Below are 520,300 nucleotides of genomic sequence, written 5' to 3'. Positions count from 1 at the left end.
TTTTCACACTCAATAAAACTCAAAAAACTCACTTTTTCAAACTCAATAAACTCAAAAAACTCACTTTTCACACTCAATAAACTCAAAAAAACTCACTTTTTCACACTCAATAAACTCAAAAAACTCACTTTTCCACACTCAATAAACTCAAAAAAAACTCACTTTTTCACACTCAATAAACTCAAAAAAACTCACTTTTCACACTCAATAAACTCAAAAAACTCACTTTTTCACACTCAATAAACTCAAAAAACTCACTTTTTCAAACTCAATAAACTCAAAAAACTCACTTTTTCAAACTCAATAAACTCAAAAAACTCACTTTTTACACTCAATAAACTCAAGAAACTCACTTTTTCACACTCAATAAACTCAAAAAACTCACTTTTTCAAACTCAATAAACTCAAAAACTCACTTTTTCAAACTCAATAAACTCAAAAAACTCACTTTTTCACACTCAATAAACTCAAAAAACTCACTTTTTCACACTCAATAAACTCAAAAAACTCACTTTTTCACACTCAATAAACTCAAAAAACTCACTTTTTCAAACTCAATAAACTCAAAAAACTCACTTTTCACACTCAATAAACTCAAAAAACTCACTTTTTCAAACTCAATAAACTCAAAAAAACTCACTTTTTCACACTCAATAAACTCAAAAAACTCACTTTTTCACACTCAATAAACTCAAAAAACTCACTTTTTCAAACTCAATAAACTCAAAAAACTCACTTTTTCACACTCAATAAACTCAAAACACTCACTTTTCACTCTCAATAAACTCAAAAAACTCACTTTTTCAAACTCAATAAACTCAAAAAACTCACTTTTTCAAACTCAATAAACTCAAAAAAACTCACTTTTCACACTCAATAAACTCAAAAAACTCACTTTTTCAAACTCAATAAACTCAAAAAACTCACTTTTTCAAACTCAATAAACTCAAAACACTCACTTTTCACACTCAATAAACTCAAAAAACTCACTTTTCACACTCAATAAACTCAAAAAAACTCACTTTTCACACTCAATAAACTCAAAAAACTCACTTTTTCACACTCAATAAACTCAAAAAACTCACTTTTTCACACTCAATAAACTCAAAAAACTCACTTTTTCAAACTCAATAAACTCAAAAAACTCACTTTTTTCAAACTCAATAAACTCAAAAAACTCACTTTTTACACTCAATAAACTCAAGAAACTCACTTTTTCACACTCAATAAACTCAAAAAACTCACTTTTTCAAACTCAATAAACTCAAAAACTCACTTTTTCAAACTCAATAAACTCAAAAAACTCACTTTTTCACACTCAATAAACTCAAAAAACTCACTTTTTCACACTCAATAAACTCAAAAAACTCACTTTTTCAAACTCAATAAACTCAAAAAACTCACTTTTTCACACTCAATAAACTCAAAAAACTCACTTTTTCACACTCAATAAACTCAAAACACTCACTTTTCACTCTCAATAAACTCAAAAAACTCACTTTTTCAAACTCAATAAACTCAAAAAACTCACTTTTTCAAACTCAATAAACTCAAAAACTCACTTTTCACACTCAATAAACTCAAAAAACTCACTTTTTCACACTCAAAAAACTCATTCTTTTTCAAACTCAATGAACTCAAAAAACTCACTTTTTCAAACTCAATACAGGGTTTAACAGCATAATAAACAACTGTTCACTTGTTTATAACAATAGTCGTTTTGAATAGACACCGTTGTCTACCACTTGTTCACACGTCAGATGGTGTAAGCTACTCTGTCCAATTGAATAACACAATTTTTGCCTTCGATTAGCAACTGTCAGATTCGGCACAGTTTGTTTTGTTGGGACAAATTTTGTAAAAACCAAACATTTTCAAACACGTTTCTTTTATTCAAGCAATATGCAGTATAAGCCATACATTTCAATAAATCAAAACACTAATTTTGTTCACTCACTTTTTTTAAACAAACTCACTTTTTTCTGAGTGATACACTCACTTTTTTTAAACAAATTCACTTTTTTATGAGTGATACACTCACTTTTTTTAGACAAACTCACTTTTTTATGAGTGATTCACTCACTTTTTTACAACAAACTCACTTTTTTATGAGTGATTCACTCAACAAACCCACCTTTTTTGAGTGATTCACTTACTTTTTTTAAACAAACTCACTTTTTTATGAGTGATTCACTCAACAAACTCACTTTTTTTATGAGTGATACACTTACTTTTTTTAAACAAACTCACTTTTTTATGAGTGATTCACTCACTTTTTTTAAACAAACTCACTTTTTTATGAGTGATCCACTCAACAAACTCACTTTTTTATGAGTGATTCACTCACTTTTTTAAACAAACTCACTTTTTTATGAATATTTCACTCAACAAACTCACTTTTTTATGAGTGATTCACTCACTTTTTTAAACTAACTCACTTTTTTATGAGTGATTCACTCACTTTTTTTAAACAAACTAACTGTTTTATGAGTGATTCACTCAACAAACTCACTTTTTATGAGTGATTCACTCACTTTTTTCAAACAAACTCACTTTTCTATGAGTGATTCACTCACTTTTTTAAACTAACTCACTTTTTTATGAGTGATTCACTCAACAAACTCACTTTTTTATGAGTGATTCACTCACTTTTTTTAAACAAACTCACTTTTTTATGAGTGATTCACCCACTTGTTTTGAACAAACTCACTTTTTTATGAGTGATTCACTCTTTTTTTTCAAACAAACTCACTTTTTTATGAGTGATTCACTCAACAAACTCACTTTTTTATGAGTGATTCACTCACTTTTTTAAACAAACTCACTTTTTTATGAGTGATTCGCTCAACAAACTCACTTTTTTATGAGTGATTCACTCACTTTTTTTTAAACAAACTCACTTTTTTATGAGTGATTCACTCACTTTTTTTAAACAAACTCACTTTTTTATGAGTGATTCACTCACTTTTTTTAAACAAACTCACTTTTTTATGAGTGATTCACTCACTTTTTTTAAACAAACTCACTTTTTTATGAGTGATTCACTCACTTTTTTTAAACAAACTTACTTTTTTATGAGTGATTCATTCCCTTTTTTTAAACAAACTCACTTTTTTATGAGTGATACACTCACTTTTTTAAACAAAATCACTTTTTATGCGTGATTCACTCACTTTTTTTAAACAAAATCACTTTGTTATGCGCCATCACAATCGCCAAACTTTTTGCGACAATCGCAGAACTTTTACGACAATTGCAAAACTTTTTGCGACAATCGCAACACTTTTCGCGACAATCGCAGAACTTTTTGCGACAATTGCAAAAATGATTCGCCTGTTTCGGTGACGTTCATAATCGCAGAGGCCCTGCGAACTAGTACTCTGTCCACTTTTGTACATACTGTTTGCGGGGTCCCTGAATCGGCGGGGCCCCATGCGACCGCCTAGTTTGTCTACCGTTAGATCCACCGCTGAATCTAACCCACCCTCTTTTGTGCTTAAGTCTTTTCATATCTTTTGATTGATACAATTGACATTAATTTTAAAACGTCGATGTCGATGGGATGAAATATTAATTATACACCCGGCATTCACGTGTAACCTTTCACGGGGGTGCACCTAACTGTAGCCCCCGGTTCGATCGTAGTGCGTAGTAGCGATAATTAATTGCAATCGCTGACGCTCGCATCGCGCTCCACTAATCAGCTGTCCATCAATCGCGACGCTGGCTTGATTTTGGAGCACTATATTAAATTAAGCCGCCACACGACGGCACGGCGTGATTGTGTGACATCTTTCACCGGTGATAATCTAATTTATCTCCCATGGTCAATCAAAAATGTTGAAAAAAAAGTGAACCTGACGTGGTGCCAGTGATTTTGGGTTACCTTTGCTCGAGAGATCGAGAACGTTAGAAGCTTCTGAGAGAAGGACGTGTTTTTTATCAATGTTAGGGTTTTATTAACGCATAAAGATCTCACAACAGTTTACGTATTAACAAATTAAAATATAAAATTAGATTAAACAATGTAGGCATTATCACCGCTTTTGACAAAGAGCTGCGATACGATCTCCACCTGACCTTTCAAACATACACTTTAAAAAATAAATACAAGCGGTTGTACTCCTAAGTAGGGGAAAGCGGGGCAAAATGGGCATGTGGGGCAAAATGGGCACCCTCTATTTAAGCATTATTTGACTACAAAGATGCTTTCCAATGCTCAAAATGTATTCATTAGAGTGTTCTATGAACACCATGTAAGTTTCATAACCCTTACATAACAAATAACTAAGAAAAATGCAAAATAAGGTTTAGCAGCATATTGATGTAATTTTTGCCACTTCGAAAATAAGCTTAAACGTGTGTCACAGGGATGCGTTGAAGTTTTTCATGATATATTTTTAAAGATATGATATTTCTTTACAATTTGTCTGAAGAAAGCAAGGCGATTGAATGCGTATTTTTACTAATATAATAAAAAGTACAAAAATGCTTCACGTGGGGCAAAATGGGCAGTTACGCTTGGGGCAAAATAGGCAGATGCTTTTGACATACGGCGCGTGGTGAGGCTATGGTGTTGTATTTGTCGCCTCAATAATGATAACAGGCACAGCTTCAAAACATTCGATTTTGTAGATTTAAACGTGTAAAAACTGTTATAATTTTGATAACATATTTTTGGAAGAATTTTAAGGGCTTTTCTGACCAGCAAATCAAAAGATAGAACGAAAAATACATTTCACGAAACGTGCGCAAAAGCATAGACCATTACCTAAGCGCAGTTGTTGTGGCCCATATTGCCCCAGTGTTTTGACGTTTCACAGTTTGTTTACATATGCCCATTTTGCCCCAGGGCTATGCCCATTTTACCCCGTGTGTCAAAATAGCTTCTCGTAAAACATCAACTTTTATTTTACATTATTTTATTGTTTTTAAGTTGTTTTCATTATATGTGGCAATTTTAATCCATAGATAAATGGTGGAGGTATACCATAATGAAACAAAAATTGTGTTTTGTGGAATATTCAAAGGAATATTCAGTAAATTGCTTAACATGCCCATTTTGCCCCGCTTTCCCCTACACATTTAATCTTTCTCCAAATAAAGCCAGTCGCATACTCTAACTGCTGCTGCCCTGTATTTGCAGTCCTGCTGGGCAAAAGTCATACCACAACGCAGGCGTTGTTTGCACGCCCGTAAACGCAAACTGTGCAAACGAAAACTGATTCTTCAAAAAGGAAAAGGAACAATTTTAAAGAAAAAAAACCTTCATCCAAACTTTACGGCCTCCCACAACTGTGGACAGAGAATAAGTAGTGCGGCACCGTGCAGCGATATCACAGCTCCAGCCGTCTCGCTATCACACATACGCGCGCGCGCGTGTGAGTCACAAACGCAACGCCTGCACCCCGGTATGGTTTGTATGATGTACTTTATTATTAAAAACATTCACTCCATATGCACACACCCCATATGCAGGCTCTCCCGACTCTACCCTAACCTTTAGGTCATTGAGAACAACGTCTGCAACATAACAACAGCACAACAAACGGTAAACCTACCGCGCCAAACTTACCGCGTGAACCACAAACAAACGTTCTTGGCCTGCTATGATCCTACCTCAAGTACGGTTCGGTGCAGGTAGCATTCAAGGGAAAGGAAGAAAATAATCACATCCTCCTCTGCTCTCCACCACCTACAATGGCTCTAGGTTCGAGTCCCGGCTTATGGCGAGACGTTGCAAACATCATAAAAATATGCTCCAACAGGCGACCACAGTGTCGCGCCTTGGCAAAGGTACACACAACACGGTGCAAACAGAAGAATCATAAATCGGATCCACCACAATGCGCGACTCGCCGGTTGTTGTTGGAGTAACAACAACAACAAAAATGGTTGCTCGTTTGAACCATTCAACTGGGCGAAACTGGAAGTCGAGAGTTTAAAGAAATACGTTTCACCCTTCCTTGCGACGACTTGGTTACGACTGGTACCACAATACCAGTGCTCCCTTCTACTAACACCCGTCACGGCAGAACGCAGCTCAGCTTAATCCACCGTGGAGGAGGGCGAGAAAATTAGAAGTACGAGACTTCATACATTCGCCGTACTCATTCCCCATCCATTTCCTTACTTTTGCAACATTTGAAGGTTTGTTTATTTTGTGTCCCACTGTGTCGGAGTGTGCCTCACAAACCGGGCGAGATTTGCCCAGGTTTGCTAACGTCAACGACAACAGCAGCAAACGGTAGTCATTTCATGTGTCATTGTGTCAGCGCTTGAATGTGAGCGGTGGCGTTTCGATCGAGCTACGGCAAACTTCCGTTCCTGTAGCCTTCGGGGGCAATTTGCTGCTGGCAAAGCTATGCTTCAAGAAAGTGGCTTTTCCAGTAAGGTTGTGTGTGTGTGTGTGGAAGGGGTTTTTGCAAAGAAATGCGTGTGAAACCTGGTACACATTCCTTTTAAGCTGGCAGGTAAACGAACGGGAAAATTGGCTGCTTCTGTGTTTGGCTGATGCAGTAAGGAGCCCTATTTTTTGTTAGTTTTCATATGTTGTGTTGATTTTGTGCTTCCTCACTTTAGGTTGGGTTGATTGTGCGTAAGAATTTGCGTATTGGGGCATTTAAATGTAAGCACTAAAGCGAACGTGGAACCTCAAACTACAATCGCTCGCAAAGAGATATTAAAAAAGAAAAGAAATAATGTATTTTATACTGTTTTATTGTATTTTTTGTTGAGTTTTGTTCCTTAGCTTGTTTTTTTGTTCATGTTGTTTCCTTTTTTTTCAATAGTCAGAATTGTTTAGGTATAAGTCATACATTTGCTGCTCCTTTAATTTTATTAGTTTTTTCTTAAACATTTTCAACATTTTCATCACTGTGTCTCTTAATTAGTTAGTCATGATGATATTTGACAATTTTTAATGTTTAATGTCAATTTTTACGATTTTGACGATTAAGATGAAATTTCAGATGATTTGTTGGCGATTTTGGTCAGTTTGAACGAGTTTGGTAAATTTTCACCTATTTTGAAGCTTTTGATGTTTACACATTTTTTACAATTTTGGTCAATTTAGACAAATTTTATTATTATTATTATTATTATTATTATTATTATTATTTATTTAATCTTCAACGTATGGCCTAATTAAGATGTAAATTTTGTTTTTTATGCGATTTTTACTTTTATTTTATAATTATGGTTTTTAATAATTTTTATTTAATTTTGATGATTTTAAGCGATTTTGGTCAATTTTAACGATATTGAGAGATTCTGGTTTAATTTGACTATTTTTGTGAAATTTGACATTTTTGCAATTTTTTTAAGAAACATTTTGCGATTGTCGCAAAAATACTGAAATTTTCGCAAAAAATCTACATAAACGTATTTAACTAACTCGTTCACCCATTCGTATATTAGCCGTACACGACGCTTTTATGAGAACAAGTATAAATAAAAAACAAACAATATACCACACATCAAAGCCAGCTGCAAGAGAGCCAACAATAAAGCATTACAATCTATGCAGCTCGAGTATCAGTACCAAAAACTCGCCGGAATGCTCGCTTGCCATGTAGCATCATTCCTCAAAACAAAGTGCAAATATGTTTCACTGTCATGTCTGTTCGGGGTCTTAAAAACACACTGTTTGCACTGTTTTTTCCGTGCTTCTCTACACCATCACACACACAGACTGTCTGTACGTGCCATTGAAGGACATCTTAATCCACCGGTTCACCGAAAATGATACACTAATGGCGCCCCATCAGCGAGCGCGAGGGAGTCTGTCTGCTTGCGCTGAACTTTACCCTCTGCCAAATAGCAGCTCATTCAAACCACTTAACTCCACTTGAACCGATTAACCGTCAATTTTCATCGGCACATCAGCGGGAGCGTCCTTTTGGCAGTCTCGGGGATAAATTCCTTCCGCAAACATTTGCTCTCTTCTGCTTTATTTGTTTTGTCCTTGCCCATTGCTTGTCCTCGTGGCCACGATCCATCCTTACAGACATGCTTGAAGCGGTAAGGATCCTTCTTGAGCGTAACCCCACAACGCGACCGGATCTGCCACTGTCCTCAAGACCGCTCCAAAGTAGACCGATTACGGTCAGAGCACGGTGATGATGCGGCGAGATGAGGATGATGATGATGTTGCCTTTGATTCTCGCATTTCCTTCACCGACGCCCTTTTCCGGAGCACAGTAAAGTAAGTAAACGACCTGCAACCGGAAGTGGGTGTCATGCCCATGGTAGACACTCCCCTCCCTCTCTCTCTTTCTCTCTCTTTTCCTCTGACGCTCACGCGTTTTATACTAGCATTAACTCAAAACTTCTCGTTCAGGATCAGTGCGCATTTCCAGTGCTGTGCGGGACGCAATCGGAAACGTTGGTGGGGAAGGAGGGAGACACAAAAAAGCTCCACTTCCGGAAACACGAAACACTCCCGCACAATGAAGTGGACGGACGTAATTCACGCAAAAAGGGCACAACAACAGGAAAAAGGCAGTTGTGGCAGTTTGGAAAGGGAAGAGGATTTCCTAAGCTTGGGGAGAGAAAAAAAGGAGCCGCTGGTAAAGCCGGCGGAAGCCTTCTTCGACACTACCAGCAACCTGTTGCATAGCCAGAGAGAGTGAAGAAAGTATTGAAAATCATAGGAGTTGTGTTACGTTTTTCAGTTTTTACATAATTATTGTTAAGTATAATGTCCTTTCAGGTTTATTAATTTCAACAAACCTTTTCTAAATTCCTGACGGTTTTATAAGGCTCCATTCTTCATTTGCTTTATAGGCTATGAGGAAAACTCGAAAATTACACCCCTTTTGAAGCTTTAAGAGCATTTTTATTAAATTAAATTAATATCCATTACGCATTTTAAAGCTGCCTGTCAGCGCTTGGGTAATAAAACAGCCATCCACACTCCGTACTTGTGCAGTCGTCCAGCGCTCGTGGCCTAGAATTGTCAACGGCAGCGAAATCCGCAAATTAGTTTCTCACATTGTCAACACACACACACCTACACACACTGTCGACGGAACCCGGGTTTGAAACTTTCCCATCCATTCGCACCAGACACGAGGCAAGTTCGGACAGACGACATAGTTTTAGTGTTTGTTTCGGGATGCTTTTTTTAATAACTCTCGCCTTTTCCCACTATTTCCCCCGTTCTACCACAACCAATGTCCAATCAGTTTTTGTGCCATTTTTCTCTCTCTCTCTCTCTCTCTCTTCCGTATACCCCGCAGGCTCCAGGGCGAGCTTTCCAGCACAGCTGTCATCAGTTTTATTAGTTGCTGGCAGACTTCTTTTCCCTTTTTCCTTTTCGCCACTCTCTCTCCCTCTCTCACGCTCTCGTCTCATACGATTGCCGCGATGTGAGGCTTTTGCTGGCCACACTTTTAATCTTCCTCATCATTTCACATCGTCGCGTTTCCTTCTGCTGCTGCTGCTGCTGCTGACGAAGGGTGGCTCATTTTTCAACCGAATAAGCCCCACACCACGAAATACACACACACACACACACATTCGTTCCGTCTCGGCTGGACGTGGTTCCATTTCGATTCCCTGCCCGGTCAGCCCAAAGTTTCGTTTCCGTTTCGGTTCGTCTACATTCTCATATTGTGCTCCAACTGCCCTCCACCCTCCACACTAAAAGACGGCTGTTGCGACTTGTTATAGGGACGTGTGTAGAGACTGGGCCAGTAGACTCCACCATAAATTTCTTCTGCATAACCGTGCGATGCGGCCAACCTTGCCAAGGGGTGGAAAATTTATATTGCATACTTATATTAAATATGGTTTCTGCGGTTTCCGCTTAAAGCTTCGGAGCCTAGGAGGCGAGGGCTGCCCTGGTCGGGATGATGGTTTAATTGTATTTCGTTTCGACGTTCCATTGATTAGAAAACCGCACGATGGCGAGGCAGAAACCGGAAACCACGCCGGTTTGTGGGATGCATTGTGGGCTATTTTTTATTACAGATTGTAACGGAGCAAAGATCAAAACAATCGGAATAGGTTCCAGTCTGCCCCCGGGAAATACGTATACGGTGGTTTATTTTTCTGCTTTAGTGGGAATTGTTGTGTTACTGTTAAATCGGAATGAGAAAGAATTTAATACTGATTTAACAGAAAAGGCAATTTCTGACGAAACAGAAATCCATTTAATTCAACAACCCAACATTACAGGAAACAGGTTTTGTTTGTTAACAAAACCCAAATTACAGGAAAGTTCATTATTTGGAAACTTAATTCTGATGAATTAATGGAGCGACTTCCAAAAACTGCAGGTTCATCCGATGAATTGTTTCTAATGATAGCAATGCTGGTTAAACTAGGAAAAAAAAGGTGTAGTTTACCATTTGCTGGCTCAAGTCATATTTGATCACCTTGAACTCCAGCAACACTTAAGCAACTTTTACCACTGGTGTATCCGAAACCATCTCAAGCTATGTATCAACAAATGTCAGGTGATATCATTCAGCCGATCTTGCAATGCCATTCACTACTACTATAGCATTGGCGGAATCTGCATTGAAAGTACAAACTATGTTCAGGATCTATGTGTGTGTTGTGTTGGATACAAAGCTAATATTTAACCGTCACGCCGAAGAAGTCATCACCCGCGGCAACCAACTTCTCGGATTCGTTCTCCATATGGCAAAAAACTTTAAGGACCCCATGCGTTTTAAGGTTATCTACTGCAGCATTGAAAGACCAGACCTCGAGTATGCCGTACGTGGCCATCGACCCAGCGCCTATCAGATCGACTGGAATCCATCCAACGTAAACTCTCCCGTTATGCAGTTTCACTACTACCATGGGAACCTGGCAGTCAGCATCCGCCATATGAGGATCGGCTAATGCTCCTTGGCCTTCGCCAGCATAAGGATAGGCGCCAAATTGCTTAGCAACTATTCGCAGCAGGTCTGTTCGCAGCTTCCACACGTACGAGAATATATATTCATTTTTCAGTACGCTATCAAACAATGATGTCTCTATTGAACCGTTAGTGCGGAGCCGTTAATCCGGAGCCGTTGGTGCGGAGCCGGTTCCGGAGCCGTTGGTGCGGAGCCGGCTCGGGAGCCGTTGGTGCGGAGCCGGCTCTGGAGCCGTCGGAGCGGAGCCGGCTCCGGAGCCGTCGGAGCGGAGCCGGCTCCGGAGCCGTCGGAGCGGAGCCGACTCCGGAGCCGTTGGTGCGGAGCCGACTCCGGAGCCGTCGGAGCGGAGCTGACTCCGGAGCCGTTAGTGCGGAGCCGGCTTCGGAGCCGTTTTGCCCATCACTACTGCTTTCTGCCTAAATTTGTAAAAATGTCAAAATTTTTTTTACATTTACTAAGCCATATCCACTTTTGCATTTATCAATTTCATTCGATATGCTTAAATTAAAACATTTAATTGATAAACGATTATTATTTATAGCTTAGAAATGTATTGTTGTGTGTCAACAGCATTATAAAAAAAGAAAACTTTCTGAATATTCACAATGCCAGCGTTCATACAGTTGAAGTTCTTTTTCATTACATTTATCAGATTACAACACAAACACTGTTCTATGTTCTTTTATCTTTTTCATCGTGTTATTGGGTACGCAAACAAAAGGCAATAAATTGTAAACCCATCCCGGGATGTTTTCGAAAACCTTTGACATAAACTGAATCTATCACAAAAGAATTGTGTTCGAAATTCTTCCCAAACCAGAACTAAAACAGAACGAAAAAAAACAACATCCATAACATACATAACCAACTCGTCAATTTATTCCCACTCCCCCTGCCAAATTCGTTCACAAGCAGCGGATGTTTTAACCAAAGCAAACCAGTGCGAAGAAAATGAAGCGCTTTGGAATATTAATGCCCACCCCAGAGCTGCACGGGTCATTGTGTACGTGTGCGTGTGTTTGTGAGTGGATGCTGCAAAAATACACATTTTGTAAGAGTAAATGTGTGAAAAGCGTGCTGAGTTGGGTTCAAAGCGAGTGGTTGGAGCAACGACCAAAAGATAAAACAAAATGAACATCAACAACAACCTTTGCGTGCGTGGATAAAGCAAAGTCAACAATGAATCATAATCCTCGAAATAAAACACGACCAACCGTAATAAAGACAATGTTCACCGGGGAGGCACCCTTCGCACCCAATCCAAGACCGGCTGTGTCCCAAAATGGAATGTTCGTAATCAAATGAATATTTATGAACTGGACCGTTTGGAGAGCCGTAACAATTGTGATGATCCTTTCGAATAAGTAGCAAAGGTAGGACACCAAAACAAAACAAAAAATGAATTGGAGCCATTATAAACACTGCTTTGGTACACAACCACCCAGTGTCCACGCGCGCACAGGCTGACAAAAGATTAATCTCCTCGGCAAAAAGGTGAGTGGGGCTTGGACCAGTGGATTATTTAACCGAGTACATTCCGCCTGGCAGGAGATAAAACGCAACTGTCGCCAGTCCGATTTTATTGCCCGCCACAGAATTGACTCGCACAGTCGTTGTTTGCGGGGCAAGGGGAGGTTTGTTGCATTGTTGCTGCACACTGCATTGCCGCTAACAAGCAAAAGGGCCATTTTATATTAATTTGTGTTGCCATTTTTGTTTCATGGTCAAACAATTTGCTGTCAAGCCCGTTTGCGCTTCATTCAGTCGGTGCGCGAGTTCTTTAATGGTTGAGTCCGTTTCAGTTTATGTTCTGGAAAAGGCCGTATGATCATATGACCTAGCAAGTGGGTGTATTTTATGTTGCTTTCGAAATAACTTGCTTCCAAGAGGCGTAAAACATCGTGCGTGCCTCCTAACTTCTAACTGTCAGCAAAACTCTTCACCTCAAGACATATCCCGAAGTGCGTCAGTACAGATGTTTTTTTTCCTAACCAAGACAAAACGCACACGAATCTCTACGAACGCTATATTGTACTGCCCGCCCACCTCTACGATGTACACTCCACGGTGTACTTGCGGACGAAGCTGTCACGCAACACGACGCACACGCGTTCTAGCGTACACCGAGCGAGACGTCGAGGGGGAAAAGTATCGTCTCGTGCCAGTGACACTTTCTCCCAAGAGGGACCGGGCTCGATGGCTTCTCGGGGCCCAATGGTTGCCGCTTTCTTCTTTCGCACACGCACATCGGTTGGGCTGTCGAAGTTGATGAAATTGGAGCGTTTTGTGTTGCTACAGCACGCTAGGAGGAGTTAGTGGCTAAATGCTTTCTTTCCTTGTCGTACGGCACCAGTACGACGCAGGGAAAGAGCTCAATGCATGGATTGGATTGTGGTGGTTTACCTTTTGATGGTTGAATTATAAGACTTAATTGTTAAGATATTGCTTTTAATGTAAGCTTTTAGTATGCTTCAAATTTTAAAGGCAATTGAAGAAAGTTGATTTTTGTACACAAAACTGAAAGGGACTAAAACAGAAATAGGTTGAGTCTGAAAAATTGCTAAATCAATAAAGGAAAAAATAGAAGGAAATGTGACTAAGCAATATTTTTAAATTTAAATTACCATTCATTAATTTCAATTTAATTTAATAATTACACTAAAGCAAAGGTTGTGAGTTCCATTGTCGCAATATTTTAAAACGTAACCATGGCTCATTTCAATCACATTGTTAAAAACTACTCAACACTCCCTGGAACGGCTAATTAAAATGATCTCCAGTGTTGGGTGTGTACCGAAGAAAAACTTCACACTTTTAACATCATTATCAACATACCCAACCGTGACACAAAAGCTCACCAAAAACCAAACAACACTCGGGCTGGGGCACCATTTGGCTGTAAAACCAAACATAACCACCACCACCATCACCCGCTGTGAGCTGTTGATTAATAACATAATGAATCGTGTTGCGTCGGTTAATTTAAATTTTCATTCAAACTTTGTTAGCACCACCATTCAACGCACAAAATCGGGGATGGGGATGGCAGCCATCGCTTCTGTTGCTGAAATTCAATCACCACCAGAACTCACGTGCGAGCGTACGATGCGCACTTACTGCTACGACAAAACCGCTTAACGAAATAATTGCTCCCCGTGGTGGGGTGTAAATATGCAACATTTAACGTATAAAAAAGGAGGTAAAGGTATCGAGCCACACTGTTGGTGATACAAAACAAAAAAGCACTCATGAAATCAGCAACATTATGCATGGATGGGGTGGCATAGCCCTTATCCAGCGTTAAAACGTAGCCATTCAATAAGGCTGTATGGGTGGCAGTGGAGATCCCTTTTTGCCTTTTTTGAATATGTATGTATGGATGTAGGTGTGGAAGCCCAAATAAGAGCAATCATTAATATGCCTTTCTCTCCCCTGCTGGGAGCAGGCCGATAGCAATCAATTGAAATTCAATAAAAATATTAAACGAAAATAAAATTGTGAACATCCGTCGATGACTCGCTGTCCAATTTCAGATATGGGAATACCGAGGGAAAAGTATTTTGTTGCGACTTCATTTCATGCTCGTTTTGATTGAAAGTTTTCAACGCATGCAGTGAGTATTTGTGTAAGCCAATGTATATTCTAGCATATACTAAATTTAAGTAAAATCGTATTGAAATTAGGATTCACAGAAACAAATGCTGAAATGAGGCTATGCGTTTGTAATTTGTGTTTTGTTAAAATATTTGAACTTTAATGTGCGCCTAAATGTAGGCAACCGTTGCCTATCGTTTGCTAGAATACGCCTGAAAGTATGCTAGTATGTTAGTAGTGATGTTAGAGGTTAGTGGGTAATTGGCTTGAAGAGACGTAGAACAATTTGGATTTGATTTTAGTTTTAATAATAGAATATTTATAGCATACTTACTTATTTTTATCCAATACTATGGTTAAACATTACACAATATTCATAAAAAACTATATGTTACTAATATTGCATACTATTAGGCGCTCAAGTAGCCAGATTTTGTCGACAAGGGGAATGTAGTAAATAATATTTAATTGTAATGGTTCAACACCTATATTTGTGTTAAAGATTTCATTTGGTTATTATTTTATTGACTGACCTTCTTGCCCAATAACTCACAATGTTCATGTCATCCTAGAGAAATAATTCAAACATAAATTAGTACTCCATGAAGGGATATTCTTACATCTATAAAAAAGAGCGCCACATTCCGCTGTTGGTCTATCACAATTGAAGTGAAGCAATTATACATATACCATACCCATCTTCAGCAAACATTACCCCTGCCACGTACGACAAGATCACTGTCCTGCTGTTGTTTTTTCGTTTAATTACCACGCACGCAATCCTATTCCTGGCGGAAGGAAATTTGTCCTTCTTCCCGCAATAGTTGGCCAGGAACACGCTACCCGGTGATAAAACTTTTTGCTTCGCACGAAATACTCCTCCATCTCGCACTGTGTTTGCCCCGTGTCCATGATCAGTTTGACTTTTTGCCCGCCAACCAGCAGAACGGAACCATTAGCTGGTACATCCTTGCCACATGCAGTGAGCTCGGTGAGTTGGCTTTTGTGAGCGTTGTGTGAATAATTCACGGTGCGTGCGTTGTCAGCAGTGCAACGGCAATAGTGTGCGAAGTAAGTTTCCGCCAAGACAGTTCAGCTCAGTGATCCCCGGTAGTAAATTACATGGAGTTCGGGCAAAGTACGTACACGTCTCGGTTTATTTCAGTGTGACCGTCGGGAGGGAACGTCAATTTCCGTCCCATCCTAGTACGACGGTGATGGGTTGGGAGGGTCTGTGGCGATCGTTAGAGCTTGTAACATGAGCAAAGTTTATTGCCGCTGTCGTTTTTATGCTGCTTCACACAAAAGCAGAACACAACCGGCAACTAATGGAAGGACATCATGAACAGGATCATGGACTGTGAGGTTTTGCTTACTTATTTAGCTGTATCTTTCATTTTCTTCACTGTATAACTGTATCAATTCTTACTTTTCTATCAAAGTTTGTTGTGTTTGGATTATGTTTGACTTTATTTTTAGTTTTTGTGAGATTTTATTCCTTTACTGGCACATAACAATAAAATTACAGGGTGTTAAACCAGTGAAATGTGCATTTTCAGCAACTTATTCAAAATATGCAGAAACTTGTTTTAACTATTATTCCTTTGAATGTGATATAAACATTCCACGGAGTTAGAACAATCCCTTTTGAAATAGAACTAGTTGGTATTTACATTTTTAACAGATTTTACAATAAATTTCACATTCCTTATATTGAATAGCAATATTTAATCAATTCATACCATTTTCACACAAGCAAACTGACTCCATTGTTAACATTTTACAAATGTTCGTCGCATGATACTTTCATGTTGAATTCTTCGTATTTTCAGTTTTTATCAAACTTCTACGAAATTCTACCATTAATTGGATTTTACTCTCTCTCCAACACACATACACACAACTCCATGTCATATCCAATTAATTTAGCCGTTTGCATTAGGCATCAACAACGACAAGAAATGAAAAAAAAATCACGTAAAAACACACATATGACCCCAGCCGGTCTCCCAATTTACACAGCTCAATCAAATCTCAACAAATTTACCAACGATGGTCATTGCATAAATTACACAATTTTCCACGAGCTCACCGATGGGATGAGGTTGCACCGCGTGAACAATAATCATATCAGGCCAGGAGGGAGGGCACTGGTGAAATGCATCAACCGTCCGTCCAAAACAGCGCATCGGGCATCAGGCAGCGCACGTGGAGTATGTCCTTGTCGCGCTTTTTTCTCGCTTTTTCTTTCCCTAGGTGGTGTGCAATTTGGCAGAAATTTCCTATTCATACCCACGGAGTTGCTCCGCCGTGACAGCCACCGCACGCCCTCCCAACACCAGCGATCATCCTGGTCGCACAAGAAGTGAGCACTCTCGGGGCTGTTTGCTGACGATGCTCCGGTTCGGTCTCCGGTTGCCATTTCCGTCCAATTTCGTTTCCAAATAACTTTTTAATTAAACACCAAATGTCAACCGGCGCGGACACACTCTGGGTCGTAGCCATGTGTGTGTGTGTGTGTGTGTTTGTGTGCCGTGTGTCACTTCTATCACAAACTTCAGTCTCATTGCAAGCGACCGACACACCGAGTGTCGATGGGAATGATGGAACACAAGTGGATGGCCAAGAACAAAAGTGAAGATCTAGCCGGTTCCATTTCCTGCCCAACCAGACGCCAAATGCACACAAACATACATGCTTGACCATACATGGAAAAGGGATGTCCCGTATGGAAAATTAAAAGGAAATGACGGGAAAAATGCCACCAGGAGACAACGACATACGTGTGTTTTGCGCTTACCCTCACAGGGTTTGCTGTTTTTTTGTAATTGAATAAAATTCCTTTAAAATGCCTCTCGTACTTTTGTCTGTGTTTGTCTCGTGACAAATGGGAGAATAAAAATCCACAAAAATTGCAATTTGATCGATGGAAACGTTTTCCAACTCTTCCCCACATCAAACAATCGGTGCAAGCCCACTCACAAGCACACTCCGACCGAAAGATTCATCACTGAGGTGCGATGTTTAAACACGTTCCCCCATAATTTGATGATTATTCTCGGGAGATTTACAAATGGCAGGCCAGAAGTGCCACAAGTCAAAAGCCGGCATACGAGCCTTCCGGTACGGTAGCTACAAAATGGTATGCCGGACCTCGGGCCAGTACACGGAATCTAATTTGTAAGTGCTTCCGTCGACCGCCCGAACCGGGTCCAAGAACCGGGTGTGTCAAGCATTAAAGCCAATGTACCGGAATGGTTCGTACCAGCTGCCACCGATGTTGCCACCTGCTGAACGTTGCTGCTGGGTGGACGATCTCACCGGCCACAGGGTCAGCGATGCGGCACCATCGGTCCCACCAGCAATGGTCTCTCACCTTTTAATTAAACTGCTCATCATCATCGTCCTCATCGTTGGCGTCGATAAGTTGGCAGGTTTATCAACACCGGCGTGACACCCGCAACGGAGAAGGCACACATAGCATCGGTTCTGAAATCAATCGGGATGCATCGTGCGGTAGGAAGGTTGCGAAGGTGTTTTTTGGAATTTACCTGAATCCTACCCTGGGTTGGGCGATGCCGCTGGGTGGCATTTCATTTATGCGAAAACCCGGCACCACAATTTAACCACATTCACGCATCACACTACGGGATGCTGGTGGAGATACTCAGGGCTGACGCCTTAAATGGTTGACAGTCATAAAATTCTACCCAACAACGCACACGCACGCATCCGTCCGGTTTTCATCGATGCTGTGGTGCTGTATCGAGACGGATCGAAGTATCGAAGGTTCGATGTTGTAAGGTATTAGTTTGCAATCATTCGTAACCACAGGGCAATCAAACGCATACGTTATGCGTAGAGCGTTACCGAACGGTGGTACAATAAGGTAGGATTGATAGGACAAGGAGACTGTTAGATCCTATTTTAAGTAATCTTATTGTTCGGCAAGGATCTGGAAGTATTAATAGATTTAAAGGAATTTTGCGAGCAATTTAGAAGGAATCTCCATGTCTCTGGTGAAACGGTTAGAACTATTTGTAAGGAATAAAATACTAATTTTTATGATCCCCAACACCAGAATCATTGCATTTATCATTTTTTCTTTGTTTTACTCTGTAGCTGTTCTGCCATTTCAGGACGTAATCATTGCTTTCAATAAAAGACGTAATAGGAACGCTTCAAGTGAAGGTCACCTTTGCTAAACGCCTAAAAGTATGCTATATGACATTTGTGTAGGTTTTTGTTAGAAATTCGGCAACAAAATCAGGAATTTTGTTAACTTTTATTCAAATTTAAATATCTACACATTACACCATCTTTTAGGTTGTGTTTTGTGAATATGATTTTATTTATTATCTTTTACTAATACTAATTCTAAATTAATATATAATTTTTGCATACTTTTAGGCGCATAAGAAGAGCTTTCGATTTTAGATATATATTTATACATCTGCTCCACTTGGTTAATCAGTTTATCCCACTGTGTTAAAAGCATCGCCTCCGGTCAGCATCTCTCGGCACATACCGTCCCGATCGATAATAAATTTGAACCTCCTTTCCAGCACTCACGGCATACACAGCAAATTCTCTCGGGTAAAATTCATACAAAGTAAGCTTCTTTAATCCGTACTGCGACGGCGGTCGGCTTCACCCGTCGGAAACGCCATCCGAGAAAGTGGCATTCGACCGGGCACACCATCACCACTTTTCCAGTCACTTGCCCGTGCTGTCTTTCATCTTTAACCGAAGCGATGCATTCGAAAGCCGGGAGCCCTTCCGGAGGCACTGGGAGCGGGTACGAATGCTATCGGCAATCACACCACCGTGTCGCCCACAGTTCCTGTAAACGAACTCGATGATAACTCTACTCCGGTCGGGCAGGCAGACATGCTCACTGTTTTTAGTAAATGGGTAAAAATACCTTCACCCTGGAACGTTCGTCTACGTACTGAAGTTGTTGGTGGATGACGTAGTACGTTGGCTGGAATCATACGTACCCTCACACCTGCACCATTAACAATGACCGGAATAGCTATTTTCCGATTTTACACGCCCCGGGGATTTTGCCTCTACAACAGTTGGCAGTCTGGAGCAGAAACCTTGCGTGCAGTAACATTTAAAATGTTTTCGATGTAGTGCTTAGGAGCTGGAGTGAGCTGTGGGTTACAAGAAACCGAGAAACCCACAAAACAATCCTCAATCAAACAGACACATACGCTCGACATGAAGTGATAAAACAAAACTGTTCTCCAGTACGGTGGCAGTCGAAGTAGGATTGAAGGAAGTGTATTATGGAGTTTTGCTCTATTGCTTTGTTGGTATTTGGATGTTTGAAGTGCATGCCATGTACACATGATGCGGCATTCAAGGCAATGTCTTCAACAAAAATGCTCCCCCAAGACATCCTGTTTGATGTGGATTAGTGTAATCATAATTATTCCCAATGTATGCCCAACTTGTTAGCTATTACTGATAAAATGCATAATTAATACATTTTTAAATTATAGAGCATTTCTATATCTTATCTGCTGAAGTGTGCTTCATTTCTTTTAAATATACATATTCTCTACAGATAGCCCAGAAGTGAAAAGGCAGCTGCTGATGAAGCCTAATTCAATTATCAACGTTTACCGTGACAATTATTCTGGCGTCACGGGCAAGCTCTACCACCGATGCAGACCCATTGCCCATTGGAAAAGGAAAAGTATCGCTTTCTTACAACCATTTCCCCTGCGTGCTAGATCCATCTTCATTATCCGGGTGCTTTAATTTTAATCTAATTTCATGCTTAATTTTCTCGAGTTTCCCTTACACCCGAAGCTAAAGAATGGTCGGAATAGTGGAGAGCACAACAAAACACACACAACGGTCTTTCAGCTGCTTTAAGCGAAGCTGGACAGTTTCTTTTTGTGCCCATTAAAGTGTACCCTTGAAATGGGGGTGAAGAAAAAAAACCATCTCCCGCTTACCCATCAGCACGCATAATCGTTAAACTTTACAACCAGCGGACGACAAAGTTGAACCAACCAGATGACGGGCTGTAGCAGACAGGCATGTGGGGTTTGAGGTTTTTTTGCACGACCATTGCGTTGTCTGCATCGTTGTGTAATGCTTTCAAGAAAATTAACTAACCCCAAGAACCAAACATTGTGATAATCGAAATCGTTTGAAGATGTGTAACAAGAAGATGTGTACAAAACGGTCGAACCTTGGAAGTGGGAAGTATTTCTTGGAAAGAAAGGAGAAATGTATGTGTATTTCATATTTTTTATTCAAAATTCAGTGTTTCATAACATTCAGCGAATCTTTTTTTTTTTTGTGATACATAATCCTGATTCTTGTGTGTTTTTCCATTCTGCTAATACTGATTTTATTACCTTGAATACTGCCATAGTGCAAGTATGATGTAAAATTGCCTACCTTTAGGCGTATTATATTCACGTAGGAAATTAATTTATCAATAAATTTTCACTAACATAATCTTGCTTTACAGAACACTGTTTCGTAAATTTCAACAATTGAGCATAAATGAACAATTGAACGTAAATGAATAAATTAAAAATTGAGCTTCTATACTAAATAATGAATGAATTAGAGTACAAAAATCCCAGTTGACCTTCTAATTTTTTTCCTCTTCAATATACTATATCCTACAACATGAATATCCTACATTTTGTCAATGAACGGTACAAAGTATTCAATACAGGAAAAGCCCAATACAACTAGCCACCTAGAGCTGTGCATTTTTCATACACTCTCAAACTTTTCCTATAAATCAATAGCCTTCCTTTTATTGCTCAACTCAGTGCCGATCGAGCAGTGCCGGTGCACTGCATTTTTACCCAAGCGTTAAGCAAGAATACCTCAACTTGCCCATACGTAAGCAAACAAACACATGCACACTGCCTGACCTGCCTTTGCTCCTCATTCCCACCAGTCCCGTGCTTCATGCATGTGAGTGAAAAACTTTCCTCACTACACAACGAACCGCTGCAGCACAGTAGGCGAATCACAGTCAGCAGCGAGACAATTGAAAAGTACAGTGCCGCGACCACAGCACGGCACACTCCACGGTATCGCCATGGTATCGTGCGCCCTTGATACGCGGCACAGCCGGAGGGAAAAGGATTAAGCAGAATTAAAGTCTCCCTGGTGACGCACGCAGTGTTTTGTTTTCATCTGTGCCGCTCCGCGTTGTTATTGTAGTCCGATTGGTAAAGGCGCACAAACCGCCCCCACCGATGCGGAGATGCACGGGAGGCCCCCGCATTCCACCAAGAACCACGGTTGTCACCAGCAGCGCAACGCTCGTTGCAATTCGCTCGGCATGGGCGGCAAACGACGAAAAATTGTGACTCGTGACGGTGAAATCATGACCGCGTGGTGGAACTTTCTCCGCACACTGGTGATGCTGGCGATGATCATCGTATGATAGTGTGGTGTTGCTGTTGCTTTCTTTTGCACGCCCAACGTCCCAGCTGGAGTGGAGGTGATGGAAAAAGTTGGCAATATTTTTTTCATTTCCATGCTTCAACACGTGCAGTGGCGGTTGCATGGTCACGATGGGTGGTTGAGGCAGCATGGGGAATTCGCGGCAACGAAGGATGGCTCTTCTTGCACACTGTGGTACAGGCGGAACTGAGCCTTTTCTGGGACAGATTCAGAGTTTATATTTTATTGTTGTGTAAATTGTATGCTATTTTGAAATTTAAAATATATTTTGATCGTAAATCTATATGCTGTTTAATACAAAGGGGTTTTATTTGAATTTTGAACAGTTTCATAACCAGTCACAACCATTTGTTTAATAAGCTTAGTACACAAGTCTTGTAGCGCCTAAAGGTATGCAATATATCTTACTGTGTTTAGAAACAATGGTTTTATTTTTTTCTCCAATTTTTGGTATGATCGAGAAGATATTCTCAGGAGGATGCCGTCTATGTGATAATATGCTGTAATACTGTCCTTCAGATATAAATACTCACTTCTTTCATATGACGTTTGTTAATACTTTGCCTATATTCAACATGAACTGAGTGATCGGATTATGTTATTCATTCCTATTCTGTGCATTTTTCAAGTAAACAGACTCCATAATGCAATCATTGTACTCCACCAAGTACGTTCTTTTCAGCGCTTCCTTAATCCATTATTCAAATATCAAGAAGTTAAATCTTTTCCCTCATTAGCTGTTTGCTTTCCACTCGGCGAATGTCTTTGACCCCTTCTAGATGATTCGCCCATCATCCTTGCCAACGTTGTTCCATTTCATATGCGTACAGAATCACTGTTAAATGACGTGTATTGAGATTTATCGTTTCAAATTCAAATCGCCAAGCCAAATCATCCAGCCGGCTTCCGGTTAATTGTTCCGCACAAGCAAAGAAACGGAAACGGACAAGGGCAACTATGGTAAAAGTAAGGAGAAAGCAAACGAAAATCGATTTAATTTTCTCATTCGAAAATAAATTGAATTCTTTTTTCTTCACTCCAGCTCGTTCCCTTTCACCTCCACTCCAGGGCGGTGAAAGGTCTGATTTATTTGTAACACGAAACCTGAAACTAACCCTTAAACCCCTGCCATGATTGTCTTTTCGCTCTTACATTCGCATCACATCCTTCGGAAGTTCTCGTAGGCGTAATTTCAAAAGCGAAACGGAAGGGAAATTACATCCTACTTTTCAGTGTTTCACTAAAACTGAGCATTCTCATCAGTGACGCACAAAGCCGACAAAGAAAAACAAACCATCCGAGCACGGGCGCAACACGATCGATCGTCCGAATGGGAGGTGGGTCGATGCCCACCTTTCGATCTGCTGCGTCTGAGTTGGGAAAGGGAAATGAGGGTAATAATTTACACTTAACAGTAGATTTATTTGCAATCGATTTGTTTTCTGGTGCACGCTGCGAGCAAAGGAAAGAAAGTGGTAATGGAATATAGTGGCGTTGAAGAATGTACAGAATGTTTAAAGTGATTTTATTTGATTTGCATTTAGCAGAAGCTTTAAAGCACAAATAGGTATGTGTAGTTTGATTGGCAGAAACTTAAAATTGGCAAATCTTTAAACTTTTAATGAAAACACAATCCATTTTGTTGCTATCTCGACTCCAAGCATGATTGTAGCGCCTAAATGTATACACTATGTAAGCTTTGTTTTTTCCCATTTTCTTCATTAATATTTCTTTTGTAGCTTTGTTTCATTTCTGTTTGTTTTTACAATGTTATATCAAAAGTTTATTATTTTATAACTTATCATATATTACGATTATCTTATTTGTTTGTATTAGATGGGAAAAATTATTTGAACCTTTATAAAAAAAAACGAAAGTGCTACCAACTTACAGTAAAATTATATCGAAAAGATAGAAACACTTCATAAAACAAGTTAAATATAATATTTATACAGCCAGAAAACGACAATAACTGCAGATTTCATTTCACTCTTCCGACGCATCTCGCTCACTAGCGAGACCCCCCCTTTAGAGACGTACATAGATCGAATGAGATACACAAATGTGACTCCATCATCAAGGTCAAAACTAATGAGGCTCGTGTTGCAAACTGCGTAAATCATTTACAAATATTCATTTACATTTCCACCCACCCTTCCACTATCCCCTAGTTTCTAGTACCCAAGCCTCCAGATGCTCACCAGCGTTGGTCGTTTGTATCGATTTCACTGATAAAAAAATGTCTCCCACTTTACAGCAGATACACAGGCAACACAAAATGCGTTCCATCGTGGAGCATGCTTTCGCTTCGCTTATTGGTTGATTTACTATCATTTTCACACCAGTCCTTGCGTCGCAAACTGTCTGTATGTGTGCCAGTGAAGGAAATCAAAAGCGGAAAATTGACCCCTAAAACGTGACTATTTAAAGAGAAGAGAGAAAAAAGTGCACAAAAAACACGTTATCTTTCCATACGGGTACACGGGCAAAATGGCAACAATACGTATTGTGTTACAGGGTTGGCTGAGGCTGAGTTCCCTCAAGAAAGCACCCCCTAGAGAGAGAGATCGCATAATGGTGGCAACGAGAAAGGGCGTCGAAATCAGCATAACTGCCACTCTCGTATTGCATGAATATTGAAACAAAGTACCGTTCGTTATGCATATCGTTTGGCGCGTGAACCAAGTGTCCTTTTCTTGTTTGTTCGACCTTCTCTACTGTGGATGCTGGTGTGGATTTGTGCTAGTACACTGGCGAGGTTGCTCAGGACAAGTGGGAACCATTTGCTGTGGGCTTATCGTATGGGCGGGAGACTCGTAAAAATTGAGGTAAACTTCATTTTCTTATCCAATCGAATTATCACACATGCCAATGGGGATGCAGATTGTGGAGCATAACGTTGTGCCATAACGTTACATTTAACAAAGATAATACCAGTTTATTCAAGGTAAGGACAGTATTAAGGCATACGCTATGTTTTACCGATTGGAGAATCCTTTTTTTGTTATCTTATTGATCATTTTTTCTTTGAAAATTTAAAACATAAATCATTATTCCTTACTTCCTCTACAATTAATCCGAAGCGCCTAAATGTATGCAATAAGGAATTATTTGCATTGTTTCTGCTGCCATGATTTCTAACATTTGAAAAAAAGACTACCTAAAGCAATAGAACTGTGATTAAAGATTAAGCATCGGTGCACAATTTACTTTACTGTTCGTGAGCTGCTAAGTGTATAAATATTCGCTCCGAACAGCTCTACCCCAAACACCAACGCTCCAACACTTCGTAAAAGGTTAGCCAGATTAAAGCTTCCCCTTCAACCGGCTCCCGTGAGAACACGGAATGCATAAGTTATGCATCGTCTGGGAACCGTAACCAAACAAACAAAATCCCCTGCCCACACCGAACGAACGTATCATGTACGGGGCAAGTATGTAAGACACGGCACTCCGGTGAAAAGATTTATAAAGGATTAAATTTTATCTTGCACTCCATGGTCACGGGAGAGGCGATTTTCTGACTCGGGTTTGCAGGTTGTTTGTGCGATGGTTGACTGAAAATCCACCGTAGCATATATGGACTTAGGACGGGATGAAGAAAGATGGACTTTGAGAATGTTGCCGATTTGAAACTAGCTTAAGAGATTTAGGCATTACTTAAAGTTTATAATTTTAAAACCTTTTTGAAATTATAAAATTAGCACACTTGACCAATCGTCCCACTTTAAACCAAGTTACCCGAAGCATTATGTGCATTTCCCGATGTGTAAACGCTGATTCAGCAGATGCCTGCTGAAATCTATTAGCCTGCGGTTTAGCACTGACTTGCACTTCGTGTGCAACAGCACCCAGTCACGCATTACGCATCCGAAACAAATGCCATTACCACCACCACCACCGTTGGAAGGACAGTGAAATGGAAAGTTCTAATTAATTGCGCCCATAAATCATGGCTAACAATAACGAATAATTACCGAACAATGTGTCGATGAGTTATGCCCGGTCAGTCGGTTGCTGAGGGTTGCTCGGACGCACACGGGCGCAGTCGGTAGCTTAGCATTCCAATGTCAACGCAGCGGGCTCGTTCATGGGGCCCGACGGATGACGGTCAAACGTTCGCTGCATGTTGCTTTTGTGTAGAAGGCACACAGCAGCTGAAAATGGCTCAATCAGACCACACATGGGCGATGGGCTTCTTAAGATGCTGAACGCTTGGCGATGGGCTGTAAATGGGCACGTATTGTGTGTGATTGCGTAACAAAGCGGATACAATTGTTTCCATGCCGAGATTTATTGGACACCGTGAAGGGATGAGTTGAATTGTATTTGTGAATAAATTATCATTTCCTTTTTAATTTCAAGGGTCGTGAAAATCGAATTTTAGCTTTATTTTCTAATATTTATCTACTTTATTACAATTTCTTAATCTTTTATAACTAACAATACGGCCAAAGTCGTTCTCTCTGAATAAAAAACCAGCTTCGAAACTAATCCACGATAGGGTTGTAGGAAGCTTTCAGAAACGAAGCATATACATTGCATACTTTCAGGCGTTTAGTACAATGTGCCTTATTTAGCACAATGATTGAAATTATTGGCTGATTGTGCTCAAGCTTTGCTTGGATTTGTGTTGAAGATTTTGGGTTTTGAATAACAGAAATGAAATTTGTGTGTAACTTGGATTTTTTCATCTTGCCTTTTTCTTCTTACCCCTCGTTGATTCTGAAAATGATCCAAATAAGAAATGATCTCCTTGATCGAAGACTAACGAAGTACAGGACAAAGATAATTAAAAAAATAAACAAATATGGAAAGGACGTTGTAACTTAATGTAAGCCACAATAAATAAAACAAAACTGATGAAACGCATGCATAGATTTCGCAAAGAACCATCCAGAATTTTACCACGATACCTAAAAAACCACATGGTTTCCGCTGCATAACATCTCCACAGTCCAATACCCATCGCTTTGCGATAAGATATAATCACGCTTAACGACTTAAAATCTTACGCAAACGACGAATGGTTTGTTTTATTGCACCGATTATCTTTTTCCCGTTAATCGCTTACGTAGCAAACCGCCGCACTAAACGGCAGTGGCAATCATAACGGCCGACCGTAATCCGTTGCCGATATCGCACAGTGTCGTACAATGTTGTACAGGCGACACCCTAACGGCTATGATAACGGGTATGCCGAGACCGTTGATTTCAAACAATCACACGCGTACAAATGCGCGGCAATTAGGGCAATGCTTACAACTGCCTGCCTGCCTGATATTTGCTGATTGTTACCGGCTGATAGAACGCTGTTCACGGAATGCAGATGTGGATATTGCTGCTGAATTATTACTACTGATCGTGCACGGACGTTCGACGTATCGCTGCACTGTTGCTATCTTGGGACTTTTTGGGAGCCAATCGCGGACAACGGTATATAAACGGGTGAAGGTCAGCTTTTGGTCATCAATACAGTTTGCGGCTTCCGATCGGCACAGTTCACTCCAAGATGCGTAGCCTTCTCGTACTACCGTTGCTCGTGGCCCTGGTGGCTGGAGCCACGCTTGACTTTGAGCACTACTGGACTGCTCAGGAGGTAAGCTTGCCTTGTACGTCCTTAACCATTCCTTTCTAACCATTTATCTATCAATCCGGTTGATGCTAGATGAACGAGTACATTGATGAGCTGGTGAGAGACTTCCCAACTATCGCCACCGCTGTGAACGTTGGCACCAGCACTGAGGGACGCCCGATTCGGGCGGTGCGTGTCAGCAAGAACAACGTCGCCAACCGGCCGCTCGTGATTGTGGAGGCTGGTCTGCGTGCCCGTGAATGGATCTCCCCGATGTCTGCTAACTACATTCTGCACGAGATCGTTGAGCATTACTACGAGTTCGAGCATATCCTGGACAACGTTAACTTCCTGGTCGTGCCGCTGGTCAACCCGGACGGGTATGAGTTCTCGCGCACCACCAACCGGCTGTGGCTGAAGTCACGCAGCGTCAACGGCAATGGATGCTTCGGTGTGGATCTGAACCGCAACTTTGGCCACCTGTGGAACACCGTCGGTGGAAGCAATGATGTAAGTCGTGTGGTGTGAGCTAGATTTTCCTGTGTATGTGTACTAAACCCAAGCTCATCCTGTTCTTCCAGCCCTGCTCGGATAGCTTCGTCGGTACGGCAGCCTTCTCTGCGCCCGAAACTGCTGCCCTGCGCAATCTAATCCAAGCGAACAGCGCCAACCTGGCTCTGTATCTGAGCATCCAGTCAGCCGACCAGATGGTGCTGTACCCATTCTCTCACAGTGCCACCACCAATCCGGCCAACGTGGCGGAGCTGCGCAATCTTGCCAACAGCGTTGCGCTGACGCTGATGCGACAGAATGGACGTGTGTTCACTAGCGGTGGTGCGGGACTGCTGCAGACGCCTGCCTCGGGCAGTAGCATTGACTTTGTGGCGGGCACGGTTCAGCCCGATCTGGTGTTTACGCTTGAGACCGGCGCTGGTGGTAACTATGGGTACGATGTGCCCGAGTCGCAGATGGCTGAGCTTCTCAGCGAGACGACGTACGGTTTCCTGACGATGGCGGAGTACGTCGCCAACAACAAGTAGACGAACGTGATGGGAACTTTCTAACGATCTGGAACTTGAGTAAGGGAAGGATGTGGATGTTATATAGTAAACACACAATTAAAAAAAATAACTATAAAAATTATGTATCAGTTGGTGTGTGATTTGATCAGCAGAAAAACATCCGAAGGTGATGGCCTAAAAAACGTATTAATCCTAGGGGTTATCCATAAAATACGTAAATCTTTAAATTGGTTTGTTCGTCATTTTCAGTTGCAATACAATGTACCATATAGGTTATCCATAAATTACGTAATACTAAAAATTGTTTTATACGTCATCCTCAATTGCATTAAAAGGTGTGTATTATTGGTCCTAAATATTTGATCACATGCTATTTGATTTTTTTCTATTGACTCGTTGTTCAACACTAAAACTTTAAATCGTTAATCCTTGAGTTCTGAATAATGATGAAATATCAATTTTGTGGTTTGAATAAAACGAAGAGTTCCAAGACATTCTCATTTTATTCATTGTTACGTAGTTCGTATTTTATTTGAAGGAAAATTTACCACAGTCAGTTTACGGCACAATTTACATCTTTTTCATAACCATAGGGAGTTTTTAAAGAATCCTCTCTCCTCCTCCTCTTCCTCTTTCTCCTCCTTCTCGTATTCGCCAAATAAAAAAAATCACTTCATCATTGTGAGTGTAACGTATTGACGGTTGGACGTAATTTATGGACGCCATGATTTAAATGCATTTCCGGTTTGAAGGACCAAATTTAAAATAGTTCAAAAAAATAAAATTAGATTGGATATAGAATAGATCATAAATGTTATTCATTTATTACTCACTAAAGAAGTGCTGACTTCACTTTACATCCCAAACACATTAAAAAATAATCAATGTGATCACATTTACCCAACAAGTGTTACAATATTGGTCCTGTGCAAAAAAACACGCTCAGTGTTTCATAACGTACCTCAAATCGTTTTCTTTCTTTGCGTGTGGTTTAATATATTCTCTACCTTGCTCATCCACACCGTTGATTATTAAACCAGAAACCACAATTGGGTGACGCATCCTTCACAGCGTTACAAAAGCCAACAAACGACGTTGTTAGTATTAGACTGTTAGATACATTCCTGTTTCAGCTGTTGAACTACAACAACACCTTCTCAAGCGTACAAGAACACCTCATTCTGTAGGTTATTAGTACCGTTCTTCAATTTGATCGCTACTCAAAAGCACCATTAAACTCATCCATAATGTACTCGGGGTAAAGGTAAAGGAAGTGCATGCTGTTGTCAGCACATTGGCATCACTCGCAAAGGGAAAGTTTGTTGCCCCTTGTGCTTACCTGAAGCACTCTCCAATGAAATCTTTCCCAAAGTGGAGTGGAGTACCTATCACCGTACACTGCAAACAGAAAACAGAAGTCCTGCCACATGTTTCCCACTCCCGTTCTCGCCTCAGACCCACATACAGACGTGGCAGGATTTTATCTCTTTTTTTTAAGCCAAATGGAGCTTTATGATATGTGAGCTTGTGCTTGTGTAACACCCAACCCCACTGGATGAAGGGGAAAAGGATCGGCAAAGGGAGAAGCAAATGCATTTTGATGAGGATTCGATGTTAGGGAATTTACCCACAAAACGCTTCCTTTTTGGAACGCACACACACACAACAACAACAAAAACAGGGCCTTCCGGGAATTTGATGGAGTTCTCGGTGTGTGTGTGAGTTTTATCCCTTTTTTTCGCTTTTTTTATAACTTCAAATCATGTGGTAGGCGTTTGGGGAATACTTACCGGTTGAATTGATGCAAATTGAAAGGTTTCAGCAGAATGGGATGAAACATGGGAAGGAGGAAGGATATTTGGTGTTGTTTATTTATAAATGTATGTTTTGTGAAGCATTAATGCCTTCACACCTATTCAGGACGATTTATTTGACTATCAAGATTGAGGAAAAGCTGCTTAGCCATGTCTTAGGAAGGATTTGCGTGGAATAACATAGTTCGCAGATGAAAAAGATTACAATAATATCCTTTATTTATAGAGAAGAGATTTCAATACATCATTTTTCACAATTTTACACTTTAACAACAATGCATTGCAATATTTAATTGCTGCTCTATCTCATCCATTTCCGACATTCAATTACCAAAGCCGCAACAGTCCTCTCTGTTGCTGCATGTGCAAACGCCGATAAACAAAAATACTTCCGCGCCAGTGGGGGAAAAAAGTACGTCGATCGTAAAAAAAAAGCAGCAGAACCACTAGAGTAGCGTCGTAAAAATCCACCCCAGCACATATAAAACAAAGCACCAAACCAAAACCGAAAAAACCGAACACCATACGCCTAACTTTCGATTGTCTCATAAATATTAATGACAGTATCAGAGATGCAAACTGTCCAGCTGGGGTCAGAGCGGCAGGATCGAAACGGGGGTGGCAAACTTTTCCCTTTTTGCCGTGCCCTAGCCCTAGATGGATTGAAGCTTGGAAGCGACAGAACAGAGAGCAAGAAGAAGGACAAAAAAACCCACAAACCACCTTGCCACGACCATCAGCATTCCTCCCCCTTCGTAACGGGTGGGAGAAAAATCGTCCCTGCCCAGGTTTACTGGTGCGGTTGAATAATTGATTAAAATTTATCGTGAAATTCAATATCGGACATTATCGAGTCTATTACTTTGTGCGCTTCCGGTGAACAGATTGCTTGATTTACTTCCCTTTGCCTTCCCTTTGCACTGTACCCAGCTCAAGCGCGATGGCAAGAGAGTACTAGTAGAGAAACTTTTTAAGCCTACATTTCTACTCCTCCAAACTCCCGGCGCTTGACGCTTAACGTGCCAGGAAAAGCCGGCCCGACCACCACAGTGGAACTTTTCCACAGCTACTCTACCATTTTATGGACGGTTTTGTTTGGTCCTTTTCATTCCCCATTGTCGACACTCATTTGCCATTTTGGTTTTATTTATTCTTTGCGCCCCGGTCGATTCGACTTTTACCACTGCCCGGCAAATGGCAAATGACAAGACGGCAATCTATAAACACAAAAGCCCATCAGCTCGAGACTTGAGTGGTGGGAAAAACTACCAACCAAACCTGGGAAAGGATGGGATGAAGGTTAGTGATGAGGTAAAAGTTGCTCGCTCCACCATTCCTCTAAGATTCGAACTTTATTTTCCACAACACCACAAAATATGCCGGGCTCCGCCCAGAAAAAGGCTGAGAATAGCCCATCACCTCGAAAGGAAAATACGGCTCACGGTAAAAGAGAAAACAATTACGTGATAATAAAAATTTATATTTGCATTTTAGCCTGCTCCTGGTGAAGTGGCGAGAAGCGCTGAAAGGTCTAATAGTGACACAAACCAACCCAAAGCAACCAAAACTGCGATTTTTACCTTTTTCTGAAGTTAAAGTTTATCCTTTTTTTTGGTGAAAAGAAACGAGATGGAAGAGAAAACTCTCTCAAGCCCATGTTACGATCTCTGCTCGTGTCTTTAACTCCATCTAACCATAAACTTCCAGTCCTGTTTTGTTTATGAAAGAGTTTTGCACCCTTATTTCTCTACCCACGCCAACGCTAACGAACGAAATTGTTTAGGTGACACTGGCACCGGTTTGGCACCCAAGACGCACCCGAAACCATGCCTTCGATAATGCTAATGATTTATGAGCGCCCGTTTTTGCAACAGCCACGCTGATTGCATTCAGTTTAGCCGCGCCGCACCGTCGCTGTCGACGAAAAGAAGGCGCCTAAAAGTATGCAATCGCTGTACTAATTTCACCATTTAAATGCATAACAATAGAGGCCCCGGCCCCGCAACCGGACGTTGCTCGTTATGGGCCCGTAGGAGTGAGGGGGTGAGCCACAAAACAGGAACAGGAACGCCCTGAACTTTTAGCGCCTTACGATAGCTTTCATCGGCGTAAGGTTTATGTCGACAGTCGTAAGGGGGCGAACCCGAGCGGACAGCGTTAAGTTTAGTACACAGCCGTGGTACAGCGTGTGGTCCAGCCTATCGCGCCCGTATCGCGGTGGCATTAAAAATGGTTCCAAATTAAGTGTAAACAATGGGCCTGGAGAAATTTATTTACTACCCCATGCCCTATTAAAACGTCGTTCGCATGTGGCGCGCTCTAAACGCCTACAAATCGAAACGGTTGGGCCCGCCCAAGTGAGTGTTATGTCGACTACTTCTTTTTTTAACTACCTTCTTATCTACTTCTTGCTGCTCTCGCTGGTCGTTATTTATGGTGTTTTTTTTTACAAAACCAAACAAACTGTTCCGATTGCACTGATAAGGCAGCGCTGGCAGATATTGGCGAAAGGTAGAAAGTGCCCGCGAGCCTCTGAAGTCACCTTAAGCTGGGTGTGGGCTTAAGGGTGTTTGGTTTGATTTGCAGTATAAGCTGCCCCTTAGCTGACCACGCGAAGAGGCTGTTAAAAATTATAATAAATGTTTTAAACACCAAATTATAATGCCTTTTTATGGTGCTTGTACCAGTTTATGGGCCTGCAGCTAATTATTTGTTATCGCTCCGTTCATCATTCACAAAACAAGCTTCCCACCGCAAAACAGCTTCTCACCCTACATTGTACGATATTCTAATCAAACACACACATTTGTTTATCAACGCGCTGCTTTCTCAATAATGTAACACCTTCCCCGCGAGCGAGACGCCCAGCCACCATCTATTGCAATGTCAAAGCAGAGCGCGATAGCGTAACTGCTAGAATGGTTGATTTATTGCGACTGCTCAATAGCGACGACTTTGCTCATACAATTGATAATCAATCAACGCACATCGGACAACTGGCTGATTAGCACACACACACACACACACGCACACGCACCCTTCCCTTTACGAAGTCACCGACAGTGTGCCCGCATGCTGCCCGAACACCTTCAGCAGCTCGAACGTCTGCGAGGTAACGCGCGCCAGCTCGGCCGCGGGCAGATCGAACCCTTGCGATCCACCGCCCGTCAGCTCGAGCGTGTACGAGTACGGCACGCCCAGGCTGTACGCGTAGTCGTCCGTCGCCCCGGAAGCCGTGTACAGAATGTCGGCCGAATTGCCCACCTCGTACTCGGGCCCGCCAGCCGCCACCAGTGCATCGCGTGCCCGTTCGCCCAACCGCTGCAGATCGTCCTCGTTCGGGGCGTGCAGGAAATCGTAACCCCACGGCCACAGAATCATCTCGCCGTACGTGTGCACCGCCAGGTACATGCGAATGGCGGCCTTATACTGATCCATCAGTCCGATCAGTGCTTTGGTTTCGTTTTCTGAGGAAGCGGCATGGCCGGCAAAGTTGTTGGTACACTCACTGGTCGTACGATCCCACTGGAAGGGGAAGTTGCGGTTCAGGTCCACGCCGTAGCACAGTACATTGCCCGGTGAACGGTTCTTGCGCCACAGACGGTTCTGCTCGTGGGTGTAGACGTACCCGTCCGGGTTGGCAACCGGCACGATGACGTAGTCCGTGTTGGACAGCTGCTCGGCGTACTGGTCCGAGTGTTCCACAAACTCGTGGATCATGTACATGACCGACATCACGCCGGCCCATTCTCTGGAGTTAAAGATACAACCAAGAAAGAGAGAGTGAAGGGGAAATTGAGCATTTGTTTTGACACTGTTGACAATCTCTCACAGTACCTGGCATGAATACCTCCATCCATAAACACAATCGGACGGGTCTGATCGACTGCACCCCTGGTCGAGATTGTGATGGCCTTGATGGGGCGATCCTCATGCGTACGACCGATCTCCGAGACGCGCACCAGCCCATTGTACGCCACCGCCAGCTCGTCCAGATACTCGTAGATCTCGTCCAGCGTCCAGAAGTGCTCGAAATTAACAGTGGCACGCGAATTCGAGTCACGCCTCAGCCGCCGTCCGTGCTCCACATTACGCCGCTGCTCTCGATTCAGCAACCTGCAAGAAGCGGTCCATTGCAATACACCACCAACAGCAACACCTTCACGATCGCCCGGCGCGCTACTTACTCCTGCACATCTTCCGCCACCAGATCGTACTCGATGTCGTGCTGCTCCAGGAACTCTTCCACCCGCTTGTGGTCCTCCCTGGTCACCATGAGGCGTGCGCTACGGCCCACCTTCGGTGCATCCCAAAAGTCCACCTCAATCTCCTGCCCATTGCGCCACTTGAGCAGCACCGACAGCTGTTCCGCCGTTTCCGGGCGCACGTTGTACAGCTCGAATCTGCCGAAAAACAAATCGAAACCACAACAGAACAGTTAAAGACGACACAAATGTGCTCTCCCCGCCCCAAAAAGCCACTGCACCATGCCACACGCACTCATGATAAGAACCGGCTTTGGCGAATGCCAAGGCCAGCAAACAGCCGGTCACGATTGTTAGCCGCTTCATTGCTTCGCTCATCCACTGCCAAACGACAACTGGATCTGGTGCTCGGGAATCGGTGCCCGTTCGGTTCGGCCCTCATTGGACATTGGCTTATCTCTCGCACAATCATTATCTTACGCGTTCGCTGCTAGCGTCACCGCGTGCCGTCGCGGGTAGAACATAAGTGAAATAAATATATCACAACTGGAGCTCGCTCAATCGCTCGCCAAACGCCGGGTGGTGCTCATTCTCGCTGGCCAAGCCGTAGGATCAATATACGGACGACCCGATGCGTTCGGATGGTTTCGGCCGAACGGGTGGGGTGAGACTCATTTATCTAGATTCAACCTTATCGGACGCATTGTTATTGCTTCTTGATTCGAGTTCGAGTTCGGGGAGGGGTTTTGTGGTTCAGTTTTTATGTTTTTTTTGTTTTGCACGAGCATCGCCTATATACGAGCATCTCTCAGTTTATTTATTGCGATATTTAAATTCGATAGCGATTACGTGTGCGGAATGTGTTTTTAAAGAGCGGCGAGCGGTTCGTGGACCTCCACCCACTGATGTCTCTTATGTGAGTGTCTCTCTCTTGCTTGGTTCTACGGACGCTTGCTAATCTTCAGGCTGCCGGCGTGCACGCCAAACACCTTCATCATCTCGAACGTTTCCGCCGCAATCGGCTCAATCTGGTCCGGCTCAATGATGAAGCCATAGCCACGGTTTCCGCACGACAGCTCCAGCGTGTACGCGTACTGGACACCGTACGCACCGTAGATGAAATCGTCACTACCGGTGGCAAGATACAGCAGACCCGATGCCTGCCCAACGATGTACTCGGGACCGCCAACGTTCTTGACCGCTTCGGCCGCCTCCGTGCCGAGAGCGTGAAGTTCGGCCTCGTTCGGTACGAACTGGAAGGTGAAACCGTACGGGTAGAGGATATATTCGCCGCAGCTGTGCAGCGATAGGTACATCTTGATGCTGCGCGAGAACTGGGACATCAGCAGCATGAGCGCTTGGGTTTCCTTCTCCGAGCCGGGCGTACGGCCAGCGTATCCATCCGTGCAGGACTGTGGAGGTAATACAAAATGTGGTCGGATCAGATTCTTGTTTGGATGTTGAACATTGAAGGCTAACTTACATGCGAAGTGTAGCCCCAGCGGAATGGGAAATTACGGTTCACATCCGTACCAACGCACATCACATTGCCAGCAAAGCGGTTCTTGCGCCACAGACGGTTCTGGAATTTAAAAGCATCATGCAACAGGTTCAAGTAGATCCCCATCTAACCAATACCCATCCCAAACTCACCGTCTCGTACGAGTACACATATCCATCCGGGTTAGCCACCGGCACAATGATCCAATCCGTATTGTACAGCAGATCCTCATTCTTGTCCGCACTCTCCACCAGCTGGTTGATCAGATACAGCGCCGACATGTGCGAGGCCCACTCGCGCGCATGCACACCTGCATCGACCAGCACGACCGGGCGCGTCTGATTGATGCGCCCATCTCTTGAGACCGTAAGCGCCAGTATCGAACGGTTCTCGTACGTCTGCCCGATCTTCAGCACGCGCACCAGGTTCGGGTACTGGCGCTCCATCCGATCCATATAGCGATAGATCTCGTCCAGCGTCCAAAAGTGCTCGAAATCGATCGCATCCTCATCGACTTCGCCCTGGGTGCTGTTCGGCTTCTGCGGGACCTTCTGGGGCCGGCGACGCTTGCTCAGGATGTGCAGGTTGCGCTTTTCCTGCTCGTGCTCGAGCAGTGACTGTACGTTCTCCTCTACCAGCTCCGATTCGAGCTGCACATCGTCCAACATGGCCTCGAAGTATTCCTGCAGATCGGGCTGCACCATCACGGTGACGCTGTCGTTCAGTGTGCCGTAGCTCCAGAAGTCGAGCTTCCCGTCGGCGTACCAGTTGTGCAGCTCTTCCGCCTGTTCGTCATCCTCGACGTACAGTGAGTAGAGCTTGTAGCTGTTAGGAGGGATTGTGAATTGATGAAATAGAACAATCCTTCTATTGTACCGCATACCTACTTTTCGAACTTTTGCTGCTCCGCCCGGCAAACGGTGCCGACGGTGAACAGAAACACCACCACCGCGAGTAACTTCATTGTGGCAGCGGGAGTTGCAGGAGTCTGACTGACACGGTTCCAGCGCAACCCACAGCCATATAAACTGGATGCGGTTCTTGCACACAGACAACATCTCACGCTGACTTCAAAACCTGATCACCAATTTCACTAATTGGAAGGGAGGCGTCGTGATAGTATCAGGAACTGGGTGGCGCACGCGTGCGCCCGATTGTATCGATAGCAGTATATTAAATAATAGATAACTAACTGTTACAATTACCATAACGCTAATGAGCTCTGTAGCAGTGCATGTCATCTCTTTCTCTCTCTCTCTCTTTCTCTTGATCGAGATGTAACCGTCTTCCAAGAAATAAGAACATCTCAAACATGCAGTTACAGTTTTTTTTTTGTAAAAAAAACCTTTAATTATACTAAAATTGTCCCCAACGCTTACGCATTGTTCGCCATGGTGCGATAGATCTGGAAGGTTTGGGTCGCCACAGCCATAATTTCCGTGGCAGGCAGATCGAACCCATTGCGGCCACCGCCCGTCAGCTCGAGCGTGTACGCGTACCGCGCGCCGATCACACCGGCCACATAATCATCGCTGCAACCGTTGGCCGTGTACAGAATTTCCGCACTGTTGCCCACCACGTACCGGGGGCCACCGACGGCCGTGATTGCATCGCGCGCCTGCTCACCCAGCGCAATGTGGGCGGCCTGGTTAGCGACCGGCACGAACGGCCACGAGTGTCCGTACGGGTACAGGATCATATCGCCGTACGTGTGCACCGCCAGATAGACCGCAATGTTCGATCCGTACTGCTTCAGCACCCGATCGAGGGCTTGCGTTTCCAGCTCGGAGAAGGCGGTCGTTCCGGCGTACGAGTCGGAGCAGGCCTGCAAGATCAGTACGGAAAAGAAGTCATGATTCAGTTCAGTGCGAAGCAAGAGGAGTCACAGAAGCACTCACATTGCTGCTAAACACCCAGAGATAGTCCCAGTTGCGATTCAGATCAATACCGGTACAGAGGATCGTGGCCGGGAAGCGGTTCTTGCGCCACATGCGGTTGTCGGTGTGCGAGAACTCGTACCCATCCGGGTTGGCGACGGGAATGATCACCCAGTCCTTGTTCAGCATATCGGCGTAGCTGCTCGAATGTTCCACCAGCTCGTGGATCAAGTAGAGCACCGACATTACACCGGCCCATTCACTGGAAAGAAAATAAGAGAAAAGATCATTCAAAACCCCTTTTCTGGGTGCAAGGTCTTCAAGGTCTTACCGTGCATGGATACCACCGTCGATGAAGACAACCGGCTTCGATCCAGCCACACCATTATTGGTTGAGATCGTGATCGACTTGATCGGACGGCCCTCGTGAGTGGTGCCAATCGTGGCGACGCGCACCAGATTTGGGTACGTCTGGGCAAGCTCGTCCAGGTACGCGTTAACCTCCGCATTCGTCCAGAAGTGTTCGAAATCGACCGTAGCTCGACCGGATGCAGCCTTGCGACGGCGGTACTCCTGATCGTACTTGCGCTCTGCCTCGATCGTGCTGTATTTTGAAGAACGAAACCCATCTTAATGTCAACCGAATTCCTAGTATCATCACCAGCAACAGCACACTTACGCTTCCACATCCTCAATGATGCGCTCGTAGCTGAACGCGTTCAGGTTCAGGAACCGCTCGAACGCTTCCTGCAGGCTCGGATGGATCATCACACGGTAGCCGGCACGGTCCCAGAAATCGACCCCGCGCACATCCTGCCAGCGCTTCAGCACGTTGTGCTTCTCCACCGTGTCCACGCGGATGCTGTAGACTTTGTAGCTGGAATTGGATTGATTTTTCACGCATCAATTTTCGGCTCTTTTCGGACACACTCTGGTCTGGTGAAAGAACACTCACTCTCGGTAGGACACCTGTTCGGCGAAGGCGCTCTGGCCAAACACGGCCAGCGCTAGGAGCACAACCACGGCAGCACAGTACTTCATTTTTAGCTAATCCTGCAACAGTGACCCGTACAGAGATGAAGGCGACTAACCAGTGGCGGTACAATTTATACCTTTCTTCCTGCTATCGAGCTGAAGGCAGTTAATCTCATCCCATAAAAAATAAACCGGGACGGCTATGACGCGCGAATAAAAGCCAAAATTTCCAACCCCCAGTGTGTAATGATGTGCGGCTTAATGATTTCACGACTTTGAACGCACGCGAAACTCTTGTCATTGCGATATTGCGTTTGATTGAATCACGTACGATTAGATAACGAATGTCTGCAGAACACACAGACTGCGTGTTGTCCGTGGACAGCTTTGCTTAATCTACTAACCGGAATCGATTACTAGAATTGGATGAACAGTAAACCAAACCCTGGAGAATTGAGGTCCTCAGTATTTATTGAGTGACGATGACAAACATTGACTGGTACACGCCTATCGTGAATGGCTTGATCTTATCTAGTTCGAGAGCGATATGATCTATCTAAAGATATGCATACTGTCTGAGAAGGGGAAACCTTGGTTCATGCATGGAAATTCAAAGAATTAGCACATGAGATTGTCGTACGAAACATTTACGAAAGCGCAACAGGCTTAAACAAAACACAAACTCTCATTAATCCCCTTTTAGATATGCTTTGGCTAATGTGCTTGATTGGATTTTGTTTTCAAACCCATTCCGTACCTCATCGTGATTATTTACTTTTCCCCCACCTGCCTTAACCAACACTCCATAATTGCTCCAATTTCTTAAGTACGCTTATCGCACTGCCCTATCAACAGCTGATTCTATGCTCGGCGATAACCGAACCAAGATGCAGGTGTAGATCGCAGCACACTGATACGGATGGCGCTTGTCATCGATAACAGGTACATGTGTGAAAACGTACAACTTATGGGCCACACCGGGTGTTTGGAGAATGGAAATAACAGACAGGGTCTGGCTCGCGACTTGCTCACGACGGGTTCAGGATGTGAGGCGCAAAAAAATGAGGCAAATGATGGTAAGCAAATTCTACGAACTGGGTCGAGAGTTTCGGTGTGATACTGATAGCAGCACAGTGAGGTGATCATTCTAATGAACTTTTCTTCATTTGATAGAACAGAGAAGTAGAATGAAGAAGTGCGTAATAAAAATGCATAAACTCCTCTTTATGATAACATGCTTACCACTGTTGACTGGGTTGATTTGGATGAGATCGTGCACGTCTTACTAATTTAATAATTAGCTAATTAACTAATCGCTAGAAATGTAGCTCTAAATGCTATCTTTCAAATGTTTGAAGATATTTAATGCAAGTTTTATATTTAATTTAACAATCATCACTAAAACAGATTTTTTCAACGATAGGGTGAGAAATAGAGAGATAGAACGAGATAGAGAAAGAGAGAGATAGAGAAAGAGAGAGAGAGAAAGAGATAAAGAGAGAAAGAGAAAGAAATAGAGAGAGAGAATGAGAGAGAGAAAAAGATAAAAAGCGACAATTCATAACACTAGTTTCACAAGAAAAAGGAAAATACAGTGAACCCTCTCTTATTTGAGAGGCGATGGGACTGTCGAATAAGAGGGGTTTTCAAATTACAGAGGTGGAAAGTGAATGAAAGGTCCATCCAAACAAGAAAGAGACAGAACATTTAGTATGCAGCCTTAACTGTTGCTATAGGAAACTGCGAACAGGATTGCCAATTTGAGCATACATCATTCAATAACCATGACAACACCATACTCAAATAAGAGGGACACAGATTTCAGAGGTTTTCCAAATTAGAGGAACAAAAATGTACTGGAAATCAAGGGACTGTGCAAAATGTTCAAATAAGAGAGGTTTTTCAAATTAGAGAGGTGTCAAATAAGAGAGGGTTCACTGTAGTGTCTTAAGAAACCGAACCTTCACGACCATCCGCCATCCGACCGAAGCCAGAGGTGTCAAACTTACAGCCCCCAATTCCTAGAGCAAAAATAAATTGCGCCATTCTGCTTCAATGCGGCATTCGAAAATTGAATATTTTTTCTATAACTATCAAAGCCAATATAACTGTTGTGAATACTGTAGTGAATAAGCAATAATAATAGATTCTGTAAAAACAAGTTTTGTAGACTCAAACCTTATTTTGTTAAAGCGTTATTAAGTAAAAATCGTACCATGCATACGTTTATTTTAATGTATCTTAGAACGTTTTGATTAAAAAAACAAGTAAAACAATTGAATAGCAATTAAAATAGATACAACGGAGATTAAATACGTTTTCCGTTGCCGCTAAATTTTGACTCTAACTCACTTATTTTTGTCTCGAAGGCACCAATTTTTGACAGCGTTTCACGATTTTTGCCTCGAAGGCATCAATTTTTGACAGAGCGCATCAATTTTTGCCTCGAAGGCAACAATTTTTGACTGTGAGTCAATCGCTTTATTTACAAAATTTTATGTAATTTCTGAAACTGTGTGTTCTGAAATGATTGAAATTAAGTTAAATAGTGAATAATTTTATTGATACAATTTAAAATAAAACAATTGTTTTGCCAATTTTGGCAGTTTCAATGGAGTGAAAAAAATTGGCACGTATTTTCAGCTGTAAACAAAAGCTTTAGAAATTCTAAAATTTCATCATTTTTTCTCAAGAAACAATCAATTTACACAGTTTTTGTATTTTTTATGAGGAATAACAATTGTTAAAAATCTGATTAAATACCTTGTAAAATTGTCATTATTCCTACAAGAGTCAAAAATTGATGACTTACAGACAAAAATAGGTGCGTTAGAGTCAAAAATTGATGCGCACTGTCAAAAATTGATGCCTTAGAGCAGGTATGTCAAACTGGCGGCCCGAGGGCCGCATGCGGCCCGCGTCGATTCTGAATGCGGCCCGCGAGAATATTTTGAGAATTGCTAAAAGCACTGCAAACCATAAATCTGTTATTACTATTTGTCAAAGTGTATTAAATTTTCCAGAGAAGAACAATCCTTTTGTTGGTATATTTTTCGAAATTAACATCAATGTACCCATAACATCTCATAAACTTATTCTACACAATCGTACATATCAATCGAGACCCTTAAGAATCATTCAATTGAATGCAAGCTCAGTCGTATTATGTTTCGATTAAATCCTGACTATCAGCAAAATTTTGTGCACACTCAATTGCACATTCTGTATGGAAAAATAGATTTGCGTCAACTGTCTACAAACGAAAAAGGAATGAAAATAACTTGATACACACACTAGGAAACTTCGCAAGAACTAGTGATTGATTTCAGAATCGCATCCACGGCTCAAAACCATTTCCGATCTTAGCTATTCCGACGTCGAATCTGACCAAATCAAACCAACAGTTCCGTTCGGTGCCGTCCGAAGCCTATAGAGCCGTTAGGAGCCATTCGGAACCGTTGGAGTCATCGGTTGTCCCACCGAATTTGACAATCTCCATGCCCCCGACTGCCGAGTAAAGGATTCATTCGGTTCCGAATTTTTTCCAACCTTAGAATGTTACATCATTGATGTTCGATTGGAGCCACTGTTTTTGGTCATAATCATGCCACCATAAATGTTAATAAAAGTGATTGTAGCCAAGTTGCAATTATTTGTACCCCGCATTCTGCAAGACGAATTAATGTACTTTCCAACCTCTCCAAAAATTAAAACAAAAATTATATGATTACGCTTAAGCCTAAGGGATTTAGATCAAGGATAAAAACAATCGAAATGCCGAAGCCTTGCAATACAAAGCTAATTAATAGATAAGCTCACACAGTCCTCAATTCCTCAATTCGTGAATCATCTCCCTTCAAGTGTCAAAAACAGATTTGCCGATCTGTATGGGATCACACTCCACGAATCTTTGTCAGATAAAATTCTTCTTCTTCTTCTTTGGCTCAACAACCGATGTCGGTCAAGGCCTGTCTGTACCCACTAGTGAAGTGAGCTTGGGCTTTCAGTGACTTATTGTTACCATAGCAGGATAGTCAGTCCTACGTATGGGGGCACGGTCTATTCGGGGCTTGAACCCATGACGGGCATGTTGTTAAGTCGATCGAGTTGACGACTGTACCACCAGACCGGCAATAAAAAAGATAAAAGATAAAAGCAAGATAAATTTATCGTTATTAAAAAAAAATTATTCCTCAAATACGAATATATATTGTTATAAGAAATGAATATGCCACCAGAACACTTGGAACTTGGAAATTAGCGAAAAATAATGTATAAACACGAGTTATTACAATTTTTTCCTTGATCTGTCAAAAAATTACAAGTGTAAACAGTTTAAAATTAGGCTTATCTCGGGTGAAATCATCTAATCTACAAGAACTGCAAAAAATAGGAATGACAGCGAACAGAACGGAACTTCCTACGACACACTAAAAACGATAGAAAGCCCTCGTGTACGATAAAAGCAACAATTTTGAAAAATAAAGCTGTTTACACATGCAAATATTTTTGTTATTCATTCAGCGATGGATAGTTTGGATTGCATGAAAAAGATTCACCACAGGCTGCTAGACTTCCGCTACTTCAGTGAAAAAGTGTGTTTGACAGATATTTGCTAGCACAACTGCCGTAAGAGAACGCAAGTAATGAAAAATATCCTATTTTAATAATGACATTGAAAGTACAATAAACATTTTTTCTAATATAAAAAAGAGCACATATAAAAATAACATCGTGAATTTGTACATCACAAACGATTCCAGATAAGAGGCGAGTAGTACAAAAAATCAATTAGATTAAAAATAAAAATCTAAATAGTACTTTACATAACTATTGGGTATTTTTTTCCATTCTCCATTTTGCGGCCCGCGAATCACTGAAAATTTGTACTTGCGGCCCTCTGATGAAATGAGTTTGACACAGCTGCCTTAGAGGCAAAAATTCATGCGCACTGTAAAAAATTGATGCCTTAGAGCCAAAATTTGGTGGCAACGACTGTATTACATTTCACAAACGATTCCTAGCTTTCGATGAGGCAGCGTTGAGGATCAGCATTTTCATTTCACGATTCCTATCGTACACATTGCTGTTCACAATCAATACCTATACAAACAGATTGGATATCAAAACGGTTCAGTTGTTACTGAGAAATCGCCATTATCTGGATAAAGACACATCTACTAAATTTATTAAACTAGTACAATTTTCATCGGTGGTCTCTTCTCTTTGGGCCGGTCTGGTGGTACACCCATCGTCAACTCGTACGACGTAACAACATGCCCGTCATGGATTCAAGTCCCAAATAGACCGTGCCCCCATACGTAGGACTGACTATCCTGCTATGGTAACAATAAGTCGCTGAAAGTCAAGCTCACTTCACTAGTGGGTACTGGCAGGCCTTGACCGACAGCGGTTGTTGTGCCAAAGAAGAAGAAGAAGATTTCTCTTCTAAAAGTCTATTCTTCAATGGTTTAAATAACCATGTTAGACATTATTAAAAACTGTTATATCTAAGGCAGATCGAGATCCTATCACGTGTACTATATCTAATTAGTTGGCACCAAAAAAATTGAAATTTTAAAGAAATCGCCCATTAACCCATCAACAAATGGAGAAGCTTCTGTTGAAATAAGTTTATTCAATTAAACTAAAAAAGGTTTAAAAGTGTTAACTGTTTATAATGTAACTGTAATTCCCAGCATGCAATGGAAATAAATGCTTTCGAATCAATTTTCATACATCGTACACATTGCCCTGCGTAGTACACAATGAGTTTGACATCGCTGCTTTAAGCAAGCAAAGAGTGAACACGGTCCTTCACTCTCTATGCACTCTATTTTAAGAGCTTTTGTCACAAACAACATGCCACTCCTTGCGCCAACGAGCTGTTTACTTGCTTAACCTACTATGCCGCTCTCTGCTAAGATTACGATCGCTTGCGATTGGCAATGAAGCCTGATTAATCCATGATTAATTTACACCAGCGTCGGGCTGTCTGGTCTGTCACTATCAACACTTCTGTTTGTTTTGTCTCAGAAGACAACCTGTGAAAGCATTCCATTCGTATCCCTTTACAAGAGAAGTTTGAATACACTAACCAGTCAGCAGAAGACTTCGCTATCACAAAAAACTATGCACCGACAATCTCAAAATAAGTCTGGTATAAGACGTGTTTGTAAATTCCCAGACCCTCTTGAAAAGACATTTTCCAAGTCATCGCAAGAATCGTGTTCATTGTTACAACCCATTCGCTCCAGCACAAGACTCTCGAGACGTGCAATTTCCTGCTAATCGGATCGGATGTAAATAGAAGAAATCCCACCCACTTCAAGGCAAGTGAAGTGACTGATTAACCTGTAGTAAACCTGTAAAAGGTTTGCCTCGTTTGGCACGTTTACGTACGTTCACGGTACACGAAGCATAAAGCTGTAAAAGCTTATCATCCTGCAGATATGTGAAGTGTGCCAGACTTCCACTCGAGCAGCGGTAGCAAAAGCGGTAAACAAATAGAACAAGCTCAGTAGATAACAAAAAGCCAGCTCTATCTACCTCGAAGCTTTCCTATTTTTGTACGCCAATGCACGTGTCGGATAAGTCGATGGAGACGCCTAATGTCTCTTCGTATTACAGTAAACTGTCATCGACTTATTATAACGACTTTGGTCACAGATCTCTAACCCCACCCAGCAGTGAAAGTAACACACACACCCACACCGCTCACATCAATAACAACAACCCCTTTCCGTCATCAAGGCCTACTCTTCAAGTTGTACTTGAAACGATACACGAACGCACAGCTGGATGCTACCGAAAACGGTTGCCCGCCACCTGTCGATCGACGCGTGCAACCATCTCAGTCACTCATTGGGAGGGCCGCTCCAGTGCGCTTTTTTAAACCTCGCCTACTACCTTTCATACTACCCTAAAGCCCGCTCCCAGTAGTGGTGACGGTGCTACCAAACAAGTGGCACACCAAAGTGGCCGCATTGCAAATCGCTTATCGGCAAATACCATCGGCAAACAGTTCCAACTCCCAAGGGGAGGTAGCAGGCCTCAGTTTTTAAAGTGGTCCCCGAATCGATTAGCCTTTCATTATAAAACGAAGCGCTCGACACGGACGATGCAGCCAGTCGGCATTCGGTGGTCATTCTGAGAAGGTGCAGTGTCGTGTTCTGCTTATTTCTCCCAAGATACATACAGCATGCGGTTTCCAGTGCTGGTGGCGGTTTCGCTCGCGGTAATTGGAGGTACCGCTGGCCGCCAATCGTACAGTGGGTGAGTCGCGCTGAATAATTGAAAGATTGCCGCTCAGGTTCAATCGATCGATGGTTGCTTCGATGTTATGGTTATGGGGAGGTGTCGTTTACCTTTCGCCTACAGCCGAGCGACTGTGCATTCCCCTTTTTTGATAACGTGTGGTGCCTGGTGGAAATGGGCACATCGATCGATTGCGGTGATAAGCTCTTACGAAACGTAAACTAACTTCTGGCTTCTCTCGCAAACACCCGCAGCTACAAGCTCTACTCTGTGGAGCAGAACAACCAGCAGCAGGTGGACTTCCTGCGCGAGCTGCAACAGTCCGCCCAGGATCTTGACTTCTGGAAGCTTGATCGTTTGGTTGGTTCCGAGGCACGGGTGCTGGTGCCTCCGGCACAATTGAACTACTTCCGTCAGCTGCTGAAGGCCCAGAAGTTGCGCCACCGGGAACTGATTCACGATTTCGAACGGTTAGTAGCCCTATGATTCAGTTCCAATGGAAAGATCCCAACAATTAACTCAATGTTTCTCTATCCTCCAGTGTGCAAGATGATCATCTGTACGGTACCAAACGGGTGACTCCTTCGCAGGGTCTTCCCCTCAACAAGTACCTGCGGTACAATGAAATGATCGACTACATCAACACACTCGCGAAGAAGTACTCCAGCTTTGTAACCGTTGCCGAAATTGGCAAATCCTACGAAGGACGCCCAATCCCGGCCGTCACCATCCAGTCCCCGTCGCTCTACAAATCGCACCCGAACAGCTCCAAACCGGTCGTGTTCGTTGATGCTGGCATTCATGCGCGTGAATGGGCCGCACCTGCCATGGCGATGTATCTGATCAGCGAGCTGGTGGAGAATGCCGCCCAGCATCAGGATCTACTAGCCGGGCTTACCTGGACGATCGTGCCAATTGCCAATCCGGACGGGTACGAGTACAGTCACGAGCGGGAACGCCTGTGGCGCAAAACACGCCGTCCGGCCGGACGTAACTGTGTCGGCGTCGATGGTAACCGCAACTACGACTTCCACTGGGCGGAGGTCGGTGCCTCGAATCAGCCCTGCTCCGACACATACCACGGGGAGCAGTCGTTCTCTGAACCGGAGACACGCGCCATCCGGGACGAGCTGCTGAGGTTGAAGGGACGCTGCAAGTTCTACCTGTCGCTGCACACGTACGGTCAGTACCTGCTGTACCCGTGGGGATGGACGTCGGAGTTGCCGGAGGACTGGGAGAAGGTTGATGCCGTTGCGCAGGCTGGAGCACGTGCGATTGAGCAAGCGACCGGGTCGACCTATACGGTCGGTAGCTCCACCAATGTGCTGTATGCGGCCGCTGGGGGCAGTGATGATTACGCGTATGCCGTCGCCGATGTGCCGATTTCGATGACGATGGAACTGCCGGGCGGTGGTTCGCAGGGCTTCAATCCACCGCCGACGCGCATCGAAGAGATCGTGAAGGAAACGTTCGTGGGCGTGCGAGCGATGGCGTTGGAGGTGGCGCGAAACTACAGCTGAACGGGTGTGCGCGGCGCACAGAGTAGCTGTTATTATTTATCTGTTTCTACCCGGGCTCGGGTGCAATAAAATGATTAGTCCGTTAAATCCGGCTTGTTGGTAGGATGATTAAGTGCTGCCGAAAATGTGGGGCCCCAGTAACCTGGATTTTCGGCGTGCTGGAGTTGTTGGATCAATGTCAACCCGTTGATGGGTGCGCTTTGGAGGGGGGAAGGTGGTCCACACCGTTATAAAGGCGAATCTTAATGACTCGTGTTGGAGGGAAAACTTTTACCTCCAAAGTGGAGCATTAACAGGCCTTAGCTTGGACAGCTCTATCCCTTTCCCGAAGGAAGTAATCGATTTAATCGAACGTGCAGAAGTAACAGACGACGAACCCCCTCGGAATGGTGTGGTGTGGCGATTGCTAGCCTTTGATTACATCGCCAGCCAGTCGTTCCGAGCTCACTGTAGTCGTCAATGAAACTTCCCCCTTTCCTAGTTGTAACAGAGTAAATGGCGTTCCCCCCACACTCTCTCTCTCTTCCACAGGTCCACAAGTCAAACAATGAACCCTTCCGGAAGTGGGGTTGGCAAATCGATCGACCGTCCCGAACCGGGGTAGTGCTGGAATGCCTTCCAGAACCCCATGGACCGTGTTTGCAGCCCTCGCCCGTACACTCACATTTCCATTTTTCATTGATAACTAACGCTCCAGCAGGTTCGGTTCGCACTAACGACCTCTAGCACCAAACGGCACGCGCATAACTGAAAGCATAGCCGCAGAAAAGGAAGGGTTTTGATTGCCGTTTGCCGTGTGTGTGTGGGGCGGCTTTCGTGCTATTTACCTTTATCTGCTTTGACAATGCTTGCGCCACTGCAGGCCCAAACGGCCGTGCCGTGTAGCCTCTTCCGGGTGGCGTTAGCGGAGGCGCGTGTTACATACATTTTCTTCGGCTTCTTTTTTCCTTCGTCTGTTACAACTCGAAAACGGTGTTGTTGTTCTCTCGCGGGGGGTGGTTAGTAGTAAATGTGGGTGTTCCATGTCGAGGCGTACAGCCGAATTTTGGAACAGAAACTTCGTCGCTGGCAGGACCAACTCCAACTCGGGTTTAGTGGTTGTTTGTTTTCAGCGCGAAACGGACGTGGCTTTTTTTGGAGTAGAAAATGTTGAGTTTTAAGCTAAAATTATAATAAAATAGTGATTAGTTGTGTTAAAATGGAGCAAAAAAGCGTTAATCGTTACCTCCTGAACTGACGATAGTTGTGACGTTTGCCCGGAGCAACGCGTAGTCGTAGCCTACTAAGCAACCGAACCCGCAAGTCTAGTAGCTCTCCCGCCATCTCCCACAACATGTCGTTCGATTCATCCAAGCTGTTCCAGACCTACCAAAGCCACCGGGACATCAAGCAGTACCTGGACACGCTGCTCCAGCAGCACTCGAGCAAAATTGAAGTGTTCTCCCGGGCGGAATCGTACGAGGGGCGCGAAATTCTGACCGTCCGCATCTGCCACGATGTGCGGGAGCAGAAGCGCCCGAACCGTTGGTGCATCCTGATCGATGCCGGCATCCATGCCCGGGAGTGGATAACCGTCTCGGTGGCACTGTTTATCGTCCGCCAGCTGATCGAGAAGGACGAAATTAGTGCGAAAAGTTTCCGCAGCTTCGAGTGGATCATACTGCCGCTGCTCAACCCGGACGGGTACGAGTACAGCCGTGAGCATGTGAGTGGAACTGATTGGGATCCTGTAAAACACGACTACTTTGACTGTCATTTCCACGTGGGCGTTTCTTTTCTTGTGTGTAGAACAAAATGTGGCGCAAAACACGGCGACCGCTGGGGCCACGCCATCGGCGCAGCTGTGTCGGCGTTGACTGCAATCGCAACTTTAACGTGGCGTGGACGATTGGTAGCGCCCGGTTCTGCTCGCTGCTGTACCGGGGCGAGCGCCCATTCTCCGAGCGGGAAACGAAAAACGTGCGTGACCTATTTCGCAAGCTGCGGCCTGCGTGCAAGTTCTACCTTTCGCTCCACTCGTACGCGAAAGCGATACTCTATCCGCGTGCTTACACCAGGTGCGGGAAGGATTTTTAGTGCGGTTTCGCTTTTTTTTTTTAATGTTCGTCTTTGCCTTTTTTAAGGACACTGCCCCGCAACTGGCAGATGCAGCACACGATTGCGGAGGCGGGCGTGGAAGCGATGAAGAAGGCTACCGGGGTGCGGTACCGGTGTGGCAGTGCTTCGACCGTGCTGAACCGACCGGTCGGTGGGTCGAGCATCGACTATGCGCACGACATCGAGAAGGTACCGGTGGCGCTCGTGATGGAGGTCGCCTCGAAGGGTTTCCATCCGCCGGAGGCGAACATCGAACGGATCTGCGAGGAAAGCTGGATCGGTATCGGGGCGATGGTGAACTGTCTCGCTTCCAGCTTCCGTTCCGTGCTGAAGGGCAGCGGTACGCTGCATCTACGCTGACGCGCCCATTCATCAAAACAGGCGCAGGGGGTGTTCTGTTCTGTTAAAATACAGGGTGTCCTTGTTTGTTTTTTATTGGTATTTCGTACGATTTGTTACATTAAAGTGTCAGGTTTTAGGGAGCCGCGCACGTGCAGCGGGTCTGCGACAATCCCCGCAATGCTTACGTTACACGTTAACAGCTCACAAACAGCGAATTACGGAAACGAAGAAGGGCAAGCTTACGAACTAAATTCATCTTAAATTATTATCCTGTTTTTTTTTCAACGCTAAATACCGCAAGTTTGTTTGCGAAATCCGAAGAATGTGATTTTGTGATACTCATTTACTGCAAACAAAACCAAACTAAACCGAAAAAACGGTTGCGCGCCACGCGAAGTTCACATTTACAAGTTCAAAATGATGATGATGATGATGATGATGACAAAACAAAGGTGCGGTATTTGACGATCGAAGATGAGAAAATTCATTCCGATTGTGACCGATGATGGATCGTGAGGCTTTTCCCCTTTTTTTAAGCCATGAGATTAACGCCATACTTGAGGCGTAACTTTTCGTAATGCTTTTTGTCCTGAAAATGATAAAAAAAAGATAGTTAGCGAACGATATTCAAGCGTTACATGCCAATCAGTGCTGCAAAATGTCATTATCAATGTCATAAAAAACTCTGACTGAAGGTGATTTTCAAAACGATTCGTGTGATCAATACATGCTTCGTGACATTTTTGTGATCATCGCTTGATCAGTCACTATGTCATGACTTTTTTCACTGTGAACATTTCTGCAAAATGTCACTGACATAGTCATGGGAAACTCCGGCTGACACAAAATCATGTCAGCGTCGCGAGCTCTGCTGTGATGATCAGAGGTGAGACTCAAACAGTAGGTGCGGCCATCACATGCTTGGTGACATTTTGAGTAACCAACTCTTGGTCAGTGATCAACACGATAGTCATGGGAGATATGCGATGCGTGCGAGTGATTCCAAGCAACAAAATGAGCATACTTCTCGCTCAAAAGCTTTATCATTCTACCCAACAGATCATTAAAGCAGACAGAGCGAGAACTCATTTTGTTGCTTGGGACCGACACGCCCACTATGTGCCAAGAATGTCGTGATTATCACCGACAGAAAAGGTCATGACCAAGTGAGTGACCAGGAGTTGGATGCTAAACAAAACGTCACCAACTGTTTGAGTGTCACCTCTGATCATCTCAGTTGTGAGCGTGAGATGATTTGAGCTTCGCTTCAATCATGACTGAGTGTTGATGATTGAAACAGTGGCATTTGGCAGCACTGTTCACAGCCAGCAGCCAGCATGTCATGACACATTTGCATTGAGTAACAGCAATGAGCATCCAGCTATCACGGATATGTTCAATATTTTCGTTGGTAAATATCTCGTGATGCTCATGACATTTTGCAGCACTGGATGCCAATAAAAACAGCCTTACCTCAGCATTAACCGATGGTTTGATGTTGCGTATCGCTTGGGTAAAGTGTTCGAACCGAACCATCAACGACAGCTCATCCTCGGCGGTCGTTTCCCCTCCAGCCGTCTCCTCCTGTAAGCTGCTCGCCACAATAGAATCTTTAAGCGTTTGCAGCGACGCTTGCCGCACCAGCCCAGCCAAATCGGCCCCAGTGTAGCCTTCGGTAAGTTCAGCCACCTTCTCCAGCTCCACGTCGTCCGCGAGCCGTGGCTGGGTGCGATTCTTCGTCAGCGCACGCAATATATCCACCCGATCCTCCTTGGCCGGCAGTCCGACGTACAGAATCTTGTCCAACCGACCGGGACGCAGCACGGCCGGATCGACGATGTCGGGCCGATTGGTGGCCGCCATCAGGAACACACCCTTGCGCTCCTCGATGCCGTCCATCTCCGTCAGCAGCTGGTTGACGACGCGCGTCCCCGCACTGCCCTCCGCCGTGTCGGAACGCTTCGGGCAGAGCGAGTCGAACTCGTCGAAAAAGATGACACAGGGGGCAGAATTGCGGGCACGCTGAAAGCACTGCCGCACGGCACGCTCCGATTCACCGACGTACTGTGTAAAGAGACCAAAAAGCATTAATAAAATGTTATACTTTTAAAATGATTTAGACAAAAAGTCGTCCCAAACCGTACCATGTTCAGCAGTTCCGGTCCCTTGACGGAGATGAAGTTAATTCCCGCCTCGTTGGCGACCGCTTTGGCAAGAAGGGTTTTGCCGCACCCGGGCGGCCCACAGAGCAGCACACCGGACGGAGCCGTCAGTCCCAGTAGCTTCAACCGATGGGGGAACTTAACCGGCGCCAGTATCGCAAGCTTCAGCTCCTCCCGTATGTCGCCGAGTGAACCGATATCGTTCCACGTCACGTCCGGCACGGTGATGAAGCCTTCCCGCTTCGCCGACGGTTGTACCGTTTTCAGCGCCTCGATGAAATCGTCCCGCTCGATGCAAAGTCCCTCGAGCTTGGTGACGGGCAGTGCGTTCTGTTGGTTTAGGAGCAGATCGAGCAGCTGCTGCAGGGTCAGCTCTTGCTTCTGGGGGACGGAGGAGGGTTTTGAAACTGTGGTATCAGCACCGTCCGCTTCCTTCGGTGCTTCCTCTGCTGGGACGACTGTGGTGATGCTGCTTTCCGCCTGCTCTGTTGTTTGATTATCGCTCTTAGTTTCCTCCATTGCAATGTCGGATTGCTCAACGGTGGCTTGCTTTTCTGCTTCGGCAACCGCTGTATCAACCGGCGGCTCTACCGTGCTGGCTGTGGGCAACTGGTCCGAATCGACGTCCATCTTTTCCGCGTCGGCATCGTTTGTTGTGACCTTTTCTTGTGTTTTCTCCGAAGATGCCGCGGCTGCTGGCTCTGTTTCTGTTGTCGTTTCTGTTGGTGCTGTTGCTGCGTCCGGTTCTACAGGGGCTACCGGTTCGGTGATCTGTGTCGAGTCCGCTACACCCTGTTCGGGCTCATTCTTGCTCTCCTCCGCAGTGCTTTCAGCTGCTTTACTCGTCCCTGCTTCATTTGTTGCGTCAGCTGGCTTTGTTTCTGCCTCCTTCGGTTCATCCTTATCGTCGTCAAGGTTAACCACCTCTTCCGGCTCGTCGTCAATCGCCACCACATCTTCGTCGGCGATTTGTTCCGGCTCTTGTTGCAGTAATTTCCACTCCCGTTCGGTGAACAGCCTGCCAAAAAAAAAAAGAAAACATAATTTAATGCTCCTTTTTCATTCCCCGGTTTAAGTAATTTTCCCTTACCGTTTGATGGCATTGTTGGCCGCCCGTATCGCAAGCGCCAGCAGATCGGCCCCCACGTAACCGGGCGTCAGCTTCGCCAGCTCGCCGTAATCGATCGTATCGCTGATCCGCAGCTTCCAGCAGATAATGCGCAGTATCTGCTTGCGCGCCTCGCGGTCCGGAATGCCGAGCGAAATTTCCTGATCGAACCGGCCGACCCGCCGCAGGGCCGGATCGAGCGCGTCGGCCCGATTGGTCGCCCCGATCACGATCACGCCCTCGCCGCCCTCCTGCTTGCCGAGCGCATCCATGCTGCTCAGCAGCTGCGCGACGATGCGCCGCTCCATGTCCTTCTGCGCGTTGACACGGTTCGACGAGATCGCATCGATCTCGTCGATGAACAGTACGCACGGCGAGAGGGAGGCGGCCTGTTCGAACACGTCGCGGATTCGTTCCTCCGATTCGCCCGACACGCCCGCCACCAGCTCCGTGGCAGGGACCTCAATAAGCCGAACATTCAGTTGCTGCAGGGCGAGAAAATTTTGTTAAAATAATACAAAAAATGCATTTCTAATAGAGCCTTACCCCCGCGATCGCTTGTGCCAGCAGTGTTTTGCCCGAGCCGGGTGGACCATGGAGCAAGAACCCGCGCGGTGGTGGCAACCCCAGATACCGATAGATTTCCGGGTGTATCACGTGCAGCAGCAGCTCGCACAGATTCTTCAGTATGTGATCCATGCCGCCCACATCGTCGAACGTGATGTCCACCATGCGGGGCACAATCTCTTTGCGGAACTTTTTCGACCGCTGCCCGCCCGCCGCCGCCGACGACGTTGCGGCAGGGGTGGCCGGTGTGCCCGATCCGGCCTGTTGATTGTGCTGTTCATTTGTGGATTTTTGGTTCGCTTTGCTGCCGCTGCCAGAGGGATGACGGCTTGCCTGCCCGTTGGTAGCACCTGCCACCAGCCCACCCGCATTGGCCAGCTCCAGCCGACGGCGCTTGGATAGGGGTGGGAACTTTTCGCCTCCATTGCCGGTACTCTCGACGCTCCCGTTGCTCGTATCGTCGTCCCGTGCTGTTTTGTTTACCCGGGTAAGCTTCGTCACGGTGACATGTCTATTACCCGCAACAAACTCTGTAAATGTATGTGTGTTTGTGTGCACAAAGGTAAGTAAGAGTAGAAAAGAGTCATTAAACCGTCCTCTCAGCAACACTGAAGCATGACTGTACTTTGAACAAATTTTTCACCTCCCGAAACCGATTCGGACACCGCCTCTGTTGCTTTCCTGGAGCCTCCTTCGCCTTCGCCACCGCCACCGCCTCCTTCGCCCTCCTCCTCGTCGCTGCTAATGTCGATGGCATCGCCGGCCGCCCCACTCCCGGACTGATCCGGCACCGGCGGTCCTCCTCCGCCCGCCGCACGGGCCCGATTGTTCATGTACATGCTCGTGAGCGTGTTGCTCATCTGGTTGCGCTGAGCGCTCTCGTCCATCACCTCCACATCGGAGCCGGCTTCCTCCTCCACCTCCGACGAGGGATTGCTGTCGAGGCCGTAGCTGTGCAGCACGGTGCGGTACGCTTCCTCCACCAGCAGGCGGAACGGATTCGCCTTCCGGCGGTTGTACTCGCGGTAGCGCTGCTGCAACTCCCGTGCCATCACCCCGGTGTCCACGTACGTTTGGTGCACATTTTCCTCCAAATACTGTGTTCGAGTGTAGGAAGCGGTGGAAAAAAACAGAAAAGGGGGAGAGAAAATCAATAATCATCACATCAGTGAGGTGGAAAACAGGGACCGATGTGCGGGGCACTTGTAGCGGCTTCCCCTGACGCGCCTGCACTACAACATAACCTCTCGAACGGGGGTTATTACAAACAAAAATTCGCGCGAATGTGGCCGGCGAGGGGCGGTGAGTTTCTTACCTGCTTTACACGCGGTATTATCATGGGATCGTACGGGAACGGGGACGTTTTCCGGTGCATCGTGCAAACACTTTCCGACAGCGGTTCGTTTTTTTACAGTGGATTTAGTCTTTTCTTTTCCTTCCCCCGAAACGCTTACATTTACCCTTCACGCCGCGGAACCGTACTGGATGCTCGTTTGACGGTGTTTGACACCATATTGAATGCACCTTTTTTTGTGACCAGAGTGACCAGAAATACCGATTTATCTGTATTCCTATTTTTTATGTGCCTACCGATTCACAGATGACCGCCCTAAAACTACCGATTTTTCATTTATCCTACCGAAAATCACAGATATTTGATTTTTCAGTCGTTTAAGCTTAATCTGTGACGCTTGGGATGCTGTTTCAAGGATTGCTAACCTCATTTGTTACTCATTTGTTACGCGTTCTCAACATTGCTCCTGCCGAAAAACGCCAAAATAATCTGGCCACACTGGACAGAACAACAATGGAAATGAACTTGCGCCGGTTGAACTGCAATAAAAATGGCTGCGGAGCTGCGAGCGAATGAAACAATTGAAAATAATGTGTTATAACTGTTTGGTGATAGTTTTTTCATACAAAATAATACTGGATTGTAATTATATGGGACGCTTAGAGTAAAATTAAGCGAGTTTAAATCTATTTTTACGTCAACCCTCAGCTATAAACGGAAACCCGCAGAGCCTTATAACAGTGCACAAACCTCGCCGCAGCTGCTGTCAAACGAGGGCAATGTGTTTGTATTCATTTTTCCTTCCTTTTTCTCCACAAACACCCAATTTATCAAGTCCGCTTTCGGCAGTGCATAGATAACTCTAGAAGCATAAAACCGCCCAGAATAGCCGTCCGGTGAGAACGAAACTGTGCCCACCGGTAAACATACACCTTCAGCGCCCATCCCTGCTGTACCATGATTAAGCTGCTGGACCGGGTGTTGAGCTTCATCAACTATTGGTGGTTTCGGTACTTGATGATAACGGAGCTATACATGGTGGAAAGCTGGGAACGAGTCACGATACGTGAGTATGCCACACGGGGTGCACCCAATTAGGTCATCGTGCAAAAGCAAAAACATTAACATTCACGTACGGTCTGCATGTTTTTTCCCCTCCCCGTAGACGTGTTTCTGTTTGCCATATTCCTCGCCCAGTGGTATTTCAACTGTAAGGTGATTCTTCCCTTCACCGGTAACCTGCTGGGCATTCAACCGGTGGATCAGCATATAGCCTCCACGTTACCACGCTCCTGAACAATGTGCGAAGAGGATGATGCCTCCCGAAAGCCCCAAAGCGGTGGAGCGAATGTAGCCCCGCAGGGAAACACACTACAAAGTATTTTACGGACAACTGAAAACCACTGTTAAATCTCATCGACTTTTCATCCTACTGTACAAGGATCTGATGTTCTTTTTCTGTTCTTTTTGTATTCTGTATTCTGAATTCGCTTAAGAGAAAATTCCATTTTGTGTTTGTGTTTTCTACCGCACTCAGTGTTTATTGTGTGCGTGGTGAATGTGAATGGAAATATAAAGCAATGGAATAAAACAGCCCAACCAAAAGGCCGTACTATTTGGCTGCTATCGATGACCAATTGCTCAAGAAGCCGTACCGTTATCACCACCAATACCAACCGTATTGAATGTATCTATGACAGGAGAGCTTCAGTTCCGCGCTATCTTCCACTGCTCGTGCCGTGCCAGACGGTGGGAAAACTGATAACATGATAACTTGCCGGACAACGTCACTGTAAATGGTTGCATCGCTCCCCCCCCCCCCCCCCCATGTCGGAACCTTACGTTGGGGAATCACGTTCCCTTATCGAAGATGGTTCACGTACCACATACTTGGGCTGGATTATTTAGGCTTAGATAAGAAATACCGGCCAACAAGGTTGTCGTATTAATCGAGCATTTTGATTGATGACGATGTCTCATGCATGGTTAACATCGGTTTTTCGTATAAATCAATGTTCCGGGATGGTTGTTTTCGATTAGCAATAATGATAAAAACGGGCTAATTAGTCAAAGGCATAATTTTTGTTTGTTTTATTTTATATCGAGTGATTCAGAGAAAACGCTCATTTAAATGTGTTATGTCGTAGTAATGAATAATCAGGACATTTTTTTATTTTTTTCACGACGGGTCGAAATTTTAATTATAAAACACTATGCCGAATTTATGAATAAAATATGCATAAACTATTAAACATCAATTAAAAAACTATAAAGATTGTTCATTTACTAATTTATCGTATTTAAGAAAAATACATTAATAAAAACAACATTTCTTTCAACGACCAAACTGGTTTTACCCATAGTGAAGTCTCTTTATTATAGACAGAACCTTACAACAGTTCATCGGCAAAGCCGCACAACAGCAGCTTCTTCTGCTTTTGACAGCAGCGCTGTTTTGTTTTCAATTTGTTAAATTTATTGTACGTAAATAACAAACTCGCTTGTCGCCTTTCCCCCCCAGAAGACGCAACCAAGAAAGTTCTACAAAAAGGGGCACCACTCGCGCAAAACGTACCTACGGTTGGAAGTGTTAGAAGTGTTCTGCCTACCGTAAACACAAAAGCACCCTGCGTACAATGGAAACGGCAGCCGAAGAGCCTGCTGCTGCGTCGAGTGGCACGAGCATAAACTTCCTGGACCTTCCCGACTGTATGATAGAGCAAGTGCTGGAGTACCTATCGTACGACGAGATTGCCAAGAAGCGCATTGTGAGTCACCACGTAGAAACTTCCGTTGTGAAGCCAACGCAGCACCGCGAAATCCCCTCGTCAAGGACAAAACCCTGACACACTCACCCCACTTGCATCGTGTGTCTCATGCATCATGCCTTTTTTTGTTTGCTCTTCCCCTCCCCCCTTCCAGGTTTGCCGCAAAATCGATCGCATCTGCCAGTCGCTGCTGAACCGAGGCTTCATCAAGATGATCCGCAAGCACAACATGAACCTGAAGGCGATCAAATCGCAGCTACCGCGCCGTGAATCCGAGCGGCGGAACCACCCACTGTCCAAGCACTCCGACATCCTCACCTGCATCGAGACGCGCATCTCGATGCTGTCCATGACCTACTCGAAGTTCATCGAGAAGGAGCTGTGCTGCTTCATCCCGGGCAAGGTGATCGACGAGGTCCTAAACATACTCGGCCTGATCGAGAACACGTCCCGGCCGCTCCGGGCGCACGAGGTGCTGCAGGAGCTGCGCGACATCTCGTCTATGGCGATCGAGCACTTCGACGAGAACATAGCGCACCGGCTGAAGAAGATCATCGGGGTGCAGCACCACCCGAAGCTGGTCGGCCATCACAATCTGCCGTTCCCGGCGGCCGCCTTCATACAGCACGAGGTAATGCTGCCGTGCGACGTCAACGGCGACAAGTTTGTGATACCGACGCTGACGCCCATCTCGCCCAAAGCGCAGAAAGTGCTCCCGTCGTCGTCCTCCTGCGCCTCGGGCTCCTCGCCATCAGCTGCTGCGTCACCGTCGCCGTCCGCATCGTCCGCCTCGTCGTCGGCGGCCGGTTCACTGGCCGGCCTCTACTGCCAGAGCTCGTACAGTGCGAGCTGCGAGAACAATGGTTCGATCGCGCGCATCAACCACAAAACGCGCAAAATGCGGTACGACATCAACCGGATCGATCATAACATCTCCTCGTTTAAGGCGGAAATGCGCAACATGCGCCTGCTGCTCGTGCGGTACGGCGGGGAGATTAAGGAGCTACGCCGCCGGCTGGACGAGTCCGAAACGAAGAACCTGGAACTGCTGGCCAACATTAATCAGCTCGGGTTCGGTGCGCCCTCGGTCGATGGCCCGGAGCGGACGGAATCGGTGGCAGCGGCGGCAGCGGCCACGATCAAGCAGTGCAGCATGAAACCTCGCCCGGCGGCCAGCATGCTGAAGCGGCTGTACCCCGACACAGAATCTCACTCATCCAGTTCCACTGTTGTGCCATCATCATCATCGTCATCATCGCTGGAAGGGAATGAAGCGGAGCCACAGGCACAAGATCACGAGGGTGGATCAAGCGCTGCCAAGAAAGTGAAGCTAAGCGATTAGACAATCAGCGACACCCTCTTACTAATTCCTCATCAGCCCCTTTTTCCTGCATCTCCGGGAGCAATTGGAAACCCATGACCGCTTCTGAACTCACTACCAGCAGAAGCCGGTTGTACTGGGTTTTGCCACTAAGGGTGCGGCAATATATGTATACTAACGTTCTAGGCTTGTAAGGATTTCCTCCCCTCCTATACACACATCCCATTTATATAGCGCCTCCAAAAAAAAAAATCGAGAAATAAAAGGAAAGCACTAAACTAAACATTACCTCGAGGAAAGCGACAGTAGGCAGCCACGCACGCGCCATCGTGTCGGTGCGCTAAGGAGGAGGAACATTACGCAATAATACGATGATTAAGGCTTGTTCACAGTCACCAGGGAGCACACACACACACATTGGCATTCTAACTGTGCTTGTTTTCGCGTATATACGAGTCTTTTTTCCATCCCCTCCCCATTTCCGTAGTTTAGAATAGAAACGCCAATGCAAACACTTACTACTTATTATATACACGAATTTAAAGCCTATCTCAAATTGAATGCTTTTTGCGTATCGTTTCGGAAATGTACATAAAATAACAGATATACGAGGAGGTGTCGCGTGCGCGTGGCTGCAGTTACCCGGAACACCACGTTTGCGTCTGGTGAGAGCGTGAGCCCGAGAGAGAGAGAGATAGAGAGAGAGAGAGAGAGAGAGAGAGAGAGAGAGAGAGAGAGAGAGAGAGAGAGGAAGAAAGCCGGTTAAAAAATGGTTAATAAAACTGAAACATTTATCCGCGCAAATGTGCTTTGAAAAATAAAAGGGTGCTGTTTGTATTTGTCTTATTAAGCTTTAATTCAAATCAGAAATAGTTTCTTTATCTCTCTAGCCTCTAGGAGTACTGTACTAGCTATACTTGGATACTGAAGATCGTAAGTGTTAGTGCTTCTAAAGGATTAAATCCAAATCTTATCAGCATAATCAATAAGACAGATTACAGAAGAGAATGCACATCAATTGCCAGGCATAAAGACACTCTACAAAACCATCATTGAGCCAGTTCTATTCGATACAGCCACTGACAGGATGATCGCCCCCAGTGCTGTAGTGCTACTTCTAGCAATTGCTTTAGTTCGCGTTGAAACGTTACGTTTGAATGCATTTGATGGTAAGTGATTTAAAAGTGACTTTCTCTGGAAATACATTTTTCGGAACGATTTCTCTCCTGTTTTTGTGTGTGCAGTGATCAAAGACTGCAAACAGTTTAACACCGCCTTTGGATACAATGGTACATTGAATTACATCCCGATCAGCAGCTTTACTAATGCCGTCGATCAGAGGGAATTTAAGTACTACGTGTTTGGAGTGTTGGGACCGACTGGTGCAGTCATTCGGCTTTCCCATTCAGTGTATCCTTACGGGACGGAGGTGGTAGAAGTGGGTAAGTCCAGCGCCGGCCTGTCTCTTACTTGAAGCGGTAACTGCATGAGTCCATACCTCTCTCACCCTTGTAGTACTGGGAGCCTATAACAACACGAAAACGATTGCCCGACATCAGCACCGCAAGTCTACGGGTGAGTTTGAAAACACCGACATCGTGAAGATGGCAACACCGAATCTGTTGTCCCCGTTTCGTCCTGTGATGCTAATGCTCAAGGTGTGGACGAACGGCAGGCGAGAAGTGTTGCACACCGGTCAGCAGTTTCCTTTCATCTCGTTTATGGACGCCCGAAACATCACGGTTAACTATATGGCCTTTACAAAGATGGATAGCAATTTGATTATCTTTTACGACTGTCCTCCAGTGCAAAGTGGTTGAAGTGTTCAGAGGCATCATATCGTGATTGTTGCGCATTTGAATTGTAATCTATAACATATAAATCATATTGAATTTTACTATTATGTGTCTTGGAGTTTTCATTTTTATGCTTAATGGAATGTATCGAATGATCGGCTTTAAACCCTGTTTAATCAATATTATCAACAAAAATACCCTTATCATACAACCCAAGTGACAATTGTATTATTATAATTTGGTCATTTGATATTCGAAACATCAGAAATTATGTTTGCCAAGCTTTACAGGTCATAAAGATAGGATAAGACTAATCAAAATGGTCCTATTGCTGAGCTATACGTAAGACGACCCCAGGAATTCTGCTTCAGCAAGTTCGATTGTAAGATTGAGCTCAAAATTACTGATTCCTAATGATCGACCGGCAAGCTAAACAAAGTACTCGTCAGAGGCTTTTCCAAGTACTTAAGATTCACTATCTTCAGGCACAACTATGAAGTGATTTTGTATGGGGAATTAAAGCAATTGGTTTAAAACAAAAAAATGATATCAAAACTCTACTCTTACTCTCACTAGTGCTCGAAGGATGCAATGAACTGCTTACCATCGTCCAGCACTAATATCTATCATCTTGAATCTCCTATGTGAACATGACGAACGAACAAGTCAAACAACTCTTATCTTCTACCAGTGGGTCCTGAAGGTGTTAACCGGCAGACAGGTAGATGTATTTCTTGAGGGCCAACTGGTTCCTTTTCTATCGTTCGTTGATCCTAAATTGAACCCAGTTTGTTTTAAAGCCTTGAGAAAGTATGACAAAGATATGAGATTTGATCTACTTTCACAACGAATCTAAAGGGGCTTTTTTAATGGAAATCTTCTACAGAGGTTTAATAAGCCACTACTAACGACGTTTGTTATCGAACATTATCGTTTGATACAATCAATCGCAACTGATTTACAATATCATGATAACTCCTTTGATCAGATACCTATAGATGATGTTTATCTTATCAGCAGTCATTGGTACGATAGAGGAGAATGCAAAGCCATGCTCTGTATATAAACAGAATCTCGAACGTATTGCTATTACAGTTTACAACGGTAAGACACATCGGTCTGACTAGAGAAAATCAACATGAAATCTCTGATTATTGTGGTGACTATAGCGATCAGCACTCTATTTTCAGCTGATGCGTTTCATTCCAATTCTTTTGATGGTAAGCATTCAAATCATTGGTTTTTAACACAGACACATGTTACTAATTTTTTATCGAAAAGTTATTAAAGGTTGCAAGCAGTACGGCCATGTGGGGAATTATAATGATCCACTGACGTACATTCCGATAACTGATCTGCAAAACTTGGGATTTACAAACAAATCCATGTTCTTTAAGATAGCCGTGCAAGGAAGCACCGACGGATTCCTACGCTTCGGTGATTCCTTGTATCCGTACAACAAGGAGGTGATAGAGATCGGTAAGTTAATAACATATGTACCCTGTAAAAGATAAATATTAAATATGTTTGTATTTTCCCCCAAGTATTTGGAGGATGGACTAACACGAAAAGCGCTGGAAGACGACAGCATCGATCTGCATCAAACCAAGCTACGAATACCGTGCTTGCCGAGGTACAGACTCCTATGCTATTGTCTGCCAACCGACCAACTGTGTTTCTGGTGGAGCTGTTCCACGATGGTACGATTCAGGTTAGGATCAGTGGACAGGATCACCCTTTCCTATTATTCAACGATGCGAAAATGATTCCTTTCTACTACATGACCTTTACTAAGTGGAAAACCGATGTGTTATACTTCTACGATTGTCCAGTGGATAAGTACGCTAAGATTTGTTACGAAGATGGTAGAATGTACGTGAATTGAGATGAATTTAAAACTACGAATTTAAAATTGAGAGAAGATAAATAGATAAAAAGAGAGTCATATTTATGTAATATAGGACAAGTATGTCTCTTGTATGTGAATAATTCTAAAGTGTTTTGTTCCTTTCTTTCTGTTGTAGACACTGAGGTACACGCGTTTTTCTTTTAACTTAAGTACACAGAATCAAACATATATTCTAACGTAAGGTTACAGATACATAAAACAATCGTTCCCTATCACACGCGCTCTCTAATCTCGCCGGGTACCAAGTGCGGCGTGTTCACCGATCAACCCCGTAGACCGCGCAAACGATGAACGGTGAGTTACCTGTCAACGGTGAGTTACCGCTGACAAATCCATCCGGTTCAAGTTAGCTCACAACATATAGTAAAAGAGGAAGCAATAAGTAATAAACTATTTTATAAAAATAAATACATAGGATTGAAACGATTTGTTTTTTTTTTTTTCATCCAAGAAGTAGCTTAGTTTCAGGATGCGCAGCTCCATCCTATAATGTGCGGGACAATTCATTAGGATATAATTACTAAAGTTACACATTCTTCGAGCGGTAGTTGTTGGAACTTGAAGGCATTTCTGGATTGAAAAACAGCCTAGAACGAGAACGAGAAGCTTTTTTTCTCTCTAAAACTCTTCAACCATCATGTACAGCTTAAGAAAAGTGTATGATCGCTTCCAGTGATTCGCTACCACTTAATGAGCACTTTTAATTAGACGTCTAAGTGCTTTATTTCAACCTTTAAATTCTACCATTGAATTCAATTGTGGGATTTAAGCTCAACTGCGGCATCCCCTTACATCACTTTGCGGTTGGACGTTAAGTTTCTCTTTCAAATCTATTAAAACTATATCAGAAACTTTCAATTAAGTCTGCCTTATCTTTGAAGATATTAATGGACTTTGTAAGACTAAAGTAGATTACCTTATCAACAGGTATGGTTGGGATCTTGTCCATTAAATAAGGCATCAGGAAATCATGATTCCAGTCTATGACCACACTGCACTCCCGGTGCATCTTGAAGCAACTAGTACATAGTCAGAGTGCATAGTTATATCCAATTTATACATTCCCAATCATGATGATCACTTCTGGATTTGTAGTAATTCTCCTTGCCATTGGATTGCGAAACATCGAGGCAGAAGAACATGGTAACGATTTCGATGGTAAGTAATTTGAGAAAAGTCCCTGAAGTGTACTTGGTAGTGGTGTCATGTTGGTAAAAAAACAATGTTGTTTTTAGCGATCAAAGGCTGCAAACAGTATAACACCGAGATGGGGTACGATGACCCACTGTATTACATCCCCACCAACACCCTAAATAATACAATTGATCATGGTGAATTTAAGTACTACAAAATAGGAGTCTTGGGCACGAATGATGGTGTTATTCGGCTTTCTAATTATATGTATCCTTACGACAAGAATGTGACTGAAATAGGTAAGTTTAAAATAAAATACACAACAGCGTGTTGAAGTATTACTGATAAATATCGCTGCTTTATAGTTGTGGGAAGCCATTGGAACACGAGATCGGGCGGCCGCACTCAGTACAGGACTTCGTCAAATGAGAATAAAAACACTGATTTGGTTAGAGCGCTGACACCGAATATGTTGAACCCGTTTCGTCCAGTCATGTTGAAGCTTAAGCTGTGGGTTGACGGCAAGAAGGAAGTGTTTCACGATGGTCATGATTATCCTTTCTTAGGATTTATGGACACTCAAAAATTACCAGTTAACTATATGGCATTTACGCGACGTAATTTAACTTTGGTTTTCTTCTACGACTGTCCAATGTAAAACGATTGTTGAGTGGGCTCATAGTATGATCATGGAATTATTCAAGATATTTAAAGTGCATAAAATATAATTATTACAATAAATATAGATATTGCATCTTATCATCCAAAGACTTGTAGTTTTCATTTTTACATTGAATTAACATGGTAACAGTTTATCATAAGATTTTGCTAACCGTACCCCGTAGCAAGGACTGAATATCCGACTGCGTGGTACGGAATAAAGCTCGAAAGCCTGTATAGCCCGGCATGACCGCCTATGTTGTTACGCCAAAAAGAAAAATGGTTAGGATATCTTATTTATAAAGCTTTTCACCTCTCAGAATTTCAAGAATTACATGTTTATTTAACAATTCATAGTGATTTACGTTAGTAACAGAAAACTATTCGCATTATTTTGCCATGTGAAGCGAGAAAACACTTTAATCATGGTTATTAACTACCAGTTCTTCTTGGGTAAGTAGATGATGCGGATCTTGCTCATGATAGATAGATGAGAGATAGCTCGTGGGTTCAGGTTTATTTTCGTCTTCTTAACTTAAATACTTATTAAATACAGCGTTGTAGCAATGATTACCGTGCACTGTCTTGAAGATTATTTCAAAGATCAAGGTGAGTTGCCTTATCAACATGGTCCAGAATAGTTGGGGTCCTGACCACTATATAAAGCATTACGAAGAAATGATTTTAGTCTATTGCAAGAGTGAATAGTCGGTGCATTGTGAAGCAAGCCGAGGCTAGTATACAGCCTGAGTTTGATCCAATCTAAACTTCACGATCACAATTCACGATGATCACACCGTTAGCTGTAGTGATGTTTGTAGTAATTGGTTTGCTGCATGTTGGAGCAGGCCATTCGAACGACTTTGATGGTGAGTAGTTTAAGTCCCTGTAGTGTACATATGTACATGAGCCGGTCTCGTGATACAGTCGTCAACTCGTGCGACTTAAGAACATGCCCGTCATGGGTTCAAGCCCCGAATAGACCGTGCCGCCATAGGTAGGACTGACAATCCTGTTATGGGGGGTAATCCAAAAGTCACTGAAAGCCAAGCCCATAAGTGGTTCAGGCAGGCCTTGGCCGACAACGGTTGTTGAGCCATAAGAAGAAAAAGAAGAAGTGTACATATGTTTTTGCAACGAAACATTATCATTTTTAGCGATAAAAGGCTGTAAACAGTATAACACCGAGATGGGATACAATGATCCACTGGAATACATCCCTACCAGCAGCCTACTGTATAAATTCAATAATACAGTTGATCATGGTGAATTTCAGTACTACAAAATCGGAGTTCAAGGAACGACTTATGTTTTTATTCGGCTGTCAAATCATGTGTACCCTTACGACCAAGAGTTGTCTGAAATTGGTAAGTTAAAAGAAGTGTCTATCATCCATTGGAAGTGTAACTGATGCCTATCACCTCTTTGCAGTGCTGGGTAGTAATAACAACACGAGATCGAGCGCTCGGACACAGTACAGGAATTCGGCAAATGAATACAAAAATACCGATTTGGCTAGGGTGATGACACCGAATCTTTTGTCCCCGTTTCGTCCAGTCATGCTGAAACTCAAGGTGTGGGTCAACGGCAAGAAGGAAGTCTTTCACGATGGAGAACACTATCCTTTCTTAAGCTAGCTCTTAAGCACTATACTACAAAGGTAGTCCCCCTATATATGGCATTTACTAAAGTTATAGATAATTTGGTTTTCTTCAACGATTGCCCAATGTAAAGTGATTGTTGAGTAGACTCATAGTGTGATTATGGGATATAGTATTCTTATGGGTTTTATACTTCATATAATATAAAGAAATATTGCATCTTATCATTTGGTGCCCTAGAGTTTTGATTTTGCTTTTAAATTTGCAATGTAAAGAGAGGTAGTTATATTTAAGTTTTGAATTTTGCTCACTTTGCATTTTTTGCTTGCTTTGTATACGAAGCACTCAGAATTATCGTAACATGTTTAAATGATTCGCGCATCCCGCTTGGGAATTGGGCTTTTTATTATCAGGTTTATCTGCGACTTCCGAGCTTACATACTTGTGAAGAGCATCACGGCATCACGTTTATAATGTGTCAATAAACGTGTTGTAGGTTGCACTTCATAACATGATTATTTCTTAAGATAAGATTTCCACAAATGCTTATCTTATCAGCGCTATCAGTACGATAGCGTGAGTTCTGAATCAGGGTATATATATAGTAAAAAAATATACACAATCACGAGTTCATTGCTATTATCGTCCACAACGGTACGACACAACGGACTGTACTACGATATCATCATGAAGCTTCTAATCGTTGTAGTAATTGTAGTGATTAGCATTATATGTCCATCTAATGCGTTTCACGCGAATTCCTTCGATGGTAAGCATTTACAAGCTATCTTTTGCATACAGCAGCAAGTTATTCTTACTTTGTTGAAAAGCCATTAAAGGTTGCAAGCAGTACGGCCATGTGGGGAATTATAATGATCCACTGACGTACATCCCGACGAAAGATCTGCTGCACGTCGAAAATACAAGCAAATCCAAGCTCATTAAGATAGCCGTGCAAGGAAGCTCTGATGGCATCCTACGTTTCGGCACTTCTCTATACCCATACAACAGGGATGTGATAGAGATAGGTAAGTTACTTGTTCATAATACATCTTCTTAGAATACTTTCTTAATATGATTCTCTTCAAGTACTTGGAGGATGGACCAACACGCAGAGCGCTGGAAGACGACAGCATCGATCGGCATCGAATAATAATACGAACCTCGTGCTTGCCGAGGTACAGACTCCGCAGCTGTTGTCCGCTAATCGTCCAACCGTGTTTCTGGTCGAGCTGTTCCACGATGGTACGATTCAGGTTAGGATCGAAGGACAGGATTACCCGTTCCTGTTATTCAACGATGCAAAGAAAACTCCGTTCAACTATATGGCCTTCACCAAGTGGAATAACGACGTGGTCTATTTCTACGATTGTCCTGTGAATGCGAACGCTACGATTTGTTACGAAGGTGGTAAAATGCAGGTAAACTAAAGTGCGATCAACGACACGAAATTGGCAAGTGCAAGGTCTGACGGTTGTATTACTAATTACTTAATAAAAATGTGAAGAGCAAAAGCAGCCTCTGTAGACATGGAATGATTAAGAGATGGGAAAGAAACTATATCAACATTATAAAACTTTTAAGGACAACAGAAGACGTCACGCATGTTCAGCTAATATGGCCGATATGATAATCGTTCTCAAGTCTGTGCCAGAACACCACACGTAAGGTTCTTCGTCACCAGATCCACTCACGAAAGAAGCAGAGCTTGGATAATACTTGCAACAGCTTACCAATAAAGTCGTGTTGCTACTTCCGTCAAACATGATTTCCGGCAAGATCTGGTTAACGGAAAGATAAACTGTTATTTAACAAAAGCAAAGAAACTAAATGTTCTTAGAATCGTACTAGACTTGTAGATAAGAATGAAATACTAATATTGAAATATCTAACATTAAACAAGGCAAACGTTAAAGATGTACACAGACATGATAGTAATATATATTGTTGTTCATACGCCTGCAAATCAAATGTTATCACTCACTTGTTGTCTCTTGTATCATCAGCCAAACGATGCTAAGATAAAGTGAAATGGTATTTGTACGTCTGAAAAACCCCAGAACCTGCGCAAAGATAAAACTATTTATAATGCATCGCACTCTGAATTAAATTGCAGTTCCGTGCGGTGCATCACACAGCAGGAAGTAAAATGAGTTCGCTGAAAGGTGTACCGATAATTGTGTTCGCGCTGGTTGTTGGAGCATTGGCGAGTAACTCGTTCAATAGTAAGTGACAAAATTGTGTAAGACATGCGTTGATATTGAGTACCACTTTTTGCTTAAAAGTTATCAGAGACTGCAAGCAGTACAACGGTGCGATAGACTATAATGGACCGGTAAGTTACTTCCCAACGTCCAACCTGCAACACGTACGCCGCACAGATCGCTCGAAGGTGTTTAAATTTGCTGTACTTGGCCCAATGGATGGACATTTGCGGTTTGGAAGGTCGCAATTTCCATACGATAGCAATGTGATTGAGATTGGTAAGGTGACCCTGAATCGGTGGTGGGTTAGTTAGTTTTAGCTACTTATTGTACACACGTTTCAACTTACCACAGTGCTAGGAGGATGGCGAAACAGCAAAAGTGCTGGAAGGCGCCAGTATCGAACGGCTGGTAACCGAGCAACGAACAATGTGCTCGTCGAAGTTCAAACTCCCAATCTGTTGTCTCCGTTTCATCCGCTAATGTTTGTGCTGGAAGTGTTCAACGAGGGACGGGTGGAGTTACGGATCGATGGCCAGCCGCAACCGTTCCTGGCGTTCCAAGATAGTAGCCGGATCCCCGCTAATTATATGGCGTTTAACAGATGGGAAAGGGAATTGATCTACTTCTACGATTGTCCTTTTTAGAGCGGAAAGGATCCTGGAAACCAAAACAATTATAAAAAAAATAAAACAAAATAAAATCAATGAGCTGAATGGGCTGGTCTCGTCATGGGTTCAAGCCCCGAATGGCAGGTCTAGGACCGAAGACGGTTGTAACTCTTTGTAACGGTTGTAACTCGCGTAACTCCGAATCCGAAAGAGGGATCGTGCAGCTCGGGCACTACCTGTAGGTATAATGCACTTTTCCGTAAGCCTTAGCACCGAATCTTCAACATGGGATGCTCTCACTCTAATCAGCGGTTTGGGATTTTATAGCGTCATACTAGTACGAACTATTTCATTAACTTTCTTGGCCACCGTTCAAGCTGGATTAAATGGACAAGCTGATCGTTGGTTTCTTCCTACGATTGTCGTTTGATGGATTTGAATACAACGCACAATACATTGCCTTTGAAATGTACTTTGGTCCATCTTAAGTTATTCACCTTGAAGCACTAAAATCAGGAGCAAAAGTTATGTCGAATTCAATACTAAAAAAGAAAAAAAGTGTTGTGTTTCTACACCAGATTACAATACTGATCTTCTGTAGAGAACAATAATGAACTTATTTTTTGATGCATATTCCGCTGACCGTTGTTTGTGTTGGTTCTGTGGGTCTACTTGAAGTCAAGATTTGACGCTCGATAGGGGAAGCCGGTTTTAAGAAAACGCACGGAATCTCGAACTAATCGCAACGCAGTTCATCCCCAGCACCAGCAGCGTGATGATCGCGTTCGCGCCATTAGCCATCCTAGCGATCGTTCTATCGGCTAGCCCCGGTACAGCAAATACTTTGCACAACAATCCCTTCGATGGTGAGTGTTTACCTGCAATTCTTTTACATGTTTCTTCCACTAATATATTCCCACTTGATTTCCTGCAGCGATCAAGGGATGTCTCCAGTTCGATGACGTCCCGGGCTACAACGACACCCCGACGTACATTGCCACCAATACGTTCCGCAATGTGGGGCGCACGAGCAGCTCGCGCTACTTCCGGATCGGTATCATGGGCAAGAACGATGGCCACATTCGGTTCGGCCGGTCGGCCTTCCCGTTCGACGAGGCGGTCGTCGAGCTAGTCATCAGCGGTTGGGGCAATACGCAGTCGGTTGCGCGCCGCCAGACCCGGCGCCGCAATCAATCGTTCACCAACGTGCTGCTGAAGGAGGCGTCGACGCCACGGTTGCTGCACAAGTCGCGCCCGCTCGTGTTCCAGCTCGAGGTGTTCGATAATGGGCGGGTGCAGCTGACGAAGGACGGCGAGCGGCGTCCGTTCTTCGAGTACAGCGATAGCGAGAACGCGATCCCGCCAGACTATATGGCGTTCGTGAAGTGGGACGTGGATCTGGTCTACTTCTACGACTGTCCGCTGAACGATGGTGGGGCAGGGGCGGTGGGCGAGGAGTCGGTGCTGCTGCGCTGCAGCCTTGCTTGAGGTTGAAGGTTAAGGTCAAACGGTGTAAGGGAATTGGAATTAATAAATATGAAAATAATTCTTAAATCTTCGCTTATTTCGATCGAATTACCTCACGGGGGATAGGGCTCTGTTTGGGGATTTCCCATAAACAAACAGCGTGATAGTGCTCTTGGTGGTGTACGTGCAGCACAAGGGAATAACCATCATCTTAAACAGGCTCCGCCGTGGAGTGCTGTAACCGTCGCAACGAAACCGGATTTTGTCTACGCTAGTGTTTGTTTGTACACATCCAACGCGACCGGCGATCGACGATCTTGCACACAGCAAAACAGCTGATTAGCCGGGAAGGAAGCCAGGGCCACACATACACCCAGGAGGCTTGTGTTAGTCGAACGTTTGCAGCCATCATGGCCGGTCTTGTGTTATTGTCGCTGCTGCTGATTTCCGTTCTACTAACGCCACAGCAAATATCGGCCCAACAGTGTGGCCAGGTGCAGGTGCTGAAGCAGGGGCTCATCTTTGGCGGTACAGCGTCCACGCCCGGCATGTGGCCGTGGCACGTGGCAGTGTTTCACCGTGAGTCGATCCGCCGCACCTCGTACAAGTGTGGCGGCACCATCATCAACCGGGACACCGTTCTGACGGGTATATATGACGCATTGGAAACATTGGTAATGAGAAAGTAATCCCTCAAACGCTTGGTTTGTTCGTAATGGTTTTCAGCGTATCACTGTGTGGTGGAAAACCAACGACCGATTGCGGCGGGCCGGCTGGTGGCGCGGGCCGGCCTGTTTGATCTCGACGTCGGTGGCCCGACCGTGCAGGAAAACCGTGTGTTTGACGTCATCTCGCCGCCCGGGGCAAGTGCGCGCACGTTCGACGACGACATTGCCATACTGAAGATGCAAACCCAGTTCACGTACGACGACTACGTGCAGCCCGTCTGCATTCGCTCGGTGCGGCAGGACATTGGGCAGCTGGTCGGTGCGTACGGGACGGTCGTGGGCTGGGGCTGGACCGAACAGAGCACAACGTCGGCTGAGCTGCGGCAGGCGAACGTACCGGTCGTGAGTGCGGAAGATTGTCTCGCCAGCGATCGGAACCTCTTCAGCCAGGTGCTGACGACGAAGGTGTACTGTGCCGGCAGCCGCAACGGTACGTCCAGCTGCAACGGGGACAGCGGTGGTGGGATGTTCTTCCGAATGAGCGGTTACTGGTTTCTGCGCGGGCTGACGTCGTTCTCGGCGGTGGACGCCAAGCAGAGCGGTATCTGCGACTCGCACGGGTACGTTGGGTACACGGACGTGGCGAAGTATCTCGATTGGCTGCGTGAGCAGGGCGTCCGGTACGAGGATCCACTACAGCGCCCGGGCACGGTAAGCAAACCAGTTCCGAGCGATGGCAGTACGGCGCTGCTCCGCCTGGCGGTCGATCCGAAGACGAAGAAGTTCTTGCAGCAGCACGGGGGCAACGTGCTGCTGAGGGTGCAGCTGAATGGCCGGCGGGTGGAGAGTTTGTTTCAATAAAGCGCGGAATCGAAGGTGACCTTCGCAGACTAACGGAAGCTCTCCCGTACCCGAACGATTTTGATATCTAGAGCTGGAACTGGTTTATCTGGTTTTTCTGTGTGTGTGTGTGTGTGTGTGTGTGTGTGTGTGTGTGTGTGTGTGTGTGTGTGTGTGTGTGTGTGTGTGTGTGTGTGTGTGTGTGTGTGTGTGTGTGTGTATGAGAACTCAAGAGGCGCGGTGGTCTTCTGCTTCGGCGAGACGGTCAAGACAGTTCGTGGTGACGCAACGGGCCGTTAGGAAGCATAATGAAGCAGATCTTCTTCACGCTGGTACCTTTTCTAGTTCTAATAGCTTCGTCCGCTGTAAGCAGCACTCCCCAACTTCGCAACCCATTCGAAGGTACGTATTTTGAAGTTGGTTTATGACGATATTTTAGTAACGATGTTACAAAAAACACTTGCAGCGGTTCGGGGATGTCTCCAGTATGACACCGTGCCCGGTTACAACGAAACGCTGGAATACTTTGCGACGGACAACTTCCGATACGTCGGCCGCACGCACAACTCGAAGTACATACGGGTGGGCATGGTCGGTCCGACCGACGGTATCATACGCTTCGGCAAGTCGCGCTTTCCCTACGGCGAGAGTGTGTCCGAAATTTGTAAGTAACGCTGCTTCCATAAATGAATATTTTAGCATTCAAGCTAATGGTGGAAGATCCGATAACGATTCTGTGTTTGCAATCAACTCCGCCTTCGATTTGGATTCTTGAGCAGGAATCAGAATCGCCTCTGGAACCGGAAATTGGCTCAGTAATCGCAATCTGATCTGAGTTGGAAATCAGAATTGGCCCCGGAATCAGTATTAGTTCTGGAATTGAAATCTGGATGTTTCAGAAGCGATCTGTCCGATTCTGTGTTTGCAATCAATTCCGCCTCCGATTCGGATTCCTGAGTCGAAGTCGAAATTAGCCCAGGAATCAGAATCGGGTCCGGAATCGGAATTGGCATTAGAAATTGCAATCGGAACAGGATTTGGAATCCCTGGAATTGGTGCCTTAGAATTGGTTCCGGAATCAGTTTTAGTTTTGTAATTGAAATCTGCCTTCTACTCGGATTCCTGAGCAGAAGTCGAAGTTTGAATCGCAATCTGATCCGGATTTGGATTCAGAATTGCCTTGGTGCTTTGGAATTGGTTCCGGAAACAGTATTAGTTCTGGAATTGAAACCTGGATGATTCAGAAATGGAATCAGTTCCGGAATCTCCGTTAGAAAGGATCGTTTACAAGTAAATTTGGATCCTTTGAGCAGGTTTGGTATTCATACAATTGTTGCTGAATAGGCCTAATCGCATATTCTTATAGAGATGCCGAATTCAATTCCGACTCCGGGGCCGATCCTGGAAACTAATTCTGGACCTGATTCGACTCTGACTAAAACTTCTTTTTTTTTCCCAATCACTTATTCAAACTCACTGCATATCCTTCCAGGTCTTTCCGGCTGGGCGAATCAAAACTCAGAAGTGAATCGTCACACGCGCGCCAGCAACAGTGAGTACGTGAATACGCCGCTCAAGATTCAGCTGACACCGAATGTGCTGTCCAAAACGCGACCGATGATGTTTCGACTCGAGGTGTTCGATAATGGTAACGTACTGCTGACGAAGGATGGTGAGAAGCGCCCGTTTTTGGAGTTTAACGACAACCGGCAACGGTTGGATCTGGATTACATTGCGTTTACCAAGTGGAACCACGAGCTGTTCTATTACTACGACTGTCCGCTCGATACGGATGCGAACGGCGTGGACGATACGGTGCTGCTGAAGTGTAGTTTGGCTTAAGTAGTGGATTACTTAAGTTAGACAATCGGCCAGGACAGGATAAGTTAGACAATCGGCTCTGTTAGAAGTAAGGAACAAGAATTAGGATAGCCTTTAAATTAGCTTAATTATGACAGATTGTCAAAATAAATCCCAAACGAGAAGCCTTTTTGGTAGTATAAAATTACACAATTCGACTACCTTACCGTAACACCATCCATTGAATGACCTCCAAGGCGACAAACGATACCGGCGTGGCTACTTCTTACATCCTTTAAGTGTCTGTGGCCGACAGTAACCTGAGGTAATGATAGAAAAAAAGAATAATACCCTACACAAGGGGAAGTTGGGTGCTTTTTTAAACACAATCACTCTCCCATTTGGCACGTGATGCGTGCTGTAAAACTGCATCCAATTAACAAAGTGTATCCCACACGACCGGTCCCCCTCTCTGCTTTGTTGAAACGTTTAATTGTCTTTTAATGTGTCGTCTTACTATGTTTGCCCCTTCCTTTTCGACTGTTTTTCACGTATTGAGGTTGTTCTGGCCTTCTGTATCTGACAAGGCAAACAAAAAACCCTCTAAGAAACAATTGCAACCTAAAATCAGCAACACAAGCTTCTTGTGGGGCTTCCCAAACGGTCGTCGCTTTGCCGTCCAAGAGGTTTTTTTTGCACATACCTCCATTGGTCGCTCCAGCATATCGTTTCTCGATTGGTTTCAGCCGAAGGGCGAAATGAAAGAAACGCACGACTGCTACCGCCTGGCCAAGGTGTGCCCTTAGAACTCGGGGTTCGTGGCCGGTTCCTTACGTTTTACCAGTTTCAGCCCGGCACAACTTCGCTCCCGGACGGATGTACGCCACCCCATCACGCTCCCACCCGGTGTGAAGCGAATTGGATGATTCCGTTCCGTCCGTCAAACACATTTGAAACACAAAACGGCCTACTGGTGGCGTACAACTATACGCACACACACACACACACGCCGAGGGTTCTGGACGGCTGGTGGCTACAAACGGTAAAGGGAAGCATGTGCTTATGCTTTTGTGTGTTTGCGCGCGCCTGCGGTCATTGCTGCCCTGTGATTTGCTTGGTCCGGCGTTAGTCCCTTCAGTCGCTCGCTGGTAGCATACCGATGACGAAGTGATGAGCGTGTGTGTGGTGTTCTGGTGCGCCACGGTTGTGTCATTGAAGTGTGTTTAAAGGTGCCACTGTGCTTCGAGTCAAACCCAAAGAGACAGTTTGATTGAAGCTTCATCAAAACAACCTCGATCGCCCACGCAATGGCCGGCTTTATGGATCATTTCTTGATCCTGCTGCACACCTGTCACCTCTATTGCCGCACGGCAATCGATTGGATGACCGGGCACGGCCGTACGTGCGCCGCGTGGATCGATGCAGTTTGGCAGCGGGTAAGTAACAACTTCAGTGTTCTAAGCCACGTGGCGCCTCATTACGAAAAAGGCAAAGGCAGAGTTAGACAAATGAGCGCGAGCGTGCGTTGTTACATCGCCACACGGATGCATCGGGCGATGGAAATGGAAAGTTTTTCTTCATTAGAGAAAGTGAATTTTCAAATCCACCAATTGCAAAATAAGCAATACGCCGAACTGGTCGGTTCGTCGCCTACCTGCCTGCCTGCCTATAGATTTTCCATACGGCGGCCGCGGTGTCCATTCGTCTGTGTCTGTGCTTTGTGGCTGTGAAAGAGGAGAGGGAGAAAGAAACAACAAGCGGCGTTGATTATTAATATGCCCAATAGTGCCACACGCCGCCGCTGGCTTGTGTTTAGCGTATCACGCGCGGACGTTCATCACCGCTCACCTTCCAGAAAGCGAATTGCGATTCCGCTGGCCGGGGTGGGGAGGAAGTAATGAATTAATAAGGCAATTGATTAACACATTAAAAAGCCACACATGCTGGCTGGCTGGCACGCAAACCAAGCGGCGCTCAGCTTTTTTGGAAAGGAGGATCTTCTGCTGTTGATGATTTTAAACTTTCTTCCCAATCGGGAGGGAGTTCCGACATCGTCGTTGGTGGCGGCAGCTACTCAGACAGAACCGCCAACGAAAGCGGTGTCGTAACAGGCGGTGTGTTGTGTTGCTTCCACTTTGTTCGTCCGTTCGTAAGCTTTATCATTCTAAAAAGAAAACTGTTACAAAGAAAACAATTTAATTTCTAACGATTCTACCTTCACGTTTTCTTCACCCAAACCCCGCCGAAAGTGAACGTTCGTTTTCCCTTTTTCTTTAGCTTGCGTTATGCATTTCCCTTTGCCCTACTTTCCAGTTAGTGCTTGCGCACAAAATGGGCATCTTTTTCATAGAGTATGCGAACAATAATTAGTTCGATCGAATTCGCGACCATCAAGCGGAGTGTGCAATGGGAGGGAGAGCAAAAAAACGGGTTGGTTTCCATTTGTTGCCAAGCTTTTTGGACCCTAGCCCCTATTGCCACTGTATGTAATGCCACTTTTGTCTAAAACGCTTGTGAGTTAACTACAACGAAAGCATAAGTAAGTTTTTCCTTCTTCAGCACCGAGCATGATGGGTGACGCATTAAGCCGAGCTCATTTACCCAGACTGGTAAGAACAATTACCCACTCTCCCCACCCCTCTTTCAGTAGTGGGAGGAGGATGAGGGAGCAACGAACTTTATAATCAAAATCCGTCCGTGATTAGCATATTTTGCCAAATGCCGGCGGGTCCCCTCCGGGCGGCATCACATAATCGCTGTCCTTCACCGTGACCGCCGTCGGGTCAATATCGCTCTGGTATAGCATTTTTAGCACGACGGCTAAATGGTTTCCGGTGGCGGAGGGGGCTTTTCATTTCGGACCCTGATGTCTGCTGTCCGCTTAGTGCCACGGAGGTGGCATCAAATTAGGTTTATTTTAGACGGCTGAAAGGATAGGAGATCAATAACAAATATTAACTAAAATCGGGTAATTACTTATTATATATTGTAAAGTATTTTTTTAAATATGATTTACCTAAAACTAGACAAACTTAATTAAAAAAAAATGCTTAAAGGGCCAAAGCGTTGTTCCCCAACAAAACAAAACACCTTAAAAATTGGAAACAAAGTTCTAAAATCCCCTCCTACTTGAATTGTTTCTACTCATTGCTTTACTGTCAATTGAAAGCCATAAATCACGCACATTGGAGCACCATAAAAGTTCTTCAAAAAAAAAAAGGTCCGGATACGATGTAGCGCCCATGACAGTTGATACCTGTCTGACTCTCCCTCGGGAAAACAAAACGGTTTCTGCACTCTCTCTCCCTATCGAACTTCGTGGTCAAACCCCGTCGATTATTTTCCCGGCCACACCCGCTTCCTACCCTATCTCCAGCGACGGACAGCAACAATCATCAACATTATTGTTACGGTCGCGGTCAGCAGCAGAAGCAGCAGCAACCAGTAGCTGCGCGCATCCGACCGTCGATCAAAACAAAAACTTCTCCCGCAGAAGGAGGGAGGGAAAAGCTAACCCTCCCCTGCGCCCCGCAACCGGGCTTTAATTCGCCTCGCGGGGCCACATCACTTTGTAGTTGTTGTTGGGCACCACTGTCGTTGTGAAAAATCATCGGACCAGGTCGAACGGAAAAGAAAACAACGAAACTGTGTTGGGTGTGGGGCCGCCTGCCCTCTCGGTCTCCATTCCCCACCCTTATGCTTCCCTCACCTGGCGAGAGAGTAAGGGGCGCGCGAGAGTGTGTGCGCGCGCGCACGCTGGCTCACACTCGCTTGGCCACTCCGCCGGTTGCCGCCGGTTCGTCAGTACGCGATTCGATGTACACACACGCGGGTACGGCTTCCTCGGGTGCTGGTGGTTGGTTTGGCGTTTGGCGTGCTGTACCGAAAACAACAACAACAACAAAAAAGGGAACCATCGGATCGGATTTTGATCGACGCGCGTCGTGAACGCGTGCGTGCAAAACGTCGTCAGTGCGGATCGGATTGATTCACTAAAACAAAAACAAAAAAAAGTGAGGTTAGAAGGTGGTTCAGCTGGGGAATGTGAGTGCAAACGAAGAATGAATTAGAAGCTGCAGCCGGCACGTACGGCACGAGTTGGTGCGACAGTGAAGATCAAACTGCACAAGCACGTACAACAGATACACACACACACACACACCCAGCATGCCATGACACCGTTTTAGTTTGTGGAGGAGACGCTGAGGTGTCGCTCTGTGTGTGACCCGCTTGGGTGTATTGTTTTGTTTTTTTGCAAATTGTCAATCGCGAGTGTTTTTTTTCTTTCGGCGATTTGTATGTGTGTGTTTGTATCTAGTGCAGTGCAATATTGGTAAAGAATTCAACTTACCTTGCAAACGAGGGGAGCTACAACACTTCTAATGTTTTGCACGGGTGTGTGTTGTACTTCTTCTTGTGGCTCTCCTTTGGCTCCAACAAAAAAGTTGTGTGTGTGTGCGTGCGCGTCGAAGCGTGCAAGGCTTCTTCTTCTCCACCAACACCACTCCACTGTACTACAGTGTGCTTAGAGATGTGCGCGCGGATCCTGTGTGTGCGGGAGGGCAGCAAAATCAATTAGCCACCGGGTGAATACCATGACGCGTGTGTATGGGGATGTGTTTTCACGGTTCGCGGAATCCCTCCCCCCCCCCCCCCCCCCCCCCCTCAAGTCGTGGTTGATGATGTCACACGCCTGTTCCGGCTGGGCATTCGAGACGCACTTGCGGGATTTTACTAATCCAAACGTATTAGTCGCTCCTCCGCCGTGTGACAACGCGCCGGCACGACCGTGGCTAATCTTTCCACTGCCTGCTCTGTTTGTGTGTGTGGAAAGGGGGGGCAAGGGACCTTTTTTCCCTTCAGTTTCCCCCTAGGGAAGGGGGGAGCGTTGTTTCTAGCTAACATTTGCTGCTGTGGCTCTACCACACTACTACTACACGGTGCGTGTTACGTGCTTACACTAATGAATTGACATCGCGTCGACACTGACGGCTGTGTTGAGACGCTCTTCTTCGCACACAGCTCTACACACGGCACTGTTCTACTTGCACAGAGCCTTCTTTTTTTGGAGATAAAAAAAACCCTACCTGAACCGGGACGGAGACGGTACCCGACCGGATGTGCCGTTCTCGATCGTGCCGTGATCGGGCCCAAGCGTGTGAATCGTGCTTTGTCAATCCGACGATGTTCGACGATGTGAAGGTGTGTATTGCCGTGCGTGACTGGTGCAGTGTAACTACAATTGCTTGTTGCAGCTTCAGTGAATGTGCTCAATCAACAGAGCGCTGACGTACACAAACACACACAGTAGGCACTGTGGAAATGGTTTCTTCAGTGCTGGTGCCGAAAATTAATCCATCAATCCGGTAATTATGATTGCCCGGCCAGTGAAAATATAGGTTATGATAAGTGTGGTGGAAGCGGCGGAGAACGTACCACAGTGGTCAAGCCGCTTGGAAATTTAAACAACTGATAGAAAGAGAGAGAGAGAGAGAAGGGGCAAAACAGTGGCGTGCGTTCCCTGTCTACCGTTCGTACGACTCTCTTGTCGGTGGCGTACTTGATTTGTGGCTGTGTATTCATAAATATGTGTGTGTGTGTGTGTGTGGCTTTTTTTATTTCAGCAGAAAAAGAAGTGTGTATGCTCAGTGAATAGAAAATAGTGCGAAAAGTAGTAGTAGCCGTGAATTGAAAGGATCATCACGCGGCCGATCGCCGTGTGGAAAGAAAGGGAAAGAAACGCGTCAGTGTGTTGTGGGGTGTAATTACGGGTGCGCGCGTGGTGCAGTTTGAAGGGGTGGAGGTGTCGTTATTTTGGGTAAATTATCGGTGAAAGAGAAACGGAGTGAATTTTTCGTGGAACCAACCCTCTCGATGGCTCAAGAAGAAGCTCCTTTGATTGCGAGTGTGTGAGATAGTGTGGAAATAGTGGTGTGATTAGCGCAATTTGCGTGTAAATGTACGTAAGGGCTCCCCCGTAAGCAAAGGCTACTTACTACTACGCGTGAAACGGAAAACGTGCGTGCTTGTGTTCGGATTTTGGAAGTTAAAACTTCGCAATTGAAACCCACCAAGGGTTAATAGGATCATAAAAGAGGGTTAACAAAGGGCTAACGATGCCGGAATGCCGGTTGATTGGAAGTGAATACTAAGAAACCCTAAGGGAAAATTGTGGCCCGGCACAAACACGGTACAATATGGCGTACGTTGTTTGGCGCGTGCTTTTGAAGCAGTATTCGAAGGTTCGGCTCGGCGTTCAGAGGAACCCATCGGTAGAAGATGAAGTAAGTTTTTTTTATGATCTTTAGGCCTTTTCCTCTTAGGTGTCGTTAGGTATTTTCTGTATTATTTCATAAAAATTCTCTACTCAAAACAATTTCAGAGGTATGTAATAACGTCATGGTGCTGACGAAAGTTTTTTAAAACTGCTGATCCTAAACTTTATTGCAGTACTGCAATTGATTCACAGCCCATAGCGGTCTAAGAACTGATTCTTAATCTATACTAGTTTTTCATCATATTCCAGTTCCATACCGGGTCTTTAACTGATATTTAACCAATACAGTTCAAGAATATATTTCTTGAACGAATACCAATTCTGGATCCTATAAAATACTTTGGAACTAATCTACAATCCGTATTGGTTCTGCAGCTGATCCTGTAATCTTACAATCCATTAAGCCCAATAGCTGTTCCCATCTAATGTAAGTCCTGGAACTGATCCAGAACTCATATTGGTTCTGGAATTGATCCTACTAGCTCCAGTGCTAATTCTGAATCCATATAAGTCTTGCAACTGATCCTGGACCCATATCAGTCCAGAAGGTTATCATAAGTCCATACCGGCTTTTAACTCAGACAAAACCTACAACGATACGTGTCTTGAATCTATTTCTTATGGAATACTGATTCTGATAATGATTCTGAACTTCCTAGAGCTTATCCAACATATATCAGACTGTAACTACTCTATGTCCAAGCTGTTCAAGCGTCTCCTTCTGCACTCCCCGAACCGGACACTGGCGGCACTCACAATGGTTTGCTTCAGAAACACCGCTCCAGAAACACTGATATTGAATCAATTCCTCAAACTCATATGCAACTGATTCCCAATAGTCAATACAAGTCCTGGATCTATTTCTCAACACGTACTATGGCTGATTCTGGCCTAAAAGCAATCCTGGAACTTATGAAAAACACATACAGATATCTTAAAACCATAGCACCAATTCTGGAACTGATTTCAAACAGATTTTCATATCGGTTAAATTCGGTTCAGCTTAGATTCCTGCACATTTCCGGCTGTGTACTACACTAAGCACTTCCCATCATGCCACGGAGACACTACGATCAAGCCTGCTAAAGTGAGCTTTATAAAGCATAGTCTCGTGCCGATCATTGACGAACCTATCCTTAATGACCTTCTAAATGAGGGCCGGAAATCTTCCGTCTGTGTGTCCCACATTATGCGTCATTCGCTCGCTTAATTGATCAGGCGGTTGATTAGTGTGCGTTTTTTTTTCGAAAGCCATCCCTAACTATCTTCGCAACTCGCCACTAAACTCTCGGTCCCAAATAGCGCGCGCGCGCACACACGCAGGCGACAATTATGGCATATATTTTCTCTTCCCTCAAACGGTGCGGACCCGCAAAGGGGGCAGAGTATGCAATTAATACAGCAGGAGGCAGAAGTTTGCTTCCGAAAACCCATAACCTAATATCCAATTTCACGGCCGTACGGGCACCGTAGCGGGGGCATTTGCGTGCCCGGCACGCATGAGAGGATTCCTCGGGTGGTCGCCGCGGTCTCGGCACACGGACCATTTGGCGACGTTCATTTCCGCGGTGTCCGCCCGTACGGCAGTAATGTTTGCCGGGCCGGGAAAGAAAGCAGGACAAAGCTGCGCGGACCAACCGGCGACGGTGGAATAATAAAACGAAAGATATTGGCGGAAAACACCGCAGCGCAATGTACCGCTCTGCGGTGGCCAGCCGGACTGTGTGCCTAGCCTGTACATTTGGCCGGCAAAATGTAGCAAAAGTAAACCACAAAAATTCCAACACCCGCAAACTTCCCGATTCCGGGCCATACGGGGACGCAAATGTGTGCACTTTCTTCCTTGGACGGACCAACGGGCAAAACTTATGGATTGAAGGTGTAATAAAAGAAAAATATAGTCCCAACGAGTCTTGGACCATTTTAGCCCTCCCACCGCGGGGTGGTTGCAGCTTCCCGGGGATACGGTTTGTAACATCTTCCAGGCGGGTAGGTGGTGAGTGCCGGTCTTCAGCGGCAATGTGTGCGCGTGCTTGATCTCGCGCTTGATCAACCCGCCCGTTTGCTATTTGTTTTGCCTGGCTGTCGCCCGTAGATGGTACCGACGGTACCATCTTTTTTGCCGTTTGTCGTTTTTAAGGCAATTTAGTCGTTCACGTCACGGGGCTGTGTAATGGGTTGGGATCGTATAAGGGAATGCTCGCGCAATTGGGGGTTTATGATTTCGATTTCGTTTACCCGTTTGTGATTAAAGGCTGTTTTTATTATTATTTCTTCTTCGTTTGTCATTTTGGCCATACTCGCGCCCGTACAAACGCTGATGATGATGCTAGTTAGAAAGTGCGGATGTGATGCTGCGGTAGGTTTACCACCCAGCGAGTGCATCCGATGCTCGCTGACGATAGTAAAGGAAGATGAAGATGAGACGGACAAAATGCAGTTTCGTTGATGATAGCGAAATTAAGATTGATTTAATTTCTGTGCTTCCGAAATTGATTTCGGCGTTGCGTGAGAAGCAATGTTGAATTGTGTCGTTGTTTTATGTCTTTTATTAAGGAAATCGTTGATAATTTTTCCAGTCTTTTTATTATCATTTATGAAATCCGGTTCGAAGGACTATTTTTGGTAGACAGTGTTAAACCATTTTTTGCTAAGTTTCTTACTAGTAATGATCGTAGAATGTATTTATGATGCATTAAGTATGTAAACTACTCATATTTCTTTTAATTTAAAGGAAATTTTGAAATTTATATGAAATTAAAAATTATTTCAAAATTTTCAACAACCGCCATCAATCAAAAATCCACTTAAATTTACCGCATAAACATGTACTTTTTTCCTATTCCCTATTCAAAAATAAAGGTGTGACCTCTAAAGTTCGTCACCGGTGCAGTATGGCTTTGATTAAATTACCATATTATAGCGCTCTTCCATTACGCTGATGAATGCATGCGATCGAAATAGACTGAAAAAGCTGGATGAGTGGGATCGAGATAAAGGGAGAAGAACCCCTCCGTACGAAGGGGATGGAATTCAAGAGCGGGCGGCAACGGCATGCAAACGTGGGCTAGGCAATTGTTATGCAATGCAAAAGGGGGTGGCACGCTAAGTGACGCATGGAAAAGCAGCGGAAAAACGCTCTTCTATACGTGTGTGCAGGTGGTGGGATAAGGGACGGAATCTAGGGTGAATTATTCGATTAGAATAGATGTACACTACTGTGGTCAACCGTCACCAGGCGTGCGGCTGGCCTTGGAATGGTACGATTTCAATGTTGAGCCCGATCGATATGCAGATTAGCGTTCGCGTGTGTGCGGCCCAAAGCATATGAAAAAAGGTAATTCTTTCGTTGATGCTATAGAAAGGAAAATGTCTAAGAATGTCCATATGGGAACCGTATGGTGGACAGACTGTAACTACTCTCTGTCCAAGCTGTTCAAGCGTCTCCTTCTGCACTCCCCGGACCGGACACTAGCGGCACTCACAATGGTTTGCTTGCTCTGCACGCCGCTGATGGACAGGGCAAATAGAACGGAAAATGCTCCACACCCCGCAAAACGTTCGTCTTGAATTTCACTGAACCGTGAACCGAGCAGAAGACCTACTGGCCCGCCCACCAACTAGTGCCGGGGGTACGAGGTTTGGTTTGGTACCGTTTCCTTCCATTGCCTTCCACTGCCCCGAGCTTAGTTTTAGAGTGGCCCCGTACACCGCGTAACGGGTGAGCCACTCCCGGCGGGAAGAAGACTAGAGTCCACGCAAGGCCTTTCCTAATTGGACGTTACCTCCTTATTCCCCCCAACAGGGGTGTTGCAATCCTTTCGCCCGGATGGTATCTTTTTTGTCTTTTTTGGGGACTGTTGGTTGTGTTGGTGGTGGTGAGTCGATTATGAGTAGCCGATTTCACGTGGCTTTCTTTTTGCAATAACTGAAAAGGGGTAGTGGCGGGTATGGTGCGGGGAAATGGTGCATGCTTTATTTTACCTTTCCACGCAACGCACCATTGAAGAAGCACTAGTAGGGGTTTTCTGTTTTGCTGCTGTTAGTTGTGGAGCAATAGGAATTTGTTTTGCAAAGAAGGGTTGAGGGTGTATTTGGGTTAAGAATGTGTATTGGTGGGTTTTTTTTTTGCTTGTGCGCTATGATTAGATCATTGCTCGGTATAGCACCAGTATGTTGTTTGTTGCTAAATATGGAATGCTTTTGTGGTGTAATGAAAGTATGATTTTAAGGGGTTTTATTTCAAAAATTGTCGTTAAAATCAATCAAACAATGATTTCAGTGTAACAATGTGTATATCACAAAAACAAGTGACTCGTGCAATTATTGTTATCGAGTCTCCACTCCCTTTTTTACACAGTGCCATAAATAAATCCATTATCATTTCCTCGATTGTATCAATCATTTTCGGAAGTACATTTATTACTGTACAGACGTCCGCACCTTTGACATCCGGCAGGGTGTAACGTTTCCTTTTACACGCTATTTTTACCCACACCATGCTGGTATGAGGGTGAGCCAATGCAAAGGAAGCCTTTTAAGAGTAAACACACTTGTTTGTGTTTGCCTGAAAAAAAAGGGATTTAAAAAGGTTCAAGAAAATGGGGTGAAATATGTTTTAGTATGAAGTTATTGGATAGAAAACATTCTCAAAAATATGTGCTTTACTCGAGCGAAAAACGTGAAAGACAATTTTTTATCTTTTTATATTTAAGTACATTTAAGTAGCCGGTCTCGTAGTACAGTCGTCAACTCGTACGACTTAACAACATGTCCGTCATGGGTTCAATCCCCAAATAGACGCGCCGCCATACGTAGGACTGACTATCCTGCTATGGGGGGAAATCAATTAGTCACTGAAAGCCAAGCCCACAAATGGGTACAGGCAGGCCTTGACCGACATCGGTTGTTGAGCCAAAGAAGAAGAAGAAGATTTAAGTACAGATTAACAAAAAAATCTATTTTTTCACTATTTTGTGGCGCCTTATATCGTAGTCGCACATTTTCTCAGCACCAACTTTTGCACCTTGTGATCATTCCTTCCCCTCTCTGGACTTGCATTCTTATGACTGATGGGGAACGAACTCCCGTCACGCTAAGCCACGAAAATGAAAGACCACACTATGGTGGAGCAGAAAGAAAAGCAAAAGAAAGGAAAGTTCCGCCGATATTTTGATAAACGAGAGAAATCATGCTCAAACGAGCAGTGATCTCATCACGATTTATGATAATGAAGCGATCGATCGATTTTCGCACATCGGCAGCCGGTGGTGGTGGTGTCTCGGTATTTGCGAGATAAAAAAAAACGGTAGCAAAGAAACATGCTGCACCAATCACTTCTCCAACTCCTCCAACAAAGAGGAAAAAACCAATGCAGCGTCGGAAAATATGTGTCTACCTTCTTGGTGGAGAGATACCGAGGTCCGCGGAGCACACCGTCTTCTTTTCGGGGCTTAAATGTAGGTGAGAGTGTTGAGCAGCAACAGAGCAGCCGACCGTGGGGATCGTTCCTTTCTGTGTCGGCCGTGCCATGGGTCTCGTCTGGGTAAAAATCGTCAGCAGGTCGTGGTAGAATATTCCCAGCATGAGCTGTCTTTTGGACAGGCTGGAAGTTGTAGAGCTGGAAGTTCAGGAAGGGTTGTAATTTAGTTTGTAAAAGGGTGGGTGTGTTTATACTAGTGTTGGGAATTCCGTTGAAATAAAGGAACGAAACGGTTCAGCCTTGGAATGAGAAGCAAGATAAGAGAAATCAGGCTAGCAAACAAGTTGGAAGAAGAGGATGGTTCTTTTGTTGCTAGATCGCCAGGCTGAACGAACGCATGGATCTATAAATAAATAGTAATTTCCTACCTGGAACCTGGAATATCTGGAACTTTATAGAACTTTTTTATTAGGTTCGAACCGGAACGGCTAGTACGACTAGTACAGACTGTGGGATGTGTTGAAACTACTCAAAACAAACAGGTGTTTGGTAACAGTTGTAATACTACAAGTTTGCATTTATTTGATTACACGAAATATCTTTCTGACACGGTGACATACAAGTTTTACCTGACGGAGCTATACTTCTTATTTGAACGTCTAGTTGAAGTAGAATTTCCAGAATTGAATTTAGGGTATAGTGGTTTCTTCTACAAAATTCAAAATTTAATCATAATCCTTCCTCTAATTAATATATTATTAGAGAGGCTTCAAATAACGCTTTAGTTTGAGCTGTGCTAGAATTTTTCTAATTCAATCATTCTGCATACATTGCATACTCCCTGAACTCATCCAGCTTCTCCGATTATTTTTCTTTTTGATAAAGTCACATTTCATGGGAGTACTTTGCGGACGACGTCAAAGTACTTCATATGTTCGTACCTATGTCTGCATCTCCCATACTACTCACAATACAACACATTTCATTGAACATGCTGGTTCTGTTGGTTTCAAACATTCAACAACAGTACGCAGCAGCGTGAATTTGCCATCCTGGAACTCATCCTGGTCGATCGACCAGATCATTGCTCCACCAAGATCTTCGCTGTTGATGAATTCACATTTCTTTTGAATACTTTGTGGATCATCGTAGCTAACCCACTGATCGCCGCTAACCGCATAAGGAACGTGCTGCTCGCTATCCCACATACGTTGTTCAAACATGTCCTTTACCTCATAGTAGGCTAGAATGCCTGCTTCATCAGTATATGGTCCCTTGCGACCTGGACCGCTGGTGGGTCGCCTTGTTCCCTCAGTACTGGTGGAGGTCAGTGTGAACGTACGCGTAAGCGGCTAAGCCGACGATCAGTTTCGACTTTGGGGCACCTCCACCTATCCAATCGCTGACACTAGCCTTAACATTCAGTCTTCTCTGATAGTCGGTTTCTACCGTACCCCAGCAAAGCGGGGCATTATGGCCAGTGTAGTGGTCCCACGTGCCGTTGTAATCGTAGCTCATCAGGAGGATATAGTCAACATGTCGGGCAATTCCGGATACATCGTATTCTCTGTTAACACCCACCGATGTGGTTAAGATCAGGTCGTGACTGTCCCAGCCAACAATTTCCGAAGGCGCCCCGTGTAAAAAATTTTTACTTTAAGCTTTCCTTAAGTTTTTACACTAGCAGCAGCTAAAGTAAAAACTTTCAGCACGGCACAAACCGACGCACACATTCAAATGCTTGGATTGCTGGTCCTACTTACGCATACATTTGTATTTATCCCTCCCCTTATATTTTCGGATTGCTGGTTGTAGTAGTGACGCTTTTTCTTTTTGCTTTATGCACATTTTCGCATGCTATTTATTGGTGTTACTCTTTCCACATGCGTTTTGGCACACTCACACTCTGTATACGGCAGGATGCTTCACCCCTTCCAAATGCTGCGGTTGCTTTCTGTTACCCTTCCTCTCGTTCTTCCTTCTACCCTCTGCCCCAACCAGCAAAACCGAAGCTATTGGAAAACTTTCCTGTGTGCCAAAGCGAGAGAGCATGTCTTCTTTCTCTAGATTTTGGACGGCACAACGCTGATCGTGTGGGCTATGAACGAAAAACGGGAGAAGGGGAAACCGATATCCTTCGAGTGACACACACTCATGCATCTGCATGCGTATTCCGCTAAACCGAGACTGCCCATCTCTCTCGATCTCCCAAGATTTTTCTGCTATCGCGCTCATCCGGGTGTTAGGCATCCTCAGTCTGTCCAGAACTTTCACTGTGGAAGGATGTGTTGGAGTGATGTGTGATTTCTTGTGCCCCGTACTTTGCTCGTTTACGTTTTGTGCCGTGTTCCTTCTTCTTCAATTATGGAATGATTTATCGTTGTAAATTTCTAAGGTAAGTTTCTTATCCTCGTGTGTGCTTCAGTGGGTACATTCAACTAACGCCTGTTGTCTAAAAAGTTACAGTGCACGCGCATGTTAATCGACGGTTGCCAACATCCCGCAAAACGATCGACGGAAGGAAAACGGTGTCCGGTTTTAAAATATAAAGGTAAGCGTTTCTATAATCCTATGTGCAAAATATTGTTTAGTTTGTTTTTTTTTTTCTTATAAAAAAACATGGATTAATTATTGGTTAATTTTCATCAACAGATTTCATCACAGCTCTTTCGTAGAAGAGCGCACTTCAAGGACGCCTAGGATACGGCTAAACATGCGCAGCACCAGTCCGTGACGTCATTTCCAGACACCCAGCCAACAATTTCCGAAGGCGCCCCGTGTAAAAAATTTTTACTTTAAGCTTTCCTTAAGTTTTTACACTAGCAGCAGCTAAAGTAAAAACTTTCAGCACGGCACAAACCGACGCACACATTCAAATGCTTGGATTGCTGGTCCTGCTTACGCATACATTTGTATTTATCCCTCCCCTTATATTTTCGGATTGCTGGTTGTAGTAGTGACGCTTTTTCTTTTTGCTTTATGCACACTTTCGCATGCTATTTATTGGTGTTGCTCTTTCCACGTGCGTTTTGGCACACTCACTCTCTGCATACGGCAGGATGCTTCACTCCTTCCAAATGCTGCGGTTGCTTTCTATTACCCTTCCTCTCGTTCTTCCTTCTACCCTCTGCGCTAGGATATCCTCGACTGGTGCTGCGCGTGTTCAGCCGGCGCCTGTCTGGAAATGACGTCACGGACTGGTGCTGCGCATGTTTAGCCGTATCCTAGGCGTCATTGAAGTGCGCTCTTCTACGAAAGAGCTGTAATGAAATCTGTTGATGAAAATCAATCAAATTAACCAATAAATTAATCCATGTTTTTTATAACAAACTAAACAATATTTTGCACATAGAATTATAGAAACGCTCACCTTTATATTTTAAAACCGGACACCGTTTTCCTTCCGTCGATCGTTTTGCGGGATGTTGGCAACCGTCGATTAACATGCGCGTGCACTGTAACTTTTTAGACGACAAGTGTCAGTTGAATGTATCCATTGAAACACACACGAGGATAAGAAACTTACCTTAGAAATTTACAAGGATAAATCATTCCATAATTGAAGAAGAAGGAACACGGCACAAAACGTAAACGAGCAAAGTACGGGGCACAAGAAATCACACATCACTCCAACACATCCTTCCACAGTGAAAGTTCTGGACAGACTGAGGATGCCTAACACCCGGATGAGCGCGATAGCAGAAAAATCATGGGAGATCGAGAGAGATGGGTAGTCTCGGTTCAGCGGAATACGCATGCAGATGCATGCGTGTGTGTCACTCGAAGGATATCGGTTTCCCCTTCTCCCGTTTTTCGTTCATAGGCCACACGATCGGCGTTGTGCCGTCCAAAATCTAGAGAAAAAAGACATGCTCTCTCGCTTTGGCACACAGGAAAGTTTTCCAATAGCTTCGGTTTTGCTGGTTGGGGTGTAGCTCAGATGCCAATGCCGACAGCAGCAGTACGAAGTTGCTATGATCGGAGCTGCTTTCGGGAAATTCCCAATCAATATCCGCTCCATTGAAACCATACCGTATACAGAAGCCACGCACATTTACTGCAAAGCTGTTTCGAAGGATCGAGTCGGCTGCCACTTTTGCGTACGCAGATTTATCACAATTGGCACCACCAAACGACACAAGAGTCTTCAGCCTAGGATTTCTCTTACGCAAGTCGTTAAAGCTGTCCATAACATTCTTCTCGTTGTCATCCTTTCGGATGAGCGTTCCATCGTCTTTAGGCTCCACAAACGCGTAGATAAGATGGGTGCACAGGTCCGGGTTTAGGTCTTCCACGGTGCATCTTCCCTTTCCGCTGCGATAGGTGGCCCATCCACCGTAGAATCCAAAGACAGGTTCTGTGGATAAGTGTACAATATATACTATAACCACGACTGTACGCGATCGTTTTAAATAACTCACTGCTCGTCATATTCAGTCGATTTAAAAATAATGAAGACCACAAATGTTCAGTAAAGTAATGAGTACGAGTGCTTTGACTCCTCAACTGATACTGAGTACGTTCGTCGACGGTGATCTATTTATAAGTGTTGGGACGTGGAATATTTTGTTACAGGAAATGTTGTTTATAAACAATATGGCACGAGCGATCGTAATAAATGACTCACTGTTCGTTCTAGTAAGACACGTAATCCAGGGAATAAATACCACATATGTTCAGTAAAACAACTAGTACGAGCTCTTTGGCTTCTCAACTGATACTGAGTGCGTTCGTCGAGGGCGATCTATTTTTAAAGTGTTAAGGCCGGGCTACATTGATCGTACTCTCTGGTGTAATTTTGATTTTCACTAGCGCATCTGGCGGCGGCTGACCGAAGCATTTTGCCAAACAATTTGGAGCCGCTTCAGAAAATATGTTATTTTTCCATGTTTTTTACTTTAACTGGACTGGAAAAGCTTTGTTATTGATAGATGAATATGTTGTGCAAGTATTTCAGCCATTTTTGCATAAAAAAAACGGTGAAAAAACAACTTAAATTTGAGATCCGGCACGACCATTCCCTTGAAGACCAAAAAAAGCTTCCACCAGCCGCCGCCAGATGCGCTAGTGAAAATCGAAATTACACTCAGGAGTACGATCAATGTAGCCCGGCCTTTAGATCGTGGAGTATTTTTTCCCTGGAAATATTGTTCATAAACAATATGGCACGAGCGAGTATCATTGCGAATCGAAGTGAGAAGACTGTTCATCTCACTTAACCGATTTGGGCGTTGTCTCCGAGAAACTCTTCGATTGTTGGTATGAGAGCATCAGTTTAGGAGATTTTTCACGCTACGATAAGATGAGAATAGCAAGAAATGGATAAACAAAGTGTAGATGCCGTATAAAAGTGCGTTCGCTAATGCAGGGGTTTTATCTCAATTATCGAATGTACACAGGTGTACAACAATCGTCTCTTTACGTATCGTGTTATCAAAAGGGTAGTCATGATAAGATATCCGGCATCATCCCCCAATAGCAATAACATTTTTTCAATGTTAAGAATCGATATAATTACAAGTCTTAGGAATTCTGATAGATATTATGAAGAATTCAAAGTTTTCTTTTTTTTTTCTTGACAAGAATAATTGTTGTAGTACCTCGTTGTTGTAGGTCTAAACACATTTCTAAAACAAAACACTAAGCAAATTTTGCAAGGAGGATAGGACCGATAGGATAGAACATCCAACAAAAAGAACGGATCTTTTTTAAAGGTTCGAACTGGAACGGCCAACACTAATTTAGACATACTTTTCCCGGGCTCTCCGCTAGATGGACCTCTCCGCGTAACGATGTTGTATATGAAGTTGTAATGGTATCCAAAAGTTGCTTGAGATTCCTAGAACGGGGCGTGCAGTCAGTGCTCTGCGATATATTTATGGTCCGTCTTCCGTCCAGAACCGAACGTGTCTTGTTCACCATTCTCGTAATGGTTCAAATGTCCGTTTTGGTCCACTTTTCACAGTCTACCCCCTCGCCAGAAGGAGCCGACGTATGTTTACGGCCTCTGGACACGTGAAATGAGTGCAAAGTTTTGGGTGGAAGACCAGCCGCCAGCCCCACGAGAACCCATAAATCAATCGCGAACATATTCATTAAGATAATGAACATAAACGGTTCGCGGGAGTTTGGGTGGCACGATGGTGTGTTAACATCATGCCTGCTTCAGTAAAACGACGGTCCATTTTGCTAGTCCAATCCACTTTTTGTGTGCCTTTTTTCTGTCTCACTTTGAAGCTTAACCTCCAGATAGTTCACGGATTAGATGGTATATGATTCTTGCAGGGCTTACGAATATTTTCGAGACGTTTTTATTGCGAAATAAACCCCTTCGACTGTTTACCAATATGTTTACTATTGAGTAGTACTGGACAGGCGCAATAATACAAATGTTACACCGCTTAGTGCCCTTAATTGTTTTCCCGCCTTTCAAGTGTGCTTGGAAACTCAATGTCGGCTAAAGGATCAATTTAGGGCAATTTTATCAAGCGCTCGGTCAGTCTGTGATGGTGGTATTGCAAGGGATTGGTGTTAATTGTGAATTAATATAGCACCCCATAATCATAGACACAGACACACTCACGGATGGGCAATACGAGCGTTGGGGCATAATTGTTTCGCACCGGTGAAAGTATTTGTTGTGAAAATGGTAACCTAAAATTCGGAATCAATCATTTTCACTTATATATCACTTGCCTTACCACACTTACCTTACAAACACTGAAGCGGCTGGGTGATGAAAAGCGGTTGCAAATTGGTCTTAAGTTTTGTGAAAAAAGGCCGGGAAAATGTTAGTACCTTCTCCGTGGAGCAAGTGAAGCTCAGGTATCGATTTGAGTAATGTGCTTACTCCTCGCAGCACATAATAAAGCTATCAGTAGGCTAAACGTTTCATCATCACCATCTACATGTCCATCGCGCAAACGCCAATTACTCGCCCATTGCTCGGTGCCGCGTTTAAGGGATTTTACGAGTTTGTTAACACCGGAATGGAAACGACGCAACCGGAGTGCAATTGTGCCATTGTGTGAAGCCGTCGAGGAATGCGTTATTTTCTTTGTGGTGGATTAAATCCACACAGCAACAGCGGCTTGCATTCAACGCTTCTTGCAAAGCGTGCTAATGATGTTTGCAGGGTTGACCTCTATAGTTTTTTTTTGCTGTTGGTTGGCAGATTACGACTACACCTCCAGAGCGTGTTGTGTCATTTTTTCGACAGTTGTTTGCTTTATGTTTTTCACTGTCTGAGTGTGTACAATTGTCAATTGTCGTCTTCTTGCCGAGGGGTGTGAAGAAAGCTGAACTATTTCCCAAATTTAATGACTACCTGGCTACTGGAAATGGGAAGGAAAACATCTGTGGAATGTTTTTTATTTGTTTTACGGTCCAAAGAGACAATATACGTTGAGAGGGTGTATTTATTTATTATAAGCTGTCTTCTCATCTGACCTTGCCGGCTGCTGGCTTTTTTGTCTGTTTTGAACGAAATTGTCTCGACGAAAGGATTAGTCTAGAAGACGCCTACAACGAAGAAGTGTGCCACATAAAATGCAATAAATTTTACGATGCTTTAATGGGTTTATTATGGCGATGATGTATTATTGCGCATTCATCATGCTGCGCGGTGTAACAATCATCAACCGCTTCTGAGTGTTGCATAAATACACGCTGTTAGGGACGATTGTAGGAGCGTCTCTTGCCGGTACGTTGCTGCTCAGTACAAATGCCCGTTATGCATGCAAATCAAATGTTCTGTCTGCGTTTTAGAACCTTTACCGCTGGCCAGAACCGTACCTGCGAAGGGGGACCGCTGTGCTACTGTCTATTAGGCAATAGTATGCAATTAGTTCGCATCTTGCCGTTTGCTCCATTTGTACGTTGTGTACCGTTTTTTTCCTGCTCACGAAACCAGCAACTCAAACAGAGACCGTTCAGCCAAATATGAAAAGAATATGATGGTTTTGTTTGGGCGCGCAAATCGAAAAGGGAATGTCCCTTTCCTGTGGCAGCGCACAATTGCGAACTCTCGCCCATTCTCCTCCTCCCAGACGGAAGCAGGGACGGGTTGGCGCTTATATTCCCAGACCAAAACAGGGTTCTGGTGTGAGTCATGCTGCTGCTGCTGTAGCTACTACCGATGCAGATCATCTAGCACGATATAAAGCTACCGCAACAGAACTGGAGCACTGGGGAAGCAAAAAACAAGGGGCTGGGGTGTGTGTATTTTGTTTTTCGTTTTGCGAAACAGTTTGCAAGGGCAATAGGGCACATACATACACACACGCGGGCACAATCGGGTGACAGGGCAATGAGCATTAGCTCGCTGCCCGCACCTATCTCATAATGTGCCGGCGAACATGTTGGCGGTGCGCGATCACCGTTCTTGAACCTTATTAAGCGTTGTTCCGATCAGTCATCGCTGGCTGTTTGCGTGTTTGTAGTCCAAAGTTTGTTAGTTCCGACCGTGCGCTCGCTAAAACATTGCGCGTATTTTGTTGTTGTTGTTGCATTCCCTTTGCTCTTACTCCTGCTGCCGCCCCGAAAGGGAAAGGGAGTGTGTGGAGTCGTTGCGGTGATTTACGGCAACAGCTATTGTTAATTACGGTGCCAACATTCGCGCTCGCGCTGCACCACGAAGTACCACACTGGCATCCGCTCGGGAAGTGTAAATTCTCATTGAACGGAGAAGCGAAGAGAGAGGATAGGAGCTCACGCTGGCAGTAAATCACGCACCAAAAACCACCACGCTGCTGCAACACACAAATCGACAACGGAACTTCTTAACGATGCACTCAAATCGATATTTATGCCGTGAACTAATCGGGCGTCGAGCAGATCTTGATCGCGTGCAGTGAAAGGGGATGGCAGCGTAAAGGGGGTTGGCGATGAAGTGTTTTCCCTTTCGACTAGACGCACTTGAATGCCGTCAAAGGGTAAGGATTGAATGTGGAAGAAAAAGGGATGGAAGATATCTCCTAAAAAGGAAAAATGGGTTAAACTGTTATGTGGGAATTTTTTTCCCCAAATATTTGATTTTTATTGAAATTGATTGACTTAAAAACAAATGAATCATTCAAATGTCAATTGAATTCACAAAAATAGTTGTCTAATACTCTCGTTTAAGTACAATTTACTCACGAGAGAATTTAATCCGACGGTAAACCCTGCCTGTCGTGCAAAAGAGAAAGAAGAGAACATGAGCGAGACAACTAGAGTGGCGCATCTTCAAGCTTAAAGCTCGGTGAAATGGAGCTTTCACGTTCGGTTCAGCTTGAATTCATAGTGGATGGTGGGGCCAAAATATTGACGCATATTCAAACATGCACAATTCTTGTTAATCCATTTATAATAGAGCGATTGAAATGTGACGAATCATAAATTGTTTCAGCAAATGCATATTTCTTTCAGACATAATTTAAACATGACTGAAACATGGTAAGTGTATGGGTTCATGATAAACGTTTGGGAGGCACACTTGCCCCGTGTGTCTTTATAGAGGACGCTGCTGTTGCGAAGGAGAAAGATGGTTTTAAAAATTTGAATTTGATTAGTTAACTGATTTATATTCTTTCTTCATACGGTTCTACATACAGGGTTTTCAATGATATTATTGACATGTTCAGCGAGTTGTTGATTCGTTCGGGCATATAATTGACACTTTCAGCTAGATATTGAATTGTTCGGAAGCAGGCGTTGACAAGTTCGGCGATACTATAGAGCTGTCACTTTCGTATCCCTTAGACTGCAGCTTGGATCATTCTCATCAGAAGGTAAACAAACGGTTTTCGTAAAAATATGTTTGTTTTAACTAATTCATGAATTAAACAGCTTGGGGAATGATTATTAGCTACTTTTAGGACTTTTCAGAATGAAAAATTGAACCCTGCGGCACAGTGTGTAAACAAAACAAATGACAACACTACAGAATTGCTGAACTTGTCAACGCCTGCTTACGAACAATTCAATATCTCGCTGAAAGTGTCAATTATATGCCCGAACGAATCAACAACTCGCTGAACATGTCAATAATATCATTGAAACCCCTGTAATGTCTTTAATTTTCTTTACCAAATATTTTTTTAGTCTGATTTGTTATAGTTATGTTCGTATTGACATGTTATTTTCAATATGTTTTGTCCATTCTTGTTTCATTATTCGTTTCTAAAAATATTTATCAGTGTTTTCAATGCAGTGACTTTTTAAAATATGGTTATTTCAATATTTATTCATCTTCTTCATCAATTGGATCATTTATTTTCAATTTTTATTGCTTACTTATCAAATCATATTTGTACCCTCACCCTATTTTTTTTTCTCTAATGTGTTATTTTTAACTTAATTTCGTTTTACATAGACTTATATGCTACAGATAATATTTAGTTTTATAAAATCTGCTTTTCACATGTATTTATTGCTTTGCTCGATGGAAAATTTAATTATCAATGTTCTTAACACTTGCGGACATCTTAAATACTGCTTAATTAAACGCGTTTGTGCAATGCAACTGTTGTGAATTATGAGTAACTACCGCCGTGTACTCACCCCTGGGTGGGATATATGTATGATTCGACAATTATCGGCACGTCGTCGCCTCGATTTGAATGCAACATTGTCGGCGCAAAGGGCATTTGGAGAGCCAGCCCGGCCCGGCTCATAATTGGCAACCTGGAAGCCCTCAAAACCTCCCTCCCTCGCGCATATATTGCGGGAAGGTTTGAGAATCAATTTGATCTTCACCGGTCCCAGCTGGCGGGGCGCGCACGTTAGTCATATTACCGCGGTTGGTGGTGGGCTGGTCGTGTGCTGATGGCGACGGTGAGCAGTCAATAAATTATGCCATTTCGAATCCGAAACCGAAAACACCGAATCCGGCAATCGATGGTGGTGGCCTCGGTGCAACGAGACAAAACAAAACAAAAGTGGATCGCGTAATGTTTCACCACCTTTTTTTTCCGCCGCCATACTACTAGACCCAGACACGCTAGACCCGATCGATCACGATCACGACGCGATGCAAAGAGAGACAGAAAAAAAACTTCCCTAAGGAGCGCAAGTCCGTGCAGTACGGGGTTTTTGTTTTTCGTCACCGAAGCGAGGAGGAGCATTTTGGGCACCGTTTCCTGGTTTAGTTTCCCCCTTCCCCTCCTTCTCCTTGAGACGAATTCGCTCTTTTGTGGCCCGCTCGATGGGTGGGTTTTTGCGTTGCGAGCGGGTCAAATCTGTGGATGCATAAACCGATGCAATTATGCACCTACTGCAGTGCACACGCCGCGCTCCCTGTTACTACTTTCCCTCCGTGAGTCTTGTGTAGTATCCGCACTCCGAGCATCTCACCTCGCGCGGTTTCGTCCCAACGATGCTCTGCGGTTTACCGTTTGCGATCGAGATGATCTTTCTCTGCTGGCCCGGCTCCTGACAGCCATTGTGAGAGTGTTTCCATGCTGGCGCAGGAGCTGGCGTACGGAAAGAATGCAGCCAGCCCCTTCCCATTTCCTTTTGGCGGTGAGGGGAAAGGTGCATGTAAACTGTGTCAATCGCGGGAGTCAATGCGCAAACATCATATTTACCGCGCACAGACCGAGTCGTCGATTCGCGCGTCGCCGTCATGCGCCCCGTGACATGGTCGTGGCGCGTTTGGCACATCTTCGACGCAACGCGCGCGCGCGGGCCTGTTGCGGCATTTACACATGCTAACGAGCAGGCGATGGACACCGGACGCCGGAGACTGTCAGGCTGTACATTTGTCACGGCAGCGGGTCGGTAGCCTCTGTTTGGCGTCCGCTGACAGCAACACCGAGCAACATTCTTGTCTCGGTGCGTGTATCTTCGTTTGTCAATATATGACGGATCCTAACGAATTGCCGTTGTTAGGTGCAGCCCGCGCGTCTCTCATTGTTGCCGGCTGGCAGAAGAATAGCGTACACACGGTAGCGTATTGCCATTGCCGAGCTGCTGCTGATGGGTTTTGCGACAAAATGCAAATTTTCCACTGTTGAAATGGCGAGGGAAGACACACAAACTGCACGCACAGGACAATAGCTTCTAGCAGCAACGTCCGGACGGATGAAAAGTGAAAGCGGCCACAAGATGTGGCTTAGAATGGTCAGCATGATTAGCTGCGCGCAATACCGCAAGCTCGAGCCGATCGGATATTGTTATTGGGAACGCAATATTGTGTGTGTCAAGTGATGGATGTGGTTTATGTTTGCTTTGTCTTACAAAAGTCACCGTTGCAGATGACAATAGGGATGACTTTTTCATTCGATTGTGCGATTGCCATAGGTGCTAGGAGGTTAAAGGAATAGCTGTACAACAATGTTTTGCTCATTATGTGGATGCAAATTGCAATCAGTTGATGCATGAAACCATTTATTTTATTTTTACAACAGTTGTCTGAATAGTTGTCAATAGCGTAAGGTCAATAAAACATGCAAAATGAAAGATGTCTTTGAAAATAACATATTTCTGTCCATCTTAAATGCTGTAATGACCAGTAAGAGCTGTTATAAATTATTAAAATGTAATAAGATAGAGTTGTATTGTTAAAAACAGCTTTTGAATGTAATTGGCTTAAAAAAGCTAAGTTATGTCTTTAGGCGTTTGTTATTATTTTTTTCTTATTTATATTTTTATTTTTCCATTTCATATTATTTGTTTGACTGTCATTCTTGTATTTTACTATTTTAATACAATATTTAAATTACTTTAATCACTCTTTTATCTTTGTTTACTCATTAATCAGTTATTTCTTTATGTTTTTGATGTTTCATTATTTTCCTATCCTATCCTCCTGTTTTTTATCATTTGTTAATCTTTTTTGTTTGTTTGATGATTGCTGCTAGGTTTATTTTAACTTTTTCTAACTTTTTCTAGGTAAATGCTCTTTTTTCAAAAACATTTTTGATCGATGTAAATTAACATTTAAACTAAAAAAACAGGCATGATTTCCAAACGAGAACTCTTAAATCTGAAAATAGTCAGCTAAAGCTACAAATCAAGCATACAACTGAAGTAACCGTTAGCAAGAGCGCCAACCGACAATTAATCCGTGAAAACTCTGTAAGTACGATATGAAATATGATCGTAAAAAGAAAATTGTAGCTTCAATAAAAAAACCCGCATCTAACCACCGTTTGCGACCGGAGAAAGGAAATCCCGTACTTTATTTGTATCATATTTTGCTCGATTTACCTTCTGCCGGCCAGCGTCGTTGGGAACATGCAGTCCCAAAGATCCGGTTGCGAGCGAACAGGGGGGGGGTGAACTTTATGATCGGCACACCAATTGACAGATCCTAATGGATTCGTGTGCGTAAAAGTAGGTTTGAAGGTTATCCTGGCAACGGTCACTCGGCATCCCCCCCATCCCCAATGGCTTCCTTTTTTCCTTTCTCGACTGGGGTCATTAAAATGTAGAACAAACTATCGCTTTCCACTCGCATGAAGGAGCCGGCGGCATGGTAGTGCAGTCGTTGGTGCAGCAGCTGCAGTTCGTTGCGCCACGTGAACCCATCATCGGGCACACTGGGGCACCCGGATTGCCGGGCGGTGATGTCCCCTTGGTTTTGCTTCCCGGCGAGCGCACGCTGGAAGCTTTCCGCGCACTATCGACGACGGTAATTCACGCTCGGAGTGTGCGCTCCCGCCGCAAGATCTCCTTGTGCGCCTGTCCGATTCCGATCATTTATTATCGCCGGTGTGTCGGGGTGCCAGATAGAGTGCAATCGGTGGCGAGATTGGGTTTTCAGGATATTTTCGCTTTTTTTTATTCGTAGCAAATATCCTACCCACTCCACAGCTACTGTCGCTTTTCTTGCGAGGGTTTTATTTTCGCACAGACATTCGGCAGCAAATGGCGCGGTAGGGCCATGCTCCAAACCTCACTTTTGCTGCCCCCCTTACACGTGTTTGTAGGAGCATGGCGTGGTGGTGCCATTGACTCATTTCTCCCGTGGTGCGCCGACTGAGTCTGGGAAAAGGTTTTGTGATGCTGGCCGGAACTGGCCATAACTCACTGTGTGTGTGCGCGCGCGCGCGTATCGTTAATGCATTTTTGGTGCCACTGCCGCTGTACGATCTCGCGCCACCTTTGGCACCGACGGGGGGGAGTCTGGTAGGCTGAAAAGGGCCGAACAAACAATCTGAAGCAAGGCTCCTGCCGCACGTTCAGTCCCTCCCGTGCCAGTTCGGTTGTGCCAGATGAGAGACAATGAGGCGCAACCGGGGGCCGAAGAATCGCTCGAACCCAAACATACCGTCGCCGAACCGTTCGCTCATCGTTCATTCATCATTAGATGGCCTAGATTTATGCGCTGCAACCCGTTTGGCTGCGAACTGTACCGCGCGATGGGTGAAAGTGGTAAAGGTATTACGAAGGGCACCTCAATCGATACCTCGGTGTCGTCGGGTGGTGATTATTTTTATCTCGAACGTGGTCGTTCGTTGCGTTTCGAGTACGCTAAGACACAATGTTTGGGGTTTTCATTACGAACATGGGGTTTCGTTGTGTGCACGTATGCAGTTTTGTCGGTAGTGTTTCAGTGAAATTGATTGTCCGAATTGAAAAAAATGGATTCGTAAAACAGTAATTAAAGAGCTTAGATGATATCGTCTTTCAGTATTTGTAAGCAAGTGAGTGAGCTTAAGAAGAAAAGTGGTGTGCTAATTGAAATGGAAATGGATAATACAAAGAAAACGATTAATTTTCCACAGCAATGACTATTCTTATTGACAAATAGTGTTTAACAGTAGTTTTAATTGTTCATTTTAGCAGTATCATCTTGATTACTGGATCCAATCCGGTTCGAAGGACCAAAAACAGAAACACATGTGGAACTATTTCAAATCCGGTTCGAAGGACCAAAACAGTAATGAGTTAATCGAGAAGTGATTTTGGTTGTGATAGTCTGGTAGTCTTGGGTGTGATAGTATGAATATATTGATTTGTACATATCGTTAAAATATAAAATATGTGTTCAGTTTTGGTAACATTTTTGAACGTTTAAATAAAGAAAATGTTAAGAACAAAAAATGCAATTTTGAACGATATGAAAAAGTGATGATTTCATTTGAGGTGTAAAAAAAGCAAACCAAAGTTAGCATTTTCCGTTTTTTTTTGTATCTGAGTTTGTACAGCGGGAGGTCTTACAGTCGTCTATGCTGAGATGAGGTTTCCTTTCGCTAGAACCAAATCGTGTCCACATACTAAACTCAGACTAGCGATCGTAGATCCAGGAATCTGAAGCACATAGGCTGAATCTAGTCCTCCAACTTATCTCCAGTTGGATATGCCCATCTTAAAGCCAGTGTTAGTTCTACCGTCAACCCAGCCTAAGCATGTCAGCTTGATTTTTTCCTTTTGTCCGTTGCATACAGGAATTCATCGGAGCAGCCATACATCCCGGTCTCTTGGCAAGCATCCAGTGCGCTCTGCCGATCGTCTAGATCGAAACGTCGACGTCTCGCCTAACCTCGTTATCATTTTAAAACCATAAAGAGGCTTATGACGTGCATGTTGAAAACGAAGTTTCCGCCGAACCCTCCCGTCGCGAGCGGTACCATGCGGAGCTTTCGATTTTCCGCGCACGATTGGGAAATCGTGAGAATAGAATTGAAAGTGAAAAACCGGAATGCAGTGGGACCACAACCACACACGCTATGCTGGCGTTGGACAATGGGCGTTTCTATTCTCGTTTGACAGCGCCTAGGCAGAAAGAGGGAAAGGAAAATAGTTTTATATTTATGAGTTCTTTTCTAACTTAATTTATTCTGCAGAAAGGTGGTTATAAAATAATCCTAAAAGAAATTACTCGGTAGTTTAGGTATATCTTGGAAGGTTACTGCTAACTGTTCGCTTCGTTGGCTGCTGGATAATGCAACTCCTTTTAATCATACCATAAACGCTAACCACCGATCCCACGGATGGATGCTTTACGGGCAAAAGTCGTAAGCCGTCGGGTTGGCGCGTGTGTCTGTCAATTGTCAGAATTAGAAATCTTCGCAGTTGGCAGACGGGGTTGGCACACGCGGTTGTCAGTTTTGTTGTTGCATGGGAGTTTCCCGATCCGGACGCGCCGGACCGATCCAGAACCTACCCGGCCTATCAATGGTGCAGCGACTCATTTCTGCTGACAGTAGAAGGAAAAGTGAAAAAAAGCCACGACGCAAGGTATCGTTGCATCTCGACCGACTCGGGAGCTCTGCTGGTTGCGTTGCGCTTTTGTCAAAGGAAAACAATAATTCATGTCATGTGCTGCCAGGGCGCGCGGATCAGGCTCGGTGACACACCGTTCCGCTCGGACACACGCTCCTCGGACACATCGGGCTGGGTGACATTGGATTTCGCTTTTACTCCTGCTGCTCATGTTACGTTTGGGTAGCGAAGCGTGCGGTGAATTTTAAATAGAACCGTACCGCTTGACCTTTTGCGGGAGGATTTTCTTGTGGCGAGATTTATGGCTTTAAAATGCTCAATATAGCAATTTAAACTGGTTCGTTCATTTTGCAATAGAAAACTAATGCAAACTTTGCAAGGAGTTAAAGTTTTCTGCGAATAAAAACAAACAAAACATTAACAGCTCAATAAATCTCCAACTCTCGCTCAATTTCCCCCAATTCTTGCGAGGCGCTGATATAAATTCATAAATCATTTTACTGGAAGTTTTCCCGGACCAAACCAACCTCACATAGTTACCCAACAACAGCGCACTAAACAACTAGTGTAAAAAAGGGCAAAAAACAAAAAAATCGTGCCGATAATTTTACTTTCGCGACAGTCATCCTGGCACCGGCGGCAAACACATTAACGTAAGCCCACACACCCGGCAGCCCCAGGGCGAATCCACCGTGCACGCCTGTGGGTGGTGAATATCGAGCAAATATAGAACCGAATTATCTTTCCCCATCGAAATGACAACCGTCGTTAAGGGAAGCGGGTGTCGTTGTGGTTTTGCACGGGTTGGTGAGGTGGAAGGAAATTCCATGAGTAACACACTAACCTTCAAAGCCTGTGTTCGGTTTTCCCGCGGTTAAAGCTCCGGGAAGACAAAAATCCTGAAACTGACAGTCGGTCCTGCTGACTGTTATCTTAAGTCCTTCAATCTTGCTCGCGCTCTTGCATGCTCTCTGTTTACGTAAGATAGCTTGTCTTGGATCTTAACACCACTCCCAAACTGCTGCTCTCCATAATAAAAGCGGTTTCCAGCGGTTTTCCAGCGGGAATGAGGGATTTAATTAAAAAGCCCACAATCTTAAGCATTCCAATGTTTGTGTTTTCTTTTTACCTCGCGCTGCCGTTGCGACTGCGCACTCTTTTTCCCCGCTCGGAGTGGAAAGCTTTTACGTGGAAAGCTTTCACCGTCTGTCATGTCATGTTTTCCATCGGTGGGGCAAAACCCAAAACAGAACGGTTTGTGTTGGGAAAGCCTCTCGGCGGTGCAAGTCAAAATTGCTGTTACCGGTATTTTTCTCTCCTCCGCTCTGGTTGTGTTTCTGGGTTACCTAAGCGTAGCCGAAATGAAGGATTTAATAATTCTCCAACAGAACTGTTCAGAGTTTGGCAAGTGTTGATTGAAGCATTGATTTTTAAAAAAGTAATTTTGTTATTAGATTGTGTCAAACAAGTGTCACTGTTTGAATGTGAGAGTGGGAGAGTGTTGGAAACGGGAGTGGAGAGCGAGAATCTGATCGACCTCTAAACGTTATCAGCAAGCAAGGAAAAACGGGTAGGAAAAAAAACAGTAAAGCAAAAGAAACCGTGTTGTATCGTGTGCTTATTTTTCTGCTTATATTTTGCGTGGGATTTTTGATAAGGTCACGTCTTTGACAAAACACTTAAGAAACAATTCGTGTGTTGTTCACCAGGTGCTGTTGGTAGACAGTGGAGAGCGCTTTAAGGAGTGGTGACATGGTGCGTTATATATTACTGTGAACGTAAGGAAGGATTTTACAAGGTTTATTAAAGAAAACGGATAAATAGAGTTTTTTTCCATCATGCTCCATCACAAGTATACCGCAATGTGTATAGTAATGAGTCCCGCTGGTACAGACATGCAAAACCTGATGGTAGTGTGTTGTTGGTGGACGGTCTGACACACCTTTCCTCGGCCACGGTGGAATAATTTCAATTTATTGCGTATTTTGCGTGACGTCGGTAGCAGCAGCTCGTTGGTGGCTTGGGCTAGGGTTGCCCAGCTCCCCAGCACACACACACAGCTCGTTGTAGTTGGTTGGTGAATTAGTGAAGCTAGTGAAGGAGTTTATTGCAAAACATTCCAGTTGTGTTTGCCTGCCAACCGCGCACCAGTGGGCGGGTGTCCTGTGGCAGGATCTTGTGGTGCAGCAGTGGTTTGCGAAGAATAGGGCCGCGACAACAAAGCGTAGCCAACATTGTAGCCGACTTCTGTTTTGGAGCGGGCTTCTTCGTCCTACATTGTGCGGAGGAAAAAAAGGGCGAATCCTTAGTGTGTGCCTGAGTGATGTTTCTATACGTTTGCAGCCAGTGGTGTGTTTGTGTTTTTGATTGTAGAGTATAACAGATTATAAGCAAGATAAACGAAAAGAAAGCGCAACAATGTTGATTAATGCGTGTATGGAAGAATGATCCTTGAATGATAGTGTTGGGCGTGTTGGTGAAAGTTCGTAGCAAGTGACGTGGAGAAAAGCAAATAAAAATCGTTTTCCGTCGGGCGTTAATGCTCGAGCGCGGTGTGCTGTTGCCGACGTAAGCAGTGCCTGACGAAGTTTTAAGCATACAGGTTTAACCGAGGATTAGATTAGGTACATATTTGATGCTAAACAAGTTTCAGTTTGTTTGTTTGCTAATTTTAGAAACATTTGTTAGTTATTTTATTGATGAATGAATGAACAAAAATATTATTATCTTTTTCTTTTAAACACCTGAACCTACGTAAAAAAGCTTATATTAAATTATCATGTACATAAACTGTTCTACATATTGTACACAAATAAGAGAAATGCTTTATTTTTGCAAGGCAATAGTGTAATAAGAACAAATCTTTCTATTCTAAAGAGATGTATATGAACTCTTAATAATTGTCATCACAGTAAAAAGTAAAGTAAAAGTAAAGCAAAAACTAGAACAACCACACTTCAAAAGCCGTACTTCAATCAAGCAGCCATAACAAGCACGCCTAAAGTTATGCAGCGTGTGTAGGTTTGGAGTGTGTCCAGCACAGGGATGATTGCACAACCGTTTTGGGCATAGTTCACCGCCGGCGTGCAAAGTTCACCGGGCCGAACAGAAAACCACGAAAGTTTTTAAAGCTTTCCACTCGCACACCTGCCTACTAAGCTTCCCAGGGCAAAGGAGGAAAAGCGGTAGGCGGCAGAGCGAAGGAGAGTGGCAATTGCTGTGTCCCTGTCTCCAACAGTGCGGTAAATCGTTCCTACACACGTGAACCATTTTTCACGTTGCTGTTTCGTTGTTGTCTTTTCTTCCGCCTACCCCAGAGCCTCCTTTCGCGTACACCCTTACTTACCATCTTAAAGTTGTTCCCCCGGGGACGTTGGCAGTGTATTCTTCGCGCCTTGAATACAAAACTGAACACAACCCCGGCAAAAGGTGTATTGTTGTTGAATATTGAATTAAAATGGCTTCTGGTCGTTTGTTTTGCTAAAGCTGCTCCGCTCTCTCTCTCTCTCTCGAAAAGGGACGACGCCCGTGTTCTATGTGGGAGATCTATTTTCGGTTGCGCCTCGGCTCAGGTGCCCGCACTTGCCGGCTGGGAAGTTTATCCAATGTGGTTCTGCAGCATTCCAATCGGTAAAACGGAAGGTTTGATTATAACCCATCAGCAAGATTGGATTGTTAAAATATGTATTTTGCTATATTGGAAAGCGAATTGGGTTGGAAGAAGAAAGTTGTCCATGTTTCGATGCGGGAGCACTTTGTCTTGATCTGTGCTCACTTCATCATATATTATTACTTTACAACTGTGCATGTTAATAATGCGTGAATGACTCATCACTCTATTGAATGCAACTTAGGTTTAATCGTAGCCATTCATTCGCAGTGAACAAAAGCGTCCGTTTATGAGCAATGAGGGAGAGAGGGAGCATTATAATGACGCAAGTCAGGAAACAATTGCACACAATACGACTGGGAAATGGGCAAGGAGTGAGTGTCCGAGTGTTGCATGATACATGCACAAAAGGGAAACGGAACACAAAAAGAGTCCTTGAAATTCCTAGAATACGATTATAATAGTGATTGCATGTCGTTACAGCAGATTTTTGTTGTTTTATTTGCTTAGCCATAGCGAGAACTCGAACAGGAAGGTCGAACTAGAATGGTGGCGCAGGAATGGAATGTATGTCAATGGACTAGACGGTGTCCTTGTATAATTATGACATTAGTTGTGGTGTGTCTTTTATAAGGATGTAGTTTTTAATTCCTCTTTAATTATTCTTGCATTTATTTGTTTATGAAGACTTTGGAACGATTGGTCTCATTCGCCTCTTTAAATCAGCCTAAATCTAATCTTAATGTCAAACATTCTTCTTTGCAAGCCATTTGTGGCAATTATCACATACCGTGTAGTCCCGCTATACTTAAAATGCTATCCGTTGATTTTATTGAAAATGTTTATCTAGTATACTTGTAGTTTTCGTTCTATTTCTGTTAAAAAGGATAGTGTAGTTGTCAGTTGATGCGTTCCTCAGTATATCCATGTTATTCGTATCAAAATAGTATAACAACATATAGCCCACAGAGATACGGGATTACGGGCTTTCTCCAGGTAGAATTTGGGGCATTGAAATCGTCTAGAATTATTGCTGTTTAAATTTGATATGGATATTATTTCTTGTATAGCGACTATTGCTGGGCTATGACGGGTTATCCCAATTTTTAGTTCATCAGAGTTACGGAGTTAGTCATGTTCGTGATATTCCAGGACATGACAAACAAAAGAATATTATTATTTACAGGATAGAAACTGAAGAATAAACATTTGTAGTTGTTCAGAAAGAAGACGGGGCGTGTGTGGTCATTGTGGTTTAGAAGTTTTCTTTCTCTCTGATTTCCTCAATTCTATGAAAAGGACAGTATCAGGTGGAAGAAGGGGCTTCTCAGAGTTGGGAGGATCGGAAAAAGAATGGATAAAAATGGGAGACAAAGAGGATTTTTAGATGGAGGGTTGCATACAAAAAATGTTACATAAAAATGAAGTTCATACGATTTATTTTCAACCTTCATCGCAATCATTCTAAAAGGAAATGAAAGTCTGTTGCTTCACTTCCGCTGCTTTTTCAGCGTTGAATTTCTCCCCTCCTTGGGGGCATATCACCACACCCCTTTAATACCTGCCAGGCATAAACCAACCGGCCGGCGGCAGAACGGTCGCGGCGTGGGCTCTAGGGCGTTCTCCTAAGGGACCCGAAAGTAATTTAACTGTCTGTCGACGATTGCAATCGCGCACAGAACACCGCCCGTCATCGTCTTCGTTTTGCACTGGAATGCAAACCTGGTGAACCTGGTGCAGTTGGTATTGCACATCCTGCAGCGTCTAGACTAGCGTCGTTCGGCACAGAAAATCGATGCACCCTGGAGTCAACCTGTCCCTGGCGGCGGGAACGCAGAACGGGAAGCAACCGAGCATAGACAGGGAGAGTGTAAGGTTTTAATCTTTCCAACGTCCCACGGACCGAACCTACCGCAACATGCACCGGCTTGACCCAGAAGGGGGTCGGAGCACGTTGTCCGAGCTGGTCGGGTAATTCTATTATGTCGCTTTTCGCCAAGCGACGTTCGTTCGCAAGGCCGATGACATTGTGCCGCTGGTCCGAGCAGTGGTGCACGGGAAATGGCGCGCGCGCTCCAGAACAAGAACAGCAAGGACCCATGGCAGAGGTGTTGTCCTAGGCTGTGCAATAGCAAAAAGTGCACACAGACACACCTCTAGCACAGGGGTGAATGTACCGAAACCGGGCGCACAAAGCCGTTCAGTATATCACTGTGTCGACAGTTTAAATATGGCCGTTGTTTTCGGGGTAGTTTACTTAGCACCGGGTGTTCTGGTGGGGCTTTTGGGTTGCAGTTCGCCTGGCCCACAGCGGGATGTGCGTTTTGTGCCGGCGAATAAATCATGCCTCGGTATGGAACGGAAAATGGTTTAATTTTAACTTTGTGTGCTTCATTAGGGAGAAAAAACGAGCGATGTGAAGCGTTTGATTTATGATGGTTTTAGTAACACTTTTGCGTAGATAGTAGCCGGCAAATGGGATTAAAAGCTGATGGTAGCGAAAAGCTCGGTACTGGTTTGTAATTAAGCGAAGCCTTTATGAGAAGTTGGTTCTATATTTAATTATCACTGCACTGCGCTAATGCACCGAACAATGAGAAGAATAGTGGGGAACTATACATTTGGAATTAAATTCAAATCAAAAGGGTTTATTAGCAATGGTTTGGAAAGAACATTTCATTATGATCGTTTTCATACATTTGATATTGGTTATAATTAAATTATTGCCGTCAAAAATAGGTCTTACTTTGAGGTGTTTGTTGAGATCAATGGGAAAAGCGCAATAATATATCTGTTTGTATACTTGAAAGGTTCAAAAAGTATAAACTCTATCCAATTAAGTAAGAATAAAACACTATTTTGTGTATACGAAAGTTCAATTTTATATGCAAATTTAATGTTTTCTTTCCCTAAGCATCATCAACTTCTAGATTCGGACGAAGACAAAGATGCTTGATTGCGATCAGCAAGTTGGTGATGAAACTCACTTAACGTCCCCATCAACATCGTTGGTGGTCTATGATACGCTCGGTACGAATCTTAAGTCATCGACTGTGAAGCATCATTACTGCTTTCCTTTCCCCTTCTCAGTATGGCTCTGATGAGCTTTTCATCTTCAGCAGCTAGCAGTGAGAGGGCACGCGAACGAACCCTCAGCCCGGGACAGCAGCACCACCAGCACAACCATTAACATATGTTAATTCGGGTAGTTATTGGCAGTTTTAAAAGCGATGCTAGTTTTCGCTTATTTGTTTCACGTTGTATGGGATCGGTTTTTGTAGCTTGTACGACACACGAAGACATTGTAGGAGCAGGCAAGACGACAGTCTGTGTGCACCCGGCTTCCCGATTAAGGGAAGGATATAAAAGTTTATGAAAATTTCGTGAGCGAATTTTGCGCGTTCGGAAGCGCACTCAGTTGGGCATGACTAGACCGGAGTTGTAGTTGGAATCATTTCACTCCGTCTTGCGGTTGCTGGTGGCGGGCTTCGCTCGGCTATTGATGGTTAACCAGCGCCACCATTCTGGTGGACAGTTCGTGCACGATTTCGCAAAGATAGTGGCAGAGGAAATATGATAGAGTGAAGTGAATTACCCGAAAAAGATACAGCAAAAGATAAGAGCCGTGTTTTTAGTGTGTTTGGTCGGTTGTTGCATAGTTCCACAATAATGGGTACATTTGTTTCGGTGGACGTTAAGCGAAATTCAATTAGACTTTTAATGACTGAAACAGAAAGCGAAAACCTATTGTGCACATGGGGGAAAAAAGGAAACTATTTCAGTACGATAAACTATCTTAAGTACTCCTATACACATTCGCCGAAGTTTAACACAAGAAACGAAAGACCAGCCTTTCCAAAACAAGTACGGTAACGCACAAAAACATAGGTTACTGATTCCTTATCAACCTCCATGTTTCTCCAACCAAACGCGAAAATTAATTAAAAATATAAAAGTTCAGTCGCAACATTAACCCAGCGCAGCATTCGTTACGGTTTCGGGGAAGCAAGGGAGCACGGTTTCTATTAAGATTTTCGATACTCATCGCTTATCCTCACACACATCTCACTAACCTCGCGACATCCAGTCATAATATTAGAAGGAGGAAGAGAAAAAAGCGAACGACCCGTAACCCGTTTGTACTTGGCTTTTTTTTGGGTCGAAGCCGGGGCTTTGGAGTTGACTACTTGGCGAGGAGGTAAGAGCGAAAAATTATGCCTTAACCTCAGCGGTCACCGTACAGAAGACTCCCGGATAATGACCGAGCGCATGGTGGCTTGAGTGTGTGGGTATGGAAGGAGAAGACCTTCGTTTAACCCCCCTCGGTAGCTTCTATTCACCCCCAAACCGTGGACAGGAAAGGCAGCGATGGCCCCGTTTGTGCCAGTTTCCGTCTGACGTCATCGGGCAACTTTGCCAACAACGCCAATCGCTTCCGTGTAGGTCCCGTGTAGTAACCTATAGTATCGCAACAAAATATGGATATGAATGAATGGCAAAACACATTTTCGTTTGGTTTCACTTTCCTCAATACGCCTGAAGTATCAGATAGGTTATGGGTCCCCCGCACAAATACTCCCCCTTTTGTGAGGGGACACGAAGGGGACGTGAATTGATGGTAAAATTTCGTTTTCTGCCGCCAGCGAAACGTTCTCGATCGTTTCGATTTGGTTCTTTTTTGTGTACATCGTCGAAGGTTTTTTCTGTTGCGCTCCGGGAGCATATGTTATCCCACAGGCCACAGCATACTTCCGATCGTCTAATGTGCTTCACGACTTTGCCAACCATCCAGCAATGGGTTTTTCGCTTGCTAAAAACGTTGCACCAGAGGAATATGCTACTTTTTATCGCGATTTTGTCTTACTCGGCTTTATGACGATCGATGCCAGTGGGTGCCTGGGTTTTCTGTTGTTTTAGGGTCGGTAGAGAGGTGGTCTTATGGGTGCAGATGTGCGACCAAAGTGTACGGTAGGGTGATCGCCGGTGAGGAAACGGGGCAACGATCTCGGGAATGGAACAAGGGGGAGGTTAGCAACCTGCGGCTTTTTGCTCTTTGTCTGTCTGCCACACTTTGCCCTCTGTCCTGGAAGATCGCTGCCTCCCTACACATGGTGGGATGACGACTCCCAGTGGTTGCGGAGTGTGTCCCAATCGGTCTTGCCGCAGTGCCGCTATGGTACTCGTAGTAGTTTCAGTGCTACAGATGAGGGGCAGAAAGGAGTGCGAAAGGATGGTGGAATAGAAATAAAAACGCTTTGCGAAAAGAAATTAAATTACTTTCCTCCCTTTCGGCTGTAATGCAACATCCACTCCAATCGATGCTGATCGATGTGAAAAGCCTTCGCGGGGCAATTCGCTCGTCCGGAGGATCGATCGGGCAGGAATGCCACCGTAGGGTCCGATGGTTTACTGATGATTACTGTCATATTATTGTGAGAGATTAGGGCGGCTATTCAAATAAATGACTTCCTTTCGGGAATCGTTCCGATCTGTCTCACCCCGCACCCCTTGGGGTGCGGGTCGAAATGCCACGGAGTTCCATTTGGCGGATTCAACTCAATCGTTCGCGTGCTGACCTGGGACACCAAATTTGGAACGACGTACGGGGAAAACGGTCCGGTTTAGCCGTTTAAGGAAACGCGTGTGCGTGCCTTTAGATTTGGCGAGGGAGAGAGTGAATTTGTTTGTGCGCTGGCTAATCAGATTCATTGTCAATAATGCGTGCATTGGAATCGTTACAGATTGGTTAATTTGTTATGTTTTATTGGAAGAGAAGGGAGTGAAAAAAGAAAGTAACAACGTTTGTTATTGTGTTGAGAATGTGTGTTTAGTTTGAAAGAAAATTGGTGTCTGAAGTCCAACTCGAAACTACAATCAATACCTGTAGTATACATTTTTGATATTCGAACAATTGCTTAACAAACATCTTCATCTTGAACATTTTCACTATCTCACTACTGGCTTGTAAACTGGTTCTTGAATCTGCATTCTGTTCTCCCATACCTTTCCAACAAAACCAGCTCTTACCGATACGACCTGACGGTACCCCGTCAGTGTCTGGAATCGGTCCACCCGATCCCGCGTACAAGATGTAGGAAAAAACCGATCGCAATCTCTGAAGTCTGAAGAAGGTGTACCGAGCTAGCGTAGGCAGAACATCGATCGCTTTACCCACTCACCACTCATCCCGGTACCGGTTCGAGGGCCGCTTTCGCATCGTTTCGGGCGATATTTATCGAGCGCGATTAGTAATTAATTAGTTGCGCTTTATGTCATACAAGATTGTGCTGTTAATTGCTAGGACAAGTGAGAACAGCGCTTGGTCGTGTGTTTGTGTGGATTGTATCGGCCAGTGACGGGTTACGGGATTGGACAGTAGCCGTATTTATGACTTCCTGGCGGTTTATTCTCTGTGATATATCCCATTCCAATGTTCCACTGGGTTTTGAGCACTGGGAACTGGGTTTCGAATTGGAGCAAGCAGGAAGAGGGATGGAAAAATTGATTTTGTCACGATTCAGTTCTTCACCAAGTGGCGGTGAATGATAGTGTGTCTTGGGAAGACGTGACTATTCGCGAAGAGGATATTATTGGGTCACTGGTAGATGAACTCATTAGAAGTTCGTTGGTCTTTTATTGGCGTCTGTATTTCGATGAACGGTGTATGTAGAACGTTAAACAGCAGGAATTTCATGATAAGAGAGTATCGTGGGTATGAACTTTAATTGGAACGTAACATATTCGACTTCATTGACATTCAAAACGGTTTGTTACGTGCAATTCTGTCATGTTAGTCGTTTTTAAAGAGTTATATTTTGTTCTATTAATTTATTCAAGCGGAAGAAATACCAAATATCATCAATTTATTGTAATTACGCAATACAAAATGTGTAATATTCCTACCTGTGATACTTAGCCTGTAATCGTTATTCATTTGATACAGGACATTCCATGATTAAGTATCATTTGTTTTCCCGTATTGACTAATGATTTGGTTGGTTGGCGGCACCCGTGTATCTCTCTTTACATCTGGGATCTGGTGTTTGCTTCTGGTGGCGAATCCCATCCCCCAGGATAGCTTTTCTGCTAAACCAGCTACATTTTCTTTGCGCGGTTTGAATGTCTGAGAAGCCTTCTTACTTCCCTCATTCCTTGCCATAGCCTTCCTTGTAGCATAGCGGGAATGCCGGGAGACCTGCACGAAATAAAACCCGCACAAATTACCCGCTGGTACAGCACAGCAATACAGGCCGTATAGTGTGTGCGCTACTGCCGCTCCAAAACATTTCACTGTACCATGCGTGTTACACCGCCTGAGCACTTGGGTTGGAGGTTTTGCTGGTGCCAACTGTTACCCTTCCAAAGCAAACCCAAACGGCAGTGGCATGAGTGTCTGTGTCGTAATAATCCGGGCCGTTTGCGATGTCCAGTTTTATGAGCTTTCCTCCCGGGTGATAACTCTTACCTCTCTCCACCGCGTGCCATACAGACGAGGTGTGGTAGTGTACCGTAGGAGGACGCCCCCGACTGGGCGACACTTTGAATTTGTCATAACTTACATGCGCTTACAAGGTTCTACTGTTTGTGAGTGCGAGGCGTTTGCTGGGACGATTCCGCATTCCGCAAGATGGAGTGTTTTATGAATGCTTGTTTTAATTTCTGGACGGGTTTGTTGTTTGTTAGTGAGTGTTTTCCTATGCACAACTGGGGCATCAGAACCAGTTCCGATGAATTTATCCAATCAGAAAGTTCGAGTAAATCTGGTCAGGAAGTTTATGCAAGTAAACGCACAGAGTTCGTACTATTAAATCAACATATTTGAATTGAACATATAATCCTCAAGCACAACAATGTTGATGCTAAAATCGTGTTAGGTATCCATTACCTCAAGATCACGTTTTCAAGAGGCTAGAGCATATTTTTTCCTAGAAGTTCACCTAACCGATAACGTGGTTGGTTAAAATATTGCTCTATTCTTTACCCGTAGGTGGTGATCATTAGAGCATCCTTTTGGCATTGACATAAGCATCAACCCGTACCTTCACGATCCGGAACCACAATTAGCGTGTACTTGTGTCACATATCCCGCAAATCCACCCGCCCCGTAGAATCGGTTGCTCCAAGAACGCTCTAGACGCACCTTTACTTCGCGTTCCACTGCCACTGTCAGACCTCAGAAGTGCTAAACACTGTGCAGCTCTTGTGTACTTGATCGCATTAAGACGCTCGTCGTGCTGCATTGAAGCGCGTCGTTCCAAGATCATCTAAATTGGACACACCGAGCAGCGGGAGACCTTCGCGAGATGTGTCTCTACACCGAAAGCCCTGTCTCCGCGCACGCCCTGAACCATAGCGCCGACAAATCGTGATGGAAAAGCAATGAACGATTTGTTTATTTTATTACTGTTTGAATAATAATTAAATTAAATTAAATCAATACACCCATTCACAGGAATAAACAGGGTGGGCATTGAATGGGTTCAGTTCGGAGCTCGTGCTCAGGCACCACTTCCGTTGTGGAATCAATGGCGGGAGTTGAGCTAGTGGCGGCACGGCACGCGGCAGTTCCCATTTCCGCCAGTAAAAATGAGGTGTAAAACAGCTGTTTCTGGTCACACCGTAGCGTTTACGCTCACATACACTCACAAAACGAGGGCTTGGACAACTGATAATTGCTCCCGATTTTGTCAACACCGCCGGGCTGGGCACGATTTTCAATTCTTTAGTTTCACTTTTGAAATTGATCACGAGCAAATCGAACACCCCGGGTGAGTGAAATATACGAGGCGTTTGTTCGAGGTGATCGGGTTTAGCCGGGTGGGTTGGTGTGTTGTACGCTTTTTTTGCCTGTGTTTGTTGCTGTTCGAATTCCGTTTCGAAGGGCCATTTTTCCGTCACTTTCATGTCCACGCGAGGGCAAAGTTATGGTCCGGCGCTGGGTCCTTTCTTTCCGATGCGTCGTCGGTGTGCCGGGGCGCGAGTTCTTGTGTTGTGGTGTATTCAATTAAACAAGTTGGTCCGGGTGGTTGACCATTTTTGGACGACGGCCTGAGTCGCCCCAAAAGTGTGGCTCGAAGTTGCCAAAGAACCCAGGCCGCACGGTGGATGGTAGCAGTGTGGAGAACTTTCGATTTTCATCACTTTACTACACCGTGACCACTCCCGGGGGAGTTCGATTCGGAAGCGTTTCATGTATTTGCTACCGTGCCTAGCACCGATAAAGAATTGGAAGTTTTTATTGTGTACCACAATTGGCACCGGCTGTGCCGAAACTTTGCCGGAACCGTGTTTGTGCACCGGAGCGCTCCCCGGGAGAGTTGCAAACCGCGGCAGGCACGTTCCGGGTGTCAGTTTTGGGGGAGTTTTTTGGAAGTTTGCTTTTCAATGACCATGTTTGGTTGTGTAGCGGGTACCGGGAACTCGCGAAGGGTTGTCGTGATTGTTTCGGTGAGCATGTACTGTTTTCCCGTTGGTGGTGCGTGCTGCTTGTACTTGCGTGTGCAATCATGACAAGGTATTAATTGACTCATTAGCATAATTTACTCGATATTCTGACAGTGTCGACAGTACGTGAGCAATGTATTGCTGCTATCTACATGCAAACATAACCTTCTGCGTAATTGTATCAATTTATTCGCATCATATGGACATCTTATTTAGTTGATACGAAGGTTTTCCATTGTAAACCCGTATATTCTACGTTTTCGAAACGTTTTTGAGTTCCTGTTTTATCGAATAATGGTAACTTAGTTACTAACAGACTCATTCTTATTCAAAATTTTCCCAGCTTTCCCCAACAACTCGGCGCACCAAATCGTTCGACGACCAGACGTGGAAAGTGCACGACGAAACGGTGAATCTATCGGCTAACATCTCCGCCATCTCTACAACCGCGCTGGCGATCCGTTCGCCCCAAGTAGACTACGACCTGGAGTCTTACGGTAGTTCCCGGGAACCCCGGTCAAGATCCTCCGCACTGGACGAAGTGTTGGTAGTGGCAGGCAGTGAAGATCCTGCCGGTGATGGCCCCAGCTCCAGTCTGAACCGTGGCGAGGTGCGCAAAAGCCGTTCCAAGATGAAGAACTACCTGAAACGCTGTAAGGACGTGCTGATTAGTGGTGTGGTTGGACATGCTGGAGCTGGTAGTGCCGGAAATGCATCGAACACAACCGCCACGGAGGATCAGACACAGGACGTGGTGGTGTATCGTGCACAGGGCGACGACTCACAGCCCAACAGTACGTCCTGTTGGTACTTGGACGATAATCTAATGGAGCTTCGGCCGGAAGACAATCGCGAGCCGTACTCCTCGCTCGCTTCAGCCCGCCTGAAGTCGGAGTCGGAGGAGGTACGAAAGGCTCGGGAGCGAACAACTTCAGAAGCTGCCGAAGTTCCGACTGCAACGGCGCTCACCGCCGTCACAACTACCTCAAGCAGTAGTGTAGCCAAAATTGGAGAAGGAATCACACGGGAGATGCACCGTCAGCCTCAACCGTCCATCGAATGCTCTGCCAGTGTGCTTGAAGCTTTAGCGGCGGCTGCAACCGAGAGCGTAGAGGTAAGTGCGATAAGAATGTTTACGGATTATAAGTTTAACCACTGCGATAAATGTATTTCCCACGTGCCCTCAGGCATTTTGGTGTCTTACCGAACGAATAATTGCTAATCACGTCCACGCTCCGCTAGTGGCTCGATTACCGCCGACAACTTCGTTAGCGAATTTGGCCAAGTCGGTGTGCGGGGGACCCACCACCATTTCGGGGTTGAAGAGGTTAACAACATCATCACGGAAAGTCGTCCGATAAATAATGGGGCGCCCTAGCGCTTCCCAAGCACAGCGTTTCTGTCTTCCTTCTTCCCCTGCCGGCATTGGGTTAGCGCTTTCGCGAATTTATCTTCCGTGAATGTGTATACATGTGTGTCTGTGTGTGTGTGGGACTGTCAATATTGCTCTCCCCCCATGCTTGCCGGGTGATTAAGTGTGTGAAAACAGTGCTGCTCCGTTGGTACAATGTAGTCGATATGTTCTTATTATCCAGGATACGGGTTATGCGGGACCCAGCGAACCCCGCCGGTGGCTGCCGATTCGTTTGGTCCACAGTGAGACGTTCAGCGCACCACTACCGCGATTGCCCACGGGGAACCAATGAACCGGGATGACTGGGGAATGGAGGGATTTGTGATTGAAGCAGGAGGCACGTTTGGCTCTTCCCTTTCGGAGCGTTTGCAACTTTCTAACCAACTGGCTGCCCCCGCAGCACACATCGGCAGCGCGCAGCAGTAGAAGCGACATGCCAAAGGGTTTTCGCATGCGCACAATTGTGTGTGTGTGTGTGTGTGTGTGTGTGTGTGTGTGTGTGTGTGTGTGTGTTTGTGTGTGGGTGTGTGTGTGTGTGTGTGTGTGTGTGTGTGTGTGCGAGTGAGCAAAATCACAGCATGCCCACAACACCAACGCGCCACCGTACGCGGATGCGTTTGCCGCTTCTTGTAGCGCCGGAGGAAGAGCCGCACACGAGAAAGGACGCACACAAAACGCAATTCAAATCATTATTACCATATATGATTTGTTAGTCGAAATGGCGCCGCAGCCGCCGCCGCCGGTCGAAAGCATTCGGTGGTGGTAGGCAGCGGCACCGGACGCGGGGGGTTTTGGAATCTGCGGCTGTGTGATGCCTTTAAAAACGAAACTGAAAGCGATCGCCGACAATCCAATCAGCGTGCAGACACGCTCACCGGGCCCTGAGAGAGGCCCGTTTGGGGCGCATCGTTGACGGCACGGGTTCTTCGATCGGATCGGATCGATCGAAATCGAAAGTCCTGCGAAAATCTGCGTGCGTGTGTGTATGCTAGTGTCGTTTGTTGGTGCTGCGCGAGAAAGGGGATGCTCGGGTGGTTGTGTGATGCTGGCAGCATCGTGTCACAGCGCTGAGAGGCATAGGAATAGGACGCAGAAGAGGGTTGGCAATCGGGGCAAGAGGAGATTAGCATCATCGGGGTTTTGTGGAATTTTATGTGCCGTGGTCGTATCGATCATCACTGTGGAGATCGGCCGAGTGATTGGGCCGTCGTGCGGTGTAGGTTAATGTTTGGGGAACGCATAATTTCCACTGTGGTGGTGGCGGCGCTCGTAGATCCATCTATCGGTAAAGTGTCACTACCGGTAAATGAAAGTGAAAAGCGGTGGTTTTGGGATTGTCGTTTCTCGGAGTACGAAGGCTCCCTCGTTTACGCTTACCCTTTTAAAGGGTGACGTGGTGCTGGAAGCTGGAAGAAAATTCAATCAATGCTACCGCTCTCCCGTTGTGTACGGGTACGTACGGGATCTTGGCGCTGAAGTGTACGGATCAAAGCTGAGCTCCACCATAAAAAGGGAGGGTTCGTTGGCTCTGGCTCGGTCGCAATAAATTACGCACAAAAACAATCACCGAACACACTGCGTATGGTGTAATCAGTCCTTCCTTCGCCACCGCCAATAGATCCACACGCAACCAGACAGACTGCAATTATGCTGCGTTTATCACATCCACCACGGGGTTGACATTGACTTATTTTCTTGGTTCGCTTGGTGCGCCGCATCGCATCGGACGGACGCGTCGCTTTGTGCGGCAGCGGGTTGATGAAAAATGAAAATAAATAAATTATGCCACTACGGATGGAAGATGGAGCTTAGCTCACGAGGGGGGGGGGGGGGGACTGTGTTGTTACCGCCCAGGCAGGGCAGGAAAGTAGGTAAGTGGGTTCTGGTGTAGCGCGGGCAGCAGGGCGAATCAGAGGATTAAAAGGCGAAATTAAACAAAATAAAAGAACCGAAGATGGCCGTGAATGCAAGTGAAATCAACCAATAAATTCGATTAAAAAACACAAGTGCCGGGTAATTTTGGGGCTTTGCGGTGTCGTGTGGTTTGTTGGGGGAAGAAAAAAGAAAAACAGCAGACGGAGCAGAATGTAAATTGCATTCATTACAATTTTCGCCATAAAGCGAGGTTTGCGTTTTTGTAACTTGTAATTGAGTTTTGCTGCGTGGAAGGAAAGGATAGGCGGCTATTAGCAATGTTGGAATACTATCCATTACTGCAAGTGGAGAGCTAGCTTTCGAACCAAGTTTTGTTTTGTGTCGAGAGCTTTTACATGATAATGTCTGTACTTTGGGTACAATTTAAGCACTTCAACAGGTATTATGAGGATATAAGGTGAATATTTCAATAAAACTCAAAGTGAGTGTATATTTCAGGTGGGCTTATGCTATTCTTCCTCACCAATACATCGACACGCAATTCGACAGTTTGTTTCATAATAAAATCTAGTATGCCTTGAAGTTTAAACGGTATCTCGCAGAAATGGTATGTGGCTTTACTCAGGCGTAGTACGAATAAAGAAGCCAAAAAACTTAGGTGACGGCCAGTTCTTGGATTAAAACGATGATCTGAAGATTACTGGATGCCAACAAAACATTTCCTTCGCAAAATCTGATATATAGGAAACAATTATTGAATCCGTTCACCCAGCAAGTAAGGAGCAGTGTACCAACCGAACCAAATACGCTACCCATACTTAAAGTGAGGAACTTATCAGAGTGCCTGCACATATATCCATTTGTTTCATTCAACATACCTCCGATTGTTCTCAAATATCGTGTAAAATTGTGAAAATTTATTTAGACTTAGAAAAAAGAACATAGAACAATCATCAAAGCACTCAGTTTGTTATGGATCTAACTGTCAAACCAAATTTAACTGTCAAACCAAAAAAATCAGTATTGAAGTTTGAGAATCGTGGTTCTTTCGTTCATTTCAATTGATGAAAATATGGTATATGGTGTCATTTAACACATAGAATATAACTAGTTTACTATACCATTAAACAGACCTATGGAAGTTCTTTATTTGGACGAGTGAGACGTTACTTTTGTGAACGTTCTGGTCATACGGTCCATGTTTATGTTTGTATTGGAGGAAATGGACGACCGGGCGGATCAAAACGTTCTTTATTTTGGACGGATAAGACAATCTTTTTGTGAACTATTAAATACATTATGATTGGTAAAGAACCGATGAACGAAGGTAGAATTAGGTGAACGAAGGGCGTTCTTTCTTTCGAATAAACTGAATGAACCGTGTGGTTCTAGGTCTGACGGCACAACTCTAGTGGAAATTGAATTAAAGTAGAAATGAATGAATTGGAAATGATGAATGTCTGCAACTTAATTTTGTCAGAGTGATTTTGACCAACCGAACTTGGATCACCTTTTTTTTCTTAAGGAAAACTTCTCATTTTTGTAATTGTTTGGTACTGCACATTTATAAGCATGTAACGAATAATGTACGGACATATAATTTTCCACGAAAGAAATGAAATAATCGTCAGTAGTAGGTACTTTATTTTGTCGACTACTGTTTAACTTTTTCAAATTTGAGAAGCCTGTTTTCCCTAACTTTAACACTAAATATTTAATCTTACACTTACGTTATTCGATCAAAGCTTTTTTGTTGCTTTTTGGGTGATGGTTAATACAATGTTCGGTCAATCTTCAACACATGCAGCCTGATTGTATTGCCACGATATAGAGATACTTGCAAAGGTTGAATTTTAATATAATATCTTGGAAAAATAAGAATAACTGTCGTGAATATCTTTGCATTGGAATATTTTATTTCATCTGGCAACCCTTGCGTACGTTTTCTATTGGAATACATATTTCAGCTGGCAATGAAGAACTGCGAAATCAACTGTAATTATCATGCAAATTGCAACACGTTTGAAGCACGACATGTAAATATTGATTTCAATGTTACACCCTCGCCCGACCGCTTGTGCCGTTGTCGTTCGTACATCCTGTTCCCGGTTTTACTTTCACTCCCCCTTTTGCGCGGTTTCTTAATGGCAAATACGTGCTATCTGGCGCTGTTGCAAGTTTTGGCAGCTCGCAATGATGTAAAGCTGTGGTGCGCGCAGCCCCATCAACCTTGTTTAATCTCGTCCGATCCTTTGGAGCAACAGCAGCAGCATCAGACCACGGCAGGTCTCTCGTAGCGCTGCTTGTGCACGGGGGGGCAGCACTGCATTATACATACCACTTGCGATCACTTGCCTGTCGCGTTTGAAGGTGAAATCATCTAATTACGAAAGTAGCTACACAACACCCTCCCCCTTTTGGGCTCAGATCAATACACCTCCTCCCTCCCCCCCCCCCCTTCCCAGGCCTATCACTTATGTAAAACGTGACTCATCAAGCGCCCGGGTGAAAATGCGCGTCCAGCGTAGAGGGTACGCGTCCTCCCCGGGAGTAAATCCTCCTCGTTGGAGGGTTTGCGGTTTGTCCTTAAAATTTTGCAACTAACGACGTGCTGGTACACGGTCGATCGAAAGCTTCCTGCTCTGCCAGAGGAAAAGCCTTCGGGGGGTGGAGTGGCCGGGTGACTTTCAATGTCACGAACTGATACGTGAGTGCAGCGTGTCAAACGCTGTTCAGTTGAATCGACCGGGCGCTGCATGAAGGCCCTGTATCGTGTGGCCCGATTGGTGGTGACTTTCGGTTTTGAATAGTATTAGCCCCCCAAAAACAGTGTGACATTGCGCTTTGGTGCACGTGTTTTGGTTGGTGCTGGATAGGGGGTGCTGCTGCTCACCGTTTTGCTCCCTCGGTGTTCGCGTAGCCGCGTGGTTTCGATGAAAAGGAAATTGAAGGAAATGCTTTACAAACAGTGGAAGCTTGTACTGCTGCATGGAAGGGGATGGGGCAGCTGTCTGGATGATGTGGTGTAATTGATATCGTTTAGGTTATGTACTTTCAAGTACAGCAACATGATTGCAGGTGGCATCGTTTGGAAGGCGAAGATGAACTGTCGTTAAGTAGTTTTGCAATTTTGGTGTGCCATTATTTTGAGCAAAGAATCAAAGTATTAATAATATGTCATAAAAGTCAAGCAAAGATAATACATGTTAAAAATCTCATGCCAAATCTCATATGCCAAATTTTACAAGCTTTGAATTATTGGCAATAAAACTAAAGACAAGCAAATCAATTCATGAGCTCCACTTCAGCAGCTCTTTTGCAAAAACAATGTGCAAAACAGCTCCATCCTACACCTTCAACGTATATTTCACACCCAACACTATCCCGCATTCATGATCAACGTGCAACATAGTAGCACGGAGGTGCAGCACAGACTTGCGAACTTTAACGCGTGCGTCGGGCGCCCTCAGCACGCGCCATCCATTCGCTGATCTTGTCGTGGATGCATAAATCAGCGACCGTACACCACGGGGACAAGTAGCAGAAGGCAGGCTGGCGCGTTATCAATGATGTTTCGGATGGGATCGACTAACCAGCCATCTCCTCCCCCCCCCCCAAAGGTGGGTGCGTGTGCGTTCGAACCTTTCCGCTGCCATACGGTGGCAGTTGCAAGCTTACCCTTTGCTGTTGCGCTTGGTCATTCGAAGCTAAGTACCATTAAAATTCACTTTCCGCACCGCATGCATGTGTGTAAAACCTTTCCGGGCTAATGTGTTGCTTTGGATGGTGTGCATAGCAGCAGCAGGCCAAGCGGCGCAGGGTTTGACACTTGGTGGTGGACCTCACGCCCGGCTCTGCTGGACCTCCTCTAACCCACCGTTGGATTTGTTAATTGAATTTAAATATATTCATACGCGGCCAATAAAATTATCTGATTGTTTGGCCACCGGCGCACGGCCTCGGAGGCAGTGAACCGTGCAATGACCGATACCACCATCACCCGGGTCAGCGTGGTGTTTTATGCTCGCCTTTTATTGCCGTTGTTTTCAGTGCAGATGGGTGGAAATAAGGGATGAGCCGGACGTTACGCTTCTAACTGGCTCAGTGAGGATACTTTTGCTGATTCATCACATTGTCACGCGCATCGCACGCGCTCTACCCTAATTTGTGAGCTAATCTTTCCAAAGCAAGGCTTCAATATATCATGACAGCGTTGTTAAAGAGCGGCAGCTGTGTTGGTTTGTCGTAATTAATTATATTATTTATGAATAAAAGCCTTTCCTTGTGAGGGCGAACATTTTCCAAAGCACAACCACGGTCGCGGAACTACTACTATCTCCGGGCTCTGGTGTGTGTGTCAGCGGTCTTAAGCGGTGGCGTTTGCTTCTCCGTTGTCCCATGTCATTGACACGTTCGAAAAGGTGACTATTTATATTTCGCATCCCCGGCTACAGCTGTGGACGATGTGTGCCAGTGTGTCCAGCTACTGGTTCGGTGTATGGTTTATGTTTCGCTTCGTACAATTAAACCAAAAAAGAAAAGAAAAAAATCTCGGCAGCCCCGGAGGTAACGAGCGAACGAAAGACTGATCGCGCCGGGCAAGCGACGAACCCCGGAGGTCGGATCGTCGGCAACATCGTTTTCGGTTCAAGCATATGGTGACCCCGGTTACACGATTTCCATCCGAAGGGTTAAGGCTTTGACAAAGGGGGTGCAGCAACTCTCTTGCGTCCTTCCTGCCACCACTTTTTTGCTACCCACCGAGTGCGTTTTCACCAGACGGGAAGCGAAACGGCGAGGTGTTTATCTGTCCCAATGCAGTCCCGTTTTGTTGTTGTTGCTGTGCTTGGGAGGGCGTTTAGCGGGCGTTTCCTTCTAAGCGGGCGATCTCCACCGGCAGCCACTGTCCGCTTGGTCCGTTCTGCTGCTGCTGCTGCTGCTGCGGCGCTGTTGCTGCGCGGGATGCGATACCGTATTTCCACGAATGGTTAGACACCGTGTGACTTATTTGATTCTAAGGTTATTGGGTGTCGACGAGTGCAGCAGGGACTGGTAGAGATTTTTCTTTCCGCGCGCTCGAAGCATTTTCGCTATTTACGATGTTCGATGCTTCGGTAATATGTGGATGCGGTAGCAAGCAAGCAAGCGAGCAGGATGATGTGCCCAACTGGGAAGATCGCGAACGCGCTCTCGGTAGCTTTCGCTTGCCGCAGCAGTGAAAGTGAATCGTGCATAAATGCATAACTCGCCCAAACTGGGCTATGTATGCTGCGAACTGCGCGCGATTGGCAAAACGGTTGCTTGATAAAGATCAAATCGAGTGCGCGGGAAGGGATTGAGGGGGGACCACCTTTTGTTGGCGTATGAAAAACGCTCGCGGGCGTTTTTTAGGTTGCACACGGTTGCAATTATTCAGGATTTATTCTTTTGATATGTACTGTATTGCTGCGAAACCGGGTGCGATCGTTGGACGATGTTTTACCATACAATTTGGGTGTGCTATATTTCAGTCTGGGTGAACAGCTACGGGTTTAAATCCAGCATTTGCAGTAGTTGTATGAGAATATTCAAACGGAGATATACGAAAGAATGTCTGGTTTAAATTAATGGATCGTGTTGGTTCCTGTTTTGATGGTGTGTGGCGGGTGTGCTGAACACTACCGTTGTGTAATAAATTAATCCTCGAAGACCGCACACCTTTGGTCCCAAACGAACTCTCAGCACAGGGAGACTGGAGTGGAGGAAACCCGTAAAAATACCGTACAGCAGGTTAACACGGCCACATCTGCCTGTGCCGAATGCGTCAACAGCCTGTGTGGCGTCCAGCATCAAGCTGGACATTGGGAATTGAAAACTAATGAGCTCCAGAAGCTCCCCCGATACGTGTGTGTGTGTGTGTGGGGGGGGGGGGAACGCTCTTCCTGTATGATTTTCCAAGAAAACTGTTGTCCACTCCATGGTTAATGCGCGTTTGCTACCGAAACACCACTGCTCCCGGGAAGTCGAATGCAAAAGGTATGCCGAAGCCGAATCCATAAAATTCCCCTTGAGCATGCTTTAATCGATCGAATGGAACGTGCGATGCACTGCTTGTGATATTGGCCTCCGGCCCTGACAGGAGGCTTCCATTATCGATCGACGAGCATTAAAGGGCTGCTCGACTGAGGTGGATCTTATTTGTTTGTTTGGTTTGTTTGGCTTTATCGTGAAGAATATTTTCCAAACCCTTTTGGCTTCTGTTGAATGTCATGGAATTGAGTGCAGTGTGCCAGCCATGATGTGTGGAAGATATGTGCGCTTCTTGGAAATATGCAGGGAAAGGGGTTGAGAATAGTTCCCACGAATATGGCTTGTTTTTTTTGGTACCGTTTGCTCGTAAAGATAGGAAAGGTACAGTTTGAAAAAATTGATATCTTGGACAATTTGAGCCAATATTATAAGATTTTGATTCTAGACAATGAGATTTTATATTTTAAAACGATATTATTTTAAAGGTAAGTGTTTGATCCAGCCTAGCTCAAACTAAAGTTATTTGCACATGGAAAAAAATCATTCAATTCAGAAAAAGAAATAAGTATTATTGAAATTTAAAAACTCCAAATTGTGTTGTTTTAAATTAAAGCAATTTTTCAATGGTCTGCATTATTTTACAACTTTTTAGTAAACGATCTGGTATTGTTAACTTTTCAGCTTAAAGGCTAGTAATGAATGAAACAGCGAGAAAATGTAGAAGTATTCAATTGAAACAAAATTATTAAAATAAATATTACTGTGGAATTTGCCATCAACACGAGATTCACATTTTTGCACATCAATTTTCAATCGTTACTGTGTGAAACAAACAAAAATAGATAGCGACGAATTGTGCGCGTAAATTAAAAAATACGCAGCGAATCGCAAGTCGCAGATATCAACAAACCGCGTACGAGTACGTCACAGCATCGTCGCCTTCGTGGCGCAATCGGTTAGCGCGTTCGGCTGTTAACCGAAAGGTTGGTGGTTCGAGTCCACCCGGGGGCGTGGGAAATGGTTTTTTATATTTACTTTGGAATAAAAATACAGTGAAATTATCGTAAATAATAATAGTATCGCCGAATGAAGTAAGACATTTACTAGAATAAAGTGCAGTAGTTCCATCCAGCAGTGTTTCACCAAATTGAGAGCCATATAAAATTACAATACCCGGTTATAACTAGGCAATTATGATGCGATACAAACATTTCGATAGTTTATTCATAAATGTATGCTCCAAAAAGATAAGTACGATCTAAGAAAGTTCGCCCATTGCGGCAAACCGCAGCAACAAACGTGTAGAATCAATTTAACGCTCATAAATAATCACTATTGCTCCGAACCGGCATCGTCGGAGGGGAGGGCGCGGGAGTCAAAATTCAAATTAATATGAATATTTACTTAAACCTGCGCCTGTGTATCGCTTCATCAGCCGGGCGAGGTTCGCCTGTGCGGGGTAGGCTCGTATAACGCTCGCGCAACAAACGGCATAAATCGCCACCGAGCATCGCCCAAGCCGGGTAGCGCACCATCATACCCAGGACCATTGGAAATGCTATTGCAAAGCACTGCACTGAGATCGGGTTTGGGTTTTCCGCGCCGAGTTTTATTTCGCTCTGCCCTGCGGGATCAGCAGCAGCAGCAGCACCGGGTCGACCCGAGTGAAGCTGTTTTCTCACCGTTTCCGATGATTGTTTTCCCCCGTTTTATTTGACATACTATTATTGTTAGTATTTTTGCGCCTTCGCCGCTTATTAATCGATTTCGCTCGATGGCCATCTTAAATGCCAACGATGGCGGGCAGGAGCGAGCGAACGGGGAGTAGAGGGACCCGAATCGTAAAAAAAACTCTCCTCTGCTCCGCGAAAAAGAGGCCCCCATTTGGGAGGGAAGTTTATGTGTTGTGTCGAGCGAGAACGAAGCGTGAGCTGTGTTTGGGGCGGGCAGAGAAAGATCGAGAGTAGAAAACTGATGCTTGAAGTCTGTAAATCATACTTGGGGGGTTTTTTGCCCCCTTTGGCGACACAGTTTTGCTGATTTGCTTTGTGATACAGTGCGGGCGACCCACCGCTGCAGTTCGTCGCTCGGGTATATTGGTGTGTTGAGTATGTTTTTCCTCCCGCTCAGCCCACTGGGATGCATATTGTGTTTCCTTCAGGAGTTGCACTCTGCCGATCGGTACAGTATCGATCATTGGTAGTACCCCACGGTCGTTTGCGGTGCAGCAATTATTGTTTTGTAGAGCCATGAATGGGGTGAAAATTTGGCACAAAAGATCTTCCACGCCTGCTCAAGCTACGATTAGTGATCGCGTGTAGGTGAAGAATAGGTTTTGTAGTTTTTGTTGTATTTTTAGGAATAGAAAACATGCAACTTATGATCATTTTATCGTGCAGTTTCATCTTTAAATATAAAAATTTCTGCAATTCTCCTTTTATATAGCACTGATAGTTCGTAGGCTGAAAATTCAGCCTGTCAGCTGTTTACATTGTATAGCAGTTTTCAAGTAGTTATCAAAGTGAGTATAATATACAGGTGGGCTTATCCCAAGGTGTATGTATTAAGAAGGCTGATTTTTATCGCTTCTGCTTCTGAATGAAGATATTAAGAAGGTTTTGTGTATTCGTCAAGCTCCCAGCAAGCCTGTTTGAGCAAAAGTTCTTATCCGTCCTGTCAAAAAGTGACGTTAAAATTTGGTTATATAAAACATGCTATGAGACCACCTGTACTACATACACTTTCATTCGAGATTCCACCATCAGATCTCTTCAATGCACCTTGGATTGAATAATGACACGACCTTGTTTTGCCATTATTTCGAGCAGGTACTCGAATCTAATTCTAGCTTTGATGCTGAAATAATCTAGACTAGTGATGTGCTGTATGGAGCGCACCCACGGCTCCGATCCGACTCCGACTATTGTTAGTTCGGTTCCGACTCCGGCAAAATGGAACCACTAGATCCGCCCGGAGTCGGAGTCGTTCGGAGTCGTCCGAAGTTGACCGGAGTCGTCCGGAGTCGACGACTCCGAACGACTCCGAACGACTCCGAACGACTCCGAACGACTCCGAACGACTCCGAACGACTCCGAACGACTCCGACTCCGAACGACTCCGGACGACTCCGAACGACTCCGAACGACTCCAAACGACTCCGACTCCGGGCGACTCCGGGCGACTCCGGGCGACTCCGGACGACTCCGAATGACTCCGAACGACTCCGAACGACTCCGAACGACTCCGGGCGACTCCGACTCCGGGCGACTCCGGACGACTCCGAACGACTCCGACGACTCCGAACGACTCTGAACGACTCCGAACGACTCCGGGCGACTCCGACTCCGGGCGACTCCGACTCCGGGCGACTCCGGACACTCCGAACGACTCCGAACGACTCCGAACGACTCCGAACTACTCCGAACGACTCCGGACGACTCCGACTCCGGGCGACTCCGGACGACTCCGGACGACTCCGAACGACTTCGGATGACTCCGGATGACTCCGACTCCGGGCGACTCCGGGCGACTCCGTGCGACTCCGGACGATTCCGAACGACTCCGAATATTGCAGCGCGGACCTACCTTCCGGAGTCGATTCCGAATTTATCGGAGTCGGATCGAAGTCGACTCCGGATTTTTGCCAACTTTTCCCATCACTAATCTAGACTGAAAATCGCAGACTTATTTTGTGTGTGGATTTGTATGGAGTGTTGACATGATTTCAGCCTCCAACTTGTCAAATTTTATATTAAAAAGCTGACTAGAATCGTGAAGAGCCCCAATCTTAGAAAAAAGTTCAGTGATTTTCAATGCTCCAACTTTGTTCCAAATTATTATTATTATTATTATTTATTTAATCTTCAACGGGCCGTATGGCCTAATTGCATTATGCATTATTAACCATGAATCTTGAATTAAAAAAAGTTGATTCAATTTAAAATCTCACTCGATCTCTAATCACAGCTTATAAGGAATTTTCCTAAACCAATATCTTCCAGCACAACCCATCAAATGTACACGTGTGTCTGTGAAGGAGAACCCTTATGAACCAAGCAATAAAAAAAGGGAACCAACCGCGTCTCGAGTCGTGATCGGCGTGAAATAGAAATCCACACGTCGTCAAACCATCAATACGATCGTTCCCGGGCTCTGCTCGACGAGTGTAGCCGGCACAGTGCCATTACGCGCCTGCTTTTTGTAGAACGAATGTGTTTGTCTTACGCGGTTTTTATTTATTTGCAAGCGATCGAAAGGAATTCGTCTCCCCCGCTCGGGCTGCTATAGATCATACGTACTCCGCGGGTACTTAACTGTCAACTGGCACTGGCCGTGGAAGGAAAAATTCCGTTCCAATGCTTCATCTCTGATGGTTTTTTTGTTTCTGCCCGATTGCACCATTGAAGCTTGGCTTGGCGGATTGCGGTTGTAAAAAGTGGGGTGTTTCGATGGCCAATCGTGCAGTGAAAACGCCGCGCAGTTTTTGTTCTTGCCAGGGCGTTAAGTGGATTTAGGTGTTATAAAAACATTTAACAGCAACGCACAGCAGGAGGAGTTGGTCGGCTAGCTGGTGTTTGTGATAATTATGCAATTCCAGCAAGACACGCAGCGAAACCGACGGCATCATATTTTCTCATTTATGAGAACATGGTTTGAGCAATTGAGCAGGGAGGGAAGTTGTCATTTTCCAATCGAATCTTTCACACTTCAACTCGGACGGACGGGTGGGATTATTTTGTCTCTGCTTCCTGTCCAGCAAAAAAAAGAGGATTGGGAAAACGGGACAGAGTTTTCAAGATGACCCTTTCAAAACTGACCCTATTTCCGGTGCTTCAAAACCAACCAAAAGAACCCCTGCCCAACTTTTGACGCTCTCCAGAGTCCAGCGTCCACTTGCCGCACTTGAAGAGAACTCTCCCTGGAGCCTGATTAGCGTGTCACATTCGCTTGTGCGGCACTTTCTCGACGCCTTTCGGTGTGTCCTACCTTCCTTGCTTGCTCGTGCCCACTCGTGTGCTTGGTGCACAGGAAATGTTGAAAACTGCGATTGCGAGAGATCCATGTTGTGCTTGTCCAAACATGGCCCTGATTCATCGATTTATTGCTACATGCAGCAGAATGCACTTGAAACCCTTGCGCGGCGGCGTTGGCCGTTGATGGAGTGATCGGCCAGTTCTTCTCCGGGCATCTCTCCCTCAAGATGATGAGCTCGGCTTGATGGATATGGTATGGGAATGGACTAGCGAGAAAGAGCCATTGGATACCCGCTGTGTGGGAAACATCGGAAAGTAAAACCGCCGTCGTCGTCGTCGCCGGCCGCCGCCGCCGCCGCCGCCGCTGCCGCACGCCCACCCAAAACGAAATCGAAAATCGAGCCCCAAAGTAAGCATTGATCAGGGAAGAGGTGCAGCCGTACCGTTTTTCGGTTTTATTATCGGTTCAATCATTTCACGCGTGGCCCTGGGTGGTGTCCCTTTCATTTCTTCCTCCGCAGCTCGTTCAATGTCAACGAACCCTTTGGCAGATTTGGGGGAGAAGGGAGGGAGGGTTGGCGATATCTTGGGTGGAATCTTTTTCTGGATGATGGTGGGAGTGTTGTCGCGTTGGGCGATCGCGTGCAAAACTCTCGTGACTGGGTCAATGGGTAATCGTGTGCCGGTCGGGAACAATGCACCGCTTTTAACACGTTTTGTGTGGTGGCCGTGGTGGTGGTGGTGACGAAGAAGAAGAAGAAGAAGAAGGATTAGGAAAAACAAACAACACAAAAAGGGACACTATTCACTATTCGGAATTGGAATTTTCGTGCCAGTGGGCGCATTCTATTTAACATTCAAGCCGCGATGCATTAGTTGAGTTGGCGATCATCCTTCCGCTCTCCGTGCCGTCACCAGTTGCAATCTCGTGTGGCTGTTTTTTGCGGAATGGTGAAATTGTTACAATTCGTGCAATTGCCTCTTTTGGAAGGGGGGGGGGGGGGGGGAACGCGCGATATCACACACCTGTGGGAAGGAAGGGTGCGATTTTTTTTTCTACCGATTTGTCGATAATCGTGGGCGATGAAAAAGTTAATTCAAATCGATGTCACACTGGGGTGTGCTTTTTTTTTTTTTTGGGGCAGTGTTTTGCCATTGGAAGGGGAAAGTTTGTTTTTTTTTGTAGAAAGGAAAAATATCTGCCGATGAAAGCGAGAGGAAGAGCGTTAAAGTATTAAAGCGGAAAGCTTACTCGATCAGGAAATAGAGGATTGATATTCCTTTCATATCTTGCTGATAGGCTTGGAAAGATTGTCTGGAACGTTCTGTGGGTCGAAAATGATATTTTTGAGTCAATTATTGAAAGTAATTTTTACAGTAAATGTACCTACAGTAATATAATTGGCAATGATGCTTAAAGTTTTTAATTTGGCTTGGTTTAGTTCCGTTCCAAAGCCGATATTGTTTGTACAGTTTTGTAATGTAAGTGATGTGAAATATTTTAACAATGTTTATCTTATTTGAAACGGTTTTAATGAGTATTTCATTATTATAAGATATTTATAACCAGTTAATTGATGTGTGATTAGGTGTGCAGACATAAAACAGGACATTTCACATCCTAGTAGGTCTTAATGGTGATACTACAATCCTTATACTGTAATCTAAAAACTGATTTACATTTTTAACACTGATTTTGAGGTTAATAATTCTCATATTGGGATTACGTAATAAATGGATGGCCCCTTAGTTTCTTGCAATTTATTGTATAAAAAAATATGTTGGTAAGGCACACTTGATGGATAGACCCGTGGTTTCTCATAATTTGACATACAATATTTTTGTGTACCTTTATTCTTAGACAAGCCCTTAGATTTTTCATAATTATTATGAGGAAAATTTGTTTGATTTAAATTTCAACACTGTTTTTAAGGTTAAAAATTAAAAAAATCTTCAATGTTAAAATTAAGGTTAAAAATCTCGGAGTTACGTAATTGATGGATAGCCCCTTAGTTTCTTCTAATTTATCGTTTGAAAATTATGTTGATGTTGTATAATTGATGGATGGAGCCCTCAGTTTCTCGTAATTTGTAATATAAAACATATTAAGCGTAGCGTCATTCATGGATAATCCCTTAAATTCTTCTTTATTATCGTATGGATAATATGTTTGTGCGGTATTGCTGCTACCATCACTATTGGTTTCATGTACTAACCCTACTTAGATACATAAATTAAGTGCAAAATAGACCAAGTCCGTCGACAAACTCAGAAATAGTTCACTTTTCAAATATGTCTCAACCTGTACACCCACAGAAATTCTTTCGCCAGCCGACTCGTGTCTCTCAACCCGAAGGGTTACCCATTCTAATGCGAAAGCAAAACAGGTATCTAATCAAACGTATCATGCATGGTCCCCTTCGCCACCCTTCGTTACTCGGTTCGGCTGTCAGCGCGATCATGTACGCGCATGACATGTGCATACCATTATGCTGTCCACTGTCTTTGCAACATGCACACACACACGCGCGCGCCCGTGCACCGGTTGGACAGTAGCCCGTGAGCCGGCCGGTTTTCACCACCTCACCCCGTGCAGGAAGGCGCGAAGGCTGTATATCATACACAGCGCGCCAAAAAAAAAAAAAGAAGCAAGAAACCCCGCAGCAACAATTCGAACCGGGTTGATCTTGACCCATAATCACGCGGAATGGGCCTGCCTGTCGGCTAGTTAGTGCCCCGCCCACTGGCCCACACTCTATATACGGGCACAAACTGCGTGTTGAGGAAGGCAGTTGGGGGCAGCAACTGCACCAATTTGGACGAAAACCGCCTGCGCGCCGGCTGCTGCTGGCTGCAACCTGCTGCAGGATTGCCCTTTTTTGGAGCAGGATTCGGGACGGGATGAGTATGTTCCGGCCAAGTACGAACGGCTCAATTGCAGTCGTGTAATTGATACAGTTCCGCATGCAAAATGCTGGTTGGTGGGGTATATTTGTGTCATGTGTTTTGGTGAAGGTTTTTTTTTTGTGCGTGTTGTTCCACCTTCTCCCAGCACCAGCCGACGGTTCCTTAAACGGGTGCTGCTTTCTTTCCGCGTTGCCGTCGCAACCGCGACGGATGTTCTTGGTGTGCCGGTACGACAACGCTGTTGTGATGTGGCCGTGGTGAGTTTATAATGAGTGCGTACCACTGAGTGCATTTACACCACGGCATGTCCGTCGTTGGTTGCATCCCTCGGGGGAGATTGTAACGAGAAAATCCCCTTTTTTTCGTGATTTCGATTTCACTTTGTCTGTAGTCGCCGCCGTGGCCGTGGGTTTTGGGGCGATGATTTTTATTGTAATTTAATTGTGAACCTGCTGCTGCTACGTGTTCTACGTGACCAGATGGAACTGGGCCTTCTTTTTTGTACAGTGCAATGCTGCTATAGTTTTTACATGCACTTTCTGTTTTTTGTGATTTTTAGGTCCATGACCCACCAGCAAGCAGAGACGCTTTTGGGTTTCGGACGTTCGGGGTGTTACTTTTAGCATCCGCTACCGAAAGCAGGGCGGTTTGTTTTAAGGTTGCATCCGATGTGTATATGTGTGTGTAAGGTTTTACGTTTGCAACTGTCGGCTTACCCAAGGTGACGAATGGTTAATAGCGAAAGTGTTGAGTCAATTATGGCAGATCCATAATTCTGTTTTCGTCGTCCCGCCGCCCGTGTGTGTAACTTTCGAACGAAAGCGAAACCGTTCCGTTTTTGGGCGATCGTTCGCAAGATTTGGGCGGTTCGGTTTCGATCGATGGTGCGCGAGAAAGTGAAAAGAAGGATGCTGAGCTCTGGTGAGTTTGAATTCCCTGAAGTTCGACCGACCGGTAAATAATTATTAGCAACACAAGAAGGAAAGCTCTAAACACCTACAGCCACTAGACGAGGCTCGATGCAGCCAATGCCATACCAATTTAGCATCTACGATAGCAGGGGGTTGATTGTTTTTGCTTGCTTTATCACAATCGGGTTTGCCTCAACTGCACTTCACTCTCACTCGCCGGCCTGCGTGCGCCTGCCAGCCAGGTCCAGAGGGATACGGATACGGTCTCCCAAAGGAATCGAACCGAATGTGTAGCTGGCGATTTATGCGATGCGAGAGTGTGTGTTGGCTTGTTGTTTTACATTTTGCTGCTACATACATCTGATCGACCGGTTATGTTGTGCTGCAAACTGTATGTGTGTGTCATGGTATCATTTTTTTCCTCTGTAGCCGCGAAAAGGGCTGAAAAATCACTTGATCGTCGATTGCGTCGAACTGAACGATCGCCGCCACCGTCGCGCGATTTCTGGTTGTCGTCGCCCCGTGGCCCAGCGGGAGAACACTTTTCCTTCCCTGTTTCGTTTCCCTTTTTCCACATACACTCACACAACGGTTCGACATTCTTGCTGCTGCATTGGCAGATCTGGTCGATCGAGATCGAGATCGAGCAATGTCCAAGTACAACGCTCGTGCCATCGGTCGACCACAGTGGCGCGTGTGTGTTTTTTTTTCGTTTGTTAGTTCGTGGGAGTATTAAATGACCCTTTCTGGCTGGTCTTTCGGTGGGCCCATGATGACAAGTGGTAGCAGCAGCGTTCGGTGCCGTGTGTTTCCCCATTTGCCTGCACAGTGGTACGGCATTCCTAGAGCGGGGCTGTGGTCGCTATGCTGCTGCTGCTGCTGGGGCTGTTGCAAAATCAATTTATCGACATGTCGGCAAGGTTCGCGTCAGGTTGATGTGGTTGGCATGTGCACACGCGCGTCTGCAAAGCGTATGACACGTACGCACGGTGGTCACGACGGTGGTGGGTGGTGCGTCGGAGGGGTGAGGAGAGCTGTACTACATGAGGTGAAAATAGGGGTTTTTGCTGCGGTTCTAATTTGTGGGAAGGATACACGGTTTGTAAATATTTTTGAGTGAATGGAAAGATGAAGTGTAGCATGGTGTTTTGAGTGTGGCAAAATTAGAATGGATCACAGGAAAGCTCTAGTGTTGGGTTTCAGTAATCTTTCGTTGAAATTCATTTATACCTCTTGTCTTCAGTGATTAGTGACTCAAATTTGGAATCGACTCTTCAAAGATTAATGTATCTTCAAAGGTCCAGGAATCTCCAAAGATTCATGTATCTCCAAAGATTATTTAATTTCCAAGGATTTTTGAATCTCTAAAGATTAATTAATCTCCAAAGATTCATAAATCTTCAAAGATTCATAAATCTATACAATTTCTTTTGAATCTCCAGCAATGAGAGATATGATTCTCGGATTGAATCTCTAAAGATTCGTGAACCTCCAAAAATTCCTTCCGCCTATACAGGCTTTCGAGACTTGTTTAGTATCACGCAGCTAGATAATCAACTTTGCTACGTAAGGACGGGTACGAGTGTTCATATCAGTCTTGAACTCACGACGGACATGACCACTGCTGTACGGGACCGTCCCAGAATATGAATGTATCTTATACGGTTCATCATTCTATATAGATCTATGAAACTTAATAGAGTCATGAATCCCTTTAGCTGTTATTATGCATCTCTAGTCTCTGAAGATCTCTGATGATCTTCAGAAATTAATAAATCCACAGAGAATCGGAGAATCAAGAATTATCAGAATTATTTTAGAATTATGAATCTAAGGAGATTAATGCATCCTCAACATTGAGATTGAAATTAATTAATTCATTTCAAAGATTCGTTCAGATTCATGACACTGAATGAGAGTTCCTCGTCTCCAGTTTATAAGTTTTAAAGGACGGGTAACATTGTCCGTACTCGCTAGTGTAATGTCGATTTTCATTAGCGCATCTGGCGACGGCTGACCGAAGCATTTTGCCAAACAATTTGGAGCCGCTTCAATAAATATGTTATTTTTCCATGTTTTTTACTTTTACTGGACTGGAAAAGCATTGTAATTGATAGGTGAAGTATTTCAGCCATTTACGCATCAAAAACCGGTGAAAAACTACTTAAATTCGAGATCCGGTAGCCCATTCCCTCGATGACAAAAAAAAAAAGCTTCCACCAGCTGCCGGCAGATGCGCTTGTGAAAATCAAAACTACACTAGCGAGTACGGACAATGAATGTCCCCCGGCCTTTAGATAATTGTATTGTGTATTATTAAATTGGTGTTAAATTTTGGTTTTCTTTTTATAATATTTTTCATTTTACCTTTCCTATTACATCTTTTTATCTTTTAACGTGTGTTGTTTATTAGACTGAAAAATATTGAATATTGTCTTTAATTTGGAACCAAGAGCAGCAAAAAAGCATGAACATAAACATGAGTTTCGAAAAATCTACATCAGTAGAGCGTTATTTGCATCATTCTCGAGACATTCCATTTTCGCTTCTTCAGATTCCTTTCCTGATCATCTGATGATCAACACTTCCTGTATCTAACCCATACCATTCAGCCCCAAAAACCGTTACAAACCGTGAGATCGTCGAACGGTGGACGAAATCGCGTACATCTGAGACGAATACAGCATCCGCCTGTAGGTCGCCGTCCCGTTTGCCAACCCAGTCGCCCAACGCCAATCAACCGGCCAATCGTCGAACCGTGTACACTTGCTCCTAAAAACAGTGCCAAGTTTTGGGTCCATTCTCTTGCTTTTTTTTCCTGTGCCGTGAAATACTTTGGTTTTGTTTATCATCCGCCGAGGCTGCGGCGAGCCCCTCGCACGCCCGTCGGCGGCCATAATGAAAGAAAGTGCAAGCCGACAAAACACGAGCTCGCGCTGCTGAACTCATGCAAAAATGCAAATTAAATTAGTAAACGTGAAGCTAATTTTTCCCCGGCGACCCAAAACTTCGAGCACCCGCTCGATTAACAGACGCCATGTGCCGATTTCGGTGTTGCATAAGATGCGAGATGCGATGCGAATATTCGGCGAGAAGCAGTGCACTGGGGCAGCGTGGGCGCGAGGGTGGCGTGTATCCATAATACTTGCCTCCGCTATGCTGGCTCGGGATTTTTCCCATCCATCTCGAGCAGCCCTTTTTGGCTGTCCCCCCCATTCTCCTCCGATGTATAACGGTGCAGAGTGCAGATGCAACACGCGCCACGACGATGATGGTAGAAGAAATTGGGCCTCCCGGTGGTCGGTTTGGATGCTGGAATGGCTGCTGCTGCTGTTGTGTCATACCGAGGACAAGACAAAATTCAGATTTGTTGTATAAATTTCGCCGCTACATCGGTTCGCCCGCTACAATCGGCAGGAGCAGCCGGAGGGAGAAAGCGCAAGAGATTGCACTTTATTTGACTGGTGCGAAATTTCCATCACATTCACACACGGTCCCGCACAACACGTACATTACGAAATCCGCAAATCGAGCGGATTGAATCTGGATCGGGTGTCGTTTTGGATTATTTTCTTTACTGTTTTTTTTGCGCTCGAGTTTGGCGTTTCCGTTCGATTGCCCTCCGGGTTTGTGGAGTAGAAGAGAGCATCGAAAGCGGAATCGACATTTCGAGCATGTTGTTCCAGCAGCCGCATGCATGCGGTTGGGATGGGTGCTGGCTTGAAAAATGTTGCGATTCCCGTAATCTTCCGGTTGGGTTGTTGTATTTTGCGGCCTCGCGACGACCGTATTTCCCGTTTGGTCTTGCAGCCGTTACAGAACCGCCTGATCAACCGCAGTGCTGTTGATCATCAACCATTAAAATTGTGTATTTGTATCTGGGCGTGTGTGTGTGTGTGTGTGTGTATTTGCTCACATTTTGGGCCCCGGGATGTAGAGAGGAAACCCTTTATTTGGTGCCAAAAAGGGCAGTCCCGGGGTTTTGCTGGGGCTGCAATTTGCAATTCGGACGCAAACGTGTGTGCGTCGCCCGGGTTGTTGTTGATTTTATTGCCTTTTAATGATAAGGCGGTGTTTGTTTTGGTTTCCTCTTGGCTTCATTTTTTTTTCTCTTGTGGGAAGGTTTTACGGCCCCCCGGGACATTCGGTGGGTCGATGCTCCGGTGTGAGATGGATTGTGTTTTATTGTGTCAACGGTAGAAGGTCGCGCCGCCGTTGCTGTGACTCTTACTCAATATTTGGGGTCGATTTGAGCGAGTGAAAAAATTCACACTTTTTGTGTAATGATGGCGACGAACCTCTCCCCCGGTGCTGTGGCTTGGGCTGGCCACTGTAATCAGTGTATGATAATTTTGAAGTGACGCTCGGGAGACACCTTTTAGACGGATGATGATGTAATTAGAATGCCGATCGTTGAATGATTCAATCAAGATTGGTAGGTCTTAATTAGGCTTTGGATATTAGGCTGCGGCTGTTTTTTTTTCTTAAGAAGGTTCGAAAAACAATTAAGCAATTTGGGAGGGAATATAGAGGTTAATTGGGGCTTTCAGCGGGTTTCACATGACACTGCAAAGTTATCGGAACAAGTATCATCAATAGTGCTATTTGCAGATAGGAGATTGAAATCATAGTTAAATGTTCCGCTACATTTAAATGCCTACTAAGCGACGAACTGATCAAGTTTTTTTTTTAAATATTTGTATTCAAAATTTTTGATGCTCTTACAAACAAAAATCATAATTTTATACAGGGTTTTCCAGGTGTTCTCATAGTTGTCGGGAACTTACTTGATTCTTATTGGAAGTGAACTTCATATGTTGGAAATTGGACTCTACGTTGGAAATTGGTTGGAATCAAATAAAAGGGTGCTATAGAATCCAATTCACATTACATTAAGATTATTTCGCGTATGAAAGAGTCAATAAAGTGTCCCACAGCTATGAGAACTCATGAAAAGCCCTGTAATACTAGATAATGTCTATCAACATTTAAAAATATTCCCAAGGCTTAAACAATGTGATTTATGTGTTTGCACACCATAATTTCCATCATCCCCGTGGATCATCATCCTTAATTGAGCACATTTCCCAACGTAGTGTATCTTTGGGTTGAACAAAAACAGAAAATCTCACTTCCCGTCAAAACAAACATCAAATTAAAAGAAGAAAAAAAGCATAAATCTTTCACCCGGTCGGTGCGAAATTATTATCGCTGTATAAATAGAAAAAAAAAACAAACCGCAGCCAACGGTCCTTTAACGCGCACGGAAATCGACCTGTTTGCGGTCGGGTGTCCTAATCAAATAAAAAAAAACATCAACACACCCTGCCTTCCGTTTGCTATTCATTCGCACGTGACCACAACTTCTCAATTCCTCCGGGAGACAGTGTTTTGCAGAGTTCCTTCCCCGCGCGCGCAAAGAGTTAAATAACTCGCCCGCCCGTGAAGTGAGCGTAAAGTTAATAAGCGGTCCCATTGTGTATGCTAGGGGTGACAACCGTGACCGAAATGCAACGCGCTGAAATCCCTTTTTGTGTGTGTGTGTAAACCCCTGTAAAGCACACGCAGGATGCGCCCAAACCGCGCACTGTGCAGCTTCGGTTGTGCAATTAACACAGACCCCTTTAGCGGTGCAATATGTGAAAGAGTGTCTTCTTCGTGCAGTTTTTCCCCCTTTTCACAAATGAATGGCAGCATCTTACGCGTTGAGATTTTGGGAAAATGCGTGCGCAAATACAGTGCAAACAAACAAAAAAAAAAAGGTCATAAATTGTCATTCTGAAGGAAAATGAATGAAATTGAACAACCGGCACGGTGCGAGGGAAAATCTCGTCGCTTGTTTGTAATTGTTTGTTTACACATTGCGATTGAACATGGCAGTGGCGCGTGCGTTTCGGTTTTGGGATGGGAAATGCCTCCGTTTAATGTCGTTAGTTGCCACCGGTTTATGCGCGTGGAGTTTTTTTTTGTCCAACTTCTTCTGTTCACTCTTCTCCTCTTTCGAAACCAAATCACGGCACCGCGGGTGAATGTGCACCAAAAGGGCAATAAATATTATTTTGTGAGAGGTTAATCGACTGCGTGCACGTGGCCATATTTGGCTCCGAAGGCAAAGCAAGAAGCGGCAGCACTTGCATGGTAAATTTATTGAGAGTCGTTGGGTTTGTGTCTGTGCGCGAAGCATAACCAACTCCAACTATGCATGTGAATGCTCCGCGTTTGATGCTTCTTCTGGCTCTTAGCACTTAGCACAAGGGGGAAGCAGACAGGTCAGAACCCTCGTCCCGGCACATAAACATAAACCTTAATGGTACTAAAGCACTCCACGTCCCGTGCGCAATTGGTGGGAGCTTTGGGGGCTGGCGTTATTATTATTACGTACCCACTGCCGGGCCAAGCCTTTCGACATCTCGTCCTCGCGTCCCTCTAGACCTGTGTGTGCAATATTGGTGCAACGAAAAGAGGGTTGTTCGCGCACTAGGGGGGAAGACGACATAAAACACCATCACCCTATACCAGCAGCGGGACCTCTTGAGAGATGTGATCTTCCGTGCGCCGTTTTGTAGGATCTGGTGCCTTTTTTTTCTTTTTCTTCATGCACAGTCTAGCTTCGGCACGCGGCCTATCACAAAGCAACGATCTACGAGCTCTAACTATCGCGAGGCTCTAATCAGGGATCCATAATGCCTTTCCACCCATCAAGTCCCCGTTCGCTCGCGCAAAGCTTCGAAGTTGCGTTCTTTAGTCGAGAAGAGCGACAGACAGTCTTGGGAGCAGCAGATCGGAAGGGATTTGATGTGGAAAGGAGCATCATTACGATCGTTGATAAGATGATTTACCGTATGTAAGGGGCTCCGTTGGAAGATGACGATGGTGTGGTGTGTATTGGCTTCTGCTGAGGTTTTGTTGTCACTCTTCCCTGGAGCTGCTGATGTGTGTGTGTGTGTGTGTGTGTTTCTCCGGCAAAAGGAGTTCTCTTTCCCGCAGGTCCTCCTGCAGGAACTGCCGTGTATGTGCTTTATTGCATCTGTTTCCCAAGTTCCTCGTGTTTTATGTTCCCCTCTTTCTGCCTCGCTTCCTCGCGTCGTAAATGATCCATCTAGCAAGGCGTACGTTAAATTGCTTAATTAATTGCAACGGTTTCCGTCGGTCGCGAGAAGATTTGATTAACGTTTGAAGCGTCCCATGCAGCAGCGTGTGGTGTAGATTAATTGATGAGTGGTGCATATCAGGCGACACGTATGCTTAAGTCGTGTACGTGTGTGTGTGTGGGGAGAAAAACCATGAATGGGTTGGCTGATTTTTCATTCCCCTGAATGAAGGGAAATGTGAAATTAAGACGTACTTAGAATCGTATAATCATTCCCCGCTATGGTGCGCCAATTAAAGGTTTCTTGTTTTGTTATCTTAAGTGTTGAGGAATTGAGATAAGATTGTGATGAGTTTGCGGGACGTGATTGAAGAATGAGGTTAGAGCAATGAAAGGCTTTTCAATGGAGGTAAATTAGATTGTTGGAATTAAATCTTATGCGTTTTCAAACCTTCGTTTTTAGACTTCAAACAAATGGAAAACTGTATTCATGTACATGGAAGGCATAAAGAATCCGAATAACTTAAAATATCCTTTCTGAATAACTAAAGAATACATGAAGTACATCAGATAAAGGCAAGACACACTGAAACAGTAAGAATATACTCCAAAAATGAGAACAAATGATGCGAAAACAAAAAAGATCGATGAAAGCTTAAAAGATCATGTAAATCACTTGAAAACTCCGATATGCACTCAATCATGTTTCAGTAAATTAGTCTCATTGACAGTTTACCGATCACTCCAGCGAGCGATATGCTGCTGACGCATGCGTTGACACACATTTCACCCACCGGGCCCTTCTCTTTTTCCCTTCGCTAAGGATGCGCAAAGTGAAGGTGGAACCTTGGCTCGGTTTTGCGCCAGTTCAAGAGCATTCCAAGTGAAAAGTGAAATGGGGTAGCGTTGTATTCCCAGCGCATCCTCATGGGTGCAATTTTCTCCCGGCCAAAGGTTAATGCTACCTGTTGGAAATCGGGCCACAGTTCCAAGTGGACGCGATCGATTGTTTGCCGATTGAAATGAGTTCCGCATGTGGTACACTTCATCAAACAACTCATGCAGTTTAATTTGACGAACCTATGCTCTGCTCTGTTCGAAACCTCAACAGAAAGGCCTAATTTGACACGGTGCACACATACATGATTTTCGTACGCGTGCGCCCACCCAAACAGTCCAAAACGCAACCCCGCGGGGGAAAATGGAGTGCTGACCGACCGCGTTCCGATGGTCATGGCGCGGCGCGTGAGACTTCAAGGCTAAACATGTCAAATTAGGAACGCTCTCTTCCGGCCCGACCCCGGTCAGCGCAACTCTAACCACCAAACGAGGCAATGTCACCGTCTCCGGATGGGCAACGCTGAGTGTGGGCAGCTGCCCCGGCCCAAAATGTGTAGCAAATGCGAGAGAGATGCGCGTTGTAGCGATCGTTAAGTGTTTATAGTGCGGGAGATGCCAAATCAAATCAATACACTACGAGGCAGAGCGGTGCGGAGGTACACAAAATCAATCGCCCATATGCTGGGCGTCGTCCTCCTCCCGCACAACCCCATACGCTCCAATGCTCTCTGCACCGTTATGCCTTATGTGGTGCTGCGGTGGTTGGTTCCAATTGAAAGTAAACTTTGAACTATTTGCTGACCCACTTTTCGGCTGAGCCGGGGAGAGGCATAAACAAATAGGAAAACCCGGCGATCGTCTCGGTGGACTTTTGTGTCAGAATGCATTGTTATTGCTCCAGCGGTGCTGGTTTTGTTGGGGGCTGTTGTGCTGGAGCGGTCGGTGGGGCCGTGGCCGCTCAACACTCACGACACACGCCGGCGCCGACGGCGTGCGCGCGCACCGCGAATGTGACAGTAGTAAGCGCGTTCCGAAATCCGTGTGACCCGTGCCACTCACTTTCGGGTCTCGCGCACCCTTCTCGCCCTGATGAACTAGTTGGTTCTTAGGGGGAGACACTACCACCACCGGCCCACCGAGAGGAGGGCACGAAGCGGGCGACAGTTCTTTCGAAGGGTTTCGCCACCCACATGCACGGGCGGCTAAATCACGGCAGTTCCCTTCCGTCCACGACCGTTATAAATCAGTGCAACGAGCTGCTGAAAGCGAACGGGCTGACTGCGTTGGGAAATTTTTGAGGACCATTTTTAGATGAATTGATTGGTTTTTGGTTTATGGGCTTTTTTGTTTGTTGTTGAGCGGGATGACTGGTCCCCTCGGTCTGTGAAACACGGGCAGAGTTGGGAAATGCTGTACACCGGAGTTGCTGTTTGGAAGTTCTGGGCAGTGTGGCAGTGCGTCGATCATGTCACGTCGTTTGCTGATGGCTTTGATTGCGTGTAATTATGGGCAAGGTTGTAGATGGGCATGGGCTTTAATGTTAATATGATTTTTGACAGGCTCAATTGATGGTTTCGAAATTTGGTTAGCTAAGGAGACACCCCAACATATCCAAATTATTAACAATCCTGAATAAAGATTCATGGTAATGAATCGCAATGTCGAATCTAATGTTGAAGTTGTAAATGGACTATAATATTCAGGTAATGATGTAGAAATGTGAAAGAATTCTAGAAGTTGTCTTATGCTGAAGAATTGTAAAATGTACATTGAACATTCAATTCTATTCAAGACAATTCAATAACAAGAACACAAGAGCTCAATAGTGAACTTTTCTATATAAAGAATCTAAAACAATGCATCAACTCGACAAAGAGGTGTCTCGATTGAAAGAATAGAAAAGGTTTGATATTCATTAAGTTCCTAAAAATTCAGTTTAAATAATTTGAATTGGTTTCTTTTGTGCGTTTATTGAGAGCCTATGTTAATTGATATTGTTGATTAGTGAAATTATTATAAATTATTTAATTTCATCGATCGATTTGATGTCTGTATTTCTGATTTTGAACCTTAAGGTGAAGATTTCGCCGGAGTCGAAATCGGACTAACAGCCGAACTCGGATTGGAGTCGTGGATGATCCAGAGAGTATATCATATATTCAGTGATAATTCAAACGACGTTGAAGCTCAGTATAGCGAACAGTTGTAATTGATTTTAACCCTTGTTCCAACTATTTTCATTTCTTGTTGAGTATTTTCTTCGCCCGATTGATGCCCTAACCACTCACTATTTCGAATGGCTCTCAGACAATCGCACAAATATACTCTACGGGTGATCTTATAAATTTTCATTTTTGGTACAATTTCTACAACACCTCCCCTGCGGTGCGAACGAAACTTTAATTAGAAACGGAGAAATGCTAGAAAACTCACGCTAGATGCGGGCAGCATTGGTGTCAAAGAATTGTACAAGAAAAAAAAACAAAAACTTGTAAAAAACACACACATAAATGCAACTTTCAATCTCACTCAACAAACGTACACGTCGCTCTCCGCTCGTTCCTGCTGGGCCTGGGAGACCACCAGCCGCCATCGCTGGACCGATATCTTCGATCGGTTTCCAATTTCTTGTCACATAAATTTATTGACACACTTATAAAACTGTCCAACATCAATTAAGCCAAATGGAGTGGTTTTATTGATGTACAACTTTCCGATTCCCGGCAACTGGTAAAGGCTACGAACCGGGCACTGGGTACAAGAGATATTTGGCTGCACGCAGGAGGAGAAGGGCGCATTTCGGTTCGAGTTTCAGAGTGCGCTTCCTTCCTTTCTGTTGGCAGCCTGGGAGCTCGGTGGGTGGTGACACGTGTATATTTTTTTGCGTGTAACGGCTTCCTAACTGGAGGGAGGGTGATTTATGAAAACGGCAGGCGCCTCAATGCGCCCATGGTAGTGTGTGGCACCGGGGTTTTAATGCGTGTTTTTCAATTAATTCATTTTTCTTCCCGGCCTTTTTTTATTTCCCTCCCATCCCCAATGTTACATACATTGATGGATGCTGTGTCTGTGGAGAGCTCCCTATCTTGCGTGAAAATCTTGCCGCTCTAAAGCGTGACTGGAGGAAACAAGAGAAGATAATGAAGCGATTAGCATCGCGAAGATAATTCGTCTTGGGGCGTTATGGATGAGATTGATTAGCCAGTGCAGTGCCCACTGGTGCCCAGGGTGTGTCAGTTTGCTTGCACTGGTCTTTGAGTTTTAAAGCGTTGAAAGTTTGAGATTGAACATTGATTTTAATAGCGAAAACTGTGTCTTTTTTATGCCAGTTTGAATTGATGCAGGTTTGATTGGAGTAGCCTGCAGGTCAAATTTCATTGTCTAAAGTTGCTTCCATAGAGACATTGGCCGCATGAGATCTCTAAGATCTTAATTCAATTCAATGCTAAGATACATGCAGTAGTATATCAGAAATTTGACATTTTTTGGTTTTATGTTGTTCTTTAGACATGGGTTGGCTCATTTTGTGAATATGTATGCAATCAACTTCCTAAAACCATGTTGCAAATGTTATGTTTATATGGTACAGCTTTCTTTGTCCAAGTCTTCTTAAAAATTAAAGATAAAGCACGACTGCGTGTTTGAATTCGTATATCCTTAATTACACCAATTTGTATTAAGCAGATGTGTAAGTAACGTTCGTTCGGAAATAAACATTATCAAAAAGGGCCGCCAACAGTTGGATCGATACATCGAACCTCATCGTCCCAGAGGAGTGGCGCAAACCGATCGGCTGATCGTCCGGATCGTTTTCTGCGCAGGAAAAAGGGGCCTGAGCAATCTCCAATTCATTCGCCAACCAACAGCAGGAGGTGCCAGGCAACCGCGAGACGACTCGTAACTTATTGGCGATGGTACCACTGATTTTTTATTACGAAATTACATTCTTTTAATTTCTCGCATCTCGTGTTTCGCGCGAAGTACCAACGAGTAAATCAGACCTGGTACGTTTCTTTTTTTTCGGTTGGGTGAAAGGTTAAGAAATCACCCCAAATCAGATTACCATTATGCTCATGAGTGCGCAAACTCAACCCCGTGTGCCGTTGTACTGCAGCTGCATTTTGTCTGGGTAGCGAGCGAGAAGAAATCGATCCCGGTCAGCTATAATTTAGCATGCGCAATCCCATTAATGATGGTGTGTAGCGGTGTGGTGATACGAATAAAATTCACAGTAAATAAGAAATGGGCCATTTTTGTACGGTGTTTTTGTAGGCTTGTTTTTTGTTGTTGCCAAAATTATGTTTTACCGGACATTTCCTTTTTATCTTTTTGCAACGGAAAGTTGATCAGGTTACGGCAGACAGGACTTGCGCACACGTGACTTGTAAGGCAAATCCTTGGAAAAAGAAATGAATTTCGTTAAAAATAGGTTACCGAGAACCACCTTATTATAGCACGTACTCGGTTGTAGGGTTGCACCGACGCGATCTCTTGAACGCACCCAGAGCCCCCCAGCAGCTGTCGATCGTTTGACGCGCTTGAAGGTGCGTTTCGGATCCGGATTTTCGGACGATCCGGCTGAGGGTCGCACGTCATCGGTAATGGCAGATTATTACGTAAACAATAGCATCCAGCAGCAGGGACGGCTGGACCAGCGCGAAGGTTCCCAATTTAACCGGGGATTATCCGGACACGATGGAACCGTAAAGTTCGTAATGTCCAATGCAACGCACGCGACTTCACCAAAAAAAAAGCCGTCGTTCCGAGGCACGCTTAATCTTGGTGTAATGAACGGTTTTCACTTTCGATGCGAACACTCAAGGTTCCTCGCCACGACGACGCTCTCTTGTGCTAGCCGGCGGGCGAGAATGGTAAGAATTCTATCCGTTTGCCGGGCGATTGGTGGTTGCGTAATGGGCTCGATACGTACAAACTGCACTATTGTCCACGGGTACTAGCACTCCCACACGGACTCTTTCCCCGGTCCGAAGAAGTTCAAGGTGAATGGACCGGGAGATGCAGAACTTTGGTGGCGCCAGTGATTGACAGCAATCGATCTAGTTCTTTTTTTTATGGCATGCGATGGAAAGTCAACCTACGCTGCTGCCTTCTTGCGACGGGCCGAAAGATCATGACCACAAGTAGGTAGGTGCGTAGTAGTAGCGTCACTCACCGCGTTAGATCTCAAAAACCTCAAAACAGTTATGAGTTGCGAAAGATCACCATTGACCCTGGTTCTTTCGATCTCTGCCTGAGGGGCGGGAGGGGGCGAAAATAATTGGAAGGTTTGATTTTTCGCGCCCGAAAGAACGTGAGATTCTTGAGCGTGTTGATGCTGGGACCGGCGGCTGAGGCAGCCATATTTGGCGAACCTTTTTGACACCCGTTAAATGTTGGAGCTATTTTTTGTATGTGGACCTCTTTCTCATTCTCTATCTCGGTAACGGTACTTTTTGGGAAGGGAAACACATTACTCTCTGCCTCATTCTCAGAACCGTGCGTTCCTAATGGTTCTAAAAATGGTATTCTGGCCCCGAAATGCCGAAATCGATCAGTGAGGCGGCGCTGACCACGGACGCGCCGGTACCGCGTGCCCGCCGGCACGCGAACCGTGTGCCAATTTCTGGGCCAATTTCTCACGCATGTACATGAACGCCCTGGCGTGTGCGTGTGCGAGTGGTTCGCTAAAAAGGTTATCAACATCTGTGGGTCGGGTTGTCTCCGCATGGCGGGAGGGTCACGGGACTTTTTTTGCCAGCACCGCAACGGAAGTGAGACAGAATTCGTTCGCGTCCGAAAATGAAAGACACCGATCGGTTTTAATTTATGGCCAGCGCTCGGCAATATTGGTCGGTCAATAAAGATAAGCTGTAGGGAGCGAAAGAAGAGGGAGGTGGAGGGAGGATCGCAGGTTCGCAGCGTCTCGGTTTGGCTGGGATAGAACGAGAACGAAAGGAACGCGACCATAAATAGTGACTTTATCTTGCGCGATTTCGTTGACAGTTTTGAGCATTCGAGGGAAAGGAAGTTGTTATAACCGTTTTCGAGCGAACCCGCGCGCCGATCGGTTGACCCGTGGAAGATAACCTCATAACGAGCGCTGGATTTTGTTGTTGTTGAAACTGGAAAGTTGTTGGGCGAATTTGCATGAATGAAGTAATCTAAGGTGAAGCAAATTTTGGGTCCAATTTATGGTAATTTAAACGTGTTTATGTTGATAAAAGAGCTACCTCAGTTTTGGAATAATTAGAACTTGTTATAAGCGAAACATTAGAGTGATTAGGAGATAGTTTAAAGTGCCGTTTGTCATCTAATTTTTAGAGCTCAAAAATTGGAAAAAAGCTCAAAAAATATATTATGATCATGTCAATACATTTTATTTAGCGTCACATTACGAGGATATAACAAAAAAAAATGTTTTAAAGAGTATTACATCTTCAAAGGCGAGTAGGCTAGACCGTAAGAACTATACAGTTTTTACTTGTTGAAACAAAATTGTTGGATGTGATTATAACAAAAAAGATAACACTATTAGACATCAGGAAACTCTGATTTAGATTCTTGAATCTGATTGAATCATCAAAGTGGATATCGGAATCTGAGTCTCTAATTTTGAGATTAATGAATCTTCAAAGTTTTATGAACAATTAGGGATTTATTACTATTTTCGAGTGTATGATTTTTTGTAAATTCTTCTTATTCTTATTCTTATTCTTCTTCTTCTTCTTCTTCTTCTTCTTCTTCTTCTTCTTATTCTTCTTCTTCGGCTCAACAACCGTTGTCCGTCTAGGCCTGTTTGTACTACTTGTGGGCTTGGCTTTCAGTGACTTATAGATTACCCTCCGTAGTATGATAGTCAGTACTATGTATGGCGACACGGTCCATTTGGGCTTGAACCCATGACGGGCATGTTGTTAAGTCGTACGAGCTGATGACTGTACTGCGAGATATACTTTTGTAGATTCATGATTCATTTGACTATATAAGCGATTTGAATAGGTTTTCATGTTTTCCTATGAAAGTATTGAAGTATTCCTTCCAGAGTTTCTTTTTTCGTAAGATCAGATTTACTCGTGTATTAGATACTACAAACATTGATATCGCTTTAGGAATATCCATAATAATAGCTTTAGATATCCATTAATCTCTATAAATAGTATGAGAATTTTGACTCCTTAGAGATTCATGTATTTTTGGAAATTCGATGAGAGACCAGAAACAAACACATCTGAAGTTTCACATCAATAAACCTTTATAAAAGATTCTTGAAGTACAACATTGAATATACCAACAAATATAAAGCAGTAACTTACTCACTTACTTCCATCAAGAATTAATCTGCAACAAATAAAATCCTCGAAAAGCTTTTCGTTTAGAACAGCGTTTTAGAACATTCTGTAACCACCACAGACACAACAGTGATCTAACTCCTACCAAGAATATCCAAAAGCAGAAACACAAACAGGGTGTGTGACTCACCGCAAAGGTGTGCGGTGCGCAAACAAATCCGCAAGGGTCAGAGCATACGCATTCTTCCATTACGCACGTACGCGCGCACCCCACGCCGGTGGAAAAAAGGGCCTACCCACCAGCCAGACCATCGGACCACCGACGAAGCCGTGTGTGATGTCGAGTAATATCAGCAATAAAACTGATCCCGTTCGTTTTGCATGTGTGTGTATGCATGAGAGTGTTCTGAATCGAACCACCGCTCGTCGCGCGCCACTCGACATGACATGAAATTGATTTCAGTTCAATTGCGCCCCGTTTTCAACGATGCCGGCGCAAAGTCCCAGACGATGGCACACAGCAAGAGTTCGATGACACTTTAATGTGTATTGATCGGTGGTGTGGTACGCCCGAAGATGCTTTTCTCTCTCTCCCCGCGAGGATCCTCCGGATATCGGGAACGTGCATAAATTTAAGCCCAACCCCTTTTCCCTGGACGGTGGACCCGGGCCAAAGATTCGTCCTGGCTCGGGTGATAAATGATGGGGGGTGGCGCGCCTGGTAGTTTGCAGCCTATTTATTCCTCTACCTCCGCTTCGGGGGTCTTCCATCAACCCATTTCTTACCCCTGCGCAACACACTAAAACACGTCGTGATCGATATTTCGTTTCAGATGCAGATGCAGTCGGATGCGCTACCGGACTGTGGGCTGACGGTGGGGCCGTTTGCGCCGACCGCAGCCGACCGTTTATCATCGGCGCACGGCGGTAGCGGCAGCATCGAGAGCCTGATCGACCATTACCTCGGGCCACTGTATCCGGACTACGCGGACCACACGCGCCCGATGCTGATCCGGCAGGCGCGCGATCTGCTCGTGTGCACATTTCACGGCGATCTGGAGCGGTTCGAGGGCGACTTCCTGCGTCCGGCCACCGATATCGTTCGCGAGCTGCGATGCGCTTATCAACGCGGCAAGGTAAGTAGCGGAGTGGGGAGGAAGAAATACCGTCGCTCACGGTGGGTTATTTTTCCTTCAGAGGCGCTTCGGTTCCAAGCGTATGTGGGTTATGTAATTTGCATAATTCGAAACGAGCGCTCTCTCGACAAAACCCGCCGGGAGTGTGTGTAGAACGTTACCGGGGTAGCAGAGAGAGAAAATAGGCCACATCCCGCAGCTGCCCCTATATGTATGTGTGTGTGTCTGTGTGCTCCAAAGCTCCAAAACTAGTTCATAGAGCCATCGGTGATGCGTTTGAGGCTCGGTGAGCTCTTAGCGTAGTTCCAAATCGCACCCGACTCGCCGGCAGAGCAGCACTGAGGATGATAGCGAAATCGCCTTTGGGCATGCGTCGTCGATCGTGCGGTGACCGTATCGTAAAGTAGCATGAAAAGGAAATGGGGTCCACTCATTAGCTGGACAGCGAGTGGGACAAGAATTTTATGTCGATCCCCCAGTGTTGAGCTGAGCTAATTTCGTTTGCGCAGGCAACGAAAACTCCGAATGGGAAACATTCCAATCGAAGGAGCTATTTTTCAACGACAGTTCAGTATGCCATTTGTGGAACAGTTTTTGGCGAGTTGGTTTTTTTTTTGGCTAAGGTGTTGAAGCGGGTTTTGCGTAATGATAAAGATTTGTTTTTGCACGATTAATAAAGCGGCAGGATATATTCGGGATATTAATCGTGGAAATGTGGAGCATGTGTGATAATTGGTGGTTTCGGCAGAATGGGAACATATTCGACTATATTGTTTTTTCTTTCTGTACAGGTAGAAATGCCAAAGGATCGTGTTAATTTGTCGTGCTTGTACTACCTTTCTTTGGTGTTAAAATCGATCACAAAAAATCCCGAGAATAGGTTGAGATTAGTCTTTTGTTCGTACTGCAGAAAGTTTAATATCCTGGGATTTTTTTATGCAGTCTTTAGTGTTAGTCTACATTTAAGTCTACATAATATTCACAACACAATTGCTACAATGATATTTCCATAATCAGTATAAATCTCAAACTTTTTTGTTGAATCACCTTAAACCGCTTCTACAGCTCTGGTAAAGCACTCCGATGCGATGGAAGTAAAAAGTAACCTACTTTGTAGAGGGACTGTGTCTGTTTACATATTTCAGGTTTTGTTACAGTCGCCAGCTCTGTCATGACTTGTGCCTTTCGTCGCTGGCTGTGTTTATTTGCTCTTGCTGAAAGTTCTCCTTATCAAACGCACACCACTTCACCTGATGCAACTGCTCTGCATTCTGTCGCTCGCACGTGCGACGGAAGCGAGAGGTTCATCGTCTCCAAAACAAGATGCTAGCTACCATAGGTCGAGCGGCGGCGGGTCTTGCCTGCAGCTCGCCACGAAGCAATCGCACCGTTGCTGCATGCGTGTAGAGGTTTATTTTTCATCACCATCACTTTGATGTATTATGCTTTAAAGCATTCTTGAAGATGATGACTTTCCTTTTTGCCACATTTCCCCGTTCGCCCTCCGGTTGAAACTTCTACAAAAAAACAAAATAAACCGATGACACCGCGATAACATGGCGCGAGTCAAGAACGATCTTACAGACCTTTGGCGTGTTGTGCAAGAGGAGAGGATCGTTCTCGGCATGTTATTGCTCTCTAAAAGCTGCTAGGGGACGCGCCAAGATTAATGAACCTGAAGAGAACGCACACCGGGCCCGTCCGACACTGCGACGGTTTGCTCCGGACGGTATATTTGCACAGGTCGTTTTCCGATGGTTGTAAGATAAGCGCGGCGAATCATCATTGCCCCCTGTTGTCGTCTTCAACATCCTCCGAAAAACCACACGACGATTCATCATCTCCGCACAGTGCGTTGGAGACAGAAAAAAAAGAGTGAGTGTGTGTGGCTTTTGTCGCCTGATAACATGCACATGTTGACGTCGTGCGTCGTCTTTGCTGTGCGTTTTATGCAAATAATAGCGTCACCGACGCGCCTGACATGCTTTGGAACTCGCTGGTAAAAATCCCTCAAGTTGGGCCTCTTTTTTTCTGGAGGAGAAGAATTTCCCTGCTCTGTTGAAGTTCAACGATCTGATGCTTTGGTTTTTTTTCTTGCTGTTACTTCATTGCCACAGTAAAAAGGCCTCAACTCTCCTTCAAATCCTCATGGATGCCGCACGCAGAGCGCAATGGAAGGGCGGCATTGTTGTGCTAAAACAATCGGTCATCGGTCGGTCGATGATTGCACACCATTGCATTTGGCTGCCATTTTGGTGTGGAGCGCGATGGTTCCGATCGGACACCAAACAATGGTGTCATCATTTATGTGGCCAAACTATGCACGGTGCATGTTTAGGACCGGCCAGCGCACACAACTACATTGTTCTTCGCATTTCGGTGTGGTATGCAGCATTTGTTTGGCTTTTGCGTTTCGGTGACTTGATCCGTTGACAAAACTGATCCTCGGATCTCGTCGCCTCGAGCCGCGACGAATTCTGGGAACGTCGGACCTTTGATCTTCGTGTGGCATTTCGGCACATGGACACGGTGCGAGGACGCGAATTGGCCACTCTGTCGCGGGCCAGATTGCCGATGGCCCGATAAAGTTTAACAACTCAGTTGGCATTTGACGAAGGCTGTTTTGTGTTGTTCGTATTGTTTAAAAATTGAAGGAATAAATTAAGACTACGGGAAATTGGTACATTGACAACGAAAAATCATTGGAAATTCTTCTCCCCCGAACGCTCTCCAACGCCTTGCATTCACAGAAATCGGTTATGTGCGTAGGATTAGCTCAAAGCCTCAATTACCAAGGGTAAGGCGTCTGATTGTGCTCACCCCGTCAGAAGACCCCGCATGACTTCTCTCCATTAGCCCACTGACTTGTCTGAACTATTTTATTAGCATATACTCCCAGCGCAAAAACGCGCAGACGATTTGTCACCGGCAAACACCCGTGACCGTGACAAATCGGCCTCATATGTGTCTGTGGCAAATTGTGCCTGACCCCGTTTGGGTCCTGCCCTTACGTGTCGCTCGCGATGCGTTTTGCAATTGAGGAAAGCGGAACTGTGTCTCCGATTTTGTACCATTTTCACCTGCTTTATCACCTCGACGATTGCTTGGTGCAACTATTAAACTGCATCGGGCAGCGTATATTCGCACGCGACCAAGAGGAAGAGGAGAGCGAGTATGTGTGAGATAAGGGACAGGGACCTGTACGGGAAATAAAATAATTACTATAACTGTTGTTTAATTGAGCCATTTCACACCTGTCGCTTAGATAGTTTTGAGCCTTTTTTGTTGCCTTGCATCAAGCGTGGTTCGAGAGTGGTTTTTGTAGACATAAATGCACGAGCGAGAGATGCATTCCAGAAGAGCAGCACAATCTGTACATGGAAAGCGGAAAGCCTGAGCTGTCGAACCGTGTCCCAGCGGAGGATTAGACCAAGCAAAAAAAAAATCGTATTTATGGAGAGCCTCGTGGGCAGGCAGTACAGAGAACAGGTGGATTTATATTGCCATTGGCAGACACTGTGACTGGGGGTATTTATTTATTGATCGATCGAGCCTAAGCTCTGCACACGATCCTGTGCCGTGTGGAGCGCAGTTTAGCGTGGAGAAAATCCGCTAAGCATTCAATCGCTCCATAACTCATCGCCCGAGGTCCCTGCGGGACTGAGTGGCATTTTGTCACACATGATGCGGGTACGATAACAGCGTACGAGCGAGGTGCGTTAGATAAGCTGGACGGCTATGCCCAAGATCCAAGAGTGCACTGCGGGAGTTGCCCATCGTTGCTGCACGGTGGATAAGCAGACGAGCAGCTCGATAAATTAATGATAATTATTATTTGCACCACGTCGCCGCAGTGAAGATATTTATACGTGTTGTGATAGCGATCGTGTAATCCATGGTTAAGAGATTTTCAAGGAAAAACTGGAAGGAAAGTCTCTTCTTGGAGGAAAGCTTCCATCGACCGAATCCGTCCTGGTCAGAGTTAATTTGTTCGTTGAAGTGAGCTCGTATGGTGCGGGACCGTATGGGAAGCTATTTGTCACTGTGCGATTTCAGCAATGTTGTGAAGAGCGGGTCTGCCGGGAAAAGGTCTTACGCGGTGATGTGTTTGTGCTGTGTTGCGAGGGAGAAATTTATTGCCGCATCGTGCATAGAAACGGTAGACGGCGCGTGTTTGATTGGATTAGGCACGGTAGCTTCTGTTGCAGGTATAGTAGTATAGTCCCAGAAGAAAGTGTTTGACAAGGATATAAAAATGAAAGGACTTTTTGTATGATTTCCCTGTCAATTGTTTCATATAGAGGACAATTTCCTTACAATCGTTCCTTACAGCGAGAGTTTTCTCTCGCCGAAAAGCAATAAATCTTTGAATGTGGTTGAAAAAGCATAGCAAAAGGTTTTATTGGAATTGCAGGACGAGGGTATCGAATCCTGATTTATTTTACATTTCAAAGTCTGAAAGTAAATTGTTGGCGTCTTTAGAAATAATATGTAAAATGAATGTGCTGAGCAGTATACTTACAGATCATATGTTCCGAGAACTATTGAAAGAGAAGAACTCTTTTAGGCGATTTTCCCAAATAATATGCAATGCCTGGGAATCAGTAATCATGATGATGATGATGATTCCGATTCTTCAATTTATTTACAAGATACGTACTATAAACGTCACTGAAGATAAAAGGATTTATTCAGAATCGACTATCTTAATAGTTTTGTTCCTGTTTGTTGTAGTCTTCGTTTTACCAATGATCATTTTGAAATCTCCAGAAAATCTAATAAACAAATCATGCCGTTAACGAATCCAAGACATTACCCATTTCATCGAAATAATTCACTCTACGCTCATGGATGAATGCCGTCTAACTTGAGGAACATCAATACCGACAACCGAACATTATCCAAGTCAAAAAGAGGGAAGAAACTCCCTGCCCATAGATAATTTCTGGAAGAAAATAAATTTCTCCCTGCCCATAGATAAACAACAACCTGTCCCCGGTACTGATAGTGCCCGAGGATCAAAACCCTCACTCACATCCGTCCGGAAGAAAGGAAGAGCACGCTCGAACGCCGCTAAACCAACATCGTCGCGGTATATGATTATGCGTTCGCTGTCGTTGCCTAAGGCAGGAACATTGAAGCATTGAAGTATTGAAGGAGACGTCAAGAACAGAAGATGTGCTTTGGTGTGGCTTTGGTGATGATGCGCGTTCTTTGAGGCCAAGGGCTAGAAAGAGACGGTTGGTGAAGGGACCGTTTGCTTCAACCGTGCGGGAAATGTCATACAAGTGAGGATAATTTTAATAACAAGCATAGCGAACGATCGTCCGTCCCACCTTCTGGTAGAAGTTTGAAGATCGACAGCGCCGGAACACAAACCGGGATGGGTAAGTATATAGCCCGCGCGACCGGTCGCGTCGGTGTGTGTGGTCGATTATGGGGTAATTTTCATTAATGATCGTTCTCACCTTTAACGGATCTTGGTCCCACAGCATCTCCCCCCTGCATCTTCATGTCCTTCCGGCGTGGTTTTGATTCCTTTATTTGATGTTGGTCCGACGGTCCGGGTGTTTTATTCGCCGACGTGAAGCGTGCGCCTTCATTCTTCATTCTTAGACACTTCACACTTCCTGCGGTGTCTGGGTTTGTGTTCTAGACGGCGTGCGCGCGCACAAGCATTTGATTATGCTGTTCAAAGATTGAGCCCTGTAGAAGGAATGGGATAGCGAGGAGGTGTTAAAAACATAGAATTGGGTCATTTTAATAGATGGTCTAGCTCATTAAAACTTTTGTTCTTGCTCGAACGAAAAAGGGTGCCGCTCTAGGAGGGACCTTTGGATCAGGCTTCAATCGACGGAGCATCCAATTCCGCTGGCCAAGATTGAGCTGCACCGCATACGGACGGTGAAATCGGACGGCGCTCCTGGCTGCCCGCTCGACTTGGTACGTTTTCTCCTCCGGTGCGCTGATTGACTTTTTATTGATCGATAAATCTTACCACAATTTGATCGTCGGTCGAATTCTGACCCACCGCGAACGCTTGGTAGGTATGGCCCTTTACAACGTCTCGTGTACCGGGATGGGGGAAACTTAGTAACAAAACGACAGCAAAACTCAGAAAAACAAAAAAAAAACATCATCCCTTTGAATTCAAGACACTTTAAGACCACTCGACCAGTTGGGTGACTCGCCGCCGGTTTGGTTGCGGCCGGTGGGTTCTAGTGGCTTCCTCGATTAGGCCACATAAAAATCGTGTTGTTCGGTTCAGATTTCGATGCTCCTCGTATCGACTACCTCCCCACGGACGACCGTCCGTTTTTTTGTGGGTCAGAATGAATTTATGAGCCTTCGGCGTCGGTGCGCTCGGGTCGGAATCGATCGAACGGAGAAGGAGATGTCTGCCAAACGGAACGGCAAGTTCGAAGTGACCACAGCTGGTCCGGGGTGGACCGCTGGCTTTTTGGGCGTAGTTCCCACCGTGCTCATTCTTCGCATTTCGATTCGCGCGCGCTCTTTCTCTCTCTCTCCCCCCTGTTTGTTCGTATCTCCAGCGGACAATCATACCGCCACTTCCGTTTCGAATGGGGAGACTCGATGCGCTTGTAGCAACCAAAATTACAGGTCTACCAGGTAAATTATGTCAACAATAAGTTAACGAAATTATTCGATCCGTTGTCCGCCGCCGGTATGCATCGCCGATCTTCTCTCTTTCTCAAATTAGTTGTTTTTCCTCAACGTTGAAGAAGAAATCTCAACGAGACCTTAGCCTCGAGTGTTCGATCCTGCTCACACTCCTCACTCTTACATCGTTAGGCTCTGATTGAGGTTGAAGTTGAAGCTGTGCGGAGTCCACGTGAGCCTCGGGTCAAGACACAGGCTGCAAATTGCTAAACAGAGAGCGGGTGCATGATGCTAGTAACAACGCAAAAAAGCAGGTCGCAGGAAATCATAAACGCAAGAGAGCCATGCCCCCATGCTGCATCTCTACTCCCGGTCACGATCGTTTAGAGTTATGAACCGATAGGGCAAGCCCCGGCAATCGGTCAATAATAAAGCTCTCCCGTACACGGGCTTGCGTAGTTCGCACGCGCTTAAATTACAATAAGTGTATGATTTATGATCATTGTGCGCGAACGCAAACGGAACGACCCGCCACCGGGGTTGATGCGCTACTTTTCGAGCGTTTTATTTATTGACAAAAGTTTAATCGAGCTCTGGTGGTGGTGGTGGTGGTGGTGTGGCCTTACTGCCCAGCGGGATGTTGTGCTGACCGACAACGATCAGGGTAATGTAGTTTTTTTTGTGGTGGTTGCTTTTAATTTCCGTTTTATCTGGAGGTTCGGAGGGTTGTACAGGTTTTGGGCGAACTTCATTAAGATCGTATAAAATTGATTAAATTGTTTTATTTTTTTAACTGGAATTTCATATCATTTTTAGTAGCCCACGGCGAACTTGTTTGCAGAAAGTTATTGTCTCGATGATCTGCAGCTTAATCTCTCCACCTGTTAGTGCACGTTTAAGTACTCTAAAATAGTTTTCGAATGAAATCTTGATTTTTAAACTCAATAAATCAATCAAGCTTTCCTTGTTGAAGAAAAATACTCTTTTTAAAGGATCTCTGAGGGGAACTCTTCACAACGCTGATAAGAATTGACTCACGACGCTTCTTTGGTGGAATCTTTCATAAAAATCTTTCCCGCCTTTCCCCCGTTGGGCACCACCGCACCCGGTCGCAAGGGGCAGTAGCATTAATTTATAGTCTTCAACGCAGGTAATTACACATTGGCGACGAGGTTAAACGCATTCGATGATGAATTGCTTCCCAGATTGATTTGGCCCGGAACCGGTCGGCACATGGCTTTTGCATGCTGGCGGCAGTGGTACACACTGCTGCACGGGTTTGCATGCTGGTTTTTCTGCTTACCACGAATGCCCATGCACTTGTCCCTGACATTGGTCACGCATCGGGCTCGAGAGGACAAGAGAGATGTGTTATTGGCTTCTTTTTTTTTGTTGAAGCCTCTTACACATGCAATCGCATTTCGCACGTATCTTTCCACTGGAGCTAATAATAAAGCTTACCAAGGATAGGTTCGGTGAGATCTTTTGCTGGTGTCGTTTTATGTTAAAAATAATTTTGATTAATAAATAATTGTGTAATTCGTCTGGAATATCATCTCATTATTCTATTTCTGCTTTTGTTTCTTTACCCATCTTCGCCGTCATTCTTCTATGATGGGATGGTCTCATTAGCTGCAGAATACACACATTCCATATTAGGATACATCAACCTTTCGCCATGTTGCTCGTTCCCCACTTAACCCATCCTAGATCGGGTGCATTCTTTCGCCAGCACCACTATCGGGATGTTACGCACGCCGGCAACTGCTGTTACGGCATCGGGCGGCGCGATCTCGTTCACTACTTTTATTGTACACCGCGCCCCGTTTGGCAGAAGCAGCCTTCATTATTATCGCATTGATAGGGTCACCATTAATCAAAGTAAATGTCAGGGCAAATGTGAAGATAGTAATTAGTCAAACTTTCAACCGGCGAACAATTAACCAGGGCCAATGAGCGGACCGTGGATTGAAAGGGTGCTGTTATTCATTCAAGGGACAGAGCGCGGGAAAGGGGAAGTTTCATCCGATACCACGGTGCACACCGGGCTGACAAATGCGTCACAGCCGCATAATTTGTACATTTAAATACATTAAAACTGATGTGGTGTGGTGGCGGCGGGGGACTGTGTTATGATTTTGTTACCCTTTTTCAACCCACCGACACTGACGTGTGAAAGATTGACCGGGAACGACAAGCGGGCCCATTCCGATCGGGCTAAAGGTGAACTTCAGTGCCTCTCAAAGCGTTCGTGTCGGAACAGATCACACACGCACACATGCAACTGCGAGAAGAAATGATCAAAAGCTCCGGACGGGCACTGCACAATGCCAATCCGTGCGGTGCAATTTTACCGGCAAAAAACATTATCTCATCCATTTCATCGTACTCCACATCACCTCCGGGCAAGAAGCGGGCAATGTAAGACAATGTTTGAAATCGTTAAAGAATCAAAATGTAATCAGGGGAGAGGTGAAAGACAATAGCCGCCGTTCGTCAATTAAATTTGATTAATTGTTGTCTTTTCTTCTTGCTTTAGATGCGATTTGATTTCGTGCGCTTGTTTTGCGTGCACTAGGCATTAGGTACACCGATTGCATCAGCAGCAGCATCAGCAGTGGCAGCAATGTGTCAGTTTTGCCAAAAACGCAAAAGGTGCGAGCGAGGTTCGTCGCTTGCCGCGCGTTTTAGTTTTTTCCCCATTTCATCAGCTGCCGGGCACGCTCTCCGGTAGATTCATCTGCATTTGAGCGACGTTTGGTGCGTTTTTTAAAATAGCTTTGTGAGTGAAATGGAAAACGATGGCTTTAACTGGATGCTTGATTGCTGGTGGAGCTTTCCATTTCAGCCAGACAACCTTATTCCTTATCGCGGTGTTCGTATCTTTCGTTTCTGCAAACAAAAGCCTACCGGTTGTGTGCGTGTGGTTTAGTGACCTCGTCTCGAGAACGCTACAACAATCATTTAACGACGCTGTGCGCCTTCACTGTGTCCTGGTTCCCTTCTTGTCCTTACCTTTTGTGCTTTTCGGAAGGACGATAATTATGTATGCGTTAAGGGCAGCCTTTAAATTGCACTCGAATCGGTCGAAATCGATGCAGTGGTAAAAAATTATACCCACCGTCAATCAGCTGCAAACGAAGCAAGAAATGAAACCTCAAGATTCTGGTTTTTGGTGTTCCCCTCTTGGTTCGCCCCCCCCCCCCCCCCCATCAACAGTCCCCAAGGGGACAGACGGAATCAGCCGGAATTGGTCCAATTTGGGGAAGTTTCCGAAATTATACTTATCCTCATGTTGGGGAGCAGCGCGTTTTGTACCGCGCAGCGACTAAAAGGACGCGAAGATGACGCTAATTGTCCCGCACGAGTGACGCTAATTGGCCACCCTGCTTGTTGGCGGGACCCGCGAAGGGTGCCAAAGATTACTTTGTGCTTAAAGCTTTGCAATCAAGCCTATTGCCGGATGGAAGAGATGCTCTAGAATCGGGAAGTGCATCACTTACGGCTTGAACATGAACAAATTTTATTAATGTTGCATGTTTCTTCAAAAGTATGATTTTAATGTATCTTGAACACTGTTGGCCTTCTGGAACCTTAAATAGAATTTTCAAAATATAATCAATGAAGATGTTGACTCCACTGTATTTTAGTTAAGCTCCTCCTGTAATCTATATTTCATATTTGTTTAGACGCAAATTATTCAAATAGTTTTCTTCAGCTTATTATCCACTCAGCAACGTGTTATTATGCTTTCCCTGCCTGTATACATAATTTTGCGCTACAAGTATTGAAATCCACCCGTCTTCTAATGATGCGTGTGGTCTATGCATCCTCATGACGTATAATTTGCCTCTACTTTGAATAATCTTGTTAGCATCTGCTAGCATTAGCACCATACAATTGGGCGCAACAAACTGTTTCAAATGCAACCAAAAACCTTTGAAGAGGGCCTATTATTACGTGAACACGCTGATAATAAGATTGATCCTTACGCGGAATGAAGCCACAACGCAGCGCGGTGGCAAAGAAGAAACATCGAGCCCTCGTAGGTCCCCGAAGCCACAACATTGTACCGTGTCCTAAAGGGCTACAAAACGCCGACACTGAAATGATTAATGTACACGCAGCCAAGACGGTGTTTTGTACCAAAACACCAAAGAGCCCGCGGTCCAGCTTGTGTGTGCCGAAGGGTTGCAGCGTTTCTTTTTAACCTTTTTGCAATGTTTGGTTGCGCCGCTTAAATAATGCCATCTTTGCTGTTGCAGCAGTATGAAGTGAAAGACCGTTTCCCGTATCAATGGCGGGGCTTGTTGATATAAATGAAGAAATTAGCACCCGTTGACAGTGAAACGAATGTTGCGTTGCATTGGGGCGACGCTGCAAGCGCAACGGAAGGAAAGGTGGCGCGCAAAAAGTGCATCAACTGCACTCGATTACCGAGACCCCATCGGAACATCGGGCTAGTTTATTTTCCCAGGCCGAGCTGAACAACATTGTCGAGCTGAAAAGAGTGCGCGCGCGCGCGCGTGTGTGTAGGCCGTTTGGTGTGGTTTGGCCGGCCCGGATACGAGCGCCGTGATTAGATTATTGCGTGTTGACTCCCGTTTTGCTTTTGCGGTTGCGCGCTGGTAAGGGATGGCGCTGTCGCGCGGTCAGTTGCGGGGATGTCTTCAAAGGTGGGGAGTTCTCATGTGGCTGCCGGTTTGCTTTGCGACCCTTCTGGTTCGTTTACGGACATTTGTTGCTCGAGATTCAATCGAATCCCCGCGCGATGGTGACGGTTTAGCGAGAACGACAAATCGCCTATTTGTTTGACATTAGTTTAGATTAGCTGTCAAAGCCATGTATGTATGGAGGCCGCCGGATGTGTGGATAGGCAAATGGTATGCAGCTTCATGGGTGATCCTGTGCATCAGTGGCAGTTCTCGTTGATTGGGTTCATTTAAACCGAGCATGCTTTTAGTAGAACTCGTTGCAATGGTGAAAAACAAAACAGAGATAAACTTGTTCTAGTTACGTTGTTTGAGGTTTGTTTGTAGTTTGCTTTGAAGATGAAACGTTAAATTGATACCTTTAAAGCTTTATTTGCATATGCATTAACGTTGGCATTAAAATATTTACTTTTATTTGAAAGGGTATAGACAAAAAAGTCTAAGACAAATAATTGCTGTTCATAAACTTTTCTTATAATGTTACTATTCAAGGATACTTGCAAAATAGAAACTACGACCTTGCGAGCAGCATTCCCTCAGTTATCCGGAATTTTCGCCATGGCAGACGAAGACATGAGTGTAGGCATGTTCTTAAGTTCCTTCCTTCGATTTTTATCAATTCTTCACCAGTTTTCATGACAAAATTGTTGGAGTACGCGCCACGTTGGGCCAGAAATTCTCCATCGGACGCAGCTGGGAGATGTTAGACCGGTTCACTGTCTGGGATGTCACATAGAAATACCGTCGCTTCAGTGCCTAAATTATTCGCTTCAAGTTATGGCGTCATTGCTTGCCACTGCAAACCTAGTGTATGCGATTTCCTTTTCCTGATATGTATGTTCATGGTTCTCAGGTACTTTTTCTCTGCTTTGGCCGGTTGCATCGACATTCCGGCCAAGCGAACGCAGCGATGTAGCAACTTTTCGCTAGATTTTCATTTTCAGCATCCTTAGAAGCTTCTTGTCGCTCAGGTCGCATCGTCATTCATTTAGAATCGGGCTTTCTTTCGATGCGCTTACTGTTGTGTACGAGTGCCAAAATGGTGTAGATGAAATGGTCTTATTCGACGTCCACGAACTGCCGCACGATGTTCGGTTTCATCGTGGCGTGGCGCCTTTCTTTGATTGCACACGCTTCTAAACGAAGTTTCATCATTTTTTTGGCCATCACTGTCACTCATGGGATACTATTATTTAAAGTTATGTTAATACAAAATTTAACATATTAATTTATACTGGTACAGATAAACCCATGAAAAACTGACTGATTTTGTTCTTTTTTTATGCAAACGTTACATAAAATCACAATATAATTCTACAAAGATGTAACAAATACAGCTAAACAATGTTTGTATTCAGTTATTTATCAGTAACAAACAGTTTGTCAATAAACTGCTGAATAATTCGAATAGCTTAAATCAATTGCTTGATAATCGCCCACACTACCGCAGTATATCACATTACAATACCATATTCCCAAGATGGTACCATCCAGTACTTACACTGCAAATCACCCCAAAAAACATTACCCTTATTGGGCACGAATGATGTGCTAATTCAGCTGTATGCCACCACCAACGACGACAACTCTCCTCCCCGACAGCAAGCCACATCAGGTGCGTGTGCCACCCCTTTTATTCCCGGAACACGGAATTCTTCCCCGTTTGCTAGCTTTGTGCGCCTTTCTTTGGGTGCACATACCGATGAACCGTGCTGCAACTTCGTGCACAACATACCGTTTCGCCAAAACCTGCGTCCAAACCGGCTCGCAATAATGAGCCAATCAAACTGCCATCATGCTCGGGTGGCCGCCGCCGTTCCATGTGGTTCGAGCGGGCGCGGTTCCTGCCGGCAGCAGCAGCGTACGCGGGTGATCATCCCTCCCGTTTTTTTTTTGCAAAGTCTTCCAGCTTAAAAGGAAGCAACTGGTGGTGGAAACTTCGCAACCAGCATCATGCAGCACGCTGATGCATTATGAATTGCACACAATTATTTTGATTAGATCATTTTACCGCACGAAAGGAGAAGAAAGGGGAGATGTTTTGTTTATGCTGAAAACATACATCCTTGCCACCCACTGATACCATGATGCGATGAGTTCGTGTGTCCGGTCGAGGCTACAAAATGCTGGCAATGGGACAAACGGGAATTGGCAACAATTGGCAGGCTCTTTGCGTGCTTAAGTTGTGTTTGCTACTAGCTACCCTTGGCTGGGTGTCTTGTTACGGGCATCTCCCAGGGAGGATCAATTTAAAGGGTTTTATTGCGAAAGAAGATCCTCACGCAATGCGGGATCATCCGCAGCGGCGTGTCTCTGCCAATTGGGCCGCCAAATACCCGCTCGAAAGCCGTGCCATGCCAAATGCCGCCCAGCTACTGCGGGAACAGTGTGTGCGATGCATGCAAACGCAAAACAAATAAACCCATTACACCCGATCACCACAATAGATTCGTCATTCTTGGCATGCTGGTAGCGAGCGAGCAAGCGTGAAATAACAAGCCAGGCAATAAGAATAACAACAACGCCATGTGATGAAGCGAACTCAGAAAGACAAATGGGTTGCATATTAAATTTGTCAATGATGAGCATATTAAACCATAATTCATCACGACGAACCGTGGAACCGGGGAGGCTCATCCGTGGGTAGCGCACGCTGAATTTAGCAGGTTAGCGCATTTGATCAATCTAATCGCCAGACTGCTCACCGCATGACACCGCGAAGGAGAAAGGCGCCGATTGCTTCATTTACAGCGGTACACAGGGGTTCGTCGCTTACAAATTATCGACATTTGATTGGCAATCAAGTGGAGAAGGATAAGCGACGATCAGTGTCTTCCGCTACCAGCAGGTGTGTTTGTGTGTGTGTTTGGGCACCTTTTTTGCGTTAAATCAAACGGATTGCGCGTCCACTATCGTTAGCAGCTTCAACGGCACTGCTTGGATCAAATGGTGGAGGTCAAACCGCCGTCGCACGCTGGAATGTATGGCTGGCTATTTTATAGCTTTCGATCGATTTATTAGTACTCCCGCTATGATTTACCACTTCAAACAGCGGCACGGAGTGGGTCGGGGGTTTTGGTAATCGTTGGTGCACGCGCGCTCGCGCACCCGGGGAAAACTAGGGGTTTCGTTTTACCAGCTGCGTTCGATTGCTGTGGCAAGTCTTCGGTGCCCCTTGGGCGCGTGAAATAAATTGACATCGAGTTTATTATGCGACAAGTGTGGTGTGGCTTACGACGTAATGCTTCTTTGCAGCTTGCTCTTTATGCTGCACGTCGCAGTCCTGCAGTGCAGTCCTGAATGTGCCCGCGTAATGATTATTGGCGAGATGCGCGTTATGTGATAGCGGAAATTTTCACACACGATAATTGAAAACGTGTTTTTTTGGTTGGTGCTTGTTAGTTTATGCGCGGGAGTGTTTCCCGATTCCCGAACGTGTCGTGTGTGTTTGTGTGCAATAGAAGAAATCAAAGCAATCAAATGGACGCGCATACACATTATCTTGCGGGTGCCATTTATCTTCGATTTAGGTGAGGAACTGTTTTATGAGCCACGCACGTTTGATGGTGCAAGAAGTGGTGTACCCATTTTAAACCAATCATAGTGTGAGATGAGAAATGGTGTTTGCTGCTTGGTGGTGTGGAAATCTGGGTACATTATATTTTAATATCTGTCTGTGTGTACGGTGTGGGTGAATAATGATCGGTACCAACCCACCAAACAGTTTTGCCCTTGAAAAAAAACATTAAAACACTCCTGCTTGGCCCCCTTAATCATTATGCTGCCGTCCGGCTCGCATAATAACTTGAGGTATTTTGCTACATTCTCTTGCACTTCCTGTGCCCTGCCATCTAACCTTCTCTTCCCCATCGAGAACAGGTGGATTAATTTCTTGTTAACGGGTAAAAAACGGCACTCGGCGGTAAAACGTGTAGCAACAACGGCAGCAACAACTAGTAGAACAACTTTTTCTCCGAAACTCTCCTCGCCCGCCCGAAGACGAGGTGATAAAGATAAATGCTGCGACGTCCTCACTCGTGCCCGTATCGGAGATAATCAATTTGGAGGATGGCGCAACAGGCATATCCTGTACATACACACGCGCAAACATTCCACACGGCGGTGATGTGAGCGCGGCGCTGCACTTTTCTAACAAGATATAATTTATTGACAGACATTTGTCACACCGCCGTTAGCGGCTGCTGGTTTGCCGGATGGTGGTGGTGGTGGTGTGTGGTATGCCGTCTGCCGACTGCCTCCGTTTCTGTGATGGGAAGATGGTGAACGAGTGGACGCACTGTTGAACGGTGACTTTAATACAAACACCCTGTCAAGCCAATTAATTTTGCATAAACAACGGAATTGGCTTTTTTTGTGTGTGTCCGTGCACTGTTGTTTCGTTTTGGAAACAGTGTCAGCAGAAGTTGATGGTACGTAATTGCTTTTTACAGGGTCGTACACTTCAATTTTGTGTGTGATATTTTGAAGTCTTCCCTAAAAACATCTAGATCCTGAGGGTGATTAAAGTAATTGACCAGTTAATCATGCGATGGGTAGTAATTATCTCCTTGTAAGTCTATAAAAACAATTACCCACAAAAAAGTTATGCGTGTGCCACCCACAGAGAGGCTTGAAGGATATAACCTTTATCATGCGTCTTTTAGTTAATAAAAACGCCTACATAAAAAGACGCGGATGAACTTATGAAATTGTAATACATCATCCCAAATAAACCATAATGATCTTTTCTTCTCCTTGTATGAGCTTGTCTACACTATATTATTAGCCCAATAACCTCACTCGCTTCGTCTTTATTAGCTTAGCGCCCGCGCTTTGTACCGTAACTTTCGATTTCATTCTCAACCTTACCGAAAAACAAGCGCTGTGGTGCGCTTTTTCCCTAGCAATCAAGGCTGGGGCGTGTTTACACATTCTTTAGTAACTCATATTTTCCCTGCAGCATCCCAACAGCTTGCCGGGGTGTTGGAATGCTGCACATCGCTCGTAAACCAACTTGGCCGCCTGGCGTATGGCGAACTAATTGCTTTCGAAAGTGCAACTCCCTGATTTACGACGCCGGGGACCCGGTTGGGGCTGGTCGATTGTGGATAGGTAAAGAAAAAAGACAATGTTTTCATCATGTTTTACCAACCCCTTTGAGGGAAAAAATGACGGCTTTTTCAGCGGAAACGAAGCGTAACGATACCAAAAATAAAACCACAACCCCGCACACGGACCCAAACACACATAAATTGTAGCTTCCAAAATCATCATTACTCTAACCGGAACCCTAAAGGGTTTGCAATCCCGACGCACCCCCAGGACCGTTCACGACAATGGTGTGTTTACAGTTTTACGGTACTTTCTCACCTCTTTTGGGGGTGCTCTGTGTGTGTGTGTGTGTGTGTGTGTGTGTGTTTGCTGGGCACTTTCTTCCATCTTCCGGAGCTTCCGATGTCATAAGACGTGCGGCTGGTGCAATGTCATTCGAACGGCGAACGGAGGTTGTTGCTTGTTGTTTACCGCAAGTGTAGGACAGAACATTACCGATCGTGTCGGCGGCTGGTTTGTTGTGGGCTTAACTCAATCTTTGTGTTAGTAATTAGAGAGAGTGAGAGGGCCAAAAGTGCGCCAGTTGACTAACCACTTATCTGGCCAGGCAGAGTAAGGGCGTAAGGGTGAGTGAGTTGGTATTGTGGAGCTTAAGAGTGACCGAGCCCTTGTTGTGTATGTTCGGTCAGGGCTGGTATTAGCGCCCGTCCGTTTGGGGGAGGGTGTATGGGTCGAAAATGGCCGGAAGGGATAGTGAAAGTGCAACGGTGCTGGGGTTGTTCTGGTGATTGGGTGGGAGCGGTACTTCGAAGGGCAAACATTGTTCAACCAGATGTAATGGTCGAAAGTGCAAGTAGTTGAGCCCGATTGACGAAAGCAGATGGTTTTGGGAATGTAAGCAAGATGATTTACACGCGGATGAAACAGATTTATTTACGGTGAAGTATCATTTGATGATTCAATTATTTTGTTTTGTTTTAGGGTCTTTCGAGAATATCCTTTCATCTCATTATTTCTATATCATTCCTTTCAACGGTTTAAGGCGGAAATATTGATCCGGTTCGAAGGACCATTATTAATCCCATTTAAAGGATCAACTGTAACAAGCACGATAGAACATGGCTAAATTTCTACGCTGAATATGAACTCATCTGCTGCCAGCAATGTTACGTTTATTAGTAGCAGAGTCAGTTGCTGGATCGAAGTTGAAACTGTATTCTTTTTTTGGACCGGTATTAGCTTGTGATTCGTTCCTTGACTCAAACAAGTATTGGGACAGTTTTTGAATCAGAATAAATCCAGTTACAGTTACATGAACCTTATGGTGTTTGAAGATTTAGTTTCAGGAGATGTATGGGTATCAGTATTAGCGTTCAGTATCGGTTCCAAAACCGATATGAGGTTAGCATCAGTTCCAGGAACAGTATGTGACAAGCATCAATTCCAGGAACTGTATATAGTATGGATTTATATCGTCCCATTACTACTATGTCTTAGGATCAGTTTTAGGACCGGTATGAGTTTAGGATCTGATTCAGGATTAGTATAGGATGTTCCAGATCCTGTAAAACTTCAGAAATAGTTTCAAAACTGGGATGAGTTCAGGATATGTTTCCTAGCCGATATGGGATCAAGATCAATTTAAGGACTGGAATGAGTTCCAGATCTGTTTCTAAGATCACAATTGGATCATGACCAGTGCCAGGAACGATATGAGTTTGGGATAAATTTCAGAACTGGTTGATACTGAACCTACCCCAATTCTGCGATAAGTGTGGGTTTGTGATCAGTTCCTGATTCGGTATGGGTTCTATAAAATGTATAGGATATAAACGAGTTTGGGCCAATTTCTGCTCGGGTAAGAGTTGAAAGTAATGTATTACTTGAATCTAAGAGTAATTACGTTGCTTTTACAAATATTTACGAATCTCAAGGACCTACTATATATAATATGCGTGTCCCTGTGATCGGCTTAAATCACCCAATTTTTACAAATTCTCTATATTTCTATAATCACAGTTATACAAAAATGATTGAAATACGTGAAATTCAAACGAAGTCTCAAATTAAACACACTTCTGATGATTTCCTATTGGTACTCACTTACGTTTCCACTCGACACAGAAGATGTCATGCAAGCGATCTTACGAAGTATTAAACGTAAGTCACATCGAAAGAAAAAAAAGCCTGCTTCCAACTTGCTTGAAGATGATTCATGTTGTACCATTTGTTGATGCAGCTCATTGAATGCGCGGCAATATCTTGGCTTTTGTTTGAACCCAACCGTCCAGTCGGTCGTCTTACCGTTCAGCACTTTTCCTAAAAAGCAAGCCAATGTAGTTACCCTCACCGCTTCTGTAGCGTGCCCAACGCTTCGTGTTGTTTTTTGGGAGCCAAGTGCGTGATTTTGTCTCGCTGTGGTCCCCAATGACCCCGCAGCAAAAAATACGGGGAGATGTGCTGTCCGGCGTCACGCGGAGGAAAAGCCACGGCATTCGGTCAGTTTGGCCAGTTGTATAACTGCCACCACCGCGATCAAAAATGACACGCCAGGCGCATCGGTGGCAACCGCAGAAGGTTACGTTTTGGGGTTTCCTCCTTTTTCCTCTCTGCTGCTTTTAGCTTCTTTGTGTGACAAACTCTGTGTGCAAAGATGCCACACTTAATCAATCATGCGCTTAAATCCTCCCCGCCGTGAGTTGACACTTGAGGTGCGAGATGGGTAGATGGGACACGGGTTTGTAGGTATTATGAAACAGGTACCGTTGCCCGGGAGGCAGGAATACCGATGGATGACCGATTAACCGCGAAACCAACGTGCCCTGATCGTTTGTGGTAGAACTGTAAGCTACATCAAACGTAACATAGTAACCACATCGGTAGCGTACTACCGGATTCTAGGGTATGGTATGCCTTAAAGTTCTCACAGTGTTGCTGGTCGCACCCATAGTCGCTACTCAGAATCCGTCTGTCCGTTCGGTACGAGTAATGTGGATAGACAGACAGGTCAGATCTTGGATAACGATGGATGAAGTCGGCTAGAAGATTTCAATTTCAATTAATCAAAAAGCTATCCGTTATTTGCACTGTCACGCATCTAGTTCGAAATGGCAATTATATTTCCGTCTTCTTTCTTCCTGGAAAACAAAAATTTAGTCTGAGATTAATTCTTAGCATTAAACTACATTCTTAGTCATCCATTACCACAATTAAGGTGAGGCTTTAAAGAATCCCGAACAAAAAGCTCAAGACTTGGATATAAATGCTTCTATAATTACAACCCTGCAGGGGATGATTTGGCTTGGGCAAACCTATAATAAGACGGCAGTTAAGTGAAAAATAAATATTAGTTTAAATTAATCCCTCATTACTCCGAGGAGCCGTACAGCACGCCGAACGGTCACCGGTTGGCTTGCTTCCGGGCAGCGCAACCGTTCCAGCAACCGTGTGTGTGCCTGCGCCCGTGTGAAACGTGATCCTGCGCACACGGTGACAAACGTACGAGCATACCAAACAGTGTCGCCTGGGCCGTTTCGTTTGACTACGGGCGGCACTAGAAATAGCAAATTAATTTTAATAACCGCAAACCTCCCCAGGCCTCTCGAAACACCGTTCTGGCATGGGTAATGGTGCAGAAAAATGCATCGGATCCTGGTCGGTTAAGCGATCGGTATCGCCTGCTAACTGGCATGGCATGGGCCGGGGACAGTAAGTTATCGCTGAGTCTCGGCACCCTTTTCTTCGCGTACCTTTTCGGCGTGTGGGATGAAGAAATCACCATCGGCAAACGTCGTAAATTGTCATGTTTTCGAACCACCAGTGTGTCACATCGCCCGTTGACATGTTTTGTGACGGTGGTGCAAGAATAATGGTTTTTTTTGTGGGACCTCCAACCAAACTGATCTGGTTTCAGGCGCGTTCGTTTGTTAACAATAACCTGGCGAATGTTCTAGTGTGGCGAACAGTACGCAAAAAGTGGAGTGCGAATTTATTCGAGTCTGATTAATTATCTACCATATGTCATAGTTAGGAGATATGTCTGTATTGCAGCAGTTTGTGAGTGGAGCGTAAGATCCGGCTTCCTATCGCCAGCGCTCCACATGTCGTGACCATGAAATGCACCCAGAAGCGTCCAGCATCGATCAATGAAAGAGTTTGTAATGCAAATCAGAGCTCGTCTGTGGAGTAAGCGTATTGCAACCCACGGGAATTCCTATTTCCTAGACACTGTAACCCAGTAAGGCTAGAGAAACGTTGCAAGGTGCTCAAAAGGACTTGGACATATCAACTCCAAGAGTTATTCTAATATTATCTTATCGAAGAATTGAGTTCAGGGAGTGCGCAACTGTGGTCATAAATTCAATGACGTGATCATGCCCATCACAGTTCCAGTGCACTACGCTGCAACCCTGCAAGTTCCCGACGACCTAATGGCCTGTCCCTAATAGTTTTCTTATCTTATTCCTTATCTAGAGCATTTGAAAATTAAATTATTACCAGCACAAAACGGCTACAAACAAACGAAAGCTTACCACCAACCTTGGCCCGGAGAGTGTTCATTAAGTATTGCTCAACTGGCAGCTATTCAAATTATACATTTCTTCCCAGGTTTGGGTGTGAGAAAAGCTTTCTCAGCCGTGTCTACCGGCGCCCAAAATTTTCTCAAACCGTTTACCTTTCGTACCGTAAGAAAGCCGCTTTAAACGAACTCAATTTGCTCTCGGACAAATCCCACCACCACACAAGTTCCATTAAGCTCTGGTTTGGGGCGGGAATAAGTGTACCGTTTAGCGCACCGATGATCTGTCCCAATGCGGGTAGCATTCGATCGATCGATCGACCTAGCTATATCGCTATGCTTTGAGCATTCCGATTAACACATTGTCAGTACGCAGGCAGGAGTTGAACATTCCAAACACTCACATGGGTCTTTCGATGCCTTGGTGCGTTGATTATGTCATTTCTGAACTTCGACATCAGGGTTCGCGTTGCCTGTTTGTTTTCGGGATCACCGCGGGCAAGCAGCGCTACCCGTAGCGTCGAACGAAAACCCGTGTCAACTGCTCGAGCCTGCTGGAAAATGTTTATTTTAATTTAATTTTGATTTGTTTATGTAGTGTGGCGCTGGGATATCGCGATCAGTTTCGCGTGGATAGGCCTTACGTGCGCCGGACCCTGTGGCCGACTGACCGAAATCGATCGCACCAGTTCGATACGCCACGGGAGGTATTGAGAGCCTGCCGCTGGGGTGCCGCTGGAACGTGTTGGAGCCTGGTGATTAGTCAAAATTGGTCGCGATAAATTTGTATCAATAATTGGTAGGGACAGGAGCGGCTTGCGAGCGACTGTGCTGCAGATATCTTGAGAGGTCCTACGGTACTGCCGGTGAAAACGTTTGGCAGAAGTTGTGGTATGGTATGCCTGCGAACGGGATGATGAGCGAGCGTGTCGAAAGGCCATTAGAAGGCGTAAGATCTTGTGCAAGCCTGGTCAGTGAACTGTGTTGTTCGCCGCTTGTGAGTAGTCTGGTGAGATCCGAGAATATCCAAACACGTCGTCCTCTTAGTGCGGTGGTTTGACCTACTGAGATCGCGTTTATTACGACAAGACAAGGGAGGTGACTAATCAGCTTGTTGGCGGCATCACGTGACCGAACCGATACTCCCAGGACCTATGGCCCGGTGCTGGGCGGTTTTCGGACACGCGGTCTTTGGCGGATGTGTGCCGAAACAAAATCCAAAAAAAAGCGCTGCAGGACCTGCGAGCGAGCAGCAAGACCTGCGCCCGGCGATGACGAAGCGATGATTTATTTGTCGGGAATGGCACATCGGCTGGCTGGCGCGGCACATGGTCGTTCGCTAGAAGCTTCGGAAATGAGTGTAGAACCATGGTCATGATTTACGAACATGAACCTTTTTCTCCTGTAACCAATAATGTAATCTTGCCCATGGCTCTATTATGGCCATTTACGGGCAGGCGCTGATGGTGTGCGCAAGCGCCAGCGCGTCCACACGGCAAGCCGGTTGCGCAATCGGTGTGACCCGGTCGAACACCTCCTGCAAGGGGTTTGTCGAGTGCACTCGGTCGAGGGAGGGGGGGGGGGGGGGCGTTTGAGGGTTATGAGATGGTTTCCGAATGGTTTTTAGCCGGCTGGCAGGGTGATAAAACATGACGATTACATGTGTCGGGTGGGTTGATTAGATGTTAAACTGTGCTGTGGTGTTTGGGGAGCAAGTTGTGAGAATGTTTCTACTTTGTTTGATGCCTAATTATTGGCTTTGGAATCTTCAACTGCTAGATGACGAGAGCACATTTAATTACAATAAATTTAACTTACTTAAAAACCTCCAGGTCCAACTCTCTCTCTCTCTTGGAGCAATCTGATGGACATCTGTTATGTATTTTGCTATCTCGTATGCGTTGAGTTCGATCTGTTGTCTGTTTATTTCATTGCATCCCAAGATGTACAAACAAACACTGCATGCAACCCAACACATTCCAGTAGATGTATGTAAACGATGGTAGGCAAACCGCGTTCTACAATTCTGTACCCATAACAAGTATGCTTGTAGTACCCGTCGTCCCAAGACCTACATTGGCGCCGGGTAAATTATTTTTTTTAGGTTCCCTCATTCATTCTCCAGAGAAATGCATCTTCAGGAACGGTACGATGGTCACCCTTGCATCGTGTGCATAATGAGCAGGGTGGTACTGCCGGGGGTTTGATCCAGATCCGACCAGATATCCGACTGATGGGAGGCGGCGAACATCAGCGCTTCCCGGGCGGCGCCACCTTGATTAGCCGTGGGAGGAGAGAAAGTGGCCGCTGCGAATCGTCCTAATTTGATGCAGTTTGATAGTGCACCGATAAATCATGCCATGTCGCGGTGGCTAACCAGCCACCGGTCGAGTTCTGCCGTGATGCGAGAGGTTTGAAATGACACATTTTATCTGTGGCCGTGCGCTTGTTAGATTGATTTGATTGCATGCGCCGCGCACGAGCTCGGCTGATGAGCTTGATTAGTTCTGCGTTTTGTTGATTGGTACATGCGTTGACCCTTAGTTTAAAAAATAGGTTATTTATAAACTTTGATAATTTTCTAGTTCAAAGGAGGTCATCGTAGCTTAATTTGAATTTCACTTTCCGGCGGGCAATAAAGAGGATGCAAAACATTTTAAATACCATCAACAAGTCGTAGAAATCATGCTGTATTTATTTTAAATAAAAAAACAAGGCAAAATAATAAATCAACTGTCACTTTTGATCGTGAAAATTCACACGCCACCACATCATGGGTGATTGCATTTCGCATAATAAATGCATGTTTATTTCATTCAAACCCCTGCAGAGCACGCCCCAATCTCGTTAAATGTACTCGAAATAATAAAAAAAAGGCCTGCTCGCTGTAGTGGTACGTGTCCTGTCGGCGGCCTTTTCCTGCCATTTTGGTGCTGCATAATGAACACGTTAACACAGTGACATTGCGCACTGCGCCCCGATTGGATTGCGATGAAAGTACGCTTGATTTTGCGACAAATTGTTGACCGATCGCGGGCAGTGAGGGAGTGCGAGGATAAGGGAGGAAATTAAATGAAACCGTCACTACACCCCTTTTGCTCTGGCCCGGCAGCCAAATTTAGCGAACGACTTTATTTAATGAATGAACCTCCAAGTGACGGAAGTAAGGCAACTGCGCTTGTTCGCGCATGCACCAGCATGGGAAGACAAAACGAGAAACAAACGAAAAACACTCCCGAAACTGTTCAACATTCGGGGGAGCATACAACACCATAAAAAAACATATTGATACGAACGATAAAGCGGAGCAGGGAATAAAATAAAAGGGGGAAAAATCGTTGTGGTGATGGGGGTTTGTTTTCTGCTGCCGGTACGTTGCTAGGAACAGTGGGAACATGGTTCAGGCGCTTCGGTACACCCGCGAGATTGATGATGATTGATATTCCGTACAGCACGCGGAATCGTTCCGCAAGGGTTCTTGGATCCAGGGTGAAAAAAATAAAAGAAATACCGATTCGATTTACACAGTTGCCGCTCTGTTTGTTTGACTGCTGGAAAGGGAGTTCTTTTGTGTATGTTTTTGGTTTTGTTTTTACATTTCCCTACTTTTCGTTTACATTTATTGAGTAGTTTGTATTCGTTTTTTCTCCACGACTTTATACCAAAAACACTATAGCGAGGCCTGCTCTGTATGTCACACGAAGGCTAAGAGAACTGTGGCCTGTCAACCGGAGCCTAGCAAAAGGTGCTCCCGGAGTTCCCAGTTAATGGAGACCTATCGGGTCTCAAGACCTGTGAATTCGAGCAAGTGTTATTTTGCTGTAGTCAAGTTTGGCCGGCCGGCCGACGTTAACATGCGTCGCGAATGGATGCTTAAGTGACAAATATTAATGGAGATTGCGTGATGGTGCCGTGTTTGGTGAGGGTGCATTTAATGGTAGTGCGCCCGTAGTTTGCTGGAGCCTGTCACGGATGGGAACAAAAGTTTGTGGCCGACCAATTTGCGTTAACAAGATGCGTGATCGTTGGTCTCATTTGGGGAGCAGCTACGGCAAGTCATTGGCGAGATTCGTTGGGTTCATTGTATTTTTATATTTTTGAGCTAGAGATGAGGGAGTAAGCTTACTGGTTTCTGATAGGAAACTGTTTACTTTGTTATAGTTGTGATGCTCATGGAACTATAAATGACACTAAAAAAACAAGCATCAATAATTAAGTTAAATTAATGGATGATAAGTTGTTATAACGCGCAACAGGATTTTGCTAGACAGGATATTCGACTGATTTGAACTTCTTGATTCTCAAAAACTTAAAATATAAAATAATTTAATAACATCTTATCTCTTAACTTGAACGAAGCTTTAAACAGCTTTCAATTTCAATAGCGCCAATAGATACCAAGGCCAAAATACAACCACATGGCACAAGGATTGTTGCACAAATTCTATGAAAAAAAAAACTAAGCAGATTAGTTGAATAGCTGCTTAACTCTACGGAACTTTGTATCAGTGATGGGCAACAATCTGGAGTCGACTCCGATCCTACTCCGGGCGACTCTCACTCTGAACCCGGATAATTCCAATTCCGGACGACTTCAACTTCGGATGCCTCCAACTCCGATTCCGGACGACTCTGAACGACTTAGACTCCGGGTGGAACTTGGGTTCCGATTAAGCCGTAATCAGAATTGGACCAGCTATAATAGCAATTTTTCCAAAGGATCTTATATTCAGCAAAGAACCTAGAAGTAGCCAACAAGTAAGAACCTTGGGTTCAATGATCATGTCATTAAAATGGGACCAAACTACCTAGTCTGTACTTTTGTGTTTTGTGTGCTCGCCACAATCCACAACACTCAGAGAAGTGAAGGGTGCAAATGTTTCATTATTGCTGTCAAATAACTACCTCTCAAGCAGGATCGAACTTTTCCTTCCATTTTCCACACCGAGTCGTTCAAAGTATTGCAATATATCATGAATTTAATGTTCTCTAGCATGTAAACTCGGCCAGCCATGAAACCTAGCCAACCAGTAAATCAAATATCTGTTAATCACTTGTAAGGAAATGTGTAGCAAAAAGCTAATTCTGAAGATTATCTGTCTCAACCTTCTCCTGCAAACACAAGCTATAGAAATTCACTTTCGTTCCAAACGCGCAACGGAACCAGCTCTCAGCGTTTGCAAAGGATTGGTGGTGGTGATGATGCAATCGCGATCGCGATCGATTTTTAACGCCTTGTGCCCCGGATTGGCTTTCCAGTTGCACGCGACCTCCGACCTCGCGACGACGCAAAGGTATCCCAACCGATCCGTCCCACCGCGCCCTCCCCGATCGATGGTGCTGATTAATTTTCCCCCCACACACACACCGCGGAAGCAGAAAGGAAAACTCTCCCAACCAGTTGGAACAACACGCTCCGTAGATCCTTATCGCAATCGGGAAGGTGTTTTGGCGTTTGGCACGCGGGTGAAACAGTGCCCCCAGCCCTCCTCTCTTGCGCCGGGACATCTCTCACGCGTGGGGAACGTGTGAGTGCGCAAACATGACAGGACAACATACAGCACAAAAGCAGCAACATTTGCCTTGTGCGCCCCCTTCGTACGTACACGTCGAGGGCGATCGCATGAAGCTGCTTCCTCTTGTATATGCGATCGCAAAAAAGTGGGCCCGGTGCGAGGGACCCCGGGTACAGAGTGAGGGTCAAATCAATGCTCTCTCGCCGGCTCACCGTTCGGTGCGCGATGCTGGTGAAAACTGTCGGAAGCAACCGATTTCGTCGCGGAATCGAAAGTGATCGTGATTTGCGGGCGGATTTTTTTTGTTCTGTTGGCCCTCCAGCCGTCTCCCGGAGATTGTGGTAGATCAGTTTCGCTGGACACATGAACGCTGCGGCCGCGCTTCATTACCCAGCCGCGCGCGCTATCACTGCGTCGCCATCAACCATTCGTGTGAAGCAGTGACACCACTAATGGGGGGTGTCTTTATTCCCCCCCGCATCGATCCCCACGAGTTTTGGACAAATCGAAAAACAGTGCTCGAATATCCCAACGGAGGATCCCGAGGAAGAAGAAAAAAGCGTGAAATACGCGCGTGTGACGCGATCGTCCCCCGAACCGTGGAGAAATATTCGGGCGAAATTGTGTTTATGTTTTTGTTGTCTGTCTGCTGCCCAGTCGGTCGAGAAGTGGGAAAAAGTGTGGGAAACGCTGTGCTTCATCAACAAACCAGGGGGTGTTGAGGACTGTTGGAGATTTTTCGCAAAAGCTAAGATAATCTGTCACTTTGGTTGGGTTATTTGGTGATGGCAAGCAACTCGTTTTTTGCAATTTGCTGTTTTCATCTTCAGCACATCTTCCACCTCGCCAAATCGAAACCTCTTGCAGCTCAGCCCGCGATGGCCATCAGAGCATGTCTGCTTCCGTGTTTCACCCTTCTTTTCACGTCACGAATCTCTCTCTCTCTCTCTCTCTAGGCAGGCTGCCCCTGCCATTGTCGACATTTCGACAGCAACTACTGCTGCGCACGGTTTTGTTGCCGGTTTTGGTCGACGAAATTCCGCCTGCCGCCCGTCTGCTGGCCTGTGTGAGATGCTCCGCTGTTTTTCTTTTCATTTGCGGCTTGCAGTGAGCGAGTTTTCATCGTTTAGATGAGCTGGATCAGATTGGCCTGGGCACTATTGTATGGTTATTTTATGCCTTTTTCCCTTCCCACCCGTCGCCACCACTCTCTCGTTGCGGCCTTTTCTACCGGGGTTTTGAACTACTCGTAGCCGCGCGTGTCTGAGGGCGTTAATTTGTCTGCCGTGTGCCCTACCGCCTGGGTCGGCGGGTGAAGGTGGCTGATGACGTTTCGCTTAAAGTTCCTTTTGAAGCTGGTGGAGCGGTGAGGAGGAGAAAGGGGCAACGAAACAGCGGGAATGATCGTGGCAAAATACAATCCACACAATAAGTTACGTTCATTAAAGCGCCCGAATAGCGCCCATATTAATAGCGGATTAACGGGCCAACCGTCATAATAAGCGATAAAGTTGGTTGTTTTATATTTTGTCTTACCGCTGCCGCTTGAGCTGACCCCGCTTGCCAGGCTGGTTTTTAACACTGCTGGGCATCTGCTGGGCCCCCGTTTTCTGGGTCACCTGTTAACGATTGAGTAATTACTGGCAGAGCGACGACCGGGCTGGGCGGGAGACCTGTGGTGGCGTGATTTTCCTTGCAAATTGAGCATTTTCCGGCAGATTAATGATGCCGTAGTTTGGGGCTAGCGATCGTTTTTATGAGCTGCGCCGTCTCGCTGAGATTTATGGCAGGCAAATCATGTCTCTACCACGCTAACTAGATGGCGCTGTTTGACAGGAGCTTTCGATCGGGCGTTAAAGGTGATTTGTTGATTTTGAGTGGACCCCGATCATTGCTCGCCTGCTTGCATGGTAACAGTTTCGGGCCATGAAACAGGATCGAATATCTTAATGTATAGAGATACTTTAAAGTATCTTAAATAGAACGATTTTTGCAGAAAATATCAATCAAAATCATTTGGAAAATAAACTCCCAACTCCAGTTCAATCCATCGACTTCAATTTCAAAGAATTCTTAGAATTTGTGCCTTTTCCTTTCTGCTTTCTATAGCTTTAATACGTAATTTGCCCTAAATATAAAAACAAACCCCAAGACAACGACCAAAAATACATCTTCCAGGCTCTGGAAGCACCACTTTCGAAAGAGTTCTTCAACGGGTTGTATTTCATCGTCACACGTGATTACATTTCTTCCAAAACAATCTTACCCCTAACCAGCAACCAATCGGCAGCACACTGCAACCTTTCAGAGCCGTTGTCGAAGAGTACAAACACGAACCGGAAGTTGCTTTTGTAAGGGGCGTGTTGAATATTATTACCGAGTCTGTGCTGCGGAGGTCCTTGAGTTTTCTGCCGGTGCTGCTCTGTAACTTGAGAGTTCTATTGAAAGAGGCGAGACGAAATGTTCGAAGGGAGCAATAATTCTTTACCTTAACACAATAATGGCCTCACGCAGTGCGTGAACGATACCGCTTTCGGGTTGAAGCGGGTTCATTGAACATCTCGAACTCCGCACTGTTGCTTTGCTGAAATGGGGAGGGATATAGTTACGCCGTAATTTTTGTGTTGTAAAATTGAGTTTTGAGGTTGTGGTCTTGGATGAGTAATTTGTGTCCAAACATTTCTATTTACTAATATAAAATATATTATCAAGTAATTTCTATCTTTCTCTCATTGCAGGTACGTTACTAAATGACTTTGTCTTCCTGTTTCTTTTGTGGTCCTAAAACTGGTGAGTTTATCACTTGAATTTCTCGATGTCGTGATTCAAAAGTATCTCCTGCGACACTCTTCCCCGAAAATTCCTTCGTTTTTCTTCTGACCCGCACAACAGTTTCACTTACAACGCTTGCACTTGCTTGAGGCTGCCCTTGCCAAACGCGTAGAGCGCGTCCCAAACTACAACAATGCTCCCAAGTGTCTATCCCACCCAGCAGGGGCCGTCGCCCAATGTCGAATGTTTGTCTTGTGACCGTTAAAAGCCACCCAAATTCAATTAGAAAGAATGATGTAGCTGTTTGGTTGGCCGACAAACTTTTACTTTCCGGCATGCCACCACGCCGCGTTGGAAGAGCCTGGAATCCCGTCCTCGTCTTTCGTTTTTTTTTTTTTTTTGGGGTTGCCGTGGGTGAGTGAAACGTTTGATCGCCATGTCAACATTACATGCCGTACTGCCACACTGAACTTGCAGAGCGCAGGCACTGACCAAACAGTATCGAAGCTTGACCATCATGCGCTAAACTTCACTTTCTTTTTGAAGCAAAACAAAAAAAAAACGTCATGCCACACATAAGGTCTCAATTGTTGTCCTGAAACCGCTGACCGAAGCTCGCTGAAGCTGTATGGGGAAGGTTTTTGGGATGTTTTTGGTGGTACTTGCTTTTCGCGTTGGTCGCGAATCTCGTGCCCTAAATGGGAGCAAATGGGGGGCGAGGGATGTCCAATAGTTTGTGAACCCACAACACAGACAATATTGTTGTTTTGGTTTGTGCGTTTGAAGTGATTTTGAAAACATCAACCGCAAGCGTGCGTACGCATTGGAACCATTGCTGCTGCACCCTGTCAAACATCCGGTCGCGGCGGCAATACATCCTGGGTGGTCAAAGGCTCTTAGGTTTTAAACGCACACTCCTGGCGGGCCCCAACGACAACCGAAACCCTTTTTTTTTCGGGCAACGTTTTGAAGGCTCTGTTGATCGCTCGTGCTGTTAACTGTTGTTACGGTTGCGTTTGCATGACCAGTGCCTGCGATCTCCAGTTGGTTTATGATTCCGCCCGCTAGACCGTTTGAGACCGTTTCGAACGCACGAAAACATGAGTCTTCGGGCGTCATGTCGATGCCCTTTTCCGGTGCGCCGATTGTGTATCGGGGATTGATCTCCTTTTCGAATTGAACAATTGGATGATTTTGTGCGTGCGGCGAATGAGCGAGATGTTTGTCTACTTGCCTGGACAATGCTTGGTGTCGAGGGGGAAAGTGTGAGTGATACCCCGAACTCCAGATTTGTGACGTCAGGCAGAACATCGGTTTGGATTTGATTTGTATGGAATATGATTGGAAGCTGTCCTACGAAGAGAAAACGAATTTTGATGAACGAATGCACTTAGTAAATAAATAACTGACGTCAATCGAAATTGGAAGTCTTCTGAAATTGAAATATTTTGAGCTTATTGGTACCTGACCTTTGCTGGTCGATAACGACGGTGAAATGAATTCAGAATATTTATTATTCGACAATTATATGTAAACTCTTCAAAAGCCAGAGATTCCAATTTAATTTATTTGGTAATATATGTATGAAAAGCGTTTCCGTTAGTTTGTCTCTCGTTAAACTTGTTTTAATTGTTCATCGCACTGTCACGCTTGGTTTGAAATTCGTTCTTTTCTCCACACTACTCCATTCAAATCGTTCCCAGATACCTGAACAGGCACGTAAAAAGGCCGCGTAAGTGTATCGATGCAAAAATAAACTTCCTCTTCCCTCTGAGGGGTGCTCGTCTTGGTGGCTTGGTTGCATAAGTTATGCTTACCCAGCGGCCATACTCAATACGCGATCGCGATGTTATGCTTTTTTGACGATCGTAGGGCTCCCACTCTAACGATCCCTTCAACTTTTGGCCCCCCCCTTTGGTGGTGTTGGGTGTTTGTCTGTCTTTTTTTCTTGCCGACCGTTGTTTTGTTTCATTATGCACACCCTACCTCATCCATGCCGATCGTTCGGATCTAGGAAGTTGGTTTTACATCTGTTGGCCGCTCGCCAACACGCAACACACCACGGTGCAAGGTTGGGACGGCACGACGGCACCATCGGTTCATCAGGCGCGTTTAATGTAGGGCGCTATAAAAACAGAAATTAATCTAAGATAAATTAATCACACACACACACATACACTCACACCGAGTTTTAGCGCGCTCGGCCTGCTGGAGTGCAGTTTCAATCTTCCCCTGGAAGAAAACAAATTTCCCTCATTTGCTTGCCGTCGTTGTGGAGGGGTTTTTTTGGAAACGCAAACACACACGTGCCCGTATGTGGCGCAGATCCAAAAAGCCCTTGATCTCAACCTGTGTGTGTGTTTGTATTTTAGGTTTTTGGGAAAGGCAAGTCGGCAAAGGGTTTTTTACTCTTTCTCTCTCCATTTTGCCAAATGTCAGCCCATCAAATCGAGTCAGGGCTTTTCCGACGTAACTGACCACTTCCTATCGCAGTCACACACACACAAGTGGCCGGCATGCGTGGCCCTCGCACGTGAAGCAGTGGAACCCCCTTTCGATGAAATAATCCTCAAAAACACACTCAAAACGAAACAAAAACGAAAAGAAAAAATCCCGCGGAAATTCGACCCCCGCGCGTTGTGAGTGGAGTCAGTTTTTTGAAAATCATTTATTTCGCCCTTGCTCTTGTGCGTGTGTGTGTATGGGGAACTTGATCCCGTAAACGGTGCGCAGGCAGGTCGGTGGTCAGCTATAGGTCGGTTAGATTAATTTTTAGCCACCTCTTCAGGTCTCTAACCCTAACCCTTGTGCGCGCAGTCAGGAGGCCCTTGCGCAATCGATCGTTGCAGTTTATCGGCGTTGGTTTTAATGTAGGTCCCTTGTTCCATTTCACCGTTTTCTGCGATTGTGATCGGACGCTCTCATAAGATGGTAACTGCATGTGCTCTGGTGTCAGCAGTGGGTTACAGTATAAGCAGACGCAGTAACCAGACGAGCTGCTGCTGCTGTTGTATCGTGTGACCGGGACATGCACTAAAATATCCACCCGAAAGCAGTTTAGATTTAAATCATCATCGAACGCACTCGATTGGGCCTCTTTTTTTTTCTTCTAAAGTGCTGTCACCTGTGTTTTTTACGACATTTCGCTATTGAGATGAGTGTGTCGATGTGAACCTTTCCCTTTCGATGCTACCTTTTTGGCTGTTGGCTTTTTTGTCGATACATAGACATCAATTTTTTCCCCGTAAAAAAGCAGCCTCAAGAAATTTTCGAAGTTCCAATCACGCGCCAGGTAACTTATTGGTGCGGCGGCTGCAAATTGGGCGTCGCAAGCGAATGATGCGTCTCGAGTTTTCGGTGCGTAATTTCGAGCGGCGAGCGAACGTGTGGCTGGTGCGACAATATTAATAGTTGCTAATGGGAGTTGTTTTATGGTGGCTAATGATGGGGTCGCGAAGGGATGCATCCTCCCGAGAAACGCGCGCGAGAAGGTCGTTTGGCGGACGGGAGGGTGGGATGTATATTTCTTCCACTTAATTGTATGGACGCGGTTTGCGTTTCTGGGTTTGGCACAAATTGGTACAGTCGGCGGGTTGCGTTATGTAAGATTGTTTTTGAGACTTTGAGGCATCATTTTAATAGAGACATTTTCGTTAAATGCTTCTTAGCATTATGGAGGTATAACAAGATATAAATCGTTTCAATCTTGCCTAAGCCAAATAAAGGCTTATAATTTGAACACTTCATTGATAGAGAATGTCTTGTCTACAAGAAATAAATGTTGAAATGACATTGCAGCTTTCCAATTCGATTGCATTTTGGTTGGTTTTACCAAGAACAATCCCACTCACGCGTATCAAATTGCTCACGGTCAAACCTAAACCACCTGTTCGATTCCCATTTGACCGCAGTTGGTTGATCCCGTTGGCACCATTTTATCGGCCTTCGAGCCATCCGATCTGCATGACATTTGACTTTTTCGTCCGGTTTTTTTTTCGGCGGGGCAGCCCAAAAGCATCCCAAGATGTTCTATGCTAATCAAGCGGACAGCTTCAACCCACGCCATTCCGTTCGAAGCAAATCGTTCGATGTCTTCAAATCAATCGAACTGGAACACACGTTTAGCATTGGAAATCGTTCTGTTACGAGGTGTCTGCGATGGGATTATCTTTCCTCGTCTCGGTGCGTTCAGTAGGCAGTGAAAGTTGGGCTCGTTTTCTATCGTTAGAACATTTTCCGGTCCGCGGTGTGTTCCGGTTTTGGGTTTTTTTTTCTCGTATCTTCTCTCAGCTCGCGTCCCATTTGTGGTGTAAAGGAGAAAGCCCATAAAAAATACGAACAAGCCGATGCAACGATTACAGCAACCAGCACTAATTAGTAAAACAAAGTCCAGAGCGGGTCGACAAGCATGAAGGGGGCGGTCGGTTTGCTGATGGAGGTGAAAATGATCATCATCGTTGGCTCATAATTTTCTCCACCCGTCTCACACTCTGGAACGCGTGCTGGCCGGCTCCATTTAGCTTATGTTTTCCTTTTTACGCTTTGCAACGCGGACGGTGGCGGTGGTGTGCTGCCTCAGTGTGCATCGTGCAGAAGAGAATCTCGCTAGAACAAGCCGAGCCTGAGCCAAGGTGGTGGCCGTGATTCTGAATTGCCACTCCACTTTTCTCCCGAGCTCCCGGTCGGCGGCGTTAACGCGAGAAGATTGTTTTTTCCACCTTTTTCGTGGCGTGGTGTACGTTGATTAATTGTCCCGCTTCTCCAGACGCTGGCGACGACGAGGTTAGGCATCATCATCACCGCCAGCACATCATCCGCGGGCATGGAAACCAAGACCGAGACATTGAAGTATGAGCCTCGTCATGGTCACCATGATGATGGGCTGAAAGGATGAAAATAGAAGCACTGCGCACCCTGCTTTGTCGGTGGGCGTGTGTTACAACATTTACAAGCGCATTGCCGGTGTGAGAGCCTCTCCTCGTGTATGCAGGATCGCTGATCGACGAGCAGTGACGATCCGTTCGACAGATTTGGCTTCGGACGGTCCGAGAGCGCAAAATATAAAATACGAAAGTAAGGCAATAATAAGAAAATGATTAGCGCACAACGTGCGCCACATTCCTTGATTGATGGGGAAGCAGCCTCGGAGTGCCGCAGGAACATGATTGATTCTTGAGAGCCCTGATGCACCTGCACCGAGAACCTGGCCTGGCCTGGGTTGGTATAGAATTCAAATTTTTGGTCGATTTTGTCCCAGGGCGTGAAGAATAATTTCAACTGCTCTCGAGAGCGAAGCTGCCCATAACCGGTCACAGAATGGAGCGATCAGAGATCTCGGGGTTATAAATGAGCCTTGCATCAATCAATGTTTCAAACATATTGGAAACGTTAGCAAAACAAACAGTGCGCTTTTTGAGATGCATATAATCATGCCGTCGAAACTGATCGTAATTATTGATATTTGTTATAAAAATGTTGTTTTTTAGGTGTCTTCGATAGCGGAGACTTAAAAAGAAACTTTTTGATTGTATAGTTACTTAGAATTAAATGTTTATTTTACTTATTTCATACTCCTCACAACGGTGCTCCATTAGGTGTGCATTGCAAAGGCAAGGCAAAGCAGCGAGTAAAACGTTACACCATCAAGCGGTGAGAAATTCATTGATGAAATTGTACGCATTCCCCATTGGGTTGTGCGGTGTAGCCAGGCAGTTTACACCACCGCTGCTCGAGCAGATCTTTGCTCGGATTCGAGCAGTTTTGACTGCAAAGCGAGAGAAAATCTCTCTCAGTGCCGACTGTCGGAGCCGATCGGGTATTTTGTTTGAGAAGCAAAACTGCCGAAGCTGCTCTCTTCGTACTGTGGGATTGGACGTAGCGATGGTTAGGACAAAATTGAATGTTTTCGCTTTGGTTTGGTCTTCGAACTTGGGATTAAAACTAATGATCAGATTATAATACTGCATCTGGTTTGATATGAATCTTCAATGAAAAACTGTTTAATTCCTCCCCAATGTTTACATCGAAAAAGTTACGCTTGAAAGTAAAGATAAATGTATTTGAAATACTTTTATTTATTCATAATAACTTGTGTGACTCATGAAGGCAATGCTATTAAGAGTAATCAAACATCAAATAGGTAATTCAAGGAAATTGATAAAAGAAATCTTAGAGACATTCTTGTTCAGCTAACAACATTGAATGAGAAACATACATAAACACACACACCGTTACCGACCATTCTCAACAATCCCGATCGGCACAGAATGAATCATATGCTAGCAAGGGGGTTTTCTCTGAACTTCCGCAGCATGACTCTCTCTCTCTATGGCGCTTTATGTTGCATCGGATTCCATCCGATCCCAGAGAGAAAAGGACCCCGAGAGCGAGAGAGAGACAACTCAGCGCTCTCAACAACATGCAGGCCCCGGAACGGACCGAACGGCAACACTTTCGAAACGTCGTTCGTGCGGGTTGGATGTTTGAAGCTAACGGATTGCATCGGTCGCGGTAAAAGTGTGTGGAAACCGTTGTTTTCACGACGCCTCCAGAGGCGGGTGCATTTATTCGGCGTGCAAGAATATTGTGTGTTTGATGTGTGAAGAGCAAACGAAAAACAAAAACATAAAATAAACAAGCGTATAAAGTGTGTTCAATTGTGTAGCAAAACTTAATGTTTGATTGAATGAGACGAAGAATCGGTGGAATTAAACGCACTTTACTGTGCAAACTGTGGGCTACTAGTGGAGTGCATTCTATAACAATTGGTGCTAACGAAGAGATCTTGTTCAACGATTCTGTGTACTGCTATTCAACACCGATCGTTCAGTGTTCAACCGTTAGTGCCTTGTGAGTGATTTTTTTTAAATTTGGAAATGAATTTACTTCCCGTTTTGGGAAATCAAATGCAGTTTGGACGAGTTTTTTAATTCCATAACATTCCAAACAAAAGGTGCCATTCGCTGTCCAAGTGTTGCGGCTAAAGATCTAACACCTTTGCCACCAAGATGTGCCTTCCTGCGGTGGGGCCTAGCGTCCGCCGAGTGTTTCAGTTTGAAATAGTTCCCGAAAAGGCGACCCTCGCCACCAGGCTGCCACTGTGGAAAGTGGAATGAAAATGTTTTAAATTAAGTCAAACGTTTAAAGAGCAGAAACAGACGCGTGTGCGTGATCCTCCAACACTACCGCTGTTCTCCGCAGTGTGCACCCCACACCACCACACGGAAACATATTATTATTAACCTTCATGTTAAAAGGGTCTTGTGGAGTGTGTGAGTGGCCGATATGCCGGTACTATTCCGTACATTAAGTGAAGTGTAGGCCTTCTCCACCCGCGTCCACCCATTGTGGTGACTACTGAAAGTGAAAACACAGAAATAGAGGCAAGTTGTGGTCCAGTTCCAGCACCGCCAACAGCCAGCATCAGGCGGCAGCCCTCTCCTTCCTTTCTCCATCCTCATCTTGTGGAGGGTTTTAAGACGGCCCTCGTAAATTATGATAACGAACGTCGGTGCTTCTTCAAGCCGCTGTGTCTAATCAGTGTTGGAGTGGTATTCTTGGTGTGCATCTTTCTTCCGTCTGTGTATGCGCGTGTGTGTGTGTGTGTGTGTACTTGTGTGCCTTTCTCGTCGAGTCACTGTGGATGCCGAGGCCCTTGCCGGGACCCGATGGTACGATAATTGTGTGTGATCTACGCCGTTTGTGTTTCGTTTGATGCACAAAGTGTGTGTGTGGTGCCTTTGTGCCTTGTGCGTAAGCGTGTGTCTTGTGATATTTGTTCTACGATCGGTCGGTAGAAAGTGATTAAAACCGCCTTATCGTTATCTTGGATCCCTGTGTGTCTGTGGAGGCTGGCATTATTGGAAGGCATTATTTTTAGTCGGGCCCCTACTCCAGAAGCTCAGAACCATAGAGCGAGAGCGAGAGTGAGACGGAAGCGTTCTGTGGACCACTTCAGTGTGAGCGAAGCGGCTCAAGAAGCTCAACAAGCGGCCCCCCCAGCTGCTGGGCCATTTGAGAAGAAATAACCGAGCGGAATCGAAAAGTGCCTCAAGTGTTCGATTGTTCCCGGCTTACCGACCAGAGAGTCCGCAAGAAATAGAAGGTGAGTCTTCGTTCGACTTCATTTGCTCAAGTGGATGGACGCGCTCTCCGGGACCGGGGTTGAGGTTCTATAAACGGGTGCGTAAAAGTGCGGCCAGCTACTTCGCCGCAATGGACACCCGTTCGGAAGGTTAGACCGTCTCGGGGCGAGTGATTCATCATCCCATCCGTGCCTCCGGGGCGGAAAACTGGAAAGTGTTAAAAATAAACATTGTGTAAATGAACTCACCGGCAAGAGCCGTAGCGCATCATCGTGGCACATGGTGCGATGGTGGTGGCGGTATCCATTGCAGTACGCTGCTCGTGAAGTGCAGCATATTTTCATTCAACAACGTGCCTGCGTTTTACCTGCTTCACGCCGCCGCTGCCTAGGCGGGACCTCCAAGTCACCCAAGTCAAAGTCAGCTGCCAGCTGGCTACAAAAAAGGGCTGCCTTTGAAGGAAACATCAACAGAGTGAGAGGGCCTGGTGGGAAAAAAGAAACAGAAATCACGGCACAAACGGTCGGTCGGTGTGTGGGGTCTTTTCCATTTTTACACCACCAACAACATCGACGACGACTACGCTGAACACAGACACAAACACAGCTGGGGCCTCGTTTGCATACGGTGGTGTGTTTTCTGTGGCGAGGGTGCTTCTTTCTCCGGACGCCCTTTTTGTGGGGCCCTTCTGCGCGTATCTCTGTGCGCGCCCAGTTCGTGATCTATGCGCTTTCGGAAACGCAGTCAACACAAAAATGGGGTGCATCACAGCACAATGGCACTGTGTGTGTGTGTCGATCACAAGTGGACGAATGATCCCAGTCGCACGCCGAAGATGGTACTGGAATCGTGCGCCAGTGCGATAAGTTATCCAATTCTTGGCACGCTCACCGTAAGTGTGTGATACGGTCCGAAACAGCTGTTAAATGGTTGGTTTTGATGTCTGCCTGTGTGTGGCTGTGTGCGCTCGATCGATCGTGGGTTATAATCTAAACGCGCGCTGTCCCATGATCGATTCCCGAGGGCTGGGAAGATGGCAGCGAAGAAAGATAAACTCACAGCAATCTGGAAGGGTACTTGAATCACTTCCCGGGCCCGCGTCTGCCTGCATGGTCTCCCAGTGGGTGATTGGTAGAAATAATACCGATTTCTCGATGACTCTGTGTGAAAGAATAAGTGTGCTTTTCAATTCCGATCCGATCGCCATCCGTAGAGATAAAGGTGGAAGACATGGGCGATGTGTTGTGAGTGCGCCGTTGTTGATTTAACGCTTCCACTCGACGGTGGGATCTGCATTTTTTGTTGTTGAATCGATTTGTTTTTGTTCCGCCCTAATGGTTTCAATTACAATGAAGGAGTGAGGGGAAGAAACGATAATGTTAGTTTGAAGTGATGATTACGCGTTCATTCTTGAATGGATAGGATGGGATAAATCTTGATGATACATTGATAAATTAATACTAATAACCATTGATTCAAAGTAGAATATATTCTTCAAAAATTTAACAAAGAGAGGAGTTCCAAAAATCAACAACATTTTATTTCCATATTCGTATGATGTTGGCACTCAGATGCAGCCTAAGTTTGGGCAATGTGATTGATAATTTTCAAATCAATTTTAAGGCTGTGGTTGAACTTCTTCAAAAAAACGCATTTCTTAGCTATCTTGAAAACAAATATTTTTAATTTTACAGAAAGATATGGTTTGTTGATTGGAATAACATAAGACTAATAGCACCGTTTAATACTGAATTTAAGTCGACAGACTTTGTTTCCAAAGATAAATAGTTACTGTAAATAAAACAACATTGTCGATCGCTTGCTTACTTGCTTTCGTTATTTGAACAATGTATGATGTTTATGTATAAAATACGCTGACAAATATTTTTCAAATAAATAAGAAAGTGTATCATAACTAGATAACATTTCTCCGAACATCATAACAATTTGTTCTGATAAAATATTATGCGGGTAATCTAATGTCAACAGACTTATTTGTATAATTTGCAATAGCTAATCAAAATAATCAATTTTGAACTGTTTTGCCTGATTTAAAAAAAGGTAAACAAATTTATTTTGTTCTTGGATTCTTCGATTTATAGAACGTTTCTTAACTTCACGAAAAAGGATTTAATTTGGATACTGTTTAAAAGGACCATGAAAAAATGTGGCAAATAATGATTAATAATAATGATATTTCTAATATTATTTTATTGATCTTCTATTATACTTCATTAAATAGCTTGCCTATGTACTTTCTACATGCGATTAACAGGAACTTGCTAACATTATGAACAGATGTTAACATTTAATCGTAGGAATGCTAGACTCAGACTTATTCTGTGCTATGTGTCGTTGGAACTACACTCTTAAAAGTAATTTTTTGTACACTCGTTGTACTTGAATGATTTGAAACCAGTGGAAATAATATATACAAAAAAAGATGTAGTTTTGGCACTTTCAAAATTTCTTCAGAAAGGTATCGACTGCCTATGATTTACAGCAAACCGACAGGAACTTGTTGATAAATATTGACTAAATTTCTTTTCGAGCGGGTTGAAAAAATGTGGTCCAATATGGTCCTGTGGTAGCGCCAAATTCCCATAAAAAGGGAAATTTGTTTACAAGCGCCGCGCGTATCGATACACCGAAACGAAATCCCTTCAAGGTTCGTCAGTTGTCCTTACCCCAAACGAAAGTGAATACTTTCGCGATGGGTGAAAATTAGGCCACACTCGTCAAAACCTATCGGCATCAGGATCAGCTTGGGCGAAGAAAACTAAACGCTCCTCCTCTTCCTCTCCCTTTCAACTCAAACTCCCGGTCAAAGTCAAACGTCTCGAGCGATAGGGGCCCCCGGTGGTCTAGTTCATGGTCACCGTGAACCTTCGTCATCGTTCGCATGCCAAACAGCCAACAGCATTTGCACAAATTATCCCGCCCGCCCCTCCATTCCGGGGGTGAATTTCGGCCCGGGTTCACTGGCCCGGGGAATTTCTTGCCACACATCCGCGTCCACTTGTACACACTACTGCATGTGACGAACGGCGCTCCTCTTGCTCTTGCTTTAATTGGGTTTGCGCGAAAAAAAAACAAAATCAAAGCACTGACGCGAATGCGGCCCATTAACATCTTCTTGCTGCCGCGCCGCAAAGCCAAGAAAGAAATTGGAAAGAAACGTTTGCTGCCCCTCTCACCACTGCCTGGAATTTCCCCGCGAGCGCGCCCTGCCCTCCCTGCAAGCGCTCAAAGTGATGATTGTTTCGAATCAAAGCATCCTATCGGCTTATTATTAAATTGAATTACAAACGCACCCCGTATACGGGCAAACGGATTAGAGCCGCCGGCACGCGGGCGACCGGTTCGGAGGTTTGGTGGCGGCCACAAAACACCGATCGCGCTTGCCAAATGCCACCCCGAAAAAGAAAAAAAAATGAAGCGTAGAGTTATGGAGGGCTAGCAAAATTTGACATGGGCGCGACCGAGAACTTGATCGACGGTGAACCCCTCACAACGCGTTGTCTGTTTTTTGTGTGTGTCTACTCCGGCTGATGTTGCTGTTGCTTCCTCCGGTTTGACGACCTGCCGATCGCTGTCAGGTCGGGCAGGCTTGGTGTCTCAACTGCTTTCCTTCTTTCTTTCAGCCTGAGCGCGCGTTCAATTATCGAGAGAGGAGTCTGGCTTTTTTTGTGATGGCTGTTGTTGATCAACAAGGAGACATTGTGGGCGCGCGCTTGGGAGCGCTACAACAGATGGGCGAAAGCGAAATGGTTTTCGCGGATGCCTCCTTTTTTTTGACGGACGGGTTTCTTCGATGCTGTGCTGTTCCTATGTTTCTATGTTTTTACCTCCAATGTCGGCTTCACTGAGCATGAAAGGAAGTAAGCAAAGAGGGAGTCGTCGCTTTTTTTTTTTTGGTATATCGTTGTTGCATTGCTGCGGTGTTTGGGAGGTTCAGAATCGTGGTGCGGTCTCTACCCCAATTGTTCGCATATCAAACGATCCCGGTTCTGTTTTGGCGTAAACCTTTCCACACCCAGCTATCATCGGCGATCAGGTTCAGCTGGCTAACTCGGGCAGTAGAAAGCACAGTTGAGTGAAAGATTGATGGAAATCGATCCATCGAATTCCCCGTCGTCAGGTGTGGGTTTTTTGTGTGTATATGTGTTTTAAGAGGATAAAAAAAACGTTCCAGAGTTTTAATGCAATTATCGTGTTTAAATTATCGTTTTGAGCAGGTTTGTTTCGTAGCATAAAAATCCAGAGTCAATTTATGTCAACTGATGATAGACAAGCGTTGCTTCAAAACAAAAAAATACAAGCGATTTTTTTGTTTTAGCAAAAGGTTATCCTTTAAGCTCTTTTTATAGATTGTTTTGTATTAATAGTTGTTGTTGTATTTAAGAAGCACGAAAGAAACCTTAAATGTTCAGTCTGTAGTAGTTAACATTCATCAGCTGAGGTGAGTCACTTTTCCCAATCCAGATTGACAGATTCGTTTCAGTACTCCGATTGAATGTTGACAATTGTGTAGTTGTAACACTGTTGTTGCTGTGTTAAACATCGTCTTACATTTTTTTCATTGTTTTACTTTAACAACTAGACCTAATGTAAAAATATTGAAACATTCAATATTGAATTTGTACATGCATACTACACTCAAATATTCCCTTTTGCTTCAAATGAGCATTTGTTTCCATTTTTCGGGCTGAAAATTCTCTTCTGAATGATTGAGATTCGTTTGCTATGGATTTAGTACGAATTGTTGTCAAAATTTCAGCCACTAAATGTCAAAGTTCATACTTAAAATAAGCTAAAATCGTTTAACTCCCAAATAATTCAATTGTTCCAAATATTTTTTGTAGTTTTCAGGTCGTTTAGACTGTTGCTTCGTTATTATTCGTTGAACATATTGTTTCCATTTTTCGGGCTGAAAATTCTCTTCTGAATGATTGAGATTCGTTTGCTATGGATTTAGTACGAATTGTTGTCAAAATTTCAGCCACTAAATGTCAAAGTTCATACTTAAAATAAGCTAAAATCGTTTAACTCCCAAATAATTCAATTGTTCCAAATATTTTTTGCAGTTTTCAGGTCGTTTAGACTGTTGCTTCGTTATTATTCGTTGAACATATTTATTTAACATCGCTACTTCCAACGAATCATGTGCAAATGCGAATGGTCCCCTCTTTTTCCCCCCACGAAACGCTTTTGTCGTACTTTCAGCATCACGCATTCGACAAAAAGACCGCGCTTTGCTTTGACAATTCGGTGGGTAAAAGTTACCCTTTTGCGACGGTGCTACTCCAGCAGCCAACAATTGTTGAAGGAAAAAAAAGCAGCACGGCATCCTCGCGGAAGGGGCCAGGCATCAGTCAACCGAAAAGAAGGGTGTGGTGTACGACCGGCAAAGCCATCTGTGTGACGGGTGGCCCTACCTCTCCGTCCGTATGTTTATTCAGTTCACGATCAGTGCGGGTGCGAGTTCATGGACCAGTTCAGTCTACGAGGGGGCCACACCGCACCAGGCACCGGAACGCGCCGCTTTTTGAAGGGACGCAATGCGCAGATTTCGTACGATTTTGCACGCATCGTACGAATGGCACACGATAATCCGTGTGCTTTTATTTTCGCTGCCACTCGTCGCCGAAGCAGGAACGAGGAGCCCGCAAATGGACTTGATCTTGATCTTAATCACCCGTGACGACGTGCCAAAGCTCTTCATCTTCATTTCGCGGCTCCACCGTTGACGAGGTGTGCGTGCGGAAACAGAGTGGACACACAGGCGCAGCGGCCCGAACGCTGATGCTTAAGTACTGTCCGCGCGACAAGAAGATTAATACAGCTTTTCCTTGTTTTGTGTCCCTCGGCTTACGAATTCCAAGGATTCGTGAGCGGGATTAACGAAACGGCACCGCTGCTCTCCCGGTACGTTTCCGGGCACACAATGCGGTGTGTCGCCTGCTCTGGTTGATCTTGATGATGATGGCGAGTTTCTTCGAGTGGGATAGCTTCGATTTCCGCCGTGTCGAGGCGTGAAAAACGGTCCAGCAGGTTCGGCCTACTGGCAAGGAACAGGTCCAGCCGCTCCAGATTGTGTCGCTCGGTGTCCGCGTGCCAAATTTATCTTAATATTCATTCATTCGTCACAATCCGCTTTTGAAAGAAAAAAGAGAAGCGGCGATGGCGGCGCGCAACGATAAACTGACAGCGATCACACTTTTGCGCGCGCACCGTCCCAGGGCAAGATATAGGCCAACTGATTGCGCTGGTTTTGGGCAGGTTTTTTGTGTGTTTTCTTCCATGTGTCCGCTTCCACAGACACACACACACATTGGGCTGACTGATCGAACCCCACCGAGCCACCGCTCGATTGAAGCGGACTAATGGTTATGATCAATTGATGGAATTGACCACCATTATTCATCGTCTAATCAGATTTGGCAGATTTGCCGTTTTCAGTCACCATTTCCTGCTTTAGGGCGCGCAGGAAGAACACCGCATCGGCAGCGTGCGAAGGTGCGAAGATGTTGGGCAAAGAAGGCGCATATACAGCGCAAAAAAAACGAACCCCAAGCTGCTATAATGTATGCAAACACAAGAAGCGTGTTTGTCGTAAAAGTTGCCCTTCTTATCAGGCTCACTTTCATCAAGTTTCGCTCGAATGGTGCGCGCTGGACGGCAGGCTCTAAGGCTGTGTGTTGGAATCATAATTGTCATAGGGATAGTGGTGAGGGAGGGCGAGTACAAGGAAAAGATCTGCACACACGCTTTTCCAGCAACGCTAGATGGAGTTAAATGGGAAGTCAAAACATGTCCAAGATTAATGAGATTACTGTCAGTGTAATTGAGGGTGAGATTTGTTTGTTTAATGGAGTCATATCGATACACTTCTGTGCACGGTGGCTAGAGCTATCGAAGCGAATGTGCAAAAAGATCTAAGCCTAAACAGTCAGTGCTTGTGTTGGGGAAGTCTGTGGAATAAATGAAGTGAAATATGTTCAAACAAGTATGTCTTATTAACAGAAGGATTTCAATTCTTTCTCTGAAGATTAATATTATAAACATTGAAGAACTATTCCCTTAATGAAGTCAAAAGACCTACTCTTAATGGGTAGCAACATCCTTTCGTCAACATTTTCTTCAATCTTTCGCTAATCTTACATCAACTTTGATTTGAAAATGAAGATGAATGATCGACGTATAAGATCTTGTTTGATTCTAGAACTTTGGTGCATTTGATTTTTTTACCAACCGTCGTAGACTGCAGTCTGTATCGTAGTCTGCAGACGTAGACTTTCAAAATTTACACGAATATTTGCGGTAAAAATGTTTCAACTTAATTTCCTAATATTCCACAAATTGATTGCATGCAATCGAAGTTAAAACCTGTTACAACCTATTTGAACCCGTTTTTGGATAACGATCGTTATCAATGTAACACAATCTTGCCCGTTTAGTACACGCTGTCGATACAAGCCGTTGCTCGTTGGCTTGCATAATCTAAACACTGCTTGCTTCACGGGATCGTTAAACAACTTAGTGGCTTAGTGGCCCAGTTTTTTTTTAACACCAAGTTGTCCACTTTCGTTCAAGTTTGAGTTCTGTGTAATCACGAAGCACTCGGTAGTCTGTGGAATGTTTTGAAGGTATGCAGAAATTAGTTTGGAGACGCGCGGCGTAGCCTGCAAACAGGAACATCAACTGTCCCTTGCATTTAATCAAGCTTTGCCCCAGAGACTGTGGCCGGTTTTTATTGCGCACGGGCAGTTACGCACTAGTCGCTTCTGTGGGGCCTAGCCTCATCATCAAACCTCGTCCAGTGAAGTTTCATCGCTAACTTGCCTGCATGTTTCGGAGACGGAACAGAGGAATATCCAGCAGAACATCTCAGAAGTTGCGCTACTGGATGCAAATTAAACGCGCTGCTCAGTGGCACAGGTCTCGGTATAAAGAGACATCGCCTCGGGGCGTTTGTGGGTCTGATGCTGCCGTCCATTCCCGTACCACATCATCACCGTCGTCGCTCCTGGATTGACGTGAAAGGGTGGAACGGTCGCGGAACAGATTCATGTTTAGCGAACATTTAACCACCGGGTGACGATTTCATACATATTTTGCGCGCTTTCCCGCGCAGTGGTGGTTTCGTGTGTCTTCTGTGACCCGAAAGCCGCATCCTCCGAAGGCGGAACGCCCGGTTCTATCAGTCGGTCGGTTCTACGCCCCGAATCACCGAGTGTGGGGAGACCCGTGATGATGATGATGACGGTGTTGTTTTTGTCGCTTTTTTGCTGCTGGTACCGTCGCAGCGCTTTACCATGTCGTGTGATGATGCTGTTGCCGCCGTGTGCCGCCGCCATCACGTATGTGGCGCGTATGTTAATCATATAATTACCCAGCTTGATACCTCTCCTACGGTGTGGTGCATACCGAGCACCGTCCACGTCCGCGGCGTGCGCGTGGAAAACCTCATTTTCAGGCCAGTCTTGAAGATGTGCGGTTGGAGGAACTTCCAAAGGGAACAGAGAAAGAACTGGACGAAAGGGAAGGGAGCAGGACATATTTTGTAAGCCAGTAGTGGCAGCACAGAAACACCTCCCTCGTAGTGGAGGTGTCCAGCGGATGGGTGCGTATCGTGCTGTGCCGGTAGCTAACTGCGAGACAGACTTATGCACATCGTGCACCTCATCATGGTTGAAATGCTCGAAAGCAGCATCACACCGAGGGTGGACGTAGGATAAGGGTGTCCAGTCGTACCTCCCTTTTGCGCACGCCGTCTTGCGGGGCAGAGCAGCAGACGGAAGGGCCGTTTGCAGGAATTTATCATATTAAGTCCCGTTAAATGGTTTCGAGTTTTGTGGAGTGTGAGTTGTTTTGTTCTTTCCCGTTCAGCGCGGGCACCCCTTCTTCGCGAAGCGGGAGAAGCTCCACGAGAACCGGGGCAATGGGTAAAGGCAGTCAGCTTATACGGTCACCGCCGCTTACACGCCCCTAGTACGATTGACCATTCTTGAACTTGTGCGCCGGTTTTAATTTTCGCACCGTTTGGCAATTCACGATTCTGTTAGGTGTGTTGCGGAGTTTTTCATGGAAGCACAGGGAGGTGTGTTGTCGGTGGGCATATCTAATGCTACTTAACAACAACGAGCTTCACGCTTTTGGGTAATCGGCTCTAGCGGTTGATGAGATACGCATTGTTTTGGGATGATACTTCAAAAAATTCTACCCAATTGCTGCCCGGCTGCTGGTGGGGGCTGTTCGGGCGGGATGGGCGAAAGGGTTTTATTTCAAAACGGTCTTTTAAGACGAACGGCAACCTATTTTTCACGGATTTAAAGATAAATATGTTGTGTGCCCGTTAAGGGAACCTATTTTTAGAACCGAAAGGTTGGGATGTCTGCAGTTATTGAACGTTTGAATATTTTCTAAATGAATTTAAAATTTGAAATTTGACTTTTCACAGTGAAAAATATTACTAAAAATTTGATCTTCATCTACTACAGATACCGTGACATGATAGATATAGAGTTCCAAGGGAATGGTAAATAAGGGACGTGAACTAAACTGAAACATATATTCTGAATTCCAAAGTTTCTGAGCTCAAGGGATCTTTTCAAAATTCATCAAATGAAAACTGTTGCTCTAATAAATGCCGTTTTCTCTTTTATTTCCAGGTAAGAGCTGCAAAGGAAGGCTCAGTCCAAGGAATAACTCTTCTGTGGTAACTAGTATCCCTCTAAAAGTATATACCTTTCTTGTCCGATCGCTAGTAAAAAGGTGACCATATGCTCATGTAATCTGAAAGCATAAGGACATGTGTAAAAATATATTAAATTCAATGTATGGTTTACACCTAGTATAGCCTGTACACATCGTATAGATAGCCTCAACATGATGTGTGTATCTACTACATCTTTCCCATGAAGTAGCCGCTAGGTCACTTTATGTTGACACGTTTATGTGCTCTCTGCACAAAAAACGAAAAGCTTGCTATGTCTGGTGTGCACATCCACCTTGCGTAATCAGGGACGCCGAGCTGGAATTGGAGGTTGGAATAAGTCACCGTCGTCATCCTAGGCAAGGGCAGAAGAAAGGTGCTAAACAGTGAACCCTAGAGGAAAAAAAGAAGATAGATAAATAAGCGTCCCAGCGTCGTTTTGATGACACGCTACTAAATTGCGTTTGCTGGAACGGGGCCGCTAATGCACCAGAAAAGGAAATGCACCGCTTTGCTTACAAAAGAGGAGAAAAAATATATAAACAAAATGCAACATGTGCAACATTCCCGGTCGTCCAGTGCACCTTGGCGCTTGAACATAAAAGGTTACAGGAAAGCTTGGATAGAAGGCGTAGATAAAAAAAAACGATAATCACTCAAGGTGCTGTTCTCATTCTTATAGACAAAAAATGTACTTAGGAAGGTCGTCTCACTTTTTCGAGGACTTAGCGTTAAGGTTAGGCACCGACTGACCCAACAAAGTCATGGAATTGTGGAGCTAGAAATGCATCAGGGAGCTATTTTACGTCACGCAAAGTCAAACAGGGCCGACTGTGTTACCAACCTCTAACTCTCAACCCAAGTGTCCTGAAGTGTGTCCAGTTTTTAGTCTTAAATCTATCGTCTATTTCTGGACACACTGGTGGACAGATAAGCCTCACCCATTGGTACATGCTTTGCAGCGAGTGATATATGGCAAAATGTATTTTCCTATACGTCTCTGCAAACTTCTCCCTAATAAAACCAGACCACAGCTCACGGTTTGCCATCGGCCAACTGTGAACTCCGAGAGCACTTGCAGGGAGGAAATAAGAGATACACTTTCCGGGCTTCTCGTTGTGGTCTTTCTTTTCGGCTTGTCGGTCGTTTGAATATCGAGAGCTCTCGGCCAAACTCGGCGGAACTCGGTGACCAATTTCGGTTTGGGTATGTTTGACTTATGCAACACAGACGCCGTCGCCCGATATGGCTACCGCGCCAGCCTATTCCGCCGGCGGCGGCGGCTGTGGACAGTATATGTGGCTGGAACCGCCTGGAGCCGGGAAAGAACCAATCGATACACGATGAGATGCACTGCGCTGCTACTATGGCCACGGCCAGGGGGTGTGAACAATGTTGCACGATAAAGTATCTGTTTTATGTGCGCGCGTCCTATGTGCGTCGTTTTCGCTTTATCGACTTTGTCGACGTTTGTTTGCCCAGCGCGTGTGTGTGTGTGTGATTTTGTTTGTCGTCCATTCGCCACGGAGTCAGGCAGTAGTTATGCCATGCCGGCGTGTCGAATGCTGCGGTTTTGCTGCCTGTTTTTCGTTGTTGCGCATTTTTGCTTTCACCTACCTACGGGATTATGATGGATCGTGGACCGTTTTTATGCCTGTTTGGGGGAGTGTGTATCTTCTAACATTTCCCTCCCTACAACCCCGAGAGGATGATCGCGGCTCGACTTGTAGGTGGAAATATCCATGTTCGGTGTCAAAAAAGGCAATAGATATTCAATTTGATGGCAGATGATAAAATGTCCAGTTATCACATCACGGATTATGATTGCCTGACAAAAATGGTACGAAATTAAATAACACCGGTGCGGGTATGATGAAAATCAGCCGATGCTTCTGTCACACATCGTCGACCACCTACTTGAAGCTGGTGTCCCGTTTTCTCAGCGTGATCGATGAGCAAACACGTACGCAAAGTGCATTTAAGCGGAGTTTTGCATCGTAAAGCAGCTAACTAGTGACATTTCGCATATGCACAGAGAAGATGGAAAAGCCGCGAACAGGCACGACACTTGGCGCAAAACAACGAGACGCCTTTTCGCACTAAACGGTATCATTAGCAGCACACTACTCCGCCGCGAATGTGAATGCTCGATGGAAGATGATTTGTAAAGCAACACCTTCTCGATCCCGCGTGGACCTCCGATGATGTACGATCGACGGTCTTGGACAAGCGAGTGAGATTCACCCGAGCGTTTGGCCGGGTAAGAGGATCGTTAATGGTAACGACACTAGAAGGGTCACAGTTTTTTACGGTACAATTGTAGTTTGCACCAACCTTTGCAAGCGTTCGGGTGACCATCGACCGAACGCACAAACCGGACCTTAGCGAAACGCGATCGGGCGGGATGAGCCTTTCGGGAGGGAATAAATATTAAACTGTGTTGTCTAAAGGAGGAAAAATTCAAACTACCAACAGCAAAAACAGCCTCACTCGCAACTAGTCCGTCTAATGGAGTTTGTGTTGCAAAACTTTCCATTTTCAAACAGTTCAACCACGGGTCGCTTCTTCTTTTTTGTTGCTTTTTTACACAATTTTAGCCCAGTTGGCGTGGTACGGTGTGGCATTATTTTGCATAATACAGATTCCATAAATAGTTCAGTAATGCACAGGAAAGTATGCGGCTAGGCGAAGCGATCGTAAACATCTTTCTTTGTTTGCGGTTACCATTTTTTTGATTACCATATGGCGCCACACAGCTTTGTCACAGTTCATTTGCACTTTTACTTCCAATGTGTTTTTAGGAGATGAACGTGAGCTTCCATAGAGCTATGAAGCTGAAAATGATCATTATTTATTTTGCCTTTTTTTTCTTGTGATCATGAAGAAATGTACAAAATCAGTAAGATGAGGCAAAACTTGTCAGTATTCCAAAGATATCACAATTTTTGCAGTTAATATCACAAATGGAGTATTGCGCTTGTCTTAAACCCACCCAATAATTGCATGTAAATATGGTTGTAAATACCATAAAATGCATTTGCCATATCATCTGCTTCGATTATGATAAATGTTGTGTTATTTTTGCCAATCCATGGGAAATATTCTCCTCCCTCCAGCATCACACCTGTAATGATACAGTTTCGAACTTATTATTGATTCATTGGAAAGTGTGACGCGGCAAAAGTTTGGGGTCCCAACAACCCGTGGCCAAAAAAAGATAGGGACGTCATTATATAATGACCGAGTTCTTTCCCTTTGTGTATTGCCCGTTTATACATTTTTCTGGTAAGGCTGTGAGCAACGAAACCGCTGCCTCGCTTTCGGTGAAACATAATACTTTCTTTTATGTTCTGTTGCTTTTCTTGTGCGCCCGCCAAACAAAACTTCGCACTGCTCTTCTATCACGCTCTATATTATTCTGCACGGTGAAATGCTACTTTCGGCATTACATCAACGCAAAAACGGTCGAAATCTGTCTTTCTTTATTTTTTTGTTGCTTCCCAGTTGTCGTCCCGGCTGTGTGTGCTCCACATCTCACACAACGTGGGACAGACAATGGCCACAGACTTCCATTATTAAGCCCGCTTGCGGATTGATCGTTTTGAAAGCGGCGGTAAAGCTTCTAGCACCACGCACTTGTCTCTTGTCAAGGAGACTCTGGAGGGTGGTGGAGCACGGAGAGAGGGAACGATCAAGTGACAGCACTTCATGCCAGGAACAACGTTTAATTGACGCAGCTAGTGATGAGGGTAGAAATTCCCGAAGGATGTAGTCGTCGTTGCAGTTGCTGCAGCAGAACAATTGCCTCGCGTCGTGCGTCGTTAAAGTGCACGGGCCGGGCAGTAATATTTCCGTTCCGCTGGTAATAAGCATTCCGGGCGGGGCGGGCTGATGATTTATCGCACGCTGGAATGCTGTCGATGAAGGGATTACGATGAGGTTTTGGGAAAGAAAACCCGAAGCGGAAGGAAGTGAATGCAGCGGCACGGGAAGTAGGTCAGATCGGCACTAAACGTTTTCTTGTTACAGTCTTTCGCTACTACGCGCTCATTACTTGGGAAGGTGTATTTGTTTTTTTTTTTCTTTTTTAATGTTTCGTTTCGGAATATCACCTTCATTGGCTTCTCAAGGTTTTCGCAAGGAGCTTATGGGAAGTAATTGAAATGTAATATTTTAATTGGCTGCACTTTCATGGTCGGCTGTGCTAATTAATCACCTGATCGCGCACCTTGCTGCACATAAAAGAGGTGCTGCGATGTGCTTAAATAGGTAGTTGCTTGTTTCCAGCTCATAAATCGGTGCATGCAAAATATGTCCCTGCTCCCAGGAATATTGATTTACCCGTAGAAGGACAGGATCATCTAGGTGAAAGGAATATTTCACAAAGATTGTAACGATGTATCATAAAAATCAATCATAAAAAACCAAATTGAAATCAAGTGATTACAAAAGCATCTCAACCTGAAAAGCTAACAAATGATTAGTTGCATTTTTGTTTCTAATCATTATTGTGCGCATAACTCGTTCTCTCTCTCCCTTTTCTGACACAAATTAGAATCAATTACTTAACCTTCCAATTCCAATAAACCTCTTTTCATCCGTTATCGGATGAGCATCATCCCGCAGTAAATGGAGCATTATCGTCTGTCAGTTTTTTTACGATTCGATTTGCATTCATAATGCTTCACCGGGATGTGCGGAAGCAAACGGGACGATGAGGCTCGAGCGGGAAGGAGGAGGCCCCGTTATCGGCCTGGTTAAAGAACTCATTTATTCATGAGCTTCTCGTCTTCGGACGCAGCAGCATCTTGGTTGACAGTTTTTCTCCGCTGTTTTGCTTTTTTTGTGTTGCTGGATTAAAAAAAAACAGACACCACACTACCGGCCCACCAGGAACTCGGTCGTACGGTCGTTAGTGTCATTCCGGGACCAGCGACAACCACCTGGACAAGAAGGCAGGCGGTCGGTGACCGCGATCGCTTATGAAATTTATGCAAATTCATCCCGCCCCGAGGTGGAAATGATAAGTTTTTAAGTGAAGCTCCACTTCATCGCGCTGCCTCCCGGCCTCCGGTTGGACATATTCGTTACGACGCGGCATTGATGGACTTGAGGGCTGAAAAATGAGAACCACATTTGTCGAATGCTGGGCTTGTTGAAGGGGATTTTAGTGGAGAGCGAAAAAAGCTGTGCCATAATGGGATTAAATTTCGAGGAAGGCAAAAAAAGAGCGTAACCTGAAGTAACGAAAATAATCATATCAATTATGGCAGTTGAAAACGTTCGGCCGTTTATTTTGATGGGCTTCAAGACGCATCCCAAAGCCGTTTTACACCTTGGCAGGCGGGTGACTCATTTGCACACCACTACCAGGCACCTGCACACTCACCCACCTTGCCTTGCACAACTGCACAGCACTACAGCACTATTCAATTAGTGCGCTATCAGTCAGACGGGTTTGAATGTTTCGCCTGACTGTGTTTGCTTTGGGAGTTCGCTTCGCCCTCACTAGGAAGCGACGGGCTGTGAAGCTGTGCCAGACCGCGGCACGACTTTTTGTCTCGCCCCAGTGGCTTGCGGACTTCGGCTTCAGATGTGATATCAGCCTTTTGGAGCTTATCGATTGCCTTTTTAAGAGCGACTGGTTCGCCACCAGCTCTCGGTTAGACCAGTTAGTGCGACGCGGTGTAGTCGTCGGGCATTGTAAGTAGCAACAGAGAACGCAAATGCCACAAGGGGAAGGTGTCTGTGTGTGTGTTGTACTGTCTGTTCTCCACTCACTTTTGTGTTGGGTTTACCACCCAGGCGAGAAAGCTAGGTTCTTGAAGAGTTCCGACCGCCGGTGCAACTGTCCTTCGTGCTAGTTCTCATATTACACACACACCTCTCTTTCAGCCAAGCGCTTCAAAAGGACCGCCGCGAAGGGAAGGTGTTAAATTGATACAGCTAAGGGTTTTGCTGCCTTAAGCGAGATTGTGCCTTATTTTAATGCACAATTAGTAATTACTTTCGGCGGACCACAGCCCTCGTTGGGCGTCGTGTGGGGGCTGCAATTGGTGGCCGGTTTTGTTTGCAGTTTTTGTGACGCATTCATTTTTTACGACACGTGCTAACTACAGCCTATTGATATCACCTTGTGAATATTATTATCTTTGATGACCAGACGGCCTTCCAATTAGCAATCAACACGGTTGTGATGGTTAAACCTGTTTAAATTAGTATAAAACCATGTGAGTGTATTACTATAAGCTTATTTTTGCATGCCAATTGCATACATTTAGGCTGTGCTTATGGTAGCTTATTATTGGAGCATTTACATCCTGAAATTACGCTGAATGTAAGACTTTGATTTTGATTCTAACCCTGCCAACAATTTATCTGCTACAAGGTGTTGCGCAAAGCTTGCTCTCCTTCATCGAATTCTGGAGTTCCGATTGATTGATTGATGACATTTAAAACTTTGAAAGTTCATTGAACCCTCTCACTTTGGTTTGTTTTTGTCGCATTGGATTTCCGCGGGTTGACCCAGAGAGCACCGAGACGAAGAAGGAACGAACACAAAAAAGCCCAACCATATCTCAACCACCAAATCGTTCATTTCCTGGGAAACTTTGAAGTTTGAGTTCAATTTTTATACAAGAAAAAAACGACGATAACTGGTCTGACAGACAGATTGATTTCTTTGAGCGTGATGTGTGTGTTTTTTTTTTTTTTTTGTAAATGTTTTGTAACCACACACTCCATTGTTGTGTTGTGGTGTCTGGGTGCATGGCATTTTGCCGTATATTCATACATAAGGCCCACGTTGAGTGCCTTAGGCATTGATTGAGTTTTAATAATTTTTACATGCACCTTTTGCCTTACAGTGCATTGCTGCATACCAGCCGCGGGAGGTTTGCGAAATCAATTCATTCTTTTCGGCCTGGAAGCGGAAAGATAATTTCTTCGTTTCACCCCTTCGAGGGTTCTTAATGGGTTGCTGCTCTTTGTGTAAGTTTGCGTCGTTTGATCAATGCGGATTCATCATGTTGCTTTCTAGCGAAGAAAATAATAAGGGAAGTCAACACAACACTCTCCAATCGGTGGCGCGAACAGAAGACAGATTGTATCACTTTGTATCACTTTGGGAAGTTCGCACACGATTGTATTGGGAACGCAAGAACACGCTCGCATAATTATTATTAATCGGGGCTGGACCCTTGCGTCCTCATCTTCTCCTTCATAAAAGTTGCCCGCTTCCCAAACATACTTCTGTTCGTTTGCGTTTTATTATGCTGATGAATGAAAAATATGCCAATCCTGTCGGTCCCGGCGGTTTGCTGCCCGCCCGGCACATATCCCAAGCAGGATGCGATGTGAAGAATGGAGAAATAAATGAAAGATCACTATCTGAAATCAATAAGGACGTCTCTGTTGCTCGCGCGCGCGCGCCCTCAGTCTCTCTTCCCAGTTTGATTTAGGCTTTCCTTTGCAAGCCTGAAAACTTATCCTCACGATGAAATGCTCTTCAATGTGGTTTCGGTGTTCCCTCTTTTTGAACCAAAAAAAGAAGGAAAGAACATGCTCCGAGTGAAGGGGGATATCAGATGGAAGCCAAGCTGAGGCGGGATGCGTTTCAACGGTATTGGGTATCGCCACAAACCGTTGCAAGTGCATCGCGCTGACCTACTTGTTGGTGAAATTAATAAATTAAATTTAATTAAACTCTACGCCTACCGTATTTGAATGCCGCGATGAGTTTTATTGCGCAGCATCGGAACGGGGCGAGCGGAGAGTTAATCTGTTTAATTTTTGTTGCTGAACGGTCATCCATACTCTACAGCGCAGGTAAAAGTCGTCCCATAGGGCTCTTCACCTCATTTCATACCCATTTCACGTTCCAATCAGCACCGAGATCGATCATACACGATCTTTCGGGCAACCGATGACGGAGTCGGGGAAGAAAAGACGGAAGCAGAGAAATTATGCTGACGACGTGATCGGCTTTACTGAACAGGCTGTGTGCGCGGTCTTCTGCTTGTCCTACATTTTCGGCAGCAACGCCTCATCCTCCTGTTTTCGGGCATAACCTCTCCATCCCCCCTTTCGGAAGTGTTTCCTCGGTGGCGAAGGTTACGAATAAAACGGGATGCATTAAAGCTGCACACGCTGCACAAGGGCATCGTGCACCACCACCACGGCTGTGTGTGCAGGTGATAATGTGCTGAAGTTTGCGAAGAAAGCAGGGGGGGGGGGGGGGTGCATGCTGTCATCGGTCAAGGTGCAACCAGGGGTCGGCCCAAAACATGATTAAGCGAACTTGCGGCGCAGAGGGTTGGCAGAGGGTACTCTTATCGGTACGAGAATTTCTCAATTATGTGGAGAAATTGTGTTGACCTTATCGGCGCTCGCGGGGAGGGTGAAATTCTTGACATTGCGACGCGGTTGTTTAATGTTTCGATTTTGTTTGTCCCTCTCCTCCCCAGGCGGATAATGATATGTTTGCGGATGTTTTACATATTTTTCCACTTAATCGTAATGAAGTTTTATTGGCGGTGTGTGGTTTTTATTGCGGACAAGGTGGTGGTGCGATTTTTCTTACAGTATTATTACTTTAACATACGCGAAAGCATGTTTGTGTCGCAGGGTAAATTCATTACAGAATTTATTATTATATATAATTGGGAGTAAATCGAATAGCCAGCGGTTTGAGTTGTATTTTACATTAACTGTGACGTAAAAAGTGATTTTAATGGAGTTTTTATCATTATGCAGTGATTTTACCGTTATGTGTAATCAACAACAATTTTTCGTTGCTTTAAAATAAAAATATGAAAACTATATTATGATTTTTATGTGAAGTTTCTTGCTTTATAACGTTTAAAATTACAATTTTTCCGTTTACACAAAATTCCAATAGGACTAGTCATTAAATAGAAATGTGTGGTAACTACGAACGGTGTGCTTCTACTGCCGCGCGAAGAGTTATGCTCGGATGTCAACCTTTGGCCCTTCGTTTGCTTTCTGTTTCATTCTGTTCATTATACCTGAAATAGCCCATCACCATCATGCGATGAATCTTGCTTTTTCACCTCCAAGTAACTTCCCTTCTGGTACATGTAGTATGTGAGCAACCGGAAAAAGGGCTGCTTTTTTTTAGCGTTGTTTGTTGATGAAAGCTTTAAAGCAACCACCACCCCTTGCGAACTATAAATAGAAAAATTATGCAGCCTAAAACCTCGTGCAAGTGCCCGTGAAAGCCCTGACCATACCGTACAGCAAACGTTACGCTATCCATAGTGGTTGGGGCCTGGGAAAAAAGTGTGTGGCCGCACAACCACCACCGCGCACATACGCCGCCCGATTGACAACGCGCGCGCGCATCGTTTCATCTGACACACGTGTGAGCAGCTCCCGCGCGACGACGCATGTGACGTCGCTTGCGCAATCGCGCACAAAACATTACCCACTGGACGCTGAAGCTTAAAGGGTGGTGGTGATGGTGGGAACGTCATGGACAAAATATTGCACCCCAGCCAGTGACGGATGACGGTAATTTCCGTGCCCTGAAAGGATACGCGCGTACGCGCTTTTGGGATCGGATGCGATCGGAAAATCGATCGGGTCGCCGGTGGGGCGCGGGCTTGGCCTTGTCGGGAAAATTGGCCAGCCAGGCAGGGTGAGAAATGAATGTCATTGATTTTCTAAATGCTCGTTAGATGCTGTGCGACGTTGTGATGAAAGCAAATGGGAGGGAAATTGCATTGCTCGTTCTGCGTTTGATACACCAACCGAGCACAGCACAAACATCATGTTTCACGTAAACGATGCATTATTCGGAATGATTGCGCTCTTTGTGCGAACAAACGTACCGCTTAAGCTTGAAGCTTTGGTGGGAGAAGTGATACGAAAGTAAGCTTTTGTGTTGCTCCATTGATCGTTGTATCGTTTGCTTTCCTGTTTAATCTCATTGAAAGGATACATAGGGTAAGGGTTAATGCAATTTAACTAGAATCTGTGAAGCAAACACATATGAAACGATTATATTTGAAGTATTCTAATTTTCAGTTTCAATTGTAAGAGCATTTTCGTATAGTTAGGAATGCTAAGAATATTGTTATCTTGCTTCAAATTCAACATTTGTTTCCCAAGCAGTGAGTGTGACCTTAGTCTGCCTCAGAATGCCTAAAATTGCTTTCAAATATTCAACAACATCATCTTCTTGATAGATTGTTGAAGAACAGAATCTAATCATCGCAAAACGCTATTTAACTTCGATAGCAACAACAGGCACACCCTTTCCACCGACGAATGAAACCGAAAGTCACGCGGTCGACCTTTAACCATGAGAAACTTCCCTCCAAACTGTGTAAAATATGTTTGTAATTTCGTTTTCCCTACGCGTCTCGTACCAACCAAAAAAAAAACCCTTTCTGTCACTCATCAGACATTCCTTCCTTCCATTTGTGCGCTTCTGTTTGCGGTTGGCTAAGTGCTAGAAACGCGACCGCCACTATTGACGGCCACCGGAATTTCAACAGAAAGTAAACAATATTTGTCTTTTCTTCTGCTGTCTTTTTGTTTTTCATCGGTCGTTTGCACATGTTCGTGTTTGTCAGGCTGTGTGATTGTGTGTGGCTTTTTTGTTAGTATGTGTGTGTGTGTGTTAGCCACACCGGAAGACGCTTCATTACTTTCCACGCACAGCAAACCCTTTTGTAGGTCGGGCGGATCGATCGAAAGTATGCAAATAGGGAGGAGGGAGCGCGCTGATGTTTCAGTGTTTGCACGCCGTGCTTTTTAAAACACGCAAGCTTCCACGTGCGTTGCTGCAAATGAGGGGTTTTTTCCTCTTCCTTTGCTAACAACAAGGTTGTGATAGGGTAAATCATTGGGAACATGTCGTATCGAACATTTCTTTGTTTATTTTTGCACCTTACTTCCGGTTTGCGGAGTGAGCTACTTTTAGTTGAAAACATTTCAATCTAAATGTTAAACAGCAATGGCATAGTGATGGCGATAATTTGCTTGCTAGGGAAAAAGACGTGTATGAGCTGGAAGAGAAAGGGTTTGTTTTTTCGTGCGGTAGAAAATTTGCCCGTTTGATCGGACGGAATCAAGTGTGTAATTATATCTTGCACCCTTACATTGAATGTTCGAAAACCACGTCCGTAGTATCTCATTACTCGGAAGCTGTAATAGATGCAGCAGCCGCAAGCATTGATGGATGGAATTTGTACGATTTCAACAAACCGCCGAAACACCTCGGTTTGCTGGTGGAGTTCGTCAAATGTTCGGTACGGACGGCTTCTTGTCGCCGATCCATCCTCTCACCGTAGTGTGGTTTCGAGCCATAAATCATGTGCGTTTGTGTCTGTGAGCAACTCCTCTGTGCGTACTGTGTGCGTTCCATTACGCGGGCGGGTTTTCATGGCGTTTCCATTCTTCAAAGTCAATACTTCATTAAGCTTCATATATTACCACTGGTCGCGCACTTTTCCCACCGCACAGTGCGCCCGGGTCGCGGTCTTTGGCACGAGAAAAAAGAGGAGCAGAAGGTGCAGTGGCAAAAGCAGCTGATCGGAAGAGCTCATAAACATCATTAACGCCACGGGCAGCAATGCGTTAATTGGGAATTAGTGCTCATGCTTGCAGCACTTCTTGCAGCAGGCAAATGGGTAGGAAAAGTGCGAGAAGAAATGGGAAACCAGGCACAACCGTTTCATTTGCGCTGTCATGCGGCTTCGATTGTGTCATTTATTATCGTGCCAGTGCGGTGGGATATGTTCTCATACCGGGAGAAGATGACAGACGACAAGTGTTTTGAAGTTTTTTGGTTTGTTCGGAAGGGGTATTGTATCGGTTATCCAGATGCTACACATGTCTACAGTTACGTCGAGTTTCAGAATTTCATGAGTCTTAATGTGTGCTAGCCGAGATTTGACAATGTCATGCAATAACTCGTGTTGAATGACAAGGAATATGTGTTACATTGATCAATAGTGTGAGAATGGTATCATAAAAAAAGTTTACTAATGAAAACTGAACCCTCAGAACACAGAGTTGGAAAGACACGGTTCCTACTGAAAGTTCTAAAGAGTTCTTGATCCTATTTGGACATTCATCTCAATGTCTTGCTCGGTTCAAAACATTCTTTCGAGTTGTTGATTGTCTTAAGAAATAACACTGGTTGATAGGTCCTATCTCCAAACTTTGGATATTATTGGATCCAACATCTCAGATAACTCCAAAATAGCTATGATGAGATGTTATTACAGAAATAGTTCCTAGAACTTATTGCTGAATTATTCTTGTGTGAATTATTAGTTGTGCTTACCACAGGATCTTGAACACTTTCTTGTCTTCTTTTGTTGATAACTTGGTGCTTTTAAAATACTCTAGCTCTTATCACAAAAGAAGGATTTTGAATAAAAGAAATTGTTTGAAAAATATCCAACACAGTGAATAGAACTTCTCTGCTTGAACGACCGTCAAGAATTTGACCACACTGTAGAACTATGACACATTGTTGCTTTATGCCCCTCACTCGCAGCTATCGCTGTCGCGGATAGCTACAGGATGATGGAATATGAAACCGGGAATGTTTGTTTTGCTATCAGCGCCCTCGCCGTTACGTGCCGATCGCGGTACCCGATCGCTTACCATCATCCGGCGACCATCTCAAAACCACTGAGCCAGACCTCACGCCCTCCCCTCGCCATAGGTGTGACCGGGAAGTGCCGGTGGAAGTGGATCAAATTGCAAATACCGCAACAATGGGCTCAATGGTGCAATTGCAGCTCGTGGTTTGCCGCCCACAAGCGCCTCCAGGGCACCGGGGGCAGGCTCGTCAGGTTCGATAAGCTTCGACGATGTGCAGCGGTCGCCGTGGTCGCCGTCGTCGTCGAAGATGACGAAGTGGATGACAGCAATAGCTTATGCAGCGCTCCCCTTTTTCCTGTTTCGATTTACCGCTGGAGTGTTTTATTTTTGCTGCAGTGTGATGCCGTTGGTGGTTGGCATGTTGCTTAAGCAAATACCAACAGCTATTATGTGTGTCCGGAATGATGGTTTTTGCTATTTTTGTGCCCTGCTAAAGGAAGCCGCTAGCACGGGTTGAACGTCTCGGGATGCTTACTTGTCGTGTCGGTAGGTGGTGCTACATTGTAAAGCTAGTGCGTGTTTTTACCCTTTCCGCGTTGTTTGCCCAAGAGTTCATCAAATGTTATCCAAACAGATACACAGGGGGTTGTACTAACTATCGGACAGGGCTGTTGAATTAAAAAAGGAAGATGATGAGCACATTTCTATTCTAAAGTGACTGACTCGCAGCGATTCTAACCTGCAACGTGTAGTATTAATTTAAAAGCCATAACACCACGGATCACCAGATAACGTTTGTGCTAACGCTCTTCTTTCTTTCCTCATTTTTCTTCCATTTCGCAGGTAAGCATCACGTTGTTCACACATCATACCACACCACTCTGGGCCGGTGCCGGATAGGATTGCAGACACATTCTTTTTACCGCATCGTTTGATAACATTTCCCTTGCACCGAACCCCACAGTCGTCGTCGTACTGCGGGTTCAGCAGTTTCAAGTTTCGCGCACGCGGTCTCTTCCTACTTCCTCATCTGATATTGTAGAATGGTGCAGCGGGGTTTTTTTTATTGCCAATAGTACCACAGCACCTTCACCTCAGCGTCCCCACGGCTAGACAGCTTAATGATGGGGCCGTGTCAGCTTGATAAATAGAGCACAACCTCCTGGGAGACGCAGGAAATGGTGGGAGTGGAGCAAACCGTCATTCCGTCTCAAACACACAAACTGAAAAGTGCATTTCACTTCCCCCAAACCGAAAACAGCTTAATAAAGTGCGCGAGTCCTGTGAGAAGTTCATCGGCACCAGAAACACTGCCCGACACCGACACTCGAAGGCATGCACCGGTTGGAGCCGACATTGGAGCCGAGTGGAGTGAAGAGAGAACTTTTCTGCACATTCTGCACACGATCTCTACACACTCTTCCCTTTCCCCGTAGGGCAGATGATAAATGGTTTGTTGATTGAAGTGCATCGAGGCGGTATGGTGGTTCCGTTCAGACTTCTTCCGCCATTGCCGCGCGATACGATAGAGGAAGCGTTTAAGGTGTGTTGTGTAAGGCCTGTTAGCTGCTGCTAATGCTGAATATAGGGTAACATCCTTTTGCGGGTTTGGTTATTGGAGATGATGATGTTTAATCCGTAAAAGGTAGTGGGAGATTATGATGTGGTTGGTTAACACCACTCGACCTCTCCAGTTTGGTAGGTTGACAACTACCTGAGAGGCTCTAATTTTTGGAGATGTTACAACGAATTTCTGACTCCCCTCACTTATCATTTTTATGCATTATTAGTATCTGATTACCCCGGGAACATAATCCCACCTTTGGAAATGATATCCCGTAAAAGGTATTGCACGTCGCACCATCTGGCCCACGAGATGTTTAGCTTGTAAAATCAAGCTATATGTTCTACGACATCCCTTTCAAACCTCCCCCAACGAGCCAAAGAGGGCCAAACGGCCCGTAGTGACTAATCGGTCGTGTCACGTTTCGGGAAGTAAACATTTTATGTTAATGCAAATGTTTGATTTTGCTGACAAAATATAGTTTTTTTTCTATATATTTTGAGATTCGTCGCTTGCGGTATTTCCCTGGAGCTTGGGCCTTTATCGCACGCCAACAGCCAGCTGTTGAAGGTTTACCTTTTCACTTTCATCTGCACAATTCCGGCGTCTGCTTTCCTGCCTGGGGGGGGAGGAAGGCCCTGCAGAAGTGTCCCGGAGATGAACGATGACGGCCGAGAAGTTGAATATTAAAATATATGGGCGCCTTTAGGTTTTGGGCAGTCGTTGTTACCACGGGTGACATGATTTTATGGGTGACAACTGTGTGTGCACGAACAAAAAGCCCCGCGGGTTATGGCTTCATTCGAAATGATAAGCTCACTCCAACGGTGATGGGGCAAGCGCGGGGAACACCGCTTTTTTGACTGCACATTCGGTGTAAGCGTACGGCGTAGGGGATTGTTGCCCTCCGGGAGATCGCCCGTTCGGGAATGGACTTCTTGCTTGCTCCGCGAGGCGATAAGTGCGGTTCGATTTTCATCAAACATTTTCGATGAGTGGCGTGAGCTTTTTAATGCGCGCCCAGTACGTGCCACAAGGCTCTCGGGCTCCCTCCAGATGCAGCCAAATTCTCAACCGGCAGGCAGGCAGGCACACAAGATCGCTTTGTGGTGATGGTGGCCCCGGTGGTTCCGGACGCTTTCACTTTCAAACGTGCTGCTGCCGAGTTTGGTGATTTATGCAAGATAGACATTCGTGCCGTGGTGGATGGTGCAAGATAATTTCTTGTACGGTTAGGAATGTTTGGCATCGAGCGACGGTTGCAGCTGCCCTCCGTCTGATAAGATACCGTTGGACAAGCGTTCGGAAATGAAAGAAATTTCTTACGAAACAAGGATATGCAACAACTTAATGCGTCGTCGAAGAAGGAACTACTATGCTGTTGACGAGGGTCTTTCGAAATTCTTTAAAGACCACGAATTATGTCCAAAGTGTCTTCAAATTATGATCATTAAGAACTTTGCTACAAATTTCCAAAGTTTGAAGACATTACTAATGCAACTGCTGGTACAGATATTTGGGAAACATTCTCAACATGGGAACCCACTAACTAAGCCATACATATAAGCCTTGAGAACTACCAAACAGAACCATTAGAACTGTGTAATTCTCCTAATTTGATTTAGATACACCCCCTGAGCCCCAACCGTGAAAGTTTGCAGCTAAAGTTATCATTTGTTTAGTTCGTTCTCACCATCAAACGTTTAATCCATCCATTTACCAAAGAAACCACCAGTTTGCGATGGGTGGTGCGGTGGCTCAAATTCACATTAATTTTTGCGATGAACTATCTCCTATGCGGCACTGGAGACTCCAGAGATGGAAGAGGTGAGTTTGTATCACTCGCCAACGGTTCACCGACATGTTGGTGCCGCTGCTGTGTACGGCGCTATCGTTCGTGTTTCGCGCGGGCAAACGTACAGTTCGCGTGCTTCTCTTCCTGCAAAACCCCGCGGGCCGTCGGTCATATTTATGCTAATAGAAGAGTTGGAGCACACTGCAGGCGCAAAACAGCACAGCAAAAAAAAACGGGTTCAAACTACCTCCCTGCTCATCAACATTGGCCTGGGATCCTGGGAATAGAGCCTCCAACGAGAACCTCCATGCTAGCCCGGTGTGTGTAACGTTCACCCCGCGGGGTACTTCCGTTTTGGCACTGGTTAGGGCCAAGCGACGTTAGGCGGTACTAAAAATCTATCCCCAACTGGAAGGAAAGCCTGAATTCGCAACGAAACAAAAAAAGAAGGCAGCAATGACCCGATATCTATTGCATACCAAAAGTTGTGGTTAGGACGGTTCCTCCACTAACCCCCCCGTGTGCACGTTAAAACAAAATGACTCGAAAGAGAGTGATCTAGCGTGTGACTTTTGTGGGCCTCGGAGGGTGAGGGGAAGGAGGGAGAAGGGAGGGCTTCTTGGGACGCCCGGCGGGTCATAGCGGCGTAATATTTATGGTTACCCTGCTGGTGGAGCGCCGCAATCACAATGCTCGATCGCGTTTGCATGCTTGCGCGTCATAATTCACGGCCGCGCGGCGGCACACTGCTGCGGCAGTAACAACATGACTGTAACAGTAAACACAACAGCAACGAACAGCAACAAAAAAAAAACACAGCTCGAGAAATGAGCAAAAACATTACGCGATAATGTGGCGCTGCGGTACCGGAGTCCGGACGATGGTGTTTTGGCAGTTACTGAATGAGCTTTTTTTTGGCGTACGCGCTTTGCTTACCGGTGAGGTCTAGTTCATTATAAAAGTAAGCGACCCAACGAAGATATCCACTTCCGGTGCGCGAAACAATCTGCTATTTTGGGGGTCTACACGCTAGAAACAAACACACAGGCATAAAAAAATGCGTATGTTGTGTGACGCGTGCGCGCCCGGCATGTTCAATTCAAGTGCACGGTGATGAAACTAATCACGAACGAAATTACACCACACAAAACCATGCACTCTCGACCACACTACACCCCTGCCGTTGGTGAAAGGAAATGCTGCGCTCGATAGGAAAGCTGACGGGGTTTGGTAAAAGGACGCCGGAAGTCAGGGGGCTTGAGCTTTGCAAATGACCAGGAGGGGCTGCCGTTTTTTGCCCATCCCCTCCGGTCGTACGTTTGAAACATCCACCACCACCACCACCAGCAAATAATTATCACCTACTACAAGCAATAATCGTTTGGAGGAGGTTTTTTGTAAGTGTGTGTGGGGTTTTTTTGCCACCCCGCGGTGGGTTGCTGGTTGAACGAACTTTAGGTAATTTACGATATCGCAAAGGTTCGGCTTTTGGCAAAGCCAAGGTTGTGAACTCTACGGTTGATGATGAGTTTATGGCACGGGGCTTTTATAAGGTGTAATGGGCAGACCCTTCCCCTGGATGATGACCGAGGAGGTGCGAAGGGAGGTTCGCATGGTTCACGTTGATTACTGCACAACCCTTCCTGTGAGGGGCTAATAGATGGAGAGTTGGAAGGGTAATAGAAATTAGATTAGACGCTTTGGAGTCATTTGAGTCCTGCAGGTTTTAATCGACACATTGTTTTTAGTATCATTTGAGTGTAACTTGTCTCAAAATGGTAGCGATTTTTTTTTATTTTTTTTTGTTAATATTTATTTTCTTTTCTTTTTCCGAATGAGTTGTTTCATCTCATTTCTGATCGATTTATCATGAATTGTTATTTTGTTGTATTTTGTTGTCATATTTGTGTTCCATTGTTGTTGTTGTAAGTTTTTTTTGTTTTTGCCTTGTTTATTTGCAGTTGTTTTAGTAACATTTGACGGCTAAGTATCTCAAAATGTATGTTTTGTGATCTTTGTGTTCCATTGTTGTTGTTGTTGTAATTTTTGTTAGTTTTTGCCTTGTTTATTTACAGTTGTTTTTAGTAACATTTGACGGCTAAATGTCTCAAAATGTCATCAATGTTTTTAATGTTGCTCACTTCTATTTCCCAGTTCTATTTATTCTATTATTCTATTCTTCTATTATTCTATTCTTCTATTATTTATTGTTTTATATATTTTTTGTTGTTGTTTTTTAGTAAATTTTGATTATTAGTACATTTTTAGCAGGATTAGTTAGGATTAATTTTTTTTATACATTTTTTTTTAACTTATGATAATAATGCACAGTCACAAAACTGCCAATAAACTGTCGCATTTTGTGTTGACCTTTACAATCCACCAAAGCATCCCTGATCGATCGAGGGTCACACGCGTTGCGGGCTAACAACTCTCGTTCTTTGATTCACTTTCCATCAGCATCGGCGAGGTTGTGTACACTTTACCCCATTTTGCTAGATGCTGTTATTATTTTATTCATTACATATTGCTACCCATTCGCCGGCTCGTCTCTATCTTTCCCTCCTTCTGGTACCTTTCCGGCTTACATTAGCAACGCGCGGCGAAACTAAAAGTGAAACAAAAACAAAAAACACAACCAACCCCCGCGAGCAATGTTTCGTTTCGCTGATGTGTTGAAACGGAAACGGAAAGGAAAGGTGAATATGGGAAATTGACGGATGAGTGTGAATTTGGTGGCACTTGGCCACAGATCGTCCGCTACGTCCACCACACCGTAGTGACTTAGTGCTTCGCATTGGTTCGCATCATCCACCTCTCCTCCGTGGCTGATGACGTTCAGATTGGCATTCGCGTTTGCTATAGTTCCCGACACCGAACGAACGTGTCTTACCTCAACTGAGACACGGCCGTTGGACGGTGTCGGAGAGTGTCGGGGATTGCGTCTAGATGAAAGTGAAACTGGCCGCGTTCGCCTGACCACCAACTGCCAACTGACCGACGCACAAAGTTCACACAAGGTCAGATCGATTTCGGACCAAGAGATGGCCCGTTCGGTACAGGGGGAGGGCGTATTTGTACATTTCCGCTTCGGTTCCAGGGCTGGCGAAAGCATAAAGAACACCTTTCCCGATGGCGATGGGCTGCGATTGATAAACCTCGAGATGGGGAGAGTGAGCGAAGAAAGAAAGATGCCGAGCTCTATGTTCCGGGACTGAACGGTTTGAAGTGAGTTCCATCCCATCATTCGACACGGGCACTGTCCAAGGTCTTGCATTTCGATCGGCGGAGAAGATCGTCTTTTGTTTTGCTGTGTTCCCGCACACAGGCTCGGAGCCAGATGGTTGGCGGAGTGTTTGGGCAATCGACATCGACATGGAATACAACCCCCAATGTGGGTACCCTTTTTTATGTGTCGGCTTGCATCTTGAGCAAAAGGAAAGAGCATAGATTTGCAATGGTTGTTCACCAATACAAATTTGAACGATCCAGACATTTGAGGCGGCTGAGTCAGTGGATATTGATTTTCCCCCCATCAGTGTGGTGAGCATTCAACAGGATTTACAGGCGAAATGTTAAGAAAGTGGCTTGTACCAGCCCTCCCGCCTAATGGATAGTGTGACGAAGTGTTCGAGTTATCATTAAACCGATACGGTCTTTCTCGATTTCTCGGAAAGGGTACTCAAACACAGACCGTGGCCATGGCCCTACCTTGCAAAACACTTTACCCCGCGCCTAGCGTTTTGATTTGATTATGCTGGGCCAAAAGCATAATTTCCATAATTCGTGTGTTTCGTAGAGTGCGCTGTGATTCACGTTGAGCAAGAGGAGCGCTCGGCGCTGTGCACTCATTCACTCATTCGCACTATTTACGAGCGCCAATCGCTACACAGACACCATGGCCCCTTGCAGTACAGTCGGGTTCGGTGCCACTAGAAGGTAAAATTAGTGCATGATTTCTCGCTCTTCTCTGTCTCTCTGTCCGCACAGTTTTATGCAAATTCTCGAAACCTTTCTTACCACCCGGTGCGATTCTGAGGCGCGCACGGGTCGCGTCGACTGCAAGTAGCGTAGGTACACTTTTCTTTTCCACGACCTTTGCCAAGGGACGACTACGCTAGCCGTCTGTTGCCGCCGCCGCCGTTTCGAGCGGTGGGCTTTATTGATCGATCGGCACTGCGGTGCCTCCCGGTTCCAGAGTTTTGTGTTGCCACTGCTGTGTCTTTGCTTCAGTTCAGTATTCTTACGTTATGCAGCCGTCTACATTCCCAGGGCAGCTAAAATCATTCTGGAGAAAAGTGCACTCTCACCGGGGGCTGCAGTGGCAAGTTAAAACACACACACAGTAGCTAGCTACTTGCCCGAAAAAGTCAGCGGCGTGATTCACATGCGCTTCGGCTCATGACGTAATGGTGCGCTCGATGGTTCTGGCTAGAGCTGGTTACGAAAGGGAAATTCTTTGGCAAGCGGCAGCAGCCAAAAGCCTCCCGTGAGCGAGTGAGTGAGGAAAGCGGGCAGGCCAAGGCGCTGTCACGATTCCCGGTCAAGTTGTGCGGGTTTTCGCTTTCGTGTGTTTTAAAAGCGCTGGTGTTTTGCATGATTTGTTTGGTGTGTGTGTGTGTGATGTTTGTACGGGTAAAAGCAGGACTAAAAGATGTAACGCAGGGAGGGCGCAGCGAATTTGTGTGTCACTGTGTAATATTTGGCTGGGAAGATCAGATTTCATAATGGAGCTACAGCGGCACAGGCTGTCGGCAAATACAATAGCGATACAATTTCAGTTGCCAACGATCAGAATCAACAAGTTGGAGCTAGGAGAGTGGACTGGAGGGACTGCAATAGTCTGTTTTGGGAAGGTGATTCATTGGAGTATGGCAATATCTTGGACCAAACAATGCGATATCCCAGGTAGTATAGTAGGTACTAAGCGATAAGTTTTTGTTACTGTACTAGGAGACTTGGGAAAGTACATCAAATTCATTTATTTATTGGCATGACTTGCTAAGATACCTCTACGTTTCTCAATACCTCAATACATTGAGAGATGTTGAAGGAATTCCTGAAGTGTGAAGAAGTTAAATGTGAAACAAATACTAAATCGCAAGATTTGCAGTTATCAATGTTTTGAATTGAAATGATGGATGTTTCTACTAAATCCTTACGCTTAATTAGCATAACAAATATTCTCTTCGACTTTGATGCTCCAGTTAGAAATAGAATCAGTTATGAGTCAATTTTAAATTCAAATTAACACCAAACACAACAAATGCGTTATGAATTCATAATTGGCATAATTACAACCGAAACAACAGCAACAAAACATGTTGATATCGCTCTGTTTTGACTATTCATAGCTTAATTATGGATCGTTCACTTCCTTCTCTTCCCTATCGCAACAAGATCAGAGTTTCTTCTTGGACGTAGTGTAACCTTAAAACAGAAAATTAATAGATCCGCCCCAGCTCGAGCAAGCAACACGCGTTTTATTTTAATTAGCACATATTTTCCGACCCCGGCCTATGCTGTCAAAAAGCCGTGTAGAATCATTCGTTCTGTCACCATTACGGTCACCACAGGTGACAAAACCCCGTTATATCCCGTTAGACGCCGCTTCCCTTGAGAAGATATCACTGTTCTCGCTCACACATCTTGGACGGTTCGTTTTCCTTCCCAGTCCTGGGGGCTATGTTCTAATGAGGTGTCCCGAAGAAAGCCAGAACGATTTAAATAACCCGTTCCACCTTCTCAGCCCGAGTGTTTTCCTATTAGAGTGCAACTTATGTCATCATTAGCATCCCTGTCGGAATGGGCGGAAAGGGCGGAAAAATTAACGCTAAACAAACGAATAAGAAAAAAACCCCAAAAGAGAGTCTTGCCACGAACGTCAACCCGTGGGTCGATCTATTCGGTTTGAGGGGTAGAATAAATTATGCTTGGACCTGTTGGAACTCCTGAACTTCCGGGGACGCTGCCAGAGAACTGAACCACAATGGGTGGACCGATTCTCAGCATTAGCGTTTGACATGCCCGGATGCTTATGCTGTTTTGGTTTTTGTTCTCTAACCCGTTTGTTTGTGTTGTTGCTGCGCTTGTAAGCTTTTCTACCACTGCCCACGTGCACGGATGGCACGAAAAAAGCTTAATTTGCATACAAATTTGTAGCTTCTCTGTGCCTGTGTTTGGTTTTGCTTTGTGGCCCGAATGGTCGGTGAAGTCGTGTTTTTCCGCGCCGGGCGTGGGGATAATTGATATTGCGAGCGAATGGGGAAGGCAGCGGTGGCTTATCAACGCCCTTTTTACCATTTTTTTCAGTGCGGGGAGAAGCGGGCAAGATGTTATTGGCCGTTCATTAAGACATAATACACCCGCTGCTTTCCACGCTGCGGAAAGAGCAATTCCACGAGATCGATCAAAAGCAAGCGGACACGGGCTCTCGGTAACGTCCCTTTTGCTTTGTAACGGGGCTGCTGCTGCAACAACTTCTCCTTTCGTGATAATACATCACGCGTTTGTTTTATTGACTTTTGTAGCGCACAAATTAATACCTATCTAATGCCCGAAAAGTGGCAACCTGCGCGAACCGCTGCCGGTTGCCTGTGCGCCCGTGTTCAGTGGTTTGTGGTTGCGGAGTTACTATTAATTTATTTTCTCCCAGCACGGGCACGTTTTTCCGCGCAGCCGTGAAGACACGGGGTCGATAGTTTTCGCGGTGAAATCGTACCCTTTTTTCGCCGCGCTTTCGGTGTGGAGGTCCGGCTTGTTAATAAAGAAGATACGACTTACGACGGATGGATGCCCGTTTTTTTTGTGTTGTGCCTAATGGCGATGGCGCTGTGAGTGATTATGTGGTGGTGGGAGGATAAAATTATCTCTGATGAATGCAAATTTACGGCTGAGGGTTTTACTCTTTAAAGGTGCGTTTTTGTGTTGTTGCTCCTCATACCCATATCGTAAGGTACTCTTCCGTGTTTGGTTTGTCTGCTGTGGCAAGTGCATTGATATTTCCGCTTCGATCGTAGCTTGAACAGCTCGGAACTGATAAAAGTATATCGTCTTTTAACTGCAACCAACAAGATACGACGAAGTGACAGGGTCTTTGAACCTCCTGCTTTGGTTCGGTAATACGATCAAGTTTGCGATGCATCGGGGCAGTAAACTTGAGACATTCCCCGTGATGATTAACACTCGCACAGATTCTCACGTTTACGCTGCTTGGAAAAGCATAAAGAACACCCGGACCCCTGGGTGATAGTATGGTCGCAACAGAAGACAGCAACGTTTGCAACGCGAACCATCCCAGCAGCAGACACTAATGCATACCAAATGTTGGTAATTAAAACACATTGGTAAATCTCGAACCAAACCCATCGCGCGGTCCCAGCTAGCGCTTCCAATTGCCCAGACGGCAGACACACTTCCTCAATAACATTCTCCCCCCTGTGCACTCCTGTGTCGTTAGTGCGTATGGGACCCTGTGCGGACATTTCGATTGCAGTTTTTAGTGCAGTTCAGGCGGCTCGCGGCTTGTGGTGTACCGTGCTGGTCTGTCTCGTCTGTCTCGTATTTGTGTTGCGTTTGCTGATGATTGTGCACGGACGTATAAAATTTAACGACCTATTTCCGTTCTGTGAAGTACATTTCTATTCAGAAATCCGTCAAAACTACCGACGCCCGTCTTTTGCGACTGGGTGGGGTTTCACTAGATCCCTGGGACATGGTTGGTGGATAGGAAAGGCGAGTGGGAAATGTAAACAAAGCAAACCAGACAGATCGCCTAAAGTTCGTTGATCTGCTGGTGGACAACGGCGTCGAATCTGCCTGGTTTGATGGACGAGAGAAGAAATAAATGATTTCCGCAGTTTATACTGCACTGCAGTTTCTTTAGGGTAATGAGCAGCCAATTAAAGCATTTGGGTCTATTCCTTTGTGATGCTGTTTTGATTCTAGATTCCTGAGAAAAAGATCTCCCGAGTGAAGTTACAGGGTTCTACAATTCAACATTGAATGTTAAGAATTCGTTAGCCAAAGATCAAAATTCAATTTGACTGTCAAATGTTGTTATTTCACTGAATCAACTGTATTTGCACGGGCTGAATTAGGTTTTTAAGAGGCTCAACTTGGTTTATACGAGTTAGAATTGAGTTAGCTTTTTATACCCAATAAATTCAAATTTTTATCATTTATGCAGCGATGCAACGAGTTTGGTTCAATTAAAATAGCTTTATACAAACAATTTTTCATTTTTTATTAAGATCACTCGATTACAACAATCCTAAACTCTATAGATCTCATGCACTTTGCTGACCTGCTTAGCTAACTACCAACTACGACAAGAATGCAAGGTGCTTTTTCAAAAACCCTGGTTTGATGTATACTGATCACTTTATTTACCTATTATTCCGACCATTACCACGCTGCACATTGATCGCTGTCTGCATTTCAATCGAATTATCTATTAGGCTGTGATTCATTGCCATTTTTCTGTTCCAACCGATCCAGAATGGACCTTTCCACACACATGCAGAGAGCACGTTGCTAGCACCCATTCCACCTCACTGACCATGAACATTCGCCAAAGCCAGCTGCCAACACAGCGGTGGTCACCCATGCGCATGCGCATTTGCTCTAATCGGTTGTCAAAATCAGCACACCACCCGGCCACGCCGCATTGGTACACCCGCGTGGGGGTTTGTTGATTTCACCGCGCAGTGACTAATATGACACATTTTGGTTTTTTTTTTGCATCTAATACGCCGGGCTGCGTAAGTGTGCTGGCGCAACGCGCTTCGACACATCGGTGCGTAATAATATCCACGCCAACGGGTTGTGCTGTCAAACGATTACGATTTAATTCATCACTGTCGTCGGGGGCCTGGGCCAATTCATGCAAAAAAATGCACCAACCTTGGGCTGCCCGACCGGTGGCTCCCTTCTGCACGCATTGAGCCGAAGACATCGGGTGCGATAGTTTGCCGAAAAGCCGTCCAGAACGTGTCGGCGATGTGTATGATACGTTTGAGGTGGCAATCGGTGTGGCCCACCAACGAAGTCGGACCCGCACGAGAACGCCAGCAGATCCTGGCAAATTCTTTTCCCATTTATTTCGACCCCATTTAATCTTTCCACCGGCGGTCCCCCTCCGCGACCACCACTGATCCCATATTTTTCCGTTTGAGGGTAATTAAATCTGATTCTCATTTTTCTTTTTTTCACGTTTTCCATTTGCAGGTAAGTGACCGGAATTCGTCGACATGGACTTAAGGGGCTGGCAGCGCTCCACATCACAATTCCCCCCTTCGCTTTTCGTCACATTTCGGGCAGAACTCCCGTAGCGCGTGAGTGGCGTGGATTGATGCGATCTGCAGTGCTGGGGTTCAGTGAACGGCTCGGGCGAAACGGCCCAAACAGAGCGCAAATGATAAAGATGTCTTGCGTGGTTTCTGCCAGAACCGGCGACGACCACGGCGGTTGTTTTGCGGCTCTTTTGCGGACCTCTTTCCCTCCCCCCCACGGTGTGTCCGGTGGCCGCGGTTCTCGTGGTTGGAAGGGTAATTTGTCCCTTATCCATTATTCATGCCGTTACAGCTACACATACACATACACTCCGCGGTGCGCAGGAAAAGGCGGGCTGCATTTAACTTCTTGTTATGCTTTTCGCTACGTTTTCGAAACTCCCTCCCGTCTTTAAGTACTGGCCGTTGCACTTTTTCGTGCAACGGTGGCGGTACAAGCAGTTTAAACGCGAGTCTTGATAGCGCACAGCTTACTGCCAACACACACACGCGCGCGCGACATCCGTGTGCCGTTGTAACGTCACAAATTGCATTTTACAAATCACTGCTTGATCCGCTTTCGCGTCTGCGACGGCGTGCTGAAGGTTCTGGAGCCTACCGTTCCTGTTTAAGATTCTAGTGAAAATGTGAGTACGTGTGTGTACGATGGTGCCACCATCACTGTTGCTGCTGCTGTCGCCGCCGACACGCCGTGTACGGAATCGTGTTTAACACCACCCGCGCAAACGTTAAACACCTCCCGAACACCGGTGGAAGCCACTCGGCGAGCTGCCACGAAAGGGAAACACTTAATCAGCCGCCTTCTGACCGGGGTACGGTGACGGTTTTGGCGGCGGTGTCGGTGGGATCTTTGTATCATTCTGCACCGAGCTGCAGCCGAGAGTTCTTAGATGCATTAATGGGTGCTGTTTAATGTGGTGCTTGTGGTGCTCGTGACTGAAGGCGAACGGTAGGAGCCGGAACGGTTGGTTGTTTTTAGTTGAGATGAAGCGTTAAAGCGCCAGTTGGCAGTGGCTCGAAGGTAGCAGTAGCAGCCCCTGCACAGTGAACGTACAAGCCTGCTGCTGACTAACCGATTCTGGGTTCGGTCTGACTGGTTCCAGAACTATTAACAACTGATATGATGATAATGGTTGCAGCGTTAGGAACACGAGTGCTGGTAGTTGACTAGCTAGGCCGTGGGGTTTGCTTCAAACTCTTTGTTTGGAAGGGCTGTTTTACGTGGTATTAAAGTTCTTTATGGTAATGCCATAACACTTCAATTTTAGTTGTATTTCATTCGATATCAGATGATCTTTTTGCTACATTTCTGGTTGATACTTCAAAGAACAGTATTGGTTTTGTCTGTGTATTCAATATTTATGTAAATCCTTATTTTGAATTCCCACAGACCTCTGAACGATATTTAGTTTTGAAAACATTCAAGGGATGTACCTTGAAATATTTGTATTGGTTCACGTTAAGATATTTTGTTTAGTAAAGAATTGAATCTTCAGATAACAAAATCTAACGAAGTCCCATAAAAGATACCAATTCCGGGATTAAATCCAACAATTCTGCCTTGCTCCAATGTTTAAAGCTGCTTGATATATGTTTGTAGTTCTACGAAAAAGTTCCTGAATTGGCTACGGTAGACATAAAGACACTCAAATATCACTAGGACCCATAAATCAAACAACACATCAGACAAAACCAAGCAATATGTGATTAAAAACCATGCAATTCGATGTTCTGGTTCGCATTTTCTCGTGTTAACGATATTGGATTGTCATTTCCTTTTCGTAAGTATTGGTTAGTCGCTCGTCAGAATTTATGATGCGTTAATGTGCGACTCATAACATACGCTTTAGTTTCCCAGTCTACTTCAGAATCAGAACAGTCGTTTCTGAGCCTCACCCAATGGAACGGTGTCGATGTATTGGAGTTTAAGACGTTGAAACCTTCTCGGAGTAAGAAGAATACAGCCGGACAATTCTCTGAACGTGGAGAATGATTTCAGTTTTATGGTACCAACCTGCCTGTTCCATCTCCTTAGGCTTTTATTATTATCCTCCGTATGTACCAAGGTTTCAGAAAGTGTACCAAAAAACAAGAACAAGATTTTAATGCGATTCTACCAGCAAAGCAGGCCCGATGTCAAATGGGCATCGAAATGGGTTCGCTTTTTCCGTCTTATTATTACTGCACTGCACTCTCCCGAATCCCGAATATTTTCTCATCCGTCCTGTGGTTTGAATTTATAGCACCCTTCAAACACCAAACACTGGAACAAAAAGTGATCCAACTGTAAAGGGAATTCATCCAGACACGAAATCGTTTCGTTCCGAGTTTTTGTGTGTGTTTTGAAACAGAATGAATGCTTCATGCGAAATGGTTTGAGATCGATTTTTGAGAATCGTCGGGCGAGAAAATGCGCCTCAATAACATCCAAATCCAAGCCTGACGTGGAAACGATTCCCGCCGGTACACGGTTGACGGTTTTATTGCACCGCTTTATGCTGCACCGCGGCGTGTGTGCACTCTCTGTGTTACTGGTGCTTCAGCTTCTCTGCAATGTCCGCAAATGCGAGCAAACGAGCAGAAACTGTAGAAAAGAAAAAGAGAAGATTTTTCCACTTTTTTTCGTCAGCTTTTTTATGTCCCGATAGGTCCGAGCTGGAATCCCTTGCTTTTAACAAAGGTACGAATTTATGGTGTCTACAGATCGATGCAAACGCGCCCTGTCGCAACTCTGCACACACGCCGTCTATAGCAGTGGCCACCCAGATATGTAGTGGAGAGAGAAACACGGAGAGAGAGAGCAAAAGAGATGCGGATTGGTGTGTTAGAACGTTCGATCTTTCCCTGGGACGCCAAAGACACCGGACATTGGAGTATCGTGGATCGTTTTCGGAAGACATGCTTAGATCGCACTTTACTCTTGGACCTGGGATTGGAAAGGAATGGAGGAAGATACTTATTTGCATACAATGGAAACGCGTGTGGCGCGTTTCAAGATGCATTTCGAAATTACCGCTATTGGGTGCATCTTGTTTGTTCCGGGCGTCGTGTGCGTTCGTGCGTGTACCGTGCGTTGTTTATACACTGCAAGATTTGCAATTGCAAGAAGAAATAATAAACAAAAAAAAACACTCACACAGACACCAGCTTGCACGCTACAACGGTACAGTTTCCTCCGTCTGCTTTTAGAACGTCTCCTACCCAAGCGTTCGTTTCGTAGTGGTACCGTCTGTCGGAAATAACTCTTTCCAGCCGGGGAAATGATGCGATTCCTTCCGCCCGACCATTTATGGTCATCGGCTAATTGATGCTTTTTGCTGATATTTGCTGTAAAGTGAGCCATATATACCCATGGATTGCTGCAGCGACGGTTGAAAAACTATCACATATAATCCAACACTTCCCAAGAACAACACCATGCTGCCGCCGATCATCAATCGACGGTGAAGCGCCGCAAAGACACACACAAAGACCAAGCCCTCTATTGGAACCGTTTGAAGAAAATGCTGAGTGTGCGATTTAGAGATTGAAGCGCATTTAGTTCCTTGAAAATGCAAATCCCCATTTCGCGAGAACTAACCGACTCGCCTCGGGATGAGGAAGGTACAGAGGAAGGTACAAGAAGACCCAATAAAAACGGTGAGACGTTTGCTTTCCCATAATTTCCAGCAACACCAGCGACGAACCATACGCGCGGCGGACCAGACCGACTGCATTTGCATATATTTGCGCACAGGCAGCACTTAGCGTTGGTATGCACGCGATCGGCTGCAGAACAACCTTTCTCAAAAGAGACATTTGTCCGATGGCAAGTAGTACAATAATTTCTTCCATCGCCTCCATCGATCGGCGCTTGTCTCGGTGCGGTGTAGGTGCTCGAAGCACGTTCTTCGTTCTGGCCGGTTGATGTAAGGGCGAGTGTAATCTTTGCTCGGCTTTGTTTGCTCACTCTGCGCCGGTTCGATGGCAATTTACCATTTGTTTAGTACTATTTCCACAATCAAACACTTCAAACGGTGGTCAACTGGTGTGCTGTACAGTGTGTCTAGCTAAGCGAGCCTCACTTCCTAATGCTTTAATCCAACTCCCATCTAACAGCGCCGTGGCTGCATCCAAGATACGGAATAAAATAGCGGAAAACGTTTGCGGAAGCGTTGATGCACTTTTTTGCTTTCCCGTGCCCTTCCAGATCGAATCCAGATGGTTTTCCCCGCTGCAGATCTATTTGACCACGGTCCCAAGACATGATCCCTTTGCTTTATTCCTTACCGCTCTGCTCCAATCGCATGAAGCGTGGTAGTAGTACCGCGTGTCATAAAGCGTACCCCGGTTTGGATTTTTACAACATTCTTCTGTCCAGGCACCGATAGCCAGGAATGGCCGACGGTCATCCAGCGTTTACGGTCGTCGCGGGCCACCCTCGTAGCCAAGCGCGCTAGTGGCTTCGGGTTTCCATCCACAGAGCACAACGTAGCGCCAAATCGGGGGTTCTCCAGCAGAACTCCCTTGTCTATCCTTCCGCCGGAGTCATCCGTAGGAACCGCGAACCGGTGAAAGATTACATAAATTGTTCCTTATTGGTACGCCCGTGCGCCATTTGCCGTTAGGAAGGGGAAAAAACGCATAGGGATGAGGGGTTCCGGGTCCCGTTTGTCAACGTGCAAGTGTGGCCTCTGCCAATGCCAATGCTACCACGGCCGGGGATGGCGGATATAAACATTCCCGCACTATTGATAGTGCAGAATTGTGCAACGACGACCATGACGACAGCGATTGCCCATACCTGGTAATGGAGGTGAAACGGTGCACAACACATTCACGGGCTGTACAGATTGATATGATGTTATGGTTTTATTTATCGATCGCACACAACTGGTCGCCGGAACCAGAAGGGGCACCGGGCTCATTTGTCGGTCGTTTGGGTGGGTTTGATATGAAAAACGGTGCTTTTAATGTGATGCAAAACATATCCTCTTTCCCTTCCACGTCGTTTGTTTGTGCTGCTCCTGATTGACCATGTTTACATCGTCGGAAGTTGTGTGCCGGGGAGAGTTGGGTTTTTTTTTATTGGAGGGAGCGAAGCCGAAGTCCAAGAGGTTATGTTATGCGAAAGGTTAAGGAATTTTTACTGCTGCTGTCGGCTGGTGGAACATAAATTCTGCTGCCTAACTTGACCTCTACGGTCGGGGTCGGGAATGGTGCTGCTTTTGCAAATGGGTTATAGCATACTTTGGTGTGATTCTTGATTTGCTGTGACCTGATTTTGGAGCTCAGGGGAGGGCCAATAAAGCAATGAGGTCACACGCGGAACAAGCTGTCGGGCATTACCTTTCTGCTCCATTCCTAGTAGAACTTCTCCAAAATGACATCTCCGGTAAGAAGCTGAACAATGTTTGACTACGAGTGACTCACTCACCCGCATACGCGCAAACGCCTAATACGCAACTCCGCGTATCTCCGATCGTGGAGCATTTATTTCCCAACGAAGCGCTCCGCTTTTTGATTTACTTTCCATTCTCATGCGGTTTTGCCGGCCGAAAAGCTTTTGCTCTGCAAAGCAAATCTATCAACCTGCCCCACGATACCATCATCTCCACGGGGTCATTCACTGTTCGAAATCGTGCTGTTGCTTCCTTCTCAGCATTTGTGCGGCCGGACCCCAAGCCGCTCAGCTTTATGAGGCAATCGTTATTCGGTCGTCGCCGCCATCGCAAATCAAATCGCAAAGCGGCGGCAGAAGCAGCAGCAGCAGCAGCAGCAGCAACGAAAATAACTCTGCGTGTACATTGCTTGTGCGCTCAGAGAAGCAAACGCCGGGCCCGGACGATTCAAAGTCTTCTTAGCAAAGTTTGATTACCAAACAAGGCACAAAAACAGGCACACAACAGCACACCTTTGCTTGGTGGTGCTCCCCAAGAATCGGCGGGGTTGGCGAGGGAAAGATTTATCGCCATACTGGAGGGCAGGGAAAAGGCTGCCCAATTATCGAGTGCTCGCGTTTTTCATTTTTGTTGGTGCCCTGGTCAACTTGATGCCATTCATGTGTTTTGCTCTGCGAAATGCGTGCGAAACTTCGAGCGTCTCCTCCAGTGATTTCTGCTGGAGTTCTTGTTGGAAGTTCACCCCTCCCCAAACAAAGCCTCAAAAAGGGGTGCAGTGAATTGTATCGAAAATGGCACATACAGGCAACTTCAACGCGCCCCAAAAGTACAATGACTTGGACTCCCCACTCTGCTCTAAACTGTTTGACGCAGTGCAAAAGAATGGCGAACAGTCAGCGACAGTTTTCTGCGACGCAAAAGTCACCAACAGCTCACACATTGTAGCGAAGGAATTAAGTCGTTATGGTAATTCGGGGGACACTAGTCCCCCGGCAGCTTCTCGTAACCTTTTGCTGCAATTGAACCTCCCATTCCCGGAGGAAAGGATTTTGTGCACATTGGTCCGTGAATCAAATTCGCAAAATCGTACCCCGCGCAACTAATTGCCGTTCGATATAGGGTAGGCTCTCGAAGTGGGCACACCCGCTTTAAAGCCGCTTAGAATAAGGCTCGTGGCAACATAGTGTGTGGCAGCATTGTGATTTTGTGGGTCGAAAGATCAAGAACTCGCGGGGAATAAATCGCATAATACAATTAACTTCTATCTGCGTATGTACGATTGCACAATGACAGCAGTAGCAGCAGCAGCAGAGGTGTCAGAACTGGGTTGGGCTCTGTTCATTCGTTAGCAACAGGATTTCGAACGTTTGGCTGTTCTCGGTAGAACATTTTTAGAACATCAAATGAATAGCAACAACAGCAGCATTGTTCGGGTAACGCACACCGTGATTAATGTTAGCATTGAGTAAAAAAACATAAGAAAACCAATCAAAATGTCAAATTTTGTGTGCTTCGAGGGAGGAGACGATTAAGGCAATATCTCAACCGAAGGTACATCCACGCGCGCCCAACGATCGTAAAGCTGCTAAAAACGGAACTCCCTGCATGCAGTAGAATGGGCCCCCACCCAGATGTTTTCCACACCGATACACACACACACGCAGACGTCAGACGGATTTATAGATGTTGCTTAATAAAAGAGCCATGCCATGCCATATGATCGCGTGGCTTGGAACATTTTATTAGCTCCGCGAGAAAATTGACACAATCATTAGCCGCAGCATGTTCAATAAAAGCGAAGCGGAAGCACACACGCCGGTGTAAAACATTCATCTCCACCAAAAAAAAAACTCCCTTTACATCGGACGGGCAATTAGGAAGCCAGCAGCTTGCAAAGGTTAATACACACACCCACCGTCACCTCAGCACAGAACCGTTTGTCGAATTGTCAAAAAATCTATAAACGGAGCTGATTTATGAAATGTCAGGATTGCGGGGCGCCTTTTTCGGGCGCGCGCACCGTTGTTGCAATTTATGAGTTCTTTGTTTTGCTTGCGCTGATCACCCCCCCATCACCCACCCACCCCCGCGTGCGATTGTTGTTTGTTATTGTTTTGTCTTGTTTTAGTGTGGTTCCTTTGCATGCTGCTACTTTTGTCTCTGGCTCCGGTCAACTAACGCTTTTGCGGCGTGTTATTTCGCCGCCACAACTCACTTCATGGTGAAAGAACGCGCGCTCGCGTGGGCGAAAGACGGTTTTGGTAGGCTTTTTATGTGCAAAACGGTCGGTTTTGCAGCCCCGCGAAGCGAATGTGGAGTCTCGATCCCTTCCTCGCGTGTGAGTCATATCGGCGGGCTTTAGAAGGTGCGCTGGTGTCCAGCGACTAAAGCATTCTTTCGGTTCTTGGCGCTCTATTACGCAGCTCACGTCAATGCAAATCGACGCTTTCCGACGCTCCGACGTGTGTGTATGTCTCCAGCCCCCGGGGCAATACAATGTAAAATGGGGTGTTTGAGTGGAGAAACACAAGCCCGTCGCCAGCCAGTTACAGTGTGCGTACGTGTAAGTGCACCGGCGAGTGCATAAATCACTACGATAAATTAGCAAATCGCTTACGAGATAAATTAAACCAGGCGCCTTCCAGCTCCGAACTGGACTGGCCAGGGCGGCCGGCCCGAGCCCGCAACGGTGGGTGGCTTGAGGTTGAGGAACATCTGTTGCAGCCAGGAGGGAAGGCGAGGAAAGGGTGAACAGAACATTGGTCGCTAATTTGGCGACAGACGACGGATCGTTTGTGCGTGTCGCCCGTGTTTGTGACGGTAACATACAAAAAAGCAGCATAACTACATGTTATCCCCCTGCTCTCTCTCTCTCTTCTTCTTTGGGGCAGTAGCGCTCAGGATTGATCTAAAGTGACAGAATCTGACTGGCTGCGAGTGTGTGTGTCTGCAAGGAAACTGTTCAACACCGTTCACAGGGTTTGATGTTTCAATGATCGAGTGGCGCGTATTGCTGAGAATTGCAACAGAACTGTCCGCTTTGAAGTCTGTGCAGTCGCCTGTTTCACAGTGCTAACAAAGACGATAGAAAGTTCTGTGTCCCGTTAACGCCCGGCATCATGAATCATCGCCTAATGTTCGCGATCATGCTCACGGTGCTCGCAATCACGCAGCAGCGCATGATATGGCCCGGGGAGATAAAAAAACGGCAGCTCTTCGAGGATGATAAAGAGACATAAGTGATGTGGCGCTCTGTGTCTTTCTCTCCCGTCATTATCGGGCGCGCATCGCACTGGCGCATCGCCTATCGCCGGTAAGATCGCTGGCGACAAACAGAAGGCCAGACATTCTTTGCGAGCTAACGGGCTGAAATGTGTTCCGATGCGGAAAATGTGTTGTCCCACTGACGCCACTTTTTGCACGAGGCTCTCCATGGGCAAGAACGAGCTCTCGATGGGCATTCTCATAAAGTGTGCGCATAATTCACATAATTCACCGATGCAACGGGAAACGCTTTACTAGCGTCACTTTTTTGTTGTTGTGACGCTAGAAAAGAATTTTAACGAAGTCATCGGCAGGAAAGGGGTTGTGATGGAGTTAAAATAGTTGTACAAAACATCGTTGGTACTTTAAACAAAATAAACAAATGGATTTCTTGACATGCCATATTCTTGAAAATCATTGTTCTTCTAATGCTTACCTCAAATACCTTCCAATGGGATCTAACACTAACTCCGAAGAAAGATCCAGAAATACTGAAAACAATATTAATTTGATCATAACATCACACTTACATGTGTGTTTGTTTAAAAAAAACTTGATCCCTTTTTAATAGAAGTCAAAACTGAAATTGGTTGATGTGCGTATTTTCTAACGAGAAGCACTAAACATTTCCATTTGAAGCTGTAAAAACAGGCAGACCATGTACACGAAATGCATCTTAGCCGTTGCGCACTTCTGAGAACGGAAATTAAAGCCAACAGAATAAATTACAAACACGTCCAGCCACATACCCGCAGACGCCCGAAGTGTGGCATGTTGATGCATGCCATGATGATGCGCTTGTGATGCAAAACTGAACCCCCAAAAAAAAACCTTCCCCGGGCGATCCCAGTGCGCTCCTGCCACAATCGAAAGGCGCGCGACGCGTTTAGCAGAAATGTGCACCCGCGCGCCAGTAGAAGCAGTGTGATGTTTTTCGCTCCCATTTTACGACACCAATAAAAAGTGTGTCTGGTTTCTCCGGGCGGCAAAGCGCTGCTGCTGCTGGACGTCGTTTGGCGTCGACATGAATCCAGGCGCCAGCCAGCAAGTTTTGGAGGAGAATTTTCAAATGCGTCGTTTTATCGACAAGTTCCGTGTTTGCTGTCGGTGTGTGTGTGTACGGGATGATGGCAGATACCTAAGGCAGAGCAGGGCGAGACACACAGATAAAAAGAGGTTTAAAATTTGGAGCATCCGAAGGTCCGATCGCTTAAGGGATCGACAAGCATTCGCATGCGACGTGACGAACACACGAGAAGGGCACAAGAAGTGGAAAAAGTCGACCGTTTTTTCGAGTTTGAGTGAAGATCTTCAACTTCAGGGGATGTTGGTAATAAAGTGAAGCTGACAAGTTCGCTTGCTGTTAACCCACACATCGAACGCACTGATCGGGACCAGCTTACCGATTGATGCATCGAGACGGGAAATCGAAATGGAAATTAAAAGTTCATAAAACATATATTTGTATATCATCCACCATGGTTGGGAGTCGAAGACGACAACTCCTCCTAACCATGGAAAGTGGAGCATCACCAGACACACGATCTTGGACCATGAACTCTGGGATTGAATAGCATCTTCGTAGTCTTTTGGTCGTCGTCCAAAAAAATCGCCCGATCTTCACCTTCACTGTTAATTGTGGTTTATAGTCGCGGGACCACCACTTTCGGACAAAGTTGCTCCACCATACGAGAGGGTAAAACCGTAGCTCGGATGATTATGATCCGAGGCGGAACTGCATGCTGTGCGCATCGGTGCGCATCTGCACCCAACAAAACAACGCTCCAAATTTGGGGATGTGCGGGACAAATTGTAAATCGGAGCGCGGTCGTCTGAAGTGTGCTGTGCACGGTGTGTGATAAAGAGAGACAGTCAAAAATCGAACTGATTCTTCTGAAATCGTGGGATCATGCCAAGATTTACAATAACACATTCACACAGAGGGGACAAAAAACATCCATGGAATATTTCAATCCATTTTGACGGCACAGAATTTCCCCGTAGCTCGGTCGGAAACGGAGACTGCGGTGGACGCACAGTGATGATGCTGCACACAAAAGTGACGCTTAATTGAGTTTGGCACACAACACCTCTTTCGCGCTCCAATCTCTGATCTGTTCGCACCGGCCGCCGCCACCGTGATATCGGCCGTGCATCGTTTACAATCGCGCCCATCGCCATCACCGTCCAGAGTCATCATCCGAGGGTTGTCCACCATTGTCCACGGTAAGTGTCCGGAACAGATCGTCGACAGTGTCGGTCCGACCAGGGCAAGGGACTGTCGCAGCGATGAAACGCGCTCACTCCCTTCGAACGCATTGTTCGACTGCATTCAGCATCCCAGCAAGAGATGCACATAATGCGATACGAAATTGCTTTTTACTCAATTCCTGCTAACAAAAGCGGCACGCCGGGCAAGGTGAGAAATTCTTACACCCGTCGTCGCTGTCGCCGTTTGCGGTGTGAGAAAGCCCTTCCGATCGAAGCCCGTTCGAAGTTCTTTGCCAGAGCATCATGGCCAGAGGTTAATCGATCGCAATCATACCGAAGCGACGAACGCTCCTCACGGGCCCCAGCAGCGGTGCAGCGGGTCAATAATGTAGACATATTGCCGGTTTGCACACTCGAAGTACTCGGACTGCCCGCAGGATGCTCGGATGCTCCGCTTTTGCTCTGCCAACACCTGAGGCGGTGGGTAAATTCTTTCTCGAATCGCTTTCTCGAAGGCCAACGCTCATCATTGCACCATTTATTTAGCACCTCATTTGACGCTGTCAGTTCGTGTCCAGCCTGCCGACCCATCGTCCCCTTTTATCTTGACCCGCGGCTGATTGCAAGGGATATCATTCGTACGACTGGAAAGGCTGTGGATATGATTATGCGCGATAAGGTAATAACATTATTCGCGCTATCGCTGAACGTGCGGGCGCGTAAGTTATGCGCGCCCACCGCGCCCGTCCCGGAGCATCATCATTTTGCGCGCGCGCGCGGTTATTTTATTACCCTACCTAGGCTCCCTCCCAGTGTCCTGCCGGGTTCGCAAACGACGTGTAATGAAAATGGAAAATCGTTTGCATTATTACAAACGGGCGTTCACGTTGAGGGAGATCTCCTTCCCTCAAACCCCTGCGGAGAAGTGATGAAGCGTCACTGAGTGTAGTTAATGCTTTATGATACCTGGTTGTGCTGATGGGCGAGAGCTTAAGCTTGTCTTATGATGCTTAAAAACATTAAAGAATGATGGTGATGGTGCGGTTGGATGATATCAGAGCTTAACTGGAATTACTAGATCCTTGCACATTCTAATGTGTTGGTCACTTAAATGCCGTGGCATTTCTTGTTTTCGAGTATTTAATTCTAAGTGCTAAAATAATTACTAGGAAGCGATAGAAGTTTTCCCTCAGGTGGCGTTAAATTCGTAGATAACTTAGTAAAACCTCTGTGTTGTCCAATTCAAGAATGAAGAAATCTCCAAAAGACGTTTTCAGTTGATTTTAGTAGTGTTAAATTAGAATGGAATACAATGAAGATTCGTGAGAGGATCCTCAAACATTGAAATTACCATATCCATTTGTTAAAAAGCGCCCTCTCTGGGAAATAAGCAAAACTGTCTTTAAATCACGTTCTCGACACACGTTTTGATAGTGCACCATTCTTAAAATGTTATTGTTACCGCATAGCTTACCAAACCTCCCTCATTCACACAAAGTGGCAGACATTTCCCCCTCCAATTTGAAAAGAATCTCTCCCCCCCCCCCATTCCGAATCAGATCTCACGGTTGCACGATCTTTATTCTCGCCCGCGCGCTCAAAGTCCGGTCCGGTAAAAGTGTGTTTCCCTTCATCTCCCTGCCTGCCGCCCGATTATAGAAAGCAAAAGCGATAAATTGTCATTCGATGCGCTATTTCTGCGGTTTACGATCGGATGCATATTCTAGGTGGTGTGCTGGCGGTGGTCGCCAGAAGAAGTTGAAGAGAAGAGCGCGCTGTGGATCACGAAAGGAGGAACTCTGTGGCGGTCAGCAAAGTGCACCCTCGGGAGTGTACAGCGAGTGAGTTGAACCATATTTTTGCGATAAGCCCTCCAACCAGATGCCCAAGCGACTCAAGCCAGCCAGAGAAAGAGAGAGCATTGCACTCCGATCGATGCACCGCAACCTCCTATGCGCAGTTGGAATCGTTTTGCGTGATGAGATAACTCGCATCTTCCAACCGGAGAGGCAGGGTGCGGCGTTTCGTCATGCAGCTCCGGTACACAATCCGGGGCGAACTGCGAGAGATCGTGATCTTGGAGTTCATGTCGATAATCGGCATCCTGGGAATCATTCTTGCCGTGGTTCTTGCCGGAGGGCTGTGCGGGAACGGGTGGGGATTGAAGCAAAGCGTACGGAAACGTGATTGTGTAGCGAGCGGTGTGTGCTGCCGGGGTTCTGCAACTAGTCGGTGCAACATATTCACCTAACGCACACGGGACAGATAGAACGCGAGAACCATGGCAAAACTATGCAGCTTGGCCACTTTCATTGCCGCATCACGAATCTCAGCCCGAATGTGTGTGTGTGCACCAAACAAAGCCGTCAGTGCATCGACTTCGGGAAAAAGGCATCTGTGCAACTTGGGTCATTGGCCCCGGAGGGGACATTCGATGATACTACGACCGGAGATAGCTCGCGCAGCTCCCATCACATCCTATCCGTCAGCGGACACTTCGTGGGGCCGGCAGAAGAAAACTCCCATATTGTAGGTCAACAGCATGATGCATATTCCAGCAAGAAATAGAAACCTTGTCGCTCTACGCTTGTCGCCTACGACTAAACAAGACCAGCTGCCAGGCCGTATTTAAAGACGGTTCCAGGCAGACAGTTTATGGCTTTTGCTTGGCCCAACGCACCACTATCAGCTCTCCAGCTCGTTCGGTTCCGATGTCACCGCCTTTTTGGTTAAATATGGGCGACGAGCAACTGGACGCAGCAACAGCAGCAGCAGCAACACTCTCTTATCGCGCCTGCATTTTGGGGGAAGTTTTAAGCCACCAGTAGGAACGCACCCGAGAGCGAAAGCAGATGAAATGGAAAGTTTCCCCGGCCGAAAAGTTTGCTCCGGCTTCAAAACGGACCCCGAAAAGAAGAGACGCACGATGAGTAGTAGCGGCGGCGTACCTCTAGTGCATTAAAGGTTTCGGTGTCAGATAATGGAGCGTGTTTCGCATGATTGGGGGGAAGCGCTAGGGTTTTCTGGGGTGCGTCAGCGTCAGTCCGTGCCGGTGAGAAATGATCACACCGTTTGGACTGGGTCGAGAGGTTTCGTCCGGGAATGGAGTCATTTCGAAAATTTGTTTGTTTATAAACGTTTCACTGATTGAATGCTAATGTTCGTGGTAAATAGGTATAGAGAGGGAAGAGTTTTCCCTCGGTATTAATTGCGGTGAATGCGATGGGTCACTCTTGTCAATTAGTGATAGTTTCAAAATGTAGATTGGCTTTTTGAAGTTACGCCGTTCAAAAATGAAGGCAGTTACAAGTTTGTGTAAATTATTTTATATAATTTCAATACTTTATTTGTCATTTATTCAAGTAAATCAGATTCCTAAACTTATATCCTGTTGGGGATGTTTTATAATCTAATTCAAACAGAGCTTACGGGGCTGTTAAGCCTAGTGGGAGTACCAACTATTATATCCAACATATCTATGCATTATAAATCATCTATTACAGCTTGTTCCGGTTCGAACGCACGATTAGTGGAGGCACCTTCATTTACACACCCAGGGCGGCACAGTGAAAATGAAAAATTAGGACATCCATTTCCTCCTACCATCGTCCATATTTACAACCTGTCAAACGGTGCGATAATAATAAGCAGCAGGAAATTTAGGGCAATGGCTTTATGTGCTGACGTTCGCTTACATAAAAGATGCATACATCAATTTCCACAAATGACAGTCCTCGGTTGGTAGGCGTCCTCGACGCATAATCTTCGATCGCCACTCGAAACCCGCGGTGGGAAATGATGTCCATTCTAGCAATAGCGGACATGTGAAAAGCTCGTTTAAAGCTCGTTTGCGACCTGTGAGCTCTCTGCCTAGCGCTGTGAGGTCAAACTCGAGTGTGTTTGGGGCATGGGAGTAGATTTTTTGTACCGATTTATGTACTTCCGGATTTTGCCATCCAGCTTCAAAAAATGAAAGAACCAACTGCTGTCAAACCATAAATAAACGATTCTTCTCCCCACGCTGGTGTACACACACACACCCTTGTTACGAAAGCAAAGCAGCGAGGAGAGCGCAGCAGCAACGCCAAAACCAACATGCTATTGACCATGAGAAGTTCTTTTACCCATTTCCTTCCCGAAATTATCCCCAATCCCGGGGCCGAAAACCCGCGGGTGCTGCAAAGCCTCCGTAGGCAGAGATCTCACATAAATTAGCTTTTTTCTGCCTTTGCGGGGTCGATGCAAAAACCACGCTGCCCCCCCCCCCCCCCCCCCCCCCCGGGAATCCCCTGATTCGCCCGGATCCGAATTCGTACTGTACGTTAAAATTCGTGATATTAATTATCGCTTTCTTTCGTGTTCTTCCGCCTTTTTTGTGTGGCTGTGTCGGCAGATCGTTGGGTCTCCAACAACAAGACTTTGCGACTGCTTTGCGAGAACGCGTAAAGCCTTCTTTCCGCCATTCTTTATGGGTGATGGGGCAATGGAGCGGCTGCGAGAATAAGAGTCCCCACGGGGACAGAGAAGGGACAAACGTTTAGAGTACAGAAAAGGGGGAAAGCAACAAACGGGGTTCATCTCTGGTAGGTGAACGATCTCTTTGCTGGGAAGTGTTTGACCCAGGCGTTGGTTTTTGTTGGTGGGGTGCGGCGGTGCGCACGGAGGCGTTCGGAATCAATGTACGTCGCTGCTTAATGAATGCTTACAAACGAATGTTTAACCTTTTGCTCAGCTAAGGGAGATCTGAAACATTGTATATGATCGTTTAATGGGTAGTATGTGTTGGGTTTGTTTTTAGGCGTTTAAGATCGTTTAAGAGAGTGGTGTGGATGTTAGATTTTACAACAAATGTTGCTTTGATTTAGTACACTTTCTGCATTTATTTTAGTCATTTTTATAACTCCGTCATATGACAGAGAGCTCCAAAAATGTCTCGTTTAATGTTCGCTAATAAAACATGTTATCAAACATTTCGCTTTGCTCCGTCGGCGGTACCAAATCGGCAATAACTTCCCGTTAAACATCACCAAACTACATGCCTGCGAAGAGTAAAAGTGTATCCAGAAAGTTGATCTCAAACGGCATTCGCTCTGTTTGCAGACTGCTTTAGTGCATAAAGAGCAAAACCTTTTGCAAAAAAGTTGAATAAAATACAAAGGCGTTGAATTTTAATGACAGTTGTTCCTCATTTCTTTTCCTTTTTTTTTTTTTGTATTGCTCGCCATACATTTTCTGCATGAATTTTTGTAGCCTCTTGCCGGGTGCGTACCATCATTTACACAGCGCGGTTTTAAAGCATGTAGTTTTACGTTCGCCTTTGATCGGTCAACCATTTCCCGTGCCGTTTTAGGAAATTTGAAATTATAATGTCAAACCACTGATCCCCGAAACGAAAAAAAAAGGTACACGATGCAACCTTAAACCGCGTCCATTCAGTTTGGTATGAAGTTTTTGGCAGTAAGCTATTTCGCGCGCAGCAAACGTGTTACAGATAGCGTTTGCTGTGCGTCTTCATGGGAGACAGCTTTTTGTTGCGCTTTAGCCATTCCATTTTGACAGCTATCTCAATGCTTTGCCGATGGTTTGTGTTCGGTTAGAGATGTGGCCGTTTTTTTGCCTTTCATAAAACATCGTTTTACCTACTGCTCATGGGAGAAATTAAAATGCATTGAATGACCTGACTGCCGCTTTGCTATGCAGCGAAGCATGGTTATTAACAATTTCTGCAAACGTTTCTGTGCACATTGACAACGTGTCAAACACGACCACTCGATAGCGTACCTGGCATCTAGCCTTTAGCCGACAACGGTTGACACTTGCAGGTGTGGAGTGTGCAACGTTTCTACTTGAAAGCTTCTCCAGTGTAAAGATGCTTCGCGATGCATCAATGCATCGACGAGTGTCCTGTTCCCGATTTCTCCGCGAGTGTTGGTTCTAGCAATTTACACCGATCAATGACCAACAGATTCTCTCTATTTGCTCAATCTTCTTCTTTTTCCTCTTTTTTTCGTCGCTCTGCGAAACTATTTGCAAACTTTCAACGCCCGGAAAAACCAACCACCTCCCATAAACTTCCGTAAATCCTTCGGTTCGTGTGGTGCTTTTTGCTCTGCAGCGGTTCCTCTGCCCGAGACATGTCTGGAATGGATTGTTGACTTTGAACACACACACCACAGTCTGGCGTCTGCTGCTGTTAGGTCAGAAAATGCGACGATGTGTGGCTATCCCCATTTCCGTGCCGAGGGAGCATGAAGAAGCAGAACATTGCCGCTGGCCCGCGGGGCTTATTGGATGTAATTCTGGTGCGATCTGGTGTCCCGACTGGTCGGCTTCGGAATCGTTTGCACAAACGGCGTTTGGAAAGAGTGTGCTATATTCTGTGTGTGTGTGTGTGTCTGTCTCTTCTTTTGCTCGTTTGCTGGCTGTGAACTTCCCGTGGCGGGATATTTCTGTACCTATTCCAGACCAGCAATACAACGAGCCTCACAATTTGCACAATACAGAGACAAACGATTGAGTGTGTGTGTTTGTGGTGTAAGCGCTAAATTTATGTTACGACACCCGAGGTCTCCGTTGTGGTCTTTACCCCGATGGTTGGCGCGTCGAGAAATATGAGTAATGTGCAATGAATATTAACGAAGCCGGCGGAAACAGAACCAACAGCACACACACACACACACACACAGTGTCACACCGTGGGTCAGCAACGCTCTGGATGCAAGCGGTAGTAAAGTTCCGTGGTCAGCCGAAATGCCATTTTCCTGGTGTTCCGCGGGAAGGCTCTTTCAGCTCTCTGATTAACATTCCAGTCACCAGGCTCGGACGGGTTGGACACTGCTTGCTTTTGGGACACCCAAAAATGTATCCTAACAGAAGGCGTTTAATGTTTTACATGTTGGAAGACATTCTTAACACCGTGGTTTGTATGCCTCTCTGGTAGAATCGTGCCTTCACATGTGTGTGCTTGATGACTCACTTGAGAAGCGGGTCTAGAAAGAATAGGTTATCTTTATTTTATTCCAGACGAATCATATTCGTTTTCAAGTGTTTGGAAACATCACAAAACAACAAAGCTCATGGGCCACATCTGTTTCTGACATTCTATATTTAGATTAGTGGGAAGATTCTTTTTATTTGTTTTTAACCTTTCTGAACATGGACATCATGGAATTCCTAATTTCTAGAAAAAAACATCTGATCCAACATTAGATTTACTTACGAATCTCATGAAAAAGTAAGTCAGATAACGTAACGTCGTCTGGAATGATCTCCTAGTGAAAAGTTCAAACAATTTGTAAAGCACACATTTGAGTGAGTCCTATCAATCTCTCACATCGCTCAACCACTTCAGACTCTGTGCAGTATTGGCAAGCAAAAGGTGAAATCCATCCGCCCCAAAAACACATTCCCTAAACTGTTTATAACTATCACCATTTATTCAAACCGTATCTGCACCGATGGCATTAGATAACTGCTCCCGGGTCAGGCAAAGGTGGTGACCTACGGTTTTGTATTTCTCTCATTTTCCTGCTACTCATTATTATCTCATATGTCTTGCCGAATATCTTACACCACTCACTACGCTTTCGTTTGATGGCGTGTGATCGAATGAAGTGGAGATCTTTTTTTTTTGTCATGCGTGGTTTGAGATGATAAATTTCGCAGACGTGAATGAACCACGCCAAACGACACGCCCGCCGTGTCTATCATTCGCGGAGGGCGTCTTTGATCAAAACGATTTGGCGAGGTCGCTAGTAGTCGCTAATGTTCGCGAATTGAGGAAGTGAATACAAAAAAAAAAACGATAGCAATGATGTTAGATATTGTAGGAAAAGCAAAAAGGTTCCGAAATGGAATTCGTTCGACGGCCATGGCCATCGTAATCACTTTTTAACGAGCAGCAACTTGTCTCTTCCTATTTTGCTTGGAATTGGTAGTGCATACACATACGCCTCGAATGACGATTTCCCCACAGATTAGTAGCAAAGGCACTGTTGTGCGAACGAAAGTGAAATTTAGCATGGAAGGAGTTTTGCTGCTGTGTTTGTGCCCCGCTATACATTCTGCTTCTAACCTTTCTGCGTGTAGGTTTTGCTTGTTTGTTTTTGCTACCTACAGTCCCGGTCGATTCCAGTGTGCAAAAGCCACGGTTTGGGTTGTACAACTTCCAGGGAAAACATATGATTAAGTAAGGTTTCCCGGTCTCTCCGAACAGCTTTCGTCACTGGCGCAGACATTGCGCAGAGCGCGTGTGTATCTACACGGGCTCTACGAAGAAAGGGTCACCGACACCAAAGAACCATGTCCCATCCCTTCCTCCTCCATCCCTTCGGTGTAAAGTTTTGCTGTCAGTAGCAAAGGTTCTTGCACTGCACCACAACCCGGCGTCTAGCTTCCAGGGGGCTCGTGAACGGCGCAATATGTTTAATTCATAAGTGTGCGCCAAGCTGCCGGGCTCTCGCGCACGCTGCAAGCGTATTGGAAGCGCAACTGTATGCCGGTCGTTCATAGCTTTAATGACCACCAGCCAGGGCACGACTGTGTCAAACCATTCTGTAACGCTCGCTGCTCCCCAGGCCAGGCTTCCGAACATCTTCCGCTAACTGGGTTTAATGTTTGAGCCTCTCTTCGGTCCTGCCCTCATACACACTATTAGCCATCATCACGGCAGCTCATGAAACACGCTGTGGCACGGCCAGACGGCGGCTTGGAACATGTGAAAACCACGGCTGTGTAACCCGACGCGTTGAATGTAGCGGGAGCTCTCCGGACGTATTGTTTTAATTATTTTCCTCTCGATTTGAATTTGAAATCAAGTGCACTTCAACACCCCCGAACGCGCCGGACATTTAGACGTTCTCGCTTGCGTCGCATCGTGCGCCGATGTGCCGCGCTATGCCGGTTCCACTTGAAAGTTTCGAGAGATCTTTATTTTTATGTGTGATCCATGGTACTGTTAGAGTATCTGTTTTTGTTCTCATGGAGCCTATGGCTCTGGTACAAAACATTTACATTCTGGTGAAAACGTCAAGGGGTTGCTGGAAGAAAGTTTACGATGAGAAATAAACGAATCCAACTTCTTCCTCTGTTGAACAAAGCAATGTGATGATCGTGTTCCTTTTGGACGGTATGATCATTGATCTCGTGACTGTGAATGCTTGAGCAATGTATCGTTACACGTGTCTCTTCACTGCACACTAAACGATGATTGATGATATTCTTTTAGAAAATCTATTGCTGTTGTTCACTTGTAGTGAATAATATACGATGTGCCCCCGGTACAACATCACCTGAAATTCCAGCAGATGAAAACAATTCCGCAAGTGCAATCACAACACTCCATAGAATGTTAAGAATTGTAAGCAACAACCTGGACGATAGTACACTTGAACTCCGTTAAATTAATCTTGTCCGTTTCTGTTGGTTGATCTCTGAACTGCAAGCAAGATGAACTGCCTAGGAACGGGTTTCGCTGTTTGTCTGTACCGCGGGTACCAGGCAAACCAACATTCCCGATGCTTAACGGTTTTCACCCCTTAATGAGTGCTTCAAGTCGTTATGAGTGCGCCCCCGGTGCGTCAAAAAATCAAACAGGTTCGTGTGAGCACGCGTTCTATGCAATTAGTCTAATCTTTAGTTAGACCGCTCGCCCCGAGGGGTTTTTGCATCCCATTCCCAGCACAGCCTGAAGAAAACTCCCACAAAGTGGTGCTGGTCTTCGCTCAACGGGATCGGCGTCACAACCTTCCTATTCAACTACTCCATCCCTTGGCCACGCATGTGCTCGTGTGGGAGAACCGTAACAATTGTTTGCCTAACATATCATCGCAGTTCGTAACATCTTCATTTGGAGGCGATCATTTGGCTTCGCACTTCCCATCGCACGTCAGTTGTCATTCTTGGGGACGTGAGGACACCGTTGGGTACCGTTCGATGGTACACATGCTTGCATGGAGGGACGCGGGCAATGGAATGCGTTAATCAGAGCCATCTGTGGAGAATGAAAAAGTTCGAAAACGTGTGTCAGGTGGTGTGACACATTGCACGCCACGAGAGAGAGAGGCGTGTGCGATCTGATGACAAGAGGTCCCTGGTCGTGCGACCTCTTCTTTTGTAAAGGTTTCAAAGCGCACGTAGACCTCCGGATGGCGTCAAGATGTCAACCTTTGTTATTGGAGTGAGATGTTAATAAGAACGATGCCCCTCCGTGAAAGGGATACTAATTGTTGCTTAAACTAGAAATACCTCAAGTCTTCATCTTACAGTTTTTCTGCAGAAAATTAATGGCATACTCTGTAGTACATCTCCGGTTACTTTGTCCGTTCAGTTTTGTGCCAAGATTTTACACAAACTAACCGAGCATACTTGGGCACTGTGCTGCACATCCACTTCCCAAGCAAAGTAGCAGATGTTGGTAAGCCCCATCGGTCTGGATCTTACCAAAGAGCTGTAATCCATACCTTCCCCAGGGAGTTACCCATCGAGAATGCAGGAATGTTGTGACTCCGACGCAGTACCGTACATTGCGAGAGTTCCCAATCTTTACCCAGCGCTAACCTTCACCCAAGCTTACGAGAGGGAGCCTTAGTTTAACAAGTATTTATTATTTATGTATTCCTCCCGTTTGTCTCTGTCTGAGCTCTGAGCCGCAGCAAAAATGACAGCCTGATGAATCAGCAACATATGTTTCGCTGTGATCAGTGGCTGCGTGCTCATCTCAAGCAGCAGCAACAGTATGCGAAACTGATACTTCCTTTCCAGCCCTGAAGAGTGGTCATCGCGTGGAAGAAAAAATCCGCTAACCAACTGGGGCCGCCACAACACAGTTACACCCTCCAATCGGATGGAAAGCAACTGGTCGACCCAGGCACTGGCTTCAATCGTGGTGAATCAATTAATCGCAAACAGGTTCTTGCCACGGTGATGGTGGGTACCGCTCCATTGTATGGATCTTCTCGTTGCGCTAACAGGTGATTCGGCTCTGAAAGGGTATTGGGACGCGCAGAGGGTAGAGAACAATTACAAGTTTGCTGGGGAGATGGCTGTCGGTGCCCAAAAGGGCAAGCCTCTTGTTTGAAGGAGGAACTAACAAAAGCTTGGGTGCAGCCCGTTTTTCCCTTTGAATGGGTTCACCAAAACAATCACAAGCAAGCGCGAGAACTCATCCCTATTGAATTGATTCCCAAACACAAACACACACATACATACACACGGGTATGTTACCTCATCCGCTTGACCTGTGGCGTTGAACTTTCGCACAAGACGCTCCCACACTCTTCCTGTGCAGCGGTGGTTCCTGCCGCGCGTTATGATTCATTGAAGGATTTTACATTGCGCGTACGCTGGTTTTGGATGTGCCACGGACACAAGATGTCGTGCGGAGAGGTTGTAACGAACTACAGCTGCTGCTGATGCTGCACCTTTGCACCTAGTGTGCGCCATGCGTGCTGTTTCGCTCGAGACGATGCACAGTTGGAGGTGCTCTTAAAACCGGAACCCCTGCTCGGTAGGATTCAATTATTGCGCGACTGCTTTTGGACAGGAACGAAACCGTATTCGAATGATTGCATCAGTGATATTCTGTCTCTGGCCTCTGGACTTCATACTTTCGATCTGGTCTTCTCACCGGATATTCTTGGGCATTTACGAGTTTGCTGTGTACATGGATTTCATTTCTTTTTGATTGTTCTGAGTGAGTGGATTGTTCTAAGGTTACGGTTGATTGGAGAACAGACACACTACTCGCTTCTTTTTTTTTTGCAGCACGTGGGCCACACTCAATCAATAAAATTCTAAGAAAATGTCCCATTAGCGTGCACACTGCACTTGTGTACTCTGCAGGCAGGGGGGCGCTGTACACTTAATTGCTGTAATCGGCAAAAGGGCCCAACTATCAATCTGTTCTGGAGATAGCCGATTATCAACCGCGAGCGCGTGTATTGCGGTCTATCAAAGCCCGATTGCTTCGTTCCAAGAACAACGATATCGCAGTGCTTCTCTCTATTTACATTTTCCCGACCGGAGGTTCAAGATCATGCTGCAAACTCTTCCCCCTGGAGTACACCTTTTGAACCCGAGCGTGCCAATTCGAATACCCTCCAGGTGCGGCGAAGGGCGGCAATTTCGATCTGTGCTGTGTGCTCGCACGTTCGTCGCCCGGCTGTCAGAGCTACATCGGAGCACCAAGTAAACCATCGCGCTCGGTGTACGTCTGTCTTATCGTTGGAGAAAAGTGTGCCTTAGAACCTGCGTGTCTTTCGCCGAAGCATTGACTTCGAATGCCCTCTGCATGGTCCTTGCGGTTCATGCGCAGAGTTTTGCATCAGAACGCGTGCATTGATCTCTTCAGTTCTCACGGAACGTCACAACACACCGGTTCCCACATCGCGCGACTAGGTCCTAGGCCTCCGCTCCTAGAGCCAGTGAAAATATGAATAACTTACACCAAATAGAAAGAACCGCTCCGAACAAATCACCTCCACTCAAGGGATTTTGCTTCGGAGATCCACCAAAGGTGGTAACCTCATCCGCGCGTACAGCGGCGTGGAACGATTTTCTCCTTGGTGGCCAATTTTCCAGCCTTCCAACCAGTCGTTCGATCACTGTCGCCCCGGTACGCTGGACACCCTATAGACAGAGGACACCGATGGGCAAGCGATTAAGGCATCAACGCCGCGTCGTGGTGGTTGTGGTGTCGTTGACTGATCGCGTGAGCATCATCGGCTGCGGAAAGGGCGAATGAGCTGCGAGGTGTGTCGTTTTTGCTCACCCGGTGCTTTCTGCACATCCCAGGCCAAACGATGGCAACGACAGGGGGAATAGAAATCGTATTCTAGATACGGTGATGAGTTTGTGTATGTGGTTTAGGTTACGAAGCAGATCCTCCCTGCAGTGCAAGAGCGACGTAACGCTCCAAAAGCAAACATATGATAATTATCGTTCCAACCATTAAAGGTGGGGAGATGTTTAGAGTGCCTCTTTGCCGTTCTTTCTCTGCCCTGTCATTCACCAATCCATTGATAAAAACCACATGTCTGGGGCACAGACGACCGCACCAAAAAGAAGAAGGAGAAAATCTTTACAGAAAAGATGAATGATCGCTTAATCTCTGTTTATGGCAATCGGTTTGACGTTCTTGTGGCGCGCGCGCCTCTCCAGTGTGTATGCAAAACAAGATTCCTCGGTATGTATCCAAAGAGGTGGAAAGATTTGGGCAGATTCTTCTTCTTCGCCAATGTGCCGTTCTGAAGCGGGTCCAGTATAGGGGAACATTGAATGAAAGCATGAAACATGTTAAATTTGCTACATCATGATATATCGGACGGCCCGTTTCGGTTGCCGACTGTTCTGGTGTCTGGTGTCGCGGAGGTACATGTGGCCCCCTCGCGAAAGGTAGCGGTTGTAATAATAATTTCCTTCGACACATGAATCGATGTTTTTAACCCGGCAAGGAATGTATGTTTGCGTTCTAGGTGTGGAACCTGAGGTTTGCCAAGGGTCACAATCAAAATCAAATATCCCGGGCGTAACCGGTTTGTGAAATTGTTGGATAAATATCCCGATATCATTGACTGTGGACTGGACGTTGGAGCAAATGGAACTTCCCTCTTTCAAAAGTCTTGGAATCATTCCTTTCGATCACAAAGAATGTGTCAATCTTTCTGCACTTTGGAGAGATGCTTTATGTACTCCTGAATGCCTCGCTGGCTCGTCTGAATTGGCTGTCAATTGTTGTAAGCAGCATGTTTTAGTTATTATTTGAGCGATTCTTTTGGCCCGCTTTTTTGCAATGCGCAACCAACATCTCTGTCTGAAGAGGTTGACGACCCGCTTAAGATATTGCCTTTTTTGTCTGTTGCTATTGCTGTTCGTTTGCGTTTCGACGTGTATAATTAGTTCTTGTCATACTTCAAATCTCGCTCTTTTCGCACACCCGTGAACGGTTTTGGATCACTTTTTGATGGCTTTCGATGGTTCCTATCTTCAAACATCAGTTTCAGCAGAAACCTTCACCATTGACGTCGGACGCGGCTACCTGTTTTTTTGGTGCCAGTGAAGGTAAGGCATCATCATCTCCCCGGCTTGTTGTAAAGTGATGTTTTTGTTCATCGGTGGCAACATTGATGGCAACAAGATGCTCGATTACGATTACGTCTTTCGGCTCTACCTGTGATGGTACCTCAGCTCGGAAGTGCAGCTCGGCGGTGGCGCGATGGTGGTGGCGCGAAAATCATATGCAAAATCAGCTACTTCTGTGAAGATTTGCTGACGCTGTGTGTGGGGTGTGGGTTGTTACAAAATATGCCCCAAGCGACAACTGAATGCGTTTCTTTGGGTTTTCGATTGGGGGTTTTGCTTTTTCCACGCTTAGATGGAGATGAAGGACTCTCCATTCGAGGTTCGCATCATATCCGCGCGGATATCGATTGCTACCGCGTGTGTATGTGTGTGTGTTTGAATGTCACAGACATGCGGTTATCGTTTGACACGTTCCCGAATGAATAGCCATTGGGAAATTGGGAAAGAAGCGGGGAAATGGGCAGGTGGGCCGTGAAATGGCTTCCCCCTTGTGCCATTCGTTTATAGCTTGGAAATGTATTTATGCAAAACTCGACTTCCTGGCGTTCGCTACAGGTCGCTGGCTAAGCCAACCGCAAGCAGCAAAAAAAAAACCCATAACTAATTTGCATATGAAAACGACGATGACGACGATCGAGCGAGCAGCTGATGGCAATAGGATGAAGCGTGCGAAACATAGCAAAACATGATGCCGATATCCCACTTCATCGCCACCGCCGCACTCCTCTACCCTGGGTGGTTTTCTGCCAGCGTGAGAGTGTGAACATACATGTTAGTTAAGATACAGAAGGTGCCGCGGCGAAGAAATATTGCCGCTGTTAAGATTTGTCCCAATCCGCCCCGCTGCCCATGCGGCCCATAAACGCTAATGGAGCCACCGGGCTTTGGAGGATTGGACATATCTCTCTATCAGTGTTGCGGGCAGTATCCTTGTCCCCTCTCTCCCAGTGTCTCCTCTTTTTGTTTTGATAACACATCGCAATCGAAAATAGACAAATCGCATTTTTCAGCGATGTGTGCTGGCTGCATATAGAGTTCCGTTTGTTCCCGTCTGATGAATATGCTGATGAGCCATTGACGTTTACGAGCGAGCTTCTCGCTGCTTGGGAATAGTGATGGGTAATCCGGAGCGGAGTCATGGATCAACTCCGACTCCGGTGCGCATAATATGACTCCGGCTCCGGATCATAACTGAATTCGACTCCGGATCAGTCCGGATCAGTCCGGATCAGTCCGGATCACTCCGGATCACTCCGGATCACTCCGGATCAGTCCGGATCAGTCCGGATCAGTCCGGATCAGTCCGGATTACTCCGGATCACTCCGGATCACTCCGGATCACTCCGGATCACTCCGGATCACTCCGGATCACTCCGGATCACTCCGGATCACTCCGGATCACTCCGGATCACTCCGGATCACTCCGGATCAGTTTTCGTATATTCGATGTACGACTTGAAAGTCAATGAACTCATCAAGAATTGTCTAAACGATAATTCCGGAGTGATCCGGAGTGATCCGGAGTGATCCGGAGTGATCCGGAGTGATCCGAGGTGATCCGGAGTGATCTGGAGTGATCCGGAGTGATCCGGAGTGATCCGGAGTGATCCGGAGTAATCCGGACTGATCCGGACTGATCCGGAGTGATCCGGACTGATCCGGACTGATCCGGACTCGGAGTCGATGAGTCCGAGGGTTTTCGCGAACGCACCCCCCCCCCCCCCCCGCTAAACAGTCCGGAGCAACTCCGAGTCCGACTCCGAGGGGTGCCGGAGTTGGATCAATCCGACTCCGGAAAAAAATTGTATTTACCCATCACTACTTGGGAAGCAAACGTCGAGGCGATCTTCTTTCCTGGTGGTCCCGACTCATCTCCCTCTCGTGAAACATCTCTCTGTGTGTGTATGCCTGTGTCTATTTTGTGCCATTTGTGCCCCCGAACGATGAAATATGATGCAAAACCGCTCAAATCGCCAAACGATATTACCAAACCAATTGACCCCCAAAGTAGTCGATGCTTGGCGGGTAGAAGCCGCTTTTCTCACGCTGACTCATGTTCTCGTAAAGGAGTATAAGCAGCAAAAAATTGGCTGGACGAACACTGTAATGATGAAATGGCGCAAAAGGTCGAAAGATCATAACACCGATGCTTGGGATACAAATCGTATCACTTATTTCGGTGTGTGGTTCCCGATGTGTGTTCTGTGTACGTTTTGGTAGAAATGTGTTTAGTTTGCGTTCTCACCATGAGAAATCGGTTCTATGGGTCGTTAGAAGGCGGTGTTTCGCAATTTTTTGCTGTTGTTTTCTAGATTGGGCCTGTGTTCGGGTGGTGTGTTTTATGAAAACGAGCGTGGGAAAATGTCTAATTGCATATTTAAACTGATTACTTCGATAGGGCTTGTATTGAAGAAATTAGATTAGGAACAGTTCGAAAATATTAGCTTAGTTTTAAAAGACTTGTTGGAAACGCTTTATATATGCTTTTCATATAAGAAAAATCTGCATGAAATAGAAAGGTAAGAAATCCGTAGAAAGTAACTAAAAATAGCAAATAAAATTGGAAAATTAGTTCCATTTCTTCACGAATTATGGAGATTGGACATATGGACATTAACTTACAGATCAAGAACTGCGCTTTGATTAAATATACAAAGGCTTATTTTCATCCATGCTGAGCAATTGATATAAAGTTTAATTTGAATTGACAGTTGAACAAAGTTTGTATTGCTTTAATTGATATTTAATTGGAAACGTTAAACTTTTTACATCATGCCATAGTTTGCAATCAGCATATAATTTAAATCCTTCTTTAATGTTTCTCTCATGCACTCGGCAATCAACGTTGAGTCATAGAAATTGGAATAAAGCTCGAATCGACTTTAAACTACCCCTACTCCCTGAAATGTGCTCTTATGACGTAAAGCTCGCTTTTCCAAAAAGGCGCACGAACGCGTTCGTGCGTTTCGTGCATGTGTGTGAAAGTAAAATCGCGTAAAATTTTTGCGTGATGAAGCACGATGGTTCCACGATAAGCAATCGTTTGCAATCAACCAGCAAACACTGCCCCGGAACCAGTCGCGCAGCAGCTGCCAGAGCCCAAACGCTCTGTGCACGCTGCTAGTGCCACCGTGGCGGAGACAACCACATTGGGGCTCGGCCCCCTGCATGATTAGATGCAAATTAGTGGAAACGCTCGGGACTGGAAGGAGGCAGGCAGGAGTGGCTGATAAAAATGAAGATTGCGCCAGATATGTCTCCGGTTGGCACACTAATCGTGCATCGTGCTCATAATGTCACTTGGCGCGCACTGATTTTAGATCGCAAGTTTGCCGTGTGTGTGTGTGTTCCCCCATGTGCTTCCTCGAAAGTCTCTCACTGACTTACTCGATTGTAGATGTGTTTGTGTCTGCCTTTATGTGATGGATCGATGGCAACCATAATTAGGGCGGATATAAATATGGTCCGTTTTGTTCCGGGGCAGGCCGGCAGACTGGTTGATAACTTCCTAGCCAGCCCGCCGCCCGGTGACTGATAAAACTTGCACGCTGACGGCCCATTTGGTCGACGACGACGACGGCCGATCCGCGATCAGCTAAACGGTACGGCCGGAATTCAAGTGGGAAATAATTTATGGGACGACGCCCCAGTAATAGGGGCGGATCGAGCCATGCGAGCCGCGGCGATGATGATCACTATCTCCTAGCGTAAAGTGTGGCCGCTAATGCGCATGTTTAGTAGTAGTTACTATTCGTAAACATCTTATCTTAACTGGATTTGTTTTTCTCTCTCTCCTTTTTCTTCCAGGTGAGTACTGTCCGCACACAACTGGACGTGGAACCAATTCGCCCCTATTTTCAAAACGTGGAATTGTAAGTAAGGCTCGGTTTTTTATTTTCTCCATATGTGTTCCAATCGGCATCAGCCAGTGATGAATGGAAGCATTACTTTACCAATTTATAATTAATGATTTTTAATGCACCCGTTAATGGGGTTTTAAGGGGCTGAAATTACGCTCTGCTGATTGATTCAAATGAATCCAATGTTTGGGTGACGTGCTACAAAAGCTAGAGCCACAAAACATGCCTCCCAAAAGCTCTCCTGCTGTGCGAGCTTTAGCTCTCGGGCGCATGTTGTTTGGACGTCATGCCGTCCCGACCGCAGCCACTTCCGAAATAACAATTCGGTAGCACATTCGCCAGCACAAGCCCTTCCCAAAACAACCATGAATGAAACACTGTCTGATAATTGTCGTGCTTCCGCTGCTATCGCCGGGCCAGATCGTCGATCGCAGCAAATAATCCGCGGAATTTTGTGCGCGCCACCGATGAAAGCGATACGAATCTATCGCCGGTGCGCCGAGATTGTTTGCGCAGCTTTTGCGTGCAGCTCTGCGGCATCACGCAGAGGGGCTGATGCTGTTGATGCTGTCTAATCGGACTGCGCGAATCAAAACGAACGCGAGTGTGTGTCTGCTCGAATGATCGTGCGGAATAAAAGTCTCGTCAATGAATTTTTTGCGTTCGGCAGAGAGGCTTGGCCGACCAGCAGTCGGTCCCCAAATTGGAAAGTGTGAAAGTGCACAAGGAGCCAATTTTCTTGCGTTGTGGTGCGTGCCCGGTTACACCACCACCGCCACCCATCCCCTAGTGTACGATGAACTTCTCTGAGGGATGTTTCCTTAATCTGTTCGGGCTAAGGTCGTCGTCTCGTCTCAGTTCCTTGTCGATAGAAGCTATTTATATACACACACACACTCCTGCACATGCCTGGGGAATTGATTCTTTAATTGCTTCGCTCGAGCTCGTCGGTCAGTCCACGAGGGAAACAATGTCGGCAACAGCAGCAGAAGCCAGCCAGCCGCAAACTCGCAAACTCCTCCAAAAAATCGGCGAAACCACCGTCCTGCAGCCGGGCGTGATTAATGATGTTTTAATAGAGAAATTTCGTCGGCCAGCCTTCCAATGCGAGTGCAAACTCTGCCAACTTCGCAAGCCAGCAAGGGCAGATTTGATTAATCACTGTTTAGAGCTGATTAGAATAAACACGTCGCGCTTTTGTACGGCAGACGAGTTCGGTTGGTTCAAGCGAAGGGCGCTTGCTTGCCCCGTACACCTTTACGCTCAAACGAAAGTGCACTTGTTTTTTGGGGGGAGAAGTTGAGCTGTTACTGCTTCTTCCCAGCAGCCTCCGGATCGGTTTTGATTAATGTTTTGCGCTAGTTTTGATGAATTATTTTGCAAAAGGTTGAAAGTTTGTTTTCATTTATCGCTCATTGCGTTGTGGTGTTTGTGTGTTAGCAATGAATGCAAATTGATTGAATTAAAAATTTCAATCATTCGATAATTAAGTTTTATTCACTTTTGCTTTCACTGTGGCTTTTTGAGGTGGTGAGGCTAGAGCTGTTGTTTGACGTCAGGGAAATGATTTTTTTTTGCGAAATGCTCTACCATTTTATTTGGATTCTTTATGTGCAAACTGTAAATGGAGCAAGCAGATAAAATTTTATCTGAATACTGATTGAAGTTATAAAAAAAATCAAGCACACATATAAATCAATTATTTTTATTTTTTTCCTTTTTGTTTTTGTCTTCATTGTTTTTATTTGTTATTTTCTCTTGTCATTTTATTGAGTCTACTTTTTTACAATGATTCATACTTTGGTTGTGTTTTGTTTGTTTTCATTGTTTTATTTACTTTTAAAACACTTCTTATATATACATTTTTTTTTTCAAAAAAGAGCAATAAAGTTTCTCGTTTTGACGATTTATTTTTAATATTTGATATTTACTGAAAATTATTGCTAAGATCTTTTTCATAAGTAATTGTTTATTTGTTAGTTATGTACTCATAATAAAAATTTAAAAAAAAATCAACATAAAAAACGCACCCATAACATTCATTATCGAAAGCGACAACATTCTTGCAATAGCGCAACCATATGATTACTCAACATTGGTGGAAACATTGTGAATGAACTGCGTCCAAAACAACAGCCCAAACAAAGGACACGGGGCACACACACTCACTCGCCCATTACCTCCCCAAAACGCTGAAATCATTTCACCCTAACGGGTGTCAAGGGAGGTTTTGCCGGATGAAAGTAAAATTGCTTTCGCCGTTAGTGATAATTTCCGAACACACCCATTTATTTTGGCTGGATGGTAAGTTCAAGGTTTCGAACGTTCGCAGTCCGGAGCTGGAACACAGAGTACCCGGCGAGGTTTTGCGAACCCGAACCGGTCCAAAAGGAATTTCCACGTTGCTGTTTAAACCTGTTAATGTTTTTTGTTTTGTTACAAGCAATTTACCAATATCATTTTTTGTTTCGTTTGCTAGCGATGATGTACATTTTTTGTCGTTTATTATCGTATACTGTCCTGTTTATCGTTTTATTTATTTTTTCCTTTCTTTCTATCAATATGTTATTGTAGCTTTGCTGGGCGAGGATGAAGTGCTCTGTGTTGAAACAATCGAAAGTTGTCTAACATATTTGTAACGCATGGTGCTTGACGGGGAAGGGGAAACGCAAATTTGACGAGCTTTGGATGAATTTAAATCCTGGGCTATAATTTTGCCCGTTCCCGGTGGGTGTGTTATTGATGAAGACCTGTTTTTTTCGGTTGGAAGGCGTCAGTCATATTCCTATTTTTGGCAATGGTCGAAATAATGTCTTTAATATGTGGCCATTACCTTTCGTATGTTATGACCGTTCGTTTCACCAGACAGAAATACAAAGAGAAAAAAACTGCCTACAAAGAGTCAAGCAAAGCAACAGAGCTGTCGTATTGCCTTACAACCATTTTAGTTCTGTATCTGTAAAAAATGGAAAATGACAGAAAAGTTGATCGATAAAAAAAATACAATCATAATCACAATCATAATCTTACACCCTGCAACAGCACACATCGGCATGATCGGTCCGTTTTGCTCGTGCTTCAATTAGCCACGCCACGATGGTATGATGCACCGGGTATAAGTGCATTGGCTGCGGGCGGGGTGCAGCCAACAATTAAACCGCTCGGGAGGAAACCTTGAACTTTAGCCAAGCGCGATCGTTTACAAAATTGTGCATTTTCATCGCTGTCCGTGTGCCACACGATTGGACTCTTTCCCCTCGACAGATGCTCGTGCGCGCCAACTTGTGAAACTGGCTGCAAAATAGTTAATACACACACACACACACAGTATCCAATCAACATTGGTATTGATTGCGCTTTAGTGCAATCCGTTCGCACCTAGGCTCATTAGGGTGGCCAGCGGCTCCAGCGTGCGTGCCTTCTAGGGTGAGGTTAACATTATCAAGCCGAACTTCTCAGCCTGAAAGACGGGGGTTGTTGTGCGTGTGTCGATACATTTGTTGCACTCAACAGTCCGATAGGGCGCTTTCGACATGCGACAGACAGTCGGGAAAATGAGGCACACGGAATAAAAGCTCATTTCAATTCGCCGGTATGGACGAATATGGAAAATCACTTTTAAACGTGCGTAAATTACGTGCACTGGCCTTGGTTTGCCCGCGCGATACAATTTACCGCAAGGACCCGGAGGAGCCATTCAACCATTGGCAGCTGATAAATGTTATTGTGTGGCTAGAGCGTTGATAACGATGTTTTCTCTTATTTTTAATGTCACAAAAAGCCTTGCAGAAAATTGGACAAAAAGTAATTGAAGAATGCCAAGAATTGCCAGGAGCATGCATGATTACATATAGACATATATCTGGTTACATTGCCTCGTTTTATTGATCCTTAAAATGTTTTAAAAGCTTACAATTAAACTTTTGGATAATTAAACGAATAATATTAAGAAACTGCCTAGGACTTTTAAGCTATTTTTTGTTATTTCAAAATTTTAATTTATTTCAAACTGACCGCTACCTAATGTGTGATGGAATGCTGGTTAAAAAAACAATGTGTTTCTTGTGTTATTTCCTTCCCTTAGACATCAAACAATAGGTGCATTAATCACCTTTTTCTTGCGAAAAATTTCACAACGAATGTCAATCCTTCCAAACGCATTCCAAAGTGTACAACCGTTTTTACCAAGAAAAAATCCACCAATTCTATTGCCCCTGCTCAGCCGCCAAAGGTTCAAGGTGAATGACACGCAATGTATACACCCTCCCATCCCCTCCCGATCCCGAAATCGCACCTAGACATCCGCGCTGCAGGCCATTTTCGTGCGACCGTCGGCGTAGAAAATTAGGTTTTAATGAAACGTTTCGATTTCGTTTTAATCACGGCACCACCACCACCGCCGCTTTATGCCCACACCAATGCCAATGTCACCGAAATGGATGGCTTGAGTGATGTGACAATGTACAGCGGTGGCCGCCGCTATCTATTGCGTGCTCCGAAATCGAAACCCTGGGTGCGTTGTGCGTTTTCCACCCGAACAATCCACACAGGAACTTTTTCTTTCGATGGAATGCCGCGGCACCCTGTCTGCGCCGGCACGACGAATGGTGGTGAGGTGAATCTGCGCCGAAAAACCGCGGAAGAAATAATAATCCGTAATCACTCAAAGGCTCACTAGCCGGTGGTGTGTCGATAGGCGATTAGATGAAACCGAAAGTAAGTTGCTTCCTCTCCTGAGTGAGTGAGTGGCGTTGCCGCTTTTTCGTGTGCGTGTGCGTGTCGAGGGGGGGGGGGTTTAATCCCGCCACTGCTGTATAGCGATACCCGCGGCACACGGCATATCATCCCCGCGCATATTTTCTCCTTCGCTCATTTTCTCTCTCTCTCTCCCGAAGATTACCGCCGAAATGTCGGGGCAGCAAAGCAAAAGGAAAAGCGAGGCAGTAAAAACTACACACACGGATCACCACTGCATGCAACGGGCCACTCGAAAACTTTCCGGAACGGGTGTGTGCGGGCACCCATCATCATTAGCTACGCTAATGCAAACTTCCCCCGGCACCGGCTGGGGTCTGCCTGCTTGGCCCACAAAATCCGGATCCGGATTGCTGCCACCCTTACACCACCTTTTCTCCACGCGATGGCAGGCAAGGACAGCAGCGCGCTAGGGATGACGAGCAAAGCGGGGTGGGCGGGGTGATTTTAGGATTTTCTTTCGGAAATCGTTGCTCCACCGGCTCTGAGAGGCCACGGAAGTAAGCTCAAGCTCTACCGTGGTGGAGGAGGAGGAGGATGGAAGGGGGAGGTAGTTCGCGTTGCCGGAGGAGTTTTTAATTTTCACTGCCAAAAATTGCTATAATTCAACTCGATTATCAAATTAGAGGGTACATGATACATTTGGCCAACGATGGCTTGGATGGAACGGCGGTGGCCACTGTTTGGGGGTGTTTTTTTTTCTTCTCTTTCTTTCATTATTATTTGATTACTTAGGCCGCCTGTAGGTGAAATGCATCGTGCAGATGAAGAAAAAAGAGGAAATCTTGGTGGTAGCGGCTGCTGTTGTCACGCCGTGAGTGCAGCACATTACAACGCACGAAACGCACGGTGTCGGAATAGAAGAAATGCTGCGAATTGAACGCAAACAGAGAAAGAGTTCAATGCCTCGCTATGGTACGGCAAGCGACGAACCCCCGTTTGCGCATTTAAACTGGTGGTGGGAGCTCGGAATCGAAACGATTCCGTGTTTGGAATCAATTCCGGAGTCGATTCTGATTTTGGAATCGATTCCGATTCCGGAGACGATTTTGGAGTAGATGCCGGAGTAGACTCCGTAGTCAGAATCGGTTCCGGAATCAGAATTGGCCTGGAAATTGCAATTAGCTTTGGAATTGGAATCAGAATTGGCTCCAGAATCAGAATCAGTTCAAGAATTAAAATCAGATGTTTTAGAAACGAAATCAGTCCCGAAATCTCAATGAAAATGGATCGTTTACTAGATTTTTGGTGGCTATCGATACAATTGTTGTAGGACCCAAACGCCTATACTAATGGAGACACAGAAATCGAATTTGATTCCGGAGTTGATTCTTATTGCAGAGTTGACTTCGATTTTGGAGCTGATTCTGGATCCGATTCCTGAGCCGATTCCGATTGCTGAACCGATTCCGATTCCGAATCCGGATCCAATTTTGAAACATATTACGGAGCCGATTTTGAAACCGATTCTGAAGCCAATGCCGGAGCTGATTCCCAAACCGATTCCGGAAAATGATTCTGGACCTACTATACGAAATCAATTCCACAAAGATTCGGAGCTAGTCGAAATCGATTCCGACCAAAACTTCATTTCCCCCATCACTAATTTAAACGAACCGTTAGTGAATGTGTAAGCTTACAGTTCAACTTAGGAGGCATGGAACCAATCGGTAAACAAGTTTTTCGAAGGGGTTACAGGGTACAGCATGTATGCCATACAGCACCATGAACGCAAACTAGAGCAGAAGCGTAAAAAAACGCCCTTTTGCACGTAAAATGCGTGCGTAGTTTATGGGGTCGCGGGCAAACCAATCAAGCGCATCGCGAGATGTGCCCCCGATCTGTGTGTGTGTGTGTGCTTCTGGGTGTGGTGACATCGATGACAACAAACGAACCGCGCCGGGTTGACGACGAAAAACGAAACAAAAAATCGAACCATAATTCTATCACACACACACACTTTCGTACTGGCATAAAAAAAACCCCTGCAAACAACGTTAACCGATCGCAAGGACCATTGTATGGAAATGGTTTTTGTTCATCGCCATTGCCCGATCGATCCGATCCGGGTGCATGGTGTATGGTGTGGAAAATTATGTGTCGTTGAAAATTGGCCGTCTATTAGTGTCAAGGCGAGACGTGCGTGCAGTCAGTAACCAGTGATGCTCGACGAAAAAAGCTCACCCACCCACTCGCATAATACCGCCCGATCTGCTTCGGTTACGGTGTGTGCGTTCCAGATCATAGGTTGATTTATTCTAGCAGTGTGTGTCCCCCCCGTGCCCGCAGCAGTACTTGATCTGAGCAAGGTGCGGTGCAACTGTGATGGGCAATTTTTGGTTCAAAACGTTGCCCCAAACTGTGCCCATGTCGTGGCAAACTCTTCGCACATTAACCGGGGCTCGACCGTAATCAGGGCTTTCCGTTGCTCGGATGGGGGGGGGGGGGGGGGGGCGGGGTGAGTGGGAGGAGTTTGCCATGAGTCGAAAATTGCAAGATGATCACGGTCAACGACAACAAAACGGGCCGCGCGTGACAAGAGCCATCATCGCGCTTGCCCTTCTTTCGGTTCCCATCTTGCTTCTGGGTCTTGGTTTTGCACAAACATACAAGAAAAGACGCCCCCATAATGAAGTCATCAGATGTGCAATTTTCGTGCGTTTCATGCCAAGTGAAACATAAATCGCGCGCGTACACATACACACGTATGTGTATCGTTTGCAAGGGTGACCTTAATCGTGGAGGATCGTGCAGACACGCTGATCAACCTGGTAGCACACATAAGAAGTGTCATTTGTAGGGGTAATTTAAGGGGCAAACGGTACTCTTCTGTGACATTGATGAGCGGATACAATTAATGGTTGCTGACATGCGCTTAACACAAGCAAAATAGTTCGAGAACAACAAAGAATGAAGTTGGGAGGAGTTGTTATGTCACCTAAAAACAGCTTCTTATTTTCTAATTGTTACGCACAATCTAGCGCAATTGATAGCTGAATCCCACCAGTCAATCTCGTTGTCTCACGCTGTCTCGTAAGCTCCCGGAATCAAACCTCATCCAATTGAAAGTGAAACCATCCAAAGAGACACACTGTCGTCCTGGGTGATGGTGGCAAGCCCCACAAAATCCGACGTAGAAAGTGATATAGATCCGCTGAACCGGTGCGTCCGGTAGTAGTATATATCTCGGTGGGTTCCAGTTTCCGTGTGCATTTCCCTGACACGGCTCTCTGTCTCTTCGCTGCACACTAAGCCTCTAACGAGTTACTTTCTCACTCGAACCGTGGATACTGTACGCTTTTTTCGCTGCTGCTGCTAGCCCTTGGAAGAAGGTGTTGGTCAACCGCATACGCCTTCCACCACGCTTTAAATCCATCCGTCGGCATCGGTCAACGTTTCCCGAGTCCCCCAACACATCGATCAATCTGCCACCCGTCCTCGCACACAGACACACACACAGGCCGGAGATGCATTCGATACCGATGCTGAAATCGGTTCAAGGTTGCTACAGTTTCAGATTACCGATGGTGGTGGTCAGTGTGTGTGTGTGTTCTTGCGTCGATGATGTGTCAGCTGTCTGTCTAATGGGAGGGAGCAAAAACCAACGCAAAGTAAATAAATAAATGCTCATAAATAAACATGGCGCTGCTGGGAGGCGATGGCCGCGAAGGGAAAGGCTTGGGCGTGGAAATCACAAAACCGTTTTCCCAGTCAATGAACTTTGGTTGATGGCCGGGCAGGGTGTTGTTAAACGGTTTAATAATGGGAATGGTACAGCGATATAGTTAACATTTAAATTTCTAGCTTGAATAGATTTTCAACGTTTCTTGCTTGCCTTGGATTTGTTAACAAAAAAAGTTTATTTTATTCATTTTAAAGATATTCCTTCTTTTTCATTAAATTTGTATGCAGAGTACCTTTTTAGTACATCTGTTAAATTTTGCTTTTAACTGTCATCTTAAATCATAAATTTTCCATTCCATCAATTAATTAGTTTGATATTGGGCAGCTTTCCGTTTCTAGATCGTAGGCAAGGTGTATGGATATTAGGAGGTGAAGTGCTTCAGAGCAAATTGACATTTCACGACTTGACATAACAATACTGGGGGCTCCGGTATTAAAATCGGGGAGGGCTGGAGGGGGGTATAGAAAATTGTATTGTTATTGTTATTGTTTATTGTTTATTGTATGAAGTGATTGGCCAAACAAGCGGCCTTATCACTGAATTAAAACTAAAACTTAAATAACTAACGCAGTGTACAATGACAAAACGGATCAACAGAATCTAGTAGGTAGGTGCCAGTCAAATAAAATGTAGCGCTGATTAAATTTACGGGCCATCGCAGTCATTGGGTCGTTCTCGCTGTATGCACGTCTTGTAAGGTCAGTTCTTATTAGTGTGTAGTTACGGAACACTCTAGGAGGGACATTTATGTTGACTCTAGCCAGTAGTTCTGGCGAATCTATCTCACCGACAATAAGTTTGGACAAAAACGTACATTGGGCATTATCACGTCTCCTAGCAAGTGTGTCCAGACCAAACAACAAACAACGAGTATGATACGATGGACGAGGGGTTACATTACGCCACGGAGTGAAGTGTAGGACAATACGAGTAACTCTCTTTTGGACAGCTTCTATTCTATTGGACCAAACACTAGAGAACGGACACCAAACTGTAGAACTAAACTCGAGGATGGAACGAACATAGGACTTATACAGAGTTAACAGGCAGTGTGGGTCATTAAGTTCTCTCGAATGTCGACGAATAAATCCTAGCATTTTGTTAGCTTTGTCTAAAATATCACAGTAATGTTGTCGGAAATCTAGTTTGCGATCCAGGGTGACTCCTAAATCCCTGACCGTATTGCACCGCGGTAGTTGTGTCCCTGATATGCTATAGATATACCTTATCGGACTAGCTATTCTAAAGAAAGACATTGACGTACACTTATCAACAGAAATTAGCAGGTCGTTATTGATACACCAGTCAGAGAAAACATCAATCGATCTTTGCAGAGAAAGAGAGTCGGAAGTGTTCCGTACGATGCGAAACAGCCTAACATCATCCGCATAAAGCAGACAATCTGCTTCCGTAATGGCCAGTGTGACGTCGTTAATAAAAAGCGAGAACAGCAGTGGTCCCAAGTTGCTGCCCTGAGGGACGCCAGATGAACTCTCGAAAACCTTAGAGGAGACACCATCGATTTGTACGTAGTAGCTACGTTCAGAGATATAGGACCTGAACCAATTCACCAGCGGAGTAGAGAGACCGATCCGGGCGAGCTTAGCCAACAGCAAGCGATGGTTCACACGATCAAACGCAGCCTTAAGATCAGTGTATACTGCATCCATCTGAGCTCCGGAAGTAAAGGCTGCGTGGCAGTTGGAGACGAATTCCACCAGGTTTGTGGTAACACTGCGTCGAGGAAAGAAACCATGCTGGCGTGTATGCGATTTGACATAACAATACTCAATGATGGCGCCCGGAAAACGCGCTAACAATTCACCTCCTTAATAAACACACCTTGATCGTAGGCTGAAATTTCAACTATTGCATTGTATAGCAGTTTTCGAGCAGCTATCAAAGCGGGTATAACATACAGGTGGGCTTATCCCAAGGTGTATGTATTTAGAAGGCTCATTTTCTGCTCTTTGCTCATCGCTTCTGTTTCTGAATGAAGATTTTAAGAATGTGTTGTGTATTCGTCAAGCTACCAGAAAGCCTGTTTTCAACCGTCCTGTCACAAAGTGACGTGCAAATTTGGTTATAAAAAACATGCCATGAGACCACCTGGTATACATACACTTTGGTTCTAGATTCCACCATCTGATCTCTTTGATGCACCTTGGGATAAATGACAACACCACCTTGTTTTGCCACGTTTTCGAGCAGGTTCTCGAATCTAATTCTAACTTTGAGGCTAGAATAATCTAGGCTGAAAATGGCAGGCTAGTTTTGTGTGTGGTTTTGTATGGAGTGTTCACATGATTTCAGCCTCCAACTGTCAAACTCCATACAAAAAAACTAACTAGAATCGTGAAGGCCCCCTTTAATGCTAAAATAATCTAGACTGAAATTCGCAGGCTAGTTTTGTGTGTGGATTAGTATGGAGTGTTCACATGATTTCAGCCTCCAACTGTCAAACTTCATATAAAAAACTGACTAGAATCGTGAAGGACCCCTTTACTGAAAAAGGAATTAGTTTACAAATAATATTAGAACGACTGCAGTCCTTAAGCACTGAAACCATTCTTGCTGCGTTCTATGTTAATGCTATTACATAAATAAACACTCTCTTCTTGCCAACACATTTCTCCCAGCGAATGCGCACTTTACTCTAATTCGCATTGCCCACGCTTTCACAAATGAACGCCCTCACAAAACTCGGCACACACACACACAGAAACCCTCCGACAGTTAGACGCCGAACCACCTTTGGGCTTATCGTAAATCTAAATTAGAAACATTCCCACCACGCTCTTTGGCGGCATCTCTGCACGTTACACGTTCCCTTTGCGTTTGACTCTCTGTCTCTCTCTTCACTTACGGGCTGCTGACTAAACCCCACGTGTATGTGTGTGTGTGTAGGGTGTCCCATCTTCCTCTGCGCGAGGGCAGGAACATTTTTCATCCAACCATTTATTAAAAGAAATGATTATCACCAACCGTGGGCTCTCTCGATTACCCCGGCGGCGGTGGCGGCGGCGGCAGCTACGCCAGCAACAAATTAAAACTTATCGCACCGCAGATCGGTAAATAAATTAGCGCCACCTTCGCTGAGCACCTACCCGAATCGAGCGGGAGGAGTTGGGAAGGAAGGGGAGAGCGATGGTGTCTGTTTTCATTCCTGATGCGTTCAATCCAGCAGTGCAGCAGTAATCCGGTGCAGTTTTTGCACCCCGATGCACACTATGGTTCTTGGGTGCTTGGGAAACACCGTTACTGGAAGCGAGGGTGGGGAACATTATTCATTCGCATGATGTAGAAAAACTGGAAGAAGCAACGAGCAAACCTCCTAGCAGTTGGCAAAATAGGATGATGAGTGTTCACATGTCATCCACCGTGTCCAGCGAGCGAACACGGCGAACCGAGAAGGTCAGCGAAGCGTCATTTATTATGCATGGGTGGCAGTTCGGTAGAAGATTATCATAAATTTGTAGCATAATTCGTTAATTGAATATCGTGGCGTATTAGGTTACATACGTTCATGCGTCTTTTCATCGCGCAATTAGTGAGCGGTGCTGTGCGGTATGTTCAAACACAGGAAGCTATTGAGCAATGAAATGTGATCAAGATGAATCGGAGAGACACAGAAAAATCAATTTGTTTTGTATTTCATTATAGATTATGTTCCATTGTTTGTTAATTGTTAACACGACTGGGCTCCTTTCAGTGAAGAATTTTTATTTTCCCCTTATACAAACTGTCATTTACGTATTTGTATTGCCTTATTGAAAACGGACTTTAAGTGGCTTTGGAAATAAAACTCTAATACACGAGTCCGTTAATAAACCTTCTCCTGGGTTTTCTATAAGGTAGACCGCTGATATTCATCCCATTTGTAGCTCCTAATTGAAAAACTCCTACGAACCGTACGGTCGTAAATTTCAAATTTTATCTGTCAACGTGCCTCACTGACCTAATTTCCTGCTGACCTACAGTCTCGCTGCTGCATCGGCGTCGGGTAGAGAAACAAGGCCAGAATAGGCTACTGCACTACTGATTTTTCGGGGATGCAACAGAACCTAGCGGTCGCTAGCGGTGTTTTTTTATGATTGGAAATAAGCATTTCGAGATTTTTATGTCATCCATTTAATTTGTCATTTCGGTTTAAAGCTGGTCCTTCCCCCCGTATGGTTGGTAGGTATTTTATGAGTATTTGATTGAATTTGTTACCACACACGCACACCCGTGGAAAGAGATAGAAGCATGGTTAAAGAACTCGGTCATCTATTTCTTGTTACGCCAATAAGATGGGAGGCCAAGAAGGTATCCAGTGGATGCGTACGTTCAATTGAAACACGCTGTTTGGTGCGTGGGATGTGATGCGTAAGAATATCAGCTACACCCTAGTGCGCTGCAGTAGCAATGAGGAGCAGTGCATGTAAACATAAATGCAAGCTCTTGCACGCCTCCGTTACCGTGCGCGGTGTCGTCTGTGAGCAATGTTGGAACAAATTACTTTTCGGTCGTTGGGCCAGTAGAAGAAGGTGCGCTGTAAAAGGGAACGGGGGTAGTAATATCCGGAGAGAATTATGCAATGAAGACGGCTGGGCAAGACGGCAGAACTTCCGGTGGACTAGATTTGTAGTTAAGGTTTGTTGTTGTGCTGCCGTTCGGTTCAACGGTGTCGTTTGCATCACGGTTCAATCTGTACAAGCAGCCAAGGTTATCGAAACGGTTTCAAAGTAAATCTTAAAATGAACTTGTGATCGTAGGCGAGATTGTGTCCGGTTGAGATCAGTTCAGTAGTTTTGTGTTTGAGGAAATGTTTATAACGCGTAGTTTTAATGAAGTTTTGGTGTTTCAACTCATCTCTGCCAATACTCCAGAAGATTAACAGAAGTTTAATATTTGTAACGTAATTCCCGTAATTTATCTCTTATTCGGCAAACTGATGTAATCTTATAAACTATAATATTCTAATCTATTTCTGTAATTGTATCTGCTACTAGAATCTTATTATTACAACTTACGTTCAAAACTGCGAAAAACAATGACTCAAATTGTAATTAATCTCACATCATCGTAATCAAAACCAACTAATTCCTTCACATTGATTAGTTGCAATTCAATTTAGCAATTAATGCCAACGGTACAGCGTCTGCTGCAAACCTCTTGAGACATTCGTTCGCACACGGTGACAGCCCAGCAACCAGAATGTGTCCGTCCCTTCTTCTAGTTATGCTCCGCTCCCGCAGAGCAACGGAACGAGCAGCTGCAAAGCTCCAACCTGCTCTAAACTGCTCCCACGCAACTCACTGAGCACACTTGCAGCTGTTATAATTGAATTTTCAAAGCAATAGCATATGGCTTGGAATGTCATATCCATAAAGCACTGAGCAATGAAAAATAACCTGGTAGCCGATATACATTAACTCGATGCTTCTGCGTGCTCGATCGACCTCTGGCGAACACACGATTGCGCGCCGCACAGTTCGCCTTGGGAAGGTGAAGAAACGAAAAGGAGAAAAAAACCTGCCCTATTTATTGAAACTGGCTCGCCCACGCGTAAAAACTCACAGGCAAACCTAGCGTTTGTGTTTTTCCTTTTTTCTCTCTAACGCAAGCACCACAGATATAGAGGTTACTAGCGAGGACCTTCCATCGTCGTCGTCACAGTCGTTAGTCTCCGTTTCCGTTCGATGATGAACTCGAAACCAAAATTAAAGGGGTTCGCTGCACCAAGGGGGTAGTACTGCACCATTGCCGTCATAACCTGTACTAGAACGATACCAGGTACCTGGGGTTTGAGATTGCAACTCTTTTTTGTTGCGTAGGATGAAGCCCCTTAAGCCTTGTCGTCGTCGTCGTCTGCTGCTGCAGTTGGCAGTTGATAAAAACATGCTGCCACTGCGCCGACATTGTTTTGCGCGGGGGAAACCCCTCGGAATGATGGGAGTTTACAATTGTGTGATCTACGGTCCCGCTTCGAATGTTCGATCATTTGCTTCAATTTGTGTGTGGTGATGCATGATGCAATGAGCACATTGCGCGCGGAATTTAGGTCACAACCGATGTACCCCGATGGAGCACGTTCGAGACAGCAGCAACAGCAGCACAACCTGTACCGCTGTCATAATTGTAGTTTCTAATGTGTGATTTATGAGCTTAATCCTTTCATTGACACTAGCGATAATGTAGGCGAGTGTAACGCTTAAACGATGAATGTTTACTGTGAAGGTCATGGAAATGATTATCTAATGTTTGTTTTTCGTATTGTCTTCTCTTTGCAGGTAAACCACGAAGACATTAAGACGGAGCTTAATTCAATTTTAATCAAATAGTAACTGATCCTGCAACATTGGAGCTACCAATTCTCAACAAAAAGAGCTTACTTCAGAGTTCTTTTGTGCGGCAACCGCTGCTTTATTACATCATTTCCTCTTTACTAAGTGCGTAAAACACTACTTTTTATTCACACTTCGAATCCTCCCGATAGTGGGCTGAGCCGCTGCAGAAATACTGAAGTACTCCCGCAACGAGCCTCCTACAGTTGGTTGAGGTTTATCTTTCGCCACCTCGTTGCGAGATGCAGTTGTTTTATTCACGACATGCGTCAACACAAGACACGTTTCTATGACATTTCCTTACCACCTGGACCGCTGGGTGCGTTGGCACTGGCTGTGGAGCCTCAACAACAGCAACAACACTTCTTTGGAGAATCAAAAACCAAAGCTCAATCCGAGCACAGACAGCAACACCTGGGGATAAATCAATACAACCTTCTATATCCCCATGTCACAGCTGCTCTTGGGTGGATGATGTACATAACCTCCGTCACTTGGCGATGCTTTTGTTACGGTGTGCAACACGGTAGTAGTAGTGGCATTGCGCGGCACTTGCGGCCGCTGTAGGCGAACGTGCAAGATATACTAATCCTTCGCCCCGATGCCACACTACTGCCATCAATCGGGCGCTTGCAAACCCACACGTATCAATAGGTCCCCATTTTCTTGCCACTTGCCAGGCACGCCGGGTGACAATTTCTTGCCACACTTCTTCCTGTCATGGGGTCGGGTTTTTTGTTTTGCTTTTGTTGCTTTGTGCGGCACAAATATTAACGCGCTATCGCTTTGTAAGGCACTTGGGACGTTCGGGCGGTCGATTTTATAACCGGTCAGTACACGATATTAAAGTGGATTGTTTATTTGTTGAGGGACTTTTTTTTTCTCTCTGCTACATGCAAGTCAATGATTGTTTTCTGTCTGCTTGCGGGTTGGTTTATGAATGTCTCTCTTCTATCTCTTCAGTCTAGTTAAGCGCGTTTGCGTGGGATTGCTTGTACAAGTCGTGTTAGAGGCGTGATTGAGCAGGGCTTGAGATGATTGCAAACAGCAAATATATTAAAAGCATTGTGAACTGTAGGGCCGAGGCCAAACACGTCGCCAAAAGCCACCGTAACGAAAAATTTGACAGATGAAATGTAACGTCTCGTAACGCTTCGTAACATCTCGTAACGCTTCGTAACGCTTTTTGATTTTTGTTAATCCACTTTCGTTCCACCAATTGGTGCTGCGAAATCCAAACGAAATTGCTGTTTTCTTTGTTTTACAGCGCAAACGAACAATTTAACATCAGTTTTAGTGAGATTTTACAAGATTTCTCGTCAAAATTGTGGTGAACATTCTGCATTTTTTTACTTTGGAAAACCTTACATGCCATATGTCATAATTATCGTTAACATGGTTATTTCATTGTGTTTGGTCTTGCCGTTAATCTAAAGACGTAAAAGCAAAAGGATTCCCAAAATTCAGACGAAATAGTAGCAAAGCGACAAGACATTGCCATTTGCAAATTGTGAGTAATATTGGCTTTTAGTTCATCAGTTCTCACGAATATCTTACGGTTTTCCACATATCTACGATCGTATTACAACTATTCATGCTTCATGTTGATGCAGTTCACTTCCACCACTTCTTGCCCCAAAAATCGAAAGTCAAATCGATCCTTCAAAAAATCATAAATAAAGGTCCCGCGACCCTTCAATTCCCGACTCCGATCGATGATTGTGCGATATTTACGAATCGTTTTTCGTATCTCCGCTTGCGATATTGCAAATTACGTCGCACGCGATTTGCTAACCAGCTCTCCATGCAGTCGGTCAAATCACAAATGTCAAACCGTTCAACCCTTCACCGACATCTCACCACCATCATCATCAACAGCATCAATCGGTCGGTCGGTCGGTCAAAGAAAGTAGGCAAAATAGTACATGTTGGTGGGTCGTTTTTTTCTCTCTACCACCCGCCAATTCATCATACGCCAAATCACCCTTCATCGCGATCGCGCGCAAATTCTTACCTACGGAGCGATATTTTGATTAGTTCCGCGCCAAGTATATCGCCAGCCACCCCCCCCCCCCCCCTGAGTGTGCAGCGCTAGTGGTGCGATCGTTCACGCCAACCATTACACAATGTTTTGACACACACATACTCGACAGTGTGTGTGTGTGTGTCCCTCTCGCTGGATGAAAGTATGTGCCGGAAACAAAACCGCGTAGTGTCGCGTCCAGAGATCGAGCACCAGTTGGCGCAGGAATAAGAGAGTGAGCGAGGGAGGATATGCAAAAGTCAATAAATTTTCATTAGAAAAAGTTCAACTAGTTTACACGCGGAAAGTGGACCGCACTGGCGAAAATGGCACCCTGCACACAAAAGCGCTGACAAAAATTAAACGCAAAAAAAAAAAATGCGAGGAAAACACCGGACCAGTTGGGACCAGTCCGCAAGCATAAACAATTACGTCGCACTGCATGGGGGCGCTATATGGGTACAATTTTACCACCTTACTCCTCTGTCCTGCCAACCCTTACCGCTCTCATAGTATCTTTACCCGGCTCTGGAATATATCCCGCCACCCCATATGGAGGTGGCCCGAATATCATATCACACGGCTTCCCGGATCAACACTCTCGGGCCGGGTGCATATTAGATTTGTGTGTAAGTATCGCTTGATCTGCGCGAGTACACTTACACACCGTCGGCTTCAAGGAAGTGGCCGGCCCTGTGATCGGTCGCCGGATTCCCGATCTCCCGGAGGGCCGTCGTGAACGTGTTATTTATTTGCACTGTAATTTAATTCAATCAAAAAGACACAACAGTGCTCGGTCGTACCGCGCACCGCGTACTTTTTGTGGTCGTGCGTTGGAAAATAGATTTGCGGCAGGCAGTTTGCGTACCGAGAGGGAAGAGGGAAGCCAAACGTAATAATTTATTAGGGGTGCGCGCGCGCGCGGGCATGCGTAATCAGGTTGGCAGCAGGACAAAGCACGGGGATTTGAGCAGAGGAACGGCCGTTTCGAGTGTCGCCTAGAATTTGTTTGGAACTTTTATACAGTTTATCTAGCAATTCGGTTAAGACATTGTGGACACTGCACAACTTCTGTTGCACATTATCAATCCAAACGAGCAACAGCTCATGAAAACGGTCACGCATATCACAACCGGGAAACTGGTGTTCAAGTGCCGTTCAAAAATGGTACAAATTAAATTTCATAAAATTATGATCGCCACTTGACGCTTGTTATGATTTAAATGAGCAGGGGTGGGTTGGCGTTTTGCTTCCAGCACAATTATAGCCCACAATTAAAGGCACTGACAAACGGTGGTACCCTGCTGCGTGCGCACTTGTTAAGCTGCTTCAGGAAATTAAAGAGCTGCATTGATGTAGCCTGCAGCAATCGGGGGGAGATTATCAACTGCAGCTGAAGGAGGAGAGTGTTTACAGTCGTGCCGGGCATGCTTTATTGGTGGAGGAAGCGATGCAACAAGGCCCAAGGAAGATTGAAACCAGAGTAACAAGGAAGTGATATTTGACACTGTTTTAGATTTTTGCCACAATTTAATCATTTTTAATATTATTTATTATGGTTGTCGGTATGTTTGTGGACAATTTCTCGAATATTTATTAGTAGTACAGGTATTTTTTTCATTTCTTGTTTGAATTGCAATTCTTTCATCTTGATTACTTATTCTTTTAACCCAAACAAACTTCAGACGATTGATGGTATCAATGTAAAATATTCACGAAGAACGATCAAAGGATTTACAAAAGTCAAATAGACAATCGAGATAAAATAAAACGGCAACATATGATTTTTTGTGCCGAAATAAAATGAACCCCAACGTTCACCAGTTGCAAAAGCCATCATCATTACCAAATTATAAGATAAAATCAGTATTGCAACATCTCCGAGCCTTATACGGCCGTGCGGCGAATCAATCAACCCCGTTGCCAACCTGGCAACGCTTGTCAACCCCAGGTGCCAAACTATAGTTAAACAAATGACGCATGTTCTGTTGACGCTGCCCTAATGCTAGGCCCTACTGGTGTAGCCGTTCCCGTTCCCAGGGAGGCCCCCCGCCCCCATTGCAACATCGCACTTACTCTTGTGCTTGCGGGCCTAGATTTTGCACCGAAAATTCCAATCCTTTCTTTCACTGCTTACCACTGTGGCGTTGCGTAATGTTTTGTTGTTTTTTGTTCCTTGCTTCTCTCCTCCTGCTGACACCAAATTTCGTACACCATACCGTACGCGTTTGGGTATGCCCCCCCCCCCCCCCAATGGCCCATTTACGTTGTGCGGCTGGGTCTATCGCAGGAACCGCCCTGCAGTGTGTAATACCCGCATAATGTTTTAAGCTGCGCGCCTCCCGAATGTCGGCCGGGGGTAGCAGCTCAGAAGTTAGAAAAGAGTTTTGCCTATTAGCGGGGAGATAGCGAGTGGATGGAAATCCTACGCACAGATCGGCAGCACAGGGTTCCGAGGTTCGAAATAAAGGAAAAGACAATCATTATTTCCACAGGCTTAAATTTGGCCATGCGAGCGGGCGGACTCATGCGGAGAACTATGATTTGAAGGGGGAGCAACTTTTGGTTTTTGATGGTGATGGTTAAAATTCTCCATAACGCATAAAACAGCTGCTACAAGGGTTTTTTTTTCTTGTAGTGCTGTGTTCAAGCTTAAGAATTAACAAGACAGACACGTGACGGTTGAGGACTTTCAAAACACGTTGAGACACATGGCATGACCTGATAATAGGTTATACGAATAAAGTGTGCATATGAACAGGGGTTTCAGTTAGCTACTTCGCACTAAATAGTATATAAAAAACAATCTCTCTTTCACGCTCTCTCTCTCTGTCTGGAATGGGGTCAGTTTTGCAAGGACGCTGCGAAACAACCATCGGCCTTGCTCGAAGAAAAAAAGGAACTCGAACCTCTACCAAACTTTTCGGTGTACCAGGAACAATAGTGCTATCGAAAATGAAAGTTGGCAAAGCCGAAAGAGCCGCATTGAACCAACTGCCAACCAGCCCGTCATGTATTCGCCATCGTCTGCACCAAGCGACGAACGTACTTTTTGGAGTAAGATGTGTTTTTTTCCTTGGTTGGGCGGTACACTTTATCTGTAATTTGTGCACACACCTCTCACTAATTATCCCAAGTTTTTTTCTGGATGCAAATCAGGTGAAACATCTTTTTTACGCGATGTACGTTGCAGCCCACTTGCCGTCAAAATGTGCAATTGATCACTTAATATTGCAGTCGGGGAACAGTTTTTTTTGGACGCCAATTTCTTTAAACATGGTGCGTGACTAGGTGCTAAACAATTATCAGAACACTATCGATCCGCATGGAGGGAAAATAGTGACCAAAATGTGGTCAAAAAGTGTTCTGGACAATAAGATTGTAAATTTTATAGTTGAAACTGACATACCAAAATAAAAGTACAGCTTGTATCTTTACTGTACTTCATCGTTTATTTTATTTTCATTTTTGTAAAATGTATACACACCCAATGTGCGTAGCTCATCTCACTGCAAACATGAATAAATTACCAAACATGTCGGTCAATTAGGCTGAACACTGTTTCGGGCTTCCGCTTTTGTTTTCAAGACACTGCACTACCAACGGCAGCATGTAAAAAGCACACCAAAGCTGGAAAGCGAAAAGCATAAAGCATGATAGATTATTAAATTTAACAACACGTTTGCCCAAAAAACCAGTCACTGCTGAAACATTCCATAAAAGGATTGCTTAAATCGGTGCATTAATTTTTATTGACAAGCTTTATGGTAGGTACAAGCCAGAAAATATGGTATCAAACCCGATTGAACATGTTAAAAAGGGCTACAATTTGCATGACACCCGGAACTCGGTGTTTTTTGGTGGTGTCAAAATGTGTAGCAGTAATTATACGCTTAACGAAAAAGTAAGGACTTTCTTGTTTAAGTTGTTGCAAACAATTCTACAAGTTGCTAGGAAATTCAATAAATTGGTTTGGAGCTTTCAATCCACCACATCAGTACTCAGTTATCTGTTTTGTATAATAAGTTAATATAATTATTAATAAGAACCGATTATATCCTTGTCGTTCCCCATGATCAATAAAAAAATGGATTTTTTAATTATTTTATGTGTAGTTAGTCGTACTCGTAAACACAATCTTTGAATTAAACTCATAACTCATACAATCAACTACCGTCGAGCAAAATGTCCAATAAATATAGTTTACCCGTGTGTGTACCATTTATGACACAAAGGAATGCAGAAAAGAAGCGATACAACAGAAGAAATCAACCTGACGCACTCTAAACTCCAGATTAAAATGCCAGCTGCAATCAAAAATAGATAAAGTAGGTGACGGCGTACTGCATTTGCTGCGCTATGCGCACCGTTTGCACCACTTGCGCGCGTTTGCAAACAAATAAGGAAGAGCTTACCCCCAGTCGGCAGCAGCAGGCTGTTGTCACCATAGCAAATCAACATAATCAAATGCGCACCACCGGCAACTGCGACACTGTACGCTGTGTCTTCCCGTTTTCCCTCGCTAATGAACTCACTCAGCAAATAAACACTCTCACCACCGGTGTGTGTGTCATACCGTTCACGTTCAAATCGCTCCAGCTCGTTTGAATTTATGGACAAGACTTACCGGGGACACCTATTTCAGTGTGTCCCCCCCCTGTTCAGAAGTGCTTCTGTGGTATGCTTTTCTGGCACTTGCACTTGGCGCTGGATTGTTGTTGCATACGCCGCTGCAGATAAATTTGATGTGTAAAGCGCACACCGAGTCGCGCACGGTAGTTGCACGTCGCACATTGCGTGTGGGGATCGATTAACATAACTTAATTAAAAAAGCAGCGCACCCATTCGTTTTGGCTGCAACGGGTGACAAGTGTTCGAGGCCGGAGCGCGAGATACATCTGTTAATGGATGGTTGGAGTATTTTTTTTATCCTAACGCACTGTGGATGGTTCGTTGTTTTTTGCCCTCTCCTCACCAAAGAAACAAATCATTCCCTGGAAGGAAGGGTACGTAAAAAACGGAACAAGAAGCGAAAGTGAAAGCGGTTTGCGAGCGCGCGGGGGGGATCGGCGATCGGATCAGAATGAAAAATTGTATCTGCGATGAGCAGAGCATTGGTTCGCAATTTAGCATATTTAACATTTTCACACCGCCGAAAGGGAATGAAGTTGTCTATAAGTGGGCAAAAACACGGCTCGGCATGTTTTATTGATGGATAGAAAACACATAAATTAGTGCGAGCAAAATAAGGCGTTTTGAAGCGGAGAGAGTGAGAGAGTGTGAGAGAGAAAAAGGTCTGACTGATCATCTTTTTTTGCTATTTCGTGTGCTGCCTTTTTTGCACCGATAATAAGATGGTGCTAATTCAGTGCTTTTATAACTGATCGATCAAACACGAGAAACACGCTCATAAAACAAAGCATGATTAGTGAGCATATTCGTATCGTTTGCCGTTAGTGGCATCAAGTGGAGAACTAACCTGTTTTTGACCCTCAACTGGGGGCTGTAAGCATGCGTCTCTAACGCAATTAATCGGTGCACTGTTTAATTCCTTTCCGAACCCGAAGACGGATCGGCAATAGATGAAATCGGCAGCGCACATGCCGACCGGACTCGTGCCAATAAACCGCCGACAATCATTCGCACTCTCTTCCCGGTCTAACCCCCGCGTAGGGGGACCTCTTTTCTCGCCGGTTTCGTCGCTGCTGCGAGAGTTGAAGTCTCCCGTGGTTGCCCTTTTATCGACATTTGAGATTCTGCGCGATTGCGCGGGAGAGAGAAACACGTTCCACCTTCGCACGGTGCTCCAGACTGAAGCACCCCAGATTGTCCTCGGTCTTTGTCTTGCAGCCGTGCACCTGGAGGGTGATATTTTTATTAATTTATTGGTATCAAATCAATTTCAAACGTTGTTGTTTTTTTGTCCTCCTGTCCTTATCTCGCGTTCTCTGTCTTTCTGCTCCATCCACAAGACGGACAGCACACGCGCGCGTTACCCTCTCGTACCAAGAGCTGCTCTCGACGACCGATCACTATCTCGACGCTATTTGAAGCGATTTTGCGGAACGGACTTGCACCTCGGAGACTAACTTTCCTCGCTTCCACCATCGCTATCGGTTGCATTAAATCATTAATTTTCATATTTGGCATGAGCGGTCGGGGAGACTGTTGGCGTTGACGCAGTCGTTTGCTGTTGTCGTTTTCCTACTCTGTTATGAATGACAATTTCCTTCGCTGGCGTTGGGTGGAATGATGGAAAACCTGTGTGTGTGTGTGTGTGTGGGGGGGTGCTATCAAGCCTTGGCTTGCCATTTCCTTCGGGAACAACTGGCGAGCAGTACAGTGGGTTTGACGGTTGTTGCCCAGTTTTCACTTCACGATCTGTTGCTGCTCCCTTGTGCACTCTCCCCCGGTGTGCCAACCGTATCCGTCGTCCGGTTCTGTTTATGGTTTGGCCTTTTGTGGACAGCTGATTTTCTCTTTCCCCGACACTTTGCGGACACAATCCTACACTCACTCGTTGAACACACACACGCACACCTGACGCAGTCGCTGTCTGTGCAGCAGAACGTTCAGCCCGATCAATCGAACCACACGAGGTATTAATAAATCATATTGATCGTGCAGTGAAGATATGCGTTACCTCTGCAGCACTGCGGACACTCCGGACACGCTGGTCAACACTGCTATTGACAGTTCGGTGCAATGCGATCGGGTTTAGTAGCAGTTCGGTAAGGAAGTTCATTCGGCGCTGACAGGTGATTAATTATTATCGCCGGGAAGGGATCGCAGGAATCCACTTGATCGCTTCCAAAACGGTTGGACAAATACTGCCATTTCAGTCGGCGTAAGTGCATTTTGATGAATGATGACGTGAAACTGAGAAGTTCTTTCTAAAACCTCCCTTTAAAAGGGAGTTGCGATCCGTAGTTGACTCCCATCCGACTCCGATAACTTCGGAAGTAAAGTTCATCCAACATTATCCGGAGTCTTTCAGAATCAGAATGGAGCCTTTCAGAATTGCCTGGAGCCGTTCGGAATTGTCTGGAGCTTTCTGTCCGGTATCGTCCGGAGTTATCCGAAGTCGTCCGGAGTCATCCGGAGTCGTCCGAAGCCGTCCGGCGTCTTCTGGATTCATCCGAAGTCTTCCGGAGTCGTCCGGAGTCGGAGTCTTTCGGAATCGCAGTCGTCCGGAGTCGGCCGGAAGACTCCGACTCCAACCGATTTCGGACGCCTCCGGACGACTCAGGATGACTCCGGATGACTCCGGATGACTCACCAAAGAGCCGAACCACGAAAGAGCACATCACCAAATAAGAGTCCAATTACCTAGTTCTTTAGTTAGTTTTCTCAAGGTCGAATTGAAAACTAAATATGGTTGTTGTGCAATGAGTTGCATAATTCTTCTTTTGGGTCGTCTAAAACTTCACCAAACCCCCTCAAAAGCATTCCTTAAAAACGACCTAACTTTCAACCCAAACCAATTGTCAGTCACACCGTGAGAACCCGATTCCTTCTTACATTCGCTGTCATTGCTTCATTTCCTCATGCAGGCCTTTGAATTTCACTTACACTCTCTTTATTTCACATCTCTGATTTCACATGCATCTTCCTGCTGCATTATTCCGAAAATTGATTTTACCGCACCAATCACTGTCACAGGCAGCAATACCGGTTTTGTCCTTCACCGGGTGCGCTTTTAGATCAACCCAAAAGACACCTGCCGCCCCGACAAACCACAAAACTACCTTAAAATATGCCACAAATTTCGTTCCATTAACCGCGCGACCGCACCGGGCTAAGTGGCGAGCGATTATGCTTAAAGGACGCATTTTCTTTTCATTTCACTACCTCCCCTTCCCCCTGTTCCCACTCAACATTACATTCGAGTTGGGGTGCGCACGCTCTCTCAAGTGCAAGCTCAGCGAACTCTGATGTCAGCGAACGGTTCACGCAAGAAGTACCATTACATATTCTCCCTTGGAGGAGCCGGCTTGGAGACAACTGTTCCAAATAGCGTCACCAGTGCTGCATAAGGTCGGTCTCTCTCTCTTACTACGTCAGCCATCCTTCTTCGCCGTCCGCAATTGGAAACGTGCAACATACACACACACACACACACAAAAACAACCGTTCACTTCACTTACTTTCCTCCGCATCCGTGCCTCCAACCATTGGATCACAAACATGGCATAAGATCTGTTGTAGATTAAGCAATTATCTGCTCTTTAAGCGCGCAATGTCGCCCCTGACCATACGACGAGTGCTGCGGGGTCCTCCCCGGTTCGCTCGCACGCTACAGAGCGCTGGTTGATTCTGCGCTGACCGAGGCAGCTCGCCAGCTCCCATCGATTGATCCGGCGGGAGAGATAATCTCTTGACGCGATATGATTGGAACCGCACGTTTCATAAATACACACAGGCGCACGCGGGGACACTCGCAGAAATAGATTACGCGGCGCTGCGGAGTACTTACCGGCCTCTCGAGGTGCTAGGCTCTCGTGGAGTGTCACGATCACGATGTGTGCGCCTAGCCAGCTTGCGGTTTTTCCCCTAAAACCCTAATCGAGCTAACTAACTATCAAAACATTCAAATCAGGAGAGACACCAGAGGGAGGCGAGGCAGTGGGAGTGAGTTTATTTGTGGGAGAGCAACGCGAACGCATTCAATGACTGGGTAAATTGAAAGCGAAAGCTACTTCAGCATGGTTTAAAAGCCTGTAACTATTTTTTTTTATTTCTCGTACGCTTGAGTTGCGGGATGCGGGATGAAATTGAATCAGAAAACTTTGCCAATGTTCGAGAAGAATTTCTCGCGTCCCTGCTCGATCGTCTACTGGGGGCCCATAAGATGCGGGTTTGAGAGGGGGGGTTAGTTTTGCAGATATCCTCCTCGATCCCTTCCTATCCGCTTCAACCGACAATTGCAATTCGCACGCACATCATCACCACGCAGTTGGTTCGATCGATTGGTTCGATCGAGCGAACCAGTTGGCGGTGGTGGCGCACAGAGGATACAGACAAAACCGGACACCCGCACCGAACGCCAATTTCGTTTCGCGTAGTCGTACAGGCGCGCGCGCGCGCCCGCAAATCGTGAAGAGTCCCCACGGTCGGCCCGTCGGAGGGAAAACCGCGCACCAAACGTGGCGACATTCTTAAGCTTCATTAAAAAATAAATGCTAATAGTAAACACTTCTCTAAAAGGGGCTTTGCGTGGCGGGCAACAGCTCTCGGCGTACAGCTGATCAGTACTTAGCCGGGGCTGCTCTTGAGCTTGGTCGCTGGGTGAGACAGGGGGCAGCAAACATGTACGCGAGGTGTAGTTTGCGCGAAAAAAAAAAGACTACTCCAAGACGATCGAAACCGTGCTGGTAGGGAAAAGAAGCGTAAAGCGATGCGGTTGGTTCATTAAATCATGGCCAGGTTTTGCGAATTTGTTATGCTACAATGTTTCAGTTTTATTGTAGATTTGCCTATGCATTTTTGTAGCACGTTTGAATGTAGTGTCTAGTACAAAATGTGAAGCTATCCTTTTCAATTAGGTAAATAATTAAAAGAAAATCAAGCAAACTGTTTAATAATTTCAACTTTTTCTACTTCATTATTGAGAAGTTGTAACACAATTTGCGACGACATGACTATACTGTTGATGATATCCTATCCAAGAAATTTACTCTTTTTTTCTTATGTATAATTAATTTACTTCTTTACTTCTTTTCTAAACCTATCAACATCTCTTGCTGGTTTAAATCACGCTTTAAATGCACAATGCAAAGCATCTAAAAGCTAGCTTTTAGCTGTGTTGCACACTCTGTTGAGTGCCAACTCTTCCTTAACGTGCGGTCAACGCGGCGCGCGGACGTGCTCTTCTCCGGGCAACACTCGGGAGCAATTAGTTGAGTCATTAGCTTTCGTGAAAGAATTTCTATTGATCGGCTAACGTCGTTACCGTCGTCCTGTAGCATCGTTCGCGAAGCAACCGTGTCCAATCAACCGGCGCGAAGATTATGGAGCGCGGGCGCGCGTTTCTTCTTCGCCGGGGTTCGGGTCCCTTGGCGGATGCTCGAACGACGATTAGCTCCTTGTACCGCGAGCGCAGAACATGAAATTGATTTAACGCGCCTGTCACCGCTCCCCTCGTTGGATGTGGACGTGACCGCAGCCAGCCGACCGAATCAGAAACCATAGAAGGCGGTCCAGTCTCCATCCATTGCAAAACGCTGCCGCTTTTCACCGATCGTGAGGCTCGCGTTCCTTCCGCCGAAAAGAGGGGTACGGGTGGGTGGAGTTTTCCCTTTCGTCGGGCAGATGTGTTGGGAACTGTTACCGCAATGGTTTGGGGAAAGTAAAATTCAAGATCACGACGTCCCCGGTATCGGTTACGTTTTGCGGTTACGGGGTTTGGGCCGCGGGTGCACCGTCCTCCGCGAGAGTTTTCCCTTTCGTTTGGAGACGATGGAGACTCCGAATTAGCCGCATGCGTTACACACGCATGCGAAAAGGAAATTCTTAAGCTGAGTGAATGGTCAAACCGTTTGGCTTTTAGCGAGAAAAAGTACACAGTGAAGTTACATACTTGCTATTTCACGTTCGGTTGAGTACAGGGAAGGAATCGTTTTCCCAAAGCCCAAACGGTTGTGCTGATGTTGTACGAACAAATGAAAGCGTATGATTGCAATCGCAAATCATGTAACGATTTTATCACGTTCAATTATTCATTTAAATTTGGTGTCCCTTGAACTCTCTGGGTTGCGTTGCGAAACGTCGTCCCCCATTGCGCAAACGAATGTGAATTGCGAGCTACCGAAACAACCGATACACACGATCGGCAATCTTTTGGAGCTGTGCGACATGTTCCCGTTTTGCAAACATTCATTGCGTATTTGTCAGCATACATTCCACACCGCAGGTACATTGCGGTGCGTTTTTCCTGTTTGCGGTAGAACCGAGGGAAGAGCTCGACATCTGTGTGCGGTAAAGAGTCGTAGAAGCTCGAGAGCTCGGTCGAGCATGCGCCAGTGTAAAAGTGATATGCATTGGTGCAACGAACTAAGAAGCACGTGCGCTGCTTGTAACGAAGCCTGCTTACATGAGAGATTAAGTAAATGAGCTTTGATACGGTTCACTCGGTTTTGTTAGTTGCGTTTGCCAATTAATGGTGAATTTAAGGGACTGAAAAAATTAGGTAAAAAGATTCACTGAAGTTATTGTTGGATTGGAAGATGAAATTAAAAAATATAATTGATTATTTTTATGTTATAAAAAGCCATTTTTTAATTAAATTAATCATGAATTTACTAATGAACCGACACACGTGCATAATAGCTTGCCTCATTTTTCACACCGACTGCCGGATGTAATAAAAGAAACTCCAGAAATTATGTTCCATCTCGTGCACCACCATTAATTCTAGCGTTCTGATCGTGCCGTGGCATAACAACACCCACAAAGGGCGTGCATTTTTGGTGACCTAATTTGTTTTGCTTTGGACGTTTGAAAACACTGCCTTTCCCTTTCCCCACCACAAAGCCTGCCGATGCGGGGTAGCATAAACGACGCCGGAAGGAATAACATAACAGAAAACATAATCAAAAGCAGACAGCGTGACTTCTTCCCACGACGCCCCCATGTTCTCCCACTGGACCCACCATCCCTTAGAGAAGCCGTGTGTATAGATGTGTAGAAAACAAAATGTGTGTTTATTTCTGTGTGTTAATGATTGAGTTTGTTTGGGGGGGGGAAAAACAGAACTCCACCGAAGCAGTTGGGATTTTCTCTTTCAGGAATGGAAAATTGTTTGGAAAACTGGGAGTCTCCAGGCGAAAGAAAACGAGATCGTTCTGTGGCTGCGTTTTGTTTAGGCGATATCTTCAAAAATGTTTGATGTTAGCGAGGGATGGGTGGAAAAGAAAGAATTCAAAATAAACGGAATTTTTATTAGCTTTTGAAAATTAGCTTAATTGGGTGCCGATTTGTATGTGGAGCTGTGGTACCGATTTAGGATGACGTTAATTGGCGATGGGTTGCATCGTATGCATTTTTCGAGTTTTTCACATATTTATGGCGTAGAAACATCAAAATTGATGTCACTGTAACACTAAGAAAGGCAATATTATTTAAAAAGTGAGTCGTTTAACCCAACAATAGGGCTTAATCTCAATTCTGAGTTGTAACAAAGATTTGCTCTACAATTTTTGTTACCTTTGCATCAGATAGTATGTTGAAGAATTTAATCACTTCAATAACTCCAATGTTATGAATTTACGACGTATTTGTTGTTGACATTTAAACATATTATGTTGCGAAGCTGTAACAACATACGAGTTCTAAATCTAAAGGAATCTCTATACCAAATCCTAAGGCCATAATAATTTGGAGAAGATTTAAGACTTGGAAGCAGTGAGAACCAAAAGATCGCTAGGACCTAAGAAAACTTTCAAATAGCCTCTTATAAAAACGGTTATAATCAATCCATCTTTCTGAAATTCTAAGGTCAAATTGATTCCGAGAAATTTCCTCCACCAAAACAATGAATGGCTGACTGTTTTATTCATCTAGTTCCATGTGTCCTTCTCCCTCCCCCTAACTCAACACAAACACTGGCTCTGTAGAAGCGAAGTTCATCCACTGCAACTGTTGCACTTGCAATATGTTGCCACTTTATTACAGCGCGCGTGCGAAAGCAGTCAGGGCATTCCAGCCGGCTAGTTTTGAACCACTTGTGCGAAGAGTCGGTCGGTCGTGCAAAAACGGCACTATCAGGGGCTACGGGTTAGTTATTGATACTACAACTACCTCTACTTCTACTGCAACTACTGCCACACACACCGGTGCGCCACCGCGCAATGTTGGGATCTGGTTGGACGGGATAGCTGGCAAACACATTTCGCATTCCTTGTGGCCAATTTATGGCAACCTAGTGTGACAGTTTTACACACGCACTCTCCCACATCCCCGTCGTCCCGGTCGGAGCGTTGCCGTGCATCGTTAGCCCGGTGTAAAGTGCATCGGTACGACGAGAGCAGTGTGACAGCGAGTGATCGATTAATGGAAAATGGTAACGAACGGGACGTAGCGGACGAGGCTTCAATGAAAATCGAGTCGTGTGCGAATGTCGGGTGCGAATTGGTAGGCTTTACGGTCGGCGTTCGCCATGTCCGACTGTCTGCTAATGAGCCAGGTCGGGGCTGCCACGGTTGGTGTGGTGTTTTGTGCCGACAGGGATAAGACGAATCGGTGCTGATAATATCTCCCTCTTGGGTGAAGAATTTCGTCGACTTGAATTGATCAAAGTTTCTTAAAAATAATTCAAATAAATTAGTGGAACATTAGCAAGAATTAATGAATACTGTATTTATAAAAAAATTGTATTTTCATATTTCTTGGATCCAATATATATCCAATATATAATATCTTTTCTTCATTTTTCAATAACTTTCCTATTTTTTAACCACTGAAAGAACTACCATGTCTTCCGAGAAGATCCTAAAATGTGGTAATCCTGAGGTGTTTTCTCTTCCAAAAAATTACCTCACATTAATTCTGCCAAACGAGCTTCTCGTATTACACGGGACGGATTTATTGCACAACTGCATCGCCTTACGCAACCTTTCCCGCAACATCCTGAACCTACCCAGAATGCCAAAAAAGGGTACCCACATCAAGATCGATGTATAAAATTTTGTCCTTGTCAAATCACTTTCGCTCAGGCAGTAAGCCTTGAACCGTTTGGTGAACCGTTTGACAAACGCAGGCGCCAGCTGGAGCCGCTCCAAATATGGCTCACCACATTGTTAGCACAGGGATGCAGCGGAGCACACACACAGCCGGTTGTGGTTATAGTTCCGATTTACTTTCTCCTAAAAGCATTTCAATTAAGAGAAAATCACTCAACCCGCACGGAACCACCTCCTTGTGCTCCGGGAGCCCCCGCGGGAGCATCGGTCAGAAAACACGCGGGGCACAGACTGAAAAATCAAACCAATATGCCAAATCCATCGCTCCGACTGCCCCTGGAGACCTTTACGCAGCGCAGCAAATTCAAAAAGGCTACCCAGAAACATTGCAATTGCATCCGTCGTGCCCGCCGATTCCGAACTTCCGACTTCAGGCTTCCCGCGGTCCCGTTTCTTTGCATGCGGAACCCCCCGACCAGTGTGTCGGTTGTTGTCTATCAACGCCGGCAACTTATTGGCACATGCCAGCAAAAGAACACACGGAAATGAATCGCACTGCCAAACGCGGGTGGAGCTGCCGCTTTTTGCCGCTTCTGTTTCGCTTTTGCATCTTGTGCATGTTGTGTGTTGATGAAGACGGTCGAGAAATTTGCGCATTCGATACGCAAACTCCTGCAGGGCCCCGCTCGGGTGAGTGAGTGGGCGTAAAGCTACGCATAAGAGCAGCAGTTCTTTTTTTTTTTCTTTTTTCAACACGGAAAGACTGGTCAAAGAGGTAAAATTGGACTTAAAAAAAGCGTGTGTGTATGTTCACGTCGCGCTTCCGACAGCAGTGTGTTGCGTGCGTTCGACTTTCGCGATTGATTCCGTTGGCTGTTGCACTTTGTGTGCATTGCGGTGCTCCAGTTTGTTTAACCCTTTTGCAGGGCATTGGGTTTGTTGTTATTTTTTTATGTAGGAAAGAATATAAAAGATTTCTGAATGTATTTAACATTTGCATTAAAAATACTTTTTCGTCTGGTTGTAGAAAAAAGAAATGAACAGTGCGAGATCATTTATTTCCATGAACATCCTTTGTAAGGTAATTATTTGAACTTTCTTGTAAAAACAAATCTACGATCATGCGAGACACGGACATGGACAAATACAGGCGTGTAGCTATATTTTTAAGATCTACCTTCGATTTTATTCAATACTTCTTCACGACACAATTGTTGGAGTAGAGATTTTTCATGTTGTTGGTCCGGAAATATTCGATAAGAAGCCGCTGATGGTCGTTGGACCGGTTCACGGATTAAAGTGTCATATAGAAATTACGCCAAAATTCGCCTGAAATGATCGCATTGCGTTTTGCCGTCATTGCTTGTTGCTTCGAAGCCATTGGACGCAATTTCTACTTCTGTTGTAAGGTTTGTTCATGTTTTCCCAGGTACTATTTAACAGTTTAGCCTGATGCATCGACCCACCGGCTACGCGAACGCAGCTAAGTAGCGACATTACCCTTGGCCTTCATTTTCAACTTCGTTTAGAGGTTCTTGTCGCTCAGGACGTCGGAATTGGCATTCGGAATTTGGCTTTCATTCGATGCTCGGATTGTTGTCTAATAGTGTCAAGATGTTGTAGATGCCCGAACGGGCTTAACCGACGTCCACATTTGCGTCGTAGCGTGGTGCCTTTCTTTTATTACGCACGCTTCTAAACGAAGTTGCTGCACTTTTTTGGCCATCACGTATAGAGCTCATCTGATACAAGTGTCAAATTTTGCTTGCTGACTTAAAGAATACTTTCATTGAAAGTGTATTTAACGTTTCATTAGTGCGCGGATAGATACACTCTTTTTAATGCAATCGTAATAGTAGACATTGTAAAACTTGATGCTGTCCACTTTATGGTATCTACAACAAGAACACAATATTGATTGATGAGGGTGCGGTCCCGTGGTATAGTCGTCAACTCTAACGACTCAATAACATGCCCGTCATGGGTTCAAGCCTGAAATGGACCGTCCCGTCGTTGCAAGAATTGACTATTCGGCTGGGTAGTAATGAATTAAGTCTTGAAAGTATGTCTCCGTAGAACGTTAAGCCAAATAGAAGAAGAAGAATTTATGAAATTGTATCATTTGTTCTAAATTGATACTATAAACACTTTTGACACGGACAAATGACATTTTAAAAAGTGTCAAACCTATCTCTATCACGATCGACAGCATTACTTACCACTGGGAATGATCTATCTGCACATGTTTAAGATACATTCCACGTGCACTAATCCTCTCACTCAAAGCTACACCCACAGCTTGTCTGTTTGTGCAGACCATAAAGCAAAATATTACGCTACATAAAACAAATCTTTCCATTTGCTTAGCCCAGCCCCCGGACCGCACTCGGATGGATTTTAATTTCAGATCAATCGATGTGTCCCTTCTGTCAAACGGCGGAAAACTGTGTCATGATCTCCTTCCACACGGCGCACCACAGCGTTGTTGTGCACCAGTGCGCCAGTGCTTTGTTTTATGCAAAACTTGTCTAGCGCACCACAACCTTCAACACACACCACATTGGCTGGCACATACTTACCGGGGGCACGTGGCATCTAACGGCACTACTTTACGCAACTTCATAATCCATCCGACGACCGCCGGGTCTTTGTTGGCGGCCCTCCGTTTACTTACGGCAAATACTCAATTGACACGCGGTTGGTGGTGCGGCTTTTGTGTGTCCCCCCCTGTTTGTCTTCTTCCTCGCGCTTCTGGAGGAAACACGGATCAATTATAGTTTTGCATAGTTTGCCTTCGCTAGTTGGCCGCCGGATCGGATCAACAAAGGGCGCAAGCGGATCATGGTGACACGGCGTGTGCAATATGCTCCGGTGTCCTTCTGGGTCCGTTGGAGCGCTCCGAAACGCGGCGGCAGTGTCGCAAGTGTCGCCGCTCGGAAGGATAAATTAATTGGTTCTGTCCAATTGTGATCGGTGGCATTTGTCACGCTGCCATTGAGTGACGTTTTAATTCGATTCATTCCGGTTGTTTGGCGGTCGGGTAACGGGAGAACAAAGATATCGCGATAGTTGTTGTTCGCGTGAGATGGCTAAGGCTTCGTGGAATGCGGTTTAAATTAAGCCAAAGTTGCTTGGATTAGTTGAATCCTTACTGGATTAGGCATTGTTGCATATTGCTCATTTGTTGCATATTTTTTAAGAAAGTAATAATGTTATAATTAACATTGATTTTCTTACGTAAACTGTATCCCCAAAAGACATAAATTATAAAAATTTGCATGAAACAATCAGTAATCTCCTTCCAAAGATCTAAAAGATTGGTTTTTACCGATCGTTCCCGCGTTTCCATTCAACGAATGAAGACGTAAAGCGTTCCAGAAAACAACAACAGCCCGATCGCAGATAACATAAATTAGTCTCATTTATTTTATCAATTTAGATAAAATGACGTCTCCATTAGGTTGGAAGGAAACACACTGTCAACCGGAACTATCGCGATTTGCCAAACCGCGCGCCGGTTTTGTTGTATTATAGCCCGCAGTCCGGAATTAATCAATCAAAATGGTGCAATCTAATCTCGTACAAGCCGCCGGCGTGTACATCTGGCCTTTCACGACAACATAGGGCAACAACCATGACGTACGGCGGCTGCTGCTCCCAACTGTTTCTTTTCCTAGTTCTTTAATTTGCAAACGTCGTCTACACAAACCCTTGACTGTTGTCCGAATGTTGAAATCTGCTGAATTTCAGCCAATCCCGCCAATATAAAATCCCGAACCGGACGCAACCGGGGAAGCTAATCTTCTCGCGCACGGCTGGCAAAGGAAGGAAATCTCATCACCGGTGAGGCGTAGCGCCAGCGCGCACCATTCGCTTCTCTCAACCGGCTTGGAATGTTGGCCTCCAGTTCCCGGGCGGCAGCATCTTCCGTTAATTAGACTCTCGATAAAAGTCTAAATTAAATTAGTTTCCGTTCGATCTTTTCACCTTTCCTGTCCGAAAAACCATTAAGGTCAATTTGGGGCCCACAAATGGAAGTGCGAGGGAAGGCGGGCTCCGAACGCCCTCTTGTAACGCCTTTTGAGAGCCACACAAGCGCCAGCACTGGGTGCAGATTTTCCCGGAGTTCGATTAAATTTGATCACTTTCGATTTCTGCAAGCTGCAAACGGTGTACGCCTCGCCGTGTCTTCCCCCCTCCGTGATGCCTTCGAACTTTAGTTTTGCCCGAGTCATCTTCCCTGCACGAATCGGTCAGTAGGGTTTCCTGCCTCACTTCAGCTCCCTTCCAAAGTCGACTTTTGCCATCGTTGCCCGGACGGCCCAATCCAATCGGCAATCAACAAAACGGCTGGGCGCCAGAGAGCTGCCCTTCGCAAGGGGTCGGGGGAGGGGGGGGGGGGGGCGGCGTCAAAACGGAATGGCGAGCGCGTCAATTAACGTTTTTAGCAAAACCGTTTGCAAAGGAGGAAGGTCTGAAAGGAAATTTCGCTTTCGGCGAAAATTTCGATTGAAAGTGAACAAGCCATTTTAGGGGTCGCGGAGTGGTGTGTGTTGGGAATCCGAGGCGCGGGCTAAAGGTAAAATTGCGTCGATGAGAACGAGGTCACATTTTACCGGCAGCATGTACGCGGTAAGCTGATCCTTGCAATCGGCACCCTCGGTAGCACTTTTTTTCCGAGGTAAGCGAAAATAGGAAAGAAAGAGAGGGCAAAACTGGACCGAAACCGGCGATCAAACGATCGATCCGCGGAACCCTTCCCATCAGCTGTAGAAGAAGTAAGAAAAAAAGCGTATTGGAATTGATCGGTCGGACTTGTTTTTCTTCACTATTTTGGGAACCGCCGATTTGTGTTTCCCCTGGCAACATTTTTCCCTCCCTCTTTCGTCCCATTTTTTTTTTTAGATTTGCGCCATTTCGTCGTGTTTTGATGGCGTATCGTGCAATAGAGGCGCGATCGCGCGATGACTAGCTCAAAGCCACCACGGCCAACATAATAACAGTGTGCGCTCCCGTAATCGTTCGTTTGTCCTCCGCCTTAACCCGCCCCAGCCATGGAAAAACGGAAAACGCGCTTCCACCGTTTGCGCGGGCTGCATAAGTTCAAACGAAAAGAAAAGTTATGACAACACAGACTCTCGCGCGCGCTGGCGAGGAAGCACCAGGCGCACGCTGAGGTAATGCCGCGTCGGCGGAAGAAGCAACCACCTCCCGCGGAAAGGGAGAGTTTTGCCCGTTTTCGGTGTGTGTTTGTGTCTAGCTGTGTGTGTGTGTGTTTCGTCCCGGTGTGGCCTGGAGGGCACAAACTTTCACTAATCGCTATCTCGTTATAGGGTTTGCTGCGCCTACCGCTTGAAGGCGGTCGTTTGGCTTTCGGGAGAACTCAAACGGCACGGATAGAAGTAGCACGGCAAAAGACGCGTTACACATCTCCTAGGCCGTTTTTTTTTCGGGAAGCTAAGCTAAGATCTCAGGTACAGTTTAGGGTCGGTAAAGAGCCCCCCCCCCCCCCCCCCCATACAGTGTGCAGCCGATCGGAAGAAGGGAAGAATGGAATAAAATATTAAATTTCATTTATGTTTATTTTCCCCCTTGTGAACTCCCTGCTGCTGCTCCGTACGGCGATCGCACTGTGGCAGCACGGTAGCGCTTGAGGCCACCGGTATCCGCTCCGATAAGTACCGTGCTGCAGCGACATTACCGGAACACACGTCCAACCCCCCCCCCCCCCCCTGCTTCCTTGCCGACTTCTAATGCGGGAAACACGCGCGTCGACATCTTGATTTTCTTCGGGCGCTGCTGCTGCTGCTTGTGCAAACGGTGCGGTATGAGTGCGGTTTTATGAGTTGTTTGCATAGTGTGCTAGTGCTCCGGTGGGTTCTTTCATAACCGATCGATTGCGTGCTACGCTGGCTGTGGGGAACGGTGATGGGGTGCAGCGGTACACATAAATAGCGCACTTGTGTAGCGATCCCATGTATATTTTGCTACTTATCATCGGGTAATGCTAATCGCGCCGGGGAAGGGCCTGTCCCAGCCAACCGAACCTGTTTTCTTCGGAAGGTTCAAAAGCGTTGTTTTTTGTTATCGGAAATGAGCGTCAATTTGGAGTGGTGGTTTATTTAACGTCCGCTATTAGTCACCGTAACGTAAAGTCAGCAGGGGATAAACATTACAAGACATCTGAAGCGTACCATTTGGTGTACAAATGATCATTAGGATCTTGATAAGTGATGCCTTCTTTAAAAGGATACATACAGCAACCATATGTCATGGGTATTCTATTGCACTGGACCCTTACAATAAACTTAAGTATTTTGAGAACTTCATTTGGTGAAATGCTGGTAAAATGTCAATCCTATAATGTCTTCAATGTCAGTCGGACTATTAAAATCATTCCACTAAACAAAAATTAGTGATTTTGGAAGCGAAATTTCTAACATAGGTGAGATCTGTTCCTAGATCCTACAAGAATCTTCATGTTTTTGTAAACGTCGATCGCACTTCTAGAGTTTTATCCATATGAAATGCAACGAATAGTGGAGATATCGATCATTCCTGATCATACGAAGACTTACAAAAAGATTATGATTGAACATCTTCTTCTTCTACAACGCGGACATGCTGGCCAACGCACAGCCGGATATAGATAGTCAAAATCCTTGCTACGGGGAGATGGTTTCTAGATTTGTACCCATGACGGGCAAGTTATTGAGTCGTACGAGTTGACGACTGTACCACGGGACATCATGTATGATAGTACATGTAAGATGCAATAACAACGAGCATCTATTCTGGCTGCGCACGATTAACTAAGAGGATGCTTTAGAATGCAATTACATAAATTCTAAGTGTTTATACGACTATTTCCTTTGATACGACTGTTTTTGCTTTATTCTTCTTCTTCTTTGGCTCAACAACCGTTGTCGGTCAAGGCCTGCCTTTACCTCTTGTGGGTTTGGCTTTCAGTGACTAATTGATTTCCCCCCATAGCAGGATAGTCAATCCTACGTATGGCGGCACGGTCTATTTGGGGCTTGAACCCATGACGGGCATGTTGTTAAGTCGTACGAGTTGACGACTGTACTACGAGACCGGCCTAAAATTTAATAAGTATTCCAACTTTCGAGGAACCATTTCAACCAGAAATGGACCTGAAATAGTATTTTGTAGCTTAGCTAGAACGCTTTCTTTAAACTGCCAGGTAATAATTTACCCAAATAACAAAACGCTAACTCCAATGAACTGACCAAACCTAAATGATTAATAAAAAAAACTACTACTTTTTGCTACTAAAACAAACGATTGTTTTCTTTACATAATACATACGTAGCATGTATGGCTAGCCAGCCTCCCTATCCCTTTGCCAAGTGTGCGATAATTTCTTTCACTTGAACCCTCTAGCGCCAGGGCGGTCCATCCTTCAACTTTCATTTTCATCTAGATTGCCCAGACATTCGAAGTTCAAAACCAAAACAAAAAACCTACGCTGAATGAGTGAACAAAACCAAAAAAAAAAACCTCTAACTTCCCAACCTGATCGCACTCGGACAGGCGCTACGGTATGCCGGCAGTGGCCAGTAGGGTTTGGAACTGGTTTGGCTGCTAAGATTAATAGTACTGCAAGTTGTACGTTCGCGTTACATCAATTACTCAATTGAGTTAAGTCATAATTGAGAGCGAATCCGTTGGGCAGGGGGGCGTAGAAGCGTAATAAGAAATACACACTGTGACCGCTGGCACCCCCGGCAACACAAAACCACCCAACACACGGGGTCAACTTCCGATGCATACGAATGTGCTTCATTTTTTTTTCTTTTTTGCTGTTGCGGTCGCTGCTGTTGGGTAGTTTATTTCGTTCCTTCCTTCTGCTATTTCGGCCGGATTGATGTAACGAAGCGTAACGCTACTCGCTCGCCTCAATAATTCCCACCCGAATGTGGCGTTTTTCTCTCGCTTTGGTAAAGCAAATCGGCTGGTTTGGAAGGAAGTTTTGGATGTGGAGTCCCCCGCTTGGGGGGTTCATTAAATGAGTGCGGTTGGTATTGTTTTGCCTTTCATGTGTGCTTGTTTCTGTAGCTATGGTTTTATCGAGTTAAAAATCGGGACCAACTCCCAATCCACAACCCAACTTAAACAACCCACTGCACAGTTGCTTAACGTTTGGGACACAAACAAATTTCACACTCAATTGCAACTGATATTCATCCGTTGGAATGGGATGTGTCATCGGGGAAGGGACCCGCATTTTGCCCCAAACGATATTCGGGAACTCTGTGTCAACTTTCCCAGCATCAACAAATGGGACCCCGCTATGGGTAGATGTCTAATGTGCCAACGATCAATCAGGGAGTGTAGTCGTTTGCACTGCTGTGAGTGGAATGCAGAGGTCATACAGAGCAAAGGCTATGTTTGACATTGTGTGAATTGCATCGAGTTCATTTAAGAGTATGTTGATAAACTCTTATTAATTTCAATGTGCGTGTCATTAATTTAATGGTCATGGAAAAAAATTTAATAATTGTTGGAAGCTAACACCAAGCCATGGAACTACACTCAGAGGAACTTTTGATAAAAGTATGTGGAAAATCAAAACACAATCAAGTAGTTGCGTTGATATCGAGTATAAATTCAAGAGATATTTTTTTAGCAAGATATAGCAAAATATCAATTTAACAATCGTAGTCCACACTTTTGGAGCTTTCCTGTTTGTCGGGATTTTAGTGTGCCACTGAAGATAAGAAGGATCTTATTTTATGAGGTCTTAATCATTTCTTCCAGTCGTCATCAAAACTCTAGAGCATGGTAATACTTCAATGCTGTAAGGATATATGTAAGGATATACAAACAGTATCATTGTTATCTACAGTAAGACTCTCAACTCTCATTAGAAGAATAAGCTATAAACACACATTTCTTACATCTTGATTACTTCTTGATAGGTCTACACAGTTTTTATAAATGTAAGTCGATCGCTGGAACACAAGCAATTGTAATAGCTTAGCTAGATCTCTCCTCGTAACTACAAATAGCTTTCGAGAATATGTTAATACGTCAAGCAGTGTGAAGGTAATGCTAATTCTGTCACAGTACCACTACCATCGACCCCTTCAGACCGAATGCACCTTACAAGCGAACCTCCAAACCCCCCCTGTATACAATGATGCAGGAAATGAAACGCGGAACTGTGCCACTTTCGCAGTGGTTATGAATAATTGTGATTTTAATACCTCAATTTCATGTCGCTGCTGGGGTCCGGGCCAGTAACACCTCAAACACTCTGCAAATGCCGTCCGCCCCGTACCCGTGGTGGAACACATCCAATCTGGCATTAAACTTTTCATCAGATAACGCCGTGCGGTTCCGATACGCCAGCAGACCTTCCAACGTAAAAATAATACAGAAAAACTTGCAGGAGATGGCAATGGCGTAGGGGCAAGAATTTTAATCAAACGGTGGTGTGAGCCGGTTAGGTCGCAGCGGTGGCTTGACCGCACCGGCGACCGGTACGATTCATTTCCAGATTTATTTCCTTCTACTCGGTGCGGTGCGCCCGGCGCACGATTTCGGTGAAGGTGATTTATTTCGCATGCTTAGCAAAACGAACCGCTCGGGCACCCGAAAACAACAAAAACACAGTGTCTCACACAGTGTGGGGAAAGAATTTCTCGCACAGCAGGTTCTGGCCGTGTTGGGCCCCTTTCGCGCGGTTTGGTGCGTTTAAGTTTGGAGGGTGAATTGAAGCAAAGGTAACAGAACAACAAATTAACATACCTTCGAGCGCGCGAGCCTTTTTGCACGTTCCGAGGTGCCCTGCCCCGCACTTTCGACCCGCTGGACAACCCGCCGCCACCGAGGAAATGATAAATTCATTCATTTTCCAGCTCCAAATCCAGCCCTGTCCGGGAAGGAGCTCTCCGCGATTGGTCGTCCGCGATACCGTTGTGAGATTCTTCACACACACACCGGCCAGTGGTGTCTTGCTTCTTAAACGCGGCATCTCGGAAAGGGTTCGGTCGGAGCTTGGTGGGACCCATTTTGCGTCCATTCGCATGCGAGATAACGGGTTCGGGATAATTGAGATTTGAAGTTGGGGCAACACATTTTTGCACAAAAATCACACCGTCGCATCGTTGATACTCGGCGATGTAGGGTTCGGCATGCAACAGCAGCACAAACACGAGTACGTGCTGGGATGTCGTTTGTTACGGTGAAGAATAAATATAACGCTGAGGTTACACTCTGCACTCTGGCACGGTGTGCGATCTAAAGGGATCTCCGATGGTGCGATAATCGGAGAAAATAACGAATTTATCGTTTGTCGCCGGGAGCGAAACGGTGGCATACTTTATGGTGCGGATAGCATTTCTCATTGAATATGTTGTTTGCTCTCTGTTTGTGCACATTTTAAGAGGGTTGGGTTTTGTTTGCGTGAATAGTAATATAGTTTACGTTTTCTTCTCCTTTATTTACAGGTATGTCAGCTTACAGTTGAAGAATTCGTCCCGCTGAACTCAGTAGTAAGTGACATGCAATAAGACATGGCCGAATTGAAGCATACAATAAGCAGCTTCAAAGCAAAGTAAAGGACGTGATATTAAATTGCCTTTTCTTCTTAATAGGATAAAACAAAATTTGGGTAGTAATTATAAATGGATAAATGAATACATTGGATTGGATGCATATGCTATGAAGAGTGTTTAAGACACTCTTTTTGCAGGGTTTCAGGGGTTTTCATAGTTGCAGGACGCTGCCTTGTCACGTACACGTACACTTCCAATTCTATCCTTTTGGTTGTGAACTTTACATGAGGGGAATTGGACTATATGGCACCCTTATTGGACAGCTTGGACAGCTCCTTGGAAATTCCTATTGGATTTGTCCAACAAGGGTGCTATAGAGTCTAATTGCAATGACATAAAGTTCGTTTCCCGTAAGAAGAGTCAATACCGTGCCACATAACTATGAGAACTCCTGTAAAACCCTGTAACGTCTTAAGGCCCTAAAAATTAATTAGGACTTTGGTTTGAACTGATTTCGATTGATTTTAACAATAGTTAAAATACAGTACAATAAGTAACAACAGATGAGAGCACATTAAAATTGCACCTTATTGCAAATAATGATCAACGACGATACAAAAACGCACCAGGAACAGGAAATTTCTCCACAATATGATAGAAAATCGGCCCAAAACACTACTTAAAAAGTGTTTTGAACATGTGCTTCAAACCTTTCTGCCGCTAGCATTTAGTCTTCCCGATCCATTAAAAATTCAAACCAAATTTGCAACAACATCACTCAGCTTGAGCAGTGCCTGACGAATGCAAAAAAGCGTGTTATGTTGCAGGTAGCCATGAACTACGAGGGAGCCGCCAGGAGGTAAAAACGCCTCACCAATCTTGCCTGCATGTGTGTCCTGAGCTACCGAACGACTTCCTTTCGCAGAAGAAGAAGAAGAAGAAGAAGAAGAAGAAAGAAACCATCCCGCAACTACAAAGCATGTAATTTCACGCTCAGATCTGCTGCAAAATAGCTAACTCCCGTGTGTGCGCGCGCAAAAACTTCTCCACGCGCGCCGACACCTTCGTGACGTAATGCGTGGAGATGTGAATGAAGCCGTAGCCCTTTTTTCGCAGCGTATGCACTGCTGGCTCTTGCTCCTGCCCGGTCAGACATTTGTTTATGCTCGCCAGTCATTCATGCATTCGGGCGCGGATTTATCATAAGTTTTATGGCGCATAAGCATACACCCATAATAGCGCCTCCCTGCCCGCCTTCCCTGAGCGAACACTCACACCGTTGGCTGACGTTTTTCTTCGCGTGAAGGAAGAGTGAAATCAGAGGGAAACGCGGGCCGTATCGATGCTGGCGCGACCGAAGGCGCTCCGCGATCGAATCTAAAGATCATGCCGCCGCCCGGGTTACGCCCCACTGTAATTAAAGCATTTAGCGTTAGTGACTCCCGGGACGGCGGCGTCGGCACGATCGCCGCATCCCAGAGGGCGTTTTTTGTGTTATTCCTTCTCGATTCGCCGTAAACGATGATCAATGTTTCTTGTGCGCGATGAAGGAAGGGCCTTTGTGTGTGTGTTGCAAAAACGTGCTAGAAGGTGGTTGCTGTTGGTGGTTGCGTTACCTAGTGCGGCGCTTCTGGAAGCACCCCGTTTCGGTCCACTGACGGTCACCGACCTTAGCGAGCTAATGCGTCTTGCGCTAGATCTATTACTATTTTTTTTTTGTGGGAACGTTTTCCACGTGCACAGAAAACAGCTGTGATATGGAGTTGTCTTGTGCACCAAGATGTGCATGGGATTGCAACAAGAACATTGATTGTCTGGTCTGGACGTTAGAAAGTGAAACCTCCGTGTCTTCGGGGTCGGTGTCGTCTGGTGGTGCATTACCCCAGCCGACAGGCGCACTGGATCGACGATACCGATCGGCGGCAGCCGACGACAGGCCTCGCTGTTGCGCTCGCAATGAAGTCTGCAGGGCGCAAAGTCTGCAACAGCGGCTCACACGATTACGATCGCGCTAACATTAACCTAGAAAACAGCGCCCACATCGAAGGAAGAAGGCAAAAAAGAAGCAAATCACCGATCTCTTTCGGATCGAGCCGTTTGCAGCAAAGAATGTGCGCAATCCGCGCAACATAAGGCACCACATCACACAACTGAGCGTCGTCGTCGCCGTTGTCGTGGGCGACGATTAAAGGGTTGAGTTCAGCTGCAACCAAACACGTAGGTTCTAGAGGTGTCGCTGTCTGTGTGTGTATATGTTTGTTTGAAAAGAGGTTCAGTAATTAGTTCATGCATAATCATTCCCACAGCGTACACGGGGAGGGCGGTGTGTTGATGTTGAAAGCCTGCACTCGGAGACTCAGACGACCTTCAGACGTTCAGACGTGCTACAACAGCCGCGGCTGCCGCCCTCAAGATGATGCAGCTGCTGCTGATGATGATGTCATCGTGGTGAAAAATCGATCTTGAAAAAAAGGGCAGAATCATGGCCCCCTCTATAGTGGGCCCGTTGTCTGTTAATTTTAATCCTAGCGACCTGCTAGCCGTCCGTAAGCCCTGGCAAGGGCACGATGGCTTACAAAGGGCGCCGTACGAAATGGGTATATAATGCATAAGCGGCTTTCAGGTTAATTCTATTATGCATTCAAGCTGATCGCATTGAACTGGAGATGCTTGTATAGATGTCCAAGAGGAAAAAAGGTTGTATTGGGAGTGTCCGTTTGTGTGATGAAAAGACTCTGCGTGAAGCTTCTTCCAACGATTCCCTGAAAAAGTGAGGCTCAATTACTAAATTGGATCTTTTGTCGATTAAAAATCACTTTTTAATATATTTAAATTCTTGCCTTTCTTGCCGATCCGAGCTGTATTACGACCCTTGTACATGACCGACTTAACGAACGGTCATAAATAATGATTCGACCGGACATGCGCCACCTTGGGGATAATTTATAACAGGCTCAATGCCGATCCTGGCTTCTGGAAGCACTCTCTTCACCCTTCCCAGCGCGTTTATTGCCACCGGTCATGCATGTTTAAAGTACCAGCACCACACCGCAAGGCACGCTATCGGCCGGCAGGTCCCCGTCTCGAAAGCCTTATCAAACGGCCCTTTCGGTTGGGAAGAATGCGCGCGAGGTGTCGCGCAGGCCAGCAGGCAAGTGTGGCGACCTGCCGGGAAGATCAAGACACCCGCGTGACCAGCGCGAGGTGCGAAGCCCGGTGCGCGAATCCCGTTTGCCAGTGCACATAAATGTCGAGGTCGCAAATGTGCCGCGCAATGATTTATGCTCTGACAATCTTCCTCCTTCCCCCCTTCTCACACTCTTCGCGGTGCAATGATAATGGTTCGGTGGAAGAAAAAAAGTGGCTAAGGAGCTACTGTACTTGCGTTTCGCTTGCTTGTATCTTTTGGTTTGGTCGTTCAAAACTGTTCCAAGTCTTCTAGAGCGGTTGGGGCCAAACGTTGCATAACATCTTGGAACGCTTAAGGATTTGCGATCGTCGTCGTCCCGTGAAGCTCCCTCCCGTAAAAAAACAAGCAAAGACTAATTTGAACCCGCTGCAGCATTTGCTGTGGTGTCGCGCGCAAGTAGTGAGACGTTTCCGCTGGAACACTTCCCGACCGTCGAGCAGAGCCTCGACGCTTCCAAACCCGCCGTCCCCATGATGATGATTAATTGGATGCCAATTCGGAAAAATTATCTCTTTCCGCGCCCGGCCAGCGCCCGGTTGACAGCCGTTTTGACGATAGGGACAAACGCGACGATCGTCCCTTTTTCTTCCGCCCGAGTCACGTTTGTCACGGGCGTCTCTCTCTCTCTCTCCTTCTCCGACCAATTCTGGCTGAAGCTGCAAAAAACTTCCGGCACGCTTGGAAAGGAGGGACTGTGACACCAACGAGAGGCTGGGAGGGAACAGAGCAGTCGTGCACAGCCGCCGAGTCAATATTTACCCGCGAAAAAACCTCCCGGTTTGACTGAAGTTTGACAAGTTGACATAAAATATATCGACGGCGGTGGTACCTGTGCCAACGCCATTTCGACCTTCCGGGCCCGCCGTGTGAGTGAAGATGCGAACGGGGCGCGCAGTTTGGCGTTAAACAAATTTTTCGCCAACCATTTATTAGCGAGAAGGGTGGCCGTCGCGCAACCAACCCTCCTCACGATCGCAACCGCGAGGGGGAAGATAAAAAAGAGTTCCGCGCGAAACGCCGATCCGCAGGGAGATGCAAATGGATAGAGGCCGCGTTCCGTGACGGTTTCGGCATGTTGATGCGGTACGTGTGTGTGTGTTGGTCCTGGGTAAACGATCGGCCGCGCGGTCGTGGTGGGCTTTGATGCGCGCCGTTTTCGGCGAGGGTTGGTTGCTTCGATCGATTACTGGGCGGCCTCCGGTGTACGGTAAATGGTTTGACCGATGATCGTGCCGTGAAAATGTAAAACCTATAGGGGGGGGGGGGGGGGGGGTTTGCAGTACGGTTCGCGATGGACAGGGAGGTGGGAAAATGGTCGGGTTTTATCTTTTCGGGCTGATCGTGCATACATAAAACACCGCTTAAGAGCAAAATCTTTGCGGTGTCGGTGTGCGAAACTCACCACACACACACACAAAGAGACAGAAGGTGGTGCGGAGGAAGAAGGATGGGGTAGAAATTACGTGTTCGTGTATTGTGCGGGAAGAAATGATGCTTGCAATAACGTTAATTCGGGCTTATAATATAACCATAATGATTGTTTAAGTTTGAGATTAATATGATGCTATGGGTGGAAGGTGTGCAATATGGGTGCTAAACATAACGGTAGTAGCTCTTGTTATGTTTTAGGAAGTTTCTATTAAAGGTTATCCAACAAATTACAGTAATTGTAGGAACAATTTTACTGGGATGAATAAGAAAATATTTTCTTAAAGTCTTTATCGCTAAACTTAACCTATAAGATACCTATAATTGTTTAGGACGCAAATTAGTGACTTAAAGTCAATCCCTTAATGTTTTATTTATTTTCTTAATATTGATGTGGCCAAAATTTGTAAATATAAGGTCACATGCTATAATTAAAGTAAAACAAGGTTCAAGTATGACACCAAATGTTGAATGATTCTACGATATTGTCGATTTGAACATTTCAGTTTGGGATTTCGTAGTTGGCACTTAATGCACTTAATTCGTCTAAAACTATGTCAAATATTAAAAGAGTTGAAAATGATTTCAAACAGGTACAAATAATGATCAATAACAGGCAAACATAGGTACGTTTGATGCGAAAATTGAGAAATACTGTAAACGTCCTGACTATGTATAACAAAACTAGGTGACAACAATTGGGTCTTTTGTTTCTTTCCATGTATTTGTTACATTAAATTCATAATGTTGTTAATGCACGATTCTAATCAGCTTTTTTATATGGAGTTTGACAATTGGAGGCTGAAAACATGTCAACACTCCATACTAATCCACACACAAAACTAGCAGGCGAATTTCAGTTTAGATTATTTTAGCATTAAAGCTAGAATTAGAGTCGTGTACCTGCTCGAAAAAATGGCAAAACAAGGTGATGTTTACATTTATCCCAAGGTGCATTAAAGACATCCAGTGGTAGAATCTAGAATAAAAAAGTATGTAGACCAGGTGATCTCATTGCAAGTTTTTATAACCAAATTTGGTTGAAAACTTTTGCTCAAACAGGCTATCTGATAACTTGACAAATACACAAAACACTCTTAAAATCTTCATTCAGAAGCAGAAGCGATAAAAATCAACCATCAAAAAAACCTTGGGATAAGTCCACCTGTATATTATACCCACTTTGATAGCTGCTCAAAAACTGCTATAGAATGCGATCTACGATCTTAAAACGGAAAGGGACTCAATGTTACATCCCAAGTGACATTTGCTCGAAATTGTTTTTCCATATCTGCTCGATTAGTACTCGATACGCCTGAAATTGAGGATTTGTGTGTGATCAAGCGTGTTGGAAACGCTAAGATTTGGTGTTTTCTTAAATTAGACTGTTTTTTATCGATGGACGATGCCGTCGAGCTCCTTTTTCCTTCATAGATATGTTTTTTTTTAATGAAAAACAAGAGCTAATTTTGTGTGACGTTATTCTATAAAGAATGGGTACAAAACCAACGATAGGAAACATCATTTTCGAGAGAATCTAGAAGAAAGTAACGAAAAAGCCGCATCACAGTTGATGTTAAAGGACTTTTTCTAAATTCCCTTAAACTGGTACAGTTTAAGGGAAGTTTAAGACTCCAGTTTAACGGAATTTGCTCGAATTCCCGATTATTCGTGTTCGAAAATGTCAATTGGGATGCTATTCTAGCTATTTTGAATAATAAAGAAATTCATAGAACTACCAAATTCATCGTTCAAAGAACTACTTGCCTCAAAAGTAACCATTTGATGAAAGTGTATTGCAACAGCAGAAACTGAGTGTACCAAGGCAGTTGAAATTGTTAAATTTATTTATTCAAACTCTATCCATCTCATATAATCATGCTCAATAGCGTAAAGTAATGCTTTATTAATCCTCTCCTTTTTTTCTTTTCTTTACAGGTATGCATAAAATCAATACTATCGTCACTTTTTCGGCAAAATGGTATTCCACAATACGTATGTTGGCAATATCAATTTGTCTGTATAATTTTTGCATTGAAAATTGCTACCTGCTAATGACACTAGATACCATTCAGCGCCACGCATCCTTCACGACGCTTTTCACCAGCAACAAAGTATTTTCGCAGCACAATGCTGCCTTCGATTCATTCAGCGCTTTTCTGTCGCTTTTCTCCTGCCCTATAGCGGCACAAAGCATCTGCCACCAAACCCCCTCCCCGGTTGGCATTTCATCATCATCATCGGCAAACGAAGTGCAAAACGATCGTGATCGTAAATCAATAAGTCATTTTACCGTGTTTCACTCCCGCTCCCGCGTCTCCGTCAGCTTAAACAAATCCTCACAACACAACACAGGCAAACGTCGTTCGCAAACACCTACCGAATCGAGCACCGGCGCAAAAGCCGTTGATTGAATCTCCCGGCCACCATTAACACTCGACCCCGTTCTCCTCGCGAGACACCCTGTGCACGTGGTTGCATGCGCAGCACACGGCGCACAGCACGGCACCCTTCCCAAGAGTGCGCGCGCGCGCGCGCGATCGAGTGTCGCGACGATCCACGGTCCCAAACCGCGCGAGGACTCAAACATCCACCTTTCCTTCCAGGTGGTTGTTCATCAAATGGTGCGCGGTGGGTTTTGGTTTAATTAAAACATTAGCCCTTACACGCCTGGGCACATTCCTGCCTCAAGATCCGTTGGCTCTTGGGGCAGGGGACCGACTCCGTGGTTCGTGGTGAAAATCGCACGGGAGATCGCATCCCCCAGGACCGCGAGCCGGGGTGAATGAGTGACATTTGTATTACAACCAATACCGTAAGACACCCGAGTATGGGTGCCTACCCCCCAGCGCAGGGGGTGGTGCCGTGCAATCGATTGCTTTGATTTCGAGTAAACGAGAGTGAAATTGGGCTCTCACTCGGTGGTGTAGATTCTGTTTTCGCTTTTCCTTTCCGTCGGTCCTTTTCTCGGTCCCGGCAGCTCACATTACCCGGGCAGGGAAAATGAAAACGAAACCCACAGCGAAAACAACGAGACTACTCCCTAAGCCGGACCGTTGGGTTTGGTAGAAAGAGAGAGAGCGAGTCGTTTGCGCTATCATTTGATCGCATCGTTAGCGTCTCTTACCCCTCGCAACAAGACACCCAGGCAGTGCCGGCGGGATCCAAAGACACATCGTTTGAGAAGAAGGGCTTCAAGTGAAGGAAAAAAAATAAATAAATGTGTACCACCAGCGCTGGCAGAAACACTGCTGGAAACACTGGTGTGATTTCTAAGATGTCGGTCGAGACATAACTGATTAGCAAGATCCATCAGCCCGCCTCGGTGCGAGATCTGGCCGGGTGTATTGTTGAAAGCGAGAGTGCCATCAATAACGACATGTTTTGAAAGGCAACGGGATCAGTTTTTGTCTACGCCGCGCCGCTGCATTTATCATCGGAAAACGGAACGGGAAATCAGCCGGGTACATCACCCGGGCCACAGCCACAAGACACTGGGCGCTGATTTTGTATGGGCTTTGGAAATTGAAAAGCGTTCGATTGTGTTGATGAAGCAATTTACAAACAAAGGGCTTATTGAAGGGATCGTTTTAAAAGCGCCAATAATGTTACCATAAGTTTCTTACAGGATACTGGTTGGACTAAACATTTCTAAGTAGTTGCTGAAATCTTGATACTATATTCGGCTCAAAGAGATGTTACTAGATTTCTTATTTTTCGATAAGAGAAATAAGAGAAATGTTATTTCAGACGATTTTTCAATATGAATTTTATTAGTGGAACATGAAAATTTGTCTTATTGGGCGCGTTTTAATTGTTTATCTATTTTGTCATCGTATGGCATCTTATTAGAAAAACAATCTGATGTCATCATTTATTTTCCTCTTTTATTTTGGTCGTATCATTTGACCTGTTTGTCTTTGTTTGTCTTTTTGCTTTATTAAATAAAAACATCTTAAGCATTGTTTTTTTTTAATTATTATTTTTTATTAAATCAGACAGTCTTATTGTTTCTTTAGAAATAATTCGATTTTATTCCAGTTGGTAACTTCTGCTTGAAGTGAACTTGTTAGGTGAGCATCATTGTAGTTTATGGGATACAGTAAATCAAACTGTTTTCAACATGCAACTTGCAACAGTTTCCACGCGCTTTTCTTTAGCGCCCGGTTTAACACACAATGATGCCCTTGTGTCCCTTTGCTTGTCCGATTTCTAATGCTGCCCGATTGTGATGATCTGCACCATGTAATGGACATTGATTCCACGGCTACCCATTGCCGTACAGTTTGGCTCAATTTACGGGCGACTTTTTCTATGCATATTAGAAGCGATCGCACAAGGTATTAGCCAATAATAATGACCGTTCGGTCATTTACTCTCCCACGGGACGATGGAAACTTTTCCATCTTCCACCCCTTGGTCTGGTGGCTGGAGCGAGTTTTCCCGCACTCCCAAAGCCCGGAACGGAAACACGCGCACACAGTCTTACCTTAATTCCCGATGGATTTTGTTCGCCTGTCGTCTGTGGTTCGAGCATGTCCGGATGCGCGATCTGCGCACCGCATTCATGCGCACACTAGCGTATTTGCCAAGTTCCTCCCGAGAAGCCGCTGTGGGGTGGGAGGAGACACACACAGACCAGCAAAAAAAGCCCCATCGCGTTAAACGCCACGTTACAGACAGACCGAGAGACGCTAAATTGGAGAAATTGGCCGGTAAAGAGTGGTACCGATCGATTCATTAATAATAAACGAGCCGTTTGTTGTTGTTTGCAGACTGGCAGAGGGGAGGGGGGTTGAAGCGAGAAGTTGCTGGCGAGCACCGCGATCGTTCGGACGTTCGCTGGATCGATCGATAAACGATGTTGCGGAGGATACGGTAACCCTCGAGCTGGCCACAAAATCTCGGTAATCTCTCTTACCAAATGGTTTGGGAACGACGGGTTACGGGGTTTGTGCCTCGAAAACCGGCGGGATAGCGACCGGCGGCAATAGGTTTAGGTAGGAGTAGGCACCACTCAGGTGTGCCCCGTCGGGAACAAGGGGGAAAATGCATTGGAAAACATTGTGCCCGAGTCCCACTGGCCCACCACCGCACACAATGATACAGTGCGGTTAATTCAATTAATTATCCGTGGCCCAATGGCCTACAGGCACGGAAAAGAAGTGTGTTTCGGACGGTTGGACGGTTATGATTGGCGGTGAGGTAATGGCCAATCGATCGGGAAACACATGCGCGCACGGATGGCATGGATAGGTGCCAGAAGGATGTTACGTGAGCGCGCGCAGACAGAGAGTAAAACAGGCATTGATCGAAAGTGTAAGGAAATTATGGGGAAGATCATTAATCCTGCGGCTTAAGTGAGTCTTTATCGCCGCGTTATGGCAGGTTTAAAGCCTCCTGGTTTGAAAGTGAAAATTAGGTAAAGCTCTTTTTAAACCCCCTTTCGCGTTTGGGAGGTTTGCGTTCTTTGTAATTTATTGTATCTTTCTCACTCGCTCCCTTTGGAACAGGACTTCCTTCACATTGGATGAATCGACAATCGTTCCCAAGTCGCGAATCGGCCGGAAAAACATGTCTAGGTCGATTAATGAAGCATTTACTCACCGTGTCTACAAGGTTTCACTCGTTTGCGCTTGAGCGTTTGCGTTTCGCGTTACATTTCCACCCGTCCGCGGAGCCATGTTCCGGTGGTTGTGGTGGTGTTCGGGCAGAATGCAACCATGTCTTCCCCGCTTGCCAAACGGACAACTGATAGATTTTTATCAGTTGTAGTTTTTACAGCACCTTTTTCCTTCCCTCACGAGTAACTACAGAGCATTCCACGGGTTTTCCACATTTGCATAGTCGCGCTGCTCAAGGATGAGAAAGGATTTCAACGTACAACAAGACACGAACGGTGTCCGTTGATTCATCATTTCACAGCCCTGTCGACATTGGCTTGATATTTTGCGAAATCGTTTAGACGTTTCTCGGTGCTCCAAGATCGAAGGGACGTTTTTCATGTTTCCTTTCCCAGTGTTTCGCTGGGACATCTTTCACTTTCCGCTTTGATGGTTGATGAGCTGGGAAAGATAATTGTTTGCTGAGCCGATCCGCTCTCACTTTTTGATAAAGTTCTTGTAATATCTCGAGTTGGATGTAAGCGTTCAGAAGGTGATCATGTACGAAGTACGTTACATGAGACTCACATCAAATGTATGATGCATATTGATCATATCTGAGCAAATGTGCATCGATCGTGTTCGATCTTAGCGATTTCATGCTCAGAACTTCAACATGTTTCATTGCTTACGCGTTTTATGAGAAAAATATTCTTTTTTAATCGATCTGCCGTAGATTTGAAAAGGCTTTGTTAACTAGCTAATCTGAAATGATCACTTGGTTTAAAAAAAGCATTCTTGGGGTGTGACTATGAACAAAAAAGCAACTTAAACAATAACGAATAAACAACGACTTATATTTTATTGTTTTAATATATTTCTTAACAATTCTGGACATATCTTGGATGAGAATATTTCCTTCACCTCGGTAAAAATTGCACAATTCCCATTATACTCGAAGTACACCAAAGTACCCTCTCGCTTCACAGTTCACAACCGTTACGCGGAAGTCGCGCAGAGCAGCAACAACGCGATTCTCTCAGTTTCTTGTACTTCATGAAATTGAAATTAGTCTACCGGCATAACATGAATAAGCCCTGCCTGTCCAGATGCATACCGAATGCACCAAAACCCTCTCCTTGGGGAACGAAGCACTCGGGGTCGGCTTGGCAATTGGCATTAGGTACAAATTAATCATCCTTCAAAATGTTTCGGTACCGCCTTACCCGAACGTCGTCATCTAGCAGCTTCCAGACATCGTGGCAAAAGAGTTCCTTCCCAAGACAGAGCGCGGGCTGGCGGTGGTGTTGTGTCCACTTTCGCCTAGTACACGCTGGTTCACGTTTGAATCCGTAGGGTGGAGCACAAGACCACAAGCAGTGGCCACACAGATGACAGGCAGAGGAGCGCTGCGCATATGTGGCGAGCGTCCCATGCGTCCCCAGCGTACCGGAGCCACTTTGCCTTTTCGATGAATTTTTAATTATTTATTGACAATTATCCTGCGGGCTTATTAAAAACGTTAAATCGATTGCCGTGGCTACCCTCTGGAACCTCGTCCACCGGAACGCGCACCAGCAACGCGTGCGTCCACTGACGTATGATCACGTTTTACGCTTTGTGGCGTGTTTTGCTACTACTGTCCCGTCATTCTGGCACTTAGTCACCCAGACAGAGAGCGGCTGTGCGCGTGGAATGTCTGTGGTCGTCGTTGGCCGTTGGCACGGTAAAGCCAAACCACCCGGGACACTACACTCTGGTGGCGTAATAACGTCGTGTGTCCCCGATCAAAAACCCACGACCTCTCTCTCTCTCGCGCGCGGTTATGTGGTTTAATGTTTTATAAACTGCTCCCATTGACACAGATGTAAATATTGCTTTTAAGCGTAATAAAGCGGGTTGTAAAATGCGTTTCGGAATAGGGGCGAAACGGTAAGCGGAGGAACATCAATTCCAAACGGAGTTCAGATTTAATCTCCCATCACGATCTTTGATAACACGCCACTGCCAACCAATGCCACGATATCTCTGTTCCGCAATCGTGTTGAAATTGATCCCATTTCAATCGATCAGCAAATATATGATACTTCCCCGAGCTGGATGTAATTTATTTATTTTTTGCTGTCCCCATCCCCCGTCTAAATGGATCAAATTGCACTCCCTGCATTTCCCATGCACGGATGCAACCCGGGCGGCTCGGTTGTAAGTGTGTAATAAATTTCAGAAAATTTCAAAACCAATTCCCCATATCATCAAATTTGTTAACCTCGCCCTTTCCCTGTTTCGGTCACACCATCTCCGCCCTGTGTGATCGATCGGCACAGCGGTGTTTCTGTCGGCAGTGGCTAGTTTTAGCCTATTACAGCAGTGATTTGCATACGCTTTACGACACCCATAAAGGTGGAATCCATAATTCAGGCCGTCCACCGTGTGATCACACGGCATGTGTCTGTGTGTGTCCCCGGCTCCGAGGACCTCCGGGTGATCGAAAATTCATTTATGCGCGTGTGCTTTGCAGCCGGGGGGTGGTGGAGATGAAAGACAGCAAATATGCGCCCCAGTGCAGCGTCGTTTACAAGCGTCCAAACGACGAACCACAGCCCACACACGCGCGCGTTAAATTTCGTTAGAGAGGAGAGACTATTAATTTAACAAAGTTGATGAACGATCCCAAAACTTGTTTATAGAGACGTTATGGGTCTGACAGCAAACTAGAGGGAGTGCGAGGCGTGGTTTTCACTGCTGAAGCGTATTTCCTGCCAACATGCAGTTTAATGATGATGATCTTGAGGATAGGATTTCGGTTGACAGGATCCTCAGTCCGGTTTTGCAACGGCCCAAGAACTTGCTCTTCGCTCAGTGCTTTCATTTTGTGTTCCCCCCCCCCCCCCCACCATTGGAAGTGTAACGGAAATGCGCATAAAACACAACAATTGCATCACGCACGGGTTTGTTTGTATCCAGCCGCACACAAGTCCCGATAAACTAATTGAGATCAATTAAGCCGCCTGAATCTGGACCGCGCATCACTTCCGATTAGGTCAAATCGGATCGAATCTACACGGATCGCTTCAACGAGCACCGTGATGTGAGCATGTGTTCTAGACCTTGATCGGTTCGGTCGTCATACTGGTTTTGTTGCCCTGCACCTACTACTGTACCGGTGCAACGGGCTAATCGCGTTTCATTCCTTCACCAAAACGCACCTCTTTTTACCTCTGCACAGGCCATCGGCGGCACTCGTCATCAAAGAACGCTGCAGAGGGAACGATCGGAAGGAGGCGTACGGAAGGAAGCGGGTTTTGTGTGTGTGTGTCATCTGCATCGAGAGCTACGCGTTTTCCACCCAGATGCGCTCTGATTCATCTCCACCGCGGAATGTAGGTTACTGCAGCGCTCCACCAAGGAGTGGAGGAAGCTTTAATTAAAATGCAATTAAGGTGAATTAATTTTTCATTAGTGGTGATGTCGTGTTGGAGATTCCAGCAGTGATGCTGAAAGGAGATGCAGCTCCAACTCAGGATTTTGTAACATGGTACAGGGTTGGTAGTGTGGAGTCGGTTTGGTTTTATTGAATGTTTTATGGAGAGCAATTTGTGTTGTCTGGATGATTGGCTTAAGAGGTGCTGCTCAATAAAAACAAAAAACTTATTTGCTTTTGTTGAGTTCGTGCCGTCTATGGATTCTGTTGGATTTGGGTTTATACATCAATATTTCGAATATGAATTCAATTAAGAAAACACATTTGAATTAGAAGGAACTAAACCATAGGATATAGATAAAACTACTTGACTAATTTGGACTGTATGAAATGAACTGCTTGAACTACAAGAATGAACTTTGTAATGAATTATGTAATGAACTATGGGACAAACGAAAACAGTTGCAAACAGACCGGCGATTAAGGTGCACTCTTCTCATCAAATTTATACTAAGCTAATACCACAATCCAGCACATTAGTGAATATATTTCACAGATTCTTTTAAATATATTCTATTTTTAAAAGAACTAAAAGAACCTCTCAAAATTGAACGATGTAAGCGCCGTGGGAAACTTGTTCCCTGTATTCTGTATCTCCAAAACATGTCACCTTGTGTCGTCGAAGGCACTAACCTCTACTGCGGACAGTGTCCAATTGATGCACTAATCCGTCGATAATTTGCACAAGAGAGCTTTAGCTAATGAGTAGTTAATACCATGCAAGGCAGTTAAATGGTTCGATATCAAAGTGTGAAAATAGCACTTACTAGTTGGTGAAGCACTCCAGTACTTGGACTGTAATGTCTGTAGTTCCGATAAGATTGCATTGTGTTGCCAAAGTTGTATGTGTTTAGTGTCACAGTCTGGGAGAAAGCCACTTTAATGCCTAAATAAGTGTAGAACTGACCAATCGAGAGGGACTTTCTACAAATAGATGATATTAAGATTGTAATAGTAAGATGTAAGGGCGCATTTAATCCTTTCAAACACTTTAATGTTGCTGTTTTTCTGTAACTTCTTTCATAAAATGCAAAAAAGATTCCTTTCTGATGTAAAATGCATTTCTAGAAAGCATTTTTTAATCGCTTGAACACCATTTATCAAGCAAGCTTATCGATCACCGTACAAAAAACAGCTCACTTTCATTCGCTAAAACCGTTATCCATGTTCTGTGCACCTGGCTTCCAGCCCCTTTCTTTTGCCATGCAGCGTTTTAAAAAAGCAGCGAAAGCGTTAACATATGCAAAACTCCCGCTTCCAAGAAGCTTTATTCGCAAATGTCACATTACGTAGCAAAAAACACAATCTCTCCCCCAACACACACACAAAACACGCGCAAACGAAACATGCTTCTTAAGGTAAATTATAAAATATACAAAAAAAGCAGCCAAACGAGCCTACGATGCGATAGGGAAAAGCACGCTAATTTATTCCAACATTGGCATTGAAACCAATCGAATCGATTGAATTGACCGGTTCACACGCCGCGGCTAAAACAAAATAAAAACAACGAAGAATAGTAGAAATCATGTTCCGCTCGTTCCGGCTGTAACGTGACACGTGTGTGTGTGTGTTGTGTGTCTTAGAGACAAAGGTATGCTTGCGGAATGAATTTACCTATTGGCAGGGTCTAAAGGTTTAGAAAGATCGATTGTGATTTTGTTTGCGTTTTGTTTGACGATGATGTTTAGAAAGTCGTATTTCGTTGTCTATTATTTAATTTTCCTGTGCTCGATCCAATGTGCTTTAGTTGATGGATCATTAAGCTAAGATCAACTATAATTTAGCAAAACCAATCGCTGCCACAAACCATTTCTGTTCGGCTAGCAAACTGACAGTTTCTGGTAAACCCTCCAAGCTCAAATCTCTCGTCTTGCTCACTGTAAGGAATGAGCGTGTGCAAATGTTGGCAGCAGATGTGACAATGCTTAACATTTTACTTCGCGTCGAAAAGCATAATTCTTTTTCGCGGCTGCACAAACCGGCCCGACGTTTGCGTGGTTGGTTCCGTGAGCTAATGGATGGTAAATGTTACATACGATTCCGATCGTGGGGATCGGGATGAGCGACGGGGGTATGCAAACATCCCAAACCCTGCCAATATGCATCGATCGAACATCGATCTTTCACCGGCAACGGCATCTCAAACGCCACAATCACACAACACTGGCTTCGGTGGCGGGGGAATTCTGGTCATTTCCATTCCAACGCGCAACGGTGCGTTTTGATCAGCTCGCTCCTTCGCTCCTTTCGCCAGCGAGCAGCTTGGTGGTCTACACAAAATTGATTGGCTTTTCATTTGTTTGGCCGATTGTATGAAAATTTGATTCGATCCGGGAGTTTATTAACCACAACCGGTTACGCCGTTCTCTCTCTCTCTCGCCGTTTAGCGCACCGTGCCACGAGGAAGCGGAAGGAGCGTGCAGCCACTTGACCATCCGCATGCGCATACGAAACTGATCCGCCGCTCGCGAACGAAATGGTGCGACGCAGGCGAAACCGAAACCGGCGGATTATGCTGGTAACGACGCGGTAACGAAACAGCACGGTCACCCGACCCGCGCAAAACCCCGCCCGCCTCGCTATGCTGCGGGGACGGCTGTGACCACAAACGGCGTGATTTAAAGAGTGACGAAATGTTTATTGTGATGATTGGATTTATCGCTTGATTGTGTCGCGATCCGGCCAGGTGTGTGTGTGTGTGCATTTTCGCGTAGGAATCTTACAGCAGAGGATGTAGTGTAATGTGGGCGCACAGGTCGCCCCGGAGGGGTGGTTGTGTGTATGCAAACGAGCAAGGTTTCGCGCGATTAGAAGGTGGCGGAAACCAACGGCCAAACGGTGTGTTATGAAGAGGCGAAATTCTTCACAGCAACACAATGTGGACGCACACAAGAAGGTATGGGGTAGCTGCTTGGTAGTAGCTTTTGATTCCCCGGGACGTACGTCGTTACGCATGCGGTATGCTGCGAACGCTCAGGAATCTATAAATTGGATGCACATTCAATGTCACATTGAAAGGGAATGATTTATTGGCAAAACATTGAGAGATAGAAGGAAGCAGAAGAAACATTGCCGCCTTTGGTAGAAAGCGGGGGAAGCGAAGATTCATAAGCCACACGCGCATGGTTGCGCACACAGATTGCGGCTTTGATGTTTGTGAGCGCGAGTTGATAAGATGTTTTTGCTTTGCTGAATGTTGTTACTCGTATCAACAAAAAACATGTCGCAGTCTTGCTTGTTTTAATCAGTTTGGTTATCTGTTTATGAGTTTCTTAATGAATGTACACATATTTTTGAGATTTTGTGATTTTTAATTTATGTCTTGTCTGGTCCGTGATGACTACTATCAAGGGAGTGAATTTAGGTAGTGCATAGGTCCTTGTTATTCTTGGAATAACTCTTCTTAATATTGTTATAAAGAATCATTCTGAATGTCCCTCGATGGATGTCCGGGTTTTAGGCATCATCGGAATAAGATCAGTATAGTTTCCTTTAGGGAATGCACTTGTTTTGAGGACATATAAACGATCAAAAGTATTCAAGAACTTTGTTCATAATGTTGAATAATCCTGTCATCTCACGTTTCCCCTCTCTGCAATGCTTAAATACATTTATGCTCACAACTTAACGGTTTGCTTTATCTGTCATTAACGAACAGTACAAAACACTCATCAACTCTTGCCTGTCAATCAGTCATTTTGGATTTCTTTGGAGCACCCTTTTCCCCAAAAAACCTTAACAGATGTCAAAAACTCAAAAACCAATGTATGGTAATGAAGTTGACCCGACGACATAAGCAAACACACGCACTACATCGCACGCCAACTACAGCCTAACTTCTGGCGCCACCTTCAAAACCAGAGTGTCAACTGTCAGCGGAATGACATTTTCAGGCACTAAATGGCTTTTTATTCTCACATGGGGTGAGATGAGCACGCGGAACCAGAACCAGAGGCACGCCACAACTTCAGCCACAATTTATCATTCACTCCACCGACGCCAGAGATTGGAATTTAGTTTTCTGGAGTACGGTTTGGTTGGAGAAAACTCCTAACCGCAACTCCTGTATGAACATGATTGAAGGTGATGACCAAATATAGTCTAAGGCAGCCATTCTGGACCGCTGGCATGCTTTTATTTCGGATGGCCGATATTTGTGAGATTTCGACGCCGTCGTCGGTAAGGCTCCCGCTTGCCTGTGTGTGTGTTTGAACATGTTCCATTGCCACCAATTTACGATTGTTCTTTGACTTGTTTCTGTTTCTTCTGTTGAAAATCCCCCATTTCCAGTTCCACTCCGGGGTGGTGGAGTGTGCTGTGGAGTGTCCCCCCCCCCGGAAAGCCCTACCCGATCGTTTCCGCTCGGGCTCTGCTTTCTTCTCCTGGCCACCTCGGTAGCCATGAACTATGAAGACATCATTTTCACATGGACTGTCCTGTCCCGCCGTGTTGTGCCGTGTAGATTGCTATCGCCCCGTGACAGCTATCTTGTTAACCTGGGCTTGATAACGTACACTTTAGGCTCGGGTTGCGCTCGGGTAGTCCGGAAAGATCACAGCGCAAAACGGGGTGGAACAGGTTCTTCCAGCTCGAGGTAAACGGACCTGCTTGCCGTCTGATCCGTTTGGTTTACCTTAAGCAGGCCTATCAGCTCGATCGCTGGAAGCTTATGCGTAATTGATGACACGGGCCGACACACGGGTTCAAAATCTTAACGATTTGATGAACAATCTAAAAATCCACATCTGCACGGAATGTGAAGAATTCACCCCGAACGGCGGATATGACCTGATTTTTCATCCCGTTTCCAGATTCTCTTCTTACGAACGTCCCCGGAGTTCGGCAACAAACTCATGCGTGTCCCGTACTCATTTTTCCCTACGCAAATCCTTCCCTTACCACCTCCCTGTCACAATCCAGTCACCCATTTCACCCATAATTAATGATACGACCCGTTTCGATTGATATCAAAATTGAGCCTTTTTGACGAGAAAATATGACTGTCATAAACATATAATCGCAACTTTTACGGCACCCGTGCAAACCCGGGGCTCACGGGTGCGATAAGCAAAAATCAAAAAAACCGGCTGCTACTGCTAATTTCAATGCCAACCAGCTGCGCCTCCGGACGCTTCTGGGCTACTGGGTGGTCCTCGGGCTCCTGGTGGACCTCAGCGTTTGCAGCTCACATTATGTGTCGTTTGGTTGTCGATTTCAGTTACATGTTGTTGGGAAGCAGAAAGAAAAAAACAACAGCGAAACAGTTTAATTGGTCACTGTGAGCTTTTGCACCCTGCCAGGGGGAGTGTGTCCCGGTTGTTTTCTCTTGGACGTTGTTGTGTTGTCGTCGCCGTTATCAAAACAGCGGAACAATCTACATGTTTTCCAAAATCACCGGAATGATGATTTCGTGATATGATTCGGGCATGCTTTTAGTGGTACAATAAATTATCAGAAACCACACGCGAAACACAAGTCCTGCTGTCCTCCGCTTTTAGTGGGACATAATTTCGATGCTTTTGAAATCAATTTCTCATGCCAGGTTTTTGGCCCGAAACGCGGAGGACAGAAACATTTTATACCCGAAAGCAATATCCGGTAATGAATTGTCTCCATGCGTACGCATAAAAGCAGATAAATGGGAGGGAGCGTTGATTTACATAAAAAACATAATTTCTTCATAATAAAATCACACAACAAACTCTACCACACCTGTGCCGGGTTTTTTTGGGGTTTTATTATGCTCGTACGCACAATCGGATGATCGGATGTGAATTGCAATTTAACGACCTTTACGCTTTCCTGCTGACAGACGAAACGAGCGTGTATGGATGTTTTTTTATGGCCACTGGCACTCCTCCAAAAATGTCACACAGTTATTGATTTTTGGCAGTAAAAGCATTGGTTTTTTGTCGATTTTTTATACGATGTTTTCATTTTGCATCATTGCGCCACAGTTAATGCGTTCTTTACATTCTTTCTGTGTTGCGTTTTTTTTTTGTTGTATAGTGCGCAACAATCTGATTCATCTCCTTACATGGAAAAGTGCATGATTTTGTTTTTGTATGCTTCCTTCAATTGTATTCTTTTTCTCCGTTTATTGCTCTTTGCTCTCCAAATGCTTTCCGTTACATAAATCACTGGCCCGCTACAATGCAACGAAATGATGGCAATGCTCCCGAGGGGTTTTGCACTCAAACCTCCCTCCAGTACTAGTAGTTGCTCGATGGAAGGGAAAGGCCCGACACAGGCGCAAAGTATGCGAAAACTGCACCCGCTGGAGGGGGAGGGAAAAACAGTGTCATCAAATCATCGGGAATGTTTATTTATTTTTGGAAAAATTATTTGCCGCAACTAATTGCCACGTTTTTTTGTGTGCCCTCCGTGCGTCTGTGGTTCATCTTCTTCGGCGGTAGACCGTATTTCTGCTGACTCCGGGGGACAGACGGTATTTTCTGCGCACATATTCCCGGTCCCACCCCGGCGGGTATCTGCCCATCGCCGCGTAGCGATGCGTGGATGCAGAACGGCAGCAACGCTTTATGACTTTCGTCGGGTAGCCCATCCGCCCCTCATTAACATTGACTTTGAGCTACTTTTTACTGGCTGTTGCAGAAAGGGAGGAACATGTGCAAAATTTCGAGGCCACTCTGTCCTGTTCTGTCGTTCCCTGTTTTTGGTTTGTGTTTTGGTTCTTTCCGTCTGCAACGGGCCAGGCGACCGGATTTTATGCTTACACACAACGCACATCGCTGACATTCGGGGTCCGGTGAGCCGTATCAACAGTTGCGTTCCGTCGATCACACACACACACACCCTCGTTCGGGACAAAAATATCAAAACCTCAGAATCTGTGGTTTGGTGAAGCGTCAAAAATCGGAACAGATGTGTCGGTTCACTGTCGACGGCACTACTACTGTATTGGAATTGATTAGACAGAAGAGCGAGCGCGCCGAACCCTCCGGCCCAAGCGGTGACACATTGTGGTATTGTGTGGGCTGGGGAGAAAAAAGCGCGGGGAAGAAAGGAACTGGCCGTAGGCTTCCGGAGGGAAGTATATAAAACAAACAAAACCCAAATAAGCATTATCGCGCAAACCGCGGCAGTGAGGGTGTAACGCACATTACATTGCGTGTTGTGTTACGCTTGATTGGGATTGGGAAAGCATATGGGTTACAGTTACAGAGTTCCCGAAGCACCAGAAGCGCTTCTCTCGTACGATTAGAAATGGGCTGTTAAAGTGCGTGGTTGTAAGTGAAAGAAAGTAATCCGGATTTTGTGCGTGAAATATGCTGCCAATCGCCCTTCGATTCAATCGTTCGACAAATTCAATTAAAAGCGCAATGGGACGCGTTTTTGTGACACGAACTGTAAACATAACTCCTCCACCAGACCCGGCTGCCATTGTTTACATGACATCCGATTAATTCAACTCGCCAGTCTAAACTTCCGCTAGGCTTTGCTTGTTTTTCCCCCTACTGTTCTCTTCACCGCTTGCCACAAAATGTTGAATTGAATTTTGCCAGTAAAGCTAATTTATTTTAGCTTCACCATAAGTTAGCAAAAGAATTGCATGCAAATCTTACCAGCATTCGCAACGCGTCCCTTTTGCCCTTTTTTACCACCGTAGCACGAGCTCTGGGCCGATCGCTCGCTTGTAAGCTTTAATTTACAACAATAATTCATTAAAATTGATTATTTTAATTATGATTATTAATCGAATTATTAACCTTTTCCTGCTCCGCGCCGCGTCCATTGCGCCAAAACGGTGTTGTTTGCCGTGGTCGGTGTTGCTATGCTGTACGGCAACCAACGGAACTTGTTTTGCTGCAGTAGTATAAGGGGGCATGTTTTAAATGCTTCTATGCCTGCGTTTCGAGTCCATCCACTCCCTGGCTCCTTTACGTTGTACACGGTGCTGAGCGGAAACGGTGCATTCGTTTAATTCTTCCGCGCTTAATGTTACCTTATCTCATCGTAAATTGTAAAATTGAAATTTGTTCTTCTTCCTCCGCTTAGTCGGTACACACCGACAGCCACGCCACGATTATCTACCATCCTACCGGGCGTTAGATCCCGATTCGATCTAGGCCCGTACGGACGATCCTGCTACGGGATGAACCTTCTTTAGCTCTTGCGGATTACGCGCACTAATGTGTGTGGCGGTTTGGCCCGAGCCTGTGCCGGTGGTGTAACGCCTTTTATGCACCACCACGGCGACGAGCAGGGCGCAAAAATACCTGTTATCCTGATGATAATAAATAACGCGCAGATGCTTGACGCGCGGGGCCGCAGGTTAATTGAAATCTTTCGCGGTCCAAACGATGATGAACTGTGACGATGTGCGCGACGGTGCGGTGGATGCGTTTATGGGCAGTAAAGCGGTCGCCGCAAGTCAACGGGATTCTTCGGTGGAGCGTGTGCTTGCTGAATGATGATGCGATAGGAACTATTAGGAGTGTTTATGCCGCGATTTTAAGCATAATTCACGTTCATTTTGTAAATGAAGATCGTCGGAAAAAAATCTACATGCATATCGAAGTAAGCTGATTTTTCCTCATTTTAGCATATTTTCCTATAAGATTCTGTTTTCCGGCATTATTGATGGACATGAAACTCGTATCAACTGATCTAATTGTATTATGCAGGTGCAATCCAAAAACAAACATGCGCTCTGCTCTCTTCTTCAATAATGCTCTTTAAAGAATGTGTCTTCTTCCACCCTCGGTCACACATCCTCAACATCTCAACAGAGGTCCACCTAAAAACACATGACGAAAATCACATCTCGGGCACAGTTGATTAATTTCCCATCCGTACATCCATCAAACCGACGTCCCGACCATTAATCCCATCCTCCTCGCTACCCTTCCCACACACAAAAAAACTGCGCTCTCATCACAACAAGTGACGAATTAAGCCACTGTCAGCGCAAGCATAAAAACGAAACCTCAATAGCTCTGCGGTCCCCGGGTATGACTTTCCCTCTCGAACGTGTGTATCGAACCAACACCCGCGGGTCTGCTATATCTGCAACGAATCATCTACGGTGTGTTGGACTGGAGGTTGATGGTGGTAAACCCATGTTGGCGCTATCTTGACCGACGCATCTTCCGACATCACTGACAGGGTAAGGTAAAGATTCCAGGAAAGCGCCCCCAGAAGGAAGGCCATACGCGTCGTGAGGAAATCCTTCAACTGTACTCAACCCGGGTCTTCACTACTCCTACAACCATTGCGAGACACATAAAGACAAAAATATCATTTCCTGTGTGTGTGTGTTTTTCTCCACCGGTATCGCACCGGTCCGATCAACAGCATTGGTTCTTGCTTCATGCTGTGCCTGCCTGCGCCCGTTCTATATGCGCACCCATTCGTATGCAAGCGCTCGTGCGTGCACTTCCAGGCACGGCAGCGCATTAGTATGAAGCACACGGTTGCTCGGCTGGAATGGTTATAAATATCTTTCCCTTCTGTACCAGAGCGGGGTGAAATGCATCCGCGATGAGGTAGAAAGAGACAGCGAGAAGGAATAACGTCAAAAAAGTGCATCAAGCCATACGTTGGTAATGCAGAAATCGAGAGAGAGAGAGAGGGCAAGTTAGAGCGCACAGGTCGTACGAAAGTCAAGGGCAAGGGAACTTGGCACAGCATGGTGTGCCATGGTGTTAGAAGGAGAAGGAAGCACGGGTGTAACAAAATACAAAAAAAGGGGAAACGCTTCACTTTGTCACACAAATCAGTCACCGCAAGTCACCGCGGGAAAACGCCACTCCTTCACATTGACGAGAGTGGCGTGGCGCACCACCTCTCCGTTGCGTTTTAATTGCGCCGGCGGCAATTTCCCTTTACGCGGGTAGAGAAGAGGGAAAGGTGGGAAGGATGTGTTGGAAGGGGGAATAATCAAAATAAATAAAGGACGCGTGCGATACGCGTTTGTTCAACGCTGTCCTCTTCTAACGCTCTGTTAGAACCCAACGGCCGCTCGCCTGTGTCGCCTGCTTTGCCCAGTGAGAGTGTGTTTGTGCGAGAACGGCTCGAGAACGAAAATAAAGCAAGGGAACAAACACACAACATATGAAACCTTTTTTTTTGTTGTGTTGTTGTTCCTCTCCGGGGCACATGGGATGTAGGGAACGCAACCCTGCCAGTGGCTCTTCGTTCGTGAGTATGCGGTAAGCCACGGTGCTGTTAGGACGCGGTTTTGGGAACGATCTCCTTTTCGAAGGAAAGCAAAAAAAGTATCCTCTGCCCGAGAAACGTGTTCATTTCGCTGGGACCCATCCGCCGAATGATTAATGATCGAACTTTCTGCACCGAAAAGTTGGTGCATTTTTTGGTGATTTCTTGAAGCGAATCGGTGTGTTAAATTTAGTGCAGCATAAAAATCACATAACGATCGCACACTCGAAAATTGCAAGGTTCGAGCGCGAATGTTCCACTGGAAATATTCTGCTACTCTTGCTCTCTTCTGTGCTGTGCCGTGTGCGATCAGTGAAAGTGAAAGGAAAAGGATGCAAGTGGTGCCCAACATAGTGTCCCGCTGTGTGTAGGGTACATGATGTACAGAGCTTGAGAGCTTGAAGAAAAAAAAAGGCCAAACAACCAGTGCTGATAAGATAAAGGGCGTCCGTCATAATCGTTTGTGTGTGTTGGTGGGGTTACTTGACGAAATTGCATCTCAAGAGCCAGTGAAGTGTAATTACGGTTGATAGTTCGTGGTTGAAGGAGAAAAAAGTGAAACTGTAGCGAAATAATTTTGGGGGGGGGGCGAATAATTTTCCCCATTGCACCTGTGAGCGTTGATCTCGGTGCGTTTCGATTGTTTCTGCGTTGCGCAAAAAAACATATAAAAGACAACCATTGCGTCCTGTTGGATTTGTGGTGGAGCTGGCACGAGGTGATTATTTCTTCTTTATCTGTACGTGTTCCATTGGGTGGTTTGGGTCATTTTTCTTAAGCTTAATTATAGTTATCTGTTTGCTGGTAGGGATTCGGAAAAGGGGTTCGAGCGATTTTTGGTGAATTATTTCGTCTTCTTGTGACATGAGTAATAATCAATCTCGAAGGCAGCGATTATTGCAGCAGGCAAAAAAAAGTTAAGTCTGCAAAACGGGACTAATAATTGAAGAGCAAATATTTGCCTTCCCTTTTGTGCGTGTGGCATTTGATTTGCTTTAATGGAGGAATATGAGCGATCTGTGGATAATATGCCAATTACACATTATTTTGATGTATTTTATTGTAACCATTTGTTAATGGCTGTGGTCTGTAATAAGTAAGGGAAACATCTGATAAGAGGTCACTTACATTTTTCTTTATTTCCAATATATTCCGATTAATGATGTGCTACAAGAAGCTGTTCCTATAGCTTCAATAACAGCTTCAAATAAGATTCCGATTCAGCTAAAGCAAGATTGTGCACCTTTTAGCCCTCCACTCGAGAACAACGGTGCTGCTGCTGCTGCTGCGAACTTTATTTACCCTGAAGCTGTTCAAACAACCGGACTCTCTGCCATAATTTCACTTTTACCAACCTTTCAACCAAGCCTCCAAGCCAGCTGACCACTTCCGAGAGCAGCAGCCAACAACCAAACGTTCCTCTTCTCGTGCGCCACGGCGCCAAAGGACGCCGCTGCATCCAACCGTCGCAGCAACAACATCTGTCGCAGCCAGGCATGTCGGTGAAAAAAGACACCCAGCCGGTGATGTCGCCATCAATGTGCAGCGCTCAACTGCTCATGCCTAATGGTGTATGACTTTGTTTTGACAGCGTATGTCCTCCGCTGCGTTTGCTCTCACACACATACAAAATCCGTCCAGCGTCCGAATGGACACGTTTCCGAATTACTTACGCCTGGAGACTTAACAAGCTTGTGCCATCGGCCTGCACACACACATCCGGCATATATCGATGGCGGGGTACCACCGTGGACCGGGCCTGACCGGGCAGAGCGAAGCAAAGGAGGCCGTTTAATCAACCGCCGCCCTGCCGGATGGCACGTGTTTTGACGATTGGCAATGCAAAAGCTTGCTTTTGTGTGGCGAACGACAAGAATAAGCATATCACTTCTAGTGTGTGTGTGCTGGAAGAAAGAGGGATTATTGCCAGTGGTTTTGTTTGGGAAGGAGTGCGTTTGCAATGCCGAATCAATTATGTACTTCCTTCTTTCACGAGTGGCGGATTTGGTTTCGTTCCACCCGGATGAGCTGTGGAGAGTGTGGACAGTGAGTGCTGACACAAAGAGGAATGAAAAGGAAACACTGTTGCATTGCTGGGTATTTTAATACCTTTTTCGCCAATCTGTATGCTTTACACGTACTAAAGGTTTTTATTAGAAGGATCGTGTTTGTTAATAAGCTGAAGAATATCTGTGAAAGATGTTTTCAATGGCAAAAAGCGGACATACTGGCTGCTGGTGACATACTCCTTCCCATTTGACACCTTTTTTGTGATACTTTTCTTCCCATTAAGCCCAATAAAACACGTTTTCACTATCCTCATCTCATTGCTCTGGTGCGTTAATAACCAATTACGGAAAGGAGCAACAGAACGTTATACACACGCTCCGGCCACGTGTCTCACGAAGTTGAGAACTCCTCTCTTCGCTTTAATACCGCTTATTGAACTCATCACTTCATTCACCACACATTGGAGCTATCACCTTTCACAAACATGAAAGCAAAAGCGGCGGTTTCCCCTCATAGCCATTAAAGCGGCGGAAACGGTTCTATCCGAAAACGGGGCAATAAAAATCCTGTGGCAGAACTAATTCTTTTCCTTCCCATTTCGCGTGCCATGTGCGGAGCGGTCCGGGGGCCCGACTGGCAAAATATTGATTCACCCATCTTGTGGCAGCTTCCCGTTTTGCCATCGCTGCTCATTTCCGGTGCATCCCGTCGGTGAATTTCCGGGCAACGGGTACGGTCGGTCGGTCAATATTTGCTTGCGAATAAACACAGTCACACGAGGGATGAGGGAAGGGGAGTCGAACGATGCATTGTGCGAAACGCAAAGTTCGTTTGATGTGCAGAGGAAGTGTTCGACGGTGAAAGGTAGTGCTGTTTTTCTGCTGATTTTTTGTGGAAATATATTTATTTGTATTACTTTTAGGGTCATTTTGTTTCTGTACTATAGAAAAATTGAATTTTTCGAATCTGTTGTAAACGATCAATTTCCATTTCTCTGAATTGCTGCCAACACGCTATATCAATGCGATCAATTACAGTAATCTTTCTACAATATGGTCTCCAAATTCGTGTATCCTTCCCTAATGAACCAATTGCGAACAACTACTTTGATTTAATTTCCTCAAATTTGTTCTCACTTTCTCCCGATGGTAGGCCTTTTCAAGTGCCCCGTTGCTCGTCCTTCGGGGACAGGAAATCCTTGCACGGCTAATTGAATCCTGAGCCGATACATTTCCCCTCGTATTTTGCAACTGTTGCATCATTATGTGTCCCGATAATTTACCCTCCATGAAAAGGGACGTATTCGCTTGAAGAGGGATCACATTTTAAATCTCTTCTGAACATTTGCTCGATTACATGAGATGGATCTGGAAATGTTCAGATGTATTGTAACAATGCATCCTATTAAGCATCTGATAAGGATCTCTCGGTTGCTTGGGATTCAAGAGTTTGTAATGAAGCTGCAATATGTTTATCGTACAACTAAATGTACAGAAAAAGCTTGTAAATTGAGGAAATAGTCTCTTTAAAAGAACTTTATTTGCGCTCATTTTTCACAGCGCATTAATTATGCGAACCAAGGTTGAATTTCCGGGCAGACATCGAAGCAATCCTTGGCCTTTTCCAGCTCACGATTGATAACCGTGCGACTTAACACTTGATCTGCAATTGCTGTCACTGGCTGGCTCGGCCGCGCTGCCGAGAGCTCACGAGCTGGATTTTAAATGGCAAATAAAAAATTGTACATCGACCTAAGCCCCTTGAGTGTGTACACCACGCCCCTTAACAAGCCCCGGCGGAAGGCTGCCCGGGAAGCCGAAATTAACTTATCATGCGACCCCCAGAGTTGCCCCCGTTTTTTCGCGCACCGTAAATCGCACACCGAGCGTCCACAAACGAAGCAACAAAGTAGTCACCACGCGGCACCTTATGCTTGCGCGGCTGCATTGTGTGACCCACGGGTGCCCGCCACTCTACTGCCGCGGTAGGTGCCTCAGACAGAGAACATCGCGACGCGGAAGCCTCCGTATAACATACAACATGTTCATGTCGCGTTTTAGAAGGTCCCCCGGATCCCGTGCGCGCGGGGTATATGCGGGACTGACTGAATGGAGCAAAACGAAAAGGGGAATTCTTCGTTCGTCCTCGCTTCGTGATCCAGATGTTGCACAATGGCGTGTCTGGAGCAGACGTACCGTGTTATACAATGTCGATCGGCGGGATGATGTGATGACGGAATGGTGGCGTGTGCTGTTGGCTGCTGCTGCCGATGGAGCGTTGCGGGAGCTCGGGCTAATAGTTGAAAGGAAAAGTTCCGACATCGCGTCAGACGAGGGGGCAACTGATGGAAAGAGGCTTTGTTTGTGTGCTCGGTGTCGGGCTGTGTTTGGACGGTGTGGGGGACGGTGTTGTTGCAGGCCGAGCGAACGATTTATGCTGCTGGTGCTAGGGCCGCTTCAAAGAGGAAAACCGTTTTAGCATGTATCTTTCCGCTTGCAAATGGTGGTGATAAGATGGTTTACGAATTACTTGCATTTATTGTGAGCATTTGAAAGCGGGATCTGTATTCGCTAGGATTAATTGGGCTGTTGTCACAACGATTACTCTTTATGCAATGTTTTATGAACTAAACATACATTTTAGGAAATTTTTCGAATTAAAATATATTGGAACAACTCTCAAAAATACAGGAACTTAAGAACATAGTGATAAACTGTCTTTGAGACCCTTTTCGTTTTAATTTCGTAGGCTGAAATTTCAGCCTGTCTGCTTTTTGCATTGTATAGCCGTTTTTCGAGCAGCTTTCTAAGTGAGCATTACGAGTATATACAGGTGGGCTTATCCCAAGGTGCATGAATTTAGAAGGCTGATATTTATCGCTTCTGTTTCTGAATGACGATTTCATAAGTGTGTTGTGTATTCTTCAAGGCTCCAGAAAGTTTGTTTGAAAAGTTTTCACCCATCCTGTCAAAAAGTGATATTCAAAATTGGTTATAAAAACATGCTACGAGACCACCTGGACTACATACACTTTGATTCTGGATTCCGTCACCAGATCTCTTTAATGTACCTTGGGATAAATGTAAACACCACCTTGTTCTGCCATTTTTCGAGCAGGTACTCGAATCTAATTGTAGCTTTTAGGCTATAATAATCTAGACTGAAAATTGCAGGCTAGTTTTATGTGTGGTTTTGTATGGAGTGTTTACATGATTTCAGCCTCCAACTGTCATACTCCATACAAAAGACTGACTAGAATCGTGAAGGGCCCCATTGTTAGTTACATAGACAAAGTTTACACTTTTACGTCAAATTCTTGAGGATTTTGAAGACCTAACTCCTCCAGAATAATGTTATAGATTAACAAGAGTAACAGATGAACTTCTACATGAAGCGTTGTCTACGAAATGTTGGGAAGATGGAAAGGTCTTGTATCTGAATAAAATCAGATAATGTGGATACTTACCGTGACTTACTCTTCCGCCTTGTTTGCCAAAACATCAATATCTTCCCTGAGTCCAAATTATTCCTGATCCCAAACAGAATTTTGACAAAAGAGGACGTGCCCTCTAACACCAATTGCTGGATGGAAGACATTCTCATCCATCATAACGGATCGTATGCCTGCCGACTTTCCATTTTTGCAAAGTATCACACATCACTCTCCGTACGTTAGTTTCTGCCAAAATTAATTACTCGTTGAAAGCAGTCTTGATGTTTAATTACACTTCACTACACTCTACCACAAGATGCTGAGGTTGATGATGACGATGACGTAGAGTGAAATGATCTTTCACCAATAGATCGTCAAAAAAAACAGCAAGCGCGTACCGTTTTACACTTGACAATAAACCTCTAATTGCGCGAGATTTTGATTTGCCGTTACGCAACGCCAATAGATAGATGCCTGCGAGATGCGATAACAGTGTGTCCTGCAAAAATTTCACGTAATCCATCGCTACCAATCGGCCGACCTTTAGGAGAAGTGATGTGAAAATGCCCGGTTGCGCAATCGTGTGCTGCCGCCACCCTTGGTGTGCCGACGGAAGAATGAGATCCCTACGCTCGGTTAAAGGGAAGCGCAAAAAAGCGGTAAAGTCCAACTTCCCTCCCCGGTGTCGACCGACCGACCTGTCCGCCATGTCCAGCCGGGCGGAATAATCATCCCCGGGAGTAAAGGGAGCAAAAGCAAAAAAAAAAAAAAAAGAAATATGTATGTCGAGAGCAACAGACACTATGGTTTGCGCGAAAAACCCCCTCGAGCTGATGTGACGCACTAATCGTACCTCTCGTGACGTCTCATTCAACTCTTTTCAAAACTCCGTACCGCACACCGTTTCCGTTAGTCGTCTTTTAGGAACCGCTGGCAAGTATCGGGCCGTGCGGTGCAAAATTTCCATTCCGAGTTCCTCTTCCTCCCACTTTCTGTGGGGGAGTGGGGGTGAGGAATCGCTCCTAATCCTGGATAGTGATCGGTAAACGATAGCTAATTTTGCACGAGTACTACTCCTCCCAGCACCGCTTTTGCGGCTTTCTTCCGTACATTATTTTATACTTTATCATCATTCTGCACGCCCCCTTGTGGTGAGGACGCCCCTCTGACAGGGAGCATTCCAAGAGTGTGAGGGCGAAAGAGAGAGAGAGATAGAGAGAGAGAGAGAGAGAGAGAGAGAGAGAGAGAGAGAGAGAGAGAGAGAGAGAGAGACAGGAGTTCAGGCACAAAAATTGGCACCGATTCCTGCGGGCCGCGTTGTTGGGTGCAACCATCATCGCAAAGAGATTTCCGTGCTGAAGGCGGCCGGGCCAGGAACTGATTAGTCGTTGGCGTGCCGACGGCTGTGGTGCCTTGCCGTTTTGTTGTCGTTGTGTGGTGCGGTGGTCATCACAACGACGCGAGCCTTTGCACACACTCGCGCGTGTGGGGAGTATCTTTCGCGCGTGTGTTGACGGGGAACGTTGACGCCGTGCGGAAACAGGCAGGCCGGCACTCGACGAGCGAAAATTGAAATTAGTAATTACGATAATTGCTAAGGATCATAAATTAAACGAAAAACAAAATTGGCCTGCCATTTGGAAGTGTGTGTGTGTGTTGTCGGAAGTTTTGTTGTGCACACGTGGTGTGTGGTGGAACACGTCATCTTCCGGAATGGCGGTGGCCCTCGAGACAAGCGAGATGCGTTTTCAAATGGATAAATGATTTTTTGATGAGCTGTCCGAAATTATGCAAGAATTCAGAAATGTTCAAAAACGAGTGTGTTTGTGTGTGAGTGATGTTTGCAAAGGTTTAAGCGCAATTAAATTATCATTTTAGGTAGACAAGAATTAACAATGAAGCGTCTCATATGAAGCACTGATCATAAACTCATCATTTTATGTAATCGAAAAATAATCTGCTTCAAGTGAATTTAAATAAAATTTAAACATCGTAAATTCAATAATGTATGCCACTGAACCCCTTTGTTTGTCGCCTAAAAGTATGCAATTTGCTTGATAAAACGTTCTTAACAAGAATGTCGAAAGTCTTGTAAGTTATTGAAATGGCATTACCATCAATGAACACATGCTTTAAATGTAACATTATTGTGTATATATTCCACACCGGTCGCATCGATATCTACCACCAACTCAAGGAAATAATCAAGAAGCAGGCATACTTCGAACGCCCGATTGCATCTTCCTCAATGCCACAAACGCCCTGCTGATGAACTCTCACTTTCCATACAACCTCGACAGCCAATTGGAAGATAAACACGACCAGTTCAGTTGTGTGATTAATGGACAGTTGAGCTTTGGTGCTGCGAGTATCGCTTCAAACACACGGTCGGGCGGGCATCAGTTGTCAGTTTCCGGCGCATACGTTTTTTTCTTCTCTTTTCTCCAATTCCCCTAACCCTAATCACCGTAACAAGATCGCATGTGCTCCGTGTGGCTCTCCTCCCGTGGCCACACACCAACACTGATAGCACTGATTAATTGAATTCGTTTTGTAATCTTATCATACGGACCGATCTCGCAACGCTCGTCCATTGAGGGGAACTCCACAGAAGAAAGGAAGAAAAACATTTAAGGTTACGTTTCTCTCGGGCGTCAAACAGACCAGTCACTCACTTCAGGCTTTCGGTGGTGCTTTCGGAGGCGAAGGCGTCGTCGAGGGATGCTGCACCAGTTTTTTTGATTAATTGGAGCTCTCACATCTATTCTGCTAAATGGCGCCCCCGCGACCGCACCAGCCAGCAATGCACAGCAGGAGCCTTTCGCGAAGACATGCTCGATTTCCTGTACCATTATTCAAACTCTGCCACAACGACCACACTCCCTCCAGGCCTCTACTGCTCCGATCATTGGATCGTTCGCGCTCCAATCCCACCCGATGACGGTATCGGGCGGCGGATCTTTCCACCGAACATTGATCACCACCGCGTACATTGCAGCTCAGTTGCAGCTGCAGCACGTGTGACGGGTGACGACTAAGCATCGAATGTCGCACGTCGGTCACCTCAAAACCCCACCAGCTCCCCATAGTGAGCTCGTGGTGCAGCATTGACACACAGAGCCGTGGCCGGCCAATCGATGCCGGCGACTTAATTGAGCAATTACAACCAATAAATCACACCGCATATCGATGATTAATGGGTGGGCGCGCGCTTCCATCCCAATTTTGTGTCCAAACCCGGCAGAAACCCGGAGAAACACCACAACGCTTCAGCGTGTAAAAACAAAAACCCTTTCCACGATCGCCTCATCGGATTAACCCTGGAATCTGCGGATCGGCGGACGAGAGATGCGAGAAGCTTTTAAGGCTAATTTTAAGTGTTGGCACGAAAATGATGATGGCCAGCGCGGAAGAGGAGAGTAGAGTTTGTGTGCGAGGAAGCTGTGTGTGTGTGTGTGCCGTGAAAAGTTCGCGCGTTCAGATCGGGCGGGTGTTTTTTTTTTTATTCGCGAACACACCCCGGGAGAAAGGGATCGATTTTTGTTCGACACGGTAGTGTGTAGTGGCCACCATAAACTATCTTCGGCATCGAATCTACATCTTAATTATATTAATAAAAATTACCCGCCTTGCGGATGAAAATTGATCCCCGGCGAGCAAAGTGATCCTCGGCGCTGGGGAAGATCGGAAAAGATCGTTACCCTTTCTCACCCCTCTTGGGGGCATTCGTGGACTTTGAGGGAGAGTTTTTTTTATACATTTCTTCGATTTCTTCTCCACAAAACCTTTGATGTGCTTTTGGTTTGAAACTTTTGGACACGGTGGGCCTGTCTGACCTCAGTCGGTCAGTTCTTGTGAACAGTCCCTTGGCAGAGCTATTGTGGCGTGCGAAGGTTGCAGGTGCAAGCGTGATCGATTTTTTTTTTTTTGGTTTTGCCATCCCAACATTCGAAGAAGAGCATTTTTTCGAGAGTGAAACCGTAGATTTATACGCCATTGAATTTAATATCCGCAAGAGCTACATGCGAGGCTCCTCTTCTTTTAAAACGAACCGCAAATGCGAGCACTTTTAGAGCCTAATCTTGATCTCGCGAAATACATCCTTCCTTTCCTACCGCGCGGCAACATCGGCCCCAAAACACCCCCCGCACACGTACGCGCATTTCCGTTTGGATAATTTATCAAAAACAAACCACATTAAACACATACAGGCCAAGCGAAACAATTTGTTTCGATGCTCTCACCCTCGGTTTAATCGTTCGCAAGCGGCGGGCAGCATTCAAAGTGGGGGCAGGCTAAAAGGGAAAAAAGGGCGAAAAATGATAGCGATAAACTCTGGACCGGACCACCGACGACTGGCTGGCTGGCCTTTCCCTTTGCTTGCAGACAACACCACCCCTTCCCACCGCCCCCTTTCCCGGCCGCGTGTGCGTGTAATCGGATCACGAACCACGGAATGGAAATTAATTGGACAATTTCTTTTCGCGAACCGCTGCACACCGGAATCAGAGCCGGGAGAAGCCGGTCATGTAAAAGCATGTCGTTGGCACGTACAAGCACATGTTTAGCTACTCGATTTGATATTTATTACCCGCCTGTCTGTGTGTGTGTGCATGTTTTGGTCATAACGCAATGTTCCGTTTCCTTCCCTTTTGCTTTCTCCCCCTTTTTACGCGGAGTGTTTTGCTTTTGAGTACCGCCGTGCCAGGTTGACTCGCGACTCGCGGTTATCAAACAAACATTTCGAAGCATAAGAAGAAAAAAACTGTATCCACGGAAATATTATGGTGTCGGTTTGTTTTCGCGGGTCTTTATGGCAACGAGCAACGAGAAGTAGAAGAGGTAGCAAAAAAAAAAATGGGGGGCACTAGAGCTATCTGGAGTGTGCTAATTTTAATACGGTCACACCGCGTAGCGCCGTTTGGAGGATAAATAAATGGAACGATACGGTGCAATTTGAGTGCAACATGTGTAACTGTGTGCTGAATATTTATAGGTTCACATTTGACGCACTGTTTTATTGGGGCTACGCAACAGGGAACTAATAATAGGAAATGGATGTTAAGGGCATTTCTCTTCATTGGCGTGAATGTTGCGATAAGAGCAACTGTTTTTCAATCAATTTTAGGTTGGTTGTTATTTTTATCGCTTCATACACTCACAGATACTTACAGATTAGTTTATGGCATTAAGATAAACGTTTTGTGATGCTAGGCGATAATTTTAATATTAATCGATAACATGTCCTTACCTGGTTAACTGTAATTGTACTGTAACAAGAAGAATAATAAGAATAATAATTAAGAAGTACTCATTTATTATTTGCTTATCATTATCAACTCATCATTTTCTGTAATTATGATATGTCAGGCTTGAATATTGATAATTTCATCTGTAACGCTGTGTATAATTGGAGATTCATTTTTGATTTTTTTATATAGATGAATGAATGATGTAAAGAATCATATATACATATATTATGTTTTTTAAAAAAATATTGCACGATTAAATTAGGATCATTTTCACCAAGAAATTCATCAATTATCTCAATGCGGTTTGAAATTCGGTTCGAAGGACCAAAATGTGTAATATGACGTACATGTGGGAGGAATATTTATGATATTTTTGGATGCTTCGAATAACCGTGTACACGGTTGATATTCATTTGTATAGTTCATCTTCTGCTCTGTCGTGTGTGGTCTAATCTTTCTATCCTTATCGATAAATAATCCCATAAATGCATTCCATAACGCACAATATAGAATTCAAACAATAATAGTCCAATTTCTCTCTTTCATTCTCGCAGGACCTAAGCTGGTGTGACGGTTGGCCACTGGCTGTCGCGGGAGCCCTGGTGCTCCATCTGGGGGCTCTTGATGAATCGCTGGTCCGGTCGCAGGATACGTACCTTTGCATTCGACCCGAGCCGGACACGAGCAAACCCGAGCTCTATGCAGTTTGGCGTGGCACAAGCCCACCCTCAGCAGCAGCAGCAGCAGCAGCAGCAGGAGCAGCCCCAGCCTCGTCTACCGTTGCGTGTAGCAGCGCAACCACCCAACCACCACACCCATCGATCGTGTACCGTCGGTTGGATCCGATCCGCGATCCGGTCACCCCTCTAGCTGTGGAGATGCTGACGGAAGATCTGCCCGCCCTACTGCAAAACCTCCTGGTCGGCATCGAGCGGGCGATCAGCCGCGTCCCGCTGGAGGACCTTTCCTTTCCCACGCCGGACGGAGGGCTTACGGTGCCCGCTAGCGTCACCACCACCGCCACCACTGCCCCGTCCGATCCCGATGGCGACGAGAACGGGGAGCTGCTGAATGAAGCGGGCCGCAGCCCGGCAGCCAACAACAGCACGCCCGGCACACCCAAGCTCGGCCTGCTGAAGCGTCGCGAACTGATCACCAAAAACAACAAGCTGCTAATCAACAGCAAGTACACGCAGCTGAAGCGACAGCCGCTGGCGGCGACCGTCGTTTCCGGTGCGAACCTGTCAACGGCCGGCAGCCACCAGCACCGGCCGGGGGCGATCGGCGGCAATCAAAACGGCCACGGCGGCACCGGTGGAAAAAGTGAAAATGCGCCACAAATCGGCAGCAATCAGTGTAATGACGGCCTAAGCGTAACCATCTGCGACACCGGCGGCGTTGAGGGTGGTGGTGGAGGGCTGGCAGGAGATAATCAGCAATCAACAGCTGTGGACGCTGGTGCCTCAGCAGCAGCAGCAGCAGTAACACCATCGGCAGGGATGCCACTATTCTGTCTGGGAGGTTCCTTTCCACACATCGACAGCGACGAGGAGAGCAGCGACGAGCAGAAGAAGTGTGACCCAGGTAAGTCCGGCGGATGCTGTTACGCAACCTGACACTGTGTCTTGATTTTTCCTTGCGAAATTGTGACACAACGATTAAAATCCACTTTGAAGGGGGGAAAACGATTCATTTAAATAACCTAATTTCAGGCAAATGTTATGATAAATCACTCTACTTAAAATAGAATTTCTTTTCAATGTTTCATCGTAATGGTTTGGCTCAATATTATTTAAATCTTGTTTAATGATAGATCCTAAAGTAATCACACAAACATTATCGCAATCTATCCCACGGGTGTCAATAATACTTTCTTCGCGCCTCGTTCTATCAACAACAAGCACTTTGTTTCGCTTAAACGCCTTACCACCACGTTGATTACGTGCCAGTGACGCAGCCGCTTTTCCTGTTGACCTAGAATCCGAAGCGATTGTGTAACGGGAAGCCTGCCTGTTGTCGGCAAGCGTCAAGCCAATTGTACCGATACAGGGATGCCGGTTCAGGAAGAAGCAGGGAGGATGATTATTAGAAACATTTCTCTCATGCACCGTGTACACCGTGTACGTTTAAGGAGGCGGTTAACATCAACAAAAGCTTGCCATGTTTTTGTATGGCCGACAAAGCGTGGCTTAGTACGCTTATTAATTGCTCGGACCGGTTAACAACGGTCCCGGCTCGACCACTCTAACCGATCGCTAACTCCAGAAGAGCTGAAACAGGCCGCGGAACGATCGCATCGAATTCCCTTCTAATGAAATGCGGCCTCCCGTCTCCTGGTCGTTGAAAGCACACACCGTGCAATTGCACTCAAACGATAGAATTCAACGACCGATCAGACGAGGAACGGTGCGAGCGAAATCGATTTTTGATTGTGCATTCGAGATCGAGAAGGATATATTGGGAAAATTAAATGAGGAACGTGTTTAGTGTGGGGTCATTTCCATGCTCTGGAGTCTTATATGACCCCCATTTCTATATATGTGTTTAAACTTGTATGAAGCTTCAATACCATTCTGTTACCTCCTGTCCATAGGAAATCGATAATAAAGCTATAAAATAGCTCCAGTGTTTCAATTACGATCGGACCAACTTTATACCAGCATACATCTCTATCACTTAAAACATCTCTCCAAATCGATTTACAACCATTTCGCTCACAGACAAATGGGAGTAGTTCAGTGCGGCTTTGCGCATGCGCACTGCAAACCAAATGCGCACTGCATCTCATCCAACTCCTCCGAGCAAGATAATGATGACAAATGCGCTAAACACGCGGTGACAGCAGTTTTGCGTGCGGCAAACGCATAACAAGTTTGTCTAGACGCACTTGGCAAAACCGTGTCGCAATTAGCATACGGACCGACGACATTAAAACCCTGTCTTTTCCACTCGCTCCACTTCTTCTCCTCGGTTGCGTTTCCCGTTGCCGCCGCAATGAGTAGTACAACACGTGTTGAGTGTGTCAACTCCTCCTTTTTTTTTGTGTGACCGAAGAGAGGTGACATAATGACCGTCATTTAAACTAAACTACTTAAATGCAACCAGCAGAGAAGGTATGGAGCCCGGGCTGGCTTGCAATTGTCAACGCATTCGTGGCAAATTGTGGAATTATTAAATGCCTTTCCTGTAATGCCCTTAAATGGAATGTCTTTCAGGCGCAGGTAATAGTGCCGCAGAAACCATACCCCTTTGGAGCTTAAATGCACCAGTAATAAGATTTGGTCTCTTTTGGTCTGCTTCCAATTTTAAACGCACACAGGAAATGGGTGCACTCCTTGAGCAAATCTACCCCCGTTGCTTTGCTATTTACCTTGTGTTGAAAGGGATTTTATTTTTGTAATCTCTTTTTTTTTAAACACGATCGTTCAGGAAGCGGATCTTTCCCTTCTGGTCTGGTCGAATCGCTTCAGCTAATTTTAATGGGTCGCACCACATTAAACCGAAACGCACGAACCCGCACGAATCACAAGACGGAACCGATCGAATCAAATCAGTGCACACCGTGCACTCTAGTCTATGGGGCTGTGACTTTATCTTTTCACTTTCCGATTGTACAGAGCGTATGTGTAAACCTATTCCCGGATAGTCGCTTTTTTCTGCTCCCAAACAATCTGATAATAACGTGCAAATCCCAGTCCAGTCGCCCGCAAGTCACGATTGTGATGTACTCTCCGGGCGGACGAGAACGGACGGATTATAAATCGACATCGTGAACGAAAGGCGGACATTTGCTGCCGGAAGACGGCGGGTAATTAAATTACACCACACACTCTCCCACACACACAGACACACTGTGCGGTTGACTTTCAAAATACATCAAAAAGTACGGATCCGAACTTGACAGATTGCAGGTTCTGTGCGTCCATGCGGAGTGCGGAGATGACATCTTGCGCCCTGCCAAGAAAGAGCAAACGACATCGTCTGATCGGAAAACCGCACCATCATCGATCATCGATCGACACGCAATCGTCCCTCGAGCATCTGCTGCTGCAGAGATCGTGCACCGATCGTAAACAACAGTGATCCGTTCCCCGCCCCCAAAACATCCTCTCCTCCATTGACGCAAAGGCGGAGGTGACTTACGGGAAATATAAACACATTCTTCAACCCGCGATCTCAACTCCCAACGAAAGCGAATCTCTTTTGTGCTGTGCAGCGCGATGCAATTGTGCAATAATATGGGCGATGCGCGCATTGCCTCGAGCGCGCATTGAACGAGCAACAGTAACATATGGATGTATGTTTCTTTCTTGTTTGCCTCTTGCCGACAAGCTGACAGAAATCTCATCCCGCAATGCGCATGGGTCAGTTGCATGCACCTTTCGGACACTATCGGGTTCGGACAAAGCGGCCGCGATGGATTTACATTTCCGCTGCGGCGCGTCATCGACCCACAGAAGCTGCGGGTGCGAAACACGGTCGACCACGTCACGGCGCCTGTGTGATTGTCAGGGGTGCCCTGCCAGCTTCTTGCGATGATTGATCGTGATGCTTTATTGGCACGGTGCTATTGACGAGTTGCGATGTGCATTCGACGTTATGAATGGTTTGACAGGGTGAGATTGCGTTTGCGATGCGATGTGAAAATTGGCTACTTCCCTGTAAATGAGCTTCTTCGGAAGTGGAAGGCGTGGAGGAAGGAGTAAAAGTTGTTTGGAGGAGCTCTAGATTAAATTGGTGTCATTTTAAAATGATGGCATGGTGTTGATTGGTTATTTTGAAGCGATCTTTGAGTGTCTCTAGGCAATTGGAATAAAAGCCTATTTCAATTTCACAAAAAATTACAATTGGTAGCTATTTTTCTATATTAATCAAGCACATCATAGCTCACAGATTTGAACGGGACACAGGACTAGAACAAATTCCCAGAATTTCAACTTCAAGTTCAAGTCATTTCTATCCAAGACATAGACTCGGACTCCAAGACTCAGACCCAGACACCAAGACTTAAATCCAGAATCCAGAAGTTGAAATCCAATTGAGATCTTCGAATTTCTAGTTTAGGTTCATGACAAATAACAGAAAAAGATTCATTATTAGTAGAACAATATCTTCTAGTACAAAGCTTTTTTATGTCTGTTCTCATACATCCCTCTCTAAGTCATCTATATGCCAAATATGATAGACAGACATGCTCATTTCTGTGCCTTACCGTCTTCAATGTTGATAATTTCACAACAAAAAGCTGAATATCATGACGTTTGGTTCATCTTGTATCCCAAAAAACAATGGCAAAAAGTGGAATCAGATTGCTTGCATTGGAAGGCCCTCGCATACACTCTTCAGTTCTCTTCCATAGCATTTCTTTTATCTCTATGTCAATTAATAGAAACTCAAGAGAAACCAACCCATTACTTCTCTGCTAATCATCTTCAGCCCTATCAAATATTAATTAACCACGAATTGCTTCCCAAGGCCGGCAGAGAGCAAACACTTTCGTTTGAAAATTACTTGCGCTTCAAAAATATTTACCAAAACCTCCCGTACCCTCTGCCTCAACTCAACTCCACACACAGCTAGCGGGGCAAAGGTTCATCAATGTCACTCATAAATCACCGACCGACTGACCCACATACACGTGTAGCATCTTTTCCCCTTGCAAGACGGACAAATTGTGAACCCGCTGCCACAACAAAACAAGAAATCATCGTTCCTCCGACGAGCACAAATGAAAGCCGAACCTCCTCCCAAAAGAATGGTGTAAATTGGGCTTTTCTTTTCCCGGGTCATACCACCGCTCGGCGGTATCGAGGTGTTTGAGCTGGGAGGTTTTGAAGGGCCACCCAAGGTTCCAAAAATGCACACACGCACACACACACATACTCACTGAGGGCATACACTGGGGCTGGGCATTGGCCGTGGCCTCCAAATTATCCCTCTCGACCCTACTGCGTCAAAACACGCCTTATTTACATATCACAAACACAGTGGAGGCTTGAAATGCCGCCCCATTAATGAATGGCACGGTAATCTATCCCGACATCGACGAAATATCGTTGGGGTGATGCTAGTGGTGGAGCAAAAAAGATGATCGGACGGATTGGAAAGGGACAGGGCGCAACAACCTCACGGTCACCTGCTGTGCAGCGGCTGTGCTTAAGACACCACGCCGACGATCTTTTACGAGGCATATTTGGAGACATTGTGTGGAGAGACCGTCTTCAAACCCGGCTCGTACCGTACTCGCCTGTCCAAGCCGCACAACAGGTTCCGACGTGTGACCCTTGCCCAGTGGGTCAGTGGTACGATCCGCAATCATTTCACGTCCAAAATCGCATCATCCCTTCGGGATATGAATACTTCTCAGCTCCCCAATCTGATGAGCGGTCGCTAGAAGGCGTTCGTCGCTTATCAAAGAGGAGGTCACAGATTCGCCCCGCAGGATGCACGTTCTCCACGTAACAATTTCGTAACTGTACGCTATTCTTGTGGGTCAGTTTTGCCACATCACATCCTGCAGGGTCAGGTACAGGGGACGATCACCGTTGGGTCGTGATGGGCCCCAAGGTACGTCCTGGAAAACGGGATCAAATAAGCGAATCGTGTCCCATCTCGCAACCCATTTCTTCCTGCCGTCTGTTTGCACTCCCCACAGAAGAACGATCTTGTCCACACGTTCTTGGAGAGCAAACGCGCCGTTTTGTCCGCTTTCTCATACCAGCTCAGAGGTGTTACATTGAAGCTGCACACCGGCCCGAGCGTAAGGGTGTCCAGTGGACGCTTTCGCTAGCGGGAAGTTATCGGTGGCACGACTCGCATTGGGAGAGTAATAGGAGATGCAGAGGTTGATACACGATTTTTGCGTAATTTTCTTATCTGGGTTAAGTCAATGGAGATAGCGGATAAGAAGGCCAGTTGGTCGGCGCTTGGGGCCGGAAGTAAGGGTTGCGATGCAAAGTAGCTTTGTTGTTGCCTGCGTTGAACGTTGTGAAAGGCGTTGAAGCGTTGCCGGGCGTGGGAGAGAACAGCAAGAAAGTCTGGTCTGTTATACCTTGGTGTTGATGGTAAAAGGGGAGATAGCAAGGTTTATTTATATTCCGGCCTGCTACCGACGCATCGTTTGCCAATTTGGTGTGTAAACAGTTTTATTAGGTGGAAGTGGGTTGAAATTAGTCTGCATTGTTATCGTTTCTTTGTTTTTTGAGACGCTATGATCAGCTCACGTGCTGCCATAAATTACACATTAGGGTCTAGAGCTAAGCATTATTTGAAGGTCGTTTTGTGAGGTATGGTAACTTCATGTCTTTGCAACAAAAATTTGTTGAAAGATATTTAAAAATATCTTCTAATATTAGTCCTCCGTTAGGATCATAGACAAAAATTTTGGAATATTTAAAACTACGACGATTCAATACGACAAAATACTTTACTGAAACGTGTACAAATTGTTGAAAATCTGTAAAAATTCTGAACTCTGAATTCCACTTTGCCGAAAACAATTCTTCCCCTTTTTGCACTTTTTCACTGTTTTTCCCAACCCAAATAAGCAGCACACCACTAAACGTCTCATTCCATCTCGTTCACTACCATTTCAGCACCTCATCTGCCACCACCGCACGAGATCGTTGCGCCGCGTTCGATCCGCGAGCTACCAGAGAAACTTTTGACGTCAGGAATTTCAATACCAGGTACGTGTGCACGTGACCCCGCTTCCTGTCCACAACCAACAGACACGCGTGTCCCCATCCGTTTTGATTTCCCACATCGATTGTCACATGATCCCACCACAAACTTCCTCAATCCAACGCAGGGAGGACCTGAAACAAGCATGTGGGGCACAGTGAAAAACACTTTTCCTTTCCATCCGAACCGTGTACGATCGACGACCAAATTGCGCTCGCCCTGCGGTTTGCGGACGAACCTTCGCACAGATCAGATGGGATGGGATCCGTGTTCCGTTCGGCGAGCGGGTGAAAAGCAGCCAAACCGAAAACGGATCGTGCGTGCGTGTGCCGTCCAAGACGGAGGAACCTTGTCTGTCGTTTTTATTTGCCAACGGGGTACGTTCGTTCGAAGACGCGACACCTTCCTGAACCCTACCTGCCTGCGTGTGTGTGTGTGTGTGTGTGCGGGGAGCGCGGTCAATCAGACAGATGGCAACAGATTGTCATCCACCGATAGGGTCGACTATTATTGGCCTTTGAGCTTCCGTAGCTCTTGTCGTTGTCCGGGCGTCTCCGGATCAGACACACACACACACACACGAACGATCCACTGTCAATCGGTGGCTGAACCGTGGCTTGAAACCGAGGATTATCGGGGTGATGTCCGGGTGAAATATGAGGCCGACGACTCCCTGGAACTCCCGATACGGTAGAGTCTAGGGACTGGAGTCTCACGCGCTCGCAAAAAAAGGGGAAAGTCTCAGTAAAAAAGGCTAGACGCCACACACCGCTATTGCTGTCGATATAAATTAGCGGTTTGACATATCCTAACCTTGGGACTAATATTTCAAACAAACGGCCGACAGCGTGATGTTCGGGCGTGATCCGGGCTGGACTGTTTCTTTGCGCGATCGATTCGAGATCGTTTTTTTTTTTCAATACTTCACTACGCTTTCTGGTAGAAGAGAGATGGGACTAATTCATTTGCACGTGCTCTCGTTATTGGTGATTTCGAAGATGCGAAGAGAACAAACTACACTGATAATAGCAAGAGTTTGGTTCGATGATAAAGAAAGTAGCAATAGAAATCAAATTTGGATACTCATTCTTGGCTTATTTGGAACACAAATTAGACATTTTAAAAAAAAGTAGGACCACACATTCCTTTCATCAACAATTTCTACTGTTCTTTTATCATTTAAGGTATACGCCATTCCCCAGAATATGTTTAAGTTCCTAGATAAATCAGATTAAATAGAAAACATCCTCTCTGCAAAGAGATGTTGATGAAAGTATTCTATGATTTCATCAAATTAGGGCCAAATTGAGTCATTGAAGTAATTAAATTGATCAACCATTCCTTTTGCCTTTCTAGTCTCAGCATATCAGAATGAATAACGTAATAGACTCCTTAAAATACCAACCTGTATCGTACAATCATCCAACACAGTAATTTGTTTTGCTTGGGACATAAGTCACCGGCGTGTGGTCCCCTTTGCGGCGACGCCCGTACTAATTACTTTCTCTCATCGAAACCAAACCCAAACAAGAAAGTGTCACACCCGACACACACACACACACACACACACACACACACACACACACACACACACACACACGTAAGGCAGCGCCTCTCATGGCTATCTGAGGTATCGATCAGCCCTTAAGAAGGAGAGGCGCTTCGTTCGTGTGCTGCATTGCACCGGAGATTAGATCGAACACATGTAACCCGGCGGTCGATAACGATCTCCGAACATCAATCATCTCGCTGCACATCATAACCACCGAGCTCGGCCATCCCGTTGGCTGGCAACCTATTGACCAGACACACTCACACACACACACATGGGTACAAGAAGACACACGGTGCCCTTTTTGGTCAAAAAGCTCCGATCGCCACACAACAACAACAACAACGGCAATAGCAAACAACACAAAAGCCGGTTTTCGTGTTCAATAGCTGGTAGGAACAAATGACAACAACTCCTAAAATCTATATCTGTGCGGGGTCCAAGAAAGGGAGGACTGGCGGACCCGCAGCGAGCGGACGACATGCAACATGAACATAAAACTTACGTCGCACGCCCCAGCATAACCCTTGGCTGCGCCGGGAATGGCGCATACAGCCAGTGTGTGTGTGCTGCCACATAATTCCTTACCGTGCGGTCCACGGGCGCAGGGAATATCTTCGATTTGGATCCACAAGCCGAGGAGAAACAAGCATAACCACGGTGCACACATACGGCAGCGCTGGCATGCATTCCTGCCTGGCTGCCTGGCTTCCCCTTTTCGGGCGAAGAAAAGAACCCCAACTGGCGGTGGCCGGTGGCGCTTTCCGCGCATGCTGCGGCGACGGCGGAAACAAATGACTGATATTTATGCTGCGCCGCTTAGTGCTATTGTTGGTCTTTGGCCCTTTTTTTCGAAGGGTTTCATGTGGACTGTAGAGTCCTCTGCTCCTCCATCTCTTCCCGTTGCTTTCAAAGGTGATGTCCGCGAGAGTGACAGAGAAGCAGCCCCGGAGCGTTTTGCTACCTTCACAAATCCCCCTCCGGTGGTTCGCCCACCGAAAAGGGGTTCGTGTCTTGTTGTACGCCGCAGTAGTTTCTAGCGATCTTGTCTAGCTTCCAGTGTTGAGCGTCTGTACCAGCTGTACTATTGCTACGCTAAGCTCGAGGGTCGAGGGGAGAGTAGATATATATGGAAGGAGGAGTAGGTTGGTAGTTTTCTGCGCCTGGATGCGGTTACCTTTGTGCCATTACACTAATCGCCATTGGATGCCATCAGATCCAATGAGCATATTTATACATTTTCCATCCATCATATCCGTTGCAGCGGGTGGCGCATGTGTGTGTGTGCAGTTTGTTGCATATACGCCTGTTGCACAATCGAAAAACGACGTCCCGCGTCCGTTAATCCCTCGCTGAAGGCCGTTTATGAATCATTGTTTCGCTGGAGCAGAAGCATAATTAATGCCTTCCAATTTGGGCGCATTTGTTGTGTATTGATGTACTGCTGCCACTTGCTCGTATCTATTGATTGATATGTGATACTCTGTGGGTGTGCGTTTGGTTTGTAATACGTCACCATATCGCTTGGAATTATCTTTTTAAATGACAAAAAGGAGGCACTTTTGGGGCTTAAACGTAACAGAAAATTTGTCTAGTCAGTGTTTATCATGGCTAAGTGTTTCAAATTAGTTTCTTGAATAAATGGTAGTTTTGTTTTTTTTTTATATTAGGCTTTTGCCGTATTATTGTCATAAAGTTTTTTCTTCTTCTTTTTAACCAACATTAATTCATTTTGCTGTGTTTGAAGTATCACAAAATATGTTCTATTGCTTTTAATTTATTTTACAATTTCCACACAACTTGTTATGATTCGTCTTATGTTTTGATACTTTCTTTGAAATCCATACGATGTACATTTTTTATTTTGAATTTATTTAATTCTTGTCATTCCTTTATTACTCCTATTTAGTTTATTTTAGTGTAGTTAGATTTTGCTTAATTTTTGTACTTTTTATATAAATTATGTCCTTTCCATTAATTATTCTACTTGCGTAGTTTTTCAGGAGTTCTTATAGTTGTAGGACACTGTTTAAATTCTTTCCTGTAAGAAGTGACTCTATAGCACCCTTTTTGGATAGGTTATTTGGAAATTCTTATTAGAGTTATTAAAAAAACGTACTATAGAGCCATATTCCCATTATATCAAGTTTATTTCCCAGAGAAAAGAATAAAATCCCTGAGAAATTCTGCAAATCCCTGTGTTTCACATTAAAACCATATGTGTTAAATGTGAAATAAAGAATTTGCAGTTTTAAACAGTGTGTTTTTGTAATTTCGAGTTTATTGAAAAATACGAGATATCGTAAAATGAAAAAAAAAATGTAAAACTATAGCTTCAAAAAGAATCATCTATCATTAAACATTCACCAAACTTTCTTAATTCTTATTAATCTCATTCAAACTCGCAAAATTACTCATATACAAAAAGAAACAGTTCCTTTTCCCTATTTTGAAGGTTTTGGATAATAAAGAATGAACGAGACAAAAAGTCAGCCCCTTATGTGCAACAAATGTGTGCAATATGTTGACACCAACCGCATTGTTGTCCAGCGTTCCAGTTGAACAAGCCTCATTAGCTAATACTTCGTGTGTGCCACGATGCATGCCACATGATTGACTGACACCGTACACGCTTTTACCACTCGCGAAACACACATCAAACACACCCAGAACTTTGCAGAACGACAATCCGCTACAGCAACACAGCGCGAATGGTGCTGCTAAGAATTAAACACGATCCACCGATTCGCTGCAATTCTTGTTCTGGCCGCATGTTCCTGGCTCCTGCCTGCCTGCCGCTCAAGAACGAAGCCCTTCCCATATTCTCAGAGCGCCCCCCCCGTTCTAGAACATGACATGTGTTTTACCGTGCGAGAATACGTGACGAATGCGCACAACCCGGGTGTGATCGAATTTTAATATCTCCCCTCCCGTTTTTTGCAGTGTGTGTGTACGTATGTTTTGGGTTCATATTTATGCAACCGACCTAGTTTTGATCTCTCGTTCACAGTCGATCCAGGAGCACCAACCGTATTTACATTCCCGGGGGCGCGCGCGCGCTCATTTTTCTAGCTAGGATCGGCGGTGAAGCATAAATTCGTTAGCAAAAACTGTCAGAGGTCGGGTTAAGTGTGGGGCTCCGATCGCTCCACAAACAGCAGAAAGCCCAATAACACACAGCATATGTTTGTTGAGCAGTTTGTCGGAATGCGGTACCGAACGGTATCCTTCCCATTCGTTTGCACTTTGGCTTCACTTGTGCGAAACCAGAACGCGAAATTGAAGCGCTTGTGTGCGGCGAGTTTTATAAATAAACATCTCAACGTGAGCGGGAAACAAAAGCCGCCAACCCAGCCAATTCCAAGGTCAGCTTGGGGCAAGCAAAGGAGGCTGCGAAGGTTTTGGTTGGAGCTAAAGTTTTTGCTGATTCGAAGCAATTTGTCACATTATGCATGATCGTTTCGGGATGCTGATCGTGCGACGGTGAAGCGCAGGGTGAGATTGTTGCTATTCAATCTTCCAATTGGTGTAGCGAATGGCAATTCGTTACAGGGAAGTGTGCAAGCCATTTCGTGGCTTTCTCGTAAGCTCCAGAGAACAACGTACACGTTACTCGAGAAAATCGTACATTCAATCATCGCATCATGTATGCTTTCTTTCTAACGATTTGCCCGAAAGGCGGCTTGCCTTGGAAACGAATTCGGGAGGGCCACCGCTCCGCGATCAGCGTTATCGAAATTGATACATCTTTTAAAATTCCGCCTTTTACAAAAACAAAAAAGCAAATTCCTCCGGTAAGGGTGGAAGGTTAAAGATTATCCCACACTAGGCGCAAAAGGTTATTTATCGCACGACCCAGGCAGGCAGGCAGGCAGCCAGCCTCGCTTGGAAGACAAATGCATCTCGTTAAGTGCATCACTCATCCGGTGGCTTCTCGGTAGCTCATATCAAGACAAAGGCACGAACCCGTGAGCTCACTCTGAAGCTCTGAAGCCCCCAAAGCAGAAGAGGAGCCGAAAGCCGGTGTTTATGCATTAATGTAATCCGAGAGATTAAGCGTAAAGAAAAGAGCCTTTCATCCGGAGGCGTTCGCACACGGGTGCAGTTTTTGCCAGACGTCGTTGCCGTCGTCATCATGACATGAAGTGAAGCACACAGTGAATGGAGCGCTTACGCATTTACATTCAGTTTTACATGCATTTCGTGGGGTGGCTTTTGTGCCGTTTTTTTGTGCCAGTAAGAGGCAACACGAACGGGGAGCAGAGGACTCTGCTGCACTTATTTAACGATGTCTTCATCCGTCGGGTGCCGTGATTTTCTGCTCGTTAACGAAAATTTATTACTATTTGTTGCGCGGCGCCCCCACAAAGCCCGCAAGGACCTTGGGGCGAGATGACGGTATCCTGACGCCGCTCCCCACCGAACGATTAACTAATGGAGCCGCGCAAATGCTCACACGCAATTAGCCGATCGTTTGACGGTGAGGTGGAGCGGTTTTCTTTCTGCAATGGTGAGTGTGTGTGTGTGTGTGTTGTCATCGAAGCGAAGGCCCTCAAAACGTGGATTGATTCATCGCTTGTACGTTTTCTCAAAAGCTCTCCCGACTGCCCTCGGGTAGAATGCTGTCACTTTTCCCGACATCATTACGCCCGACTTTCACCCTTCGCGTGGTGTAGAATTTCTTCACACTCTCCCCCTCTCTCTCTCTCTGACCCGCCGCCGGGAATTGTCTAATTTGTCCTGCGGGCGATCGGGCACATGCTTCCTTTTATGACTGCATTTTACTTCTCCTTCCCTGCTCGTCTCGCTGCTCGCTTTAGAGCTTCTTTAAGGAAAGGTGTCGGTGACCCCCCGGGCGGGCGGACGGGCATACTATTGAAAAATGAAAGTGTCAATCAGTGGACGTGTGGACGGGGTGGGAGCGATGCTGTTTCGCCCGCTTTATCACCACCATTGGCGCTTCGTCGGTGATCGTCGGTTGGGCGTTGGGGCGTTTGCTGCACGGTTTTCTTTTAATGAGCCTCAAATGGGGTGGACCGTTTTGTTCGCGGCTGCCACCATCAATGGCAGCGGGCACACACCGACACAGAATGATGAATGGAAGCCCGGTTCGATGGGGCTATATGGGGTTATGAAATACGAATGCATGTGAAGAAAGGAAGTAGAAGGGTAGCGACACGACGTGCTTATTTATATCTAACCTTTTTCATACTTCAATAAGGAGTTTATGTTTTTCAAAATGTAAGGATTTCGTTGAAAGTTAGAAATAGATGAGAAAGTTACATCATGGAAAGGTAGAGTTTTAAGAATAAATAAATTAATTTCCAGGTCCATTTTGGGTGCTTATTTCCCGACTTAAGATACAAGTCCTGGGACGTAGTCTACATACCTACCTAACTGCGGACGACTCCACTACAAATTCCTGTTTCAGTACTCTGCTTCTTAAGCCGGAATCTATCAGGCTACAGATTATCAGGATATTCGACGTAACTGCAAGAACGTATGCAGCTTCCTCCTCATCTTTAAGCACCTCTTTAGAACCTTAGGATCTTATCTCAGAACCTAACCTAATATCTGTATATGCTGTGTGATAACCCTAGCGTTAACAAGAACCATTTTCAGAATTATCAAATCACATCTCTTTAAATTTAAGTCTTCTTCCTTCGGTATTTCTGAATTGAATATCTACTGTCTCCGAACTAGAGGGACATTTAACGCATCATTGGCATAACAGAGTTCAACGATCATACCTTCTAGACAGATCCATCCGTTTTCAATTACAGAAATTGCTGATTTGGTGATATAAATCAAGAAATACTGATCATGAGATAAGAACTTCAGCCTCGATCGTTGAATATTGTCAGTATAATAGACAACATCTCATACAACTCTTTCATACAATTCTCAGACCTAGAAACTCAGACTCATCTCATACAATTCAAGCCTGAAAGACTCACTCATTGAAGTCGATTCGAGACATACAATCAATGCTAAAATGTTATTTTGATGTACTTAAAATATCCTAGAGAGCATAATACAAAAAATTAACAACATATCCACCGTCTTGCTGCACTAATCGACGCTACACTTATCATCTTCACGCATTTATCACGCTTTCCGATGTTCAATGACCACTCCACAGGCAACAAATCACCCCGAACACACACACACACGAACGCATACAAACCCTTCCCCCAGGTCTTTCCATGCAACGCCATTGCCAAACTAAACGGCGCAAAGAATCGAACCGAAAGATCGAAAGTTTCCGATTGCAACTTGAAGTAAAACTGCCCCAATGTTGCATGTTACACCCCCGTGGGTTGGCTGCTGGCCACTTATGTTTCTTTTTCACTTTCTGTGTGCGGCTTTGTTTTTTTTGCTATACCATCCTCACGAAACGTATACAACCAATCTAGATAACATCCAATGTCAGAGGGTCAGAGCGAGCGGATCGGATCATTCTTTACGTTGCGGGACCTGCCAAAGAAAGGGCAGGACACACAAACTCACACTACTCCGTCCGGTGAAGAAGACAGCCGCAAGATTTACGCACTTTCGCTCTCACTTTTCAACGGAAGATGCTATCGCGTTTACGCAATGAGTTCATCATCTCAAACCCTTCCCTTCGTGGAGGAGGCAGAAGGATTCGATCTTCTTCTTGCGGAACGATTTTTTTTCGAATCCATTTTAAAATGCGCCTTAATATACCCTAAGAATTGGCGAACAAAAACCAAACCGAAACGACCTGCAAACGACTCCCGTTTTGCAGCCGGAAAAACACCGGAAACTATCCGTCCCCCCTCGGCCGAGAGTCAAGACACACATTCCAGTCTCCGAAGCTGTGTGGAGTTATTTATTTTTGCCGCACTTACACACTTCTTCGACGATAAAATTAAATATAAATCACTTTCACGCGAATTTTGTACTGCCGACGCTGGCTGGCGCTGGTACATCGAGCGCTCGTAGTAGTTGTCGTAAATAACGTGGTGGTGGTGGAGCGTCGAAGCCAATGTCGAAGCGAATAGGCGAGCAGGCGATTTCTATTGATTTATTTGCTTTATATTTCCCGAGCCGGTGGGACGGTGATTTCCACGGGTTGATTAAATGCAGGGACGGATTTCCTCGTCCAAGGCTCGGTGGAGACCGCTAGCAATGTTGTTACATTGTACCGCGGACTTTTTCCGCGAAGCGTCGTGATCGCAGGTGTGCGTTTATTCGGAAGTGTTTGCTGGTTGGGATATTGGAGCACATGTTGTTGATGGGAGGATCTTTAAATGTCGAGTAGATGATCTTGTTCGTGTTGAGGGATTGCTCTAGCCTCGTGACTTAATATTAGACCTTGGAACATATCTCTTCTGAATTCTGAATCAACTGACGACTAATTTACTTCTCCTATTTCTACTCCTCCCCCCCCAACAGGAACGCACGATCGCTCCGGTACGCCAATCATCTACATCGAGGTGGAGAAAATGCTCGCATCGGGCCTGAACTGTTACGAAATTGCCACCGTGCTACTGTACTACAACACTCTGCCGATCCAAAGGTAAGCGTAGCATCTCCTGAAAGAGAGTAGCAGGATCATCCTGAACATGATGAAGAAGAGCACCCACTTTACCATATATACACTAATTTGTGGCAAGATTTACGAGCTCAGCATCACTGGAACTTGTTGCACATGATGCAATGATGAAATGCAGTGCAGTGCTCGTACCATTCTTTCGGTTAAAGTTTAAAATTGATTTCACTGATATCGTAAATCATGCAGTGCGCGTACTCTTGTGCGTGTTGTTGTGCTGTGCAGGAGAGTGCACTTCTCATACCGTTACGCACAAGCAGAAGGGCAGGTAAAGATTACGCTGCAGTACATAAATCATGGATGGCAAACTACACAAATGCCATAAGCTATGGGGGCTTGTACTGTATTGACAAGGTAAACGAGATTTTGAGTGAAGTCACCCGATATTTTCATGTAGCGCAAGTAATTATAACCTTCTCGAATCGGATGATCGAATAACATTATCGACATATGCAGGTTCTTTCAGCTGGATCAGCGCCATGAAATATTAAGTACTATCAATTATTTTAGCTCAATTCTGACTTTAAAAAAATTGTTTTTAATGCTCGAATCACTTGGAAATACTAATTTCAGGAATTGATATTTGGGTATGAACCTTGGTTGCCATTTTTCATTATTTTTAGTTGTCAATGAGAATTGTCATATTATGCCTAAACAGTATTTACTTTTTGTTGACTTGATAAGCGGGGTGTTTTGGAGCAATCCCTTGGTAAAGTCGTCAACTCGCACGACTTAGCAACATGCTCGTCGTGTGTTCAAATCTGATACACCGTAGCAAGGACTTGACTAAATCTGGCTGCTTTGTTGTGTGGTTCTCAATAAGCCTCAAAAGCCTGTGTGAAAGGCTTGATAGCGTAGATCGCGTTACCGGCAGTAAGAAGTGACTTGATAAATTTGACAAGTATATTATAATTTTGTGAAGTTGGAGTTTTTTGCTCATAGACAACTTGAAATCAAAATATTAAATCTAGGCTTCAAATCCATAATTCTTTTTTGCAAGCAATTTCCTGCTCACTACATTCTCGGTAGACCGAATGTTCGTACATTCTCGGTAGACCGAATATTATGAATTGAAATTATTTGGAATATTGTCTGGTTTACAAGTAAAGCTGATAAGAGTTCTTGATAATGGCAAGGAGTTCCAGTTAGTATTCCTGAGCGTCCCAAGACAAGCCTAAGATTTCGATTATTCAAGAATATGATCAACATCAACAAACATTACGTAGGACTATCAGTCTATAGAATCCAATGTTTTTCTTTTCCAATATTGAAATATTTAACATATTTCCTGGGATCATCGATATTCTTCGGGCTACAATTAAAAAAAAAAAGCAGCATTGAAATATTTATCATTCAACTGAATGCTTTGAACAGCGTTGAATCATGAATTATTTATGTTTTTTTTTTCTCAAAAATACGATTGGTCAAATTCCTTGCCCAGCCTGACGCTCAGAATATACCCGCAAGCAATTGCTTCTCTCTTTACCACGTTTTAAAATTCTCTCCCCTGATTGTGAGCCAAAACACGCCAATAATATAAATTCCCTCAAAAGTTTGAAAGCACCATCACGATTCCTTTTAAAAAAGAAAAACCAATGTACAAACACGGCACGGACACCGCAACGACGCATATAATTGAAACAAACAACCCTGCCCCGATCATTTATCACAATCGAACGTGGTAATTATGGACATTTTTCTTCGCATTTCCTTTCCTTTCGCGTTCTAAAAATGAAATGAAAAAAAAAATCCTCGCTCCCAGCCAAACACACGATCCACCAACTGCGCTCCGTCGTACTAACGGCAAGAATGTTCTTTCTCTTCTCCCCCGACAGACCCACCCATTACGCGCTTCACCTGCTGGTGAACGAAAGTGGGCAGCTTCACTTTCTCGACACGATCGAGAGCACGCTGCAACTGCTCGACGGCCATCTGAAGCTGTCCGCCGTCTTTGTCTCGGGCGGGTATGACGCCGGTGGTGTCGATCAGCAGCAGCAGCATCATCCACCGAAGGAGTACCTTCGGCCGGGCAGCGTACGCGTCCGCTATCTGAACAACGAAACGGTGAAGAACTTTATCAGCACGGACAATCTGCCGATCCAGTGCTGCGGGTTTTACGTGCACGATCAGCGCGAGTGGGTCGACTTCTTCCAGCTGCTCGAGCAGCTCCAGCAGCAGTGCGTTGAGACGGGGCGCCGCCTAGTGGCCGTGCTGGGTGACTTGCGCGGTGTCGAGTCGCAGACGAACCAGAATCAGAACCAGCAGCAGCAGCAGCAGCAATCGCACCACCATAACCACCTCCAGAACGGTACAGCAACCACCCGCCGTCAGCTGCACTCGCAGCACCGGGCGCTCAGCCGGGCGCTGATGGACTCGGAGCTGCAGAGCCTGCGCCGCAAGGGCCCGAACACGATCCAGCGGCTGCAGGACAAGCTGACGGTGATCAACAATAGACAAACGCTTAAGCAAACCAAAAATTTAGTTAGAGCCCTTAGTGTAGATAGTAGCGCGCGCGGTAGCGTTAACGGAGGAGGCACCAACGGCACCGAAAGCACCACCAACGGCGTCGGTGGCGTCGAGCAGGACATTATTAATGGCCGGCTAGCGGAGGTGATTGCCATCTACGGGGAGGTGGATCGGGCGGCCCGCAAACTCGAGCAGCTGACCGAACAGCGCCGGGAGCGGCTGCGCGAGATGACCCGCCAGCGCGCCCTGGACGACGAAATCAATGAGGTGCGTATAAGGGAACGGGTACTTGTTTTTTTTTTTTGTTCCGCATACTCTTCTGACCTCGAAAAACCCCGTGCACCACACCCCGTGTTGTGGTGTGTGTGTGTGACTTTCTCCACTTGTTGGAGCTACAGAAAAAAACGGAAGAAAACACTGATTTAATCGATTTATAAATTATACATTAGCTGCGTATGAATTATCACACCCCCTTGGGAGGGAGAGAAGCGCACGATGATGAAACCGATCGTGGTGCGCCACCGGAAACACAGACGCTGAACCAGTCTTTTGATATTGTGTCTCTCTGCTCTTTGTGTTTTGTTGCCTTTTCTTCCCCCAGGTCATTTGCTGGATGCGCAACGAAGGTGAACAGTCGCTGCGTACGTTCAGCGATCCGGCCGCGCTGGAGTGTCCCGATGCGGCCAAGGAGAGCGAGACGCAGTTCGAGCAGTTCTACTACACCGCCCGCAAGCACGTCAGCAAGGGCCGCGACCTGTGCGACGCGTCCGGCGAGCTGGAGATAATGCGCGACAACCTGAAGCTGCTGAAGGACTGCGTGGACGAGTTCCAGGAGCGGTTGGAGCGGGTGCGCGAACGGATCGAAGGTGCGGCCCGGCTGCACAGCCTGCTCGGCATGCAGCAGCTCAAGCTGGACGATGACATCCGGACGGAGATGCTGAAGCTGGCGGAGAAGATCGACGCACCGGGTCGGTTGATCGAGCGCTGCCGGCGTCTGTCGATGCCACACGGCGGTGGTGATCAGCACGATAGTTCATCCGGAAAGGAGGAGGACAGTTCCGTGAGCAGTGGACAGCACTTCCTCAACCATCAGAATCATCCTAACAATAGTAGCAACCACAACAACAGTACCAGTGATAATATAAGTTTAGATATAAGCATGTCGGATGATACGATCACCGCCACCAGCACGCCGGAGAAGGGCAAGCTCGGGCAGTGCTTACCGCCACCGCCACCATTACCAGCTCTGGCGACGCCTCTGCCAACGCTTACCGAGCAGGGTGACGATCAAGGACAGGATGCGAGCCAGGGTGTGACGATGAGACATCCGAAGGGACATCATCATCACCATCACCACCATCACCACCATCATCACCATCAGCGGCACGACGAGGAGGATGAGGAGCTGTCGAAGATGGCGGACTCGGGGCTGGGCGGTTGCGATCGGTGCGAGGGTAACGCGAAGCTCGAACGGACCTGCTCCTGCCAGAGCTTCGACGATCCGAAGAACGTTTGGTAAGCTGCTCTTGGGTAGAAGATTGCATTATGGCGTTGGTACTAACATGAATTCTGAATTCTTCCCAATTACCCCCCAACACAGCAACAACAGTGACGATCTGGATGAGGATTGCTTTGAGGGCATCTCAAAGCCACCGCTGGATCTGCAGATACCGCTGCAGGCGAATGCGCATCTCTACTGCCATGCGTCCAACCTGCAGCTAGACTACGAGGAGAACAATCCTTTCGACCAGAAGACGCAAAAGTAAGTACCTGTAGTTGAGGATCTCAGTATAGGGAGTCACACTAACATGCTCTTTCTCTCTCTCTGTTGTAGAACGCTTCTATTGATCATGCGCGAAATGATTGGCACAGAACGCGACTACGTCCGCTCGCTGCAGTACGTGATCGAGAACTACACGCAGGAGCTGTTGCGCGAGGACATTCCGCAGGCGCTGCGCGGCCAGCGGAACGTCATCTTCGGCAACATCGAGCGGATCTGCGAGTTTCATCGGCAGCACTTTCTAAGCGAGCTGGAAAGGTAATGATGATGCTATTGCGATGTGTTGTTATGTCCGATTACCAGGCTGTCCAATGGCTTTACGCGAGACTGTCTGGGTGTTTTTCGTCCGTAGGTAAACCATCCTCAAGGGTCCAACGGCTTGCATGTGTGTGTGTGTGTATGTGGAGATGAACAAGGACTTGAACTGAACGACTGACACTATATATGTGAAGCCACTTTTACGCAAGTCAAGTATAGCTTTGGTTTATCGCATGGAACTGACAACAAGAACAGTAGATCCTCACTGAGATATATGGGTGATGTTCTGAGTTGTAGAGGACGTTGTAATGGTGGAGTCACATTTGTATCATACTTAGACTCTATAAGCCCTTTTTCTCTGTCTCTTAGACTCTCTACAGTTCTTTCGTTCTATAGTGGAGGATGTGTCTACAATATCTTTCTGTAATTGGGGTTAACAATCATATCTGAACATATTTAGAGCCTAAATTGTGAATAGTTAGATATCTTCTCAAGATTACTATTCCCAATCGTATATTAACGAAGTAGAGCCGGACAACCTTTTCATTCTCATAGATGTATCTTCTTTTTCGGAATTAACATCCCTGCCCATACACCTACAGTGTACATAAATATTAAACATAATACGACTCTGTGTACATATACTCAACTAAACAAACGCCTAGCCACTTAAGGACCACTTCTCACTGCCAAAGAGTTCTCTTTCAGCTGTTTGCGCAAGTTTGCGTCCTCTGAAGCGTACTGCGTTAGCCGTGCGGACTAGCGAGTGGATTGTCCATAACCACATGCGCTTCAATCCAAGCAACATAGGCTGACCAGGCAGGCATACACAGTGGAAGACATAACCGTAGCCCTCTCACCATGACAACGGCAAACCGAAATAATTGTACCGAACTTCCGACATGACACGAGCCGAGTAGCCACAGACGTTAGCTTGACACGCTTACTTATCGCACGTGCGTTTTGTTTTCTCCACTCTCTAGCTGCGAGCATCACCCGCTAAAGGTAGGGACCGCGTTCCTGCGGCACGAGTCCAAGTTCTACCTGTACGCGCTGTACAACAAGAACAAACCGAAGAGCGACTCGCTGATGAGCGAAAACGGCACGCAGTTCTTCAAGACGAAGCAGATCGAGCTGAACGACAAGATGGACCTTGCCTCGTACCTGCTGAAACCGGTCCAGCGGATGGGCAAGTACGCGCTGCTGCTACAACAGCTCATGAAGGCGTGCGCTGATTTGCAGGTAGGTTGCAAACTTCACATCTCCAAGAATTGAGGAAAAGACTGTAAAAACCTTTGTTTATCCTGAACACAGCACACGAATAGCAATGCGGAGATACTGGAAGATCTGGAGATGCTGCAGAAGGCGGAAGAGATGGTACGGTTCCAGCTGCGCCACGGTAACGATCTGCTCGCGATGGACAGTCTGCGCGACTGTGACGTGAACGTGAAGGAGCAAGGGCGGTTGTTGCGCCAGAACGAGTTCCTCGTTTGGGAGGGAAAGGCAGGCAAGAAGTCGCTCCGGCAGGTGTTCCTGTTCGAGGAGCTGGTACTGTTCAGCAAGGCGAGACGATTCCCGGACCGGAAGGTACGTTAAGATGACTTCAAAGAATCATAAACAGTGGTAATCACTAATAATTGATCTCTCTGGTCTCATTTTTGGAACTAGAATTTGGACATCTACATCTACAAAAACAGCATTAAAACGTCCGACATTGGGCTGACGGCGCATGTCGGTGATTCGCCCTACCGGTTTGAGATTTGGTTCCGCAAGCGCAAACCGGGCGACACCTGGACACTGCAGACGATGAGCGAGGACGTGAAGAATGCGTGGACGGAGGAAATCTCCAAGCTGCTGTGGAAGCAGGCCAAGCGAAATCGTGAAATTCGGCTAGCGGAGATGTCCTCGATGGGCATCGGTAGCAAGCCGTGTCTGGACATACGCCCGAGTCAGGATCAAATTAACGATCGATCGATCAGCATCTCGCAGCTTGGAAAGGGTAAGTGGGAATTTCCTATCCCTGTCTGTTCACTTGTTTCTAATGAAATGCCATTTTTTACAGCACCGAAACTGCGCAACTCCTTCATGGGCACGCTGCCCGAATCGAAGTCCAGCAAACGACCACAGTCGATCATTTCCGTAAGTTCTTCGTCGTCGGGCAGTTCGTCGGTTAGTACAGGAACGAGTTCCACGACGAGTGGATGCGAGGCCACGACTGTGAGCGTTAGCGGTAACAGTAATAGCTCCTCGGGTACGTCCTCTGCTGTTAGTAATAGTGGCAGTAGCAGCAGCAGTAGCAGTAGCAGCAGTAGTGGCAGCAGCAGTGCTAGCAGCACCACAACGACCAGCATCACGACCGCCGGCAAGCGGTTAACGCTCAGCATCACCGACCCGAATGCTCCGGCACCTCTGAAGACGAGCTACAAGAAGCATCAGCGTTCAACGACACTCGTGAGCCAATGTTCTATGGGTAAGTTCGGCTATAAGCTCAAGAATTTGGTAGAGAAATTAAGATCTTTTGTTCCTCCGCCCCACAGAGAGTGGCATAATAGCTGATATTTCGCTCAGCCCGGACGAGGTGCTGGACAATCCGCACTGGCCACACCACCATCCCCATCACCACAACAACAACAACAACAACAACCATCACTTACCAAAGCATACCAACCTGAAGAAGACGCACAGTCTGGCGTCCTCCACACACAGCTCTGGCCCTATCTCGCTGCCCATCACGCTGCTACCGTCCGAGGACGGCACGAAGGGTGTCGACGGTAAGCCGGACACCCTGTCACCGACGGTTGAGCCAGCCGGCGACAACGGCACTACCATAACGGTGCATCTTTAAACTCCATAACTCCACTATTGGAATTCAAAAAAAAACAAAAAAAACCTGTACAAACCGTTCCTGGTCCTTGTGTGTGTGCGTGCGCGTGTATCTCTGAGTGCATGACTGCTGTGTGTATGTTTGTTTGCGCGTGTGCGTGTGTGTGTGTATTTTAGAGATTTAAGATTTAATGGCCACATTCGCGTGACTACTTGTAAGAGTATAGGGAGCTGAAGAAGAAGAAGAAGAAGAATTAGGAGATCGCGTTATTATCGATTACTTTTCATTACTAAATCACTAAATTAAATAATGGATAGTATTACGCTTAGTTTGTAATGTCTATTATTTTACCTTATACAAACAGTAACGAGTAAATTAAGAGTTTTGCACGCTTGCATGTGTATAATAAGGCGCCGAAAAAGCATATTGTTAGCAAGGCAGAGAGTAGTAAGTGTGTGTGTGTGCGGTAAGAAAAAACCATGAAAAAAATACAAAAACAAAAACTAAAAAAGTTTAAAACTACAAGGAAGCAGGATTGATTGTTGAGCAGGTGAAGGAAATGAGAGAAAAAGGATAAATTAAATTTACAAACAACAACAGCAACAAAATAAACACACACAAGAAAGGAACAAAATAGAAAATCGGACAGGAAGATAACACAAAACATTCGATAAGGATCAGCTCTTAATGTGAAGGAAAGTAATTTATTGTACTCTAGCGTGTTAACTTATGTCTGTGTGTGTGTCGTTAGCGAGGGAGAGAAAAAAAACCAGCTGGAATTGATAACCGTAACGCAAAGCAGAACTTGGTTTTAGCTAAGACATTGACGATTTACTCTATTCGTATTTTATTCCACATTCTTGCTTGCTTTCCCTTTCTTTTATAAATTATTATTTCTTTTTGGATAGTTGAAGCTGAGGCTGGAGACAGCACACATAACACACTCAACAGTAATGAAGGCGTGAGTTAGTTTTACCAACGAGAGAGAGAGAGAGAGAGAGAGAGAGAGAGAGAGAGAGAGAGAGAGAGAGAGCTAAATAGTTTGTTTCAAAACATTTTTAACATAACTCCTTCAGGCAGCAGGTTCATATTCATTTAAATTAAAAATAACTGACCTTCTTCCGTTCGTGCTTTGAATTTCCGTTTTTATTGTTTCCATGTTTATGAGCCTAGTTACAAAGTGAACGTGTTGCGTACATGTTGCAACACTAACGCGTGTCTCTGCTAAGTGCTATCCCTTATTCGCTACTTTATCCCATTACTAAGTGTCGGTAGTGTAGGGAAAATGGAGCATGCGAAAGAGAACGGGCAGCATTGTAGCAAGAGATGGAAGGATATGTAATAAGAAATATATAGTATTTTATTTACCTGTAAAAATGGGTTCTTTTGTAGTTACGTTTCATTGAAAAAAACCGAAATATTACTTTAAAATAAATGTTTAAAAAATACATTTCATTATTTGTTTAAATCCTTCATAAACTTGATCGTGTTGAGTTTGAGAAACACTGGGCTTATTTAGAACATTGCGCGTTTTGCATAACCTCAGGCGTATACAGTGCAGTCCAAAAAACACCAATCGTCTCTCTCACTCCTACCTTTGAGGGATGGCGACCAATCGAAACGCTACCAGCGCGGACCAAAATACCAGGCGTCGTAACAGGAGATCATCCAAATCAGGAGGTAGCTCTATCGATCCACACTCTCACCATGTCTCGCTCTCACTTGTGGTAGCTTCTCTCTCTCTCTCTTATAGGGCGCATCACATGCTCTTATCATACGAGAGGAAAGATGACGAAGAGAGTATGCATCCTCTCTCTCTCTCGCTTCTTTGAGAGATGCTGTGACCAATCGAACGCTACCAGCTCGGACCAAAATACCAGGCATCGTAACAGGAGATCATCCAAATCAGGAGGTAGCTCTATCGATCCAAACTCTCACCATGTCTCGCTCTCGCTAGTGTGAGAAGATCTAAAGCTCCTCTCTCTTATTGAGCGCTTATCGCATGCTCTTATCATACGAGAGGAAAGAAGACGAGCGGAGTGAGCTCTCTCTCGCTCCTTCCGCTACCTTTGAGGGATGCTGCGACCAATCGAAACGCTACCAGCGCGGACCAAAATACCAGGCATCGTAACAGGAGATCATCCAAATCAGGAGGTAGCTCTAACGATCCTTCTAATCGCTCATGTTTATCCGTTTGTCTCGCTCTCACTGGTGTTAGAAGATTTATAGCTTCTAGCACGTTATGTGTCGTCATCATCGTTTGCGCAATTCCAGTTAAAATCGTATAACAAAATTATTTCAACACGATTTTAGTGAGATTCTCCCGTTCTTTCGTAGCAATTTCGTATCATTTTTGGTATTATTTTGGCGGATTTGCTTTTTTCATTCGTTTATTCCGACCTTTTCATTTGTTGCTCAAACGTTGTCCAATAGGTTTCTTATATTCTTTGACTCCTAAGTCTAAGGGGAAGAATAGTTTAGTGATGTGAATAGTAGACCACAGAATACGTTCAAGGCTTATCGAAAGTGAAGGGTCAAAGCGAATTTGCGAAGAAGTGTTTAAGAGCGTATTTCTCAACGTACAATAGTTCATTTCAGCTTCGAATATGATTTCAATGAGTCTTTATTCAGTATGTGCTTCCATTGCCATTCCACCATGGTGTTCGTTCGATTTAGTTCCAGCCGAAGAAATCCTTCAGCACCTCCACGATATGGTCAACATCAACGCCGAGGCTCTCGAGCTTGTGGATCATGTTCTGGACCTCAGTCGAGCTCTGGGTAAAGTAAAAACCAAATTAATAACCCCACCCGGAAAGTACCGAGAAGAAGTACCATCAACCTACCTCGTACAGTGCGCGCAGCTGCTTGTGGTCGAAGTTCTGCATCTTCTCGAACAGCGCCTTGAACTCGGTGCTCGACTTCATCTTCTCCTCGAACATGGCCTCCAGCTCGGCGGCCGGCATCATGGCGAGGGCTTCCTCCAGCAGTCCATTCAGTCCACCGGTGCGCGCTGCCAGCGATACTAAAAAGCAGAGTTCACCACCAAAGTTACCTTCACTGCACGTTCCCTTTCTTGCTGTGTACTGTTGTGTGTACTGTGTGAGTATACTTACGGCTTCGCACGCTGGTCGGCTTGAGCGGGCTCAGGCCCAGGAAGTCGGCCACCACATTCAGCGATTCGTATGCCGGTACACCCGCTTCCTCGAGGTACTGGAGCAGATCACGCACCGCCGACAGCTCGAAGAACTGGTCCCATACGGCCGAGAACTCTTCGCCCTGCAGGTAGAGCAGAGTCTGCTGCACCTCCTTATCGGTCAGCAGGTAGCGCATGGCCAGGTCGAGCAGATCGTTCAGCGGCAACAGTCCCACGAAGTCATCGAAATCGTCGGTCAGGGCGCGGGTGGTCGGGGCACAGGAGACGGCACTGGTGGCCACCAGGCAAGCGACAACAAATGCGGCAATCTTCATGATGCTAGATTTGATTGGGTTGCTTTTGCACTGGTTTCGATGCTGTGGTACTGCTGTACTGAGCTGTAGTAGGCTTGGGAATGATTTCTCTACCAACCAGCCAGTAGCTTTTATACGTCCGCTGCTGTCAGTATCTTGAGCGGTCAACAGTCGATTAACCAGCTGTCGAAGGAGTGGAGTGCTGTTATCTGTGCCTCTCGAGTGTACATCTGTTGGCAACTACTGGACTTTCAGCCGGTCTGTCCCACACTCACTCTCAAGAAGTCCACCGTCCACTACCCATCACTGGTCAAGTGGTCCATACTTATTATAATAACATAATCCGATTAGCGATAATGATGATTTAGCATGGAATTTGTGTACTTAATTGATTACTGATCACGCCCTTTTGGTTTGGATGGGAACTTCTTCCCTTGGAACTCTCTACTTACCGTTCAATCCAGTACTTCTTCTGCGAACAGATGTTTCTAAGGCAACCGATAAGGCCAACCTGGACCTTGGACACAGTTCGTTGCAATGGAATGATTTTCACATGATTTAGTTTCTGGATGGAGATCTTCAGTCTAGTGGCTGGCTACTTGGTCGCAGCTAAATTTCTACGCTGCGTTTTTCCTCTAAAGTACTGCTGGGAATGGTTGGTTCACCAGTAGGAGAGATCAGTTGCCGAATTGGAGCAGTAGGTTTGGTATCGGTTTCTTGTTTCGGGACAGGTTCACTGATTCGTTCTTTCACTGAGATTGGTCTATGGTACAGTTTTCCATGAATTGGAATAAAGTAGGGATGAGTTCTAGGATCAGTTTGCCATGGGGAAAAATCCAGGACCAGTATAGGTTATGGATCAATTCCAGGATCGATATGGATATGGAATCAGTTTGTGAACCGGTGAGGATTCTGTAGAAAATTCCTGAATCGGTATGGTTGGCTTAGGGATCATTTCGTAGACCAATATGAGTTTACTATCAGTATCGGGAATATTATCAAATTTGAACAAGTTCCTAGGATGGGTACAGTATCTGTTCCAGGACTGGTATGGGTACTTCTGGGACTTCCGGGATTTCAAAGAATGGTATCGTTTCATGGTCGGTTCCAGGACTGACCTGGGCTCAGTTTCTTAATCAATTTCAGGGCTGGTACGTGAGTAGGATAGAGTTCCAAGACTAGAATGGATTGAGTTCTAGGACCTAATTAGTTGCTGGATCGCTAAACTAGTTTAAGTTTAGGATTATTACCAGCTCTTTTAAAGATTCAGGGCCGGTATTGTGGTACAGTTGTTAACTCGTACAACAGCATACCCGGCATGGATTCAAGCCCCGAATGGACCGTGTCATAGGACTGACTATCCTGCTATGGGTAACCAATAAGGCACTGAAAGCCAAGCCTACCAGGCAGGTATTGATCGACAACCGTTGTTGTGCCAAGTAGAAAAAAAAGATTCAATATCAGTTCTAGGACCGCCATCGAACATCGATTCTAGGATCGAAATCGAACAAATCCTAGCAACAGCATTGGATCAAAATAAGCTCCACGATCAGTATGGATTCAGGATCTATGCCTGGACTTGTATGGGATCAGTATCAGAGTTTCAGGATCAGTATGAATTGGGGTTCAATTTCACAACTGGTAATGTTTCAGAATCAGTTTCCTTAGATTAAAGAAGCACCCGGGAATAGCGTTGCATATCCCTTAAATCGTGCTAAATTAATTAGTAATAGGAGAAGTCTTTCATCTAAGGCACGCACATGCCTTCGATAACATGTTCTGCCGAATTCTAGAGCGAGAAAGAACAGGAGTAAGCTTGACATTGATCGTGAGAAAGGATGTACGTCAGACTGAGAATCTGTGACACCTTCTTGTTTAGAAGCCATCGAGTAGCTTCAGATCTATTTTGCAGATCGATGAGGTAGGAACATTCACTTCAAACAGTGCCACGATTTTCCACCAAGAAGCCATTCTACTATCTTCCTCTACTTGTAACGATAGATGATGAGAACAGATTACACTTCAAAGGCATTAGCACGAGTGTTCCAATCCCTTTAATACGAATACCCTCCTTCTGTAAGCATCCTGAATAGACTAGCGAAACAAAGGTTAATTTGATAGAGCGAATTATCGCCATCAAAGAGTTCTGTGATATCGACTTCTCTTTTCCCTTAACGATAATAATACCTTAATGTTAGATGATTGATTCAACCAGAGCAAGCGAGATAAAAATGAAAGTATATTCCTTACCTCAATTGCTGTATTTTTAGATAAATTCTCGAGGCGATTTTAAACCCACCATTTTGATTGGATTAACATGGCTGCTGAACTGTCTACCACCGTGCAGAACGCGCAGGATACTAGATGAACAACTAATGATGAGATTGACGCTCTGGTTTTGGCCGCCATGCTGAATGAGCATTTCTATGGAGATACACAACTAATGGCAATGGTTGCTGAGGACTTTCCAAATAAGAATTTCTCACCTCCACTATCAACGAAACAAAACAACCCAAGCAGTTGGGTGGAGGGCAGCGCCGGGGGGGTGGTTTCTTTTTTGTTGGTTTAGAGTTTATTTCTCTTGTCTTACTTAACAATTGCACGTTTTCGCTAACTATTTGCATGATTATCGTTTTACTTTAAACACACCGTTCTTCATTTCTGTCGTTTCTTCTTTCTGTCTGTTTAGTCCTCCATTTTGGGAGTTTCGCTCACTTGTCGGTTCTTTTTCTTCTTCTTCTCCTTCTTGATTAGACTTTATGCTTTTGGTATTGTTTGTTTCGCTTTACTTCCTTTTCTCCTTCTCCTATCAATCACCACCAATGTTGTTTTTCACGATTCACTTCGAGCGACAATGATATAAAAGGGTCGGGGGGGTAGAGGAAGAAGTTAATAATGTTAACACAATCAAACGCCACCCCCGTTCCCGTTCTCCTCACACCTTACACCCCCGCTTCCCACGCTAGCGGTGTGTTCATGGGGCTGAAGGGAAGGAAAAGCGGAGGCGGGTGGCTTGGTCTTCACAAATTGTCCGGGTGAAAGGCATACACATAGTAATTGTGGTTAACAAAATCGGAGATCAGAAAATACATAAGACACACACATACACACGATTTTATTTCTCTTCACATTTGGCGTGGTTTTGTTGTTTGGTTTTGTTTTCGCACAGTTGTTTTATCCATCTTACTATCTTTTTCTTCTGCTCTTTTTTCTCTTTCTCCTTAAAGCTTTCCCTTTTTTTTGCTGTTGTTATCTCGAACGACGGCACTTCTTACAGCCTCTTCTGTGTCTCTTTTCTCTTTTTCTTCTTCTTCTTCTTCTTCTTTATTGAGTACTTTCCCTCTTCTTACACATTTCTTACTACACTGCTGTCTCTCTTCATATTCTTTTTGATGCTTTGTTTGTTTGTTTGTTTGTTTTTGTTTTTTTTTTGTTCTTTTTGGTTAATTACTTAACACGTACACGTCTCTCTCTCTCACTCAAACCTAATGCTTACTCCCAGGTCTTAATGACTTCGTTGGCTGTTTCGTCGAACAAGTTTGGTTCGTTTTGGCACACAGGTTTCAGGATCACAGGTTAACACACAAACACGCGTGGTGGTGGTCGTCGTTGATGGTGGTCGGTGGTAGTCGTACACAGACGAGGGAGTGCAGAACGTCGAGGTCGGGGTCGGATCGGAAGGTCAACAACAACAGTAAGGTAAGACGAAGAAAAGTAGGGGGGAAGGAACAATCGATACGAGAGACGAGACGAGGGAAGAGAGAAAAAAAGAAGAAGAAAAAAATAAAACATTATAGATAAACCGAACATTTGAGAAAAATTATACAAAATAAGAAAAAAACGAAAGATAAAACAAGAGAAACATCATTTAATAATTTAGAGAGAGTGAAAAAAACGAAAGCAAATTTGGAAGCAAATTCGAATAAAACGAAACAGGAAGCTAATAGTAAAACTTTTGGAATTTCTTAATGAGAATAGCAAACAAGTAAAAAGCCAATTAGATTCTGTTTCAATCCACTCAAGTGGATCAAGTCAAACATGGTAAGGAAATGTGCTCAAATAGAGAAGGAGAAGAAGCTTTTTTTCTTGGACAGAACAGAAGCACTTGAAATAGAGAGAAATCAATTGGAAAGAAAGCAAGAAAAGTTTGAATTTGGAAGCCGTAACAAGAAAGCAATTAAACTTATAAAAAAATACATAATAATAGGGAAAAAAGGAAGAATTCAAAGCTTTTGGTTTGATGTATAATTTTGCCAAAATGGATAAAAAAGGGAAGGAAGATGATTTGGTTGGATTTTTTTGCTGTTTTGCTATCCCCGCCGATCGATGATGGACAGGATTGGATGGACAGGTCCCTAGGTCACTTACATCACAACTACATGTCGATTGTTGTTGTTGTTGTTGTTGCTTACCCTCACACTTACACAAAACGTACTTCTCCCTGTGTGTGTGTGTTGGTTTTGTCTCGTACGAACACACACACGCACACATACACATATGTACGCTCGGTTGGGGCAGGGATGGGGCACGGTAAAGCTGATGGTGTTGGTGGTGGTGGTGATGATAAAACACATACAGGACGGACACAGGACGACGAGAGCACAACACGTACCATCTCGTTGACTTCACGTGGGGGTTGTTTGTGGTTTTGTTGGGGGGGGTGTTTGAGCGAGTTGATGAGAGAAAAGCAATCACAAAGGTTGAGGGGGGACACACTCACGCTCGCGCGCCCTCGTGTGGTGGTTGTTTATTGCGGGGGATTGTAAGAACGGGGAGCTTTTAAGTTGTGTGGCCGCCGACAATAAAGCTGGATGATCACAGGGATGGGGGGGTGTCACAGGATATCGCACCGAAAGTTGGGATCAAGTTCTTCCAAAGCTATTCTAGCCAATCACACGCACAGAGAGAGAGAAAGAGAGGAAGAGCGAGGGAGATCAAACTCCAAAGAGGAACAAGCAATCACACCCGGTCACCAGGACACTCGAGGGGAGGGCTTTTCCATCAGCAGAGGGGCTCTTTTCTCCATTGTTGTGCTTTCTTTATCTCATCCCTTCTGACTCACTTTGTCACTTGTTCCCCCACCCGGGAGGATTATGATGAAAAGCGATCGGTAGGAAGTCATCCCAAAGAGGACATTAAAAAGCATTAGGATCTCTCTATCTCTCTCTCTCTTTCAAGTTGTAGGCTATGGATGCAGGGGGCATTGAGAATCCGGTCCCTCCTTTCGTTCACACTTCTTTTCCAACCCACAAAGGACGAAGCAAGCATTCCCGGGGGCTCATTATAACGAGACACGTCATAATGACGGAGAAAAGAAGGGACAAAATGGGGCATTTTTGGGAACGAACACACTCACACACACACGCTTTGGAAGACTTGGAAGACCGCCGTCCACATGGGAGGCAGGTTGATCATGACACACACACACGCGAGGGAGTTTTTTAGGTTTTTTTTTCTGTTCTGTTTATTATATGTGAGTGGGTGGTTGGTGGTGGTGGTTTGATTTATAATTTTTTGGGTTTATTTTTTATTTATTTTGAAACTGTCTTTAATGGAAATCTGGATTGACTGTGGGAGGCAGAGGAGAGAGAGAAAAAAGGGGGAGAGAAACGAAATTATAAACATTAAAAAACAATGATTCCACATCTCCGCCAAATGCCGAAGAGAGGGATAGCTTATTAAGTAAATAGATGGCGCTACTCTAAAAAGGCAAAAACTTCAGAGACTACTCTAAAACCACTACACTAGAGGGTTTGTCTACTAACATCATTCTCTACTCTACAGGGGAATTAGATTGATTCTCCTTTCTACAGCATTTGTACATACATTAGGGGTTTGTAATTTAAATTAGAAGAAAATCAGTAAAATCAGTCTACTTATTACAGCCACAGCTACACCCCAAAGATCCTCTCTCGAGGATCGTGTGCTTTTTTTTTCGCTACTTTTATGTGATCACTACTTGTCGGGGTTCGGAGGGGGGGGGGGATGTTGCATGCACTTTTGATGGGTGGCAAAAGGATGACGGGGATGAGGTGAATGAATGTGTCTTACGTATTTCTTCTCGATCTGCTTGACTGATCGAGAGATCGTGTAAACAGCACAGCACGCGCGCACGCTTGATCTGTCGCCTTGGATGGTTTCTTCAGGCATCATCAGCACGTCACTCATATCACACAAACACACGCGGCGGGGGGCGCTAGGATTCACTTCCATGCAGGCGGTACAGGCCGAGTTCGCGGGGGTTTCATCGTCTTCGCCGGATGGTACGGGGACGAGAGACCACACACACACACACACTCACACAGGAGCTCTTCACGCAGGCAAGAGTCACACAAACACTCAAACACACACGCACTGCAATGATTAGAATTGAAAGGGCTTGCGAAGGGCCCCTTGTAAGGCAAGGGGGGGTATGTGGAGAGAGTAGTGTTGACAGAAGAGAGACAGGGAAAAGGCTTTTTTTATCATCGGATGCACAGGTTTGTGTTGTGGTGGTGTGTGGAAACGGTTTCAGCGTCTTTGAGTTACCATTACACACACACACGCGCGGGAAGGTGAGCAGCAGAGGGGTTGGTCGCGATTAGTAGTGGTGAGTGAAGAAAGGCAAAGTTGGGGTAAATTAGTTAGGAAAAAGAGATTAATTTGTTTTCGGTATATTTAAAATGTATTTTTTATTTGTTTTTTTTTGTTGCTGTTTTTCTTTTTTTCCTTTGTTCTTCATTCTTACTTTGACGTCACTTCACGACGAACTCTTTTACTGTGTTTTCTGTTCTTCTCTTATCTGTTGTTGTTGTTAAGAAGATTGTGTAGATTTTGTTTGTTTGTTTGTTTTTGTTGTGTATGTTGTTATCTTAATCCATTTTTTCCCATTGTTTCTTCATGTATCACCATTTCTACCATTTCTTTCCTTTCTCTTTGTTATTTCTTAATTCACACTTGATTTTCATCTCAGTTTTTAGGTTTTTCCTTTCTTCTCTAATGATGTTATGTTTTTTCCTATCAACTCGCTCTTTGAAATCAATGTAAAGGATCAAGTTAGTGAGTTGCAATTTGCGTGTGTTGTTGGTGTTCCATCTCTATCCAAATCACCATTTTACAACACAACATTACACTACTTTCCCACTTTCTTTAACTACTTTCAGTATGGTTGTTGCTGTTTTTCACCTTCAGTTCTGCTTGTTCTGTATGCTAAATGTTATTGCATTCTTACTAGTGGGGGTTGTGGTTTCTTCTTAACTTTTATCTTTCACCACTCTTTCGTATTCTTTTTTTAATAAATTTTACTGATTTTATGTGTTTACTTTTAATGATTCATGTTGCTCTTGCTCGATTCTAACAACTGCAAGGGGGAGGAAAAGGATCTTATCATCTTTTACCATTTTTGGAATGGGGAAAAAACACAACGACTACTTTTCACCCCCACAAGCACAATAGGTGCTGCTCTTCAAGTTTAAAACGCCCAACACTATCGGCCCACATTGCCCAAACATGCGCTGGGGCTGGCCCGGTTGGGAAGGGGGGGGGGGGGGGGGGGGCGTTGAGATTAGTGATCGTTTAAACTAATCCCCGTGGCGGACTCGATTTTCCCCAATCATTTATTTCCTTGTTTTCACTACCTGACTTCTTCTTGTACAAAATAAAGTAAGAGAAAAAACGTTCCAAAAGAGTTCGACAATAATCGACACTCCATCTCTGCGCTTGTACACACACACAATGCCCCTTTTGCTCTGTTTTCTCCCTGCTCTCTCGCTCGCCATACAACAATAAAACGTCTATGAGCTGGCGAGCAGTACGAGAGTGCAAAATAAGCTAAAAACAAGGACATGAATGATGAGATGCACACACCACCAAGAAGGAGAATACAAAAGAATTTTATAAAAAGCATTAAATTGCAAGCAAACTATTTTCTCCTTTTCACTCTCCGACCCTACTGAAAAGGTATGCAAAAACCCTATCTAACAACATTCCCATGTTATGTTTAAAGCAACTATTTCTGTGTGAGTAGCGAATCGCGATCGCGATCGGATGGAATTCAAACCGGTGCAGAACTATTTACCAGAAAGGGATTTTCCAAATTTCCCCTCTTTCTTAGCTTGAAAATCTTCCCTTTCCTTCCTATATACCCTTTTAGGCACATCGCTGGATCATCATCCTCATCAGTAGGCAACAACCACCATCATCAACGATCATTTAGTCTCATTGTTTCACCCAAAAAGCGGCTCGTTTTGAGGCCAATTATGCCGTGCTAACCAGCGTATAAAAACGGTAGCAACACAAAAGCAAAACGAAACGAACGATTCCTTCTCTACACCCAAACCGAAACTAAACCCACATAACATGCCTAATATATATATTTGCTGCAAAATCGTTGTAATAAAAGGAGTTTCGCCTGTTGTGCGAAAGAGTTCAAGTATGAAGTGTGTAGTATGATAGTAGTAGTAGTAGTAGTAGTAGTAGTTATATAGATAGCAATAACATTAATTTCCCTTTCTTATCTACTTTTTGCTTATCAAGAGACCTCCTCAGACGTAGTAACCTTCATCTGGGTATCTTCTGTTGTGTGTGTCATCGTTAAGCAATAAACAAACGATCGATCGTATTCTTCTTTTTTTCTCATTAAACCTCTTCTTTTCGCCCGTGTTTTTGTTTGTTTCGTCGTTCATTCCATATCTTGGATGACTTATGTGTATGAGACGTTCACATACGTACACCATGTACTTCATGGTACGTTTCCTACTAATTCCCCCCGGAAGTGTAACACCACACCCTTCTTCTTCTTCTTATACACAATAAGAAACACGCCCTCTTCCCTCGGGGTTAAACGTTTTGCTGTTTCGTTTGTTCCGTTTTTTTGTTTAAATAAGTTAAGTAATTCACGCTCAGCGAAAGAACAAACTTGGAGGGTGGAAAAAAAGGTTGGAAAATAAGAAAGTGAGCGAGGGAGAGAGAGACAGAGAGGCGTGTTATCGCGATCGTAGGAAATCTCTGAAGCAGCATTATCATTCTCAACTGTGTATGTGTGTATTTTTTGTATGTATGTGTGCTGTGAGGGGCTTATAAACTTAGATGCATTTTCGGGGGTTGGAGGACACTGACTGTTCGCGTAGGTGTGTGCTCGATTTGGTGGACGTATAGTAGAGCAGGGGAGGAGGTTAGTTGTGAATGTTCTTCCGCTGTTACATTGTGTCTTATATTTAAGATTGGAAAAGCTCTTTTAATAATGTTTTTATTTCTTTTGCAAAGATGCAAGATGTAAGCCAATCAAACAAACAAACGCAATAGAAAAGGAAATGCACACGAGGGAAAACAAAATGGGGAAAGAAAACACACACACAAACACACTCCTTTGTAGTAAGCGGCACCACCATATTTTCTTCGTTGTATGGTGAGAAACATGTTTTGGCATATAAAAATAGGTTTACAAATTAAACGCTTCTCCCTCATACGATACGCTGATGACCGATGATTGTTGTGTTGTGTGTGGTTACTTTTGGCTGACCACAACAACACGCAGACGATGCTCACAGCCCGGTCAGAGCGGGAGAGAGAGAGCGAGGCAGAGAGCCGCCATTGTGTTGTGTGGAAAAAATAAAGTGTTTTGGGAGGGTGTAGTTTGTAGAAGTTTGGGGTGTTTGGTTGTGGGTATCATCTTGGGATAGCATTAAAAGTAGTAGTAAGTATCTTGTAAACAGCGCTCACACAGTTGTTGCTCACACCTCATTACTGCTATTATGCACACACGCACGCACGCACGCACATACGGGGTAGCGATTCGGACGCCCTTTTGCCGCATGTGATGAGAGATTGGATGTATGGTGTGGTTGAGCTCGTCGCTCATCCAGTCTGAAGCCTTAGTACACACAATAGTACGCAAGTTTTTTATGCATATGGGGTCCACACGTGTACCACACGCTCATACTGCTGAGATTATTTAAAAAAAAAAACCAAACTGCTAAAGCGCCTCTCTACATTTGCTACAACTTTAAATCTTCAGTAAAGTTGGTAAAATATTTCCCCATCTCCCTGCTGCTGCTGCTGCTGCTAAACGTTCGCTCCCTAAAGCCTGTCTGTCTCTCTGTGTGTTGGTGACAAACTGAGCTGTTGTTTTGAATGTTTGAGGAACCGGATACGGATGCAAATATGCATGTGCGAAATCCACATATAACGGGATTGTCACGTTAACGATGTGTGTGTGTGTGAGAGAGAGAGATAGGAACCTACCTAAGAATCAAATATGAACAACAGTTTCAACACTATTCATCTGAGCTTTCCCTATCCTTTTATCTAACCCCTCTCGAATATTCGTGTTCCTTCACACAGATATATGCAAACGCCTTGCTGCATATATCCGAGCTGCACATTACCATTACCCGCTCACAAACACAAACACACACACGCATTGACTCGTTGTGTGTGACTGACTGACTGCCGTTAATCGATGCCGCGCGCCGAGGACATGCCCCAAATAGCGCACACTAAAAGTAATCACACGCTCCACGGCTGTTCTAACTCTGCCCTGTACTACTCCATCCCTTTCCGCTAAACGTTTTCCTCTACCCTCAGCGCAGTGCGCAGAAGGAAGCTCAAACGATTCTACACCGGTCAACACACATAAGACGGCCGTGTTTTGTTATCTAAACTTTACAAAATCGATATTCGCTAAACATTTCAAACGCATCGGGATGCACGCTACGGGGAGGTGTGCACCGCGCACGCAAAAGGTGCGCATCGAAGCATCAATCAAAGAGATAGAAAGGTAGCTTTTGCTCTAAGTAATGGATTATAATAGTAACGATCTAAAAACAAACAAACAGAAGGAGGCAAACTGTCTCGCTTACTCGGGCGCAATAAACAAACGGCGTGACACAGAGGGCAGGGAGGGGGGTGCCACAGCCCGCCCGTCACACCACACACACACCCGGCACACAAATAGGGATTAAATGATTCTATGCTTTTGTCTTGTCTCTCTCTCTCTCTCTCTAGTATTTCTATGTTTAAACACCATCTTTTCGGTGTTTTCCCCCGTTTTTACCTACTCATATTTGCTATATGTTGCTTATACTGTCTTCCACGTTCAGAACAGTGCTGTAGAAACGTGGAGGAGAGCTTTCGATTCGGCTGTGTATTTGCATTATTTAATACACACTCTTCCCCGCGTTGCTCGAACGCGTTTGCAAATGATTGGGTCGAGGGGACGAGTACATGATAACAACTACTGTGCAACAGGGTTTTTTCCCCTACGATGAGCAACAAAACCGATCCATAATGCCGATTAAGAGAGAGAGAGAGTGTATGAATGGGTGGTGTGTGTGTGCCTATATATATATATCTATTGTTTTATATTATGCGTGCTATATGAATGCTGTGACGGGGTGACCGTGGTGCTAGTGGTGGTGGTGGTGGTGGTATACTACACTCTCTGTGACGTGCCGACTGCCGAGCGTCCACTTTCCTTCTTCTAACTCTGCCTGCTCTATCTCCTCCGTGTGTATGGTTGATGTTGTGAACGTATCCTTTATACTTCCCGACTTTCCCACCCCCGTGTTGTCGTTGCCCCCTTCTCTCTGGTGGCAACGCAGCAGTGGCAGAAGTTATAAGGTAGTACTAGTAGTAGTAGTAGTGGTAGGTAGCAGCAGCATTCGCAGATGTTCTGTTATCTTCGCGCGCACGCTCACTGCCATTATGGACCCCATATGATGTAAGCAAAGAACACGGCCCACGCTAACACTAGTCCATGCATATTTTTTATGTAACTCTCACCGTCCGAAATCCTTCTGGCGACGAACTTCAGGATCTCATCCAGCAGCACGACCGGCAGCGAGAACTTCATGACGGTCATCCACTCATTTCCGTCCAGTGGAGTGACTTGGAAAACGGTCTGCAAAATGGGGAGAAAACACGATCAGTGTGAGTAGCTGCTGCTGCTGCTGCTGCTGCTGAGGTGTATGTGTGTGGGGAGTCAGTCACCCGATCCGGTACTTACGGAAAGAACGTCAACGTAGAGGATGACGAAGTGGAGAGCGAACGACAGACACATGGAGGCAATCAGCCAAATGTTGCACCATGGCGGCATCTGGACAAGGGACTGGTTCTCAGACAAGCTGGTGGAAGAAAAAAGGAGGAAACAGGTTCAAAGTCAAAGCCTTCGAATTCAACCGGACGAACGCGACGTTCGCCTTACCTGTTCATGGCGTTCAACATCTCAATGGTGACCAGCACGGACAGAGCCATGGTCATTGGGTGCGGATCGTTGAAGATCTTGCAGTCAATACCCTTGAACTCCTCGCCACCGCCCAGGCAGGACAGATGGTGAGTCAGCTGCCAGTAGGACAGCTGCGGGCCAGTCTCGGAGAACATGAACCACCAGGCGGCACCACCAACGGTAGCGCAACCGACGTATCCACCAATGGCCATGTAACTGGGAAGGTGCGAGAGAAAGAGAGAGGATGAAATAAAATACAACCCAAAGAAGAAAAGCAGGCATTTGTTGGGCAAACGTACCGGAAGAACAACCAGCCAGAGATCAAACCTTCATCAGCCTTGCGCGGCGGCTTGGTCATGATGTCCAGATCCGGTGGGTTGAAGCCGAGGGCAGTAGCTGGCAGACCGTCAGTGACCTATTCCATGTGAGCGCCACAAACAAAAAAAAAAACCTTATTAAAACCCATTTTTTGAGTCACCAATCGCCCTCCAAAGCACTTACCAGGTTGACCCACAGCAGCTGGACGGGGATGAGCGCTTCCGGCAGACCCAGGGCGGCCGTCAGGAAGATGGACACGACCTCACCAATGTTGGACGAGATCAGGTAGCGGATGAACTGCTTCATGTTGTTGTAGATGGCACGACCTTCCTCAACAGCGGCAACGATGGAGGAGAAGTTATCGTCAGCCAGCACCATCTCGGCGGCCGACTTGGCGACGGCGGTACCCGAACCCATGGCGATACCGATTTCGGCCTTCTTCAGGGCGGGCGCGTCGTTGACACCGTCACCCGTCATGGCGGAGATTTCGTTCATGCTCTGCAGGAACTCCACGATCTTGGACTTGTGGGCCGGCTCGACGCGCGAGAACAGGCGGGCACGGGAGCAAGCTTCACGCTGCTCCGACACGGACAGATCGTCGAATTCGCGACCCGAGTACGACTTGCCGGTGGTGTCCTCATCCTCTCCGAACACACCGATACGGCGGCAGATGGCTTCGGCGGTGGCCTTGTTGTCACCGGTGATCACAATGACGCGGATACCGGCGGCGCGGCAGCGAACGATCGAGTCCTGCACCTCCTTACGCGGCGGGTCCAGCATACCGACGACACCGACGAAGGTCAGGTTCACCTCATACGTGTAGAACTTGGTCGAATCGTTCAGGTCCATGTCGTCCGGCTTCATCGGGCTGTCGGCGGTGGCCAGGGCCAGGCAGCGGAGCGTGTCACGGCCGGTACCGTACGTGCGGGTCAGGTCCAGGATCCGCTGCTTCAGCGTCTGGGTCAGCGGCACCTTGGTCGAGCCGACGCGAGCGTGCGTGCAACGCTCCAGCACACCTTCCGGAGCGCCCTTACAGAACAGCTTGGGTCCGTTGCCGAGCTTGGAAGCCTTCAGCGGGGTGCAGTACGAGGACATGGATTTACGATCGCGCGAGAACTCCAGGGTGAACTCCTTCTTCCACTTGGTTTCGATCTCCTGGCGGACGCAGATGGCCGACGAGCGGCGGTCCAGTCCCTGCTTGGCAACGTTGAACGGGTTCAGCTTCTCAGCCAGCACGATCAGGGCGGTTTCGGTGGCCTCACCGACCTTCTCGAACACCTTCTTCGTTTCGTTGAAATCAATGGCGGAGTCGTTGCACATGATGCAGATCGTGCCGAGCTCGTGCAGCGTCTCGTAGTCGGCGGCCTTGATGCGCTGTCCGTTCAGCGTCACCTCACCGATCGGCTCGTAGGTGGAGCCGGAGATTTCGAACTCGGTGAAGCTGCTGTCGTTGCCCTCGATCTTCTCGAAGATGAACATGCGCGACACGGACATCTGGTTGGTGGTCAGCGTACCGGTCTTATCCGAGCAGATGACCGAGGTGCAGCCCAGCGTCTCCACGGACGGCAGCGAGCGGACGATAGCGTTCTTCTTGGCCATGCGGCGCGTACCCAGCGCCAGACAGGTGGTGATGACAGCGGGCAGACCCTCCGGGATGGCGGCGACGGCCAGGGCGACGGCGATCTTGAAGTAGTACACGGCACCCTTGATCCAGGAGCCACCGTGGGCAGGGTCGTTGAAGTGTCCGATGTTGATGGCCCAGACGGCAACGCAGATCAGCGAGATGACCTTCGACAGCTGCTCGCCGAACTCGTCCAGCTTCTGCTGCAGCGGCGTCTTGATTTCCTCCGTCTCCGACATCTCGGTACGGATCTTACCGATGGCAGTGTTCAGACCGGTGCCGATGACGACACCGCGCGCCTTACCGGCGGCGACGTTCGTGCCAGAGAACAGAATGTTCTTCTTGTCCTGGTTGACGGCGCGCGGGTCCGGGACGGCATCGGTGTGCTTGATCACGGACACGGACTCACCGGTCAGGATGGACTGATCGATACGGATGGTGGTGGAGTAGATCTTGATCAGGCGGATATCGGCCGGGATCTTGTCGCCGACCGACACCTCGACCACATCACCAGGGACGATCTCCTTGGCGCGGATCTTCTGCACACCGGACTTGTCGCCGCGGATGACCTTGCCCATCTCCGGCTCGTACTCCTTCAGCGCTTCGATGGCGGACTCGGCATTGCGCTCCTGCCACACACCGACAACGGCGTTGGCGATCAGGATCAGCAGAATGACGAACGGTTCAACGAAAGCTTCAACACCTTCATGTTCCTCAAACAGAGCTAGTACCTATAGGGGGTTTATTGGAGGAGAGAATATATATTAGCAAATTTGTACTTTGCACTTTTTCTTACAAGAGAGTTTTTACAATCGTTCGTTCAATTTTTTACAGTGGAGCGCCGTTTATCCGGGCTTCTCGGGACTTGACCTCGCCCGGATAAGCGAATAACACGGATAATGAGTAAAATGATATATTTTATCACCAATTCCTGGTTATGTTTTGGAATTTTTCTTATTTTTTGATAAAAATAACCCAGTTTTTACTAACTTCATGTTTTTCCAAAGAGAATATTTAAAATTTGCCATGCATTATATTGTTTTTGTAATGACAATGTGCTCTTACCGCTTTTTCAAATATCCTCCTCATAACGCAATGTCACTTTTGTATTGAACTGTCATTTCTCAACAGCACGGATAAACGGAAAGCCGGATAAAAGGTACCCGGATAAACGGCGCTCCACTGTATTCCACAATTAATACGTGTCATATATTACGCGACAATTGAACACAACGTGAACAATTTTATCTAAAACACATTCCAAATTCTATTTCTATATGGAAAACACATTAGCAGAAGGCTGGACAAATATTATTTTTAGACTAATTTTTCTTATCTTTTCTACCGTCTACCTTCCTCGCAACACTTCAAAGGTTAGCAGGGGGGAAAAAGCGCAACGCAAAAGTGTCTGAAGGTTATTTGTTGTACGTGCATGGACCGTGCAAAAGGATGCTCTTTCGCGGTCGCGCGTTTTACAACATCCCGTGGGCCCGTGTTGCGCGCATAGTTTTACCACAAATTTTACGCTCCGCCGGCGGTAAAAGTCATCCAAAAGGGTGGTTATTTTTAAAACGTCCAACGAATTGGAAAAATAAAAAAACATAAAGAACGAACGGACACCTTCAAATATCACATAGCGTCACATTCGTGTGGGCACAAACCAAAAAAAAAAATCCCACTGTCAAACCACACACACCTCTGGGGGGGACTGCGCGGTGGTTACGTTAAATGGAGTAAACGACATAAACAGATTTTTGGCACCTTTGCGGCCAACTGTCCACTGACTGAATATCAAACACGGAAAAGCAACGGTGGAGGAGCGAATGAGCGCTTCATGCATATAAGATTAGATGAGTGCCAGGGTAACGGGACACAAATGCCACGCTGGATCACAACCATCTCAATTATTTTTTGGTAAACCCGGTAACTGATTGAATATAAATCTCGCCAAGCGTTGACTTTTAGAAGACGGCGCTTTCCCGTTGAACGAACGATGCAAAACCTTCCTTCATCGTCCACTGGTGATGATGATACTTACAAAAGAAATGATAGCGGCCAACAGCAGAATCTTAACGAGAAGATCATCGAACTGTTCAAGCACTAATTGCCAGAGTGTCTTTCCTGTTGTGGGAGAGAGAAGGAGAAGAGTTATCCGATTAGATGCGATGCTAATGTTTTGCAATTGTTTATTCCGGTGGTTCGCCTGCCACTCCTCTCTCGGCGCGTTACGATAGAGCGGCTGCTCGGGTCGGGGGGTCTGTTTGTTGGGTGTCTTCATCAGCATGCGGCCATTACCACCACCACCATCAACCGTGCGGCGCATGCAGCAATTGCGTTGTTTTCTACGCTATCCAATTAATTCGCTCGTCCAGAGGGGGGTCCAGAGGGAGGAAACATTCACGTTGTGTTGCGTGTCTCCTCTTCCGGTACCACCACCTCCCGTTGCAACGCCGGCATTTTGTTTTATCTCTTTTTTCGTTTCCATTCAAAGTAATACCACCATTCCATTCTAACAGGCAATAATGGTACCGGAAAATGCGAACTGCCTCTGCTCGCGAAGAGATTAACGCGCGCTTTTGTTTCAAATTAATACCGCTGGATTTGTGTATGTGTGTGCATATGTGACTGGGCCGACAACTTAATGCCAATATCAAAGACAGCAGCAGCAGCAGATTTTGCGTCCTTCGGTGCTTAATTCACATGCGTGGCGAAACACCCGCCGGGAATGCTGCTCTCGGCTGAGACAGGACAGGTCAAACGCCTGGCTCAGCTCGTGCGACACAACACGCTTCCGGCGGGGAGAAGGGATGAGGAGTCTGCCGGCACGGATGATCCAACCGCGTAGGTACGCAACCACCGCACCAAGAACGTACGCACGTACGTACGTACTTAGCACGTAATACTTATTTTTGTCAGGGGCGCATAAAAATAGCGTGCAGGCGCACGAGCGTACTACGGGGGGAGCGAGAGAGAGAGAGAGCGCGCGCATTTTGCAGGTTGGCGTTTTGTATATCTGTGTTCTGCTTGCCCCCTCCCGCGCAGCTACGTTGATGATGATGAATCCGGTACTGACCGGGCGGGCGCATGATTACAACCTCATAGTCAGGGCAAACATTTGGTCGTTTTAGCCGTTAATCTCTGTGTGTGTTGTTTTATGGGGGTCCACAGCAGCGCCTCTATATCAACAACGCCCTCTCACGCGCTTTCATCAGCAAACACGGGCTGGGGCATGGGCAGCTCCGGGGAACAGGTTGTATCTAGGACCAAATGCTACTATTTGTCACCTGATATACTGATTTTCTAGTGCCAGAGCTCAACAAATGGATCGAACGCTTCCTTCACGCTAAAGATACCGATACCGGGGAGAGTACAAAGAATTCGATGAACCCTCCCCACAACACACCGACACACGCACGCTGCCCGGATAAACAACCCCGCAGCAGCAAGCAGCGGTATAAATAGAAACATCACGAAGTGAAAAATGTGTCCATTTTGTGCAGTGCTCCGGTTGTATAATGCTCCACCACAATTCCCCCGACGCCCGGAGAGGATCGGTACACACTTTCATCATATATCCTTTTCCGAAGCGTTGTTTTTTTTCATTTCTTAATCAAAAGAGGATGCCAAATGTACAAAAACACACACACACACATCACACACGTGCGCTTTTTGTCGTTCATATCGGAGACAGGGCGAGTGGAGCAGCTCCAGCGGCCAGCAGGTCATTGAAGATCAGGGTCGGGTGGTTGGTAGGGTGGCGCAAATCCTGTCGTCGTAGGTCGAATAAATATTTTCATCCTTCACCAAATGCACACACCACCATCAACCTTGGCACTTCCACACCATCGACATGCGACATGATGATGCTGATGAAGATGTAACACGCGCCCGGGAGAGCCGTGTATTATCTCGAGCGGCCTGCAGCAAGCTGCCACATATATATTTACATGCCCTAGTTTTTGTCTCGCTCTACCGGGCCCTACTGCATTGCGAGCATTAACGAGAGCAGGGCGCTGTGCATCGACCACGGGCACACAAACAAGCACACGTCGATGTGAATTAGTCTGCGGTTACCGCTTACGCCGGGTGTGATTCGTGTGCTGCTCCCCCGTTTGCAACCGCTAACCACGCTTTGCTGCATTACCTGCGAACGGCCGAACGGAGCAGCTTCATCTGTTTCTTATCTTATGGCGCGCCATTAGACCATACGGTGGGGTCGCAGCAACGTGCAAAACAAAGACCTGCTCGCTCGATTCCTGCTGCTGCTGCTGCTGTTGGCCGCAAACAAGTGCGCTCGTTTGTGCTGTATGGGTCATACACACACACACACATTTGCCCAGAGAACGGGACGAACGGCGAGCATGTAAATAGACCAGCAGTTCGGCTGACTTTTACACGTACAAATAATTCAGAATTATGGAGAGAGAGAGAGAGAGCGAGAAACCGTTTCATCTCGTTGCAAACCACCAAAGTCGCGAGCGCCTGTTTTCGGGTCGTTCGTTGATAGCTTAACCGCGAAAGGTGGCGGCCACTGCTGCTGCTGGAATCCTTTGTTTGATGATCGCTCGCTTCAGTGCCTCCCGGTGGTTTCGTTTATCAGGAAGGGCGGCGGCGGCGGCAGCGTCGGCTTATGTTTCCCCCAAACCCGGGCGTGTGTGTGTTTTTTGTGGTGGGAAGCGGGAACCAGTTTGATAGAACGCGTCAAAGTGATGACGTCTTCAGGTCCAGAAAAGGGTTGCCGATTTTATTTATTCTTCCCGCTCCGCCTTCGCCTCCTTTATCGGGTCGTCACACATGTACACCCACCACATGTACACAGGGCAGAGCGCGGTGTGTGTTGGCGTTCCGTTTCACCATATTTTGCTGCTATTCTTTGCGGCTTACAGCAGGGCCACGGCTGCAATGCAAGTCTCTTGCACAACCCAACCAGTGTCGTCGTTTCCAGGTTGTGCGCTGTCGATAGCCGTTTGTCCATTTAAAAAAAACGCTGTCTGGCGATACTCGAACGAATGTACAGCTGATGAAACAGACCGACCCAACCCTCTCCTCTATCGTAACGCGAACGAAAGACCCATCTCCCTTACACTTCCGCGTAGACTCAGCCGCCCGGACGATACGTACCTTCTTCAGCGGGTAGTTCTGTGGAGAGAGAGAGAGAAAAAAAAGAAAAATATTTTTAGAATATTGATTTTAAAGTTTTTTTTAAGGTAGAATGTGAAGTGAAATATTCAGTTCGCTCCGCGAGAGTCCCAAGAACGTTGGAAAAATGCATCCGATATCCGTCGTAAAAGATCAATCGCGATCGTGTTCACGTGCTAATTGGAGCAAAAGATTGGCAAGATTCCGGACCATCGATCGACCAACCATGCCATCATCATCATCATCCATGCGCTCTCCCACTTGAGATCATCCGAGACGCTTGGCCGAGAGTTTGACGTCAGTGCGATGATTCTCGTAATCTTGCCCCAAACCGGTGGAAAAGCGGGAAAATAGCGAGCGGAGAAAAAAGAAAGAAAGAAAGAAAGCAGCTTGTTGGGAAGATTGCGTTTTTTTTGCCTCGTAATAGTCGGGCCGAGTGCGTTACACGCATAAGTACGCAACGCAAGAGAGTCAGTGACGGGGAGTTCTAGCATCTTCCTGCTACTACTATCACACACACGCAGCTTCAGCATCGCTTCACCATGGGCCTCATGTCGGGAGGAAAAATAATCAAACCCCATCGAAAAAAGGAAACAACCACCATTCTTCTGTTGGGTGAGAAGAGGGATCGAGCTACGAGTACCACCCATCCAGTTCGGCCCCAAAAATAGACACATCGGCTTCTCCCCACTAGGGAAGCTAACGCCAGCTTGGAGGAAGAGTAGAGTGAATCGGCAGACCAGCAGGACGCAATCAGGTGGGCGCCCGCCGCTTAATACACAATCCAGCGGACAGTACACCACCACCAAACGAAACCAAAGCAAGCAAGCAAACAAACTTCCTTCGCAACTTCGTTGTCCGAAAATTACCGGTTGGTCAGTCGAGAGCGAGAGAGAGAGAGTGTGTGTGAGAAAAAAAGGTTGATTTTCTTTACGCATTTTCAGCACCTCTCATCGTTTTTCCGAATTTCCTCCTCCCCAAAAAAAGAGACAAACCGATGCTGTTTGCTGTTTTTGCTTGCTTTCACTGTCCACACTCTCACAGCGTCGTTTCACGTTCACGGGGAAAAAGTGAGCGGAAAAGTGGTGGTGTGAAAAATGCCCCCAACACACAGTGGAAGTCTTTTTTCGCCGGCCACTGTGAGAGGCCCAAATCTCCTGCGTATTTATAAATAAGCACGCATTTACACCACAATATCTCGATGATATGGGGATATTAAATTATTGTTTCTTTATGATCGTGCCGCCGCGAGAACACATCATGCCCATCATAGAGGCATGAGCAGAAGCAGAGAGGGTAGCACCAGACCGGAACAACCCTCCCGGGCTTAACGTGTTGGAAATAACTCAAAGTGCTCTGTCGAGTGTAGAAGCCAGTTGCCTTACACTTTAATGCCCGTATTCCTATAAGAAACGCAGCCAACAGGATTGTGAAACACCGTGAGGATTCCTACCAGACCCAGAGTATCTGGCCGGTGTGTTATGTACACGCATCGAAACGCGTCGATATGCAAATCAATAGTGTACAGGCTCGCGGATAGAACGGCGCAACGCATACGTGCCCGACGACCTCACCTTGAGCCGAAAGTCCTCATTGCTGTGTGTGTGTCTGGCGACCTTAAGCACACTTCCAAACGCCAATCAATTAATATTCTCGACTGCAAGCGAACCCGACCTGCAAGGTCCATGGCGCGCGTACCGGAGAATTGTCCTTGCGATTGACAGAGAGTGTAGATTATTAGCAGTTAAGTCCTCTGTAAAACCTCCAACAGACCGCATTTCAGTCAGCACTCAAATCAAGAAAAAACAATACACAGAGAGCATTCCCACACAACACGTTCCTTCCTTCCAACTCCCATGAACACAAGCAGGGAAATGGAAGTGAAGAAAAAAAACACGTGTCAAGTGATTTTGTTTCAAAAACATCGAACATCTGTTAATACACTTGTGGCTTTCGTTCTGTGGTGCGCTTGTCTCTTTTCCCTTTAGCAAATTGCTCCACCAGCGCTCTTCTTGTTGGGCAGAGAATCTTCTTTCCCTACTTGCACTCTTCTCGCCGGCGGCACCGTAAAAGGCACCCGACCCGAGAGCTATACCCGAGCCGTCTGGTGGAGCAGATTCTTTTTAAATAGATTATTATTAGGTGCGTTCAGCCCCCCGAGGTGGGACCAGCAGTAGCAAATTGATGAATCATCAAAGCCCCCTCCTCTTTGGTTCATTGATTTCGCAGGGGTTTAGTGAGCAAACAGTATAAATCAGGCCTCTCTCTCTCTCTCTCTGTTTCGTTCTTTGCAATCTGATCTGATAAACCGTTGATCCAAATCACCCGGAATGAGGAAGCTAGTTTCCGCCAGGCTTCTTCTTTCCCCCCATCCCCATTTCTGCTGCTGATCGATATATTGATGAGTTAAGGTTTCGGCTCCTTCATTTGCAAGGCCATGGAGTAGAGTGAAGGAAGGTACACTACGGCATCCACATTTTCACACTTTTCCATCCAACAACTCTTGAAGGAGAAGAAGTGTGGTTAGGGGGAGTTGGAGTTTAACATAATGACGTCATAACCCTGTCAGCAAGACGGATACATTGGACGTTTTTGGTTGTGTTTGAAATATAACGATCAAGTAAGATCGCTAACGTGAAATAAGTTATAAAACGACCTTTTCCTCGATCTTTCCAAGTGGAAATCAACAAAACTTATTTTATTCCAGACAACACCACAGCATCCAGGAATTGCTGTTCCAAAACTGAATCGTGTTCTACCAGCTCTTTCCGGGAAAAGAGAGCAAAAGATTAGGTTTTAAAAATACAACACAGAATCTGGTGGTAAATGGAGTTGGGATTTTAGACTTGATGTTCCCGATCAACCCTTGAGCCTTGTGATCGAGGTTTATTTCCAGGAAACATCCATTAGTATTCTCCCCTCCTGCACTCTGCACAGTTTCCATTCCGATACGCTGCACCAGGGATTTTGAGTTCACTTCTGCTCCGAAAAAACACGACGACCAAATCGTTTGAAGTTGGATTTTACTATCGATCTTCAATTTTATATCTTCCTCCCTCTTCGATCTGCACAAACACACACAAGGTGTGTGTGTGTGTTTTTTCTTCTTGCTTCGATGGCACCAGGGGTTTGTGAGAGATTTCCAAATCCCCCCCCCCCCCCCCCCCCGGACGATATTCCCGCGGCACGATCGAAAGGGAAAACATTGATTGTTGGGTTTTCTGTAAATTACTCTCAAAAGACCCAAGCCCCGAAGGGGTGTTGTTGTTCCGTTCCATATTACCATATATGACCACATGTACTGCACGCGTTCTCACAGCACTTAGAACAGGTTGCTGTTGCTAAATGAGCGAGCAGAGTGTGTGTGAGGAGTGTCTCCTTTTTCCCATGATTTATTTCGATTACGAGTTCGAACCTTGAACCGGGGCGGGCGAAGGACAGGGGAAAACCTGTCCACCACCCCCTGCGGTGTGCGTACTAAATGCTCCTCCACTCGCCTTCTAACCGCTTAACAGAAATCGTCTGCTTTCGGTTGTTGCGGACGTCGAATTATTCATAACCTAACTTCCGAACAACCCTGCAAGTAGCAACGTGCTACTACCGGCAGTGGCAGCAATACTCCCCTCATGTACGACCTCAATTCGAAGGCAGACACACGCACACCGATTGGAGAAGGTTGTTGCGCCGAGGGCGATGCAGTATACATTTGACGCGATTAGCAATGAGCATGAAACAACCGCAACAACTACAGGTCGGAGAAGAGCAGTGAAAAAAAAAAAACATCAACCTTCCCCATCCATCGATCGATCGGCAGGCGACATACTCCCCCCCCCCTCCTCCCAGCAGGAGAGTGTTGTAGTTTTTTTCTAATCGAACGCGAATCCGTTGACGGCTCGCTGGAGGACGGTTTCGCATGCCGTTTCTTGCCATAAAATGATTAAGATAACAATGAGCACACACAAAAACACACAAACCGTGTGTCCCTCCTTGCTGCTTGATGACATTTACAGGTTAGTTCTAGTGCGCCACCCACCCAAGTGCAGCCGCAGCAACCGAGTGGAACACCTTGTGTGCCTGTGAGCCACCGACACGAAACGATGACGACGCTGGCTGGCTGGCTGGCGCTGGTTGTCGCCTTACACCACCACCAAGCACCAAACGCAATCGATCCTCCCATGTATCGAACGGCTGTTCGGTGTGTGTGCGATCACCGGCAACACATTCCCGCGTTGACGTCAAAGGCGCGATTCTCCGTGCGATCGCGGTTTTGCACTAATCGGCGCCTCGACGACCGCACGAGAGAGAGAGAAAGAGATCGTCGAGACGTCAAACGGCAAAGCGCAACAGCGGCGATCGTGAGGAGCAACAGCACAGTGTGGCGTGGTGTAATGCTTACGCACGTGGCGCTCTCCCTCCGTGTGCTATATCCAGAGCTCATCGCGCGAGAGGGCACACTGCTTAGCGCTACCTCCCATCACCCTCCAGGATTTAACTCCCTTCTTTCTCCAGCAGCAGCAGCAGAAGCAATGGTGGTTATTTCACCACGGACAGAGAGGGAGGAGAACGGGCGCGATGTTTATACAACTTCGTGGCCACCAGTCGTCGTCGTCGTCGTCGTGGGGTCGTCTTCCGCTCGCATCTCGTGATATCGAACGCGAATCTCGCCCTTGGCGGCAATGCAAAACAACAACAAGAACTGGCCAAAGCAATAGGTGTGGATATACACGATCGATTAGCACCTTTCTGGGTGCTACTCCCTTCCCTCGCTGGGTGTGTGTTACTGGGCCCCTGGCTGGCCACGACGCAACGCAAGCGCAAGCATAACCGCGTCAAGGCGACTGGTAAAGATCTCGAAAATAGATCACACCCCGAAGGAGGAAGAGCACGCTCCAGTTCTTTTGTTCACGGCTGTGTGTTTGTGTTTGTGTGTGTGTGTGTGAGGAGACCTTCAGCTTTTCCGACACATCGGTTACAACGTCCACCTGTTCGTGTTTAGGTACAATTTAGAGCCTGAGAGAGCGGCCTGAGAAGAGCTCAATTCTTATCTAATTCTAATTTGCATTACCTCTACTAAGCTACCAAAAAATCCTATTTGAACTTAAATTAAAATCGATGACCCGTGAGAACATGTGAACAATAAGGCACTATTTTCTACCTTCAATAACAATGGCCAGACGAGCACAAAAGTGAAAAGGGGGAAAAAACTTTCCTTTTGCTTGGCCTACCACCCACCACCACCACCTATTGAATCACGGTCCAGCGGCCGCGGTGGAAAAACGTGCTATGACTCGTTTAAAGGGCTCATAGACGTGGCCACTGTTTTGTGCTCCGGAGCCGCCTGACATTGTCCTTCGCTCGCTCACAAAAGGGCGAAAACTTTCAAGTGGGCTGTGGGCTCTCTCCTGCACAACCTGGGGCACGGATGACACTTTGTGCCGTCCGTAGGGCCGAACACATCAAGAAGTGGCTACCGCTTTCGAACAAGAACACACTTGTGTGCGCTCTCCAGAAAGGGTTATGACGATACACACACACACGTTTGGCCGCGTTCGCTGTCTGATGTGAAGAAGAAGAAGAAAAAATGAAGGATTTAATTTTGCTCCTGCCAAAAGCAATTTAAACCACATTTTATAGATGCACCGAAGCCGTCCCGGGGAGTCTCAGTACTCGGGACGGCACTGGGATGATATGGGTGTATTTCGTAGTAATAAGATTACTCATTTTATTACACCACTCTCTTCATTACATTATGTGCCATACAGCGTCGTGTGTGTGCGGGTGTAGGTTAGGGCCTTTGTTGGGTTACAACTGGAGCACCGGAGACCGGCACCGGCAAGACGGATGTTTGCATATCGTTGTAGCAGCACGTACACACCACACCACCGGTTAAAACTGTTGACCCAAGGCAAACATTGACAATTGTTTTGGAACATTCACGGTTCTAGGAACTTAAAAAAACGGCCAAACGCTGTTTTTGAGGAGACCGTGTGTGCGCAAGGGTAAGTGATGACCTATTCGCTAAATTTGCACACGTCTGCCGTTCTAATTAACGAGCCGATTGATTAATGATGGAAAGTCCAACAAACCACAACAACGGGCAACCCAGGAAGGAGAGGCCAGTTCTAATTGAATTATCACAGGGGAAAAAACAACAACGTGCGCCATTCCAAGGGACAAGCAAGCGAACCGAGGAAACGGGGAAAAGGGAGGAAAATACGATAGACTTTAAGGTCGCTGCTGTGTGTGCATCGTTCGCGGTCGCCACACTTGGACAAACAGGTGGTTGGAGAAACGGGCGCTACTCCGCGGGCCTGCTACTGATAACCTAATCTTGTACACCATTAGAGGACCCCCGTATCGGCTTCCGAGTCGGTCGCTATCGGCGGGAGCATTAATAAATTGTTTCGCCAACCCAATTCGACCAATAAAAACAACCTTTCGGGCGGCCCCCCCAACCGATTATGCTTGACTCACTCGAATAACTTAATTATATTGATCGTTTAAACGATACGGGGCCGCCCTTTCTGGCCTTAGAAATCACTCGGATCAGTTCTCAATCTTCATTAAGAGGAGAGAGACAGAGACAGTGTGGAAAGGACGAACAGTGAACAAGAGGTGAAAGATGTTTCTCAATTTCCAGCGAAATAGAATAGCGTTTCTTCAGTTACTGGAGAGTTGTTGCGAATCCAATGGTGCTGCTGGTCAGTGAGAATGCGCCACGCCACACAAAAACCCGGGGGCTATATTTAGCGCACTTTCACATACAAACACACAGCCGCGTCTTAAATCGTGCCGCGGTTAATTGATTTTTCGTGATGTATTGTAATAAATGGGCCCTTTCAAACCTTCCTTTTCTTGCGGGGGGAGGGGAGGGGGGGAGTCCTAAAAGGGGGAAAAAAGGAGGGGCCATTTGCAGCCATGGGCAAGAACAAGTAAACATGTGGGAAAATCTAACAAATTAGCGCAGTTTTGATTCGGTTCCGAAAATGTTCCGAATTAATGTTTACCGCTTCGCCAAGAGAAGGGAAAAACGGGAGCCGGACTGGGGGGGTGTAGCTATAAATTAAAAATTTCACCCTCCCCAAGGGTAAGGGTCAAAAGGGGCCGTCGTCGGGGAGCAAAGTTCAGTTCGGACCGATTTCAAGGTCTCCCTTACTTAAGGAGGAAAATAAACGTAAAAGATTCGAACTGTTTTAAAAGCTTAATTGTGAATCATTTTGGTGTCACACGGGATTCGACTTTGCCCCCAAAATCGTGACCATTTTCAGTAGCTTTAGCGTAAAACCTTCGACTTACATAAATTATCTTTCCCATTTAAGCATACCAAATTGTTCCCTGACATGCACAGAACTTATTCTCCCTTATCTGGTGGAAAATAAGTCGTGCCATCTACTTATAAGAAGCTCCGAAGCTATCTCATTTGCATCGCAAGTATTAGAAGAAGAAGAAAAAAAACGCTGTCGTTAAGAGCTAATAACTACCCCATCGCTCTACAGTGTCTAATAACCTTCTCTCTTCCTAGCACTCCGTCTTATCTTCGCCATTGCCGGAGATACACCATCACACGCGCTCGGGACGGGGGACATAGTTATCTTTTCGTTTTACCCCCAAAACTCGCCACAACCGGTACACGTGTTCGATTTCCAGCGAACGAGTGGTCGCGATGTACCAGCGGCCGGCTCCAGTAACCGCACCGCACAGGGCTAGCGGAGCAACAGCAACAGCAGCAACAAAATGACACAGTCGTCGTGATGATGCTGTTGCCGCTTGGTTCGTCACAGCCATTAGCGACAAGCCCGCATATGCTGTACTACAATTGTGTCGCAACAAACCTTGCATCATCCTGCATATGCACGGAAAACCGCAAACTGACAAGCTAAACGCGCGTCGCCCTCAATCTGTTTTTTCCACTTCTGGGACTTCTGGGCGAACCTTTCGGTAAGGATTTCCGAAAGTCGGGAGCCAGCAGACACTTACCATTGGGTCCATACTTCTTCTGGTATTCCTTCACCTGGTCGAGCGAGAGACCCCTCTCCGGATCGACGCGGAAGTGGCTAAGGACTTCATCGACGGTCTTGCTATGGCCGTCCTCCATGGTGGGTGATTATTTTGTGTTACCGGCAGTTCTGTGTTTGTTTGTAAGGGGAGAGAGAGAGAAAGTAGAAGAAATAAAGTTAGAAAATAGTAAAATAAAATTGCTGCTTTAAGTAAGTTCAGCCTTCTTCCGATCAATCCGACGATCTCGCTTGTTGTCTTTCACGTTGGGTGGTTTTTCTTTTGTTTGCAGTTTTGGTTTTGTGGTGAACAGAGTTGGCGGTGGGAAGACACAGCTGATAGCGCGGATTCGCAGCGATCACTTGGCTGGATTGTGACTCACACACACACATACACACGCACGTGTCGTTTTACACGTTGTAAGACGCCACTGAAGGGAGCAAACGACGGTGGTGAAATGCCGAGTAAGCGCACACACACGCAAGTCGTCGTCGTCGTCGTATGCGGAATGGAAAGGAAACAGAACGCGAACCCTCTCTCCCGGTGAAGGAGCACCATTTTCAGCAAAGGTTCAACAACCCTTTGTTTTTCCGCACTATGTGGCACACACCACACACTGTTTTTGGTGCGGGAGGGGAAAGACGTTTCAAAAGAAGTCATCTTAGGGGAGGCTTCTAGAAAGCTCTCCACCGCAGTACACACACAAACACACACACACGTACCCGGGGGATCGAGAGCCCAAAAGGCGGAAGAAAGTAGCGATGACACACACACAAAAGGTTCAAACCGACATAACCTACAAAACCTGCCACAACCTGCCCGGTCGCGGAACAACACTTCTGCGGTGACTGTGTAACTTGCGTGTAAAGGATGTCACAGCTCAGCGGACCCACCAATGCCTACTTCGGCTACGGATCCGCTTCCAGCCGAAGATGAAGTTCATCCAATCCAAGAGAGGACGAATGGAGAGGGGGAAATAATCTCGCGAAACATTCCTTGGAGCTCCCCCGCCCCTCAGAAGAAAAGTACAAGAGCGGCGCGTTCTGCCCCGTTTTCGATAAACACTTACGTGGTGATTTGTGTATTGCGCCACGGTTTGTAAAAAAGAAGAAGAAGCGAACTACGGGCCAAAGGGGTTCACAAGAGCGAGACGGGGGATCCGGTCGGAAAAGGAAGCACGCATTCGCCAACCGTGGCGAGTGAACGGAATGAAATGAACAAAAAAAACCGCACGCACGCACACTCACACACCGAAGCACGCCGTGGCGGTGCGGTGTGTGCGTGTGTACACGCTGTGTATTGCACTCACACAGCGCCAAGCGCGCAGCGTGCGGAATGGGTTTTTTTTCGCTCGCTCTGTTTCTAACGGTAACGGTGAGCTGGCCCTACAGAGGAAAGTTGGCAATTATTTGCTTAAAAGGTGGCACACACTAATGCACTCATCTTACTCTTTTCTTGTTCTTGTTTCTTGTAAAAATGCACACACAACTATCACCAAAAAAACACCTTTCAAGAGGGAAGTGTATGGAGCAATGTTTACGTGTGTGTATGGGCATTTACTATCAGCGAAAACGTCCTTTCTGCAATGCTTCCACATCACACTTCCTCCTCCTCATGTCGTTCTACCTTTCTTACCCTCTCTCTCTCTCTGTCTCTCTCTAACACACATCCACTCATACACGCACATTCATACACACGCCAGCTGAACTGGAAAAGGCATGACGATTCGCGTTATTTGCCCCCGGGAACCAGTGGAAGAGGGGAACTGTGTCGCAAAAAGTAAAGAAAAACGAGCCCTTCTTCGCACAGCTCTTTAGCTTAGGCGATAGAGAAAGAGGTAAATGACCACCGTCCACACCACACACCAGGGGGAACGGGTTCACCGTGGACGGAACTGCCCGAAAACTGCCAACTAATGCCGGACACCAGACACAGATAACGGTCCGCTGGGTGGCCGCTTGTACGGCGGCGGCGGCGGCTCTTCGTTACTAACCAGGATTTTTCTTTCGCACCCTCGCTCACAGGCGAGGAGAAGCGCACGGCGGGGAAAAAAACTCGGCAACTACGATCTCCGCGAGAACACACAACACGGACAAGCGCGAGCACACACAACCACACGCACACTCTCGGACACGGGACACAGGACACGGTGATGTGTGTCGCCCGTTCGCTTGGCAAGGAAATACACGACAAATTAAGCTTCTTTTTGTTCCCCGCTCGGGACCGGATCTTTGATTACTTTTTTTTGTTCAATGCCCACCAGCTGCCAAATGGCGCACAGTGGGATGCCCGCGCCGGTCATGAGGCGGTGGCATTTTTGTCGCGTACGAAAAGCGGATGCGACTGTTTTACGTGCATTTTACTGTACAAAAGTACTATTGCATGATAAATCAATATTTTTGGGTGCTAATAACTCTAAAAAATTTAATTTCAAAGCTAAAAATGAGATTAATTTCGCAAAAATTTACAAGCACTCAAGCGGACGGTTGTAAACGCAGCGAAATTCCCAAGCAGCATTCGGGCCAACGTGCAGCATGGAGAACTGTCAATCTGACCGTTTCGCTCGATTTTAAACGGTCGTTTCGCCGTTATCTGTTTTATTGAGTTCTTTTTGGTTCTTGAACTTTTAAATTGCATATTTTGGAGTTTCTTTTTGTACATTTTCCTTCGTTTTTCATTGATACTTAATAATAGTGCAATTCGGCAACTGGTTTTGAAACACATTTTTCAAAAACTAAGCATCTTCTACTACTTTTACAAGCATGAAGTAATGTGATGGGTACTATCACACCGAAACTATGAATCTTTTCAGTTTCAGCCCAAGGCAACCAATTCACCTTGTGTCAACAGATTGATGGGGGGCGCCGTTAATGGGCGAGGCAAAGCGTGCTCACTGTCTCACACGAACGGGCCGGAAAATGAGGACTAGCAGAATTTAGAGCAGCTTAACATTGCTCTACAAATTACGCCCCTTAGTTCCTCCTCCTCTACCCTGTAGCGGCTGTACGGCGTGGCCGTCCCAACAACGCCAAACTGCACCAATTTAGCTCGTCAATAGAGAAACACCTCCACCGTTCAAAGGGCTAAAGCTATTTTTGGGAACCTCCGTCTGACACGCCAAAAACCCAAACCGTAAGATAGGGTAAAGAACGGCTTCGCATGCAGCGTGAAACTGCCATTGACCGAATATCGGGGCCGTTTGATCAGAGCAGCATGATCAGAGGGCGGGCAGGTGGTGTGTGAGATCAACTACGGCAAAGTCCCCGTCGCTGAGGTTTTCCTTGACGGCGCAATGTTGTTGACGTCCAGAGGATAGTTGAGTTCGGCGACGCAATTAGTGTCACACGCTCGAACAAAATTGCTTTCATGGTTAAACGGCACGTGGTACGGGGCGAACTGTTTAGCTATCTGTCCTGATTAAAGCACCTTTTTGCTCCATCACAGCTTATAATGTTGCTTAAAAGTCACTTAAATTGCAATAAGTTCTAAACCATTTAAAACAAAACTCACTAACAGAACTACACTATCTTTCAAACTTTTGTGTTGAGCCACTCAACTCAACACACACACACACTTCCACACAAACACACTCACCAAATGTATCTGCGCGATCGTGTTATGTAACAGAGGGCACTTTTCGAGCAGCCAACCAGTCGCGGTCAGTTGGTGCCGTTGGGGCTCACCGACACGCAAAGGACGGAGGCAAGCGGGGCAGTGGTCACAAACAGGGCACACGGACCGCAAAAGGACAGTGCACACCAGCGAGACGTTCGTGAACAACTGAGGTTCGCTTCCTGCCGATCGCGTTGCTCGTGATCGCAACGACCACGTAAAAGACGGTTTCTCCGAGATTTGGTTGGTCAATGGGAGAAGATGTTTCTTTTTTTTTTTTGGTATTTTGTTCGTTGGTATTGTGTGTTTGCCTTTGATCCCAACGTCACAACGATTGGTTACAGAGTTTTCCACCACCTGGGGAGGAGGAAGAGGAAAAATCTCACCACAACCTGTGCGAACAATCGAATTGAGGTGCACATTGATGGGATGCTTGTCTCTCTATCTCTCTCTCTCAATCCGCAATCAAGAGCAAAATAGTGAAAGAGAGAGAGAAAGAGAGAGAAAATAATCCTTCTCTCGTGTTTATCGCTGCCGTGACGTGAGAGAACCGGCCAGATCCCTTCGAACGGACATGCGCAGCAACTGGCGTGTGGTGCCAAAATCGGCCGCCTCTACATGTCTGGCGGTCCCCAGATGGCCTTTCCCAAGCGATCGCAGGTCCCCGGGAAATACGGAGGTACCACTTTTAGAACGCTCGACCGCTTGTTGTTGCACTACCGCGTGGACGAGGTCCCAGTTTCCCCTCCCTGCTTCCATTGGTTTCGCCGTCCACCACCAGGTCGCGATCTCCAATATGATGGACGCTCTCGGAAACTGGTGCCTTTCTGGATACTACCTCCTCAAAAGCCATGTGGCCGCGGGCAATAAATTTATTCGGCGAAGAAAAATCAAACAACAACCAAACACGCGCGATCGCGTCCGATGAGTCAATCGAAGTCGACTTTCCTACTTTGCAAATCCAGCAACGCGGGGCGAAAATCGTCCGGGCGAAACCACTTGAAATCCCTCACACAGGTATACGCTCCGTTTCCCCTCCACCTCCTTCGCTGACCGCTGCAAACAGGTTTACGATCAATTTCGCAACGTTTGCGGTTTTTCGATCGAAAGTTTTGGACCGGCACCACCACTCGGACCTCAGCCCCACCTCCCCAGCCAGCCAGCAAGCTAGCCATCGGTCAATTATTTTTACCCAATCCCCAGGGTCGGGCGGGTTAATATTAGAAGGTGCAGATAAATTATTTTAAAAATAAAATAATCCCACTCTCGCTCACTCGTTCTCTCTCTTTCTCTCTCACTCGGTACGGGTTTGGCGAGTTGGAGTTGGTCGTGGTGAGGGCGAAAATGGAATTTGCGCAAAAAAAAGAAAAGAAAAAAAAGGTAGAAGGCCAGCGTTACTTCAATCCTGCAAGTGGCCGATTTGATTGAAGTGGATAAAACAAGTGGCATAAAACAAAACTCGACTTTGTTCTATTGCTGGTGAGTGCAATTTCCCGTCCTAAACATGGTTCAGCGCTCACATCCCAAGTTTACAGCTTCCCGCACCAGAGTGGCCCTCTTCTGAGGGACGTCTGGCATAGCGGCTGGAACTATTTCTCACCCGTTCTCTCGCTCGCCGAGAGTGACCGAGAGTTGGCGAGAGTTGTCGAGCAGGCCGACGGGGGGAAAAGTCGTAAAAATTGGCAGTTTAAAACTTATCCCCCGAGCGCACACGTTGAGCTGAAAGGCGGTTGCGGTGCAATTATAAAATGATTTCCAATGCCATTGGGAAATTATACTCGCTGTTGGCTTGAACTTTGCCACCCCCCGCTAGGTCCTCCCTTGTCGCTGATTCCCGGTGGGCAGACGATCGTAGTTTTGATGTTGAAAGTAAATAAATAAATAAATAAATATACTGCGATCGCGCGGGCGGCGGTACCGGGCAGGCGCGTACTTGAACTCGAGCGCGCGCGCGTGAACTGAGGATGCGCCACGGTAAAGATGCCATCAGTCTTTCCGCTCATAAAGGCAACGGATTTTGGGGGTGGTTGTTGTCTTGGTGCAAGCAAAAAAACCTCTCAAGGCCACCACGATCAAGGCACGTGTACGTGCAGCTTTTCCCGTTTTTTGCTCTAGTCGAACTGGTGAGTGTTCATAAATTCTGCTCAACCCGAACTATTTTTCTCCAGAGGGCAAGAGCACATAAAAAAGATGAATAATGCAAAACAAACATTCCAATACTGTAATGCGCGCCGGAGCGTGTTGCCATGTTGTTCGGGCATTGTATTTCGACAAACAATCGGAACCTACAGCACAGCACAAGCGTATCAGCTTTCAGCAAACTCTTTCTGCAAACTCCTTCCAAACGCCTCCTCTCCCGCCCAGTGATCGGTAATATAATAATATCCAACCATATTTACCACTGCCCGTTGGGGATCAGTTGTTTTGTGCGAATGATATCTTTGTTTACACTTCGACCCGTTGTTCGAACCGGGTGTTGGGGCACTACATAAATCCCCTGCGCTCCTGTTGTGGAGTATTCGATTTCCAATGCTTTTGTTTTGGAAGGTGCAGTTAGTTTTTCGCTTGATAAAACAAACAAACTGGCGGAGCGAGTGGGTGAACTCGGAAGCGTTACTGAGCGTGCTAATTAATGCTATTACAATTTAATTATGATAAGGCGAATACTAAGTCATTCTTCCATCGCTTTGAGAAGAAAAACAAATACAAAAATGCGCACACGACCACCAAGGGCCCTTGGCAGCTGACATCATTCCATCGCTTGGCATGTCTATTTAAGCTGCTTCATATCCCCGCCGTATGATGGATGCACTCTGGGCAGATCTCCTGTTCGGGCGGTTAGTACTTGTTGGCCACAACAACAGGTGAACCGAATCCTGTCCGTAGAAGAAAAAAAAACTCGTAACTGTGCGTCTTCATCATCTTCTTCTTCTTGTTCGTGTGTGCAAAACGCTGTGCCCCCCCCTCAATGTGGATGGGCAGGAATTTACGTTTCATCAATCAGTACCGAAATAGAAATTTTCCCTACACACGCGCGCGCTCGCGCGCGCCCTTTGCCTGTTTTTCCCCGTTCGTCGCTTTGGTCGCTTTGGTCGCTCCGCGCGGCTTAAGATTGTGCGCCAACCACAGTGTATCTCTCTCACTCCTTGTTTCAAGTTAGTTGCGCTGCATGATGTGTAGCTTTCTTGGCAACGGTTCAGCTACCGAGGCCTAACACCCTGGCCCTAATGTCAGCCAATATTTGATCTAAGCAGGATGGAATCTTGTACCGCGTCGATCAAAAATGGCTTCACGTGTGTGTGAGTGTGTGCATTACCATCGGGCCCCGATTGGGTGGGCAAAAACTGGGGAAGGTAAAGTGTTGGAAGACTCAACACTTGTCAAGTCCACTCTCATGCGAACAATTCTGCTGCAGCAGCAGCAGCTTTATTGGCAAGAAGCACGAGGTACAGGCAGGGATGGCAAAATGGCAAACGAAACTGTTACCGCACCAACCGCTAGACACATTGGACGCGAGTGAGCAGAAGAAATAATTTTCCCTGCACGATGAAACAAAAACAAGAGAATATTTTCCACCACACGCCGCCGCCGCCGCCGCCACAGACACGCGGAAAAGCGCTCTCTGTTGCGCAATAAATTGCGGCGTGAATAAATGAACTAAAAATAGAACCTCCCCCCTCCCCTCCCACGGTGTGTGCAAACACACACACACACACATACACATGGACACCTCAGCGCGGTATATTAATGACACCCTGGGCCTAGGGTTAGGTACACGGTGTTGTGTGCCGTGCCGTGGTCAAACGCGCAAAGTCAAACGGAAGATCGTCTTCGTCGTCGTCTTCGGCCCGTTGACAAAAGGACCTGGCCGGGCTAAAAATAGGCGCACAAGAGGTCGCAAAAATATTCCAACCACCTCGCCAGGCCTCTTGGCTGGTCACCCGGACCTTAAGCGCAACATACACACACACACACCACACTCACTCACTAACTCCCCGGTGTCCGGTCCGGTTGAGCTGGTTGCTTTGGGAGTTTTTGTTAGTGAGCTTTTAGATATTAAAACTTAAGTACTGTAGCTCAAGTACAATGCTGATTGGGATGCCTTAGATGTGCTCCCTGGGAGAGACGACAGCTCCATCACACCGCAAACCCCCCCCCCCCCTCCCGAAAAATAGAAACGATCGGTGTTGCATAACGATCGTCCGTTTGATGTGCTCTTCAAAGCGAGGTACGATCATCGACTTCACAGAGCTGTCACGCCGTCCGTGCGTGCTCGGTTCACCGCTGCGGCGCTGGTCCAACGTGCAAGGAGCGGAAGGTGTTGAAGAGTGTTCTCCCCAGGGACGGCTCGTCCCGTTGCTTGCGTCCCGCACAGACACATCCTCCGGCCGGAGCAGGCCGGAGGTATAGAAAGCACCTGTTCACTATCCATTTTTGCTCGGGCAAGGCAAAGAACTTTAAAAATATCATCACTCATCACGAGCGAGCGGAGCCATGGATGGGGACCGGGTCCGGGAATGTCACTTTGGCGACCCTTTTTTTTCCTCCCCCTTGGTCCTCCCGTAACGTTTTTGCGTTGTATCTTCGTGCTTCACCATTTCACCAGTTTTTTAGTGTAAGAGTTTGGAGTTTGTTTTAGGCTTCATTTTTGGAACTCCAATGCAATTCTTTATCTAAATGGGGGAAATATCCCTGTTCGCGGTGTCACTTGTCACGCTCGATGTCCTTCGTGTTCTTGAGAGTAGGGGGGTCTTTTTTCACGCTTGCTTTTCAGCTTTTGTCACAGTTTCTCACACTCCCAAGCGCTCACGTGGGTCACAGTTCCACTTTGTCCTGATGCACTCGGTCACAGATTGAACTCCGTATCCAAATCCAATGCAACTCCAAACACCAACATCACACGCTGTGTCACCTTTGGACGACGATGGGATGGGAAAAACTCCTCCACCACTTCTTCCAAGTCCACCAAAAACCAAAACTTAACAGCAAAGCTAAAACCACCTGCGAACCTAACACTGCGACGATCGGATCGATCGCTAAGTTTTGCGAAGAAAGGCGAAAAACCACTGCGTGCGAGCACTACCGTAGAGCGCTCCCAGCTATGCGACTGACCTGTTTCGAAAGGTCGAGACAATCGGCAACGGATCGCCGCCGTGCGAGTCCTTTTATAAATTCCCGGACCCGGCCCGTTTGCGAACGGGCCTGCTAAGCCGCCAGCGCCGGGGCTCCCGGGGGCGCGTACTGCTCCGGCGCGAACGAGTTGCCACCAACACAGACAAACGCAGACATGGGGACGCCCGGTTTTTTTTTTTTTTTTTGTTGGTGTGGTGTGGTGTGTGCGCTGCTACACACATACGCGCGCACGCTCACGGGGTTGTATGGAAATATTCGCTGCGAGCACAACAGGTGCATGATCGCTGTCATACTCGCTCGCCCGGTATGAGGGGCGATGGCGGTTTTCGCTCGGTGCAGGATCTTCGGTTGAGCGAAGCCCCGCCGCATGTAAAGACCCAGCTGACATCTCAATCGGTGGATGGAGCGGGGTTTTTTGTTGTTGTTGTTCGATTGCAATTACGTTAAAAGTATTTAAAAATCGTTTTTCATTTCTGTGCATCATAGAAAAGGGATCATTAACTCTTTTTCATTTTCTTTCCTACGATTGCGAATGGCTTTACCCACACAGCAGCACCACCACCACCACATACGCAGTTAGTACACCGGGCCACGATCGCGATCGGTAAGCCCTCCCTTATCTGTCTCTTTCTCCTTGCCTATCGCTGCCTCTTTGTTGGTGGTACGCGTGAAGCACATCATCGCTCGGGCGGGCACTCATTTTCCACACACTCGCGTTTTGGCGCCAATCCAACAGGGCACACAGCAGCACAGCAGACAGGCGCAAACCTTCCCGGTGGAAGGGAACCAGCTTGCTGTTGCTGTTGTTGTGGTGTGCCGGTCGGCTAAGGTTAGGTCCGTTCGGGTTCAACCCCTTCCAACCACAACAGCAACAAGAGCAGCAGCAAGCAGCAATAAAGTTAACGACAAAACGTTCCATTTGTAGCGAAATCGGTTGGGTTTTTGCGCCAATCCATTCCAGCACCAGCAGCCAATATTGTCGGGCAAAACGGCCGTTTTAGTAGCGAGGGGCAGATGGAATGGGTCTTGCTAATGGGCAGGATTGTGTTTCCTTCGTTTTGTTCTCCGTCTGTTTGCCGGACTGGTTGCAGTTTATTTTCGGTCGAATGCGGATGAAGTAACCGTGGTGACAAAACGGGGCGTGAAAAATGTGTTTCCCATTTCGGACACCGAACGTTCGGTGTCATAATTGCAGTTGCGATGATGATGAGGCTGTGTGTGAGAGTGCCAAACGGGAAGCGCGATTTCGGTGGAGAAGGTGTTGTAGCAGTCTCGCACGGATTGTTGTTGCATTCTGTGACGGCGTTAACGGCGAGCAAACCCGGCCCAGCCGCAGACAGTTGATATCGGTGTTTGGTCAGTTCGGTCCGCCCGGAATGGGTTGCAATTGTGTTTTGTCTTGCGGCGGGTTTAATGATCGATTGATCAGGAGTGCAGGAGAATAGCAAATGAATCACTTGCATTCGTTAGTCACAACAAGAACTCAATTCAATCGTTGCTGTGATCGTAATTTTGTGATTTATTGTGTGCATTGACAGCTGGTTTTTGAAAAATGAGTTTAAGTAAGATTTTCAAAGGATCTTCAAACTTTCCCAGGAGACTTAAATTTATATTGTCAAATATTCTTGAATTGATTCGAATCGATCGATTTAAAACATTTCAAACATCGTTTAATAAATTGACGAATTTATCGTAAAATAGTCTAAAATACATCATAAAATCTTTAAAATACTTGAAAATTCCACAAATATGATTTATTTCATGTGATCCGCTTATCGTGTGATTTAATGCTGTTAAAGACAGCACTATTTCTTAAAGCTTTACAATATTGAGTATTAAAGTCACAGGAATTGGAATTAATAATAAACGAAATAAAGGGTTTTTAGACAACTACTATATTATACAACGTTGTCTCAGTTTTTATTCATTCACCATTATCAAAATCTGAATTTGATTGTCCATTCTACCCAAATGTTGCATTTTATTTGCACCACGTGTTCTCCAACGCATGGAGACGCCCAGTCTTTCCTAGCGAAGAGCAGGAAAACGTTAACCCATTCCGACAACGCAATCGACTCGCTCTGGTATTCTTCCGTTTCAAGATGTCATGCCCATTTCCAAGCTGCTTCAAAATCATCCGACACAGCTGTGCGCACATTAAGGAACTCTCCTTTTCACCCCGGATGGTAGAACGTACGGACTTTTCCTTCTGTTCTCCCTTTCCTTAAAACGACGCAAGCAAACTGTCCGATCTACTAATGCATACTCCAACGCACACACACACACATACACGAACACGCACATATGCACGTGCCATTCTACTTCTTCGAGCAGGGAGGAAGCATCATTGTTTGCGTTCCGGTTGTCGGGCGGACGGAAAGTCACTGTCGCTCGCTTGCCTGTACTGCGATTGACGTAAGAATGGTTTCGGTGTAGTCTTTGGAGCCGCTGCGTAGGCAAAGCAAGAATCAACGGCACCTCGGCAGCTCGTGGCGGGAGATAAAGAAAAAGATCAACCCGGGCTCGTCTTTCGGCGTCCTGTCCTTCGGCCGCGGCCGCTGACTGTGCCGAGCTGACGGAGAAGCGTTAATTGTGCGCCGTGCGAGCTGACGCGAGGTGTCCAGGGGTGTCAAAATGCGTCAGGGGCCGCCGTCAGATTGTTGTTATTAAAAGGTACTTAGCGTGGCGCGCAAAAGACGCACAAACCGCGCCGGTTGTGCGGTGCCACTGATTAATACTCAATTGTTTGATTTATGGATAATGGGCAGATGACGCGCGAACTGGCATGGGTTGGGGAACGGGTGGAGCGCCATCGTGTGCGTGGAACGATTTTTCCTGCTGCTGCTGCTGCTGCTTGTGCTCGCACCGTATCACATCGCAAGCGTTTCTTGTTAATGGTCGGGTCGGGAAGATTTATGAACTGGCTGGGGTTTAAAGTGGTTGCGAATCGCTTTACCGTGGTTGAGCATGCCGGAAGGTGGGAAATTCCAATGGTAGATAGTGTTTTGGATTAGATTTGGACTCGTGTGTATGTGTGTGTGTGTGTGTGCTTGTTTGCCACCGCCTTTTGATTTAATTAGAAGATGTGTTTGAAAACATTGGTAAATTTATTACAACAACGGTGAGGTGACACTAGGTCGAGCATGAACGTGATGAATTTATAAGGAAAGTTTATTTTGGTGCGAATAATATCAATTCAGGAACAAATAGCATTTTAGTTTGGCATGAGAAGATTAAAAATACAACAAATTTGTTAGAATTATAGCAAATTTTGACAATTAAAATTATACTACCAGATTTAGCCAGAATAGAAACAGATATGAAAAATAAAAAGAAAGATTAATAACAAATGAATGTTTAGGATGACAGATATTGTACAAAATTTGTTTAAAATATATAAAAGATAAACATAAACTGGTAATATAATAATATTAAAAGAATAAATAAACGAAAAACTACTTAAACAGAAACAAATAAAAAGATAAAATAATCTACTTTTCAGTTCAAAACTTAAAAATCACGACATTGTAAAATCAAATACAGAATAAGTTAACTGCAGAGAGACTTTCGTATTAACATACAATATTATTGTTCAAGGTTCAAACTAGATAAATGATAAACCCAACGAAGATGCAAACAAAAAATAATCAAAAACAATTCCCAAATCCTTGTAGCGTTGTTACGAAAAGCAACCAATTCCGCATTCCCTCCCCGAAAAGAAAAATCCTCGACAAGAGATCGGCAATAAAACAACTTCCCAAACAGGAAAATACAAGCTGTCCAGGGAGTGCGATTGTTGACAGTGGTGAAATAAAAAGAAACACAGGAAAAAAAAACAAAAAAACTCCCTCCCCCAGCTCACTGATGCTGTGTATTTGATAATTAATTTTCCGCAATAAAACAAACGGATCAAAAAGAGGAGAGAGAAAAAGAGAGAAAAAAGACGTACAAAACAAATTTCAACAAACAGCACAAGCAAGATCTTTTTTTGATCTGTGGCCATTCTAGAAGAAACACTGCGCGGTGGAAAGATGTGGAAGATCTCAGACCCGAACCACGACTAAAGGATGGAAGGTGATGGTGGTGATGGTGGTGATTTGAGAGTGATCTCTTTTAGGCGTTGCTTCCTCGCAGTGTGTGTGAGAGAGTGTGTGTGTGTGGATGTCAGACGAAGAAATAGAACGGCAACGGATTGTGCTGGTTCGCGCTGTCTAGGTTCGTTAATTTCGCTTAATAGCTTGACATAAAAATAAAAACCCTGCCCGATTGCTGCCAGCATTCCGGCCAGTGCCGTCTGCCGGTGCCGTCGCGGTCCAATACAAACACACCGCCCCAGCAACCGCCACCGTCACCATTACAAACAAATGATGCGTTACGCGTGACGGTCCTGTTTCCTGGGGCCGGTGATTGTTACTTGCTTGCGGGAATGTAAATCCGTTAATGTGCTATTATTTTTTGCGAGCGATTTATTTAATTCGAGCGGATAAATAAACTTAGCAGGAACTATTTGCATGAAGCTTGTGTTCGAGTATTGAAGACTTTATTTCGGCCCGATACAAACCCGAAAAAAAACCAATGTCCTCTCTACGACGCTTCGATCGGATCGGTTGCTTCGGACGTCCGCCTGTGCCTGTTCGGCTTCCCCAAAACGTCCTTCGAGGTTCGTAAAGCCGACACATTCTTGGAATTATGTAAAGCGTCACCCCCCCCCCCCCCTCCATCACCATCGTGGCCGTGGAAAAACGCCGTCTGTCCCGCCGTATGGTTCCGAAACGCTAGGTAACAGTGGTGAGCGACCATCATCTCCAAACGCCGCTCGCCGCAGAGCGTTGGCGTTGGTTTTGTTGCGTTGGTTCACCACGCATTCACGCCGGGTTCAAGATCACTTTGGAAGTAGTCTTTTACACGCGTGCCGGCCGCATGACGCTACGCGCGTCCAATGACTCCTGGGTTCATGGTGACTTCATGGTGCTCACGCCATCGGAATGGGGCGCGAACGGTTTTGCGGTTAGGATTTGCGTCGGAAAAGCTGCCTACGTATGAGCGTGTGTGTGTCTGTGTTTCCCGTATTTGCTGCCTGCTGTTTTTGTTCTCACCAAATTTTGCTGCCCGCTGCGGCGCGATGATTGATACATCAGCTCCCTGGACTGGCGGCGGGGGCCTATTTTTAGTGTCTTCGGTAATTGTCTGTCACTTAGCCGGCCGTGCTGGCCGTATCATTAGTTGGCAGTTGCTCACTAAGCATTCGTAGTGGATGAAGCATTCCCGATTTTATATCCTAAGACTCCTCTACAGTGATCCTCCTTATCATTTTAGTTTAAATAAGTCATTTTAAAAAGGGCTGTAAGTTTTGTGCCGGATCAAGAATTGGCGCATAATTCAATACTTTCCTCCACCGCAACGGACGGGGGTAGCAGAATAGCAGAATGTGGAGGGCAAATATTTGCAAGCTGAGAAGATCACATCTTTGCACAACACCGACACACACACACACATACTCACAGGGGGCCACAACCTTTACGTGGGCGTAGTAAAGCCATAAAAATAGGCATCATCTTATTTCGGTCCATCTACATCTTTGCACTTTTCTGGCCAGCGTCTGCAAATCGGATTGAGAGAGAGAGAGAGAGAGAGCGAGAGAGAGAGAGAGAGAGCTATGGAGAGACCGTGAGAGGGATATCACCCGAATTGCCATTTTCCTTTGCGGCGGCGGTCAAGTGTGAAAGCAGATTTCCCCTTTGACAATGAACTTGAGCCGTTCCGTGGTATGTCAAACGCACCCAGGGGCAGTTGTACGCAAATGTGGGATCATGCTGACGATGAATGCTTTGGACGAGCGTGTATGATGATGATGATGTTGAACCTTCCGCTTCCCTCTATGGTGGTGCTTTGCACAACGGTTTCGTGTTTTTTTTCTCCTTCCAACGGTGGCCTTGGCGCAAGGGTTCTAGAAACGAAAGACATATGGTTTCGAGGATCGTTCTGGTTCGAATTAAAGGTGGAGCGTGACATGATTGGACGCTAAAACGATCATTACAGCTGTGAGCTTGCATGCGTGTCCGTGCCGAGCGAGTGGGATGTGGTGTGAAAAATCAAGCAAAGCAAATGAGGAACGAATATGGAACATGGAGTGTAGGGGGTTTGGCAGGGAAATAAATAGTAAGAGGAATGGCAAGACTTGGTGGAGAGTGCTGTACAAAAATGGGATGTATTGGAATAGAAAAAGAGAGGAATACTTTTAACTCCAATGCATTATTTTTTATGTCTTATTTCTACACATATGAATATGAGTAAACATATCATATTAACAGGCCTGTTGAAGAATATAAAAGTGATAAATCAACATGTTAATACATTTAAATAAGGATGTTGCAAAAATGCAAGAAGTAAAAATAAAAAAAATAAAAATTGAATTAATTTTGATTTGAGAAACGAAAAGGAAAATAAGAGAAAAAAAAAACAATTCAAAAGGCCAATTATACAGATCAAGTTCATTTAAGTAAACAAATAGGTAAGTCTGTCTAATTGGTTGATCAATGTTGATAATAGGTTAGAAACAAAAACGATATTGTTATGTTAAAACTGAACATCAAAATTATAACAAATATGAAAAAAGTGCAGATAATTAGTTGATTGAGCAATTAATTAATTAAGCTTTTCCTTTTTCATGTTTTCTTTCCTTTGATGTTTGTTCTATAACTTGAGTTGAAAGGTTTCATTTGTTAGTTTGAGTTTTCACTTCAATGTATGTTCCATATTCTTCGATTATTATATTTTACATTATATTTATCGAATTTTCCTTTTTTGTAACTATTTTTTGTCTTGCTCTTGTTATCGAAGAATTATGATAATAAAATGTTGAAGAAAAATTGTTTTGTATATATTTTAAACATCTCTTTGAATGTTTGTTTTAGAAATTCAGTAATTGTAGAAAGCAAATTCAAATCGAATAGAAAAAATAATGTATATTCCGTGTAAGCAGCCAAGTCTACGTTTCATTGACATAATTTTCTGCAAAGAAACGAACATTTCCATTCCAGATCACATTTCAACAATGTAGCCATCGCACGCTTCATCTTGCCGGTTCAGTTGACGCATCCCGGGACCGCTCTTTTCGACAATTATAAATGACACTCGCATACCAGAAACCGAACACCGTTCGCTTCCCTCGCGGCTGCCGTCAGGACATCGAGGCATCAAGTGCCAAAACCCAAACCGACACCTTTGATGCTCGATTTCATCATGTGTTGAAAAATGGACCGCTTTGATCGGGACAAATTAATGTGCTGCCCCGTGCGAGCAACGGAACCACAGTTCCACGGAAAACCGCGCAAAAGAAAGGGTTTTCGGCCGATAACGCTTTTGTGCCGGTTGCTAGCTCGAAACCCCCAAAAGTTGCCGTAAAAATATCACACTTTGCTGCAAAACCGATAAGTCGCGCGGTGCTGGGCAGCGTCGCCGGTGTCAGCGTACAGGCACGCCGGATTAGTGATTTGATTATGCGTACGTGAAGCGATAAATGCTGCCTTCAAGTGTACTGTGTAAGTTTTAATTCGCTCGTCGTGCAGTTTTGTTGTTTTGCTGTGTGAGTGCTATTTTTAATACACTTCTTTCTTCGAAGAATGGGGGAGGGGACAAATATTTTACAGCTTCTGCTGAAACAGCTGAGCCATCTTTTATGCTGCCTGCATGTATATTTTGTCATGTCAAAATAAAAGCTCTTACTTTTTTTGTTTTAATTCGTGCTGTTGGTGTGAGAATGTCCGCAAATGGGATGTATGAACAGTAGCGCCAAGTTCATGTGGTGCTCACGTAATAATGATGCTCCACCCACCCCTTGCAGCATCAATCAAAGGTCGTCCTTCGCAGGGCGTGTGATCGGGCGGTAAAGCAACCCGGGAATGTTGAAAATTGAGCTAATTACTCGCTGATGCTCATTTGCAAGATCCTAACAAGCAGCAGTGGCATTAGCAGCAACAAAATCAACACATTTAGGATGGCCGACAAAAAATTTAAAGCATAATGGAAAGTGTGCATGATGTGTGCTATTAATAAAAGGCAAATATTAATAAGCCACCGTCGCAGCAGGCAGACGGCGTTCGCAAAGGTAACCTCTGACGCTGTTGTAGTTTTAAATGATGATGATGATCCTGTGCCATAAGATGAACCTTAACCGATCGCCGCCCCTTCACCCGCCAAAGCATTCCGTTCCCTTGTCTACGAAGCAGCCAGCGTACGCAGGGGCGGCGTTTTCTGGTTGACAATATTTTTAGTACGACGCGATGGTGGCGATCGCGCTAACAAGAACAATGTAAAATGTCGCTTTAATAATAGCGCACCGGCTTAGAATTAAAAGCTGCTCCGCCATGGTTGCAAAATTCGATGCGAAAACGTGCGCACAGCAGTACTGGGGACGGGTTGGACGAGCATTGCGGAAGTGGCCACCCGCGGAGGGGTTGAAGGTGTCATGGCGTCTAGGTAGGTGAAGGTGGGATGGGAACGGGCGGGCATTGTGGGATTATATAACCGAAGGCGGCACCCGAGCCAGTAAATTTATCGGTCAAAGGCTTTGACGTACTGCCGTCCGCTGATGGGTCATTTCGTTATGTTTTGTAAATCTGGTTTCAGGTGGCTTCCCATTCGGTAGGGTCAGATTTTGCGATGTTTCTATCTATAGTATCTTCTACATAGATTTAAGACGTTTTATTGAAATAAGAACACAATTTACCTTTTTTAATTAACATTATTCTTGTTCATGTCTTATTTTGTTTGTATTCATTAAAAGTTGACGTGCTGGATGAGTTTTATTCTATGCTATGTATTGAATGATAATTACAAATAATTATTACACCATTAACATGAATGATGCTAGTATATTCTCTTCAGCTGACTGTAATTTCATTTATGACAAACGAGACATAAAATAAAATGTTTGAAACAATCAGAACTTTGACTTTGTGTTGTTTTACGCACTATTAAGTCTGTAAACCGATGCATCTATGTACTTTTAAAAATTTGTTTATACAATAAACTCATAGCAAATGCCGTGGAGTAGTTTGCGGTAATTTGATTGAATTAAAATGAGTTTTTTTATTCGTCTCGTATGACTTCATGACTTTACTAAGATCGTGTGTTCGTGTGATATTATTATTATTATAATAATAATAATAATAATAATAATAATAATTAGTATTATTATTATTATTATTATTATTATTATTATTATTATTATTATTATTATTATTATTATTATTATTATTATTATTATTATTATTATTATTATTTTTATTATTATTATTATTATTATTATTATTATTATTATTATTATTATTATTATTATTATTATTATTATTATTATTATTATTATTATTATTATTATTATTATTATTATTATTATTATTATTATTATTATTATTATTATTATTATTATTATTATTATTATTATTATTATTATTATTATTATTATTATAAAATTTACGTTATCGAGTAGTATGACTAAATAACCAATACATATTCTTAATTAATGACCAACTTAAGCATAGATAACACTAGACCTTAAATTTACATCTGACGAAGGCGAGAAACAGCGAAATGAAAATCTACAGATGATTCAAGTCTATTGTAGCTGACACATAATTTAATTAAGGGGTCATTAGCGCCAAATGAAGAAGGTCGAAATGGGATCCTTATTAAAGGCCTACTTCTAAGATCCCTAGTAGGTGCAGAAAAGCTGATCAGATTTAATATTTCAGGTGCATCAATAAGTTCATTAAATAATTTATGCATGAAAATACATTGAGCATTCTTTCTCCTGTGTTCTAAAGTTTCGACACCACATAACTGACACTTGACATGGTAAGCGGGGCCTAGTCATTTGGTTTGAAGACGATAAAGCATAGTGCGTGTCACCTTTTTCTGAACTTTTGCTATCATGTCAATATAGGTCACTTGGTCACTAATGCCATGGAATTAGTATCTAGTGATGGGTAAATTTGATGGGTAAATCGGAATTGTCTGGAGTCGCCCGGAGTCGTCCGGAATTGCTCGGAGTCGGAGCCGTCCAGAGTCGTTCGGAGTCGCCCGGAGCCGTCCGGAGTCGTTCGGAGCCATCCGGAGTTGTCGAGAGTCGCCCTTAGTTGGCCGGTGTCTGCCTTTGAAACAAAGGCCTGTATACGAAATGAACTCGTAGAGTGAAAGACAAAAAACACTAGGAAATGAAATGCCTGATCACAAGCATATTCAACTACACGGCTCCAGTTGACTCCGACCGATTCCGATTCCGGTCAACTCTGATCGGCTCCAACCCAATCCGCTCCACTCAGGTCGACTCTGGACGACTCCAGACGACTCCGGACGACTCCGACTTGGAACAACTTCAGGGCGACTTGAGACGACTCTGGACGGCTCCGACTCTGGAGAACTACAACTCCGGACGATACTGCGGTCGGAACTAGTGGTTCCAATTTTGCCGGAATCTATAAAGGACGGATCGAAGTCGTGTGCTTTATAGAAAGAACATCACTATTGGTATCGTTTCGCGGAGTTCTACATGACGTACTGAGTTGTTAATAAAATTACCAGATTTTCTCCTGTTTTTAACTTTTATATGCATTTATAAAATCTTAGATACTATTTTTAAATACAATTTAAATACAAATAAATGATGTCATATCTAAGTTTAAGAAGTTTTATATGTTTGGTAAATATTAAAGCTGAAAATGAACAATTTTTATTTTATTTTGTTTAATCACTGAGAAAGAAATGCAAATTTAAATAATGAAACTATTTGAATGGTAATTATTTGAAATACATCTCACTGATTATTTGATGATACCTGAATTTACGCTAATAACAATAAATATTAACATATTTTCCATTCTTTGCAACAATCACAATTCATTACTATTTTCGTCGTACGGCCATAAATAGTCCGCAGTACACGTAAAACAAAGCACAGCCAAAAAAGAAACAATTTCAACTCATTAATTATAACTCTTCTCCGTCCATCCGTCTACCGCGCCTCCTCGAGGATGCAACTGATGCGCTCTGCTCTTGTTTTGCTGTGGCTTCCTTTTTGTTTTGGCAACCTCACGATGCAACTTATGTAACGCTGGGCCAACGCCGAAACGAAGGAGGATCCGCAAACCCGTTGTTGTTGCTGTTGCTGCTGCTGTTTGGCGACGCTTTCTCCCGCGCGCGTCACATTGTCATCGTACGGCAGAGACGGTTCGGTTGATATTTCATGCAGCCGGTCTGGCACATTGTACGCGCGTACGCGGCCAAAAGAGCAACTCGCGTCCCTTTGGGTAGACTTGTTGCATAGAACGATTATCGCGAAGGTTCGCCTAACGACTTGCACAAGTGGCTTAACCAGAACTGCCGCGCTTCGTACGGCGGAATGTTCCACAAGCCGATCTACCCATTTCCTGGTTCCCAACCATTAGCGCGAAACAGCTGTTTTGATTTTGTACCACAAACAGGGGTAACGAAGAAACCGAAACGAAACACACGTGACACAGGCGGTGGTAGGGAAAGGGCACATAAATAAACTATTGAATTTGTATAAAAAATAAAGCCTCACAAAGAACCAAACACACGACAGAAAGCTTTTATTTACAGTTGCAAAAATGGGAAAAAAACCACAACTGCCACAGTTGCTGACGAAAGTCGGGACCCCACCCTGTGCTGATGATTGTCTTTTTCACCTCCATGCGTTTGCTTCCTTCTTTCTACTAGCGGTAGCTTAAACAAACAAGCTTTAAATCGTCAAATACATATGCCTAACACCATGCTGGAAGCATCATTTACGACGTGCAAAATGGTCGGCGAGAGAGTTAAGATAACAGTGCACAATTAACAGCCTTCCTCCCGATTTGCATTCGATGTTAGAGCAGCATAAACAAGAGAGCTGTTAGCAGCAACAACACAAAAAAGGCAAAGGTAAACAACAGACACGCCAACCGACCGTGCGACATTACGCAATGGAATTATTGCACATTTGTCGATCATAACTGACCACCACCGTGTGCTGTGTGCTGCGGGTCGGTAGCGCAGCCCTTGGGGTCGTTTGATCACAATAAACCTTCAACGTCTTGACTGTGTGTATGTGTACGTGCGCGCTCGCGCAAGATGCACACTGGAGAAATTGCAACGAGATGCTGCAGCCGGCCGCCTGCACACGTGCACCGTTCGAGGCGGGTTTGATTGTTGTCTTTCATTTCTGGTTTCCACCTCTACGCTCGTGTGCAAGGTTTTTTTTTTTTCGCGTGTGGCGAATTCCATCATCCACTCCATGTGCTGTCTGTGGTGTGATGGTGCCCAAACCATCAGCTCGGTCAGTGGGTTTTCAGTCGCGTTTGGAGCCGCTTCGCTTGGAATTCGTACCGTGCGGGCAAGTGAGTGAGTCAGACGGACTGCCCAAAAAAAAAAAAAAGGAAAAATATACAAAATCGAGAACAGTGAATTCACATCTTATAAATATTATTATTTCTGGAATAAAACAAGGAACAGAAATCAACACAATATGGTACAAGATTGACCGTTTTTCCGGGTTTGCTGTTTAGAGTGAAGGTTTTGTGTGTGTGTGTGTGTTCCCTACCCTCCCCTCCTGGGTGATTGTTCCGTATCAAGAGTGGATGTTATGGAGGTGTGAAACATTTGGCGGTTGTTTAAAAACTTGCGTGTGAGTCCCAGTAAACTTCTCATCCACTGCTCGCCCACCGATTGCAGCTCTGAAATTGCTACGACGTCGTGTGCGGTTGTGGCGCGTATGCGAGTGCTGCTAGCTTGTTGCGGTAGCGCAGGGAAACGATGAAAACACTGCAGCGGATTGTTTTGATTGTGCAGCGAGTTTTGATTACGGTCGGCGTGTTCTTGGCGGCCGCCGTTTTAATACACTTTACCGCCATCGATCCGAGTAAGTATGGGGCTTTTTTTTGGGAGAGACAGACAAGACGAGATAAAGTGATTGTTGAAGAAGTGAAATCAGTGAGCAAGTGTGCTGGCAGCATACAGTTATGTTTATGGTTAAAACAACCTCAACTATATGAATAATTGCCTCGATAGAATTCGATGTCGCTGAAGTGTGAAAGTCTTATTTTGACTTTTTATACTGTTTTTGGGTAATTGAGTAAGACCAAAGTATACGATCTTTCTTCAAGCTGTATCCTAGAGGTCTAATCAAAGATATTCTGGGAACATACACGATCGCATGTGGATCACAGATCTAGTGTTCCATTTTCTATGTTATAAATTGCCTTTCAACGGTGTTGGAAAAATTGGAGTTGGAATAGGCTTAGTTTCTTCAATATTTGCTTTCCAGTTAGCACATGGTCATGGCGGAAAAACATTATTTCTCAGTTGTCACGACTAAATAGTTGGAGTAAAGCTTTTGCATCAAGTTGGCCCAGAAACATGTCGATGAGACGCGCCTGGGGGATGTTGGATCGGTTTGCGGAATTGTGAATTCTGCCGAAATTAGCCTGAAATGATCGCATTGTGTGTTGGCGTCATTGCTTGCCGCTGCGAAACCAATGAACGCGATTTCTGCTTCCTGACATGTTTGTTCATGTTTCTCATATATTATTCCATTGTTTGGCCGGATGCATCTACCTCCCAGCTAAGCTGCTGCAGCTATGTGACCACTTGTCCCTCAGTCGTCAGCTCGGTTAAGCTTCCATTGGAAAATGGAAAACGTCGGCAATTCAGAACCGGGCTTTCTTTCGATTGCTCTGATTGTTGTCTAATAGTACCAAAAAGTTGTAATTCCCGGGACAGGCTTATATGACGTCCACAAACTGACCCACGGAGTCCGTTTTAGACGCTACGGGATGCAGTTTTTGAACGCGCATGCTTCGAAACATAGTTGCTTTACTTTTTTGGCCATCGCGATTAGAGTTCGGCTGATAGAGATGTAAAATTTTGGGATACTATCATTGAAAGAGCAATTAACGTTTCGTTAGCGTAGATAAACTTATGAAAAGTCAACAACATTCGTTAATTTTTTTTAATGCAAAAGTTAGTCGGCTGCTTGGAACAAGTCCAATAACTCTGTGTAAGATCATCGTCTATACTACCAAAAAGACTTAATATAACAAGAGATGGTAGAAACATGTTAAGACGAGGAACAAAAAGAAGAGTAAAAAGAAGACGAAGACGTTGATCGCAAGTGATATTCAAATTAAAGGATGTGCTTCATGGAATACACACAACGATCCAGCTTACCGATAGCATCGAGGCATCTAGGGATACCCTTAGTAGCTCAAACAATTGTCCCAGTAAAAAATGCTCTCCTAAAGTTTTTTTGTGATCAGATTCTATAGACGTTAGTTCTAAAACCGAGAAGCAGAGTACCCCAAAATATTTCTCTGAATTTGTATGTCTATGAATTTCAGTTCAGCGCCAGTGCTATATCAGAACCATACATCGTACCGTATGAAATCAGCACTACATTGCGGTCACCGTGCGAATCATCCCGTTCGCGAAATAGCTCGCAACAAATGATTTTCCCCGTTTGCGGTGGATGCAACCGAGTTCCTACCATGGCTCGGCTTAAAAATAATTTCCAATAAAAACTTTTAATTGCTAAGAATTTTTGGCCTTTTCGACCTCCCCATACCTTCCGCTCTCTCCTTTAGGGTCGCATACTAGGACGGTGTTTGCTGCTGCTGCTGCTGCTGCTGCATCACTCGAGAACGACCTAGCCATAAATATTATAATTCAACCAGATTTTGACACATTGCTTCCTAGCGCCGGTAGCCTAGAGCCGGCCGTAGCTAATGCATTGGATGTTTTCTGCGTTTTATTTGGTTTGCGCCGAAAGAGTTCAAAAGCATCGCAAACGTACCAAGGAGAGGAGATCTTCTCAAAAAGGCCGGTTTGTGATGAAACAAGAAGTCCACCGGATTATAACAATATCCTCTGCCAGTGAACACTTTTGCTGTAATGTCCGCAAACGGAGGTAATAAAACCTGCGACGACATTATTCCGTGGGTCGCTCTCTTGCCGGGATCATCGTATCAAAGCCTGCTAGGAGCTCAGCTGTTTTTGTGGGGTTTGAAGGTTAAACATAGACACGGGCAGACACGCTGCAGCTACGGCGCACTTTGAAAGTGAAACAAGTGCAATACCGGCTTCCGTTTTCCAATTGAGTAATTTACGGCGTTGGTCACCATCTTGGATGGGTGCTAAAATATGGGCAAAATCCCAAAAAGCCGTGAAGAAATACCCATTCCAACGGCGACCAAAAAAAAAAAGGAGGACGAATCGCGTTCTTCAAATCATTTCCAACGCTCGCGGGACGGAATGAAGGCCGCTAGCCAAAAATCTCGTTTCGTCACGATTTATTCTTCGCCGATCAACCGCGCGGGTAGCCGGCAGTATCCCGACGGTTGGCGACCCCCCCCCCCCAAACTGTGGCCCAACAACCGGTTGTCGCACTGCACGAATTATGTTTTCCTCGAATGCTTAAAAATATCATTAAATGTGGTGAAAATTCGATTCCTTCCCTCTCGCTCGCTCCCGGTGATTCTCTCTGCGTCTCTTTTTCCCTCTGCCGTACCCAATCGACCTCCCGATGGAAACGGCCATTACGACGGCTTTGTCAACTTTTTTGGCCGTGCGGATGGATGGATGGATAGATGGATGGATGTTGAGGTCGTGCCGTCGCCGACGAGTTCTGCACCGAACGACCCGCTTCTCCGTCCAACCACCAAGCACGGGAAAACACAATACATACAACCGTGTGCGATTTTTGGTTCAAGATGACTGTCTTTGGGTGTATGTGTGTGTGTGTGTGTGTCCGGTACCTAAAGATTCGTGGTAAGCGATTGCCTGGTGTGTCCACGGACCCGGTCTGTCCAACAGTACCACCGGGGAGGACATCTATTTTTGCGCGTTTAACCTGCCACCGCCCGTGTGTCCCACCGATCAAATCCCCCCCACTGTGTGGTCCTCTTTCTCTCTCTCTCTCTGTCAGGGTGGAAAATCTCGCACGGTGACGGTTGCGGCATGGTAATAAGTGTCAGGCAAAATTTATCTAGCCAGCCAGCTTCTTGCCTCGAGCGTGCGAAGGATCGCACACAAACGATCACGCAGTGCGTTGGGTCCGGGTCGGTGTCGTTAGGGGCCTATTCTTTTGCTTCAGTATGCCCGGATTGGCTGGCAGCGCGTATGCGACCGGACCCCGGGGAGGGCTAACCAGCTGCCCAGATCCGGACAGAACCGCCGAGGCCACTGAGTGGGACTGAGCGCGCACACACACACACACACACTGCCCGGCCCCGGCCCCGACACCGGAAGCATCAGAAGTACGCTCGTTTTGTCCTGCCACCCTCAACCAAGGCGGTGCGCGGACAAGAAAAAAGGGGTGCATTTGTGTGTGTGTGTGTGTGTGTGGTGTAGTAAAACAAAAAGAACCCGTCCTGCTTAATGTGTTACATCGTTTGATCGAAATTGTGTCACTAATCGAAATCAACAGTGTAGCAGCGTCTTTAGGGGGATCTTTAGGCGATGTGTCGTTTGTTTCTTTTTTCTCTTTGCGATCTTGGCGCTTGAAGGATTATAAAGTACGCTGACAAGAACATGGGTTGGATGGGTTACAGGTCGTATTTTTGAGCCACAAAATGCAGACGGAAGAAATGAAGCAAATGAAGACATTTTATCGATTGAACAACGGAATGCTTTTTTCGGTTTCGTTTTATTAGAGTGATGTACAAGGGACATGGGAACATTTTTAATTGCTGAATTCTTATTGCTTTCAAATATTTCTTTGATGAACTCAAGCAAATTATGTTTCATTGTTTGATTATGGTTTATTTTTTCTTCTCAAATTATATTTTTTTAATGCTTAAAGGATCACTTTGTTCATATTTATATCAATTTATCTGGACTTTTCTCATTATTTCAGCATCTTATTGAACATTATTCTTGTTTGTTGAAGAATTTTTATATAGTATAGAGACATCTTTAGGGTTTTATTACAAATACCTAAAACTTTATATAATTTTACAACTCATACAGATATTTATACAAAAATATCTAAAATATCACAATTACTACAACTGTATTACAGGGTTTCCCACGATTTATTGGTTGGTTCTCATAAATATTTGGTGGGTTCCCATATTTTTTTGGTGCGTTCCCACGATTTTTTGGTCGTTTCCCAGAATATTTTGGTCCAATTGTATTGATATCCATCCGGAAAATACCAATCAATTATGGGAACGAACCTAAAATCTATGGGATACGACCAAAATATCATGGGAACGCACCAAAAAATCATGGGAGCTGACCAATAAATCGTGGGAAACGCTGTAAACGAAAATATCAATTTATTTAACTTAGTCTTAAATAGATTGGCAGAACAATTCGTTATTGCAGGATGCAGTTTTGGACAATTGACAACCTACCAAACGTTGCATCCCTTCAATGCCCTTTCCCTAATCACGTGATCATTGCTCGCGGTCAAAACTGCATTCTTTCTGTGTACATACGTCATTCAAATTGTTGCAACTGCCTTGAATCCCACCACAAATCCCTCAAAACCCTTCAAACGATTTAAAGTTCATCTTTTTAACGTATTTTAACGCTTCAAAACAAGGCTTGCCCGAAACCATGTTCGTTGACGTGCGGTCTCGTGTCCTTTTTGGCTTGTGCAACGTCCGTCTAGAAAAGGGACAACAATTAATTAGCCCCAGCGTTGCCCCGCCAAGTTGCCCAGTACAAAGTGTAAAGTATGCAACGCCACCGCTTGCGACAATTCAGCCAACCTTAAAGGTTAAGCCGACGCTCCGTCCTCGGCGTGCGATTCGGACGGGTGTGGATCGGTTTTTTTTTGGGTGGGGGTAAAAGATGGGACCGGATTTACGCCACCGATGTCTAATTAGCTCGAAATTATGTTCACCTGCAGAACCTGCCCTCTGTTTGGGAATGAAAAAATTGGGCTGAGAAACGAATTATGCTGGCTGGCAAGAGAAAAATGGATTCCGGAGGTTTAAGAAAGTGTAGAATGATCGTGTGACATTTTTCCGTTTCTTTGGAATGGTGTAAAGATGCCAACATGTGTAGTTTGTTAAAAGGTTGAAGAAAAAGAAGCTGGCTTGAAATGAATGGATCAAATTTCCGTGTGTTTGAAAACCGAACCATCGACCTGGCAGTCATCTCGGCTCCGATCTGCGCTGGTAGGTTTAATGGAGAGGGGTTAAAGTATATTTATAACAGCAAGTCAATTCTTGTTTCTGCCGGCGAATCGAAGAGCACTGCAAACGATTCCCAGTGGAAAGTGCAACGGGGTCAAGCGTCTTTTTGACAATTGGTTGTTTGTTAGGTGCTAAGGAAATATTAATTTCAATCCCCGTTCTCATGCGGGTTTCTTACTTCTCTTTCTTTCAGCGGAACGTGCCGTTTCGTGCGACCGGGTTTGCAACCGTGCCGACTGGCCCCGGATCTGCCGGTACGAGCTGGTGGTGGAAAAACGCACCTTTCGCCCTAGCAGGTAGGTTATGCAACGTTTCACCCTCCGAGCAGGGATTAATCAACATCATCGCACGCTCATAAATCTATATTTACCTAACGCTTCAACACGGTGGTGGCTTACTGCTGTTGGTTGTAGTGCTTCAGGGATGAATGGCAGGCTGTATGCAGGTTTTGTCTGCCGAGTTGGTTGTAGAAGGGGGAGCGAAAAGGACTTCAAGTACTGAAAAATGAGTTTGCTGAGAAAATCTTATGATGATGATGATGTTGATGAAAGAGATGAGAAAGTAACTTACAAAACATGTTGATAAAGTGAAAACGAAAAAAGTAAAGGTAATTGATCAAGATAAATATGAAGAAGTTAAACAAATACATATAAAACACATGGAACATATACAAAAATATAAAACAACAGTAGGATCGGATATTCATGAAATGATGGATAAAAAGAAATTTGAAAAATAAAAATAAAATCTTAAATAAAGCAAAAAAGGTAAAATAGAGCAAAAAAAAACAAACAAAACAAAACAGACTTTAACCAAAAATAAAAGAGATACAAACAATAACAATTCAAAACAAACAAGAAAACAAGCGACTAGAGAAAATATTAAAATAGCAACGAACGAAGTCAAGAATATAAATACACATCGTTAGTAATAGTTTTAAATTAGATAATAAGACCAGTTAAAAGAAAACGAAAAATTTTAGGTATCGAATGTGTAATTAAAAAGTGAAACAGATTATATTGAAAAGAAAACTTAATCATCCGGGTTGAAATGAATAACTTTTGCAACCTAGTATTTGCTTGAATTTCTCCAATTATTTGCAGAGAATCCCACTATTTTGATTACAAGCGCTACAAAGCATGTCACAATAATTAACCATCCATCATCCTGCAATGTACTACGCAGAACCTCACCAAAAACAATTCAATGTTTCAAGCGCTTATTAAAATGCCTAGCCCTGTTTTGAAATATTGACAAATAACTCACTCTAATGGGCTTCTAAAGCAGCGCGCTCCTCAAAGCGGCTAAGCAGCTAGCGCTACTCGTCCATAAATCGTTCAAGTGTGTCATCAAAGACTCAGCACGGATACTAACCATTCGTTTTTGTTTTCGGGGTTAGTTTATCTCCCGCCGATAAACTATTTTCTACTGGCGGGTTTTCAACGCTCTCGCTTTAACTCGGTCCTCTTCTTTCATCGGCAGCACTCCCAGCACCGACAACGTCACGCTGGCCGGTGGGAGCAAATCCACCGTGCAGCCCATCACCGTCAGCTACTACACCGTCAATGGGCGGTACGTCGGGCCCACGCTGACCGTGTGCGAAAATGACTTCCTGGTGGTGGACGTCGAAAATCGGATCCCCGGCGAGAGCATTACACTGCACTGGACGGGCCAAAGTCAGCGCCGGACGCCCTTCATGGATGGGGTGCCGATGTGAGTTCACCGAATGGAGGGAAAGGGAGCGATAAATCACGCACCTGTACTCGTTCATGATCGATAGTGTTGTGGGAATGAGTGTGTGTGTGTGCAGAGAAATTTCTCACTGTGAAAAACGATTGATTTATGTGATAGGAATTGATTTTTCCCGTGTCTTGTGGAGATAACACTTTCGTGCACTTTCTAGGCGAACTAATTTATCAATCATTAATACAATTTCCCCGTTTGCAGGATAACGCAATGTCCGATTGCAAGCTTCACTCGGTTCCAGTACAAATTCCAGGCGGACAGGGCTGGCACACATCTGTACCATGGCTTTGCCGGCTCGGAGCGTACCCAAGGGCTTCTCGGGGCGTTTGTCGTTCGCTCGGCGTACGAACAAAGGCAGTCACCCGTGCTCAGTGCACTCCACAACGATCCCGTGTGGCTGGTAACTGAGCTGAACGGTATGCTGGGTGTCAATGGTCAGCGAGACTGGACGCAAGCACTGAATGGGACGCTCAACCTTCGCGCTCGACTCATCTACGCAGTGGCTCACTGTCAGCATTGGCTCGAGCTGGAAGACCACCGTCTGCAAGTGCTGGCCCTCGATGGGAATGTGCTGGACCACAACTCAACGCCCTCGGTCCGTCGCATCCTGCTGCACGACGGTGTCCGCATGGATGTGGCGCTCACCCGCCCGGCAGGGGACAAAATTAAGCGCGATTATGAAATTCGCTTTACACCGCACGAAGCGACGAGTTCCTGTGGCCGGGCCGTGTTTCGCCTGCACTACGACGCCGACCGAGCGGCTGCAAACGATGCTGAAAGTATTAAATATAATTTAATCACTCCTCCACCACCGTTTCCCCATCGGTCGGAGGAGTTGCAGCTCGACCTAACCGGGACGGCGTGCGGTGAAACGATGCTGTGCCCGCAGGACCTGCCCGGTGGACGGGATCAGCTTCCAAAGGATCTGCAGCGCGGGTATGACACGCGGCTCGAGTTTACGATCGGCACCCGCCAGCAGGCCGGCACAGGACCGTTCGGAGGTAGGCAAAAACCCGCAGCAGAAGAAGCAGCAGCGTTGTTGCGCGATGCGCTTGCGAGGCGGATGAGATAATAATAATTATTCCGACGCCGCCCGAAAATGTCGTCGTTTTCTGTTGTTTTCGGTCCGCTTGCTGACCCTCTCTTGCTCTCTCTCTCCCCCTCCCTGACAGAACCGACCCACGAGACGGTGCGCTCCGTGAACGGGCTCACCTTTGCCTTTCCGCCGGTGCTGATGGTGCGCGACCCGCTGGCGAACGGTGCGCTGGGGGCCCACTGCTGCGGTGGCCAACGGCCGCTGCCAAGAAGCTGTCAGCCGCTGACGGCCCGGTGCGAGTGTGTGCACGTCGAGCACATCGAAGCAGGTCATCGGGTGGAAATGGTCCTAATTAATGCCGGTAAGTCCACACCCGCCGGCCCTCCGTGTATCCCGCTGTATCCCCTGTATTCCGCTGCCTTCCTTTTTCCCAAATAGATGCTGCGGTCGATTACGTGTATCACCTTCACGGGCAGAGCGTGTTCGTGGTGGCGCTGGCCGGACGGCCCGGGACGTTGGGCGGGCAGGCGGGGCAGAGGATTAGCGCCCCGCTGCAGCGAGACACAATCGTTGTGCGGCGCGGCTCGACCGTGGCCGTGCGGTTCGTTGCCAACCTTGCTGGACTTTGGTTGCTGCGCGACATCGGCTCACCGGGCTGGTCCCGCGGGCTCGACGTGGTGCTGAGCGTGGGAACGCCCCAGCCGGACATTCCGCGTAACTTTCCCGCCTGCAGGCACTTTGCGGGACCGAGGTACTTTTTAATTTAAGCTGGTGGCGGTGGTAGTAGTTGGCGTAGTTGCGATCGTTCCTATGTGTGATACTGGAGAGTGGTGAAAACAAACGGGGAAGCGCTGGTTGTAATTTTATGCATCGAAAATAAAGGAGTGATGATAGTGTTTTTAAGTATAAAAAAAAGGAAAAGCAATAATTTTGTTCAATCATTTGCGTTCTGAAGATTTGAAATTGACAAACTGATGAAATGAATCGTCAAAATCCGAAAAAAAAACTAGCCAAAATGGCAAACGCCTAAAGGTATGCAATGAGCTGATTTGATTTTGTTTCTTTAAGCATTCTAATGATTTGAATTGGTTAGGATTGTATTTTTATTGAAACAATTTTAAATTAAATACTGAGAAACATGTTTTCAATAAAAAGGTAACAGAAAAAGTATCAAAACCTGTAAAAGAACAGATTTAACAGACACTTTTTAGCAAACAGTTGGCCAAGATGTAACGTTTTGTTAAATCACAAATGGCCAATTAGTTTCAAATGGATAACAATAACAAAAGTGGATAAACAGGCCAATCACAACCACTTTTGGAGTATCAAAGAGTCAGAAATTGGCCCACTGTATCTTTTATAAATAAACAAACAACAACGACAACGGGATAATGGTGCCAACGGGCCTGAGAAGCTTTGTATGCTGCGTTACGTTTGCCTACTTTTAGGCGTTGGAAATGAAAGCCTCGACAGTTGACGTTACAATTTTCAAATACGATGTCAGTGGCTCCCAACTTATTCAATAAAATCTTCTTTCATTTTTTATCATTTTCTTATCTTTCTCTTAGCTAATTTTGACTAATCACTTCTTTTCGATATTCTTTACACATTTTTATTTTATTTATTAGTTTCTCCGGAGTATAAAAAACACGATCAGGAGCTGGGTATAAACGGTGTAGGTAAAAAGAGTCATCATATAGCGAAGTAACGTAATAACAGGCAAATATAATATCGTTAATTGGCACATTATTGCTGCCCGTGCGTGCGCGCGGTTTAGTCCTATCCTTCTTCCCTACAGAAGCCACTCAAACACACACACACACAGACATCGAAGATTGTTATTCCAGTTGCGCAAGGTTAGAGCACATAGAGTAGCAAACTGGATCGCTTCGGTCCTTTCCACCTCCTACATAATCGAGCAGGGCATCGCACAGCACAGTGGAAGACAGACGGGCACGACGGCGGCGCCGGATTTGCTCGAGCTCTTGGATTTACTTTCCGCCTCGTATTTGTACATCCCGCTTGCCTTTGCGTACTCGCCCTGAGAGGGAAAAGAGATAAGTAAGCATAAGTAGGTGCGTTTTGGCAGTAGAAGAAAGAAAGAAAGGGATCATTTCACCTGTGATCGCCAACCGCTCGCTTCCATTTCCTTCTTGGCAAACATCTCATGCCCTGGCGGGTAGTAAACCGGCGGTCCGGCAATATTTTTCGAAGACGACGACTGGTTCGGTGCGCTCTTCTGGTCGACCGTATCGTCGATCGGTTTCGGTCCGGTACCGTTCCGTTCGGGCGACGGTCTTTTTGGCCCGGGACCACTGTCCGTCTGTGATGTGACCTTCGACTGGTAAATGATTTGGCCATCCTGGGGAAATGCAAAAAGCCACGTTAGTGCTGTTCAAATTAACGTCCAACGGACCGCTCTTACCTCTCCAAATGTGGCCATCAGATCGTCCAGCCGCCGGGGCGGATTGCCATCGAGATCGTTCCGATCGATGCCGTCCGTCGGGAACGGTTGCAGCAGCGGTTCCCGTTCCGCCGGCGGTGGGTACAGATTCCGCGTCGCGTTCGTCGTCGTTGAGCTGTACTTGTACGTCACCGTGGTCGGCGGTGGCACTCCGCCCGGTCCGCCCGGTCCACCCGGTCCGGTTGGATAGAGATTGTCCGCCACCGGGACGGGCGATCCGTACCGATTGTTCGTGTTGGTGCGCTCCTCGCGATAAATGTAGGTCGTGTTGTTGCCCGGCGGATAGCCCGGCTCCTGCACGGTGTACTTCATCGGCCCACCGGGCTGATCTGGGCTGCCGGCCGCTGTTCGGGGCGGCGGCTCGATCGCACGGAAATTGCCCGGATACGGTGACTCTACCGGCTGGTCCGGGTAGTAGTTGGTGGTCGAGTGCTTCGTGTCCTTCTTGTAGTAGACGGTTTTGGCCGTGTTCGGGGGCAGCGGATGGTTCAGGATGGTCGGCACCGGGTACTCCTGCACGTTGTTCGTGGTGTTGAACGTTTCGTTCTTCACCAGCACCGTCTTGCTGCCCGGATTGACGTGCTGGGCCGGATGGTCCGGATACCCTGCCGGCAGCGTGCTGGTCGTCTGGTTGACGGCCTGGTTAGTGTACGAGATGGTCTGGTTGAGCGAGCCGGCGGCACCACTGTCCGGCGGCAGCTCGTACGTGTAGGTGCGCACGGTCGTGGTGACCTTCGTGTTCGGGCGGGGTAAAATGTCGTCCGACAGGGGAATACTGTGCAGCACGTTGGCGGCATCGTCCACGTGGACGGTTTCGTTGTAGCGCACGTTGCGCGCCACCAGATCCGAGCTGGGGGAAACGGTGCGCGTCTCGGTGTAGTACTCGTCCGAGCGGGCCGGCGTCATGGCGCGCTGCGGTGTGGCCGCCCGGATGCCCCCGTAGATGCCGGCCGAGCCGGTGTCCGAGCCGTACGAAACGTTCTTAACCGTCGAGGTCGTCGTTGCGTGATTCTCGTACGATGGGCTACGGTGGCGCGAACGTGACTGGCGCACCTCGTAGCTGTTCGGGGAGTCGAACACGAGCTCCCGGTTCACTGGCTGGTGCTGCTGCTTGCCACCGGTGGTGCTGTACGTGGTGGTGGTTTTGATGATCCTAGCACCAGGTTCACTGTAAAGTGGGGAAAACAGAGAGCGAGAGAGAGAGAGAGAGAGAGAGAGAGTACGTAGGAATTAATGCACTGCAGCTACGTGCTGGCGCGAGTGGGCAATAATACTCACTGCAATCCGGAATCGATGCCATCACGGCTCAAAGATCTGTTGCCTGGAATGAATGGAAAACGTGCATTAAATTGAAGCTTGACCACATCATTTGCTGCCGAAGTTTAGAAAAGTGGACGATTTTGGACCATTTTCTTTTATTTATTTTTGGCTGTTAGTGTTGGGAGCTTCACGATAATCTTATCAGTCGAAATATATTGTTTTTCATCGTTTTAATTTATACTTTCATTACTATCATAATCTTTAAAAGGTCAGTGATCCACGTTGTTCATTAGCAAATTCAGTAGCAAATTCTAAAACTGTGGCGCACTCAACTGTGAATTCGTTCATTCAAAGTATTCAAAGGTCTCTTCTTTAATGTATAATTCTAAGCAAAGATTTGTGTTTATATTTTGATGATTGAAAGAAGATGACAATTAAAGGAAGGGAACACAATTCATAGGATGGATCGTGTATGACATGGCTACAGAACACAGTTAAAAGAGTTAAGAATTGGTTGAAAAAATTGAAACTTATTGGAGACAACTTTAACATCAACTTTGTGAGCCACTGCATTTTATCCTTGTGCGTCATTTTGGCAGAGAGACATGATACGGTATTTCCCACGATTTATTGGTTGATTACTATATTTTTTTAGCAAATCTCACGATTTATTGGTGTGATCTCATTGGACATCAATACAATTGAACCAACAAATCTGGGAAACAACAACAAAAAATCGTGGGAATACACTAAACAAGTATTCGAAGCAACCAAACAACTTTGGGATGCAACCAAAAAACGTTGGGAAACCTTGTTAATTGTTCTAAAGTACTTAAAATTAGTAAGCTTTTGAATTCCCTCTTCTAGATGCTCAATTTTAAAGCTCAGTTCTTCATTGATTTTGAACTTTAATTGCTTACAACTACTAATTCCGTTCAATCCACCAGGCTTCTCCATCTCCCGCGCAAACTTAGAATAACTGTCCGCTTTCAGCTGATTACTCCCATGCCGCATTAAAAATCAAATTTGTTTACTCGCTTCACGGTGAATAAACACCGCTAAAGTGTATCAGAACACAACCTTCCATGTTCTTGCAAAAAAAAAAGTCGCTGACCCAGTTCGAACGGTGGCATCAGAACGCCGTACTACCGCGCACTACCGTAAGGGTTTGAACCGAAAATCGTGCTGTGCTAATTTTAGCTTCATCTTTGCCTGACATTGTGCCACTTTTCGTGCAACCAGACGGGCACAGGTTGGTACTGTCGAACCGGCTAGAGTCGAACCGCCAACGCTCGCGAGCGCAGTGGGAGGAAATTTAGTTTTGGGAAGCAAACTGCTTCACCCGTGGACCCGCGTTCGTCAAGCCAAAGTCGACGGGGAAAGAGAGCGAAAACAAAAAACGCGTCATTATGATTAATCACATCATAGACAGACGTGTGTCTGTGCCAAGAGCGGTGGCAATGCTGCTGTGGTACTATTTTTAGTACCCCTTTTTAGCCATTGCGCCGTGTTTGTTTGTTTGGTGCAACGAGGACGGGATGGGAACACATTTTCACCTTACCTCGATCGAGCGATGAGTCGCGCTCACGTTCAAGATCATTCAGAAGCGTGTCGAGCTGATTAATGTTTCGCTGGTACACCTCACTGACGGACTGGTCCGGACGGCCGCCCGCCGGGAGTGTCACCGCACTGCCACCGCTCGATTTGTACTCGTACTTGGCCGTCTTGTAGATCTTGCGTTCGTTCTGCGGTGAGTCATCAAAAAAAAAAAAACAACACAAAAACAGTGACGGTAACAATTAAAAGAATCGAAAAACAAGTGCAATCGTGAGTGTGTGTGTGTGTGTCTGAGCGCACTTACCGTGATGGTGGACGGACTGACCGAGCGCTCGCGGGCCACCGTTGTGACATTGACCGGCTGCAGATACTGCACCTCGCGGGTCGACGAGTAGTTGTTGATCGGTTGACCTAGCGAGCTACCCGGGCGGGACACGCTTTGCTGCAGGTCCTCCAGCAGATTGTCTGTGGTGAGAAGGGAACAGCCAGCGAAAATGACGATAAATAAATATTTAAGCAACAGCTTAGCAGAAGCGGAACAAGAAGTACGATAATCCCGGTGGAGGGCGCTACGTTCGCGAATCGTTTGGGAGATTTAATAAATGAACCAAACTTTGGGCGCTTGTTTCGTTAAGCTGCCGTTGCTGAGGAGAAGTTTAAGGGTAGAAAAGGGGCGATAAGATTTTTAGACGATGATTATTAATTCCAATTAGTCGCTCGCTCGCTAGCGAAACAACGCTAATGAAAGATGCATACTGTTTGCTTTGCTGTCTGGTGGTAGGAAAAAAAGGCATTAATTGAAACCAATGAAACACTTTCCTCGATGGTGCTTTTGGTAATGAAGAGGACTTGTTTTTCTTTCACAGAAAATTGCGTTTAAATTTGTATGTTTCCACTGTTCATGTTAAAAACACGTTTTCTTGCAGCGAATTTCATGAAGGTTGTAATTAAAACATATTTCTAGTATTGTTCCAATTTTCAACATCAACACGCGTAGCGATTGCAAATAAAAGGATGGCTAATGGTACCATCATTTGTGTACAGCTGGACAACAGCAAGATGCCTTTTCAAAATAACTAGAGCATTAACGATCCTTTTACTGCTCTGTCTCTCTCGCCACAGCGGCAGTAATCATCACCCACCACAGTCGTTCGGTGTGCTATTTATACTTCCGACGTTTGGAGTGAAACACGGTGAGCACGGTGAGTGTTTCCGCCGTAGGTTACGAGCTGTCCAAATCTCCCTAGAGAAGTCCACATTCACAGAATAGGCGCTTGAGTCATATTGGCACGATTTTTCTGCTTTGAAAACCATTTGGATTTCTTGCAGAACAAGCTGTATTCTGTATTCTTATTCAAATTTCCCCACAGGCAAATAGCAACAAATAAAAAACGAGAGAATTGTTCTCCTTCTACCAGTAGAAACGGGCAGTAATTATTGCTCTGCATACTTTCTAATATCATGCTCGAACGAAGCAGATTACTTGGCCATAATGGACAGTCCGGATAGGATTTGTTTTTTCTACGGATTAGTTCCGGAAGAAGCGTTATTGTGAAACTACAAACAAGCTGTACCTCGAAGGCTGGACTTGACGGGAAATGTGAGCATGAAACAATCGTCCTACTCGGCAGGGGTTGGCAACGCAAAGTCTCATTGTTGGAAATATTAATGTATTGTAGACGTATTTCTATCCATTCATGAGGTTAAAAGGTTAATAAAGGAGGGTTAAAGGAGAATGATGAAAACGAAATATTTAGTTCTCGCATGGTTTGTTTTTACTCCTAAAACAATGTAAATTTCATCATATATGATCACTATACAGTGTTTTCCGAGCCATTTGTAAGATGTTTCATTTGTGTTTATTCACATCAATCTTAAATATTTCATTTCCACCATCATAATTTCAAGTTCAACACATCTCAAACTTGATTGAGTTGGACAGTTATTTGTGGTGTGTTGAAAATCATGCGATGAAACTGAAATTTTGAACTGAGTTTTGACAGAGTTTTCCAAGTCAGTTTCGAATGTAAATGTTGTTACTCACCGCATGCAAAATGCTGTTCCACGTCAATCTGACATTTCAATTTCAATCACAATAATTTTCTAATTTCTACAGCATGATTTTCAACGCGACTCAAGCTAGATTGAGTTTGACAGTTCTTTGTTAACCAAATAAACCATTTGACAGCTGTTGAAAAACATCTTGAATGCGATGAATAACAATGTTTACATTCGAAACTGACTTGACAAAGACTGTATGACTTGACTGTATGACGCAAATACAAATACGCAAATTTGACAGCTGTTGAAAAACATCTTGGATGTGCACAAAGAAAGTGAGTACCTGTTTTTGCGTAAAAAATAATACACGGGTATTCAAACCATGCGCTCACACATTTTACAGGGTTTCCGAGTTACTTTTGAATAATTATTCACCGCTTGCAAAATGTTTTTTTTTTTTTTTTTTTTTCAGAAAATGTCACATATCATCACAATAAAATTTTAGTTCTTACACATGATTTTCAACAAGTCACAAAAACTGTCAAACTCAATCCAGCTTGATTTGTATTGAAAATCATGAGGAAGAACTGAAAAATTATTGTGACGCAATGCAGCTTTTGAAAAACAACTCACAAGGAATGAAAAATGTTGTACAAATCTTGGTGCGATGCATCTCCAAAACTCCGAAGAAAAAATGATGAAAATATCAGATTGCTGTTGATTAACATCTTGTAATCCGCGAATAACAACGTTTGCATTCGAAAATGCCTTGGAAAATCCTGTGTGATATTCAAGTCTATCAACGACCAACCAATTTAAAAGGAATGCTGTTGTATAATTTTTCATGAATTCAGCCTTCCAAACTTTGTTTACGTTTTCAATCGTTTGCCTACCCCTGCCCTGCTGGTGTACTAGTACAATACACCACAAGATTACAGTTCAATTGCACACCATCATATGAATTGCAAGTGAAAATGCATCTAAAATCTTCCCTCTATTGTCTACGAAATTGCTACACGATGTGAGAGATGAAAATTGCCGTTCCAGCTGTTGTGTGGTTTTGGTATTGTTTGTGTTCCGAGATAATAGCAGCCCGTTTTAAGGTACGTTGGGTTTCTATCGAGAAAATTGGAATGTCATTCCTGGATTATGCTAGCGATATCGCGTTAATACCAGCAAAAATGTCCTTACAATGAAATGCATCAATTTAAAACGTTCTGTCCATTCGGTGCTCGCAGAGACGAATTCCATTTGCTTGCATTATGCATTTATGAAGCGACCAGCGATTCATCACTCACTTACCCAATCGGTTATCGAACTGATGGCCGTGCGTTGTGGGTGTAATCGACCGTGACGGCGACATGACGCGCATCGAGGACGAATACTCTTCCCGCCGCTGCTCCCTGGTCGTCATGCTGCTGCTGCTGCTGGGGCTGCTGGGAGAAGAAAATAGGAACGGAGAAAGAAATGTAACGAGCGCAAGACTCAGCAAACTCAGAGCAAACGAAATTAAATCATAAGAAATGACACGGAACGAGCATCGAAGAATGTCCTTGTGCCGGGGTGGGGAATCAGTTTTGTGATTGTGATGCTGCACGCTGCAATCAGTACGGACCTAAACGTACCGAGAGACAAGTGTGTGTGCGTTGAGAGGAAAGCGTTCATGCGATTTGCAGCGACCATAAATCGCTAGCGGAAAGGTACTGTGCCCCAAGGAGGGCATCTGCTAACGAGATCATTGAAGCTTGCAGCAGTGAGTCGGAACAAAAAACCCATTCCATTACACATCAGCACATCCGAAACACAGACACACACACAGCCTCGTACCGAGCCAAGTCCGAGAAAGGAGAGAAAAAACCAAAACCTGTTACCGGATGATGATGTCCGTACCCGACCGACCCTGGGATATCTTTGCCACCTTGCACCGTCCGTGGGTTCCGCTTAACGGTGGCCCGCTCCTTTTACAGCAAAGAAGCGGAGAAGCCCAAGGAAACCCGGAACCGTGTGTGTGTGTGACGGATGGCCTCGACAGCATCCAGGAGGCGACCGACGGAACTAGTAGTAGTAGTGGTAGTAGGGGTGACCGGTGCCATGCCATTTCCGAAGAAAGAGAAGCCCACCGTTTGTCACGCGAGTTCGATAGCGCTTTATGTACGAGTAAGAAGCAAATACACACACAAACACACAAACGCTCGGAATTGAACTCGAGCACGGTTATTGCCGCCCCGGGCATGGAGAAAAGCCATGAGCGCACCGTAAATGGGTATCGCCAATGGTCATGAAATGTATCCGTCGCTGGCAGAGATCGACCCGGCCGCTTCACTTTAACAGTGTACGGTTTGAAGGTTAGGGCAGGTTTTTGCCACCGATTCTTCTTTAAGTCACTCGGCCACAGCGCCACAGTGTGCTTGGTTGTTTGTTTTTGCAGCTGCCGTGCTTCACCCACCTGCGTGCTCAGGATGTCAGCATCCACTGCTGGCGAATGGGAATTGGGATGAGCCATAGAATGGAATGTTGGCGCTCCACAAACACGGTTCCATTTTGGGAGTGTGAAAAAAGCAGGTCCGGATCTTTGAACGATTCTCGACGAGCAAGGAGTGTGAATGGAATAGCTCCATTTTTCATTCTTTTGGTGCGGTTCGTCGCCTGTGCCTGGTGCCAGGGGGTGATGTCAAGCCGCCCTCAAAAGAGTCATTTCACCTACACACTTCCGGCGGAACACGCGTTCGTCATAACAAAAAAGATCGCACCGCATGATGTCATGGATAGGTGTGCGTTACGTCAACGTTCTTCATCCGCAAAAGGTAAAATGTCGTTAAGTTTTAATACTAGTCGATTTGTGCTTTATCTACCCAATCGTGTGCTGCTGGATGGTTCATATTTCTTGAAGTTTTATTTATTGCAGTTAGTGGTACAAGATTCCAATCATGCTGATCCACGAGTCGATAAAATAATAACAATTCTAGGAGCTTTGATGAGTGCTCTTTGGTCCTTCGAACCGGATGACAAGAACTTGTATTCAGCGATAATGATGTCTGCTTTCTATAGAACATTGAAATCACTGCAAACTCGGTCAAATCAAAGTACAGCACTGATTTCTCAATCTCTGACGAGGAAACTGGATTTTATTCTGCGAATATTCGCCACACAAAAAACAACAACTATCGGGGACCGTTGGGTAGAGCTCTTTCTAGCGGAAACGGCGCAAGAATTCATGCTAACGCACGCCACCGCAACAGCTGTACACGGTGCGCAACAGTGGTTCCAGCGCAATTCCACGAAATTCACCCCACCCGGCTACTAGATCCTTTCGAGCGTTAAGCGACCACCCGCATCAAGCGGTTTCGAGGTTTTAGGGCTATGGAGGTAGTGTTTTTGTACTCCTTCCACACGGGTAAACACGAAGCACGATGCTAGTCGGTGCCGTACGGCGACGCGATGACCTTCCTGGCCGCTCTCGCGATGGCCAGTGCCTGCCATGACATCATAGTGTGTCAATTGGCGCCCCCGCAAATATGGGTAAAAAACCTCCCCGGCCAGACAAGACACACAGATACACTCATCGCGCGCCACCGCGTTTCCATCCCACACGCAGCACAACAAAAAAAGTGAAACACTTTGATCGATCACGATATGGTGAAGGGTTTAGTTTGTGGTGGCGATTAAAACGAAGAACGCACGCGCGCGTTTGTGTGTGTGTATCTGCACCAACACATGGCATGCTCTGTTGTCTCTTGCGCGCTCTCTTCGTGGTGTGTCTTGGCGTGCATTTACGCACCTCCCCGCTGGACGTTGCCGTACGGCTGCACCCACTGCTGCTGCTGCTTGCGCTTGGTGCGTGGTAAAACTTGTTTCCTTGGGTCGCTTTTAAATGGACACACGGGAGACAAGCGGCAACATGGGGTAACCTGTGCGCTGTGCGTACGTCCGGCCATCCGGGTTTGGGTCGTTTGGGGTGGAGCGCGTTTGCGTTAGCGCGTGGTACACATGTTTATTTGCTTTACAGCACATATGCTGGGACGGGTTGGTGCCATCTAACGCCGGTTGGAACCATCGACGCATCGATCGGATGGCGTTCGAATGGAGTCCGGATGTGCGATCGGAGACGTGAGCACACTACGCGAGAAGCTAAAGAGGCTGTGCTGTGCTGAAGAGTGCGCGCCTGCTGAGGTTGATTGGGAAGAAATGACTTCGAAGTGCAGTGTGGTGGCTTAACCCTTGAGTGGGTAGGAGAAATTAATTTGGTTTAGTTCATCATTTTGAGCTTCATTGTGATTTACTTTTTATTCCAATAAGCAAAAATATTATAAAAACTATAAGAAAATGCAAAACATTGGATAATCTAGAATCTAATGAAAAAAATCTCATTATTATTTGCCTTTCAGAAGATTTTTTGAGAGAAGCTAGTAATTGAAACCATATTTTGATCTTTGCGTTAGTTGGATAAGATTTTTCAGTTTTAAGATTTTGAAGTGTATTCATTTCGAAATCCAGTTCAACAAATTATATTTTTCAAAAGATTTTATTAACAATAATGAGTAAGGAATATGATGTCTTCATCAATAGTTTTAAAATTCCAAAAAATATATAATTTCATACGACAAATTACAATGCAAGCAATAAAGAAAGAGTTATAAAGTTAAATAACTCATTACGACAATCGATAATGATGCAAACATTATAAAAAAACAACAATAACAATTAAACATATCATAGGTTCAATAAATAACTAATTATAGCCAATAACAAAATTGCCTTTTTATGTACTTCCTAACCTTTAAAAGCAATTAACACATTACTGTAAACCTAACAAACAATTCTATTAGTGATGCACACAACTAAGGTATTTAACTCTCATCTCAACTTTAAGCTTTAACTCATCTTCCCTTTAAAGCAACTTGCCAGAACAATGTGTACGCCCTTAGAATCCCATAAACGTCTCACACGCGGACTCCACTAAACAACACCCAGTGCCTCAAATTTCACGCTACGTGCCGAGTGGGTTCGCCTTCAACCAGGCATGGTACCTGTTAATGAAATTATTATCGCTCCAAAGGTTCAAGCGTCTCGTGCCGTCCCGTACTACCATCACAGTAACAAAACCATAGCTTCCCCCACTCACTCACTCACAGACACACACAAGCCGAAGATCATGCGGCCCCGGGGGCCCTGACGGGGTTCGCTGCTGCTGTTGTTGTTTGTGTGCATTCGCTCCCGCCACCGATGCTGGCTGGTTCGCTGTATGACGGTATGTATTTTTGGACCATGGCGGCTCACTCTCCGGTGGCTCTCATATGGTCGGAAATTCCTTAAAATCTCGTAAACAATCCATCCGAGCCGGGCCGGGACCGGGCACGATGGAAGCTGCACTCAGAAAAAGGCAAATTTTCATCGCTAAAATTAGAAACTCGCCCAACGACCGGCGGAAAATTCGATCCGACCAGCGTAACAAAACCGACGCCACCGACGAAGCACACGTCAACCCTCTGGTCGAACAAGATTGCTTGAACAGGCACGTTTTCGAATGCAAAATACGTTTTGCGCGGAGCGGAGGTGAGCAAATGGCCTTTTCTGCAAACGTTTCGACGGGCTTGAAGGTTGACAAAAAAAGACGAACAGGAGGAACCGGAAGCCAAAACACGGGTATGACGAATCGTCGATCTGGCGGTGAACTTTTTTACTCTTCGCTCACCGTTCACCAGTTCAAAGACACCATTCCGTCTATCAGCACTGGTAAAGGCTGGCACAAAACGGCCAACGGTTCTGGGCTTCTGATTATTGACTTGAGCCGCAGAGAGCACGAGGGGCCAATGGAGGGAGGCCGAGATGAAAACGGTTTGATCGCTGGAAAGCCGGCTGGCGCCTACCGAGAGCCTGCGTTCGTTGCATCATGTCGGCGAGGTGCAGCGACGAGTGCCGGACCACACAGCCACAAACATGCACTGTCCCGCAACGCTTATGCAACGCTTAATCTATGCACGAGTCAATCACTCGCCACCCACGAGACTCATGCCGCGGGTTTGAGAACGAGACAGGATCAAAGCCGCTGGAGTGGAGTGGATTGTGATTTATGGGGAATTGATTTCTTTCGCCCCAAAAGTGGTCAAAAGGTTGTTTTGATTGGTTTTTTCTCGAGAGATAGAGTGTGTGCATAAGTGATCATAAATTTGTGGGTTTTTGAAGGGTCTAGCGGGTGCATGGTGTGTGCCGAAAGTCCTTAAGACAAATTGAAACAAGTCAAAATGTTTCAAGAAGTCTTGAGAAAATATTGGTTGTGAATGTGTTGCTTCTTTTTACAAGAATATCAATATCTTTTTGCATAAGTTCCAGTCGTTGATGTGGACATTTGTAGGAATGGAGTCATAATACAGTACTTTAAAAAATAATTGCTTCTCTGAGCTAGACAATCCATCATATCTTGTTGAACCATCTGACCATCAGATGTATTGATGTACTCCTAATTAAATCTGAATTTGGTTCTGTTTTGGAACTAAATAAGTAAAATTGTCCGATGAGGAAGATATTGACAGGTTGACTGGGAAAATCCACTCAGCTAAATGAGGCACAACGAATGATTCTCAGAATATCATTTAGTTGATATGAGACATTCTAAAATTGGTATTACAATTTGGGTATATAGCTTAAATTACGATGCTTGAAGCCGAAGTTTGGTCATAGGTATTAGTAGACTACAGAAAATATCGAGTTTATGTTTTATAACCTAACGTAAAACTCTTGGTGCTGGCAAATCAATTCAAATTAAAGCTCCAATACTTTTACAAACACTCAAAACAATCGTTTCCAGCCACAATGTCTCTCGGGATGTCAACATGTTTGGCAAAATTTGTGTAAATCTCACTAATAGTGCATGGAAAAGAGCACTCGAATTAAAACACAAGCATGTATGAATGCTCGTTTTGGGAGAAACAAAACCGAAACCACCGAAATCCGACCACAAACCGGTAATCAAGTGAAATCGAATTCGAGAACCCACGCACATCACCAGCCTGCACAAATACACACACTGACAATCGACTTTGCGACGCCACATTCCGGACGTTCTCTGTTACTTTGTGCATCGAAATGTCGGTCACCGTGCGGAAAACTGGAGCGAGAGAATTAAGACCTGCGGCAGTGTGGCAAGCAGAAGGCAACGCACCAAACCACACAGCACCGCAGTACTAATCCATCGTTGCAAACACTTGCAGTTGCACAACCCTTGCAGTTGCTACGACCTACGTGCAGCAGCCCACCACCCCTGCTACACTCATACAAACAGACACACGCATACACGTGTATACGTAAAGAAAGATACGTTGCGAGCTGAGAGTAAAGTCAACAATGTGATCACATTCGGCTGCCGTCTCACCGGAGGACCTCACTCCCGTCCTTTCCCGGCCGGAGAGGGCGAACAACATAAACATTTAATTAAATACAAGTGCACTTTCTGTTCTAAGCTTGTGTGTGTAAGAGTGTTTGTGTGTGTATGTGTGTGTGTGTGTGTGTGTGTGTCTTCGAGGCCATCGGAGGGTTGAAATCCGCACTGCTTTTTAAGCGGTCGACTCCTACAGATCCTCTGCCGACCTATCAAACTGTTGCAGGTTGATGCCGTACAGACCGACGCGACAGACCGAGAGAGCGTAAGAGCCCGTCCATATATTCGCCATCCGATGCGAATAATGGACACGCTGACGGGAACCATATTGTGATGCGATAAATTAAGAGGAAACAAACAAATGCGTGGGCCCTGATACATCGCACGGTCTAAGGTCACTAGCGGAGGGTGCTCTTGTGTAGATGGGTGGTGATTATTCACGTGCATAAAAATAACGACCCCAAGGTGTTATGAAATCATCCGATTAATTTGTGTTTTGTGCGACTAGCACGATTTTGTTTGGACAATCTAATGGGAGCACAACGTGCAGGACGGGCTGGCAAGCACTGTATCGGGTTACAAATCGTGGCAAAGGAGACAGTTTGTGTTGTGCCTAGAGATTCATCTCCCGAGCAGTAGGAGACAGCAGTAGTTGTTGAGGTTGAGGTGTAATGTTTTGCTGGCCGGTACCAACGAGTCAGCGGGTTTGCAGGAACTGTTGTTAGACGTAGAATTTATGAGCGGAAACTGCCAAGAGATGCTCCTGGGAGGTCCCTTTTATTAGCCAAGACTTTTTTGCTCTTCATTGTGTTGTCGTAGGGTTGCCGTTGGTTTTGCAAACTCAGCTTTTCCCCAGTAAAATGGTGGAAGAGGCAACAACGCTGAGATGGAATTGTAAACAGTAACAAAGCAATTTGGGGAATTAAATACAGTTACAATTTAAAAGTAAAGTGATTTTAAGAGAAACTTGTTTATAACGCAAACTGAACTGAGCTTAAAAACAGAGCTTGAACAAAAACCACTCTTCTACCAAACAGTGCTACAGTTTGGGGCCATTAAATGGTAATTTCTTAAGTTATTTCACCATCGACCGACATTTTCTGACTGTGGCATACCGATTGGACAAACACAGTGCTTCATCCTCCTTTTCTGCATACGGCGCTCTTCCCCTTTCAGGAATAATAAACCGCGAACCGGTTTGTGTTGAATTTAGAATGCTAATGTTTGTCCAAACAGCACAAACCCCGAGAAGAATGTGTCTCTTTGATCAGGCATGTTTTTGGCATTTTCTGTTCTGCGCTTTGATCGCAGGTTTGCTGCTGTTTGCGAACTGGGCAACCAAATGGCCAGCTTTGGGCGGCATACACCACTACATGTGCGCATACAAGGTTTGCGTACGTTCTGGACGTTAGCCAAGGAGATCGTGATGATCTTGGCATTTAGCTTCGGGACAAACTCATCCAAATTGTGGGTTATTATCATGGTTTGTAATAAATGTTGTTATGATTCTATTTTCACTGCATCTGTTCGTTGCAATAATTGTAATAAAGCAATCATGAAGAAGTTCTTTAAAGAAGTACGACAAAAACACACTCTTTTCTTCGCGTTGTTGTACTTTCTTCAAGGTCATGCACGACCTTGCTGCTAATCGCAATGGTACATAATGTACTGACAAGACAAATAAGTCACCCGGTCTGACGATCGACAGCTGCAAGGTGATAATTGATAACAGCTTTTAACGATGATTGTGGAACGAAATGGTACCAAAGCGAGCACTTTACTTTCAATGATTTATGATTTTTTTACAACAGTTTTTTTTGCTGCATCACAGTCCCAGATAAGATGAACCAATGCTTCACGAAACACATTCGATCACTCCAGTTCAGCACATCGTTCATCGTTTCCAATGCATTTTTGGCTTTACACGAGCTGCATAACAATGAGACTTAATCGCGCGTTGCGCAAACCCAAATAAGGTGGACACAAGAAAGCTTCTGGAGCACATTACACATTCAATCCACCGATGTGCATCAGTGTCTTTTTCTGCGCGCACACATACACACAGTTCCTTCACTGCGTACAGACCGCAAAAAAACCCGATCACTGGCAGTCTTTTTTTTTTGTTTCCACACTCGACATCGACTTGTTCCTTTTCGTCTGCTTTCTCACTGCTTCACTTGTTCACCTTTTGGAATTACCTTTTTTGGGACACACGGGATACAACACACGCACGCACAATAGGGGAACGGGGGGCAAAAAATCACACCGGGATCGAGAGAACGGACTATCCCTATTTGGGTAGTCAACAACAGTGTAAAACGGGGCGACGATCGCCGCAGCGTGGAACAGGAATGGACCGCTTCAATGTACGCACCGACTCAAACTGACGATCGTTTGCCGTGCGCCGTCGTCGTGGGGTCGCCGAGTATGTGCGGACGATCGCACACCAAGAGACGCTAACCCCCGCCGGTATCGACCGGTGTTTGGGGGATGGTTAGGGGATGGTCATGTGTGTATGGGTGCGATCGTCTTGTGGTCGGATTGCGTCGGCGATCGATCGCGTGGTTGTTTGGTGCGATGTAGAGGTGTATGAGTGTGAATGCGTACACATCTAGCGCACCTACACTGTCAAGGGAACAGATTGGATGCAATTGGATCGATGATCGCATGAAAGTTTGCTGTACAAGTGGATTGAATGCAAGTTAGTGCTGTATGCTGAACAAGCCGTTATAAAAGAGAATAAAAAAACATGAATTCCAAGAGCTAAGAGAGCTGGTTTGCGTAGGATGGAATTGATTGTACTTATCATAAAATTACAAAATAATACAAGAGAAATGAATGATGCATAAAGATAAATTAATAACCTAAAACTGAGTGAAACTTAAATCGAATGATCAGGTTTACTAGATGCCTTTAAGAAAGTTATTAAACTCTTGGAATGGTCGGCTCGGCAATTCTTGGTTTTACGTTGATTTTTATTGCTTTTAAGCGTTTAAGGCCCTTAAAGCTCCTATAAGCTATATTATCATCATTTCATCCGATTAATGTTCTGGATCTTAACACATGCTTCCGGTCTTGTTGCATCATTCAGTTTAGTGACATCAGATCGCTAGATTATAATATTAAATGATGATAATTTGGCCCATAATATCTTTAACGACCAAGAATTAACGCATAATAATAGTTAAGTATAGTATATTAGTAGAAATTGATTAAATTTCATAACATATTGAAGTTGCTCTAAGGTTTAGATTAAAGAAATGTAGATCTTTGAGAAACTAAATCAATGTACTGTTTTGAAGCCTTCAAAACTTCGACTATGGCGTCCACTGTTCGTAAATATAATATTTTTTCTGAACTGCCAACCAAGAATTCATTTTAGAGAATCTAGGTAGTCAAACCGCATACGTTGAATATAAACATTTACATGAGGGAGATATCTTGAAAGGTTAATTATATTTGGAATTGGAAGGCAATGTCAAAATGTTCACCTTACATTCCAATTCGTCTGGAAGAGACGACAATTTCTATAAAATACCCGCATAATTGTTGTTCTTAAAATAATTTGATTCATATTCTTTTTGTTTTAGCTATGAAGTCGTTTAGTCTTATCAATCGTCATTGCTACACAAAATTTTGTATTAAACCCTATTGATCAGAGCTTCAAAAACATTTCTCCAATCTCTAGCACTACCATCAATATTAAAAGTAACACAAAACATTGCAAGAACTAGTTTGAACAAACGTATAAACCCAGCCAAAGATAAACCTCCTGCCAACACTCAAATAAACTATTCCCATTTAAACAACTGACAATGATTGTCTTGCAGTCTTATCGTGCATATGTCACCGGCCACGTATCCTCCTTGCCAACCGGAGGACAGATAGGGCATGGTTGGTTGCATAAATTACAAAAGTAATGAAAGATACCGGTGCATCCATCTTGGTTTCCGGTTACACTGTATAGCATTACGCTTTACCGTTCAACCTGCTCCTCCGTGTATGTGCCGATACGATCGAAGAAGGAAGCAACCAAATATCAACATGTCATCCAGGTGTGGACAAAAAAACCCACCCATATATATATATATATATATATATATATATATATATATATATATATATATATATACGAACACTCACACTATAGAGGTGAATAAAATGGCAACAAAATAATGAAGTTGCAAAGTAAAATGGGGTCACACGGCAAACGATGACACCCGCTGTGTGGGGTTGTATCGAGAAGGAACATTTCCAACAAATTTTGAGCCCTACTCCCCTTCCCAACTCCAAGCTTGTCGATACGGTTAGGCTGGTAGGTACAGGTACTGGTGGTGCTGCAGGTGGTAAACAGGCACACCCATCGTGCGGCTTCATTCATACACTACCAAGCATTGAAGATTGTATGTCGGAAGATGGCGCCCACACCAGCGGGTGGAATTGAAAAAGCAGGACCCAACTGGTAACGTACGCTTCTCGGTACGTAATTTCACACCCACAGCTCAGGCGAAGCATGTGAATTTTGGCTTCCTTTTTGAGAGCAACGCCTCGGACAACGCCAGGGGCAGGTCCAGGTGGACGAGACTTTTTTGCATTATTTACATAAAGTGAGTGCAGTTTATCATGCACAAAGCGGTTCCGATTTCTTCCCATTCTATCCACGGTCTTTCGGGGGGCTAGTCCTTGAAACGCGCTGCTGGTTCGCGCGTGTGCACCTGCACGTCTACAGGCACGTTCATTCACATGGCCCGAACCGAACGAACGATGAAACACGTAACGCCGGAAGAAGGGAAGTGTAACACACTGGGAGCGGCTGTGTTTTTTTTTTTTATTTTTTTTTGTATTGCTTCTACGAACACGGACGCTTCCTTCGCTCGGTGGAAAAACGTTTTCCCGTGTTCCTGGAATGGCAATAGAATAATCCTACCGGACGCTTTACATACACTTGCGCGAGCGCGCGTTTGTGTGAGTGAGCTTATGTGGTTTCGGTTGCTTGGATGGGTGTGAGCAGGATGGAAAGGACGCTCCCCCAATTTCGATGTGCATGCGAGCCACCCTGTACCGGTATCCTTTGTGCGCACGAATAAGGTCACTCACGGTGTTGGTGGAGGAAGGTCACTCAGGGTTCGTCAACAAGTTGAGCGTCCACTTGTTGTGTCGGTTTCGCTGTGCTACACAAATACATTCGCGCATTTGAAATATATACTCGAAGCGTGAATATTACCTAGGATGTTGCTTTGCAGGGGTTGTTTGCATGCTGCAGGGGACGCTAGTAAATGCCACGGCCAATGCAATATGAACGTTGTAAATGTGGATCAAAATTGCTGCTTTGGCAATTTTCTAACCTAATTGTATTATCATCTATTGTATTTGAATTATTTTGTCCTATTTTATCTCTTCATCCATCGCACTTTATATAAGAAAACCCCTGCACATCTCATCTTCCTCTACATTTCACTCCATCGTCCCTCACTTCATCCCTCCCCATTAAAATGCCACACGACACAAAGAAACCCGATTGCGCTCCACCGTATCGGTTGATGACGCATACGCCGTGCGTCGCCCGAAGTCGACCCCGACGACGGGTTCGGTTCGGTCGGGGCAACTGGTGGAACTCACAGGCCCAACAGGCCACCCTTATCATCCATCCATCGCTAGACGCACACCGTGGGCCGGCTCTCATGCTCAGTCGAGAGAGTACAGTGCGACCGTGCGGACGCCTTTACATCCTTTTTCCCTCCCCCGGAGCACTTACGGTACGGGTACGGGAGTATACGCGGGCAGTGCGGGTTTGTGCCATTCCAGCTGGGCGTACCGGGGGCCCGAGGGTTTGAGGAGTGGATCGAAAAGCCGGGAATATGGGAAACCAGAACGTGCCACTTGACGCGTCTGTGAATTGTAAAATGGGAATTTGCTGCGAGTAGAGAATTCACACCAAAGGTTGCGATGGTCACCCTTATCGTAGGGGTTGATTGATAGTTGAGGGTGTGTTTGTGTGCGTGCTTGTGTCTCTTATTCCTTGTGTGCGTGCGTGTGTGTGTGTGTTTTTGCATAATTTGTTAGTGTACCCGCTCATTAATTGAATTCAGCGTTCGGGAGTAGAAGGCAAGCAAAGCGTAGCGTCATAAAGGTGACGAGGCGTCCTTGGGCCCACGTTGCATGGTGTTGGTGAGAGTTGACGCTTCGGCTCGAAAAGGATATCATTTACACTTGGCCTGGTCCTGCAGTGAAATTAAATGAGGCGGTTCGAGACGCAGCCCGCGGCACAGAACACAGCACAGGGTGAAGCCGTTTTCGCAATGGAACGCTTCCCTTGTTAGGCTAATTGAGTTTCGTCGCTTCTCCGAAGCAGGGTGGCACTGTGCACAGTGAGTGTGATAATAAATTGCACCAGCTCTTCCACCTAGTGGACCGTCGGACCGTGGGCATAGGCAGCAAACGCCAAATATTCAATATTTATTACAACCACCCCTAACCGCCAACAGAAACAATGAAATTGTGGCGGCGTTGTTTGCCGTGCGCCCTGAAGCCTTTGCCGACAAGAGCGAAACGTGCGGCGAATATGAAATCGACTTGTAAAGCGTAAGCGTCAAAAGCCTCCCCGTCAGCAATGTCGGTGTGTGTGTGTGGTAGCAATAAGTGAATATTCGATACGGCAATAATTTCAGTGCGCAAAGGATACAACAGTGTGTCTATGTGTTTGTGTTTGAGTGAGTGTTTTGGTGTCGTTGTGTTTGCAAAACCTTCCCTCTACCGCTTCCACGTCCAACACAGAGGGCACGTCCAACAATGCTTTCGTCCAAGTCTCTGTGTATGTGTGTGTTTTCAGAATACAATTACCAACCCATCCCAAGGGTCGGCCAGTCGAGTCCGCCCGAGGATGAAGGACCATCGGACATGGTTTGGAGAGGATGGGTATCGACGGGCGAATGACGCGTCTTTTTCCACCACCACCATCACCATGTAAATTGAAAGTGAAGCACCACACCGACGACAACAACGGCGACGATGACGATGGAGATGATGATGATGCTGATGATGAGGATGGTGGTCCGTCGCGGCGGCTCAATAGGGAACTTGCTTGCTCTGTGGGAAGTGAATGATGAACTGTAATGAGGAATAATTCGGATGAATTGATGTTTCGTTATTTTTCTATTACCTTCTCTCTCTCTCTCTGTCTCGTTTTTTTGCGACTCGACTAGCACCGACCACAGTGCGATACAACGACAGAAAGAAAGAAGGTAGTGGTCTATCAATTTTAGGGTCGCACAGCACGGTGTATCGTGCACGGTCATGATCAGCGGACGAGCAGTAGTACAAAACGCTGCACGATAGTCTGCCCATGGTCCATCTTTTTGTGTGGGAATTATGAGGAAAATGCTTGCAAATTAGCAAATATTGTATTGCTGATGAGCGAATTGATGAAAAGGCCTTTTTCTGTTGCAGAGGAGTGATTTGATTGTTCGATGGTGAATAGAATCAGATTCGTCATGCTATCAGGCAGAGTATTTATTCGATAAACCATCAATTGAATCGCAGACAATTCAAGTCATTAACAATAAGTCCAAAATGATATGTTGAAAGGCGAAAGTATATGGCAAATGGTTGTCATTAATTTCGTATGATGAACCACAAGATAAATAGTTGTAGAAGAGTCTAGATTTAATTTTCGATATATGATTGATTGATTTAATGAATAATGGTAGCATGTTGGCTATACTTGTTGTATTGAATTTAGTTTAATTTATAACACTAAAATCATCAACGACCATGCGCCTCCATGGGAAATGTTGAGTATCAAACTGTTTTATAAACGATACGATCGGTACGTAATTTCCTTTTGAATAAACATAAACTTTCTTTTATCACTTAAAAGGTACTGTTATCTACTACTGGTGTCTTAATTGTACTCCATAACCTTTCAGCGTAGCTAAAAGTTTCGCCAAATAATGCTTGCTCATGGTCGCATCTACGTTACACAGACCATATTTTCCCACTAAACAAACGCAACAGTGCTTTTCTTTTTGATTACTTTGCTCCCCGAGAACGCACAACTAAGCAACTGCCGCACGTGTGCGCCTAACACTCATTACCGGAAGTAGCGTCCGTTAAAGCGGTTGATTAAGTCCACGATAAACAAAGCAACAACAACCTACACCATTCCCATTCTTGGAATAAAAAGAAAAACAAAACTTTCACTACATTCTGCTTAACCATGGCCTTTCCGTCCTCGGTGCTTGTTGCTGACGAACAAATTGTCTGGAAGTTAGATACCCGCTTTCAGGAAGGCGCGAAGGGGGGGGGCAACAAATTTTCACCCTCATTGACACGTTTCGAGCATGTCCCGAAACTTTTGCCCATTGTCTGGTGCCCAACCTGGTCGCTGTGGTTTTATCGATTACGACCGTTCCCGTCCGTTCTGGGGCGCACCCTTCTCGCTTCTCGATGATGCCCGTCACCCCACGCTGTGTATGATGTACCGGAACATAATAAAGTACGTAGTCGGACATGTCCTGTCACGGCAGCCGGCAGCCGTACACAAAAGCCGCACAACCATTATGCGCTGACCGACAGGGACACGCATAAACAATTTGCCCACAATTTCCGTCCCCACCAACCCACCCTTTGGGGGTGCGGCCCCACCATTGCCGCTTGAAATGTGAGAAATGCAAAAAAATATCCGATTTCTTGCCGCCTCTTCGCTCCGGTTTGGGGCAGGGAAAGCTTTCTGTGTGGCTTTATGTGTGTGTGAGTGTTCCCAGAATGAAAGAGGCTCAACCACTTCGGTCAATGACAGACAGAAGGGACGATGAAATGGAAGAAACATCCACCGACTACATACTTACCTGGTAAGCCGTGAACCAAGGCCGAGTATCTTCTCAAGAGTTTAACTTCCCATTTCACCAGAAAAAAAAGAACAGGGAGGCGTACTGTGCCATGGGCAAGGTTGCCCGTTGGTTAGGGCAATGAAAATCTAAACAACGCCAGCAACACACAAAAAACAGGGCGCCTCCTTTGGTTGATTTTTTTTGCTGTTGTTGTCGTCGTGTTGTTATTTCTTTGGCTGATGTTTTGTTTCGCTGCTTCGACGGCGTAACAGTGAATACAGTCTGCTTGGGCTGTGTGAACGCCCCTGCTGCCGGCGCTCATCGGTGGACATTCAAGCCTGGCCGACCGTAACAATGACATGGAATAGAATTATGGGGGTGGCATATTTAAGGATGTGCTCTGGAACAGAGGAAGATAGAAGTGATTTGCTGTATGAGGCAACGGGTCAGAACGATTTTTGCGTCGTTTCTGTTTTTTGCACAACGTTTTGTCTTGTGGCTTTTTTTATATATTATTGTTGCAAAATCTGGCCTTACTGGAAGAGGCAACTGGAGTAGCGTGACGATAAAAAATGCAAAAGACAGCTGTATTATTCATAGGCAACAGGGACTGGTAAGCTCCCTATCTCTCTGTCTCTGTAGGAACGTTTTCCTCCCCTGAACTAACATATGCAAGTGAAGTGCCTGTATGGCGCTGCCGTGGGGGAGAGGGTAAAGTTCGCTGAACGGTTCGTTGAGTGTGATGAGTAGCGTGAGGGAAAAATGTGAAGTTAAGTTGCAAACAATGGATCAGCCGCAGAACGAGAAAAGTGTACATTGCGGGGTAGATGATTTATAAAGCAACAACAGAAAGGTTGTTGAAATGGAAAGCGAGAGAGAGAGAGCAGTGTAGTGTATAGTTTATGAAAGAAAGGATGTTGCATTGATTGTGGAATATGTTTCATTTTAATGACCTGTTCTCGAGGGAGCATGTTGCTGTATAATACATAATTTTTATGCGTGGAACAGCCATTTCTAATTAAGTTCAAGGCTGTTATTGTAAAGCTAATTGATGGTTAACTAAAGGTCATTTGATATTCAGCTAGACAATATCAACCGTGCATTTCAAAATGATACGTCTAGAGGCTCAGAATAATGGTCTGAGCAATGGATAAGATGATATGAAGAAGGTATCTTTTGCCAATAAGGCTATCTTTTCGATCGATTGAGTTATTTTTCTGAGAAAATGTTGTTCAAACCATTACAGACGGTCACAAACAGCCTTAGGGCCTTCCACAAATTTCAATTCCACGTCGCTAGAGTTGATAGTTTACAGGGCATTGAGTGCTTTTTCCAGCTCTATTCGGAGAAATGTCTTCATTATAGTGCCTTCCATAACATCATTTTTCAACTATTTGGACCAGGAACTAGGCAATTACTACGATTTACTAACAATCTGGGGGCAATTTTATGTGATTTTGCGAAAATCGAATTAACTGAGGTATATCAAAATTACTGAAACAATTGTAAGGCTCTGAGATAAAATATAAAGACACTACCGCTATGATTGAGTACACATTTTAAAGTTCTGGTCAATAAAATCCTGGTCACGGCACCAGAATACGTTGTGACATTCATTATTTGATGTAGCAAATGTTTTGCATACATCTGCTTAATGCATCATGTTTGGAATTGATCTTGTAATAGTAATAAGTTCCTAAGAGTATTTGACTACACGTTACAAGCAGCTGACAATCGAAATGAATTCGAATACGTTTTAGTCAATCATTTAAAATGCTCTCACCGTAACCTGAAACTGAATCATGTCATTAAGATTGTCATCCGCTTAACAATTTAGTCGTTCAACCGGGAAGAGCCTAATTACTGACATGCTGTTACATGATTGCAGAGTGGGGAGATTAATTGAATGCCTCCTGCATGAAACACAACACATCAACGCACACACTTCTATTACTAGCAATACCATGTATAGAATTTCAATTTGCCACCAACCACCGGTAGCATCACGGTTCACGGTGACAGTCTTCGAACTGTCTTCTAATTGGCAAAAGGCAGGAAACTAAGCACGCGAACGGTGCTCCAGCAGGTACGCAGCAGTCTACTTTATCGATCGCTTCACGGGTGGATTTGATTTGCCAGATGTTTTCTACGGAAAACACACCACAACCTTTGCAAGCACCGTGTGGCATCGGGGTTTGAGGTCCTCTTTTCACGTACAGACAGCCATCAGTGGCAATTATGGTTGCAAGATCCAATCCTCCAACCGTCGAACCGATTGTTTCGTGTGTACCTACAAGTCGGACAGCCAGGCTCGAACCAGCGCTCACCGGTCGATCCGTTTGCCAGTGGTTTTGGCGTTGGTCGGCGGTGAGGTTCCATTGTTAAACAAATTCATCTGCTCTACACCAACTCAAATTGAATTTGTCGCCAACGATAATGATACGCTTCGCTTTTAAACGAGGGTGAACCGGGCCGGTACACGCGTCTGCTAGAGAATGCCGAGCAGCAGCAGCAGCAGCACCAGCTCACAGCACACATCTTAGCGGAGAAACTTGACTTGCGTCGCATGGCACAAAACACGGGTAGATCCCCGGGCGTTCCTGGTGCGTCTGTGTGTCGACTTTTGCCGCCCGACGTTCACAAAACCGGCTGGGAGCCAATACCCACCGCCCTGCATCACAGGCAAGAGGCGCGTTGATTTGATACTTCCTACTTAGCGTTGAGCACTGGCGGTCCGGCTCCTCTGCACCGTCGCGTTGATTAATTCGATCCGTCCATCGGGCGAACGCGCTCGCCCAGGCGATGGCGTCGTGGCGAAAGCCGAACTGTGCTCTCGAATGTGCGCGATTGGTTCACGCGGAAGAAGCTGTTCGTTAATTGTGCTGAGAACGCAGTGTGTGGCTTCCGTGTTTTTGTTAGCGTGGCGTGTTAGTACATGGATAACGACGGTTTGCCAAATTTTGCCAAGGTGACCTTGAAGCGCCATCGTTTAGGCTTGAGGGACGAGCTCAAGCTAGGAATGCTTGGTACCAAAGTGTACTGAAACCTTTCGAAATCATAAATTGTTTCACCATCTCAAGGGCCTCATGAAACGCTCGGTAGACAACATGGAGGACTTACTTTACCTCGGTGCGGAAAGGCAAGAAAATTCAATCAATTTCCTGGTACAGTCAACCCGCTTTCCTGTAGCGTTTGATGTCTCGTTCAACGTTGGGGTGGAAGTTTTCTCGTTTAGCAGATACTCGCTTGCACATGCACACCGGCAAGATGAAAGGATGTTGTAAAAGGCGAAACAACAGGTCACCTGTATCCGCCATATCTTCGGTGCGTTGTGCCAGGGAAACGAGAACATATTTTCTTACTCCCCCTCTAGCAAACGGTGCGACATTGTTGTTTCTATGCGTCGCGTGCCCTCGTTGGAGCTGACTGCGACCGAATTCCATCACCACATAGCGCAACCGAGTTATGCCTTGCACCGTGTTCGGGGAGTGATATCTTACCCGTTCTGTGAAATACCTTTGTATGCTCACAACGGTAGCAGCATTCGATGAGTGCGAGGATTCGATCGAAGGATACTCCCCGTCCGCAGGTTGACGTTTGCTCGAGTGGCAGCTTGGGAGGAACGCCGGGTGACGTGTTCGGAGTTTGGCGTTTGCGTTCCACGATGCAAAGTGTTCGATCGATGTTGTCCTTCCAAGAACTCCCCATTAGGCAGGCGGACCTTTCTGTGTCTCTATGGGTGACAGTTTGCTTTATTTCTTTGTGCGCCACTGGGTGGCGTTGTTTTTTGGGAGCAAATGTTCACGCTGTGTTTACTGGAAACAGCGTGCTCAACTACAAGCAGTAGTCAGCTTTTTTAAAAGGTACATTTATCTGTGTTTTAGTTAAAAATAAAGTAAAATCATGCGAAGAAAAGTATTTATAAGGATAACTAAACCAATTTTAATATATTCAATATCTTGGATTGAATAATAACACGACCTTGTTTTGCTATTTTTTCGGGCAGCTACTCGAATCTAATGTTTTAAATGTTTAAAAATTCATGTTTATTGGAGGGGTTTCTAAAGTAATCTTAGAAGCATAAGTAAATATTTGGGACCCATTAATACATGTCAACAAAACTTTTTTTCGTCTACGAATATGTTTATCTTCTTTTGACGTAGAATTGACAAGTTGAAATTAAATTTTACTAATAGGATATGCCGTTTAAGATGTCTAGAGATTAATCTGATTGGAAATGTCGTTTATGATGTCCAGAGAATCTTCTACTAAAATAACCCGCCCCAATTGTTTTTAAAAGCCCTTAGCGGTTACTATTTTTATCGCCATCCGGTCTCCCAAACGTGCTGCTGCCAATCAACCGAGAAACAAAAGCCTTTCCAAAACAAACCTCATGCGACGTGACGTAAAATAATTATCCATTCCTGGCATTTTGATAATCATTTTAACCTATTTCCACCGTTCCATCCCATCCGTACTTTCGACCAAACAAAAACAACCGAATCACACTCCCGAATCCAAATCCAATCGCCGATTGTTCCATCGACCATTTGCGTGCAAATTGATATCCTCCGCACGGGATCACATTACACGTACCAACCATCGCGGGAGTGCAAACAAAGGTGAACAAAAATTGGATTAATGAAACCATTTCCGTCCACCGCCATTTCGTTTCGTGACGTCTGCAATGGCTGGATAGGCGGTAATCCATTGATAGTGCCTTAATTTTCCCCTCAATACTTCTTGCATTGAACCTCAGGCGATTGGAAAGCGAAACCTTCGTCAACAGAAAATAGGACCTTCGTTGGTGGGTAGGATTTCGCTTGCGTTTCGAAATAGGAACGTTTGTCTCATCGATAAATCCATAAACTGAGTGTATTTGTGTGCGTGTGTTTTCCTACAAATCGAACCCATCAAATCCTGAAGAAAGTGGGTAACCAGAACCCGAGCACAAGCTCGATCGATTGCTGTTTGCTTTAGTGCCCGCTCAGGGGCGGGACGGTATGGCAAACTGTTTTCGATTGAGCTAATGAGATTATATTACTGATAAAACAGTGCGTTTATATAAACATATTTTGAGACGTTCTTTTTGTTTGTGTAAACAGGAAGCCGTGTGCGTGCGAGTGTGTGTGTGGTGTGCGGTGTGAGAAGCAGTAGTGGTAGCCGTAGGTGGTGGTTTGATTGAAAAGGCTCCGGTGGTATTTAGTTATTGTAAAGTGCGCACCAACTGCAAGTGACCAGTGTTTGTGGTGTTTTTCGACCGAAGTTTTGCTGCAAATAAAGCTGTGAATTAAATCGAATGTGATTGAAAAAGTGTGTGTGTTTGTGATTGTACGTGCAAATCAGTTCAAATTGAAATTTTCTGCAAAACCCAAAAAATCCGACCACTCCGACCGTTCGACCGTGGCGACGAACCTGTGGCGATTGGGACCGCTTTCCCCCGGCATGGTTTAAGGGGCTATGGGACGGGCAGCAACCAGTTTCAACACATTTACCAACGTATTGGTAAGTATCGTTGGCCAATATTGAACCTCCCTCCCCCTCCCTTTTGGGACATTTTCATTGCAAATCCAATTTTCTTAAATTTTCTCTCGCACGTCCTGCCGCACCATCTCCTTATACCGTTGCTCCTTTCTTCCCTTCACAGTTGAGTGGGTAATAATTCATGCATAAAAATGTTCGCCACCATCTTTTCTGCACGATTGAACACACAGCTCAATACACACACACACACAGAGCGAGCGAGCGGAAGAGTATGTAAGCCTAAGCGGTGTAGTCCGTTACTACAGCATAAAGCGATCGATATCCACCGTCGACTACCTGGCTGGGATGGAATGGAATCATTCGTTCGTTCGTTCGACTTCAATCGAACCGTTTACACATTTTGCTTTCGAAGTAATTGGAAGCGAGTCTCCTGAGTGTGTGTGTGTGTGTGTGTGCTTATTGGTACGAGTGGGTATGTTTTCCGACCTCAGTACTTCTCGGTCTGAAAACTCCCGCTCACGTCCACAAATCTAGCAAACGTTCATCTCTTTAACCCGCGCACACCGTGTGACACCGTGTGGTTAGCTGGGTGGGATGTTTATAGGCTCGTAAAAAAACCATCGTGCCCCTTTCACCCCCCCAAATCGATACGGTAAGGTTTCACACCGCAGCACCCTGCTCGAGCAACCGCAATGTAGCTGGTTGGCTTACAGAGCAAACAGAATTATCCTTCCCTTCCTCCATTTTGTTGGGGCGCAGTGGTGGTTTAGCTGACGGATTGACTGTATTGGTGGGTGGTAACTTCACGGAACGAAAGGGACGCAACGATTCCAGGGAAAAACGGCTCCCCACCGTTGGGCCAGGCAGGCGACATCCGTGTCCCGTGTCTGTTGACGCACACGTCTCATTATCGGTGACGTTTAATCAGGCTAATGCGTTTTTGCGGGCGAGAAAATTGTGTTATTTTGAAGTTTCGTGTTTGGGGTTCGTTTTGTGTCGTTGTTTCTGTGTGTTTGTGTGTGTGTTTTTATGGAAGCCATAAATGAGGAGCTCAAAAACAAAAGAAGAACGAGCAGCTTGCCCCTTCTCTGCAGCAAATTCATTGTTTAGCGGCATTTTCTAAAATAATTGAGAATTACTTTCCAGGGCCTTTCTTGATTGAGGTTAAGCTTAAACTTTATCTACTTAGCAGACGGCGGGGTAAAACAAGGTAAATGCTGAAGTCAAAAACATTTCAATAGAGAACTTTGAGCAATCTCATCCATAAGAAGGTTACGAAACATAAGGCGAAATGGTAGCATCATAATTTTCGTTGAAAAGCATGAAATGTGTCTTCAATGTGTACACAGGAGTCGAGTGATTTCCCACCGTTCAAGATTTGGTACGTGGTTTATCCTATGTCATGCACGAACCTTTCAATATCCTGACACCTGTCACAGCCATAGACAGTGTAGATATTGCTTTATAAATAATTTATACTGAATATTCATTCCATACGGCTCTATATGGTCTTCTTGCTGCATAAACTAGCACGAAAAGTATTGCCATTCCACTAAAAGTATGTGACTTTTAGTAGTGTGTTACAACAAAAAAACCAACCAACCAAATAGTAGTCAAGTCAGTATCAGCACAGCACTTTTCGTTCGTTTCAATGCCGAAGCTTTCCTATCGATTTGCACACGGCCGAGCGATCAACCGCAGACGTGAAGTGAGCAAATCGTCTCTAGCCTCCTTCCAACAAGCCTTCCAGCCCGCGAAAGCGACCCTGGGCTGGGTCGGTTGCTTCAGCCTTCCCCTCTTTAAGGCACGGCGGGGCCAGGCTATCGGGACTTAAATCGGGGTCGTACCCGGAACGGCATCCATCGGCATGCCATTAAGACCATTGAACGACCGTGCCTTCCACCTTCCGTGGTTGGTGCCGAGACCAAAAATCGATATTATCTTTCGCACCAGTTCCGAGTTTCTAATTTTAGCTCCACAGGAATCCATGGGCTGGTAGCACACACACACACACACATATATACAGACACATTTACATAGCAAGCTTCCCCGGCAGGAGAGGGCTGGGTAAGATCGTTACACCATCTTCTCACCGCAACTACACCCAGTGCCGACGGTGTGTCATCAGCTTTGCATCCAACCTGGAGTCGTCGGGAAGGGGCAGGGCAGTCACGTACAGTGTGGCTCGAAAGGTAACAGTCGACCAGGGATAAATAACAAACTGCTGTGTATGAATAATGCATGATCTGTGAGTGTCGGGACGGAAGGGGGGCGATGTGTTGTAGTGGCTACTCGCTGGTTTGATACGGAGCGGCACTGCCAGCCAACCAGCCAAGGCCCATTTTGCGCCGCGATGCGATTCGAAAGCACTCGCCGGGCCAAAGTACCAGTGCGAAGGTATTTCTCCCGTGTAATTCATTCCCGTTTGCTTTCTCGCAAATCATTTATTTTGATTTGAAAAGGGCTTGAACGGAGCTATGGGCGAGGAACGAGCGCTAATGCGCTGTAAATATTCCTCCCAATTAAAAGCTGACCTGTGTTGTGTTGGGAGGGCATGGCTATTCGATATGAGGATTAGATATTTATCGATAGTATACAATAGGTGGTGTAGCTTTTATTTGCTGAACAGCTCTTTATCAGTGCGTTATTGATCGAAAGTAGCAACGCCTGCTGGGTTGCTTTCGAGCCAAATCTTTGTTTCCAAAGTGTAGTGACCTTTGTCTAACTCTCTCCCTCTCTCGCTCCCTCTCTCGCATACAATAAAGGAAGCTCAGATATACATTCCGAAGATCAAAGCAAGCACAAAATGCCTGCACAGAGCAGCAGCGCCGATAGAAACTGTTCCGGTGTGTTGAAAAGTGTTCAACCGCATCGGGAGAGCGGGAGAACGAAAGCCTTTGCGGTATGGGGTTTTGCGCTTTGGAGTAGTTGTTTGGTTTGTGAAAGCATTTTAATTTATCAGCACTAAATCGATCCACAAAACGGTTCACTAGCGCTTGATGATCCGTAAAACGATAGTGTGTTACGATACGTATAAAATGGCTTGGAATTGTGTAAAAAAATAATGCCTGAAACAGAGCCGGTGGTGCAGCCTGGGAGCAGAGTTTGGATTCGGAATTTAGGTCACCCTTTAATTAGTGTTTGTAATGGAATTCTTAATGCACTGTAGCATCCATAATGTAGCAGAAAGTAATTGGTTCCATTTCTCTAGTGGATAGCAAAATACTTGCAGAAAGGAAAAGATATTACTACTTAAAGTAATCGACTGGAAACCCAAAAGAGATGAAGTACTGGGCTGCTCCATTGCTGTGGAAGAATTTCGGTTAAATTTTTATTGTTGCACCAACACTACGCTGCACAGTGACGTAGAAAGTAACTTCAAAGAATTCCCACAACACGCACACATTCCTCACACATTAGATGTAATTTATAACCTGTAATTTGTGTGTTGCGAGACACCGATCATTTAAATTATCATAAAGGCAGATTCCGTGTGCGGGTCAAGTCTGACGTTCGTTAAATAAATTACCGCACCAAATTAGTTCGCGTGCTACGGCTTGCGCGCCCGTAACTGTGTGGGCTCGGAGGACTCGAGCGCGCTACAAATTGCTTGATTGTAAAGCACGCAACCAGATCGAGGCACAGCAAACACATCTCCCTGGACGGGACAAAATCGTGTGTGTGTGTGAGAGTGTGTATATATACCAAACCTCATACAAAACTGCTCGGCTGCGAGAATGGGCCGATAGAGCAGAAGGATAATCAGATAAGTTAGTGTGTAATAACAGTACATTATCTTGCATTGTGCTGATCCGCACCGGTTCTGGACCTGTGTCCAGGTTATGGGCGTACGAGGAACAAACTGCTGTAATGGGGGAGAGGAAAATATGGGGTTTTCATGCCGTTTTATTGGCGATTAAAGCGAAGAGTTGAAGAGGAAAGTGTATTCATTTCGTAAGATCATTATCAGCTGGAAGAGTAAGGAAGCTCATAAACCGTCGTTCTGTCGTGGAATGGTGCATTTTATTTGTTGATTGAAAATGGGAATAAAGCACCATTATCTGTTTTAATCCTGACCATCCATTTTGAGTGGTTTGATAGCGAACAAAGAGAGGCTTGTGTCGCATGCAACGGGAAATTTAAAATGCAGTTCAATATTGGAAATCATGTCCAATATTTCATTCCACAAATCAACTATTTTGGCGTAATATTTCCTCTGTGACTTCACCAGCTAGAAAGCTAAACTTTTCCAATTTCATTCTCAACTCTTGCGAGTCAATTTTTCAGCCGTCTCGTGTCAAAAATAAACCCCTTTAGCGAGCCCTCACTAGCAAGACAGATGGCCACAGACAGCAGGCAGTGTACCGTATTGCGCCTCACTCATCCCCATTCCCTTGCAAAAATTCCCCCGAAGCCGCCGGAATGGAAAATGCCAATTTCCAGCAGTCGAAACTGCCCGGGGGAGACTTCCCACTCGCGCCCGATAATCATATGCAAACGAGTATGAAATATTCATATGTAATATATGCGCGATCAAGGCTCACCCATTCCGAGCCAAAGCACAACGGTGGTGTGCTACAGGTACCTTGCATACATTCAGGCGCAAAGAAGAAGATGTTTGGCTTCGCAACCAAGTTTGATTCAGCGGCAGAAACGACATTTTGTGGGTTTCTTTCTTCTTGCTGCTGCTGTTGCATAACTTTTGCCGATTTTTGGGGGGAGAGAAGAAGTGCCCTGTGGATGTGAAGGAATGAAAATTGAGATTGACGGTATGATCAGATTTTCGTGCACCGTTCGCCCTTACCTTACGAAACCGTCAATGTAATGATGATTGGCTTGTCTGTCGCGCATAAGTAATTTGCACTCCTTTTCACGCCTCAGCCCATTCATCAGCCACTAAACTAGATAAAATTATGCTACAATAAACTCGTTACGCTTACTGATAATTTGATTTTCTCTCATCGCTCTCTCTCTCTCTCTCTCTCTCTCTCTCTTTTAGATGCAGTCGTAATCAACGTGCTGAGACGGAAGAGAGAAAACAGTGTAGTGACAGAGTCGGGTGGACGGCGGCGCGAAGATGCCGTCACGGACTGCCCTATGGACGTGGATAAAGCTCCTCGGGCTGGCGCTGGCGGTGCTGGACCACGCGCCGGTCGCGGCCCAGTCAAACTCGCCGCAGACCTGCCCGCCGGGTAGCGACATCAGCCCGTGCGTCTGCCAGGTCAAGAAAAACGGGCTCGACATCCTGTGCGAGGCGACGGACGTGCAGCACATCACCAAGGCGATGAGTGCGCTCAAGGGCAAGAGCCCGATCATCTTCTACCTGAAGCTGCGCCACAACAACCTGCCGAAGCTGCAAGGGTTCGTGTTTCTCGCGCTCGACATCCGGCACCTGACGATCCACAACAGCAGTCTCGCCACCATCGAGGAGACGTCGCTCAGCTCGCTCGGTAAGATTTGTTTTCCTTCTTTTCTATTTTTTGTTGTTGTTCTCTGTCCTTGAAATGGAACGAAACGAACCCAACTGCCTCCCATCCCCATCAGCCGGGCCTGCCCTTGACGTGTCTGAAAGGAACGTAATTTCATCCACAATTCCACTTCCACTGCCCTTGGACGGGGGGTGTGTGGAAAAATTCATGACCCCACAGGGACGACCAGAGACAGAGCACAGAAATCACGCCCTTCAAGTGCACGTTTCCAAAATGGGGGAAGCACTTAACTTTTTTACGACCGACTGACTGTCTATTCCTCGGCTGTTGCTAGTGCTGCTGTTGCGTGTCATATTTTCGCATACAAAGCTTCGCAATTAAGAAGCAAATTTGCTGTGCGGGGTGTGTGTGCGTGTGTGCGCTGCATTGAAGCAGAAGCAAATGGTATTATTATGCCTTATTTTTGGATGCATGAGACGGGCTGTGGCGCAAAAGCACGCCATTCGGTGGGGCAAAAAAAGGGGGGGCATGGTTTTTGGAAGCGCAACTGATTTTATTGCATTTAAACATTAACTCGTTTTGGTGTTATTGCTGTGGTTTGATGGAGACTGTTGCAAATATCAACCAAGAATTAATGAGTTTGCAGAATGATGACATGAAAAAGAAGCCTTCCTTGTTTTACTCTTTCTTTATGAAGTCATTAGGTATGATGCAAGAGGAAATGAGTCTATGATATGTAAAGCAGCTAATATATTGTAATGAACACTGATTTAAGAACAACTAACTGACAGAATGCAGAAGAACGAAGACGAAAGAACTGAAGACTGATGACTTGGAAGAGGTAAAACGCTGAAGATGTTGCCTAGGTAACGATCCAAAGTCATAGTCCGTTTGAATAATTTGACATTACGGTCAGATGTCAGAGGTCAAATTTGCCGGATTTTACAGTACGAAGTTTTATGGATCAAACGATTTCTAATTGCTTTTTCAAATATGTAGTTGGTAGGCTGTTTAAAGCTTAATCGAACATATTTTCCCTATTAGAAAAGGCATCATAATGTCCTTCTATGAAGTTGCTTTAACCAGTTGCACCAGTAACCTTCATGTTACAAATTCACCTGCAAAAGCTCCCACTGGAAACTCAAATAAACAGGCTGATCAAAAACCCCCTTCCCTACCAAAATCTCTAAAATCGTACTTTATATGCTAATTAAAACATACCCAAATGTATTTACCCTTTTTCTGGCCCCAGGACGGGGACTTACCCAGCTCGATGTGTCCCAAAACCAACTGATGAGCGTACCGTCGAGCGCCCTCAAGAACCTGCACTATCTGCTGATCCTCAACCTGAACCACAACCGCATCTCGCAGATCCACAACCGCGCGTTCGAGGGGCTGGACACGCTCGAGATTCTGACCATCTACGAAAACAAGCTGACGTTCATCGAACCGGACGCGTTCCGTGGATTGGACAAGTAAGCAGACCGCGGCTGATTGGTTGAGATGCGCCAAAACTGTTAATGCATTGCACGCCCTCCGTTTCTTGCAGGAAGCTTAAGCGGCTGAATCTGGGCGGCAATGATCTTACCGCCGTCCCGCAGAAGGCTCTCTCGATGCTGGATAACCTACGGAAGCTCGAGCTTCAGGAGAATCGCATCAAAACCATCAAAGAAGGTGACTTCGAAGGTAAGGCCGCTCTGTCGGGTGATTAAGACAATTCAAAGGGGGGGATTACAGAAATAGGGAAACACGAAACGGAACGCGTGGAATTACTAATGGAACGTTACTGCCTACTACCGCACAGGGCTGGAGAATCTGGACTCGTTAATCTTGGCCCACAATCAGCTAACGGAAGTGCCGGCCCGGGTATTCTTCCACCTCACGCTGCTCAACTCGCTCGAGCTGGAGGGTAACTCTATCTCCTACATCGCGAAGGAAGCGTTCGAAGGATTGGAAGGTAAGGCTGGAAGGGAGGAAAGGAGGCGATGGTCATTGAAGCGACGTAACACGTAAACCCCTTCTTTACCGTTCTCCGCACACAAACAGAAAACCTACAGTATCTTCGCCTGGGGGACAATAATCTCCACATCATTCCGAGCGAAGCGCTGCGCCCGCTGCACCGTCTCCGGCATCTGGATCTCCGCTCGAACAACATCTCCGTCATTAGCGAGGATGCTTTTGTGGGTTTTGGGGATTCGATCACCTTTTTGAATCTGCAGAAAAACGAGTAAGTAGCCGCCCACCCGGGTCTGGCAGACAATCAGGCTAAAACTGCTCTCTCCAGACACGCACATCCACCCTTGCTCGGGGAGCAAAATTTGTCTGAAGCCGTTTAGAGAAACCAACCACGCCAACGGAAAAGTGCTCGGAAACATTTCGACATTAATTAATAGCCTTGCCGGTGTTTCCCAATGGGGGGATTTTGTTTGTAAAACCGTTGCGTCCGAGTCACTTTATCTGTGCGTCCTTTTTGAGTTTCATCTTACGTTGTCTTTGTATTTGTGTGTGTGTGTAATCCCTAGCATCAAGGTCCTGCCGGCACTCGTGTTCGAAAATCTCAACTCCCTCGAGACGCTCAGCATCCAGAACAACAAGCTGACGCGCATACCGGAGGAGGTGATGGAGCCGATCATGGACTCGCTGCGTGTCGTCGATATTATGGGTAAGTTGTGTGTGTGTGCGTTGTGTGCGAAACACTTTCCCTTTCAGTGCCGTTGCTGCTACCGAACATCCTACAGAAGCACAGAAAGGTAAACTAATGTCTCTATAACTCAATGGACTCGGAGTTGGAGCGCCGTAGTTATCTTCATTTTATCTCCAGACCCCTACGAAGTGACTTTCACAATTGCTTTCACTATCTCGGGGTGGGTGTCCCGGGAGGATAGACCGGAACACCGGTTTGCTAATGAATACTAAAGAAGCGACGAGATTGCGGATAGACGCGTCTTTAATTTATGTGTAACGCCAGCGTGGTGCGTCCGAAGCAGCTCCGAACGGGTCTGGGTATGGGAAGTAGTATGAAACTGTGAAGAAGCACGTGGATTAGAATCTAAACGAAGTGTTTTTCAAGCTCGGGACCGCTTTGAATTGCAGTCCATTAAAACGAAACGAGTTTATTCGGATCGTAAATTACGGGCCGGCCAGGAGCGTTTGGTGTTTATGTGAGCTCTCCGTGCGACGGTACACCATGAAATATGATTCGGACAGTTCATTACAGAAATTAATTTTTAAAATACGATATTCAGCATTTGATTTGTATCTTAATTGGGTGGAGATTTATAAGCAGTAAAAATGTAGGTTTTTATTTAGTGTTAAACCATCAAAGTCCGTCTGAGCCAAAGGGCAATATAATTATTACACTTTTAACAAAAAAACATGAGTTGTCGTATTGTTTTCAGCAAACAAATAATATAAACAGTTAAAAGAGTACTAATATTTGATCAAATTCATCTTTCGTACATTTCCGCAAGATGGCGATAGTAATCCGCTAGATGGCGCTATTGGAAACTCCACGCGATAGTGTCTGGTTAACCATTCCATGGTATACTTTGATGTGAGCAAACAACCGAAAGCACACCTACAGTCAGTCTAAATTATTAAAATTTGAATTGTTTTTATATTGTCTTATCTTTCGTTAAGCCTTCATCAAAGTCCAAAACAGGCTAGAATAGAGCGATATTATAAAATATTAAAGCTGTTACGAAAGACATTTGGACCTTTTCTTAGTAAAATCATCAATTTGAAAGATCCTTTTCCTTGAAATTGTATAACAAAACGATTGATAATACCGTACTATCTTACCGAGACCCAACCAAAGCACTTTAAGTGATTCAGCAACCCTTAACCGTTATCTGTAAATCATCAATTATTAAATGAAAACGGCAAGGATATTTCCTTGAACGTTCTGCAATTACGTAGGAAGAATGTTACGATATAATAATGCGCAATTATAGTTCCCGTAGTTCCAGTTAATCAATAAACAACCTTGCAACTTATATTAGCACCAAAAAAGTCTACAAAAAAACAAAAAGTGTGAAAACTGCTTTTTATTCTCCTTTTGCCAATTCCAATCCAATTATCGAATCCAATTAGTAAACTTTTTCCCCCAACATAAAGATAATGACCATCGAAAGGCACATTTTAGCTTCATAATCTGGACTTTTCGAACGTAATTTCAAAAAGAAAGCCAAATAATCAATAGTGGAAAGAAAGAAAAGCCAAAAAAAATCACCTTAAACTTAAAGGCAAGCATCCGGTTATTGGTTCTGGTCAAAAGGATTAACTTTTCAACTGTGTGCAATCCAACGGCAAAAAACCAACCCCTTGATAACGAATCCTTTATCGGCTTATAACGAACACAGAGGATAAAAAGGAACGGATTCAAATGCGTACACAGACACAGAAACACACAGACAGCCCATAAAACACCCCTGGCCACCCCTCCCCTCATACCCACGAATACCTGCCCGTGATAGAAACTGACACGTTGGGTGTGAAAAGTTTTCCAACGACTCCGGTACGAACGAGGTCACTCGCTCGCACGGTCGTTACGGCAGAAGCATGCTATCGTTCCGCTTCCGGTGACAACTCAATCAACTTCGCCTGGTAAGAGTGTGTGCGTTTGTGAACAAGAGTTTTTTTTTCTCTCTTCTTTTCCTCTGTGTCTGCACCATTTCTCCTTTGTTTGTGTGACCATTCCTCTGTGCGTGTGCGTTTTACTGTGGAAACCGAGGACCGTGCCAAAAGTTTTGTCACACCAAAGGCCGGCGAGCATACGTAACGGCGTCTGCTGACGACCGGATGCTGAAAACGACCATTTTCATGGTGTTGCAAATTGCGTGCTGCCGTGTCCGTTTCGATGGCACCCCACGTCACATCCGGCGTCAGCCTTGGTTGCCGGCAAAAATAAATGAAGATCAATCGGGGAGCATTTTATTTCCCCCCAAGGAGCGGAGACATATTAGAGGCTTTCGTAGCTCTTAATTTCGTGTAACGCCCCCTCCACGGGGGGAGAGTGGATTTCTTTACGAAAGGACATGCGGAACCAGTTTGGCCAGTTTTGAGTTGCAGCAACCACTCAAGCTCAGTGGGAATGGTAATGAAAAAATATGCGAATGCGTGAGCCATTTGTTCTGCTCCGGCGGTTCGTTTGGTTGTTTGCTTTGATGGTTGATTTCGGATTTTTATTCCATTTCCCCTGCCCAGTGTATTCAAGCTCAAGCTCAAGAGATCTGGGGAATTAAAGTGAATTCAACAGCGCTCGGCGTTTGAGGGAGAGCAAACAAAAGTCTTAGGACCGATCGATCGATACGAATTATCGGCAGCCACTTAGCACACCATCGAGCACACGACTAGCCAAGATGGAATGCAAGTTGGAATTGGTTTCGGCTCGTTTTCTCATTCTTTGATGTAAAAGCTTCAACCATTCAAGCGCAACGTTGGTGGAATAGAAATGAGTTCGGATGCTTAAATCAAAGCTTAAGCAATATTTTGCTCAGCAGCGATGCAAAGAGCAAGATAAGCTACGAAGTGAATGAAGGCAATAATAGTTCGCATTCGGAACGTTGTGAGCTACAGCAAAAGAATATTAATAGCTAGTAACAGTCGCAGTCGGAAGCAATGTTTTGCAGGTGTTTATGATTCATTGATTATTCCCCTGGCTGTGATAAAATCTACCAGCAATGGGAATAACTATGGTCTCACCGGTCGTAAAGAAAATTCTACTTTCACATATGTGTCCTTCCACGAGTGGGTGAGCGTGTGTGTGTGTGGGTATGTGACAGTCCTAGATTGATGTGACTGTGGGTAGGAACGAACACTGTTTTTAGGTTGTTTCACATTGTTCTATTTTGTGATAGTAAAAGGTTTTCAATTCTTGCCAAGACACGTGCAAATTTATTTATGAAGAAGAAAATAAGGCAAAGCAAATTAAAGCCTTATGGATTAGCATTTAGGTTTAAGCAACGATGATTATTTCATCTTATTAATAAGTATTTCACTAAAATCAAAGATAAATAATGATAAGTTGAACCGTAGGAAATTTAAATTAATAAATAACATAAATTGTTGAAACTTTCTTACTTTCATGGCATGAGAAGTTGTCATCATTTGCTTATGTACATTGAAACCTTTTAAATTATTTGATGCAAATGTAGAGCAACGTAATAGCATAGCATCAATATATTGATTGAAGAAAATTTCTTAAATCATAAAAAGGCCAATATTGGATGTAAATTAACATAAGTTGCAGCACAGTGGTCCCAGAGGACCTGTAGCAACAGTCTCAAACGACGCTTTATTGACAAGAAGTGTCAAACAAATTCAAATAAATGGTGTACCATAAAATTAGATAGCCAAATAAACCTTAAAATACGCAAAATCAATAACATGCAAAGTGGTGCCAAAACAAAAAAAGACGCTTTAGTTTAAGCACACACTTTAACCCCAAACTTTATCTTCAAACAGCCATCTGATCCCATTTTTATCGCTTCTGATAGCCAGCTTAAATTACAATCGATTCCATTTACCCTCTGGTCTCTGTTTTCTCTCTCTCTTTTGCCATTTTCTTTCTCTCTTTCTCTCCCTCATCACCATTTCAGATAATCCGCTGATCTGTTCGTGCGAGCTCGTCTGGTTCCCGAACCTGCTGCGCGATCTGAAAAACCGGGACGACGAGATGACGCAGAAGAAGCGCCCGATGTGCACGATGCAGAACGAGCACCGGGAGTACTACGTCCAGAACATGCCGCTCGAGCGGATGAGCTGCGTCGGCAAGAAGTACCACACGTCGTCACTGAGCGGCAACGGGAGCACGGGCCGGCCGGGTGCGACGCTCCTGTCAACCGTGCTGGCCGCCCTCGTGACCGGAAGCACCGTGATTGGGTACGGTCGGTTCGTCCGCTAGGCGCGCGGGTGAGTAAATAGGGAGAACCGCGTTGCGAAGGATGGGCAAGGATGGGAAACGGTCCTTGGCATGTTAGTAGGGTAGCGTAGGGTAAGAAAGAACAAACAAACAACAACAAACATACAATCTAAGGCTAGCACAGCGAAGGGAAACATATGGCGTGGCGTGGAATATATTTTCCAGCGAGCGAACAACACCCAGAGAGAGAGGGAGCGCGATGGAAATGGAAATACAAATACAAATGTCACTCTAATTTTCCAACACTTGCACACTTTGGTTTGGGGTGGAGAGCGCGTGTGTGGCCGGGAGCTCGGAACGCACGCTTGATCGCGCTTGATCTTTCTTTCTTTTTTTATCGACACACACCCCAGCCACGTCACCACCGGGTGATGGTGTGCTGATATGCGTGTGTCACAAAGGCAAACAAACCAAAAAAAAAAATTACAAACCAAACAAAAAATCACATTACCAAAGAGTCTTTCAATGAAGTAAACTATGCATACGTTTCCGCGTACGCGTACGCCCCTTTTGGTCCCGCGGTGCCGATCACTCGTCGGCGCACGGGGCCGTAGGGGAAAGCGTCCGGAACAAGGGAAAATGGTGTTAGCTTCCAACGGTGGAGAGAGAGAGAGAGGGAGAGAGATAGAAAAGGAAGGAGATAGGATGGCTAGGAAAAAAGAGGAAAAACAAATGTTACAAGATTTTTCATACAGTTCGTACACACGCTTCAAGTATTGTTCATACACACTCGCCCCCTGTAGCAGCAAATCACGCGTAACAAACACACTCACAAGTGGTGTCGTTGTGCTTCATCGGTTTCGAAAGCTTGTTTTCCCCGCCCATGTTGGTGCAGCACACACTCCTAGTAGGCGATGGATGGAAAAGCATCGCTCCCGATATCAAGTCAAAATCTCATCTTACTCATCCAGTGTGCCATGCTAGGGGCAAAACACACTCTCACACACACACATACCATATAGCTAGTAAGGACGACTTTATGACACGCTCGACACAGCTCGGGTAGGCACGGGAGGCCCTACCCTTCGTTTTCAAGTGTTACCCCCGTTTTAACGAAACGGAGACTTTTGCCAAGTGTCAGGTGCAAGGGTCCCCGCTTTGTGCACTGGAAACGATAACATTTGATGGATTTGTAGCAATTTTTGTTTGGCGAATTTTATTTCTCAGAGTATCCTGTTTTCAAATCTAAATGCATATTAATACCCCTAGCGTCTAGCCGGGGGGGGGGGGGGAGGAAGGAAAAGAAACAATCCTGAAGAAATGTTAATTGAACACATATCCAAGAGAAGGAAAAAGCTATTTAAACTCTATTTACAGCGTGTGTTGCAAGCGTTCAAGCAGCACGTTTTTCACGTGTTTCTGTGTGTTTTTTGTGCACGGAACTATTTACAAAACTATTCAAACACATACATGCACTGAATGTGAAGCGTTGAAACAGAACGTTGAAAAAGAATGAAATGAACAATGGAAAAACATATCAATGGAGCTAATTCTACCATTCTACCGATGCACACATCTTGATGCAACGTTTGCATTATATTATATACCTACTGCATGCATAAATATATATATACACCGTATACACGCATATAGTTTGCGGATTTAAAAAAAAGTAAAAATAAAACTGCACACAATGTCAAACTAAGATTAAGAACAAAAAAGCGCGCCTAAAACAAAGCGCCAAAAACAAACGCAATCCCCATTATTAACCTTACCCAAAAGTGGAGGAAAACATGGAAACATATCAAATGGAAGAATTTAATTGTTGCATTATATGAACAAACAAGAACAAAAAGCAGAACAAAATATATGTCAGTAGATGTCTATATACATAAATTTAAATATATTTAAAGAAGAAAAAATAAGAAGCATTAAATATACTCAACAAGAAAACGGAAAACTAAACACACAAAAATACACATATCAAGTATTCTACCAGTGTAAGAGCATTTAAAAATAAGCATAAGATACCGGTTAGATAAGCCAACGTGAAGAGCAAAACAAAAAAGGAGGATAAAACAGAGCGAAACAGAGAGCATAAAATCATGTTTGTTACATTTTTGATACATGAAACCTTTGCCTGTACACGTCTAATGGTGCCCAATTTTTTAAAACCCAGAACAAAACAAAACAAAAAACCCATGGTTTCGTCCCGATTCCAACTTCCAGCAATACATATCAACCAAACCCATGGTTTGTACGGTTCATGAGACATATCAAATGGAGGACTCTTGAATGGTTACGCGATAAGAGTAGACACAATCCAGACGACTGCTATCATCCCCAGGAAAAAAAGTAGATAACACAAGTAGACACATTGCGCGGTACATAAGGTACATACATATCAATCTTTTTTCCCCCGAGTCCCTACGCGAGTCTCTTTAAAATCAGGCGTTAAAAAAACATAAAAAATGGGACGTGGGCTGATAAAATCATACCATTACATCCGTGGATGTATCTCTTCCACATCCTTTTTGCGGAGCATACACTACACACACCTACGCTACATATCCAAAACATATCATTAGATGGTAAGACATTAATCACGCGCTAAACACACACTTTTCTCCCCCTTCTAAGCACCATTGCTCCAGGGGACGGTGAGCAATTGGGAAGGAGTGCAAATGATTCATTTGTAAGTGTAAATCTCAATGATGAAAGTCCGCATGTACCCTAAGCGTTCTTGGCGCCAGCGTGCGCTCTGTTGCGCGCGCGCGTGTGTGCTTTAGATCGTTGTTCACTTTCATTCATCTCCCTTTCTTTTTCCCAGTCGATGTCAATTACACACTGTTATAGAAGTTTTGAAGCTTGAAAAGTTTGCTTTTGCACTGCACACGCACTGACTCTGACTAAATGTAACAAAACAAAAAGCTTAGCTTTGTCTCACAACTTCGATGTCAGCAATCGAGCACGAGGTCCGTAGCACAATCATCAGAATTAACACGCCTTTGATGAAGATTCAAGTGTACGGGCAATGTTAAAGTCTGTTAAGATGACTACAAAAAGACAGAGAAGACTACACTTTGTACAGGTTGACCAAAGTTAATACAACACACATTTTCCCATTTAGTGCAGATGGAAGGCAAACAAAACAAGCCGAAATCATAGTTTCACAGTTTCACGAGCTAGATAAAAGTTTCTGAGCCACGTGTGGAAAGCAGTTGCAGTTAGTTGCTGTGTTTAAGGCAAATATCATCCAGACATATCGATAGTAAGAAGCATTACGCTGCTCACGGTGCTGCTCAACAGACAGGAACGGTGAGACGCAAACGATTTACACTAACAGTTCGAATTCTCATCTGCACCATTGTTTGACGCCGTACCGAAGCTTGCACGCAAGGTGTTTGTTATTGAAAGTACAGTCGATTTTCTGTCATTTTTTATCGTTGCCACCACACACTGCACCACAAACCCTTACAAGTGTTTTCTACCAAATATATTGTTCAATTTGCCAAATTAATGTGAAATACCCGGTCTGGAGGTAATGAAAATGAAAACAAAACAAAAAAAAGCACCAGAAACACTCTCCGCAGCGAGTACACTGGTTATGCATTCCGTTTTTCTTCACTCCTTTAGATGTATGTCTGTGCTGTGGGTGGTAGCTGTTTGTGCAGATCTGTATGTGCGTGCGTAAGTTTAAACCCATCATTTTCCCGTCCCACGTTGGTTGGTTTGGGGGGGCGTAAAACAAAGGATTAAAAGGGATAGAGACGAGCAAATAACCCCTCTTTCAGGAGCGTAAGTGTACGAATCGTTCTGGTCTTAAGTGTTCAATTTCAATCACTTTCAATCTCGATGTTCTTGTTGCTCGTAACGCGGTGGCAGCTAATGATGTGGAAGGTGTAAAAGCGAAGAAAAAAAACTAAACACTCTCTCACACACACACATACACTCAGAACTTTCAAGTAAATACCGAATACGGAATGCAATGACTCTCAACACTGTGTCAATAAGTGGAAAGGTAAAAGCATTAGAAGGAAAGAGAATGGACAAGTGAAGCAAAAATAGCGGAAAAGAAAAACAAGACCCCAAAAGACAGAAGAAAAAAAAACAAATCATAATACATATATTATACAAGATAAGAAAGCAAAAGACAAAACGCAAATCGCAAACTGTTAAACTAATTGTTCAATTTATTTACGATAAACGGAAGCTTGTTGTTATTGAAACCGATTTTCACAAGTTCATAACAAAACCACACACAAAAACATAACTGGCATGCAAAACGAAAGGAAGAATCTCAATGTAAGTTCAGAAATGTCTCCAAAAATAGCATCTAAACCACAAGTTAAACCAAAGCAGCAATCACAAAGAAACCCACTCGCCAGTGTAGACAGCAACAGAGGTAGTAGCTGTGTAAGTATTAGTGCTAGAACAGAGCAGTAGCGGCAGCAGCAGCAGTGCCGCAGTAAACGCGCAATCGAAAGGCAAACGGGCAATCTGTAGCGCACCGTAGCTAATCGTATAACGCTGCGAGTAGACACTGTGAAACTCCCATTAGAAAACGGCAATAGCACACACACACACTAGGTGAAAAACACACACACACAGACGTGGTGGATCTAGAGTCCGGAGCGATGAGTCCGAGCTCCGAGCGTAGTGTCAGCGAGGTAGGGCAGGTGGTGGTGAAAATGGAGTTATATTTGTATTTGCAGTTTTGTTGCAGTTAGTGCAAGGATTGCGAAAGTAGATCGAACAACATCAGATCGGTGCTTTTGCGCCACTATTCCTTGAGGGTAGGTCATGTTGGTGATGATGCGATCGTGCATACATCCAAACGTGCAGCAAAACTGTGGTGGTTAAGTAGGGTGCAATTTGGTGGAAAAGAAAGAAGTGTAAGAGAGAGAATGTGTGTGTACGATAGTACATTGGAAATGAAAAGGAGAGAGAGAGCTGTAGGAGTGTCTGGAGAAAAGGAAAAGCCATAAATGCGATGCTAAATAATAAAGAAATTTTCCCCGAATTGATTCGGAAAGCCAAACGAGTTATGTTCTGTTATTTTCGATCCGAACAAAATGGGTGCTCCGGACAATTGAGCCTTAACAATAATAAAGGGTTCATTATGGTAAGTTTCTCGGAACGATTCGCAGTATGAGTGGGCAATATACTACTTCGCCCAGTTTGTGTGGAAGGACTATGCTCGAACGAGACATTGTACACAAATTCCTATTTGAACATTGGTCCATACGAATGCATCTGATATTGAGGTACAGCTCGTCTTTCGTCGAACAATCATTTTCTTATTAGAACTTTGTATCATATACGATCACAGTAAGCTCTAATATGTTAGTATCCTTGACAGGGTGACCAGAACATTGAAAATCACGTAGTTTGGCACAGTCTAAATTTAAACTTTTTTATTCGGTTTGTTTTTTTTTTTGGTAAAAATAAGCAAGTCTGCTAAGCGTTTGTTATCCAAAATTTTATTTCACTCTTTTACTTAATTTTCGGAATGATTTCCTTTCAAAAAAGGATAGTTGAAAGAAGTATAAGAAAAAAGATCGCCTTATAGAACACACCCGATTCTTCGCAGCAAGAAAATCTATCATTTTCCGTAACTAATAATCAGGGAGTGTAGAGCAAAAATAATAATAAAAGGAATCCTCGAGGCGTCTCAACTCCAGTACGTAACCTCCCTTTTGCTGTGGTATTTCAGCGCAGCTTCCACCGGGTCCAGTGCGTTTGGTGATGTTGATGCACGCTTATTCACTTGGTCCTGTGAAAAACCAGTCAAACAAACGGTTAGAAACGGTTACCTCGGATACGCCCTACCCACTCCCAAAGGCGCGGTGCCTGCAACGGTCGATTGGCCCGAGGGTGCATCTGCCAGAGTGTTGTGTCATTTCCGCATCGAGCTGCTGCTGGGCATCCGTGCCATCATGTTGTGTGCGCCTTTGTTACTGCGTTTACGAAGTGAAACGGAAATGCTAAGGAAAAGCAATACGAGCTAAGCAAACGGTTTGTGCCGCATCTGCACAACAAGACAAAAAAGGGACACCACAGCGGCAACAGGTCAAGGGGCTGTAACAACTCCAACGATTAGACACGTCGGGACACGGGACAGCACAATGCAACATGGAAATGACACTTCCGACACGGTAAGACAACGAGCAAGGAAAAGATACATCCAGATGGAGACGTAAATGGGACAAAACGGGGTAAGGACACTCACTTACACAGCCGCACAACCGGGACACAGTAAGTACAGTACAGCCATCATAATTACTATACGCCCACTTTTCCTTCCCCATTGCTACGAGGTTAGCAATGCACCTTCTGCTCATTTGCACACACCAAAAACCCCTCCATCTGCTCTTATTCACCTGTCATAACCTCCATGAATTCTGAAACGAACAGGATAAAAGGGCAGCTTGTTAGCAGCACGTTACTTAAGCCGGGCCCATCCCGGGAAAGCCATAGTAACCCGCTAGTTACCTTCAAAGTCAACCGTTCCCGAGCTATCCGCATCAATCTCATCCACAATTTCGTCCAGCTCGTTCTCCGGCACGGCACCGTCCAGCTCCCGGAGGATCGCCTTGAACGAGTTCACCGGAATGAAGCCCGTTCCTAAAAATCCCGAAACGTTACACTATGCAACCTGGTGGTGTGTCGTAAAGACAATGTTGCTGCCAGCGCTTACCATCCTTGTCGTACATCATGAACACCTCGCGCAGTTCGGCCCGCAGCACATCGTAGTCCTCCTCCGGCTCGACGTAGTTCGAGGCCAGCTCGATAAACTCCTCGAACTCGATCTGGCCCGACTCGTCCTCGTCGTAGTCCTCCATCACCTCCTTCAGCTCCTCCTCCGACATGCCGTACCCGAGCAGCTCCATAATCGTGCCGATGACCTCCAGCGAGATGCTGCCCTTCTTCTCAATGTCGAACGCATCGAAGGCATCCTTCAGGACTGGCCGTAGGAGCAAAAAGGGGTGGAAGAAAACACTTCAATTGAAATGTTTCCAATGGATGGGAAATATTGCCTACACTTACTTTTCATTTGATCCTTGCTCAGCTCAGTCTTTGCCAGCTCAGACTTTTCCATTTTGAGCTTATTTTCTGGTTTGATTCGTTAGCGCGAAGGGAAAGAAAAGCACACTGATAGCAGCTTGAACACTGTCACAATACTGACCGTGGCCGGTTGGTGGCAGGGAATCGCTTTTTAAAACCCTCTGCCATGCCCGCAAACTATTACAATCGTTTGCGGGCGGAAAGCTTATGGATGGTTGCGCTCTATTTCGATGTGCAGCGGTCAAGATGCATCAGCTGCAACCACCATCTGCAGCACCGATTGGTAAACACACACACACACAACGTATCGATCGCGTTCGGATGACACGCGCTCAACAGCGATGACGCTATGGCCGCGGTGATAAAGGGACAGCAAACAGCCAGCCACCCGGGAAGGCGCGAGCTGTGGAATGCATGTTGCATACTTTCGCCCGACCTTAGGGCAATCTCGGGGTGGGTGATCGTGGTGAGCTGGTGAGATGAACGTTGAGCAGCGATGGCTTTCACTATCATCGATGAACAGCTGCCAAAATGTGATTGACCGTGTTTTAAAAGATGACTTAGGAGATGATGTAAATGTTGCACTAATAAAATAAATAAGAGTAATTTATTTAAATACATGCTAATTGTTTTTCTCAGGCAATGGTTGTGATAAGTTAAAACATAGTTTTGTTAAGCTTTTCGATATTGTTCTGGATTATTATGTTTATTTTTTTAATTATATAAATATTATTACCTAAACTGATAGGAGCATCCTGAGTAAAACAACGATCAGAGGAATAAATATCACATACCTAATGTTACTTATCATTGTTAATTCCGCTTCACTCTTTGAAGCCAGTTTGCCTTTTCGAAACGATTTTTGGTATTTTCAGTCGAATATTTTGAATTCATAACAGCTGTTGACTATAGTAAAAATAAAAATAAAATCCACAACATAAACTGCATAAAAGAAACCTCGCATTGTAGCTCTTTGTCCGTTTATTCACCCGTCATCACCTCCATAAACTCTGTAAAAATATACAAAACAAATATAATAATTAAAAATCAATCACCTAAGCTTCTTGTTGAAAAGTTTTCAAACCTTCAAAGTCAACCGTTCCTGAACCATCCGCATCAATTTCATCAATAATGTCGTCCAACTCATTTTCTGGCACTGCACCATCCAGTTCCTGAAGAATCTTCTTAAATACATCCAGTGGAATGAACCCGGTTCCTATAGACATAGATAGCACAGGTTAATATCTCCCTTTACTTCACATACATCACAGCACACAATCTTACCATTCTTGTCGTACATCATGAACACCTCGCGCAGCTCGGCCCGCAACGCGTCGTAATCTTCCTCCGGCTCGACAAAGTTTGACGCGAGCTCCAGAAACTCATCGAACTCAATCTGACCCGACTCGTCCACATCGTACTCCTCCATCACCTCCTTGAGCTCCTCCTCGGACAGTGTTTGGCCGAGCAGCTCCAAAATTGTACCGACCACTTCTACCGAGATGCTGCCCTTCTTTTCGATGTCGAACGCTTCGAAGGATTCCTTCAGAACTGTAATTTGGTGCATGTAAAAAAATGGATCATCATCGCCAATAAGGATTAATAAATAACACTCACTCTTCATCTGGTCCTTGCTCAACTCGGTCTTGTTCATTTTGCTATGTGCTTTGGTGATCACTAATCACAGGAATAATACAATTATCACACTCTTCTCACGAATCGCCGTGACAGAACTAACCGTGGTAACGGTGGCTCTGGTCCTTTTTGTAAACGCCTCAGTTCCATCTGTTCTGTTTGATTACAATCGTTTGCGAGGCAGATGCTTGCTGTGGGTTGCGTTTTGCTATTTTGAGGCAAATTTACTCGCCGATAGTGGTACAACATTGTAATACAAAATGATCAAACCGAGGTTCGATGATGTCGTTTACAGCGTATAGATGGGGAGGCAACCATCATTGTAATCGAATGGGGTGCATCAGTGATTCAAGGAAGGGAAGAGAAGCTTACCACAACATAAACATTGGGTTTTATCTTTAGTTAACAGTTTCATTTCGACAGGGGCAAAATTTGAATTAAATTGTCTTGAAAGACACGTATGAATAATGTTAAACATGTTTATCACTTTTTATGATAAAACATACTTTAATGTTAAGTTAAAAAATAAGATTTTAATATAGAATTTGAAAATTTGAAACATACCAAAGCACTCAAAATCACAAAAGTGAACAAAAAGAACACAGAAGCACTACACAACAAAAATCGATGAACGAATCGATTAAACGTAAGCTTCCTCATTGCAACTTAAACGCCTACAGGTATGCAATCGGATGGTCTACTTCAAATTTCAACCGTTGCAGGGGTTTTCCGTATCGCCTACCGTTAACAACCGTAAATTAAACTAACGACACATAACAAGCTTAGCGGCACCAGTATTCGAAAACACGTTGGAAACCTTGGTTTATTTCAGTCTCACTCGCTATCTGTATTCCACGAAACGGTTCCAGAAACATTGCCGATATCTCTAATTAAACAAACATCCTTCCCAAACCGCACCCCCACTTACCATACTAATCGACAAAGCCAACCCTAAATTATTCTACGATAACTTATATTTGCCGACACCGGGCAATCATCATATCAGTGTCGATATCGGGCACAATTGTGTGTGACAAAGTGTGCGTTGCCAAACAACGTTCCGTTTTTCCAACAGCGGTGAGTAGCACGAACGAAGCAGAGCAGAGTGGAAAATGGAACCAACCCGTTTGGGCCGACCATCCTTCCATACTTCACACCCGTTTCCGGCACGCTATTTGCTAACCTGATTGCAATGCATGCATGCTCAATTCGATTAGATGATTATGTCCCTCCTCGTTTGCCGCGTCTACCTCCCCTTTTGTCATATCTGCTGCCGTACCAAATGGTGTGACACCGATAACGGAGTGACACGCTAATGAGTGTCAACGAGTTTTGCTGGCGGTCCGTGTCAGTACTAATTTGGCATCCGGAAGTGTGACTCTTGGTATGCAAAATAGCAAATTTCAACCACCTAGAACGTTCAAATAGTGAACCAATCATCTGGAGGATACAATTAAGCGCACGCCTGGGCAGGCAGGATGAAGGGTCGTGTGAAAATCACCAGCTCCAACCGGCCACAAAGCAACATGGCCAGCAGTAAAAGGTTTGAGAGAATTAAGTTCCAAATTGTAACACCCAACTCAATTGCAATTGATCGAGGTACCGTGGTCTTTTATTTCTGTCAGTTGCTATCCGACGCTCGATTGGAACCGGAATCGCAATGGCTGCCTGGCGGTACTGTTCTGTGTGGTTTGTTTTTCCATTCTGATGTGCCTTGTGTTGGCTGACATTTTTACGAAAGCGGACGACAGGTGCGTTGGAATAGCATTGAATTGGTTGAAGGTTGATAAAAAGGACCTTCTTCTTCTGCAGTGAATCCACCACCACGACAATGATGCCACGACCTGGGAAAGTGTATCCACTGCTCGTCGTGGATGCTTACGACGATGCGGTGCGATGTAAAATGATATCCCTATGCTTCATCGAGTGCTCCGACGTCAATGTCATCAATATATCGACGGAAGTGCAAGAGCTGGCCAAGGTTAGAGTGTAAAACCATCCTTCACAGACAAAAAAAAACAAACCCCTCTCACACACACACTTTCACTTCCCCCTCCATCACAATAGGTTTACTCCTGTTCCACCTTTGGTTTGAACGTCATCGGCCTGAAGACGGCCGAGGATGTGCTGCGCAGAAATTGGCTCCAGCTCGATCTTGACCTTGAGATTGCGTCACTGCTGCTGATCAACTCCAACATCGCCACCATCGAGCCGGAATCGTTCGACGCTGGTCCAATGTTCGGCATGACCGTACTAACCCTGCAATCGCTCATGATCGACCACCTGCCGACGGGCATATTTTTAGGGCTGCAAAGCCTAAAGGAGCTAAACCTGCTCAACCTGCCGCTGCGCCAGATCGACCCGTACGTGCTCAGCCCGATGAAGTACTCGCTGACGCGCCTCACCATCGAGAGCAGCCTAGACGGGATTGGGCCGAAAAATCTGACCGGCTCGGCGACGCTCCCACGCCTCGAGATACTTTCACTCGAGTACAACTCGTTCGACGACACGCTCCGGCAGGGCACTTTCGCTAATCTGCCCTCGCTCACCAGCCTGTACCTGCGCAGCTCGCACATCACGTCGCTGGAGGTGGGAGTTTTCCACGACATCTGCAGCAGCGTCAAGCAGATCCATCTGATCGGCAACAAGCTGACGAGCGTTAGCCCGGGCACGTTCGATTGTTTGCGCGGTACGGAGGCGAAGATATATTTGAAAGATAATGCCTGGTATTGTGACTGCTCGCTGCAATATCTGAAGGAGTTGCTGGTAAACAGCAACTTGGTGCTGGACCAGCCTGTTTGTGACGGTCCAGTTGAATTGAGGGGAGCGCTGGTACGTAATGCTATGCTGTGTCCGGTGTCTACTTCGTCGATTATACCGTCTGGTGAACTTACGACCGAAACAACGACGGAACTGTTTACTACGGTAGCTCCAACTGATGGCTCAAGTACGTCAACTAGCGGCTCAACAACGGCCCTACAGACGACGACGGAGGACGATACGACGGCAATAGCAACGAGTAGCACCGATGAAGAGACTTCATCGGCGTATGACACCACAACGGAGGATCAATCGACGGTGGATGACTCCACAACAACGGACACTACTGAATACACAACCTCCTCCTCTTCTATAACTACTTCTGTCAGCGACACAACGACTGAACTTAGTACGGAAACTACTCCAGAACTCACCACTTCCACAGAGCTCACCACTTCCACTGAATCCACCACTTCAACCTCTACATTCACCACCACTACGGAGGCTACTACACCAGAAACAACGTCCACCACAAATGCCTACGAGACCACAACGCCAGAAACGGATCCTACCACTACTGAATCCTCTCCGGTCACTACAACTACCACTCCAGAAGTGACCACAACCGACAGTACCTCACCGGAACACACCACTACCGATGCGACCACATCGACCACCTACCATCCCGTCCCTACGGTGCTACCCAACTTTGTGCAGCTCCAGTGCGAAAGTACGGCCAATCCGCTATCCGTGGAGATTAGCTCAGAGAAAGCTCAGCAGCGCCTGATACGTTCGACTGACTTTGGGACCATCTCCCTCAACGTGGCCACCCGTACGAAGCTGTTCACCATCTCCGAAGCGCAGGAAGGCGTCGTGGAGCTGCTGTTTGACAAGACGACATACGGAGCGGTGCTTTGGTTCCATGATACCTCTACACTAGCGTCTGTGTTTTCCACAAATATCGAGAGTAGCGCTCACTGCCAGACGCTCAGCAGTCAGCAGGTGCGCATTGTGAACTTGGTGCCGGACAAGAACTACCTCTTCTGTGCGTTTAGTCTGCACGAGGTGATGGTATCACCGTTTAACTGTCTGCCCTATCGGTTGCTGCCCGTGTACGGTCAGCGCGCATGGCTGGTGGAGGATCAAAAGATCATGATGATCAGCATCATCATATCGTCCATTCTGGTTGCCCTGCTGACGGGTGTGCTGGTGACGTATTGCTTCTTCAAAAGCATGTCCCTGTATCAGTCAACACGTGAGTATACCACGGGAAGGGAAAGAGACTCGCTGGGAGCCATTTGTGTTGGTTTCGTTGCAACAGTTCCAGGAAGTGGGCTACTCTTGAAGGGTTCTCTTTCGTTACAGACTCCAAAGCGTCGGTCCTGCCGGTGGAAAACAATACCGTGAAGAACACGTACATGTCACCGATGCCACCGAAGAAGCCACTTACGCCCGAAAGGTACGTGAATCGAGATTTCGAACTCAAGGTTCCGTGTACTTGGAAAATAGTTTAGTGACCAGTTTTCTGAAGTCTTGAGAGAATCCTTGAAGGAAATACGCGGAACATTGCATGGGACACGCAACTTTCTTAGTCCACCGGTGGAACTTTTCGTTTTGCCTCTCTAACGAGCAAAGTTGCCTTGCTCGAACAAATGGAACCCCCCCCCCCCTTCGGAACACAATTCTACAAAATGGTAGAGCAATGGTGTGCCAACGGGCGCTTCTCACGGTGCATGGCGCGCATCCAATTAGGCAAAATTTAATTTTCGCCGTCCACTGATACAGTGCCGTGCAAACGTTCCACTCATTTCTTGCCCCTCATCCCTTCCCATCCAAACAGGCCAAACATCCAGCGCAGTGTGTCGGACACGAGCATCGAGAGCGGGCGCAGCTACGTGTCGGCCGTCGTGCCCACCACCCAGTTCCAGTACATCTCCTGGAAGATGGAGAACCGCTCGCGGCCCTCGCTCGAGTTCTACCCGAACGAGCCGCCGCCGCCGCCCCTGCCGCCCCATCCGAGCAAGCGGCTCAAGAAGCAAAAGTCCGAGATTAAGCTAAACTTTGCCCAGCAACAGCAGCAGCAGCAGCAGGCCATCTACGACGAGCCGGCTGGGACGAGTTACATGGGACGGAGCGCCGGTACGCTTCATCAGTCACTGCGCAGCAATCGACACCGGTCGTCCTGTGGCGGAGTGATCCACTGAGAGCCCGTGCATGGCCACAGCCACTTACCGAAAATTGTCTGCATGTGTGTGTGTGTGTGTTTGTGTGTATGGTTATGGAGCAACTTAAATAAATGATACGGATACGGGACAGACAACTAGTCTGGTAGAATAGTTCGCGTTTGGGCAGTCCCGGTTCGCCGCTCCCCGTAGGCGCATTGCCAAAACCTCTACACCAGAGCTGCATTAGCTTCGTTGCAAGAACTTTATCGTATCCATGCGATCTTACTGCCAAGTTGAGGGCCGTCTGTAAATGTCCCATTACCGAGGGTGTATCTTCATTTAGACCTGATCCACATGCCGGCGGTCGCACGTACTGGTTTATAGTGGATTATGAGCATTCCCCCCGTTCTCAGCGGCAGTGAACGGTAGTACACAAGCAGCATTTGTTTTTCCTTCACACTCAGCGAATGAGAGAGAGAGAGAGAGAGAGAGAGAGAGAGAGAGAGAGAGAGAGACGAAGAGAAAGAGAGTGAGAGTCTGCCAGGAGGAAGCACGCTTTTAACCGGTTATAATGCTTCTCCTGAGCATCCGAAAACCGGGTGGGTCAAACAAAAGGTGTTTTTGATGTGTATGTGCGTTTGTTTTTTCGTTCTATCTTCAGCATCGTAACAACATCGTGTTTCAGATGGAATGTTCTCCCAGAGGTTGTGCCATATTTATAGACCGGAGACAGTCGGCAAGGCCTTCAAGGGGCGAGGGAATATGTCAGTGGATTGCTTCGCGCCCCGTTTTGCTGTAAGCGGCAAACGCAACCCGATGACAGATAGACGCGTTGGCGTTTGCCAAGGATCGATCCGATACGGTGGCATCACTTCTACTGTGTCTCGTGTATGGACTGCGAGGGACTGGAGGGAAGAAGAACCAATTTGAAAAGTAAATTACGCTCGCCCGGGAAAGCTGGTCATGAATGGGTACGGGGGCGCATGTTTCAACGGGTTTCTGGGAAAACAAAAATATCCATTCGTAAGCGGTAGGGACAGTTTTGTTTAAAATTAACGGAATGCAATGTGTTATGATGTTTAAATTGAGCCAGCAACAATCTAAAAACCATTGCCAGGTTGTTTAAAAATAACAGCACCAAACGACCATCAACATGCTTTTTATTGAAAATCAGCTGGATTATTATTGTATCAGCAGTTGTTAAGCAGCCACACACACAAAAGAAAGGCCTCCCCACTAGCAAAATCCCAAATCAAATCAACCTGTACTGTTTCCCCCCATCCTGACTGACCGTTCGGAACTCGCACACCGAAATGCAACAAGTGATGCATTTTAATTGGCCGGATATCAAGTGGCATTTGGCGTATTCTCGGCCCGGGTGTGCTCCGAGCTGGAGGAAACAGTGCGGTTCCGTGCCAATTAAGCGAACATTCCACCCCTGTTTGCCCCGATTGCCGCGGGGTGTGTGGGAAGGGGGGTGTGGGGCTACACTCTACGAGTTCATTATGCAACGCACATAAACACACAGACACGACGCGAACATAATAGTGCGTGGCGGTGTTTTAATTTCATCAAACATCCAACAATCGATCGATTGGGTGGAGTTAATGCTGCGCGGGGAATTGAATTGGATTATGTTTTATGAGCAATTAAAAGTTTAATTGTCAGTGGAAAATGGGTGGAGAGTAGCGGCATGGTCAGTTCCATTATGGATGGTTCCATTATCAAAGGATTGTTGGAAATTAATTAAAATCAATGCAGAAATGAAGAGTTATTCTTTTTTTTTAATCATTTAATTATTTTTCATTCTAATTACTCCCCAATTACTTTCTTACACATCGTTAGAATATTTTTAATATATCCATGAACATTTATATCCACGTTAAAGTCGCTTTAAAACATGCAAGCTACTATGTTTCGACAAAATCCTCTCCATTCCTTCCGAATGGCGGTTTTCCTTCTAGGCCGCTTGTGCAACATGAAAAATGGATTACCGAGAACTATTTACGAGCTGTGCTGTGTGATCTCACTTTACTACAGCTCCCCCCCCCCCCCTCCGATAGCCGTCCGTGTACACCTCAAACAAACACAATGCTAACGTTTTCTCATCGCGGAAAACGCCCAAACAAATGGGCCAACAACGGCGGACGGCATTCGTTGCAGCAATCATTCGAAAACAGCTCTATTATTACGTTTACGGGTTTTCAGGCCGGCCGGTGACAATGAAACGATTAAGATCGCGAGCAGATCGCGGATGGAAAAGAACAGTAAAATGCAGATCGCGTTTAATTGGACGAGGCAAGAGATGATGCACACACACACACACACGCGCCACAACACATGTACATTCTTCGCATGCACAAGAAGGACCGTTTACGGTTTGTGATGGGTTAGAATATGAAGCGCGAAGAGCGTGATCGAGAGCGAGCGAGAAAGGTAGAGTAGCTGTAGTAACGATTCATAAAGATCGGAAAACGGTAGGAAAATTTCGTTCGCAATGGACTTTATCCCGCAGCATCTTGGGGCCTGGGGCTGGGAGGGAGTTGAGAGATCACCAACACTAGCGAGCAGGGTGTAGGAAATTTCCGTTCTCGTGGCTACTCATTCACCGCTTACATTGAAGCGTTTGGTGCGTTGCGATCGTCTATTAGTAGGCGGGTTAAAGCAGATCCCCCTATGAGAGTGTTTGAAAATGCTTTCTAATTTTGCATGAAAAGTATTCAAAAGGGGTTTTCAAGATCAGAATCTTTGTTAAGACGCTTTGTTAAGCTAATGGGGAACGCTTTCTAGAGGTTTAGACATTTTATTTATTTATTTATTTATTTATTTATTTATTTATTTATTATTGTCCAACGGATACAGATTGATCCAAAAGAACACTTCCAACCCGTACTCCTACAACTAAAAAAGCTTATCCTAACTAACCCTAATCTGACCTAGTGATTGGCCCAATTTGGATTTTAAAACAATCTACACGGAGGTTGAAGTCAAATGAACATTGGGCTTCTTCTCGTCTTTTCTCTAATGCAGAAATTCGTAGTAGCAAGCATCTTGAATGATAGTCTGGCATCTCACCACGCCAACTAAGATGCCGAAGTGCTAAACGAGTAAAATGTCTCTGAACAGATTCAATTTTATCAATCCATACACGGGAACTGGGATTCCAAGTATCGCTATAAGCCTAAAAACTGCCGTCCAAAAGGGCTCTCACACTACAATAACACCACCAATCGGTCTATTACCGTACCGATTGTATTACTTTTCCTTGATTGCAAAACCGTAAACCCTCCCCCGCCGTAAATCCCACGGCAATAAGATAATCGCTGCCGGGAGGGAAATTGTAGCAGCTCCCAAACATTGGCATCTCCCCGACCCCGACCACAACCAACCACAGCCGTTTACTAAATTGCCCGGCACCTGGGTTGCGGGAGCTGGCGGTATGAAAAGGTACGCGGGCGCGGGCGTCAGTGTGTGTGAGTGAACCGTTCCTCCTCCCTCGTATCCTATGAAGAGGGAAGAAGGTTGGCCCACGCGCCAAGAAAGCATCCAACTTTTACTGTACTGTACGATCTCTTTCGTTTTCTATTCTTTCCCAGAGACACACACACACACACAAACATATGCGTAAGTTCCTGTTGGAAATGTGTGGGATCAGTTATCACGAATGCGACGGTGTGTGAGCTGAAGAGTGGAATAAAAATAAATCCATACGTTTGTTTGCTGTTTTCTGTATAAAAACCACACCGACACACTAAATATACTGTAAAATCTTGCCTCTCGTTCGCTCCAGTGTAAGATGCTTTCCCCCCTCTCTCTCTCTCTCTCTTCTATACGCATGAAAGGCCCGATATAACCATACCAGTATCGATACGGGTCGGTTAGCAGGTTCGCACCGACTCCGGCCGGGGGTCACATTTCATTCTAGCGAGATCCGCAGCATCGGGCGCCACTTCCGGCACACGCACCAAGCAAGTTCAGCACTTTCCCGCATTTTTCGGCACAGCACCACGCGCTCCAACCGCCTCCAACATGTCGGTCGTTGTAAGTATTGCGTTGGGGGCTGCGATTCCTCCTGGAACGGGGCCAACTATCCAACCCGAGGAGGTGGCGCGAAAAATTGGGTGAAAAAAAGCATAAAACACTCGTTGGGAGAAAATTCGCACCTTCCCCAGGATGTGTGTGTGTGTGTGTCGGTGTCTGTGTGTTTTGTGGCAAACGTGAAGGATGTTCGGAGCTGTTAGTGATGTTTGTCGACATTCGTGTCTTGTTGGGCAGCTGGCCAAAAAATGTCCGCCCGGGCCCGGGACGGCGCTTTCGGAAGCAACTATAAAATATAGTGCAGTTGTACATATTAATAAAGCAAAATCGCTGCGTCTAGAGTTGTGTGCTTCCTCCGCTTGTGCACCCACTCAAACCTTCCCCTCATCCGTGCCAGGCTGCCACGGGACGACGGCGAGATGGCACGACCGCATTGCAGTTGTTGAAGCATCACGCTCGCCACGCTGGGCCAAAAACGGCACACACGGAGCGGGGAGGGAGCTAGAAATATTATAGTACCTGTACCGCAAGGGTATTTTTGCAAGCATTTCGCACCACTGCCATTGTCGGCTGTGCAAGGGAGGTTTGCCTCCGTTCCCCTCAGCCTCAAAATTCCCCCTCTTTTTTCTGCTAATAAATCGCCAGTCGCTCCTTTCCAAGCTGGTCAATTCCCGCGCAAACTGCATCCTTTCAGTTGCATCCGAGAAAGCGGCCGCCAGCTACAGAACCACGGCTACAGTCGCCCGGTGAAGAACGCTCTGTGAACAACGCGGCAAGTGCAAGTTGCACCGAGATGGTTAGTACGGAAGAGGAGCGAGCGCGCGCGTGCCCGTGTGTTGCGAAACGTGCACACGCGGCAGCAACACTTTGCGCCCGTTTTCTGCCAAGATTGTTGCAACATTTCTCGCTAGGCTTCCCGAGCAAGTGTATGTGTGTGTGTGTGTGTGTTCGTTGTGTGTCCATTGTCATAAGCCAAGGGACCCCAGGGACCCCGACGTGTGCTGCACGTAATGTTCACCGAAAGGTTAAGACGAAAGGCTCGTCCTGGTGGTGTTGGTAGTGGTGCTGGTTAGAAAAGGCGCAAACAAGGAAAAGTCTCCAAGAAAGACAAGGGAAACAACTACACCCGGGAGAATCTCTGACCGTCCTGGAAACGACCATGGTGCTACGACCCGCCCTTGTGCCCGTGTTGCTGTCGTTGCTGTTGTGCCAGCAGTGGTGGCTTCTGCCTAGTGACGCTCAATCATTTTTCCGCCGCTCAGTGGTTCGTTTTGGCAGGCAGGGGCGGGTTGTTTTTGGAAGGCAGAAGAACCAGAAGTTTCACACCAGTCAGCCCAAAAATGGCCCAGACCGACCTTTTGAGCGAGTGCTCCAAAACAACAGGAAGTTTTTGGGGGAGTAAAGTGCTTCCCGTGCACTTTGCTTCGGGGAAGGTCTGTCGAACAGTTGGCCCAGTTTTGGTGCAGTTTCTGCACACTGGAGCAGTTTCATGTGCGCCTCAAACTTATGAAGTGATGAGTTTAGCATAATCCGGAATGGACGTTTGTTGTATGATTTCAACAGAAAGGGTTTTTGGTTTGTGTATGTGGAACAAACGTGTACCGATCAAAGTGCCATCCATCACTCAGCGTTTAATAGAATTTGAAGGGAATTTAAAGCACCGCTCAACGGTCTCTCATTTCGGCAGCTGTGACGACTCACCTCGCCAAAGCCAAGACATAAAAGCCTGTCCTAGCTAGCTGTCCAGCTGCATCGTGTCCGGCGGCAGGCATCAATTTGCTCGATTTAATGGGAAACTGGGATCGCCGTCAAATTGTTGGGGATGACTTTACGAGTGACTTGTCATATTTGTATCGACGAGCCGAAACCAATCAGCGTTCGGGCACGAATCGGAGATCGGAAACAAACGCAGGCAACGCTGTGGGAAATGGGGCAAGACTTTGGGCATAGAAATGACGGAAAACTGCCAACTGATGGGTGGAATACAAATGAGCCATTGGGAGCGACTGCTCGAGCGAAGGCTAGAGCGACTGGTACCGGATCAAAGGCCCAGAACACGTCCGTCTATTTATAATCCCAAACACTCGTGTGTACATCCCACCCTCAAGGAGGGGGTGTTTTTTGTGTGTGAGAGGGAGAGCGCGCGCGCGAGCAGGAGCGAGTTCGCCCCAGGAATTTTGGGGGGAAAAAAGGCGATCGAGTGTCTTGCATATCCAAGCAGGGCGTACAAGTTTTTCCTTTTATCTTTTGTTTTATTTTTCATGCAATAAGCCCTGGGCGAGCCTTCGTATCGTGTGTTTGCGGAGGGTGGGCGAAAGAGCCTTTAAGCCTAGAATCCAATGTACAGTGGGTAAAAGTTTTCTCCAGCTCGGCGGGGAGGGGAGGGGGATGGTTTTGTATGTTCCACCTTTGCCTGCACGAACGCAGGAAATTTAATCAGGGCTCTTAATATGCGTATGTGTGCAATATATTTTCTGTTCACTTATGGCTTCTTGTTTGTTCTCTTTCTCTTATCTCGTTTGCAGGATGATCTGGACAAAGCTCAGCTGGAACGTAAGTACTTCAAGGTGGCACTTTAGGCGGATGAAAAACGGGAAATTGCAAAATGCATCGTGTGCCTCAGAAATTGCGTTAAAAGTTGAGCCTTTTTGGGAGGAAAATTTTGCAACATTTATCCAATTTTAAGCGAGTGTAAGCGAGTTCACGGCACAATTAAGGCTCGTATAAACGATATTTTGAGATGTATCATGTAATGAAAATTGCAAAAACGAATCATTCAAAAACCCGCATAAACCTGTTCCGCCGTGTGCCTCATCAATGTTTCAATCTGAGCGAATGATTCGCTAATGATTGATCAATAATTATAACCCCCTTTACACGACAACAGCAATCGAAAGTTGGGCTGGCGCACGAATTCCACACAGACCACACTTTCACGACCTGAGACAACACAAAGTCTCGCGTTTTGTTGGGCTCGCTTTGCCAAATTCGACCACTTTAATTGTCGGGGGTCGGGGAATTGGCAATTGGCAAAGTTGTGGCTTCCGAGGTTTTTGTTTTTCGTTTATCGCCGTTTCGATTGTTTGGCTGTCGTCGTTTGCATCCATTAATGGTGCCGCCACACTCGCCCTACAATCCTATCATCGTGGTGCGTTTCCTTTCGCTCGCTGTTTGATCCATTTCGCTGTGCGTTACATCCAGCGGGTGCGTACGAACGGAGCAGTTATGTAAACCGGGGTGCGGAACAGGTGCAAAATTATCATCCCTTGGGGGGGTTTGAAGGACTGGCGGGTAGGAGTGAGAACCGGACGAAATCCTTTCACCGAACCGTAGACAACGCGGTGTAAATCTCACGGCACGTTAAAACAAAGCTCCCGGGGTTTGTAGCGGCACTCCGACACGACCTAGGACGATTGGCGGCCGTTGTCGCTAAGCCCGAGCTAAATGGATGTCCGTGTGGTGGGAAACGAAGGTGAAATTAAAACTAGACGCAGCTCACTCGCACTAAACACACCCACCTTGTGTACGGCTGCCTTGAGGGATTTGGAGGGGAGAAGGAGCTGGTAAACATTTCCAAAAAAAACACACACACACTTCATCTCGAGCTACCGTTTCGTCATCTAAGGCCTAGGAAGGAGTGGTTGAGTTTATAAAACCCCGCTAAAACCGGTCCCACGGCAGCAGGACAGGGGGACAAAAGATCCTTGAAAACATAAAATGGCCTCGCGGTACAAGAGCTCACAAGTACCAGAAGGAGATTATGCCAATTTTGTGTCGTGCCAAGATAACGAACGGGTTGGCTTCCCCAAAAAACGGGCTTTCACTTTCACCTGCCTACTGGATGATGAAAGTATGATGAATTGATCCTACGATCTACGAGGATGATGTCAGACCGCAAGAGGATTACGGAGCGGAACCATTCGAATGAGATCACCCACGGTGCAAGAAAGAGGAACGTCTGGACGGGGTTGAGTGATAGAATTCAACACCGCATTTCTAACTGTTTCCGAGGTGTTGACAGATGCGATTTTAATTGCCGGCTGTGATGAACTGTCACTCACCCGGTTCTGGGACATTCTTTGGAGACGTTGATTTGAGATCAATCAGCTCAAGCAGACAGTGCAGAAGCATGAGGCGGCAAACGCTGAACACCGGCCAACGTTAAGAAGGCGTTAAAAGATTCTAATTAATCTTGCCAACGCAGCTAGAACCAGCAGCAGCACAGTGAAAGCCAATGTCAACGGCAACCTGTCGTGTCCTCCCTGCCGAGCAATAATCCGTTTAACGATACGAAATGTCATTCGGTTGTAATGGTACACCATTTTGCTGATCTACTTAATAGGTTAGTTTTACAAGCTTACTAACCCTCCCCAACCTGTGTATGTTTCTGTGTCGGCGTAGCTTCAGGCTACGCTCGTTACACCGTTTTGACGACTCTGCCAAGGTTGCTACAGTAACACTGGTATGAAAAGGATAATTACAATTCTAGCGCACAAGATCGATAAATTCGATGCTGTTATTCATAGTTTAACGATTCGTTTATTGAGTCAAACACTTGCGTCTCTGCTGGGGGAGCTAGAAATTGTGTTTAAAATGTTGCAATGTTAGCATCACAAGGGGTTGAGCCATGGTTTGTGAGAGTATTTAGTTTCACTCTGGTGGGTAGAAAAATATTACCAGATTCTAGACTGTTTATTATTCTAATGGTATCGATTTAGCTCTGTATAACATCTCCTCCGATGCTGTTTTATTTCGCCGCGTTTCGCCTGCCTGCTAGTGTGAATAGCTAAACCGCTTTAGGTGCAACACGCTGACACGCTGCAGTACCAACCGAATCGACTTCAAATCGACGGTAGAAGCGTAACCAAGCTGGCAGTGTCAATAGCCATCAAATCGACGAGTCGAATATCGACCAGCAACAAAAAACTGGTCCACATACCGTATCGATTCGCGGGCCCGTAAATATTAGAGCGCAAATGGGCCAGTTGGGGGATGGATTTTTGCACCCACTCGCGGTCGGGTAAGGCGATAAAATCGCCCATAAACTGTGCGCAAGGCGCAAACAGGTACATACACAGCAGGTCTGCATCGCAAAATGCGTACTTAAAACCTTCTCAACCTCCTCTACGACTGCAGCTACGCTGGCAAGAGAAATTGCCACCGCGTCTAATAGATTATGATCTCGTTCCTATCCGCCAAATGTATCGATCTGGAGCAATTGCTCGATTGCTCTGTGTGTGTGTGTGTTTTGTGGGTTTGCGTCATAAAATCCTCTGCATGAGTATCGCGCACGGAGCCCGGCGGGTCTTTGCAAACGGTTCAGACGGTCGGTATATTTATAGCCGGCAGCGCGTACGCGCTGCTAATTAGGTTAACTTCAGTTTTGGGGTGAGTTTGAGTGAGCAGAGATGAAAGGCATGGGGAGGGGGGCTTTAGTGGATGCATTCGATCCACTTGGCCGGGGTCACTCATCAGGTTGATACGGTGTGACAGGAAACTACTACACCGTGCAATCCGTCCATCAAGGGATCCTCCTCGGAGCAGCAATGGGGATAGAAAGGGGAAGGTAATTATTGCTACGGTTGGGCTGCCACGCTCAAAATAGCTCTCACCCCCAGCAGCTGGGAGTCTTTTAGCGGGGCAAATAAATCACGGCTAGGTCGCGGTTGGGGCAGAGAGAAAAAATTCTACTTCGACGAGTCAGGCGGATGAGTTGGCGACGGGTCGCGGATCGATTGAGTCGTTTTCGCAGCGTCTCGCTCATGCCTCAATGCGGCTGGTGGTCGGTTTAATGCTGACGACGGTATGCTTCAGCGTCGCTGCCAATCAATTAGCGGCTCATTGGCGGGTTTGTTTTTATTTCGCATCAAAATTTGCCAACACAGCGTGCTTAAACGGTTGAGTGACGGCTGCAAGTTGGCTTCGGACGTCCATCGGTAGCAAATTAAAATAAAAAATCTATTTATGAGCAAGATAGAGACAAGAACACAGCTAGATAAATAAGTGTAGCTGATTTATTCAATTCAAATCAAGCTCAAATGTTTCAATTAAGCATTATTGCTGCGAGACGTCTTGCTTGGACAGCGAGTGCTCTAGGCCCAAAATTGGTTGCCCTGTAAATCTCGCGCTACCATTTTTGTTATGCTCAAATTCCATTCCACCACCCTAAGAACCCCCCCAAAACGAGCGCCTAGGCTGCGAATGCGCATGTTTGTGCGTGTGTAAATATATCACCCCGAGTGACAGACGGTCGGGCGTTGGCAAGCAATCGCGATAACCGTGAACTTGAATTATGGGCTCCTAAAGAGGGTGAGAGAAATAAGCCAGCCAAAAAACTAACTAGAAAAAAAAGGCACACACACCCAATTTCCTCCAGTAGCAGGCAAACGGAACAATGTACACACCAGCAACAACAATGCGGGGGGAAAAAACCAACAAAATAAAAATGAAATCATCACGCAGAAACGTGCGCTTCCTTCCTTCCCATCCGCGAGTTCCGCGATAATCTGATAAGCTCAAACATATACACACCTCGAAAATTGCATCCAGATGCACCCACTGCGCTGTCGACTTTCGGATACGTGCTCCACACCGTAAGGTACCGTTGCAAATGTCAATGAAGTTGTCTCGGTGTATGGGTAAGTGGTTGGGCCTGTGAATTTATGAGGCTCCTCTTCGGTTGGGAACGCCAGTCACAGTGAACTTGCACCGGCGGCGGACCTATGCACCTGTGTGCAGCGCACGAACAGCGTGGCGTGATCGTTAAGCACAACCAACCGCTACACTGCTACACGTTCGGTTTGCTGCATGATAATGAATGAAACGCGCCTCTGCGGTCGTAGACCGCTCACGGTCCCTGGGTGCATCAATGAGTGATTGAAATGCAACCAAGGGAGAAAGGTTGCAATTAATTCAGTGTATTTCACACACCCAAGTTTTGCTAATGTTTTACAGATGATACTTTTTGGCAGTTTAGTTAAGTATTGTCAACGCAAAAAGTGCGATTAATGATAGATTTTTTCAACATCTTTTTAATATAATGTCCTCAAAATGACCTTAAATTTTGTATTTGAACTGGGGAAATATTTCCTCCCAGGAACGTTTCACTTCCCGATCAAGACCCTCTCAATCAGTTCGTTTCAAAAAAGGAGTTCTCTTCAAATCCCTATGTTGTACATAACTTCTTTATCTGCCATTGCCTCCTTAGCATACATTTCCACAAGCCCCACATAATGTGCCCCCAGAGTGTCGTTACGCTACCTGGCCTGCGTAACAAACATAAAAGAAAACGCGCAGCGAAAGGACACGAAACACAACAACAGCACGTAATAGAAAATTTCATTTTAATTCACGTGTGTTCCCATCCCGGTCGGAGCAGATTGCAATAAAAACCTTCCTGACATCAGTCGTACAAAAAAATAAAAGAAGTTTAGTATGCGAAAATTGAGCTTCCGTTTTTATGCTACCGTCAGCCGTGCCCTGACACAGCCTGACTTTCATGGCACGAAACGGAGCACCCTGCCTCCTAACAGTGGTGCGGCATAAAACGACGAGATGATGAGAAAATAAATTTCACAATTCCGCCACTATTTCCCGCTTAAAGAGCACCGTACCAAACCGTTGGGCAGGGGGAAGATGACGCGACTGTTAGCTTTACGGCGAGGTGCGCACTGTCCATCTGCGTCTCTCTAGTCGATGTTCATTCATTAATAAACACACCGTGCTGTGCCGTACCCTGAAACGAACTGTGAAACGACCGGGGCTGGCTGTAAAAACAGAGCAGATTAAGGAAAGCCACTGGCAGGCGGGATGAGCGAGAAAGCGAAAACAAACATGCATAAAACCACTCGCCCATTCGCACTCAAACTGCACCACACTAAAACTGCAACGGGCAAGATGCGGGATGGGAAACGGCTATACAGCGGTGGTCGGTGGCGGTAAATTAAAACAGTTGATGATGCACTAAAAATACGCACGCTGCTAGACGCGATACGTTGAAGAAGACATTGGACTTAGGTGCTCACACAAGCGCTCACCCGAGTGAGGTGAGATGAGCAGCTCACTGAGCGAGTGATCGCGCAAGGGCACACGCATGCATTTTGACGATTCGTTGAGTTTATCTTTCGGTAAGGTTGAATTTTAGCAGCAAACGTTAAAAAAACCCGTTTTCTCCCCCTTTTCCAGTGCTCCGCAATGCGTTCAACGCGTTCGATCAGGAGAAGAAGGGATGCATCGGCACCCAGATGGTCGGCACCATCCTGAGCATGTTGGGCCACCAGCTGGACGACAAGATGCTGAAGGAGATCATCGACGAGGTCGATGCGGACGGTTCGGGCGAGCTGGAGTTCGAGGAGTTTGTCACCCTCGCTGCCCGGTTCATGGTTGAGGAGGATGCCGAGGCCATGCAGCAGGAGCTGAAGGAAGCCTTCCGTCTGTACGACAAGGAGGGTAACGGCTACATCACCACCCAGGTGCTGCGCGAGATCCTCAAGGAGCTGGACGACAACCTGACCAACGAGGATTTGGACATGATGATTGAGGAAATCGATTCTGACGGTTCCGGTACCGTCGATTTCGATGGTAGGTGTTTTTTAGGAAGCGAGATCTTAAATTCACGAACTAACAAAACAACTTCCTTGTGTTTCTTTTCCAGAATTCATGGAAGTCATGACTGGTGGTGATGACTAAGAGTCATCCGGACATCCCTGGAACACAACAACAAACACACCAAATCAAAACAAAGCCAAAGAAAAGCCTAAAAAAACTCCTCTACACCCATCTTCGTTAAGTTTCTTCTTCATCAGTAATGGGGAGCAATGCCAGCCCACTCCTCTACGTGTGGCAGACACACTCTCTCTCTCACTTTCTGAGCTGAGCTCTACTCTTCCACGGGTTTCGTCTTCCGCCTTTTTGCGATCTAAAAGCTTTAACGAATGAAGAACATTGGAGGGGACACGGAATGGCGGAGGAACAGCATTTCACGGAGCAAAAGGGGCCCACCAACATCATCACAAAAGGCCGCTTCAGCTATCATTGTTGCTAAAAAAAAAGGTTGTTCAAAGTGCTACACATTCTAATCCGTTCCGTTCGCGTATCCGTCGAGCGCTAATCGGCTTGGCCCTTTAGCTTCGTACGCGTTCCTTCGCTACTTGTGCCCTGCTGGTGCTTCTTCTGGGAGGAGAGCTTGGAAATGTATTACCAAACTAATGTTGATGTTGATCTTATAGTGTAAGCGAGGGCAGAGTTACAGCGCTGAATAAACAACAACTATTGCGGAAAGCCTTCTAAATGGTTTCCGTAGAAAACCAATCATGGGTGTGGGTTATGAAGCAAATGGTTAACTTTATTTGATGACAATTATTGAGGTAAATAAAATATTATGTAACTATTTATGAAATGTTAGTACATCTTGTGATGATAATAAATATAACATATTTCAAAGACCATGTTTTGAAAATTTACTCTTTAAGAAAATCCACATAATTTTTAACATCTGCTCTAGCATTGTAGTTTGCATGGTTTTTCGACTACAAACTGGTTTTATTGAAGTTTGAGTCCTTTGGATCTTCCCAATTTTGAATAATATTTTTAAAACACTCGTTTTGCTGTTCTAATAAACGCGTTTTGTGAAGCAAATTGCATACTTTAAGGCCGATTTGAGTTTTCGGAATAAGATAATATGATGTATCACATTTCCTAAATAAATCTAACTAGCCGTTAAGTTTCAAACTGTTTCAGAAATTAGAAGACATTTATAATAAAAAACATATCCAAATTGGTTCACACAGTTTACATACGTTGTAACTCCATTAACCAGGCCTTTCGGGCTTCTGGACAACGTAATTTCCTTAAATCTGGACAACGATTCGTATAGGAAAATTATTAGACTTGAAGGTTTTATATAACTTAAAACTAAACAAAATTATTTGTAACATTCCAAAATGAATGAAATTAAAGTCTAATCTAGATCAAAATGATTGAAGATGATTAAATCTGTCAAATAATCATGCGAACCTACCCAAACAACTAACGAATCTGATTGATGATCGACATTTGAGCATCTGTACTTGAGATTTGGCGAGTTTATAATTTTACCATGACAGTATTTTGATTCCCTGCAACCGTGTAATTGACATTCTAATACATACAGCAGTAATCATTTTTGTGAATTATTAACGTAAGCTAATCGATATTCCTGCCACGAAATTCCTGCCTACAATGTTTATCACACACTCACGTACACCTCAAATCGTACCCGAATTGCAAAGGGGTAACCTTTTAAACACGGGTTATTAATAATTCAAACATCTTAATTAATGCTTCTTAGTCGGCAGAGCAGACCCACTAACCCGTACCGCATTGAACAAACAGCAGCATTAATCACAGTGCACAGTGGCCGAAGGGAAAAACTAGATTGTACCCATGTCGCGTGCACCACGATGACCTTTTGGCGAGTTATTTCACACATTACTCAGCCTAACGGGCCTAACCGTACCGTTGCCAAATGATGTCGCATACCGAAACAACACAAACAAGCAGGCGACTCATTTCAGCTAAAGTCAACGAAAAGGAAATTGAAAAATGCTACAAGGATATTTTTCAAACCCTCCGTTTCAACGCACGCCGGAGGCTTTCCCTCGGAGCGGTGGTGCACTCTTCCAACACAAGTGCAGCGAGACAACGAGACGGGTTGAGTTTTTCCCGTTCCGGAAGCAAAATGAAAACGGCTACACTCAGCTGCGACCTCGAAGAATTTAGGTCAATTGGGACATGGTGCCGTCACACGAAAGGCCTCCGGATTGGGAGGAACTATATCTTCTCCACTTTGCGCTGGGGTGTCCAGGCCGGGCCATAGGTTCAAGCGATCGGTTGCTCCATTGGTTGGCGATGGTTCCACTTTAAAACGTCCCATCAGCATGCAACACCGCCGGGACATGGGTCACGAACAATGCTTATGCTCAGCGTGGTATAGGGAGAAAATTCTAACCAACGTGCGCTTTCAAATAAAATTGCCAACAACCACTTGCAAAAGCAACGCAAGGGAAAAGTTTTAAAATAATAAATAAGTTCATTACCATTTTGTGTGCGCCGTTGGTTCGGGAAATCCGGCCGTTTTTGTCTGAGTGTAACACCGTTACAGCGTTGCACTGGCGGTCGAAGATACGGGAAAACAACTCGCACAGGAATATTTATTTTTTGCCGATCATATTAACACCACCAGCGTATAAACGAGGAGGAAAATGTTCTTTCTTACGTACGGGAGAAAAAAAACACACACACATACGCCAAACACATAAAATGGGTGAGCATCAGGTTGCGAACAGAACAATCGTTTTTCCAGCCAAGCTTTTGGATCGCGCTCGCTTCACGATACCCCACGGAGTTTGTTCAATGGTGGGGCAAGTTATGTTTTCACGCTTGCACATACACACACACACACGTACGTTTGCAGTGCCGGCAGGAGCATCGTATGAGTTGAAACCGGAGGTTAGGTTCGTTATTCTTGGGAATTTGTGCACACCAGTTGCTTGCGCTTGTACGTTGTTTTGTGGCATTGTGTGAGTAAAAAATAATATTTTACGAGTTTTTCTTAACACGGAATGGTTTGCATGATATTCGGACAATATTTTTATGCTTTATAATACTAGCAGGGAAGTAAAATAAATTCATCATAATTTAACAGATTTTTATAAAGAAAGTTTTCAGCTAAAGAGATGGCGGTTCAACAACATTTGAGTAATATTTTTGATAATTTGTGAACATATCGACATACAAAGCACAAAACCAGACATGCTTCATAAAGCAAAAGTTTTACTAACTGTAACAAAGCGATACATTTTATGGTAAAAACTTCTACAATGACCCAACCACTTCAACACGCTATCCTGTCAATATCACGGTGCGCTGTGGGAAAAGTTTCCCAATCTCCCTGCCCGTGCCGGATCGTACAAAGCGCTGCAGTAAACTCACGTATGGATAGTCACCGATAAGCCCTGTTCCTCTAAGCCATGACACACCCGTGCCGTGAATCCGTTTCCTTGTTTGACAGCAAGTCGAAGTGAGTTTTACTTTTGTGTGCAGCGTTAATCTCACTTTTAATCACTTGTTCGTTGCCACCGGTTCTCAACGTCTGTTTGAACGATGAGATCCAAAGGGATGGGGTAGCGGAGAGGTAGTGGACACGTAAAAAGGTTAGTGTTTTTTCTGCCACAAATTTCAGATGGAATATTTTATGTTTTTCATTATGCCCAATGAACAGTTTGAAGTTTCCGCTTTATTATTCCTTTGAAAACGTGGATCTTTGCCATAATTTACTTTGTTATTAAAATTAACGTACAGTTTCCACTTATACAACCATTTTGTCCAATGGTCCGACACCGAGTTCTTGGAAAAATATATTCCATCGGCGCTAAAACTGGTGCCCGACCGTGGGCCTTACAACATTGATGAACCCAAGGGCTTCTACTCGGCTATTAGTAACCCAATCAGAGTACGTGCTGGCGGAAACTTTTCGGATCGATTTGATTTATATTCGCTGTCCAGTGCCGGGCATTAGGGCCGACGAAAGGCCTTAACACCCCACGCGAGGGTTAACGGCAGGGATTAGGAGGCTCAACGGCGCACCGACCCAGCGTTCCAGGCCGGATAACTTGCCAGGCGTAGCATAAGATGGAAAACTGTCTGTCTGGGCTGATGTTACGGTCGGATGGATTTGGCCCCAGTTTGGCAGGGCTGATTGGAATTATGGCTAGCAGCGATGCTGATTTCAGCATTACGATACCATATCAATGATTTTATGGATAAGGCTTCGAAGTGCGATATCGATTGAGGTGCTGATATGATCGCTGTTTCTGATATCTATTCAAACTCCAAGAGTTTCGTCCAATGATCAAAATACATTTTATGTTATTCAATTTTAATTCTCCCTAAAGATTCTCCTTTCAATCAATTCCCCTTTTTTTTGCTTCTGTGCCAGTGTAAACGCGCACCCTATTTATTTCCATTCGATTTCCAGGGTCAAATCCCTATCGCAAGCCTCGCCCATCGGTGCAAATATGATTTGCGACACACATTTTTTTCTGCGCGGCAAAACCTGTCGACCATTACGCCACGGCTTTTCGTATCCTGGCCGTCGGGTCAGGTGGTCGCCGATGGGGCAAATAAGATAGGTAGCTTTACGGACGTAATGATCACGAGGGCCAAAATCATCGACCTATCTTTGCCACAGCTGCTCGCTGCGCTACGCCCGTCCGCGGCCCTTTCTGCTCCACAGCTGGGTAAATTTGTCCGACATCGATGTCAACCCGACCGGTGACCGGGAAAGGAATGCGAAGATTCTATTTATTATATTTAATTTCAATGATTAATGCTGCAAGAGGACGCGCACACGGGACCGTTTGCCGTATGTGGGGGGGGGGGGGGGGGGGGGGATAGCTAGCTGGTGCGCGGTCGTGAGTGTAGCAGTAGTCGTTTGCACCATACTGTAGGATGGTTTTGTGCAGGTTGGTGGACAAAACAGGAATGGAAATAGATAGTTGCACTAACAATGTTTAACAACCTTAAAACGGCTCAATTGATTCGCGATCGTGTAATAAAGCATTATGAATCGATAAAACAAAGTAAAAATTTATATTACTTTACTAGCTGGCCCGACAAACTTAGTTATTCCACAAAAAATTAAAATATTTAATTATTGCTTTGTTACTTGGGATAGTTGTATCGTGCCCGTATCCCCTCAGGATCCGATCATCGAGTGTAAACCACCAGGCACCTCACACTAAGTGTCAAAGTGCCGTATACAACACAACACCAATCCTGCTCTTTGTATGGGAGTTAGAAAATCATTATTAAATTAAGTTTAGTGTAACATCTGAACGATTTTTAAGTCTTAAAACCTATTCTCATACCACCATAAGGTGTGTGCAAAGTTTCGTTGAAATTGATCCAGCCGTTTCGGAGGTTGCTCGCAACAAACACCGTGACACGAGATTTATATATATATATATAGATGTGCAGAAGAACAAAACAACACAAATGAATTAAAAACTCAAATAGAATTCATTATTAATAACAAATAAATTGTTATAATTCAATGAATGAAATAATACTTTATTGTAAATTGATGAGGAAGTAAAGCCTAAATACTTTAAAAAAGATACTAAAATGAATAAAACCAACAAGCAACACAATAAATGAATGAGAACATACCACAAACTAAACAAAATAATTGAAGTAGAAATTAAACACAAAAGCAAACACTGAAAGTAATAAAATAGTAAATTAAATATCAAGCAGAACAAAATCTTTCCATACATATTTTAAAAAAGGTAAGAGCGAATACGAAGTCCAAACCAAATGTTGAAAAATGTTGTGCTCATCTAAAGGTCGCTTTAAACCTTGCATGAAAGTGAATGTGAAGTTTTTGTTATTTTGAAACATTTCATTAAATATTTATCAGAATATGGCATATCGTACACCAAAAGAAAGGATATTCAATTACCCAATTACACGCAATTACCCACACATTTTCTTGCGATTACCCACTGACAATTATTTTTTCGCTGTGATCAAAGCGTGGAATCACAAAGAAATGCATTTAATTTAATTTATTTAATATCCTTTCTTTTGGTTTACGATAGGCCACATTGTGATGAAAATTTATTGAAATATAGCTCAATAACCCACGTTAACTGGGGCTCCAACGCAGGCTTATGCCATGAAAAAATATGAAGCAAACGGAGAAACACAGCTAAAACAACCCAAAAACATAATTCATTAATCGCTCAACATGAAAAATCTCGCTAAAATTTCCTTGCAGCCCGCATTCTGACCACCGAAGCCAATGAACCGTGGCACAATGTTAGCACCCTCCTCCCGCTCCTCCCCAAATAAAAACTTGGCAACCTACATGCGGGTTCCCTATAAGCAGGCACAAATGAAGCAAGCACACGATGCTCCACACTCCACACGGTGGCGGCAGATTGCCATTTGTGCGCCAGGCCGCGTGCACGTGAAAAATCCAAGCTCCCGGCAGCAGAAGTCCACCCGGTTTTCGGGGTTGATAGATTTGGTGCGCACTGCCCGGTGGCGGCATTCGTCGGCTATGTTCTTTGCGCCGCTCGCAAGCGCGCGCGTGTCCCGGATCCGGGGGTGTTGATTTGACGAGCTGCCGCAGATTCAGTGCAGATCGCCAGGTGCGAGCTAGCCGACTCCCCTCGCTCGAACAACCACAGCACAGTGCACTAGTAGTGGCCATTTGGAAATCAACCTGGGGGGAAACGGGTGCTAAATGGAAGTAAGTTGAAGTTTGAAGTGTGTGTGTGTGTGTTGTTTTTTCTTCTGCTGTGTCGTTCCCTACCAATCAATTACAGCGAATCGAATGCGTGATTGAAGGAAAACTCGACCCGAAGCGTGTGATCCGGTGCAGTTGATGCTGTTTGTCCGTTTTTCCCTGGCCCGTAATTGTGATCGTGATAGTGTGTGATTTTGTTGTTTGTCCGCTGTACTACTCCACACACTCATTCACTTTCACCGCTGAACGCGTGCGATTGCGTGAGATCGTCGTTGATTGTGCGTGAGCGTTCGACCTTGCGAACAAGTGCCTTCCTCCTGGCAAACCCTCGAAGGGCTCACCCCAATGCCACCGACCCGCGACCATCGGGTGTCGATGAATGATTTTTCATCGGGTTCTAGCCGATTGCAACACCGCTCACGTCGTCCGGTCGTCGTGAAAAACAGCTGAACAACGGCACTGGTGAAAGTGAAAGCGTTCACACGCAGCGACTGCATTCGATTGGTAATCGATCGTAGGCTGTCGGTCTCTTTTTTGTTGTTGCTTTCTTTCGTCTCCTGCACGATGATCTCCACCCGGTCGAGATGCACCGGTAAAGACGAGCACCGGGAAGGAAGTTGGCCGGGAATTTCGTACCGATTCGATTTCGTGGCGCTCGGTGCTAGACAGCATTAGACGTGCTCTACGCATTTAATTCGCATTCGATTGATTTGCGTTTCATTCGCTTCCACGTGCTCGACTGCCGCGGGTGTGCTGCCGTTGTGTTGCAAAACAATTAACGTTTCTTTTCCAGTCGTCACTGTCTTCCCCACCCCACCCCGCCGAAAACCGCCTATACAATGTCGGACACAGCGTCGGAAGCGGGCGAAAGTACGAGCTCGGGCGCAGGAAAGGTAACGGGTTTGGTTGCAGCGCGGCTTATACTCGGTGATTTACTCTGGCTCCGTTTCCCAGACACCTTCCGGAGTGCAATTTTGTGATCGATTCGCCAAAAAATCCCCCTCCTATCCCCCCCGTTCAAACAGCGCAGATTCAATTGCTTATTTTCATCCGCACGCTTTTCTTACGCTCTTATTTTCTTTCTCTTTACCATTTTTTCTTTTCTTTTGGCCGCTCCTGCTCCTTTTGGACGATTAATTACTTAATGGTGATTGTTTGGGGGCGCCTAATTTTCACACCTCCCACCTACACCCACGTTGACGATACACGGCTGTGCTGGTCTGGTGTTGGACCAAACCTGCCCCTCGCTTTGGCTCTAATTCGATATGATACACTCTCACTCGTGCAGGAACTGAGCAAAGATCAGTTGAAAGGTGAGTTTTTGCTGCGGAAGGAGGAAGGAGGACAGGGGCGTTACGGTTGGAAAATTCGCACGTGAAAATGGTGATTACGAGCAAAAATTCAAAATTAAATCCAACAAAAAAATCAATCCTCAATTGGAAAGTCTCGCGCTTGAATGGGATTGAATTTTTCATGCGAAGCTTTTCACCAGTTTCAGTGCGGCGGGTAGGGGCAGCTAATCGGAGCTGATAGTGGCCCGTATGATATTTTTGGATCTCTATTTACTATTTCTTGTCTGTGCCATCACACCGTGTCGTTTCTCAGTGCTGCGTGATGCGTTCAATGCGTTCGATAAGGAGAAGACGGGCAGCATCCCGACCGACGTCGTCGGCACGATTCTCGAGCTGCTCGGCCACAAGCTGTCGGAGGAGGAGCTGGACGAGGTGATCGAGGAGTACGATGAGGACGAGTCGGGCCAGCTGGAGTTTGAGGAGTTTGTGGCGCTCGCCTCGAACTACGTCGAGCCGGAGGAGGACTACGAGGCGCTGCGCAAGGAGCTGCGCGAGGTGTTCATGATGTACGACAAGGATGGTAAGTGTAATGGTGCTGAAAAAATAGTGGATAAAAAGCTATATGTTGTGTTTCAAAGATAGCGGCTATCAGTGGTTAGGAGCGCTTTGTTTTTTTTACTACTTATTTTGAAAAAAAAAATCCTTCAACCCTGTTGCTGTTTGTTGCAGTATAGGAGCGAAACTAATTTAAATCCAATCCGACGATCCGACTCGCGCGCCGACTCTCGGCGCAATCTATGTCAGCTTATTTTTAGCATATCGGCAAAAAGGCCAATAGATTCGGTTTGTGCTATTCTCGCTTGTCGCTCGCACCCGATGGCCCGGTGGTGGTACGATGGGGTAGCAGAAGAAAAAAAACAACCCTCCGAGTGACAAGAAAAATGCACTCGCATCCATCTGCGATGCAACCTTTCTGGTTCGTTTCAACCGCACTTTTTGCACCTTTTGAAAGTGAAACGAATTTGCAGCAGGAACAAAAAAACAAACAAAAAACACACAAATGCAATTTGCAGGACACTGATCAGAGTGTGTGTTCTGTCATGTTTGCGTCAGATAAAGGTCGGGGGGTAAAAATGGGGATGATAAATTGGATGTGATTTAAATCCGAATTGATTTTGCACGTTTTCCCACTCTGTAACAGAGCGTCGTGTTTTGTTGAAAGGGGAAATTAAATTTAATTTGCAACTACACACTTGTGCTCGTATCAAAATAGAAAAAAGGGAACTAAATTTCTTTTTCAACTAAACTTAAACACTTAAAGCGAAGGGATACCTCCCGGTGGAAGAGTTCAAAGCGATCCTGCGCGAGCTGGACGGTGCCGTGCCGGAGGAGGAGCTGGACGACATCGTTGACGAGATTGATGCCGACGGATCGGGCACGGTAGACTTTGAGGGTAAGGGCATCATGCTTTCCATCTGCAGTTGTGGAATCCTTTTCTAAAGTAATTATTATTTTTCTGCCCGCCTTTCTGGATGAACCAACTCTTCAAACCACCAACAGAGTTTATGGAAGTCATGACAGGTAAGCGGGATACAACAAGTAACATCATCCTCTGGTGCACTGGTGCACGGTGCAGCAATGTTACTAATTACGCAAGTCTTCTAACATACACACACACACTCACAAGGGAAGAAGTGAGCAAAGTCATTGCCACAAATGCTTGCTTTTCTTGTGCCACTTGCGCTCAACCTTTTGCCGCTTCCGAGAAGTGCACCACTTCTTGCGGGCTGGCATAATTAACTTCGTCCTTTTGTGTGTGTGTGCGCCCTACACACGATGTTTTTCTTTTCCCAATTGCCTCTAGCAAATGCATCTTCCTTTCCACCACCACTCGCGACACTGCTTACACAGCTATGCACATCCCCTGCGTGTCTGTTTGACTGTCTGTCTATTTCGCTTTACATAGAAAATATGCACTAATTTTGCTTTTGTTCCCTTGCGCCCCGGTGACCTGCCTGCTCTTTCCTGCGCTTTTTAGCCGACTACTACGCGTAAAACACCTGCGCTGGCATATGGGGCATATCTTGGCGTAGCTGCAAACGAGCGCGAACGAAACACCAGCGCTCTGATGACGCACAGCAACCAGCACCTCCTCCCATACGTGCAGCATTTGGAGTAGACGAGGCAACCCGATGCTGTGCAGCTGACACACACACACACTTTAGCAGAACAATCCATCCACCAAGTACAACAGTCGGGCCCGAGAGGACGACCGATGCGTTTGTGTGTCTGTAGTGTAGAAACCAAGAGCACGCTTACTAAGATGCTTACCGAGACAAAGTCAAGCATAGAGACTAGATAATTAGTATACCAAAGACACACAAGGGGAGACAGAGAGAGAGAGAGAAATAGACTTTGGAGTGGTTTCGTTTTTCCGCTTGCCGCATTTCTGTGAATCATCCACCGGCAGCAGGATAGGCGAAGGCTTAGCCACTAATGTTTCATGTTCATTCTCGCAAAATCATATCTTACACAGGTTCACCGCGCCTTTACCACGCTTTACCACGCGTTTTGCGTTGTGCAAGGTCTTGTCAACTGAACTGAAAATAAATATTTCATGCGTTTTAGGATAATATAACCTGGTTGTCTTCACGTTGGAATGAAAGGAAGTGTGGAGTGAACGTATGGGGACAAGAGGACAGGCGCACAAATGGTGGAGAGAAAAAAAAACAAGAACCTAAGATAGCAGGATGGCGGCTATGGCCGCCGGTGGGTTATCATTCGTAATTTCCTTTTCGTAAGAAACAAGAAAAGAAAAGAACCAAAAAAAACAGCCTTACCCCATCACCGAATGTGGCATTCAGCGCAAGGACGCATTCACATACACACATATTTGTATACCACTATGGTGCACAGAGCCAGACAGACCGATATGATAGCGGATAGAAGACTCCTCCTTTTCCACACCGACAAAAACGGAACACCCATCCAGCCGGTAAATCGAGCACGGAAACTGTTTAGGAGCTACCGGGAAAGGAGCCAGAACCTTGCGGAACCTTAATATATTCAGCCGTAGTTGGATTAATGGAGTGCAGTTTCTTTTTTTCCGTCCGCTTCCACGAAATACATTCGAAAGGTTGGTGTGTGCGGTGTGTGGTGGCAGGGTACACGATACGCGAGGGCAACTCGAGTTTTACTCGCCGAACTCGCGTAAGACATTGTTCCGAAGAACAGCGTTTAGGGGTAAGCTCCAGTATGTGTGTGGGGTGTGTGTGTGTGAGCTTTTAGTAATGTAACGCTTTCTGTTTCGGTAATTTATTCTTCCATTCCAAAAGCACACCAACTACCCGACACACACACACACTTTGGTGGGTAAGTTGATTTAAGGGCTGATTTGTTTGAGCACGGGATAAGATCGTTAGCGTTTAAGGGTTGGTGTCTTTGTTGGCAGGTTCCGTGCAGGCAGCGTTTTGAGTTAACAGAGACACCCGAGTGACACCAGCTAACGGAGTACCGGTACCGGTGAAGTAGTTTGGTAAATGAAGATATTTATAAAACTAAAGATATCATCTTTTAAGTGGACGATTTTGCTTGTAACTGTAGTTTGCTTTTTTTGTTTTGCCAGTAGATGGCGTGATCATCAATAGAAAACAAGGCATATAGCTAAGGATTGGGTTCTTACACAGTCTATTTTGTAACTCAAGTACTAATAAATGAGTGCATATTTGGGTTGGAATGCTATGCATGGCTGTTGGAGTTTGACAAACGAACCACATTTATAATACATGAGATAGCGCCAAGAAAATGAAATGTATCAGTAACTTAGACCTTCCAAAAAGCAAATCTGTAAAGAAGAATAATCTAAAATCCAAGGATAGTCTAGCTAGATCGTTGACAATTATTGAAGAAAAATATCTCAAGTTGATAAAATGTTCTTCAAACATCATATCTATCACATATTATACTTGTATGAGGATCAACAATCAATAACAGTCTCTTGTGTTACTGCGTTCATTACCTAGACGAATACGGAGAAACGGGGTTTTCCGAATTTGGACAGTTCTAGGAGAAAAGAGAATAATTTTCAAGAGAAAAGTATTTAAATAGTTATCGTTTTTGACGGAAAACATTTTTGAAAAAGCTTCAAACAAAATCCCAAGGAATTGTGGCGAAGTAGAGAAAAGGAAATTTTCTCAAAATTCCCCCGAATGAGTTGATTTATGAGATAATTTACTAATTTTAAATGTAAGTCATCTGAATAGGGTGAATTCGAGATTACTCAGATATTCAAGCACCGGTGTTGCCTACTAGGAACTGCGTCTCTCGAGTGTAACTTCACAAATGAGGAAACACAAGATACCAATGTAAGAAGTCATTAGTGTTTATTTCTTTTACATCATTTTACAATCATTATTTAAATGATTTGGACTGCAAAACATAAACAACTGGAGTCTAAAAACACCCAAACCTCTGCCCATTTCCAACAGTACGAACTCGTTATCTTGCAATTCCTGCATTTTAAAGGTGTGAACTGTCTCATCCACAGTTATGCAAACGCTACTAATAAGCGTACACCTGTCATGTTCAACTTATTTTTCATTTCCCTCGAAACATACACTCGAGACGATTTTATGCAAAAGCGGCCTTCATTTCTATGCACACGTGTGCAAACATTTAGACCAGCCCCTTCATGCAGCATGTCATATGATTTGGAGCAACTTGTCTGCTGACAGCCTTCACACCATGCGTGCCTCCACCAAGACCAAGTGATCTGGCGTAACGCACGGGGGCATGAATATCTTTTGGCACAGCCTTTTTCGTAACATCATCATCGTGCAGCAACAGCAGCAACAACAGGGGGTGGTGGCGTGTGCCCTACCGAGAAAGATAGAAAAAATGCGCCTTCCACGCTGAACTCCACTGTCTTGTGTGCCCTTATTTTACAACCACATACCAAAAGCGTTACATGCAACGATATGAGGTTCTTTAGCCTCATCTCTCGCTACTGTATGATGCGTGAAATGGGTGTCGAATTCATCTTCTCGCGCTGGGCGTTGAAACCTTGCTCCCAAGACGTTGCATTCGACGGTCGCATTGGCCAATAAAGCACTGCCACGAAGCTCGGTTAATGCAATTTTCGCTCCGCCATCGCCCTCATGCCCTACACCTCGATGGGAAATTGATTAGCGAATATTTTGCGTGCAGCCTCGACCGATCAAAAATCGATGACGATTCGATGCGGTCGATTCGGATTAGGATTTGAGGCGGCTCGAGTTGTTGAAAATTTGCAATTGACAGCAAATAAACGGGGCATAACGGGGTAATTAATGTGGCGGCATCGCGCTGGTGCCCGTGCGCGTCTGGCCGCGTATTTCTGGGCCGCACGAGTTCAGGGTTCCGGTTGCACGGGTGCGCTTTTTGCACGCCAGCACCAGGTCTTGGCGACCGGTCTCGGGTGACCCACACGGGGACACACACACCATGCTGTCACCGTGACATATCACCGAACCCGCGCATAGCCCGCGTACATACATCAACGCCTGAAACGTCGCTCATCGGTGCTGCGTACGTGACACCGTCGCATCGTTCAAGGACCGAGCACTGGCCAATGGCATGCACGATGAATCGAATTTCCATATTACCATATACCTGCACCGGTTCGGATTCTGCAGCCAATTAATCAAATAAATACGAACCATTTAGGGTTCAGCAGGCACTCGCGGCACTCTCTCTCCCAGGAGTTTCGTCCAGAGACCCTGCATGTCCGCTTTCCCGGTGCGGACGTGCGTACCGGGGGCTGGACAGGGGCTTTCAAACGCTTGTCCGTCGGTTATGTATGCGATCTAGATTTTGTACAGCTTTACATTTGCATACGCGTTTTACAGCAGCCAGTACCGGCAAGTGGAGAGATGTCTGCAACCCACGCGAATCACATGCCGGTGGAATATATCGGAATGAGTTTACTATAATGCCTTTGATTGGGAGTTATCTAACCTAACACAAAATATTTCACTAAAAAAAAGAGTGTTTGATTTAAGTTTTCCAACATGTTTGCAAAGCATAAAAAAGCACAAACAAATACGCCTGCAACAGATTGCACACAAATGTGTGTTGCAGAAACACAGCTGCATCCATTAAATGGCAATTTTGCAGATGCACGGTGCACAATGGTGTTCGCAATTTTCTGCCCGTTTATGATATGTGGGCCCCAAAACAATCGGAGCCTGGGAAAATGTGCAACCCTTGCTGCCAGTGCCAAACAGTATGAGCGTGTTTGCTTTTCCATTATTTTATTTTACCCAACGCTATTTCCAGCCCGCTTCATACACACATGCGATTCTACTGGCGCAACTTGCATTTATTGTTTGCCAATGAGGAAGATTCAAATAAAGATAAACCGACTGACATGGGAGCTGACGACTGATTTATTGTATCAAACGGTCTGTCTCACAAAACTGTCATAAAGTCCCATCACCTCCCCCATCCCAGTGATCGTTACCTTGGGAGAAGTAACGCATGGTTTGTGCACAACAATGATACAGTTTTTAACAACTGGAAGATGGCGTTTTGGGGCTGGCACTGAACTGGGGTAGAAAGTGAAGGCTGCCACTGCAGTAGAAATGAGTTTGGATTGCTTTCAAACGGAAATAAAGACTTAAAATGGAGACATAAGAAACGGAAGGTTTGCAATAACGAAAAAGGCATCCTATTTCCGTATGGCTGTCGGATATTCGGGGTAGGTTATTCGATTATTTTGGTTGATTTCCTGTACAGATCTGCCGAAAGATGAATGGATTAAGCAGTTGCTAGACTTTGATTTGCAGTTGCTGTTGATACATCAATGTTAGCAAAATAACGAAAATAATGTCTGTCTTACTTTACACGCCTTTTACCGAGCAATTTATCTCCTGAAAACCAACTCCTATCAGGAACGTTCTTGGGTCAAACTCTAAAAAGCTTGCTTCCCGTAGTTCTACCACTGCCAGGCATTTACACATCATTGTGAAAATAATATAAGCTCTCCCTCCGCCAAAAAGCATTACCGAGCTAAACCATACATTCTAAGTCTTGCCCAAGTTTACCCCCTTTCCTGCTCCTTCATCTAGTTCTGGTCCGTCTCCCAAGAGATACAGCACCGCCGGCTCCAATAAAACGCCGGTCCCGGAAGTGATCCGCATGAACACGGAATTCAACTTTCGGCTAATGTTGCCCCCGTCCGGCACCTGCCCGCCTACCTCCCTACCAGACCGGAGGCGCCTGATCCATGAATTTCGGACCCAATTTCAACCCCCCTCCCTCCCAGCTCCGCTCACTCACAACCCGCGCGGCGCGTTACGGCAATTAAACGGCGGGTTCTCTCGACGCTACTCGACGGTGGTCCGCACGTTTTCGGTGTAGTATTTCTCTTACCGCGCGCGCTATTTTGTTAGGTTCCACTTTCCAACTACGTAAAACAGACACGCACACACACGCACATACGTATGTGTATCGCGTGGACAGGCGTCGTCAATAAATCATAATTGTCCAAGCGTAAGATTAACCCGTCTCTGAGCACTCCGGTGAACACACATTTGCTTCCAAACTTAACGAACGGGGGTATAGCCGGTTCCGAAAACTTTGTCATACAGACACAGGCTGATTAGACGTAGTTCATCAAAGTCCTGTCCTGTTCGTCAAAGTTCGGACGATTGAAGTCGAAGAAATGTGCAGATCCCTGAGCCTACGCTATTGCCAACTCTCACGCGCGAAGGATCACGCGCGCACACACACACACACTCGTGTCCATACGTATTGCGTAAGGTATATATGGCTCGGGGCGTTGCAAAACTCGGAGTGCGTCAACCGGCATGAATGAAAGCGATTGAATGACAGCTGCTTAAGTGTGGCTGCTGCTGCTGCTGCTGCTGCTGCTACCGTTGGCACAGTGTCCAACGGCCACGCCAGCCCTTTCGCGCTTGGGTCTGAGTGAAAAATGAAGTCGTTTACATGTACAAGATACAGCGAAAAGGGGGTGGGGGGGGAGGCAGGAGGTCCAATATCGGCTCAAACACCGAAAACATTGAAAGCGAAAGCACCGGAGGGTTTTACCCGCGAGATTGGGATTGATCCCGTTTGCAATTAATTGTGTCGCGAACGCTCGCGGACGGTGAAATTAATTTCGTTTGCATTCGACGTGATGATTGAATTTTCAACAATGAGTTGGCCACTTCAGAAAAAAGGAAGAGTTTACACCTGCAATGTGTGGAGAGGAGCATTGATACGGTTTTTTTTTAAATTTACTGTGCTATACACGAGTGATTCTTGGATGCTGCATGCTGTGTTGATTTTTTTTTAAATAATACGAGCTTTTTTCAGTTGCTTGATGCTCAAAATGGTGCAATAAATCCAATTCATTCTCCACTTCATTTCAACAGCAAAACAGTTCCGTTTCGTAAACAACAGTACGTCACGGCTACGATGCCGGAATTGCTGCTGCGTCGGAGTAATTAAACCTCCATTGACCCATTTTCCCGCCAAAAATGGCAAACGGCCAAAAAATGAAATAATTAATACCACGGGCAATTCTTTTTTATTGGCGCCTGTTTTCAGCACTCTTTAAAAATGCACAATGAAAGCATTTATTAAGCAATTGCTTCAGTTTTTTTTTCCTGGTGTTACTTATCACCCGCTAAACTTAACACATCGTTTCAACCAACACACCGCAGCGTAACAACATTTAAATGCGACGGTTAGAAGGTCGAACCATTTCATCATTTCCCTGCGCAAAGCAAGCCCACAAACCGAGCCAAACATTACCCTCGCGTTTTGCCATTAACTGGTTTTTACTATCAAAAATAGCAGGCGAAAGCAAAATAAAAACGAAACGGTCAACCAGGCCCGGGCAGCAGCGCCAATCCCAACCACCGACCGCAGTACCGTTTGTCTTCGCGTTTTATAGTATGTTGAACTCAAATGGCTCATTTTTATTTTGAAATTTAATACCCCGACCCCGCTAATTCCAGGCGTCAGAGGCCGGGGCACAAGTCGCACACACTGATTGCCCGATTTCTTCACCACGCTGACCGTGCGTCCGTCCGGCTTTCCTTCGCGCCGGGCTGTGTGGTGCAGTGCATGGCCAAACAGCTCTATCCAAGCGCAGCTTATAATTTTCCCTCCATTCGGTTGACGGGCGCAGGCCGAGCGCAAAATCTCCGTTCGAGCGACGCCTCCGTACGAGAAATGGGCTCGCAAAACTGGAGGCGAGAAAGGAAAACTTCCCTCACTCCCCTTCCGACCCGCTCAGACATGAGACAGGCGTTAAGACCTGTCCACTCCAAACGGCACTCGTTTCCGGCCAGTGCGGATATACCCTTCCCCACCTGCCTTGCACGGTTTCGAAGCCAAGGAACGTGAATGTCATGTGCAGTGCAGCATCAGACAAACGAGACAAACAAGACCATCAAAACGTCAAACCGTGGGCAAATCTTCACCGAGGGGAAGGGGTGCGCGTTCGTGCGTCGTTGTTGCTCTGGCGATGGGGAGAAATTGTCCATTGCTGATTATTTTCCATTCGATGACGATGCAGAGAAGCAGAGCAAATGGGTGTAAAGTCGCCCCGAACGCAGGGAGCTGACAAAACAAAACTCTCCCTCCCGTCCCCAGCGATCACAACGTTACACCGAGCTTAAACCATACTGACAGGTTACGGAGCATGCGAACGTGCAGGCAGCAAACAGCTTGGCAGGCAGCTCGAGAGCTTGGAAAGGTGAAAAATTATGAGCCAATAAAGCTGGTGGAATGAAAATTTAAAATCAAATAAACAGAGAAAGCATTGTTGAATTGATTTCATTACAAAAATCGCCTTTCGCGAGCCTTGCTGCTGCTCGTACAAAGTAAACGCTGACACCCGGCTGTGACAGGTTGTGCGGGCTTCGTCTAACGATCAAGCATGGCACCCAGGGAGAAGGAAAGGCTCTCTCGAAAGCCACCGCGAAGATCGATGGCCGCTGATGGCAAGCTGTCGTCAGTGGGGGTACCAACACCGAATGGTCCGCTTCGTGCGACCTGCGACCACCTGCCACTGCCGGAAGTTTTCACTCGCCCGTTTGTTGGAAATTTTGTGCACATTTGTCGCATCGGTAATTGCGCTCTACAGAAAGCGAGAAGGTGAGCCAGCTCTTTCGTTGCACTTGCACTACTCTATCCACCTGTACGTCTAGGTTGAAAAGTGCAACGTTGGGACAAAAATCAGAGAGAGAGAGAGAGAGAGAGAGAGAGAGAGAGAGAGAGAGAGCAAAATTGGTGCACCCGCGTGTGCCTTGCTGTCTGGTCTGTCACACAGAAGTCCACGTCTACCCCGTCTGACGACCGAGAGACGTGCACGAGAGACGGGTGAAGGGAAATGGGTGATCTGTGCGTCCAGTTTCGCCTGCACCGTGTCTGCACTGATTTTGATTAAAACTGGCCCGATAAGATAATTTGCGATGGCAAAATGCATAAATGCTGCTGCTGCTGCTGCAAAACGAGCGGAAAATGATTTGCGAGCTACACCGGCCGCTGACAGTTAGTGCCGATCGATGTCAGCAGGTGATTTCTATGGCGTTTCGGGTGGGAGAAAACGGAATGATGGATATGATGCGAGCGATAAAGTTGATGGCTTTTATGGCATTTAATGTGTTAGATTGGCTGAATTTAAATAGAAAGAGTTTAAATTTATGAATGTTGTAGAATAATTTTGCACAACGATAAATGACAATTCTGCATTAGAGGTCTGCATGCACAGTTTTGGAACATTTCAACAAATAATTCCAAAGCCACTCATACAGCGAATGACTTAATCTGATAGCTTTTGGTTGATGAGCAAAACCGGAACCAATGTTACTCAATTATTATTCAAGCTCGGAGAGTAAAACACAAATCCACCATAAGGTTGACACGATTTCAGCCTATAAAAAACCACCCACAAAAAGCGTTAAAATGACCAAAAACCTATGACAATTTAACATGTCCCAAATGGTCCTCCGGAGTCAAATGTAAACCATCGTCATCGGAGTGCACCGCTAGCAAATCCAAAGCCGAATGCCGTCCACCACCGCTGCACAATCCCATAAAAGTGGCAATTAAATTCTAACAACTTTTGGGCCAACAATTCCAATAAACGACCCGGACACAATCGAGCGCGGATTTGACAGATCGTCAAGCTTTGCCCATAAAACCAGCGAACACACGGCTGCACCCGAGCGCAGTGTGGCCAGGTTCCGGGTTTTTTTTTTTTTGCAGTTTTGGTTTGCATGCCGATTTTTGATGATTAGCACGCGAGGGCACGTTGACGAGATAAAAACAACAAGTGAAGTGCTGAAAAGTTGTAAAACCACCACAGCCGCTAGCGGCGAATGTTACCAGCCATGTTTTCGTGGGAACTAGAACCACCGAGAAAAAAAAAACATAGATAAAAAACATGCCGTCAAAACACTTTCTATTCTGAAATATTCTTCTTTTACGACTGTCATGTCGCTAATGTCAAGGTTTATTTTTGGCAGGTTTTTGTAATGGTTTTTCGTTCCAAGAATTGCATCAAACGCAGAACATATGCAGAGCAAAACGACGCCCTATTTTTTTTTTTTTGGTTTTGCTTCACAACTTCTATTTCAACATCGTTTCCGCCAGCGGCGCTCGCGTTTTACAGTGCCTGGCGCACTGTCTCCACACCCCGTGTGCGCGTTGACACGATTGAACAAATTGCAATAACCTGTCAGCGGAAATGAATGCAAATAAAAATGGCACCCCAAAAACGGTCCCAACACTCGGTGCAGGAAAGCAGACACACACACACCGCAAAAAAAAAGAACAGACTTACTGTAGCTGCAAACACCTTTCGCAAATGCAATCACCAGATCGAAAATTGTCGACGAGGCAGCACGGTGCAGCAACGGATGGGTGGGTAAAGCCCATTAGTGGACACCTTCATGCTGCATGCAGCAAACATCGCGGCAGCGAAACCATTCCAAATATGCCTCAATTTATGGGTTCGCAGTCCAGTTCGCTGACCATAGAGCAACGATCTAATACTTCTAGGCGGGCAGGAAAAGACTAAGCTTGATTCAACATTCTCCACACTTCAACCCTTTAACCGTTGCAACCCGTAGTACCGGTTAAGATTTTAATCTAAATCTCTAGAATCAATTCGCGCACTCACATAGGGCTGCTGTCAGACGCCTCCAGATCGAGCACGCTTTGGCTCCGCTTTTTGCTACCAGTTCAACGGGCCTGAATTTGATGAAAAGCGACGCTGAGAAAAGCACCTCATCTGCAAACGTATTCGAGAGACGCTTATTTCGCCATCATCCAACCCGAGCAAGCGCAGGCCGATTTGTTCAGCTATTAATTGAATAAGCCTGGAATCCTTTGGAGCTACTGCCGATGTGTGTGTGTGTGTGTCTTTTGGCTGCCCACCGGCCAACCCCGTAATCATCGGGCACCGTCGTCGCCATCACCGCACACCACGCTCCACGATCGCGCTAATCGTTTGCGTTGTTAAGACTTAACGCAAAAGAGCCGCCGCCACCGTCGTCTTCGTGTGCCTGCGCGAAAACCCGAACTGAACGAAAATAATGAACCGTACGTTACGGTGTGGTGGCAAACGATTCCTTTTTCTTCTGTGCGGCCTAACTTTAACCCACTTCCGAGACAAATCTAAAGGGGGGGAGAGTAGAGAAAAAACGGACCCCAAAATGGGGACTTCATCAGGCGGGGGAACGAAATGAGATTGCGCAATCAAGCAGAGAGACAGTAGAATTGGCACACACTCTGCACCACATCTGGGACACATGCACGCGATCTGCACAAGCGCGTTCAATTAAAATAGTCTGCCCAAAGAAGAAGAAAAAAAGAACAACTGCCACTAATGGGTTGACACGATTTTTGGGACGCTATTTGCCCGGTGGCTTGCATTTCTTCCCGCAATTTTCGCAAAAGCTCACAAATCATCCCTCGCAAAAGGTTTGACAAGCAAATGGCGCACGCGGTGACAGTCGCCGTGCTGCAGCGTAACTGGGTCAAATTTAAAACTCTTTTTTCCGATCCGATAATGGCTTCCAACCGAGCGTACAGACCCGTCAAACATCGATTCGGGGGGGGGGGGGGGGGGGGGGGGCGAACCGAAACAGACAAACCCCTATCGATGACAAACTTATGTGAAACCGAACAGCGCACGGGCAACCTGCGAACCGATAGCGGCGGTAAAATGTAAAACAAAACGCGTCATAAATTTCGTCCAAAAATCACAAGTTCATGTCGATTTCATGGCCAGCTCTCACGGATTGACCTGACGACGACCTGTGGTGGGGGGCTGGTGGAATCGTGCAAATGGCCCGAGGCGACCGAGGGGGCCGCATTGTAGGAGACGCCGGCATGCATTTGGTCCGATCGTAACTCCTACAAAACGGGCACGGTAAAATGATCCTAACGCATTAAAAAGATTATGCAATCGTCGTGCGATCGGCAAGCGCCTTTGTGTTGTGGGGCGCTGTAGAGGAGATTTCTTTTATGAGATGAGAAGAAGTGCGATTTAGCTGAAAATTAAAGTTGTTTTTAAACCGACCGATTTGTATGCAGCATTAAAACGAAATTAAGAACGGCTTTGTTTTTTTAATGTACTACTACAATGTTATCTGTAAAAGGCATGATTGAGGGTACATTAAATATGGTTCAAAACATTGAAGCAAAACTACCAAAAACATGACCACCGAACACAATTACCCTGAAGCGACAAAAAACACATGTAGCTCGTGTCTAATTGCTTCTCCTTTTTTATCCATCTGCAAACGACACTTAAGCACCAAAAGCCACCATTTAGAATGTCCTTGTGATAAGGCTCACTTTACTGCCCCTGTTTGTTTTTCTCCCTGGTCTTCAAAATCACCCTCCCGTTTTGCTGCCTTCTATTCCCACCAACGAAACGCCTGGGGCGTTGGTTCTCAGGTTTTTTTGTGCTACATTTTTTGTTTGTTTGAACAAAAAGCCATTCGAAAAACCCACTCAGCCCTAAATTCTTGTGAAGCGGAAGGTCAAACACGGAGCCAAACCCATAGAACTGCTTCCAACGCCACCCCGAGAGCATCACGCCCGGGCAGTTTCTCGTATTGGATTCCACCCGGAATGTGTTATGATTTATGAGGTCGTGATAAATGATGCCGCCCGATCGTCCCCGTCCGGTCAAGAACACTTCCCTTTCGCCCCGGGGAGAGGCTGGCTGGGAGTGGTCGGTTCGTTTCAAATTTGCCTATCAAAACGCAATCCATTTGTCTGGGCGACGACAAAGTGACTTCAAACTGGGGGGCAGTGGGGAAGCCCAGAAGATCAAGATCTTGACCAGTCGTCGTCGTGGTCGTCGTCACCATCAAACACTCCCCCGAAGCCCAAAGGGAAGGGAATGAAAAGGGAGAGTGAACAACAAAAAAATAGTTACATTAACGCTCACTTTCCGAACCATAATGTACTGCTGTTGCTCCAGCGCGTCATACACTGCAGGTGTACTTAACAAGAACGGGGGGCGCCCATTTAACGAGATTAGAGCCTCCTAAGTGGGCGAACGAGGGTGGTTCACGAACAACGCGCAGGAATGAAATTAAACTCAATCCACCCATTCACCAGGAATGGGAAGATTCTTGCGAGATTAATGGGTAATTGCGATGAATGGTTTCGTTTGACTTCTTAGTCCTTCAGCCGAACCAACCTGCCCAGTACCACGTCCAACGCCTTTTAAGGTTTTTTGTTTTTATTTCTCCTCTCCGAGCGATAACCATCGGTCGTTTTGGACGCTTTTGGAGTCGTTTCTTTTATGATCGACGCGCACTCACCGGGGTTCCAAAAGGGTCAATTTAGTACGCTACAAAATATTGACGCCACCTAACAGCCTAAATTGTCTCCCAACACACAGAGTCGGCGGAGGTCTGTGTGTTGTGTGTGTGTGTGTGTGTGTGTGTGTGTGTCGGCGCGAGTTTGAAACAAAAACGTGAAAAAAATCGACAACTAATTTTCAAGGTTCACTTCCTGACCTTCACCATCGTGACGACTTCCAATTCCCAAACCCCTCCACGGCGTTGGCCACTCACCCAGCTCCACACCCAGTTCGTGACGGTGGTTCGAAGGGGACCGCGCCTGAAACCGTAGTCTGCTGCTGGTAGTGCTGGTAGAGCCTTCGCGTGGCGAGAATTTCACACGATGCTCACCTTTTGCGAGGGCGTTCGAGCGGTGATGGCAGTGACAAAATTAATAACATCCGTCACAACGGCGGACGACGGTGACCATCGACTGACAGCGTCCGATTGACAAGCTTTTTGTTTTGGGATTGTTTTTGTTTTTGTTTTTTTGTTCACCGCGAATTAAGCGTTCGAAACTAATCCTTTCTAAATCCATCGTTTTCACAAACCAATGCTGAGCTTGAAATTGATTCGATTTCGCTCCATTCATTCCATTTCCTACGCTGCCGTATGATTAATATGTTTGGTAACGCGATGCAGCTTCTAATCATCTTATCGGGGTAAAATTATTTTCTTACGTAATTTATGGTTTCAGTAAACGCAAGTTAACAGGTGTGCCATTGGATTTGGCTGAATATTATACACGAATTCTAGGTGGAATGATCAGTAGGAAATTTCAATTCATTATTATTGATGAATAATAATTATTTAATCTTGAACAATCAAAAAGGTAATAATTGGATTTTTGATAAAGTAAAGGTATTAAGGATACTTATGAAAAATGGCTCATTGGATGATTAAATGGCGTTTGCTTGTTTGTTTTGCAGCTTAATCCGTTAGTACCTCATGTGACTAATAATTTTAATGATACATTTTTATGTTAATTCACATAATGTTTGCATTAAAAAAATAGACAAAAATTGTCTATAAAAGAAAAGCACCACACCACTACAAAAACGAACCTCATGCGGTAGTTTGTAGACGTCGGATAAGTCCGATCCGGCATTTCAGTGCCGGCGCTATTAGAACATCTTGGCACTATTAGACAACAATCAGAGCATCGAAAGAACGCCCACTTCCAAATGGCTGACGTCCCTGCGCTACATTCCCTACACTGAGGGAGAAGTGGCTACATTCCTGCAATAGCTTGGCCAGTGGGTCGATGCAACCGGCCAAGCAGTGAAATAGCACCTGGGAAACATGAACAAACATATCAGCAGAAGCAAAAGCGCGTCCATTGGCTTCGCAGCGGCAAGCAATGACGCCAAAACTCAATGCGATCATTTTGGGGGAGTTTCGGTATGACATCCTAGTCCGCGAACTGGTCCAACATCCCCCAGCTGTGTCCCATCGATTTTTTTCTGGACCAACATGATGAAAAAGCTCTACTCCAACAATTTTTTGTTGAAAACTGAGGAGGAATCGTTTAAAATCGAGGTAGATCTTAAAAACATACCTAAACATGTCTTCGTCCGCTATGGCGTAAATTCCGGATAACTTACGAAAGGCAGCTCGCAAGGTCGTAGATTTACTTTGGCTAGTGTCAATATTTACGCAAACTGATGACATCAGATTACAATGATATGGATATAGCCTGCTCTAAGACTTCAGATGAAACATATAAATACAAAACTACCATTACATGCTTGTCTTAAATTAATTGATATAATATCTCTACTGTTAATGAGTTACAAAAGAGTTAAAACACCGTGGAAACGAAAGACAAACAATCTTTTTGCAAATAACATTTCTAACATCTTTTGATGATGGTAAAATAATGAACATTGATGCACATTGTTGAAGACGCGTGTAAAATGTTGCTTGGGAATAAATAGACGCAACACGAACGCAAATCTCAACCCAAGCTTATTATTTCTTCAAGCTTACTTTGTGTACTTCTCTTCTCCGGCTATCTTTGAACTCGACACTAAATCTCACCGCCTGTTCCATTAGCCACACACGACTCATAAATCAATAAAAAAAACACTGATAGACAGAGAGAAAGAGAGAGAGAAAGAAAAAATTAGAGCACCTGCGCGCCGAAGATTATGCCACCGACCGTCCGCGTAAAGCAAACACAAACGCCCCGCAAAACAATGGAGCCAGCGTGTGTGTCAGCGCTCCCAAACCCACGAAACGATCGGGCCCCGAGCGGCCCGGTACGGAAACTTCTTACCACTTTTCTGCGGTGGTCACGCAAGATTACGCAGCGCGCAACGTGTGCGCTTGCATGGATTCCATCACATCGACAAGCCCGGCCGGCCTGCTGCTGCTGCTGTCGCGGCATGCACTTTCGATCTTGTGGCTCGTGCCAACAACCAGGTTCCAGCGGGCAGCCGGTATTGCTAAAGGGTTTTGGAATTTGGATTATGCTTTCAGAATGCATCTTGCACGTGTGTAAAAGAGAGAACTCACACACACACACGGTTGCATTGTATCTCAATGGAAAAAAGCCTCCAATGTAGGTTTACCAATGCACCTGCGACGGCGACAAGCGCACGAGAGCAAACAGTCTACCGGTGAGGCACAATTAAAAGATTAATTATTCAAATTCACCAATTAAAAGGCGAAGTAAATTAAAGCCATCGTCTGCGGCGGCCCGGCCGCTGCTGCACCGTTCCATTTTTGCCCATTTCCCATCTCGTTACGATTGCCGGCGTGCGCGTCTGGTTAGTTCAACGTCATTACCGAGCGGGGAGCGGGTTCAAGATTGATGAGCGCGGTTCGTGTCTCGGCTAATATCGCGCAAGGGGAGCAGTGGCTGCAGCAGCAGCTGTGCGGTTTCGTTTCGGTCGTTTCATCATTAGCTGCAGTGCGATGATGGCAAGAGTGTTTCCTTTCCCGCAACAATTGGTCGCCGTCCGTGTGTGCGAGCGCGTTTGGTTTCACCTGATTGGACTCCACCTTCGCTTGGCAGGCGCGTTCCATCTTGGCGGTGGATGGCGTGGCGTATTGTCGGCTACTGTCAGCTAGCTGTCAGTACGTCAGTACACTCGACAGTGCAGAGAAAGAGGGATAGAGCAGGAGGGGCAACATGTAAACACCGACCACCGTACAACCATCAATCAAAGCTCGACGATGCACATTCGATGCATTCGATGCTATCGATAAACTAACTTCAAACCCTTTGCAGGACCACCAGCAGCAGAGCTCTTTGGGGGCCTCGGTAGGGTCACTGGAAGCTGGAGAGGGAACCGAATTCGCCTTTGCGACAGTGCAGACACCAATCAACGACTCATTAAAAGATGTGGAGTGAAAATTTATAGGTAATCGTCGTCGAAGTCCTTACGCTCCTTGGGTTGCTAGCCAGCGCAAACACACGGGGGAAACGGGAAGCGCTCCAACGACGCTGTGTCGGTGCTGTTCAGCGGTGACACGTCTCACCCGGCGTCATGTGTCGGCATTAGTGCTCGTATGCATTATGTAAGTTAAATTGTTCCAAACTCCGCCACCCACCCTCGTCTTAAGGCCTGTGGCTGTACTAATACGTTTCGCCACACGCGAAGCAGCTTGATACTGCCCCGGCCCGGCTGTATCGTTTTCTTCTATGCCGAACGGGCGTTTTGGACACGGCTGGGAAGGTGGAAGTTTGACGGGTTGTCTCGTTAGACGGTCGCCTTTGAGGAAGATAATTTTAGGGGACGCTAGACTGCTGCTTAGCGCGACTTAGGAGGCGAAAGACAATGTTTTAGAGTCCCTAATGGTAGTTGAAATAGTTTAGCTCCGATTTAGATACGAGAAAGTTACGCGAAAAGCGAGGAAACGAGCTGTCATAGAGGGAAATTCATTCTCGCGAGATTCGATCTAACTTTGTCGTGTAGAATAGTTGCTAGAAGTGTTGTGATATGAGGACCTACAGTTAGACTGCATAGTTGAACAGTTGAAGAATGTCTGCAAAGCTAAGGTTGACATATGAATTTCGGAAAAAACATGAAGTTACTTCACTGCACTAAGCACTGCTTAGATTGCCTAACCTTTTTAATACGATTCTTCAAGCAAAAGAGCTCAAATGTTGTGGAATTACAGTTAAATTGTTCTTCAAAATCAAACCCAAATACTTGATATCTTTCAATCAATTCTCGGACAGTTCCTTAGGTACACCAATCATGAAAAATGATCAATAATGTACGACATAGTAAGGTATCCTTATTAAAGTACCACGGCACAACATAAACGGTTCCATTTCATGCACCGTGTCGTGCGTCAACCGGCAATGACGACATCAAGCCGCAAAGCGAGCCCGTGCAAACCATCGTCACCGAGTCGCCCTTTTCGCCCATTTTCCGTGGTTAGCCCCACCATGACACCAAGCGACCCCCGATAGAACAATATCGAGTTTCTACGGCACGTATCACTACCACCGTTTCGTATCGTTTGCTGGAAGTTGTTTGTTGCCTCCTTCTTCTTGGAACCGGCAGACCAGCTAGTTTTCTCCACCGCGTTGCGAGTTGGCGATATTTCTTTCCTCACACACACACCGCGGTACCGAACACCAAGTGCCAGCCCCATTTCCAAATAGAACCGAACCGAAGTGTGTCATGCAAGGCCCTGTCACTAGGCGCTGTCATAGACCGACGCCACACACATACACGAGACCCTTTAGTGCGGACTGGGAAAGGGACAAGCGAATGCCTCGTTGTTCCAAGCACATTACAAACAAGAAGGGCCTTACACACGGACACTGGAAAACACTGCGTGTGCGTTTGCGTGTGCGGGGCGTGGAATTTCCACCTTCAAGGCACATTGGGTAATTGATCTGTCATCGGACTAATTCGGACCTGAGCTAATAGAGAGAGCGCGAGGCCCTCGTTGCAAGAAGAGTCTAGGCTGGGGCGGCGAAAATGAATACCACAGACACACGCGCGGCCAGGAACCGTATGATAAGTAAACCACACGGACGCAAGTCTGGCATCAAACCGTTTTTTTTTTTTTTGCTTCTGGGCATGAGCCACGGCCGACCCATTATTTTCGACGGAGGCCAATCTTGTGGCCCAAAATCGAACCCGGTTACCGCACCGCTTGTGCTCGTGTGCGTGTGTGTGTACCGTGGCGACAGTGTCGTGAGGTAAAAATGAAGTGACATCGTTTCTAGTCGCGCGCGCAGTCCATGTCTCTGTCGGTTCAGTTTTTCCCCCTCCGCTCAGCTTCACCCTAACTGCCTAGCGCGTGATCGTGGATGGTCGCGGAATGCGAAGAGTTATGCGAAAACTGTGCCAACCATTATGCTCGGGTCGGTGGCCGGAGTGCACCGGGTGCCGAGCGCGCGAGGGGTAACACATGTCATACGAATTAATGTGCACAACTTTGTTCCAACAACTTCCAATAAAAAAGGGCACCACCGCTGCGAGAGGGAGCTTATAATTATGTGCGTTTCAATTGTGGCCGTTGTATAATCGATCGTCAACTTCTTGGCCGTGTGCTTTCTTTACCGCTTTACACAGGGTGCGTCGGATTAGCGAACTTCTCCGTACAACCAATTTGGCACACGTTGAATGACGGACAATCGCTGCAAAGATGAAGTCAAACACGCGTTCCAAGCGGGACGATGTGTTTGTGTAGGAGCACAAACACTCCACCGTTCGCTGAACACAACCAGGACAACCGGGACACGGCCGCTGAGGAAGGTGCGATACAATCTTCCTGGGACAGTGAAAAGGAATGGAAAGAAGGTTTCGGCTTCAGGATGGGACGCCGCGCTCACATTTCACATGCAGAAAACACACAGAAAAAAAAACAGAATTAGAGCTGCTCCGTGAGTAGTCACGGAATGAAGGGTTTTGCGTTTTATTTTACCATCTTTGCATCTTTTACCCCCCCCCCCCCCCCATATATTTGTATCTTTCGCGTTGATCTTGATCACGGCAAGATACACAAGCGGAGAAAGCAATTGTCATGTGAAAATTTTGCGAACACTTTTGACGTGATCATTGACTTATGTGCCCCGGTTGCTCTCCCGCACAGGATTACGATGTGGTACGAGCGTAAACAGAAGCGACGATCGATAAGCGATCAGTGTTGAGGTGAAAGAAAGGAGAGTGTTCGGTAAGACGGTTTTGTGGTGCGCCGTAAATCGTGTCTTTGGATTGTAAAAAAGGCATGTAATTGCATGACAAACGCACATAAAGCTATTGGAACACAAAACACAAGCCTTAGCTTACAATTTATGTAACATCTGATGGTAGAATAGTATTTTGCACGTCTTTTTATGCGGGTTTGCCTTCTAGTTTTAGTTTCTAATTTTAATTTTTAGATATTTTTCTTTTGTATCATTTAACAAGCTTTTATTTTAGGTATAACAGGTAAAATAATATAGTGAATGTAACATTTAAAATCTAAACAAAATTTGACCAATCAACTGTACGACATTTTACGTGCCATGCAGGAGACGGGACCCGTGGTACAATCATCAAGTTGACGGACTGTAAATACAGTTGTTGTGAGTTCAAATCTCGCGTAGACAAATTATTTCTAGTCCCTTATGTTTAAGTTTGCTTAGGTGTATTAATTGAGTTCAAGCAATGATATTTTTCTAAATAATCAAACTTTAACCACCATTTGATCATTCCATTGTACTTTGAAACGGCATAGTTTTTTTTATTAAAAAAACATTAAAATCTTCTACAAATTCTGAAAAATTACTTAAAAGAAACTTCAACCCTTTACACGACACCTCCGCTACATCGCGAAGTTTTTGCCATTGCATGATGGCTTTTGGTGTTGATTGTTTCCCCCCTCAAAGCAACAAGGGACGGTGTGTTCAATCGAAACGTAACCCAACTCGAAATTGCCGTTCGATGTTAAACGCGTGTACTCGACCGATCGGATATGTATCGTGCGATGGCGGCGTTATTGGTTTCGGCGCGCAACATGTACCTAACACGCACTTGTGCACGGTCGGACGGACGGACGGATGGATGAATGATGGCGGGCCAGCCAGTGGGTGGCGTTGGCTAGACACACATGAAGTGAAAATGGTTTCCTAGTACCGTACGTAAACTGCATTCCTCCGGGGCAGCCGAGGCCGCTCTGCGTTCCCACCATACAGGATTTTAATTAAGATGAATAATATCGTTTGTGTGATTGCAGGTTATGGATCCTGCACTTCCGGCAGCAGCAACAGCAGCAGCAGCAGCATTCTCACCGCGCCGAGTCAATCGAGCCGCTCGGGCGGAGGAATAAAGTTTATATTTAATGGGATCATAAGCAACATTAGGAGATTATTGCCGTCGGTAATAGAGTCGTGTGTTTTTGTATAAACCATTTATTTTCCATTTATGATCTTGTTCTCGACCTTACTGTACAAAAACCCTTTGGCGGAGCTTTCGTACAGTGCTTTAAAGTTGCTGCAATCTACTTCATAACTTCAATGTCCAACCTAGAAAAGGAAAGGTTTTTTGTGTGTGATTATTTGAAATCAACTAGTCACGCTTTGTCGATCGCAACGATACATCGTATATACACATTGGCCACGTTTCATCAAATTGAATCTTTGAATGTCAAAATCGTCGTACAACACACTCTTTCATTTCATCACCGTCTCCGTCTTCATTAGCTGTCACGATTCTCGCGCACACCCCGTACAACAAGCAAGTAAAAAAAGGGCGGAAGGAGATACCGCACATTTCGTGAACATTCTCACCGTCTATCACGCGCCCAAATTACGAGCTGATTATTGGGGGCGCCCTAAATCCCATCGATGGTGGTGCTACGGATCGATCCGCGCCCGTTGAAGAGAAAAAAAAGGAAGGCAACAGACGGCCACGCGTGCGCCCTCGCAGGGTCATTGGCTTAATTAAGCCGATCCGGGGTGGTCGTATATCACCCGTACGCTAATGGATCTTTTATTGGCACGTCGTCATCGTCGTCGAAAAAGGGCTCTTACACGGACGCTGGTCAAAAGATTGCGCCGCACGCCGCACGGACGGTACGATCGCGCGAGCGCGCTGACCACAAAGGTGCTGCAAGTACGTGCGGTCCGTGCACCTAACCCACCCCACCAACGGTAACTCCAAAAACAGGCGTACCACGGATATGTCTGCATTCGAATTCTCAGTGAACCGTAGTAAACTAGTAGCTATTTCTGTGGGGTGTGTGTACTCGGCGGTACTCCCTTTTGCCTTTTGCCACCGGTAGCCAAACCGAAGGCGGTACCCACCACTTCCTACAAAATGGACGGGCGTGTGCGCGCGCGCGCTTGTTGACTTTAAGTTATTTGTTGGCCTTTTGTACGTTTTCGAAATTCGCGGGCCAGAACTCGCTGGCATCGAGCGCGGAGGGAAACAACCGTCAGCAGCGACACCCCGGATATGAGGTGTAGAATGCGCCCTGAAAGTGTATGTTTAATTATGTGCACGCGTGCGTGTATGGGTGTTGTGTGTGTGTGTGTGGCACGCGTTTAATCCACATCCGCAGTGTATGGGGCACGCGCAAGTGTGCGGTTGGTGAGGTTTTTTGGGTTTAGGTGAAGGGGTAAATTATGGTCACCCTGCCGCAACTACGGGCACAGAACGGGCCCGGTTCGGTTCTTGACGATGACGGGCTTGAAAATGGAAAATCGATTTCACGACAAGGTTGAGGTGGTCTGTTAGAAAGTGTGATTTGATTAGATCGTGTGCAATATCTGTTTCCAAAGTGGCAACTGTTTCCTGTGCGCTTAGGAGGGTGTGAAGTATTGTATATACGGTCATGTCGTTCGTGTTTGTTTGAGCAATTGTTAATGGGTTTATTGCGTTGATTGGCTACACATTACGCAAATATTGTATAAAGCGGTGACAATGTGGGAGATACCACTTTATTGCAACTGTACAATCGAGCTATAAGCCATCTTTAAGAAGTTCAGGGCGTTGTGAAAGTTGAGTCCAATTCATTGTAGATGCATGCAGAAGAAATATGTGTGGATTTGATTCAACTGTTGCTCTCGGAATGTTGATGTTTTGTAAACCGGATAACTGCATATCAAGCAAACTTGTTCACTCGGCAAACCTCTGAGGACAATTCACTTGCAGGTTTATGGTCACGTAGATGGGATGTTATCAATAAACAAGTACCAAACATGAGGTCTCAATCAAAATCAATATACCAATAAGTAACTGTAGCTTTCAAGTTCCGAGTTCCAGTTACAGAGGTGTTAGTGAAATATAAACATAATAGAAGTAGCACGATATCCTTCTATTCCCGTTTTAACGATCTGACTATACCACAAATCAGGAAAAAGAATGCATGACGTCATTAATCTTATCATGTCTTATTCAATTACTATCGTACAATGTAAACCTAGAAGATCAGAATACTCATTGTTCTGCTATAGCATTTAACATTTTATTCCATTTATAGATTTTGGTTAGCTGTGCCACGTACACATAATTTTGAATGGATTCTTGAATTTCCATGACACTTCTAACATCTTCTCGTATTATTTCCTCAATGTTTTCAGCACTTAAAAACAGAATGGATATCAGAAAGCTAATTAAGCACATAATTCCTACTCCGAAGTACTATATCTCAGAATTCTCTGAAGAATTGCTTTCAAAAATCAAATGTTTGGGGATATCCATGAAGGAGGAGAAATTATTGTCAAAAACTTTCCAAAGCTACTATTGATTTCTGCTTCAGTCATGAAATTTTCTAATGCATATTGCCCGAAACCAAGGTTTGGGGTAACATTTCTTGAATTCAAAATACTGCCGTGGAATCATAGGCATTGAAGAAACGGATCGAAAGAAATTACAGAAAACAGTAACCTTCAGAATCAATGAATGTCTTTCACGCGTGACCTAGTACATCAACGCCTTGCCGCACCTGCATTCAAGACCAAACTTCTTCGACGGTTTTTTTTATCTCACTAAATTTTCAAGTGCAACGGACACCCTCGGTTCCGGTCCCAATCCACCGATATCCATCGATCGAACCGACCGTTAGCTGTTGGCTGCGTCCTTAGCCATGCTTTCGGACTGCACCGAAAGCCCCGCCGGACGATCGACGCTGTGACCTTAACATACCAGAGGAGGCCGGACCCTCTCACTCACATAGACACACACACACCCCTTGCCGGAAAGTTTGCCTGCTCAACCGACCCACTTGCCACGCATCATTGACTGTTCGCGCAAAGTACGAAGATCCGGAACCGAACTGTTGTGTGCAGGGCCTGGTCCGCCGACGGGCACGGGTAAAAGCACACGGAGTAGCTTAAACGTGTCTCGCTTGGATGATGGCTTACGTGCACCAGATGGCTTGCTGGTGCTTTTCTTTTCCCGGTATTGTTGGAACGATATTCTTTCGGCGAGCCGATTACCGATCGATCCGGATCGTTCTCCTCTTCGATGATCGTTGCAAAACCAAAGATTGAGGGGCAGCGACGACGCTGTAACGGAGTATGTAATCATGACATTATTATGTCACTAATCTGCCTATTCTCTCCCTACATGTGATATACACACACACACACACACACACACACACACACACTCATATACACTCGAAGCGGTGGTTAGTGGGACAAATCGGATGAGAGTGTCACAGAGTGTTCCATTTTCTCCCCGTGCTTGCCTGCCATCGACAAGAATGTGAGAAATTTTGATTAATCTAAAACAACCCTAAATGGCGCGAACTGGATCTCCGGCCCCTGAACACTCTCTTTGGCTACCTCATCACTCCCCCTCTCTCTCGCTCCCTCACCCCATACCGATCGATCACGTATGCGTAAGGGAAAGTCATAACGATTTGCAAATCAGCTGTCCATCGATCGGCCGATCCCATTGGCGCGACGCGAATGGCCATAACTGGCGCGGAATGTGCTGCCGATCGTTACTTTGTGCAAAGTAGGGAAAAAGGCCCAGCCTGCTTGGGCAATAGCGACGAGATGGAGCGTGAAAGAGGTATCGCACAGACACACATTCACCTGGTGCTCCACTTTGCCTAGCAGAAAACGTCTCCCGTAGAAGACAATAGTAATTAGTGTTGAGAAATAAATCACGTAAAAGTGTGCTACCAGTTGTGTGGGGCACAAAAAGGGCAACACGCGGCAACCTATCCAGAACAAACAACGCGCAACCGTGCGGGTGAGAACCCACAATGTGTGACTAATCACTTTAATAATATCTTTGAGCGGGGAGGAGGAGGACCTCAAGCTCGAGGCACACACACACACACACGCAGGCGAGGCTCGAAAGCCCAAAAAAAAAGAGCTCACCCAAAAAACCACCCAAACTTCATTATAACACCAACAATTAGAGAGTGGACGCCACCTTCCCAAACGCGACTGCCCCGGAGGTAGTCATGAGTGACTTGTACTTGACCAGCGAGCGATCGTAAATCAATCGCCCAAAGGAGCGGCCATTCATGTGTCAACCGCCAGAAAAAGAACCTCGATACTCGAACCCCTCCTCACGATGGGGCGCATTTTTTTGGAGGGAGGGTTTCATATATTTTGGGGTGTGCATCCGAAACGCACGGTTCAGAGCGCGGAGAGTCGTAAATCATTAATCGAATGGCGTTGGACATGAATTGTAGGCACATTAGCCTCTGCTACGGCATTGAAACCCCTGTTGTTGTGCCGAATAGTTTTGGGTTCAGCCTTTCTGTAGGCCGTCGCTGTTCAACTACTTCATTATCATCGGTACACCCGTGTGCGGAAGGCAAAGAGCTGGATCCCAATCGCGTTACTGCAGTCTGTTTACTTTGTGATTATGCTACTGCCAATGAGATAATCGCAGCGAAACAGTCGCTGAGGTGAAGGAACGGAACGACGTGCGAAACCGTAATCGTAACGACCCGTGGGCATGTGAAGCTTTTCACTCTGGATCCTCCGGGATTCGGGTGCCGTTTTGGCAGTGTCATAAAATTGCCGATAGATTCCGTTTTAAATGCCATTTTATGGCAACTCGCAATAGGAGCGTGTCGCATGCCGCTTTTGGGAGCGATCGTTGAGCTAGTTTTCTTAGCCGTTGCTTCTCCAAGATGCAGCTCAACAGTTAGCCAAACTGGTCGTAAAAGTTTAATTTCTCCCGGAAGGTGCTGTGATTTTAACGAGCTGCCGAAATGTGATGCATCATTGCGCAATGACAATAATTGTCATTCCCCGTATGCTTCCAGGGGCTTTGCGCTAGATGCACTTTCTAATCAATAGCGAGCGCTACTTTCTCGTGCGTTTCGCATGCATTTGTTCGAGAGAAAGTGTGCGTAACTTCATTTCGCAATATTGTGCTCGAATTTGAATCAAAATTAAATGGAAGAAATAATCTTCCAAAATCAAAATCAAAACCAAAATCAATAAATAAATCAAGATTCGTAAGAAAGTCATAGGATCTAATTGAAAAATCCCCCGATTATTATTTATTGTTTTACTCGCGTCTTTTTGCTTGATCTGTACGACTCTTGAATGTACGGCGTAAAATCATTCTAAACATCACAAAAACATTCACACAAATACACACACACACACACACACACACATTAGCAGTGTTTTGTCTGACTCAACACCCTGAGTTCTGCAAACAAACCGTAGCGAGTCTCACATTGATAAGCGAATCCGCGCCTCAAACCACTGATAATCTCTAATCAAATTGTGCTCACGCGCTTGATTGACATAAACATTGCCGGCGGTAACGGCATCATACACACAAAAAAACTGCACTCAGTTCCCTTCAGTATGCGGCCGCTGCAAGTTCCCGCCTGGTTGCACATTTCCTACGAGGAGAAGAAGCTGATTGCGTACCTGGCCGGAAGCGGTACGACTGCCTGCAGCCTGTACCTGCTCACTATGGCCGGCCGGTCGCTGAGCTTTTCCGACCAAACTAGTCCTTGCTTTTCGGAAAACAGTGGTGAGTATAGATACCGAACGAGTGTACGGTTCGTTTCGGGCCACTTGCCATTCTCAATGGCTTCCCATCCCTTTCCAGCGTACAATCTGGAGATAACGCTCGTGGTCATCCTGTCCGTCATCTATCTCGTTATTGGGGGAGCATTTTTCTGGGGCATTTGGCAGGAAAAGGCCAAATATCTGCTGCCCTTTCTGTGCTTTCTCGTTGCTGCCACCGGGTTCCTGGGGCATGCCCATATCGATTGGATGCTTTTCGAGGCCGGTACGGGCGAGCGACAGTTTGGGATTTTTGCGTTCATCTTTGCCACGCGTGAGTGTTCGATCCCGAGTAAGTAAGCAGTTGAAGTGATCGGGGTGTTTTTTTGTCTTTTCAGTGGTACTTACATTTGCCAGCACAATCATTCTTCTGCTGTATCGTGAAATGAACTCGGAGAAGCGTGTGAAAAAGGGCAATTTTGAAGTGTTCTACAATGATGAAAAATATTAATAGTAATAAGTGCTGTTGAGTGTTTACAAACCGCAAAAGGTTACCCATTTAGTGGCAGAAAATAATTATCGAAATTTGATGTTGTTTAAGTATTAGTAAAGTTTCTATAGTGATAAGGTTTTAAGGTTTTTTCAAAGTGTGTGAAAACGAAATAAAATGAAGCTGTGAATATTTGTTCATGATTGGACAACTTTAGTTGTTAAGTTTCCAGCGATTATCATGTCGAAAAATTACGCCATGTGTCAAGAAGAAAACCCTTCTCCAATCAAACACTTTTTTTGAGGTTCCTCAATATACTCCAATGTGTCTTCGCAAGAGTGTCTTCGTAAGAGTGAGCCACAATTCAACACCTTATGTGGATGCTCTCCAGAATCCTACTCACTAACCAACACATAGAGAATTCTGAATTTTTCAGATCAATGAGACATAATGCAAGCTCACATAGACATTCTTGTCTAGCAAGCAATTGATGAACTCAGTCTGTTGAGAACAGATCATACCAACCTCGGACACAACCATGTCTACTATCTCGTCTGCTGTGTCGTTGTTTATTGGTAGAATCGACCTCAACATTCATCGCAGGATGTTCAATTGATCTGTGCAAAAGGGTTTGATTCTCTGCACGATAGTGATATCTTAATATCCCCTACAATTGTATCAACTCCTCCAATGTCCCTGCATAGATATGGAGACATTACCGAGATAAGTTAGTCAGATTGAAATATAAATTGTTGATTGTTATTCTAATTACATTTAAAGAGAATTGTGGTTCTCACATCTAGAATCCTCTAAGGATTTGTCAAAAAAAGGCATTTGTTTTGTTTTGTTAATGTTTCATACGACTTTTAGCTTATAGTTGGACAACCACAAAAGGTTGACAAAGACTTGTTTTAAACATTTCTGATTCTCTTAAGTAATCTTGTCGTGTCGTGTCGTTGTCTTTAGCTCATAGTACGCCCTAACAAAGCTGTAACACTTTGTACAAGCAAACTTCCAACACACTTATCTACCCATGCTTCCCCATTGCCTCCCGCAAAAGCATAACAGCAGCCCGATAGCATTACCGTTCTCCGCTGCAACCAAACTTGAAAACTCCGCTCTCCCCTCGAGGCAATGCACAAAACGTGCGGCGGCGGCCCGTTCTGCCGCACGCTAATTAAGCTGCGGTGCACGACAAAATCACGACTTCCAAAACCCAACCCACCCACGGACCCACCTTCCGGACACGGCGCGTTCCCCCTGCGGCCAATTCCCACCCACCCACAACAGTAAAATTGTGAGCAAGCAGTAAACAACGCCAATTTGCTGTCCTTTTTTCTCTAATTGCCAATAAACGATTTCGTTTTAAAAAAGGTTTATCTCCTCCGCCGGTGGTGCGTGGTGCTAATAACCATTCTCACCGTTGTAGGCCCTGCAGCATATGTTTACTATCACTGCCGCCAAACGGTTGAAGAAACCCCCCCCCCCCCCCCCATCGTTTTCTTGGACAAGAGTGTGTCAGCAAACGTGTGTGTATACGGCGGGGTTAGTACCGTAATTAGCCAGCCGCCCGAATCGTCAAGGAGTGCTCACATTATTGACATTTTTTGTCTAATCTTCGCGAAGGTGCAAACACCTTCGCACACGCAAAGCAACCCTAGAACATGCACTGCTTCTCTGTACGTACAGGTGCAAACAGGTAGTTTGTGCCACCCAGCCAATTCCGTACCAATCCTGGGGAGAAGTGCGAACCGGTCAATTGCTGTGTACGATATAAAACGCATTACTTAACAAATCGTGCACCGTAAAAAAAAACTCATTTATGTAGGCAGGCCGCAGCTTTTATGCTCTGCCAAGGGGTTTCGAGTTTGCTAATTTTTAGCATCGATCGTAACCATTTGATAATGACCTCGGTATGCCTGGCCTGCCTAGTTTCCATCGCTGTGGGAGCTATGCTGCTTCGCCAGGCCAATGAGTGGCGAACGTGAGGACGAAATTTTCCCCTGACAAAAACGTAAATAATACTCATAAAAGAACGCATGATCGATCAAAGCTGAGCTGCGTTCGAAATCGATCGAACGAGGCAGTGAGCGAGTGTGCGCGGCTTTGATTAACTCACGATTTTGGCGCAGATCAGCGCCGATCTGCGCAGAAGGGACAGAGTGTCTGGGCTACAATTGCCAAATCGGTTCGCCACGGCACGAATGAATTATTTGGGCCCCGCGTCGGTGGTCGGTCGGCAGTCGAGTTTAGCAACGCAACGTTTAAACGACTTCATTTTGGAGCAGCAGTTGCTGCTGAAGTGAGGCGGCGAAGGAGCATTGGCAGCCGTTGTCTAGCAAACCTTCTCTTGGTTAGAAATTTTAAAAGTGGTACATTTCCACCCCAAAAACCCCGTTTGGCAATCATTGCGCTGTCGTTTAACAAATCGCTCTCCCGCTCTCACACATACGCACTTGTCCTACAGAGCCTGGCAGGCAAAGGCAACTCAAATACAGAAAAAAATGTGCCCACGACTTCAAGACAACCCAGCGGAACTGAACCAGATGTGACCTTGCATTCCGTGACCGGCTCTCGAGAGACCAACGCTGGTGAATGCTGGCCGACTTGAGCGCACGATGCAACGCACCCCGACGGATGCTAGGCGGCTCTTGCACCACAGTCACCGACCGACCACGGACTGTTGTGTGGTCTCAGCACACACGCACGGAGTGTCTTTCCCGCTTTCCTCTAGCCTTGTTCAGGGGCATCCTTGATCGGACATCTTTTGTAACGGAGCTTCGGGGTGGCGTTTTCCTTTAATCGTTACCAACCATACGTTCTCTCATACGAGCGTAGGCTCATATGTATGTGGGTCTGTCGAGCGCCTGTTTCCCCCCGTGTTTCAAATGATTATGTTTTACGTTTCATCGCTTCATCAACACGGGGCTCAATTTCAAGCCAGTCGAAAATTCCAAATTTAATTTAACATATTTTATAACATCCGCCTGCACAAAACCGTTGCCTCACACAAATTCATTTGGCTGCCGCGAGAATGTGGTAATAATCGGCACGCACGCACCTTTTATGCAGGCTATTTTTCCACCCTTTCCTCGAGCAGCATTAAACATAAACCCCCAATGAGGGAAAACCGCGTGGCGGGGTGTTTTTTTCTTTCTTTTACGTAAAGCGTGTTGTGATGCCGGAAAGGTGAAAAACGCAGCGGGAAGATGAGGTTTTGCGTTGTCTGTTTTTCCGTTTAATTAAGTGCATTATGAAATTGATACTGCCCTGCTTAATCGTTTGCCGGTAAGCTAGTACGCGCAAAAATAGGGCTGGGCTGGAGCTGCCTTAACAAAACGCGCCACTCGCGCCACCAGCGCAAACAATCAAAATGCAATTAAATCAACAACTTCATTGCAAGCCACCGGGGCAATGGTCCTCGGTTTGGCCATTTCCAGACAAACACACAAACACACACACACACACACACACACACACACACACACACACACACACACACACACACACACACACACACACACACACACACACACACACACACACACACACACACACACACACACACACACACACACACACACACACACACACACACACACACACACACACACACACACACACACACACACACACACACACACACACACACACACACACACACACACACACACACACACACACACACACACACACACACACACACACACACACACACACACACACACACACACACACACACACACACACACACACACACACACACACACACACACACACACACACACACACACACACACACACACACACACACACACACACACACACACACACACACACACACACACACACACACACACACACACACACACACACACACACACACACACACACACACACACACACACACACACACACACACACACACACACACACACACACACACACACACACACACACACACACACACACACACACACACACACACACACACACACACACACACACACACACACACACACACACACACACACACACACACACACACACACACACACACATATATATATATATATATATATATATATATATATATATATATATATATATATATATATATATATATATATATATATATATATATACTGGCCATCCATTCATGTCACTAAAGGGTGGCATGGCAGCAATTGAACGACACACTAATGGCGCTGGTGTGACGAAACGAGCTCATCAGCGATAGTAGAACAATTCTTCGGCTCGGCAGTTCTTGAATGGAACCTGCCGACCGATTTGCTATTATTTCCACCTGCATTGCTAGAGTTATCGTGCCTCCGTCCGTCCGTTCGACCCCTACACTCCTCACCATCTTTACCAGGGAGCTACGAAACAATACGTACGAAAATGGCGACATTTTCCGTGCCAAGTAACCCGCGCACGAAGGGTTTTGCAAATATCACCACACTTCGCATCGCACCATTCGAACGACTCTTCCCACCCCCGGACCGGCTTCGAACAATGCACCTGCAGAAAGAAACACGCCGGTGACGTACGCCGCGTGATGTAGGGCAAAGACAGATATACAACCGGTGCAAACATATGTTTTCGAAAGCCGAGAGGGAGAGGGAAAAAACGTGTCACTGATTAGATTAATCTCAGCTCACGACACTGCCTTAATTAGTGTAATCATGGGCTACTGGGCTACAGAAACGCTGGCCAAGGAGTAGGAAGGGCGTTTTTTGTTTCTCTTTCTTGTTTTTTTGTTGCTATTTGCTGCTGACCATTTGCAGCACCGCGAGTAGTGCACCACCTGCGCACAAACGCTGCACTTAAGAGTTGTTGGCTATAGTATTTTTTGCCTTATTTTTTTTCGGCACACATTATCAGCGACTAACGATTATGGGCTATTTCAGATCCGTTTCTAGCACGAACGAACCCGCCAGGGTCACAAGAATTTTTTCTCCAAAGCCCCTTTTCCAAAGCGTCGAAAGTATGCGAACCTTCAAGCCACCTCTCATTTCTCATATTTGATAGAAAGACCCCTTTTTTACCCCAGATTACCACGCACGATATCGTTTACTGAAAATGTCCACCAAAAAGGCAAACAAAAAATACCCAAACAAGACCAACTTTATTATGTACCACCGGGGCCGCTGCTTGGTTTGTGTTTCGGTTTTCGCTTATGAAACGTCGTTAAATGCAGGCGGTACCCGGCCGTACACAAATTACTTTCGCCCGGCGAGCTGCCTGAGTTATTGTGATATCCCCAAAACCGTCATCCGGTGGCCGTCACGGACAGTTGGCCGCTTGCATAAGCGCATAAGCGCGTTGCTGCAGCGTCCGGATACAGACCGTCCGGTTTCTCACGGGGTCTGGGTGCGCGCGCGCGCGCGCGCCCGTTGTAACAAACTGCAGTACTTGAAGGAGGAGGAGGGAGAGCACCTTTGTTAAGCGCGAGCTAAAGTGTGTCCCAGTGAATGGGGTCCGAAGCCCATTTTGGGAAGTTTGCTAATCTCTGCTGGCCAATTATGACCGTAACATGGCGGCCTGGGTCGATCAAAACAAATCTCCCTATTGTTTTGTGCGAAATTTGCAATCTAGGAGTAAGAGGATTAATATGCTTCCGTCCCGAAAGATGCAAATCGTGTACGGATTGATGGTAGAACGCCCATTGATAGACGTTATCTTGAAGCTGGAGTTTATTGGCTTTAAACATCGCTTCTAGAAGACAAACTTCTCTAAAGCTAAGCTCTTACACCTTCAATACAGAAAGCCACTGCAGTAAAGACCGGAGGTAGTGGAGGCCGTGAATGATTAGAACACCTGCAGCAAGCACAATTTACTCGCGCGGTGGACTTCCTTTCTCCATCGGTAGATCGATTAGGCACCACCGCAGTACCATTAATTTAAGCAGCCGTGATTAAAATGTGCCCCTGCACAGCCTCCGTCCACTTGGCAGGTGGACGGAGGCAAATGATATCCGGTCGTAAACAAAAAAC

The 520,300-nt window shown here is 45.5% G+C and overlaps 26 protein-coding genes, 4 long non-coding RNA genes, 1 other non-coding gene and 1 pseudogene across 60 annotated transcripts; 21 read left to right on the top strand and 11 right to left on the bottom strand.

Moving 5' to 3' along the window:
- Positions 1 to 27,282: 27,282 nt before the first annotated feature.
- LOC5667131 (carboxypeptidase B) lies at positions 27,283 to 28,641 on the top strand. The gene is made up of 3 exons (XM_001688774.2): positions 27,283 to 27,522; positions 27,592 to 28,008; positions 28,080 to 28,641. Exons 1-3 carry the CDS (start codon positions 27,436 to 27,438, stop codon positions 28,536 to 28,538), a joined length of 963 nt encoding a protein of 320 aa, XP_001688826.2. The 5' UTR covers positions 27,283 to 27,435; the 3' UTR covers positions 28,539 to 28,641.
- Positions 28,642 to 33,379: 4,738 nt separating this feature from the next.
- LOC5667130 (uncharacterized) lies at positions 33,380 to 37,044 on the bottom strand. The gene is made up of 9 exons (XM_001688773.2): positions 36,928 to 37,044; positions 36,193 to 36,865; positions 36,023 to 36,121; positions 35,485 to 35,951; positions 35,339 to 35,346; positions 34,835 to 34,976; positions 34,522 to 34,737; positions 34,172 to 34,450; positions 33,380 to 34,085 (listed from the first exon to the last, which is right to left on the bottom strand). Exons 1-9 carry the CDS (start codon positions 37,002 to 37,004, stop codon positions 33,380 to 33,382), a joined length of 2,667 nt encoding a protein of 888 aa, XP_001688825.2. The 5' UTR covers positions 37,005 to 37,044.
- A 309-nt stretch (positions 37,045 to 37,353) lies between these two features.
- Positions 37,354 to 39,021, bottom strand: LOC5667132 (carboxypeptidase B). Its single transcript, XM_001688772.2, has 5 exons — positions 38,873 to 39,021; positions 38,597 to 38,794; positions 38,249 to 38,521; positions 37,939 to 38,179; positions 37,354 to 37,865 (listed from the first exon to the last, which is right to left on the bottom strand). The coding sequence occupies exons 1-5, from the start codon at positions 38,956 to 38,958 to the stop codon at positions 37,416 to 37,418; spliced, it is 1,248 nt and encodes a 415-aa protein (XP_001688824.1). The 5' UTR covers positions 38,959 to 39,021; the 3' UTR covers positions 37,354 to 37,415.
- Positions 39,022 to 45,645: 6,624 nt separating this feature from the next.
- Positions 45,646 to 47,756, top strand: LOC1276869 (carboxypeptidase B1). Its single transcript, XM_316270.5, has 3 exons — positions 45,646 to 46,167; positions 46,404 to 46,619; positions 46,691 to 47,756. Exons 1-3 carry the CDS (start codon positions 46,094 to 46,096, stop codon positions 47,667 to 47,669), a joined length of 1,269 nt encoding a protein of 422 aa, XP_316270.5. The 5' UTR covers positions 45,646 to 46,093; the 3' UTR covers positions 47,670 to 47,756.
- A 919-nt stretch (positions 47,757 to 48,675) lies between these two features.
- Positions 48,676 to 50,201, top strand: LOC133390946 (carboxypeptidase B1-like). Its single transcript, XM_001688771.2, has 3 exons — positions 48,676 to 49,374; positions 49,458 to 49,726; positions 49,793 to 50,201. Exons 1-3 carry the CDS (start codon positions 49,003 to 49,005, stop codon positions 50,124 to 50,126), a joined length of 975 nt encoding a protein of 324 aa, XP_001688823.2. The 5' UTR covers positions 48,676 to 49,002; the 3' UTR covers positions 50,127 to 50,201.
- Positions 50,160 to 55,477, bottom strand: LOC1276867 (nuclear valosin-containing protein-like). 2 transcript variants are annotated; one of them, XM_061643833.1, is made up of 7 exons: positions 55,261 to 55,477; positions 54,571 to 55,042; positions 53,925 to 54,475; positions 53,361 to 53,863; positions 52,253 to 53,288; positions 51,582 to 52,172; positions 50,160 to 50,697 (listed from the first exon to the last, which is right to left on the bottom strand). In XM_061643833.1, exons 1-7 carry the CDS (start codon positions 55,318 to 55,320, stop codon positions 50,641 to 50,643), a joined length of 3,270 nt encoding a protein of 1,089 aa, XP_061499817.1. In that variant the 5' UTR covers positions 55,321 to 55,477; the 3' UTR covers positions 50,160 to 50,640. The 2 variants fall into 2 exon arrangements, with proteins under 2 accessions (XP_061499817.1, XP_061499818.1); XM_061643834.1 differs by having other exon boundaries at positions 54,589 to 55,042.
- A 509-nt stretch (positions 55,478 to 55,986) lies between these two features.
- LOC4576623 (uncharacterized) lies at positions 55,987 to 56,844 on the top strand. Its single transcript, XM_001237780.2, has 2 exons — positions 55,987 to 56,305; positions 56,405 to 56,844. Exons 1-2 carry the CDS (start codon positions 56,197 to 56,199, stop codon positions 56,533 to 56,535), a joined length of 240 nt encoding a protein of 79 aa, XP_001237781.1. The 5' UTR covers positions 55,987 to 56,196; the 3' UTR covers positions 56,536 to 56,844.
- An 816-nt stretch (positions 56,845 to 57,660) lies between these two features.
- Positions 57,661 to 61,225, top strand: LOC4576622 (uncharacterized). Its single transcript, XM_061643842.1, has 4 exons — positions 57,661 to 58,007; positions 58,162 to 60,497; positions 60,573 to 60,770; positions 60,844 to 61,225. The coding sequence occupies exons 1-2, from the start codon at positions 57,876 to 57,878 to the stop codon at positions 59,347 to 59,349; spliced, it is 1,320 nt and encodes a 439-aa protein (XP_061499826.1). The 5' UTR covers positions 57,661 to 57,875; the 3' UTR covers positions 59,350 to 60,497; positions 60,573 to 60,770; positions 60,844 to 61,225.
- A 959-nt stretch (positions 61,226 to 62,184) lies between these two features.
- Positions 62,185 to 63,120, top strand: LOC3290126 (uncharacterized). The gene is made up of 3 exons (XM_556903.2): positions 62,185 to 62,344; positions 62,406 to 62,603; positions 62,669 to 63,120. The coding sequence occupies exons 1-3, from the start codon at positions 62,263 to 62,265 to the stop codon at positions 63,007 to 63,009; spliced, it is 621 nt and encodes a 206-aa protein (XP_556903.2). The 5' UTR covers positions 62,185 to 62,262; the 3' UTR covers positions 63,010 to 63,120.
- A 2,404-nt stretch (positions 63,121 to 65,524) lies between these two features.
- Positions 65,525 to 66,652, top strand: LOC1276861 (uncharacterized). The gene is made up of 3 exons (XR_009764759.1): positions 65,525 to 65,696; positions 65,985 to 66,194; positions 66,259 to 66,652. It is a non-coding gene; the product is annotated as an uncharacterized LOC1276861 (long non-coding RNA).
- A 384-nt stretch (positions 66,653 to 67,036) lies between these two features.
- On the top strand, positions 67,037 to 67,942 carry LOC1276860 (uncharacterized). The gene is made up of 3 exons (XM_316260.5): positions 67,037 to 67,197; positions 67,259 to 67,456; positions 67,518 to 67,942. Exons 1-3 carry the CDS (start codon positions 67,116 to 67,118, stop codon positions 67,856 to 67,858), a joined length of 621 nt encoding a protein of 206 aa, XP_316260.5. The 5' UTR covers positions 67,037 to 67,115; the 3' UTR covers positions 67,859 to 67,942.
- A 549-nt stretch (positions 67,943 to 68,491) lies between these two features.
- On the top strand, positions 68,492 to 69,348 carry LOC1276859 (uncharacterized). Its single transcript, XM_316259.4, has 3 exons — positions 68,492 to 68,653; positions 68,714 to 68,911; positions 68,987 to 69,348. Exons 1-3 carry the CDS (start codon positions 68,578 to 68,580, stop codon positions 69,277 to 69,279), a joined length of 567 nt encoding a protein of 188 aa, XP_316259.3. The 5' UTR covers positions 68,492 to 68,577; the 3' UTR covers positions 69,280 to 69,348.
- Positions 69,349 to 69,497: 149 nt separating this feature from the next.
- LOC1276858 (uncharacterized) lies at positions 69,498 to 70,797 on the top strand. Its single transcript, XM_316258.4, has 2 exons — positions 69,498 to 70,109; positions 70,178 to 70,797. Exons 1-2 carry the CDS (start codon positions 70,019 to 70,021, stop codon positions 70,729 to 70,731), a joined length of 645 nt encoding a protein of 214 aa, XP_316258.2. The 5' UTR covers positions 69,498 to 70,018; the 3' UTR covers positions 70,732 to 70,797.
- An 83-nt stretch (positions 70,798 to 70,880) lies between these two features.
- On the top strand, positions 70,881 to 72,311 carry LOC1276857 (chymotrypsinogen B). Its single transcript, XM_316257.5, has 2 exons — positions 70,881 to 71,358; positions 71,437 to 72,311. Exons 1-2 carry the CDS (start codon positions 71,121 to 71,123, stop codon positions 72,237 to 72,239), a joined length of 1,041 nt encoding a protein of 346 aa, XP_316257.4. The 5' UTR covers positions 70,881 to 71,120; the 3' UTR covers positions 72,240 to 72,311.
- Positions 72,312 to 72,382: 71 nt separating this feature from the next.
- LOC133391270 (uncharacterized) lies at positions 72,383 to 74,231 on the top strand. The gene is made up of 3 exons (XM_061643843.1): positions 72,383 to 72,620; positions 72,685 to 72,882; positions 73,711 to 74,231. The coding sequence occupies exons 1-3, from the start codon at positions 72,527 to 72,529 to the stop codon at positions 74,058 to 74,060; spliced, it is 642 nt and encodes a 213-aa protein (XP_061499827.1). The 5' UTR covers positions 72,383 to 72,526; the 3' UTR covers positions 74,061 to 74,231.
- A 622-nt stretch (positions 74,232 to 74,853) lies between these two features.
- Positions 74,854 to 78,910, bottom strand: LOC133391271 (uncharacterized). Its single transcript, XR_009764760.1, has 4 exons — positions 78,370 to 78,910; positions 77,728 to 78,010; positions 75,867 to 76,943; positions 74,854 to 75,742 (listed from the first exon to the last, which is right to left on the bottom strand). It is a non-coding gene; the product is annotated as an uncharacterized LOC133391271 (long non-coding RNA).
- On the top strand, positions 75,174 to 351,482 carry LOC1276854 (uncharacterized). Of its 8 annotated transcripts, none has more exons than XM_061643826.1 (17): positions 77,928 to 78,062; positions 79,646 to 80,302; positions 115,267 to 116,037; positions 149,065 to 149,367; positions 291,337 to 291,381; positions 326,521 to 327,550; positions 333,562 to 333,654; positions 342,621 to 342,744; positions 344,613 to 345,510; positions 345,845 to 346,758; positions 346,844 to 347,005; positions 347,078 to 347,281; positions 348,265 to 348,523; positions 348,596 to 348,868; positions 348,950 to 349,280; positions 349,344 to 349,751; positions 349,819 to 351,482. In XM_061643826.1, exons 2-17 carry the CDS (start codon positions 80,216 to 80,218, stop codon positions 350,124 to 350,126), a joined length of 6,210 nt encoding a protein of 2,069 aa, XP_061499810.1. In that variant the 5' UTR covers positions 77,928 to 78,062; positions 79,646 to 80,215; the 3' UTR covers positions 350,127 to 351,482. The 8 variants fall into 8 exon arrangements, with proteins under 8 accessions (XP_061499809.1, XP_061499813.1, XP_061499810.1 ...); XM_061643828.1 differs by lacking the exon at positions 77,928 to 78,062 and adding an exon at positions 79,018 to 79,220; XM_061643827.1 differs by lacking the exon at positions 77,928 to 78,062 and adding an exon at positions 79,050 to 79,220 and having other exon boundaries at positions 79,643 to 80,302.
- Positions 86,263 to 90,474, bottom strand: LOC1276856 (chitinase-3-like protein 1; annotated as a pseudogene). Its single transcript, XR_009765017.1, has 4 exons — positions 90,345 to 90,474; positions 90,139 to 90,253; positions 89,639 to 90,074; positions 86,263 to 87,323 (listed from the first exon to the last, which is right to left on the bottom strand). The product of XR_009765017.1 is annotated as a chitinase-3-like protein 1 (transcript).
- On the top strand, positions 87,959 to 88,543 carry LOC133391518 (uncharacterized). The gene is made up of 3 exons (XR_009765019.1): positions 87,959 to 88,112; positions 88,178 to 88,268; positions 88,370 to 88,543. It is a non-coding gene; the product is annotated as an uncharacterized LOC133391518 (long non-coding RNA).
- On the bottom strand, positions 88,681 to 89,570 carry LOC133391517 (uncharacterized). The gene is made up of 3 exons (XR_009765018.1): positions 89,244 to 89,570; positions 89,088 to 89,178; positions 88,681 to 88,989 (listed from the first exon to the last, which is right to left on the bottom strand). It is a non-coding gene; the product is annotated as an uncharacterized LOC133391517 (long non-coding RNA).
- On the top strand, positions 125,159 to 125,232 carry Trnan-guu (transfer RNA asparagine (anticodon GUU)). Its single transcript has one exon. It is a non-coding gene; the product is annotated as a tRNA-Asn (tRNA).
- Positions 351,483 to 352,710: 1,228 nt separating the features above from the next.
- Positions 352,711 to 353,652, bottom strand: LOC1276853 (protein G12). Its single transcript, XM_316252.5, has 3 exons — positions 353,219 to 353,652; positions 352,949 to 353,127; positions 352,711 to 352,879 (listed from the first exon to the last, which is right to left on the bottom strand). Exons 1-3 carry the CDS (start codon positions 353,571 to 353,573, stop codon positions 352,778 to 352,780), a joined length of 636 nt encoding a protein of 211 aa, XP_316252.2. The 5' UTR covers positions 353,574 to 353,652; the 3' UTR covers positions 352,711 to 352,777.
- A 2,987-nt stretch (positions 353,653 to 356,639) lies between these two features.
- Positions 356,640 to 389,659, bottom strand: LOC1276852 (calcium-transporting ATPase sarcoplasmic/endoplasmic reticulum type). 12 transcript variants are annotated; one of them, XM_061643839.1, is made up of 10 exons: positions 389,552 to 389,659; positions 380,810 to 380,958; positions 372,815 to 372,832; positions 369,732 to 369,814; positions 366,256 to 368,424; positions 366,054 to 366,169; positions 365,734 to 365,970; positions 365,536 to 365,653; positions 365,313 to 365,430; positions 356,640 to 357,073 (listed from the first exon to the last, which is right to left on the bottom strand). In XM_061643839.1, exons 2-10 carry the CDS (start codon positions 380,925 to 380,927, stop codon positions 357,045 to 357,047), a joined length of 3,006 nt encoding a protein of 1,001 aa, XP_061499823.1. In that variant the 5' UTR covers positions 380,928 to 380,958; positions 389,552 to 389,659; the 3' UTR covers positions 356,640 to 357,044. The 12 variants fall into 12 exon arrangements, with proteins under 12 accessions (XP_061499823.1, XP_061499822.1, XP_001688816.1 ...); XM_061643838.1 differs by lacking the exon at positions 389,552 to 389,659 and adding an exon at positions 384,422 to 384,615; XM_001688764.2 differs by lacking the exon at positions 389,552 to 389,659 and adding an exon at positions 382,821 to 383,101.
- A 12,197-nt stretch (positions 389,660 to 401,856) lies between these two features.
- LOC1276851 (uncharacterized) lies at positions 401,857 to 411,479 on the top strand. Its single transcript, XM_061648272.1, has 6 exons — positions 401,857 to 402,488; positions 407,963 to 408,065; positions 409,252 to 409,482; positions 409,717 to 410,516; positions 410,688 to 410,912; positions 410,990 to 411,479. Exons 1-6 carry the CDS (start codon positions 402,383 to 402,385, stop codon positions 411,316 to 411,318), a joined length of 1,794 nt encoding a protein of 597 aa, XP_061504256.1. The 5' UTR covers positions 401,857 to 402,382; the 3' UTR covers positions 411,319 to 411,479.
- Positions 411,480 to 412,149: 670 nt separating this feature from the next.
- Positions 412,150 to 427,656, bottom strand: LOC1276850 (uncharacterized). 3 transcript variants are annotated; one of them, XM_061643272.1, is made up of 8 exons: positions 427,407 to 427,656; positions 419,136 to 419,269; positions 416,137 to 416,297; positions 415,837 to 416,020; positions 414,294 to 414,336; positions 412,977 to 414,183; positions 412,671 to 412,913; positions 412,150 to 412,592 (listed from the first exon to the last, which is right to left on the bottom strand). In XM_061643272.1, the coding sequence occupies exons 2-8, from the start codon at positions 419,245 to 419,247 to the stop codon at positions 412,458 to 412,460; spliced, it is 2,085 nt and encodes a 694-aa protein (XP_061499256.1). In that variant the 5' UTR covers positions 419,248 to 419,269; positions 427,407 to 427,656; the 3' UTR covers positions 412,150 to 412,457. The 3 variants fall into 3 exon arrangements, with proteins under 3 accessions (XP_061499256.1, XP_061499257.1, XP_061499255.1); XM_061643273.1 differs by having other exon boundaries at positions 419,136 to 419,266; XM_061643271.1 differs by lacking the exon at positions 427,407 to 427,656 and adding an exon at positions 420,280 to 420,617 and having other exon boundaries at positions 419,136 to 419,266.
- A 3,169-nt stretch (positions 427,657 to 430,825) lies between these two features.
- On the top strand, positions 430,826 to 456,852 carry LOC1276849 (slit homolog 2 protein). 2 transcript variants are annotated; one of them, XM_061643038.1, is made up of 9 exons: positions 430,826 to 430,964; positions 439,142 to 439,541; positions 444,520 to 444,970; positions 446,202 to 446,424; positions 446,499 to 446,635; positions 446,754 to 446,906; positions 446,996 to 447,176; positions 447,472 to 447,611; positions 451,549 to 456,852. In XM_061643038.1, exons 3-9 carry the CDS (start codon positions 444,598 to 444,600, stop codon positions 451,851 to 451,853), a joined length of 1,512 nt encoding a protein of 503 aa, XP_061499022.1. In that variant the 5' UTR covers positions 430,826 to 430,964; positions 439,142 to 439,541; positions 444,520 to 444,597; the 3' UTR covers positions 451,854 to 456,852. The 2 variants fall into 2 exon arrangements, with proteins under 2 accessions (XP_061499022.1, XP_061499023.1); XM_061643039.1 differs by having other exon boundaries at positions 430,901 to 430,997.
- Positions 456,853 to 457,272: 420 nt separating this feature from the next.
- LOC4576639 (troponin C, isoallergen Bla g 6.0101) lies at positions 457,273 to 459,458 on the bottom strand. The gene is made up of 5 exons (XM_316247.4): positions 458,862 to 459,458; positions 458,512 to 458,778; positions 458,307 to 458,438; positions 458,195 to 458,215; positions 457,273 to 457,587 (listed from the first exon to the last, which is right to left on the bottom strand). The coding sequence occupies exons 1-5, from the start codon at positions 458,911 to 458,913 to the stop codon at positions 457,574 to 457,576; spliced, it is 486 nt and encodes a 161-aa protein (XP_316247.2). The 5' UTR covers positions 458,914 to 459,458; the 3' UTR covers positions 457,273 to 457,573.
- Positions 459,459 to 459,546: 88 nt separating this feature from the next.
- Positions 459,547 to 460,699, bottom strand: LOC1276848 (troponin C, isoallergen Bla g 6.0101). Its single transcript, XM_316246.5, has 4 exons — positions 460,497 to 460,699; positions 460,164 to 460,430; positions 459,964 to 460,095; positions 459,547 to 459,889 (listed from the first exon to the last, which is right to left on the bottom strand). Exons 1-4 carry the CDS (start codon positions 460,531 to 460,533, stop codon positions 459,861 to 459,863), a joined length of 465 nt encoding a protein of 154 aa, XP_316246.4. The 5' UTR covers positions 460,534 to 460,699; the 3' UTR covers positions 459,547 to 459,860.
- A 1,187-nt stretch (positions 460,700 to 461,886) lies between these two features.
- Positions 461,887 to 465,594, top strand: LOC3290121 (leucine-rich repeat, immunoglobulin-like domain and transmembrane domain-containing protein 3). Of its 2 annotated transcripts, none has more exons than XM_061648051.1 (6): positions 461,887 to 462,057; positions 462,140 to 462,265; positions 462,327 to 462,495; positions 462,582 to 464,529; positions 464,640 to 464,733; positions 465,115 to 465,594. In XM_061648051.1, the coding sequence occupies exons 1-6, from the start codon at positions 461,993 to 461,995 to the stop codon at positions 465,476 to 465,478; spliced, it is 2,766 nt and encodes a 921-aa protein (XP_061504035.1). In that variant the 5' UTR covers positions 461,887 to 461,992; the 3' UTR covers positions 465,479 to 465,594. The 2 variants fall into 2 exon arrangements, with proteins under 2 accessions (XP_061504035.1, XP_061504034.1); XM_061648050.1 differs by having other exon boundaries at positions 464,622 to 464,733.
- Positions 465,595 to 469,304: 3,710 nt separating this feature from the next.
- Positions 469,305 to 478,786, top strand: LOC1276847 (troponin C, isoallergen Bla g 6.0101). 3 transcript variants are annotated; one of them, XM_001688761.2, is made up of 4 exons: positions 469,305 to 469,480; positions 472,003 to 472,030; positions 477,662 to 478,057; positions 478,131 to 478,786. In XM_001688761.2, the coding sequence occupies exons 1-4, from the start codon at positions 469,469 to 469,471 to the stop codon at positions 478,163 to 478,165; spliced, it is 471 nt and encodes a 156-aa protein (XP_001688813.1). In that variant the 5' UTR covers positions 469,305 to 469,468; the 3' UTR covers positions 478,166 to 478,786. The 3 variants fall into 3 exon arrangements, with proteins under 3 accessions (XP_001688813.1, XP_556880.3, XP_001688814.2); XM_556880.4 differs by lacking the exon at positions 469,305 to 469,480 and adding an exon at positions 470,128 to 470,273; XM_001688762.2 differs by lacking the exon at positions 469,305 to 469,480 and adding an exon at positions 470,622 to 470,741.
- Positions 478,787 to 484,442: 5,656 nt separating this feature from the next.
- LOC4576643 (troponin C, isoallergen Bla g 6.0101) lies at positions 484,443 to 489,146 on the top strand. 4 transcript variants are annotated; one of them, XM_001688759.2, is made up of 6 exons: positions 484,443 to 484,772; positions 486,058 to 486,082; positions 486,375 to 486,641; positions 487,383 to 487,514; positions 487,622 to 487,642; positions 488,690 to 489,146. In XM_001688759.2, the coding sequence occupies exons 1-6, from the start codon at positions 484,767 to 484,769 to the stop codon at positions 488,692 to 488,694; spliced, it is 456 nt and encodes a 151-aa protein (XP_001688811.1). In that variant the 5' UTR covers positions 484,443 to 484,766; the 3' UTR covers positions 488,695 to 489,146. The 4 variants fall into 4 exon arrangements, with proteins under 4 accessions (XP_001688811.1, XP_061502710.1, XP_001688812.1 ...); XM_061646726.1 differs by lacking the exon at positions 488,690 to 489,146 and adding an exon at positions 488,100 to 488,474 and having other exon boundaries at positions 484,461 to 484,772; XM_001688760.2 differs by lacking the exon at positions 484,443 to 484,772 and adding an exon at positions 485,455 to 485,662.
- Positions 489,147 to 512,587: 23,441 nt separating this feature from the next.
- Positions 512,588 to 514,512, top strand: LOC1276846 (uncharacterized). The gene is made up of 3 exons (XM_316238.4): positions 512,588 to 513,839; positions 513,918 to 514,148; positions 514,213 to 514,512. The coding sequence occupies exons 1-3, from the start codon at positions 513,668 to 513,670 to the stop codon at positions 514,323 to 514,325; spliced, it is 516 nt and encodes a 171-aa protein (XP_316238.1). The 5' UTR covers positions 512,588 to 513,667; the 3' UTR covers positions 514,326 to 514,512.
- Positions 514,513 to 520,300: the final 5,788 nt, after the last annotated feature.

Source organism: Anopheles gambiae, chromosome 2 (genome assembly GCF_943734735.2).
Source record: "Anopheles gambiae chromosome 2, idAnoGambNW_F1_1, whole genome shotgun sequence".
In the NCBI taxonomy this organism is placed as follows: Eukaryota; Metazoa; Arthropoda; class Insecta; order Diptera; family Culicidae; genus Anopheles; species Anopheles gambiae.
The sequence above is the reverse complement of the archived record's forward strand: the minus strand, read 5'-3'. Positions and strand labels throughout refer to the sequence as shown.

Coding starts and splice junctions, on each gene's coding strand:
- LOC5667131 (XM_001688774.2), top strand. CDS start 27,436: ATGCGTAGCCTTCTCGTACTACCGTTGCTCGTGGCCCTGGTGGCTGGA. Junction 27,523..27,591: donor ACTACTGGACTGCTCAGGAG/GTAAGCTTGCCT, acceptor GGTTGATGCTAG/ATGAACGAGTACATTGATGA. Junction 28,009..28,079: donor CCGTCGGTGGAAGCAATGAT/GTAAGTCGTGTG, acceptor CTGTTCTTCCAG/CCCTGCTCGGATAGCTTCGT.
- LOC5667130 (XM_001688773.2), bottom strand. CDS start 37,004: ATGAAGTTACTCGCGGTGGTGGTGTTTCTGTTCACCGTCGGCACCGTT. Junction 36,866..36,927: donor GAGCAGCAAAAGTTCGAAAA/GTAGGTATGCGG, acceptor CCCTCCTAACAG/CTACAAGCTCTACTCACTGT. Junction 35,952..36,022: donor GCTGGGGCTACACTTCGCAT/GTAAGTTAGCCT, acceptor TTACCTCCACAG/TCCTGCACGGATGGATACGC.
- LOC5667132 (XM_001688772.2), bottom strand. CDS start 38,958: ATGAAGTACTGTGCTGCCGTGGTTGTGCTCCTAGCGCTGGCCGTGTTT. Junction 38,522..38,596: donor ATCATTGAGGATGTGGAAGC/GTAAGTGTGCTG, acceptor TTCAAAATACAG/CACGATCGAGGCAGAGCGCA. Junction 37,866..37,938: donor TCTGGGTGTTTAGCAGCAAT/GTGAGTGCTTCT, acceptor CTGATCTTGCAG/GCCTGCTCCGACTCGTACGC.
- LOC1276869 (XM_316270.5), top strand. CDS start 46,094: ATGCGGTTTCCAGTGCTGGTGGCGGTTTCGCTCGCGGTAATTGGAGGT. Junction 46,168..46,403: donor GGCCGCCAATCGTACAGTGG/GTGAGTCGCGCT, acceptor AAACACCCGCAG/CTACAAGCTCTACTCTGTGG. Junction 46,620..46,690: donor CTGATTCACGATTTCGAACG/GTTAGTAGCCCT, acceptor TCTATCCTCCAG/TGTGCAAGATGATCATCTGT.
- LOC133390946 (XM_001688771.2), top strand. CDS start 49,003: ATGTCGTTCGATTCATCCAAGCTGTTCCAGACCTACCAAAGCCACCGG. Junction 49,375..49,457: donor ACGAGTACAGCCGTGAGCAT/GTGAGTGGAACT, acceptor TCTTGTGTGTAG/AACAAAATGTGGCGCAAAAC. Junction 49,727..49,792: donor TATCCGCGTGCTTACACCAG/GTGCGGGAAGGA, acceptor GCCTTTTTTAAG/GACACTGCCCCGCAACTGGC.
- LOC1276867 (XM_061643833.1), bottom strand. CDS start 55,320: ATGCACCGGAAAACGTCCCCGTTCCCGTACGATCCCATGATAATACCG. Junction 55,043..55,260: donor TAATACCGCGTGTAAAGCAG/GTAAGAAACTCA, acceptor ACTCGAACACAG/TATTTGGAGGAAAATGTGCA. Junction 52,173..52,252: donor GACCGGAACTGCTGAACATG/GTACGGTTTGGG, acceptor CTCTTTACACAG/TACGTCGGTGAATCGGAGCG.
- LOC4576623 (XM_001237780.2), top strand. CDS start 56,197: ATGATTAAGCTGCTGGACCGGGTGTTGAGCTTCATCAACTATTGGTGG. Junction 56,306..56,404: donor CTGGGAACGAGTCACGATAC/GTGAGTATGCCA, acceptor CCCTCCCCGTAG/ACGTGTTTCTGTTTGCCATA.
- LOC4576622 (XM_061643842.1), top strand. CDS start 57,876: ATGGAAACGGCAGCCGAAGAGCCTGCTGCTGCGTCGAGTGGCACGAGC. Junction 58,008..58,161: donor AGATTGCCAAGAAGCGCATT/GTGAGTCACCAC, acceptor CCCCCCTTCCAG/GTTTGCCGCAAAATCGATCG.
- LOC3290126 (XM_556903.2), top strand. CDS start 62,263: ATGAAATCTCTGATTATTGTGGTGACTATAGCGATCAGCACTCTATTT. Junction 62,345..62,405: donor TCATTCCAATTCTTTTGATG/GTAAGCATTCAA, acceptor TTTATCGAAAAG/TTATTAAAGGTTGCAAGCAG. Junction 62,604..62,668: donor CAAGGAGGTGATAGAGATCG/GTAAGTTAATAA, acceptor TTTTCCCCCAAG/TATTTGGAGGATGGACTAAC.
- LOC1276860 (XM_316260.5), top strand. CDS start 67,116: ATGAAGCTTCTAATCGTTGTAGTAATTGTAGTGATTAGCATTATATGT. Junction 67,198..67,258: donor TCACGCGAATTCCTTCGATG/GTAAGCATTTAC, acceptor TTTGTTGAAAAG/CCATTAAAGGTTGCAAGCAG. Junction 67,457..67,517: donor CAGGGATGTGATAGAGATAG/GTAAGTTACTTG, acceptor ATTCTCTTCAAG/TACTTGGAGGATGGACCAAC.
- LOC1276859 (XM_316259.4), top strand. CDS start 68,578: ATGAGTTCGCTGAAAGGTGTACCGATAATTGTGTTCGCGCTGGTTGTT. Junction 68,654..68,713: donor GGCGAGTAACTCGTTCAATA/GTAAGTGACAAA, acceptor TTTGCTTAAAAG/TTATCAGAGACTGCAAGCAG. Junction 68,912..68,986: donor TAGCAATGTGATTGAGATTG/GTAAGGTGACCC, acceptor AACTTACCACAG/TGCTAGGAGGATGGCGAAAC.
- LOC1276858 (XM_316258.4), top strand. CDS start 70,019: ATGATCGCGTTCGCGCCATTAGCCATCCTAGCGATCGTTCTATCGGCT. Junction 70,110..70,177: donor GCACAACAATCCCTTCGATG/GTGAGTGTTTAC, acceptor GATTTCCTGCAG/CGATCAAGGGATGTCTCCAG.
- LOC1276857 (XM_316257.5), top strand. CDS start 71,121: ATGGCCGGTCTTGTGTTATTGTCGCTGCTGCTGATTTCCGTTCTACTA. Junction 71,359..71,436: donor CCGGGACACCGTTCTGACGG/GTATATATGACG, acceptor AATGGTTTTCAG/CGTATCACTGTGTGGTGGAA.
- LOC133391270 (XM_061643843.1), top strand. CDS start 72,527: ATGAAGCAGATCTTCTTCACGCTGGTACCTTTTCTAGTTCTAATAGCT. Junction 72,621..72,684: donor ACTTCGCAACCCATTCGAAG/GTACGTATTTTG, acceptor AAACACTTGCAG/CGGTTCGGGGATGTCTCCAG. Junction 72,883..73,710: donor CGAGAGTGTGTCCGAAATTT/GTAAGTAACGCT, acceptor ATATCCTTCCAG/GTCTTTCCGGCTGGGCGAAT.
- LOC1276854 (XM_061643825.1), top strand. CDS start 75,326: ATGGCCGGCTTTATGGATCATTTCTTGATCCTGCTGCACACCTGTCAC. Junction 149,368..291,336: donor GCGCTTATCAACGCGGCAAG/GTAAGTAGCGGA, acceptor CTTTATTTACAG/GTATGTCAGCTTACAGTTGA. Junction 348,869..348,949: donor GACGATTCCCGGACCGGAAG/GTACGTTAAGAT, acceptor TTTTGGAACTAG/AATTTGGACATCTACATCTA.
- LOC1276853 (XM_316252.5), bottom strand. CDS start 353,573: ATGAAGATTGCCGCATTTGTTGTCGCTTGCCTGGTGGCCACCAGTGCC. Junction 353,128..353,218: donor GCCGACCAGCGTGCGAAGCC/GTAAGTATACTC, acceptor TCTGCTTTTTAG/TATCGCTGGCAGCGCGCACC. Junction 352,880..352,948: donor AGCTGCGCGCACTGTACGAG/GTAGGTTGATGG, acceptor TACTTTACCCAG/AGCTCGACTGAGGTCCAGAA.
- LOC1276852 (XM_316251.5), bottom strand. CDS start 380,927: ATGGAGGACGGCCATAGCAAGACCGTCGATGAAGTCCTTAGCCACTTC. Junction 365,971..366,053: donor TCTGGCTGGTTGTTCTTCCG/GTACGTTTGCCC, acceptor GCACCTTCCCAG/TTACATGGCCATTGGTGGAT. Junction 365,431..365,535: donor TCTACGTTGACGTTCTTTCC/GTAAGTACCGGA, acceptor CCCATTTTGCAG/ACCGTTTTCCAAGTCACTCC.
- LOC1276851 (XM_061648272.1), top strand. CDS start 402,383: ATGAAAACACTGCAGCGGATTGTTTTGATTGTGCAGCGAGTTTTGATT. Junction 402,489..407,962: donor CTTTACCGCCATCGATCCGA/GTAAGTATGGGG, acceptor TCTTTCTTTCAG/CGGAACGTGCCGTTTCGTGC. Junction 408,066..409,251: donor CGCACCTTTCGCCCTAGCAG/GTAGGTTATGCA, acceptor TTTCATCGGCAG/CACTCCCAGCACCGACAACG.
- LOC1276850 (XM_061643272.1), bottom strand. CDS start 419,247: ATGACGACCAGGGAGCAGCGGCGGGAAGAGTATTCGTCCTCGATGCGC. Junction 416,021..416,136: donor TCAGTCCGTCCACCATCACG/GTAAGTGCGCTC, acceptor GACTCACCGCAG/AACGAACGCAAGATCTACAA. Junction 412,914..412,976: donor TGATGGCCACATTTGGAGAG/GTAAGAGCGGTC, acceptor GCATTTCCCCAG/GATGGCCAAATCATTTACCA.
- LOC1276849 (XM_061643038.1), top strand. CDS start 444,598: ATGCCGTCACGGACTGCCCTATGGACGTGGATAAAGCTCCTCGGGCTG. Junction 446,636..446,753: donor CAAAGAAGGTGACTTCGAAG/GTAAGGCCGCTC, acceptor ACTACCGCACAG/GGCTGGAGAATCTGGACTCG. Junction 447,612..451,548: donor GCGTGTCGTCGATATTATGG/GTAAGTTGTGTG, acceptor TCACCATTTCAG/ATAATCCGCTGATCTGTTCG.
- LOC4576639 (XM_316247.4), bottom strand. CDS start 458,913: ATGGAAAAGTCTGAGCTGGCAAAGACTGAGCTGAGCAAGGATCAAATG. Junction 458,779..458,861: donor GAGCAAGGATCAAATGAAAA/GTAAGTGTAGGC, acceptor TCCTACGGCCAG/TCCTGAAGGATGCCTTCGAT. Junction 458,216..458,306: donor GGGAACGGTTGACTTTGAAG/GTAACTAGCGGG, acceptor TGTTCGTTTCAG/AATTCATGGAGGTTATGACA.
- LOC1276848 (XM_316246.5), bottom strand. CDS start 460,533: ATGAACAAGACCGAGTTGAGCAAGGACCAGATGAAGA. Junction 460,431..460,496: donor GAGCAAGGACCAGATGAAGA/GTGAGTGTTATT, acceptor ACCAAATTACAG/TTCTGAAGGAATCCTTCGAA. Junction 459,890..459,963: donor AGGAACGGTTGACTTTGAAG/GTTTGAAAACTT, acceptor ATATTTTTACAG/AGTTTATGGAGGTGATGACG.
- LOC3290121 (XM_061648050.1), top strand. CDS start 461,993: ATGAAGGGTCGTGTGAAAATCACCAGCTCCAACCGGCCACAAAGCAAC. Junction 462,266..462,326: donor TTTACGAAAGCGGACGACAG/GTGCGTTGGAAT, acceptor CTTCTTCTGCAG/TGAATCCACCACCACGACAA. Junction 464,530..464,621: donor GTCCCTGTATCAGTCAACAC/GTGAGTATACCA, acceptor CTACTCTTGAAG/GGTTCTCTTTCGTTACAGAC.
- LOC1276847 (XM_001688762.2), top strand. CDS start 470,637: ATGGTGCTACGACCCGCCCTTGTGCCCGTGTTGCTGTCGTTGCTGTTG. Junction 470,742..472,002: donor CATTTTTCCGCCGCTCAGTG/GTTCGTTTTGGC, acceptor TCTCGTTTGCAG/GATGATCTGGACAAAGCTCA. Junction 472,031..477,661: donor GGACAAAGCTCAGCTGGAAC/GTAAGTACTTCA, acceptor CCCCTTTTCCAG/TGCTCCGCAATGCGTTCAAC.
- LOC4576643 (XM_316241.5), top strand. CDS start 485,609: ATGTCGGACACAGCGTCGGAAGCGGGCGAAAGTACGAGCTCGGGCGCA. Junction 486,083..486,374: donor GAGCAAAGATCAGTTGAAAG/GTGAGTTTTTGC, acceptor GTCGTTTCTCAG/TGCTGCGTGATGCGTTCAAT. Junction 486,642..487,382: donor CATGATGTACGACAAGGATG/GTAAGTGTAATG, acceptor AAACACTTAAAG/CGAAGGGATACCTCCCGGTG.
- LOC1276846 (XM_316238.4), top strand. CDS start 513,668: ATGCGGCCGCTGCAAGTTCCCGCCTGGTTGCACATTTCCTACGAGGAG. Junction 513,840..513,917: donor TTGCTTTTCGGAAAACAGTG/GTGAGTATAGAT, acceptor ATCCCTTTCCAG/CGTACAATCTGGAGATAACG. Junction 514,149..514,212: donor TGCGTTCATCTTTGCCACGC/GTGAGTGTTCGA, acceptor TTGTCTTTTCAG/TGGTACTTACATTTGCCAGC.